Source organism: Sorex araneus, chromosome 1 (assembly GCF_027595985.1).
Source record: "Sorex araneus isolate mSorAra2 chromosome 1, mSorAra2.pri, whole genome shotgun sequence".
Classification (NCBI taxonomy): domain Eukaryota; kingdom Metazoa; phylum Chordata; class Mammalia; order Eulipotyphla; family Soricidae; genus Sorex; species Sorex araneus.
In genome coordinates, this window is record NC_073302.1 from 159,603,027 (window position 1) to 160,179,742 (window position 576,716).

A 576,716-nucleotide genomic window follows, 5' to 3' on the forward strand; every position below is an offset into this window, starting at 1 on the left:
GAAACTTAAAATAGAACGACACTTCTAAGTGTATCCTGGAGAACTGCTTGGCTTTAGTTTTATTGACCCTCTTTCCATTCATCTTCCTAACTTTGTAGTTTATATAGATTTTGTAGAGATAACTGTTCTTGTAAATCTAGTATAGGGCTGCCTTTCCCCACCCCCAATGCCCTGAAGACTTGGTTCACTCTGAGAATTCAGACACCTGATTCTGGAACAGAAACTAAGCATGCTTGCTTTGCAGATTATTCTGAATTACATTTACAGCTATTATGGCTATTACGTCGTACATCTTAAACGTTGTTTTTAAAATTCAAATACTCTTCATATAATTTCTTGCATCTTTTCTCCAATTCCATGAAAGTTAGTTTTTATTTTTATTTTTATTTTTTTGCTTCTTGGGTCACACCCGGCAATGCACAGGGGTTACTCCTGCCTCTGCACTCAGGAATCACCCCTGGAGGTGCTCAGGGGACCATATGGGATGCTGGGAATCGAACCTGGGTTGGCAATGTGCTAGGCAAACACCCTACCCACTGTGCTATCGCTCCAGCCCCGAAAGTTAGTTTTAAATAACCTAGACCTCTCTACTAATTAGTCAAAAAAATGATTAAGTATCAACTTCAAAATGTATATAGTCAGATGGCTAATTGGCATCTTTTGTTGGCAATCCAAAGAACTCTTCGGGTTGTAAGTAGTTGCAAGCAAGCTAAAATAACTAGTATAAACATTGCCTTGTCAAATAGAAAATCTAGACTAAAACTATGGTCATGTTTCATCAGTGGTATCACCTAATCTTTAAGTATTCTCATCTCTTTGTTAAATAAATTCAAAGTCCACTTCATGTAAATGCTTTATCTTGTCATGCAGAGACAGTTGAAGATGTTCTCCTTGGGCCTTTATTGTTATTCAGAAAGAAGGAAAAGAATTGGAGGGAGGGAGGAAAAAGTATGGGAGGAAGGGAGGAAGGAAGGGAGGAAGGAAGGAAGGAAGGGAGGAAGGAAGGGAGGAAGGAAGGAAGGAAGGAAGGAAGGAAGGAAGGAAGGAAGGAAGGAAGGAAGGAAGGAAGGAAGGAAGGAAGGAACAAACGAATCAGGGGTATGGTTTGTACTATCAGTCCAGCTATCTTTGGGCCCAGATCAATTAGAATTGCCAAAGAAATGCACTTGTTTTAGATCTTCAGTGTTTATTAGGTTGGCCACAATTGTTTCCTGTGATTACTAAGCATTTGATCTGTGGCTAGTCCAAGATGACGTGTTCTCTAAATGAAAACGAGATGATGAATTTTAAAGAGTTAATTAAAAAGTACATCTCACTAATGTTTATATTAATAATTTATGACAAAGAATATTTCTATATTAATTATTGATAAGGTAATATTTTAGATGTTAGATTAAATTAAAATTTGGTAAAATTAGTTTTTACTTTTAAAAAGTATGGCTTTTACGAAGGGAGGAGGTGCCGCCTGCACACCTTCTCCGGATGGAACCCCGGCGACACTGAGCAGCAACTAACACGGCTCCAGGATTCGGGACTGGGACAGATCCGAGCCACGCGGCTGCTAGTGCGGCCGCGCGACCTTTTCTCTCAGAGAGCCAGCCCTGTGTAACCTCAGAGAGCCAGCCCTGTGTAACCTCAGAGAGCCAGCACCTGTGCAACCTCCGAGAGCCAGCACCTGAGTAACCTCAGAGAGCCAGCCCTGTGTAACCTCCGAGAGCCAGCCCTGTGCAACCTCAGAGAGCCAGCACCTGAGTAACCTCAGAGAGCCAGCCCTGTGTAACCTCAGAGAGCCAGCCCTGTGCAACCTCCGAGAGCCAGCACCTGTGTAACCTCAGAGAGCCAGCCCTGTGCAACCTCCGAGAGCCAGCACCTGTGCAACCTCCGAGAGCCAGCACCTGAGTAACCTCAGAGAGCCAGCCCTGTGCAACCTCAGAGAGCCAGCACCGGCACAACCTTAAAAAGTTATTTTGATGTGGTTGGAGGTCATGTGGGGGAAAAGTGATGCAGGCCGAATACAGACTAGAGACTGAACACAATGGCCACTCAACACCTTTATTGCAAGCCACAACACCTAATCAGAGAGAGAGAACAAAGGGGAATTCCCTGCCATAGTGGCAGGGTGGGGGGGGAGACGGGACTGGGGAGGGGGGGAGGGATGTTGGGTTTACTGGTGGTGGAGAATGGGCACTGGTGAAGGGATGGGTTATCGAACTTTGTATGGGGGAAACATGAGCACAAAGATGTAAGGATCAGTAACTGTACCCTCACGATGACTCTCTAATTAAAAATAAACTAATAAAAAAAAGTATGGCTTTTAGAAAATTTTAAATGACATAACTGGTTTGCTAGACACCTATTGACCAATGGGGACCAACTGATTAGAATTCTTTCTGGAGTGGAGGTCAGAAAATATTTGAACAAAATTCAGGATTTTCTCGGAAAAGAAAAGCATGATTTTGTGTTGAATAATCAACCTTGTGGTGTACTCCATCTGGAGATATATTTATTTAATTAATTACCTACTATTTTTATTTTTATTTCAAATTGATATTGGGAGGATGGGATGGAGCGATAGCACAGCGGTAGGGCGTTAGCCTTTCATGCAGCCGACCCTAGTTCGATTCTTCCACCCCTCTCGGAGAGCCCGGCAAGCTACCGAGAGTATGGAGCCCACGTGGCAGAGCCTGGCAAGCTATCCGTACATATTGGATATGCCAAAAACAGTAACAATAAGTCTCTCAAGGAGAGATGTTACTGGTGCCCGCTCAAACAAATCGATGAGCAGCGGGATGACAGTGGGAGGATAGAATAAAGTCGGGAGCTATGTATGGGTTTTGTGTGTTTGAGACAGTTCTCTCTAAATAATTGACTGCAGTCACTCAATCTAAAATTTTGAAGTTTCTAGTGCTGCATGGAATAAACAGAGGTTGATTCACAATGAAACAAACATGAAACTTACATACTATAGTTGCTGACTAAAAGGTAATTCTGTATCTGTTATACCTGTAAAGCCAACTGTAGCCAGGAATAAGGTTGGACTCATTTTATAAGCCAGAGTCCTCTCCCACTGACTAGTCTTAACCAATTTTATTCTGTTTTGGATTCAGTATTCATTCCATTTTTAATTTTTTTGGATAGAAGCAGCTCCAAATGTATATGACTGGTTTATATGCTATGTTGACAGGAGAATCTCCAGAGGATGTTGCTTATTCACGTTTGACTTGTACCACTTCTCATTCATTCTCCCCTTTTGTTCTCCATCTTAGTCTTGGATAGACTTGAAAGGCTCTTAGCCACACTTAATATTGTGAAGTTATCCTTTATTTCTGTGGACAGCTATGCTGCGTGCTGTTCATTTATTCTACGAACAAGCACTGTAGCCTGCAGCACTATCGTCTAGTTCTTCATAGATTTGCTCAAGCGGGCACCAGTAACATCTCCATTGTGAGACTTGTTGTTACTGTTTTTTGCATATTGAATATGACACAGGTAGCTTGCCAGGCTCTGCCGTGTGGGTGGGTTACTCTTAGTAGCTTGCAGTACTCTCTGAGAGGAATAGAGGAATCAAACCCGGGTTGGTCGCATGCAAGGAAAATACCCTACCTGCTGTGCTATCACTCCAGTCCCTAAGAACAAGAGTTCAAGAGTTCAAAAAAAATTGTAATCAGGAGGCTTCTAGAAATTAGTTTTAAAAATCCGTGTGAATTCTCAATGAACTTTATTTTGTGGTCAACACTCTGTTTCAAGTGAAGACAGTAAAGTTTCTGAGTAAAGTTCCCCTTCTTTCTTCATTCAAGATAAGCATTCAGGGCATAAATATATCATTTTAGAGCCACCTGCATCCAGGGCTGATATGTTGTTGGTGAAGAGCATCTATGGTGGCAATATTCAAATCTGGACCCACTGTCTCAAATTCCCTCATGTTCCTTTTGTCATCCTGATACTGTTGGCCCTGCTTCTAAAAAAGAAATATAGGGAGCTTCAGCATTGAGAAAGCCTCCAGGCCTCTGACACACTTTCAAGCAACTCATTAGTCTGAGAGATAGTACAGGGGTTAATGCACTTACTTTGCACTTAGAGCTCGAGAGTTTCCAAAGGCAGGCGTCTGTCTGTGGCTTTCTCACTCTCGGCATTCTTCGCACAGACATGGAGGTGCTGAACCAGTCGATGGTATTCCTCGTCGATGTTGTCAAGGACGGCATCTTCCCACGTTGCTGCAATAGTGACAAAGAGCTCCCAGTTGGTGGTCATTCTGGGAGTTGTCTTCTTAGACTTAAATTTTGCAGACCTTTCTCCCTGCTCTGTGAAGTAGAATTTCGCACGAAGGAGACGGTGGTCTAATCCTGTTTGGAATTTTGGAACAACAGCGACATCGGTCAGGCAAAACCTTCGATTGAATATGATGTGGTCAATTTCATTGTGGAACTGTCCACTGGGAGACTCCCATGTCCAGCATTTAGATTTGGCCTTCTGGAACTGTGAGTTACCATGGATGGTCTTGGTCAACATGATGAATTCAGACAGTCTCTCACCCTGATCGTTCCATTCTAGGCCATGTGTCCCAATGTAGAGTTCTTCGGGCAACCTTCTCGGACCTATCTTGGCATTAAAATCACCAATAATGATCTTGTAGAAGGTGTGGTCTTCTTTATAGAACTTCTCCAGTTCCATGTAGAACCTCTCAATTTCTTCTTCATCATAGTTGGAAGTTGGTGCGTAGACGATGAAGATAGAAACTGCAGGCAGTGAGCCACATCTATTCAAGCGTAATTGTCCAATTCAGTTTGTTAGACATTCGAATGAATCAATGCTCAAGGCCAAGTTCGTGTTGACAAGGACACCAACGCCACCAACGCCTCTGTTGTCGCATGTTCCAAGGAACAATTCTTCTCCAATGTCGAAAATGGCGTGATGTGATTGATGTCTCCTCATTTTGTTCAGACCAATGATGTCGTACTTGATCTTCTGCCTTTGCACCATCAGGTCTTCTATGGATGCTTCTGATGCCAGTGTCCGTGCATTGAAAGTACAGACAATCATTTTAGTCTTTCTTCGTTTTGGCAGTCTAGTTCGTCCCCGAGATTTTTTCAACCTCCCTTTGCTCATCTTTCTTAATGCTGCCGTATTGGGGGCTCTTTCGTGACAGGTGGATGAAGCCAATTGTTGTTACTGTTGTTGGCATATTGAATACGCAATGGGTAGCTTGCTAGGCTCTGCCGTGCGGGCTCAATACTCTCGGTAGCTTGCCGGGCTCTCTGAGAGGGACAGAGGCTTTTAGGGCGGCCTCCAATTGCCCTTAGAGGTGTTATCATGGTTCACACCAAATTGAACCCTATCAAATATGGTGTGGGAATAATAGGTATTAAGTGTTTTATGGTGTGTCGCGCGGCCGCTTTGCGGTCCAGAGAGCAGCCTGGAGCATGGCGGGGGCTGGGTAGTGGATGTAGTGGGGGTCGGCTAGTGAGGTATTTATCTTGGGTAGGGTGGGGTGTCTGGGTTGGACCCCTCCCTCAGATGCCGGAGATCCACGACCCAGCCACCACCACCCTCCAGGTTGCTCTCGGGACACTTGGGCCAAACCTCACACACGAGTGAAGCCCCACAAAGCCAGGTAAGCAGAACTTTGCGACCTTAGCTCTGGGTTCAATGAGACCTGGAAACAAGATCCTCTGTCTGCCTCCTCCAATCTCCGGCATCTGAGGGAGGGGTCCAACCCAGATGCCCCACCCTACCCAAGATAAATACCTCACTGGCCGACCCCCACTACATCCACTACCCAGCCACCGCCACCCTCCAGGTTGCTCTCCAGACACTTGGGCCAAACCTCACGCACGAGTGAAGCCCCACAAATCCAGGTAAGCAGAACTTTGCGACCTTAGCTCTAGGTTCAACAAGACCTAGAAACAAGATCCATTTCCATAAAATAAAATAAAATAAAATAAAACAAAACAAAATATCTATACCCCAGAAAATCCCTGCCTCATTCCAGACAGCTAACCTCTAAGGAGTCTTAGTGCAAAACTCTTTTTCTTAGCATGAAAACGAAATACTGCAAACATCCTAATGGATTTTAATGATGAAAAACAACTAAGATTTTCATTGTTTTCTGGTCCTTGGATTGAACCCACGGCCTCACACAGAACCATATCCCTGGTCCCTAGGGTTAAGGTACATTATTCTTCAGGTTGAATAGAGAATCAAAGTAGAAAGAGTGAAAGATAGCACAAAATGCTTCATGTAAATGTATTAGCTCCCAAGTCTGAACAACACTGTAAAATGCTGGAAGCACTCTATTCTCTAGTATTTTTACAAAAGGAGCAACATAAACAAAATGGGGATATTCACTATCTGAAAATCAGTAAGCAATCTGGTCTCTGATCTGGTCAAACCTAAGCTTGGATGGAGGGATGAACTGGAGAAGATTTCAAATGCCAGGTAAAGATATAAGTGAGGGGAAAAAGGAGAGAGAGAGAGAGAACAAACTGGAATACACTGCCACAGAAGCGGGGTGGGGTGGGTGGGATGGGATTGGGGGGTGGGAGGGATACTGGGTTCATTGGTGGTGGAGAATGGACACTGGTGGAGGGATGGGCTCTCGAACATTGCATGAGGGAAAAACAAGCACGAGAATGTGTGAATCAGTAACTGTACCCTCACTGTGACTCACTAATTAAAAAATAAATAAATTAGGAAAAAAAGATATCAGTGAGGGGAGAAACCACTTGAAGTTTTTGAGCAAAGAGAAATAAGGCGTAGAGTGGATTAAAGAGAATGAAGTAAATTAGGAAGCCTTAGGAAACAGTCAAAGACACAGGACATGAGAATCACTGTTAAACAAGAGGTTTCTGGTCTACCACTGGGGCTTTTGATTTAGTTGTCTAGGACAGAATCTCCAAATCTAGTTTTCTGACACACACCCAGTGTGCTGCCTTTGCTGAGGTTTTGAGACCATAATTTAGAACACGGGTTTGATTGAGCCAGTGATTTTTGGTCTTCATGACACCTTTGACTCATCTAGCAACATGTTTCCTTTTTTAATTTTAATTAATCCAATTCAGGACCTCATCCATGAAAGGCAAGGGCTAAAGAGAGTTTAAAAATACCTCTGCCCAAATCCCATGTCCTAAAGAGAGATTAGGAATTTTAGTGAGTCTAGAGAAAAGTCTGAATATTAGTATTTTTTAGTAGTAATTCCATTTTGTAATTCCAAATTTGAGGCGTATGTGTCTCAACAGTGATTACGAAGTGTGACTACTCTTCAGAATTACCCTATGATCTTATGAAGCAGATTCTCTGGCATCACCCCAATGACATGCTGATAAGGGGATCTGGAGTGGGGCCTGGGTATTCTTGTGTTTATGCTTCACAGTCTGGTTTTCTGATGCACCCAGTTACCACATGGTTTGGGGTAACTGCTAATCTGGAATGGGAAGTGAAGACACGAATCCTGGAAATGAAGTAAAAACAGCAATAGCTAAGTTATTTATGACTGTCTAGACAGACAAATCAGGGGGAAAGAGACTAAACGAAGCCCAGAGGGTATAAATCTACCTTAAAAGGTCATAAGAAAGCCTTGTGCGGCAGCCAAGGTATTACTATGGAAATTGCTGGTATCAAAACTTATGCCACAAGTTGGGTATATTCTCTTCTTGCCATCGTCTTGACACATTCAGAAACTGTCGTTTCAGATCTTGACTCTCAGCAGAGACTGAGAGGCTCAGATTTTTGACACAGGATAAGAACTGGATCTTTTGATGAAAGAAAAATGAGGAATGTACCTAAACACGTGTATACTTCCTATGGGAAAATTACACCAAAAGTTAGATTGTTATCAGAAAGTCTCTATGTAAGTATTAAAGTAGAGCAACACAGATTTCATTGTTATTTAAGTGTTTGGAGGCATCTAGTTGTGTATCTGGGTGCACCCTTCTCTATAAATTAATACTGGAAGAGATTGGAAAGATACCTTCTCATGGACAGCCCCTGAAGGATATAGCCAGCATGTGCCCCAGTGACTCTACTAGGTTTATCCTCCACTATCAACTGACGAGTGAGTCCATTCTTACTCCAGATCTAGAATGTCCTCAATCACATGGGAGTCCTCTTGCACACCCACGTGACAGTGCTACTTCAATTATCTTGTCTATCTCTCAGCAGTTATGTATCTTAGAATTCGTTCACACAGACAAATCCCTTTTCCCTTAGTTTTTCATTTCAGGGTGGTGCTTCAAATTTACTGTTGCCACCCATTCTTTAAAAGTTCATTTCCATTCTTTGAAGAATAACAGATTTCTTTAGAGATCAGAATCAGAGGCTAGTTTTAACTAAAACTTTTTTTTTCAAAAATCATTCTTTAATTTCAGAATTAAAAGAGACCTAATCAGAGTCTAAAGCAACATATAGTGGGTAGGGCATTTGCCACACTGGTGCTGGGAATTGACCCGGATTCAATCCCATATGGCTCCCTGAACCCAGTCAGAAGTAATCCTTGAGCACTGAGTCAGGAGTAAGCCCACAGCACCACCTAGTGTGGCCTGAAAAATAAATAAAAATTAAATTATAAATAAATAAATGAGACCTAATTAATCAGAATACAAAATTTTAATATCCCAATCATGGAACCATCATGCTCAGGAAACTCTTGAGCAACTAAAAATTACAGATAGGAGACTAAGTAAAAGGAAATAATCTAGCTCCATAAGCATGCATACCAACCTAAACCTGCAAAACGATGACAAGTATCCCAACCATATTTCAGGTTTATAGTGATACTGAGAATGAAGCAACTCGCTGTGAGGGACAAAATGTAGACAAAGCATTTTAATACACTTGATACAGATACAAAACAAAATAAATCCAAACCACAGCATTTGGATGACCTTTCTTTAAGCAGGAGTGGTGGCTATAAATTCCCCAAAGGCATATTTGTTGCTTGGCTAATCAAGCAGCAGTATTTTTACTGCAGGGAGAAAAAGATGCAGGTGGAGAAGACTTGAATATGCTCTCCATGGGAGCAGACAGGATATGTACTCTCTGACCTCTTACTACTCATCGATTTATGAAAGGCCTACTGGGTGATTGTGCTTGGATCCTTATTTAAATCCAACTAAATCTGAGACTTGAGTAAACACATATGCATATCATACAGAAGATAGTATTAAGGGATTCTGCACTTAGGCCACTGCAGCTGCATCTCTTTTGTTATTTAAGATTTGTTCCTTAATATCTTTGGAGGCGGGGGTGGGGGGAACATAACAATTATAGGAGGTTTAAATTTCATACAAACCCAGAGTGTTCCTCTTTTCCTTCCCCTAGTTTGGTGGAGACTATGTGAACTGTCTTTAAGTACAATATAGTGGACTCCCCCAACTCCCTCTGTTTTTCTCTCTCTGCCTCCCTCTCTCTTCCCCAGTGGCTTCCTATTGTCCACAAAATAAAGTCTAGCCCCACAGCAACACTCCAAATTTCCTGTATAATTTGGCCCCCCTCTTGGCTAGCTAACTGTATTTCTTTCACATCTCTTCTCACATAGAATAATCTATCAAATCTAGACCCTTGCTTTTTCCATAACTTAGAGTTATTTCATGACTTCATGCTTTAACAGTCTTGTTTATCTTGACTGAAAGTAGAATTTGTGCAGATTTTGGAGCAAAATTACTCAGACTTCATGATGAATCAGTCACTTCGTTAGTGGCAGAATTTTAGGCAAACGACCTAACCTATCTGTGCTTCAATTTTATCTTCCCTAAAGCAGTGATGAAGTACCTATCTCACATGTTTTATTGTGAAGATTCAATGATTAACCTATGTAAAACATACAATACAGTGCCTGGCACATAGGAAATTTGTAGTATTTAAATCATACTATAAGCCTACACATTTCTTCCACTGTGAGGTCTTATCTGAAATAAACTTCTTCCCCACCCCCACTCCAAGAGAGTTGATTATTGAATCTTTACAGCATGTCTTTTGTATCTTTATCATTGCATTTATCCAATCAGCACTTAAATTGGCCTTGCAACCATGATCGATATTATCAGTGTGTACAAGTGAGTGTGTTTGATTGATCCTCAAACTTCTTGTGTGCTCTGTAAGGAATAGTCTTCTATCTTGATTGCCTTATACTTCCCAGGTAATCTTGAAAGTCCAATTTTGCTGCCCTAAAGAGATTTCAACAGAAACTCAAGGTGACTAGTAGAGAAAGACTTTTATTTTTCATCCAATGGGTAAAGCAATAGTCCACACCAGATAAATGTTCAGTGAGTATCTAAGGAAAGTACACGGAACAATCTTCTTCTAGAAAGGAGATGGTTAAGACTTCACTGAAAAGGACAAGATTGAAAATTTACAAAGCTTTCCTTGTTCACTTTTTTCTTTTGGCCAAAGTAGACAATAAAGATCAGCAGAAGGGACCAGGGATATAAACTGGTGAGAGAAAGGTCATCAGATATAACAACACTTGAGCTGCATTATAACATTTTAATATTTGTTCAGACACAGATGAGGATACAAATAAATTTGGATTAAAACCATCCTGAGAACAAATATTCATATTCTCCTTATTCTTCTTGATACTTCTGAAGCCACAAACTGACAAAAAGAGGCAATTCTTAACAAGGATTCATTACCCTAACTCTCTCTTTCCACCCCTCAGAACTTTCATTAAAATATGGAGACATTTCTGATTGTTGTAATTGGGAGGATTTTACTAGTAGAAATCAAAATGCTACTATAAATCTGCAAGGCATAAGATATCTCCCAAATCCCACCAACAAAGAATCAAATTATCTCTGATACTAAAGTTGACATCCTGGTATAAAATGTACTACAACATTTTATTGGGGGCGGGAAGGGCGCCCCCACTGTGCTTGGCCCCAGTGGTTTGGTGTTTGGCCTAACCATCATTCTGTGACACTAACCTTCTCTGGCCTTCAGGATTGCATGTGGTGCTAGGCCTATGTTCCACCCCATTTAAAAGATATCTGGAGACCAATTAATATATTTATCAATATTCAGTTCCATTAATATGTATTCTTTCACCTTTATAAAAATATCAAAGGATGTGACTGCTTAGTAGGTCTTAGAAACTATTATCTTGGAAACTCACATGGATTTATTGAATTGTGCAACACGTGTCTCTGCCACTTTGCTAACCTGCAGCTATGATTGATATTGGTGCTATTCCAAGCAGTTTACCTGCTTTAACTCATTTAATCAAGACAACACTATGAAGTAAGTACTTAAGTGTCCAATTTTACAAGAGAGGTAAAGTTACTCTGTGTTACTCCAGGCTTTGCATAAAATCACTGTATCACTATATTACTGTCATCCGTTGTTCATTGATTTACTCGAGCGGGTACCAGTAACATCTCCATTCATCCCAGCCCTGAGATTTTAGCAGCCTCTCCTTACTAGTTTTTTCCCAATGATTTGAGGCTCTTTTCAGGGTCAGGGGAATGAGACCTGTTATTTGTTACTGTATTTGGCATATCGAATACGCCAGGGGGAGCTTGTCAGGCTCTTTTGTGCAGGCAGGATACTCTTGGTAGCTTGCTGGGCTCTCTGAGAGGCATATAGGAACACGTTCACTAATGCGTGAGGCTCGGCCTGAGCACATGGAAAGCGGCCTGGAACATGGTGGCAATTGGGTGGTGGAGGTCAGCTGCCAGGGGTGGGTCCCTTGGGGCGCAGAGGGCTCTCATCCGCCCCCCTCTGGGCACCCTTGGTGGCATGGGTATGGGGGCCTCATTTTATGCTCCCTTCTGGGAGCATTTGCATAAAAAGCCAGGTAAAACCAAGTATTTCCATGCTCAGTCCTCCACAAAGAGCTGTCTAATTTCCTGAATGAATTTTTTTTTAAGTCTGTTTTATTTTTCTTTCATTGTCACCTTTGGCACCTACTGGCTTCGGTTATCAGGTTGTCTTGACAGAGGACCTTCTAAGTTGGAGGTGTTAGTTAGGTCAAGATAAAATCTTTCGAGAATTTGAAATTTGAACCTGATACTCCCCATGAAAGCACTTTGCAAGTTGCAAGGCAGTGTTTTTGAAACACAAAGGTATTCAAAAATTACCAGAGGATTTTGTTAAAAATTACTGATTCCCTCCTTTGACCTCTCATAGTTTCTGATCCAGTGAGGCTGGGAACAAGCCCAGGAATCTGCCTTTTTCAACAGGCTGTAGGTGGTTCAGGCTCTCACCCTGAGCAATCTGCCGTACCCCAAGGGCTTGGGGATAAGCTCTCTCTCTCCTTTTAGAAGACGTGCCTGCACTTTAAGTCAATCCGCGCCTGGCTGGGAGCTGCTTCTCACTATTGTGGTCCAAGTGACTGGAGTTTTAGCTAGGTCAGGGAGCTGGAGTGAGAAGGCGGTGAAGGCGAGGCCTGGAGAGAAAGAGGAGACAGGCAATTAAACCACTTTGGGGGAAGTGACTGTCTCTCTGTGGACAGGGAAGAAATCTTCAGGAGACCTGGGTCTTCCTGTAGTGTCTCCGGAATTGGCTGCTGTGGCTAGCGTTCTACCCTGAGGCAATTTAATAGAAACAAGGAGAAAAAAGAAAAGGTCGCCAAATAAATTGGAGCAGGAACAAAAGAGGAGCAGGGCTCATTTCCACAGCGGACAGCAGCCCTGATTGGTCCCTTCCCCGAGGTTCTCTCACAAGATCTCTATGACCTTTCCCCTCCTTTTTCTTTTCTCCCTCCCAGGGACCAATAAACACTAGATGTCTGGACAAGTTGAGTTTCATAATTATCTAGGGAAAATTCCAATAGCCATCTGCCATAAAGGAATCTGCTATTGCAAAGCAGGGGTGGTTTTAACCTTCTTGTTGAATCACCTTCACTTAGAGAAGTATAACAGTCAGAGACTCCGAGCATCTTTCCAAGAGATCAATTGGTTATTTTCATTTTAATATCTAAAGTTATAGGACATCCATTACCAATGTATACTACAGCAATTTGCCTTTCACTGAACTAAGTAATTTAAAGTCATTTCAGCAATACTGTCGCATGGTGATTAAGTCTGCCTTGTTCTGTCCTCACCTGCAAATCATTAGCTATGTGACCTTGAACATCACTTTATATGTCTTAACTGCAGGTAGTAGTCTGTAAAATTAAGATACAAATAGTACACTTACACACACACACATTTTTAGGGATTGTTATAACCGCCAAATCAGACAATATGTGTAAAACATATTACCACATTCACAGAAAAAAGACTATAACAATATTTGCCTCCAATGCTTATATCTTTCTTTTTCTGAATTACTAATGTTTGATATTTTAAAACTAATATCTAAAAAAATAGCAGAAAGATAAAGGAAAAGAAAAACAAGGTTTAACGTGTTTTCGCTATATTGGCATTGAATTTCACATGTTCTTAACACACTGTGAGCAGAACAACAGATGAATTCCATCCTAAGTGAAGTACATTTAACTTAAGACCCAAATAGACAGAAGAGAATAAGCAAGATAAATCACTTGGTTGCTTACCACACACATTGTGAGATATTGGATGTAGATTAAAAAAAGTTTCTTCCTTCTGATAGTTTGGTATCCATTTTTTGACAGGTTTATATTTCCAGACTACAAACAAATGAATCAGTGTGCAAAATATATATATACATATATATGTATATATGCACATATATATTATACTCATATGCATGTACATATGTATATGTACACACATATATTTTTAATAGGCTGGAGGACAAATTCAAGTAAGCCAGAAAGTCAGGGGTTCTGAGTTCTCTTGGTGCTCTCTGCACAGGAAATCTTTTGAGAGTAGTCTGGGGACAGTCTTCTAATTTGTATACAGGTTCCTCCGGATATAGCTAGAAGAGCGAAAGCCTTCACTTAGTATAGATTTACTAAGCAACTTATCTCCCTCACAAGGACCAAGGAGAGGAAAGCCTTAATTTTAAAAACAAGAGAAACTAAAAAGATCTGCTAATCAGGGCTGAGTCGAATCTAATTTTCCCCTTTAACTAAATTAACTCCCAAGCTAATGTATTTTTAACTTATATCACAACTAAAAGCATATGCAACGTTATAATGTAATTTCAAGTACCATTTTAAATTTTCATCAATACATTTCATGCTATACTGGAACCTTGTATAGTAAGTCACATGGTGCTCATCACACCATTAACCATGATATGTGTGATGTGGCTTATTTAGTGAAGCAGTTGAAAAGTTTGAGTAACTTTGGGTCAGAGAGATAGTACAGTGGGTAGTGCACTGGCCTCGCATATAGCTGAGCTAGATTTGATTCCCTGAACCACATAGGTTCCCCTGAATCCTCCAAAATGATTCTGGAACAGAGCCAAGAGTAAGCTCTGACCACCGCCAGGTGTGGCCCCCAAATAACCAAACAGTTTGAGTAACTAATAGTTTGACTAACAGGTTTAGTCAAACAGAGTTTGAAACAATTTTTATTCTGGGTTTGAAATTGTTCTCTTAATGTTCATATATAGAAGTCCTGTGTGCTTGTGATAAAAAAAAACTGTTATTTTTTTAATCATCAATGTAAAGATGGTAATAGAACCATAGACTGAGTCTTTAGAGTCTGGTGCCTAGACTATAGAATTGAGAAGGAAAGAAGGGAAGGGAAAAAAATCTAGGGTGGTGGGATAAGAAGAGGCAGACAGAATGTAGCAAGAACAAGGAGCAGACTCCTCAATAAATTGGTGCTATACAAGTGTGGTATATCTACGTGGCTGAACTCCAGAACCAACAGAACTGAAAGCATGAGATTCAAACTACAACCAAACTTCAAAATGTGCCTGTCAAGGTAGTAGGCTTGTGGATGGGAGGGCAACTGGGGATGTTGGTAGAAGGATGTTGAGACTGGTAATAGATTTGGTGTCAGACTACTGTATGCCTGAAATTCAACTCTAAATTACTTTGGAAATCACAATGCCTTAATAAAAAATTAGTTGAAAATAGACCTTTAATTTTTTGCATGTTCTTTATGTATCCCCCTTAAGAGGACATAGTGAATCGTTTTCTTGTTCTAATCTTATTTTGATGATCTGTTAGTAAACATTGATTTGGGCAGAGCACTGCACTAGACACTAGGAGAGGGAAAGGAAAGGAGATAGCCCCAAGAAATATCACAAGGTACAACCATTAGGAGAAGTATAGTTATCAAGGAAATTTTATATCAGGGCCTACAAAATAAAAGAGACCATAAGGTGAGGAAGCGCTCCATTATGTAATAATCATGAAAATCCCAAGCTTCTCACTGTCCGATTAAAGTAACACCGTTGTAAGATAGAATTCACAAACAGCATGCTGACTCTTCTGTCTTCACATGTTGGTATTGTAGACACCCACAATTTCATTGTTACAATGCAGTTGAGTAAAAGCACTTTGAGTCAGGTCTTGTTTCGCCACATGCATGACCTGTATCCTGGTATACCCACTTAGAAGCTCTGCATTCAGGACATGCTGTTTATACAGTTTTGCCCAGACTTTCCCACAAAATCTGAGAAAATGCTGCCCACACCGTTAATCATGGTATGTGTGATGTGGCATGTTTAGTGAAGCAATGGAACCAGACATGGTGAGCTGAATTGGGACCTCAGCCTGAACTCATCCTCATTTATAAGTCCCAGAGCAAGTTAAGACACTTCTCTAAATTTAGAAAAAAATTCATTAATATTAACCACACCCAGTAGAACCAGACTGAAACCTGTGACATAAAAAGAATACATGCTCCTATATATATATATATATGTATTATATGTATCAAATAAACCCCCCAAACTTGGACTCAGTTAATAGAAGCTCTCCAGTGAAAACACATGCCAATCTAGAAACCCCTACATTGCTCAATCTGTTAACAAACCATCATCAACCCCAATAAACCAGCTGGTGGGGGACATGCTGATTGGGAATGACTGTTGCTATTACACAATAACACAAGGTTTAAAACAAACAGCCTGTTTTTATTTAGGCTTATATTTTATTCTGCATAGACTTTCACATTATTTTTTATTTTAAAAAATGTTGTGCAAAATTACTATTCTGATATTGAGGATTTTTCATGCCCTGGTTTTTTATGTTCTCTTTTTCCACTAATGGTGACTGTACCATTTGTTTCCCCCTGATCCAGGTCCTGCAAATATAGACTTTAAATCACTATTATAATTTGACATGAAGTTGGTAAAATAGCTTCACAAAGTCAGTCTTTAATATGATTATTGTTACCATTTTATTTTATAATAATAATAATAGAATCACAGAGGTTCTATAGCTATTCACAGTCTCCTGAAGTTAGAGTATGGCTGAATCCAGCATGTTTGACATACTTTACTAACTATCTTTGAAAGGCAAGACATCAAAGTCAGCCTTCAGGTTTGGCTCATCAAGGAAATAATATTGACAACACATTTGTGTGTGAGTGTGAATCAAAATAATCTTGTTGAAGGAAATTTACTTCAAGATGAGAGAGAGAGAGAAAGAAAGAGATAGAGAGAGATGTTCAAGAGAGAACATGGACTTCTTCCAGAGTGGAAAAAAGCCAATATTGTCAACTCTTAATAGGAACATGCAAGGAAAGGGTGCCGGCGTAACTGAGACTCCATTCTTTAGTTCTGAGGATGCTCTTGTGTGTCTAAAATAAATCTGTATTTTCATGCCCAGATGACACACTCCCTTCCTTAATGATTACATTCACATCACTTTCAGTCTTTGCACTAAAATTGGTCTTAAGAACCAAGTTTGTCAACAGCCTTCCATTAAAAAGCTCTGACTTTCACCTTTTTGGGGGGGAGAGAGTCACACCCAGCATTGCACAGGGGTTACAATTCCTGGCTCATGCACTCAGGAATTACTCCTGACGATGCTCGGGAGACCATCTGGGATGCTGGAAATCGTACCCAGCTCGGCCGTGTACAAAGCAAATACCCACTGTGCTATTGCTCCAGCCCCTGACTTCCATGTTTTTGAAGACATACTTGCAGGTAACTCTCCTCTCTGGCTTAGTATTAATTCTCTGTTCAGAAGCCTGAGGCTTTCTCTTTTAAATTTTAAATTTATTGGAATAATATTGGCTTATAACATAATTGGATTTAGGTATATATCACTCTAAATTTATGTCTGTCTCGATTAACTTATTTTCACCACCAAAAATCTAGCTTTCATCCACCATCATACAATTAAACATTTAACCTGATTTTCCACCTCTGTACTGTCCTTCTGGTAACCACTATTTTGTTATAGCCTAAGAATTTGCTTTTGTTTTGTTTTATTTGTTCATTAGTTTTGTTTCTTTACCTTATGGTATTTGTCTTCCTTTATAAGACTTATTTCAGTTAGCATAACACTTCTTGGGGACCTCCATGTTGTTGAAAATTAGAGAATTTTATTTTTTTTAAATACCTTAGTAGTATTCCATTGGGCACATATTCCACATTTTTAATCCAATCATCCGTCAGTGGGCACTTAAGTTGTTTTCAGATCTTAGCTATTATGAACAATGTGAATAACATGTAAGAACATATGTCTTTAAATTAGTGCTTTCATATTCTTCAGGAAAATAGCAAGAAGTAGGATAACTGTATTCTATGGAACTTCTTTAAACGTCCATTTGTCAAGATGAATCATTTCTACCTGAAGTTTTACCAATAGTGTTTTATGATATCAGAGATTTGAGGCTACCTGAGCTTTCATCTTTTACCACTATTCAGTCATTTTCCTGTTGAAGTATCACATGTAAAACTAACAAACTAACAAAAATAAAATGATGTAAACCATAACTTACCTTGCCTGAGAATGATTGAGAAAATTTGTTGCAAGCACAAGCAGGAGTACACAGTTAAAGTCAACAAACACTGAAAAACTGGCACAATGTTTTAACTACACCCATTTGTTCAGTAATATGGCATCTAGCAGAACAATTCCATGCTAATTTTGCAGAATGTTGCTTTCAAAGTAGGAAGGCAAATAAATAGATGTTGCTTTAGAATTTCATTCCCTTAGCGGTTCATAGAAGGGGTAAATACTTCAACCTATTAAATGTTGAAAAAACAATTAGCATCAAAAGGCAATGTTTTTTGTTTGACAAAAATTATTACCTAGACACAACACAGGGCTTCTCACTTTTAATGAATCATCAGTTTAAAAACTAAACTGTACTCTTTCTCATTCCACCTTGTTTCCACAGAGACTGGAGCTACAAAACAGCCTGTCACCAACAGTTACTGTCTTTGCTCTGAACACTAAGGGCTCTTTCGGCTGAGAATGAGCAAGTGTTGGGTAAGTGTTTGTTGCTGGTTTCCTTCTCACTTCTCTCTTATGTTTCTCTCTTCTAAGCCAACAGCTAGCTCACAGATTTGCGTATTTCAACTCATTTTACACTTTGGTTCTATCTACATTTTTTTCATTTTTAAATAATAATGCTAAAATACACTAGAAGATACAACTGGGCTTCTTATTTTCCTGATAACATTTTCAATTTTTTTATTATTCATTTTCATTGCAAAAGTGATAAAGTACTATAAGTTATTGCAACTACATAGAAAGATGAAAAGCAAAAATTTTCAAATTATTCATAATCTACTCTCCAAAATAATAATAGCAATAATAATAACTAAGAGGCTGGGAAGATAACTCCAAGTGGTAGATTGCAGATGCAAGACCCCAGGTTCAATTTCTAGCACCATAAGTTCAAAACTCCACTGAGTTATGTCCCCCTTAGCTTCTTGAGTATGACCCATAGAAGCTCCTAAGTTCAGGTCCTCTTCACACGAATGGTAGGGAATAGTTTCATCTACTGTACCACCTGTCCCTAGTACTGATAGAGGGGACACCTACTTTAAAAAAAAATTCATGTATCATTTTAAAAAATTTTATTAAAGCGCCATTTCTAACAAAGTTATTGATAATTGAGTTTGAGACATATAGACTGCAGCACTGATCCCACCACCAGTGTCAACTTCCTTCCACCAGTGTTCCCAGGTTCTGTCCCAAATCCCCTTCTCCAGCCTGCCATCTTGACAGGCACCTTTCTAAGTTCAGTTTGTTAAAGTTTGGGTCTTGTAATTTCAGTGCTGTTGACTCTGTGGTTCGGATATGTATCCCGACCATTCCTTAACACCAACAATGGACCTGAATCTCCCAACCTGGCCCCATTGCTTCTCAACTATCTCTTCTTTCCCTCCTCTCCACTCTTTTTTTACCTTCTCCTCCCTGTACCTGAGGTCAATGTTGATCAGGAGAACCCCCCCTTTTAAAACATTGCATTCCCTCAAACACTTATTCTAAATACTACATGTAAGTGACATTATCCTGTGTTTATCCTTGTTCTGACTTACAATGTTCATTCAAAAGAATGCATGCATAACATTATTCATTCAGTACTCAATACATTAGCTAAGATTTGGAAGCAACCTAGATGTCCAATGACAGATAAGTGGATCATGAAAATGAAGTATATATACACAATGGAATACTTACGCAGTTATAAGGAATGATGAAATCATGTAATACCTAGCAACATGAGTGGAACTAGAAGATATCATGTTAAATGAAGTAAGAAATAATAAGACAGGTATACACATGAAACATTTGTAAATAGTTCTTTCAGGTTAAACTCTGTCTCTTGTTCCTTACTTATTTTTGATCCATTATCATACCCCATTTTTTGAAGTGCCACTTAGATAACTCATCCGTAGATATTCTTATTTATGTTTCTTGACTCCATTTTCATTCTTTTTTCATGCTAGCAGGCAGAATTCTTAGAGCTTTTCAAATTCCCTGAAATGTGACTTAGGGAGAGGGCGTGGGAATACACAAACTTTAGCATCTTGGTCCTCCTTGTACCTGAACAGCTTTTCTCTTTAGGATTGTAAGAAAAATTTATTTTGAATCATAATTTCTGTGATTGGAAACAGAATCAAACAAACTCACATTTTGTCTCATGTTTATGTCTGAATATGAGATTCTGAGATGTGCCTTTGTGGTAGTTATTTTCTTTTTAATTCAACAACGATATATTGAGCATTTAGTATTAACAAAATATTGTGTTAGACACTGACAGGGAGTCGAGGAGGTGAAAGACTCAATGCAACTCCAAAGGAAATAATCGGAGGGAAATATAAACTATATAGAGAACAAATGTAAATAGTGGGAAAGCTGTAACATGCATCATTAGGGAGATATAAAGTACAACATTTAATTCATTGGAGTCATTAAAAAACTTTGAGTGTGTGTAGGGAGTTGAAGGGAGGAAAGGAATATCAAAATGGCAGAAACTCCCCATGAGCAAAATTTAATAAAAGATAATAAGGTTATAATAAAATTTAAATGATAATAAAACATAGGACTTGTTGAAGAGAGATGAGGGTTAGCATTTGGGAATGATTTTTAAACCATTCCAGCAAGAATGCTTTTGGGTGGTGGGTTGAGCAAGAACAATAAAGAGAAACCATTTACTTATTTATTCATTTTTATCATATCTTTGTTTTGTTTGGGATTCAACCCCAGCTGCACTCAGATTTTATTCCTGGTTCTGCACCCAGGTACAACTCCTAAAGTTTCTTGGGGGATTATACACAGTGTTGGGGCTAGAATCCAGGACAGCTCTATGCAATACAAGCACCTTATCCACTGTACTATCTCTCCAGTGCTAGTCCTTAGATAAGAAAGTGCCTATCAATTTTCTGTAACTATATTGATATGACCAATTTGAAGTGAGAACACTTCTACATAGCTCTGTAAGTACAGTCTGAAGCTGATGTCTTCATCTAATCCCTGAACTATTCCTTAGCATGGTTGTCCTTTTCTGGTGTCCTCTCTTAATACCTCATGCCATTTCACGGATCAAATAGGGCTCACACAAAGGTCTATTTTTATTCCTGTAAGCTCTCACAAGAAATGAACTCGTGTTCTGCTATGAAATGCACAGTTACCCTAACTCAGGAAGACTGGTAGTGGTTGAACTTGACTTGCTACCCAGAAACTACCCACCTAACACATTTTTTTTCTTTCTATAGAATCTTCCCCCTATGTACAATATATGGAGCAGAAGTGCCCTAAATGGGTCATGTCTGTTCTAATAGGTTGGAGCAGAATGATAATCCCTGTAGTCTTATCCTCCTCTGGGATATTTTTACACTAGCTAACAAAAACTTTGACTCCTCTGTCTTGTCTTTAAAGTTACCACTTCCCCTGAAAGTGGAAATATTTTCCTGAGCAGGGAAGATTCCTCATTCCTATCAATCAGAATGCAGCCTCGCTTTATGACCCAGAAAGAAAAATAGCAAGAACATCTTACATGAGAACACTTATTTTGAAATGTGGTCTACCATTACTGCCTTCAAAAACTTCATCAAAGAAACCAAGTAATCCAAACATCTGCATATTTTCTGTATATAAAATGATCTGGGCTGGAGCAATAGCACAGTGGTAGGGCATTTGCCTTTCATGCGGCCGACCTGTGTTTGATTCCTCCACCCCTCTCGAAGAGCCCGGCAGCTACCAAGAGTATCCCGCCTGCACGGCAGAGCCTGGCAAGCTACCTGTGGCATATTCGATATACCAAAAACAGTAACAATAAGTCTCACAATGAGAGACATTTCTGGTGCCAACTTGAACAAATCGATGAGCAATGGGATGACAGTCGTGACAGTTGAAAATGATCTGCCTCCCAATATTTTGACTTCTCCCTTGAATTTGCTGTGGTTGTACTTGTTTACATTAAGTTAATAATCAACTATTTATTGAAGGCACTTGTTTATATATTGCACTATCAATTGATACTACTGAGCTCAATCCCCAGCATGACTATGGTTCCCCAAAGTATTGTCAGAAGTAGACCATGAGCCAGGACTAAGCCCTAAGCACCACTGGTGTGGTACAAAAACAAAAGAGTAAATAAATTTAAAAATAAATAAGTATAAGATACACTCCTTTGCTTTTGTAGACTTCCTTACAATTCCACACCTGTTAAAATGAATTTAAAAGTAGATATTATGAGAAAGTAGATATGAGAGAAAGGATATTTAGACCACAAATAAATCACTGACACTTTTAAAATCCATTCAATGATATATGTGGATTATATTAAAAGTATAATCTAGGAACTATAGAGATAGCTCAGAGGGCTGAGTGAATGCTTTGCTTGTGGGAAACCCAGGTTTAATTTACAGCATCACATGGTTCCCCAAGCACTACCAGAAATAAAACAGAATTGGTAGTAGCCTCTGAACAATACCTGGTATACCCTCCAAGCCACTAAACAAATTAATTAATAATATTTATTAGGAAAATAATATGAGTATATTCTAAAAGACTTATAGTAGAATTTTTAACTTTTATTGAACAGATATAATGCAGAGCTAATGAACATATGATTTTAAAAATTCCAAAAGTAAAGTTTTGAATAACATTCTGCATCATTAGTGAAGGGTTAAAGACAGAATAAGTGTCACAAATGTCTTTGTAAATATCTTGGCAAATTACAAAAGTTTCTTACATTATTGCAAGACCATTTTGGTATAGTATCTCAGGTTGAAGGTGTTCTCCAAAATCACAACTTTTTTTTACGTGGCTTTATAATACAGTACAGTATCTTCCAATCAAAAAGTACACTAATTAATTTTTCACCTTACTATTTTACTAATCAATTTTGTTTATACTTTCATCTACACTAAACTATTCGACCAAAAATTTAATTAAACTTTGACTTTACAGAAACTATTCTGGAAAGATAAGAGAAATGATAATTTCTAAAGACTGCTCTTTAAATGCAACTCTATTAAATTCTATGGGCATTTTGATTTAGCAAGGATCACTAGAAACTACTTTGACCTTTAACGCCTAACATTTGTTCTCATTTTAAATTAGGTTTTGTGAACACAGTTGGTGGTTCATGCTATTTTTGCTCTGTTTTTCCTGAGGGGAATGTATGAAAGGTGTGAGCATGTTGTCCTGATCCATCATCACCTCATGAAGGTGAAATGTTATTATATCATAAGTTGACTGCTGCTCTCTTAATAGGAATCATATGGTATCAGCTGTTGATAGGGGACTGGGGGTGGGGAATACTTTCTACAGCCAAATATATGTGGAAAAGAAGAAGATGTTTTAAATGACATTTTGAGAGGTGGGTAATTGAAGTCTAATGTCATTTTTCCTGCAGGTTTCTCCTTGTTATTTTAGAAAATTTACTCAGCTACATCTATACACACAATTTCTAGCTGGCAAGAAAAACTTTCCATCTGTTCTCTTCCTCCTCTCCTTTACTTTATCTTGTTTTAGACTGCCACAATCAAATTACTCAGATTTTGGCATTATTATTTCATTTTTACAAAGGTTACAGTTTACAAACTATTTTCTGGGTACAATTTCATCACTTTTCTAAATATAGATAGCTATACACAACACCACTAAAGTACACTCTCTCTTCACTACAATCCATTAGACCCCCAACTTGCTCCTATACATGTTATCAAAAAATGGAGGATTTCATCTTATTACTTAACTGAGTATTACATTGTGTAAATAAATGTCCTTGTCCTCTTACCTGATATTGAGTCATTATATTGTTTCCATGTCTTAGCTATTTTAACAGATACTGTGAACAAAGTAATAAATCTTTAAGCTCTTTCAGGTTACAAGGAACAGTGAATGTTGTGATGAGGAGTAAATAATAAGATACCAACTGAAATAACAGAAAATGGTAGATAATGCAACATAGCTTCTTATTGCTATACATAGAAATATTTTGGAACATGGGTTATCTGTATGACCTATTTTGCTATATGAACAAAATAAAAACTGGATTTTCTTGAGAATTTGTGTATTCATGATTTGCTTCTCTTGGTTTTATTCATTTGCATTCAAGTAAAAATTATTTGACTGCTTACTACTTATATAGGACTTATATATGACTTGGGGAATTAAAACAGGATTTTAAAATGTTTAGAATACAATACTCCCTACACTGCAGTATTCTCATACCTATATCTTGTGTGAATTGTATTATCTTGTTTTCACTTCTTCTGGGACTACATCTTCTGGTACTTCTTCTGGGACTACTACTTCTTCTGGGACACACTTCTGACTAGTCTTCTTTACTCTTGTTCTTCTTGATTCTGGTTATCTTCTTGTTCCTAGCTCAGGGTATCTGCCTATTACCATCTTCCTCTCTGTCTCTTTCAATGCCACTATGCTCTGCCAAATCTCTCTGGATATCTGGCATTCACACTCAGCCAAAGAGAGAATCTGATTAGTTCAGCCTGTCAGAATCTTTACTAACTATTTTTTTTGTAGGAGTCTCTAAATGGGTTGTCTTTGTATCAACCATCAGCCCATGGTCAAGTTAACTGTTCAACAGTGTCACCTGGTAGAGACGCAAGATCTCAGCATCCAGAGATTTTCCTTGAAGCTGCTTGTTTCAGAGATGTCCAGCATATTCTAGGCTTCACAGTGGAATGGTCTGCTTAATATGAGAAAGCTTTACATTTTTATTCATTCTCAGTAAAAAGGTAAACTTGCACACTTCCACAAACACTGGTCTTGACACTGTAATTAAAATGACAGAGTTGGAGCCAGAGAGGTAGTACAAGAGGTAAGTCACTTGCCTGGCATTCAGCCCACCTAGATTCAAGCAACCACATACAATTCCCCCAAGCACTGTCAAGCATCACTCTTAAACATAGAGACAGAAATAGCACTAATGCATGATGTAGAGTGGCTCCTTTCCCCAAAAATAAACAAAGAAATCAATTAAATGACAGAATGGCCCATGTACCAAAGCTTGGAATAGGATATGCCAGAAACAGAGACTTCTTGGCTTTCCCCATTCAAACAGCATCATTGAGTGATTTCACCCTGGAAGGCACAGCTTCTGTGAATATGATTGGCATGTGAGCAGCATTCCCCAAGTGATACCTGCCTAGGGGTAGGACAGCAAGAGCAACCTAAAAGAATGTGTCAAAATCTATCCTTATATGCCCAGGAGGAAGTAATTCATCTGTTTTTTATCCATAGAGTTTGTAATTCTTAGAGGATTTCTCCCATGAATGCTAAGAACTATGCCTCCCAATTGCCAGGGTGTCCCAAAATTCTCTCCCTTTTTGAGAATCCTTGTGATAAAAACTCTTTCTGCATCTAATGTCAAGACTTAGACATTAACAACTATGTCTCCCACCAAATCACCACAGCAGTTGTTTCTGCGACCACCACCGTTTTCTTGATCAACACAGCCCTTGTCAGCAGGTCTTGTCCCTAGTTTTCCACCAAGTGTAACTGTCTCCAATGTTAAGGGAACGAACAAGCAGCCACAACAATAGCAAATTCACTGCCAGTACTGCTGACATGCTCTTAGTATCACTTCCCGTTTATCAAGATATTCATAAGTTTTTATTCAATTGTTAGGTTCACACAATGTTCTTTTGGACTATTAAGTATGTCCATTTTGATCCTTTAAGATAAATAAATCAGTATTTCTCAACTTGGGGCCATATTGCTAGCCAGTATATCTCCAACTGGTGGAAATAAAGTAAATGGGGACATGGCATGTGATTGAGTGGAGGGTAACAGGAAAGAACAAACTTGGAGGGAAGACACAGTCAGACAAAGGCTTGAGAAATTATGCATTCTATGAATTCCTATAAATTACACTTCTATAGATTACTCATAAATTTTCCTCTAGATACCTTGGAATGAAAAATGAGATGACAGAGACTGGAGTGATAATACAATGGTTAAAGCATTTGACTTGCCTGTAGCTGACCTGAGTCTAATCCCTGGAACCATATATGGTCCCCTGAGTCTGCCAGAAATGATCCCTAAGCACAGAGCCGGAAGTAAGTCCTGAACACTACCAGATGTGGCCCAGAACCTAGAGATATAAACTGATGGTTTTCCGCATTTAGGTGAAGGTAGGGCATTGGATAAAATCACTGTGAAAGGGGGAAAGAAAGATTGACTAGAAAAGAGAAGATGGCTAAGAACCAGCTTCAAAGTCTAAATACTAAGTTGAAAAGAAGGATCTGGAAAAAAATTAAGATCAAGGAAAACTGTTCCTGAGAAATAGGAGAAAAATCTAGAATGAGGGGGATTAGAGACTCCCAAATTAGCACTGTAGCACTGTCATCCCGCTGTTCATCGATTTGCTCGAGCAGGCACCAGTAAGTATCTCCATTGTGAGACTTGTTGTTACTGTCTTTGGCATATCTAATAAGCCACAGGTAGCTTGCCAGGCTCTGCCATGCAGGCAGAATATTTGCCAGGCTCTCCAAGAGGGACAGAGGAATCAAATCCAGGTGGGTCACCTGTAAGGCAAACACCCTACCCGCTGTGCTATCGCTCCAGCCCTACTCCCAAGTAAAAAGATCATTGTTATGAGAGAGTGATTAGTGCTGTCCAAAACTCCAGAATGGCTCAAAGGTATTGTTTTCAAAAACTTGAAGGTATCGCTTTATTTTTTAGAAAGTTAAAAACAACAATCTTGTGAAAAAATAAATGTTAAAAATCAGCTTATTAAGTCTTTAATAAGGGGAAAACTGTATGATATTAAGACAAGTTCAGAGAAAAATTTGAAGACCCAAGAATTAAAGATCAAAGATGTGTGAAATCAATTGACCAAAAATTCACCAACATTCAATAAGGTAATAATCTGTAAAGTCTGAAGTTATGTTTTATACCAGATGCATATCAGTTGTATCTATTTTGAATCAAATTAACTTATAAAATAGCAGGAATTGTTTGTATTTCTCTCAGTCCAGAATCACTTGTATTAATATCAGTTTTTTCCTAACATATTAATCTCTCTCTCTGCTCCTACTGAGTTGCCAAATAGTGTATTCAAAAAAAACATAGTCCAAGGTGTGTATCCATAAGAATTATGTAATACTCAGTTGAACTAGACAATGCCACCATTATACTAAATGGGAATCTAATCATCTCTTTTATCTATTTCAAAATTTTGGAAATTTTTTCCTAACAATGATCATTAAATAGAATTAAAAGTGACCCCTTCAAGTTGTAACATGGAGATCACTGGTAATCTTCAAAAGAATAGCTGTCATTTAATTGGGTGGAAGTGGAAGGCCAACAGACAAGCTGAAAAATAAGTGAGAAGTAAAGTATCAGGCATATATATGCAGGTGAATTTTCCAAGGCAATATGGCAATATTTGGAAGATTTGGAGAGTCAGGTATTATGTTGTCCTTTTAAACAACTGGAATGATTAGACACATCTAATTGTCCCTAGGTATTTGAGCTTCCCAGTCCTTCTTTTTATTTCATTCCTTATTATTCATATTCATAAAATTTGTCATATTTGTCTTTTCCCACAATTCCCAGTTACCATGAAAGCAGAATTTGCCATCTAGAATGATTTCATATTACTCCACATGGTACTCATGCTACAATTCCCTTCAGAAAAAATTGCTACAGGACCAGTCACCCTTAGCACTGCCAATTAAACAAATTGCAAATTTTTGATGCAGAAAAAAAAAAGTCTTACATTGGTTGACCAATAGCTGTGAAGCAGCCTGATCTGAGTCCCTCCCTGCTCCCCACTACAGCAAGATCTGAACCATTCCCACCCTATTTAACACCAAATAAGTCAAATGATTGTCTCTCTTGGAAAGATTGAACATGAAACCTACAGAGGGAATGGGCAATATGGAGATGCAGAAAGACAAAGAAAGGAAGAAAAGAGAGATACACAAAGAAGTAGGAGCGAAAGGAAAAGAGAATTTGAGGAGTGGGGATTAGTGTCAGTGATAAAGAGACAACTGGCATTGCAGTATTATAGGCAGATATGTAATGGGGTCCTAGAAATGTACTTTAGGGGGGTAATACAACTTAAGAGGAGGTTCCCTAATGCTGAAGTAGCCCAGTGGCATAAAGATGACATTCCTTTGAGACATAAATCCTAAGCTCTTCGAAGAGAAGAAAGGGTGGAACCACCCAGATGCAGAAGTCCAAGGCCCTGCCCAGAGGAGGGTGAACCCCTCGGAGAGGAGAAGGAGATGCTACGGAAGAATCTGAGAGGTTATGACGAAACCATAAACAGTGCAAGGGACGAACTTATGAGAAGATCATCGACAATGCGAAGCAAATTCCAAATGAACTTTTATGTAAGCAAAATTCTCTCTATTAAAAAAAAAAATCTGCCAATTGTGTGAAAGCTCTTCCCAAAAGCCACTGGGGGCTTGCTCTTCAAGTCTGTGTTCTCCCCTGAACACGTACCTCACTTGCTGGTTTCTCTGTTTATTTGCTTGCTTGTTTCCACTGTGGAAGAGCTTGTGTTCCCTCTCACGCACAAATCTCTCTCTGCCCTCCTCTCTTTCTAAATAAGTTTCCATAAAGGCTATCTTTCTTCACCATCTCACCTTCTTGTGAAATTCTTTTCTGAGAGAGAAAGGCTAAGGCAGAGACTTCCATGCTGAGGTTGGGACTGACCTGATCCAGGCCTGGCATTTCCCCTGAACGCTGGTGGCCAAGGAGGTTTGTGAGAGCAGTAAAAACATTCTTTTTCAAACCACCCTCCTGTGCCCCTCAGTTTACTAAGCTGATGACAATGGCAGGAGAGCAAAGTTGCTACAGAGGGTGGCCATGGCCCTAAACTGAGGAGAGCACTGCTACAATTTCCCTTGCATCCTGGTGTTTGAATGGTCCAGAATCAAGCATTAATGGGGGGAAAAAAATGCAAACTGCATTTGATTACCTATCTTTTCTGAACCAAGAATTGTAAAAAGGCTGATGATAAATTTAGGGGTCTGAGTATATGACAAAAGAATCCTGCAGAGAAATACATTCCTATAGCGTTGGCCGCTGAGCTGCTTTCTGTATAATAGTAAGAGCAAAACTATATTTATTTTATTTTTATTCTCACTGATTATTTTGTTTCCTACTTTAAAGTTTTAGAAAATTACTCAAGCTCGGCTCTTAAGTGGGATTCTTGATTCATGCATACATTTATTTCTTTGAATTCATGACCATATTTCCATTACTTACTTTAAATAGGAAATAGGCATCACTTAGTTTTTTAAAAAATAGTAATTTTTCTGAAACTCTACAGGATTTCTTTTGTCAAAAGGCAGTTATGCTGCCTTTTTATTCCCCCTAAGGCTATTTAAACACTGTGTGATAGTCCTTTATCAGCAGTGTTTATACAGCATGATTTTGTTTATTTAGATGTTTGTAGAGTGTAAAATTATGGGTTTGGTGGTTTGTAGTCAAATTTGCTTCCCTGTTTCCCTCCTCCCTTGTACTTGAATTTTGAAGGTGGTATTTTTCGCTTTGTTTGGTTTGGGGTTTGTTTGTTTGTTTTTTGGTATGTGTTTGCTTTCTTCTGTAAAGCTGATAAAGAATATGTGCAGTCCCCCAAAGAAGTCTTCACAGATTGATAAATAAAAACAATTCGCTCCATGTTGCTGCTACACAATTTTCAAGTCCAGTTAAAGAGAAACAGCATCAACTGGGTCAGGCTGGGGATGGTTGCAGTGTCTGCAGCTTTTCATGGGCTCTCCTCAGAGGTCTTCTTCTTGCCCTTCAGTTTTCCCAGACCAGATCCCATCTCTTCTTAATTTAGGGAGGCGAATTGACTCACAGCTGTGTTGAATATCAGTTTTACTTCATTTATTCTCCACACATAGCCAAATATAAACTTCTTTTAAAAGAAAACTCAAAGGAAGAAGAAACCAGGACATTATCAACTTCTTAGATTTTCTTAGGTCACCCTGACTTTGTGATCACTACACCTTGTGCAAATTAATCGAAGCTAAATTAAATTAGCATTTCAAAGTCATCAGGGAGTTGTATTAGAGCTTACTTTTATTTTTGTTTTATTTGTTGTATAGAGCTGGGAAGATATTTTGGTTGTAATAATAGAAAGTTTATTAATTTCTAAATTCACTCAATCTGGTAACCTAAATAGGTGAGAGCAGTTATTTGCTCCTGGAAACAGTAAGGAATTAAGAAAACAGTAAGGATGCAAATGCTTAAAGCTAGGTAGTGAAGTGGAAGTCTTGGCCCAAGTTTATTAGCAGTCTCTCTCTCTCTCTCTCTCTCTCTCTCTCTCTCTCTCTCTCTCTCTCTCTCTCTCTCTGCTCTCTCCTTGCCTCCTCCCTCCCTCTCTCCCTAATTCTTCCCTTGCCCCTACCCTCTCTTCTACTTCTCTCTGTTCTTTTCTTTTCTTTTCTTTTCTCAAGGAGTAGGTTTCATTCTTTCACTGAATACTTGGATTCTCCATAGGGTAAGCAATGTAACGACTGGTGACCTCTCACTTTCCACTTTGTTGTTCCTACGTGCCAGAGAATTGCTGAGTTACTTGACTTGCTGTTAGAATTGCTTAGGAAAAATCTTTGAATGCCTCCTCCTGGAGGAGGTGTCCACCCTGAATTAATCAAAGGATGAAACAATAGCAACTTGGAAGAACTTGGTGGGTTTTGTGTGTTGGATTGGGGAAGTAGGAGCAGAAGGAACATCGGTCTCAAAAGCAGGTGTGGGGGCCGGAGCGATAGCACAGTGGGTAGGGTGTTTGCCTTGCACGCGGCCGACCTGGGTTCGATCCCCGGCATCCCATATGGTTCCCCAAGCACCGCCAGGAGTAATTCCTGAGTGCAAAGCCAGGAGTAACCCCTGAGCATCGCTGGGTGTGACCCAAAAAGCAAAAAAAAAAAAAAAAAAGCAGGTGTGGAGCAAGAGTACATGTACCCACAGAAAGAAAATCATACAAGCACTATAGGGAAAGAAAGTTGCCTGTATGAGAACAGGACATTCTTTATCTGTAGCTGAATGAATGAGATGACATATGCTTATTTATCACCGTACCACACCCCGTTCCAAGACTAATCTCCTCACTTTAAGAGTACAGAAAATAGTTTATTTGTATATTCTTAATGATATTATACGACATTCTTATATAATGACCAAAGATATTCCCTAAAATTCTACTTTTTCCCTCATGTATTTGTTTGTTGATTGGTTGAGGCTGGGTTCACAAAGTTGAAGCAGTTAAAGGAAATGCATTCAGACTCCCCATGAATGTGATGTGCCAAAAGAAAAACAAACCTTCTACATAGCCTTCCATAGTGCTGAAAATAAACTGTGATTTCAATTGCAGACTCAGAGTATTATCCTGAAACCCACCCTGCTGCACTCTCATAAAACTGCTATTTGAGTTACTTATTTTTTCTGACTATGCTCTAAAGGTTATGTAAGCATGTGAAGCCCATGGCTCATCCAAATAATGGATAAAGGAAAACTTTAACATCTCCCAGGAATTTCCCCTAGTTATAAATTAATAGAAAGGGTAGAATTCTGGACAGTCAATGGGTAAATTTGACAAATGATTACTCATTAAAAACATAAACAAAAAGAAACCAAAGCCACCCAGACTTTGAGAACTGACCTCAGTGGTAAAATTATATTTTCCCTTCCCTCTCTTTTTGCCTTTTTAAATAAGATATGTCCCTAAAGCAATATACACTGTTAAAAACTGAACCAATGATGATCTATGCACACACTTTTTGATGTGCTTTTCTCAGAATTCATCTTTTGGTAACAGGCAAAGTTAAACTTGATATGTAGGCAAGTACTTTCCATAGAATAGTTTAACAGCACTTCCTCACATAGTCTTCATACATGATTGAGATTCTGCTACGTTCCAGTGAAGCACTCACTGCTGGGCAACGACACTGAATAATCATAGCAAGGATAAATTCTTATGAGTTTATAATCTCTAGTTTCTCTTTATCTCCCACCATCAGTGTTCTGTCCTTAGATATCTCTTCCACTAGATTTCCTTTGGTTATCAAGTACAATGTTGTATAATGATTCTAATGATTTATGTATATAATTTCCAAATCCTTAGCTTTGTCTATCACACAGAATCCAAAGAACTAGTGGAAAGTAATTTTTGATCACCAAATCAAATTCAATATGTACTAAAAATAATTCACCACCCTGCTTTTTGTTATTATCATCTTTCACATTTAATAATTTAGATAGGGGCTGGAGCAATAGCACAGTAGGTAGGGCATTTGCCTTGCACGTGGCCCGTCTGGGTTCGATTCTCAGCAACCCATATGGTCCCCTGAGCACCGCCAGGAGTAATTCCTGAGTGCAGAGCTAGGAGTAGCCCCTGTGCATCTCCAGGTGTGACCCAAAAAGCAAATAATAATAATAATAATAATTTAGATAATAATAATCTCACTATCCTCACCCATCATGCACATTTAACACCCCACATATTATCATAATGTTTTAAACAGGTTTTTGCCTTTGCTATTTCAATTATCTGCTCTACACTAATGTCATATATGGGAAAGAACTTGTAAAACTCTAAAAGTGTCACATTTTGGTTCTTTTTGTGTGTAGGTGTTATGTTTCTATACAGGTAAGAGTTATCAGTGCCTACCTACTCGTCTCACATAAGTTCTAAATTCTTGGACCAGAATTTTAAGATTCTAAAATTTCTTTAACTTGTCTGTTACAGAATTATTTTTGTATTTTTTTTGTATTTTATATGTATTTTTTTGCTTTTATGTTTGTATGCATTGAAGAACAGAATTATTTACATTTTTCTTCATTTGTATCAAATAACTCTTTATTCAAATTCTTCTTTCCCTTTTTCCTGGAATACATATCTCCAGATCTATCCCTTCACACGTCTTCTCTTTCCCCAGTTATTGAACCCTCCAATATCTTAAAGTAGGATAATTGAATTACCCAGTTCACAGAATGATAATAGCTTCATGAGCCAGTTAGTAAAAATCTTTTTTTTTTTTTTTGACAACATAAGGCATGTAACCTGAGAAAAAGTACAGGGGTTAAGGTGTTTGCCTTGCATGTGGCTTTGCTTTGCTTGAAATTTGCTTGAACTTTGGCATTCCATATGGTCATCTAAACAACTCCAGGAATGATACCTGAGGTCAGAGCCAGAGAATAAACCTTAAGTACTATTGGGCATAGTCTAATATTCCTACCCAACTTACCACCCCTGCCCCCACCCCCCAAAAAGAAAGACACGAAGAAAGGAAATATCATGTCATGATGTCATGGGGATGGAGAGATAGTACAGAGGATGAGGCACTTGCCTTGAATGTGGTCTGGTACCCCACATGGTTCCCTGAGTTTGCCAGGAGTAATCCTTGAGAATAGAGTCAGGAGTAAGTCCTGGGGGTGGCACAAAACCAAAAAAAAATAGAAAATAAAATGTTGGTTATGTGCTGGCTCTAAAGGAGTGTTCTAATTTGCAGATAGAAGAAAGAAGTGTTATGGGTTCTAAAGCACTTGGAAGCCAGAAGACAAATGCCAGTTGGGAAGTGTGAATAAATGGATTTTTCTTGCAGTCTACATATTTGTTACTATTGGGTTTGTCCAGACATGTGAGGAAGATATTTATTTGCAAGAAGGAACAGCCACAGATAATGAGGACATGTAAGAACTAAGTTGCCCAGGCAGGGGGAGAGATGGGGCTTGGGGGTGGGAATTATTGTCCATGTTCTTAGTAACTTGAATAAATTAAAATACATGAGCTAAAAGTAAAATCGAGCAAGAGTTCATCTAAAGTGAAAGTATCCAAAGCACAGTAGGCTGCTCAAGGCCTAGGGAGTCTAGTTCAAACCTCTTTTATTATAGACTGAAGAGAGTTGTTCAAAGTGATTTCAGGGTAGCATTCTGGGTGAGGACTCTTGGTAGATCTTGACTGGTACACACAGATTATGTGAAAGAATTCAAAGCGGCTATTTGTGGTTCGTTTCTCTATCTCTGGCTATTGACTACATGATCACTGTATCACTATCCTGTTGTTAATCGATTTACTCGAGAGGGCACCAGTAATATCTCCATTTGTCCCACCCTGAGATTTTAGCAGCCTCTCCTTACTTGTCTTTCCCAATGATTAGAGTCTCTTCCAGGGTCAAGGGAATGAGACCTGTTATTGTTACTGGTTTTGGCATATCAAATATGCCACGGGGAGCTTGCCAGGCTCTGCCGTGCAGGCGGGACACTCTCAGTAGCTTGCTGGGCTATCCAAGAGGGGTGTGTGTGTGTGTGTGTGTGTGTGTGTGTGTGTGTGTGTGTGTGTGTGTGTGTGTGTGTATATATTTCCCTCTATTATTTTATGGAAAATGGATAGGGAGTGTCTTATGATGTGTCGCGCAGCAGCTGTTTTGCAGCCTTGCAGTCCAGGAACATGTTCACTCATGTGTGAGGCACAGCCCGAGCATATGGAAAGCGGCCTGGAGCATGTCAGCAGTTGGGTAGTGGAGGTCGGCTGCCAGAGCTGGGTCCGTTGGGGTGTGGAGGACTCTCACCCACCCTCCTCTGGGGCATCCCGAGTGGAAACAGCCTCTGTGCAGAGTCTGGTGTCATGGTTATGTGAGCCTCAATTTATGCTCCCTTCCAGGAGAAGCAGTCGTGGGTTCTGGAGGGTGGCTGATGAAGAGATTATCTGGGCCCAGAGTACAAGATCACTAAATGATATATCTGAGAATACGTCTGCTTCAGCCATGGCCTGCTGGAAAATCCCCAGTGACATTTGGTGGTCTTTTCATTGTCCTCATACCGTCTAACTTCCCTGCATTTACTACAGTGGAAAATTCTCAACTGTTAAAATCCTGTGTCTCAGAGTACTAGATCAGAGAGCTGACAAGAGCTCTTCTGGATCACATAAGCTGACTACAAGTTTTCCAATAAAAAGAGAAATGAATATATTTAAATTTTCTCTTACTTTCACGGTTCATTCAACTTGCACAGACAAAGAATGACTGAAATCTGGAACTTACCCAAGGATTTATTGTTTGTGCTTGTCAGCACACCTGAGTAAAATCAAACTTTTTCAAGAACTATCTAACCTAACTAATCTAACTTACAGATGCTTCAGGGAGAAATAATATTGAAATGCTTAGGGGCAACTCAAGTATAAAATATGCTTTGTGAAACTGCCTGATGAATTTTGACATGACATGCTTCAAACAATGGATGCTCTAATAGTTAGGGCCCTCAGGCTATAGAGGCTCATTGGTGTCAATTTGGGAAACAAGGGTAAAAGATTATATCCTTGAGCTTCACTGACACATTATTTGGGTATTCTTTTTAATTCATAATAGTTATTCAATAAGAACAATGAACAGAAAATGTTCTATAGAATTTCTATAAGAGCCAAGATTTTTAATAACAGGATGAAGATGTTTATCAATCTATACATTTATCTTATGAAATTTAATCTATGTAAACTCAATTTTTTGAAAAATATTGAAAAGTTTGAAGTTTTTTCTTTGCCACCTTTATCAAGTGTGTAACATACGTGTATATTTGGACATGTCTTCTAAGAAATCTGATTTCTTTCTACCACTATTTGCATCTCAGTAAATAGCAACTGTAGCCTCTCTTTGTCTTATACTGCTGCACCCAAGATATTAGTATACCCTGTTTGTCCTATTACTAAAATGGATTCACAGTCAAGTCTGTCACCTTTTCATTATCATCACCTAACCAGTCTATCTGCCATCATCCACAGTCTAGTTTATTGTCAAAATCAGTCACCTTATTTTGACCTTCCTGCTTCACTCTTATTCATATCAGCAGGTCCTTAAATAGTATTATCTTGTTGAAAGCATTCACTAAGTGAGAACTTACTATAGTCTCTCAATAGAGCATCACAGTGATCCCTTAAAGACTGCATATCCTTAAGACTTGTCATTAACTTCTTATTTTCTCACATTGAAATTTCTTTGAAGTTCTTTCTCTAAAGTCTTACAAATGCTCCTCACCTTTCTTTGCAATCCCATTTACTCCTCTTACCTCATCTCCTGAGGTTTCTCCTTTACTGAACTTTAGTCTCATTGCCTTCCTTGATCTTTTTTTCATACTGAAGTTAGCATAATCTCTGTGAACCTCATTCCTACAATATGACTTTTCTTCTCCCAACCCCACAGGAACACATACCCAGCATAAGAATTATCGAATTAAAAGCTAGCAGTGGAGAAACTATTGCCTGTCATGCTCTTTTGGAGTCATCTGTTTCCTTTAAGTTTAAAGATCAGTGAAATTAATTGAGATGGAAAGAAAAGAAATGGAAGGTGCATAAACCTAGTGTTAACTATCAGAATGGAGTTATGACCCACTGATGAAATCACTTCCCATAAAATCTCATATTATTTATATTCTCATCTTTCATTGAAGCTAGAAGTTTCTATGAGCCTTCTTGCATCATTATAAAAGACTCTCCTGGGTCTTTCAGAAGGCAATACTTCTTAGCTAGTCTCTCAGGATACATTAAAAAAATGAGTACGATTCCTAGGCATCCTCTTCAAGCTTCCAGGATGGGGTTTTCTTCCAGTTTCTGAGACACTTTCAACATTGGCAGATGAAAGGATTTTCATAATAGTTATGTCTTTTATGCAAACAAACAAATAAGATTATGAGTTTTAAGGTGTTAGATGTTGGCCCAAGAATCAAATAAGTCAAACATTTTTAAATGCATATCTGTGAAGTTTAAATTTAAAAACATAGATAAAATTCATGAAAACAAGCATTGCTATTTCTGTATGTGTAACACATTTTCATTAAAAAAATAGGAATGTCTACTAACTTTTGATTCATGATGAAAATCAAGTTTCCAGGACTAAATGCAAATGTGCTTAGCCTTTGGGAACACAGAAAAAAAAAATCTAATGCTGCAGAAATATTCATTGAGAGCCAGAAAAGAAAGAGCTCAGAAGAAAAGGAGAACACTGGAGAGGACATATGACCCCTTAAAGTTGAGTTGTTAGTCAAACACCTCCCCCAAACAGTGCTAGTGATTTGAAGGGACAGGGGAGGAGAAAGTGTGATTGATATTAAGCCTTGTTTCTCAGATGTACTTTAATGTTTGCTTGACTTCAACCATAGAAGCATTATCCTTTTCTCTTTAGATTAATAAGCACATTATTGTATTTGAAAAGATTTGTTTTCAAATACATGTTTTTAATTGTTCCTTGAAAAAAAAGAGCAAACACTGTCAGGAAATGGTATTCCTTTCCTATAGTTTTCATTTAACTTTCCTTCATATGATATTGATGGGCTGGAGTGATAACACAATGGGTAGGGCATTTGCCTTGCACGCCACTGACCCGGATTCGATTCCTCTGCCCCTCTCAGAGAGCCCAGCAAGTTACCGAGAGTATCCCGCCCGCACGGCAGAGCCTGGCAAGCTACCCGTGGCATATTCAATATGCCAAAAACAGTAACAACAGGTCTCACAATGGAAACATTACTGGTGCCCGCTTGAGCAAGTCTATGAACAGTGGATGACAGTGCAATAGTGTGATATTGATACTTTCAAATTCTCTGAGTTTTATGAAATTATCAGTGAAAATTGTAGGTACCATAGCATTGAATTAATTGCTTCCTGTTTAACATGTCTTAATTTTGGTTTTATTTTACTTTATTTTTTTTTTAATATATTTTGGTTGGTGGGGCTGTGCTCAGGGCTTACTCATGGCTCTATTCAGGGATCTCACTTGACAGGATTCAGGGATCAAATGCGATACCAAAGATCAAACCCAGGTTGACTGCAAGGCAATTGAATTACCAGAAAGATGGTAAATTTCCTTCTGGTTCTGTTTCTTATTTGTATTTGTATTGGAGTTATGGTCTAGAGCGATAGCACAGTGGGTAGGGCATTTGCTTTGCACACAACTGACTCAAGTTGGATTCCTCCGCCCCTCTTGGAGAGCCCAGCAAGTTACTGAGAGTATCCTTCCTGCACAGCAGAGCCTGGCAAGCTAACTGTGGCGTATTCAATATGCCAAAAACAGTAACAACAAGTCTCACAATGGAGATGTTACTGGTGCCCTCTTGAGCAAATCAATGAGCAACAGGATGACAGTGACAGTGATACAGTGATTGGAGTTAAACCCAACAGTGCTCAGAGGCAACTCCTGGCAGTTATCAGCGTGATCATGCAGTATTGGAATTTCATCTGTACAAAATATTCATTTCTAAGGTCATTCATGGCAGAGAGTCTCTTGCCCACACGCCTGGCTGTCTTTCCTGAGGCCCTTCGGAGGGGATGGGCTCCAGCTTCCCTCCCCACCCCAAACAGAGTTCCTGGAGGTCAAGACCACCGGAACCTAGCTACAGCCATGCTCAAGGCCCCTCTCCACACGTTCGGACAGGTCTCATGCATGAAGGTACCCGCAGAGGAACCCAGGTGTGTGTAATCCCATAAACGGCCAACATCCAGAGACAGACTTAAAAGCAAGCTCTCAGAAGAATATCTTGTAGCCTACTTCTCCCTCTGGGAGAAACTGGCAAGCTTCTGAGAGTTTCCTGCCCACATGGGACAGCCTTGCAAGCTTCCCATGGAGTATTCATATGCTAAATCCAGTAACAAGCTGGATCTCATTCCCCTGACCCTGAAAGAGCCCCCAGTGCGACATCGTTGGGAGGGCTGAGTTGAGATAGACTTCTAAGATCTCAGGGAAAGGACGAAATGAGATGTTATTGAGCCCGCTCGAGAAATCGATGATTAACGGGATTTCGTGATCATGATCGTGAAAGTCATTCATGTGATTCAGTAGTAGAATACATGTGTCATATATGTGAAGTCCTGGATTTTATCTCAAACACCAAAAAGGATATATTTTAAAATAAATGTAATGCATGTATACGGCTTTAAAATAACAGTGTGAAAGAGTTTAAAGCACAAATCAAATTTTTCCACTCTGCACCCAGCTTGATCTTCCCCTTTATCCCAGATTTTATCAAGCTATAATCAACAAAATTATAAGTAATATATGAAGGTAAAAATATCTATCTTCTTTGGTTCTTAAAAATCATTTTTTAATTATTTTCTTCCTTTCATATGTCTTACCAAAAGATTATATGTCAACCTCCTGACTTAATAATTAGTCATATTATGACCCCCTGCTATAATCTCTAATGGATAATAATTTGACCCCTTTACATAATTACTTTACATATTATATTGCTGCTTTATTTTTATTAGTTGCATCGGTTATTTTATTTTATTAACTCTAAATAATGTGTCTTGACTTCACTTCTTGTCTTTCCCACATTGTTCTTACATATTTATGTTGTCAAATTAGTAACATTTCTTTTCTTATTCTGTCAATTAGGACTTCTGCTTCAACATGTAATTTGTTGTTGTGTTAGCTGACTTAACTAAGTACTTCCTATCAAACACTATTCTTAGAGTTTTGTGTAAAGTAACTCACTTAAGTCCCATGGAAAGATTATTAAATAAATAACTCTAAATTACTAACTAAATTATTTTCTGCAGAAAGAAAACGAAATAAAAAGAACTTACAATTCTGGATTTGTACAATCAATAAGAATTTTTAAGCCTATGCCACTAACAAAATAATACAATCTCTTAAAATTATCATTTTAAAGTCATTAATTAGTACTTACATCCTAATAGTATGAAAGCATAAATAGCATCTTTTGTAACATCAAGAAGTGTGTTATGATTACACTTAGTTTCATAATGTGGTTTATTTATTTTCCCAGCATTACTGTATTGCTATTGTGCATGTTTTCTCTCTCTTTCTCAATTACTATTGTGCACTTGCTTGCTCTCTCTCATTTGCCTGCTCTTCTCCCCTAAAGCATTATATCTCAAAAATATTCTTACTTGTCCTTTTTTCCTTTGATTTCTTTTCTGAAACCTTGTCTAAGATGGGTCATTGCACAATCATTCCCGGATTAGATCCTTCTTTTACTAGAACTGTGTTCCTTTTTTCTTGGTTTGCTGTATCATTGTGCTACAACTATACTGACTTTTCTTTGATTTTAGAGTGGCATAAGTATCTTTACAGGGATTAGAATGAAGATTGTTAAAATATGTCTTCCAAGGGACAACTGGTTTTACTGTTTTTAGAATTCTAAGTTAAAAATAACGTCAAACTCCAGTTGGAATGATAATACAGCAGGTAAGTTTTTTTCCTTGCACACGGCCTACTGAGTTTAACCCTCAGCGTCCCATATGGTCTCCAGAGCCCCAACAGGAGAGATCCCTGAGTGCAAAGCCAGGAGTTCAGCATTGAGCATTGTTGACTGTAACCCCAGAACAAAAAAATAAAATATTAATGATACAAAAAAAAATCAACTCAAAGTTTCAAAGATATTGCTTCAGTCTTTCCTAACATTGAAAATTGTTTATTAAACTTAGTCCTATACTAACTTCCTCCCAACTTGGGGAGTTCCTTTTCTTTTCTACTTTCTAATAAACTTTTCTACTTTCCAACTCTAAAAGAAAAAGAAAAATCAACTCATTTATCTTTGGTATGTCGAATAACAGGATAAGGTAAGTCAAGGACTCAAAGGGAGGATACTTACTTAGATTACTCTAGATCCTGGTCTATGGAAACAAGGATAGGGAAGTGTAAAAAACTAAAGCACGCCGAAGAGTGTGTGCACTAGTGGGCTCTCCAGGTGGTTCTGTCTCACCGCCCACTTTCGGTGCTCTGGAACCGCTGTGTGTGGCTGTTGCTCAAGGGCGGGCGATGGAAGGAAGAAGGCCAAGCTGGTTGCTGATTAGTTACCATTTATTCAATCTTCCATCCTCCCACACTCCTGGCTCCATCCTCTCTCTGGATCTACTGCAGCCTGCATTCTCCCCCTTCACTGTCTCTCCCCTCCTTGTGTCTTCTCACCTTGCCCTCTAGGCTACACACAGCCAGGTAGCAAACTCAACATAAGAAAGGCCTTCCTGAGGGCCAGCAGGTAAAATACCTCTTAAGGTTTTTCTCCTTTCCTCAGTTCAAGACCTTATTCACATCTGAACACTAGTTATTTTTGTATGGACATAGCAAAAGATACATTGAGGCTTGCAAGGCAGCAATCCTGTCAACATCTTGCCACAGACTCAGGCTACAGCACTCAGGCCAGATTAATCATCCCTAACCCTAGCAGGGTCCGAATCTAGTTATCACTGTTTGGATCATGACAACATTTGTCCATGACCAAGCTCTTAACTTATATTTAAGGATTAGGCACTTTGGCCAGGCCCATCTTGATGCCAGGGTAACACACAACTCACTGCTTGCCCTGGGTCCGTCTAGTCCCTCTTCGGGATCCTCCTTTTGAGGGTGCTAGGAAGTAAGGCAGCTGAGGCTTAGCTGAGAGAACAGATACCCAGGAGGAAAATATCATGTAGAGTCAAATGACTCCCAGGTTACAAAAGCATAGCATTTGCTAAGTCTTCCTGTGTTCATACAAAAAAGGACATTGCTCTGAATAAAGTATGCAAAGGACTCAAGGAGAAGAGGAAAACAGTATTTACAAGTCAACAGAACACTAAGAAAGAAGCTACAAATAAACACAGAGAAATGGGAGCACTGTGATGGGAGTAACCCAATAAACCCAAACTACCTGAGTCTATGTTATCCTACAGGGAAGGAAAGAAACTTTCCGGAGAAGGGAAAGCAAGAAGAGGCAGATCAAGACTAAAGTTAAGAAGGGCACGGAGACAGGGGCCAGAGACATGCTAGTGGTGGAGGGGTGTTATGCATATGTCTCTCTTCTCTCTCTCTTCATATATACATATATGTATATATATAATATTACTATTGTGCACTTGTTCTCTTTCATTTTACTTGCTCTTCTCTCCTAAAGTAATATATATATGTGTGTGTATGTGTGTGTGTATATATATATATATATATATATATATATGTGTGTGTGTGTGTGTGTGTATGCATGTATGTACATGGAAAGAGAGAGAGAGAAAGTGAGAGACAGAGAGAAACTGTTGAATCAACAAGACTGAAAGCATGACAGCCAAAAAATAGCCAAACTGAAAAATGTGCTTGTCAAGGAAGCAGACTAGGGCTGGGAGGGAAAAGGGAGGAAAAGGAGGGACACTGACACTGATGATGCAATAGATATTTAAAAACTGTATATTTGAAATTCAACTATGAGTAATTTTGTAAAACATGGTACCTAAATTAAAAAAAATAATAATTATTAAAAACACTTGAATTGGATGACCAAGTGTAATCTTCATGATCACGATATCCCGTTAATCACCTATTTCTCGGGTGGGCTCAATAACATCTCATTTCGTCCTTTCCCTGAGATCTTAGAAGTCTATCTCAACTCAGCCCTCCTAACGATGTTGCACTGGGGGCTCTTCAGGGTCAGGGGAATGAGAACCAGCTTGTTACAGGATTTTGCATGTGAATACTCCATGGGAAGCTTGCAAGGCTGTCCCATGTGGGCAGGAAACTCTCAGAAGCTTGCAAGTTTCTCCCAGAGGGAGAAGTAGGCTACAAGATATTCTTCTGAGAGCTTGCTTTTAAGTCTGTCTCTGGATGTTGGCCATTTATGGGATTACACACACCTGGGTTCCTCTGCGGGTACCTTCATGCATGAGGCCTGTCTGAACGTGTGGAGAGGGGCCTCCAGCATGGCTGCAGCTAGGTTCTGGTGGTCTTCGACAGCCAGGAGCTCTGCTCGGGGTGGGGAGGGAAGCTGGAGCCCATCCCCTCCAAGGAGCCCCTGGGAAGACAGCCAGGTGTGCGGGCAAGAGACTCTCTGCATCACTCTCTTCTGAGAGCTTGCTTTTAAGTCTCTCTGGATGTTGGCCGTTGATGGGATTACACACGCCTGGGTTCCTCTACCAGTACCTTCTTCACACACCACACACTGTCACAAGTGTAATCTTATTTTGCTAAAATCCTGTTTCTTCTCCTTGAAAACTACTAGAATTATCTTTCTCCATGGTATTTTTACATTTTATGGCACTATAACACAAAGAATAGAAACCTGGGGCTGGACTGTGGCTCAGCCCCTGTTGTTGCAAAGTTTGCTCACATTTTGTGTGTACTATTTTTCATTTATATTCAAGTGAGGGCACAGAGGACAAATGCGTTTGTCAACTGTGCCACTGTATTCTACTGTGAGGATTGGGAGCCAGAGCTCACACTAGGGAACTCCAAGGAGAAACACAAACTCAAGGGGTTATTCCCATAGAGCATGGAGTTAAATAAGGGCTTTCTCCATAGAGAAAAACCTACTTTTATAAACATGGGTAACCTAAACCCTAGAGTGTTGGTAAGATACAAAAAGGCAGTTCATAGGGCCAGAGAGTGAGGCACTTGCCTTGGAGATGGCCAAGCCAGGTTCAATCCTGAGCATAATACATGGTTCTCCAAGTCCCCCCACCACCTGCCCCTGGAAAGATCCTAAAGTACAAAGCCAGGAGTAAACCCTGAGCACCGTTGGTTGTGACCCATGCTCCTCCTTCCCCACCCCATCCCTGAAGAAGTAGAGGTCAGAATTCATTGATGTTTAGACAAAGGTGGTTAGAACCTCTTCATCTGTAACTACAAATCAAACAGCAGTGGGGAGAAGGGTTGGGGGGCACCCAGAACTCCACTTAGTTTTCTGAGATTGTGAGCCATTACTGAGCTCTGAGTGTTGGTACTTTTAGCAGACATGGTGTTATAGGTGAAGTTGTTCTCTCCCAATCATTAGCGATAAGCCTCCACATGAGTGTCACATGACATCTTCCTGCCCAGTTCAAGGAAGACCAGCCCTAGGTACATGCTGGTCTCTGTGATACCAATAGATGACTTCATGGACAAGGGATTCTCAGGCTGTGTCTGGGGCAACAAAATTCTCCCAGAAATTTCAGCAAGTGTAGCTTAGCAGAAGATGCTATGTCAGAATTGTGTCATCACTCATAAACGCCTGTAACCATCAAACTATAGAATTCTACCCGGTAGCACAAGTCCTGCAAAAGGAGACCAAGCAAAGTTTGGAATAACGAAAGTTTTCTCTTCTTTATTAGAAGTCTTGGCAAGTCTAGTCTCAGGGTAGGCAGCTGGTGAAAAGGTTTACTGAGCACAGAGAGAGAATGGGTCTAATCACAACGGGAGAGGGCAAGAGATTACATACCAAGGCTGCCACTCCCTACCTAGGGCAGCAATTACAGATACCTCATTAGAAATCAAGCTGAATATCAGGGAATGAGGAGCCTAACAGACCACAAAGCTGCTATGAGGAATTCTCTGAGTTCAAAGGACAAAATGTATAAAATGCACACAAACATAGAATGAACTGTGTAGATTATGATTTAAAATGCAGAAACAGAGAGAATTCTTCACTAGATAAATAGAAATTTTTTTCCTTAATTTCCAGAGATCCCAGAAGGGCAAACAGAGGAATGATACGAAAATCTTCATAAAAAGAATAATAGGCTCAATCTTGCAGAAGAAAGACTAAATAAAATTGTATAGGAATTTTCTGGGAAGGATTCAAATGTAATAGAAGAGAGAAATAAGACTGTATTAAAGAGACTGATATAGTTCTCATGCTAACCACAAAATAAAAATCTCAACAGAGATACTTAGACAAAAAAGAGATGAAAATAAGAGAGCCTTCAGGAATAATCAGGGAAATGAGAATGCATTTAAAGACAAATGGAAAATGGTAAAAGAGAAAAACAATCAGAAAGAAATGGGAATAAAATTGTAATAAGTATATTCTAATATGAAAACCATCCTAAATGTGAATGTTTTGATATCATAAATCAAAATAAACAGACTGGATTAATACAACAAGACCAATTAATATTATTCATACAAGTATTTCACACTAGACATAAAACACAAACACAGGTTAAGAGTAAAGAGTTCTTATTAATGATGCAAATAAAATAAAAGGAACTCCAACTACTATTCTCATGTCTGTTAAAACATTTTCAACTGTAAAAAAATAGTAGTAAAGAATAAAGATAAATAACATAAAATTTCCAAGGGGTCTATAACAAAAATATTCAATAGTAATCAATATATATGCACCCAACACAGGAACCACTAAAATATGAAATTAATATGTAAAAAAATGAGAGAAACACAATAATTGTAGGAGACAACAACTTAGGGAAATAAAACTCATAAGGAACATAGAATTAAATGAATTTGTTATAAAGACTTACTAGAAAAATAAGAAAACTTCAATCACAAATGAAATCAATCACAAAATTTATACATATTCTTTTCAAATACACATGGAAGAATATTTACAAATCAAAAATTGATAAGTGCTAATATTTAAAAACATAAAGAATTCATTCAGCTCTACAACTAAAAAGTAAACAACCCAATAAGAAAGTTGGGTAAAAGTCTAGAGTAGATGCTTCTCCAAAGAAGATACATACATGACCATGGATATGAAAACATGTTCAATATCACTTATTATTAAGGAAATAAAAATCAAGGCCACAATTTTTCTCACACAAAAAAAATGAGACATGATCTTACACCAGTGAGAATTATCTATAAAACTATTGGGAAAAAATGTTGGTGAGATGTGAATAAAAATCAAAACTGCTGCACTGCTTGTGGAATGGATATTTGTGCAACCTCTATGGAAATCAGTATAAAGATTATTTTAAAATATAGGAATGGAAAAAATATATAATACCCACATGCTGACAGCAATGCTGTCAGATATAAAATACACAAAAACACTAACTCAAAGAAAATTACTTGCACTCTGTGCTCATGGTGATATTGTTTATAATAACCAAAGCATAAACTCAAACTAAATGTTTATTGATGACTGGAAAAGATGGCTTTGCATAGATATTCAACAGAATACTCTTTTGCCATTAAAAATAATAAAATTGTGCCAATTGGAAAAAATGGATAAAACATGATGACTATGCTATAAAAAAATGACACACAATCACAGATGGTTTAACTCTTGTGGATAGAAATAAATAAAATTATGTAAAACATAAATAAGTGAAATTCATGAACTAAAAAAAATTACTCCAAGTACCAGTATCAGCCAGAGTGTTTACTGTAGGAAAAGGGGAGTGAGTGATACAGGGATAGGTAGATCTTTTTGATGGGGTTATGTCACATACACATAAGGAAGTATTACACTATATCCCTGAAATTCATAATACTGCAAAGCAATAGAATCAAATTAAAGTGTATAAATAAAAAAATCAACATATTAAAAATGTTACTAATTATCCAAAATAAACAGAAACATTTGAACCAGGACCCTTCCTGGCTGCTCTGATTCTTCTTAGATTGTTCATTTAATGCCTTGAGAAATGATCCCTCTCCCTTATTTAGTGGCCTAGTACAGGATATCTATACATAAATGTGTGTATATGTATATATTTGTATATATAGATATATAAAGATATATATATGTATATATATCTTTTCAGCCTTCCATGTCTGAATATAGCCCTTTCTTGTTCTTCTCATGGCTTTTATGCCTTGCTTTAATCAATTCAGAATGTTTGGATTTAGTTCTGGGTATTGTTTCAAAGCTCCATAGGTGAGATATATCAAGACTGGGCCTCTACCACTTAGATCCCCAGTTTTCCAGTAGCCTGGCGGTCACACCCACAAACTGCCCCCCCACCCACACACACCATGTAATCTCATCAACAGCTAAGATCCAGAGACTATAAAACAAAGCCCCTGGAAGAGAGTGACACAATTTTTACCGTAAGGATGATTACAGGCCACCCCCAAAGTCTCCATTCCTCTCAGAGAGCTTGGCAAGCTACCAAGGATATCCCACATGTATGGCAGAGCCTGGCAAGCTACCCATGATGTATTTGATATGCCAAAAACAGTAACAGTAACAACAACGTGCTCTTTGTGTTCCTAGAGCGAGCAGCCACCATTGGGCTACACTACACTAGCACAGGACATGAACAAATGAAGACGTTACTGGTGCCCTCTCAAGAAATCAATGAACAATGGGATGACAGTGAAAGTGACAGTTATTTTATATATATATATGTATGTATATATGTGTGTGTATATGTATATGTATGTATGTACTCCTGGATGCTACAAGTACTCTGTACAGCAAAAGTGAATAGGAGGGATAGAATAATCTAACATTGATTCTTGACATAGCCATCTATTACTCTCCACATCCTTTTAGTTATGAGTCACAACTCTCCAGTTCTGGGCAGAGATGAGGGATTTCCTATCTCTATCACAATCCCCACATGTCAGGTTCCAACATTTTCTTCCATATGAACAAATATAAATTTCCCTCAATTTTTTGGAAAGAACTTTAGTTCCTATCCAGATGATGGTTTTCTTCCCATTCTCTTCCCTGTTATGAGTTTGTACCTCTACTATTCATGATAAAAATAGACTGCCCCAAGATGTTTAAACCAGGACATGTCATATCCCAAACTAGGATACTTCAGGACCATCAGAATTTATATCACTCCCTTACCTGACCAGAAAAAAAGGAAATTGATATTGTCCAGAATTATAATTTACATCAGGAATAACCTCTAACAGAAAAACCTGCCTATGCAGCAGGACAAACATCAAATTACAGAGTCAAATTACAAGTCACCTTTTTCTTGTCATGTGAACCCCCCTTCTCTCTCCTTGAACGCCCACACCTCTATCCCATTTATTTGCTCAGGATATATTCCCTCACTTTGCCCCGTTGGCATTTCCATTCATGTAGATTCTCCATACATCTAAATAAATGTGATTTTTCCCCCCTACTAATCTGATCTTAATTGGACTCTTGGGTGGACAAAAAAAAAAAAAAAACAAGGGAGATGGAAGAAATTTGATCTCTGCCCCTAAAATGTTCAGACTCTACAATCTTCACTAATAGAATGTGCTGAATCTTGCAGTTTTTCTCAAAATATATCTCTTTTCAGCCTTCCGTGTCTGAATATAGCCCTTTCTAGTTCTTCTCATGGCTTTTCTGCCTTGTTTTAATCAATTCAGAATGTTTGGGTGAGTTTTAGTTCTGGGTGTTGTTTCAAAGCTCCGTGGGTGATTATATCAAGCTGCTGGGACTGCAAACAGCTGCTCTGATTATGAGTTCAGAGGATGAAGTTTCCATTCATTCAGGCAACTCAGGATTGTCTCTGACCTATTTTCAGTTTCCAGTGTTAGTAGAAATGTTTGAAAGACATACTTGATTGTAAAGTACCTTTAATCAAAGTTTAGAGAGAGTCACATCAAGCTACTAAAGTGTAGTTATCAAGTTCTATTTTTTCCCACATATAAACTTACTTTAATGCATACTATTACTGTGCTTCCATGAGATGATGGAACAGAAAAGTGTCCTGTTTTGTGCTTTCATATGAATACAGGTTTCTGTGGCTGCTCATGCAATTAATATGAATTGTATGACTTTTAAATTATATAAGGAAAAATCATAAATTCCCTATAAGTATATATACAAAGTATATATATATGAATCAACATAACCCACCATATCAACAAAAAAAGATAAAAAAACCATATGATCATATCAAAAGATGCAGAGAAAGCTTTTGACAAGATCCAGCGCCCATTCATGGTGATAATTCTCACCAAAATGAATATAGAAAGGAAATCCTCAATATAGTCGAAGCCATCTACCATAAGCCTATAACAGGCATTATCCTCAATAGGAAAAATCTAAGGGTCCTCCCTCTAAGATCAGGGACAAGACAAGGATTCCCACTCTCACCACTTAGGGGCATCCAGATAGGAAAGGGGAAAAATCAAGCTATCACTATTTGCAAATTATATGATATTATACTTAGAGAACCCTAAAACTTCTACCAAGAAACTCCTAGAAACAATAGACTTGTACAGTAAAGTCACAGGCTATAAAATCAATACCCAAAAGTCCATGCCTTTCTATATGCAAATAATGAGAGAGAAGAAAGTGATATGAAAAAAATAGTTACAAATCTTTCATGTTTGAGTTTCAGTCATACAATGATCAAAACTCATCCCTCCAGTATATCCCAGAGATTCAAAAAATTATAGTAAAAGTGACATCTGCACCTATATGTTCATTGCAGTACTGTTTACAATAGCCAGAATCTGGAAAAAACCCGAGTGCCTGAGAACAGATGACTGGTTAAAGAAATTTTGATACATCTACACAATGAAATACTATGCAGCTCTTAGAAAAGAAGTCATGACCTTTGCATATAAATGGATCAACATGGAAAGTATCATGCTAAGTAAAATGAGTTAGAAAGAGAGACTGACATAGAAAAATTGCACTCATCTGTGGAATATAAAGTAACAGAATGTGAGAATAACACCCAAGAATAGTAGAGATAAGTACCAGGAGGATTACTCCACAGCTTGGTAGCTGGCCTCACATGCTGAGGGGAAAGACAGCTCAGATAGAGAAGAGACCACCAAGCAAAGGGTGCTAGGTGGGCCCTCAAGGGATGGGAGATGTGGGCTGAAAATAGACTATAGACTGAACATGATGCCTACTTAATACCTCTATAGCAAACTACAACGCCCCAAAGGATAGAGAGAGCAAAAGGGAATGCCCTGCCACAGAAATGGGGTGGTGTGGAGGGGATGGGGTGGGAGTGGTGGGAGGGATGCTGGGCCCATTGGTGGTGGAAAATGGGCACTGGTGGAGGGATGGGTACTTGATCATTGTATGAATGAAATGCAAGCATGAAAGTTTGTAAGTCTGTAACTTTATCTCACGATGATTCACTAATAATTTTTTTTTTAAAAATGACAAAAGCCAGTGGGCAAACATGTTTAAACTGGAAGACTTGCTTTGCTACCAACTCTTTCTCATAGAGGATAGCTCACTCTGAATAACTCTTCATTGAAAATAAATATTAAAATCAATTGAGCATTACATCAAGCTATTTTATTCATTTTTAAAGAACTCTCTATTTTTTCACTGTTATTAAAACACAGACAGGCAGAAACCTGCAAATTTCAAATGGAGGGAAGCAAAGGTGGTAGAATTCTTTGTTAGATACTTGGAATATTTTAAATAATCTTCCTTTACTTTCTATCTACCAGAGAAACAGTTAAGATTGCTTTATAGATTTAAATCCTATAGAGTAGTTACTCACTGGGAGTGAAAGGTATAGCATAACTGGGTCCAAAATAGTCATGGCCAGGGCCAAGTGAAATTTCACCTTAATATGAATGCCTTCTTCATTTCCACAATCCCAAACAAGGGTTGTCCCTAATCTATTAACCACACATCCTGTCCCTGCATTAATCAAAACAGAAGCCCTTGACTTTCCTTTTCTTCAATTGTTTCTTGTATTCCACACTTCTTACATAACTATGGCTAATATTTAAGAACCAGCATATGCACTGATTCTACAGCAATGGTTTCTACCAAACTTTCAATGTTAAAGACTTTTGATTCCCCAAATTATTAAGCTCCTTAAATATATATGCATATACGGACTAGGCCCCTTCCTGGTAAACTCAGCCGAGCAGTGCTTAATATCCCATATGGTACCTGGACTCAAACTAAAGGTCTCACACATGTTCTCAGCTGCTTGAGTTTTCTCCCTGGCCATGAGTTTTTCTTTCTACACAGAAATTTTCTTGATGTTTAGGCTAGGTTAGGAAAGAGGAGAGAAGAGAGGAGGTAAGGGAAGAAAGAAGAGATGCCCAGCAGTTGTCTTCTATGAACTAGCACAGTTCTGCCTTTGTACCTTATATCCTTCTTGAAGCTAAAAGCTCCTTCACTCAGAGCCAGAAATTGATTGTCTTCTTTCTCAATTGCTTACATTGTGATTAGTTTTCTTTTGAAAGATTCTTCTTTGCTTATACCTTATTGTGAGACTTGTTGTTACTGTTTTTGGCATATTGAATATTCCATGGGTAGCTTGTCAGGCTCCGCCATGCAGGCGGGATACTCTTGGTAGCTTGCCAAGCTCTCTGAGAGGGACAGAGGAATCTAACCCAAGTCTCACAATGGAGATGTTACTGGTGCCTCTCAAGCAAATTGATGGACAATGGGAGGACAGTGCTACAGTGCTACCTTATAGTGATCATAAATAAAGCTAAATAGGATAATGAAACTACACTAAACCTTAAGCCAAGTGGGTATTAGTATATAAATCATTCTTAACCAGTAAAAGTGAATATACTGACTGTCAGGACTGAATCGAAATAAATGCTCCACTTTGCTCGCTTTGTCAACACATAAATTAAAATTGAGACATAGAGAGAAGATTAGCATGGCCTCTGGGCAATGGTGACATGAAAATTTATGAAGCAATCCATTTACAAACACCCTGATTATTACATGTTTATCAACCAAACATACAAAACTGCAACAAGGCTTCCTTGCACGTGTAAGGCCTTACAGGTGTTCAATGTCCAGAATTGCCAAGACAAAGTATGAACTCCTACCTGCTCATCCTGTTTGTTGAATTTTAAAATAAATTACCTTTTACAATCTGAATTAATGTTTTCTATTTTTTAAAGTCTTTTATGATTGCTCATGATGTCTGAGTTCTTAGACTATAATACATCTGTCATTCTAGAGCCTGCACTCTCAGCGGGGAGACTGATTTTAGACAAAATGTAGTCTAACATTGTAATCATGTTTTGACCTTAAGTTCTGTTATTTTCTAAACCTAATAAGTTTTCTAAAAAATCATTTTCATGGTTTTCCTGGATACTAATGGTCAATGTTAGATATATTTAAGATAAGTGCAGTAACAAAAAATAGTGCTTTAACGTTTTATTCTTTTAATCACAAAAGAAAATTTCTTCCCTTTATAATGTTTTAACTAGCAATACGGCAAACTAATGAAGGCTTGGGGTTCTCTTCACCCATACTGTGGAGTTCTTCGGGCCAGTAGCAGACAGCAGAATGAAACCCAGCAAGCAAAGCAAAGGAAAACAAGAATTAATGAGTGGATTAAGTCTATAAGAGCAGATCATGTTGTAACAAATAAATAATTCAATTGTATCCTTGCTCTGTGTCTTCAGGAACCTCTATTACTAGCACTTAATTAATAAGATCAAATCTACCCACACTCAACAAAAGATTTTTCTCCCCAAATAATATATAGAGGACCACCAATTAGGATTTATGTTCTTCTTGCTCATCTATTTTTAATTGTTACACTTAATTCCATTGTATGAACATCCCAGTCATCTTTCAGGTCTTAGTTCTGACCTTTCTTTAGGAAAGATGTTTCTATTCTGACAAACATACTCCCCAGCCCTCAAACTTTTATGCTCTATCTTCCTCTATAAGAAAATCCATCAGTCTGGTACCCTAAAGAGACAGACTAGAATCTTAGCTCTTGGCATACATACTTCTTTTAGCGCATTTTAAAAATTTGCAGTTATTTTAATCATTTGGTCAGTTTATCTTTTCCTAACTAGGTTATAAATGCTATAGAGGAAGTGATCTTGTTTTTGGTTTGTTTTGCCTTGTAGACCACACATGGCTCAGAACTTACTCCTGACTCTGCTCATGGAATCACTCCTGAAGGTGCTCGGGAGATCATGCAGGGTGCCGCGGATTGAACTCAGTTTTATGATGTGCAAGGCAAGAGCCCCAACTGCAGTTCTCTCCTTCTGTCCCGGAAGGAGAGACACTGTATCTATTGTTCACTGTATCTATTGTGCCTAGCAAATAACCTTTTTGCTCCTGTGCAACTATAGACTGGAACTATAGCACAGCGGGTAGAGCATTTGCCTTGCATGCAGGCGAACTGGGTTTGATTCCTCTGTCCCTCTCTGAGAGACTAGAAAGCTACCGAGAGTATACTGCCTGCATGGCAGAGCCTGGCAAGCTACCTGTGGCGTATTCGATATGCCAAAAAACAATAACAACAAATCTTATAATGGAGATGTTACTGGTGCCCGCTCGAGCAAATCTATGAGCAATGGGACGGCAGAGCTACAGTGCAAGCATAGAATTATATGATTGTGTAGATTAGTGAAAGGCAGAAGGCAAAATTTTGAAGTCATAAACCTTATCAATAAAAGCAGAAAACTTTTATTGGTATTACAGAGCTCCTGAATTTGAAATCCATGCAGTGTAGAAGGTACCCTTACTTCTCTTTCCTATAACAATCAAGAATTAAATATATTGGTTAAGAGGCTCAAAGTTATTTTCTTTTAAGAGAATATTGATTAAAGGTTAACTAGAACCTCAAGTGTTTAGTTAAAGAAAATAGAAAATGAAGAATTACTTTAATTGTGAACAAGATGTCAACTGAAATGTTTTGAAAATTAATCTTTTCTGGGAAGAAAACAAATCTTCCTATAATTTCTTGTAAATCCTCTTTTTAATTCTTCTTTCATAAACGTGTGCACAAATGTATGTACATGGGTACACACACATGGTGTTCAGTTCATTCTCCCCTTAGATCACAATAAACAGTATGTATTGGTTGCAAGCATACAGTTTTTATTCCCAAGATGTTTTCATTACAAATATTAGTTTTCCATGTTAGCTATGGAAGGCTTCTGGTCAAAGAAGAGGTCTATTCTGGAAAGAGACTGAAAAAAAAACTTTAGTACTTTGCTTAAAACATCCCAAACACAAAAGCCAAAGGTTTGAAACGCTATAGATCCAACTGTATGTATTTTAAGCCAGCTCAACTGAAATACTCCTGGAGAAAGAAAGCAGAGAATTCTTGGAATGGTCTTTCTGTTAACATTTGTTTTAATCTGTCAAAATTCTGCTACTTATCTGTTCTTTATAGTACATATTTCTATATATTCTCTGAAGCTTCTTCAGAGTTGGAGATCAGTCTAATTCCAGTAATATGATATTATCTATAAGGATATAGAAGGTCCTGTGGATTTTTTTTCTCTTCAATGTCAACAAATAGGTAACTATATATAAGAACTTTCTCAAAGGTCAATGTTTATTTGCCCTGCCATTTCCCATCTCCTTAGGGTGAAGTGTCAGTGAGAGGTGGGGATTGTAGAAAAATAAGAAGGGGGGATGTGGAAAGGGCAGGCATAGATCTTAGACTGAAGATTATAAATGTAGGGTGAACTAGTTAGAATTTAAGTAGCTTCCTCTAAATAATCTATCATGAGCTCTGTGTGGTAGGTAACATTACAATGTCCTGTAATCTGAAACCAGAGGAAAGACAGAGGAAAAACAGTTCATGGAGAAATTGGAGATTTCCCATGCAATAAATTCTTGCCTACAGTCAGAATCTTTCAGGGTTTTACAATTTATTTTTCAAACAGGACATGGTCTTTTGTTTTGTTTTTTGTTTGTTTTATTCTTACATAATTTCTTTCAAGCAGAAAATTCGTGGTGTATTGGCCTTTACTTGGAGTGACTTTTGATAAAAATAAATATCTCTAGTGTTTAATAATAATTGGGCAAAACACATTCATAAGACTGTGGAATAATTTAATGTAGAACTAAGGAGTCACTGAGAAAAAAATTCTAATAAATGTTGGGCCTGGAAGCAATGTCAGAGCAGTGGAGAACAGAACAATGAAAATCTAGCTAAACCTGGAGTTGGTTGTAATACAAACAGCAGATGATAAAAAGTCAAAAGCAGCAGGTCATATATCTTAACTTTAGTCTCAGTAAATGAGGTCAACTAGACATATAAAAATAACCAACTAAAAATCTGGAAAGAGAATATAGGATTATTTTCTTCTCCCCACATGCAAGGGAAATAGATGCAGTCTTAGAAAATAGTGAGGAATATTTACTTCTGTATCTTCACATATCACTCCCAAGCAGGGATGCTGATAATTTGCTCAGTCAGATATCTACATTGTTTCCCCATTGGCAATTCACAATTGAATCTAAAGAATGGACCAAAACTTACAATAATGCTAACATTACAATAACTTTCTTCAAGAAATTAAAATAGCTTATTCTTATTTTTCTTATTGACATGACGTTGGGTTGCCTTTCCTGGTGCTTGAATCCTTACTTAATCTACCTTTTAATGTATCTGTTACTTGACTCCTTCTAGATCAAAACGGGAACTACAAGAAGGTAGAGTGGGGCAAGCACAGGTAGAGAGCTTGCACTGAAAAATCCTTTCAGAATCTTCTTCTCTTCTGAAATGACCATCTGCCCTAGGCCTCGGCACTCCTGAGCTGGACAGAGTGTACAGAGCTCTCTTCTTTTGCACCCCTGCATCTGAGGGGGTGAGTGAAGATGAAGCTTTGAGAGGGTTGTGATGGTCACTTGGCAGTTGAACTTCCAGACTGCAGTCATACCATGGAAGGGAAAATATCTGTACTTGAAATAATCACAGGCTTTCTCCTCTAATACTAGGCTGCCCTGCCAATGTGTCAATAGTACAAAGGGCCCCAGTATTCTTCTTCCATCACAGAGAAAGTGCGCATTCCCCCTGTCTCTTGGCTTCCACCTCCCTCCCTGTTGGGCAGGAACCCAGCTGGGCTCTCATCTAAAGAGGGGTGGGTGACTGATTACTTTTGTTAGGTCTTCATTTAAAGTAACAACACAAAGATACCTTACATTTGCCTTTTGTTCAAAGTCTGATATGGATCACTTAAGACATTTTGTTCTCAGAACAGAAGCTGTTAGTGAAAAAACCACATACAAATTGTTTTACAGGAACATTAAGGCAATTTCTTTGAATTTTATGCAAAAAGCGTGTGCCAATATTTCTTGATTTATAAGTGAATTGTGTGCCAATAAATTTATTGTAAGATAAATTATATGTATACATATATGTATATTCTTATATGTTATACACATGAATATTGACATACATATTCAATATACATGTATTCACACATATATTTATGTGTAATATATTCATACATATATACATATGTATATCTTAAGTTGAGCATTTTTTTTTTTGCTTTCTGGGTCACACCTAGCAATGTTCAAGGGTTACTTCTGTTAGTCCTGGCTCTACACTCAGTAATTATTGCTGGCAGTGTTTGGGGACTATATGGGATACCAGGGATTGAACCTAGATCAGCCACTTACAAGGTAAATACTCTACCTGCTGTCCTATTGCTCCGGCCCCCTGAACATGTATTGATTATATCTGACCTGCTAAACATTAAAACTTATTTGGCCTAGCCTACCTTAAACATCCTCAGAACACTTATACTAGACTACTGTCAGACTAATAATTTAACACAACCCTATATTCTCCTAAAATATAAATATCCAATTTATATTTTATATTTCCCAGTAATTTATTGACTATGGCATTGGAAATGCAAAACAGAATGGCTGTGTGGGTTCTCACCAATAATACACACAGCATCCCAGCACTGAAGAATGTTTGAAATTCTGAACAAAAATGAATTGCTGGATGGTGGAATATAAGTGACAGTATCAAGACCAGCACCTTTCCCTGCTCCTGTCAGGGTGAGAGTAGCTGGCTGTTTACCCTCACGACCACTTGGCAATTGGCAACTGAGAGCGGCAGCACACTGTTGCTGACCAACCTCACTAGAGAGTATCCTTAGATATGTCATTAGTTTGGGAAAAGATCAAATCTCAAAATTCTGGAGGCTGGAGAGCGATTACAACAGGTTGCTTGCCTTGCCTTGCAGATTGAATGATTGGTTCAATCCCTGGCACCACATATGGCCTCCCAATAACCACTAGGAATGATCCTTAAGCAAAGAGTCAGGAGAAAGCCCTGACCACAGTAATGTATACCCTCAACAGCCAAAAATTTGAATCTTAAAATTATAAGTAACTTTTTACTGAACAGATATAACTTTCACATAGGCACAAAGTTAAACATTGTAGGTTGAACCATGGATGAGGGACTGTAATATTAATGCCATTATCAGAAATATAGAACAGGATCAATTTAATGAAACTATTTTTATGAGTGAATATTACCTGAATACTTTAAGGAATAATTTTATGGAAAAAATTACTTTTATACTCTTACTCTCAGCAACAATCTCCTTCCACCTAAAGCCCACTTTCACCTACAGGCTGGGATTTCCCCAAATTGATATTCTCAACCAATCCTTTCATTTAGTCATACACAGAATTCTCAACTTAACACCTGAAGTACCACATTCCTTCTTCTTTCATGACTCTCTTCAAATATTTACCCCACCTTGATTCTTCATTTTCATTCAATCATTACTTCACGTGTCCAGTCTTATCCTCATGTTTCATTTATCTTTAATTAACATTTATTTTATTAAATTCTGTATCCCATTAGCTTCTTTCCCAGTATAATTGCACTTTACTTAGCAATTAGAACTTTTGCTGGATACTATTTTAATTTTTTGTATATATGCTTGATTTAATTTTTCAATGACCCCAAAATACAATTATAATGCCTTTTTTACTGATGAGGAAACAGGTGGAATATGTTATGTAGTTTGACATGTAATGTCATATAACAGATAATAAAACAACTCATACCCAAGCTGATCATCCCAAAAATACATTCTCAATCCCTCTCCTATACTAATTTTAAATTATATATATACATATATATATATATATACATACCTCTGTATAAAAAGTTTGTTGGAGAACCTGGCAAGATAACGAGAGCATCCTACCCACATGGCAGAGCTTGGCAAGCTCTCTGTGGTGTACTCGATATGCCAAATGCAGTGACAATGATGGGTCTCATTCCCCTTACCCTGAAAAGACTCCAATGTAGCACTGCTGGGAAGAACTAATAAAGAGAGTCTACTAAAATCTCAGGGCTAGGATTTTTTTTTTTTTTGCTTTTTGGGTCACACCCGGCGATGCACAGAGGTTACTCCTGGTTCTACACTCAGGAATTACTCCTGGCGGTGCTCAGGGGACCATATGGGATGTTGCGATTCGAACCCGGGTCGGCCACGTGAAAGGCAAACGCCCTACCCGCTGTGCTATCACTCCAGCCCCTCAGGGCTAGGATGAATGGAGAGGTTACTGGCACCTGCTCGACCAAATCGATGATCAATGGGATGACAGTGATGACAGTGACAATGATATAGTGATACTCTCACTGTAAATAATACCATAACCATAGCGCTTCTAAGTGATGCTTTCTTTATAATTAAGTTCTAAAAGCACACATGTGCACTTGTCACCCTTCTATTTAAATCCAATGGGTTTATAGGAATAGTTCACATGTGATTATTTTCTCAGCTGATCATTCTCAAAGACATGTTGCCAACTAGAGATAATGTGTACATCTTTTACCTGTTAACTCCAAGTAGTACAATGCCAGTGACTGTATCATAAAGAATATTGAGCTGAAGTGACCTTGAAATGATGAAGGAGAGCTCAAGGTTGCAACAGGCAAATACGTGGTAGAAAAATGTCAAGCTGGACCAAGAAAGCATGTGTTTTTGCAACATGTGTGATTTTTTTTCTTTATGTAATTATGGCAGAATAGTGTTAATCAAACTGTTAGTGGAATAATCTCTGCAGTAAGTATGAGTGCAGTTTTACTCCACTGTTATATTAACAGAAATTTTAATACACAAAAATCTCACATGTCAGGAAAGACAAATCTAGAAACCAAACTTCAATGTTTACCTACTGACATTATGATTTGTCTAATTTCTGTCCCACCTACTCTCACAAAACTTCTCTATTAACCCCACACTTTCACTATGATGATACTTATGTTCCAAGAACATTGTTCTCTTGCATACTCTTTAGGAAAAAAACTATAAAATGATTTCCCTTCTTCATCTTGTCTTTCTAAAAAGTCTGCCTTTGTTCTTTAGGGTTCAATTCCAAGATTATTTTGTCTCCACTACTCTAGCCAGATAGATAACTTCCATCTTCCACTATTATATATATATATATATATAAATTCACCAAAATCCCTTACTATCATAGAGCATATTCTATTGAATATTGAATTAGGTTATTATGTCTCTCTCTCTCAGGCTTTAAGTACCTCCAGAGGAATATCTTTGCCCTAATCATTTTTCTATACCTATTTCTATCATACCAAATAATAACTGAGTTCTAAAATATGAGAGACAAGGCCAGAGAGGCAGTTATTGGAGGTAAGGTACTTTACCTTGCTCCTGTGCACAAGAAAAAACCCTGAAGACTCGTAAGTGTAGTCCCAAATCTCCAATGTATCTCAATATAAGAACTAAAATATTCTATTCAGTTCATCAAGTCACAATATAATAATGTTTTTGCAGCATTATGTGGGTGGAATATTATCTTTCATTTTGCCAGTTTAATTATATGAAAGAGATGTCAAAAATCTTTGTTTCAGCTAGTTGTTCTTTTCCCTCAAATAATATGGAAATAACCATTATAAAAGCTGCCAGAGAAGAGCCAGAGATTCTTTAATGGAACCTCAAGGAGAAGGGAAGAAGTTTCTTTATGCCAGCAACTAAATATTTTCCTATTCTAACTTTCCTAGCAGGAATTGTAATTCAGAAACCAATATCAATCTGAGTCAAGGAAAAACTGAGATGCTTAATGAAAATGGTAAGTGTAATCACCAGCTATTGTCAGAGGCAATCGACATGTAAAATGGACTTTTACCAAATTTCAACCATCTGCAGGACCATGAAGACTCACAACACTTATATCACTTGAGGGAACATTTTCATTCTGTGCTTTTTCTGATGCTTAGAAATAGAGACTCTTGTGATTTACTACTGAGCAGTTACAGGTATATAGTTAATCATTTCCTGGGAAATTCAAAAGACTGAAAGGAGAAATTTAAAATGTAAAAATGGATATGATCTTAGAAATTGTGTTTGTATACACATATAAGTTTTAGAGGAAGGGAAAATTGTAATTCTGGTTTTCATAATGTGATTAATAAAAGCTGGAATATCCCTTAATTTCCACATTATTTTCAACATTTTTAATCCACTTTAATTCTCCTTTTCAGTTAGAAAAATACAGCAGAGTTATTGTGTGAAATAATAAAATTCTAAACAAATATACACTATAATATATTTAACCCCCAGAGTTTCTGGTACTTCATGAATAAAATATTTGAAAAATAACTTGCCCATTCCCTCGGTTTCCTATATCAACTAATAACATGGGAATGGGTCAAAATTTGTCACTTCAATGAGGATTACTTGTGTCCAAGAACAGTTGTTTTCTTGAATTTATTTACCTAAGGTGAAGAAGTTACTTAATTGATTCAATTAGAGTCTAACATATTTTTCCATTGTTTTGGAAGATAATACATTACTTTTCTCTGTTTATGTGTGGCCATTTTTTGGAGAAATCATTATCTCATTTTAATTTTCTTTTACTACCAAGAAGAGGATATGAATGATTAATTGGTAAACTCCGGGGAGTTCAACAATAGTATTTTTGTTATTAATTCCAGATCAATAGGGCATAATGAGCACAAAACCTCCTACCAACCTCAAGATTCCATGAAAATATCAGTTATTTTAAGCTGTAATGCAGAAGTACAAAAATTAATTATAGTAACAAAAAAGATAATGTAAGAATTGAGGTGGTTACAACCTCTCTCATAACAGATTCCAACAGGCTTTTGAAACACAGAAAAGCTGTAGACTCAAAAAATAGAGCGAAATACAGTCATGCATCATCAATAGCAGAATGCAGAAGAGATGAAAATTGGTTATCTTGAATGAGACAATATGTTAAGTGGCAAATAAGTGAGAATATAATAAGACATAGAGCAAACAATAATATTATCTGTAGATCTCCAAGTAATAGTCCAAAGTTCCTCTTTTCTTTTTCCTACCAGAAAGTAGGGTGAAACAGCCTGAGGTCTCTTTGATCAAGAAATTGACTGAAATTAGAATTAAGGCTTCTTTTGGAATATGGAAGTTTAAAATTTCTTTGTTCTAGCATTTGAAGGACTGCAGACTGTCAGCTAATGTCCATATCACTCACCCTGAAATGCATCCGGTCATCAAGTTATTTCACAAGCTGTTGCCCAAGACATCAAACTGCCAATCAAATGTCAATGAAGTAGATAGGACTTTGGGGGAAAAGACCTATTCAAATACCAGCAGAAGAAATTCAGAACAATAATTTTGAATAAAGAGCTTTATTTTTTATTCTTAAAAGTGTTTGGATATTAAAGATATAGAAAATTAGGAAGAAAATATAAAACAAAACAACAGAATAAAAATGACTACAGAAAAGGACTCATACTAGTTGATTAACAGTACTTGGTGTCAGGAATTGTTCTAAGAACTTCATATCTATAGTAACTGAAGTATTTCTCACAACCACTTTACCAAGTATGCATTTTCGCTATCTTCATTCTACAAACCAGAAAAGTGAAAAGTGAGACTCATAAAGATTTAGTTACCAAATGGCCACAGCTATTAAGTAGAACCATAATTCTGATAGGTGCACCCTTGGTCCAGAATTTCCTCTCAATCAAATCTACCCATTCTAATTTCTTTACTGGCATGATAGAAAGCATTACATTAAAAATAGAAAACAATGAGAAAAGAACAATGCAACTTCAAAAAATATTTTGCTTAAAAATCATTTTATCAGCATTAAAATGGTTTACAATTGGGTTAATTTTTATTTTTTTTGCTTAGTGTTTTTATTTTGATAAACAAAGTTACAGTAGCACTGTCACCAACAGTTTAACAAAAACCTACCACCGTTGTCTATCCATCACATCCAGACTATCCATTCCAACACACATACACTTGGTAACTTCAGTTCTGTTTTCATTATATATTATTTTTTCTTTTTTTTATCTAAAGACTACAAACAAATGAGATCAAACAGCATTTCTCTTCCTCCCTCTCACTTATTCTATGTAATATGTATCACTTGTATCATTTGTCTTCCCTTTGATCTTGGATTTGCTCGAGTGGGCACCAGTAATGTCTCCATTTATCCCTGTCGCGTGCTAGTGTAGCCCAATGATAACTGCTCGCTCCAGGAACAGTAAGAGCCTCAAACCATTCATTCAGGGTTTTAACAAAGAAGTCTAACCATCTCATTTTGGTGGGTGGCCACGTGGTCTTTTGATATCCTATGGAATCCAGTCAGTCACAGCTCTAGTCCAGCGGTCCTCTCTAAATCGCATTACATGTCTGGCCCATCTGTTTTTTTGATGTCTTGGCAAACAAGATAGTGTCTGTGATTCTTGAACATCGACGGAGGTCAGAGCACCAGATTCCTTCTCTCACTTGTGTGATACTCCTAGCATAGCTCTTTTGATTCCTCTTTGGGATACCCTAATAGCATTCTCATCCTGTTTGCGTAGGGCCCAGGTCTCTGAGGCATAAGTTAGCGCAGGAAGAACAGTGGAATCGAAAAGATGTGCCTGGAGTCGGAGGTCCTTCATCTTCTTAACCAATTCTTTGATGCACTTGAAGGCGTTCCACGCTGCTCTCTTCCTCCTGCGCAGTTCTGGTGCCAAGTCATTCCTCATGTTGAGTTCTCAACCCAGGTACACATAGCTGCTGCCTTTGGAGATGTTCGTTCCATTGAGAACAAATGGAACATCAGGGACTAGTTTGTTTTTCATGAGCATCGTCTTGTTGAGGTTCAGCTCCAGTACGACCTTTCCACACTCGAGGTCGAAGTTGGTCAGCATTTGTGCCACTTGGCTAATGTTTGACGTTATGAGAACGATGTCATCAGCGAAGCAGAGGTGGTGTAGTTGCCGACTGTCTATCTTCACTCCCATTTCTTCCCATTCCAGTCGTCGCATGACATTTTTGAGAGTGGCACTGAAGAGTTTCGGTGAAATGATATTGTCCTGCTGCACCCCTCTCTTTACATCAATGATCACTTCCTTGTAGAATGGTGAGATCCTGGTGGTGAATCCACAATACAGCTCGCGGAGAATTTTAATATACTGAGTCTGAAAGCCCTGTTTGGCTATGGCTTCGATGACCGATTCAGTCTCAACAGAATCGAAGGCCTTCTTTAAGTTGATGAACGTTAGACAGAGCGGCATCTTGAATTCTCATGAAACTTAATGAGTTTGGTCACTGTGTGGATATGGTCTATCCTGCTGAATCCCCTTCAGAATCCAGCTTGCTCGCATGGTTGTCCTTCATCTAGTGTTCTGCCTATTCTATTCAGGATGACATGAGTGAACAACTTGTAAACGACAGACAGCAGGCAGATTGGGCGATAGTTGCCAATGTCGTGGATGTCTCCCTTCTTATACAACAGAACGGTCCTGCTGGTTTTCCACTGGGATGGAACTTTGCATTCATACAGGTCGCGTGTGAAGAGCTGAGCCAGTGTACTAATGAGTACTGGCAGCAGATTCTTCACGTGTTTGGGTCTGACCTTGTCTGGACCAGGTGCTGTACGCGTCTTTACCAATGAAATGGCGTGTTGGATTTCGGAAGGGAGGACATTGGGAACGACATATCCATCCTGCGGAATTTGGTATGTGGGCAGGTGGACATGGCTGTCAAAGAAATCCAAGTAGAAGTCGTGAATAATCCTCTCCATTGCCTCTCTCGAAGATGTGATAGATCCATCAGGACTTCGGAGGGCATTCATCTTGGTCTTGTAGTTGGTGAAGGACAGGCGAGCGTTCCAAATACTTTTCCTGGCTTCTGCCACATCGGCCAACACTGGTGCTCTTCTCTCTTTGAGGTCTTCCTTTATCACTTCTCTGCACAGCTTTGCAAGCTTGGATGTTAGCTTGTGGTTGCCTGAGGCTCGCGCCAAACCACATTGACGAATGAGCTCGAGAGTTTCCAAAGACAGGCGTCTGTTTATGGCTTTCTCACTCTCAGCATTCTTCGTGCAGTCATGGAGGTGCTGAACCAGTTGATCATATTCCTTGTCGATATTATTATGTAATATGATACCCTCCAATTCCATTCAAATTAGAAAAAGACAGGATTTCATCTTCTCTTTTTAACCTTTACAAATATACAGTAATTTCTTAAACCATTCATGTTTGTTAGGCATCTGGGTCATTTACAAATTTTGGTTAGGGTGAGTAATAAGAGGTGATATCTCACATCATTTTGATTGTCATTTCCCTGTTCATCCATCACTGTATCACTGTCACTATCATCCCATTGCTCATCGATTTGCTCCAGCAGGCACCAGTAACATCTCCATTGTGAGACTTGTTGTTACTGTTTGTGGCATAAAAAATACACCATAGGTAACTTTCCAGGCTCTGCCCTGTGGGCGAGATGCTCTTGGTAGCTTGCCAGGCTCTCTGAGAGGGGCGGAGGAATCGAACCCAGTCAGCCCCGTGCAAGGCGAACAACCTACTGCTGTGCTACCACTATTCATCCATAGTGTTAAAATTTTTTTTCATGTCTTTTAGCTATCTGTGTTTCTTTTCTAAGGAAGTGTTTGGTTAGCTCCTCTCCCCATTTTTGATGAGATTCAATTCAACAAAAATTGAATTTTTGTTGTTGAGTTGTGAATGCTTTATAGATCTTTAATATTAATCATTTGTAAGATGTATGATTTTATCTTGTACCATTTAGTAGAGTGTCTATATTAGTCATGTTTCTTTTGCAGTTCAGAAATGTTTTTGTTTCATGTAGTGCTGTTTATTGTTTTTATTCTCTTTGCCAATGGAGTCAAACCATTGATAACACTGCTGAAGTCAATATCATGAAGAGTTTTGCTTATGCTTTTCTCTATGCATTTTTGTAAAATTGGATCTAATCATAAAATCTTCAATCTATTTTAAACTAATTTTTGTGTGTGATGTGAAAAAGGAGTCTCTCTCTTACCTCTCCCCTCCCTCCCTTCCTTCCTCCCCCACACTTCCTTTTTCTTTTTCTCTTCCTTCCTTCCTTCCTTCACTCCTTCCTTCCTTCCTTCTTTCCTTCCTTCCTTCCTTCCTTCCTTCCTTTCTACTTCTTTCTCTCTTCCTTCCTTTCTTTTTTCTTTCTTTCTCTTCCTTTCTATGACTAACAAATTTATTCAACATCATTTGCTGAAGAGGCTTTTCTTACTCCAATTCATGTACCTAGCTTTGTTGTCATACTTTAACTTTCCATACTTCGGAAAGCTTAGTTATGGAGTTTCATCTCTATCTCATTGTCTGGGAACATGATTTTATTTCAGTACAACATTGTTTTGATTACATAGCATTGTAGTATAGTTTAAACCCAGGAAATGCAAACAGTCTAATCTCTTTTCCTCAGAATTGTCTTGCTTACTATACAAATTTTATAGTCACATACAAATTTTAATAGTGTTTGTCCTATGTTCTTTAAGAATGTCATGAGCATTGTACCTGTATAACACTTTTGGATAAGATGGCTATTTTAACAATGTTAGTGCTCCCAATCCATAAACATGGAATCTTTTTCCATTTCTATATGTCTTTTGCTCCAAGTTTAGTCAGTTTTGGTAGGTTTATACTTCTAAAACTTCATCCATTTCTTTTAGGTTTTCCAGTTCAATGACAATACATTATTTGCAGTAATCTCCTAGGAGCATTTGTGTTTCTTAGGTACCTATCGTAAACTTCCATTTCTGATATGAATTATCAGTTTTCTTTCTTTTATGAATGTTGCCAAGGTTTGACTACTTTCATTATCTTTTTGATTTCTATGTCATTTAATTTTACTCTAATTTCTATAATTTCCATCTTTCTACTTATTTTGTTTAAGTTACTGTATCTAGATTCTTAAGATGTGGGGCTAGATTATTTATTGAATGCTTTCTTTGCTTTCTTGTTTGAAACTCTTTAGACTCTCAGGACCAAGATGCATATATACATATGTATATATTATATATGTATTATACACACACAAAAACATTATTGTCTAGTATGTGTGGGGTTTGACTCAGGAAAGACAATATCCTAGTCAGGTGCCAGCACCATAGAGAAAAAAAAAATCACTAGTATTAAGTCAAGCTTCCATTTCCCAATCATGTGCTTCTCAGTTGATGGGTATGAAAGCAGAGGTGGCTAGCTAGAAACTTTGGAGTACTGTATATACTCTCCCCCCACATTTCCTAGTACCTTAGAGGTTACAGCTGAAGGTATTAATGGATTGTTGAACTCCATGTAGCTGTTCTACTTTGTGCTCCCGAACAGATATCTCCACTGCTGTAGCCATTTTTTGTTTGTTTTGGTTTTTTGGAGCCACATCTGGATGTGCTCAGGGATTACTCCTGGCTCTGAATTCAGGGATAACTCCTGACAAGCCTGGGGGACCAAACGGGGTGCCAGGGATTGAACCCAGTCACCCACATGCAAGGGAAGCCCTTTACCCACTGTTCTATATCTATAGAAACCTGTAGACACTTTCAATTCCATACCGTGGTTCCTTTCCTGAAGGTGGGAATGTTTGCAATGGAACTCTGCTTATATTCAGTGATATTTTCTGCTTAAATTCAGAGTCTGTATTTAATTTAAGTTTGAGGTTAAGTGTTTTTTCTTTTTTTTTTTTTTGTGGGGTTTCTTTTGGTGGTGGTCGCCTTACTCTTGGGAGACTGCTAAATGGATTTCCCCTACTTGGTCATCAATAAAGAAAATGTTTTAGAAATTTAAAACTCAATAGTAAAATAGAATAAACACATAATATAAATAAAAATACTGAAATTTAGAAGGTATTTAGAAGTATAAAGATAAATATTGAAATTTAGTATTTATAACTAAGTACAGGGACAATTTCATGTTTAGACAGATTAGCCCAAAACGGAACATTTATTAAGCATTTTCCAATGCTTGTACAATGAAGGTTATAAATATGTCAAGCTTTGGTCCTTGAAGAACTTACAGACACTCACAGATCTACCTCAGAGAGTGAACAAACAAATAAATCATGGAGCACATAGTACTTGGCAACTCAGAGCAGACAGGAGAATTGCCTAAATGAGCACACATTCACTTTCCATGAAATTGATAATGATGCCTCAGCACATAAAGAAAGCAAACTTCTCCCCTCCTCACCCTTCATATTACACAATTTACTTATGAAACTCAGGCTTATCCCTCTAGGGTCAATGAAAAGGGAGATTTGCATCAGCTGAGAATAGATATTTAAGGTCTCAAATATAGGATGGATGTTTTTTTACATGGAGATATGAAACAGCAAAGCTTTTGTAAGGAAAAGCTACTCAGAAAAATTCCTGTGAAGAAAGTGGGGACTTCCTCATCTTACCTCTGTCATGTTTATTTCAAAATATTTTATTCCTCTACTCAAACACTCACACACACCACCACCACAACAGTGCATCATCAGGAGAAAGTCAGCTGTTGATCATCATGGGTGCAACTCATTTTATTCCTTCTCCTAAAAGAAAAGAAAAATATCTAAAAGAGTAATAAATACAGGGAAATGAATAATGCCCATGTACCAGACAAGGCTCTTAAAAACAGACAATGGAATCTTAACTGATATAAGCATGAAGGGATTTATTGGAGCATAATGAATAAATTAAAGAATTGCAGAAAGACTAAAAAGTACAGAGGCTGAGTTTCCAGGATTAAATCAAAACTCCTTGTAAGAACTAGCCTGAAAAAGAGGACATACTCAACCCCAGTATCATAAATAAGTCTCTTCTTATCCAGAGAGGAAGCTGCCCACAACCCCACCAATTAGAGAACCATGCTAATCCCTCTGAGCCTGACTTGGAACTCTTGATACTATCACCAAACTTTTCCAACTTGATGCATCCAAATAAATTCTATTTAGCTTCCTATCTCTCAGATTACTTGTTTATGAACCAGGAATAATTTGGGCAAGTCTAGTCACAGAACAAAGGTTACACATTTTCTTCCCACAGGCAAAAAAGGGTGGGACAAAGAATATTTTGTGTTGTATTTGTGTTTGAGAAGATGGCATTGAATATGTGGGTGAGTATCAAAATGGAAAAGGGCTCAAATTCAAGACAGAAAAGAAAACAGAAGTCTGACCACATACTAGGGAGAGGGTAATAGGAAACAATTGTCTAATTAATACCGTTTCAGTCTAAGATTTAAAAAAAAAGGTTGAAAATGTATTAGTGATGTAGGCTTGAATTAGATTGTGAGCATATACGCTCACTGAATTGTGCACTTATAAATAGTTGTGTCAACTTCTATGTTTGCCACTTAATCTTTTTAACACAATTTATAAAAGAATACCCACAACCCAGTTGCTTAAGGATATAGTAGTAACCATTAGAGAAATATTCACTACAATTCCTTTTTGCCTAAATTGCCCTGGTAAATATATTAAATTTTAGAAAAGCTGTGAAATATTTTATTTAAACCATACAGTGTAAGTGGAACACATAACATAGAAAGCTTGCAAGAGGAAAAAAATCACAGATTATCTTTTCAAATGAGTGAAATATTTAACAGTCCATGTTATTAAGAAATAAAATCTAGATATCTTCTTTAGATATCTTCTTTATATCTAACTTAAATTCTCCTTGCTATATGTTAAAATATTTGCTTATTTCCTTCTCTGGTGAATATGGAGAGCAGCTAGCCAAACTTCTGCATACTTCACCTACAGGCAAAAATAATTCTAGCTTTTTTATCTTTCTTGGAAGGCTGTGTTCTCTTCTGTGAGTTCACTTGTTTTTCTATCTTTTAAATTCCTTCCTGTCTTCTCTGCAACTTCATCATTAGGATTTGTCTCAGGGTTGAGTCTTTTGAAAAATTTAGCTCAATCATTTTCAATATTACCAACACCCATTTCTAATTTATAAACAACACTGTTAGAAGTACTTGAGTTCATACTGAGTCAAAGTAAACGAATTACATCCTGAGAACATGGCTGATGAAAGGAAATTTACACTGATTCCTCCAGGACATGTGAACACTGAGGGACAGTATGAATACTGAGGGAAGCAGGGAAGAGCAAATTGTGGGTGTAACACAAAGACAATGAGGTGTGCTGAATTGCTCTGGGAGAAAAAAGTGGGCGCCAAATAGCAGCAGTGGGAAAGCAAAGCTATGCTCTTGTGTCCTGGGTGTGTGTTCTGGGCGGAATACTCTGTGTGTGGGGAGGAAAATGGGTCACTTCCCTAGGGTGATGGCATCTGCACACAGCTGGGAACTGAAGGAGGAAGGATGAATGTGGTCTTTGACTGGAAGATGACTTTATTCTTTGGGCTGCCCAGATTTTGTTGCATCCAGAGTGAAATATAGGTGCTGCTGTTGACAGTGTGAAGACTGGTCAGTCAAGGGATGGATTCCATGGAATAAAAATATCAGAACAGTCTCATGTGTACCCAGTACACTGTGGCCGACAAAGTTCTACATTCCTGATCTAGTTTATATCACACACCACTGTTGGCTGTTGGCTAGTTATGTATGTATCACCATTCTACTGCAAAGGAGGGACCCGTAGTATGACCTGAGCAGGAAATGAGAGCAAGGCTCTTGCCCTCTTGAGTCTGACTTTGGGACCTTTTGTTCTATGCTGCCTTTCCTCCTGCATGGTTAGAGCAGGGTTTAGTGAGCCCTGTGTTGAAATGCCTCATAATTAGCTGAAGACTTCCATTTTCCAAACCCGAGCCTTGCACAATGCAAGCTCCAGAAATGCTAATAGAAGTTGGGAGTTAATAGGACAAAATGAGAAGGAGGAAGAAGTTGTTTCCATTGGCATGTAGCATAGTAGCTGGTAGACTCCCCAGATAACTGATTGCCTTTGGAACACATTGTTTACTCTGGTTCTGAATTAGATGAAGTTACTTTGGGCCATTGTTATACTATTTGGTAAATAGACAGTGAACAGAAAGGCAATTTCTGTAAATGTGCTCTTTAATAATATCAAAGAATATATTCAAAGAATTATTAATTTCATTTTTATTCATAATACCCTAAAACCAAACATTATCCCAAACTGAGTAAGCTGTGTACATTGAATTGTTCATGACTCAAATACCAAATGAATACCGTATTGAAACCAAAGCAAAATTAGTGTTTTTTCCCCTAGAAGAAAGGTCTCCTTCTTCCCACCCTCAGAGTTTCCACACAGATTAGAGAGTAGTCTATTTTATTTTAACAAAGCTTTTGGCAAAATATTAACCAGTCACAATTGTGGCCTCTGAGCATCAGCAGCAAAGAAACTAATTATGTTTCTTTGAGAAATAGTTTGTCCAACAAATGAGAAGAAATAGAAAACTATAGTTGTGTCAAACTTAGTAAGTTGGTAAATTCAACTATCCTAATTATAATGTTAAATTTCTCATAAATCAACTACCATCAGGTCACATTGCACAATATTAGCTTTTGTTTTTGCCATATTTTGTGGTAGTCCCTGATATAAATTAATAGTTAGCTTAGTGTTTACAGTTATTTATTAATCATTTGCTGCTTTGATGGGAACCTGAGAACAATATGCCTGTACATTGCCATTAGCCTTTATGAAGCCACCACTAAAAGGCACAGCAAATACATCTGATCTTCTCACCACAGGACAGTGGCCAAGGTGACCAAAGCAATAGTTAAGCATCTCAGAACAACCATTGAGATCCAAGTACAAACACAATAGAAAAATTATTCTACACACATCAAGATTTTTAATGAAAAAAAGTGCATAATACAGAATTTTGTTTTTGGCTTCATTAGGATGTCATTTTAACCAATGGTTATTACTGGTCTTAGGTAGATAACTTTCCTTAAAGATATTCCTTATTCTATAATTTTTTAATGTAGCTTGATAGCTAAAAGCTTAAAACATATGTCCTGGGGTGATATATATGACACTTTGTGGGCACTTTTCTTAATTTATGTCTGGAGAGTACTCAGAACTATTTTCTCAGTTCCTCAGATACAGTTCCTGCACTCTGTATGACGTGATTTATTTATCTTAGTGTATGCAACAACTTTATTTGCAGCTGGTGCAAATAAGTTCTGATAGTATGTATTAACCTTGTAAAAATCATACATTTTATTCAGTGACAAACTGCTAGTTGGCCACCTTTGAGCAAACCACAAGAGATATTGGGCAACAGATGATTCACCCTACATTGATGGCTTTCCAATGGAAAACAAACTTTAGTAAATCTAGTCAATGCAGGCTCTGTGTCCTTATCTAAATCTGCAGTCGCCTAATCTGGTCATGTACCCTGAGAAGTAATTCACTCACACAGTGTGTACACTCACAGAAAAAGTCCTTGGAACTCCAGGAAATCAATTCACTGTGTCCAGAGCTCCCACCAAGACACTCTTCACTGATTTCACTGCATCTCAGCCCTACCTAGCATGACCACCCCCTTTGGGTCTTGTGTTGGAATACAGAGTTCCTGTGATAAAGATGCCACATGATTTGTATTAACTGAAAAGAGTGGAGGGAGCAACTGACATTGAGCCAAAATGACATATGGTAGAAATTCCCTGAGGTTCTTAAGCTGAACACACTATCCCCATCCTATGATAAATAAAGTCAAGAAAGTGACAAATTTGAGTTCTGTTTGATGACACAAAATGTACAACCCCTTAGGGTTTTATCTAAAAAGAATCTAAAGACAAATTAAATATCATAGGAGTTATATTCTATACATGAAGAACCAAATAGGCCAACAGATACTGAAGTAATTAATGCAGACACATTGAAGAGTAATTGATTAGTTTTCTACTGCTGTACTAAAACATTAATTGCAAACTTAGAGCCTGAATATGGTTCATGTGGGAGAATACATTCCTTGAATATGCAAAGGGCTTTGGTTCAATCACTGGCACTGCCCTTCTCCCCTCATCATTGGTGGGTGTAGCTCTGATAGCTCCTACAGCAGAACAACGAAAAGTATCTTGCCCACACAAGGCAAGAGAAGCTGTTCTTGTTCTTGTCACATAAAGGGAAGGAAGGAAGGAAGGAAGGAAGGAAGGAAGGAAGGAAGGAAGGAAGGAAGGAAGGAAGGAAGGAAGGAAGGAAGGAAGGAAGGAAGGAAGGAAGGAAGGAAGGAAGGGAGGGAGGGAGGGAGGGAGGGAGGGAGGGAGGGAGGGAGGAAGGAAGGAAGTGAAGAAGGGAGGAAGGAAGGAAGGAAGTGAAGGAAGGAAGGAAGTGAAGGAGGGAGGAAAGAAGGAAGGAAGCGAAGGAAGGAAGTGAAGGAGGGAGGAAGGAAGGAAGGAAGTGAAGGAGGGAGGGAGGATGGAAGGAAGGAAGTGAAGGAAGGAGGAAAGAAGGGAAAGAAGAAGGGAGGAAGGAAGGGACGAAGGATGTTTTAGTATAGTTTTATAAATGTTTCTATGTAGGGTTTCATTCCTCTGGAGATTCTTTAAAAGATTCAATTTCCTTGACCTTTCTACTTTAGAGGTTATTGACATTATTTACTCATTAACCGCTTTGTTCACCCTCAAAGGAAGCAGCATAGCATAGAATATTATGAATATTTATATCCAAATCCATGGCTATATGAAAATAGCTATATCCATAAATATAGATATTCATAACACAGAATACCTGGTAGAGAATATCAAGTACCTTTTTCTCTGTGCAACAGTTTCACACGACCTTCTCAGGGTCTGGCACTTTTGCCCCATCTTACGAAGACATTTATGACTATAGTGAATTATATTTGATTTGAAAATCTTAAGGATTTTGTTAAGATCCTTAGCTAAATATGAAAATTTCTTTTACTATGTAAGGTAGTATTTTCACAGACTTGAGAATTAGGACATGACTTTTGGTAAGTGGAAGTCAGGACATTATTCTACCAACAAAAATAACCACAAAAATCTAATAAATGTATGCGTTGATTTTACTCAGAGGTATTTAATGATTTAAGTTTCCAAATACTACGATCGACATACATGAAAATACAAATAGTAAGACTGGCCTACTAAATTAATTTTAAAAAATAGTAAGACTGGACTACTTCTTAATTAATTAAAAAAAAATTTTTTTTTAAGTTTTTGTTTTTGGGCCACAATTCAAGGCTTGTTCCTGGTTTGGTGCTCAGGATCACTTCTGACAGGATTCATGGGACCATATGTAGTGTTAGGGACCTAACCCAGGTCAGAGACGGCCAATGCCAGCATAATACTCTCTGCACTATCTCTCCAGCTCAATTTGAAAAACATCTTAAAATATAGTTTATAATCAAGAAGACCATTTGGGATACTTTAGGAAAACTATAAAACTTAATAATGAAACCATGACAATACATGATACAGAGAGCTCATATTACATTTTTTAAATTCCCAAATAAAAGTAATGGTATGAACAACCCAAAATAAAACATGGGTCAAATATTTAAATAAAACATACAATTATATGTACATATAATAAAATGCTGATTCACTTCTCAGATTGGCAAGACTTAAAAGATTTGCAAGGTCATGAAGAGTCCAGATTTATAAACTAATCATTGTGCAGCAGCTGTACCTTCTAATATTAACACATGTGAGGGTAGAATTTCAGTATAGTATATGAGGTACAGGAGATGCAAGCATTTATTTTGTAATGATGTATGCTATATACTATATTTTATTCACTATATTTAAATCATCTATAGATTATATTTTATTTACTATCACTTATCACTTGTATCACTTGTCATCCCATTGATCTTTGATTTGCTTGATCGGGCACCAGTAACGTCTCCATTTGTCCCTGTCGCATGCTAGTGTAGCCCAATGGTATCTGCTCATGCCAGGAATAGGAAGAGCCTCAAACCGTTTGTTCTGGGTTTTGACTATCCCATAGGTGGGCGGCCATGTGGTCTTTTGATGTCCTGTGGAATCTAGCTGGTTATAGCTCTAGTCCAGTGGTTGTCTCTGAATCACATTATGTGTCCGGCCCATCTGATTTTTGATGCCTTGGTGAACGAGACAATGTCCCTGATTCTTGATCATCGACGGAGGTCGGAACTCCAGATTCCTTCTCTCAATTGAGTGAAATGTGATATTCCAAGCATAGCTCTTTTGATTCCTCTTTGGGATACCCAAATAGTGTTCTCATCCTGTTTGCTTAGGGCCCAGGTCTCTGAGGTATATGTCAGTGCAGGAAGAACGGTGAAGTTCGAAAGATGGGCCCAGAGCTAGAGGTTCTTTGTCCTCTTAACCACTTCTTCGATGCTCTTGAAGGCGTTCCACACTGCTGCAGTTCTGACACCAGGCCGCTCCTCATGTTGAGTTCTCGACCCAGGTATACATAGCTGCTGCATTCGGAGATGTTCGTTTCATTGAGAGCAAATGGAATGTCAGGGACTAGTTTGTTTTTCATGAGCATTTTTTGGTGAGATTCAGCTGCAGTTCAACCTTTCCACACTCATGCTCAAAGTCAGTCAGCATTTATTTATTATATTTTGACTATTTTATAACATAAGTATATGTATAGGTCTTAGCAGGAGAAATATATGCTATACATAGGAGACAGATATATATATACACATATATACACACATACTTGTAGATGATATGTGTCAGAACATTTAGAATATTATAATGAAATATCATGGGCTTTGTGGCTTATAAACTATAAATAGTAAAATTTACCTCTTTCAAAATATGGGATCAGGGAATCAGAATGGTCAATTGAAGATCTACTTCTTATTACTGAATTCTTGTGTATCCTCATAAGGTAGAAGGGGCAAGAAATTCTCTGGGGCCTCATTTAAAGTATTCTAATCCATTCATGAAGGATTTATGCACTTTTGTGATTTAAGGATCTCCAAAGGACACCATTTACAAATAGCATCATACCACCTTTGGGGTTTAGGATTCAATATGTGAATTTGGGTGGACACAAACACTCAATCCATAGCATAAATCCAGAAGAACCATTTCTTCAAACTATCATTTTTCCCTCCATCTGCCAATTTCTTCAGACCATCCTAGCAAAAAATTGGCTTTTTCAAGACATTTGGAAATCTGCTTATTGCCTATGTTTTCTACTCAGAGTTGGCTTTGACTGTTAAATACATTATACTCAAAAACCTCTGGATATTTTCATTACATCATACATTGTGTAAGAGAAGACTTAAGCATCCTTAGAATTTTTATAAGTATATATTTCCCTCTTTCTTGAGGAAATAGAGACATCACTGGAGTAAAAATTTCTAACATGAAATGTTCTAGATTTACAAACATAGTGAAGCTGCATCTCAAAGCAACAGCTTTTACGAATGTGGCCAAACTAATTCATAGCAAATTTTGCTAAAGAAAAGACAATAAGAATTTTGTCTTATCCTGTAAAACCTTTCAAAGTCAGCCCTGCAAGTGTAATTTCTTATAGTTTTCGAATGTCAACTTTTTTTTTTAGCTCACTAAAATGGGTCTTCACAATCAATATCATCAAGTAAAGTCAAAGTCAAATCAGATAACCTCAAATTTTGAATGACTAAGTTATCTGTATATGTAATGCAATTATTTACAAGTCATAAACAACTTTATTTGTTTATTCTGATTTGGGAGGAACCACATCTGGCAGTGCTCAGGGCTTACTCATAGCTCTGTATTCAGGGATCACTCCCGGTAGTGCTTCAGGAATCAAACCTGGGTCAGGTACATGTAAGTCGAGTGACCTCCTTCCTGAACTGTAGTTCAGGCCTAACAAAATCGTTTTTAATTTGATTTTATTTTCTGCAGAGCTATACCTATCATTTTATGGGCACTTGGCATCAGCATCCATGTACGACCAGCTTGGTTCACAGTGTTCTAAAAGAAATAAAACTGTGTAAGATCAACTTAACGCAGATTGCATTTGAGTTAAAGGGATTGCTGGAATTAATGTGAATGAGCTATCATTTACCTTTTTTCTCCTCTTGGAAATAAAACAAAAGAAATGAGAATTACAAAGAGAGACCCAGAAACTCAGTATTTGGAAAAATTAGAAAATAGAATTAAAATAATCTCCAAAATATATGAGGCACCATAAACAGCCAAACCCAGCAAAAATTCCCACAAAATACATAAAGGAAGAAGCAAAGAGATTTCTAAGATTATCTGATAGTGATGATGTCGGTGGGCCCCACAGGTGACTTATGTGAAACGAGGAGGAGAGGAGGAGAAAGATGGTCACTTTCTCCCCAACCGCCTCCACCACCCGGGACCAAGGGTTACTGGGTTCTTGTCTTCGCTTGAGAAAAAGAATTTCAGGAGTAGACAAGCAGTGAAGTAACAGATTTTATTTAGAGGTTTCTGAGGGAAGGAGGAAGGATAAGTGGGAGAGAGAATAGTAAGAATAACGCGCTCAAGAGAGAACGCGGGCTTCTCCAAGGGTGGAGAGAGCACTACACACATCCTAGCACTGGACACAAAAACATGAAAGTACACATCTCAAGGGGAGAGATGTGGGCAACACATGTGCTCGGGCACCACATGTGCTCGGCCACGTGGGCACAAGCAGCACATGGGCTCAGGCACCATATGCACGCACTTCCTTTGTTCAAGGTGTTTTTATAGAGTCTCTTCAACCTGCCCCCATGTGGGGCTTCTTCCCAGTAAAAATCCGTTGCTAAGGAGGTTACCAGGGAGGCTGGGTTTTCTTTAGGCTGGATCACATTTTAATCAGATTAAGGGAGAGGTCATAGAATTCGAGGAACTTCATGGGGAGGGGTCCAACCTCCTCAGGGTCTGCTGAAGGTCTTATCAGGTCTGTTTTCTGTATCCACAAGGTGGGTCAGTCTCAGGATTCTCCTTCCCAGAGACTTTGTTAATCTTTTTCATTGCCAAGGGCCTTTCCCTATCTACCTGCCTACATCAGTGACAGAGTTCAGAAAAATATTCCCATTGCAGTGAGAGGTTCCTTGTGAGTAGACAAGTCATGTGCACACCAAGGGTGAGGAACCTGTGACCAGGCCTGACATCAAGTCTTTCATTGACAATTAACAAGCTTCAGAGAAGGGAGGATACATAAAAAAATGCATAATTTGCCATATTGGAAGCAGAAGATTATCTCTGAAGAAGCAAAATAGGAGAGAACTAGCAGAGGACTCTTCATTTGGGAATGTAAAAGCCTACTGCTGTTTTTCCTGTAGAGAAACTTACTGTAAAAAGTTGTCCAGAAAAATCTTAGCTTTTCACTATTGACACAAGAAATTGATACTGTATTAATAACAATATTGTAGGATGATATTAGCTTGTCCTCTCCCCCCTTGACACGAGGAGCTTGTCCCGGTTTTTCCCAGAGATTAGGTTTACCCCAGTCTCACCCATCAAGGTGTTCTTGAATCACTCCCATCCCTTTGTTCAGTTTGTAATCACTTCTCTATGCTCTCTTCCCCAAAATAGTTAATCCACTTTCCCTTAATCTGACTCTGCTAATTTGTAAAGTCAGACCTTCCTAGGACACTAAATATTATAACATTGCCTTTCTCCCCTCTTTATGTCTTTTGAATAATTTACTTTAAAGCTATGTCTTTTTTGTATAGGCACAAAAAGACAATATTGTGTTTTTGTGATTTGGGACTTAATTGGCTTCGAATATTATTCCCTCCCAAGCATCTGCTTTCTCCACTTAAGCCTCAGTTGCCCTCAGTTCCTAGCACCCAAAAAGCAGGGTCCTGACGAGGGACGGGACAGATCCAGGGCAAGTGGTGAGTTATATGCTACCCTGGCATCGAGATGGGCCTGGCCAAAGTGCCTAATTCTTAACTATAAGTTAAAAGCTTGATCATAGACAAATGCTGTCATGATCCAAAAGTAATGATGAGACTAGGACCCTGCTAGGGATAGGAAAGACTGATCTGGCCTGAGCACTGTAGTCTGAGATCGAGATGACCCCTGGAGAGCAATTCTATAAGCTTTAATGCATTTCTTATTGTGTCCATACAAAATGATTAATATTATGAATTCTTATATGTTTGCTGGCTGAGGAGAGGAGAAACACACTCATGGGACTCCACCCTTGGGTGGATCCTTTTGCTGAAAGAGAATCAGTCCTAGGAGAAGCATCCCCTGAGGGAAAGGAACCTCAACCCTATTGATGGTGACCACACCTATGTGTACACCCCAACCCCTCTCTGCTGGGGAGATTTAACTAGGCTGTAAGAGTGGGTTGGGGGGGCCAGATCCACAGATCCAGAGAGAGATCCAGAACCGGGAGAGAAGCAAAGAGAGAGAGAGAATGAAATAAACTGATTGAGCAACCAGTTTGGCCTTCTTCCTTCTGTCACCTGCCCTTGACCGACAGCACTCACAGTGGTTCCAGGGCACCAAACGCAGGCGGTGAGACAGAGCTGCCCGGAGAGCCCCTTGGCGTGCTTTAGTTTTTTGCAGCTATCATGTAAGAAAAAATGTGAAAATAGCAATACAAACTCCAACCTAAAAGGATTTACCAGTAAAATGTTGCCATAAAGCAAATAAAAATTATTGACATATATTAGTTGTCATATTTTGAATAGGGCCTGTTCCCAGTGATGTTGGGCCCAGAGGTTTGGCCTCAGGCTATGGTACATCAGGCACAGCAAACAAATGTGTGGTGGTTACAGAATATATTTATAAAGTTGCAATTAGCCTGTTTTATGACAAATTTTAACTTATGGAAATGAGTTCACTGTCCATGAGGAGAAAATTCACAAAACAACTCTTTTTTTGAAGATTCAATTTCTTTACCCGTTTTCTAAAATATGAAAGCATGCCTATTCATATAATTTGTTTTCTGTTAAGTGAGGGACATCATCTCTAAATTATTTTTTTTAATCCAACTAGCACATAATTGTAACATGCTACTTTGGGTACGAATTAAAAAGGTGACAAAAATTAAACTGCAAGCACCAAAATTATATGGTGTTTTTCAATGATGACTGCTCAAAATAGCAAAATTAATTTCTATTAATTAATTTTAGTTTATTGTTAAGTACAAAGCATGGTTAAAATACATTTTAGTGTTCTTTCACACACCTATATTAGAAATATATTCTAGATACTCAGAGACACAAAAATTCCATATCACCATATTCAGACAACCAAACTTTATATTCATGCACGCCAAATCTGAGTTTACTGTATTCTCTGATTTTTGCTGCATGAGCCTCATACTATACACAAGAGAACTATTCTGTGGCTGGTTTTAAGTCTTACCTCAGGGAGAGAATCTCAGAAAGTTAATGTTCACCTTTTCTGAGAGCAATAAAAAGTTTGGAGAGAATAAACTAGTGGTAAGTCTCTGAAGATTTAAAAGGAAGTCTATTTGAAGATTTGTTGAGACTCTGGGATATGAAATCAGGGATTGGAGTCTTAGCATCATGTACAGATTAAGATATCCAGCAGTGAGGAAGAATAAAAACATTAAAATACCCTACTGGATTGAAGAAAATATTTACACACATTAAATAAAAAAGCCAATATCCAAGATGCATTAAACACTCACAAAGCTTACCAATATAAAATGTTTTCTCATGGTTAAAATAAAGAAGATGAATAGACACTACTTTGAAGAAGAATGACCAGTAGACATATGTAAATGTGTTCATTACTTATTATTACAAAAAGGCAAACCAAAATAACAATGAAATATTATTATATACCAGTATCACTGTATCACTGTCATCTAGTTGTTCATCGAGTTACTTGAGAGGGCGCCAGTAACGTCTCCATTCGTCCCAGCCCTGAGATTTTACCAGACTCTCCTTACTCATCTTTGCCAATGATTGGCGGCTTTTTTCACAGTCAGGAGAATGAGACCAGTTATTGTTACTGTTTTTAGCATATCGAATATGCCACAGGGAGCTTTCCAGGCTCTACCATGCATGTGGGATACACGGTAGCTTGCTGGGCTCTCTGAGAGGCATATATATTTATTTCACTCTGTGATGATGTGTCACACAGCTGCTTTGCCACCATGCGGTCAGGAATATTTTCATTCATGCGTGAGGCTCAGTCCGAGCATTTGAAAAGTGATATGGAGCATTGCACTGATTGGGTAGTGGAGACCAGCTGCTGGGCCTGGGTCCCTTGAAGCAGGGAGAGTTCTCACCCGCCCACCTCTGGGACACCCGGAGTGAAAACAGCCTGGTGGTTTTTTTAAATTATTTTTTAAATTAAAAATAATTAAAAAAATATTTTATACCAGTAAAAATAATATATATCAAGAAGACTTGCAATAACCAATATTGACAGGGATGTGCTGAGAAAGAAATCCTCATTGTTGAAATTGTCATTTTTTTTTTTGGTTTGTTTGCTTTGTTTGGGGGCCACACCGGGCAGAGCTCAGGACTGATCCTGGCTCTGCATTCAGTAGTCACTCTTGGAAGTGCTAGGGGGATCATATGGGATGCTGGTTTTGAACTCATGTTTGGCTATGTGTAAGGCAGTGCCCTACCCACTATACAATCTCTCAGCCTAAGAATATCATCTGTTTATGGAAAACAGGATGGCGATCTATCAAAAGAAGTAAGAGCAGAACTCTCATATGACCCAATGGTTACACTTCTTGACATCTACCTTCCAAACATGAAAACATTAATTCAAAAAATGTATGCACAACTATGCTCGCTGCAGTCCTTAGTCCAATAGTGAGGATATAGAAACCTAAATGTCCAATGACAGAAGAAGATGAATGGATAAAGAAGTTGTGCATGCGGGGTGGGGGGCTGGGGAGGTGGGGGGAAGGGGGAAGGTATACTGTGATTCTTGGTGGTGGAATATATGCACTGGTGAAGGGATGGGTGTTTGAGCATTGTATAACTGAGACTTAAACCTGAAACTTTTGTAACTTTCCACATGGTGACTCAATAAAAAAATAAAATTAAAAAAAAACATAAAGTGAAAAAAAAGAAGTTGTGGTACTTACAGATAATGAAGTATTATGTAGCTGTAAAAATAGATTAAGTCATGTAGTTTGCTGCAATTTGAATATAACTGAAGGCTATTGTGCTAAATGAAATAAGTCAGAGAAAGAAAAGCAAATAGTAGAAGATCTCAGTCATCCATGAACTCGAAAGAGACAAACAATGACTAACAGTTGGTCTTGGGTTGCAAAGCATATCTCCAAGCAATGGCAACAAGAAGTGGAATGAATTAAGGTAGAACTAGACATAAGACAGTAGTAGAGAGTCTTGCACACTTTGGTGGAAATGGAATATCTTAACTTTATACACAAATACCATAAAATTTACCAGTATTGTAACTGTTTTATCTAAACTATAAAGAAAATAATATCACTGTATCACTGTATCACTGTCATCCCATTGCTCATCGATTTTCTCAAGCGAGCACCAGTAACATCCTCATGTGAGACTTGTTGTTACTGTTTTTGGCATATCGAATACACCATGGATAGCTTGCCAGACTCTGCTGTGCAGGCAAGATACTCTCAGTAGCTTACCGGACTCTCCGAGACGGGCGGAAAAATCGAACCCGGGTCAGCCACATACAAGACAAACACCCTACCCACTGTGCTATTTCTCCAGTCCATGGAAATAATAAAGATATAAAATTATATTATCAGTAACTTACACAAACTATATATGTACATATGTATAGGACAGAGAGAGATCTTCAACTTCTCAGTTAATAGACACAGAATCACCACAAAACAGACCGAGATTCCACCAGTGTCCACTACAAACACTGAGAACCATTGAAACTGGACAGTCCCTAAGGCTTTCATGAATTCCCCTCTACTCAGAAGCATACAATAGATACAAGAACTTACAAGCCACTTGCTGGTCACAACTGGATTTCAGATCATTATAAGAATGTCATTCCCTCCTCTTTATATCTGCTCCTTTCTCTGTACATTTCCTTTGGGAAGCACTATTTTCTAAAGAAAACCAAAGCAGAAGGTGCTTAATAAGTTTTCTTTCTTGAGAAAGAAGGTGGAAAACATTCTCACTAAAGAGAAAAAAATTATCATTTAAATCACGACTAAGTTGGGAACAAAGGCAAAATTGGCCAGTCCTTGACCCCTATTATAAAAAATAAATATAGGAAGGTTTTTTTAAAGTTCAGGTTTTTAAAAAGTTTCAAGAGAGCACTTTAAAAAATATATACTTTAATGTAGAAAAAAAGCCAAACTCTTTATACAATTCTAGAATTAAAATTGATTAGATAACAAAGCTCTATTATTAAAATCAACAAGTATAAAAATCAATTTATGTGGAAATTATTATATCTTATCCAAGGGTTGTTAAGTCCATGTCTAAGAATTTATTAAGAGGAAAGCACTTTTTCCAAAGAGAGTTTGGGTGTTGGGCCACATCAGTACTGAGTGGCTACTGTGGCTAGGGATTCAAACCAGGATTGGCTGCATACAGGCAAGTGCCTTACCTCTTGGACAATCTGTCCCACTCTCTAGGAGAACATTTTTAAACAACAAGAGCTAATAAAACTTCTAACAGACTGTTTTTAATCATAAAAATAAGGTAAAAATAGTTCTAGTACATAAAAAATTCACTAACTGTACAGATGTTATCATTCAAGTTGGGCTTAGTGAAGTGGAAGCTCAAGAAATCCATCAAGACTTGGCCCGGAACCTCTGTTCCCTGGTCAGAATGCACTGCCACTAAAGAAGGGCTTATCATTGCATTAGCTCAAATTTGATTTATACATTGCACTGCTATCCCTTTAAACAGTGTGGACCCAAATAGGATACTCCTCTTGAGCCTTATTTCCATGTTATGATTTTTAATTTGATGCTATTCCCAGCATATATTATACTAGAAACAATTTATCATAAACTATGAATATTCTGTAATTTTGTCTGTGTCTTTGAAACAATATGAGCTGAGAACTATGTTGATCAGTTGTATATCACATTTGGCAGTAAATATTGTCCTATTATGTACTACTCTACTTTAAGGTTTTATTTCCAGTGTGATTCTCTAAAAAATTTTATTATGAACTGAAAGTTTTCCTACTGTTGAAGTGGTGTGTGTGTGTGTGAGTGTGTGTGTGTGTGTGTGTGTGTGTGTGTGCACGCGCGCGCGCGTCTGTAATGTGGGTGTGATGCTGGAGACAAGATTCAGGGCCTCGCACAAGTTTCCATTGAGATTCTCTAAAAAATTTTATGAAGAGCTTCAAGTTTTCTTCTTTTGCAACTATTGAATTATGTGTACATACATGCATGTGTGTGTGGCTTTCACACGTGCGTGTGTGTACAAGTGTGTGTTTGTGTGTGCATGTGCGTATGTGTGTATGTGCATGTGTGTGTGTGAGGGAGAGAGAGAGAGAGAGTGTGTGTGTGGTACTGGGGATGAAATCCATGACTTCACACAAGCAAAGCAAGTGCTCCTCCCTTGAGCTTTATCTCCAGCCTGTCTAGTGTAGAGAGGGCAGTCATTGAGATGCAAGGTCAATTCAGTTATCTAAAGACTCCAATGCACCCTTTTATAATCACTATAGTTTTAAATGTCTAAATTGCATTTTACTCTTGAAATTGGTCCTAGACAACTTGTGACTAAGAGAATTGCATTCTAGGGTTGTTATATCAAATTCCATAGAATGGGTGACTTAACAGAAACATTTTTCTGCCTGGAATTTATAAGATCAAGACGGGATTCTGCATTAGAGATTTCTCCTTATGCCTTTTTCTTTGACTTGATACCTACCTATCTCATTTTCACTTGTTTTTTTTTTTGCATTGGAAAATCTTTGGTGTCTCTTCCCTGTCTTATAATGGTACCAGTCCTTTCAACTGTGGCTACATCCTTATGTCTTCATTCAACTTTAATTAAGTATTGAAAAGCCTACCTTTCAATACAGTCATACTGAAGATTATGGTTTAACACATGAATTTAGACAGCACATAATTATGTCTATAATAGCTCACAACCTTAATAAGGAAGAAGCATCTTAGTAAAGATAAAAACAGTTTTGTATTTCTCCCTTGAATATTAAAAATCGTCTCATGTGTATCTTAACCCCTGGCATAGATCATGTCATGTATCTATGTGAGTAAAATTATGATGAGCACAAATGTTTTTTACTGCATGAACAAGTCTAGAACTGACTTTATTATCTTTTTCAGGCCAGAGATTAGTCAAGTAATTCTTAAGTGCTTCAAGTGATCAATGTTTGTAGTTATAGTCACTTTAAGTCACTTATTTGATCAAAATATACAGCCTTACACTGGTGTTGGTATATAATAGTGTCTAAATTAAGCCAGTATAATATTGTAAACCCATGTTACTTTAATAAAAATTCAATTAGAAAATAAAATATGGTCATGTCAATCAAACATTAGTATTATCCAGGTTAGAGACTAGAGCAGCTTTGGTGTCATTCAGGGAGGGAAAAATTGCCCAACTTAGATCCTGCTGGTGGCCTAGGCCAACAAAGAACATTAAATTATAATAGTGTCATAGCTTTACTGTTCCAACATGTAGTCCTTAAGTTAGAATGAGACTGTCTGCTCTTGTTTAATTGAAATTGCATGGATTGTTACTCTTTCATAAAATGCTAAAATTATTTAAATTGATCTAAAGGGTTTGTGGGAAAGTTTGTGGGGGAAACTTTCCCTGGTACCATGTAATCTCATCAATGGCCAAGATCCAGAGATTATAAACCAAAACTCCTGGAAGAGATCGATACAATTTTTCCTGGAGTGTGCAGCCACATTTGAAAACATGCGACCTCTTTTTTTTTTTAATTTAATTAATTAATTTATTTTCCCCCACATGGCAGAGCCTGGCAAGCTACCCGTGACGTATTTGATATGCCAAAAACAGTAACAACAACGTGCTCTTCGTGTTCTTGGAGCAAGCAGATGCCACTGGGACGTGACAGGGACAAATGAAGATGTTACTGGTGCCCGGTCGAGCAAATCTATGAACAATGGGATGACAGTGATACAGTGATCTAAAGGGTAGGGACAGGGAAAAGCAAAAGGCTACAATCATTTGGCATCCCCAGCAAAATTAGGAGAAAACACCTGTTGAAAGTAATTTTCTGTGAATATAAAAAAAAGTAAACTCTAAATTATTTCCATTCTTATGAAAATACACTGGAAGGGCCAGAAAAATAATGTAACATCTTAGAACACCTGGTAAGTATATGGTCACAAGTCAAACTCACCTGTGTCCACATATGCCATGAATAGTCATGGCAGCTCCATTGTTTGAGCCTGGAATTTCTGTTTTCTCTAATCTGGTGCCACTGCAGTCACAAAGTGGCAAGAGCCCTCCAAAAACCACAACTGAAAACATATATGAACACCATGGCTAAGAAGCACAACCCAAATAAATACAATTCTTGTATTACAGTTACCTCTGGCAAGAACTATAATCATAAGGCATGTGCTTCATCTAAAGAGTGCAATTCCCAGTGAAAACATGTGCCAGAATCACAACTACAAAAGAGCAAGCCTCAGTGAGCAACACTGCTGACAGTAAGATCACTGAAACTTGATGAGCAACTCCCAGCAAGCACCTCAGCTCAAAACCTGTGTGAGCACCACAACCAGACATGCATATGGCCCCCACAACACATGCTGTGTCACAGCAACATCAGCAACAATGATGAAGGGAGGGAGTAAATATTGTAGAAATAGTACACAGTGCACAAACCAGACCAGAAAAAAATAAGAAAAAAAAAATACCAAAGCTAGTGCAAGACTTCATTAGCAAATAAATTTCATTATGAAGAAGCTTGCTCTCCAAACAACATGGCTATTGTTGATCACTCTTCAGCTTGACTCCCTCCTTCATCTTCTGAGTCAGAAAAGAACCACACAAGATTGTGAGTGCAGATAAAAATCATACAAACCAGTGGACTAAATGTTGATTTGGGTAATTAGTCAGCCCTGAGAGTTCTCAGTGGGAATTGCTTTGATTTTTGACTTTTAGAAAGTTGTTCTACCAAAGGATTATTATGGTAATTGAAATTAGGAATGGAATTATGGTCGAATCCTAAATAACATGATGTAGATGCGAAAACTGCTATTTAGTTGTTACACTGAACAATTTTGAACAATGGAAGAGACAGGGTATACTTGGGAAAGCTCTAATTTTAATTTTGGGATTGCCACTTTGTTAGCCTTTCACTGCTTCCTTAACGGAAATGCAAGATCTTTGAGAACTTGCTCAAGGCCTATAGTCAAGTAGAAAATTATGAGCTTCACTTCCTAAAAAGAAGACGTTAATTTATTTCCTCCTTTGAGGGTGGTTCAGGCTTCACATTTACAAGTCTTAGAATATCTTCTACAAAATGAGATATTCTCTATGACACTTCACTTGTAAGAGCTAAGTATTTTAGGAACAATCTCTCCCTTTACAAGCTCTTACACCTCTAATTTTTTCTGACAAATAAAGGAATAGGTACAGATCTTATTTTATTTAAAGCTGCAATTTATAGACATAATGAAGATCAGGGCTAAAGTTCACTTGTCATAAAGCATAATCGTGACAGCTAATTTATTCTTATCTGCATGTTCTAAGATATTAGCAGACATTGGATGAATGGATATCAATGCAAAGGCTTGTTATATGTCTTCATTAGATGATGAGGAGTATTATTATGGTAATTAAATTAAGAGTAACAAAGAATCAAATTAGAACTAGGAATAGGAGTCCCAAGTAGAAAACAATAGTTTATCTAAAGAAGACCAAAGCCTCCAGCTTCTGAGAAAGAAGCACAATGTGGTGTGTTATTTTATCAAATGTATTTTATGTTATACTATTAAGTTAGTATTTCTGTAAAAGTGGTCTATAAGATATATATTTTTCAGCAATATATTTTCAGTGCACATACTATGAGTAGCTATTCATGTCCTTGTATGAGGGAGAAATGTAGAAATCAGACACATATATCAACACATGCATTCAAAAATTTTTTTAATAACTATAAGAAATCATAAATGTGATTTGATCTACAAACTAGAAATAGACAATAAGATTAATGGCTAGAGAACTTTAATTATTAATTTTGTCATCATCTGAATAATTGAATAATTATTGAATTATAATAGAATTATTAAATAATTTCACTTTAATCTACAATTAAGATTTTGGGCTTTTATTTGTTTATTTATTTAATTTTTTTTGCTTTTAGGGTCACACCCAGTGATGTTCAGGAGTTACTACTGGCTCTACACTCAGGAATTACTCCTGGCAGTGCTCGGGGGACCATGTGGGATGCTGGGAATCAAACCCAGGTTTGCTGCGTGCAAGGAAAACACCCTACCCGCTGTGCTACCTCTCCAGCTCCCAAGATTTTATTTTTTATAAAGACAAACAACTAAATGAAACAAGTAACAGAGAGATTCTAAATTTAAAAGTATAAAATAGAAAAACAAATAAGATTTCCTATTGAAATTTCTATACTAAAAAAATTAAAAGATCAAATACTTACTCTGCTAAATGTTTGATTATTTGCAGAAAAATTCACAAGCAGCAGATAGAATCTATATTCAAGTTCCCAAGACAAATAATTCACTCAACAAACAAACAAAATCAACCATTCTCTACTCCTCTTAGACAATTTTCATGTAGAGTACCCCAGTCCAATTTGCTCTATTCATGTACAGTCCTTCACTTTGAGAGAAAATTCTAAAATTGGTTTTATTATACTCTTGCAGTTGTGATGGGATTTTAGGGGTCTGGAGTGTGTGCGGCCTCTCCTCACTAATAACTCTAATGAATTGAAGGTCCAGTAAACTCCCGAGAAGTTTGACTTCTACAGATTTTGTACTGGCTATTTTTTTTATTCTAAGGTAATTCCTATATGCCATGGGGTGGGGGGGGAAATGTCTTTATTTAATTTGATCTGATTAAAAGTCCATTTAAAGCAAAAGTGCCACCTGGGGATTGGCAAAAGAGGACAAACATACTAGAAAGTAAGATTGCTTTGGCTTCACTTCTTTCCAGTACATTGCAGTCTCTTTATTTAAAACTCCGGAGGGAAAGTTTCTGCTTTCAAGAACGGTTAAAAGCAACCAAATAATTAAGTTTCTTTTGTATCATTGACAACGTGGATTTTGCAATAAGGCCTGTTTCTGATTTTTATATTATTTAACATGGGTAACCTAGATTCCCACCAGCCCCAGGGGGACAAGTGAGTCACATTACAATTAATTTCCAAAAAATGGAAATTGGCTGAAGGGACACAACTCCCTTCAGGAAGACCCCTTGCTCCACACATTTCTGCATGTTCTCAGGGTGTATTGCTGTGTGTTTATCATCACTGATTTTTAGTAGGATGAATCAATTGTGTTGCCTTATCCAAGAAAAAAAGGAATTTATTGTAAAGATCCAAAAGAGACTGGTAGAACCAAAGGACAGAAATATCACCCTGCTCAGAATAGACTAGAACCAGAGATTTGGGCGTCATCAGAAAGTTCTCTATCTTCCATCTCAGTCACCTGCTAGCTAATCTCTTCCTCCCTCCCTCCCTCCCTCTCTTATTTCTCTCTTCCTCTCTTATACACTTATCTTCAGCCCTTGCACCTTCTGCTACTCTAGTTTACTGACAGAAAATAAAGGCAACTGAGAACTCCCCAAATTATGCGTCACAGATCCAACTACCGAGAGGGACACTGAAAACATTCTGGCTCCCAATTTTGAGTTTCTAATAAAGGAACTGATAATCATAGTTTGAGCAGGGAGCCCGCCTTTGCTCCTGCCACTGTGGAAAGGGCTGCAGAGTGTGTGGCGCCAGAACCTCCTGGCTGAGTGGGTGGGAGAGCAGCACTCCCAGAGAAAAGGGTGAGCAGAGTGAGGCTGACAGAGAGGGCAGCTTTAGGTGGCCAGGGAGTGGCTGCTCCCCTGCAAAGGCCCATCGTTAGCTGTTTGGTTTTTAAAGAGCCCTCATGGCTCACCTTGGACAGTATCTTTCATCTTTCTTCAGGGCACTTCATCTGAGTAACATGCCTCTCACTAATTTCCGCACAGTAAATCTAAAAGCAAACTCCATGCTGCAAACTCTCAAGATGCAGAAACCCCAGTGAGAACATTCAGGTCTTGGGGCTACAGCCATCTGTTTACTGATAAAAGGTTAGTAGACTGTGTTCTCACTGTCTGCCATAGATAGCAGATCTCATCTCTGAGTCCAGGTGAGGTTTACTTTCCCCAGGACTCACACAACAGAAACAGTACAATGATATTTGAGTTCTCTGATGGTCTCTCTGATTCTGAAAACCCTTATATTTCTCATGCTATAAACAGCTTGTTTCTTCTCCCAGAGGGAAGTCAATTCTATCATTGGATTTTCTTTTATAGATAGATTTTTTTATAGGTATTTTAGGCCCGGTGGTGCACAGAAGGTGCTGCCACTTGAGTCACATAGCCAGGTCTCTTTAAAGACATTTTAAAAGTAGAGTGGGTACACTTTGCTTCAATCAAATCTTACAAAGCTCAACAGGTAAAAATGATAAAAGTTGGACTGCTCTGATAGAACTGAGCATAAATACAGATAAGAAATTGATCCTAGCCTCTGTGCTCACTGCTTGCTAAAAAAGATGCTAGAGGATCCTTTGGAGTTTGGGAGATGTGTATCCTCTTACAGTAGCCAAACAGTCCCTTAATATGAACTACTTTTGGCATGAGTGCATTAGCATTGCTTTTTGGTGTGTGTTTTTTTTTTTTTGGCTTTTTGGGTCACACATGGCTATGTACAGGGTTACTCCTAGCTGATACACACTCAGGAATTACTCCTGGTGGTGCTCAGGTGACCATATGGAATGCTGGGAATTGAACCCGGGTTGGACACGTGCAAGGCAAACGCTCTACCTGCTGTGCTATTGCTCTAGCCCCAGTATTGCTTTGTGGATGTTTAAGGGAGAACATTAAAATGGCAATAGTTTAGTCCTTGGGTCAGAGAGTAACAAGTATCAACATAAATTTTCTTCTTTCCCTAACCAATTCTGAAAGGATGAAGTTCTGCATATGAACTTTAGCTTACTTTTTATCATAGTCCCATTGAAGTATTTAAAAAACAAAAATTCCAAAAGCATATATGTTTTTACGATCAAAAATGGAGATGGGAACCATTATTAAAACACTCAGAGCAATTTCTGAGACTTACACATGGGACCATGTTAGGTGCAGTTCAAAAAATATAAAAGAAAATCTGTTCGGATGATGTTAGAACCAAATTTCATTCTGTTCTTCTGGCAATGGTAATTCCAATGTTATGTAAGTAATTTCAATTCAACCAGTTAAAAAATAACAAATTCAAATCCATTTTATTAAGTAAAAGTATAGAGAATTGAAAGTTCTTGTTATAGTTATTTCGACTTGGACTTGTGTAAATACAATATTTATGATGTAAATACGATGACTTGAAATATCTAACCAGGGACTATAGAGTAAAAAAGCATCAAGTCATTTTCTCTTCATTCTGTTCATTGCACCTAACCCTAACTTAGGTGCAATCCTCAGCACTACATGGTTCCCAGAGAACCATTGGGAACAATCTCAGAAGAGCCAGGAGAAGCCCCAAGCACTGCCATGTGTAACTCAACCCCCTCCTCCAAAATTAAAACAAAAGGACAAAATAATATTATTGAATATTTCTGTTGATTTTTTTCCCTTCAAAACAATAAGTAAGAACTTATTGGCTTATACTCCACATGATGAGTATTATTTTTAGTATTTCATAAATCAAAGATGACTTTATATATTTCAAGTGAAGGTGTTTTGAAAGATGTCTTTAATATCATACTGGGACAAGACTTAAACATTCTGAAGGAAATTGTAATTCTCCTAACTCCAGAACACAAATGAGAAAAAAAGGAAATGAGCTAATTGGTTCCATTTCCTTATTTTTCCTTTCATTTTAATGCAAACAAGTAAGTTGGCTTTTTCTCCTTTCTTAAAGAATTGGTCATAAATATGCTTAATTTATTTAAAACACAATAAGTTAAAAAAGCTGAAAAATGCATCTGTAATTACCTAAGATTTACCTAAGAACTGTTCTCTAACTCCAATTTAGCTAGACTAAATCTGAAAAATAAAACAAGAAAATTCAAGCTTAACTCAGCTATTTATCGGTACAAAAGTCTTCAATAAATAGTTGTAAATCAGATGCCTCAACAAATAATTATGTATAAGATAGTAAATAACCTGGGAAAAGGGTGTATATAAAAGAAAAAAAATGAAATGAAATCTACCTTGATAGAAAATGCTATGACAGCCCACTCGCCGCGCCCGCCGCTCCAGTATGACCGAGGAGGCCAAAAGAGCTACTTTGGACACCAGCAGCCCACTGAAAAACTTGCAGTATGTGAACTGAGCGGTTCCGCCAGGCTGCCCCTGCAGGGGCCCGGTATCTCTCTAGGTTTTCCCATCTTATGAGCACCATAAAAGGGTAAAAGACTGTAGCGATAGAATTTCAGGCAGAATTTTCCCTGGACTTTATACAGAAACCCAAAACCGCGCGGCCGCTGCCGTGGCCACGCGACCTAATGTCATCTAATCATCAGCAATATGAAATGGTTCCTTTTTAACGGGTCAGACTTTGGTGGGAAATCCTAATAAGAATAGTAAGTCTTTTGTTGAAATATTGAAGGCAATCAAAGTGGTAGCCATGTCTCTAGATTGAACTAAGCCATATCCCCACACCGGCTGAGAAGAAATATCCTTCTTTCTCGGGAAGAAAAGCGGCATGGCGTTAACCATAGTATGATGTCCATTAAGTTGACACGGACCTGGTGGCATTGGGAATGGGATACAAGGGAATAAAGTATTATATACATGGAACAGCGGGACACTGGTGGAATCTCGAGCCGGGGCAGATACCAGCGCACTACTTTTGGTTCCAGAAACCGCTTGCAGACTTTCTACCAGACTATCAACTAAGCCAGAGCCCCACGCCGGCTGATGACGGGAAATAACCATCCTTTTTGGTTTTTTTTCCCTTTGTCAGGCAACATGGTGATTACTAAACAGGCGTGAACTCGGTGGCGCGGGACGAGGGGGAAAAAAAATAGAAAAGTTATGTAACAAACAGCGGGATTTAATATCTCTACATCCTCAGCAATGGAGAACTACCAAATGCTTCCTTGACAGTAGGACTGTCTTTTTCTTTTGGGGGGGAAACCCCAGCAACAATAGCGAGTTATGTGTTGAAACATAGAATGTTACCAAGATAAAGCGTAAACGAAGTGAAACTTATCACTTACAAGGGCGGGGACTAGGGGGGCGGGAGGCGGTGGGAGGTATACTGGGGTGGTTGGTGATGGAATAGGGGCACTGGTGAAGGGAAGGGTGTTTGAGTATTGTATAACTGACATAATCCTGAGAACTATGTAACCCTCCACATGGCGATTCAATAAAATATAAAAAAAATGCTATGATATTAAATGGGGTACTAGAGTTTAAAGCAAAAATTTTAGTAAAAAGAAAAACAGCTATTTCCCTCAAGATAACAGAAGGCTATTTCAAACAAGTAGTCACTGTTATTTAAAATTTACAAGTTTATCATTAAACACTTAACAAGATAAGGACTTTAGCTGTTATTTTAATTAGTTTAAGCTAATATAGAAAGTTATTAGTTATAGAAAATAGAAAGACAGTAACAGTATTCTAGATAATAATAATGATTTACCATAATTTCAAGGGAATCAATAATGTTTATTTAATAAAATAGCTTAATAATACGATGGTCAGCTATAAGATAGACACATACAATTTAACTCAGACATCAACTTTGTGCATTAAAATTTAACAAATTGACAAAATTATCCAATAAAACTTGGGTCTTTAAAAATTTAATACATGGCTAAACTATTTAAAATTAGTAAGAAAATGTTAAAAATATTCAATAAATGATAGTAGGACAAATAGCTGGTCAGAATGTAGTTAGATGCCTACCACACAATGTATAGAAAAATAACCTTTCATCCCATTGCTCATCGATTTGTTCAAGCGGGCACCAGTAATGTCTCTCATTGAGAGACTTATTGTTACTGTTTTTGGCATATCAAATACGCACGGGTAGCTTGCCACACTCTGCCATGCGGGGTCCATACTCTCAGTAGCTTGCCAGGCTCTCTGAGAGGGGCGGAGGAATCGAACTTGGTTCGGCCGCATGAAAGGCGAACGTCCAACCACTGTGCTATCGCTCCATCCCATGGAAAAATAAATCAATATAAATTAGAGATTTATAAACAAATAATATAAAATATTATAAATATCACAGGACTGGAGCGATAGCACAGCAGGCAGGGCATTTGTCTTGCACGCAGCCAACCCAGGTTCAATTCCTTTGCCCCTCTCAGAGAGCCTGGCAAACTACTGAGAGTATCACGCCCGCATGGCAGAGCCTGGAAAGCTACCCGTGGCGTATTCTATATGCCAAAAACAGTAACAACAAGTCTCACAACAGAGACGTTACTGGTGCCTGCTCAAGCAAATCGATGAGCAATGGGATGACAGTGATGACAGTGACAGTGACAGTGATAAATATCATAAAATAACCAGAATTAAGAGCCAGAGAGATAGTAGAGCAGGTATGGAGTTGGCCTTGCGTGCAGCAGATCAAGGTTCAATCCCTAGCAACACATATAGTCACCAGTGACCCTGAGCAAAGAGCCAGGATTAATCCCTGAATATCACCAGGTCTGTCCTAAAAACAAATCAAACACTTACAAGAAATAATGTTAATATATTATCTGACCTTGAGTTATATTGATCCAGTCTTACCAAAACAAAAATAAACATGATAGTTTTTGTTCATTGTCAAAATCTTTAAAAGGTCTAAGTAAGCATAAACACTGAAAAAAATGACAAAATTTATATATAGTAAAAGTTAAGCATTCATACTATCTAAATGAAACTACAAAGAACATGAATGCACATGGAACAACTCAGAGTGGAAATATCATTAATAAGTATGGAACTGGACAAAAGCTCAGTCACAAATTATCAAATAGATGCACAGAGTAAATGATACTTGACTGGTTAGTTTTTTCTTGTCCAAGAGAGAGAGGTTTATCACATCACTGTATCACTGTCATCCTGTTGTTCATCGATTTGCTTGAATTGGCGCCAGTAACATGTCCATTTGTCCCTGTCGAGTGCTAGTGTAGCCCAGTGGTGTATTGGGAGCTCTTTCTGGATCAGGGCAATGAGAACCACGGTCATTGTTACTGTTTTTGGCATATCGAGTTACACCATGGGTAGCTTACCAGGCTCTCCCGTGCAGGCAGGATACTCTCGGTAGCTTGCTGGGCTCTCCGAGAATGACAGAGGTTTTGAGGACAGACTCTGATTGCCTTTACAGGTGTTCCCAGTCTACCGAATGTAAGCTTTTGGTCGACTGGTATGTTGTAACAATATGCACACTGACAAACACGCACCTGCCTGCATCTCTGGGCAGCACCTGGGACACCTGCGGTCTCAGGTTGATCTCCTTGAGATTGATGAAATGCGCCAGAAAGTTGTTGAGCAGCTGGCAGAGCAGGAGCCTATCGCAGAGGGTCTGTGCCAGGTCGAACACCTGCGCCAAGACCCAGGTCACCTGGTGCTTGGCTGACAGCCAAGTGGATGAGCCACTGAGCACACTACTGCCATGGCTCTATGCCTGAGGGTGCTGGACTCAGCCCGACAGGTTGCAACACTGCGGCTGCAGTCGTGGTTTCTCTGTGCCCCACTGATGCCATTCTGTCCGAATCTTGCAAAACAGCCGGCAATGTCCATCAGGTATCAGGAACCAGGTTTATCACATAATAAAATTACTTGCAATTGAAAATTGGCATGCCATAAAAGGCTTACTGGTTGAAAAATTTCAGTATGTTTATATTATGAAATAAAACATTCATTTAAGCATATACTATGACACTTGGGAAGGTGATTACACATAAAAGTAGGTCTAAATTATTAAATTTAGCACATTCTTAACAGAAGTACTTTCAACACAATATTAACTGGTCAAGCCTATTTGAATAAACAGTTATTTTCTCCAGGTTGGTTTACGTTTCCTCATTTGTCCTCAGTTTTCTGAATATTACTACCATAGTATTTTGTAGAGCTTTTTAAAAGTCACTATAGAGATACAAATTCTTTTTATAGATAAATGCTACCCCATCATCAAAAATAAATATGCTTATACAACTAAAAAAACATAAAGAACAATTCTTATAGTTATTTAGACTATGCCATATAGGCTTCTATAAAGTAATATTCTATGTATATTAAAATATCTGCATTATTTTCAGCCAATATTTAAAAATAAAGACTTTGGTAATGAAAATGCTTGATTGATTATTACTCTCCATCTTTAAGTGATTCTCAAAAAAAAAAAGATGGTACCATTACTAGGAGCAACTTGTAAGTTAACTGAATGCATGTCTTTTCTTGGTTCTCCTAGCATCTGGTGAAAAACTTTTAACATTTGGTGGTGGCATAAAGAGAGCTGGACAATGCTTAGAAAGTCCAGAACACAAAGACCTGTACTGTGCAAAATGTCCATAGCATCCACTACTGCAAAGCCCAACTAAGCTAAACTTCTAGATGAATGACAAAACCTTTGCCTTCTTTTCTAATCTTATCTCATCCAGCTTCACTTCCTATTTTATATTTTTCTGTTCACCTCAGTTTCTTTATTTTTCTGCCTTGTGATTTAAACATATCAAATTGTTAGTGATTCCTATAAGGTACCAAAATATACATACTCCTCAGCTCTCGGTTTGCTTATTTTTTTTTTTTTTGCCCAGAATACCCATTCAGAAAGACCTATTCTGAGACTTGTGTTTTAATTTGGAGATAATCTCCCTTTTGTGAGTTTTATTATTACTGTTTTCTTGAGGGCAAGGAGGGACTAATCATTCATAATTTAGCTCCAAACATGAGGGGAGAAAAAAATCTGACACTCAACAAATGCTTGTTACCTGGGATGAAGATAAAATTAAATATTTTCCTTCTGTTTAAAAAGAGCATTTTTCTCTTACATATTTTATCTTTATTTAATCATTTTTTGTCTTTACACTTAATTTGATTCTTTCTCCTTCTATTATTTCTTCTTCTATTAACACATTGCTTAGGAATATATTTTCATCATTTACTGATAGAGCATATATTTATTTGATTTGTATTTTAGAAAACAAATACAGTTCTGCATTCTAATTAACAAATGATGTAAGTGGATGGTCATGGAGAGTATCATGTTAAGTGAAATTAGTCAGAAAGAGAGGGACAGATACAGAATGACCACTTGTTTGTGAAATATGAAATAACATAAAAAAATTATGAGACTGACACCCAGGACAGTAGACACAAGGGTCAGAAATATTGTTTCATAGTTGGTAACTTGCTTCATGTTCTGGGGGAAAAGGCAGCTGGAATAGAACAGGGATCACTAAGTCAACGATGGTTTGGGGAATCTTTTGCGATGATAGATGTGTGCTGAAAGTAGATAAAGGACCAAATGTGATAGCCTTTCAGTATCTATATTGCAAACCATAATGCCCCAAAGTAGAGAGAGAGTATGGGGGAAATTGTCTGCTATAGAGGCAGGGGGAGGGAGAAGATGGGGGTGGGGAGGATACTGGGGACATTGGTGGTGGAAGATGTGCGCTGGTGGAAAGATAGTTGTTCAATCATTGTATGACTAAAACTCAAACATGAAATATTGTAACTGTATCTCACAGTGATTCAATTAAAAAAAAAACAGGAGCAATTGCATACCATATTTGGAAACAGGGTACCATATTTGTTTAGTGTTCGTTTGTTTTGTTTTGTTTTACTTTTTGGGTCACACCCGGCGTTGCACAAGAGATACTCCTGGCTCTGCACTCAGGAATTACTCCTGGAAGTGCTCAGGAGACTATATGGGATGCTGGGATTTGAACACAGATTGGCCTCAAGCAAGGCAAACATCCTACCATCTGTGCTATCGCTCCAGCCCCTGTTTAGTGTATTAGCTAGCTAATTTATCCCACATCGTAGACATTACTACTCCCTCCACCCTTAAAATTATATAAATACAATGTACTAATATACTATGTACTGTGTATATCATTGTTGGTGATACAAAAATAAGAATTAACAGCCTACTTTCTAATAGATTAAACTTTAGTAGAAGGGACAAGATAAAAATATAGATACATTTTAAAAAATTAATAGCAATTCATAGGAAAGAGAATCTTTAACTATAGAGTTTGTGATGGATATTGAAAAATGGATATTTTTTACATATAGATATTCAGGGGAAAACTGTTAGATTAAGAAGAAATAGCTCTTGAACCAGAGCCATAGTACAGAAGGTAGGGTGCTTACCTTGCATGCTGCTGACCCAGATTAAATCTCCTCTGCACAATATTTGGTTCTCAGAGCCCCTACGTGGATGAATAATTCCTCAGCATTGTACTCCTCAGGTATGAATAATTCCTCAGTTGTATTCCTGAAAACAAACCTAAAAAAGTAACTTTATGAAGAAAAAGAAATAAATGAAAGAAGGGACAGACATAAAAGGACTGCGCTCATTTGTGGAGTATAACATAACATCACATGAGGTTGACACCCAAGGACAGTAGATACAAGGACCAGGGGGATTGCCCCATAGCTGGAAGCCTGCTTCATGAGCGGAGGGGAGAAGGCAGATGGAATAGAGAAGGGATCACTAAGAAAATGATGGTTGGAGGAATCAGTTGGGATGAGAGATATATGCCGAAAGTAGATAATGGACCAAACATGATGACCTCTCAGTGTCACAATGCCCCAAAGTAGAGAGAGAGTATGGGGAATATTGTCTGCCATGGAGACTGGAGGAGGGTGGGAAAGGGGGGTATACTGGGTATATTCATGGTGGGGAATATGCACTGGTGGAGGGATGGGTGTTTGATCATTGTGTGATTGTAGCCCTAACATGTAACTATCTAACAGTAATTCAATAAAAATTTTAAAAATTAAAGAAAAATAATATACCAGGGGCCAGCAGAGAGCTCAGGGGCTAAAGCCTGACTTGCATATGTGAAGTCCTGAGTTTGAACTCCAGCATCACATGACCCCCAAATATTGTCAGGGCACTTTCATGATCTCCAGCATCACTGGCACTGAAGAGTTCTATATCACCCACCCCAGCAGGGAACCATCCTGACCAAGAATCCTGGCCAAGAATGACCAGTGGTGACCCCCAGTTCTTGAACAATGCATGGGAGATCCTCAAAAACATATATATATATATATGTATATATACACACGCATATATATATATAGCAAAATATGTGAGATGACCCTGGGAAACTATACCCCTTAATGCCTATATTAAAAAGGAAAGGTCTATTTTGAAAATAAAAACAAATGGAAATAAATTTATCTCAATGAATATGATGGCCAATATCAGAGTGTAAATCACTGAAGATCAAATGTGGGTATTTCTCCCAAATAATCAAACAAATAGTAACAAACAAAGTGGTGACTGAAAGATTGCATCAATATTATAAAAGAAGTAGAACATAGCTACTAATAAGAGTTTATCAAAGTTTCAGAACTAAACATCAGTAAATGTCAGTTGTGTTTCTAAGCAATAATTATAAATGACAATTTCAAAATAGTATCTTTTACAATATTATACAGAAAACATGATTACCTAGAAAAACTCTATTATGATGTCTAAGGCCTCTGTTTAAAATAGTATTAAGAAAAATTAAACAACCAAATAAATGATAGAAATACCATTTAGAAAGGAAAATTTATTTTGTTTGGTATTTGGCCATGAAGTTGGCCATGAATTTCTTCTTTGAGAGAATCACTGTCACTGTCGCTGTCTTCCCGTTGCTCATAGATTTGCTCAAGCGGGCACCAGTAACACCTCCGTTGCGAGACTTGTTGTTACTGTTTTTGGCATATGGAATATGCCATGAATAGATTGCCAGGCTCTGCCTCAAGTGTGTGGGCGGGATACTCTCAGTAACTTGCCAGGCTCTCTGAGAGGGGCAGAGGAATCGAACCCAGGTCAGCCATGTGTAAGGCAAATGCCCTAACTGCTGTGCTATCACTAGAGAATAAAAATAATAAAACTAGAGGAATTATAACACCAAATATCAGGGTCTCTAATAAAATATGGGAATTATGAGAGTTATTTTCATGGATTTATTCATGACAGAGTTATGGCCTGGCAATGCTTGGAGAGCAGCCAGGGTTACAGTTGCCAGGCTAGGTGGGGGAGGCCATGCTAAGCATGTGCATTATTGTTTACACTATCTCCCTGGTCCTAAAATAGTATTTTTGACACAAAATAGACAAATGATTTATGGGGAGGGGGCAGGGAGGGTGGGAATGTATAAAAGAAACAGAAAGAGACTAGAAAATGTCACCTAGTCTATGACAAAGACAATCATACAGAGAAACAAGAAGATGGACTTTTCAATAGCAATGCAGGGACAATTGTTGTCTATATACCTGAATTATGAATCGAATTCTCTATCACCATGTAACAAAAATTAATTTCAGATGAATTGTAGACTTAAACAAGTTTGCAGTAAACATCTTAGACATAGGAGAGTATTTTTGTAATCTTAGAGTAGTAGACAAAGACTTAAAAGATGCTGAGAAACATAAACCAAGAAAATTTGAATGGTTAAGCTATAACTTATGAAAATTTAAAACTTCTATTCAAAACTATTTAAATAGTAAAGTTCCAGACCTCAGATGGGAAAAAAACTTACTATGTTTATGTTATTGATATTTTATGATCTTTTTAAAACAATTTAAAAAGCATAATATCCACTATAGCAAATATGAAACATGGATAACTGATGAATGTATAGCACATCATAAGTCCTAAGGGAAAGAAGCAGCAATGGAATAACATTACACACCCACTGGAATGGTGAAAATGAAAGATGATGTCTATGTTTAGTGAGGATTAAAATCAATTCACCTCAGAAACTGCTGATGGGAGTGTGACCTGACTCAGTGATTTTGGAAAATGTTCCACAGCAGCAGTGAAAGCCTACTATGTAGAAGACTATAAAAGAGAAAAGACTCACTTTCTCCCTATATAGACAAAATAATTACCAAAACCACAGTCAGATGGAGAAGCACAATGAGAGGTGACAGTGAACACTCAACAAAGTAGAAAAAGGAGACTATAATTTCATTTGGCATGCCACGAGGGTACCACAGCTAGAGAGAAAGGGAGAGCTCTCCTAGAGTACCTTGCTTTGGAGACAGAAAGTCGATGGCCCCTGTCAGGCAGCCCAGTGCCTAGGAACAATATGGATCCTTGAGGGCAGAACACACTACCAGGTGCTGCAAACGGAAAAAGCTTCCCTGCAGAAGGCAATGAGACATAGGGAGCAATGGGTGAGTCCTAGAGGAACAGAGAAGGCTGGCAGGGACAGATGCTGTCCTGTCATCTGTTGTTAGAAAACAACAAAAGACCCAGGATGAAAGGTAAAAAACAAACAAATGAAAACATTCATCCCTTTTGCTGTGGGGTGGATAGCTGACGCTTGCAGACAGTCCTTGAAGCTCTCAGCACAGCAATTGTCCAAAACAGGAATGGCCACCGGAGTCTGCAAACCCCAGAATGTATAACCAGTGTTTGAGATCTAAGTGAGATTCATATGTGGGAACCTCAAAAACAAACCAAAAAATTTTTCCTCACTAAAACTGGCATTAGTGTTACTTGGAAGCAGAAACTTCCAAGAGTCTCTTGCCCGCACTCCTGGCTGTCTTCCTCAGGGCCACTCAGAGAGAATGGGATCCAGCTTCCCTCCCTACCCCGAGCAGAGCTCCCGGCAGCCAAAGACCACCGGAACCTAGCCACAGCCATGCTCGAGGCCCCTCTCCACACGTTCAAACAGGCCTCACGCATGAAGGTACCAGCAGAGGAACCCAGGTGTGTGTAATTCCATCAACGGCCAACATCCAAAGACTTAAAAGCAAGTTCCCAGGTATCTTATAGCCTACTTCTCCCTCTGGGAGAAACTGGCAAGCTTCTGAGAGTTTCCTGCCCCCATGGGACAGCCTTGCAAGCTTCCCATGGTGTATTCATATGCTAAATCCAGTAACAAGCTGGACCTCATTCCCCTGATTCTGAAAGAGCCTCCAGTGCAACATCATTGGTAGGGCCGAGTCGAGAGAGACTTCTAAGATCTCAGGGAAAGGACAAATTGAGAGGTTACTGAGCCCACTCAAGAAATCGACGATTAACGGGATTTCGTGATCATGAATATTAGTTATTTTGTAGGAACACAGTAAGAAATGCATTAAGATTGTAGGGTGGCTCTCCCGGGTACATTTCATTATAGATCTCAGAGAACAGTGCACAGGCCAGATTAATCTTTCCTAATCCTAGAAAGGTCCTAATCTAGTTGTTATTTTTTTGATCATGACAGATATGGCTCTTTGGCCTGGCCCATTTCGATGCCAGGGTGCTCACAACTTGTCCTGGGTCCATCCAGTCCCTCATCAGGACCCTGCTTTTGGGATGCTAGGAAGTAAGGGCAACAGAGGTTTAAATCGAGAGAACAGATGCCTAGGGATGAATATTATTTGGAGTCAATTAACTCCTAAGTAACAAAAGCATAGTATTAACTGTCTTCCTGTGTTGATACAAAAAGGACATTGCTTTGAATTAACTATATAAAGGACATAAGGAGAAGAGAAAAGCAATATTTACAAGCTAACACAGTCTGATTAGGAGACAAAGGTGATTGACAAGTTGGGGAAGCAGAGCACAAAGACAGAGTTTACAAATAAACACAGAGAAATGAGAGCACTGTGATGGGAGCAACCCAATAAACCTAAGCTCCCTGTGGCAAGACAGAAAGGATAAACCAACATTATCTTACAGGGGACCATGTGGGTACCTGTGGATCAAACCCAGGTCAGCCACATGCAGGCAAATGCCCCACCTGCTGTACTATCACTCCGGCCCCCTTAAATTGTGGCTTTATTTTTTTGGTGCTGCTACACCAAGCTTTCCAATAGAGAATCAAGTTCCCTCCACAAAAAGTCCCTTCCCCAGACACACGTGCTGGGGGGAAAGGCAGTTGGGATGAAGAAGGAACTTCTAAGTAAATGGTGATTGGAGGGATCGTAGGGATGAGAGATACATGCTGGAAGTAGACCAAGGACCAAATGTAATGGCCTCTTAGTATCTGTATTGCAAATTATAACGCCCCAAATTAGAGAGAGAGTAAGAAGGATTGTACGTGCCACAGAGGCAGGGAGTGGATGGGTACTCTAGCATTGTGTGACTGAAGCATAATAATGAAAGTTTGTAAGTCTGTAACTGTGTCTCACAGTGATTTAATTAAAAAAATTATTTTTACAAAAAGTCCTTTCCGGCTTTGAACTTGAAACCGGGACACCTGGGCAGGCTCGGACCGGGCCAGAACTCGGGCTCCGGCCGAGATTCGACCCGGGTGGCCATGCCTCTGCACAGCCGCGGGAATGCCGAACAAGCAGGAACCAGAGGCAGCTATAAGACTTGGGGTTCCAGAGAGTGCTTGCAACCATGTATCCGGACTGTGAACTAAGCTTTTGCTCCATGTTGCTCCAGGAAGGGAAATGATTCAATTTCCAACTTTAATCTCCCTGGATTTAATTATTAAAATACAGAAATTGTAAACCGCCACGCGACTTTTTATCTCTTCATTCTCATCAGTGGAAAACTCAATATCAAATATTTCCTTGTCAATAGGGCTGTATTCTTGGAGGATAAATTCCAACAAAAATAGTGATTCTGTGTTGAAACTCCAACAACAATAGTGAGTTTTGTGTTGAAATATAGAATGTAATCAAGGTAAAGAGAAGAGTGAAATTTATCAGTTACCCAGGCGGGGGGAACGTGGGGGTGGGAGGCATACTGGGGTTTTTGGTGGTGGAATATGGGCACTGGTGAAGGGATGGGTGTTTGAACATTGTATAACTGAGACATAAGCCTGAGAACTTTGTAACTTTTCACATAGTGATTCAATAAAATAAATTTAAAAAATTAATAAAATTTTAAAATAAAATAAAATAATTTTTAAAAAAGTCCCTTCCTTTACTCTCCTTTAGTATCTTCAATTCACAGTTGTCATGTTCAGCTCACAGTTCTCTTGACCCTAGTTTAGGTTTGTTTGGTTTCTTACCCTAATAAGTATTATCAAACCCCTTGCTTAATTTTTTATACTACACATATGCATCAGATAACTTGGTATTTGTATTTTTCTTTCTAAGACACTTCACTTAGCATAACTTCATCCTATTTCATTCAATTTACAACAAACTGCAAGGTTTCATCTCTTCTCATAGCTGTATAGGACCTACTTATTGTGAAGCTATAGCACAATTTCTTTTTCCACTCATCTGTTATTGGGACACCAAGGTTGCTTTCAGACCTTGGCTATTGTAATAACACTGACATGAACAAAGGTGTATAGATGTCCTTTTAGATTAGTGTTTCTGTATTCTTGGGATTCTTGGGATAGATGCCCAGGAGTGGTACCACTATCATGCAGTGATAGGGTATGTGGGAGCAACAGGCCATTTGAACCTGCTCTGACTGATAGTTCATAGACACAAAATGCGAGCTATTCACAGGGAACCGACAGATGGGGGCCAATGACTGGTGATCAACTAACAAGTTTATTTAAGGCAAGTAGTAATCATATAGAGGCACAAGCAGGCACACAGTAAAGGGAGAGGAAGGAAGGATCAAAGGTTACCTGACTATATATAGTCACGCAAACTCAGTGTCTCTGAACTCTCTAAACAGAAACAAAGCTTATTCTCCTTAAAGGTTTCCAAAGGCAACCATGAAGGTTTCAAGGCAACTCACATCCCTGAGCCCAGCCAAAGGTGAATTACTGATCTATACTGTCATCTAAGGAGCATCAGTCCGCCCTGGCATTGGGCCATTGTCATTGTCTGAACTTAACATCAGAAGCTGGAAGCCTTGCTTCTAGGAACCCTGAGTGATCTCACAGGTTATACAGGGCAGGTGGCTCTGAGCTGCGCCAGCAGGAACTTCAACAGAGAGCAATCACTGGAAGTTCTTAAAGTATTCTACAATTGTGAGATGGGAGATGAAGAGAATATTTTTTTAAATAATATTAAAACTAGAGCTCACTTCGCCATCACATATACAAAAATTGGAATGATACAGAGAAGATTAGCATGGCCCCTGCGCAAGGATGACATGCAAATTTGTGAAGCGTTCCAAATTTCTTGTGCACTGGTGAGGGAATGGGTGTTTGATCACTGTATAACCAAGACTTAGACCGGAAAGCTTTGTAACTGTTCTCACGGTGATTTAATTAAAAAAAATTAAATAATGTTATTATTATAGAATATTGGACAATAGAATTAAAATTTCATTTGTCACAAATTTTTTTCTGTTGAGAAATAAATGATAAACCAAAGGGGAACATAGCAAATCACTAAATCTATTCTTAAAAATACAAAACTCAGGCAATGACTTTCTGTGAAGTTCCCAACATTTTATATTAAATTTTTTTAAAGTTCAGGAAACAGAATTGAGGAATGTAATCATGTTGGTATAACTGGAAATAGATTCTCAGAGCTCATACCTTCATTTGGCAATTTTTTGAGAGACAATTTGAAGTTGTAGTGAAGTCATATTTTCCTAAAATACTTTCCAGCTCAAATATGAGCTCTTTGGCTAAATTTATGCAATTTACTTCAGTTCTTCATCCATTATTTGCATTTATGAAATTTGGAGATAATAAAATATTTCAAAGTTTGATTCTTGAGGATTAAATTAATCAGGATATGCAAAAACTCCTACAACAATAAATTATCCTTATTCAGTGCTCAAAATTCCTTATTATCTGGGCTGGAGAGATAGACAGGGTGTGAGCACTTGTCTTGTATGTGGAGGACCCTCACTCAAGTACATCCAGGACCACATGAGCACCTGAACCATATGATCCCCTGAGCACCACTAGTGGTCCAAAAGACAAACTTAGAAAAATAATCATAACCCTTCCTAGTGATAGTATCTATTCCTTTTTTTTAATGAAACCATAACTTCATAGTTGGTATAAGTGCTAAATGATGGTTGAACATACTTATTTTTCTACTTGTCTTGGAGCTTATTGAAAACAGAAATGCCTTCAGGTTTCTGCATATGAAAAAGGTTTAAAATGTATAACAGATTGCCTTATCAAAGAAAATGAAATCTCCCAGCACCAGATTATGTCTGAAAATGAAACTGCTCATGACCACCATCATTTCAAAAAATAGTTGCTTTGTCAAGAGACAGTAGTTGGAAACTTGATTTTCCTTTGAATGGACATATTGTACATAATATACATATTGTACGTAGACTTTACCTCAAAAGCCTATGACGTTTTACTGTGAATGGAAGAAAGTTTAAGTGCTTAGATGAAAAGTGTAAAGTATGTCCATATTTTTCTCATCTAAAGACTAAAGACTGTCCTCTGTCTTCTGTGTTTGCAACATATCTATCTGAATTGGGTTGCTTAAGAGAAAAAGGAGGAAATCCTCTGAGATTAGTCAAATAACAGGTCTTTTGTTGGGGTCTTATTTTTGTCTCTTAGGCTTTATAGGATGTAAATTTCTCAAGTAAATATTTCTTGATTATCAAAATTAGATTTCTCACCAACATTTTGCATTTAACATCAGAAAGAAAGATGAAGGGAAGAAAGGCAGTGTTTATACAGGGGAAGCTGGGCATTGCTCTGCAATGAGTTCCAGATGGGACGCCTAGAAAACCTTGGTTTCTCTGATAGGCTGTGTCTTTCATGGTCTAAGAAGCTCAAGACAATAAATTTCCTTTCAAGACCAAATGACTCAATCCCTTCAGTAGTTGCAGCTTGAAAGAAAAGGAATTACTTAACCTGTCAGGTTGTGTCAATCCACCTCACGGGTTGATAGCAGAGGTGTGTTTGTCAGAGAAATTAGATCATTTCAAAGGAATCACGATACATGGCAGTCTGTCAATGTATTATAGATTTTTCTGTGTTCATTTCTCTGCTTATTTGCTATAATTCAAAAGAACAAAACATTTTCTGTAACATCACGTGTGGAACGCAGCAAAGCCAGAATGTATTGGCGACTGGTATTATGAAGGTTTTCCTAAAGGAGTTTCCTTAAAGCTTTATAGTTATTTGTTAAACAAAAGATAATAACAAAGGCAAATGCCTGATGAAACGTTAAAAATAATTCCATTGAAAATTTTTCTGTCAATTGTAGCTCTTCTACCATGTTTTAACATCTTACTATGTTTATGGTCATTTTATGTTAAGTGTTGTTAATTTTTTTTATAGTTTAGGCAACATGTTAACATTTATGGTTTTGATATAGATAGATATTGCACCTTCACCACCACCAAAATAACCAAAACCTTTCACCACTGCCCTCATGTCATTTGTTCCATCACACTATGATTCTCTTTAAAGGAAAGCTTTCTCTTGTCAATTTTATAGCCCTGTCAAGTTACAATGAATTTACTAGTCAGCAGCCTTGTAGACTCCTGACACATGAATATAGCACTCAGCTGTCACCAGTGTCTTCTGTTCTCCAGATATAAACCATTAAAATTGTCTTCTCAGAAATATAAGCAACTTTGTCTTTCTCTTGCTCAAGATTCTCTAATAAAACCCAAACCCTGTATCGTTGCCTTAGAAATGTGTCTTTGTCTGGCTTGTGCAGCATCTCAATCTTTTATCCTTACCCCTGCTGCTCTTCTCCAGCTACTTCTACCGAACTCACCAAGATTTATGGATTTTATTTATTAAAGAGATTATAATCAATTGCACCTTTCCATCATTAGCTTTCACCTCAAACACTAAAAGTTCCTCTAATTAATCTCCCCACTTCTTGACTGGGCCTCTCCACACTGTAACCAAATGATCATTTGAAAGCACTTATGTCAATTACATGCTTAAATATTTAAATAGCACTCCACTACTGCTTTGATAGAATAAGGAACTACTTTACCTGGTTTATGAGGCATTTTAAAATATGGATGCTATTTATCACTTGTCTAAATCCATAACCTATACTTCTATCCTGCCCTACACACCCACACACCCACATTCCAATATTTGTAATACTTCTTCCATAATATGCTGTTTCCAATCTTGGTCTCAAATCATTCTTATTAATGTTTTTTGTTTAATGTTTTGTCCTTTCCATTTTTTTGTCTTAAAAAGTTCTCACCCATGACCAAAAGCACTTAAATTCAAAATACTGTAACTCTAATATAACAATACCATACTTTCAAAGCATCATCATCATCATCATCATCATCATCATCATCATCATCATCATCATCATCATCATCCCGTTGATCGTTGATTTTCTTGAGCAGTCTCAGTAACATCTCCATTTGTTCTAGCCCTGAGATTTTAGAAACCTCTCGTTACTCACCTTCCCAACAGTGCCCTATTGGAGGCTCTTTCAAAGTATAGTTGTGCAATATTTCCCCAATTGAAGTGCCACATAAAGGACTGGGACTACCTCAATTGCAAAGCTTTTTCAGAGCAAAAGAAATCAGAAATAAATGAAAGTCTACCAAGTGTAAGAAAAATACTCACCAATCATATATATGACATAGGCTAAACATGCACATCAACACCCGCCCGCACATGTGTGTGTGTATGTTGTGTGTACAGAGAGAGAGGGAGTCCATAAAACTCAAGAGCAAAATTATAAATAATGCGATGGGTAGAAGATCTAAGAAATTGCTTTCTCCTAAAAGACAAATAACCACCAACTACATGAAATGATGCTCAGCATCACTAATTCATTATTAAAAGTGCAATCTAAATTATGAGCTATTATTTCTTAATGCTTAGAAGTGCTATAATTAAAAAGACAAGAAATAGGGCTGGAAAAATAGTACAGCAGATAAGCCATTTTGCAGCTACCTGACTTTGCTCTGCAGCATCCTATATGGTCTGGTTCCCTAGCACTCACCAAACCAAGCCCCACCCCCAAGCCCTGGAGTAGTGATCCTTGAGCACAAAGCCAGAAGTAAGCCCTGAGCATAGGCAGATGTGGACCAAAAACAGACAAACAAACAATAGAAAATAAAAGGAAGAAAAAAATGCAAATGTTGGCAAGAATAAGAAGAAAAGAGACACCCTGTGAACTATAGGTGATATTTCAAATTGGTGCAGCCACTATTGAAAATTGTATGGAGGTTCCTCAAAAGATTAAGAATTAAAATGCTGGGACTAAAGTGATAATATAGCTCTAGGTTTGACCAGGGCTGAATCCCTGTTTCCCCATATGGTCCCCCGGCACTGCCAGGAATAATTCCTGAGTGCAAAGCCAATAGTAACCCCTGAGTATCACCATTTGTGCTATATCCCCCCCCCCAAACTATTCATGTGCTCTATTTATGGGTAGTAGTTATTCCAAGAAAATATAAACATTAATTTGATAAACATATAAACTACCATACTCTCTGCAGCATAATTTATGTTAACCTAAATATATAACAATGAGTTAATGGATGAAGAAACCATGCTGAGGCAGAGATAAAGAAGAGTACAATTAAATCTTATTCACCCATTGAAAAAGAATAAAATCTTGCATTTTTAACACTGATGGACCTAATCATAATTATTCTAAGGATACTAAAAATTCAGAGAAGATAAACTATGTATAGTACAATAGGAAGGATATACTATGTGACGTATTACATACACATCAGAGAAAAGATATATTATGTGATCTAAAAAAACCCCACAAGATTATAGATAGAAAAAGTAGATTGGTGGTTGCCAGGGACATGAACATGAGGAGAGTAGGAGAAATGGATTAAGGGGGCCAAAGATGCAAATCTCCAGTTTCAAAAATATATATTACGCTGTACATTTTTTCAGTTTCTATTAAAATCATCAACTTTTTCTTTAAGTTTATTAAAATTTATATGTATTTTTCCTATTATTTACCTTATTAATTCCCCCTTTCTTCTCAGACCATAATTCTCTGTGGACAATGTTACCCCAAGGTGGTCTTCATTAAAAATACACCAAACTGCCTCTCCCCATTTGTCATAATTAATTCAAGAACAATGTTTTCCCTTGTAGATTTCTTTGTTCTACTCACATAGAAAATTTCAGGAGTTTTTAAGGAAGCAAGTGACTTTTTACAGAAACACTTGTTCCTTTCTATAGAACATGTCCCTGTATTTAGGTTTAAGTGTCTGTCTCATCTTAAAATGATACAATGTGCCAGACTGTTGACAATGAGAAGAAACAAATATGGAGTCAGGAAATTTTATGTAGAAAATGTAAAATGAAGTAAAATATGAATGTAGATATTTCTTGTATATATGCTACTTATTTTGTTTTCAATCAGTTAGAGTTACTGTTTTCCTTGAATGAGCCGAGAAGTTGAAAACAAAGAAATTTGGTGATATTTTAACACCACTAATAAAAAGTCTGGATTAAATAGGAATTCAAGGTCTAACTTCTCCTAAATTTGACTTCATATCTCCAGATGTTTAATAAGTTTAAACAAAATGACTATAGATTTTATTCAGACTTATGATATTCTTGCAGGAAATTATCTATAAGTTTGAAACAATAGGGATGAATTAATTGATTGCTTTTTTAATTAAGGGTGTTGGGTCACATCCAGCAGTGCTCAGAGCTTACTCTTTACTCTGGCTCAGGGTCACTCATGGCAGTACTCAGGGGACCATATCTGGTACTGGGGATACAACTTGGTTGGTCACATGTAAAGCAAGCTCCTTAACCCCTATACCATCTTTCTGTTCCAGGGAATTCTTTCAGATTTTATTATACCAGTGATAATCATCAGGATCATGAAGAGGGTTTGTAAAACAGATTGCTTGGTCACATTCCCTGATTTCTGATTCAGTAAGACTCAGTGAGATCTAGGATTTTTTACTTTTAACAGGTTACTTCATAAATCCAATTCAAAACCTATTTTTTGAGAACCACAGATTAACACCAACAAAATAATATATGCCAATGGGTATAATCTGAATTCTTTCCTTCTGCTTGTATAAACAGACATCTTAATACAAAGAAACCCTCAGATGCCTGTTGTTTGATAAGAATCAGATTTAGACTTTATGAACATCTGGAGAAGATTATTGTGAGCAATTTCATTTTGTCACTCTTTAACAAAGTCTCTTGATCCAGGTGAGCTGATTTAAGTTACTCACTCCCAGTCAGACTGTCAAATCTAGTTTCAAATATTAGAATATTTGGGAAATGCAATAAAATGTTTACAAATGCAATTGATTTGGTGAACACTTAACTGTCCTTGGAAACTTGCAGTTCAATACTCAAATTATTTAAATGCCGTCATATTGTTCAGATGTGCCAGTGGGAAAGACTAAAAGGAATAAGAAACAAACACTCATCAGTTTTGTTATTAAAAGCTACCTGGGTGGCACCATTCCTTCAGCCTTGTTCTCATCCTGAATGAAGTCAGTAACTTTGCTGAAGAGTCAAAATAAATATTAGCAAGATAAGAAAGAAGGAAATAACAAGGAAAGACTTATGTAAATAATTGCCATGTAGCTACTCGTAACATTACTGCAGTTTTATACACAATAGTTTTTCTTCCGTTTAAAAAAATGGTTTTGAATTGTAAATATAAATCATGCTCATTTACTCCCCACGAGACAGAGTCCGCTTCAACAATGCAGTTTGCGGAGATTTACTGTGCTAGACAACTGCTTTAGATAGATCCACAGGAGCTGTTTAGAGAGGAGATAAGCATTGCCCAGCCTAACTTGAGACATGCTAAGTTTACTTCAGTGCGGTCCTTATGGATACTACTGTTTCCTGAAGGGGAATAATCTCTTTCACTGCAGTTTACTATTTTTTGTTAGAGTTTCTACGTTCTAAGCCTGAACCGACAACCTCAGGTTTCACTACAACAGGCCTCTCTTAAAGGACCAGAAAGAGCTATAAAAGCATTTTATAATTTAAGGTGAATAAGCCTGATTATAAATCTCAAAGACCTTAAGTGCCAAAAAACCCACGTTTTAAGTAGAAGACTGACAGGCCTGTCAAGTGGTAATGCATTTGTATTTGCATCTGACCTGAAAGCACTTCAGTCTGAACAAGGACCAAAAAAAAAAAAAAAAAACAGAAAAGTCATCTAGGACTGAAAAACATTAATATTAACAACTTGCAAACTGCCTCATTATGGTGGGAGAAGCTCTCACCTTTCACCTCAACCCTTAGTTGTCACCGAAGATTAGTTTTTGGAATAGACTCTAGCTTCAGGGTTATATCTACTTCCTTGTTGGCTAAAAGTATAGGCAAAAGATACAAAAGGAATGGGTCTAAAAATGAATGTACTTCATGTCCTTTAACAATCATGAATCCACAGGAACAGAGAGAGCTGTCAAGTTTGGAAGACTTTGTTGTAAGCATGTTCGTGATCAGCTTCCTTCTGGCCCAGTAATGGTATTTGCAATCTTTGAACAAGAGATTGAGAAAATGCATCTGGTTAGACTGATAATAGGTCAGAGTCTTATACTGACAAACTTTGGACCACAGGAAGTAAAAAATATTTTAACTTTTCATTTTATTCCAGCTAAAAGCATAAATAAAATAACTAGATGTTGCAAAGACCTATGCAAATTAGAGAAAAGTGTATATATTTTCTATGTTTCTTTTAGTTATCTGCACAATATTGTCAGCTGACTTTGCTTCTATCAAATAACATGAATTCAAAGGATTTGATTAGAAATTTGAAGGTAACACTATTACACATTTTATGGTAAATATTTTAAATGTGTCAACTATATGTGCCTTGGAAAAAGAACATTTTTAGAGTAATTTTACACTATTTTCCAGATATGCTAAGGTCCGGTTTCAGTTGTAATTAACATAAGGAGAGCTCTCTTGGAGCTATTTACAGAATGAAATGTCTCTAGGGGTTAGTAAATTGCATGCTTTTGAGGTAATTTCCTAAGGAAGAAGCTTTTATACTTTACCTTGAAATTTCTTGGACACCTCCTATGAAGCTACAGTTGACTTTCATAAACAACATAATGACTACATGTCAAAGAAAGAGTGATAACCGTGGGTCTTCAAAGAAATAGAAGAGGCCCACAAGGTTTCTTTCTTTCTGTTGACATGTAAAACATAAAATTAGCCCACAAAGACATTTGAAAATATACTTTCAAAGGTGGGTAATTATTTCTAACAGTACAAAGTGACTGTACCTTCCTTGTTTAAAATGCTCTGTTTATTACTGTTTTGTTAGAAAAGGCGAAAATCCTTCAACAATGTAAGGACCATTTTAAAATATAGAAATCTTAATAAAAATCATACAGTGTACAATAAATTAAACCACCTCTGGCAAAGTTCCTAGGAATTTAATAATTATAGGATATGAAAGGATAAATTCACATATATAAGGCTCAAATCTTTTATATTAGAACTCAGGAAATCCTAAATACTTTACCTTTTCAACTAAAGTCGTGTGTGTTGTCCTATTTTCTAATTTTTCTACAATGCCTTTCCAAATTAGTATTAGTTTCAGTATGAATGTTGTGTCACTACTATTAATGAAATGTCTCGTCATGAAATGTCTCGTTATCTGATGCTAACTTAGTATGGATGAATGAATTATAGGTCTGAGAGTTTTATTTTTTAATTCACAGAGCTATTCTGAGCATGACCAAATATTGTGAAATAAGATTTCAAGAAATAAATTACTCACCAAAAGTAGTTCATTATAAAAATATTTTTGGAGGAACTGGTCTCAGTAGTAAATATTTCTAAGTGTAATAGAAATAATTGTCATCTTGAGAATTTGATTCAAAATAGAATAGGTTTCAATCCCTACAATTTTAAAATGAAGTTATATTTGTGAAATTGGGCATTACAATAATACTTTAAACTTCTATTGTGCTCTTAAGCTTTCAAGAACACTTTCAAATACTTTATATTTTTCTATATGGACAAATTTATTTTTCTGTCTTCCTAAGATGTCAACAAGGCAGACAGTACAAGTGTATTTTCAAATTTCAAGATTAATGCTTAAAATAGTTAAGTTACTTGTCCAGATTCATGCAATAAAACCCAATAAATTCATGCCTGATACCTATATTTCCCCATTTCCAGCAAAACATTCTTTTCCATGTGTACTCCTACTATAACAAGTCATGAAACTATTCCCAAAGGAAGCTCATCTTCAAAATTCTCTAAACATGAATTTATTTCTCTTTTTATTTTTTTCATTTTGCTTTTTGGGTCACAGTGAGCGATGCTCAGGGGTTACTCCTGGCTCTGCACTCAGGAATTACTCCTAGTGGTGCTCGAGGGACCATATGGGATCTGGGAATCAAACCCCGGTCAGCCGCGTGCAAGGCAAATACCCTACTCACTGTGCTATCACTCCAGCTCCATGAATTGATTTCTCTTAATCTCTGTAAAGAACCATTGCATGAGCCCTTCCTCCCAACACCCCATTAACCTCCCTGTCACAGTCCCTCCTTTGGTTCTCCAGAGAGTTCCTCATCCTGAAGTAACTAGGATTAAGAACTAATTTAGCAGATTTTTAGGACCTTCCTCCAGTCTTCTACTTAGACTCTCTTTGGAATGATCAGTGGCCAAGACAAACTGATCATTAAATATGTTTAATATTTTACTTGGATCGCTGAATCCACCTCCAAATGCATGGAAGTACAAACAAATAAGCATTGAAAATGTGAAAAATGTCCCAACTTTTAGTACCATCACATTTCTTGTTATAGGATGCTTCATGAAAGACTATTATTATAGTCTTCTGTGACAAAAATTTCATTGAAGGTAAAAGTGAATGGAATTAAAATTTGGGGGTCATTAACAAGCGATGTAAAACTGGTGATATATTTTTATAGGTTTATAATGTCAAGTTTTGAATATGTGGGGTGATATATTATTACATGATTTCACTTAATATGTGCCCTAATAGTTCATAGCTAAAACACAAAGCAGAACAAAAGTCCCTTGGGATCAAAAAAACTGTAGCACTGTAGCACTGTTTTCCCATTGTTCATCGATTTGCTCGAGCGAACACCAGTAACGTCTCCATTGTGAGACTTGTTGTTACTGTTTTTGGCATATTCAATATGCCAGGGTAGCTTGCCAGGCTCTGCCATGCAGGCAAGATACTCTCGGTCACTTGCCAGACTCTGAGAGAGATGGAGGAATCAAACCTGGGTTGGCCACATGCAAGGCAAACATCCTACTCGCTGTGCTATCACTCCAGTCATCAAAAAGACATCTTTTAAAATTTAATTCAATCATATTTGTATTCCTTGAGTGTCTTCAAAGTGCAGGTGCTTTTGTCAGATATTAACTTTTCAAATATAGAAAAAAGCTCATGATTGAGTAGAGAGATAACCCTCAAATAAATTAAGACATGCAGCATTCTCAATAATAACTGCTTTATAACAGGTCAGTTACCTTCAATGATTAGAAAGTATGATTGAATGGCATGCAATATTATATAGTTGGAGAAACAAATCTAGAGTCATAAGACCAATTTGAGCCCTGCTGTTGTCATTCCCTGCCCTCCCAATTTTGGAAAATAAATGAAATAGATCTAAAGATATTTTCAATCACCACTGTTGCTTAACTATTAAAAGTTTCAAAGAACATACGCCAATGTAACAGAGGCTACAAATGGTTGTTGAGAGTACTATGTGTTTTTTAAAATATTGTTTTGGGACTGGAGATGAAGGTCACTGCTTAGTACTCAGGCTTCTTTTATGTGAAGCCCTGCATTTGATCCTTGGCACCCAAAGCAAAACAAACAAAACAAAAATAGCTTTGTGTATGATCTATTTCTGTGAATGCGGCAAATCTTTCTCTTACAATTAAAAAAAAAATAGATTCAGGGCTGGGAAATAGTACAATGGGTAGGATGTTTGTCTGACACACAGACAACTGCATTTCATTTCTAGCAACCCATACGGTTCCCTGTGCCTCACTCACCAGGAGTGATCCCTGAGCACAGAACTAGGAGGAAGACCTGAGCATTGTTGGTGTGACCCAAAACCATAGCTTTTTCTAAAACAAATCATTTAGAATTATGTGGAAAATAGTAACTTTATAAATTGCTTACTGCTTTAAACAACTTATCTTCAATAGGTTGTCACTATTTTGCTGAGTTGCTCTTTTCATCTCAGATAAACGAGGTTTTGTTCCCAAATAGTTATCTGCAGATGAAGCTAAAGGAGTGCAAAAACATCTTCCTGCAGGCTCAGTGCAAATAGATCAAGGTAAGAAAAGTGCACATTCAAACAGCTCTCATTATGTCTGGATTAAATGTATTAGTCCTTATTGTGCATATGTGGGGCATCAGCTGTGGGTTAATTTTCCCCTTTAAGAAGAGGTGTGAGGGAAAACTGACAAAACTTAATCCTAAAATTGCCTAATTCTAAATCACAAGTATTCTTCTCCAAAAGGTAAAGATTGGATTGTATTATCTTTAAAATGTCATTTGTTCAGCCTAGTAAATGTGTCAACTTTTGTACTGTCCTTTGAAATTTGTCATTTGGTATTTGAAACATTGAATGGGTTCAGTAGAAGTTCTCTGATTTTCTTCTCTTAGGAACCTGAAATGTTTTACATTTTGAGGATTTAAAGTATATATTGAAAGGGTTTAATATTAAAGGGGATCTCCTAAGCAAAAGGCTTTCATTTACAAGTGACAGCCTGTGTCTCCAAAAGCAGGACTTTAAACCTGTTAAAGACACAGTAGTGGGTGAAACCCTGCGGGCAACTGTAGTCTTTGCTTTACAATGCTTACACTAAAACCCTTCCATCAGGAGTTTTCAGCTCTTCAAGGCCAGGAATTCTTCTTACTGAAAATAATAAACATCAAACTATTTATCAACATCAGCTGTTAATGACAGAAATACGTGGTGTTAGATAGATATCATAAATTTACAGTCTTTGAAATTAGTATTCTGCTCCTTTTGTTGTAATTCCAACAGTATCTCCATATCTTTGTAAATGTCGGTCACTTGGTGGGAATCTAAACAAAGGCAGCATAAAATATATAAGATTCCAATTTTTCTATATGACCGTCTATTTATCGAAAGCACACAACCATAATAATTGAAGTATATTTTATAATTATAATGTATAAAATTCAAGGACAACATCATACTGCAGGAACAAATGAGCAATATTGACATGTGGCATTCTTACACAATTAAAATGCCCATATAGCAACCTTACTGTGTGTGCACAATTTGGCAGTAACAAATGTTTTGAAGCTTCAAATTGCAGTGACTAAAACATCTAATTTTATGTATCTCATTTATTAATCTATAAAAGAGAAAGAAAATTCCATTTGAATACTTCCCCAAAATTGGAGAAATGAATCAAGTTGGTTATTAATATTATGGTTTAAGTTAAGCTTTTTCCTTTTTTTTTTTGTTTTTTGGGTCACACCCAGCGATGCTCAGGGGTTACTCCTGGCTCTGCACTCAGGAATTGCTCCTGGCAGTGCTTGGGGGACCATATGGGATGCCAGGGATCGAACCCAGGTCGGCCGCATGCAAGGCAAACGCCCTACCCGCTGTGCTGTCGCTCCGGCCCCCAGCTTTTTCCATTTTTGAAGACATCATGTGTTTTTATCAGTTTATTTCCATATGGTCTGAATAAATACTCTTCTATTTGAGAAAAATGTATGTAGGCAAAAGGGTAATTATTTGAGCTTTTAATATAAATTTGTATAATACTTTAATCATCTCCTCCTGTGCATGACCAGCATGCAGCACAGTACATCAGGAAAGACTGTGAGTGGGGATTCTCAACTCAATGCAAATTTAAATCATGGCAAATGCTTATTGATTAACTTTCCTGAAAAGTCCAAGTGTAACTGGAATCATGGCTCAAATAATGTTATCTGTCTCTTCCCATTTCTTTCCTGTTTTCCTGGATTGGTTTCATTTCACTGTGGGTTCTCTCTCTAAATCTCAGGAAACTTATGTTTCCACCATTCCATAGAGAGGCCTTCTGTCCCCATAACTATTTTTCAGGATTGGGTCTCACTGCCTACCTCACATGTCCTGCCCTTTTCTTAGTAAAGCTCCATTGCTAAAGGATGAAATGCTCTGATTGACCAGGACAGGTGATATGTCCACATAGGGAAAGATTCCTCTTATAAAACTAAATTAACTGTGTGTGGAGGTCGATGTGGAGGTCTCATTCTGTTCAGCAGGGAGAACCCTTCGTTGGGCTGAGAAGGGAACGCAGCCAAATGAACAGACATGAACAGACGCAGAGCCCGGAGGAGGGAGAAATGGCATTTATTCTATGGCAGTTACAGTATTTATACCTCCCTGCTGGGAGGAGGTGGTATAGTATGCCTGCCTGGACCCCCAGTAGAAATGCAGGGTGTGGCATGGGCGTTAGCTAGTGATAAACAAACGCTGATAGGATAAGATCAGTAAGATTAGGAGTGGCAACCTTTGCTAGGTGTGGCATGGGGGTAGCTAGTGATATCAAATAGTGACAGGATAAGATCAGTAAGGTAAAATGGCTCCCTACAACTGTGGGAGAAAAATATATTCCTCGAGGAAACCAAATACATAATCGTTACTGGCAAAACAAGGCAAAATTATTCATCTAACCCTAACTCCACACGTTTTAAAGATGTGATCAGAAATTGTTTGAAAACCACATTCTGGCAGATCCTGAGTCCAAAAGAATTCAGAGAGCCATGGGACCAGAGATCAACGAGTCTTTACTGAATGACCTTGCAAACAGGCTTCAAAGAGCCTTTGCAAATGTATGTCAAAGCCCAAGGATACTGATACAACCATAGAAAACAAAATCCAGTGGTGACTCTGAATAAATTTCCTATCAGCCTAGTACACAGAGCTGCTAGGCACTTGTTGGTAAAGATTTATGTGATTGCTCTCATTATTAAACCAACAGAGATTATTTAGAACATAAATGAACTCATTTTCTTTTTAATTATAACACTCTGAGCTCTGGGTTGGAGGAAACATTCCAAATCAAATCTTGTAGTACTAGGTATACACACATTGTGTAAAACAAATCTCTAGGACATTTCCAGTTTGCAATGTGAAGCCCTATAGCCATTAACAATTCCTTTTTTCTTCCTCCAAACTTCTGGTAATCACCATGCTACAATTTGGTTTTATTCATTGTGATCAGAAAAGAGATTTTATGTGAGTTCAGTGTTGAATTTGTTAAGACTTGTCTTGTGCCTAACGTGTGGTATATTTTGGAGACTTTCATATGTGTTCATCTTCTGTTGTTGAGAACAATGTATCCCTTGTTGAAGTGTTCTGTGCATGTCTGTTAGATATAAGTTGTCTATATAATTCTCCAATTTCTCTATTTTCTCACTGACCTGTTTTTAGTGAACTTTTTCTCAGTTCCTCATACGTAAAATTACAATAGCAGTACCTATTGCTGGTTGATGTAATCATTAAAAAGCTACTACTTGGCTGTGATATGTGGGGCTGACCAGGGCCTAGAGAAGCCCAATAAATGTCACAAGAGGACCTGGAAAGAGTAGGGAGCAACTACAAGAAAGGGTGCAGAAGACTAAGTTTGTTGGGCACTAAGAGTCAGAAACTAGAAAGAAGCACTCCCTGGGGACCAAAGTTGAGGACAGCTATCTGAGAAGGCAGAGAAGTACTCTCTTCCCTATGGCTTTCCTGCGTGACCTAGTGAAACAAGAGACAGTTCAATAGGCCTTTGTTCCCTTGTTCCAGAGACGGTAGATATCAACTGCACACAAATATAATGTGCTGGAAAGAGGCAGAGATTTGGGGTTGAAAGAGGTTTAGTTTAATACCAGCATCCCAGGAAATGCTGCTACCCAGACAGAGAAAGAGAGAGACAGAGAGAGAGGGAGAGACAGAGAGAGATGATATGGCTGTGCTGAGCTGCTCAGACATGGAGCCTCCTCTGCAAACAGACCCCCTTGAGGGGATTTGTCATTCCTGCCATGGGATCTCCTAAAGTAAGTGCAAGGCTTTTCTTTCAAACTAAGTCTTACTTCTGTTGAGTTCATACAGAAAGATTTATGCAGGGATACAAAATGGCCTGCAAATTTCTGAACTGTGTTTGTTTTATCCATTTTGTATGGTTAAGTCAAGAGGTTTAACCTATCTAAAACAAAATAAAGGAATTCAGGTGCCTAAAGTAGAGGGGAAAAAAATCTCTTCACCAATTGGTGTCTGGCAAAACTGAATTTTACTTGTAAAAAAATGAATTAGATCCATATCACACCATACATAAAAATGAACTAAGAGTCAAAGACCTAGAAATTTGACAAGAAAACAAAAAATACAATGAGGAAAATAGGCAGAACTCTTCAGAATCTGGACCTACAGGAGTCATTAACGACCTGGTTCCACTGAAGAAAATAATGAGAACAAGACTGATCAAGTGGGATGATTTAAAATTGAAAAATTTCCATATACCAAAAGAAACTCAGGATAAAATAAAACATTGCCCATTTAACTGGGAGAAGATAGCCTCATATAATACTTCAGATAAAGAACATACAAAATCTATAAAGCTCTCAAGAAGCTCAGCAACAACAACAAAAAACCTCAACAATAACCCCATCAAAGAATGGAGAGAAAAGCTAGAGAGATAATATAGTGGGTATACCTTGCCTGTAGCCGACATGGACTCAATTCCCAGCATCATCTTATAGAGCCACTGGAGAAATAAAATGATGCATTTTGCAGCAACTTGAGTAGAATTGGAAGATTATGATTGAAATAAGCCAGAGGCAGAAGGATAAATGCAGAATGATCTTGCCCATCAGTCATGTTTAGAGAAACAAATAAAGGATATGGAAAATATCAATGTACAACTAACCTCAGATAGCAAAATACAGACCTGAGAGTTGAAGGTTAGGAGGGAAGGGGTGACCCTTCCAGGATTAATTCCGGGAATTAACAGACTTCCAGAAAGCAACGCAGGAACACAGGTGGGACTAAATGAAATAATATTGTGCACCCAAAGAGAAATTGTCAATGAAGAAATGATGGAGGCAGGGATAAGGGAAAAAAACACTGGTCCAGAGTGGTAAAAGGGATAGAGAGGAGAGTCACGGTGCTTCGGTGGCAAGGATGTGCAGTATCTTTCAGAAGCTTTAGCAATATTGTAATCCTATGACCTAAACAACAATATTTTTTAAAAGTTTTTTTTTTCTTTTTTGGGTCACACCCAGCGATGCTCAGGGGTTACTCCTGGCTTTGCACTCAGGAATTACTCCTGGCCGTGCTTGGGGGACCATATGGGATGCCGGGGATTGAACCTGGGTCGGCCGCGTGCAAGGCAAACGCCCTACCCGCTGTGCTATCGCTCCAGCCCCCAGGAACACTGATTTCTTTCTTTCTTTTTTTTTTTTTTTTTTTTTTGCTTTTTGGGTCACACCTAGCGATGCACAGAGGTTACTCCTGGCTCTGCATTCAGGAATTACTCCTGGCGGTGCTGAGGGGACCATATGGGATACTGGGAATCGAACCCGGGTCAGCCGCGTGCAAGGCAAACGCCCTACTCACTGTGCTATCTCTCCAGCCCCCTATTTTTTAAAAGTTTAAAGCAAAAATATTAATTTCTCAAAAAAACAAATCTCACTTTAAAAAACTGCTCCTCATAAAGTTGGACATATAGCAATTGCTAAATAAATGCCAGTTTCTACCTATTTTTTTAACTTTTGTTAATTCTACTCAAAGTATTGTTTCTTTAAAAAAATTATTGAAATGAAATTACATATAACTTGACCATAGTTTCATATATAGAATATAATGATTATACCTTGTGAAATGATCAATACAAGTCAATTTTGGGAACCTATAAAAGTATAATACTGTATAAGTGCCAACAGTTCTCATCAGTTATTATTAAAGCACAAGAAAATATGAAACGGATTATTAGTGCAAAAATGCCTAACTTCCTAGTCTTTCTCAGATTTCAGTTCTTTTGAGATTTTATTCCCTGTGACTCATTATAAGTGTAGTGAATTACCACAGTTCAGAGACAAGTTGATTTTTAAATTCACTTTGTAAATTATTAGTTCTTGCCTCCATTTGCCTCCATTCAGATCACTAAAACCGAATAATGTTAGAGGTAGAAGCAACCTTAGGGGTCATCTAATTCTACTTAATTATTTTACAGATGGGAAAATTGAAGTTAAAAGAAGCTAAGTGACCTGCCTAAGGTCACACAGTTAATGGCAGGTCCTTTGTGATTCCTGGATCGGGCCTTCTTATGTGCAATGAAGCCTACCAAAATTAAATAAATAAACCCAGTATTTCAAGAGACTAGTATTATTTCAGGATGTTTAGCTCAATTAAACAGTGTGCCATAAACCATGGAGGCAACATGAAAAGGGCACTGAATTGAATTGATTTTCAAGTCTCAGTGGAAATTAATATTTTATGTGCTTAAATTTTTTATTTCTCTAGCCATTGAAAATTAATTTTACTACTTTAATCATAAAATGTATTACTTCTAAAATTATTGAAAATACACTATAGATGTTGTTATGAAACAACAGAAATTTTGGACATGAAACATGATTTTTTATACACCTTTGCTTTAAGACAGTACTATTTAAACTTTTGCTTTCCTGGCCTTCTTTCAATATTAATTTTTTTATTGACTCACCATGAGATAAGAGCATGACAAAGATGTTCATGATTGGATTTCAGTTATACAATGTTTCAACACTCATCCCTTCACAATGTAATTTCTCATCACCCTGTTTCTCCCCCTCAATCCCTCCAAATCATCCCCCACTCCACCCTGCCTCTCTTATCTCTCTCTTTCTCTTTCTCTCTCTCATTTTAAACATTATGCTTTGCAATACAGATGCTGAAAGATTATCATGTATATCTCTTTACCTACTTTCAACACTCAAGTTCTTGTCCAGAGTGATCATTTCCAACCAATGTTGTCATAATGAACCCTCCTCTATCTTAACTACCCTCCACTTCCCACGCAACCTTATATTTAAATTTTAAATACTCCCTGCACATGCTTTCTATAGAAGAACAGACATTTTTATTTTGTCTTCTCATCTGTAGTGCACTCTTCAGATTCTTCTGATCATCAGAAGCACCTGGGCAGCTTTCTAAAAAACAGACTGTGCTACATGCAGAAACAGAACTACAGGAGTGTGGATATCTGTATTGCTTAAAAGCTTCTCTTGTGATTCTGCTGGTTCATCAAGTTTAAAAGACACAGTTTTATAGTATCCTATAAAATATAAATCTGGAAATGTTTTACTGTAAAAAACATTCTGACGTATAAATACACACTCATTATGTAAACAGTGAATGGTAACTGAAATAGTTATCAAGATAGTCACATCTTCTGAACTGATGAAAATAACTATGTAAAAACAAAAGTCAAATTTTATTGACTTTAAAATGTCACTGATTATATGGTGCACCATTATAAATATTTTGCTAAAAGACTAATTAAACTGACATTCTATCACATAAGATGCTTCATGATCCTAGAGATATAAAAACCTGCATCTTAATGAAACACAGTAAGCTCTATCCTTATAGTCAGAGTGTAATGATGTATGTGAAGTTAAATATGAATAAAAGAGGGGTATTCCCTCTTAGGATATTAAGAAAAAGAGAAATCCAGATGAATGATTCTGGCAATTTTACTAATATCTCCATAGATTTTTATGTGCATCAACTAAGGCTTTTCTGAAAACAGAAATCCATTCTGCTGAGTTTGAGCTCCCATGATATCTTAGGGAACTTTGGATAAAATTGATACAGGATGGGGCTCTTCATATACCTGCTATATCATCTCTATTTTTAATTAGAATTAAAATGAGTTTTTAATAAGAAGGGGCAAGCAGCAAGATAGTCTACTAGGCTGAGGATATTTTCATGATTTGGGTGGATCACTTTGCTAATGAGATAACACAAGACATTGGAAGATTGGTGATGGAGAATGGTTAGGATATTTCTTTCTCTTCCCTCTGTTCCTTTTACCATCTCTAGCAATGGCACTATTTTGTTTGTGGCTTCAACTCACCTCCTCATTTGAGTAACTAAATCAAGTCTAAGCCCTAAATTGAATGGTGCTACCTTTTGAGCTTTGTTTCCTAAGTTTGGTAATAGAAATATTAGCAATATTACTGAATAATGTAAACAAGCCACATATAATTTTTTTGTGGTTATATAGCATTCATTTTTCTTGCTTCTGTTTTTCTCTTCTGTTATGCAACAACCTATCTCCTGCATTAAATTTTTCTCATTTAAAATATCTACAATGGTGTGTTTTCTCAAAAAGCCCTGAAACATTTATAGAGTGGAAAACAAAAGCATGTTTGAATCTACCATCTTGAAATAAGTGTCTAGGAATGTACAGATATTTTAAGAGTACAGTTCTCTTTAAAATCATCGAGAAAACCATGAATCTACTATTTTGGAAGTCTACAGTGGTCTAAATAACATGATAAAGCACATGGGACCATTCTAGCACTTCCATTCTGGTTCATTTCCCAAGGGCCCAGTAGTTCCTTGTTGATAGTGACTATTATTTCTCTAATGTTGTTCATTTCCTTTTTTATATTCGCAGCATGGTTTGAATTAAAATACTTTAAACATCTACCCATCTATTTTTATGTCCAAAATAATTTTCATGACAATTCCAGCCAGCACTGGGCTGTAGGGTGAGTGATTTCAGATCTGTCATGCTTAAAATTAAAGATACTGTTTTGGCCACTAGGAGCCTTTCATTATCTTCACATTTTAATTGTGTGGACAAGCATTTTACCTGAGTTTGTTGCCTGTTTAGTCCTATAAATCCATATCTTTGTATTTATTTTTCAAAGACACAAAAACCTAAATTTTCTTCCTGCATTCTCCCATGGCAGGAGAAGATTAAGCATTTAATCAAGTTATTTCTCTCTAGCGCCTTAGCCCTATCAAAAACAAATAGTAGCTCCCCCAAGTTTACCTTTTGCTTTTAAATTTTTAAGTTTAAATCTACTACCTGGCATTACATGTGGCACTTCAAACAACTTGAAGTTGACTTGTACACAGCTGACAATCTACGTTTAATTTTTGACTCCCTAAAATAAGTACAAATTCCTGCTGGTGACTGGAAGCCTTTCCTATAACATAAACAAAGTACTTTGTTAAAAGTAATATAGACTATATTTATACAATATATTAAACTTATTAGAGAAAAAAGTGTTATTTAGAAAAATTAAAGAGCAAATACACTGTATTGCATTTATCAAAAACTTAAGTTCATGTCTTCCATTGACACATATCTCATATATGTAGGCTTAAGTAGTTCAAACTTTCATATATGTAGACTAATGTAGTTCAAAGTCAATAGTACTTTAAACAGAATAATTTAACATTAACCCTTAATAGGTAAACATGATCCTTCATAATTTGAAATTATCTAGCTTTTTTCACCATGAATATTTGTTTTTAATGAAACATAGAGCTTTAAGTTATTAGGAGATGATTTTTTTCATGAGTATTATTTATTCATAAGGAAATTTAAGTCATTAAAAATCTATTTCAAAATAATCTTTTATATGAGACACATTATATGATGAGTTGTCAGTGTTAAATATAATTAAAGATTACAATTAAATTTTTCAATTGGATCTTCTTTCCCTGAATTTCAAGAGAAACTTCAAGGTTTATTTTAAAAGTCTGAGTAATTGAAATTTGAAAGCAACATGGTAGCTTTTAAAAAAGAATCCATGACAACACAGAATTTACCTTCAGTTTTAAGAGGTTCATAATTTCTTTGTCAAATTTAAAAAAAAGCTTTGTTTTCTCAACCACAGCCCCGAAGCTTTGTAGAAGACTGAAGAACTGCCCCAAAGTTGGAAAATATATATATATATATATAATACATATAATATTTTTTTCTTTCAATTTGCCATTCAGAACTTATACTCAATAGCATTTTCTGCACATTTGCCCAGTACCAGTTTTAGGTCACAGTTTGACTGAAAACAGTGAGTCTTATACTTTGTCTCAAATATTTTCATGTATGGGTGTGCAGTGCTCAGAATACTCAGGACACCTGAGACAGCCCACTGGGCCAGCAGGTTAACACAACCCCAGAGTTCCATGCTAGTTGCGGGCCCTGCAGTGCCCAAGATACTCAGTCCAATCAAGTGATGCTTGGAGACATCCAAAGCCTCATCTGCCTAAGCTGGTGGCCTCTAGGGCTGCACCCCACAATGGTTGTGGGAACGGATAGTGTCAAGGATCCAACCCAGTTTCAGTGCATGCCTAGCAAATATCCTAACTCCTGTACTACCTCCTGGTCTTGCCTTGATATGTGTTCTGATGGAAATTGTTCCACTTCTGGGAGATTCTGGACGGTGGCGGAAGGATATTGGCATGAATGGTGGTATATGTGGTTAAGTCACAGAATAGCTCCCAAAACATAAACAGTTATACTCTTGTAACCCATTGTTCCTGCAATTGAAAAAAACCAAACTGTCACTGTCACTGTCACTATCATCCCGTTGCTCATTGATTTGCTTGAGTAGGTACCAGTAACGTCTCCACTGTGAGACTTGCTGTTACTGTTTTTGCACATCGAATACGCCACGGGTAGCTTGCAAGGCTCTGCCGTGAGGACAAGATACTCTCAGAAGCTTGCCAGGCTGTCTGAAAGTGGTGGAGGAATCGAACCCAGGTTGGCTTCATGCAAGGCAAGTGCCCTACCCATTAGGCTACTGCTCCAGTAAAATTAAGTCAGTCCCCAAGGAATAGCAATGGCTTTTGAGAAGACCCTCTAACAAAGATGTGGACGAAGTAAATCACTTCTGTATTGAATTTTTTCATCCTTCCCTGCTTTCTGTTTGAGTTACCCTAGCCAAGCAATCACCACAAAAATATATAAGGTGAAATTGGCATACTATGTAAGATATACCACACATCAGAAAAATCTATTGTACGTGGCCAGGTGGATTCCAATAGGGCACTTTTACATCAGCTTTTCGTCCTGGCTCCTTCCTTCCTGCATGAGATTCTAAGTTGCATATGCTTTAGTCTTTACATAATTCATTGAAAAATAAACACCGAGGTGATAATTAATTAGAAAGCTTGCATATTTCTTTCCTGAAACAAGTTAAGTGTTTCTTCCAGCCAGAAATTTGTTTTCAGGAAAGGAGGAGTGTAATGTCATTAGATTTGGTTTGCATTGGTCCTCTTTTCAGCAGATCCTCAAGCTTTGATACCTGTGGCTGAATATTCATAACATTTTGCTTGGATTTTCAACTTTACGAAAACCCATATCATTTCCTCAACCAGTTGAGACAAACTAGACAAAAGATTTCAACCACATCCACTCACCAAACCAATGTGTTACTGTTTTCTTAGGTGTCTCTTCTACCCTGTCTGTGTGGCTGGGTTTGTGTGAAGCCTGATTCAATTATGGGGGGAAGAATCATGCCTTTAAAAAAAAAAAGAGCATTAATCATTTCACTGAATAGAGAGAATGTTTTTATTGCTATTTTACTGATAGAATCTTTCCCCAAGGCAAGAAACAATAACAAAATTCCTCCTACCTGCACTTTCAAAAGAATTCTAATCTGTCTGACAAATAAGCATCCCTGAGAGAATATTGAACACCTTCCAGCGGGTGGCACTTTTTAGGAAATCAGCAGATCGAGAAAGAGTAAGCATCAGAGTTGAACATAGAACATGTGGGGTTCAGTTCTGGTCTGCCATGTAGCAGCTGTGACCTTGGAAAATAATGGCTATTCACTGAGCAGTTCCGATTTGCCATGCATTTTACATTAATTCCTAAAAATATCATAATGCCAAATAATTATTAAATATACATTTCCTAGGTTAAGATGAAATAAGGCACAGAGAAGTTCAATAACCTAGGCAAGCATGAACAGCTAGCAATTGGCAGAGGCCGGAACTAGCCCCAGGTTGTAGTTTTTGGACTCCAGAGTCAATTGCTATTTCACTCTATTATGACAAATAATTTTCCTTTTCTTGGTTTTAGTTTTGATATATTTTAATCTGAAAAATAAGATGATTGAACTAAACCTTAAAAACGCCTTTGAACTTGAATACTCTGATCCTATAATTGAGCCTAAGCCTTAAACTTGTAGAGATTATAGTTTGGTTTAGTTCAGTCCAAACAATACACATATTTATAAAATAAAATTGAGCGGCATTGGTAGGAGGTGGGTGGTATGAGATTAAGGGTCTGGTATTAATCTGGGCAGGCTTCCGGCCCAAACGATTTTCATCTGGTACAGTCTGGGAGATACACAATGTAGGGTGGCAGATAGAAGGAGGTCAGCCTCAGCCCCAAAGGATTTGGGAAAACAGTGGGGAGCATTCAGAGTGACAGAACTTTAGCAGGTCTTACTGCGGGTAAGGCAGGCTGAATTGGGGGACTCATACTGGATCCTTCTTTCAGTGTTTCTCCACCCTTGGCAATATAATAAACATTATTGACTGACTAGATGAGATGAAGTGAACTGCAGGCTTGCTTTGAAGTCCAGTTACAAGCTTTAATTCAAAGGCTGTCAGAAGATTCAGGTTCAATGAAACCATGAAAGAATATTGTTCCCATGTTTCATGCCAAAATATAAAGTGTTCTTGCGGCTTTAAATGTAGTCACCCTTCTAATCTATTTTGTAACTGTGCCTAATTAATGTTTCGTGTCTTTATTTTCAGAATTTCCAAAAAGTTAGCAAATGTTCAAACACTGTCATTTTACTGGTGACCTAATGGTAAGTCTGCACTCGAAGTAAATGCTGCACTATTTTCCCCCTGATAAACAGGAACACTATTGAGAAAGGAAATCTAATATCCAGAGGATAAGTAGCTACAATATAACCATGAATAAATAAAGACTGGGAACTACAGCTGAACTCTTTATAGAGTTCTTGTTCTTTTCTTCCAACACAGTATTAATCATTTGCTCCTAAGAGTGACTTGAAAGATGCAATCTTTGAACCTATAAAAACAATCATATATACTATGTTCCAGGCACCTTTTGCTAGACATTTCACATATATTATCTTTAATCCTCAAAGCAGTTCTTTAAGATAGAACCGATTTCAGACAGTCGTTCAGGAACATGCCCTGAGCGCCAAGCAAGGTTGCAACACTAGCCTGTTTCACCTCAATCCCCTGCTCCTTCATCTCTGCCTCTTACAAAAGACACATATGGGCCAATAGGCCCTGAGCTTGTTCTCGAACAAAAACAACTGGCATGTCTTTAATAACTATTTCCAGTATTTTAAGACTTTCTTTTACAGAGTCACTTGCACAGTGCCACAAAACAAAGTCATTCCAAATTCCTTTTCTCCCTTTAACTGGGAGGGAAATTTCTATATGAAAGTTAATGTGTGTTTAGATTTATTTGCAAGGAATTTAACATTACTATTTATTAAACTTCATTGTAAAGAAAGAAAGACAAATTTGGGGTTGTGATCTTCCTGCATGACCCTCTTATTTTCATACAGAAATTAACAACTGACCTTCAAATAGGGCACCACGTGTACATATTAAATTTACCTTCTGTCTCTGCGTTCAGGAGAATTCTTTCGGCGATACTCTGGGGGGACCATATGTGACAACAGGGATCAAACTCTGGTTGGTCACATGCAAGGCAAGCACTCTACCTGCTTTACTGTCCCTTGGTCCCTCCTAATTTATTTTCTAATTAAAAAAGCTACTGGTGAATAATTCTCCAGGTCATCTAAGTTAAATGGGTCTAATGTTAGGTTGCCCTTTCAAAATATCCATTTAATAGGAGCAATGAAAGATTTATGGAGTGAATCTGTCAGTTAACTCACGTTAAGCGAAGGAATAAGAGGTCTCAGAAACCAGCAAAATCTGGGTCCCTGGGGCATAGTTCGGTGGCAAAAGTTCCTGCCTTGAAAGCGTAAGACCACAAGTTAGATTTGTGGTATCACCCACATATTCTGAACGCAAGCACAGCAGCTTTGCTGTTTGGGACCCCCACTGCTAGAACAGAGAATGTCCTCTTCAGGACACAAGTCTAAGCACCTTTACTCCTGAGTGCAACCCCTTATATCTGAAACAATAATATCAAAGGGAAAATGAGAGGGCACCAATCACAATAATGTGTTATTTTCACTTTATGAAGTAAAATTCTAGATGTCATGGGTAAAGTAAGCAACAAACAAATTTGAGACAAGAGAAAGTGAGCTATCTTGCATGCGAGGATTAGGAGAGCATGAAGAAGCGTCTTTCTGACTTCCTACCTTTGATTCCACTGCTATTCATTAGCTCTCTTTGGGCTGTGAAACTTGTTTCCTTTGTTCTCAGAGCAGAAGAGGAAAACGCTAAGAATGAATCAGAGGTTGGTCGATACACTCAGGGCAAAATCACAAGCTGAAAAACGTTCAAGTCAAAATAGTGTGTAAACTAAGAAATATTTCTCGGTAAATGCCACCAACCTGACGATTCCCACAGGAACTCATAAAGACTCCACTACAAAACTGTTGTGGTGAACAGGCTGGCTGTTTGGGGAAGGAGTGGTCTTAGTCAGCAGGTGGTGTGTGGGACAAAAACACTCCATAAATAATCATTCCAAAAGCAGTTAAAAAAATCTTACTGGTAACATCAGACATTTTATATTAATGTGCATACCCTAAAATAGGACTGGAGCAATAGCAGGACTGGAGCTATAGCACAGCGGGTAGGGCATTTGCCTTGCACGTGGCCGAACGGGTTCAATTCCTCTGTTCCTCTCAGAGAGCCTGCAAGCTACCAAGAGTATCCCGCCCACACGGCAGAGCCTGGAAAGCGAAACATGGCATATTCGATACGCCAAAAACAGTAACAAGTCTCACACTGGAGACGTTACTGGTGCCCACTCTAGCAAATCAATGAACAACTGGATGACAGTGCAGTGCTACCCTAAAATAGTCTTTTCTTAAAAGTAGCAAACAGCCATCATTTCATATTCTATTATCTTCTTCTAAATTTTATATGTTCTTTTATACATTGTTAAATGTAAAACCAAGTAAAGACAATTTTAACAAATTTCTTAAGCTATACTAGATGCTTTATCCAGCCTTACTTTATAATTCCTCCCCATTCTTGCTTAAAAATATAACAAAATGTGTAAATCTGTTACTGTACCCCCATGGTGATTCACTAATTTAAAAAAATTGATATTCAGAATATATAAAGTACTTACAAGAATTAAAAAATAATTTAAAAACCCTACCAAAAAAAAATAACAAAATGACAAAAGTCTTTTGTCAAATTAGACTTAAGGATTTTCTTTTTCAAATTCGAAAACTGTAGAAAACTTTACATTAATTGGGTATCATTTTCAAGTTATACCCTCCACCCATAAAGTTGACAGTGTAAGTGGGGGAATAAAATTTTCTGACATATTAAACATTAAATTTCAATTTTAAAAAAATGGTGGCCACTCCTGGCAGTGCTCAGGTCCTACTCCTGGTTCTGCACTCAAGATTCAATCTTGGTTTATTCAGGGGACCATATGTGGTGCTTAGCTGCATAAAAAGCAAGCACTGTAGGGGCCAGAGTGATAGCACAGCGGGTAGGGCGTTTGCCTTGCACACGGCAGACCCAGGTTCAATCCCCGGCATCCCATATGGTCCCCCAAGCACTGCCAGGAGTAATTCCTGAGTGCAAAGCCAGGAGTAACCCCTGAGCATCGCTGGGTGTGACCCAAAAAAGCAAAAAAAAAAATAGTAAAAAGCAAGCACTGTAATCTTTATACTCTCTCTTCTGCCCCTAAAAACAATACCTTTAACTTGCTCTTTTTTTTTTCTCCACCTAGCCACCCCCCTAACTTGCTCTTTTAAGGGAAAACCATGTCCATAGAAATCTTTAACTACAGTTTTATTAAGGAAGCAAAAATAAACAACAATTTGATAACAACTCAAAGAGGTATTTCATGTACCTTGATCTATTTGAGTCTTCTGAAAACTTTTAAATTTACTATCACCATGTTTTTAATTGTATCCCAACAGACTTGTCTATTTATTAAAGTGGAAAATCTCTAGACTGTGAACCACATTTGCATTCATCTCCATCAATATTACTATTTTTTATTACGAAGTGAAAGCCAAACTTTCATTTCATAGTTCTAAATTAGAACCACACACTCAATCCCAATATACACAAGTTTTTCCTGTTATATTCTTCAAAAATAAAAATGACTGCATCTTAGTATTATCAAATACAATGTTATGTTCATTCTATTAATGTTATTTAAGTCCTCAATTCTATCAAAAACAAAGAGAAAAATTTCTTTTTTTTTTTTTTTTGCTTTTTTTGGTCACACCCAGTGATGCACAGGGGTTGCTCCTGGCTCTACACTCAGGAATTACTCCTGGTGGTGCTGAAGGACCATATGGGATGCTGGGAATCAAACCTGGGTTGGCCGCATGCAAGGCAAACGCCCTACCCACTGTGCTATTGCTCCAGCCACAGAGAAAAATTTCATTGCCCAGAATTCTCAGAGAAAACACTGAAATTCTTCAAAACAAAAATCATGGACATTTGGTTAAATGTGCAAAATGGCTGTTCTTCAAAACATTTTTCAAAATTAAGTGGAATAGTTTCCTGGTTCAATAGCTATGGAAAGGAGTGGCATATAAAGATGGAACAACCAAAGAAAGAAATAACAAAAATCTGCTGCTCCATGCTGAGGTCCATCCCCCTAGCATTTTCAATAAAATTATAGAAGCTTAATGTACTGATTGCATAGATTAATTAATAACTTAATTAACTTATTTCTTTAGCAAAATAGGTAGCAAGAGGCTGCGAACAGGTTTCAAGAGTGAGGCAAGATTACATAAGTTTTTGGAACACTTTTGTATCAAACAGTGAGATTCTCAAGCACAATCATTTTAAATATGGAAACCTACTTCTTTGGTATTTTCATAAGTTGATAGTTTTATATTAACCTTGTTTTACTAAATATTCTTATAGTATAGTCATACTTCTGATGCTTATATGTAACTCATCATTAATTAGATCACAGCTAAGTTGGTTATGGGCAAACAGAGGACTAGATCCCAGGTATCCTGTTTTGCAAGGGTTTAAAAAACATGTTCGTTTTTAATATACTTTTCTATACTTTTTTATGTTATTACTATGTAGCAGTCACACTTGAGCTGATAAAATTACCTGTCACCCCTTTTGACTAATATGAGAAAATGTCTTGTGCTAATGTACTCTTTCTTCCTCCCTCCCACATTCCCTTCCTCCTTTTCTTCTTTTAGGGATTCACCCAAAAGAGCTTAGGGATCATTTGTAGCAGTGCTCATGGAATCATGCAGTGGTGAGGACTAAATCCAGGCCATCTTTCTGTAAATCATAACAACCTGTTGAGCTGTCTCCCCAGTCCTGTTATGTCTATTTTCAAGGTAATAAGGAATGCTCCTCAGGCCTAGCTAAAGATCATCCTGTTATTAAAGAAACTGGGGGTGGGGGCATACCAGAGAGCAGCTAAAATGAGATTTTAAGGCAGTACTGTAGCTAGACATGAGATGTCATTTTAGAAAGAGGGAAATATGAAAACAGAATTTCAGAGTCTACTGGGAAAGAGCCCAGGGCCCCATTCATCTGGAGGGTGGGGTATAGGTGTTAGTGTTATGAGCCAACATTCAGTGCAAGCCTTGATTTCTCATAATGGAACAGTGGTCAGGCTCCTTCTCTGAGATTTCTAGGCAGTGGCAATTGGCAAGTGGATACCAGAAAGGAAGAAGTTGTAGGTTTTCAAGTGTTGACCACAATTGTAAATGGGTAAGGTTAACCAAAACTACTAATGTATAAACTTTCCCAGTCTTTTTTGCTACCTACTCAAGAGGAGGCTGACTTGTCTATCTGATGTATTCCTTTATTTTCCATATATCTAGGTAGGTCCTGCCTTATCAGTACTATTATTTTCATGCTTTTCAAAAATAATCCTCCAAATTTCAATATATTAAAGGCATCAGAAGGCTTCTATCATTATTTATAGATAATGGAATGCAATGATCTTCAAGAAAACAATATACACAGACTGGAAACAGATTTATTTATTTTTATATTCAAACAAATAATGAGAACCAGAAGTTTATGGGATATTCTCTGCAGGAGATAGCGCAGCATCATTGTAATTTGCACATAAATATAGTCACATTCTTTGGTTCAAAAGATCAAGGCTGAAATGGTAGCCAAAAAAGACATAGGGGAGATTTTGCTAAGAAAGACATTGATGACTTCTGAATAGGTGATGATGTGATTATTTTTATTCTTTGGAAAGATTAGTCTAATAGTTTTATTCATATAAAGGAAGAGGAAAGACATAAAAGTGGAAGGTGGAGAGTTTGTAATAAAGTTTGGTAAAAGATAAAGAGTACTAAGAAGGGGAGAAAGATTTTTTCAAAACTGTAAATGATAGAATAATTGGAAAGCAAGATTAACAGAACAATTATGAAGGTGAAACAAGAGTTAATAGTTTGATATTTGAGTCCTCAATAATTGAAAGAATGTACAACTCAATAATAAAAATGAGAATGCCAGAGAAAAAGCTGACCAGTACAGTAATAAATAACTCAACTTTGCATGGATTGTTTTTGATTTGCAGGTGGAAGATCGAGGTAAGGATGTCTCATGAACAATTTGAAATGTAAACTCCAAGGAAATAAAAGTTTATATCCGGTGTTACCGGCATGCCCTCAGCCCAGATGAGATCTGGAGCAGCCGCGCACGACACGACCGGCCCCTCTGCTTTTTAAAGACTATGATCCGGGAGGTCTACTAACCCATTTTGGCACCCAGAGACTTACAGAAATGCATCTAGACTGTGAGCTGAGCTACGACTACAAGTCGCCTGGGAGGGGGAAGGATTCTCTCTTCCCCCTCCCTTTCATTCTTTCGCTTTCTTTCTATGGAGATGATAGCGGTGACTGGAGCAGAAGTGCCCATGTGGCGTCCACCATCTTCTAAGACTCACAACCCAGAGGTACTTGTTTATCGTGACGTGGCGTGCAAGAAATCATGGGATGGGGGTGTTACCGGCACGCTCTCAGCCCAGATGAGATCCGGAGCAGCCGCACATGACACGGCCGGCCCCTCTGCTCCTTAAAGACTATGATCCAGGAGGTCTACTAACCCATTTTGGCACCCAGAGACTTATAGAAGTGCATCTACACTGTGAGCTGAGCTAAAACAACAGAAATCCAAAACTGCGCAGGAGCTCCTATAATCTTCATTTTCAGCAATGGAAAACAAACTATCAAATGAAGCCTTTTCAGCAGGTTTGATTGTTGGGGGGAAATTCCAAATAATAATAATCAGTTTTCTGTTGAAATATTGAATGTATCCAAAGTATAGCGACAATAAAGTGAAGATCATTGGCCACTCAGGTGCAGGGGGGGTGGGAGGGGGATATATAGGGGTTCTTGGTGGGGGAGTAGGTGCACTGGTGAAGGGATGGGAGTTTGATCATTATATGACTGAGACTTAAACCTAAAAGCTTTGTAACTTTTGTCACGGTGATTCAATAAAATTAAATTTAAAAAAATTTTATATCTTGGGGCCGGAGTGATAGCACAGCGGGTAGGGCATTTGCCTTGCACGCGGCCGACCCGGGTTCGATCCCCGGCATCCCATATGGTCCCCCAAGCACCGCCAGGAGTAATTCTTGAGTGCAAAGCCAGGAGTAACCCCTGAGCATTGCTGGGTGTGACCCAAAAAAAAAGCAAAAAAAAAAAAAATTTTATATCCATCTTGCTCACTTTTCGCTACTAAATCTTTGAATATCCACACATAGCAGGTAGGGCATTTGCCTTGCACGTGGCTGTCCTGGGTTCGATTCCTCTGTCCCTCTTGGAGAGCCCAGCAAGCTACCAAGAGTATCCTGCCCGCACAGCAGAGCCTGGTAAGCTGCCCGTGGCTTATTCAATATGACAAAAACAGTAACAACAAGTCTCACAATGGAGATGTTGCTGGTGCCTGCTCGAGCAAATCAAAGAGCAACAGGATGACAGTGATACAGTGATACAATGGCTGATCAATAAACACTACTAACTGAATGAAGAATGGTTGAAAGATTGTTTAATTGAGCTATAGTTCAATTCTCTTAGAATTCTTATTTACACAATTGCATTTTTTCTTGTATTTATTTCTCTTTGAAAATTCTGAGTTTTAAATCTAAATCTTTACAGTTTAATCTTATGTCTTTGTTACAGACTGTTTTCTATATATTTATGCCACAATATGTGCTTATTGAATTAATGTTAGTACATATTATTTTACTTTTTATCAGAAGTTACCAAATATTTGGCCTAGTGCCACTTTTCAAAAAAAAATTATTTAGTACCCCTCCCTCCACAAATCTACAACAAGCAGAAAGCACACACTAATTATACCCAAGACTGCTAATACCCTGGATTAATACAGTGCCTACCCCAGGAAGTTGGATCAGTTACTTGAATTAACTTTGCCTATATTCAATTCTCATGTACTTTATTATATTCAAATAACATAGAACCCACTAAACATATGATTAACATAAGTAAATAAATAAATGTACATAGTCAAACTCATTTCAAAGAGCTAAATTTGTAGATCATAGGTTTATTCCATTAATTTGGGAGTACAACTCTAAGTTCTTCAACATTAGAAAATTTTTTGTGTGTCTATACCTAGTTGGTGCCAAAAAATTGCATTTCCTTTCAAATACAAATGCCCTGGGAAAAGACCTTTGATTAGCAACTTGGAAGTGAATGTTTCAAAGGTAGCATTTTAAGGAGTGGAAAGATAATACAGTGGGTAGAGTTCTTGCCTTGCAAGCAGCCAATATGGGTTTGATCCCCAGTACCCAATATGGTCCCTGAGACCCGGCAGGAGTGATCCCTGAGTGCAGAGCCAGGAGTAATCCTTGAGTAGTTCCAGGTATGGCCCAAACAACAAACAAAAAAAAGGTAGTGTTTTAATTTTATGAGTAACTGGAACAACTCCTTTTTCAGTGTAACAAATGGTTCACTTTTGTCCTAAGCATAGTTTCTAGATCCAAAAAGACCATAAAACTAGACTCCTGCAAGATCCTACGATATAAACTCTTCCCAGAATCCTCTTTCTACCCTTGCAGTAATATAAAGGTCTTATAAGGAACAGAGTGTTTCTATTTGGGGCAAAACTTTTCCTCTCATAGTTCAGATCAAAATGGCTTTACAATATATGAGCATACTATAAAATCATTTACATTAAAAGGGTTTTTGAGTCATTATAGATCATTTCCTTGGGACATTCCTCATAAGCAGGGCTTAATAATAAAACACAAAATTTAAAATTTTAGTGTGCAATGATTTTTTTTCTCCTTAGGCTAAAATGGATTCAAAAAAAGTTTAAATTTTTACCAAAAAAAAAAATCAAACCTTGAAAACAACATCTGGTGTTGAGTTCAGAAATTAAATCCAGATATGCTTTCTTACCGTATTTCAGTTCACATGATTAGCTGCCAGAATGGCTAAAGAAAAAAGGTTTATTTTTCAAATTTTTATATTTTGAAAAATAATAGAAATACATAATGTTCAAAGTAACTGTAGACCTTTTTTAAAGTATACAGACCATAAAGAATTACTGGAATTAACCAAAATTTTAAATACTATTAACATTATAATCATTCATATTAGTGACTTTAATAAGGACTTCTTGGGGCTGGAGAGATAGCACAGCGGGTAGGGCGTTTGCCTTGCACCCGGCCGACCCGGGTTCAAATCCCAGCATCCCATATGGTCCCCTGAGCACGGCCAGGGGTAATTCCTGAGTGCAGAGCCAGGAGTAACCCCTGTGCATTGCCAGGTGTGACTCAAAAAAGAAAAAAAAAATAAGGACTTCTTAGAAATAGCCTAAGGGCCTCACACACTGATATGAAAGATTGTTTTCAAAAAAATATGATATGTAAAATTTTAAACAAGAATATAGTCAAAAAGTATCTTTTTTCTCATTATTCTTAAGCATCATGGATAGCAATGCTTTTTTTTTTTTTTTGGCTTTTTTTGGGGGGTCATCCCTGGCGATGCACAGGGGTTATTCCTGGCTCACACACTCAGGAATTACTCCTGGCAGTACTCGGGAAACCATATGGGATGCTGGGAATCGAACCCGGGTCGGCCACGTGCAAGACAAACGCCTTACTCTCTGTGCTATCACTTCAGCCCCTCGCAATGCTTTTAGTAATAGTTCCATGCATATGCCATTCAAATATTACACCTATTACCAGAGTACCATCCTGCTGTGTCCAATGGACCCTCCAATCCATCCACCGTATGGAACCTTCTTTTTTGCTCTTTTCTTTAGTACAATATTCTTCTATTCAATCTTGGCTGCCATAATCAGGCAGACAAAAACAAAGAAGGCCCCGCTTCTTGGATTTGTAGTGGAAACCTTGGCAACAGACAGTAATTGCTTCAGGTCTGTCAAATAGACACATCAAAAAATTTTTTTGATCAGCCACGTTACAAGCAATAGTGCACATTCCATTGACAAAACCATTTTATTATAAAAGAGCAGGTATGATTTTTTGTTCCTAAATATCAACAATGATTCATACTATGAAAATAGTTTTTAAAATATGGTGAATGACCTTGGTGATGTTTTTTTTTGACCTTGGTGATGTTGATATAGAATTGTAAATTGGTGTTTGTAATTATTTTAAATCTGTAACAAGCTTAAAGTAAACCAAGAACATATTATTTCCCTAAGACAGATGACAAAAATCTACTAGGAGAGGAATGTAGCTCTGCAGCACAGCTTAACTTGTTTGAGGCTATTTGATCAATCCCTACACCACACACCCAAAATTTGAAGTCTGCAAACATGCATAATACATTAAGCTAATTTTGCAGAGTCAATAAGTACCAGAATCTAGAACTTCTGTATCTTAGATCAGAGCTTTTTCCATTATTTCCACGCTATCTTTCTGCATGATGAAAATTCAACAAACTATGTCTTAAATTGGCTTGCATTTGGACCTAGTGTTAAGCACTCAAATACTTGAAAAATCTACCTAAGTGAAACATTAGTATTAAAAAACAAACATATTAACATTGTACTTGGAATATCTTTGTTGTAAGGAATCCATTAAATCTGGAACTCATTACATTGATGAGTTATCTTTTTAATGGACTTTCTAATTGACTATGTAAATATTATTTAATTTTCTATTTTTGTTTTATATGTAAGTTTCTCAATAAAACTCTTTTTAAGCAATCTCCAATCATAAAGATAACTTTTTGTCCATTTATGTTAGAAAGAATAAAATTCTCTAATATATATGTTGTTACATTAGTAAGATTTCTTTTGCCATTTTTGCAGAGGGCATTTTTAAAATCTGTTCTGCATCTTACAAATGTGGGAACTGAAATGGAATGCTTCCCTTAAAAAAAAAATAGAGTTTTCTAAGTTTCCTGGTGGCACAGTTCTTTAGCTATTTCATTGAGGTCAGTTCCAAAGTTTATTCCAGTAATAGACTATCAAGTTTCCCAAATTGAATAGGAACCATGGTACATATTTATTTTTGCTTACCCCTCTCCAATTAATTATAGGCAATTCTCTTTATGTATCACTACCACTGTATCACTATCATCCCATTGTTCATCAATTTACTTGAGCGGGCGCCAGTAACATCTCCATTTGTCCCAGGCTTTCCTTACTCATCTTTCCCAAAGAGTGGAGGCTCTTTCAGGATCAAGGGAATGAGACCTGTAATTGTTACTGGTTTTGGCATACCGAATATGCCATGGGGAGCTTGCCAAGCTCTGCTGTGTGGGTGGGATACTCTCCGTAGCTTGCCAGGCTCTCTGAAAGGCATATATATTTCCCTCTATGATTGTGGCTGAGCGGTTCAGGAATATGTTCACTTTTGCGTGAGGCTTGCCCTGAGTGTGTGGAAAGCAGCCTGGAGAAGCAGCAATTGGGTAGTGGAGGTCGGCTGCTGGGGCTGGGTCCCTTAGGGCAGGGAGGGCTCTCATCCGCCCCCTCTGGGGCACCCCAAGTGGAAACAGGCGTGGGGTCCCCTCTTTACATAAGATTAACATAAATAACAATAACAGATACCTTATTATTTTCTCACCATAACAATGTTGTTAACAGCTATAGAAAAGCAGTAAAATGCATGGGGAAAAATCACAAAGTAGCAATAATGTACACTGGCTTTATAGCACATAAAATTTGGTTAATTGCTATCACACAAAAACTAAAGTTCAGAGATGGTAAATGCAAGGTTACGTGGTCAGTAAATAAGAGTTGCATTAAAAATTTATCTGTTCTGGGCTGCTGTGTTGTTCAAGCAGTGTTAAAGAACTCTGAAGCTACAATCATATTGAATAGCCATGTAAAACAAGTATGGGCCGGTCTGAAATTCAGGAGCTCTGAATTCCTGTTTCTGCCTCAACTAGGCTGATTTAGACTCTCAGGCAACATGACATCATAGTGAAGAGTATGGGTATAGAAGTATCTAGACTTGGCTTAGTTTTTCTAAGCATCTGTTTTCTCATATATAACAGCAAGAAGATTTTGAAACTTTACTAAAATAAATAAATGTAAAATTCTTTGGCCAGAATAAGTGTGGGTATAAATCATTGCTACTAGCATTTCATTTGATGCTAATTTCTTCTCTTCATTAACACTCAGCAACGATAATACACCTGTGAAAGTTTATGCCTCATGACACACAAATACTGAAAACACACACAGACCCATTCCACAGGTATTTGCATTCTGTTTGTTGAGCAACTCAGAATTATTAGTTTTTTAAAAATGCAAATTTACTCAAGCATCTTTTTGAACTGAATGATTAACATATTATACTTCTTCATATATATAGACCAATACTTTTACATCTAGATTTTTTCTTACTTCAAATTACAAGTTTTCTGAAATATTTAATGTACTTTTTGATCAATGACTTTTTAAGTATCACATAATTATAGATGGGGTAGGATGATATTATCTTGTGAAAATATTTGGTATTATTCAAAGAGTATGGAAATCAACATTAGCTTTTAATCTTCATTCAACATAGCACTATAGCACTGTCATCCCAATGTTCATCAATTTGCTCGAGCGGGCACCGGTAACATCTCCATTGTGAGACTTGTTACTGTTTTTGGCATATGAAATACGCCATTGGAAGCATGCCACGCTCTGCCATGCAGGCGGAATATTCTCAATAGCTTGCCGGGCTCTCCAAGAGGGACGGGAAGAATCGAACCCGGGTCGGCTGAGTGTAAGGCAAACACCTACCACTGTGCTATCGCTCCAGTCCTCAATCAACATAAATTTATAAGTATTTTTATTTATTTATTTTTGCTTTTTGGGTCACACCTGGCGATGCACAGGGGTTATTCCTGGCTCATGCACTCAGGAATTACTCCTGGCGGTGCTCAGGGGACCATATGGGATGCTGGGGATCGAACCCGGGTCGGCCACGTGCAAGGATAAACGCCCTACCCGCTGTGCTATTGCTCCAGCCCCCTATAAGTATTTTTAAATTGGTCTGATTCAACAGTGATAATCTAGAGGTTAAATAACTTTTTGCTCTTGTGAGTCAGACATATTTCCTCAAATGTATTCCAACAACTAAAACAAAATCATTTGATGAAAAATCATAGTTATGAGCATTTCCCTCTCTTGTCTTCTGTTAATTTTGCTTACGATCCCCAAAATGTAAAGTATTAACAAATGTGAAGGTGAAAAATTCAGCTATAAAAGGCATCCCAAGCCTTCATATAAACATTAGATAGTGATGACTTTATTAACATATTTTATTAAATAATTTCAAAGTATTTATGAATAATTTATCATAAATTATGATAAATCTCTTGCCCGCACGCCTGGCTGTCTTCCCCAGGGCCCCTTGGAGAGGATGGGCTCCAGTTTCCCTCCCCACCCCGAGCAGAGCTCCCGGCGGCCGAAGACCACTGGAACCTAGCTACAGCCATGCTCAAGGACCCTCTCCACACGTTTGCACAGGCCTCACGCATGAAGGTACTGGCAGAGGAACCCAGGTGTGTGTAATCCCATCAAGGGCCAACATCCAGAGACTTAAAAGCAAGCTCTGAAAAGCGGTATCTTGTAGCCTACTTCTCCCTCTGGGAGAAACTGGCAAACTTCTGAGAGTTTCCTGACCACATGAGACAGCCTTGCAAACTTCCCATTGTGTATTCATATGCTAAATCCAGTAACAAGCTGAATCCCATTCCCCTGACCCTGAAAGAGCCTCCAGTGCAACATCGTTGGGAGGGCTGAGTAGAGAGAGACTTCTAAGATCTCAGGGAAAGGACGAATAGAGAGGTTACTGAGCCCGCTCGAGAAATCAATGATTAACGGGATATCGTGATTTGTCATTCGTGTGAATTTATCATTCTCTCATTCATAAGTAATAAAACATTAAAAATATTAACATGAATAGCTAAAATTTCAAAGATAAGGTAAACTTTGGAAAGGGCATTATCTAATAATTCTGACTAGGTTTTCCTATAGTTCTCTCAGCCCTGTCACATTCCATATACCATGTGATTTTAAGATAGAGCAGGATTGCTTCAAAAGAAATAAGCCCACAAAAATGAACACAAGCAAGAGGGGGAAAAAATGGTTGCCTTCAGAACTTTCAATAAAAAGAAAGAATTCTTTTTCTGAACTCCCCAATAAACTTCCTGACAAATGCCTTTGGTTAATATTAGATTTTACGGCCACACATGTACCAATATTCGAGGTGGCATAGTAGAATTATGACCTAAACAAGCTCAGATTACTCTTGGACACTTGGTTGCAAAATAAAGTGTAACAGGAGGATGTTGGGGCTCTCTTGGGAAGGAAATGGCAAAGAACATATTCTTCTGTATAGATCACTGTCACTGTCATCTCGTTGCTCATCGATTTGTTCGAGCGGGCACCAGTAACATCTCTCATTGAGAGACTTATTGTTACTGTTTTTGGCATATCTATTACGCACGGGTAGCTTGCCAGGCTCTGCTGCGCGGGCCCGATACTCTCGGTAGCTTGCCGTGCTCTCCGAGAGGGGCAGAGGAATCTAACTCGGGCCAACCACGTGAAAGGTGAATGCCCAACCGCCGTGCTTTCGCTCCAGCCTTCTGTATAGATATTACCAGTATTTCCCATATCGACCAATTCACTTTTTAAAGTGGTATTGACTGAGGTAATTAAGATGTAGCACTGCACTATAGCACTGGTGTTCATCCCATTGTTCATCGATTTTCTCGAGTGGGCACCAGTAACATCTCCATTGTGAAACTTGTTGTTACTGTTTTTGGCATATTGAATACACCATAGGTAGCTTGCCAGACTCTGCTGTGCAGGCGGGATAACCAGGCTCTCCAAGAGGGAGGAAAGAATTGAACCCGGGTTGGCCGAGTGCAAGGCAAACTCCCTATCCACTGTGCTATTGTTCCAGTCTGAATTAAGTTGTAGAAACAGAAATAGAAAGAGAAATATTCCTTTGATGTGCCTTAGGAAGGAAATACAAATGATTTTAAGTATTAAGTAGATTTGCCTATGAAATTCTTATACTGCTGGTCAGAAATCATGTTCCAAGGCAGAGACAAAATTGAACTTTAAGCTTAGTGGCTGGAATAAATCAAAGAATAAGAAAACAGGTTTTTACAAATGTTCCAAGAACATATAATGTGCATTTTAACTTTAAAAAATGTAAACTTGAAGATTTCTTGCGAACAATAATTAAAAAGGAAAGCTGAGATTTCCTATGAAAAGCAATTTGCTTTGGAAAAGACTGCATGAGTGGCAAAGTATTAAGATTTCTATAATATCAAATTCTTTATGACCCACAGATTAATTTTATGCAATGATCTGTTCAGAACCTAATAACAAAAAGTAACTTTCCTGCTTAAGAGATTTTACTTTTAAAAAAATGTATGTATGACTGGTAATTTTTACCACAAATTTTAAAACTTAAAAATGAGGATTCTCTGAGGCCTGATGATACTAAGAAAAAAATGCATATTTTTTGAAAAATTTTTTCAAAAAAATTTTTTTTTCTGTTGTTTTTATTTTAGGGTCACACCCACTGGTGCTTGGGGCTTAACTCCTGACTTTGTACTTAGAGGTCATTCCTGACGTTAATTAGGCTAATATGAACAGTGCCAGGGTTCAAACTAAAGTTAAGCATGTACAAGATAAACAGCCATACTACCTCTTTAACACTAGAATTGTTGTTGTTATTATTAGTATTAGTTTTTGGACCACACTGGCTGTGTTCAGGGCTTATTTCTGGTTTGTGCTCAGCGGTCACTCCTGGTGGGGCTCAGGAGACTATATGGAGTTCCTAGGATCAAACTCAGCTTTGCTGCATGCAAGCAAGTACCTTTCTCACTACACTATAACTCCAATCCCCCTATAATTATTTTTAAGGTGCTTCCTAATCTCTACCACAAAAGCAAGCAATTATGGCAATTATACTATTTCCTAAAACTAATTTAGTTTGAAATTGATTGTTATTATTAGTTAATCATTTAGGTATTTGTAGAACTAGTACTATATGCAAGAAAGAATCACAGTACTTACCCTTTATCTGCAGGAATTATGTTCTTGGACCTTAAGTAGATGCCTAAGATCAAGGATAGTATCAAACCTATATATATAGATTATGATTTTTGTATTTAATGTACATTAATTCCTAAGATAAAATTTAATTTATGAATTGCACATATTAAGAGATTAACAACAAACACCAATGATAAAATAAGTATCTGAATGTAATAAATAAATAAAATATACTGTATCACTGTTACTGTATCACAGTTGTCCTGTTGCTCATCGATTTGCTTGAGTGGGCACTAGTAATGTCTCCATTCAGGGTCAGGGGAATGAGGCCCATTATTGTTACTGTTTTTGGCATATCGAATATGCCACAAGTAGCTTGCCAGTCCCTGCCATGTGAGATTCTGCATCACTCTTTTCCGGGAGCTTTGTTTTATAGCCTCTGGATCTTGGCTATTGATGTGATTACACGGCGCTGGGGACAGTTTTGTGGGTGTGACTGCCAAGCTACTGGAAAATGAGGGACCTGTGTGAAGGAGGCCCAGTCCTGATCTGAGCAAGCTTGGAGATCTCAGCCACGGGCCCCACATACCTGGGTTTCTCTGTCGGTTCCTTCATGCGTGAGGCTCATCTGAGTATGGGGAGAGTGGCTTTGAGCATGGCTGCAGCTGGATTCTGGAGGTTTTCGGCTGCCAGGACTCTGCTTGGGGTGGGGAGGGAAACTCAACCCAGCCCCCTCTGAGGGGGCCCCAGTGAAGACAGCCTAGTGCGAGGGCAGGAGATGGTAAATAAAATCACTAAATCACTGTATCACTGTATCACTGTCATTCCGTTGCTCATTGATTTGCTATAGCGGGCACCAGTAACATCTCCATTGTGAGACTTGTTACTGTTTTTGGCATATTGAATATGCCACGGATAGCTTGCCAGGCTCTGTCGTGTGGGCGGGATACTCTTGGTTGCTTTCGGGCTCTCTGAGAGGAACAGAGGAATCGAACCCAGGTTGGCCAAATGCAAGGCAAATGCCCTACCTGCTGTGCTTTCACTCCAGCCCAATATACAGTAGAAAAAAATGTGTTACTTTGTCTCTCCATCTCTTTATCTATCAAAATGTCTAGCTCAGGAAATATTTTTGTACTGTGGTTTATGGTGTGCAATTATATCTCTACTATATAATGCCAAATTCCTGCCTTCAGGGATTTAGGATCTATTTGAGAATACAACCCCCAAACATAAAAGACAATTAGCAAGCAATAGACAATAACAACTGACAACATTGGTGATTGGAAGTGTACATTGGTGAAGGGCTGGGTGTTAGAACATTGTGACTGAAACCCATTGTGAACAACTTTATAACTGTGTATCTCTTGTGATAACTTTATAACTATATATCACTTTAGAGTAATTATAGAATTTTTACCATCATTTATTGAACACTTATCATACTCCAAATAAGTCTAATAATACATAATTTCAATCTCACAACAATCATCAATATTTTACTAATAACTTATTTATAATGATTAACTTTCCTCAAAATGAAAAGATAGCAAAAATCTAACTTTTTAGATTCTGACTAGCAATTGAGCAAATATCCAGACCTAGTTTATTTACTTGCCTGTATAGTTATTCTGACTTCATAGAATAAGACACATTTTAATTTAGTACATTGCAGACTTGGTAATTCCTCTTTATCAAAGGGAACAATGAAGGGTATTTTAGAAAAGAAGGCCAGCATGAGAGAAGGCATAGATGCTAGTTTTCATTATATGTATTTGGTGCTTATAAGGAACCAATAAGGAGCCATTCAGCTCAGTCTGGAGTTTGGGCAAAGTCCAAAGACCAAAATCACTGGGCAAATCCAGTCGAATTGGATTTTAGAGAGTAATACAGTCACTGGTGAGTTTACAAAACAATTTCCCCCTTTATAAATGAACAATTCAAACTCTCATCTCCTCTTTCTCATTTTCAGCTGCTTCCTCAAACTCCAAAGTACTTTTAATGATCACTGGAGACCACCCAATGCCACTCAGATGTTAAGATTAGACTCCAAAGCATGGAAGTGTTCCTAATAGCTCAAAGGTTAATACTTTTTAAATCCTGGGTCAAACTACCTCAGGGAGAAAGCAAGAGGCATTTTGATGACCTGGAAATTCCCTTAGGCCCCAGATGACTTCCCAAGACTGTTCCTCTGCATTCCACAGGTTTTGTAGTCCGGCAGTGCCTTGGCCATTTGAAATGTAATTCAGTCTAACCCCAGAAAGAAGTTCTACTACATTGAAATGGCAATAGTTCCAAAATAAAGAGAGTTCATACAAATGTGTTTATAAATAGGTGGGAAAATGCTGGCAGAACTCATAAAAATTCAGTCATTGTGACTGCCTCTGGGAAAGATATCTGGAAGGTTGGAGGGCCTTTAAAAGGCAGCAACTTACTTTTCCTACCAATATTTTGTACTTTTTCAGTTTAGGAGACTGTCGTGTATTAATATGTATTTGAAATATGTATATTGCAAGTGAATTTTCTAACATTTTTGGCTTATCTTATGATGCTTTCAAAGTTTAATTACCAGATTGGTCTCTGAATCACATTGCCCATTGCATCCTATCCCAGTTCAAATACTTTAGTACTTAGCCATAATATTATACCAGGCTCATAAAGATTGGCTTACTGATACTTTTGTTTTATGCCACATTTTAAAATAGGTTACACTTCATGTGACAAGCACTAAAATAACATATAATGAATTAACATTTTTTATTCATGGTTACACAGCTATTTGGTAGTGCTATTGAAACTTGAGCTTGGAATTCTTGTCACACTCTGAGATATCACACTCTTGCTCACATGCTTATTGAATGAAATAAAAACTTTTCACATCCATTTATCTCTAATTAATCTTAGAAAGTTTCTCATGCAAATCCCCAGCACCTAAGCTTAATTCCAGGATAACTACTTAAGTATTGATTTCTCAATTATTCTATTCCGTGTTTCTTCTCCTTTAAACTCTCGTTTATTAATTATAAAATTTTTCACTGCTATCCACAAGTGGTCTTTTGTGCAATTTTTCCTGGTTCCCTCCATATTCTTCATGCCAATATTTCTTTGTACTTTACTTGTCATTGGTAACCTATATTTGTACTTTTCATTTATTATGGGATCAAATGTCTTTGTTGGATTGAGTTTGAAAATTGACTTCTGTGGGGTGCTAGCACTATATTTTTGGAATAATAAAATTTGGAGAGAACCCAGGTATTTATTTACCACAGAGATGACAAGCTTTAAGTTAGTACTGTTCTATGGTATACATAAATATTGGGGGGAAAGCATGCCAAATGATCTTTGGGGATTGCTCTTCATGGTACTCAAGGTGCAAGAGTACCAGGATTAGATCTGGGGGTCCTATGTTCAAAGTATGTGCTCCAGACTTAGAAAACACAGGGATTAAGACTTAGCAGATTTGTGGCTGGAGCAGTAGCACAGTGGATAGGGTGTTTGCCTTGCACGAGGCCGACCCCAGTTCGAATCCCAGCATCCCATATGGTCCCCTGAGCACCGTCAGGAGTAATTCCTGAGTGCATGAGCCAGGAGTAATCCCTGTGCATTGCCGAGTGTGACCCAAAAACCAAAAAAAAAAAAAAAAAAAAGATTTTGCAGATTTTTTTTGCTGTGAATTATTTTTCAGTTTTTAAAATCAAAGAATAAAAGCTGGATTTCTAGCTTTTATTGAAAAATGGGAAAATCTAGAAATACTAAACCTGCAATCATTTGAATGAGAAAAGTGACTAGAATTCGCTGTGATTCCTGCTTGAGTTTTTTCCCTTCTACTTGCAAAATATAGAGAACATTTTCCCCCCATGGAAATATCATTAGTTTATACCATTGCATTTGTTTTAGGGATATAATTTCATGCATCTCCCAGTATATGTTACCACACCAGAACTACCAACAAAGAACTACTATCTTTCCCTAGTGATCCCTCGGGGCCCTCTGTCCCTCTTTGGTTCTCTGTCCTTCCTCCTTCACTACTAACCATAGTTCAGTGACTACCTGCCTGTAACTGTCACTGTCATCCCCGTTGCTCATTGATTTGCTCGAGCAGGCAGCAGTAATGTTTCCACTGTGATACTTGTTGTTACTGTTTTGGGCATATCAAATATGCCACAGGTGGCCAGCCAGGCTCTGCCGTGAAGGCAAAATACTTTTGGTAGCTGGACAGAGGAATCGAACCCAGATCAGCTGTGTGCAAGGGAAACGCTCACCCTCTGTCCTATCACTCCAGCCCCTACCTGCCTATTTTTAATGAAGCATAGTCTGCCTGGTGTAGCACAGCCCACCACTCACTGTTGTCCTTTGCCTAGTAGGCTACACTGACTTGTGACATCTGTGAATGCTCTCCCTTCACATTTACACTCCCTACAGAAAATCATTAATATTAATTATCTCTTCCCGGTGCTCTCCATATGTTTCAAAAATACCCAGGTGAAAGACATTTTCAGAATCCCCTTTAAGAAAAGTATCTCTTATTCTTCATATCAGAAAATGTTAAGTAGAGTTAAGCTAATTATTACATGCAGGTTATTAACAAATATATAAGAAAATTCTAGACAATAATAGAAAAATGTTAGCCCCACAGGATGTCACACAGACATTATCAGTGAAACTGCCAGTGAAACAGCCTACTGTGTCTCACAAATGAAAACAGAATATAAAGAAAGGGACTAAATCCCACACGTAAAAAAGATTTAAAGAAGGTGGATCCAAATTCTTTAATCAATTCTGTAATTTTCCTACCAAGTTAATTTCTAAATTCTCTAGGTCTCCAATGAGGTCAAATCTGTTTCAGCTTTCACTATCTGTGATGCAGAAACATTTTTTTCTTGTATAAAGAAAAGAGGATTTACTATGACTTCCTCCCACCAGTCCTTCATTTTCTCTCTGGAGTAACAATAATCACCCAGGGAAGTCTCTTTTAATATTGAAAAACTATACTTATGCTTTCTTATAGTCTACGGTTCTTCGGGTGAAATGTGTATGTTTTCTAGTTAGTAATATGTTCATCCTATTCTGGATAAGTCTTCTCTGATGTTTTATAAAGATAACAAAACTATATGGAATCACTTTATTAACATAACTGTATGCAACCTCAAATTTCAATTAGCTATTTTGACAGCTTCCAATCTCTATTGACTTACACTATGACTGCAATCATCTGGAATCTCCAAGTTCTGTTGGAAACTCATTTCACCCTCTTGAGCCTCCATGGTGTAATTTTTTTAGACTTCATACTTATCTTTGTAAGATACATTATTTAAACATGTCAGGTTATTTTGGGGTACAGGCCTAAAACTATCCTTCCTTTATTTATATCTTGCATGTCTGATATGTGGACTACAGTGATAGCACAGCAGGAAGGGCATTTGTTTGCCTTGCACACGGGCGCCCCGGGTTTGATTCTTCCATCCTTCTCGGAGAGCCCGGCAAGCTACTGAGAGTATCTTGCCTGCATGGCAGAGCCTGGCAAACTACCCGTGGTGTATTCAATATGCTAGAAACAGTAACAACAAGTCTCACAATGGACATGTTACTGGTGCCCTCTCGAGCAAATCAATGAACAATGGGACGACAGTGCTACAGTGCTATATCTGATATGTAAAAAGTAAATTATTTCTTCTAGTCCACTAGATAGCAATGGAATAGAAATCAAATGGATTTTAGATTCTCCCTCCTAATTTCAAGAGTAATTCTGGTTCCTCAATATTTTTTGATAATAATCGTTTATTTGTCAATGTCACCCAAGTTTGTTGTTAATCGTCAAGAATACAATGGGGAGAAATGTTGTATTTCTCACATCCACATACATGCAGCTATATACTTTCCTTGAAAACAGATTCATGTTCTGTTGAAAACTTCCAGTGGAAAATGCTATTTCCTTGACATTAAAAAAAAGAGGAAATAAAAGCTGGATAGATGCCAAAGAACTGGAACACACAGAGATATTAAAATAGAATGAGTATTAACACCAAAAAAGAAATAGTGTTGGAAATGCATATATGTAGAATAAAATCAAGAGACCAAAAATGTTTATATCAGTCTTTTCAAAAAAGATTATTGATATGTTTTCTTACATGTTTTCTATATTATCTATATTAAAATGTCTTCTTTTGTGAAATACAAAAATACTGATTATAGCAGGGCTTCATAAAGTTCACTTGTCCCAAAACTCTAATTTATCCTTTCTTCTTGCTAGATTTTTTTACTACTCTTCTCTCTCCAACTGTCTACTCATCAACTAGTGATAGATTTATCATTTATGAATACCACTTCCAGGGATTCTTAAATCTCTGCCCTACTCTACTTGGCCATTATAGCGATTCAGAACATTTCAAGACCCCTAGAATCTTCTGCCATAGAGAAATGGTAGAATTGTTAGCAGCTGGACCCTCTTGAAAGTGCAAGCTTCACATATTTCCTTGAGCTTAGGAGGGTTGTAGGAGGAGTGAAACAATTGTCTCTCAAGTCCCCTTTCCTGGCAGTTTCTCAAAGGTTACCAAGTGAGAACAGCGGTGCCCAAGTGCCCTGAAAAGCCAAAGAGAGGGTGAAATTTAAAACTTGAATTGCCTCTCTCTTCTCATTATGTATTATTTGTCAATCATGGATGAAAAGTGATTTTTGCCCTCCAACAGCTAGCCCTGGGGTGCACATAACAGTGGCTTTACTCTTTACTTTCTGTGGAACATTGCTAGGAAAATCAATGCTTATACCTTAAATGGTGGCCACTTATTTTTCTTTCCCTAAATTTTAACATTTTTAACATGGTGACTTGAGCTAAGAAGAAAAGTCACTTGGAGAAAAAAAACAACGTTTGTTCTTACAGCAATAGATATTCTAGATAATAATCCATATTTGAACATCTACAAAGAAAGTTTTATTCCTTCTTTTTTAATCGAAGCCAAAATGTCTGTAGCTTACTAGACTGTTGTGCCTGATAGGAGAAGGAAATTCCTTTTACTAAACCTTTTAAGTGGGCACTAAAATTTACATTACCAGTTAACATGCAACACAGACCCTTAAAAATATATTCATTTTGGTGCTTTGAAAAATATTACTTATTTTCCAAACCACGTTGCTATTTTTTAAATAAATTTTATTCATGTGACATAGCAAGTGCTTTTCATATTTTGATGATCAATATTTGAATTTATGGTACTATAAAAGAACATAAATATATGGAAGATATATTTTAGTTGATGGAATAAACACATTAAACCTTATTACACATGACTCTCTGCCCAATCTACTAAATAAGGCACCAAAGCAACATCTTAGTAGTTCAAGCATATTTGAAGCAAAGTTCATTATCATCTTTTTATTTTAAAACTTTCCTTCTTTGACTTATTATAGTAAAGAAGAAAAGTTGTCTAATAGGAAAATATGCTTACAACTACTAGTCATTTTTAGCATACTCAGCTTTTAATTTTAATAAGCTAAATACCAGTCACAATATTTCAGAATTATGATAAATTGTATGCATTTTATAATTAAGACAAAATGCTGACATAATTCAAAACCTGCAGATAAAGAGATCCCAATGATTAAAATAAGACAATAGTTTCTCCTCCTCAATATTTTTTTCTTATAATTCATCTTGGAACAGAAGCTGTTGTCAACTGGAAGTCTGGCTTCCCCTTTAATATTCTAATTTACATGGAAATGTGAGGCAAAATAATATTTGTAATAAATTTTACAGCGTAGGTTTGGGCATGAAGAGCTCAATAGTTCGAGCCCACCTATTTCTTCAAGGTAGACTAAACACCCTGCAATATGCTCAGAATCAAATAGAAATAAAACTACTGAGTGACACCCTGTGGAAGGCTAGAGTTGGCTAGGCTTTCACCAAAGTTATGCAGTGCTGTAGCATTTCATATGGTTTCCATCTGAAGCTACAGAGGACTAAGGCATGTCTGTCTGTACCTTTGAATGTATGTGTATATACCACCACCACGGCTGCTTCTGATTTATGCCTAACTCTCTCCAGGCTCCCAGAAATGCACTTTGGTGAACTTCAAAAAAGTTCAACGTTCATAACCAAATCTGAAATTCCAGAAGTCCAGATTTAACTTCAAACTTAGCTTTCCCAAGCTATATGTTTCCAACTATTATTGATTCTTCGGCCACAGAACCAATATTATTTGGTTGCAGTAATTCATATATATTCATGAATTACTAGATAATGTGAGAACTGAAATTAGAGTGCCAGTACAGTAGGGTGGATATAGAACATCCTAATTTCAAAGAATGTCCCATAGAGGAGATTCCCCAAAATGAAGCGGATTCTATAGTGGTCCTTGGACACAAGCATATATAAGTTGCTTTTAACAATTGCCTCTTTTGTTTTTTAATGTAGGAGTACTGCTATTTATTCAACCATTGATTAAGCTGATTGAGTTGGGCATGGACTCCATATTACCTTTATTTTTTATTGAATCACCGTGAGATAGTTACAAAGCTTTCATGTTCGAGATTCAGCCATACAATGATTGAACACCCATCCCTCCATCAGTGCACACTTTCCACCACCATGTCCCCAGAATTCTCCCCACTCCCATCCCAGTCTTCACCCTTCCTCCTTGGGAGGCAATTTCCCCAATATTCTCTCTCTATTTGGGGGCATTTTGCTTCGCTCAGTTTTTCCCGCCACCATTCAAGCCTGCCTGCCAGGGGTAGATGCTAGATCATTTACTGTCCATTGCTCATTTTGAATATAATGGGTGCTACAACTATGTGCATCTGGAATCCTAGATTGTAAAAGGTTGGGTTCCAGAGACATTACTGTAGGGCACTAATCCATTTTGGGATTATATTGGGTATCTCTGGATCAGGCCCGTTGGTGTGCTAAGGTGTCACCTGGAGGCACATGGTGGGGGTGACAGCCAAGCTGATGAGGGAGCTGGGGAGGGACAGCCTGGCACCTCTGCTGCCATGCAGCATAAAGATTCTGTCTTGGAACCCGCATAGCTGGGCCTTGCTTGTGGAAGCTCTTGGTCGCTGGGATTCCATCTGGAGTAGATGGTGAGACTGCACCTGCTTTATCTAGAGTGCTCCGGTGAAATTGGCTTGGTATGGGAGCCAGAGAGATCTCCAGCTCTGTGGTATCTTCTTAGACTTGCTGCTGTGTCTCCGGTTTTTTATCTTTTTCCAGTTTCTGAAGCAAGGCCAGTAATAGAGTTTACAGAGTGACACTGGAGTTGGTTTGTGGGGGTGACTGCCAGTGCTTCCAAGTGTATTGGGAGGTGGGAGAAGGTAGCCCACCCCAACTCTGTGAAAGACTGGAGATTTCAGTCACAAAACCTGCATGCCCAAATTTTCAGCAGATTATATCTTGGTGAGGTTCCTCCTGAGACAAGAGTCAGGTCAGGGTTATGGTTGGTGATTTTGGATTGTGGAAGCATTGGCTGCTGGGGCCTCTACCTGGGCAGTCACAGGCCAACCTGACCCCCTCCAATTTCCCCCAGTCTGTTCAGCCATGCATGAGTCTGAGATTAACTGTGGTTTTTGATCTCTTTTGAGATTTATCTATTGATCTCTGAAATAAGGCCAATAAATGAGCTTGTATAGCTGAGCCAGAGGTGGTTGTGGGTGTGGCTCCCAAACACCTATCTTTTGGCCATTTAATTTCTTGGTAAACTTGGTTCCAAGTTGTTGGGGTCTGGCCAAAGGCACAGTGGCAATTTTGGGGTATCAGGAAGCCTGAAGGCACCATCAGGCTGCTGATGCACTTGCCCTGCAGGTTCAGGTTGACCTGTTGGCAGCACCATACCCCCCATAACAGTTGCCTTTTTATGCCACTTTATCTGCACGTAGTCCTTCCAACTAAAATGAAGTGAGATGTCAAGTTAACTGAAGACTACCCTTAGTTTTGTTGATTCGGATTTCCCAATTCTATTTCATTGATTTCTCTGTCCTTAACTAGGATGTTCTTTTTTTTTTGTCATAGTGTTCGTAACATCGCTAATTGAAAGGCCCAGTTTGCAGCATTTTTGTCTATGCAGTTCTTTCTCACTTTGTCAACCAGAAATCATTACCGATTTACTTGAACTTACATAGCATTTACAGAGTGACATCAGTATCATGATGTAAATATATATCCCACAGTATATCATAAGAAGATGAACTGAGATGAATTCATTTATCTACCTTTAAAATGTTAGATGATAAAAATTAATACATTCAATACTTATTGAAATAATAGTAAATTTTGAATAAATAAATGAAAAACATAATCTTTAAGCATAAAGTGTCAGGAGGTTAGCACATAGCCTAGAAGTATCATGATAAAAGTGTGCAGTGAAAGAAAGCATTTAATGAGGAAAGACACTTCCTCCCAGAGTCTTTGTTGCAACTGACTATCTAGTTAATGCCACCATCACCAGTGCTTTGAGCCCTCAAAGGAAAAGTATTTCATTTTTTTCTCTTTAACTATAACATCTCAAGTCTTAACGCATAGTTACTAGCACATAATAGAAACCACACACTTTCTTTGTATAAATAATACATTAATTTTTTTAAATGAAAGGATGCTTTGTACAATGTAATTTTATAGGCTGTAGAGGAACTGTGGGAGATGTTACAAGGAGATAATAAAATAAAGAAGCTAAACAAAATCTAAAATACCTTAAAGTAAACCTCTAAACATGGCCTCAAAGTTTCTACCTGTATGGTCTTGTCTAAGCCTCCTTGAGCTTTTAGCTCTCCTCCTGAACAATGTCAAGTCAAAGAGAGCCACAACTGATAATCTGTGTAAACTCAACCACTCTTTTATTAGCCCAGAGAAGATTATAAAAACTGTTACTGGTTCTTGATGGTTCACTATTACTTCCAAAGTAGCTACCATGCTTGATAAAATCCAAATTTTTGAAGAAGAAATAAACAACAGACCTACTGGAGATGCTTAATTACATTAAAACAACATAACATTACTGAGAGGAAATTAATCCTCACTTTTAGGCTATGATGTATTAGGTAACCTGACATATGGAAATTCTTTTAACTGATTTTCTGGTCCATAATACATTGTAATATTTTACTGCTTTGAGACCTAAATATCTTTTATTTATGAGTTTCTAATTATTCTTGATTAACAGAATGAACTATTTGATTCTTATTTATTGCTTCATAAAATAAGTAATGAAGTCAGACATATTGATATCTAATTTCCATTAAGATTCCAATTCTGTAGCATTAGGTACCCAAATCTGACAACATAAGCAAATTCAATTAGTTGTGCTTACATTATATTTACATTTTAGTGTTAGCTGGAAGAGATCTACAGAAAATTGCACAGTAATTACACACATTCATAAATGTAGATGAAGAAAGGTTGATGTACATTTTAATGTACTTTGTAGAACAAGTAAAAACTTATTTGAAATTCCTCACATTTCCAGACAGTCCTTGGAATTTTTGATGGTATCATATCCTATTTCAAAATATGAAAAATTATATTTCTTTATAGAGTTAGCTAGTCAACACATGTTTCCACAAATAGCTTTAAAAGACATGCTCACTTTTATGACTTTAATAGAAAGGGAAAAGGAAAAGGTAAAACTTTAAGAACTTTATATGCCTGTTTAATGAGAAGCTATGAATAGAGATTGAAATAAGAGTTGAAGATATTTTAATGTTTAAAATATCTCTAACAACTTAATTAGCACTATTCATATGTTGCCACCTCAGCCAGGAAACATTTATTAATCACTAATATCAAACAAGACAAGACCGTTTAAATCCTGCTACATGAAAACTATTGGTTGTAAGTTACCAATTATTAGAGGGCAAAAACCTTGTCTGAATGTAGTAGACCCAGGTTCAATCTTCCATATAGCTATGGTCCTCCAAGCACTTCGAGGGGTAAGCGCTGAGATAGGGCCAGGAATGAGCCCTGAGAACCACTAGTATGGACAAAAACAAAAACAAAATCGAATTATCAGTTACTATTATTTACTTATTACAAGGAGACCTAGTCTCACATGTTCGTCTGTTAATTTGGCTTATTACTATTTGTAGTTGTAGTTACAACAGCAGTCAAATTTTTACATAGTAACTTAATGCATATTAATATCAAATTCTCGATTAAACTACAGTATTCAACATCAGGTACCAAAAGGTAAAGAACTCATTTAGTTCAGCCACTTATTTTACTTTAAAGTATTCTACAATTCTGGTGCTTTGTATGTGATATACATTCTAACAAATTATTCAAGAAATGAATTCTAATTTCCAAATGCATGCTACAAGATCTGCTTAAGTGCATAACAAAGTTGAAATACTGAAATGAAATAGCTTCATAGTACTGATAGGAAAGCATTCATTCAATATACCATTTTTCATTTGGAGACTTATTACACACACACACACATATATATATATACACATATGTTTATGTATACATATATATATAGAGAGAGAGGGAGGGAGAGAAAGAGAGAGAGAGAGCTATTAATATCCAAGGGCAAGGAAAATAGGGGCCAGAAGAACTTTTTATAAAAATCAAACAATCTTATAAGGTAATCAGTAGGGTCATTTCTACCACAACATCTCAATTTTACATATGAAAAATATGAGACTGAATAAATTCAAGACCACACAGTTCATAAACAAAAGTCTGAGAGAGCCAAATGGTGTAGGTGGAGAGAGATTTGCCAGCAAAGGTTATTAATATACTATGCACTCAAGTCTGCCCAAATAATTAAAAAATCTCTGTATCCTAAATTTATCTCAGAAAACTCCAGGCTTGCTTTCCAAGGTCATCCTAATTTGTCACTACCTTATTCCATGTGATAAAGTGAATTCTACTTATGATCAATTTATTCCAATCAAGTTTGTTTATTTTTCTGTCATCATTCTTGGATTCAAGTGTGGATACTTGAATTTTTTATTTGTAAATCAAAGAACTCTAAAATAGTTCTTATTTTTTTTTAAATTTTTTTAATTTAATAATTATGTGGAAAGTTACAAAGTTCTCAGGTTTATGTCTCAGTTATATCGTATTCAAACACCATCTCTTCACCAGTGCCCCTATTCTACCACCAAAATCCCCGGTATACCCCCCGCCCCCCACCCCAACTGTATAACTGATGAATTTCACTTCATTTTCTCTTCACCTTGATTATGTTCCATATTTCAACACAAAACTCACTATTGTTGTGGTAGTTATACCCCCAAACAAGATAACCCTACTAAGGAAGCATTTGATAATTAGTTTTCCATTAAAAGATTGTATGTTTTCAGGTTTTAGAAAAGGTCGTGCGGCCGCATTAGCGGCCGCAATAGTTCTTACTTTTGACTTTCCCAATAGCTGTGAGAAATCAGAAGAACAGAAATAATTCTAATCCAGGTCAGACATATATTTTAGGAAGAAATTTCTATGTGTTGTTTCATTTAATATCCACTAATTTCTAGCACATATCTAACAATGACTGAGGAAGTCATCACATAGTAAGGAAGACCTGTGACTTGTGTTCTAACAGAAGCAACAAAGCAAAGATCTTGCAGGTATGAGTAGAAAAAAGAAGGGAAGTTAAGTGAAAGAGTACTGAAGAAATGTTAACAGAGTTTTGCATATTGATTTCGTAGTCTGCATTTTACTATATCTGTCTATTGTTTTAAGAACATTTTTGTAGAATCTTTTGCATTTTCTAAGTGCGGTATCATATCATTTGCAAATAGAGAGAGCATAGTGGCTTTTCCTATCTATATGCCTTTATTACCTCTTTCTTGCTAGGACTTTCAATACTATATTGAAAGTAGTAGTAATTGTGGTCATCCTTGTTTTGTACCTGATCTCAAAGGAAATCTTTCCATTTTTTACCATTGAGTATAATGGTTGCTGTGAGTTTGTGGTAAATGGCTTTAATTATGTTGAGGAAAGTCCCTTCAATTCCCATTTTATTGAGTTATTATCATGAATGGGTACTGAATTCTGTCAAATGTTTCCCTTGTGTCTATTGATATGATCATGTGATTTTTATTTTTCCTGGTATTGATATTATGGTATATTTTATCTATATATCATATTATATTATATAATATATAGTATAACTGGTATATTATATTATATTGATTGACTTATGCATGGTAAATCATCCTTGCAGTCCCAAGTGAGTCTTACTTGGTCAGGATGTGTGATCTTTTTGATGTGTCTTGGATTCAATTTGCTATTATTTTGTTGAGGCTCTTTGCAATTATGCACATCAGGGAAATACAGATCTGTAGTTTTCTTTTATTTCATGCTGTCTCTGCCTACTTTTGTTAATAGGGTATGCTCACTTCATAGAAACTTTCTTCTATTTCCTGAAAGAGCCTGAAAAGGATTGGCAGTAGTTCTTATTTAAAGGTGCAGAAAAACTCACTAGTGAAACTGGTCTGGGATTTTGTTTGGGGGGAGACTTTTGATTTGTCATTTGAATTCCTTAGAGTAGTTGATATATTCAGGTTCTCTGTGTCATCTTGGTCCAGCCTTGGGAGATTATAGGGGTTCAGAAATGTACCCATTTCTTCTAGGTTTTCGTGTTTCGTGACATAAAAACTTTAACATAATCCCTGATTACATTATGATAATCCTTGGAATTTCTGTTATCTGTTGTGACGTCTCAATTTTTATTTTTAATTCTGTTTATAAGGGCTCTCTCTCTCTCTTTCTTTGTGAATCTTGATAATGTTTTATCAATCTTGCTTACTTTTTCAAAGAACCAGCGCATGGTTTCATAAATCCTTTGTATTCAACTTCATTAATTTCTGCTCTAAATTTCATAAGCTGAAAATGTCAACTGATCTGGCCTTTCTGGAGAACAAACTAAAAATTGAGGTCCCATTTGACCCAGCAATTCCGCTTCTTGGAATGTACCCTAAGGGATCAAAACACAATGAAGAAAAGCCATTTGCACACTATTCACTCTGAAAAAACTCAAATCCCAAGAACAGATGGCTGGCTAAAGAACCAATGGTACATATACACAATGAAATATTACACAACCATAAGAAAAGATAGGAGCTAGAGTGATAGCGCAGCCGATAGGGCGTTCACCTTTCACACGGCCGACCCGGGTTCGATTCCTCCGCCCCTCTCGGAGAGCACAGCAAGCTACTGAGAGTATCTCGCCCCCATGGCAGAGCCTGGCTAGCTACCCATGGTGCATTCGATATGCCAAAAACAGTAGCAACAAGTCTCACAATAAAGATGTTACTGGTGCACACTCAAGCAAATCATAGAGCAATGGGATGACAGGGACAGTGGAGAAAAGATAAAATTGCACAATGTGTTGCTATGTGGATGGATCTAGAGTATCATGCTGAGTGAAGTTAGAGGGAGAGATATTGACATAGAATACTCTCCCTCAGATGTGGGATATAAAGAAACAGTTGAACAGTTGTGGAAGGATAAAAAGAAACAGTTGTGGAAGAATAAATGCCCAAAGACAATAAAAACAAAGAACATGAGAACCAGTCTTGAGTAGGAAACTTGACACTGTTGTGCAGGGGGTTGGGTGGAGATAGGAGAGGAGGAGGCGCTGCTAAAAGGTATTATGGCATTAAGCACAAAACCTTACCAGTGACATTAATGTAAATCATAGCACGTAAAATTTATAAAGAGTCTCTCATAAAGGCAGACTGCAGGAAGGAACGGGGAGATTTGTGGAGGGCAGGAGACAATGGTGAAGGAATTGGTGCTGGAAAAGAAGAGAGTAGTACAACCTGATGCCATATGTTTAAGGAGCTTCCCCTTCGGCAGGATGACATGTGTTTCTTGAAGCAAATTATTTTTATTATGTTCCGTTGGGCTAAACTTTTCTTCTTAAAAATTTCTCTTTCTGACATGTCTATTATAAGAACTCATCGTTCTAACAGATGGTTTGGTAAAGGCGAAAATGTTGCCACTTTCATTTCAAGTAATGGTATGAATTTTCAGCCTTGACTGGTGCCTCCCCTCAAATCTCAAAAACCAAATGGCAGGAGCCACAGGCACAGGCCATAAGCTGCCATGCATTTATATGGTTCCCTGAGCACCATTAGGAGTGACTCCTGAACACAGAGCCAGAAGTAGCCTCTGAGCACCACTGGAATGGTAAAAAAAAGCACACGCGCTTGCACACACACACACACACACACACACACACACACACACAGAATATGAAACTGATCTTGTTGAAGTGAACCGCTCTAGATTTTTAAGCAAATATGTGAGAATAAATTTTTAAATAACAATATTAAATTTTATAAATATCATTCTGGTGGAATAGTAAAAAATGGAGAGAATGGAAACTATTGCATAACCCCCACTGTGAGAACATGAGGTCCCTCACTTGTGATGACAAAGTGGGAGAGAAGAAATATTTGTAGGAAAGAAGCTCACCCAGCAAATTTTAAATTGCCTCTATATCTAACTATCAAAATATCTTTTATTTATTTGTTCTAGTGTCATGACTCCTGAGGCCACCACATTAAAAAGTCCATATTAGAAACTCAGAGGTTAAGAACACTGCAGAAAGGCCAGAGAATGTCCGTTACAATCTCTCATTTTGAAAAGCTTCCACAGGGGTCAGAATCAAGTGGGTAGTGCACTTACCTTGTAGTTGGCCAACCTGGGTATAATCACCAACACTCCATAATATCCCCTGAGCCCCACCTTTCTTCTGGCAGACCCAGTAGAAAGCCCTGAAAGCTACTGGTTGTAGCCTGAAAACCAAAATAAATAAACTATGATTATGTTTGTTTGTTTTGGTTTGGGGACCACATCGGACTTTGCTCTGGGATTACCCATGGTGATGTGCTCAGTTATCACTCCTGGCAAAGCTCAGAGGATCACATGAGGTGGCAGGAATCAAACCAGGTAAGCTGCATGCAAGGTAAGCACCCAAGTGGCTGTACTATTGCTCTGACCCTCAATTTATTCTTTTTGAACAGAGAACAATATTGAATGGTCCAGTTTATTGGGGATACTACAACACTGACAGAGCTCAGATCCAACCTTATATAAAAATGTGAACTACTTTTCCATCATAAAAGAAAATGGGTAACATTTCCTCAGAACCAAATATTTCATCATATGAACCTCAGCCTTAGTTGAGGTTATGTATCAACAGAATTTTTTCTTTTCTTTCTTTTTTTTTTTTTTTTTGCTTTTTGGGTCACACCCATCAATGCATAGGGGTTACTCCTGGCTCATGCACTCAAAAATTACTCCTGGCGGTGTTTGGGGGACCATCTGGGATGCTGGGACTCGAACTCAGGTCAGCCGTGTGCGAGGCAAATGTCCTACCAGCTGTGCTATCGCTCCAGCCCCCAGAATTGTTTCTTTTGTTTAGTCATGTGTCAGATGACAAAACTGTTGGGGTTGGACTGAGCAACTAGGATGAGCCCAGTGGTTTGGATGAGGTTGAACTGCCTTAGTAAATAATTTCTTAGTAAATAATTTCTTTTGGCTGCCTTAGTAAATAATTTCCTAAATGATAACAAAATTGTCAGTCTTCCTTTTCTCACAGATCTCTGGTTCTGCTTAAGTCTGTTTGTCAGTATGCAGCTCCTAGCTACTTAGCTTGTTTGTCAGTATGTAGATCCTATGTTGTTTGTTTTCCCGTATGCAGAAGAACTTTGCATGATCTTCCTGTAACTCCTGGTGACTGTATTGAGCCCTTAAGAGTTTCCATGATCAATAAAAGGAGATTACGGGGCTCTCTACCTTTGTCTAAGAGTCAGAAAGTACCTACACCCTCCATGACGTACATTTCTTCCGAGTTCCTTGACTCACCGCAAGAACATTCACGCAACAAAATCTTTACCATGTAAAAAAATTCTCTGGAGTTAATCAGACAGCTAGAACCCTCTCTCAAACACAAATCTTGAGAGAAAGTAAAATCTAAAGCTGCGATGTGTTTCTAAATGGGTTGCTCTAATTTAAATGTCTCATTTCATTGGTAACTAAGGGAAATGACATAACCCATAAGAGAAGTGAGAATGTTGGAGAGGATGAATGAACCATATGACCTTTATGGTCTGTCTAGGCATTAATGGACGTCCTTCAGGAGTGTTAGGTACTCAGGACTCACTTGGGTGATTCATTCTAAAGGAAATAAAAAACTAGACTGCGAGAAGATGGAGAAGATGGATGCATTCAACATTTTTTCTTTATGTCATCTTCACAGAAAATCTTCCTAAGTAGCCAGTTAAAATGTGGATGTCTTCTCTGCTCTAAAAGAAAGCTGCTCATATTTTTGAACCAAATTCATACTAAAATGATTGGTGCTTACAGAGAAATAAGAGGTAGCAAAGTTGATTCTTATAATTTGCTTTAATTCCACTAAAAAGAACATAACTAAGCACTCCCCACATGCTGGGCTTTTTGTTTTTGTTTTTGTTTATTTATTTGTTTTTTTTTAAAGACTTGAAACCTGCCATATAGATTGTCACTTCAGCATTGTAGTCAAGTTTTATTTATTTATTCATTTGTTTGTGTGTTTATTAGTGAATCACCGTGAAGGTACAGGTACAGATTTACACACTTTAGTGCTTGTGTTTCCATCATACAATGTTGAGAACCCATCCCTCCACCAGTGCCCATTCTCTACCACCAATGAACCCAGTATCCTTCCCACCCCTTAATCCCATCCCCCCACCCCATTCCACCTCTGTGGCAAGGCATTCCCTTTTGTTCTCTCTCTCCTTTTGGGTGTTGTGGTTTGCAATAGAGGTATTGAGTGGCCATCATGTTCAATCTATAGTCTACTTTCAGCACGCTTCTCCCTTCTCCAACCACATTTTATTTGGTGTTCCCTTCTCTCTCTGAGCTACATTTTCCCCCAGCATGTGAGGACGATGTCCAGGCCATGGAGCCAAACTCCTGGTACTTATTTCTACTATTTGTAGTTAATATTTTATCACTGAGTTTTTCATGTAAAAGCTTTATTCTTAAATTGTATACTTCACCAGTTTTTATGGTATAATTCAGTTACAATTTGTCAAATTCTTAATTTAAAAATCTCATAGTTATCTCTACACATGCAGAAAAATTGACAATATAAGATTCAGTACCATTTTATGATAAAAATTCTCAACATCTATAAGGAGAAGAAAATTACCTCAACATAAGAAAGGCCATTTATGGCCACTCAATACCTCTATTGCAAACCACAACACCCAAAAGGAGAGAGGGACCAAAACAAAATGCCCTGCCACAGAGGCGGGGTAGGGTGGTGGAGGGATGCTGGAACTATTTGGTGGTGAAAAATGGGTACTGGTGGAGGAATGGATACTCGATCATTATATGACTGAAACACAAGCATGAAGGTTTGTAAGCCTGTGACTGTACCTTACGGTGATTCACTAATAAAAATAAAATAAAAATACATAAAATTTAAAAATAAAAAAAAATGCCTAGCATTAAACAAAACACTCCCCTAATAAAGTGTTTGCCCTTCCCAAGTTCACATTCTATAAAGAATGGCAAAATTTGAATAAAACAAAAAGTTGTTATATATCCAAAAAAAAAAGAAAGGCCATTTATGACATCTTATTCAATAAGAAAACTGAAAACTTTTCTTTTAAGATTAGAATCAATACACATATTAAGTAACCTATTTTTACTCAGCTTAATGCTTAAAATTTGAATCAAATCAAATAGGCAAAGAAATGAAAGAAGATATAACCAACTTGGGAAATTTTGTTTACAGATCATTTAATTTTAAGATGGTATCTGTAAAGAAAAATTTAAAGACTTTCTAAAAAAATCATGGGACTAATACACCCAGTAAAATTTCAGGATTCAGATTTGATATTCTAATCAGGGTTTGACAGGCAAGTTACTTCTCTTGTATACATACAACCCACATTAGATCCCCAACACCCCATATGGTCTGCCAAACCTGCCAGGAGTTATCTCTAGGCATATATCCAGGACATAACAAACAAGTATCTTAAAATGAAGAAAATCTCACATATAATAACATGAAAACAATAAAATACTAAAAATAAAATGTAAATATATTTAGGCAAATTAATTTAAATATTTAAAATTAAATAAATAAATTGAAAAATTAAGTAAAAATAAATTTAGCTAGTAGATGAAAGTTGAAAATATAAAGTATAAATTGTACTTATGAATATGACTGTCACTGTCATCCCATTGCTCATCAATTTGCTCTAGCAGGCACCAGTAACGTCTCCATTTTGAGACTTGTTATTGTTTTCGCATATAAAATATCATTAAACAATTAAAGGCAATTAAATGGGCATATGCTCTATATTCATAAAATGAAAGAATTTTAATTGTTAATATGTTCATTATATTAAAAGTGATTTAGTGATTTAATGCAACTTATATGAAAATTATAATGGATTTTTAACAGAAATAGAAAAGACAAACATTCACATGGACCACAGAAGACTCCCTTCTGAATAGTCAAAGTTATTTTGAGAAAGAAGAATAAACACTGCTTTATTTCAAAATATACTATAGTATATTTTGGTTACTATACAAAGCAATAGTATATTTTGATTATTATACAAAGCCATAGTAATCAAAAACACTATAGTGCTGACATTAAAGACAGATATATAAACTAATGAAATAGAATAAAGATACCAGAACAAAATTACACATTTAAGGCCAACTGATATTTAACAAACATGTTTCAAACATATAATGGGGATCCAAGGAGATAGTACAGGAGTTAGGGTTTATACCTTGCATGCACTAATTAGTGTTCAATACTCAACATCATATAACTTCCTAAAAATTGATAGACTAACAGCACCAGTGGTTCCCAAGAATCAGTGGATGTGGCCCTCAGACCTCCAAAGACCACCAGGATGGCTCTGGCATCCCCTGGCACTACAGAGCCCAAATAGCACCATAGCATCCTCAGGCCCTACTTCTAAACCACTGGCCTAGTTAGTTAAGTATCACTGGCAGTGATACCTCAAGTTCTCTGAGAATAGACTGAGAGGCTTACAAAAATAATAATAAGGAATAAATAAATAATTGGTAAATATATTCCTTTCAATAAATAGTTTTAGAAAAAAAGATGGGAATCTACATGAAGAAGAATAATTGTTTCACATCAAATACAGAAGGCAATTTAAAATGAACTAAATATTTAAATGTGAGGCCTAAAACTGTAATACTTAAAAAAGTTAAGCTTAGAAAAAAAGCTACTTGACATTGATTTTGGCAAATGGTTTGTCAAGGCACAGATACATGCCTTGACAAAAATGATAAGTGGAATTTTAAAAACTCAAATTAAAAAAGTCTAGCAACGGAAGCAATAGACAGAATTAAAAGATGGGTTATGGGATTTGGGGAACTATTTTCAAAGTATATATCTGATAATGTGGGTTGTTGCAAAATATACAAGGACTCAAAGCACTATATGGTAAGAAAACAAGTAACCAAATTTAAACATAGGCAAAGAACATTAATTGACATTTCACATAAAAGACATACTAATGGCTAACAGGTACATAAAATAGATGATCAGCATCAGTAATCATCAAAGAAATACAAGTTCAAGTCACAATGAGATCTCATGTCACTTGTTAAATCCTACTACCAGAGAGAAAAGATAACAAAAGTTTGTAGGAATGGGGAAGAAAGATCATTCTGCTACACTCTGTGACAGAAAACAGTATAGGAGTGTCTCATATCATTAAAAACAGAGCTACCATGGCTGAGGAGAGAACTTGAAGGGCTGGACTATATGCATTGCATGCATGAGGTCCCAAGTTTGATTCCCAGCATCATAGGGCCTCACACCAACGAGTGGCCATGCTGTTTTCCATATACTGAAGGCTCTGGACCTGAATTGCAAACCATTGAGTCATTTGGCCCAGTTTGCTGAGTATTACTAGGAGTGACCCCCAAACTCTTTGAACTTTAGCCCCCTAAAAAAAACTCAATATGATCCAGTAATCTCACTTCTGGGTGAATATCCAAAGGAAGTAAAATCAATATCTCAAAAGAGATTTTCTGAGCTTTATCAGAATGCTAATATTATGTTCAGCACTATTCACAATAACCAAAATATGCAAACAACCTAAATGTTCACTAATGAATGAATAAGGACACATAATATGTAAATGTAGATAGATATAGACATAGATGTAGATGTAAGTGTAAATATCTATAACTAGCATGTAATATGTGTCTAATTATATATGGAATGCATTTTTCTGCCTTAAAAGTTAAGAAATAGTTTATGATAGTCCCATTTGTTTATCTCTGTTTTCACTTGCTTGGCCAGTGGTGTGTCATCTTTGAAGATACCGTTGGCTTCAATGTCATGGAGGGTTTTGCCGACCTTGTCTTCAGTGTGCCTTAGGGATTCTGGTCTGATGTTGAGGTCTTTAATCCATTTTGATCTGACTTTTGTACATGGTGATAGGTGGAGATCTGAGCCCATTTTTTTCCATTTAATTGTCCAGTTTTGCCAGCACAATTTGTTAAAAAGGCTTTCCTTGCTCCACTTCACATTTCTTGCTCCCTTATCAAAGATTAGATGATCATATATTGGGGGGAGGGGGTTGTCAGAATATTCAACCCTGTTCCAATGGTCTGAGGCTCTGCCTTTGTTCCAGTATCATGCTGTTTTAATTATTACCACTTTGTAGTAGAGTTTGAAGTTGGGGAGGTTGATTCCTCCCATTTTCTTTTCCCCAAGAATTGTTTTAGCTATTCGTGGGGGCTTATTGTTCCACATGAATTGCAGGAATGTTTGCTCTATTTCTTTGAAGAATGTCATTGTAAGGATCATTATAAGGATCACATTGAATTTGTACAATGTTTTGGGGAGTATTGCCATTTTGACAATGTTAATTCTTCCATTCCATGAGCAGGGGATATCTTTCCATTTCCTAATGTCCTCTTTTATTTTCTGAAGTAGAGTTTTGTAGTTTTCTTTGTAGAAGTCCTTTACCTCCTTAGTTAAGCTGATTCCGAGGTACTTGATTTTTTGAGGCACAATTGTGAACAGGATCGCTTTTTTCATGTCACTTTCTTCTCTCTCATTATAAAAAATTGCGTATAGGAAAACCATGGAATTTTGACTATTGATTTTATAGCCTGCAACTTTACTATACAAGTCTATTGTTCCTAGGAGTTTCTTGGTAGAGGTTTTAGGGTTCTCTAAGTACAGTATCATATTATCTGCGAATAGTGAGAGCTTGATGTCTTCCTTTCCTATCTGAATGCCCTTAATGTCTTTTTTTAATTTTATTTATTTTTTAATTGAGTCACCATGAGAACAGTTACAGGGCTTTTTGGATCGAGTCTCAGTCATACTATGTTCAAACACCCATCTCTTCACCAGTGCACATGTTCCACCAACAAGATCCCCAGCATACTTCCCCTCCCACTCCCCCTCTGCCTGTATGGCAGATGATTTTCGCTTTACTCTCTCCTTACTTTGATCACATTCAATTTTCACAGAAAACTCACTATCATTATTTGGAGATTTTCCCCCAACAATCAAACCTGTCAGAATGGCATCATTAGATTGTATGTTTTCTATTGTTGGTAACAAAGAGCATACAATGTTGCACGGTCACTAAAGTGGCCACCCAGATTTGGAATTCTGGTATTAATTCCAGAGGTATTTCTGCCATCAGCCACTGCATTCCAAGATTGGTTTATGTGCCTCTGGGATTATGGCTGTTTAGGAGCAGAGGAGCTGTTCATGGGCGACTTCTTGGGGTCTCATTTGGGCAGGAAGCAGGGCCGGTTCTGCCTCCCCCATGGCGAGATTCCCCATGTGTCCTGTGCCCCATCACTGTGAACTCCTACCTCACTGTCCAATCTCACTCAATATAAATAATACCTAAAAATTATGGTATTGGTCATTTGCTGTGTCCTAGACCTTACCATGAACTACCATGAACTTCCAAGTGAACTATAGTACCAAATTTAATTCCAAAGGATCTATAATCTACTCATATTTAATCACTGTCACTGTCACTGTCATCCTGCTGCTCATTGATTTGCTCGAGCGGGCACGAGTAACGTTTCTAGTGTGAGATTTGTTACTGTTTTTGGCATATCGAATATGCCACAGGTAGCTTGCCAGGCTCTGCCATGTGGGTGGGATACTCTCAGTAGCTTGCCTGGCTCTCCGAGAGGGCTGGAAAAATCGAACCTGGGTCAGCCGTGTACAAAGCAAATGCCCTACCTGCTGTGCTATTGCTCCAGTCCTATATTTAATCACTTGTGCTATATATTGAATCAATTTCTCACCCTCTGTGAGAACTGCCTTGTGTTTTATAAGCCTGAGATTCCCTCATAAGACATCTCTATGTGTATCCAAGTGTTCTGTATTTCTTGGATCAAATCATTGTATTTGAAGCCTTTGAAATGCCACACAACCTCCAGTGATTTCCAACCATGAGTGGAAGTTGGATATGAGAGACCTTGTCAAATTTGACTGGTGGACGCCCATAAACATGATATCTGATTGTACTCTGTTCTTTCCTTCTTTTAATCCCCAAACCTAAGAGTGCTGGAGAGTAGTTCATCATTAGCCCAGCTGAGCACTCCCCCTCAAGCCTAAGGACTGTTCCAAAAATGATGTTTTGAGAGTAAGTTTGGGAAACTTCTCAGGCTTTTAAGTAGGACTCTTTTCCAAATGTGCTATTTTTCATTTGTGAGCTCAGAACTGAAACAATTTCTCAAGAACTCTGAAACTGCCCATCTTTGGTCAAGAGGAGAAAAGCAGGAAATTTAATCACTAATCTCAAAGACAGGAAGTGTCTTAACTAGAAGAAATGATTCAACCTCACCAACCTTTTCTTTTTTATTTTGCCCCTTGATTGGGCTTCCTCCTTAGGTCCTGGTTTTCTTCCTATTTGGACTGTTTCTGCCTTGCACACAGCTGACCCAGGTTTGATTCCTCCGTCCGTCCCGGCAAGCTACTGAGAGTATCCTGCCCGCACAGCAGAGCCTGGCAAGCTACCTGTGGCATATTCGATATGCCAAAAATAGTAACAAGTCTCACAATGGAGACGTTACTGGTGCCCGCTCAAGCAAATCAATGAGCAACAGGATGACAGTGACAGAGACAGTGATTAAATATGAGTGGATTCTAGATCCTTTGGAATTAAGTTTGGTACTATAGTTCACTTGGAAGTTCATGGTAGTTCATGGTAAGGTCTAGGACACAGCACATGACCAATACCATAATATTTAGGTATTATTTATATTCAGTGACCTTCAATGCTTTTACAGTGACAAGCTACCTGTATTGTATTCGATATGCCAAAAACAGTAATGACAAGTCTCATGATGGAGACATTACTGGTGCCTCCTGGAGCAAATCAATGAGAAACTGGATGGCATTGATAAAGTGTTACAATTGTTACAAAATTAGGCTCATAAAGTTGTTCATATTACAGTTTTTACAATTGTTACAAAGTTAGGCTTATAAAGGTGACTTTCCCTCCTTTTCCCCATTTTCCCACCACCCCCAAGCTTGCCTTCTTAGCAGGCACAAAATTATTTATTTTATATTGCTTGTTACAATTACTAATGGAATTATAAAAAAATTTCAGTAAAGCAAAATTTGTGAAAATTGTTATACCTCACCATAGATTATATCTCAATAAGGCTCAACTTGCAAACTTACCAACTTGTTTGTTGCAAGTTGAGTCTTCTGTTATTGTTTTTGTTTATTGACTTTAGTTGGCGTCTATGTTACTTTCTCATCTAATTTGGTGTGTTCCTACAGGGATGTCAGTATTTTCTAGCTTACTAATTAATCTTGTCCTTATTTTTAAATGCTTATAGAGCCTTTTAAAGAACACTGATTAATGGAACACTGATTAATGTCAAACTGGAGGAGTTGGTCATACACTTACTTGAGGTATCTTGTCCAATTCATATACTTCTATCCAATGACTTTAACAATATAGCATGTTTTTCTAAATATTAAACTGTAGAAAGAAGTGATATCACTATATAGCATATTTATTTAACACTTTGACATTCAAAATTTATGCACATAATATCTTATATATTTCCAGGAATGATAGGTCCATATGATAAAATAAATTTTAGTTCAGTAAGGACAGTTTTCCACAAATCAATGTGTCTGAAAATGAAACAGCTTCACAACCAAAACTTTCAGGCAATGACAATGCTTGAGTAGAGGGGAAAAGGTTAACTCCTCTCAGAGATTTTATAGAAATACACTTTGCTTTGGATATATAAGTAGATTACATGATACTGTAATGAAAGAGAAATAGAGGGGGAAGTGAGAGAGAGTTGATATAAATTCAACTTTATATAAATTCATGTTGTCTGGGCAGGGCTGGTAAGGCACTTGTCGTCCATGCATACAATCAACCTGCGTTTGATCTCCAGAATCTCATATGGTCCCTGGAGCCTGCCAAGAGTAATCTCTCAGCACAGAGTCAGGAGTAAGACCTGAGCACAGCCAGGTGTGTGTGGGGGGGTGGGGGGGAAGGTGGGAGAGAGGAGGGGAAAAAAAGAAACTTTAGGGAAGCGACGATGATTGTGAACAAAAAATGTAGTTTTATCAAAATTCTTTGGCAATATAATGGAACCCCCAAGTACAAGTTTAACAGGACATACGACTAATACATATATAGTCAAGTAAGTCATCATTTTTTTTAGCTTATGTTTCTAAAAATTAATGAGAATGAAGTAGTGTCAGCTTAAATCATGATCTCTGGATTATACCAGAGACATGTGGTCTACCAACCTCAGACTAAAACTCAACTCAAAATTGAGGATTTAATAGGGATATCTGAAGAGCTACATGCAAACAGGGGCAAGATGCATGTAATACTGGAGATGCTTGCCAGGGTAGAGATATATAGAAGTGGGAGAGCAAGTTGGACGTAGAAAATGTTGGGGTGGCCAGAGGAAGATAGTAAGATTACTGAACCCACATGAGGCAGGACTAGAATGAGGTCACTGTCCTACTGCATTAGAAACAGAAAACTCAATCTGAACACCAGGACTGGTTTGAATTAGAGCTTCCATAGGTGGGAGAAATGTCTCCCTTCTTTTCTCTAAGACCAGTTTTAGGGGAATGTTTAGTGAATTATTTCCTTGGCCTAATCCAACTTCACCTCAAAAATGATCTCTCCCTGACTTCTTAGAAACACTTTCTTAATTATTTCGTGATATTGGGGCAAGTGGAACAAGGAAGAAGCAGAATAAAGCATTCAGGAATTGAAAAGAATAAAATACAACTATTCTTTTGTTCCTTTAAGAACAGAAACAGTTTTTACATTTATTTTTGCATATTTGAATTTTATCTCAAACTGAATGCTTATAAAAATGCAAGTATACAACATTTGGATTCATTTCAATAGTTATATGTGATATATAATTTATTGAAACACTAAATTCTAATTGCTTATAATATTTCATACTGGCCTCACAAAAAATGATACCAGAAACTTTAATTTGCCTGAATTTTTTTGTTTGTTTCTGGACCACACCGAGCATTGTTCAGGGCATTTTCCAGGCTCTGTGTCAGTGATCACTCCCGGTGGGATCAAGATACCACAGGGTGCCACTGTAATATGTCTCCAGCCCATTGGGGATACATTTTCTTTCTTATATCTGGATCATCATATCTTGGTAATATTGTACTAACCACTTTAGATAATCTGAAAGTGTTTCCAGTAGCCCATGAAGCTGAAATGATTGAGCAACAAAGTAAATAAAATTGCTTAGCTAATTGTACTAGCCACTTTAGATAATAATTCAAAGTACAAAATGAATATATTCACACGTGAACTGATATAAAAATATATATCATGATTAATTTAGCTAATGAATTGGGGAAATAGACATTTCTTTCATGCAGAAAAAAATTCAAAATAAGGAGCTGTAGTGTTAGAACAATGGGTGGGATGCTTGCCTTGCATGTGGCAGACCTGGTTTGATCCCTGAAACCCTTTATGGTCTCATGAGTTCCACCCAGGAGTGATTCCTGAGACAAAGGACCTCCCCACCTCCAAACCCCAAGAAAGGATTGTGTTAGTATTCTGCTCTCAAGGGGAATTCATGTCCTTACTCTTTTAGTTTGACCTAAACCTTAGTTCCCAAGAAAAAGTCTGAAATAAGGGTATTTTTAGACTTCAGAAATATCTCCACCAAGTGATTAAGGTCAACAACACAGACATTAGTCATATAGATGGTATGTGATGAGAATGCCATTTTGTCTCTGTATTTCTTTTTATAAAAACTCATAACCCCAGTCCAATCATGAAAACAACATCAAACAAATCCCAACTGAGAGCAAGTTTACAAAGTGCCTGACCAGGACTCTTCCAAACCGTCAAGGTTATTAAAAACAAGATAAAGAAGAAATCGTCACAGACATGAGGAGCCTAAGGAGACAGAATGATTAAATGTAAGGTGGCATCCTAGTTTGTATCCCAAAGGAGAAAGGACAATAGCTTGAAACTAAATCTGAATAAAACACGGAATTTAATGATTAAAAACATAACAACAGCAGTTCATTAATTGAGATAAATGTACTGTACTAATGTGCAACATAAATATTTGGAGGAACTAGGTATGAGGTACATAAGGTTCATTTTTTTCTATAAATATACAGACTATTGCAAAATAGAGCTTCAATAGGAGAAAATTAAGTATAGGATACTATCAGTAAATAGACATTCAGTTATTCACTTTCAAATTGCAAGATCAGGCTCAAGTACAGTTTAGCAGGAGAAAACTTGCTTTGCATGTTTGAGAAGTTGGGTTCTGTCTAAGGCACACAGAAAAATAAAAGTCAGATGAAAATATTGTTTGAGACACGCTCACTAACAGTGAACAGCAAATAAATGATTTCTATGGGTCAATGAAGCAAACAGACACTTTTATATAATGATCTTTCCCCTCCCCCAACCCTCCTTCAAATCAGAGGCTCATAGTCTGGTTTGGAGATATCCTAGTTCCCTCTGAGCATTCAAGAACCACATGTTCTAAACAAAAGCAGCAGATTGAACCAACCCTGCTCATAACTAGCTACTGCTATCAACCACTTGAAATGTGGCCCAACCATATTGAACCGTGTTGTAAATGCAAAACATAGAATTTATTTTATTTTATTTTGTTTTTATTTCTATTTTAATATTTCTAAAATTGTAGTTTAGTCAACATAGTTGCTTGGTGTTAACATTTATGGTTTTGATGTACAAACTTATTACAACTTACGTACAGTGATAATCCTCACTTCTAGTTCACCACTTCCCTTCTCTTTCCTGAACTTCTTCCTTGTCTGCTGGGTAATCCTATTTCTATAGTCAAAGAAGGTTTGCCATCATTCGATAGCATTTATTTCTTTATTTGTCTTACTTTATAATTTCATCTTAGGCATTGTTGTTTATAATGCTGTTAATAAGAGGGTTTCAAGCATAACATATTCATTCTAGTATCACACCCTCCACTTCCCTCCACTATTGTCCCAGTGTTCCTCTGTCCTATTCCCCAACCTCCTTGATGTTCTTCCCTACATACTTCAGATGAGAGAGATCATCCGCTATTTGTGCTTCTCCCTCTAACTTATTTTAAGTAATCTGATGCCCTCTAGTCCTGTGCAAATTGCAGAGAACGATAAAATTTCATCCTTCTTTCTTTTTGTCATAAAATGTTCCACTGTATATATTTATATCACTACTTCTTTATCCATTCATCGGTTGTTCCACATTTGGATTGTGTTGCGTGAATATTTGTGTGGTTGGAGGCACTGAGACAAGGAATGTGGAAATGTATTTCATGGAGGGCCTAGGTTCTCTCTGACTCTGTGACAAAGGTAGAGAGCCCCCTGATTTCCTTTTATTGATCATGGTACCTCTAAATGGTGCAATATAGTGAAGTCACCAAAGGCATCAAAAGATGTTACAGGAAGAACATTGAGGCAGTAGAATATGCATTATTTCCTTGCATCTGCAGGCCAGTAATCTTGGCCCCTGGAAAGAAGATCCAAAACCAAAACCTAAACCTTTCTTGTGCTAAAAGCACTTGGATTTACATCCCAAAGACAAGGCTGGGCTGTAGCATGAAATCTACATGTCAATTACAAACTAGGTAGCACCTGAAATCTACATCCCAAAGACTAGGCTGGGCCAGAGCCCAGAATCTACAATGTCAAAGATCAGGCCTGGCTAGCACCTGAGATCTGCTTGTCAAAGACCAGCTAGGCTTCTGTGAGAAAAGGAAAACTGCCTTTTTTCAATATACAGAAATTATTTTCTGAAGGCAGCTTGAAGGGGGAAAATGTTCAGCTTCATCCAAACCAGTCAGGACACACGAGAAATCGCGCCCATTTTCATGGGTCCCTTGTTCCTGTCCGTAGTATGGTACAGTCTACATGGGCTCACCCTGATAACTCAGTCCAGCCCCAACAGGGTTGGGTTGTTTTTATATCCCAGCTATTATACTTAGCACTGACCTATATGGACCATTCTCATTGGTGTGAGGTAATGTCTCGTTGCTTTTTGATTTGCATTCTCCTGATAATTAGTGTGACTAAACTTTGAAAAATATATTCACTTTTTGTTTGTAAGTTACACACAGGAATTTTTGGAGGAAAGTGGCTGGGGAGCACACTGGGCAGTGCTCATGGCTTACTCCAAGATCTGCACTCAGAAAAAAACTCCTGGTGGTACTTAGGGAACCATAAGTGTCAGGGATCAAAATGGGGGTGAACTATATTCAAGACAAGCACTTTAACTTCTATACTATCTTTCCAGCCCTATACACAGGATTTTGAATTGGTGTTAATCACATACCAAAAATACCCATAATTTTAAAAAAATTGAGAGGACCACACCTGGCTGTTCTCAGGACTTAGTACTGGCTCTATACTCAGGGATCACTCCTGGTTGGGACGGGGAGACCATATGGGATGCTGGGAACTGAACATGGGCCAGTTGCATGCAAAGCAAGTACCTGCTGTACTACCACTCTAGCTTTGCAAAATAATTTTTTTTTATAATTTGTTAGACTTTTTAAAATATGTTGAAATACTGTTTTTGATGGGCTGGAGCAATAGCACAGTGGTAGGGCGTTCACCTTTCACACAGCCGACCCATGTTCGATTCCTTTGCCCCTCTCGGAGAGTCTGGCAAGCTACCAAAAATATCGCGCCCGCACGGCAGAGCCTGGCAAGCTACCCGTGGCATATTGGATATGCCAAAAACAGTAACAATAAGTCTCACAATGAGAGTTGTTACTGGTGCCCGTTCGAACAAATCGATGAGCAATGGGATGACTGTTTTAGATATGAGTTAAGTTACAAAAATTTATTTATCTTTGTTCTTTGTATTCATCCTGGTAACAGCAATAGAAACATTTAAATTATATATAAATATGTTAAGTTGTTAAATTAAATATGTTTATAATGTATATATGTGCATAATTTAAATGTTTCTTATTAAATTTCTATTGAAAAGCACTGGATTAAATGAGGACTACAAGCCTAGAAGAGATCATGGTTATCAGTTATCCCCAAAGTAGAACTGCTCCAAGAAAGTGTCACAAGAAACTGTTGTGGGTTTCTGGACCCACCACAAAAACCCAGGAATGTTGCTATACTTAAGGCAATTTTTCTGAGATGAATCTACCACCATGAAAAGCCACCCACAGAGACAAGAAGACTTCTCCATTCCCCCCCTTTATTTCCTTGAAGGTTACACATAAAAGGAAATGTTGGGGAGCTACTGCTTGATGAATTCAATGCAAATATTTAAAATGTTTAATGAAATTTGTACCTCTATATCTATATCTGTCTATCTATATGCATTTCTAATACCAGGTCTTTTGTAGATTTGATTTGAGGTGGAGATGAAGTTTATTAAATATTTCATTTAGAACCTTTTTAAAGGAATGGGAATATTCTGAGACAATATCCTTATTACAGCCAAGCTGCAATAAGGTTAGTTAGTCAGTAAGTTTAGTTAGTCAACAAATTAAACATTCTCTTCTCTGTTGTTTGGACTGTTAGGGGCTACCTCATAACAAGAACAATTACCAGAAGTTGTTTTTAATGTCAGTTTCCTCTAGAGAGACGTGAAAGATGATCTCAGCTGATATTGAGGGAAAATGTGCATTTTTTTGATCTTGAACAAAATTTTAGTTATATTTTCTTGAATACATTATAATATAAAAGAGACAAAAGCCAGCACAATATATATATATGTATACATATATAATGATGACTTTTTTATTTTTTGCTAACTTGTCTCTATACACAAAGCAAACCAATTGCAATAGTTATTATCCTCTCCTGAGTGGCTCTTATAAAGGAGAGTAATCAAAAAGAGATAAAGTCCTTTCATGCAAAAACCTAGGGGGGTTGCACTAAGGGATCACTCCTGGAGGGCTTGGGTCTTATTGTGGGATGCTGGAGATTAAATCCAGGTGCAATCAAATGCCCCACCTGCTAGCACAGTGGGTAGGGCGTTTGCCTTGCACACGGCCGACCCGGGTTCGATTCCTCCGTCCCTCTTGGATAGCCTGGCAAGCTACCAAGAGTATCCTGGCTGCACTGCAGAGCCTGAAAAGCTACTCGTGGCATATTCGATACGCCAAAAATAGTAACAACAAGTCTCACAATGGAAACAAGCAAATCGATGAACAATGGGATGACAGTGCTACAGTGCATTGACATTGCCCTAATAGGATATTCATCAAAAAAAGGTAGGAAACAAGCACCATTAGCAATCTATGTATTTATCCATGGCCAAAAGCAAGTTGAGGAAATAAAACAACAAACAAACGCCCCTTTTGTTGATGAAGTATAAGTCACCTTAACCTGTTTATTATCTTTAAAAAGATGGAAGAAATGGTTCACCCTCTGACGCATCTCTTCAAGACTTTCTTCAGCAGCTCAAACATTCAATCCGAATGCTGTTCTTTGCTTCAGGAGTTCATTTTGGTCAATTCATAGACCTATGCAAAACCTATAAGCTTTTAAAGCAATAACGTGGACTCATGGTAGGAGTTTAAAGCAATAACGTGGACTCATGGTAGCACGAGGTGCTAACAACTCATCCACTGCAGTTTAGCATCTGTGGAGGACAGACATGTGCACTGCTCTGCTTGGGACAGACCCTGGCTCAATTTGTCCCTTTTGTTCCAGCTCTGAAATCCAAGTTCTGTGTTAACAGGAGAGCAGAGACTCAGTTGGTACGTTAGACCAGCCTAGCTTGTAGGGCTGGAAAAGCACATTTAGCACTAAGCAGCTGCAAGAGGCAGGACCCCTGCCAAGTACCCGTCTTTGATTTTCCTCTCTACCAGGCAATAGCTAGTTCATTCCCGGGGCTCCCAGCCCCTTTTCAGAGAAAGCATGACTGGTGATAGCTGGGATAGCACAGACTCACAGCTCCCTTCATAAGCCACTTCTATGAACTAACCTGCACCATTAATAGTGCTGAAGAATTAAGCGTTAGCAGCTAAGACAATACAGGGAGTGATTCATTTAAGGAACTGTAGAACCAGTGATAAAGAATGAAGTTGTAAATAAATACATTATAATAAACAAAATGATTAGGAATACTCACAAGATGGGTACTGGGTGAAACTCAGTTTTAAATACATGAATTCTGAACTCAACTTTTTTTTTTATTAAAAAATAAATAATCCACTATTTCCTGTCAGACCCAGGAGAGTTCCCTGGAATCAAAGATAAATGATTCATCTCGAACATAAGTAGGGGAGTGTGCTGCAGGGTTTATGAAACATTTGTTGCCTCAGCGCTATGTGGGAAGTTCCTAAATTACCCCTGAACAAAGCAAAATCTCATTCATATCCTCTTCAGGACTTTCTTTTTTTTTTTTTTGTATCTTCAGTCTTATCTAGATCAGATCTGTGATTTCAACATCAATCCTGTTCACCCCGGCATTATTGCACCTCTTGATTTTTATTCAAAAGAGCAGCTCACATTCCAACAGACGCCCCTTCCCCCTACTGTTTGTGGCGATCTGAGTCTGTGTCTGTTGTCAGCTGAAGGGTTCAAAATTCATTTTAAATAACAGCCTAGTAGAAGTCATTGTTGTTGGTTTTTTTTCACTTGCCTTAGGAATTATCTGGTAATTTGCATTGAAAGTCACAGAATTTATCTGGATTCCAAAGCAAATTAAATGGTTTTGAATAAAAGGTACAGGAAAAAATTAAAATAATCATTTAATAAATATACAAAATGGCCACAAGGTATATTAAACATATAAAGATATCATTCAATAAAATTCTGTGATTTAAAATAGATGACACTATTACAGTCATCTTTTTTTTTTAAAAATCTGCACATTTTTTTGAAGAAAGAATCTTGAAGCATACTGTGGTCTTAATCTCTTAGATGTTTTAAGGGATACTTGAGCCATAATAAAGAGCCCCTTTACTTGAAGTATATAAAAGCCAACATTTGTCTTGAATAGGGAGCATCAGTTAATTACATATTAAGGATGATTCTTTTGTTCACTGTATGAAAGTGGTTTCTAGCAGTCATGATTACATTTTTGTAGATAATATTTATCTTCTCAAAGTCAACCTAATTCTAACATCAATGTGACCATTAAGTAGTATATTTTTCTGTCTCTTGAAAAACAATTTAAAGGGTTTTACTGTATACACAAGATTTTCTGTTTTGCCAAGTCTACAAGATTTTTTTCTTTCATCTTCTTTTTCTTTCTCTCCAGCTACAAGATGAGCTCATTAAGGATCTTTCTGTCAATTATAAGAAGGAGACTCCTATTTCAGTGGGTACGAATCTCAATAGCTGCTTTAATCTCTAGAGAGTTCAGTTCTGCTCTATTTAATAAAACCCAACACTTCGTTATCAGTATCATTAGGAGAAAGAGGGATTGTCTTCATTTATTTTGATGTCATGTAAAATTAGACCATTTATTTCCCCAGTGGGCTCACACCTTCCACTGCCTCTCTTTCTTTTTTGCTTTTTTCTTTCAGAATTCTTCTGAGAAAAAGTCAATTGCACAACAGAGATCAAAACAAAAACAAAAGCAGTCCTTCAGAAACCAAAATAGTCCTATTACCAGACAATTACTACATGTTAGTGCACCGATGCCATTTATTACTAAATAAATGCAATTCCTTTGAAAACTACTGTCATGTTGTTTATTACCTTTCCCTCTCTCTAATTTTCCCCAGCTATATGATAACTCAAGTTTGTCTTAACTTGTCCACTGTCCAAAGTGTGTTTAAATTTGATGAATTTAAAGAGGTGTGAGTCTCTGAGGGGCCTGAGAGCTAGTATAGGGGGCTGAAGGTTATGAGGGGCCAGAGAGATAGTATATGGCGCAATGCTTTGTATATGGCCTTGCATGTAGCTGACCTGGGTTTGGTACCTGACATGCCATATGGTCCCCAGAGTACTACCAGGGTGATTCATGAGTGCAAAGCCAGGAATAATTCCTAAGTATTGCTAGTGTGGCTCAAAACCCAAAATAAATAAATAAATAAATGTTATGAAATACATCTTCTGAAGCTATAATAAGAAATCAATCATTACACTTGCACAGGAAAAACAAGTTCAATCAATTGTTTCTAACCACGCCCTGTGAAGAAACTAAAGAAGTTTCTTATGTTGCAAATAATTGAAGCACAAAATATTCCAGAAGGTATTAGTTTTAGGTCTGTGTGAAAGTGAATTTCAGTTACTTTACACAATATTCGACTTACCACCCCTTCCCCAGCTCAGTGTGTGACCAATCAAATGAAACATCTTGATTCCACCTAATTTCAATTCCAATGAGTTTTAAAATAGAATCACATCTATTCCTATTTGTTTTGGGGTGATACCCAAGGTCTGTGATCAGGAATCACTCCTGGCAGTGATGTGGTGCTGGGAATCAAAGAGGGGTTAGGCGTTTGCAAAGCAAATGCTCTACATCCTGCACTCCCTATCTTGCCCCTTAAAATTATATATATGTATATACATATATATATGCATATATATATTTAGCAAAAAAAGTCAAGAAGGCCTATATAGCTTGTAAATTAAAATTTGGAATTCACTCTCCTGAATATATAGATATAATTTATATATTCTGGTAATTTGTACCCTTCTAAAAGAGGATGCTTGGATTTTTATCTGCTTTCTTATTTATAACCCAAGAAAATACAATTAAATCCAAGAGCTTTAAAAAATCAATTTTCTAAGGAGGTGGGATGGGGGAGAGGTAGAAGTCATTGGTGGAGGGACACTGACACTGGTGGTGAGTTTAAAGTTAGAACACTGATCTAAATGCTTACCAATAGCTTTGAATTCACAGTTCCCAACTCATTATTCACTTCTGTAATAACTTTTCATATAATAAAACTTTTAATAAATAGTCCAGACTTATCTATCAAACAAGGACCAACAGGCACTCAGTCAACTAGTATTACATTTTCTTCATATGTGTTTCTTAAATATATGCAATGAACAGAATCAGAAAATTTCAATACAAAGCAAAATTTTCTCTAAATTTCCATTGGACTCCAATGTTAATTGATTATATCCATATAATCTAATGACAATATTTATTTTTAGAAAATGAATATAGGTTATTGCTAAATAACTATTCTACGTGTGAAATTTAAGCAAAATTTTAATCATTAAGATCATTAATCTTAAAAATTTGGAGGTGCATGTGTAAGATTTGTAGATATATTATTTTTAGTCTTTATGGCTTGAAAATGAAAACATGAATTTTACTGTGGAGTGAACTGGAAACCTGCAAAGATTATAGGTGACATGTGCACCATATGGAAAAGATTGTTCAGAATTTAAATTGTACCCTTCAAGTATCTCTCACATCTCAACATGGTTCTGTTTTTCTAATATAAAAAGGTCAAATCAGTGGTATTAAGTATCTTTCACTTAGATTTGACATCCTGCAGTACCATGAATCTTGTTTTGCTTTTTACTTTCTCCTGATGTTGGATTATTCTTCATCTGTCCTCTACCTCCCTCATCCCATGTACCTCTCCTCACATTTCCTGCTTGGACTTCCCAATCAGGAAAAGAAAGTAAAAGAAAACCTGTGATGTCTTGTAAAATTGAGCAACAAGTCATCCTGATAATGATGTGAAAAAAAAATGGGCAATTACAATTTAAATACTAAAGCAAGAGTTCAAGTCTACTAGTTATGTAAAAATTGAATGTAAGGAAAACATTATTTTTAAATTAATGTAAAATGCACAAAGATAATAGTGTTATGAGAATGGTCACAATAGAGGTATAGTTTCTTCTTATTTTGTACCAAAAAGTAACAGGTTTGGTTTAGATGAAGCTAAACTAGTTTCCATAACAAGAGGAAAATGGAATTCTAAATGTCTCTTGACTTGAATAAGTGTATACTACTTACTTCAACACTGATGGCTTTCATGTGCCACTTTCTTTTTTTAGTAGTACTGTTTTTCCACTGACCTAGCTTACAGAATTTATAGGAATAGGACATGAAGTGGTCTATCCGTGGTTAAAAACCTTCAGGTCCCAATCTGGAGCACCATTTATTAACATTGTCAGTTGACTTATGAAGCCTTGGTTTATTTTACTATACAATAGATAATATTATTATCTATTCATAGACCTATTGAGAGATTTGACTAGATCATGAATGTAAAATAAACAGATAGGACTGAAGGAATACTATAGGACTAAAGTTCTTTGCCTTGCGTGTAGCCAATACTGGTTTGTGCCCTAGCACTGCATGGTGCCATGAGCACGGCTAAGAGTGACCCCGTAGCACATAGTTAAAGAGTAGTTCTGAGCACTGCTGGCTCTGCCCCCATCCCCAGCCCCCATGTCTGTAATAAACATTACAATTATTGCACTATTCCTTTTATATTGACAAGTTTTTCCCTGAGCTCTTCTATGAGAAAACTCTAGTCCTCCTTTTTTTGGCTTTGCAAATTTAGTTTTTTTTAATGCAAAAATATTTCTGTATCGGTAATTTTCAGACTTTATCCTGCACCAGAATCACTTAGGTATATCACTTCTTTTTTTTTTTTAACTGAATCACCGTGAGAGACAGTTACAAAGCTTTCATGATTGAGTTTCAGTCACATAATGATCGAACATCCATCCCTCCACTAGTGTATATTGTCCACCATCAACGTCCTCAGTATCCCTCCTACCACTCCCACCCCACCACACCCCCCTTGCCTTTATGGCAGATACTTTCCTTTTTAACTCTCTCTCTATTTGGGGGCATTATGGTATGTAATACACATAGCGAAAGGTCATCATGTTTGTCTTTGTCTACTTTCAGCACATATGTCCATCCCCTACTGTCCTTGGGTGTTAGTCTCATACTATGTCATTTTATATTCCACAAATGAGTCCAGTCATTCTATGCCTGTCCCTCTCTTTCTGATTCTTTCCACTTAGCATGATACTCTGCATGTGGCATATCACTTAATCACAGTGTGCTGGGCTTCATTTCCAAAGTATAACTGAAAAGTTTCAGAAACTTTCAAGTCTTAGCATACCTTTTAGCCAGAGGGAATCACCACTCACCAATATAAGCCTTGGGTCACTATTACAATGATCTCCCTGTGGCTATAGAATAATTTATCATCCAGGAAATTTTTCAGAGATTCCCCAAAACAAAACAAAACAAAACAAAAAACCTCACATTTTTCTAGAACCAGAACCAGCAGGTCACTACCTGTCCTTGTCACATTAGGTGGTTTCCATGAGTAGGAAACACTGCATTGGAAGTTTCTGCACAAAGCTTAGCACTTCAAGTCCTAAAATGTCAACTGTGATTTGGATTCTTTGGAAAAGTCTTTGATTTAGGCACCCACTGAAAAACTTCATAAACCTCTCTCCCTTTCCTTTTCTTATGGGATACACTTCAATTAGTTACTTCACTCACAGTAAGGAAAAAAAAAGTAATTAAACCATTTCTATGATCTTAATTACCACTAATTTAATGAACCTTTGGAATGACAGGATAAAATGGTCTGTGCCCATCCATTGTATCAAATGACTGCAAGAGGAATAACAGTCATAGCAAGCTGGGAGGAATTATAAGCTTTCTTTGATTTTCTTTTGCATGTTGTTTCTCATTATAGAAAAATGACCTATGACTTACCTAGACACATCTGGATACTTTAACCGATCTTCCAAGAACTCTCCCTTTATTAAAGGACTTGACAAATAAAAAGCATAATTATGGCTTTTTAAGTAGAAATAGGTGACACCTTTTCATATTTTGTTGGGTTTCCAGTGTTTAAACGCATTGCTGAACATTGCTTAGCTTCTAGTTGTCTCTTGGTAAGGTGAGACACATTTAGCTAGTCACCTTTCCTCAAGAATGTTATTAGAGGTACATTTGACAATGGCTCTTTCCAGATTCTCTAGTGCAGTGGTGGTTTTCGAGTGCTGCTAGCCCTTCAGCCAGAGGTAGCCTGCCAGTGCCAAATGGTCAAAAATCATTACTAGTGGGTATACATACTATTACATGATGTGTGAGAGTATCTGGATTGTTTGTACAATTTTTTCATTTTATATATTATTTGATCACTGCAAGCTATGCTGGAAGCACAGGGCCATTTGCAGCAGCACTCTGGAAGGAGGGAAACCAGGGCCTGGGACACTCAAGGCATGTGTACAACAGTTTGAGCCACATCCCCAGCTAAATTCCATGTCTTTAACTTTTGTCTACCTATGCTGCAACTCTTCTCCCCCATCCTTACCCCAAAGAGTGTGCTTGATATATAGTTTCTTTTTAGTATTAATATAAATAAGACCCTATATTCAGCTAATGTAAGCAAAAGTAATTTTTTTAAAAGTAGGAAAGCCACAGGGAAGCTTTAAAGACTTTTCATGAGAATTCTACTGAGCGGTGTGCCTTATTCTCTCTGCAAAACAGATTTCAAATGCTGAGCTGAAAAATTGATTTTCTAGGTTGACTTGGTGTCATACCTCCATGCAGGGGTATTTCCAGAGAAGCAGGAACATTAAACTGGATTGGCACCCCAGGGGAGTCCACTATAAAAAACTTGTATAAATTGCACATCAATCAAATGCATATGATCTTTATGAAAGTTGAGGGCAAGTATCTAAATTTCCAAAGAAAGAAAAAAGCTCCATATTTGCTGGGCTCAATAGACTAACATGATTATTTCTGTAGCACTGAGCATTCAGTTCTGAGCATGATCTGATCACACTACATAGCTTATTGCTTCAGTATTCAATACCTGAAGAATGAATTGGCAGGAAGATAGAACCTGTTTAAAATGTGCCTTAGGTCGTAGTAATAATAAACAATTATTGACTTTCAATAGTTATATCAGAGCCTTTCATATTAAGATATCAGTATAACATATGTTCACTAAAAGATGCATCAATAGAAATTGCTGCTTATTTATGAAATTAACTATCTGCCACTGAGTGCCTCTTGTCGTATCAGTAATATTACAAATGACTCTGGATCTCTCTCCAGCAACAAACTAGTGGGCCTTATACTAAGGGTGGAGCATTATATCATAATCAGTTTCAGATTTGAATCCCCAAATTCCAGGTTCTGGGCTGTTAGTGTCCTCTATTATTGCTTGAACCAACTAATTTTATTACTTGGCAGCTGAATCCAAATCACTTATTTTACAATGAAGGTTGCTTTCATAACTGATTTATAATAATGATGAATAATAAGGGGCACGGTCTTTTCTATGGAGCTTTTTTGTAAAAAAAAATATTTTTGGGGGGAGTGAAGGGCACACCTAGTAGTGCTTCCTCCTGTATTTGCATTCAGGGATTATTTCTGGCAGAGTTCAGGGGACCATGTATGGTGCCAGGATTAAACCCAGGTCAGTTGTGTGAAAGGCAAGAGTCTTAGCTGCTGTCATATCTCTGACCAAACATGGCCTGAAGAAGGACAAGTGATTATCCAGGAATGAATTCACCTTTCTGCCTCTACATTCTCATCTTTTCGGAAGGATGCCACTTATGTAAACTTTGAACTCACCCAACCCATGAAGTTCACAGCAGTCAAAAGACTAGAGATGTAATCAAACTACCTATGTCCCAATCTTATGTTTTTGTTCCTACAGAAATGTCGGGATAATTTTTATTAAAATTTTCAGAAAAAATAGTATTGTTTGATAGATTTTCTGGATTTGTAGTGTTTAGGGCATTCAGTAACAATAACTGAACCCAGGATCTCACACATGCACATGATAAGTTCTTCATAAGCCACATCCCTAGTCGTCTCTCTCTTTCTCTCTCTCTTTCACTCTCTCTTTGTCTCTATCTCTGAAAAGTTTAAATTTTATAAAAATTTATCTCTTGCTCCTTGAATGTGTCTGTAAGAGACTGAATATTCATGAATAAGAGTTTTTCTTTTTTTCATTTTACATAAAATTGCTTCCATTAAATCTTCTGGGAATGAAAATGAAAGACAATTTTTATTCAAGATTTTGTATAGTCGAATGGCCAAAAGGCACATGAAAAAGTGCTCTACATCACTAATCGTCAGAGAGATGCAGATCAAAACAACCATGAGATACCACCTCACACCACAGAGACTAGCACACATCCAAAAGAACAAAAGCAACCGCTGTTGGAGAAGATGTGGGGAGAAAGGGACCCTTCTACACTGCTGGTGGGAATGCCGGCTAGTTCAGCCCTTTTGGAAAACAGTATGGACGATTCTCAAAAAACTAGAGGTTGAGCTCCCATTTGACCCAGCAATACCACTGCTGGGAATATATCCCAGAAAAGCCAAAAAGTATAGCCGAAGTGACATATGCACTTATATGTTCACTGCAGCACTGTTTACAATAGCCAGAATCTGGAAAAAAACCCGAGTGCCCTAGAACAGATGACTGGTTGAAGAAACTCTGGTACATCTATACAATGGAATACTATGCAGCTGTTAGAAAAAATGAGGTCATGAAGTTTGCATATAAGTGGATCAACATGGAAAGTATCATGCTAAGTGAAATGAGTCAGAAAGAGAGAGACAGACAGAAAGATTGCACTCATCTGTGGAATATAGAATAATAGACTATAAGACTAATGCCCAAGAATAGTAGAAATAAGTACCAGGAGATTGTTTCCATGGCTTGGAGGCTGGTCTCTCATTCTGGGTAACTCAGGGAAGGGACCACCAAGTAAAATGTGGTTGGAGGTCATGTGGGGGAAGGGTGATGCGGGCCGAATATAGACTAGAGACTGAACACAATGGCCACTCAACACCTTTATTGCAAACCACAACACCTAATCAGAGAGAGAGAAAAAAAGGGAATTCCCTGCCATAGTGGCAGGGTGGGGTGGGGGGAGACGGGACTGGGGAGGGGGGGAGGGATGTTGGGTTTACTGGTGGTGGAGAATGGGCACTGGTGAAGGGATCGGTTATCGAACTTTGTATGGGGGAAACATGAGCACAAAGATGTATGGATCTGTAACTGTACCCTCACGATGACTCTCTAATTAAAAATAAACTAATAAAAATAAATAAATAAATAAATAAATAAATAAAAAAGATTTTGTATAGAAACAGGTTGAAGCTCTTAAAAGTGGGATCATTTCCCTGGGGTAAAAATAACATTTTTCCTCCTACTAAGTGACCAAAATCTCCAATTCTTACTACACATTAAATTTCTGCTTCAAGGGGTGGAGTGATAGTGCAGTGATAGAATGTCTTGTAATGATGGTAGAATAAGGCAATGAAGCAAGGAAAAAACTTCAGTTGCTAACCACAGTTCCTACATAATTGACTTCTTTCATGCACTGTCCACTATGTTTACAGTAGCTAACAGGATCACAAAAAGCAATTTTTAGTGTCTAACACAAAGGATAACTTCTAACACACTAATTTTCTTATCGAGTTGAAAATTTCCTCTCCCCCCGAAACCTCCAAGTACACAAATTTTATAATATTTTGCAAAATATATAAAATTAATGAAGATAAATTTGCCACTACTGCCATGAGCCAGAGAAGTAGGCAAGTTTATAAAGTTGATATTTTGCATTATGTACCCAAGATATAAGCATTTAATTTCATAAAAAAAAAAGAGAAGAGAATTAAGTTTCATGACTCAAAAAAAAATAAACTTGTTTACTTAGCATTAATTTCATATTCAACTCAAGACAATTTTCTGGTCTGTAGCACTGTTGTTCATCGATTTGCTTAAATGGGCACCAGTAATGTCTCCATTGTGAAACTCGTTGTTACTGTTTTTGGCATATTGAATACTCCACAGGTAGCTTGCCAGGCTCTGCTGTGCAGGCAGGATACTCTCGGTAGCTTGCTGGGCTCTCTGAGAGGGACAAAGGAATCGAACCCCAGTCTGCCTCATGCAAGGTAAATGCTCTACCCGCTGTGCTATCAATCCAGTCCATTTTTTCCTGGTCACACTCACATTATTGTATATGTGAAACTTCCACTGACAAGTATAGACATTTAAGTTAATTATCTTTTGCCTTTACCCAAAAGCCCTTGGCACACTCTTCTTAATGTACAAAAGAAGGAGGTAACTGAATCTGTTTCTTGTCAGTTCTAAATTCAAGGAATTTATTTTTTCTTGATTGTTGGAAATGCTTGAAGTCAGGACACTACGGGGGTAAACCAGTCCGTTTGTGCTTCTTCAGAGAATTATGAATTCACACGATAGACCAAAGTTTACTAAACACTGTTCACATGCTGTATTTCCAGAGGCAAATATGGACTGGCCACACTTAAAATTCACATGACTCATCTCATATAGGCAAGCAGATGTGGGAGAAAGTGGTAAAAGAGAGCCAGAGCAGTAGATTCAGAGATAAAAATGGCAAAGGATTTCAGATTTTGAAATAAATGAAACAAGAGAAAATTGAGCAAGTTGCAGCAAAAGTCTGACGGTGTGAAAATATGAAGCTTGAAGAAAAAAGAGTAGAGCATGAAATTAAGAATGACATGCTTGTCATTTATTTGATCATATACACTTACATAAAAATTGTAAAATAATATAAAGAATGAAAAATAACTCATACAGAACTCGAGAAAATTAGTAGGCTGGCGCGAGTGTACATATGTAGAATTTCTTACATTAAAGGATCACATTCCATAAAGTAGTTTGTAGGATGATTTCATCACTTAACATATTGTACAAATTCCTGCATGTCAAAGACATAGGTCAGTACATTTAATAACTACATTAGTACACTCGTTCTCACACGTTGGGTCCACAGAACCTGCAAGACAGCCCGCCATGGCAGTCCACCCAACCCCACCCGTTTCACTGGATTGGGAATGCCGACAGCCCTTAGAAGGAGGATGAGTACAGGGAGCCATATGAAAAGATCAGACAGACAAAGAGAATAAATGGCTCTGTCAGCTTCTGCAGGGAGAAGACTCAGTTTACTGCAATCAGGCTTAGGTTTGTACATCTTAAGAGAAAAGGAAGAACAATGGATGAACACCTTTTGGAGGGAAATTCCCGCACTAGTCCACCAGCCGTGACAGTGACAGTGACAGCCCACCAGCAATCGAACAGGGTGTTCTGGTTCCTCACTCTCCCTGGCTGGCTGGCAATCAGTTTGCTCAATGGTTCCTGACGCTTTGTCTTAGGCATATTGACTGGACATTGCGTCCTGCTGGCCGTTTGAGGAGAGAGGGAGGAGTCGCAGTTGGGAAGTCAAGGGGGCGCTGTCAGGGGAGGGACTGCCTACCGCTTGTCTGCTTGGGTCAAGTCTCAGGCTCACCCTCGTACCCAGCTGTTCCCCCAACTGTCCTCTGCAGCGCCCCACAATACACCATTTTGTAGAATAAGCAAATGGGCTCTATCAAGATTGTTGATCACCACAGCATCCATTATTATAATCATGCTATAACCCTATTAAACCCAGTATGGCGGAAACACTGTAGAAGTCAAGGCATAGGAGGCTCTAGTGGTCCTCCACAGTGGTACACATGGTGCAATGGAATTGACTACTGCCTCCGGGGGTACTTTGCTCAGTTTGAAATGCTCCTTAGCATCTATCTAGCTTTTAATACTATAGATCTCGACCCCCTGGACAAGAAACTTAAATTTTTTAAAAATGAATTTATTTGTGATTTATTATCAAATGTTTGATTTATATATCAGGGCCATGTCAAATTTTCTCTGACAAGGAGTGATGAGTGGAGTTTAGGAAACCCTTTTTATCACACCCGCAATCTTAGGTCGCTTTTAAAATTTCTATATTCACTATTATTTATTCTGTTTCTTTCACTTCCCAGTTGCCTCATTTCTGTTGAATAGACTGGGGAAAATTTTGATTAGCTGTGCATAGTGTCCAGTAGAACTGTATTCAAGGGGCTGGAGCGATAGCACAGCCGGTAGGGCATTTGCCTTGCAGGCAGCCCACCAGGGTTCGATTCCCAGCATCCTATATGGTCCCCTGAGTGCTGCCAGGAGTATTTCCTGATTACAGAGCCAGGAGTAACCCCTGTGCATCATTGGGTGTGACTCAAAAAGAAAAAAAAAACTGTATTCAAATATGGTACTTTATTTAATTTTTTAATTCCTTTATATTGTCCCCTTATTAAGGGCTGGTTAAAAAAATGCCTTCTATATAGTTTTAGTTTCCAGATATAGGTGCAATGAGAAGATATTTCCAAGTGACCTTGGCAGAATCAGAAGCAAGCAGTAAACTCATTATCTGTGCAGTTAATCCTGAGCAAGGCTTGTTTGGGTAGAGCTATGTGGAAATATGGGTTGATTTAAGTCCTTGTATAAAACTTGTATAATACAAATTAATCTTGTAGGACATTCATGTGTCTAATGCTATGTTATTTTTAAAGTGAAAGAAATTAAAGTGTAAAGGGTATTGGCTACGTAATGCCAATTGGCCAAAAGTTTAGACTAGAATGTTTTTCAATTAAAAATAACAGCATGCAGAAATCTATAACTTGTATAAAGATGGTGATGCTATTGTTAAATGGTATGTGTGGGGTTATAAAACTATTATTTTATACAGAAATCCAAAACCGTGCAGCTGCTAGTGCGGCCACTTGACTTCATATCGCTTCATTCTCAGCAATGGAAAACAAATTATCAAATGCTTCCTTTTCAGCAGGTCTGACTTTAAGGGGGAGAAACTCCAAACAATAATAGTGAGTTTCGTGTTGAAATATTGAATGTAATCAAAGTAAAGAGAAAGTAAAGTGAAATTTATCAGTTACACAGGCGGGGTGGGGGGCTGGGACTGTGGGGGGCGGGGTGGAGTTATACTGTGATTCTTGGCGGTGGAATATGTGCACTGGTGAAGGGATGGGTATTTGAGCATTGTATAACTGAGACTTAAACCTGAAACCTTTGTAACTTTCCATATGGTGATTCAATAAAATAAAATAAAATAAAATGATGGAAAAAAATAAAACTATTATTTTATCCCACACTAAAAACTATGGCAGGGGCTGGAGTAATAGCACAGTGGCTGGGCTTTTGCCTTACATGCAGGCGACCCGGGTTCGAGTCCCAGCATCCCATATGGTCCCCCAACACCGCCAGGAGTAACTTCTGAGTGCAGAGCCAGGAGTAACCCCTGTGCATTGCCGGGTGTGACCCCAAAAGCAAAAAAAACCCAACAAAACAAAACAAAACTATGGCATATCCCATACTGTAATATAAATTGTTTTATCTTTATATGGTTAATGGCAGTTATTTTTTTTTTCTTTTTGGGTCACACCTGGCAATGCACAGGGGTTACTCCTGGCTTTGCACTCAGGAATTACTCCTGGCGGTGCTCAGGGGACCATATGGGATGCTGGGGATCAAACCCGGGATGGCAGTATGCAAGGCAAACGCCCTACCCGCTGTGCTATCACTCCACCCCCAATTTTGGACTGTTAAGATTGCAAAGCTTTTCTTCATGTGTATTTTCATTTTGCAAATCTGTAACTTACAATTTTACATTTTGTAGTGAGAAAAAAATTAAAATCAGTTTTAGATGCAAGACTAAAAAGAGATGTCATGGAAGTTGATCTCTTATATGATTAGAAAGGGACTCACTGCAAGGCATAGGACTTGTCTTTTAGAGATCAATCCTCTTAGAAGGAAAATAAAATTCAGATAATTAGAAGCATCTCTTGCTCAGTGACAGTGCTAAGATAGTCAATGATGAATGCATAATATTAATGTAAATCCTTGAACGATAGTAAGTGAAGTCCGTTGGAGGATAGAAGGGAGGAATTATAGCAATTATGTGTAAAAGTAATTTCTTTTTTTCTCTTTTCAGGTGATGGTGTAGCTATTTGTCTTGGCTTGCTGTAGCTAGTGAATGAATTAATTCTTGCTGATATTCAGATAAGGTTTATGTAAGAATTAGGGAAAGAGGAGGCAACACGATTAGTACTTGGAGTGTGTGTGTGTGTGTGTGTGTGTGTGTGTGTGTGTGTGTGTGTGCAGTGGTGCGGTTGGGCTACACTCGGGATGCTCCTATTATCTATCATCCATCTATCTATCTATCTGATCTATCTATCTATCTATCTATCTATCTATCTATCTATCTATCTATCTATCTATCTATCTATCTATCTATGAGGGCCCCGCCCTGTCCAGCAGGTAGGACCCTTTGTGGGACTGAGAAGGGGGCGCAGCCGAATGAACAGACGCAGAGATAAAAGGAGGAAGAAAAAGAGAGAGAGCGTTTATTCACTGGCAGCTACAGCATTTATACCTGCCTGCTGGGAGGCAGTGGTATGGTATACGTGCCTGGACCCCCGTACAGGTAGTAGTCAATCATAGATCGTGATATGTCCATTTATAGGTAAACAATGGCGGAGCAGTAAGGTCAGCAAGGTCAGCAATGGCAGGAAGTTTAAGTAAGCCTCTGTTTGAGAAGAGCCAGGCTCTGTCTTAAAATGGCTCCCTACATCTGGCTTCCTACATCTATCTACATACATACATTTCAATGAACAGAAGTGGGAGTAGAAAGCATTAGATGTTCTCTCTGTGGTACGGCTGTCCTGTTATGTTGCAAGTAATATATTTTGTTACCATAAACCATTTGTTGATCACCCAAGGGTGATCAACACCCTTTCATCACAGCTCTGCTCTTGCCACTGCCTCCAGTTTTAGCCCTGGGGCAAAAACAAAGGTTCCCTTTCAAATTTTGGCCACTCAGGATAGGAAACTCAACAAGGAGGTTTGAGTCTTAATGGTTCTTTTTGTCTTCTTAGCTCCCACCATAGGACTGGGCTGCAGCTTGAACCAGGTCCCAGCTAGGTTCCTCGCCACACTAAGAAATGATAACCTGGTAGGAAGCCATCATCCTGTTCTGTGTGGGTGACTATAAAAACTGGCCTTGTCCATTATGAGTGTTCTTATTATTTCAAGATTCAGAGGAATTAAATTGGCCTTTTTTGGAAGCCCAGCTCAGTTGTGTAATCCTTTTTCATGTCTCGCTGGGGAATTTTCCTGCTAACACTCGATTATGTGGTTGAATATTAAATTGGCTGAAATAAACATGTCCCCTTTAAAAGAAATTAAGCTTAAGGATTGAATACTGGGAATATGGCTCAAGTGGTAGAAAGTAGCATGTACGTTGGATTCCCAGAACCAGACCCCACCCGAACCCCAGCACTGCTAGATGGGGCCCCAGAAGGGCCCAAACACTGCTGCTAGGCCCACAGCACCCAAGAAGTGGTCCCCACAACACCAAAGCATAATGGCAGAAAGAATAATTTGTTTTAAAATTCAAAAGGTTTATTTTCTCAGTAAAAAGCTGTTTCTATGACTGATTAAAAGAGGATCAAGTTGGATGGAGTAGAAAATCCCCCATAAAATGCTTACATAGAAACTTCAGAATACACGAATGGATGAACCCGGTTCTGTGATGTGTGCTGATCACACAGTACCAGGTCACTAGCACAGAGACCATGGATTTCCTTGTAAGTCCATTGGGTGTGATATCAAGTGTCCAAGATCATCTATCATTTTGCTGAATTTCTCCACAGCTCCTCTGCTTCCTGCTGCAGTTACTCATGTAACATTATTCCACATGGGAAAGTACAGCTGCTAAAATTTTAGAATCAGGAATAAGAATACATTTTTATTAGATCTTTCATCTTGTCTACAGTGTTTTACTTGGTTTAAATAATGGCAACAGCATGCTAGCTCCTCCACCATAGCTCACCCAATATACACACCCTTGTACTTTTGGGGTTTCAGAATAGGGTGTCTATCAAACCATGTATAAAGTCAATATTTTATGGGAATGTATAATCACTTGGTGAATTTGATAACCATCTGGTGAATTTGAATTCATACACTTTGGGTCAGCCCTGTACAGGTAGAAATAATAGAACTGAGCTATAAATTTGAGGGAGTAAGAAAGGAAAGTTAGAAATGAGAGTTTAGGGGATTAGAAAGTTTTCTGTGCTAAAATGAAAGCTGTATACATTTTAAAAACAGGAAAATAGATATTTAACTTTAGAAAGGAAAATAAAAAGCTGTATTTACGATAAAGTTTGAGTTGTGGGAGATGAGTGTGTTAAAACTAAGAAGGTATGATAATCTCCAACGTGTTAAGTTTGGGTTGACCTACATTTTTAAGTCCCTTTCCATTTAAAGCTCCTGTTAGAGAAGACAAGAGTTTGTGTGTGGGGTCTTATGTGACAGAGGGCAGCAATGAAGGTGCAACTATTTTCTAGATCAAATATGTTGGCACAAATTGGTTGTCTAACTTTGTTAGCATGATGTAAGGATTGGGCTGCTCTACCTTCTAGTTCAGTATCTGACTCCTCAGCCAGATGCAGTTACTTCGCTCCAGAATAAAGGTTGCTAGGCTCTTTCTGCGGCTATCCACAGCAGCAAAGTCAGACCAAGCACTTACATGGTTGAGACCACCTTGAAGTTTCTAGCCTTCCTTCCTACCTGGCTCAATTTGTTCCAGTTCATTTTTGGATCCAAAGATTGCTCAGTTACATAGCTGTTCCCACTGTACAAGGTCTGATTCTTTCAAATGAATCTGCTGTACATTTTATAATTCAAAGCAATGTATGTAGGGTCAGAGAGATAGTACAGGGGACAGAGCACTTGTCTTACATGTGGCTGACCTGAATTTGATCCCTGACCCTCCACATGGTGCCTGCCCCCACCAAGAGTGATTCCTGAGTGATCAGGAGGAAACCCTGAGCTCAGCACAAAGAACAAAACAAAAAAGAACACTGTATGGGTCTGGAGCGATGGTAAAGTGGGTAGGGTATTTGCCTTGCATGCGGCAGACCTGGGTTCATTCCTGGCATTCCATATGCTACCCTGTACATTACCATAATTAACTCCTGAGTGAAGACCCAGGAATAACCCCTGAACATCGTTGGCTCTGACCCCCAAGGACAAAAAAAAAAAAACAACTGTATGGCATTGTGGTTTTTCTCTTACATCATTGTGTCACTTTATATATTCTCCATTTAGGTTCCCTATCATTTTCTCCACCACTTCCTGAGTTTCTTCCCATGTACTTTGGAATATGCTGTTTGTTCCTTTCGCCTCTTGAATCTTGCTTTTGTTTTTAGGTCTTTGATGATGATCAGCTTTAAGCTCATTTAATTATTTTAGGGGTCGTAGTACTATGGGGTTATGACGCTAGGCCACAGTATAGGGGGGTAAGGTGCTTGACTTGCTTACAGCCAACTGCAGCTTGATCCTTGGCACCACTTAGGGTCCCTGAATACTGCCAGGTTTGATTCCTGAGGAGAAAACCCTGAGCACAAGAGTGTGGCCCAGTCTTTCTCCCTCCACTGCACCCTCCCCCACCCCCCCAATTATAAATTTTGTCTTAGGATAATGACCATTGGCTCAATGTTCAATCTTTTTACACCTGAGGATTGATGCCTGTCTGTATACCAGTCAGGGCTAGGTTATTATCATAACTGCTATAGATCATTGGTTCAATCTTGCTATATCTGAAGACTGGTGGGTGAAGACTATCATTATCTGACTTAAATGAGGCTTGGGATACTCCTAAAAATAGAGTTTCAGTGTTAGTACTTCCAATTAGTCACCCAACTCTAACTTGACCCGTAGCTTTGTCTTCCATAGCTCCTAAGTATCATGTTATTTTACAATCCAGTGTACTCATCATTTTTTTCAAGATTTAATAGTTTTCATCACGTAGAGTGAATATTTCATTTAATGAAAAAGAAAATACTACATTGCTCTTCAGGGTCCCAATAAAAATATTGCTGAAAGAGTATTCTCAATTATCTTCATTATATTTTTATATCTTAGAACAAATCTTTGGGTATGAGGGACTCTGAAGATGATTTCAATAATGCAAATTTTACCTTTGATGCTGATCCTGGTATCCTTCATATTCTTTTGCACATTACTTACTTCTTCACTTTCAGTCTACACATAGTACTTGATTAAAAAAAAGTCAGGTGAGCTGGAGAGATAATACAGTGGGTACAGTGCTTGCCTTGCCTGTGGTCATCTGGTTCCAATCTCCAGCACCCCATATGGTCCTCTGAGCCACACAGAACTGGTCCCCAAGTGCAAAGTCAGAAACAGGCCCTGAGCACAGCTGGTGTGGCCCCAAAACCAAATCAATGTGGCTCAAACTACATGCTCAACAATCTGATTATAACCATCTAACATCATACATTACTTACATACATACATCATACAAATGAAGCTCAGTTAGTAGTGTCTGGGAATTTTGAATTTCCCAATTACTCTCATTTTCCACAAACTGTATATGAAGAGACATCCTTATTCTGATATTTGTTCCATCCTCTCCCACAATTGTTAAATGTACACGATCACAATCACAAAATCCCGTTAATCATCATTTCTCGAGCGGGCTCAGTAACCTCTCCATTTGTCCTTTCCCAGATATCTTAGAAGTCTCTCTCGACTCAGCCATTCCAACAATGTCGCACTGGAGGCTCTTTCAAGATCAGGGGAATGAGATTCAGCTTGTTACTGGATTTAGCATATGAATACACCATGGGAAGCTTGCAAGGCTGTCCCATGTGGGCAGGAAACTCTCAGAAGATTGCCAGTTTCTCCCAGAGGGAGAAGTAGGTTACAAGATACAAGTAGGCTACAAGCTTGTAGGCTACAAGCTTCTGGGAGCTTGCTTTTAAGTCTCTGGATACTGGCCGTTGATGGGATTACACACAACTGGGTTCCTCTGCCGGTACCTACATGCTTGAGGCCTGTCCGAACGTGTGGAGAGGGGCCTCCAGCATGGCTGTAGCTAGGTTCTGGTGGTCTTCAGCTACTGGGAGCTCTGCTCGGGGTGGGGAGGGAAGTTGGACCCCATCCCCTCCAAGGGGCCCAGGGGAAGACAGCCAGGCATGCGGACAAGAGACTCTCTGTGTTACTACTAAATGTAAACACAAACAATAATTTTCAATAGATTTTGCTCTCCAACCTCTGACATTTTTTTTTTTTAGCCTGAACTAGACAAAAGAAATTTTGTGATTTTTCACTATAAAGACATAGAACTATAGTTATAAAGGAGCTTGAGAGCTTGAGGGAGGATTGCCAACGGAAGCAACTACGATACTGTTTTTCTACTCATACCTGAAATGCTTTTTGAAATAAAAATTAAAAAAATTAAAAAAGTGAAATACTTGAGTTCAAAGCAAAACTATAATTTTGGTACTCATCTGGATAAGCAAAGTCTTTTTTAGTAATGGGTGTTACTGAGGTTTGCCACTGTATAACGAGAAAGACCGTGACTCCCCAGTAAGCATTAATACATACAAACTGTTGTATTTCTCAAGAGATGGAATAAATTGGCTAAACAATCTGGCTCTGAATGACACTGCTCAGAGATATTTTGGATAGAAAATGGTAGGACATTCTTGCCAGAATGTCTGGGAATCTGAAGGCACTCAGTTGAGAAGATTGCAAATAACTATCAACAATGAAAAATCAGGGGCTGGAGTGATAGCACAGCGGGTAGGGCGTTTGCCTTGCACGCGGCCAACCCGGGTTCGAATCCCAGCATCCCATATGGTCCCCTGAGCACCGCCAGGGGTAATTCCTGAGTGCAGAGCCAGGAATAACCCCTGTGCATCGCCAGGTGTGACCCAAAAAGCAAAAAAAAAAAAAAAAAAAAAAAAACAATGAAAAATCATTCAGAATCAAATTTTAACCATTACTGGAAAAATTAATGACTTCTTCATATTAACATCAGTAGTCTGAATAAAATCTTGAAGGATCAAAGAGTCAAAGAAGTTTTAAGATGCAGTAACATAATCCCTGCTCCATAAATCACTAAGTCATGTCTTAAAATTCCTAAGTAGAAATTTTTATTCCCACCTTAGTAAAAAAGTGGAAATTTAAACTTTCTAACCACTTTCATTCATCTGACAATAAAACAAGGAGACTCAGTTCATTTTGATTTTATTAAACAAGTTATATAATAGTAAAATGACTACCTGTATTCTTAAAGTCACAAGAAATGTATTTCTACCTCCCTTGCTTTTCTCCTTATACTGTAGTAACAATTCTGATTATTTTGGAGCAGAATCATAGAAACCATGGAAAGCAATGTAGAAGTGACATAATCATAAAGCGATTTTCAGAAGATAGTGTTAAGTTATAGATTAAAAACATTTGAGGTTGTGTAGTACTCAAAATGCTGATTACTCAGATACTTGGTTTTGAACACTTACTTTACTAGATTCCAAAGAAATGATGAATGGTCCCTAAGAATTTTTTCTTTCTTGCTTTTCACTTTACTATGATTCAATGTCTCAAAACCTTTGAAATGAGTACAAGCTTTTAGTGCAAAGCTTTCTCTGAGACACCAAGGAAATGTAGACAATACAGCTACCTCGGCTTCTTGGCAGCTGTGTACTTGAAATGCTGGAGCTGGAGTTAGTTAAGAATTACTAAAGAACTCCTCAGGGGTAAGATATGCAGTTCAAGTGGTAGAGAAAATGCAGAACATGTTCAAACCCATGGGTATGATGCCAGAGCACTGCCTGTGTGAACCCCACAACTGAAAAAATAAATTCTAAAAATACTTGACTGTCCAAACTGGTTAGTTGCCCTTCTCTTGTGGGTATACCAGGGTATTCAGGCCCAAGCTAAGGTCGGCATAAAATCTAACTGTATTTACATATTTTAGGGAAGTATTTATTTTTTTAATATTTATGTTATACAAGAGGGAATACATAGTCAAGTCCAATTGAGGTAGGTAACAAGATATGGGGAGGGGAAGACCTAGTAGTATCAAACTTCAGTCTACCTTACTAAACTTGTCTTTACATTCTCCAAGAGGCAAAACTAGGTACTCCCTCGGTGCCACTGTAGCTTCTGCAAATCACGCTAAAGCTCACCTTAACTACTGCTTCTCCATAAGTTCATATTCCTGTCCTGTTTTATTGCAGAATCCTGGCATCTCAGTTATAAATGCTATCATACTGCCTGTAAATAATTTGATATCTCACCCATTAAATTATGAACTACTAGAGGGAAGCTATATACTTAAAAAATCTTTAGTGATAATAAACAGGATATACTCCATAAATGCTTCTTGAAAGAATGGTGAAATATAAATATACTATTTACAAATGTTAGGTCTTTTTCATAAAATTAGGCAAGATCAGTTTGTAAACTTTGAGTTTTTCCATTCAAGCTTCTATTTTGCCCAATGATAAAACTAGACTGATCCCCAAATTTCTAAGATTAAAGTATCTAATATAAATTATTAATATGCCTATCATGAAAGGACTATTCTAAAATCGAAAATGAAAAAAATTCAGGATGACTGGCATAGCTGCACAACAATTAACAATACACTGAACTTGACTTTCAGCCACGAAGGAATTTAACAGAGCCCTTTAATTGATGATCTTTTAAGAATGCCTGGAAAGAAAACAACAGTGTAGGTAAGGCCAAATGAGCATCAGCACAAAATAAATTTCAGGAGAGCGGGAATGAAAAGATCTTGGAACCAAGAAGGAGGTTAAGAAGAGTATTTCTGAGCCCTCATCATCCTATACAGTTCTTAAAAAAACCATGAAATAGGTAGTTTGTTTGATGTTTAGATTGATTGTTACCCCAGCTTTTTGGCATCCCACTGTCACACCAAAACCACAAAGATATCTGAATATTCTCAGGGTTTAAGACTACCTTCTGGCTACAAAAGACAATTGAGTGGAAGTCTCTGATAAAATATATTAAAGCAAATAGTAACAGCATGTCTTTTATTTTTTTTAATGGAACACTTTCTTCCCAAATTCAAAAAGAGCTTATATTTTGAACAGTCAAAATGATTTATGTCCAAATTAAGCTGCTTTCTACTTTGTTTAGAATTTACAGGGCTCAAGTGATAGTACAGTGGGGAGGGAGTTTGCCCTGAGTTTGATCCCCTGAGCACTGCCAGGAGTAACTCCTGAATGCAGAGCCAGGAGGAACACTGCTGTGTGTGACCCAAAATAGCAAAAAGAGAGAGAGAGAGAGAGAGAGAGAGAGAGAGAGAGAGAGAGAGAGAGAGAGAGAGAGAGAGAGAGAGAGAGAGAGAGAGAGAGAGAGAGAGATTTTACAAATAATAAAACCATTTATATTATCACACAATTGCCAAAGAAACTATTTTCTGACTACTTTCCATCTATCTCCTCTGAAATGTAAAATGTCTTAGAACTGATTAGCTAGAACATTCTTTCATTTTTCAAATCATTTTATTATTAGCATAAAAAAGGTTACACTGTTTGGAAAATTTAATTTCTAACAGTGCTAGAATAACAGATGACCACTCAGAAAAAAAGACTCCAAAAGGTGACTTACTCTGCACATGTTTGAGTGGATATTCTGTAAATTCTTAATGTTCTGTTAAGCACAGGGGACAGTTCAGAGTAAGAACAATGATCACAATTTGAATGTGTCTAAAAAGCAAAATCAATTTCTTCTAACTAGTTATAAATGGGTGGTGCTTATTTCCATATTATTATTATTATTTTTGCAAAACCATCTACCTAAAGCCATTTAAAAATTATTTAAGATACTTTTCACTACCTAAAAAGAAAAAAGTTTTTGTCTCTTATGGGGCACATGAGACTATTAGCTACTTAAAATTATATATAATTTTGAGCTGAGATACTTAAGTTTATCTTAAATTTTAATCAGATTTTAATTAATACTTAAAAGGTGTTGACTGTTAACGTAAACTTTAGTCAACATCCCAATGTTTCTCTTGTCTCCACTGAAAATTATTTAAGGCCTGCCATTACTAGCATGGATCAAAGAAACGAGCCATGTAAAAAGAGAAATAGATTTAAAAACTGTTCAACATCACTTACTAAATTACACACAAGATTCCAGTTGACACACAAAACATAAACCAGATTTAAAGTGCTGTATTAACACACATACACAAACACATAACAAAAAAAACAGATACAGTTTGCATTTTGATTACAATTAAAAAAGTGTTTCATTTTAGAAGACCTGACATTAAGAATGACAAACACATATCGGATTATCTTACTATAATTGTTGTTCTATTTTGCTCTTTCATTCTAATAACAGCATTTTTCAGAGACTATGAGTTAGCTGTCAAATTTAGTTTAAGACTTTATCCACATCTGACCAGAGAGGTTTCAGAGGTTACTGCACCAGTCAGCTCTCCTAAACTCTTTTTATGTCAAATAAGAACATTTTTTGAACACTACTCTTAAGTTACATTTTATTTGCTTCTCCCTTAAGAAATGTATAGGCTTATTTTAAATAGATTAAACACTTGTAATAAACTATAGAGTTTGCTAGTAGAGGTACTCTGGTTAATGCTCAAAATGGTCTGTTGAGAGGAAAAGCAAGCATTACATTAAATAATGCAACTCTTACCAATACAAATTGAAATTTTTCTCCAATAAAAAAAGCTATTGTACTAAAAAGGTCTCATAAAGATTTACCATTTTCAAATCACAATGGAAGGAATTTTCTAATTCTGTTTTCTAGTATGTGCCCTAGAAACCTTGCTAAACTGGTATCTGACACAGGATGACACTAGTAGAATGTAATATTGTGGTGATTGCATTAAAGTTAACTGTTACAAAAACATGCAACTCTTTAAATATTAAATGGTTATCTCCTAATTATTATATAGAACATTGGTCCAAAACATAAAAATAGAGAGCAGCAGCTGGAAATTTATCTCATTCAATGTTCAGAGATAAAAGGGTAAACCATCTGTTTCATTATTATCTGTAGACAAAGTCTTTTTTCATTATAAAATTTGAAGACAATTAAGTCCTGGCATTTTGACAAGTTACTGGATGAAGAGGATGCTGAAGGCCATCACTATACAGCACACTGCTACATAAGGACTCTTTCGCTCACCTGTTTAAAAGAAAAGGAGATATTGTTGATTAACTGAGTGGCTAACATGGGTATGATGAGGCTATTACTATAGGAGAGAGGAACATTCAAGATGCAGTTCTTGCTACTGAGTAAATACAGGGCTGTATGACTCCATCAGTTATTTATATGCTGCTCTGAAGGTGCATCAGAAAGGAAAAGAAACCGCTGCATAATTAATCCTGGTTAATATGTTTGGACCCCTCTGGTAGAAATGGTTTCTTCTCTGACCATGATATGATGTTGAAAATCAGATTTAAAAGGCAGCTCTTTGTCAGTAACTCTTTCCTTACTTACCGTAGTTAGAAAGCAGTGAAAGTTCACTTCTGGAACATGGCAGTCCTAAACACACCCTTATCTACTAAAATTCTTAAGGTGACCATTTTCAGAGCTTTACATTCAAAGAGTGCCAGTGTTAATAAGCCTGTTAAGAGTTAGTTTACTACTGGGGCTGGAGCAATAGCACAGCGGGTAGGGCGTTTGCCTTGCACGCGGCCGACCCGTGTTCGATTCCCAGCATCCCATATGGTCCCCCGAGCACTGCCAGGAGTAATTCCTGAGTGTAGAGCCAGGAGTAACCCATGTGCATAGCCAGGTGTGACCCAAAAAGCAAAAAAAAAAAAAAAAAAAAAAAAAAAAAAAAGAGTTAGTTTACTACCTATTCAATGACAGTATTCATTAAACTTAGTTCACACATCTAATAAAAAACTTGGTATTTTTCTATCTATAGAAAAATCACTTTTCTAGTTAAAGAAAAACCTAAAAAGTGAGCGAATATTCAAACTGGAAAGGCTTTTAAATTTATCTTTTAGAAAGTTCTTTTTTTCATCCTTTAACTGAGAATACTGTAATTTACACATGGTCTTCATTTTCCTGTTTTTAATTTTCTTAAAAGAGACTGCCATGTGGTAGAGTTAAACATCTTTGGTTGAACTCCGGTAAGAATGTTACTTCTTGTCTGGACTTATGCCTATATAAGTGAATGTGAAACAGTTGCTATAATGTGATGTGTAATATGATAAAATAATTTGGCTGGGCCCTTTCTTACTATAACTGCATCCTTTTTTGTGGAAATATTCTTTAAGAGAAGACCATGTGGTTTCTTAGCTGTATATCAACATGAGTATTTTCTAAGCCACTTTGCCAGAATGAAAAGATAATGCTTTTACTTAACTGGCAAGAATGAAGAAATGAACCTTGGCACTCATAGTTGAGAGAAAAAGGGATATAATAAATGGCCAAGCCAAAAAAAAGGTGACAGATTATAAAAAAATGTAACATCACATAAAATAGTCAGGAAAGTTACACAACAGGTGTTTTTAAAATTTCTATTTTTTAATGATTACTATTATTTAATAGTATTAGTCTAACAAAATGATATTCTCTTTATTTCATCAAATTATCTTTGCTTTTGCTATAGCATTATCTTTTCTTTGCAGTTTGAGGTATTCTTACCACTGTATTTCTTGACAATACACTTTCTTTTCCTGAACAACCGATTCTGAAGTAAGCAGTTTGACCTACATATATTTACATTTAGTCATTGAGGGTGCTACTTTATAAAAATATTCCAGTTTATTTTGATGTGCTTATAATTTCTTCAGTTATTTCAGAGTTTGAAGGTATCAAGCATAACTGAATTTGTCGTTTAAAAAATCTCTAAATCTACATTGGGTGTTCTCAATTTTAGCACTACTGATGTCTGGTGCTAATTTGGATGTGAGGCATTTTCCTGTATATCACTGGAAGTATAACAACATACAGAACCATGCCCACTTTATAAGACCATCAAACTCTCTGCAGATATTACCAAATATCCTGTCACCTGTGTCCATGTATCTGTGCTTAACCAATCTTCCTACAGAGTGATATTCTCATAACAATCACCAAAAAAGATAGTAGCACTGTAGCACTGTCATCCTGTTCACTGATTTGCTTGAGCGGGCACCAGTAACGTCTTCATTGTGAGACTTGTTGAGCCCGGAAAGCTACTGAGAATATCCCACCTGCACGGCAGAGCCTGGCAAGCTACCCGGGCGTATTTGATACGCCAAAAACAGTAACAACAAGTAATCAAAGATAGTGAGGACAAAAAAATTGATGTAGAACAATTTTACATATTAAAAGCATAGTAAATTATTTCAATAGTCAATATATTGAAATGAGGGCCCTGAAAGGGGTACTTTACTGTGCAGTTTTTCATACTTAATATTATACAGCGAGAAAGCTGACAGATTCAGAAATCTCATAACAAATTTAAAGACAACTTTTATGTAGTTTAGTTTTATGCTTACATCTTTCACTGTTAATAGCTTAAAGGAAGGAAGCAAAACATTATCAAAATTATTTCAGTGGTGAACACATGAATCTGAAGATACTTTGAGGAATCTGAAATTTCTACAATTACATTTCTAGTCCTTAGCTGAGACTAGGTAATACCTGTATCTGTAATTATCATAAGACATATTAAGCCATAGATAGTCTTTAGAAAAAATTCTAGGTATTACAAAAGTGATTTACGTTTTATATTTTATTCAATTTTATTTTTTGTTGTGGATTACCTTCTAAATTTTCCATTTCTCTGAGAAATGAAAACTAAAACACAACAATAATGCAAGAATGCAGCTCAACTAAAGAAGATTAGCAAAACCCATATCTTATTAAAAAGAATTAGAATTTGGGGAATTCACAGACTATATGCTAGGTAGCATATAGTCTAACCCCACTCCGCCCCAGTCTGACAGCATTGCCAAAGATAATATTTATCAAAGATAATTATCAGATATATAATTATGTGTAAATATAACATTAAAAGAATACTAGAATCAAACTTCTTTTTGGTTGTGGTGGTAAAGGGCCAATGCAAGAAATTCCAAAGAAAAGAAGAAATTCATTTTTTAGCTTTTTTCTTTTTTTCCTCTTTTTGGGTCACACCCGGTGATGATCAGGGTTACCCCTAGCATGCACTCAGGAAGTACCCATGGTGGCGCTCGGGGGACCATATGGGATGCTGGGAATGAAACCTGGGTTAGCCGCGTGCAAGGCAAACACCCTATCCGCTGTACTTTCACTCCAGCCCCCAAGAAATTCATTTTTAATCCAACAATTTTAAGTATATTGACCATTAGTGCTTTTTACAGGTGTAGGTATATTAAGAATAACTGATTATCCAAGAATATTGATACATCAAAAGAAAAAAAGACAGTAACATACATTTTAAAGTATAACTTACCAATCATTTGAGAATCTATTATATGTTGGGCAATGATGTATATTATATACATAATGAAACAAGAGTATATTGCTATCTAATCATAAATACCCTTAAGTTCTATAGAAGATATATTTAACTTTAACCCAATGAGAACAAGTTAGTTGTGCTCATTAAAGCTCAACACTTTAAAAAAGATAGGGCCATACCATTTATGCTCTTCCTAAAGGTATGAGCCAGGTGCTTGAATATCACTTGGGCCACAACTGGAAGTGCTTGGGGTGCCATGTGGATTACCAGGGATTGAACTGAAAATCTCAAGCATGTGTTTTCCATTTGAGTTAGCAAGCTGGCCTCAAAATAACTAGTGAGGAGGTTGGAGCAATAGCATAGCAGCTAGGGCGTTTGTCTTGCTCAGGGCCGACCTGGGTTCGTTTCCAAGCATCCCATATGATCCCCTGAGCACTGTCAGGGAGTCATTCCTGAGTACATGAGCCAGGAGTAACCCCTGTGCAATGCTGGGTGTGACCCAAAAAGAAGAAGAAGAAGAAAAAAAGAATCATGGCCTTACGCCAGGGAAAATAAAAAAATAGCTAATGATGCAACAAAATATTCTATGACTTAGTATAGCACTGTTGTCCCATTGTTCATCGATTTGCTCGAGCAGGCACCAGTAACGTCTCCATTGTGAGACTTGTTACTGTTTTTGGCATATTGAATACGCCAGGGGTAGCTTGCCAGGCTCTGCCTGGCAGGCGGGATACTCTTGGAAGCTTGCCGGGCTCTCTGAGAGGGACGAAGGAATAGAACCTGGGATGGCTGCGTGCAAAGCAAACGCCCTACCCGTTGTGCTATCGCTCTAGTATATATTATACAAAAGATAGATCTGACATGGTTTATAAACATGCACCCATAAAACACATTTGTCTTTAACTTCCTTAAAATATGGAATGTACAGCATTTAATAAATCTTGCTTGTATATTTCATCTCTTATAAGGCATCGAAATGACATCTGCACTTATATGTTCATCGCAGCACTGTTTACAATAGCCAGAATCTGGAAAAAACCCGAGTGCCCTAGAACAGATGACTGGTTGAAGAAACCCTGGTACATCTATACAATGGAATACTATGCAGCTGTTAGAAAGAATGAGGTCATGACGTTTGCATATAAGTGGATCAGCATGGAAAGTATTATGCTAAGTGAAATGAGTCAGAAAGAGAGACAGACATAGAAAGATTGCACTCATCTGTGGAATATACAATAATAGACTATAAGACTAACACCCAAGAATAGTAGAAATAAGTACCAGGAGGTTGTCTCCATTGCTTGGAGGCTGGTCTCTCATTCTGGGCAACTCAGAGAAGGGAACACCAAGTAAAATGTGGTTAGAGGTCATGTGGGGGAAAGATGATGCGGGCCGAATATAGACTAGAGACTGAACACAATGGCCACTCAACACCTTTATTGCAAACCACAACACCTAATCAGAGAGAGAGAACAAAAGGGAATACCCTGCCATAGTGGCAGTGTGGGGTGGGGGGAGACGGGACTGGGGAGGGGGGGAGGGATGTTGGGTTTACTGGTGGGGGAGAATGGGCACTGGTGAAGGGATGGGTTATCAAACTTTGTAAGGGAGAAACATGAGCACAAAAATGTATAAATCTGTAAATGTACTCTTACGTTGATTCACTAATTAAAAATAAACTATTAATTAAAAAAAAAAGGCTTTCAAGAGCTGGTGGAACTTAGTAACTTTTGCAAATATATATAAAATTATGGAGAATACAATTTAAAAATCTAACACTTTCAGTGAATGTGACTTAAGTAAACTGGAAAACAACCTATAGCACTTAATAGACACTTACCAATTCGGGCGCACTTCCAAAATATGCCCAACAATCTGCATAAAATGAAAGAAGAAAAAAAATCAACAGAATATAGGAAAAAGAATACCTTAGTATTATAAGGAAAATTCATTATATGAATTTTCACTTATGTGCTCTCTTACTTATGTACTCTTAAAACTTGAATACATGTGCTGTCAAAGGTTAATCCCAGAATAAATTAATATGAATGGCCTGAGATTTGTAAAAGGGCTATCATATGATTAGTCAACTGTAAGTACTTCAGCTCCAAAAGCAAACAAATATATGCCAACTTAAATAAACATGAATTTTGAGAAAATGGTAAATCAATTCTGGCTTTGGATGAACTGAGGATAAACCACTGGCTTTGGATAAATTTTGACATTAAAAAATAAAACTCAGAGCTGGAGCGATAGCACAGCATGTAGGGCATTTGCCTTGCACGCGGCCTACCCGGGTTCGATTCCCAGCATCCCATATGGTCCTCTGAGCACCACCACGGGTAATTCCTGAGTGCAGAGCCAGGTATGACCCCACAAAAAATGTAGGTTCTATGTTTCTTAATTTATAATCATGAAGTCTTCAATGATAGAATTTATGTAACTATTATTCAAAAAAGATGAATTAAAAAATACATGTTTTCAATATAAATAGAAAATACTGTTTAGGGATACTATATGAGTTAACTAAAGATAGTATTTAAAACAATTCTCTAAAGTCTAGAATGAAGATGCCCATTTCAATTATTCAAATTCGTTTGGATTAGGTCATTAAACCACAACACTTAAATTTGAGCAAAATTTATAGTAGATTTCTTTTTCCATAAGAGATGGCTAGCTAGCTAATGTTGCTATACCTGAATGGGATAGAAGAAAAACACTAGGTTCAATTAAATTTTACATAGATTAACCTTAGAAACATAACTATCTGACCTCAAAGCAAAATGTTTCTTATTTCAGAGTAAAAAAGAAATGCAGAAAATGTTTATTTTGAAGAACAGATAATCTAAGGTGAAATAATTTCATTATAGGGATTAAAATAAAAATCAATAAAATAAAAGTCATATATAGTCCAGAAAATACCATTGACTAGTGTATGAGCCAGACTATACTCTAATTTCAATATTGCTTACTTGGTTATATAAACAACTTATTTCCTCTCTTTAATAGAAGCTACTAGTTGCTAAACAGATGAGTTTTTACTCACAAAGTTCTTGGAATAAAATTTCATATTATAATTAATACCTAGCACAGCGGGTGGGGCGTTTGCCTTGCAAGCTACCAAGAGTATCCCACCCGCACAGCAGAGCCTGGCAAGCTACCCGTGGTGTACTTGATACGCCCAAAACAGTAACAAGTCTCACAATAGAGACGATAGTGGTCCCCATTGGAGCAAATTGATGAGCAAAGGGATGACAGTGATACAGTGAATTAATAGCTAATAATTCATTTAGTAGACCTAAGTGAATACGTGACAATAACTCAAGATAATAAAAGTTATACTTAAAGCTTCTATTTCATCAAAAATGGAAGACAACTCCTTAGTGATCTGCAAAGCTGTGTCTCTGTGTCTCTAAAACCTTACTGACTACTGTAATATTGACTAAAATACTGACTAAAATCTACTGAGGGACACGATGCAGGACACCTGATTTCCTCTGAGGGCATGCACAGGTCTTTCCAGGTTTGAGATTTTACAAATAATTCAAAATGTCAGTAGGAAATTGGTACAATTTTGAAAGCTACTTAAATTGAAAGAACAAAAAAGTATTTTCTTAATTCTTATTTACAAAAACATAGAGACTTTATTAGTTGATTAAAAAAAAACCCGATCAATTATGCTGCTTTGGCTAGAAACCATTTAGTTTATCTGTTGTTGGTGCTATAAGGGGCTGTGGAAATTGGAAATTAGGCAAAGTACTAGTGTACATTTTCTGCTGTTTTAAAGTTCTTTAAATAGAAAAAATTCAAGCTATTTTCAAGAGTAAAGTTCATCAAGAACACATCAGTCTATCTAAAATTCTCTAGTTAAGCATGAAAAACACAATAAAAGTTTATTATGAATTTCATAAAAATATTTCATAACAAAAATGGCCTATAAAAATTCTTGTACAAAAATATTTGTTACTGTGCAAGTCAATAGAAAATGGGCCTTAACATTTAAATAAATATAAACAAAGATTTAAAATGCTTTCACTTGACACTACAGCATATATTTAAAAACATAAAAGTAGACATGCTATTTATTTGATTACTTGTGTAGGAGAAATATACTACTACTCAACCTCTACTGTAAGGTTGGTAGCCCTGAAAACTCCTTATTTGCTTTTTAATGTAGCATGTTATGGATGTATTCCTGCCCCTAAAAGAAAGAGAAGCAGGCATTTCCACATGCAATATACTTTCTTTCTAACATTATTCAACAAACTACGACATTCAATTCTACCACGACACGACTATTCTTTGATAAAATACTTATGGTCATTTCATTATAGCCTTATAAGAAAAAAACAATTCTAGTTGACTTAACTTGGTTTTTATTTAATGTTGTCTGGTTTAAAATTACTGATTCTGCAGTTGTACGAGAGCACAGCAAGTATTAAGCAAGCACAGTAGAGGGTCTGCTTTGCAGGCAGGCAACTGGGTTCAATTCTTGGGTCTTCCTGAGTCCCACAATAAGTGATCCTTTAGCACAGACCCAATAGAACTCCCTGAACACAGTCGGTGTGTCACAAAAAACCAAGAAATAATTGCTGTTTCTAAGAACATTTATTTTAGTGCATATGAGAATTCCGGGCTGGAGCGATAGCATAGCGGTTGGGCTTTTGCCTTTCACTCGGCCAACCCGTGTTCGATACCTCCGCCCCTCTCGGAGAGCCCGGCAAGCTACTGAGAGTATGGAGCCCGCACGTCAGAGCCTGGCAAGCTACCCGTGCGTACTGTATATGCCAAAAACAGTAACAATAAGTCTCTCAATGAGAGATGTTACTGGTGCCCGCTCGAACAAATCGATGAGCAACAGGATGACAGTGATGAGAATTCCAAGCAATAGATTTAAGAGTATATATACTGATTTCTACCATTAACTTTAACTACCTCTTACAATAGTTTGGGGTTGCAAAGAAAGCGAAGGAGGATTAACAAATCTCTTGGCATGGGGATAAAGGCTTCCTGAAAAACTAAGCAACAAATACGATTACATATTTTCAACAAAAGAACATAATGTTGATGATTCAGTTCAACAGCTGAGAGGAAAAAGTTACATGAAGAAAAAACAATGTCTGCAAAAACTAGTGGGATACTGTCATAAAATTAATGGACAACACCTTTTTTCATCTTTACTAGGTCAAATAAAATTCTTCAGACTAACAGGTTATAAACCGTAATTTATAAAAGCAGGGCTGCTGATTGTCAGTATTCTAAGTTAGCTAGGTGTTCAAACAACCCTAAAAATTAAGGAACAGTAATAAAATACAAATGATTGAGAGAATATTAAAACCCGAATCTTATTAATAACCCCTAAGGAACCAAAGGAAAAGTTATTGTGAGCACTGAGCTAGAAGCTAAATGCCAAGCACTACCAGGATGGTCCAATCGACCCCACTCTAAATGAAATAAAAATAAAAACAAAGAAGATATTGGACATAATCATTTTTTATGAAATTTACTATTTCATCATTTTATTACTTAAAATGATATATAGGTTAGTATCAAGGTAGAATTATAACTATAGAAACTTATAGCTATATAACATGGCAAAGAAAGTTTAGTTTTTACCACAATCTTTTAGATTATTCTATTCCATTTGATTAAGATGTATTTCTGTACTGTATGAAGTTAATTAGTTAAGTTTATCACTTAAAATAATTAAAACCAGGTGAGGCTAGTATCAAGACAGAATTATGACTATTAAAAATCTATAATTATGAAACAGGGCAAGAAAAATACACTTCTTGCCACAATCTTTTAAAAAATATTCTTCCTTCTAATTGAATAATATGTATTTCTGCAAAATAAACATGGTGTTTTATTTACTTTTTGTTTGGGGGTTACATCTGGCAGTGCTCAGGAATGTTTTCTTGGTCTCTCTGTTCAAGGATCACTCCTGGCTCTCTGCTCAGGAGACCACATGTGGGACCAGGGGTTGAATCAGGCTTGACCACATGCAAGTGACTTAACTGCTGGTCCTATTGTGCAGCTCCCTAATACACGGTGTTTTTAAAAAGGCATGACTGAGCCAGAGATGGTAGAGATTGTGGTACTTTCTTTGCATTTGGCAGATCATTGGCATTGAATGTGGTCCTCCAAACAGAGCCAAACTGACATGAACAAAAGAGTCAGAAATAGGCCGAAAGTACCACTGGGTATTGCCTCAAACCCCCAAATAAACATTTTTTTAAAAAAGCGTATGACCATAAATCGTTTTAACTCTGTACGGTTTTCAAAAGGAAATCTATAATTTAATCTAGACAGGAGGATGAATGCATTATGGCACGCCCAAATGTTTATTTTTATACTGTTTTAAGTTAAATACATATCCAAAATGCTTGCTTTAAGATAAAGTACTGAGGGCAAAGTTTAAATGGTGGGAGCACAGCTTAGCAATGTTCCATACGATAATCACAGGGTCTCTGGAACATCCCTCTCCCCCCAGAAAGACACAGACAGGGAACCCAGGTGATTGTGTACTGGTTGTGATAATATCATTATTTTTATGAACATGTGCTTGAAAACTGCTTTCAAACTCTAACCAAATGTATTAATTATTCTATAAACACTAAAACAAACACTGCCAATTTTATCTCTAGTTTAGATAAAAATCTGTCACATTTTACAATGATTTTTACCAGTCCAATACATTGCAAGTAACTTCTAACTTTTTTTTTTAATAAGAAAGCATAAATACAAGATTTTTATAAACAAAGGGAGAAAATAATGTACAAAGCTAAGTTCCACGTAAGAAATTATTTAATGATCTCTATGAAACTTTATATTTATTGTCTACAAGACAAGTAAAGTAACTAGTCAGAAACATACCCAGTTTTATTTCTGTCCAGGATACTGGGTGCTAAGGATCGGATATAAGCACAGGTACATATAAGCAGCAAGATCACTGTCAAAAGACTCTGGAAATTGAAAATGGCAGACTGAAAAGAGAAAATGAAAAATTAGTACAAGGAAAATTACATCATTAAAAAAATAGCCAGGTTAATTCCAATTAAATATCACACTTTATTTTTCCCCTTAAAAAAGGCAAACTGAACTTCTGATTAAAGGATTTATAATAGTCAAGATGTATAAAGCACTGATTAGACTTACCAACAAAAAAAATCCATTGGCCCCAGCCATAAATGAGATGAGTATATTAACAAACACTTCCAAAGAAGAAATGGATGGCCAGCAGGAATATGTAACAGTGCTCATTGTCTCTCAATTAGAAAAATGCAAATCAAAACAATGAGAAGCCTGTGAGAATGAAACATATCCAAAAAATAATCTGGAAAGAGCAAGTGATGGCGGGGTTGTAGTGAAAAGGAACCCTCATCGCCATTTTGTGAGAATGTCATCTGATTCAACCTCTATAGACAAAATGGAGAACGCTCAAAAAAATAAGAATACTGGGGCTGGAGTGATAGCACAGCGGGTAGGGCGTTTGCCTTGCACGCGGCCGACCCGGGTTCGAATCCCAGCATCCCATATGGTCCCCTGAGCACCGCCAGGGGTAATTCCTGAGTGCATGAGCCAGGAATGACCCCTGTGCATTGCCGGGTGTGACCCAAAAAGCAAAAATAAATAAATAAATAAATAAATAATGTTTAAAAAAAAATAAGAATACAACTCCCATATGACCCAGCAATACAATATCTTGGCATTTATCTTCCAAACACAAAACCATTACTTTAAAAGGATATACTATGCACACCTATGTACATTGCTGCACTCAGTAGAATAGCCAAGATATGGAAACAACACAAATGCCCAACTACACCAACTACAGATGAATTGATCAAGAGAAGTTATGGAATATATATACAATGAAATATGATGAGGTTCTGAGAAAAAAATCATGCAATTTGCTGCAATATGGATAGAACTAGAGGCTATCATGCTGAGTGAAGTCAAAATGAACAGGACAGATGCAGAATAATTTTGCTTATATGTGGGATTTAAAGGTACACAATGAGGTAGCAATGAAGATCCAAAGGCAACATTATAGGGAACTGATGCACACAACTGAGTTGGGGAGAGTGGGAGGAGGGGAGTTGGGTACTCTGGGGTGGGTGGTAATGGGTACAATGGTGATGGGTATGGTTTTGGAATTAGGTCTATGAGAAATTATTATTAAGGTAAGCAGAAAGATGTCTGGGAACATATAAAGCAAGAATCATAACTGTGTTGTTATACTTTTTAGTTATTTAGAACTAAAGATAATAGAACATCCTAAATTAAAAAAAAAACATGAAAACACAATAAAATGTCATGGATCCAAAATGGCTTACCAAAGCTCAATACATAATGAATGTTATTAGTTAATGCTACTAATTATGTATTAATATATGCCCAGAATATGAGATGACACATGCAGTCAACCAGTTCTTTCAGGGGTTGACTCTGATGGTAACTGAATTATTAGACTCTCTAAGTCTCTTGGTCTTAATAACTATAAAACTGAATGGCAGAGTGGGAAGGTAGACATATGCTGGTAAAAATTATTTTCATTTCTGAAACTTCTTTAGAAAAAAATGTTCTAAATTTAAGCAACCATGCTGTATGCATACTTTAAGCATACATGCTGCCTGGTTCTAGGTAAAAAAAAAAAAAGTATTGGCTTACTCATTCACTGCTGATGCTCAAAAGTCATTAAAAAAGTTTAACAGTAAGAATTAAAGAAAAGCAGGTTCCACAGATCTACCTAATATACCCAGATAAAAGAAAATGGTGGGCTTAACTCAAAATTAAGCTCAAATGTCATCTTTCTCAGCAAGTCTCCTTGTATTCATCAGTTTCTTCTATTTCAAGTAGTATTTACTTTTGCTTGCACTGTAAACTATTATACACTTATTAAAATATTAATGAATCTCTAGCATCTGACCATGTGGTTACTACAAAGTTGAAGTCCAAAAAGAAATGGCTAATAAAACAATTTTCTAAAAATATGGGATATAAAGACATTTTCATTACATACAAGTGGAAAAAATATATCATTGTAATATAGCAGTCTATAAAATTCTTATTTGGTAAACTTAGGGAGATACAGACCATAAGAAAACTGAGTAAGGTGCCTGGGTATAAAATTAAAATATTTAAATAGTAATAATCATAATCAGATTAACAATAAACTTAACAAGATGTGAGAAATGCTGATATTAAAGGTAAACACTGAAAATGTGAAAATGTTAAAGAATGTAGAATAGGATTTGATGTATCAGACTCTTGCATTCAAGGGTAATAATGGAAAACTAATCTATAAATTTAAAGTGAAATCAATACCAATAATTTACTTGTTGAAATACAACTCATTCTAAACTCCATATATGGAGAAATAAATAAGTCCATTTGTTATTTTCCTATAAAGTTATTTAAATTAACAATTTTTCTATGTTTTATCTTTCTTCCCTGAAAATTTTATTAAAGAAAATTGCTTACATGATATCTGAGGTTGGTTTTTAAATAATCCAGAATATGTTTGCATATGTTGGGGGAAGTGTCGAGTAGATGACAAAATACTGAGTACATGAAGGCTCATTATATACAGTCTTCTACCTTTTTAAGTTCAAATTTTTTTCATAATAAAGGATTTTTAAAGGGCACTTTAAAACATGCTTATTATTATAGAAATGGGTATGTATATATGCTTTTGTGTGAAGACATTTATAAATGAAATCCATTCATAAGTATGCAACATATGATACATGTAACTTTGTTTACATTTTATAGACTTTAAATATTAAACAATCTTAGGTGGTAAAGTCTTTTAAGATACACTCATGACATCTAAAACTCTCTGGTCAAAAGAGTTTTCTAAACTTACAGACATTAGTTTACCACTGCTTAACCTACCTAACCACTCCTTCTAATGTGTAGCATCTGTTGTCCGTTGATAGTGAATTTTAGTCTCAGGGTTAAAGAAAACAGATGTTATTTCTCAGTAGAAAAATAATTGGGGGTTACAGTGGGTCAGTATTACTTAAGGATGAAGTTAAGAAAAAAGCATATTTGAACGCTGAATAGGGGGAAAATAATTTAAAAACTAAGGAAAACTCAAGCACTGTTTTCAGTTCTTTTTAGATTCCTTAAACATGAAATCTTTCTCAAGGGGCTGCTGTATTTTTGCAAATGTCATTTGTTTTTTCATGTCCCATGGTATGACAAACTTATACTCTAGCTCTCAAGAATTAGCCCTCCAAGAAATCTTCCCTGTTCCCATTCTCCACTGTGAGTGAGGATCTCTCTATGTGTTTGTGTTACAGACAGCACTTACCAAACCATGTTGTAGGCTTTTCTCTATTGTTTTAAGGTTTTATCAAACCAATAAGCAACACAGTGAAAAGCAGTCACTGACAAATGAAGATGAACTTTAAAACTGCCAATAATGAACAATCTAACAATTCAAGGGCATATTTAATTCCACATTAACAATGCATGTTATAAAAAATGAAAATGAGAGTGCTAAGTAAAATATCTTGTTAACCATTCAAGAGAAACCTCCATATATTGCTTTACATTTTCATATACTTGGTAATGCTATTTGAAAACTCCAAAGGAAGAAACAGTATTCTTATATTTAAGAAATCAGGTCATGAAGCCAGAGAGACTGGATAGCAGTACAGGAAGAAGGGCATAGGGTGCTTGCTTTTTACACAGCCTACCTTGTATCCTGTAATACATGGTCCTTAGGGTTCCACCAGGAGTGATACCTGAGCCCAGAGCCAGGAGTTAAGCCCTGAGCTCTGCCATGGGTGTGGCTCCCCCAAACAAAGCTACTGGTATGTTTGAAATAATTCATTTTACTGTTCAGTATATCCAAATGAATACTGGATATTCACAAATCATTACTGTGTACAATCATTCTGAGAAAATCACAATGTTAGAGCTTTCAAAATTATGAAAAGAATTAAGATTTTCACTGGGAGTATACTATTAGGAAACGACTCACCAAGGACTTGAGATTAGTTGATATAAGGCTTAAAGTCCAAACGTGAAATTATTTTAAATATCAGGAATATTTTTTCAGTCTCAAAAACTTAAAATTTAACAAAAATACATAACTTTTTGTTTTGAATCATTACTGAATGATGAAACTATTATTCCTCAAGCCTGAATATAAGAGTAATAATAAATTTAAGATACTGTTTTCAGGTGTATATAAAAATACTCCTAAATAAACCACCTAAAATATTAGAAATAGAGGGGGAATAAGAAAATGATCAAAGCAGTATTCAAGTTGAAGAAAGACACTATAAAGAGCCAACACATACAAACATGTGAGACAATGAGTGGTAACTGACGGGTTAACTAGACGTAATTTACCGAACAAGCTGTTTCATTAAATTCAGTGTTTTTAATCCTAGGCCATCTGAACACCATGTACCTTATTATTTTGTTTTATATTATCAAAACAAATTGTTTAACTAATTTGCTGACCAAGGGCCTCTTTACTGATATATTAATTCCTCCAGCTGAACTGAAGTTCACTTTAGAAGAACTGAGTAGCAAAGACATTTAAAAAATTTTAAATAGTAGCAATTTTACTTGCCTTAATACTTATTGCATCTACAAAAAGTGACTTATCCCTCTGTGAAGATAGAAAAGAACTTACAAGTGACATTACTGACCTAACTGTGATAAAAAAAATACAAAGTACTGGAAAAGTGGGTCAGCATTTTTATCATTTACAAATCTAGGTCAGGTCAGCATTTTTCAGCTAGCTTCTACTTGTGCAAAATTGTACATTCATATAAATGCTATAACTGTATCACTATAATCTCTTAAAAGAAGAAAAAAAAATCTAGGGATGTTAAACCTGTTAGTAAGTTTGTAAATGCACATACTCATGCACACAAACACCATTGCCCTTATGTGAGAGATAGTGAAAAGATTTCCACTAGCACAAAAAAAATATTAGAATTTTCATTTGCCCATTATTAGCACAGTAGTGATAACTGAGCACAGAGCCAGGAGTAAGCCCTGACCACTGCCAGGTGTAGTCCACCATCATCCCTCCCCCATAAACTATTAAAGGAGGAAGTAAAGTCTCACTTTTCTTAAAACTAGAACAGTGAGATCAAGTAGGTAGTCCAGTTCCCACCCTGCCACTGTTCATCTTATAAGTGAAATTAAATAAATCACTTGAAACCTGGAATATAAGTCAAGGTCCAGAAGACTTAGAAGACTGGCTGAATAGCTATAGAGTTTCAAAGTTCCTGTACTTTTTATGCACAGTTAGCATTATAAACCCTTATTACAGAAAGTTAGCATACATACTAGGTGATTACTCTAGTGCAATAGTTTTTAAAGTATAGTTTATGGAATTCTTTCATGTGTTTATGAAATCAAAACTATTTTTATCGAACTATTAAGATATTTGTATTTCTCTGTGATCACATTTACAAAAGTAACAATAGTAGCAGATTTATTATTACATTAATGAATTTACCCTGCCATCCATCCAGTGCAAACAAACCTTGTTTTTCCTCTTGAGCTTTCTATGGAATTAACTGAATTACTGTATTAGGAAAAGGACACAAAATTTGACAATAACTGTCAAGTTTAAAGCTTTGCTTTATATTAATGTGACCTTGGGCAACGTAATTAAACTTTATACATATTTCTTCACATGTGTGATGTGACCAGTAAGGTCATATTTTTATTTATTCAATAAAAGATCCTGTGAAAGGACCTGATGCTTAACCAGTATTTCTTTTTATTTTTTTTGGTTTTTGGGTCACACCCGGCGATGCACAGGGGTTACTCCTGGCTCTTCACTTAGGAATTACCCCTGGCGGTGCTCAGGGGACCATATGGGACGCTGGGATTAGAACCCGGGTCGGCCGCGTGCAAGGCAAACGCCCTACCCGCTGTGCTATCGCTCCAGCCCCTTAACCAGTATTTCTTAACAGGCGAATCACAGCTCAGTAATGACTTCCAAAATAATTTTCTTCTATGTCCTTTTCATTCAACCTAATAACTATTGTCAAAGTTGAGGAATTCAATCTTTCAATCTTCAACTGCTAAGAATGCTATATTTGTTTCTTAACTGGTTTCAAGACATAATCTTCACTTCAAATATATTTTCTATATTAGCAGCTTTATAAAATCACAGCATTCTTTCCCTGTTCAAATATATTTATCAAAAACACACAAATGGATACAATAGAGACTCTGGTTTGATCCACTACATACAGTGCCCCAAGCATCATGATGACTGAGCCCAGAGCACAGAGCCAGGAATAGTTCCAGAGAACAGCTTGGTGAGGCCTCCAAACCAAATCCAAAACCAAAACAATAACAACAACAAAAAAGCAAAAAAACCCCAAGCAAACAAAAACCCTTTATCAGGTAGGAAATAAGCACTGTCATAGCACTGTCATCCCGTTATTCCTCGATTTGCATGAGTGGGCACCAGTAATGTCTCCATTGTGAGACTTGTTACTGTTTTTGGTATATCGAATATGCCACAGGTAGCCTGCTAGGCTCTGCCGTGTGGGCGGGATACTCTCAGTAGCTTGCCGGGCTCTCCGAGAGGGACGGAGGATAGAACCCCGGGTCGGCTGCGTGGAAGGCACATGCCCTACCCACTGTACTATCAACCCAGTGTAGGTAGGAAATAAAACATATCAAAATATAAAGTCCTTAGTATATCATAAAACCTTCAAGATCTGATTTCAAATTTTCTAGTGTCATCTATTTCTAGTATGCTCTACTTGTATTCAAGCCATACTTTCCAAGAAACTATTCAAAATCATGCCTTTTGTCCTCCCAATTGCTATTTCTTTTGTCTATCTAAAGAATACAGAAGCTATCCCAGTCTAGCTAATGACTACTTTTTTGTTGTCTGCTCATCTTTAAGAAACAAGTCAGGAATCAATTCAGTCTTGCAGACAAGAATTGAGGGGAGTGGATGGGAGGTCCTTAGGATACGTGTGGGAAGAAGCACACTTTAGTGGTGGACTTGGTTGGAAAGACGTATGCAGAAACTTCTATAATTTACAATATTGCAAATCGCATGTTACCAATAAAAGTGGTAGTAAAAGCAGTGACAGTAGGCAGGTAAGGCTTGCATTTGATTGACCCAGGTTTGATTCCCAGTTCCACAACAGTCCCATGAGCTTTTTTAGGAATGATCCTTGAGAACAGAGCCAGGAGTAAGTCCTGAGTACAGCAGATCACAGCTCCCAGCCGCCCCCCATATTAAAATCCAAAGAAACAAACCAAATGTTATCAGTGGGAATTAATTATTGTGCTCTTAACATTTCCTAATCATCTCTGATATATTTCTTACATTTTTTTGCATACAATGAAGGCAATGGTTACCAAGAGTTGTGAGAATTAAATGAGAATACAAGTAAACCATTAAACACCAACAGAAGAAGAAATGATATCTCCAAGTACTTCGTGGAAGCTGGTAATTTTTCAGAAGTCATTTGGCAGTCTTAGAGCCCTATTTCCATTCATTTTACAGATCCTTCTATGTAGTAGCAAATAACACATGAAATCACTTAATCTTCCACACAATATAATGAAATCATGAAATCAAGTGCTATACTAGTGGGATACCATAGGTAACTACACATAACTAAGGGTATTATAAAAAAGCACTAGAAAACAAAAGGTAAGTCTTACTGGAAAGAACTGAGCTAAGATGAATTTTGAAGCAAGGAGATCAAGGTATTTTGAAGGTTTTCTCAAAGTATCCACTCATAAGTAATATAATTACCAACTGTTCTATTTTAATGGTTATATACAGTGACTAAGCTTTTTTAGGGGAAAGTGGGGGGAAAAAGATCTGTGGTACTATTTTTCCAGCCCCAGCTGATTATATTTTAGGTGATTCATTAACTAAAAAAAAAATTCGCTAACACATGATAAATCAAATTAAGACATTATCATTGTATTACCTCACTTGTCAAATTTAGGTGCTCAAAAACAAAAAGAAAGCTGCCCCATAGCTCTTCCAAATATCGCTTAGTTCCTTTAAAATGTTAATAAACTAAGATTAAAGGATCAGAGCGGAAATGAAATACTAATTGCCTGGCAATTGTTTCTATTACTCAGTATGGTAGACTAGCATATTACACCAAGAGCAAGAAATCACTACCATATTTTACCTTCACTTATGGGATTTTGATTAACAGGATAAAGACTTCTGGCATCTAGACATAAAAATAGTATATTAAGGGGTTGGAGAGAGAGTACAGCAGGTAGGACACTTGTCTTGCATGAGGCTACCCCTGGGTTCAATTCTCAGCATTTCAGAAGTGAGTCTTGAATGTAGAGACAGGAATAAGCCCTTAACTGCAGGGGTGACCCCAAAACCAAGCAGCCAACCGAAAAAAACCCAATAAAAACTAACATTAAGATAATACCATGGTGAAATAAAAATGTATCTTGGATTTGAACAGTTAGCTTCCATGCAGACATAAAACCGTTCTCTACTTTTTAAACTGAAAAAGGAATAGAGCTGTCTGATTTAACGGCATATCCATTACACCCAGAGTAAAGGTACTGGTGCTGAAAAATCTGGAGAATCTCTGTGGCCAGGCAAAGAATCACCTGCCACCACCTCCAGATGATAAACACTATGAAACAGGCTGTGATTACTGTGCCAACTAGAGTCAAATTGTTGACATGAAGCAAGCAACAATAAATGTTGTTGCTGTTCTTTGCCGGATTCTTCAGCAACTCCAGAAAAATTTCATGAAAGACGAAATACTTAGATCCAGGGTCACAGTTATTAAATAGAACACCTGCCTTGTAAGCAACCCTCAAATACATGCTTAAAACGGTAATGCTTGGCAAACGAACGCCATAAATTGAGATCGGGTTTACTTTTGAATTTACCAAAATTAGAGCGAAACGGCCTTAAGAATAGCTTTGATGGTGTTTTAACATCAGTACAAGCCCTGCTACTGTTTTCACAGGCCCCCTGACTCCTCTGATTAGTCCACTTTTCTTAGCTAGGAAGCATTTCTCTCGAGAATGTCTGTGAGTTTTTACTGCAAGATTTCCTCTAAGAAAGGCACAAACTTAAAGGAGGTGGAGAGGAAGGAGGGCCAGATATCACTCCAAGAAATTTCTACAAGACAAAGACCACCTCTGCAGAAGAACCCTAGTGGAGAGGACGATAGTTTTATCTTCTTGGTATTTTATCAGCACCCTGCAAAGAAACACCTTTAAGGTTGAGAGAGCGGAGCCTAGGGGCCCCCAAGGGCCGCTGGTTGAACAGGTGGAAATGAAAGCGTGGAGTTTGGGGAATAGAACAAAGACAAATAAAACCTTGGGGGGAACGCACACAGGGAGACGTGCTGTAAAGACCAAACAAGCCGAAATTCCAACAGGCTCCACCGCCCCAACAGCCACGTAGAGTCTCTGGAGTCGACAAGGTTAAGTCAAATCAGCTCATCTCCTCGACATACTTCGGGAAAGTGTCCTAAGCGCGAAGGGCCGGGCTTGGCGACCCTGGGGTCTTTCGCGGGGTGGGGGTGGGGGGGCATGTTTCGCGCCCTCCCAGCTGGGAGCACAGAGACCCAAAGATCCCGGGCCTGCAGCCCACGACCCCCGGGGAGGCAAAGTGGACACAAGGCTGCCGGGGCTCGCGCAAGTCATGCTGCCGCCCACCCTTCCAGCCCCCGTTTGGGTCCCCGGCCCTTTCAGAAACAGTCGCCGCGACCCCACAGCCCCTCTCTTACCATAGTGAGGCCGGCGAAGCCTCAGCCACATCACCCTTCCGGGCCCAGGGCGGAAAAGGCGTTCACGCCCCGCCTGCCCTTCTGGCTCCCTCCCGCCGTCCGGTTGGGCCCATCAAAGCCCCGCCTTGTGAGGAGTGTCAGTCAGGCTCTGGGATAGGCTTCTCTCTACCGGAAGAGGCGGGACTCTCATGACGTCCTGCGACCTGCGGAAGTAGATCTCGCTCTCATTGGCTGAGGCTCGTCTGCCGGGGAAGCGCGCCTTTTGGAGGAGACCGGAAGTGAAGTGGCTGAGAGGTAGGGTCCGGAAGTGGGGGTTGCTCTTTAAATGATTAGTAATCAGCTGTCTTTCCTTTTTTCTCTCGTTCTCTTTCTCGCTCTCTCTTTTCAAAAATAACCTTATATTTCTCTCCAGAATTTCGCAGTTAGCGGACCTTTTTCTCGGGTCGTATTCCTGATTTACCCTTCCCCAATTCTAAGCTCCTGGGTCTTCGGTTGGCAGGTTGTTGGGAGGGACTCCAGGATCAAGGGCCACTTTTCTGTGTCTTTTTATGGCGCTTGGAGAGATTCTTTGTAGTGCCAGCTGCCTTTGAAAGGTTCCGAAATGTTTGTGGCGTTAGGTGTACTTTTATGTTTGGAGGCTTGTGCTGAATAAGCTGTTAGAGCTTTGCTTTTAAACTGTCCATCGCGCCCACCATATTTTGTAAGCCATTGATTAGCATCCGGGTGAGACTGAAACCTTCAATATTCTTGGGGGTCAGAAATTTAACTTTGGGTGGGGGGGATGATTAATCTTACCAAGTAACCTGTTGGTGCAGTGATGGACTAAGTTGCTTAGATGTTATCCACTGGCTAGACTAATTCCTTTTTTTCATTAAGTCTCAGTTTTTAAAAAATGTATGCCCTTGTGGAGTTCATGCTCAGTTCAGCTTAAGCAATGGCTGAATAAATGGCAGTACTCTTACATTAAAACAAAAATACATCTTGCACCCCCCTCCTACCCCCCCCCCCCCATTCTAGTGAGGTTCAGGAGCAACCGGGGCCACACCAGGTGATCTTTGGCAATAAGTGCTCCAGGTGGAGGGAGGTGCCAGAAATTGAAGTCAGGGCCCCCATATGCAAGGCACGTCCTCCATGCACATCTCCCAGGTCTTTCCCTGGTATGATTATTTAGCTCCCTTTAATTTTACTAATCTCACAGGTGCGGATTTCGGATTTCTCTCATTTGTGTATTCCCATTTCTAGATACAGAGAAGGCACTTGGGCACCCTCAGTTTCTATAGTAACTGGAATTACTCAGAAGTCATAGGTGTTGCATTTGTCCCCATGTCTGTTTTGGTTTTTTCCTCGACAGTGGAGGGTTCTTAGATGAAAAGACCAAAGGAAATGCATGAACTGTTGATTTCTGTGCCTCCCTAGACCGCTAATGAGACCATTACCTATTTACAGCAACATATTCAAGGAACATTTGGATATGTCCTATCTGGGATGCTGTTGTTTACAGCTACACTTTTCTGAAACTGTAACTGTGCTTTGGATTTGTAGTGTCAAGAGGTGATCAGATACATGCAGGAATAAGAAATGTATAAAAAATTATGTAGCGTAGCCTTTTCTTTTTGTTATTATTACTCGTTTTCGGCCTCATCTACCAGTGCTTAGGGCTTACTCCCGTTAACACCACAGGGAACACTTTGGCAGGCTCTGGGAATCATTTGGGGTGCTGAGCATCAACTCCGGTCCACCACATACAAACCCTTAACTGAGCTATTTCCATCCATGAGAGTATACTGCTTTTACCGAAAATTATTTAATGGTTCCTCTCTTATAATTGTTTTACATTGTATCTTCTAAGTCTCACCGTTCTGATTTAACAAACAAGTCTTAGTTGTGGGAATTGTGTTGTACAACTCATAAAGCTTTGCTTCAAAAGCCATAAATATTCTGTGAAGGTGGGCTGGACTTTTGTGAATACTTTGGAAAGAAGCATTTTGTAGTATTCCTTCTGTAGGAAGCTACAAAAACTAGAGGATACTGAAGGTATTAAAGATTGCAATTGAGGGTCAGAGAGAAAATTCAGATGACTTACCTTCCGCAGGGCTGATCCTGTTCCATCCTAATCACCAGAGCCAGAAGTAAGCCTGAGCACAGCCCCCAAATCTAATCATCTAATTAAGTTGCTGTATTTGTGGATGATAGTAATTTTAAGCTGTTCCTGAGTACTTCAAAATGGTAAAAAAGAAATGCTTGCAGTGATTTTTTAAAATTATCCATTGATGTATACAAGTGCAATAAAGTTGTACATATATGTATAGTGAACAAATAACCATAGCAGCAAATGAGTTAAATCAGACATATGAATCTGAAGTAATTGAACTATATAAACCCTATTTTGTTTTTCTTTGATAGTTAACTAAGTATGCAACATCTTGCATCACTATTTCAAAGATCTCATTTCTGTTTACTTTGCTGTTTTCATTTCAAACCACCTTGGAGTATTTTCTTACTTAAACTAGAACTCTGTAATTCCTTTGCTCAAATTTGATCAATCTTGCAAGAAGAGACTTCAAATTTGGTTACATAGCTTCTCTAGAACTGAACTTAAGAAAATAGTGAATGTATTTTTCTGTGGAGAGCATGCACAGACTTCCCCAGTGTTTTACGGATGAAATCAGTTTAATATAAATAATCATCTAGCCATGTATTTGGCATATAGTAGGCACTCAGTAAACATTTTGAGCTTGGCTTTCTGTTTCACTAAATTAACTTACTGAGAGGAGAGAGAATGACTGAAGGGTGACAGGCTTGTCTGCTAGACCCTCAATGACAGATTTAAAGTTAAATTGGCATTGCTTCTCTACAACTAGACCACTTTCCTGTCTTTTTTAAAACTCTATATCTTGTTTTGATAGTGGTGATTTTTTTTTCAAATTCATTTTCCTCTACTTCCCTTCAAGGAAAATCTCATGTTAAGAGGCAGTGATTTTACTTACCTGCTGTTTTCTCTGATCCACCATTAGCTTTCTTAGACACTGACTTTGTTATTGTTGTTGTTTTATTGTTTGTCTATGTCTCCTGTCCACTTTTTATTTCCTGTGGCCTTTGTATTAAACTTTGTTCCAACCTTCTTGATGCTTTCACTTTAAAATGCTTCTCTTTAGCCTTGTTCACTTCACTCCACTTATTTGCTCTTGCTTTAAGCAAAAGTCTTCTTGGAGGATTTAGTTCTTATGCTCTCAATCACAGTACCTTTCATTTTTTTTTTCTCGAGTTCTGTCCCTTAAGACTGTTGCTCATCCAAGATATTCTTGTGAATCACCAGTGTCTTCAGCTGTGGATTTTTCTGACTTTATTGTAATTTCACCTATCAGCAGCCTTTAACACAGTTGATTACTCACAATGTTTCCTTTGCATAATTTTGAGAACATCATTCTCTTCTTTATGGGGGGAGTCACATCTGATGACCCTTAGGGGTTACTCCTGACTTTGTGCTCAGGAATTACTCCTGGCAATGCTTTGGGGACTATATGGTATGTCAGGGATCAAACCTGGGTAGAGGGTGTGCAAGGGAAGTGTCTTACCTGATGTGCTATCTCTCCAGCCCCAGAATATCTATCACAATCTTGTTTTTCTTTGATTGCTCCTTCTCAGTCTTCAGTTATTTATTTTTATTCTTTCTGATGTTTTGCTGAAGTGCTCTAAGGCTGTCATTGTTTCCTCTGACTGTACCTTCTTTTGTGATATAAAATGTAATGAACTTTAAATTCATCTGAATTCTGGAAGGCTTCCAAAGTTTTATTTCTAACCTTCTCCTCTGCCCCCACTTTCCCTGTTCCTAATTCAGATCTCTCTACTTGTTTATTTAAAGACTTTTTTTTTTTTGCTTTTTGGGTCACACCTGGTGATGCCCAAGGCTTACTCCTGGCTCTGCACTCAGGAATTACTCCTGCTTGGGAGGGACCATATGGGATGCTGGGAATAGAACCCAGGTCCACGGTGTGTAAGGCAAATGCCCTACCTGCTGTGCTATTGTTCCAGCCCCTTAAAGACTTCTTAAAGTCAGATATTTAACTGAATCTCTTTTCTCTCAGACCTATGCCATTCTTTCTTTCTTTTTTTTTTTAATTTTAAAAATTGTATTGAATCACTGTGAGATAGTCACAAGCTTTCATGTTTGGGTTACAATCTTACAGTGATCAAACACCCATCCCTCCACCAGTGCACATTCCTCACCACCAATATCCCGGGTATACCCTCCCCTTTCCCACCCTCCCCCTGCCTCTAAGGCAGACAATATTCCCCATACTCTCTCTACTTTTGGGCATTATAGCTTGATACAGACACTGAGAGTTTATCATGTTTGGTCCATTATCTACTTTAGGCATGCATCTCCCATCCCAACTGGTTCCTCTAGCCATCATTTTCTTAGTGATCCCTTCTCTATTCCTCTGATACAGTCAGAGAAAACAATGACAGCCTTAGAGCACTTCAGCAAAACATCAGGAAGAATAAAAATAAATAACTGAAGACTGAGAAGGAACAATCAATAAAGAAAAACAAGATTGTGATAGATATTCTGGGGCTGGAGAGATAGCACATCAGGTAAGGCACTTCCCTTGCACACCCTCTACCCAGGTTTGATCTTCCTTCTCCCCTCCGCTCATGAAGCAGTCTTCCAGCTAAGGGGCAATCCCCCTGGCTCTTGTATCTACTGTCCTTGAGTGTCAGCCTCATGTGATACTATCCTACACTCCACAAATGAGTGCAGTCCCTCTATGTCTGTCCTTCTCTTTCTGACTCATTTCACTTAGCATGATACTCTCCATGTTTATCCACTTATAAGCAAATTTCATGACTTCCATCTCTCCTAACAGCTGCATAGTATTCCATTGTGTAGAAGTACCAAAGTTTCTTTAACCAGTCATCTGTTATAGGGCACTAGGGTTTTTTCCATATTTTGGATGGAATATATAGGTGCTCCAATGAATATATAGGTACTGATACCATTTATACTATGCTCTTTTGCATCCTTGGGATATATTCCCAGAAGTGGTATTGTGGGGTCATATGGAAGCTCAATTTCTAGTTTTTGAAGGACTGTCCATATTGTTTTCCAGAAAGGCTAGACCAGTCGGCATTCCCACCAACAGAGAAGGAGTGTCCCTTTTTCCCCGCATCCACGCCAGCACTGGTTGCTTTTGTTCTTTTGAATGTGTGCCAGTCTCTGTGGTATGAGATGATATCTCGTTGTTTTGATTTGCATCTCCCTGATGACTAGTGATGTGGAGCATTTTTTCATGTGCATTTGGGCCATTTATATTTATTTTTTTAGGAAACTTCTCTTCTTTGTTCTTCGGAACTCTATACATCCAGTTGTTCAAAGATAAATATTTAGAACCCTGTACTTAACTCCTTAGTTTCTCTTATATTCTATCCAGTCTATCAAAAGAAGTCTCCGTTTGGCTCTAGAAAACATGTCTAGAATTTATTGATCTTCTATTATTTCTTTAGTTAGTACACTGATCATCTTTGTTAGTGTACTATGTGTTCCTTAGCCACAGTTTTTGTCTAAATGTTTGTTATTAAGTATTGTTATTTTTTAGATTGCAGTAATAGTTCTCCAGTTGACCTTGATGCTTTCTTCAATCTTCTCTCTCTAGTCTATTTTTATATTACTAACTAGAGTAACACTTTAAAAATTTAACTAGAAAGCTAGTATTAAAATGTAAGATTCTAAGTACAATGTGTTATAGTTTGGTTCTTGGAACAGACAATATCTAAATTAAAAAAAATTGCAAAATTCAATTTTTCATTGTTCATAGTTCAATGAATAGTTATATACTAATGTTTCTTCATTTTCATAAATATGCCATGGAAACATGAGATATTACTATTAGAAGAAATTAGATAATTGGGTATATTGAACTCTTATCTTTCATTTTCTGTACATTTTTATACACTTTCTGTACATTTTTGTATCAGAAATTCTTTCCAGATACAAAGCTTACTTAAAAAGCACAGAACATTTCTTAAAACACCTTTCACAACTTCTCACTTGAATTAGTATAAAAGGTATTGGTCCTTGTATTGGCACACAAGACTCAACATGGACTGGTTTCCCATTAATTGCCTAGCTTCCCTTTCTGTTTTCTCTTCCTCCCTAAATCTGTTCCATCTTTACTGCCTTCCTACTGTTTTGTTTTTCTTTTCTTTATTTCTTTTTTGTGTAGACCATAGATTTGCCAGTTTTCACATTTTACCTTTATGTGGAGATTGAACTGAAACATGGGCTGGAGCGATAGCACAGCGGGTAGGGAATTTGCCTTGCACACGGCTGACCCGGATTCCATTCCTCCGCCCTTCTCGGAGAGCCTGGGAGTATCTCACTCAAAAGGCAGAGTCTGGCAAGCTACCCGTGGTGTATTTGATATGCCAAAAACAGTAACAACAAGTCTCACAATGGAGATTTTACTGGTGCCCACTCGAGCAAATCGATGACCAATGGGATGACAGTGACAGTGTAGATAGGGAATTAAACCCAGGGCCATATATACAATGCAGAAGCTCTATGACTGAGCTAAGTCCCTTCCTTGTTTCTTAGACAAGCTAGTTTTATCTTGGGGCCTTTGTATTACTTCATCTATTTGGAATGCTTCTCTACCCCCCCCCCCCAACTACACACACACACACACACACACACACACACACACACACAATTTCACACAAACAATTCTTTTATCTTATTGAGGTCAAGTGATACTTATTCAATAAAGCCTATCTGAAACTTTTAAAATACCAACTTGTTTGTTTTTGTTTTTGTTTTGGGGTCATACCTGGCAATGCTCCTGGGTTACTTCTGGCTCTGCACTCAAGAATTACATCTGGCAGTGTAGAGGGAACCATGTAGACCATATGGAATGTGGGGGATTGAACTCAGGCCCAGGTTGGCCACATGCAACCCCACCGCTGGCTGTACTGTCTTTCTGACCCCCCAAATGCCAGCTTTGCAGCTCTCTATCCCCATAACTGGCCACTGAACTTCCAGTTTCCTGAGTTGTTTTATCTTTAACTGCAACACTATTATCATACCATATATTTTGAATATTTATTTACTTGTGCTTTTGTTTGTCTCCCCTCATTTTTAGTTGTTTAGAATGTAAATCTACAATGTCATAATTTTTTTTTTTTTAAATTTCTTCCCTAATGGCAAATTCTAAGCACTGAGATTTAGAAGTACACAGTATGATTTGCTTGAATGAATGACTTGACTGGGTATTTATTTGAATTTGTAATCCTTGACTAGCACTCAATGTGAAACATTGAATTGTTTATCATTTCTCTGTATCATGCCATTTCTTGCCTCCAAGATTTTGGTCATGCACATTCTTCTTCATGGAATGATTTCCTTATCTTTCTGCTTCTATCCCTAAACATTTTTAAAAAATCCATTTCTCCCTTAAAATCAATATCAGATGTAACTCAAAGAGACCTTCCTTGAATCACTCCTTGAGTTGTATGGCTAAGAACTTGCCACTTTCAGAGAAGCTGCACCCTGTATTTGCATTTCATAAGTTCGGGTGTTTCTCACCAGAGAATTGGGAATATGTCTACTCATCCTTGGAACATCAAAGCCAAATTTCTTACATAGAAAGTGATGAATACATGTTTTTAATACTTGAATGTGTGGCCCAAATCATTCAAGTATAAAGCGTTTTGTTTTGTTTTGTTTTGAGTTGGTAGTTCTGGGTGTAAAATCATTGCTTTCTTAGCATATTCTTTTTTGTTCTTAGGAAAGTAATAGAAGTATAGTTGGTTTTATGTAATAAGCAACAGTGAAAGTGTTTAGGCAATTGGCTAAACAATTGTCTTACGCAATTGGCTCCTTGTCATTTGTGAGGCTACTGGTACCTACATGAAAATGAGTTATGCCTTTTTCCCCTAAGATACAGGTGAACAGGGTTATTGTATTCAGAAAGTTTTTTATGGTTATAAAAATCTGCTCTTTGTAGGTGGGGAGTGGGAACCACTGTTTAGACTTGATGCCCCAATGAAGATATCCATGCTGAAATTCTAGACCACTTTTGAAGATGTTTGGATATGTCAATAGGAAAACTCTTAAAAACAAACTAACAACAACAACAACAACAACAAAAAACCCTTGCTTGTGTGCTTTCGGGAAATCAGGGTGTTTACAAGATTTTGTAAAGATTTTCTTAATAATATGGCAGTTTGTTCTCAAAAGCTGTATTAGAGATTTGTTGGCTAACATAATTTTTGGTGGGTCAAAGAGACAGTTAAACTGGCACATATTTTTTAATTGCAGGATGCCTGGGTTCAATTTCCAGCCCTGCTGGAGATGACTCTTGAACATTGTAGGGTGTGGCGTCTAAACGATAAAGCATGGTTTTTGATGTGACACAAGAATTGGTAAACTGATTTGCATATAAAAACATTTACTTTTATATCATGAGCCAAATTTTCCAACTATCTTTTATGGTAGACACTCTGAATTCAAATTGCTTTCTGCATGTCATCATCACTGTTGCGGTCTCCATTCCAATCTATTATAAACTTGCCTAACCAATAGGATTGTCAAAGATGGAAATAATGCTCAAACTCTGAGATGGTATCAGTGTGAATAATAGGGGTGAAAATGATGATTAGTCTTGGAATTAAATTACATAATGAAAACCAAACAAAATATTACTTGGATGACATTCCAGAATTTTGTGCCTTGTTTCCAAAGCCTTACTAATCCTGTGGAAGTGACTGAACTGTTGAGTGAACAGAAATTCAGCTGTTCTATGTATAAGAGCATGCTGTTAACTTGCCTGTAATTTTATCTGAGCCATTAGTAAGAATTTTATGAATGAAGGACTTTGCTTAATTGGAATATAAGCAAGTGACTGTGAAGAAGTAAGATGCAGCCTTTGTTGAAAATACTTAGACAAGTTTTGACTATTGTCTATATTAACATGCTGAGATATGGCAGTATTTACCAAATAATTTTTAAGTTGCCTATTTCCTGTTTAAGAAATATGGCTAGCATTGAACACAATATATCAATAAGAAATATGTCCAAATGAACAGCTGCTCAGAGAAAATAGGATAACATCTGTCTAAACTTTTTTTAAGAAGCTAAATTAAAAAAAATTATTAAGACTTGCTGGTAACAAGGTTGGGTTTATGTGTTTTTAAGAAATTGTCATGTGGTTGCAATTTATAACTTTATAAAATAGTTATTTTATGGTCCTAATGTATAAATTAAATGAAAATGTTCTCTGAGCATTAAGCAATAGCCCCTTCATTTTTAACATTGTTTTTACAAAAAATTGGCTCATGATTTAGATTCATTTTTAACTTTATTTTCTAAGAATTGGCTCAAGTCATGAGTAGATATTATTTTTGGGATTTAAAAAGCCTGTGCTCTTGAGGATTTAATAATGGAGAAAATGTAAGAAGTTTCTAAAGTTTAAATGTGACAAGGAAGTCTATCCTGGTTACTATCTGATGGTTGTGTCAGAATAAAACCCATGAAGTAAGGAAAGTGTGAAATATATGGCTGAATATTTCAAATTGCCACTGTAATTCTCATATGATTATTTGGTAAGGTAACAGCATTTGATGCAGTGTGGATTAAAATATACTCATATCTAATCAGTGGAGCCATACAGTTTTATTTCTTTTGTAGGCTTCAAGAAGTAGGTTAAGCTTACTTTAACACACTTTGATATTCTTTGAAAGATAAGTTAAGAAGAGCATGAAATATGATATTAAAAATTGGCTTTCCCCTCTCATTACTTTTCTAATAGAAGAGATTTAAAAAAAATCTTATAAAAGATGACTTTTATAAGTTATCTAATACGTTAACTGCATTATAATTTTATGCTGATACAGAAGAGGATGATGAAAGTTACTTATTCTTCTGGAAACTGCCTTTGTTTCTTTAGAATTATTTATAAACATGAAGAAGTGAATTTGCCTATAGGTACATAATAGACTTATAACTTATTTTCAGTATAATAAAGATAGAAGCAATTGAAACATTTTTAAATTTAAGTTGAATTACTTTTAAAGCGATTTGCTCATATTTTGAGAGATGATATTAAGATCTGAGAATAAAAGTATTAGAATTATTATTTTTTTGAACTTAAATTTTTTTATTGCAATATAAGATTTGAACTTTTTTAAATAGAGATTTATTTTTCTGGAAAAATTAAACTTTTATGCAGAATAATACAGAATAATAGTTTTACGCAGGATAATAGTTTTATTTTTGAACCACCTCTTACCAGTCATTATTTCATGTAGTGATAACAAAGTTGCCCAGTGTTTTTAAAATGTTCATTTTAGTTTGGTAAAAATGTATGCATATAAGCTAAAAGTGTAATCTTTCTGTTTGGCGCTATAGGGTTTTTCTAAAGTGTGACATGCATTTCATTGATGGGCTATACATTTTGCTACTTAAAATTTATGCAGGTATTATGAGATAATTACAGCCACAAAGTGATTTGCTAAAATCCACATAGCCAGTAAATGACAGAATATAATGTGCAGTCTGTGTGAGTGAGTCAAAGTTCTAATACAAGATAGCTTTAGTAATACACAATTTCTTGGTCTGGTACCTAAAATCTCTATGGTTGATATATGTTCCTGTGTAGCTGGCCTCAGATCTGAACAGTTGCACACCTGTCAGTTCTGCTTTCTGATGTGTTCGTTTTGTTCACAGAAGCTCTTTTGTTTTCACTGGCCCATATTATAATACCAAACCATAGAGAAGAATCTATGTCCTTAATGAAGCAAATTAAAGGCTTGGAATTGAGCCTGTTTTGTCCTAGTTGTTCTGTCTTGAGTAAAGTGCCCATCTCTAAATTGTTCACTTGGATGTGGAATGGAATGTTGTTGGTAAGCCTAGGTCTATTCCTGCAACTTGGGGCCAGAATCAGCTGGTACAGGCTATGGATTTGTTATCATCTCTTGGTAAGTGCAGAACCAACAAAGACTCAAACAAGTTGGAGTCTCAAAGTACAGTTAAAAATCAAATTTCCTTATTGAAAGAAAAGGAGACAGCTGAACTCAGTATTGTTTACAACTGCCTCTAGCTAAGCTTGGATTTTAATTTTTATGTGCACTGTTGGAGATGGGTGGGCTCTGTATATGAAATCTATTCATCATGGAGTGGATGGGAGCCTTTTAAGGAGCATGTGCAGTGGCCACCTATACTGGTTCATGGAGCGCTTGTCCAAAAATGGTAGTTTCCTCTTCCAAGGTAGAGATTTTAGTGTGGTGATAAAGTCTGTAGCTACTCTGGGTCATTCAGTCCTTCTGCCCCTTCAGCATCTTTTTAGGGATGGTTTTAACTGTTAATAAGTCTCACTTGGAGATGTTACTGGCACTCGCTCAAGCAAATTGATGAGCTATGGGACGACAGTGATACAGTGGTACGATGATATAACTGTTACTGGTTTCTGTTATTTAAGCTGTGGTTTAGCAGTCACAGTAAGTTTTAAAAAAGAAAAAGTATATTTTCTTAGAAGTGGTCACGAGGATTTCCTTGACTATTAACTGTCAGCATACTGAGAAGAGTGGAGATGGGATAATTAAGAAGTTTGTTTCCAGTGACAGAAAGGGCAAGTTTATTTTGAGTGACATATCTGGGAATAAACAAACATAAATAAACCAGTAAAAACCCGTGAGACTTTTCCACTTCCTGGGTTTTTTTTCGGTACTTCACACAGAACATTGCTACTGACATTTCTGGTCACTAAATGTGTGGAGGTTTCCTCATACCAACAAGTAATTTTCTGAAAACTTGGTGTCCCTCGGTTTTACTCAGTTCTGATACTGTGTGCCTAGAGATAACATCAGATCTCACCGTGAAGGCCTGGGAGAGACTTTTTCTTTTTACTTTAAATGCCAGTAGAGTAGTAAGTTTCCCAAGATACCCACAATTTTCTTCTTAGTTACAAATCAGTGGTTCCCTTGGCATCTCCCCACTGTTTAACACCCTTAAGGTTGATTAATTTACTAGACCAGTTCATAGAACTTAGGGAAACAGGAACATCAGTTCTTTAGAGGGTACAATGAAGGGCAGAAACCAGATTAGAGAAATATATAATGTGAGGTCAGGGAGGGATGCACTTTTGCACCTCGGAATTGGGGTGCTTCACCCTATGGTTTGTAGATGTGTTTACTGACCTGGAAGCTCCCTATTTCCCAGAGGATTGTGCCATTTCTTTTTTTAGGTAGGCCTCCCAAGCAGTGGGCCTGTCAACGGGCCTGATGATTTAGAGCTGTTTCAGCAGTGGGGTGTTTCTTGAGCCCGGTGGTGCTCGGGGCTAACAAGCCACACCCAGCAATGCTCAGGTGTCCATGTGATGTCAGGGATTGAACTCAGGGTGAGCCCATTCTTTTGAACCTTCTATTTGGTGCACAGTGAACAATTGGGTTTCTTTTATGTAGAGAGAGGCTTTATCTTATAGGCATACTTTGTCACTGCCTTTATTTTCTTTCTCTCAAGGGAATGGTGGGAGAATGAAATGCTCTAAACTTCTCATCATGGGGTGGTCTTTCTGCTAATTAGTCCCTCCATGCAGAAGCTCACCCAGAGTCTACCTAGGGTTGTCTTTTGACCCTCTACTTTTAAAAAATAAATTCTAGATGATGGGGCCTGAGGGTTAGTACAGAGGGCAAGGCATTTGCCTTGTGCGCAGCCAATCCAGGTTTGATCCCCAACCTCCTATATGGTCCTTTGATCACCATTAGGAGTAATTAATCCCTGAGTGCAGAGCCAGGAGTGACCACTGACCACAGCCAGATGTGACCCCCAAACAAAAAATTTAAAAAGAAAGGAGAGATAGTACAGCAGTAGGGCATTGCCTTTGTACACTGTCAACCCAGATTTGATTCTGCATGCAAGGCAAGTGACTTACTCACTGTTCTATCACTCCAGCCCTGGAAACCAATTTTTTTTTTCCAAATCCTCTATGTCATATCAAAATGTCATAATATCATATCAGACATATTGTATCATATGAGAAGCAAAATGGATTATGAATTATTTTCCTTTTGTATCTTATAAAATAACTGGCTATAAAACAAAATTTATGCCAGAAAAGGTAACGGGAAGGGGAATAGTTAAATACTTAATTCTTAAATACATTAACATTATTTGTCAGTACATTTAAGTAGCACTGTAACACTGTCGTCCCATTGTTCATTGATTTGCTCAAGCGGGCACCAGTAACATCTCCATTGTGAGACTTGTTACTGTTTTTGGCATATCGAATACACCACAGGTAGCTTGCCAGGCTCTTCCGTGTGGGTGGGATACTCTCGGTAGCTTGCTGGGCTCTCTGAGAGGGACGGGGAATGAGAGTAATTTAAAAAATCTATAGATACATCCAAGAAGAGGACAGAGAGAAGTAACTAGACGAGCTATCAAAGAGGAAGGAGGACATTTCCTTTCTTTTTGGTTTTTTTTTGGGGGGAGGGGTGTCACATACAGTAATGCTTGTTACTTCTGGCTCTGCATTCAGGAATTGCTCCTGGTGGTGCTCAGGTTACCATATGCAATGCCAGGGTTCTAACCAAGGTTTGCTGCAACGCAAACGCTCTACCCACTCTACTATGGCTCTGACCCCAGGAGGAAATTTTGAAGGATGATAGACATACTGACCCCTTTTCTTTTTGTGTTTTGTTGTTTTGTTTTGTTTTGGGGCCCCATCTGGCTGCACTCATAGCTTACTCCTGGCTCTGTGCTCAGGGCTTAATCCTGGCAGTGATCCATGTTCCAGGGACTATATGTGGTGCCAGGGATTGAACCCAGGTCAGCTGATTGCAAAGCTTACCTTACCTGCTGTACTGGTATATTATCTTGACTACAGTAGCGGTTTCACAAACTGCATATGTGTAACTACATTTACAATTTAGTGTGCTAATTGTACATCAGTAAAACTTTTTGGTCACACCCAGCAGGGCTGAGAGGCTATTCCTGGCTCTGTGCTCAGGTGGCACACCTGGCCGTGCTCAGGGACCATGTGGTACTGGTATGGAATCAACTTAGTAATTTAGGGTTCTAATAAAAACAGTTCGATAACTTGATCAGACAGTGAATTCATAAATTAAAATCAGATCACATATTAGGAAAAGACAGTTTTGGAAACATTTAAAAATGAAAGGTAGCTGTAGTTTTTTAGCCTTGGTTATAATGTGGTGAGAAAATCTGCAGGAATCTGGTATAGTATATCAGGATTAAGTCTTCCCGGCTAGATAACATGTTGGATAGACCTACTTTTGAGTATACTTCTATCCTTACTTTACTCTACTCAATTTCAGTTTCCTTGTTTTTAAAACGAGTAAAAAAAAATAATGTTACATATGTATATATGTGTGTGTGTATAATTGTAATCATACATATAAAATTTCTAACTTACATGTTTGAGATATATTTGATATTTGTTTCACTATCTTGCTGACAACTTGGGTTCTTTAATTTATATTGAGGATAAATTAAATGGTTTTATAAGGTTCTATGTTATATATTGGGAGTAGGGAGTGTGTGTGTGCGTGTGTGTGTGCGCGCGCGTGCATGCACGTGCCTTAATTTAAGATTTCTATGGTTAGCTATTTTGCTCTTAAATTATTACCACCCACTCTCTTTTTCACTGTGTCCTGAGTCAAATTCTTAGATGTTAAACCAGAGAGACTTGAACCAAGTGTTTTCACAAACGGTTGAACTGTGACCTTCATGTCCCTCTAACTTGATTGAATTGCACGGGTAATCAGCTAAGTATTTACTTCTACTGTAGATACTTCTGAACAGGGTTCAACCAGAAAATAGGCATTTTTTGCATAATAACTGTTTGAATAAAATTGTCATTTTTATATTGTTTCAGAAAGTAAGCTGTCATCAATATATCCCATTTTCTTTTGAAAAATCAATAATTTAGTTTGGAGTATTAATCTGTTTTGGAGTTAACTATCTCATTATAATGAAAATAATTTGTATAATTTAGTGTCTTTCTGGATAGCATGTATTTCTTATGCTTCACTGGCCATGCTTGACCTTTGGCTAAAGTGAAGCATTCAGGCAGGCAGAATTAAATAATATGAATTTTATTTGTTAATGAAGGTAATTTTTAAGGCACTAGAAATAAGTTACTGTTCCCTTTAGTAATTCTATGATACTGAACATTATGAACACTGGATTCCCTCAGATGAACATATTTTTTATATTTGTTATTTCAAAATTATTTTGTTAAAAATGCAGCAAATTCTTATATTGCTCACTGTAAAAAATACAAAGGGTGCACACGTGGGAGGGTGTGATGATGTGTGTTGTGTTGTTCTCGGGCTCTCGGGGTGGCGCTTTCTCTCTCTCTCTCTCTCTCTCTCTCTCTCTCTCTCTCTCTCTTGCCACTTGCATTCAGTGCTCTCGAGCCGCTGTGTGGACCGGATCGGGATGGCTCCTCCTTGTGCTCTGCTTCTGTGTGTGCCGCTGTGCTCTCTTCTGTCTGTCTCTCTATCTCTTCTCTGCTTCTGTGTCTTCCCTCTTGCTTCTGTGTCTTCTCCTGTGTCTTCTGTCTTGCCTCTGTGTCTTCTCTCCACTTCTGTCTCTTCTCCTTGCTTCTCTCTTACCTCTGCCCTTGCTTCTGTGTCTTCTCCTCCACTTCTGCATCTTCTCTCCTCTGTGTCTTCTATGCTGCTTCTGTCTTGCCTCTGTCCCTACTTCTCTTACAGTCTTAGTTTATATAGCAGTCATATAGGGTGGTGACACAAAGGTGGGTTGAACATGAACAAATCAGCAAAGAAGGGTAAGACCATTTCTCCAGGAGATTAACAAGGGTGTGTCGCTTTCTTCCTTTCTTAGCTAGTAATCCACTTAAATAGTTGTAGTAAATCTACTTCTAATATTTCTAGCAATGTCATTCTGTATGAGCACAGTAAGAGATATATCAAACTTAAAGTTTGGTTCTTCCTGAGGACATTCACTATATATTCCAGACCACAATCCTCAGGCCAGGTTAGTCTTCCTAACTCCAGCAGGGTCCTAGTTTCGTTGTCACTTTTGGATCATGACAGCATTTGTCTATGACCATGTTCTCAGCTTATAGTAGAGTATTGTGGGGCTTTGGCCTGGCCCATTCCGATCCCAGGGTAGCTCACAACTTGCCCTGGGTCCATTCTGTCCCTTGTTGGGACCCTGATTTTGGAGTGCTAGGAACTTAGGACAACTGAGTTGAGAAAGAAGATGCCCAGGAGTAAATATTATTGGAGTCAATCAACTCCCAAGTTACAAAACATAATACTAACTATATTCCTGTGTCCATACAGAAAGAACATTGTTTTAAGGTTAACTCAGTTCTCTGCGGCAAGACTGAAAGGACAAACCCCATGTTATCCTACAGCTCACCATTTATTTGAGATATTTTTTTTTCTTTTAAAATTTAATGCTTTAGTCATAGCAACTTTAACTCAGTTGTACAAAATACACCTTTTATTTTAATTTCTTGTTTTTGTTTAGTTTTTTTCAGGCCACACTGGCAGCGCTTGGGGGTTACTCCAGGTTCTTTGCTTCTGTGCTGTGTCGGGCTCAGGGGTGCTAGGGATTGATCTCAGTTCCTGTCAGCTGTGTGCTATGCCAGTCCTTTACCTACTATACTAGCTCTCTGACCCAAAATAGACATTTTCCAGTAATTATCAATTTAACATAGAAAATTGAGGTCAATTGAGCCCAACGGGCTTGGGAAAATTTAATAATATTACTTGAACAATGCGGATTATTGGGGGCTGGAGCGATAGCACAGTGGTAGGGTGTTCACCTTTCACGTGGACGACCCATGTTCGATTTCTCGGCCCCTCTTGGAGAGCCCGGCAAGCTACTGAGAATATTGAGCCCACGCAGCAGAACCTGGCAAGCTACCCGTGGCGTGCCAAAAACAGTAACAAATAAGTCTCACAATCGAGAGACATTACTGGTGCCCGTTCGAACAAATTGATGAGCAGTGGGATGACAGTGACAGTGACTTGAATAATGCAGATTATTTTAACAGAATTGCTGGGAAGTCTTTAGAGTCTGAAAACAAATTCCTTGTATTTAAATTTATTTTATTTTATTTCAGTCTGGGGTCACATCCTATGGTGCTCAGGGATTACTCTTGGCTCTGCACTCAAGGATTACTCTTGGTGGTGCCTGTGAGACTATATGGGTTACCAGGGATTAAACCTGGATTGGCTGCATGCCAAGCAATCTCTCCAGCTCCAGAGAAGATCTTGTACTTGCCATCCTTCATCTTTTTCCTAATCTGAGAAGCCGTCACCGTACTATCTCTTCTCCCTTTTAATGACCTGTAAGATATAATTTTGGGGCGGGGAGGCATTTAGGCTTAGGTATATCAATGTATATCCTCTGTATTTCATGTATTCACAGAATAAGAGATGACGTTCCTTCACCTGATTTTGTGAAGTTTCCCCTCTTCATGTCACCTTTATACAAAATTTCTCGTTCTCTGTCCCACTGGTCTGCCTTATTTTAATTTAGAATTTACATAAACGTTGTTGATATATGTTATTAATTTTTTGCATTTTACTCTACTAATCTGTTTTAGATTAATTTGTCTGTCCAGCCTCAGAAGAACCCAGTTGGAGTAGGCGAGTGTTCCTGTGCTCCAATTTACACTTTTGTAAAAATATTTTTTGTTCTTAAATTTTCTTCTAATTGCATTAAAAGCTTCTGGAGGTTAGGTGTAATTGCATTTAAAAATAAAAGGAAAAAATTTAGTCTGTATAAGTTCTTATTTAGGAGTACAATTTTTGCAATTGTATTTACTCTACTTGATGGCTGGGGAGTTTTGTATTGTTCTATGTACTATGTGCCTTGAAAATAGCTTGACTTTGGCCTTTTTGATCAGCTTCTGAAATTTTAGATTATAAAATTTAACTTGTTTCTCTTGAGTGAGGTAGTTTTAAAATTGCGCTGGTTCTTTGTGGGAAGTGTTTGATTATATATACGTTTTTATTGTGTTTTCCAGAACGTGTAGTATTTATAGCTTCTTCCTAACAGTAGAATTATTATTGATGATCACAATGTTTGAATGACTTAATTTTGCTTGATAGGTCAACATCTCCAATTTAGTGCTGTTTCAGAGTCCCTTGAAAAAGTCTATTATTCGTCTTAGGGTTTAAATTAAAAATTGGTATGAGTTGTAGTTAGTCATAAAAAAGGTATTTTATCAGTCTTTCTGATTAATGTAGCAATATGAAAACATAAAGAGGCTTTTTATAAAAGAAAAAAAAGCTTCGATATTATTCCTCTGTTTTCTGCTATGGTTAGTGCCACTTTTTTCCTTTTTTTCTGCCACTTTTGCTGGCAGACATTGTCATTTCACACTGTACATGTGTAGTCTCCAAAATTTTGATATCTTAATAACAAATGGTTACTCATCAGGGTTAACTTTATTGATTGCAGAGACCAAAACATGAGAAGCCAACAGAATAGTACCAGAATTCTGAAGCTATCACAGTTGCATTTCAAAAAGTCAATAGCTGTATACTCTGATTTACAGCTGAATGATTGGGAATAATTTAGTTCAGGGCCTTTTCATTCAGCCATTATAGCTGACAGTGTCTCTTTGAGCATAATTTTCCTGATATCTTCACTGTAGCATGCCTTCTCTCTTTTTTTCTCCAGAAGAGAAATAAAATGATCGACAGCTGGGGTCTTTGAAGACTGATCATAATTACTTTCTAGTCTCCTGAACCTTGAATGGATGAATAGCTTTTCCAATAAGTAGGTGGTGGATATTTTAGGCCTGTGGACAGCATAACAAAAGGGTTAGGAGTTGTGAATGCAGAACTCCTACTCTGGCCTTAAATCTTTAGAAAACAGCACTGAAATCTTGTTTTCTCTAGAAAGCATCCCATGAGGTTTTTTTTTTAAATCTTGCTATGCCCTATTTCTACATCTTTCATTCCACATTATATCTTTTTACTGCAATATTTTATATGTTTATTTGATTATTAATTATTATTATCATATTATTCATAAGCTAGGGTCAGAGTCACGTCAGTTTATTCACAGGCCTATGCTTAATACCTAGCATAGTATCTGTCACTTAAGAGGATCAAATACATATTTGTACTTGATTTGCCATCTTCCAAAAGTATTATACAAATGAGAGTCTTTCTGCACCTCCTTAGAGAGTGACATTTCATTAGTAAGCAACACAGGACGTTTCATGATTCCAAGTACTAGGGACCAAAGGAATTGGCTTCAGATTTAATACAGATTGAGCGTCTATGGCCTGAAAAGGTAGAGGTAAACTCGTTGATTTGGTCCATAGGTTGTTTTCAACACCAACAATTCTGTTCTCTAACACCAATTCAGCTGAATTCTAAAGCTACCAGGAATTGGCCTCATTTCCCCCATGTTTAGGGTTCAGTCCCATAAGACTGCCCTATCCTGTGTCTATACTTCTGACTGACCTTTTGTAAATGACACTTTTCATAACCCATGCTTTCTTAGGTTTGATACTTTGTTAGAATAACTCAGAGTTTAGGGAAACACTTATGGTTAATATATAGGATACAGCTGTGGAACAACCAAATAGAAGAATTGCATTTGTGCAAGTATGGGGTGGGTGAGTCAGGGTGCAGTTTCTATGCTTTTATTTAGCATGCTGTTATCTGAATATATTGATGTATTTCTATCTGAAAGCTCTACTGATTTTTTTTTTTAATTTGTTTCAGAGTTTAAAGAGAACTCAATCCCTAACTTTAATCGCCTTTCTCAAGGTAGATTTTGGGGATAAGTTTCAGAGTGCCAACCCTCAAATCATTTGGCCTCCTGGTGACCAGGCTCATCTTTAGGCTATTTAAGAACTCACCCCAAGTCCTTTCATTAGCCTAGGCATTGACATGGTTGAAAGGGTCTCCTCATCAATAACAAAGGACCCTCTTCAGTCAGTAAATTCCAAGAGTATTTTGAACTTTGTTGGACAAAGATCTGGTATATTTTTATTATATTAACCACCCATTTTCTTTTATTTCTTGAAAGGAGAGTCAACATTTAAACCACAGGTGACATAAATAAGAATAGGGATTTGTAGGTTTCTTAAAAAGTCAGAATGGCAGACCATCAAATGAAGAGCTTGTACTTAACAATCTTCATTATTACTAATACTCTTTACTGAGTTGTGTTGCCATCTTTTATGTAGTAATTTGTAACTTCTTGTTTCCTATAATCCTTACCCCTCTTGTAATGGTTAGTTATGGTGCTACAGTCAGACATCTATAATCCTTAGAGGAAATAGAACTTGCTAAAATACACATTTTTTAAAGCAGATACAAGGTTTTAGTTTGGTTTAAGAATGTGTCACCCAAAGGGAACTAAAATTAAATCATTTGCCTTATGCTTGCAATCTCCTCCCATTAGAATTGTTTAAAATATGTTCAGAATATGATTGAAAATTAATTAGACACAGAAATTGCAGCATAGGACATAAGTGTGTTGTTATTCAATTAGGAATGTAAGTCCTCATAAGCTGGTTCCAACTTTATATTAGCAAGTGATGTAAAATTGCCATTTTTTTTGTAGACTAAAATCTATTAAATATTGGTTTTAGTTCCTAAATATTTTCATGTGACTGAATTAGGTTGTCTCACCAGTTGAAGATATATTTTAGATTTATCTTCAGGTTTTCCATAATAAAATAGACAGATAGATGGATGCAGTTGTAAATACACGTTAGATTCGTAAATGAGGGACAATACAGTGCAAGCTATATTGCTTTTCCATAAAGTGCTTTTGGTTACATTTCAGATCTGAATAGCAGTTTCTGCCGCCCCCCCCAATAGAAAATATATGTATATAAGCTTAACTGGAGCACCATCATTCTTCTGAGATTGTTTCGAGGTGTAAAAGTTTTCAGGTTCTAGAAAGCACAATTACTGAATGAAAAAGTCTTACTTCAGGTAATATTTCAGGTGCTGCCTTATCTTTTCAGTTCTGGTAAGTGTCATTCCCACAAGAAACTCTGAAATTAGAACGGAAGTGTTCTTTTAACTGTTTAGAAGTTTTCCATTTGATAGGTGTATGCTCTTACTTTTACCAAAGTTGTTTCTGATCAAGAGTGATCATCTATGAATAGAATGGAAGTTAGTCTTGGAACTTTGGGTCTAATTTTAAGGTAATATTGGATTAGGAATTAGAGTTCATGTGGGAAACTTATTCAGATCTTAGGTCTGTTTTGTAACAGTCACTTCATAGAGTAAGAGAACTGAAAGGAAAGGAAGTGAAATTTTAATGAATCATTGAAACTTACGATTGTTAATGGTGTGATAACAGAGGAAATGAGCAGTAATATGATATTTGGAATGGTAGCAGCTGTCTTTCCACATTCATAAGAGATTATTGAGAATGGACTATGATCATGGTAAAGATGCCTTAATTTTTTAAGCTTATTTTATAGTTCTCATGTTTTATTCCTGAAGTATTATATTGTTAGGTTAGTGTGTTTCAGAAATGTGATATTGTACAAATTTGAGCAAGAGTATGCCAACACTAAGTTATATTTTACTTTTACTTAGGATGACCAACTGTCATAGTTTTTGCCTTGGGTTAAGTGGTTTCCTAGTACATGGGACTTTAGTTTTAAAACTGAAAAATTCTGAGGCAAAAATGAGCAATAGGCTACTTTAGTTTCCTTTTCAAAATTATTACAAGGCAGAAAATCCTGACTTGACTAGAAAGGTATTTGATAATTCTGTGAATTCTTTATCCTTGATGTTTAGAAAATTCCAGCTTAAAATAATTTTTTCTTTAGGAAAAAATGATTCCCATTTTTGCGGAAACTTAGCTGGAATTTAAAGATAAATTGATTTTACTGTCATTTTTAAGTAAAATTAAATTTACCCTTTGCTCATGTAAATAACAACTAGCTAATTTGACATGCTATTACCAATGCAAATACTTGTGATAAGTTATTAATTAAAAACTTCTCAATGTGGGAATATTGAGAGGATAAAAATAGTTAATCCTTTTAAAAATACTAAACAAATAGGAGGTCTTTTTTATGTAATTTCTTGAATTACTGACATAGTTTCTTATATTACTGCATGATTTTTGTCTTATCACAAGTAAATAGCTCAGCGGTTGTTGGATAAACCTTTGTTCTGGTTTAATAAAACTATTATATATTCTGATTCTTGAACATTGGGAATGTAATAGAATTTTTAAAAATAGTGGATTTTTTGCCAAACCTACTTTAGGTTTATAATTTTTATTTTGTACTTTCTTTTAAAAGGTAATACAAAATAATGTGATCATGGGTATAGTTACTGATTGGTAACAGCAAGGGAAATATGCTAAAATCATTATTCTGAACTCAACTTTAGGTATCAGCCTATTTTTCTCAAGAGGGAGGCACTTAAGTTAATTGCTTTGTTGCTAACATGCATTTAGTTCATTCTGATCTTTAAGTTCAACTCCTTGGCATGGCTGTAGAAGTATGAACACCTGCACCCAAAGCAGCTTGAAAAGAAGCCATAACTTACCATGAAGGAAAATAAAAGAAGCTCAAGTTCAATGTTGTTATCAATGATACAGTGTTGTCACTAACTTGAACTGACCTAAGAGTCTTGGCTTCTGCACTGCTCCTTATCAGCATCCAAAAGGGCATACAAAATTCTTTGTAAACTAATTTAAAAAGCGTCTTGTTTATTCAGAAGCAACTGTGAATGCTATTTGTTCAGAGTGTAGATTCCATCAATTGCCCACCAGCCAACAACTTATTTTCCTTCTAAGAGAGAAGCCAAGTATCAAAAACACAAAGTACTAAAGATAAGCTTCTCAATTCTCAACTGTTCTGAGTTCTCAATAAACCCACTGATGTACAAATTGGGGTGGGACCCAACTGTTTCCACCTGCAGGCTTGTTTTAAATCCTTGGCTCTGGCTGGGAGAGGTGCTGATACTACTGCAACCTTTAGTGCCCTTAAAAAACAAAACACAGGCTTTCTTATGGGTCTAGTCAATCAGGCCTTCTTAAGAGGATTCTACCCCCTTTAAGCAATCTTGATATACTGAGCAGCTGCAAGAAACAATGGAATTGTGCAGTTTACTGCAACATGGTTAGAACTGGAAGATACCAGGTTGTGTGAAGTAAGCCAGAAGACGACAAACATAGTATGGTCTTGCTTATCTGTGGAAAAGAGAATACTGGATGAGAAAACGTATTGTAGTAAAAGGCAGATGCTTAGATCATCCTTGACCCCACTGTTTTGAGAGGAGTAGGACAGAGAAAGGGGCAAAGAAGAGAGTGGTAAGTAGTGGGTGAACACACATCAGGGCTTCAGTTATAACAGTGATATGAGTGAGGGGTATAACCACATATCCCAAACACAGATTCAGCAGAACTGAAAACATGAGAACTAAGCAGCAACCCCTGAAACTTTGTAATGTGTCTATCAGGTTGACAGGTGGGATGGAATTGGGGTTGGGATGGGAAGGGAAATCTGGGAACACTGGTGGAGGGAAGTGACATTGATAGAGGGATTGGTGTTTAATTATTGTTTGTCTAAAACTCAACTATCTCAACTCAACTCTTAGTAATTTTGTAAATCATGGTCTTTAATAAAAAATTTTTAAAAATCAAGCAAGCTTAAAAGATGGCAAATAAAATAGAAAAAAAATTCCTAAGGGAGTGGGGATAGTAATCTTGGAAAAAGAACATAAGACAAAAAAAAATCCCTGAAAACTTGTGGCTTGTCATTTTCATATATGTTGCTGACAAAAGCAAAGGGAATATTGATTTGGTCCTCTTAAAGACATTCCAAGTCATTCTTAGATATCTTCTATCTTCAGTATTTTGTATTTAGTATTTTATGAGATCATAACCCCGGTAAGTAAAAGAATGAAATAATTTTAAAACTGATTAAATTGGTACAAATTTTAGGAAATAAAGACAGTTGATAGAAAAGAATTGAGCCTACTCAGTAACAAAATACTTAGAGGATACCAAGTAGCCATGTTTGAATTATTATATAAATTAATTCTAAAATGTCTCACAGGTAGCATTTAGTGTTTCAAATCTGAGTTTATTAAATTCATAGAAACTTTGAAATAAAGTAATTTAATTTTGTGATAAGTAGAGTTAATCAGAAAATTGGAAAATATGTGAAACATGAATAATTAACAGTGTTGAAACTAGTTGGATCTCTAAATTTATTTATTTTTATTTTTGTTTTTTAAATGTTATTGAATCACCATGAGTTACAAGCTTTCATGTTTGGGTTACAGTCACACAATGATCAAGCACCCATCCCTCCATCAGTGCACATTCCCCACCACCAATATCCCTGGTATATCCCCCCTTTCCACCCTCCCCCTGCCTCCATGGCAGAAAATATTCCCCATACTCTCTCTCTACTTTTGGGCATTATGGCCTGCAACACTGTCAGGATGGGAAATGTGTGCCAAGTAGATAATGCACCAAACATAAATTTATTTTTAACATTACTGAGATTAAAGTCCTTTATATCAGTGATTCTCAGTTGATATCCAAGAGCACATTCACTGGCTAGGGTTGCTGTAATAAGACAAATATAAGACATGTAATTGTACTCTTGTATAGAAAAAAATAGACAAATCCTCCAAACCCTCCAAACTGAACTTTGTACAGATATTAAGTCACGTGATTTATGATTGTGGTAATTCAGCAGTACATTTGAGAAAGGATACTCTGATAAATATTACTGGGTCAATTAGATATCCATATGGAAAAAATATATCTTGACCCTTACTAGCTAAGATATACCAAAAATCAATTCCAGATGGATAAAAGATCTAAATTTGAAAGGTATAATGATGATACTTAAGATTAATATAGAATAAAATTTACTGACCAAAAATATTTTCACATAGGACATAAAGTACTAACCATAACATAAAAAATCAGTAAAATATAATCTTACTATTAAGAACTTCTTTCATTCATCCGAATATTATGAATGAAAAGGTAACTTAATATTTGGGAGAAGATATTATCTGAGTATCTACTTATACATGGACTTTACTCAAATAAGTTACAAATCAAGTAAATGAAGAATAAATCAATAAAAACAAAACAGTAAAAGTCTTGACAAGTGTGATTAGATAGGCTATAGACATTCTATTTCAGGGTTTATTATGTCTAGTGCACAAATAATATATGTATACTCAACATTGTTATTTATCAAGGAATTATTAATTAAAATCACAATGTAATTTTAGTACCAGTATGGCTAAAATGAAAAATATGAGAAATATTTGTAAGGTTGTACAGTAATTTAGAACTCTCATATACCATGCTTAAGTTTATACTAAACTTTCAAAGAACTTTTTGACATACAGTACTGAAATTGAACATGAGCATAGTCTGATCACGTCATTTCTTACATTCCCTTAAGTATATGTCCAACAAGAATGCATAGACATTTGCTAGAATGTTTATGGTAGTACTATATATGATATTCAAAGTCTAAAATATAATTAAATACATATCTCTGGTAGAATAGATAAATGAATTATATATCAGGCCCCATATAATGAAATACTATACAAGCAGGAGAATGAACTCATTCCTTTGAAGCAATATGGACAAATTTTAGGAAAATATTGTTAAAAGAAGCCAGGCAAAAAAAATAAATCTATGCATATGACTGTAATTACATGGTAGTACAAAAGGACTCAAAATTCTAATCATTGTTAGAAGTAAGGAGAGTAGATTTTTTGTAGGATGTAGGTAAGAAAGGGAGTGTGGAATGAGTTCTGAGGTGGTAATGTTCTGCTTTTTGATCTTGTGCACTGTTTATATGAAGTTGTTCAATTGTAAAGTTCCTTCAATTGTGTTTATATATATTTATATGTTTATATATGTGATTTTCACTTTATATAGTACTTCTATAAAGTTTTAAAAAATTTTTTAGGTCTTAGGATGTATGTAACCCATATAATCCATGTATTATAACCCTTATACCCTGTGAATATAACTCATTATAACCCATCTCTATTACAGAGTTTTCTGTCTCAATCGGTAGAGTGATTCACTGAATTTAGTAACCTCTTTCTTAGGGGAGGAGTGATTGTTTGCTTCCAACTCCAGGATTCTGAGCTTTTTCTTTCTCAATTCTAGTCTTTTCTTTTTATATTTTATATGTCTTTTTGTAAGACAGATACTAAGGCACAAGTTTGCCCTCATTAATTTTAGTTGCATTTCAGTCTTGAGATTATTCTTAGATCATTTTCATAGATTCTTGTGTTCATTTTTTTTTTTGTTATAGAGAAGGAGGATATTGACTTTGGAGGAAAATTTACTCTTCACATTATCAGAGATGATAATTTACATTTATTCCAACTCGTGCAACTCATGGGCCATTTACTGACCTCTGCTTTTTTTCATCTGTATAATTATGAGTAAATATGAAGCAATATTACTGAATTGGTGATTGACTAACTTTTTTTCTCTTGGTGCTTTTTCTATCCAAGAGACAAGTACAAAAAAGGTTATTGTCTGGTAATCATAATTTCTTACAAACTGCTTGTTTTATTCTTCTATAACAGGTACCAGAAATGGAGAAAAAAGTAAGCAGGATCCGTTTTGCTTCTGAACCCAACATCACTCATTTTCTACAAGTCACTTGGGAGAAAACACTAGGATCTGGTTTTCTCATTACACTCACTGATGGCCAGTCAGTTTGGACTGGGACAGGTACTATAAAAGAAGATTTTAAAGAAATTTTTATAGTGTGCTGTTCTTGGGTCTTAATTGATAGTTCAGTTGAGGTGCTTTAAAATAAATATTGACTATTATTAACATGTTGCTTTTACTTACCAGTGCTGTCTATACTCAAATTCAAAATTGTTAAAGCTTTCTGCTTTTTAAAATTGTGTAGAGAAATAATCATGAAGCCCCACCAAATTCTATTACCATCTGCATTTATTTATTTTTAAGTGAAGTACTTTAGTTTAAAGAGATTGATAGTAAATAATAGAGGGAGGAAAAGAAAGGATTAAAGGGGGAAAGGATGAGAGAGAGAGAGAGAGGGAGAGAGAGAGAGAGAGAGATTCAAAGAGAACATGGAATTTTCTCTAGAGAGGTAGGAATCCATATTTTTGTTTGTGTTTGTGTGACATTTGGTATCATTCAGGAATGACTCCAAGTGGTAGTTGGGAAGTCATGTGGTATATGTGAAACGTGTGTCTAACCCTTAGAGCCATCTCCTTAGCCCCAACAGTACTTTAGTATTTGAATTTGGTTATAGTTTTTGAATGATACCTTTATACAGAACATGTACTTTGTGCATGTATCTTTTCTTAGGGTCTTAGGAGGTATGGAAGGTAGATTGACTAGGTCAAGAATTTGTGATGTTTTCATGGCAAGTGGTAGTACTTTTAACTTTAAATATATTTAATTTATATTTCAGTGAAGAATTTATGTATTTGTAGTTTTTGTTAAATTTTGAAGTATTTTATTAAAATTTGCTACTATAATTATTTCATCATCTTTTAAAGTGATAAAACAGTGTGGAATTTAGTTCCTTTTTTTCAATGTTTCAAATACTATTATATAGCACAGTCAGAATTTGTATGTGCAGGGTTTTTTTTTTTTAGTTTGCCTTTAATGACTAAAAGCAAGACATGTTAACATACAGATTATCGTAAAATAAAGAACTGCCAATGGAAATATTTGCAGTACCTTTTGTCATGTCATTATTATTACTGTTTTTCGGTTTTTATTTTGGCAGTACCAGTGATAAAACCCAGGGTCTCACAAATGCAGAGCAGGCTTTTTACTACTCAACCACATTCTGTCCTGTAATGATGTTTTTTTTCAAGCTGTATGTTTCTATGATAAGTTAGTTGTTGACTGATTGTTTCAGTGTAGGAGTGATGGACAATTTGCAAGTTAGCTCTAGGTGTGTTGAAAGAGTGACTTAGCCCTGCTTTAGGGTGTAGGAGGTAAACTGAGTTATGGACCATGGGAACATTTTAATGCCAGTCATATGGGAGAGAAAAGCAGTTCTAACTGTATACCCTGAGGCAGGTCCTAGGTGAAATGGTTGCTGGTATATAATTACAACTTAGATATTTCTAATTAACAGATTATTTTGTATAATAAGAAATTTTGGCCAAACAGATGACCTTGAGGTAATTTTAAGAAACATAATTATCAAAGAAAAGATTAAATTTTAATCTGGTAAACTTCATTCACCAAGGCAAAGGACAGTAATTATATGTTCAATTTTTTTATCATTAAAGATTAGAAATAAAAGAGTACTATAATTAACTCTAAAATGTTAATTTAGCCAAGAATACAAATGAAATTTGCATTTCTGAAGTATTTATTTTTATGTCTTATGAAATTTACTGGTAGTGTTCCTAATTCTGTATTTTTGAAAATTATTTCCGCAGAATAAATTCATTGATATGTTAATTTTCAAATATATCAAATAATGTTTCAAATCTAGTTTCTGTTACATGTTTCCATATCAGGGACAAAATATCAAACAAATTATATAACTAGTTTTTATATTTAGTATTGTTACATAAATATAATTTGGTTTGGCACTTTATAAGTAGGCTATAACATGAGTAAGAACGTTGAGGCAATTAAATAATTGAAACATAAAAATGAATTTCCTATACCTCATCCTGGATTTTTTTTTTTTAGTATAACTTTTTGATTGCTACAACCTTCAATTTGGATAATTTTTTTCTCTTCATTTGGGTGAAATTAAAAGGGTATGGGGTTCTTTTTAATTTCCCACACACTAAACTCACTTACTTCTTTTTCATTAGCAATCTTGTATCTAATGAATGTTCTGGAGTCTAATTATCATGTGGTCTATCATCTCTTCAACATTATAGAGGATTATAAGGTCAAGTCATGAAGTTAGTTCACAATCAATGATTATTATTTGATTTTTACAAAAATTGCAATGTATAGTAGTAAATTTATATCATCTATTTCTGGAGTACCTTAAAGTTCATTATATTTTACTACTTTTGTATTATCAGATAATTATATCTACTTTATTTGTCCTAAATGTTTATATTTGATAGTTTTGTGGAAATTAGTGTATATGACAGATTTATAAAAATATTTAATAATTGAAGTAATAAAGTATGCCATGATGTGATACCATCAAGATTTCTAAAGGGAGAATTAGATTGTATGTTTTTGTTTTTTGTCTATTTGTTTTTGGGTCACACTGACAGTGCTCAGTGTGTTTGTAAGTCTAACTATATCTCATGGTGAGTCATTAAAAAATATAAAATAAATAAATACTGTCACTGACATTTTCTTGTTTCCAATAGTTTCTGAATCACAGATTTCCCAAGAAGCTGAGGACATGGCAATGGAAAAAGAGAAATATGTTGATGAATTGAGAAAAGCACTGGTGTCACAACCAGGACCAGCTGACACATACAAGTTCAATTTTTCTAAAGAGCTTTGCAATTTCTCCTTTGAGAAAAACCTTAAAGATGTTTCAGTAAGTAAAACTTTCATGTTATAAATTGTATAATGTTACAGCATTTATTGAGGAATTATTTAGGTAACTGCCTTTCCAAAAAAAACTAAGAAATAAAAGGTTCAGAATTGGTTTTCAAGTTAGAGGGGTGCTACAAAGCTTCAATCATAATCTTTTTAATTAGTGAACAGTAAAAAATTATTTTTAAATTGTATTAAGTTTTTAATGCTGTATAACATAAGTATTATAAAGATAATTTACATGAATAAACAGTCCTATAAAGTGCAACAGTAAGTCTTAAACTATTGAGACATGGCCTGTTGTGTTGTTTTAAGAAATAATGACTTTAAGAAAGAAAATATAATTTACCTTTAAAAATTATAACTTTTTAAGGTTTTTATAATATGTTTTTACCTTATCAGGAAGAGATGATGCAAAGGTGTATAGTTAAGTATAGTGAAAAATACCACTAGTATATTAAGTAGAGTCTCTTGTCCCCGTGCCTAGCTGTCTTCACTGGGACCCCTCAGAGTGGGTGGGTTGAGTTTCCCAACCCGCCCCGAGCAGAGCCCCCACAGCAGAGGAACCCAGATGTGTGGGACCTGGGGCTGAAATCTCCAGGCCTGCTCGGATCGGGACTGGGCCTCTTCCGTTCAGATTTTCCAATAGCTAGGCTGTCATACCCAGAAACTGCCCCCCCCCCCCCGGCACCATGTAATCCCATTAACAGCCAACATCCAGAGACTATAAAACCAAGCCCCTGACATCTTATAACCTAGTTCTTCCTCTGGGAGAACCTGGGAAGCTACTGAGAGTTTCCTGCCTGCATGGGAGAGCCTGGCAAACTCCCCGTGGCATATTTGATATGCCAAAACCAGTAACACTGATGGGTCTCATTCCCCTGCCCCTGAAAGAGCCTCCAATGCAGTACCGTTGGGAAGGACAAGTAAAGAGAGGCTTCTAAAATCTCAGGGCTACGACAAATGGAGACATTACTGAGACTGCTCGAGAAAATCGACGATTGATGGGATGATGATGATGATGGTATTTAGAAATTATTTGCATATATCTACATATACACATATATATGTTTGTATTGTGAAGGTGGTTACTTTGTTGTCTAAAGTCACATACTTTTGTAACTCATATTTTAGATTTTGCTTCTGAGTCTCAAGCTAACAGACTGTACCAAGCCTACCTATATAAGTACACAAAAGTTTATTTTCTGCAACAAGGAGTCAAGGAAAATCATGTTTCAAAACTCTACCTCCTGAATTCTTGCACAATATAATATTTGCAGGACCTTGAGGAGTTTGAGTACAAAGATGTATACTACTGACTGTTAGGGTTCGACTCTAATGTCCCTTTGATTGACCATATGTTCTATGCCTGCATCAGGTGACAAACATGAGAGGACATAATTGTTTTCTTGGAAACTGGCAGAAAACGCCTCTCTAGGGTAGAGATCCTATATGCTAATGAGGTTGAGTTATTCACTGGTCAATCTGAAGACTAACATCATTTTGGACTGGGGTTTTAAGCTTCCTAGTGACTTCTGGTTGATGTCCTCCAAAAGCTGCTGGAAAAATACAAAATTTTCTTTGAAGAGAGAATATTCTTTACATTTGAAAATTCTTTAATGGCTTCTACAGAATTTTTGTTAATCAATTACTTTGAAATCTACCTACTTATTAACTCCTTTTTTATTGTCAGATTAGACAATATATCTGACACTATACATTTTACCTAAGTTTATTGGATATTTAGAGATTGAATTACTTGCTTTGTGCAAGTATTTATTGATCAGTTATGAACTCCATGGTAGAAAAAAATGAAGGGAATTTGTCGTATATTAAGTTTAGAGACTTAATAACTGTGTTGGAAATAAATGAATTAAATATTTAAAATTATTTTAGTTTTGAATTATTAAAGGATTTCACCAGTTAGAGAGTCATTTGAAGCAGCAAGTAAAGTTATTGTTTTCAATTATATATATCATATGAGAATAATATGGAAACTAACCAGTAATTATTTCTATTTAGAATTACATACCTTTTCTACCAATTCTGGTAATTTTTTTCTTGACAGTTTATATGTTTTAGTATACTGATATTTGAAAAACTATGATATAGAGTAGATTAAGTTAAAAGGTTTGAACATGATACTGAAATTTCTTATTTATTGCAAAGTGTTCATTTCTATAGCCCAAATCTTTTCTTTGACTAACATTCTGTATAGTCAAGTGATGTTATATACTAGGCAACTGATGACTCTTTCTTCTAATATTTTGAAACACATCACTGTCACACTGGGAGTAGTGCCATTTTCCACTCAACAAGCATTTGTATATAATGGGTAACATTTCATGAAGCTAGTGTCTGTTTCTCATCTGTCTTATGGACACTGATGCATTACAAATTTCAGGTTTATTATATTTTGGAAACCTAAAAAACTTTTAATATATTTGACATGATAAAAAGGATGGTTACCATATTTGGTGTGGGAATATAACTTGTCAATTTTTACTGGTTTCACTGCTTCATGAAGAAAGAAATTGAAGTTCTAAGGATGTCTTATACTATTAAGTTTTCATATATAAGTGTTGAATTTGATGACAATAAACCTGAACAAATAGCCTGTTGTCATCTTGAAATAGCTTTATTAGCACTGTAGCACCATCATCCCTTTGCTCATCAATTTGCCCGAGCAGGCACCAGTAACATCTCCATTGTGAGACTTGTTGTTACTGTGTTTGGCATATCGAATACGCCACAGGTAGCTTGCCAGGCTCTGCCGTGTAGGCGGGATACTCTTGGTAGCTTGCTGGGGGAGAGGGATGAAGGAATCGAACCCAGGTTGGCCTAGTGCAAAGCATACACCATACCCGCTGTGCTATGGCTCCAGTCCAAATAGTTTACTTACAGCTAAAAACTTGAACTACTACCTTTTCAATAGATTTTCTCAAGAAACGGAATAAAAGTTTCCTAGTATTACAGAAGTATATTGGTTCCCTCAAGGATATATTGTAAAGTACTACACTGAAATTCATTAAATTGTTTTTATTTAATTATTTATTTGTTTATTTCACTTCTCACAAAAAGAAAACATACTTTCAGAGCAGGTAGTAAAGATTGAGTTTAATTATAATATTTTGAGATATTTAAGAGCTATTTTTTTGTTATTTGAAGGAAGTAATATTTTTTATTTGGAAGTGCTGTCAGCTTTATGGATATAGCTGAAAACTACTAGTTCATATATCTACATTTCTATGGGGATCTTCCAACACTTCAGGATGTGTTTCTACAAATAATTTTACAGTGACAATCTCTTGTAAATTTATTTGGTAAAAATAAGCAATCCATTGGAATCATGGAAGACCATTTTTTAGGCTAACTTAGTGTTTTGGATGACCTAGAAACTGAAAAGGAATTTATCTTTTTCTTGATGATATAGACATCTGGGTTGTTGTTGAAAATCACATCCTGCATTTAGGAGAAAAGATGAATGTAGGCTCAACTGAAAAAGTAATGAATTCTGTGTTTCTAATTAACATAAGGTGACTCTCTTATGGCAAAGTATATGACATGAGTTCTAATTGCATTTACTATGAGATATATAACTCTGAGAGTCAGGGTGTTTAGACTTTTGTTGCCATCAATTTAAGCTATCTTATATATTTTTACTTACCACTGCACAATTTGAACATTTTGAATACTCAGATCCTATAGGTTTATTTGAAACTTATTACGTTTACATTTATAATAAATTTTATTTTCTCTTTTAAAGAATAACTGGTATTTTTATATTAAAAAACTGATTTAAAAATAATTATGTTGTGTTTTGTCAGAGTGAAATAATTGTGATTTCCAAAGTGATGAAGTATTTTACATTTATGTAGATTTTTATATTTTTATATTTTAGGAGGAATGCTGTATAATTTTCTTTAGATTGCTTTTGAGCTCATAAACCTCAAAATTCTATTTATGCTTTAATTATCTTTTCATTATAGATAACAGTTCTTTTTCTTTTCGCTTAATTCCTACAGAAATAAATGTCGAATAACTAGCTAGAACATTAACTCTTGTTCACTGTACAGTGCAAACCTCTGGGATGTTTTCTACTCTTTCACCAGGGCTCTTGAGTTCTGGGAAGATTGTTCTGATATCATACTCTGGTGTCAGCATTTGGGAGTCATTATCTCTTTACTATAAGTCCTAGCACCCACTTGGGAGATTATTCATGTACTTTATGTCACTATTTTACTACTTTCCGCTTTTCACAGTTCATACTTATTTTGCAGTGTGTACATTGTCATGTTAACAGTGTATCTTAATATTTTCTTCTACTTCTTGTTTTTATAACTTGCTTTGTTTTTCAGGTAAAAAATATTATTTCAGGAGCACTTAAAAGGACCTAAATACATTTTATTTTTATTTGTTAATATTTTGGAGGTTTACCAACCAGTACTCAGAAAGCCTATGGTCCTATGCAAAAGCACAAGGGTGCAAAAGTCCTTGGACCGTGCAATTCTCTGGATTACCCAGTGCCGGGGGCCTCCAGAGCCACACTTGGCGATGTTCTGGGGACCATGTGCTATTCGGAATCAAACCTGGCATGGACACAATAGTCATGTATTTTAACCTCTTGTATTGTCTTTTTGCTCCCTAACTATATTTTTAAAGAAAGTTGATGGATTTTTATCATTTTTCTTACTGTGCCCCTCTTTTTACACCCATAAAGGCTTAAAATACATATATATATTAATTTATGAGGGATTTGAGGCCACATCTAGCGGTGCTCAGCTGTTCTTGGCTCTGTGTTCAGGAGTGTTCCCTGGCCATGCTCAAGAGACCATGTACAGTGCTGGGAATTGAACCAGTATCCATTCAATGCCAGGCAAGCAAGAACATTACCTCCTTACTATCTTTCTGCCCTATAAAGTTTTTAAACAAATGTCTTAGATTCATGCTAGGTCCTGCTATATTGTCGTTTTATATTTATATAAATAGTGAAGACCATGAAATAAAATTAAACACACACACGCACACACACAAACACACACACGTGAGCACTCAAAATTAGCTATAGTTTTTTATTACAATCATCATGTTTTATTTGCATCTCCTTTCACTTCTCCTTCCACCAGCAGTCAAATTTGGGACATAGTTATAGTTTAGGCTAGAATTCAACAACTTAAATAATACAGAGAATTTTTAGGATAGAGTTTCAAATAAGCAGTCCTGGCTTAATAAGATGTATAGTTTTGTGCTATTGTTGGTCACTAAGATTTCTTTAATTATGTTGCATTACTATTGTTAACAGTTTTTAATCTAATAATCCAAGATGACTGATTCTTCACCTTTCAAGCCATAGGATCAAGTTTAAGAGAAAATGAAGAGCTTATGTTTTTGTTTTTCAATGCTTTATCTTAAAATTGCATGCATTACTTTCTCTCGTATCTCATTGTTTAGGACTAAGTTGCATAGTTTCAGCTAGCAATAGGAGAATCTGTGAAATGTGATTTTAAACTATGCTCCATGCCCAGACATTTCCTTAGTATGTATAAAATGGGAATATTCAGGGATAAGTAGTTAATATTCATGAAAAATGGAAGCATTCAGAAGCATTTCTTTTGTTTTTATAATACTATTTCTTTAGTATTTTGATTATAAATTGTTATTTCAGTTTTTTTAGTATCAAAATGCTATACTATACACTAAGGTACAGGCTAGTTTATTATATATTTTGTATTCTTTATTAATATTATTTATAATTTTTATTTATTTTCTTAGTGGAAATGTATTTTAAGTTCAGAAACCTTCCTACATTTCTCAGATATATAAGAATGATGTAAAATAAGTTAGCCCAAAGCAGCCAAAGCTGTTTTTAAATACAGCAGTCCAAAATCCTATATTATTGCCATGTGTCCTTGTGGTTTTGGGGACTTTGAATTCACATGGCTATTTCCAGATGAAATATCAGAATTGGAGCATTTATTATGATACTTTGCCAAATACTTTGTCAAAAATAGTAATGACTTTCAGGTTTGTGGGTGTATGGGTGCAAATGTGTTTTGTGAATGCCTGAAAAAGAAATTGTACTATTCTTTATTTTAGTGATAATATATTTGTATATATTTTCCATTTTTATATTAAACACTTTATAATTTCCTGACCATTTTGGAATGTGGAAACTATGAAGTAATATAAGTGATGCAGAAATCCTGCTCGAAGTATAAATTTCCTAGTTAAACATAGACGAGACTTTAGAATTACTTAAAAAAATTCTAAATTTCAGTTGTTCGTTCTTTAATATTTTATTTCTTTCTCTTTTTACATATTGCTTTGCCTCGATGTAAAATGTTTTATTCACTTAGAAACTGCTCAATGTGAACATATTTTAATTTGCTTTTTCAGTTACTTCAGATTGTTCAGGATAAAACAGTTTCTCATAAGAGCACAACTAGAAAGTACCCTTTAAAACATGGCTGTTAAAAAAGCTTTGAATATTAATAATATTAATATTTGTTTATTGCTTTTTAGTTCATCTACTTTAGCATGTATTTTAAGTTCATGTTAACTTGTTATTGTCACTATTTGTATGTCAGGAAATAGATGCTGAAAGCTTAACTAGAGGTTGCATGTCAGGGATGGTAGAAATCAAACCTGTTTTCTAAATCCAAAATAACTTTAAAAATATTTTATTTAGACCTTAATAATGTTAATATAAAATATGTCCTTGTTAAATCTAAAACTTTTACTACTCTAGACAATTCTTTTTCTTTTTCATTTCTTTCTATTTTGGACACTCAAGGCATAGTCTTGACTTTGTGCTTAGGATTCACTCCTAGGATGACTCGGGAACATCTAGGTAGGATGCCAGATGTAACACAGATTGACTGAGTTGAAGGCAAATGTCCTATCTCCTGTTCTATCTCTCTGGTTCTCTTTATCACGACTTTTAAGCAATGTAATTAGAACGTGTTTTGCTATATTTCGGTATGTATAACTTTGGTATAAAATTTGATGGCTATTTCAGTTTATTATGTATTCTATTTTCTTTATGCATGCTTGCTAATCTTTGGTGGTGAGTTTTCTGGTATGTGTGTATGTATAAGCAAATGCCATTTCCAAACAAGAAAACTCATCACTAAAGATTAGCAAGCATGCAAAAAGAAAATAGAATACATGATACAGTTACAAAGCTTTCATGTTTGAGTTTCAGTCATACAATGATCAACATCCATCTCTCCACCAATGCACATTTTCCACCACAGATGTCCCCAGTATTCCCCATCCCACCCCTCCCCCTGCCTCTATGGCAGACAATTTCTCCCATACTCTCTCTACTTTTGGGCATTCTGGTTTGCAATACAGATACAGAGAGGCTATCCTGTTGGTCTTTTATCTACTTTCAGCACATATTTCCCATACCAAACCATCCCTCTAACCATCATTGACTTAGTGATCCCTTCTGTGTTCCAGCTGCCTTCTCCCCCAGCTCATGAGACATTGTTAACCTACAAACTTGTACTTTGTTCATAGGTAAATTTTTTTGAAACCTTGCAATGCTTAAGGTCTTGATTTTTAAACCTTGTTAAGTTGGATTAGAACATTTGTTTTAGGCCTTATTTAACTTTATGGTTAAGTAAAATATTTCTGTGTTCTTAACCCAATGCCTGTTTTGTGTCTATATAGATTAGTAAAGTGAATTTTATGAATATGTTATTTTAGTTTTGTATTTCAGTTATTTGGGCTGTCTGGACTTTGTCTTCTTAACTTGTATGCATGTTATGATGATCTGTTATATTTGTTGCTTATTTTGCATGTTTGCTTATTTTGAAACTTTCAAAATTTGAACTGGAAAGATAGAACAGCAGGATTGATCTCATGCTTTGCATTTAGGAGGACTAAGTTTAGTTCTGGCACTTGCCCCTTGTGCATTTGTAGGAGCAACCCTTGAACACTGAGTCTGTGATTACTCTGGAGCATCACTGGGTATGGCTCACAAACAAAAGTATAAACAAAACAAAAAATTTATTCAACTTATACTGTATCCATATTATTATTATATTTTAATTTATAATTAATATATGACTACTATCACTGTCACTGTCACTGTCATCCTGTTGCTCATCGATTTGCTCAAGAGGGCACCAGTAACATTTCTCCATTGTGAGACTTGTTATTACTGCTTTTGGCATATCGAATACGCCACGGGTAACTTGCCAGGCTCTGCCGTGCGGGCGAGATACTCTCAGTAGTTTGCCAGGCTATTCGAGAGGGGCGGAGAAATTGAACCCGGGTCGGCTGCATACAAGGCAAATGCCCTACTGCTGTGTTATTGCTCCAGCCCATGACTACTATTTATTATTTATATATAACTATAAGTTATTGCTTATAATTAGTATATTGCTACTCTATGTTTCTTCTGGATTCTCTCAATAGAATAAGAGTTTGTATCTGTACATACTTGTATCTATATATGCACTCATCTGCATTTTTTTCTATATATGTTAAAATCCTTTACTTCAATCCATATCACAGCTTTGTCCTTTTCCTCTTATTTGTATAACTCATTCTGACAATGAAAATTTACCTCTATTATTCATAAATTTTTTGATCAGTTTTTGGTTTTTTGTGTTGGGTGGGGGGCGGGGGGAGTGTCTTATGGGGCACACTTGGTATTGCTGTGCACCTGGGAATTATTCCTGGCAGTGCTGGGAGAACCATATATAGTATGTGCTGCTGGGGATTGAACCCGGTTTGCTGCATATCAGGCAAATCCTGTTTGCTGTCCTATTTCACTCAGGCCATGTTGTTTGCTCAGTCGTAATATACATGAGAAGTATTTTCAGAATTGTTAATTAATATCCCTGTGAAAACATATTTTCTAACTATAGTACATTATATATAATTTTTTGGGGGTGTGAGGGCATATCTTTATGATATGTATTCAGAAGTGTGATTTTTTTCTAAAATGTCTTAAATGTTTCTTTCCATCTCTTTCAGAATCTTTATGCCATTTCGGGTTCATCTGACATAGTTGATATCATTTTGGGTGGTATTTGAATAATTATCAGGAATCGAGTGTATAATAAAGTATATTCAGAGAAATGCTACTTCTTCATTCTTACTACCCCCTTCCCATTCCCTTATGTAATTTATTCTAGTAAATTGCTCTAGGTAATCAAATGCATGATTTTCTACCTTATGTCTCATATTTCTTTTGTATAATCAAGTATATGTCTTTTTATTGTCTATTTCTTATTTATCGTACACTGTAAATTCATTTTAGTTATAGCAAAATGTCCTGGAATTCTCTCCATGCCAATTTATAATTATTTTTGATTTAAAATAGAGGGCTGGAGCGTGTTTTGGGGCCATACCTGGCAGTGCTCAGTGCTTACTTTTGCCTCTCTGCTCAGGAATCACTCCAGGTGGAGTTAAAGGGAACATATTTGGTGCTTATGGCCTGGGACATCTGAAGAGCAAGGTTATTAGCACCTGTGCTATCTGTCTGGCCCTTCCATTTACATTTTTACAGATGCCTTATCATATCATGATGACACCATGCCATATCATCATCATTACCATCATCATTTATCATCATCATCATCTCATTGATCATCAAATCGGTCTCAGTAACGTCTCCATTTGTCCTAGCCCTGAGATTTCAGAAGCCTCTCTTTACTCATCCTTTCCAATGGTGCCACATCAGAGGCTCTTTCAGGGTCGGGGGAATGAGACCTATCATTGTTACTGATTTTGGCATATAAATACCCCATAGGGAGTTTGCGAGGCTCTCCGATGGGGGGCAGGGAACTCTCAGTAGCTTGCTAGGTTTACCTCAAAGCAATGTCCTTTCTGTATGGGCACAGGAAGACAGTTAATATGCTTTGTAACTTGGGAGCTGATTGACTCCAATAATATTTACTCCTGGGCATCTGCTTTCTCAGCTCATTTGCCCTTAGTTCCTAGCACCCCAAAAGCGGTCCCTATGAAGGACGGAATGAACCCAGAGTAAGTTGTGAGCTACCCTGGCATCAAAATGGGCCAGGCCAAAGTGCCAAAATACTCAGCTGTAAGTTGAGAACATGGGTATAGACAAATGCTGTCATGATCCAAAAGTAGCAACAAGACTAGGACCCTGCTGGGGTTAGGAAGACTAACTTGGCCTGAGGACTGTGGTCTGGAATATATAGTGAATGTCCTCAGGAAGAGCCAAACTTAAGTCTGATATATCTCTTACTGTGCTCATACAGAGTGACACTGCTAGAAATATTAGAAGTAGATTTACTACGACTAATTGAGTGGATTACTAGCTGAAGAAGGAAGAAAGCAACACACCCTGACACACCCTTGTTTGGAACCCACCCTTGAGCAGATCTAGTAATCTGGAATAATCTCTTTAGATGAGATTTTTGTTAATCTCCTGGAGGAGTTGTTTTACCCCTCTTTGTTGATTTGTTAATGTCAACCCACCTTTGTGTCACAGCCCTATGTGATTGCTGTATAAACTAAGATTATGGGGGAAGAGAGGGAGACAGCAGAGATAGAAGAAGAGGCAGGAGAACACAGACAGAGGCAGCAGGACACAGAAGAAGACACAGCAAGGAGAGGACAGAGGCAAGACAGAAGCAAGGAGCAGACACAGAAGAAGACACAGGAGAAGAAATAGCAGAGAAGACAGAAGTGAGAGAGAAGACACAGAAGCAGAGACAGAGAGAGGTCGGAAGAGACCAGAGGAGAGACTACAGAGACAGAGACAGAGATAGAGAGACAGATAGAAGAGCACAGTGGCACACACAGAAGCAGAGTACAAGGACGAGCGATCTCAATTCGGTCCATACACAGTGGCTCAAGAGCACCAAACGTGAGCGGCGCGAGAGAGAAATATATATATTTCCCTCTATGATTTGTTACCTGAGCTTGAGCAGTAGCACAGTGGGTAGGGCGTTTGCCTTGCACGCGGCCAACCTGGGTTCAATTCCTTCGTCCTTCTCAGAGAACCCGGCAAGCTACCAAGAGTATCTTGCCCGCACGGCAGAGCCTGGCAAGCCACCTGTGGCATATTCGATATGCCAAAAGAACTAATAACAGATTTCACATTGGAGACATTACTGGTGTCCGCTCGAGCAAATCGATGAGCAACGGGTTGACAGTGATATAGTGATGATTTGTTGCCTACTGTCTGAACCCCATCAGATATGGTGTGGTAATTAGGGATTATGGGTAGGGAATGTCCTATGTGGCCGCACAGTCCAGGAATGTGTTCACTCATATGTGAGGCTCAGCCCAAGCTTGTGGGGAGCGGCCTTGAGTATGACAGTGGTTGGGTTGTGAAGGTTGGCTGCCGGGGCTGGGTCTCTTGGGGCGGGGAGGGCTCTCACCCGCCCCCCTCTGATCTTTTGTGTTTTTGGTGATTCATCTATAAGGTAAATTGCTGGTTGTGTGATATTAGAAATTATAACCATGTGTTATTTATAGTATTGCTATCAGTAAATAAACAGTTTACCATAGTTATATAGTTTACCACAGTCTCACTAACAAAACATGCTGTTATATTTAAATTTTGTTTTCTAATCTAACCCAGTGTGAAAGGGTATCTTAGTGTTGGGTTTTTTCTGTGGGTGGTTTGTTTTGGAAGCACCCCACCAATGCTTAGGACTTACTCCTGGTACCGTAGTCAGGAATCACTCATGGCAGGGCTGAGGGAACCATATGGGATGCCAGAGGTCAAACATGGATTAGCATTATGAAATTGAGCAAGTATTATTACTCTGGCCTTCAGTGATTTTTACTTTTTATTTCTCTAATTGCAAGTGAATTTAAACATCTTTTTCAATTTTTAAGGATTATTTGTATATTTTGGGGGGACATAGTTGCCTCTAATCTTTCTACTAGTTTTTCAGTTTTGCCCCTCACATTTTATTTAAATTTATATATTACAGGGCTGGAGCGATAGCACAGCAGGTAGGGCGTTTGCCTTGCAGGCAGCTGACCTGGGTTTGATTCCTCCGTCCCTCTCAGAGAGCCCGGCAGGTGACTGAGAGTATCCCGCCCACATGGCGGAGCCTGGCAAGCCACCCGTGTCGTATTTGATATGCCAAAAACAGTAACAACAAGTCTCACCATGGAGATGTTACTGGTGCCCATTCGAGCAAATTGATGAGCAATGGGATGACAGTGATACAGTGATACAGATATTAGTCCTTTGGGGATTATTTATTCATTTTTATTTATTTTAATTTAGCTCACATATTAATAATAGTCTTGAAAACTATGGTTCTGATATATATACTTAGCACACCTCACCAACTCAAAAATACCCAAGACTTTCCACCAATGTGGAAGGTCTTGGGTATTTTATGTTATTTCAAGTCCACCTCATTCTTCTCACCCACATGTGGGCTCCCTCCACCACCACCACCTTGTTTGGTATTCTTAGTTTTGTAATCCACTACAAGTGGTTTAATATCATTTGATACTCTTTGTTCCCTTGTTTCCTCTGTACAAACAAGTGAGATTCTCTCGTATTTGTTTTCCATTCTCTGGCTTACTTCACTTCACATTATACCCTCTTACTCCAATCATATTACTGCAAACTGCATGATTTTTTTTCCCCTAATGGCTCATTGTAGTCTGTTTTGTATTGAGGGAATCTGGCATCCTGGAGTACTTTGTGCTTTGGTATCTCTGCAGAGATTAGTTGTAAGGCAGTGGGATTGGGACTTTGGCATGGCAGCATCTGTGGAGTGTGGGTGCAACTGCCAGGACTTCGCCAAGGCAGGAACTTGGCTTGCCCTCCCATGGGCATCCCAGAGTTTTCAGCTGAGAGAAAGTTGTACCCATAAAATTTTAGTGGTTTGGCTTACATCTCATCAAGATTTACTTATTTATCTGTAGAGCTGGGCTTATGGATGAGTTTGCATGGTCATGGCTGTGGGATATAGACGTGGCTGCCGGGATTTCTGGAAGTACAGGGAATGAGGATGGTTGGGAATTATAGCTTCTTTATTAAAATTTAAATATTTATTTAATCATGCAACTTTTCAAATTAATGTTTTTGTCTTGGAGAGTAGATGCCATGAGGTAGAATTGCTGGCTCATATAGAAACTCTGTTTTGAGCAATCTCCATATTATTTTTCATAGAGACTCGGCAGAATGGTATTATTTTTTTAAAGTGTTGCAGTGAAATTTATTCTGCAAGTGTCTTTTTTGTGTTGGATTTCCCAGAATATTAATCTAGAAAAGTCTGTTCTCAGATATTTCGGATAACTTGTAGTGAAAAAAAGAAGTTTGATTCTCTGCCACAGAAAATGAATCACATTTTGATCATATCAGTATGGTATTGTTATCTTCTACATTTTTTTCTGTAAAAAATTACTTAGAAAAAATTCATTTTTTATTTGTGTATGTATAAATTTCTTAGGCTTCAAGATAATTTCACTTAATATTTTTATTGGAATTGTTACCATTATTCTTCGTAGAGGTTTTTAATACTTAATAATTGCAGCTACATTGGACTGAGTTGTTATTTTAGCTCTCTACATACTGGGACCTTATGTCTGTCATTTTTCAATCATTTACTGTGTTTAATGATTAGAATGACAACTATGTGCCTTGCTATATATAATTCTGATGATTTTATTAAACGGGCTCTATTCTCATCTCATTATTATGGATAAGAAAAGTAATGCCCAGTTGCACATAGCTTATCTAAAACCAAATACCTAGTTATTAGCAGAACTGAGATAGAACACAGGAAAAGTAACTTCAAAGCATATGGGATGAATTACTGAACTATATATGTTTCTTAATTTTGTATGCAGTTATGTGTTTAAATTTTTATTGAGTTGATTTATTAAAGTTCTGTTGCATTTGGGCTGGAGCGATAGCACAGCGGTCGGGCGTTCGCCTTTCACGCAGCCGACTCAAGTTCGATTCCTCCGCCCCTCTCGGAGAGCCCGGCAAGCTACCGAGAGTATCGAGCCCGTGCGGCAGAGCCTGGGAAGCTACCCGTGCATATTGGATGTGCCAAAAACAGTAAAAATAAGTCTCCCAATGAGAGACGTTACTCGTGCCTGCTCGAACAAATCTATCACCAATGGGATGACAGTGACAGTGACTGTTGCATTTACGATATTCCAGGAATAAAGTTGTAAGTGCCTTGATTAAGGGAATAACTACAAAAGGAATGCTCCATGGTAACATAAATCACACATCACATGTGTCAGTACGTACAGAACTAATTTGGTCAAATTTATAAAGATCTTTTAAGTGTTTTCCAGGTAAACATCCTTATTTCTTTTGAAAAATTTATTTTTATTATTTATTTCATTGAGTGTGTGGCTAGCATGTAATATTCAGGGGACTCTGGGGCCACTCCTGGAAATACTTGTCCATTCATGTGATTGCAATATGTGATTGACTGTTTGGGCCCCAGGATGCAGTACTTGGGCAGACTACTTAATGCTCTGGATCTGTAGAACCACACCAAGAGATGCCTGGGAAGCCATGAGGACCTGGGAGTGAACGTGTTCATGTGCCCTAACTCTTGTGCTAACTCGGTATTCCTAAGATGTTTTTTATTTCTTAAGAAATTATCATTAATTCTGGTTAGTTGTGCTAAAAGAATCTCTCAGAGTCATCAATTTCAGAGTTGTTATTTAAGAGCTTTGATTATACTTTTGTTTCTAAGGGCCATGTGTTAGGTGTTATTAAAATTTTCTTCAGAAATAATTATTTAAAAGTACTGATTTTCATTGTTGGTATTATAAAATTGGGATATAGCTCTTTAAAAAATGACTAGAGTTCTCAGCCCGGGTAGCAGGTACCTGAAATTATTCAGAGATTCGTGTCTCTGTAGAGAATATTAGCAGGAGGTAGAGTTAACCCGGAGGCGTATCTGTAGTGGTCGGGAGTTTGCTGTCATGTCACTGGCCCTGTTCCACCAGATCTAACTAAATCTACCAGAAGATGCACGCCAAGCATATAAATCTTCTGAAATCTCCAGTCCCTGCAGTTGAAAGCCCAAGAGTGCCCATGGGAGGCAAGCAGGCCAAATACCCACCAAAGCAAGGCTCAGACAAAAAGCACCGATTTCCCACCACTATAGCCTCCCCCACAACCCCCATATTTGGAAACCTCAGCCCCCTCACCCACCTCTCACATCTGCCCTGATGTCCATTCACCAACCCAGACCATAGATCCGGAAGTGTCTGAATCTTGTTACATTTCTGGAGGCAATAAAAACCTTAATGTCTTTTTTAAAGAAATTTTTTATTTTATTGAATCACCCTGAGATAGAGCATTACAAAGCTGTTCATGATTGGGTTTCAGTCTTACAATGAATGTTCCAACACCCATCCCTCCATCAGTGTAATTTCTCAGTGACACTCCCAGTGAGTGTCACCAGTTTCCCTTCTACCCCTGCAAATCACCCCCCATCCCTGCCTACCCTGGAAGGCACCTCTCCTCTCCCCTCCCCTCCCCTCCCCTCCCCTCCCCTCCCCTCCCCTCCCCTCCCCTCTCGTCTCCTCTCCCCTCCCCTCCCCTCCCCTCCCCTCTCCTCTCCTCTCCTCTCCTCTCCTCTCCTCTCGTCTCCTCTCCCCTCCCCTCCCCTCCCCTCCCCTCTCCTCTCCTCTCCTCTCCTCTCCCCTCCCCTCCCCTCCCTTCCCCTCCCCTCTCTCTCTCTCTCCCTCCCCCTCCCCCCCCCTCTCTCAGCAATATGGTTTGCAATACAGATGCTGAAAGTTTATCTTGTATATCCCTTTACCTACTTTCAATACTCAAATCTTGTCCAGAATGATCATTTCTGACTGATGTTGTCATAATGGACCCTCCTCTATCTTAACCACTCTCCATCTCCCACAACTTGTGATAATTTTCAACCTTTGACATGGCCTTCTGGCCCATTTCCTCTGGCCTTTGATATTAGTTTCATATTATTTTTAAAAAATATTCCACAAATGAATGCAATCATTCTCTTTCTGTCCCTCTTCTAACTCATCTCACTCAGTATGATACTCTCCAAGTCCATCCACTTATAGGAAAAATTTCATGACTTCATTTTCATAACAGTTGTGTAGTATTCTATTGTGTAGATGTACTATAGTTTCTTTATCCATATGTCTCTTCCCGGGCACTCATATTATTTCCAGATTCTGGCTATTGTGAGTAGTGCTGCAGTGAACATGGATAAACAGATGGTGTTTCTGCTGTGTGTTTTTGGATCCCCAGCGTATATTCCCAGAACTAGTATTGCTGGGTCAAATGAGAAAACTCAATTTCTAATTTTTTTTGAAAAAATTCCATATTTTTTTCTAAAAGGCTGGACCAATTGACATTCTCACCAGCAATAAATGAGGGTCCCTTTCTCTTCGCATTCATGTGAACACTAGTTGTTCTTGTTCATTTGGAGGTGTGTCAGTCTCGGTGGCATGAAATCATACCTCATTATTGTTTTGATCTGCATTTCCCAAATGATTAGTGATAAAGAGCATTTTTTCATGTATCTTTCGGTCATTCAGTTTTCCTCTTTGAGGAAGCTTTTGTTCATTTCTTCTCCCCATTCTTTGATGGGGTTGGATATTTTTTTTCTTGTAAAGTTCTCCCAGTGCCTTGTATATCTTTGATAATAACCCTTTATCAGATGGGTATTGTGTGAATATTTTTCCCATTCCATGGACTGTCTTTGTATCTTGGTCACTGTTTCTTTTGAGGTGCAGAAACTTCTTAATTTAATATAGTCCCTTTGTTAATCTTTGCTTACACTTGCTTGGTCAGCAGTGTTTTATCGTTGAGGATGCTTTTAGCTTCAATGTCATAGAGGGTTTTACCTCCATTTTTTCCCATGTACCTTATGGATTTAGTTCTGATGTTGAGGTATTTAATCCATTTTGATCTGACTTTTGAGCATGGTGTTAGGTAGAGGTCAGAGTTCATTTTTTTTTACATGTAGCTGTCCAGTTTTCTTAGCATTATTTGTTAAAGAGGTTTTTCTTCCTTCACTTCATATTTCTTCCTCCCTTATCAAAGGTTAGGTGATCATATATTTAAGAGTCTGTGCCTGAATATTCAACTCTATTCCAATGGTCTACGGGTCTGTCTTTATTCCAATACCGTACTGTTTTAATTACTACTGCTTTCTAGTGCATGTTGAAGTTGGGGAATGTAATGCCTCCCATTTTCTTTTCCTCAAGTATTGCTTTAACTATTCGTGGGGGTTTATTGTGCTATATGAATTTCAGGAATGTTTTATCTGTTTTCTTAAAACTTTCATAGGTATCCTTATAGGGACTGCATTAAATTTGTATGATGCTTGGGGAAATTGCCATTTTGACAATGTTAATTCTCCCAATAGATGAGCGGGGGATGTATTTCCATTTCCTTGTGTCTTCTTTTATTTCTTAATGTAGTGTTTTGTAGTTTTATTTGGACAGGTCCTTTACTTCCTTAAATAAGGGGCAAATACCCTGATACTTAAAGCAGAAAGAGACATCACAAAAGAAAGAAAAAAAGAAAAAAAAATTACAGACCTAAATCCCTGATGAACACAGATGCAAAGATCCTCAATAAAATAGTAGCCAATAGGTTGTTGACTCTCACCACTTCTATTAAATATAGTACAGGAAATACTCACCATAGCAGTTAGAAAAGAAAAAGATATTAAGCGCATCCAGATAGATAGATAAAGAAGAAGTCAAACTGTCACTTCTTGCAGATGACATGATATTATATTTAGAGAACCCTAAAGTTTCTACCAAAAGCTCCTACAAACAATAGATTTGAATATTAGAATAATTGAATAGTTTCAAAATAAATACTCAAAAGTCCACAGATTTCCTATATGAAAATAATGAAAGAGCAGAAAGTGATATTTAAAAAAATTCCATTTACAATTGTGTTATTAAATAAATTTTTAGATAAGAACATCCCAACACTGATAAAATATAACAATGTTCATATAAATTTATTTTCTAGAACTTTTGATTTTAATATTGCAACTTTGTTATGAATTTTAATCCCAAAATTGTATCTATATTTTTCATTTTTTCTACATTAAAAATAAATTAAAATTTATTTTATTTTATTTTTTTTATTGGTTCACCATGTGGAAAATTACAATGCTTTCAAAAGTCTCAGTTATACAATGCTGAAACAACCATCCCTTCACCAATGCCCATATTCAACCACCAAAAAAAAAAAAGAACAACCCAGTATACCTCCCATCCGTCCCACCTTCACACACCCTCTTCTCCGCCCCCGCCTGGATAACTGATAAATTTCACTTTACTTTCTCTTTACTTTGGTTACATTCACTATTTCAACAAAAAACTCACTATTACTGTTAGGAGTTCCCCACTAGAGTCAGACCTGCTGTGAAGAGATATGAGGTTTTGGATTTCTGTATTTTAGCAACTAAATCAAGGGAAATTTCTTTCAGAAATTGGATCATTGCAAGCTTGTATCTCTCCTTAGTGGTCCTCATAATATGGCGGTCGCCACGCCCTTCCCCCCCTGCAAGAGAGAGAGACAGAGAGCACAGAGAGAGAGAGAGAGAGAGAGAGAGAGAGAGAGAGAGAGAGAGAGAGAGAGAGAGAGAGAGAGAGAGAGAGAGAAACCTTTCCCCTCATGGGTAGGCATGGGGCCGCAGCTTAGTTCTCAGTCTAGAGTCATTCTGCAAGGAGCTGCCAGTATCAAAAGTAGTTTAGTTGGCCTCTGGAATCATGCTCGTGCAGCCCCCAAGATCATATCTCAGTGGTGAGCCAAAAAGTTTTTAAAAATTAAAAACGGATTTTAGAAAACCATCAGTTACATGTATTTATAGTTCAGCCTCTTCCACCCAGATCCCCCATTTTCCAGTAGTTAGGCAGTCACACCCTGAGACTGCACCTGGTGCCGTGTAATCCTATCAGTGGCCAACATCCAGATACTATAAGATCAAGCACCTGAAAGCTGCCAGACATCTAATAGTCTAGTTCTCCCTCTTGGAGAATCTGACAAACTACTGAGAGTCTATTGTTCACTTGGGAGAGGCTGGCAAGCTCCCTGTGGCATATTCATATCCAAAATATAGTAACAGATATATACATACCTCTTGGAGAGCCAGGCTGACTACCAAGAGTATCCACCCACGCGGCAGAGCCTGGAAAGCTACCCGTGGTGTATTCGATATGCCAAAACAGTAACAATAGGTCTCATTCTCCTGATCTGAAAGAGCCTCCAATCGTTGGGAAAGACGAGTATGGAGAGGCTGCTAAAATATCAGGGCTGAGTGTAATAGAGACGTTACTGGTGCCTGTTGAGTAAATCTACGAACAAGGGGATGACAATGACAGTGATACAGCGGGTTTTAGACATGAAATGAAACAACTCTTGATAAAATTGTGATCGCCATGTGACCCTGTATACTTCATAGCACTTAAATATAGAAATTCAAATGTTTGTAAGTGACAATACTTTTGATGAAAAGTGATAACCATTTTCCACATAATTTTATGGACTGCTTATAACCATGGAATACACGTGGTGACTGGTGACTCAAAGATAAAATAATTTACTAAAACCTACTCCATTGCTGTTTCAGTATTTGGGGCATCCCTTTTGTTATTGTTATTTAAAAATCTGCCATCATTACAAACTTATTTAGTATAATGATATCTGTTGTACTTATAATTGAAGTACTATACAGACATAGTCTGTAAAATAGTTGTTGCTGAATTTTAAGAGTATTGCTATTTTTTATTGAATGTTCACCCACATTATAAGCTTTTCCTTCTAGTTTATAAAAGTGGCTTCTAAAAGAAAAATATTCTGATGTTATATTGTGGAATTAACATTTATTCTGCCTAGAGAGATAGTACAGTGGATAAGGTGCTTGCCTTGCAGACAGCTGACCCAGGTTCAATCCCCCAGCATTTCATATGTTGCCTGGGCACCGCCAGGAGTGATGCCAGAGTGCAGAGCCAGGAGTAACCCTTGAGCATTGCCAGGTGTGGCCCAAAAATAAACAGACATTTATTGTTTCTCTTCCTCTGTCTTTCTGCTGCTGATCAAATCCATAATCCCATCTGGTAATCATTTCTTTTCTGCCTCAAAATGTTCCCATAATATTTCGTGTAGTACAGCTTTGTTGAATTTCTTGAGTTTGTTTCTATAGAATTACCTTTATTTTGTTTTCAAATTTGAAGGATTTTTAATTAATTAATTTTTTTGTTGAACAACTGTTTTTAGATTAACTTTTTTTGTTCAGCTTTTCCTCAGGAATTCTAATATATTAACTTTCCTTCCTTCCTTCCTTCCTTCCTTCCTTCCTTCCTTCCTTCCTTCCTTCCTTCCTTCCTTCCTTCCTTCCTTCCTTCCTTCCTTCCTTCCTCCCTCCCTCCCTCGCTCCCTCCCTCCCTTCCTTCCTTCCTTCCTTCCTTCCTCCCTCCCTCCCTCCCTCGCTCCCTCCCTCCCTTCCTTCCTTCCTTCTTCCCTCCTTCTCTCCACCCCTTCCCCCCTTCCTTACCTCGTTCCCTCCCTCCCTTCCTTCCCTCATTCCCTCTTTCCCTCCCTCTATTTTGATAGGAGATACTGGTTTTTTGTTTGCATTGTCTTAATCTGGCTGCTTTTGATATTTACTTTTTATCTTTGGTATTCGACAATGTAAAAAATACAAAGGCGTGCATGTGTGGGAGGGGGTGATGTGATGTGTGTTGTGTTGTTGTTTGCGGGCTCTCTCTCTCTAAGCTCACGTTTGGTGCTCTCGAGCCGCTGTGTATGGACCGGATCAGGATGGCTCCTCCTTTGTGCTCAGCTTCTGTGTGTGCCGCTGTGCTCTCTTCTGTCTCTCTATCTCTGTCTCTGTCTTTGTCTCTATAGTCTCTCCTCTGGTCTCTTCTGATCTCTCTCTCCAGAGCCCTCTCTTCTGTGTCTTCTCCCTTGCTTCTGTGTCTTCTCTCCACTTCTGTTTCTTCTCCTGTGTCTTCTGTCTTGCCTCCGTCTCTTCTTCCTTGCTTCTGTGTCTTCTACCTACTTCTGTTACAGTCTTAGTTTATATAGCAATCACATAGGGCAGTAACACAAAGGTGGGCTGAACATTAACAAATCAATAAAGAGGGGTAAGACTTTTGGTAATCCCCTCCAGGAGATTAACAAAAATTTCATCTAAGGAGATTACTCCAGATTACTAGGAGATCCACTCAAGGGTGGGATGCAAATAAGGGTGTGTCACTTTCTTCCTTCCTTAGCTAGTAATACACTTAATTAGTTGTAGTAAATCTACTTCTAATATTTCTAGCAATGTCATTCTGTATGAGCACAGTAAGAGATATATCAAACTTAAAGTTTGGTTCTTCCTGAGGACATTCACTATATATTCCAGACCACAGTCCTCAGGCCAGGTTAGTCTTCCTAACCCCAGCATGGTCCTAGTCTTGTTGTTACTTTTGGATCATGACAGCATTTGTCTATGACCATACTCTCAATTTATAGCTGAGTATTGTGGCACTTTAGCCTGGCCTATTTTGATGCCAGGGTAGCTCACAGCTTGCCCTGGATCCATTCTGTCCCTCGTCAGGACCCTGCTTTTGGGGTGCTAGAAACTAAGGGCAACTGAGCTGAGAAAGCAGATCCCAGGAGTAAATATTATTGGAGTCAATCAGCTCCCAAGTTACAAAGCATAATATTAACTGTCTTCCTGTGTCCATACAGAAAGGGCATTGCTTTAAGGTAAACTACGTTCCCTGCAGCAAGTCTGAAAGGACAAATCCAATGTTATCCTACACAACAATTTGTACCTGATATATGTAGAAGTGGTATTTGTTTCATCCCCTCCTGGGAAAGAAAACTAGAGCAGTATACGAGACATGCATTTTTCTACTTAGTCATATCTCAACTTCCTGGGAATGGGCTGGGGGAAAAAAAAAAGCAAAAAGAAGGAAAAGACTTTTTTTTCATTTTTTTTTGTTTAATTGTAATTTGACTTTTACTAATTGGAAAGTACTAGCCATTATGTGTCTTATATTTTTCTTCATATTCATTCTCTTTCTCTCTCTCTACATTTCAGTTAAAGGTACTTGGGCTATATTATTTTAAAAGTTTTGTTTTTTCCTGATGTGTAAGTAGATAGTTTATTTTCATTTGTCTTCACATTCTTTATTTCTTTTTTGTCTCCATCCAGTAATTTTTAAAAAATCTTTTAAAGTTTCAATTCTAATATTATCAATTGGTTTTTATAAACGTTATTACTCCATAATATTTCTTGTCTTTTTACTTACTTTGATTATTTTAAGTCATTGATCCTCTCCTATTAGTTGATTTTAAGTTCTTACTGTTAATTCTTTTTCTTTTTTTTTGAAGTAAATAGATTTTATTTAGAGATTTCTTTTTTTTTTTTAATTTATTTTATTTTATTTATTTATTTATTTTTGCTTTTTTGGTCATACCTGGTGATGCACAGGGGTTATTCCTAGCTCTGCACTCAGGAATTACTCCTGGTGGTGCTCAGGGGATCATATGGGATGCTGGGGATCGAACCCGGGTCGGCCGCGTGCAAGGCAAACGCCCTACCCACTGTGCTATCACTCCAGCCCCTATTTAGAGATTTCTGAGGGAAGGAGGAAGTGATAAATGGGAGAGAGAATAGTAAGAATAACGCACTCAAGAGAGAACTCGGGCTTCTCCAAGGGTGGAGGAAGCCCCTACACATAACCGAGCTTTAGACACAGAAGTATGAAAGCTTGAAAGTACACATCTCAAGAGGAGAGATGTGGGCGACACATGTGCTCGGGTGACACATGTGCTCGGCCACGTGGGCACAAGCAGCACATGGGCTCAGGTAGCATATGCATCTGATTCTTATATCTGCATAAACTCAAGTCAAATCTGTTGATTGTAGGTATTGTAATTTTAGTATGCTTCTGCTTTTTTTTTTAACTTTTTATTAAATCACCATGTGGAAAGTTACAAAGTTCGCAGGTTTATATGTCAGTTATACAATATTCAAACACCCACCCCTTCACCAGTGCCCATATTCCACCACCAGAAACCCCAGTATACCCCCCGCCGCCACCCCCTACCCCCTACTGTATAACTAATGAATTTCACTTCATTTTTTCTTTACCTTGATTACATTCCATAATTCAACACAAAACTCACTATAGTTGTTAGAGTTTCCAACCAAGAGAGACAGACCTACTACATTTGATAATTAGTTTTTCATTGCTGGAAATGAAGAGATATGTAGCCCCACTGCTACAAGTACATAACTCTCTCTCTCTCTCTCTTTTCTTTTTTCCCTTTTTCCTTTTCCCTTTTTTTTTTTTTCCTTTTTCCCCCTCATCCTCCTTCCAGCACCTCATAGTATGGTGTACGCCACGCCGCGTTGGCCAGCATGGGGCTTTTGCTTAGTTCACAGTCCAGAGAGGTGGCTGCTACATTAAAAACCTTCAATATTTCAACAAAAACTTACTGTTATTATTTGGAGTTTCCCCCCCAAGTCAGACCTGTTCAAAAGGAACCGTTTCACATTGCTGACAATTATAAATGTTAAGTCGCGCGGTTTTGGATTTCTGTATAAAGTCCAGGGAAAATTCTGCCAGATGCTGGAACCCCAATTCCTAAAGCTGTCTCTGGTTCCCGTTCGTTCCACATCCACCGGCTCTGCAGAGGCATGGGCACCCGGGCTGAAAACCCGGCCGGCCGGCCGGAGTGGAGCACCGGCCCCGGCGGGGGCTGGCCCTGTATCCCGCGGCTGTTTCAAGTTCAAAGCACACATTTTTTTTTTTTCCCCGCGCCAAAAGTTCATACCTTCTCAACGGACCCACAAAATGTCGGACACCACGCCTTCTCCTGGAGGGGAGAGAGACCAAGAAGGAAGGTTATTTCCTCCATTAGCCGGCGTGGGGCAAAAGCTTAGTTCACAGTCTCCATACACGGGTGCAAGCACTTGCTGGAACCCCAATTCCTAAAGCTGTCTCTGGTTCCCGCTCATTCCACATCCACCGGCTCTGCAGAGGCATGGGCACCCGGGCCGAAAACCCGGACGGCCGGAGCCGAGCACCGGACCCGGCGGGGGCTTCTGCTTTTTTATTTGTTGAACATGTTCACATCTTGGACATTGGAAATGATAATGTTATAAGAAGTAGGTTCAATTAAATTCATTTGAAATTGCTGATATTTTTCTTTTTGGTCTGCTTGCTTTCTACGTTGCTGAACTTTGCCATATTCAAACTTCAAATTCTGTTTCTCCTGTGGCGGCTGCTTGCTGAAATTTCAGGTGAATTCCTTTAACCTTAGGACTTTGTTTGGGGTCTCTCTCTCATACATTTGACTTAGGAATTAGTAAGAGAATTGAATAGTTTACCTATAGAATTAAGAGCTTTCTTTCTCTGGTTTTCTCCATTTCAGAATTATCCCCCTCACTTTTCCTGTCCTTTCTTTTCTCCTAGATCTGTCCATTAATTCTACAAGAGAATAATTATTATAGTTTTTCTTAAATTTTATCAGATTTTTTTGGCAGATAACAGGGTCCGTCAAGCTAAAAGTCATAAAAGTAAAAATCTTATACAATATTTTTTGGTTCCCTTTCTGTACTTTTGGGTCTTTTAAAAAAAATTGTTTGCTCATGGTTCATGATAGTTTATATGTGAATGACCATAGTTCGAAGAAGGAATTTGTACATAGCTTTTGGGCTCTCTATTTCATGGCTTTTATACATTTTTCAACAAAAATATTTTGCTGAGTTTTCTGCTGGTTCATAAAATGGTAATTTAGCCAAATTTTTTAGAACTGTCTTATTGCTATCTGAGTTTATGTCTGATCTAATTAAAATCATGCCTGTATTTGAAAAATGGAAAGTTTCCAGGGAAAGTGAGCAGCTGGTATTGACACTCAAAAGAGTTTTATGAAATGAAAGTAAGCAAAGGGCCAGTTAGGCTTGAACATCAGAAAAAAAGTATCTAATGGTGAGATTTGTGAGACTAAACAATCTGGCAAGGAGACTTTCTGAGCTATTTCAAGCTGAATTGGAAAAGTCAGGAGAAAAACAAGTAATAAGCCCAGGTCATGCATTTGTATATGGACTATTTGTATGATCTCATAGCTACCTCTCCTAGTTACGGAATGTATGGTCATTAGCCTGAAATCCTTTTAGATTTATTTTACATTATTAGTATGAGTTTCTAAATAGGATTTAAAATAGATTTCTCTAAAAAGTTTATTTTTTTTGTAAAAAATTTCTTGGGAAGGAAAAATACTGATATTCATTTTTTTCCAGAACATTCTGTGATATCACACACTTGAATTATCTTGTTTATAATTCCCAATATTCTAGGTAATGAATGGCACATAGCAGATCTTCACTTTTTTTTTATTCCTATACTTTCATTACTCTTCACTAAAAAAAGGAAAGTACTTTCAAATACTTGTCAAAATGACTATATAAAGATTGATCTTTCCTGTTATTCTGTTTTGTTCTCTTTGTTGTCAACTTCTGAAGCCTGAATTAAGATATTTAAGTTTTCTCTGTAGCTTTAGAAACAAATAGAAACAAAAGATTTTATTCTGTAGTGACTGTGAAATGCACTACAGACAAAAAGAACATCAAAGCTATTTGCTATAAAAGTCTATTACCAAAATGGCAATGGTTCTGGATCTAGAGTTAAATAGTTCTGACTCCGAATTCTGACTACCTATTCATTATATTTGTATTGTGACCTGTGTCAGATTCCTTAACCTCTTAAATTTCATTTTATTTCTCTTTTAAAAATAAGGCTGACTTCTATTTTATATTACAGGTGTGAATGTAAAATGAGATTAACATGTACAAATCTTATTATTGTAACAAGTAACAGGAGGCACTCCCAAGATTGTTGCTTTTTTATAGTGATTATTCATCTTAACCTTGGTAGTTCCTTCATACTTTTGGATAATTTTATATTTTAATATGGGACTGATTATTTGCTTTATGACCATAAAACTTTTTGTTTCAACTTTTGACTTTCAGTTAATTGTTTACAAAATGAAGAACAAAGTTAACTTAAATTTTCTCCATGTTCTGTCTCTTAGATGGTGGGAGCCTCTTGAGAATACTATTCTTCAAAAATACTTTAGGGTTTGTTCTTGGTGTTTTTGTAGAGATCCTGTAATGAGTTTTTGAACAAATTTGTTCTCGTTTCTTTCATTCAAGAACTCAGTTTCCAACTTTTAGTAGATGAGAATATAAAACAAGTCTTAAAACCTATTTATATAACTTTGCATTACTTAGCATACTTCTGGGAGCCTGCTTTGTACAATGTATTGTGTTACATATTTCCTTTGAGTTTACGTGGGGTAAAATAATAGTGAGTAGTGACTTTTCCTGGAATAGATGGTTAAATTAGAACACTTAGAATAATCAATAGTGAAAATGTAGTAAAGACATAAGACACTAATAAAGAAATGGTATCAACTATACTCCATGTAAGGAAAGTTACATTTTTTTAATCAATATAGAAATGTTGCAAGATTTTTAACTTCTATGAAAAAGTAAGAGTTTATCTTATTTTATTTTCGGGAATGGTTTACAGCTAGTAATACATCCAAAAAATTAAATTAATAATTAAAGCAGAGCATTAAAATATATATGCATATATATTTATCTGATCATATCAAAATCATATCAATATGACTATAATGGTTTATTTTATGTCCAAATTCCTCTTCATAGATTTTATGTTTCTTTATGATGGATCTTATAATATGAAAAGAATCTCTACCAGTGTTTCCCAAAGTGGGTAGTAGTGGCGAATAGGGGTCCCTGGAATGAAACCTGTGGGGATCAACTTTCTGTTGATTTGCTTAAGGAAGGTAGACACTGTGAAGGTAGGCACAAGTGAGCACTGACTTTTTTTTCTGAAAAGCAGTGGTAGACCAAGTTTGGTAACCAATGTGGTATTAATCCATTTCATTTATTTTGGGCTCTTTTCTCTTCAGTTAATCATATTCTACCTGCATTATTCCAATGGATGAGCTACATTGAAGGGTGTTAAGCTATCTGTTCTAAAACATTCTAGTTTTTTTGAGATGTAGAATAAATACGTAATGGGTATGTTATTGCATGTTATAAAAATTTACTTACTATACTTTATTACATGTTATACTTTAATAGTATCATAATGATTAAAGGTAGCTTTAATGTAAAATGAGTAATTCATTCAACAAGAAACATCAACTATTTCTAGCATTCTTAATTATAATGATTGCTCTCCTTGTAGTCTTTGAAGCAGTGATCAAAGAAGTTATATTTCTCTGTGACTCAGTATTTTGAAATATTTATTCTCAACCAAAGTAATATTTCATCAAAAGAGGTGTCATTAGAACTGATTTATAATTGCTATCTTCACAAACCTAAGCTGCTATCTGGTAGGTTGTAAATATCTTACACAGTGGTGTCTTTTTAGGATTGAGTAGTGAGAGCAGAAGGTATTTATCCCTATTAAAATAACAATTTGTTTGGTATACTGTGTACTAAACTAGAAGGGATGCAAAAATGGGCCACCCACAGAGAGTTCAGTGAGGTCTTGTTGAGGGCTGACTGTTTAAATTGCTTATACCTCAACAGATAACTTTGCTGGTTTTGAATTCAGTGTTTGATCTAAGTAAGCAATTACTTAGAAGTAAATCTAAGTGCCTGAATTGCTAAAATTCTATATTACAAAAATAAGAATCAAGACTAGGTGAAACTTCACTTATATAAATCAAAATTCTGTTAGAAAAAATGAATCTTCTTTTAGTGGCCAAGTGATAATATTTTCTTTATTTTGACATGGTAAACATTTTAATATTTTAAATAATGTGTAAAGAGCTTTTATGCAGTACTGTCATTTAAAGTATTTATATTTTCTTATTTCCCCACTATAGTAGGGTTTGTAATAGTATAAATAAAAAGCTGTTATAATCATGATATCTATTTCATTTAGATAGATATCACTCTTGTATGATGATTATATCATCATCCTTGTATGATGATCATTCATAACAGACTCTCATAGTGAAGTAAGTGCTTTACTCTGAAGGGGAAACTGGTGTTAAAAGCTTCCTAAAGCACAATTTGGTTCAAGGTTTGAGTGGCAGTATAATTATTTAGTATAAGATATAGTAGTTGGAAAGCAGAGTTCACTTGGAGTTTAGAATGTTCTTCAGGTAAATTAACTACTGTTCAGTTAAAGCATGTTCAAAGATGCTGTCCGTGGTCACAGAAAATAAAGGTGCTCTTCTCTGGGTGATAAGCATTTTCTGAGGTTTGCTAGAAAAAGGTACAATCACAAATAAAAATATAGAGCTTTGATGTCGTATGAAAAATAGAATATGTGCAGTGAAATTTATTCCAATAATAGATTCTAACTCTTTGGAAATTTTTGCTGGTTTCTGTCACATGGCTAACTGTATATTGGTGTGAGAGTTGAGAGTTGTAGGATTTACTGTTGGGTGGACTTGTTACCTCCCTGATAAGTAAATTTTTTTTTTCTTTCTGGGTCACATCTGGAGTTACTACTGACTCTGCACTCAGGAATTACTCCTGGTAGTGCACAGGAGACTATCTCGGATGCTGAGGATCGAACCTGGGTCAGCAGCATGCAACACAAATGCCCTATGGCTATACTATCACTCTGGCCCCAGAAAACTTAATTATTAAGGAAATTATTTGTATAGTTCATGGTCTGTGGGTTAAAGAATTTCTTTATATTGGAATATATGTCTTTGCAAATAGTGTGTATATTTTAAATAGGGGAATTTTAAAATAAGATTTGTTACAAAGAATTCCTAAATATTCATAAATATTCTTGTAAAAAATATAAGCACTTCTTAAAATATGAACACTTCTTAAGTCTGTTTGCTTCACTCTTTATGGTGAAGCTTCTTTCCTTTATTGTATCATTGTTGCAGTGATCAGAGGTCCTACATATGCTTTGCTGAAGTAGTTGTTGGGTGTCACACGCCAGGTTGTGGTGAGTGCCACATGGGCTCATTGGGGTTTGTGTTCCTTTAGTAGTGGTGCTTGCACACATTCTCGCTGGGGTTCACACTTGTTTAATTGGGGCATATTCTAGTAGTAATCTTGGCTAGGGATGCTGAGTTCCTCACACATATACCAGCCAAAACTTGTACTAACTTACTCTGGTGTTAACATATCTTGTTCTTTGTGGTACTCATTTGTGGTTGTGTCCTTTTGTGGTGCTTACACACGTTTGTCTGTGGTGTGATCACAAGTTGTTTGCAGCTCTGGGGATTGCAAACAGCAGAACTGCCAAAATAACATTTAGTCTATATGGTGACATGGGGTAATTAAATTCATGACTGTGTGCTTACAAGTTGGTTATTTGTAAGTTCTTGAGTCATACCTCTGGACTTGGGGTTGAATTTTAGGCAGTACACCAAAGCAAAACTTGAATGTTAATAAAAAATTTTCCCTTGAAAGTCCTTTAGATTTCCATCAAATATAATGTCCATGGCACTGTATGTCAGATAAGCCTGGCATAAGTAGTTTTTCCTCTAGTGAAAATATTTTGCTGCTTCTTTCATTGACTGCTACATAAAAAGATAGTTATCTTTTATTTAGGTCATACATTTTCTAAAAATGTTTCCATTTTTAATTTCTGTATACATTAAGTTGATTTTGGAATTGTGTGTTATGAAACTTCTCAATGTGGGTGGTAGTGATGAAATCTAAGGTCAGTTTTTAGTAAATGGGGACAATATGAAATCAGAAGAACCTGGGATCTAGGGATGATTCTCAGTCATGTCCAAACTGTTCTTTATGTGTAGTCTAAGATATTTTACCAAATTTCTTTGCCTAGGCTCACTTGCAGTGGGATTGTAATAATCCTATGATATATGAGTGACCTGGTATTAAGTTGGTCTCAGTATATTTCAGATCTTTTTTCTTTTTCACAATGAATGCAACTACAAGTAATTTTGAGAAGTAACTAGAGTTATGTTGGTTATTTAAGATGCATATAATTTATACATAAGGTCATATTGAAGCAAAATATTTTATTAAGGTGTTTTTTGCGGGTGCTTGGCACATCTAGTCTTCAGATCTGACATGGCTCTATGCTCAAGGATCATTCCTGGTGGGGCTCAAGAAAACATATGGGATGCCTGAGATTGAATGCAGGTAAGCGCTACACAAAGCAAATAAATGCCTTACCCACTGTTCTATTGCTTCAGCAATAGTATTTTTTATTATATATATTTCTCATTTTACTTTATTATTTTATTTACAATATTTTATTAATTAGATAATTTATTGTTTTTTGTTATATATAATGATATCTAATTTTTAAATTTATTTTTGTTTACTTTTATTATTAGATTTATTTTAGTAGTTTATTATTAGCTATAACATATTCTATATGTGCACCTTGTTCAAAATATCTTTTTTTAAAAATTTATTTCTTAATAAGTGAATCACCGTGAGGGTGCAGATACAGATTTATATATTTTTGTGCTCATGTTTCCCTCATACGAAGTTTGAGAACCCATCCCTTCACCAGTGCTCATTCTCCCCCACAAATAAACCCAGCATCCCTCCAACCCTCCCCAATCCCATCTCCCCCCCCACCCCACCCTGTCACTGTGGCAGGGTATTCCCTTTTGTTCTCTCTCTTTAATTAGGTGTTGTGGTTTGCAATAAAAATGTTGAGTGGCCATTGTGTTCAGTCTCTAGTCTACATTCAGCATGCATTACCCTTCCCCCGCATGGCTTCAAACCACATTTTACTTGGTGTTCCCTTCTCTATCTGAGTTGCCTTCTCCCCAGAATGTGAAGCCAGCTTCCAAGCCATGGATTCAACCCTCCTGCTACTTATTTCTACTATTCTTGGGTGTTAGTCTCCTACTTTGTTATTCTATATTCCACAGATGAGTGCAATCTTTCTATGTCTGTCTCTTTCTGACTCATTTCACTTAGCATGATACTCTCCATGCTGATCCACTTATATGCAAAGTTCATGGCCTCATTTTTTCTAACAGCTGCATAGTATTCCATTGTATAGATGTACCAAAGTTTCTTCAACCAGTTATCTGTTCTAGGGCATTCGGGTTTTTTCCAGATTCTGGCTATTGTAAACAGTGCTGCGATGAACATATAAGTGCAGATGTCATTTCGACTATATTTTTTTGCTTCTCTGGGATATATTCCCAGCAGTGGTATTGCTGGGTCAAATGGGAGCTCGATTTCTAATTTTTTGAGAATCATCCATATTGTTTTCCAGAAGGGCTGAACCAGTCGGAATTCCCACCAGCAGTGAAGAAGGGTCCCTTTCTCCCCACATCCTCTCCAACAGTGGTTGCTTTTGTTCTTTTGGATGTGTGCCAGTCTCTGTGGTATGAGGTGGTATCTCATGGTTGTTTGATCTGCATCTTCCTGATTATTAGTGATGTAGAACACTTTTTCATGTGCCTTTTGGCCATTCGTATCTCTTCCTTGGGAAAGTTTCTGTTCATTTCTTCGCCCCATTTTTTGATGGTGTTGGATGTTTTCTTCTTGTAGAGTTCAACCAGTGCTTTATATACCCTTGATACTAAACCCTTATCTGATGGGTATTGTGTAAATATCCTTTCCCATTCTGTAGATTGTCTTTGTATTCTGGTCATTGTATCTTTGGCGGTGCAGAAGCTTTTTAGTTTAATGTAGTCCCATTTGTTTATCTCTGTACTCACTTGGTTAGCCAGTTGCATGTCATCTTTGAAGATACCTTTATCTTCAATATTGTGGAGGGTTTTGCCGACCTTGTCTTCAGTGTACCTTATGGTTTGTGGTCTGATACTGAGGTCTTTAATCCATTTTGATCTGACTTTTGTGCATGGTGTCAGGTCGAGGTCTAAGCCCATTCTTTTGCATCTGGTTGTCCAGTTGTGCCAGCACCATTTGTTAAAGAGGCTTTCCTTGCTCCACTCCACATCTCTTGCTCCCTTATCAAAGATTAGATGATCATACATTTGGGGTTGTGTGTAGGGATATTCCACCCTGTTCCATTGATCTGCGGGTCTGCCTTTGTTCCAGTACCATGCTATTTTAATTATTACCACTTTGTAGTAAAGTTTGAGGTTGGGGAGGGTGATGCCTCCCATCGTCTTTTTCCCAAGAATTATTTTAGCTATTCGTGGACGTTTGTTGTTCCATATGAATTTTAGGATTGCTTGATCCATTTCTTTGAAGAATGTCATGGGTATCCTTATAGGGATCACGTCAAATCTGTATAATGCTTTGGGGAGTATTCCCATTTTGACAATATTGATTCTCCCTATCCATGAGCAAGGTATATGTTTCCTTTCCCTCATGTCCTCTTTTATTTCATGGAGTAGCGTTTTATAGTTTTCTTTGTAAAGGTCTTTTACTTCCTTGGTTAAGCTGATTCCGAGGCACTTAATTTTCTTTATTTACTTGATTTACTTTATTTTAGTAGTTTATTATTAGCTATAACATATTCTATATGTGTGCCTTGTTCAAAATATCTTAACTATTCTCAAAATCTTTCTTATAAAGTTAGACATATTAGCATGGCCCTCCAGATTGGGTGTTCTCATGCTTTCCTGTTTCCTTTCACCAAAAGATCCTTTCTGGTTGGTTATACTGCTGTCACACTCCCTATTTTTAGTCTGAGCAATATCCATTACTCTGAGACTTAAATCAGCAACCAACAAATACTTTTTAAATTTTTAGCCTTCCTACTTACCCTGCACCCTTGCACTCTACTTTATCTTTCAACTCTGAATTCTGTTCCTTCAGTTTATTTCCATATCACTCTGTATGTGAAAATAATCACCGTAATTTTTCAACTCACATTTCTTAAAGCTGTGCTTTTCCTTTTTTTTCCTGGTGATGGAACATATATCCATGGAACTTGCAGTAAATGCATGAGTTCATTATCAGTGTTTGGCTAAGTTAAATTGTAGAAGTCTTGAAAAATAGAGAAAGATTTAGTACTAGATCTTAGAAATAAAATCTTAAAAATTTTAAGTGTAAAATCTTACAGTGTAGTGTAATAGTTTTGTAACTATAAAAAGTTATTTTGTTATTATTGATTTATCACTGGTTTATTATATATGGAATTTCAGAGATTTAGCTTTCTATCTCTATATTGTAACCGAGTCCAATTGGCATTTGGTACTTTTTGAAAATACCAATTTTCAGTTTGACATTAAACTTTGAATAATTTTATGGATGGATAAGTTTCTGAGTGTGTTACATTTTTTATGTTATAAAGTAAATATCTGTAGTTTTTAATAAGCAAAACTATACTATAGTTCTCTGAACATTACAGTAAGATGAGTATGTATTACATTCTTTTCTTAGGATCACGAATCACGAAATCCCCGTTAATCGTCGATTTCTCGAGTGGGCTCAGTAACTCTTCATTTGCCCTTTCCCTGAGATCTTAGAAGTCTCTCTCAACTCAGCCCTCCCAATGATGTCGCACTGGAGGCTCTTTCAGGGTCAGGGGAATGAGATCCAGCTTGTTACTGACTTTAGCACATGAATACAGCATGGGAAGCTTGCAAGGCTTGTGGGCAGGAAACTCTCAGAAGCTTGCTAGTTTCTCCCAGATGGAGAAGTAGGCTACAAGATATCGAGTGGCTGCAAAGCTTTGGGAGCTTGCTTTTAAGTCTCTGGATGTTGGCCGTTGATGTTCAAATTACACACACCTGGGTTCCTCTGCTGGCACCTTCATGCGTGAGACCTGTCCGAATGTGTGGAGAGGGGCCTCGAGCATGGCTGTAGCTAGGTTCCGGTGGTCTTTGGCCGCCGGGAGCTCTGCTCGGGGTGGGGAGGGAAGCTGGAGCCCATCCCCTCTGAGGGGCCCCGGGGAAGACAGCCAGGTGTGCGGGCAAGAGACTCTCTGCTTCTTAGGATCATTCACCCTTAATTCTACTGACTTTAGAAATTTCTGTAACTAGTATCAATAGCCAGCATTCTCCAACATAATAAATTTAATAAGGGGTCTGTAACAATGATATGAAGGTTAATAATAAAAAGAGAGCCCACAGATATGCTGTATTCGGTACCTTTAAAAAAGAAAACAAGAAATGATAGTACAGCAGGTATGGCATTGGCTGCACATAGCTTCCCTGGGCTGCACATAGCTTCCTTGATCTTCAGTACCTCAGATGGTCCTTTGAGCCATCTAGGAATGAACCCGGAGTGCAGAATCCAGAGTAAGCCCTGAACTTTACATCCCAGAAAGAGAGAATACACATTTTTTTCCAGTGCACATGGAACGTCCTCCAAAATAGACCACATACTGGGTCACAAAACATACCTCAATAGAATCAGGAAGATAGAAATTGTATCAACTATCTTTTCAGACCACAATGCACTGAAGATAGAATTTAATCACACACAGACAGGGAGAACCAAATCAAACACCTGGAAATTAAATAGCTCAATGTTGAGCAATGTGTGGGTCAAGAAGAAAATCAAGGAATAAATCAAAGTATACTGGAAACAAATGAAAATGAAGACACAAGTTACCAGAACTTATGGAATGCAGCTAAAGCCGTATTAAGAGGAAAATTTATAGTGCTGCAAGCATTTCTCAGGAAGGAAGAGAGGGCCCACAGAAATAACTTGACTTCACAGCTTAAGATCTTAGAAAAGGACCAACCAAACCAGGCAGAAGGAAAGAAATAATGAAACTTAGAGCAGAATTTAACGACATGGAAACCCAAAAAACAATCCAAAAGACCCGAGTGCCTGAGAACAGGTGACTGGTTAAAGAACTTTGGTACATCTACACAATAAAATAGTATGCAGCTGTTAGAAAGGATGAAGTCATGAAATTTGTATATAAGTGGATCAACATGGAGAGTATTATGTTAAGTGAAATGAGTCAGAAAGAGAGGGACAGACATAGAAAAATTGCACTCATTTGAGGAAAATAAAGCAACAGAATGCGAGACTTACACCCAAGAATAGTAGAGATGTATACCAGGAGGATTGCTCCATGGCTTGGAAGCCAGCCTTATATGCTGGGGAAAGGCAGCTCAGATAGAGGAGGGACCATCAAGTAAAGGTTGCTTGGAGGGCCCGCTTGGGATGAGAGCTGTGAGCTGAAAGTAGATTATAGATCGAACATGATGGCCACTCAATACCTAAATTGTAAACCACAACACCCCAAAGGATCGAGAGAGCAAAAGGGAATGCCCTGCTACAGAGGTGGAGTGGGGTTGGGGGGAAAGGGTGTGTTTGTGGTGGGAGGGATATGGGATCGTTGGTGGTGGAGAATGGGCACTGGTGGAGGGATGGGTATGACTGAAATGTAAGCACGAAAGTTTGTAAGTCTGTAACTGTACCTCACAGTGATTCATATAAAAATTAAAAAAATAATTTCAAAAAAAGTAAGCCCTGAATACCACTAATGCCCGCCGCTCCCTGTGGTGTATTCTATATGCCAAAAACAATAGCAACAAGTCTCACAGTGGAGATGTTACTGGTGCCCTCTCAAGCAAATTGATGAACAATAGGAGTACAGTGCTACAGTGCATATATTTTTTTATTTAAATGATCAGAAACCAATATTAAACTACTAGTATACCACCTATAGAATTATCTCATTCTTTTATACTTTGATAACACTGCTTTGATATTTGAATTATTGAGAATGGTTATTTCACTTAGGATTTCTGCAGAATATTATATATTAATTATTATGTTTTATATTCACAGACTTTAAATAAGTAGTTTTAGGCATTCTTATGGAGATATAATAGACCAATAGCTGACTGCCCAGGGCTCTACCTGTACTTTAGCTTTAAATAACTAGAGTATACGTTAGCATCAATTTTGAGTCTGCATCAGCAAATTGCATTAGCAGCTGCAGAAGTGATGCATATAGAAAATAAGTGGTTTTGTATTATTTTTGCTAGACTGAATATTACAAATTCTTACTCTTTTATTATACATCAAACCACATAATCAGATACTGACATATGATTTTTTTCCCCCTCAATTCAGTTCCAGACTCTTCTCTAGTGGTATTACTGTAGCAGAAATGTTTTCATTAAAATTAACAGTGCACATAGAACTTTGGTAAATGAATGCTAAATATGTATCATTTTGTTTTTGAATTAAGTTTAAACACCTCATTTCATATTTGGTTTTAAAATTAATATAATTCCCATCACTTTTCTTTTTCTCTATTTCCTCCCTTTTTGTTTTAGGACCATACCTTTGGGGTTGTTCATGAATCTGTGCTCTGGGGTCACTCTACATTGCTGAGTGAACTATAGGTGCCAAGGATCACACTTGGGGCATTTACCTTAACCCCCATACTATGTCATTTTTCCTAAATTTTCTTATTTTAACAGTACACATAATCTCTTTTGGATTCAGTTCAGTGGTAATTCTTGTTATTGTTTTATCACTTTTTACTGCGTCTAAGCCAGGAATATTAGGAGGAAAACTGCCTGTGTAATGAATTCCTGATCTCTCAATTTTTCCCCTCCAGTTGTGACAGTCACAGGGTATATACTATTTATATAAAGGCTATCCTGTGGGAGGGTAAATGCTATCAGGTTTATAATATTTTCCACAAAGTTAAAAATCTGACTTTGAAATATTATACTTAATTTTAAGGGTAAAATATGACTAATGATTCTATTTTAATTTTATTAAAACAATTTGTTTTTTCCATAATATGTTTCTCTGTGCCTAGCCATTTAAACATACATGCTTCTTTCCATGACAGACCATCACAAACTGGATAGAGTAAAATAAAAGTATACCCAGTCCTAGAGGCTAGAAGTCTAAGATCAAGATTTGTCTGCCTGGATCAGCAACTCCCAGTAGCTCTGGGAAAACAATGTCTTCCTTGCCTTTTCTCGACTCATCACTTCCCTCTTCAAAATTGTGGTAAAACTCATAAAAATAATATTTATCAGAAAATTTTAAGGTGCAGTTCTGTGACATAGTCATACTTCGTTTTTCTTAAAAAGCTGCTGTTGCTTTGCTTATGACCACTCCTCCACTCATGCCTCATCTGAATTGCACCTTCTGCTTTTGTGTGTCTCTGTATATGAAAGAAAGAAGCTCCCTCAGACTCTCTTAAGAAGATTGCCACTCTTTATCTCAAGATCCTTAACTAATCACATCTTTTGCAATATGTAGTAATTATTACAGGTTTTAGAGCATAGGGATGAATATTTTTATAACCAATTATTTCTTTATAATAGCTTTTAAATTAAATAGCTAATAGTTAAATTATATTAGGTTTATTTTATATATAGCTTTCAATAAAATCCTTGTGCATTTTTAAATGTAAGCTTAAAGCAGCTTTATTGATAATTTTGCAAGATTTGGAAGCAATTAAGATGTCTTCCACTATGTGAGAGGATAAATAAGTTGGTAAGTCAGTTAATGGAATATGTTATTAATTGGGGTGGTTCTACATGTGTGGTGGTATAAGTGGAAAATTTACCTCCCTATGTTTTTCTAAGAAGATTCTGGCTTTTAAATCATAAATGCATTTTAAATTTATGTTAAGGAAATACTCATTTATTGGATGTTTCATGAATACTTTTTTTCACATCTTTTCAAGTTGCTTGTCACATACTATGCCCACCACTAAGTACCAGTATGCTGAAACCATCATCTGTTTGATCTTCTCCATCCATTTGTGCCTTACACTCTAATCATCTTACAACCTCAGTTCTGTATTCAAAATCTGAGGGTTGGTACAGATTGTTTTGGTTTGTCCCCTGGGTTTATTACCTTATTCCTTCACATGAATCTATTGCTTCATATCGCTACTATGTATTTATATCCCACATAAAGTGAGATCATCTGGTATTGATTTGTCTTTCTGATTATTATTATTATTATAATTATTGTTATTAGTATTTTGCTTAGCATATCACCATGGCACTCTATCTGTGCTGTTGCAGATGGCAAGATTTCATCTCTTCTTAGAGTTGAGTAGTCCATTGTTGAGACTATAAGTAGTAGTCCGTATATATTTATGCTAGCTTTTTATAACATAGGCAAGTACCATTGCTTGGCTCAGATTAAAATGGCTTGCTAACATGTTTTTGCTAAAACCTTCCAGTTTCCAGTGGGTTATAGGGCAGGGATTTTTGTGGGTTTCTTGGATCCTGGCCAAAAGCATGCTCCTGGTTTGAGGTTTTGTCTCTTATCTGCTCTTAGAAGTTTTCCTACTGCTAATAAATATTTCATCCCTATGACATATGTATGTGGGGAGCAAGGGCCACCTGGTCAGGATAGTGGGGAAGAGGGATGATCTTGAGGGCCTATATCTCAAGTTAAAGATGGGGCTGGGTCTATAGGGATCTGTTAATAACTCCTGGCTAATTTATGTTTTGTCTTTTCTGTGGGCTGAAAAAAATGTGTGTGTGTGTGTGTGTGTGTGTGTGTGTGTGTGTGTGTGATGTTGGGGGAGGGGGTGAATCTCAGGCTCTTACACATACAAGGCAAGTGCTCTACTGCTGAACTGCATCCCCAACCAAAGAATAAATTCCTAATAAATTCCTAAAAATAAAGCTTGCTACAGCTTTCTTGCTAAGTACACACTCAAGATATGATTGTACACAGCTTAATCAATGGCTGAATAAATAGCAGTGCTCCTACCTACATTATATATATACATATATATGTAAAGATATGATTGTACAATCAGACCCTCTCAAGGTAGATTTTAGTAAACTCTTTAGAGATACTTTGACATATTTCTAAAGAGGAAAGAGATTAAAATGCTAAAGCAAAATACTACTTTTATCACTCTTATGAAACTTTCCCTCATTCTACATATTTGTGTGAGCAACAAGTATGCAAAGTTATTAGCTAGTCCATAAGACCATACCAGACACCTGCCATTAACAATCACTAGCTTAAGGAGAGTTTGTAAACATTAATTTGATGTGATCGTACATGATTTGAAATTGGAAACTGATATGTTCTATGTAAAGCACCAAATACATCTTCATTTAGTGTTTATCTTTGGCCTCAATAGATTCAGTTTTGCCATGTGAAGTTTCATCTTAGAATAGCCTTTGCTACAGACAGTGATTTAAAACCTAAGTCAGTAAGTAGCTTTTGATAATTATAGTATAGACATTTATTCATTACAACCAAAAATGAACTAAATTATCTTAAAACTAACAATAGCACTGTAGCACTGTCATCCCATTGTTCATTGATTTGCTCGAGCGGGCACCAGTAACATCTCCATTGTGAGACTTATTGTTACTGTTTTTGGCATATCAAATACGTCATGGGTTGCTTGCCAGGCTCTGCCGTGCATGCAGGATACTTTCATTAGCTTGCCAGGCTCTCCAAGAGGGTTGGAGAATTTTTTTTTTTTCTTTTTAGGTCACACCTGGCGATGCACAGGGGTTACTTACTCCTGGCTCATGAACTCAGAAATTACCCGTGGCAGTGCTTGGGGGACCATATGGGATGCTGGAAATCGAACCCAGGTCTGCCGCATGCAAGGCAGATGCCCTACCCGCTGTGTTATCACTCCAGCCCCCAGGGTCTGAGAAATTGAACCTGGGTCGACCACATGCAAGGCAAACAAACACCTACCCGTTGTGCTATCGATCCAGTCCAAAACTGTAATAATAGACACAATTAAAGTATTTTTTGCTATACTAATTTAGCATATGGAATAACTTTGAAACATTTTTGTAATATTTGTATGCACTTTGCTACTAAGATAAAATCATCATCATCATCCCTTTGATCGTCGAATTTCTCGAGCGGTCTCAGTAATGTCTTCATTCGTCCTAGCCCTGAGATTTTAGAAGCCTCTCTTTACTCGTCCTTCCAATGATGCCACATTGGAGGCTCTTTCAGGGTCAGATGAATGAGACCCACCATTGTTACTGGTTTTGGCATATAAATACACCATGGGGAGTTTGCGAGGCTCTCCCATGTGGGCAGAAAACTCTCGGTAGCTTGCCAGGTTCTCCCAAAGATAAAATACTCATTTAAAAAAATTATTTCTTTCAAAAATGTGTTGTTTTGTGGTATTGGGAATTGAACCAAGGGTTTCATACATGTGAAGTGATCTGCCGTTGAACTTTATTCCTGGCTCCCAAGATAATTATTATAACATTTATGTTCAGATATTTTACTAAAATCTACTGTTATTTTAGGTGTATTTTCTTAACTACAAAGATAGTAAAGGCAGTCTTGTTTTTTACCTGTTGACATATTATACTTACTTATTAAATGGTTTCTGAAAGTTGTATCTTAAAAATAAAATAAGTTAAATAAGTTAAAACTAATCAGTCAATTGTGAATGTGATATTTTTAATACAAAAGACTTTTATTTTGAAAATTGTAGGCAGTTTTTGTGCATCATTTCTTTATAGATATGTATACATCTGGGAGTGGGACCGATCTTTGTCTTTTAAATGACAAAGATATGACAAAGATAATTGAAATTTTAAAACATTTATTGAAACAATTCCCTTGCTAAAACAGTGCTAGCCATTATGGAATTTTCTCAAGTGCTTTCTTTGTCTAAGCGAGTTCTCAACTTAAGTGATGGGCTTTCATTACATTCCTGGGGAGATTATTTCACTGTTTAATAGACTTCCCTTTAAGGAAATTCTTTGTTTTTTCACATTTGTATGATTATTATGGTCATGGCTTTATACTACCCTCCCTCCCCTTACTCATCTTTTTTGCTCATTGTTGTATTTATTTTTGTTTCTACCTGTTTTATTCATTGAATACAAGTGAATAACCTTTTATTATGGAATGACCGTGTAGTGCATATGAATTTTAGGAAGTGGATTTAGGTTTTTAGAAGACTTAAATAGTAACAATTCCTATCTAGCATTTCTTTTAAGTTATACTTAGGGTGATTTTCATATATTTTTCAGATATTCCTTTTTATTTGGGTTTGGTATATTTTTTAGCCATTCTTTTTATTTGGGCTTGGTTTTGGTTTTTGGAAAATACCCAGAATTGCTCAGGGCTTACTCTTAGCTCTACTAAGAATAAAGGAATCATTTCTGATGGGACTCTGGGACCTTTTGTAGTACTGGGAATTGAACCTGTGTCTGGGACATGAAAGCCTTATCTACTGTACTATCTCTCTGACTCCTGTTCTTTAATGAAAATGTTTTTCTTTTTGAAATATTTGAAGTTTGTATTCTAGAATACTCACAACTTTCCTTGTATTTGATGTACTGAATTCCAAACATGTAAGAAAACTATATCATAGCTGAATTACTAAAAGATTCTTATTTAGTGCATATAAAGCTATTTGGTTTTGAGCATATATGTGAAATTGTATTACTATATTATTATATATAGAATGGGTTACTCTATTCTCTAATCTTAACTGCTGCACTATCAGTCTAATCCTTATTTTGTTCTTTTATCAGTTTTTTATTTTCTCTTTAAAACCATAGTTACTTTTGTGTATAATAATAGACCTACAATTTTTAAGAGTAAGTATAATCTGTTATGCTAGTATTTTTATTGAAAAATTTAGTAAGTCTTTTGTTTTGCTTTGGGGCTCTATCCAGTGGTACTCAGTGCCTCCTCAGGCTCTGCACTCAGGAATTACTTTTGGTGGAGCTCAGGGTTCTATATGGGATTCCCGGGTTAGAGCCTGGGTTGGCGGCTCTGCAAGGCATGTGCACTACCCACTATATTGTCTTTCTGGCTCATAATCAGTTATTTTTTAATGATAAAATTAAAACAGTCTATGAAGAATAAAACTTAGGTTCAATGGCCTGATTATTTCTTTGTATTTATGAATTGTAAATTGGTATGCGGCCATAAATGTTTAGATTATTTTTAAACTTATTGAATCAGTGTGAGATAGACCATTACAAAGCTGCTTATGATTGGATTTCAGTTATACAGTATTCCAACACATATTCCTCTACCAGTGTATATTTCCCAGCACCAATGACTCCAGGTTCCCTTCCCTCACCCCCATCCCCCAACCCCCTGCCTGCTTCTATGGCTGTCCCTTTTCTTCTCTCTCTCTCCCCCCACCCCTCCCTCTCTCCTCCCCCTTCCCCTTTCCCTCTCTTTCTTAATGGAGATATTTTTTATCATTGTATATTCAAAAATACTATAACATAAGACCAGATTATATCAGAGGAAAGAGCAATCATAAAAATTTAAGTCATGAATCATGTCACTAGATTCTTGATATTTATGACTTTACTTCCAAATCATGAGTAACAGCTAAGAGCTTAAGAAATAAAATGATCTTTAATATTATCTAGCTAAGAATTTTAATTTTGTACCATAGGTTCTAATATAGGGAGAGTTACCTGTTCATCCACATATGAGGTGTTGTTCTGCTTCTAACCTTTGTAACGTATTCAAAACATTGTTTTTGTGGAGTAGTAATTAAATAAAAATCTGAGTTCTTATTGAAAAATGCTCCTACTTGGTAACAAAAAGTACATTAGGAGCCTGCTTCCCAAGAGCAAAATGATTTAAAAGATATTAGATAGCACTGGAGACATGGTACAGGGGTTAGGCTACATACCTAGTGTGTATCCACCTCTGGCTTGTTCTCTGGCACTCAATGGGCTTGTGAGCATCTCTGAGTATATTGTTAGAGACCTCTGAGGACCACCGAGTGCCCTGGTGGACCTGGACAGACATCACAGGACCCAAGCAGTACTGCTTCTTCAGGACATACACAGAGCAGCCAACTTTGCCGAGAATCCCCAGGAGTGGTCCCAGGCACACTGAGTACCATTAGTCCTGTCCTAAATTTTAAATAAATATGTTAGGTGCTCGTAGAAAGCTCTCTGCCTTATTTGATGTCCATAAATCCTGAAGACTTTCAAAGCCTACCTAACTAGCTTCTTAGAATCTTCTGCATGGTACTTTTAAAACCACACTGTAATAGAGGACACTAAAGTTCTAAGCAAGACAATAACAAAAACTGGAATGTTGCTAAAAGGATACCTGTATCACTGTCACTGTCATCCCGTTGCTCATCGATTTCCTTGAGCTGGCACCAGTAACATCTCCATTGTGAGACTTGTTGTTACTGTTTTTGGCATATCGAATACACCATGGCTAGCTTGCCAGGCTCTGCCGTCGGGGCGAGATACTCTCGGTAGCTTGCTGGGCTCTCTTAGAGGGGCAGAGGAATGGAACCTGGGTCGGCCGCATGCAAGGCAAATGCCCTACCAGCTGTGCTCTTGATCCAACTCACTAAAAGGATAGTTTAAAAAAAATTAACTGAAGTTCTTAGGGAGAAATTGATCTATAAGTCTTATCAACTCCAGTGACCTCTGCAATTTCTGTAATAGTTTACTAAATTGATCTTAAGCTTCTTAAAATCTAAGTTCCACAAAATTTAAAACAGTAGAACATATAATTCTGAATTTTATTCTTTCAGCATAGGCCATGAGTAAATTTCAAATATATAAGCTTTGTTTAAATAAAATTTGATTACACATCTTTTAACTTACAGTGTTTTCAGTAAGCAATTCTTTTGAAAAGTCAAGAATTATTACTTTGGATTTTGCTAAAAAAAACAGGACATTAAAGATGGAATTAGGAAACATTCTATAAAACAACTAGGAAACATTCTGGCCATGTAATATACTATGTAAATATCTTCAGCTAAATAAAAATTTAAGTCATATTTCCTCCAAGACTAAATCAAGATGCACCTGTGAATTATGTTAATTTCTATTTGTTAAAAACTCAGGAATTATTATTAGTAAACTTTAATTATTACAGCTGACTATGAAAGATGTTAGAGATATGAAATTGGTATGTTGATGGCATAAAATTGTGATTATTTTATTTGGTAGGTTTATTAACATTTGATTAATTTATGTATTAGGTTAGTTGGGCTGAAGCGATAGTGCAGTGGGTAGGATTTTCACGTTGCATGCGGCCAACCCGAATTTGATTCCTTCACCCTCACCCCATCTCTCCTGCACGGCAGAGCCTGGCAAGCTACCTGTGGTGTATTCGATATGCCAAAAAAACCGTAACGACAAGTCTCACAATGGAGACGTTACTGGTGCCCACTTGAGAAAATCGATGAGCAATGGGATGACAGTGACAGTGACAGTGAGTAAGTTAGTTGTTGGCTCACAGTCCGCTGTGCTCAGAGGTCACTCCTGACTCTCTGCCTAATTAGGGATCACTCCTGATGGGTCCTGATGAGGGCGACCATATGTGATTCTAGGTGTAGATCAAGGTAGAGCAAGTACCTTACCCATTGTATTCTTTAAGATGGCCCTTAGTTGAAATTATTACATTTTTTCTCCCAGGCTTTCAAATAATGTGAAATCTAAAGTAAATGTATTATTTGATAATATTTAGATTTAAGATGATCCCACTATAAAATGACATGCTAGGTCTTAAAACTTTGAACTAGCTTTTTTAATTTTTCTCTTCACTTTTTTCATATTTTTCATAAAAAAGTGAAATAGTCTTAATATAGGTATAATGAAATAGTTTGTTAAAATAAGCACAGCTTATGAAAGTGAAATTACTTTCTGTCATGATGTTTTTTTTTAACCTTTCAATCTTTCTTTATTAAGTAATATCTATAGTTAGAGTCATCCTTGTATCTAATTATATTAGATCATCAAAAGTAGTATTTAAGGGCAAGAGAGATAGTTCAGTGGCTAATGTGCATGCACTGGTTTGACACCTGGCACTATATGGGCCTCAGCATTGTTGGGTACAGTTCTGGAGACTTCTGAGCACTGCTGAGTTAACCCAGGGTATTTGCAGAACTGAAGTGTCTGAGTAGCATCCTCAGGCACATGCCTTGAATTGCGGGCCCGTGTCGCAGAGAATCTCTGCATGAATTGCTGGTCCCTGAGCTTCATGAGCATCACTTGCAGTCTCCTCCCTGCCAAATGGTATATAACACACTGTGGAATTAAAGGGTTCTGTATCTTTTGGAATGGAAAATTTAGAATGGTGGCAGTGTTACATATTGAATTGTCAAGGACAATGATAAATAGTTCCCAGTACTTTTGTACATTCTAACTCAGCAGAGAACATGGCTTTTTATTCAAGTTTGTACTGAGCTGAGTACTCAGTAAATACCAAAGTTATTCATGGTAGTAATGGGAGTGATCAGAAAAGTGTTGTAGTGATGTCAGGGATTGTCTTGTGATGTGATACTCTTATTATCTCATTCCAGGTACAGAGAAATGCTGAAGTAAGAATGAGGGGAAAATCTTTAGGGAACAATGACTTGAATTCAGACAATGAATTATGCTGCATTGGCCTGAGGGAGCATTTGGCTTGTATATAAGTTCTAAGAGTTTGTGTTCATGTTTATATGGTGATAAGATATTAGACACTAAGAGAGGAAGGGAAGGGAGGTCCCAGTGTCTAGGATTTATAAAGTCCCTTAGCACAAGAATCTTGAGCCAAGAGAATGTCATTAAATAACTTCTGAGAGTTTTGCAAAACCAAATGTTAAACTGTTCAGGAGCTAATGCAAAGCTCATGTAGACAGAATCTTATAGAAAGAATACCCTCTAAAAAATAAGTTCAAAATAAAAAATTCTAACCACATGAACTAACATGATATAGAGATGCCAGAATATAAAAGAGAAAAAAAGTGACATAAGACATGTAGTATATGAATATTGAACTCACTTATATTTTTATTAGTTACTTTGTTATCTTGCAGTGCTCAATGCTTATTCCTGGCTCTGTACTCAGGGATCACTCCTAAGCAGTGTTTGGTAACTGTGAGGACTGGAACTGGGGTTAGCCAAATGTAAGGCAAGCACTTTAACACCTGTATTAGCTCTTAGGCACCCAAGTATGTATATATAAAGTGAGAATTTTAAAGAATTACTATAAACTGATGGCAAGTAAATAAAATTTTAATTGCAAAAGTAAATAAATGTTAAGAAGAACGAAGGTAAATTAATACTTTTAAGATAGGTAAAAAATTAAGAAAGTAGGGATACATAAATCAGTTGAATAATTATGTGATATAGGCTTTCCTGTTAAAAAATTCTAGGTTTTATAAAATAAATGCATGATCAAGGAGCCGGAGCAATAGTACAGCAGGTAGGGCATTTGCCTTGTACACGGCCAACCTGGTTTCAATCCTTTGCATCCCATATGGTACCCCAAGCACTTCCAGGAGTAATTCCTGGGTGCAGAGTCAGTAGTGACCCCTTAGCATCACTAAGTGTAAATCAAAAAGCAAAAAAATAAAAATTTAAAAATGCATGATCAAATTTTATGCTGTTTTTAAGAAGCACCCTATAAGTATAAAAATCGTAAATGTGTAACTAAGAAATAGAGTTATAGAATATTCATTTTCAAGCGTATTAAAATGTGGCAATATTTATATACTGGAAAATAAACACATTATATATATATATATTTTGTAGCCATACTTGTTTAGGGCTTACTCCTAGCCCTTTGCTGCAGGATTACTCCTGTTGGTGCTCAAGGAATCATGTGATAGTAGGTTTCAAACCCCTTTGTATACAAGGCAAACTTCACCCATTGTGCTCATGTTCCAGCTCCTTAAATAAATTCTTCACCAGAAAATCAATTCATAATTTAAGTCTCCTTCAATTGTTTCCTCCACATATATCTAGCAACCATATGTAAGAAAATTCATGGGCAGAAGATATTTAAAGGAATATTATGAAATATTTGGAATTTGACAGCAGCCAAAATATTGCAACTCAAAGCAACTTAAAGTAAGCGTGACCTTAAATGCATATTTTAGCAATGATTGAAGATTGATGAGCTAAGCTTTCAACTCTTCATGTGATCTAAAGAACAAAGTGAACGGAAAAGAAAGATTCTCAGGATGAGAGTGAAAAGCAATATGCAGCATGACTGCAGTATAACTGGCCTAGAGAGTTCCTGTCCATCTTGATTCAGCAGAGTCAAAGACCAAGAGAGGTCCAATGATTTTAGTCTTAGGGGATGATTATCTGGTGTTTTGGATTGGTTTTTAGTGTTTAAATTTGCCAAACATAATTTTTTTACCTTGTTCTAATTTTCCATCTATTTCATATATATGTATGTATACATATATATGAGACTATAATATATATGACCACACAGAAGAGCCTGGCAAGCTCCCTGTGGCATATTCGATATGCCAAATATAGTAGCAATAACAGTCTCATTCTTCTGTCCCTGAAAAGAGGCTTCAGTCATTGGGAAAGACGTGTAAGGAGAGGCTGCTAAAATCTCAGGGCTGGGACGAATGGAGACACTACTGGCAACCGCTCAAGTAAATCGATGAACAACGGGATGACAGTGATACAGTGAATATATGAGACTATGTATAATATATGTTCTCATATATATGTTTATTTTATATATATGAGAATATATATTCATATATATATGTTCTCATTTTCCATCTATTTTATATATATAAGAATATATTATATGTATATATATTAGAGTATGGGGTTGTGGGAGAGGAGTAACTTAGCAGTGCTTAGAGGACTCCAGAATTACATCTTGGGGATACAATACCAGGGATCAAACTGGGGTCAGCCTCATGTAAGACATATATACCCCTCTTTGACCCTGTTTTCTTTTAAAAGGACTATTTTAGATTTATATCTATAATTTCTTGTAAATTAACTTTTCTGAAAGTTTATTTCCTTTCTAAACCTTGGGTGATTTTATAATTATCTTTACTAGTTTATAGAAACTTTATTTAGAATATGGTTGATTGAACAACAGTGAATACCTCCATGGAAATATTTAACTAAGAAAAACTTTAAAATTTGCATTTTTTTGTGATTGATTTTTCTACATTCCATGATTTAAAATACTTTTATTCTTATCTAAAAAGTATGCTTTTTTGTTTTTATTAGGGAAAGAGTTGAAAGTTGACAAGAAAAAGATAAAATACAAAGCAAGTGCTGTGTTTACTAACATAAAATGAACAAAACGGACTCATTATGTCATGGACTGCTTGTGTCCCTCGGGAGACGAGAGTGGGCCAATCTGGGCCATCCTTCTATTAAGTTAGAACAGCTGGAGGTTGACATTTTGCTTTTCTTAATCTAAAGACTGGATATTGTCATATTGGATCTTACTTGTCTTTTACACATTTGGTCTCCTGGGTTCTTTTTGGCTTGGGGTCTTACTGAGCAGTATGAATTTGAGGAAAAGAAATCTTTCTCAGAATGGAATATTTAAAATAAACAGGCAGTGTGTTTATTACTGTGGAAACCAGACAGTAAGTATGACTGTAATAAACAGAATGATTTCAAAAGATTAAATGATTACATGCCAACAGACTGCAATCGTACAATTATTCTTTTTTAACTTTCATTTCTGCCATAATTATTGAAGCCTTTTGAAATACTTTCATGATATAGATATTATTATTTTTTCATTCTTGTATAATTTTTTGACTTTAGTAGAAGTAGTGATTTAACTGAGTAGAGAAGATATACTTAGTTGTGGCAGTGTGGTTAGAACCTTCTGGTGGTATTAAATCTTCAATAATTTGATAAGATTTTTCATGTTGGTCACTACCAATTATATAAATTATGTAAAAAAGTTTATATCTTGTGAGCTTGTTGCATCCATCTGCTTCCTGCTAGTGTCTTTTTGTGTGAATTTACTCTGAGAAATCTGTTGTAACGGTGCAACTCCTTGGTACATAGATTATCATTTGATGTAACAATAAATTTATTTCTCTTTCTACTGAATTACTTTGTGCATGATATGGCATTTGCATTAAATTGAATGAGAGAAAAGTTGCTAGAAAATAAATTCATCTTCACTCTCATTCATCACAGTTCCACTTAAATTACTGTGAAGCAATACCCTTTTCACAGAATTATTTTTTGTTTGTTTTTCTCCTTTTCCTTTCCTTCTCCTCACCCCTCCTTAGTGTCTCCAATCATTCTTATCTCAAGAAGCCATTCTCATGGCATCCTCCATTTTCAAATACCTAAACACAACTTCCTTCCAGTTGTATCCAAACTCCGTGAAGATTTCTGTTCATTTTAAGGGCTTCTTGACTAGATTGATGATCTCTCCTTTTAAATCTCTTGGGCCCTGAGCAGCAGTTTAGGGGTCATTCCCGAGTCTGTGCATTAGGTTGCATCGGACTGATGTTCAGTGGAACATGTGGTAACAGGCATTAAGCCTATTGATCTATCTCTCTGGCCCAAATTATCTCTCCTTTTAAAAACATCCCCGCCCTTTGGCTAAACCAAATTATGGGAGAGAATATCCTATAATTCACAAATTTGTACTCATACACAAAGGGTGGGGATTATACATGAGTGTGGGTATCACAGGGCTGCAATCTTCGGAGTCATTAGATTTTTGCCTACCATTAAGAGGTTGAGCAAGAGATGTGATTCAAGTGGTAAAGCACATCCCTTGGATGACAAGGTTTAATCCCCTGCACCATCTGATTTCGCAGGTGTGGGGTTGGTAGTCCCCAGTGCAAGCTCTGTCTAGAGTGGCACTGAACTGTGATTCCTGAGTTATGCCACGGGTGGGGTTCTTACAGTTAAAAATAGCAAAGACAATTGAGGATTTCAGGTATATTTTTTAAAATTTTTCTGTTTTCTTTCTGTCAGTGTGTTTATTTCTTTTTCTTCTGTAGTTTCAGAAAAGAAAGAACTTTTGTTTTAAATCTACATTTAACCTGGTCTTTTCTATCTTTCCTCAGATTTACTATTAGACCTGCACTCAGATTTCCCTCTATATTTTCTGTTTTCCTGTCTACTTGATCTGCACTTGCAATTTATATTTGACCTGTTCCTCATATTTACTTAGGTGAATCTGTCCACATTCTTCTATGGCTTAAGTTTAAAGTCACCATTTTTGTAAGGACGTTTTGCAAACAGCTGATCCTCTATCTCAGGTTCCCCCTGAACTCATTTGCCATCAGAGGGATATTTCTAAGATGCAAATCTGATTATATTATTGTTTAATAATTACTGGTGCTTTCATCTTACTCTCTTTAGCAAACAGTTAATATAGTCTGTAGACGTGATTTTATATATCCACATAGGCAAAAAGCAATAGAAACTTGGGGCTGGAGAGGTAGTGCAGTGGGTAGGGTACTGGAATTGCATGCAGCTGTCTCAGGTTCCATCTCTGGCACTTCCTGCAGTTCTCAGGCTAGCCAGGACTAACTCCTGAGCACAGAGCCAAGAGTAACCCCTAGCATTTCTGGGTGTTGACCAAAAACAAAGAAAAAGCCAATTGAAACCAAAAGAATTATCTGTTTTCTAGCACTACAAAATTACAACAAAACGTTATTTTCTGCAAAAATTGAATCACCAGAGTCATTTTAGTTTACAAAGAGTAGTCTATAATAGTACCGTGACAGTGGCAGTGGTGGTGGAATCTATCCAACATTGTCAATATTTGATCCTTTTGTTTTTTTCCTGTGTGTCTGGGAATTGAGACTTTCCTGGCAGTGTTTAAATGTTCAGCATTCTGGAGAAGACAGAGAAAATAGGGCTTCTAAGTTTGCTCTTGGTCCCTTCTTTCCAAGACATTGAAAGGCGTTTTGTTGACATCCATCAATTGTATCTCTAAGTAGAAAATTTTTGAAGCAGGTTTCCTAAATACTACTATTTACCAAAATGCATTTAAAACTAGGATTCTGTAATGTATTTTTAATAATTATTGACTTGTGCATTGGAAGATTAAATACTGATAGATGCAGTTGGGTTAAACCATATGTGAAAATGACAGTTATTAAAGTAGGTCATTCTAGAAGCATTGAATATATAGTACTATGGATATAATTATCCTGTTTGGGTTCAAGGATACCCTTTCTGCTACAGATTTCATGCTTGAATTTCAAATATCATTTTGAACTACTATGAAATACACCTCTTTTTAGTATTTTACAAAAAACATTTTTGCATAAAATTAGAGGTTGCCATTCATGTTAAAAAGAAACATAGATTGTTGTTGAAAATGAGAAGGAAATCACATTTAATCCAGGACTGGGTGGTTCCTCTAGGCTGCTCACAATAACAGTGGAAAATTTTGCATCATTGCTTTCCTCTCTTGATTGTGTGGGGGAGTGGGGACATCTTTATTTGTGACCTTGTTTTTATGTTGATATAGCTGATTCAAAATATTCTACATTCCCCTTTTCAATTGTATCTTGCAGTGATGATGTGACTTGTCTACAAGACATTAATGTTGTGTTTATAGTCTAAATATATACATAGTTTGATCCCTACTTATGAAAGCAAAAACCTGGATAAAAATAGATTTAGTCTGCTTCACTTTTAAAATTTAATTGAATAGAGGGTGACCAGGTCTCTATAGGAAAATTTTGGAAATTAAGTTAAGTCTTTAGGACAGAGTCATAGATTCTATATTAAAGAAATAGAATCCATAAGATACATGAATGCGCGTGTATGTTCATGTGTGTTATATTATAATGTATTGATTCATGCAGTTATGGAAACTGAAAAGTTCTACTATCTGCCATTGAAATATGGAGACCAAGAAAAGCTGGAAGAGTCATTCAAGACCTTGTTTTGAGAGTCAAGAGTTTAGACTTTAGTTCAGTTCTAAAAAAGGCCTAGGAACAAAGAACACTGAGGACAGGAGTAGATCTCTGCCTAGCTCAGGTTTCTGGAGGCAAATTCAGCTTTCCTCCATTTCCTCTTTCTCTTCTGATTCACAGCGGATAAACGGTGCCCATTGATATGAGGATGGCCAATACTTTATTCCATCTACCAATTCAAATGCCAGTTTCATTCATAAACACCCTCACAGACATACCAGAAATAATTAACTCACTTTTTGGGTAGCCAGTATCCTAGTCAAACTGACACAACATTAGAGCTCTTGATAGTTATTGCAAGTCTTGATATTGATAATCTGATTATGCTTAGATGTATGTTGATGCTTTGCTTTATATTTTATCTTTACTATTGGTACCCTAAAATGTGCTTATTCTGAGGTTTATGTACTTTTGAAAAATACTGAATTTTATATTAGAGTAGATTTTATTTTTTATTCTTATTTTTCTAATTAAATTAAGATTAGATTAAATTAATTAATCTTTTTTTTCCTGCCAGAGATTAGTTGAATCCAGGTCTCACATATAAGGCAAGTGCTCTACCACTGAGTTACATTCCTCATTACAGTGCCTTTTATACTGTGTAACAGTTCACTATATCAATGTCATCCTATTGTTCATCGAGTTACTGGAGCGGGTGCCAGTAACGTCTCCATTCGTCCCAGCCCTGAGATTTTAGCAGCCTCTCTTTACTTGTCTTTCCCAATGATTGGAGGCTCTTTCAGGGTCAGGGGAATGAGACAGTTATTGTTACTGTATTTGGCATATCAAATATGCCATGGGGAGCTTGCTAGGCTCTGCCATGTGAGCGGGATACTCTCAGTAGCGTGCCAGGCTCTCCAAGAGGATGTAACAGTTACTTCTTTATAATTACCTTCTTGTTGTGCATTGCTTTATTCCTCTTTATACTTATGAAGTATACCTGGTATTTGGTTGAAAAAAAAACTTTAAAATGTTTGTTGAACTTTTAGTATAAAGATGATGAAGTTACATAGTAGTATTTTATTTTATACACCACTATGTAATGGTGTACAAAAAAAAAGTGTACAAAAACCTGGTATACCTACTATACTAGGTTTCTGGACCTTTGTTTTTAAAAGTTTTTAAAAGACTAATGTACACTGGACTGTAACATTAGCTCAGTACAGTGTGGAGAACTAACCTAAATTCATGGAAACTGTCTTTTCTTGGCTCAAAATCACCACTTATAGGAACTGGAGCACAGTGGGTAGGGTGCTTGACTTGTATGCTATGACCAGGGTTTAATTCCATCACCGTATATGATTTCTGACTCCCTCCAGGAGTGAGATTTGAATCCAGAACCAAGGGTAAGTACTGAGCTCTGGGTGTAGCAAAAACAACTGGAAAAAAAAAAAAAAGCAAAACAAAACCAAAAAACACACCACTTACTTAGTATTTCAAATGAGACCCAAAATATGACAGTTGATATCACTTAATGAGAATAATTTCTTTAGGAAGACTTAAGGTCAAGCCACTTCAGAAGCAGTTGATCATTTCTATACTAAATCCTTAAATAATTGTCTTTATTTTGGATATTAATTCAATTAGTAATATGCAGGTGACAAAATTTGAGTTTCTAAAGCATGTATTTGTAAAAGCTTGACTTACATTTGTAGAACTTTAGTTACCCTGTTTAAGAGAATTTAATCTATTGAAACTATCTTTCTGAGGAATTTTATATGAGAGTCACATCAGGCAATCAGACACTATGGCACCCTTTATCCAATTTATAGTCACATTGATTTATAATTCATTATAATTATTAGCCTATATTTTCTGAGTTTCTGAATTGAATAAAATAGCTTTAAACAAATTTCTTAATAAATTATGACCAGAACAAGTATTAAGGCACATTGTTTGAACATAAATCTTTTTGGTTTTGTTAGATTTCTCACTCTGAGGCCGTGTGCTGGTGGGAATGAGGATCTCCCTAGGTCTATGCCTCATTGTTCCAGTGAATATATGCTGCCAGGGATCTTCTGAATCTATCACTGTGTCACTGTCATTCCGTTGCTCATCAATTTGCTCAAGCGGGCACCAGTAACGTCTCCAGTGTGAGACTTGTTGTTACTGTTTTTGGCATATCAAATATGCAACAGGTAGCTTACCAGGCTTTGCCCTGCGGGCGAGATACTCTAGGTAGCTTGTGAGGCTCTCCGAGAGGGGTGGAGGGATCGAACCTGGGTCGGCCGTGTGCAAGGCAAACGCCCTACCTGCTGTGCTATCGTTCCAGCCCCCTGAAACTATATCATCCCCCAACTCCCAGACATCTTTACTGTGATTTTTTGAGCTACCCAGAGAAAATATTTTTTTATTTTGCATGAAATTTTACTTTGCATTGAACATGGTTTCTCCAGAAATATTAATTTTTATAGTTTTGTATATTAATGATATGTTTTATTTTCAAAATTCTAACCTATTTTTTTTTTTTTTGGTTTTTGGGTCACACCCGGCCATGCACAAGGGTTATTCCTGGCTCTGCACTCAGGAATTACTGCTGACAGTGCTCAGGGGACCATATGGGATGCTGGGAATCGAACCTGGGTCGGCCACGTGCAAGGCAAACGCCCTACCCACTGTGTATCACTCCAGCCCCTAACCTATTTTCTATAGATCTTTAGTTTCTTCATTTTCAACAGAACTTTAGTTTCTGGAAATCATCTATTAGGACTCCCTCAAATGAATTGTGGTTACCACATTGTCAAAATACAATAACTGCTTTGCCAGTTGGGGCATTTTGGCAATGGGTAACTGTTCTCATTTGAGTTTGCATCATAAGAAACAGTTGATTTTTTTTTTATTTCAAAGAAAGTTCGTTTCTAGTTTTAATATTTGCTAACAACAAGGTGCTGTTCTATGTTACATGGCTTGTTTGGATAGTTATCACCAAACATTAGGTATTTCATGAGGAATTAAAAGTAGTGGTTTTAGTTCTGTGATATTTTAGCTTTTGTTTTGTCTGACTGCTTTTACACTTTTGGTCTTTAGAAGATGATAATTCTTGGACCTTGGAAATACCTTAGAGATTTAGAGGAAGAGCTTTGGATGTATGAGCCCCAGACATACTTTGTATGATTCTGAGCATTACTAGGAACAACCCCTCCAACATTACCTTCTCTGGTCTAAAATAAACAAAATGATGAAAATTCATGGTTTTAATACCAAAGTTTGCATTGACTTTTCTAAAGTTATTCTATTAGCATTGCACATATATATGTACCACTGCTGTCTCTGATTCATCTTCTATGACTTTTAATGGTACTCTTTAAATCCAATATACTGGGATCTTTTATATGTCAAGTTATATATTTCTATCTGATTATTTCTTATTCTCTTATTTATTTGTTTATTTGGGGAGCCTCCCATTTGGTAGTCATGGAGTGCAGAGGCCACTTCCAGCAATTCTTGGCCAACCTGGTTCAGTGCCAGAGGATGTGGTTATGCTTAGTCCCTGTGCCAGAGACCACCAGAGCTACGCTGGCAGTACTTGGGGGTTGGGGGGGGGGTGGTTCTAGGGCTAGCTCCAGTGCTGCTTGATAGGTATGAGATGCTGGGGATAGAACTAGGGATAGCCTGATGCAAGGTGTATTTCTTACTCTTATATTATCTCTTTGGCCCTTCTAATTTTTGGTTTTCTTGTCTTTTTTTTTGGGTGAGGGGGCAGGGGTCTGATACTCTGCTGTATTCAGTGCTTACTCCTGAATCTGTGCTCAGAAATCACTCCTAGTGGGATTTTAGGGGTCAAATGTAGGTCAGCAATATGCAAGCAAGTCCCTTATAGCCTGTGCTATCTCTCTAAACCCAATTTCTTTCCAGAAATTATAAAATTTCTAATTTTCAGTCCTTTTTCTTTTGAATTACTATATTAGATTTATTTTAACCGATCCTTTATTGTAATGACCCTCTGATTTTTCTATATTTCTTTTACTGTGTGTGAGGGGTGTGTGTGTGTGTTTGTGTGTGTGTTTGTGTGTGTGTGTGTGTGTGTGTGTGTGTGTGTGTGTTTGGAGGGATAGGAGTATAGCCCAAGGTTTCATTTTGATACCTCAGACCACTAAATGTTGTTCCTACTTGCTCTACCTGAACAATTGGACTAGAAAGTAGCCCCCAAAGAATAGTTACGTAAACAAGAATCTCATCCAGTGAGTACCAACATACACCAATCTGATTTGATCACTTAATAGTCCTTAAAATAGGTTTTTGTTTCCTGTTTTGTGTTTGTTGTTCAGAGTTTATAATTATCTCTCTAAGAAGGTTAATCTAATTTAACTTTGTTATTAGCCAAACTGAACTATTTCAGTGTTAGCTTTTAATTACATTTTTTTTACAAGAAAATTCAATTAAATGCATGGGTATCATCCAAAATGCTTGCTAATTCCCCTCTATCTCATCAGAAATAGTTCCCAATTTTTTTTTATTTCTTATTACTCACTTAGATAAAGAATTTGAAGATCTTGAATGCCTTTTACAGCAATAATTTGTTTTTATATTGCCTCTAGGTAAATATGGAAATAAACCAAAGTAATCATTACTTGTTTCTTTGTGTACATATTTTAGAAAAAATTGGTAAATAAAACTACTAGTAAATACAATGAATAGGGACTTGGATGATTAATAGCCGGCAGGATGCTTGCCTTGCCTGCAGCCAACCTGGGTTCCATTCCCAGTTGTTTCCCTGCCAACAGTGATACCTGAGCACAGAACCAGGATTAAGCCCTAAGCACTATGTGTGTGGCCCCTAAACCAAAACAAATAAATAAATAAACATGATGAATAATTTTTTTTAGATTCTAAAAAACTTTTAAATCGGGTTTTTTATTTATAGTAAACACTTTTAAATGAAAATATGATAGGAAAATTTGTGAATCACAATTTAAAATGACAGTTATTGGTATTTTAAAAAGTCTTTAAGCTGTGGTAAAACGCTGTCATCCCGTTGTTCATCAATTTGCTCGAGCGGGCACCAGTAATGTCTCCATTGTGAGACTTGTTGTTACTGTTTTTGGCATATCCAATATGCCACAGGTAACTTGCAAGGAGGCTCTGCCGTGCAGGCAGGATGCTCTCAGTAGCTTGCCAGGCTCTCTGAGAGGGACAGAGGAATCGAACCTGGGTCAGCCGCATGCAAGACCCTATCCGCTGTGCTATCACTCCAGTCCAAGCTATGGTATACTCAGTGAAATTTAAATCTGTCATTTAAAGAGCTGAAATTGTATCATTTAGAAGAAAATGGACGGAACTTGAGTATTTAAAGATTTTACTTTATTATTTTTTGAGGGGAGGGCCACACCCAGCAATGCTCAAGGGTTACTCCTGGATCTGCACTCTGGAAGTGCTTGGGGGACCGATGGGATAACGAGGATCACACCTGTGTCAGCACCTTACCTGCTATACTATCCCTCCAGCCCCAGGATTTTAAAGTTTTTATTTAAACTATTAGTTTCCCCAAATATAATATCAGTATAGTTTCTAATATCAGTACAGCCAGGATTAAGCCCTGAACACTGCCTTGTGTGGCCCCCAAACCAAAATAATTAAATAAATAAATATGTTGAACAAACCAATTGTGTTGTTTTATCAAATAATAATTCAGTGATAAAAAATAAATAATAATTCAGTGATTTGTGGGAAAGGTTGGTATTAAATTTTTAATATTTTTAAATGGTAAAGGACCAAAATTTTATAATTAAAAAAAATGCAAGACTCCAGTTTTAATTTTCCTAAAGAATGTAATGAGAGATTTTTGCAGTTGTTTTTGAACAAGGTAAATGGTTCAAATGATAAAAAATAAATGATCTATGATATTTCTTCCTATACCCTATTATGTCATACATAGGATCCCATCATAAGATAATTTTTTTTTAAATTTTTGGTTACATACTTGTTTACTCAATTTTATTGATCGTTTCAAAGAACTTTTTTTAATTTTATTTTTTCTCTTTGGTTTTTCTCTAATGTTTGTTTTCTTTTTTAAAAATTTTATATGTTCCTTCCCTCTTTCTTTCCTTCTCTTAATGACAGAGCAGTGACCAAGAGAAACAGACATCCTCACTGTTGTGCTCACAGATTCAGTTGCCTCACCAGGGGCTGCCAAGCAGATTGTGGCAGATTTGTTGCAGTACTCTTCATGATTTGTGCTCCTCTCATTGTAGTGCTTTCCCACATATTCCCTGGGGTTTGCACCCGTTGATTTGCTCCTGCACATTCAGATTGACTTTTGGCTCTTAGTTGCTGGTTCTTTTTGTGATTTTGCTTGGAACTTCCTTTATGTATTAGTAGGAGCCTTTATTACTATGCATTTCCCTCTTAATATTGCTTATATGGTATCTCCTAGGATCTGGTAGCATGTATCTTTATTTTTGCTGGTTGTAAGTTACTTTTCTTTTCTATTTTTTTTTAATTAGTGAATCCCCATGAGGTACAGTTACAGACTTACAAACTTTGCTGCTTGTGTTTCAGTCATACAATGCTCCAGGACCCATCCCTTCACCAGTGCCCATTCTCCACTCCAGATGATCCCAGTATCCCTCCCACCGCCCCACCCCATCTCCCATCCCACCCTGCCTCTGTGGCAGGGCATTCCCTTTTGTTCTCTCTCTCCTTTTGGGTGTTGTGGTTTGCAATAGAGTTTTTGAGTGGCCATCATGTTTGATCTATAGTCTACTTTCAGTGTGCATCTCCCATCCCAAGAGGGTCCTCCTACCACACTTTACCTGGTGTTCCCTTCTCTACCTGAGCTTCCATTTCCTCCAGCATGTGAGGCCAGCTTCCAAGCCGTAGAACAAACCTCCTGGTACTTATCTCTATTATAGTTACTTTTGTTTATTTACAAACTTCATTGACTCAATCTAGGAGCATGTAATTAGAAGACTGTTGTTGAGTCTCTGTATGTTTGAGATCTTTCAAAGATCTAAATGTGTGACTTAAATCTAACTTTATAATATTGATGCTGGAAAAGATAATTCATACATTAGTTTTTTTCATTTTTTCTTCAAATTATACTAATCACAAAATTGCTATATCTATTTGCTTAAAGCATATCTAAATTTTTCTTCAGTAATCACTCTCCCAATTAATTTCTTTACTTGTCTACAAGAATTTTATTGCCTTTATAATGATAAACATTTCTCATTATTATAACACTTCAGAAAAATATTCAAATCTTTTTGACTATGTGTCTAGAACTGTAAATGATAGCAACTATGGAAAAGATATAAGATATAATCTCTCATCTTAAAGACCTAGAAAGGGGGCATTATTTTAAATCTTAGACTTAAGAATTGACAGACATGCGAAAAAAAGCCTCCACAAGGAAATCTTTTTTGAAATGGAGATTTTTGATACAAATGAGATTTTTTAAATGATGTTTGTTTTAGTCACTAAAATGGCATAGCATAATATGATTATGAATATTTTGAAAGTTAAGTATTGCCAACTTTTCTTACGTAGAAAAATAGAAGTCTTAAAGTGTTAAACATTTACATACTGTTACGTGGCTGGGAAAGTCTGACTTCTTGGGAACTGACTATAGAAAGAAACTTAGGTTTGCCTGTGTCTATAATAAAAGAGACATCCTTTCAAGGTGCCCCTAATTTGCGTTTTTTTTTTTTAATCTCATGTACCATTTAGCCATGCTTTTGTACTATAGCTTATTCTTAAATGACAAAATTAGTAAAGAAGGAGCAGCTGTGCTTAATAGAATCACATATCAAAATGCCACAGTAAAATATTTAAACATCAACACAGTCATACAATATGGGTTTTGTTTGAATTTGCTGGTTGTAGAAGTGGTATGAATGGCAGTAAATGGATGTGCCTGATCTAAAATTAGAATAGAAAAGTATTTTATATTCTTTTCTTCATTAGACCTGCTATTGGGCCCTTAATGAAGTGCTGTTTTGATGGGAACATGATGACCCCTTAAAAATATCTTATGGTATGAACAAGCTGGAACTTCAGTAGTGAAAACGGAAGGGGTGCTTACTGCCTTGGCCCTGAACCATATGTGTACAAACACAATGGTTCTTAGATTCTAGAATTTTTCTAAAATGTAATCTAAATATTTTATGTAAAACTGTCTTTCTGGAATTGAGGTTCTACGCTCTTGTGGTTGACTTCATTGTTTAGAAATTACAGATGTTCACACCTGTTAAAGATCTCCAAACTCATGAATTTTGTTAGAAAGCAGAAACTTAACAATTGGAAAGAACTGTTAAGAAGAAATATTTAAATTTATTTCATACTGAAAATCTGAGAAAATATTTAAGTATTCTCCCTTGTAATTTTGAATAAATAAATTTGAATGATATTTTTAAAAAGAACTTTAATCATAACAAGAATTGAATAACAGATTCACAAATATGTGACTGAGAATTATTTCCTTCTTTTCTCAAAAATGATAGAAGTGGAGGGGCCTGGACTTCTTTTTTTCCTCACTGAATGTGTATTTAACTGATTAGTCAGAATCAAAGTGTGGCACCAATTTCTTATTTGCCATTGTAAAACTTTCCAGCAACGAAAAACTTTCCTTCCTAGAAATTCTTACTTTGTCAATGCTGCCTGAAATTGTGATACTCAGAGAATGCAAAATCACTTTGCAGCATATATTTAACTGACAATGTTATAAAAAAAAAACAAACTTTACTCCTTTACTCCTTTGTAAGAAGGAGTAAAAAAATATATACATGGGACTTCATTTTTACATGTGAATCTGTTACAATGAGGGAAGTGTCAAAAGGTAAATGATCAAATTGGCTTTTAATTAATGTATTTTTAATTTCAGTACATACCTTTTCATACTTATAAAATTTATTAAAATATATGCTTCTTGAATGAACATTCACTTGATTATGTGGAAAAACTGCATACGTGTCTAAACATTTGATCCTAAACTCAAAATTAAAAAATTAATTTGGTTTGAAAATGATCTAAATTTGTTTCAACTCAATAAATGAAAATAATTTAGAACTTTCCAAGTGCCCTTTTTGATAGTTATTGTACAAATCAATTCATTTAGGTCATATTATGAGATAAATAAAATTGGGTGTACTTATTGAAGTAAAGGATAATTTTTCTTAATTTTTTTGTTAAGAAATAGAGATGAAACAAAACAAATTAAGAAATAATCAGATATTGTAACGAACGGACCAACTAGGATTTCAAAACTCTTCTCTCAAGTGCATGTGAATTTATATGTGATCAAAATAGTAATATTCAATGTTCATAGTGTGCTTATAACTGAAAAATATGCATAAGAGGATAAAAATATGTTTACCTTTACATTTTAATTAATATATTTTACCCTTCCTCTCTCCCACCCTTCCTTCCCTTTCTTTTATTTCTGTCCTGCCTTCTCTTTCTTCCCTGTCTTTTCATTTTTTTGTGAAACCCAGCAGTGCTTTGGAACTACACCAGGGTCTGTGCTGAGGGGTCACTTCCTGCAGTGTTCAGGGAGTGATGATGTGCTGGGGTCTGAACATGGGCCTCCCACACACAAGCCTATACTCAATGTCTTGAGCTGTCTCTCTGTCCCCGTACCTTTGCTTTCTCAATGAGTATAATTTAGTGTTTTCAATCTCATAATCATCATTTTTAAATATTGCCTTTTTTCTGCATTTATCTAATATTACGTAAGAACTATACCAGTGTTTTTCAGACTGTGAACTAAACTTTTGCCCTACACCGGCTAAGGGGGAAATATCCTTCCTTGGTTTTTCTTCCCTCCGGGAGGACTCAGTGCGGTTTCCGCCATATTATAGAACTTTTAGAGAGATATGAACTTGGTGGTGTGGGAAAAAAAAAATGTGTGTTTTAAACTTGAAACAGCGGGATGCTCGGACAGTCTCGGGCTGGGGCCGGTGCCGGCTCGAGCTCTGCCGAGACTGAACCCGGGTGGCCATGCCTTTGCACAGCTGCCTAGCTGCTATATGACCAGGATCCAGAGCCAGCTATACGACTTGGGGTCCCAGTGAGTGCTTGCAGCCATGTGCCCAGACTGTGAACTAAGCTTTTGCTCCATGATGCTCCAGGAAGGGAAATGATGCTATTTCCAACTTAAGTCTCCCTGGACTTAATTACTAAAATACAGAAATCCTAAACCACGTGGCCGCTACTGCAGCCATGCGACTTTATCTCCTCATTCTTATCAGTGGAAAACTAATTATCAAATGTTTCCTTGTCAATAGGGCTGTATTCTTGGGGGATAAACTCCAACAAGAATAGTGAGTTCTATCTTGAAACTCCAACAACAATAATGATTTTTGTGTTGAAATAAGGAATGTAATCAAGGTAAAGAGAAAAGGAAGTGAAATTTGTCAGTCTGTGTGGGGGGGTAGGGGCTGGGGGGTGGTAGGTATACTGTTTTTGTTTTGTTTTGTTTTATCTTTTTTTGGTGGTGGAATATGGTCACTGGTGAAGGGACGGGTGTTTGAGCATTGTATGACAGAGACATAAGCCTGAGAACTTTGTAACTTTCCACATGGTGATTCAATAATTAAAAAAAAAAAAAAGGAAAGAAATATACCAGTGTTTTCTATGTAAAATTTAAAGGAAATTATTGGGCAGGATACTCTAGATAAGTTTACACTGTTGGGCTAAATATCAAATAATCCTAAATAATAGAACTTAATGATAATTTTTATGAAGTGCCATTCAGATTGTATTATATTTCTATTTAGTTTACATTTAATCTTCTTTGTAAATTTACTAATAGGTATTTATTTGTGATTTATCAATGGCTGTTAAATTTTCCCAATCTATACTTTTTATAGAAACACTCTTTTAAAAATAAAGTATTTTAGCTATGTTTCTTTTAGGTAAATGGCATCAAAGAAATCATTGGGCCGGAGCAATAGCACAGCGGTATTTGCCTTGCACGCGGCCGACCTGGGTTTGATCCCCGGCATCCCATATAGTCCCCCGAACACCACCAGGAGTAATTCCTGAGTACACAGCCAGGAGTAACCCTGAAGCATCACTGGGTGTGACCCAAAAAGGAAAAAAAAAATCATTAACATTGGAAGGAAAAACAAACAAAAACTTCTAAAACTCTGTTTACTCTGTTTACATGGGGTGACAAATCACCCCATGCATTAGAAACTTTCATTATTTTTTAACCTAATTATGAATATAATTCTACTTTTTACTTGTAGTTTGAATGACTTTTTATGTTAGGAAATTACCATTCATCATAGAAAATAGGTTCTTGACTTTACCCATCAGTGTTTTAGATAACTATTCTGAGCTTTTGTTTACTAGTCTATAAAATGCATAGTGTAATAGTTTTGATTTGGTGGTGAACTTATTAACTTTTATTTGTACTGTGCTTCAACAGTCAAACTTGATGCATAATTAATAAATATTGTATGGGAAGTAGTATCAATTAGTTACATAATTATTTTTATAATGTTATGATTTATAACACTAATAATAATTATTACTAATATTTGTATTTCAATATTACCAATATTTGTATTTCAATATTATCATATCAAATGGAGTATATATTTGTACCTGTTCTGTCACAATCACAATCACAATATCCCATTAATCACCGATTTCTTGGGCGGGCTCAGTAACATCTCATTTCGTCCTTTCCCTGAGATCTTAGAAGTCTATCTCGACTTGGGCCTCCTAAAGATGTTGCACTGGGGGCTCTTCAGGGTCAGGGGAATGAGATCCAGCTTGTTACTGGATTTTGCATATGAATACATCATGGGGAGCTTGCAAGGCTGTCCATGGGGGCAGGAAACTCTCAGAAGATTGCCAGTTTTTCCTAGAGGGAAAAGTAGGCTGAGCGCTTCTGAGAGTTTGCTTTTAAGTCTCTGGATGTTGACCGTTGATGGGATTACACATACCTGGGTTCCTCTGCCGGTACCTTCATGCATGAGGCCTGTCCGAACATGTAGAGAGGAGCCTCCAACATGGCTGCAGCTAGGTTTCGGTGGTCTTCTGCCGCCGGGAGCTCTGCTTGGGGTGTGGAGGGAAGCTGGAGCCCCTCCCCTCCGAGAGGCCCCAGGGAAGACAGCCAGGCGTGCGGGCAAGAGACTCTCTGTACCTATTCTGTATTATCAGAATTTTATAACTGTAAAACAATATTGAACTCTATTATTTTAAAGTATACTTGGACAAGAATTAAGGCATTTAATATCTGATGCAAAAGTACTCAAGCTTGACACTTAAGTTGTTTTTATCATTCATAATATGCACTATATTCCTTTTTATTTTTTTATTTTTTTATTTTTTTTTTTTATTTTTTTTTTTTTTTTTATACCAAAAACCATTTATTTGTTGACAATTCCGCCCCTGAGCTGGGATTAGTGGGGGTGGTTCTTCTGTTGCTCTTACTGGTGTTCGCTCATGTGAATGCGATCTTTTGACAGTCCGAGAAGGCCGACCTTACCTCTCTGGTGTTCAGCCAAGGCTATCTGCTGGCACGTCTTGCTTCTCTCTCAGGTCTGCTAAACACAGTGGACATTCTGGCTTTCTATTATGGTGTGGCAGTGTTCCTAAAGAACCAATCCAAGGGCAGACTGCTTAGCTGGTCTTTCTTCTTTTCTACATTTACTGATGTTCCGTTGGCCAAATCACGATTTGTCACTGATCTGAGTCGATGTGGAAGGTTCATGCCTCGTAGGGACCCTCATAACTTTCCAGAGATGGCATGATCTCTAGAACATGGCTTTCTCATGGCTTTTCAGCTCCAACAGTCTGTGTTCATGGCGGGAGGGGGATTAAGATTTCCTTTTTTTACTATCAACTTTAGAAACATCCTCTGGGAAGACAAGCAGACAATAGATTTCTTGCGCTAAGCAAGGTGATAAAATGGGAATGACATAGATATTTTATTTTTTTTTTTTTTTTTTTTTTTTACTTGTTATTTTGTAAAAATTTATTTAGGCACTGTGAATATTATAGTACACTTTTTAGTACTAATTATACTACTGTTGATAATAAAAGTTTCAGACATACAATATTTCAATATCACACCACACCCATAACCACTATTACATTATGAACTTCTTTTTTTTTTTTTTTTTTTTTTTTTTTTTTTTAATTTTAAATTTATTTATTTTTAATTAGAGAATCACCGTGAGGGTACAGTTACAGATTTATACACTTTTGTGCTTATACTTCCCTCATACAAAGTTTGGGAACCCATCCCTTCACCAGTGCCCATTCTCCACCACCTGTAAACCCAGTGTCCCTCCCACCCTCCCCAATCCCATCTCCCCCCCACCCCACCCTGCCACTGTGGCAAGGCATTCCCTTCTGTTTTCTCTCTCTAATTAGCTGTTGTGGTTTGCAATAAAGGTGTTGAGTGTCGGAAATCAATCAACATAATCCAGCATATCAACAAAAGTAAAGATAAAAACCATATGATCATATCAATAGATGCAGAGAAAGCATTTGACAAGATCCAACATCCTTTCATGATGAAAACCCTCGCCAAAATGGGGTTTGGAGGAACTTTCCTCAAGATAGTCGAAGCCATCTATCACAAGCCTACGGCAAGCATTATCCTCAACGGGGAAAAACTAAGGGCCTTTCCTCTGAGATCGGGCACAAGACAAGGATGCCCACTCTCACCACTCCTCTTCAATATAGTACTGGAAGTACTTGCGATAGCTATTAGACAAGAAAAAGAGATTAAGGGCATCCAGATAGGAAGGGAAGAAATCAAACTCTCACTATTTGCAGACGACATGATACTATATCTAGAGAAGCCTAAAACCTCTACTAAGAAACTCTTAGAAACAATAGACTTATACAGTAAAGTTGCAGGCTACAAAATCAATACCCAAAAATCCATGGCCTTCATATATGCAAACAATGAGGCAGAGGAAAGGGACATGAAAAAAGCAATCCCATTCACAATCGTGCCCCAGAAAATCAGGTACCTCGGAATCAGCTTAACCAAGGAAGTAAAAGACCTTTACAAAGAAAACTACATAACGCTACTCCATGAAATTAAAGAGGACATGAGGAAATGGAAACATATACCCTGCTCGTGGATAGGGAGAATCAATGTTGTCAAAATGGCAATACTCCCTAAAGCGTTATACAGATTCAATGCGATCCCTATAAATATATCCTTTTTATTTTTTTAAAGAAATTATTTTTATAGAGGAATAAGTACTGTGTGTCGCCCCCTTCTTTATCAGTTCCTTAAAATCCTTTTAGCTATTACCAGCGGGGTTTTGTTTTGTTTTGTTTTGTTTTGTTTTTGAGGGGGAGTAAACATGGCTGTTCTTAGGGCTTACTCCTGGCTCTATGCTCTTTGGTAGGCTTGGAGCATCATCTAGGATGCTGAGGATTGAACCTGGTGCAACTGCATGCAAAGCAAGCACCTTACCTGCTGTATTATCTCTCTGACCCCAAAAGTTTTCTTTTCTTTTTTTCCTTCTTGTTTTTTCTTTTTGGGTCACACTTTACTTATGGCTCTGCAGTCAGGAATTACTCCTGAGATGCATGGGGGACCATATGCGATGCTGGAGATCTATCCCAGGCCAGCTCCATGCAAGGCAAATGCCCTACCCATTATTCTATTACTCCAACCTAAATCAGAAACTAGAGTTAAAATTGTCACGTTATTTCTATGAACAGAATGATTTAAATTAAGTAGTAATAAATAGATGTAGGTAATATGTTTCTTTGACATTGGTGTTTTTTTTTCTGCAAGGTAAGACTGACTACTAATAAAAATCATTCTTAATCTATATGTTGTTTTATACAACTGAATTTGCAGAAAATTATCCATTGTTTTGTACTCTGTGTTCACTTTTGGTAAATATATTATTTTGATTCTTACATTTTTGACCCTTCAGAGAAATGTATGTATATTTAAAATTGAGCTTGCTAGGTCTTATTACTGCCTTAAAAATCAATCATGATTTTCTTTATTCGTAGTTCAGACTTGGTTCCTTTGACGTAGAAAAAGTTGCAAGCCCAGCTGATGTCATTAGAGGACTTATTTGTGATTGCCTGGACACCATCGCAGAAAATCAAGCCAAAAATGAGCACCTGCAGAAAGAAAATGAAAGGCTTCTGAGAGATTGGAATGACGTTCAAAGTCGGTGGGTACATAATGAGCTTGTATTATAAGAAACCTGCATCTTTAATATTGTAGCATTAAGTTAATAATTTGTAGACTTTATACTAGCATATATTTAGAATAACGTCTTTCATTATACTTTATATTATGTAATTAAATAAGGTTATTGGTTACTTGTACATTGACACTTTTAGGTTATTAGTATTTAGATTTCACCAGCTAACTTACACACTATTGGAATCATTTGAACTACTATTTTTAGTCCATTCATGTTAATTAAAATTTGAGCTGTTGATGCTTATAAGGATCAATTTAAATCATATTGTAAAGTGAATACAGAAAGAAGATACAAAATATTAATTAACCCAATTGGTTACAACTTCAAACTTTTATATGAATAACTACAAATGATGTGTGTTTTGGTAACTTATAAACATTTTCCTTCCTAATTGAAAATTTATACTGGCATTTTCAAAAGATGAGGTAATCTTGGCAGTTGGATATGACATTTGGAAAACTTTGACTTCCTTGATTTGACTCTTATTTTTATTTATAATTTTATTAATTGTTGCTTGTTTGCTTTTTGCCCACACCCAGCAATGCTCAGGAATCACTCCTTGCATTATTTAGGGAACCATATGGAGTACTGGGAATCAAACTCTTGTTGGCCACATGCCAGGCAAGCGCCATACCACTGTGCTACCACTCTGGAACTCCTCTTTTTTAAATGATGAGAAGGAAAGTCACTTATTTCTCAATTTTAAATTTCTCAACTTTATCACAATCTAAGATGACCCAGGATATAGCCTGTATTTGTCTTTTATGATAAAGATGTGTCAAGGAAATAAGATGGTGTGAACAATTCTGTCTCCACAGAGAAAAGAATAATATGTACGTTTGCATATTTATCATATGAAACAGTTATGTGGAATGTATGTTATAACTAGTTATTAATATCATTTCTCATAATTTTTTTACCATTCAGACCAATAGCCCTGTAGTATAAGATTTATTGTATTTAGAATAGTTTTTTTAAAAATAGTCATTGAGATTATTTTTATGAATACTAGTCACAAAAAAGAGGAAAAAATCAGAGCTTCAATAACACCAATGCATGTATGCAAAAATGAGGTCAGGGGGAAAGAAATCACATAGCTATCAAGTTCATCATCATCATCATCATCATCATCATCATCATCATCATCATCATCATCATCATCCTGTTGATCATCGAATTTCTCAAGCTGTCTCAGTAACGTCTCCATTCATCCTAGCCCTGAGATTTTAGAAGCCTCTCCTTACTCATCCTTCCCAATGATGCCACATTGGAAGCACTTTCAGGGTCAGGGGAATGAGACCCAGCATTGTTACTGGTTTTAACATATGAATACACCATGGGGAGTTTTGGAGGCTCTCCCATGTGGGCAGGAAACTCTCAGTAGCCTGCTGGTTCTCCCAGAGGGAGAAGTAGGCTATATCACTTCTGGGAGCTTGGTTTTATAGTCTCTGGATGTTGGCCGTTGGTGGGGTTACACAGCGCTGGGGGCAGTCCCTGGGTGTGACCGCCTAGCTACTGGAAATAGGAAATCTGGGCTGAAGAGGCCCAGTCCCGATTTGAGCAGGCTTGGAGGTCTCAGCCCTGGGTCCCACACACCTGGGTTCCTCTGCCAGTACCTTCATGCATGAGGCTTGTCATAACATGTGGAGAGGGGCCTTGAGCATGTCTGTGGCTAAGGCTTTGGCCGAGGGAGGTCTGCTCAGTTCAGTGAGGGAAGCTGGAGCCCATCCCTTCTGAGGGGCCCCAGGGAAGACAGCCAGGCGAGTGGGCCAGAGACTCTGTGTTGCTCTCTTCCAGGAGCTTGCTTTTAAGTCTCTGAATGTTGGCTATTGGTGGGATTACATGGTGCCAGGGGCAGTTCCTGGGTGTTACTGCCTAGCTACTGGAAAATGGCATTCCTTCTCAGCTATCAAGTTATTTATATTATTATAAAACATAAAATTAAGTTCCTTGCACATATTTATTGCACCTTAGTCATTATATTATGAAGAATAGTTTTCTTTATAAGCTTAGAATATATGTTACTTCTAATTACAGGTAAGTAGATTATATCAAAAGTGTCAAGATTGGGAAATCGTATAGAATAATGGATGATTATTTTCTTTCACTTCAACTTCTGCTTTATTTATGATATAATAAATCATTATAATATATCTGTGCTAGAAAGTATGTTTTGAGATACATCTGTAGTTTTGGCATGCTTTCTATATCATGTATGTTTTAAATCAGTTTATAGAAGTTATACTGTAGTCATGATAAGCTATTATATTTATAACTCATAAACACTTGGGATGATAGGAAATTTGATCCACAAATTGCCCACAAAAATGCAGACTGAGTACTTGGTACTTGAACAAATTGCTTTAAAAGTGTGCCAGAGGTTGAAAGAGGTATTATCTCATCAATATTCAACACTACTGTCAAAGAAAAAAAATGCAGAATTGAATAAAGATAAGACATTGGAGAAAACGCACACTGTACTGTGTAAAACTGAGGAGTACATTGAATATGTTGCCACAGATGCTGTGGCGACTGTCTAGAAAGTACCTTTTTGTTAATGTGGTAAAAGATTTCCTATTATATGAAAAACACAGACATGTATCTTATCCCTTGCTTTATTTTTTTAAACTTTTATTTATTTGAGGTTTTTTTTTTTTGGTAAATATTGAACCAGACTCTTAAAAGACTCCAATTTGTCATAGCACTCCAAATTGAAAGGAAAGATAATTTTTTAAATTTTGTATACCACGTGTTAAAACTGTTCCTATTTCCCAAATATTCTTTTCTTTCCTATCAAAGGAGTAAGTGCAATTTTTAAGGAGCAACAAAAACATCTTGAATGTGGCCAAGAGTGCTTTCTTCTGCATTTCCTCTCTAGAGCCTTAGTACACTAGAAAATGTGCAAACGATTTGTGCAGCTCCAACTTACACAGGCAGTAGTACTTTCCAAGTCTTGATAGAAAGGTTGAAACTAGGAAATAAATATACTGAAATAGGCAATTGAGGTCATAGAAAGTAGAGTATCATTAGTATGAAAGTCATCATGTTAGGCCTGTCACAGTACAATTTTTTAGGCAGCCTGACTTTCTCGGTATTCTGTTCATGTTCTATTCATTTCTTCCCCATCATTGTTACAGACTGTGTATGCATGATGAGTGAAGTGGGAGGGGGAAGATCACTTTGAATTCCCCTAGAAGCTATTAATAAGGCTAAAATACATGATAGGGTATGATATGAACAAAAGTGATCGCATACTTATCTAATTTTTAACATGAAAAATATTTATACATTTAAAATGAAAGTGTATGTTACAAATATGAATAGTATCCCATTTTTTTTTGTTTTTGCATAATCTGTTTAAATAGAGGTATCTGAAAGAGAAAATTGTGTTAGTATTGTATGCCTGAAATTATGGATGAAATTTATCTTAATTTTTTGAGTATTTTTGCATATATTTTGGTATTTAAGAATTGATTACAGTTATACTCAATCAGCTCTTAAGATATTTCTATGTGGAACGACAGTAAAGAGTAAATTTGGTTTAAGTGAAGAATGGAAATTTTAATAGGAATAGAATGAGATTTTATGTTTAGATTTTTAATGTATATATTTTCTTTCTCTTTTATTTACTACATAATTATGATATTAGTTCCGGCAGCTTACATATTAACATTGTTTAGTTTAGAGGGAAACTACTAGAAAGATTTCCAATGGATAACATTAGAAATATAAGTGAATCTGCAGTCATTAACTATATTTATTTCTCTAGTTTTTCTTACTTTAGTTCAAAAACAACTCTCAAATTTATTGTTACTGAATAGGCCTTTTGTTTGTGCTTAAATATCAAAATAAAAAATTTCCAGCTTTATTCTGAGTTAATAATTATTTAAACTCTAAATGGAGGCAATTTTCATCTGACTGAATTGATTTGACACTCCTGGAATCATTAGAATAAAAGAGACCTTGAAAGCTCCTGTCCTTATTCTTTCTGCCTTCAAACCACGAGCACATTGTATACAGATGAATTCAGTCCAATTTTTAAAGACCTCGGGAGATAGCTTCAACTCCCCCTGGTTGCCCATTACAATATCTAAGAACAGTCACACTCAGAAAATTCTCCCTTCCATCTATTGGTAATCTGAGTCCTTCATGGTATAGTTGAAGGTCATTTCCTCTTGTTCTGTCATCAGAAAGGATGAGGAACAGCTGTTTACCATCTTTTTCAGTACTTTCAGGCTTATTAAATCTCATTACCACTGCTTTTATTTTCACTTCTTTTTAGCATTCTTTGTCCTCTAAGCTCTATATAGAATTTTTTTCGCTGTGCAAACTGGATGTGGATATAAATTTAGTCAGAACTACTTGTAAATAAAATAATTAAATTCTTGGTAATGTAGATTCACATTTATGCATCTATTGTTTTATTAACATTGAATATGGATGTGTTATTTCTGCACAAAATTGCCTTGTTTCTACCTTTTTTTCTTTAAATAATTTTGTATACTGTATTCTCATTCTCAAGTATTTTGAATATTGTGTTTTTGTCCAAATTAATTTTTTATCTTTTCTGTTTTGTGGGAGAAGGTATTTGGGCCACACCCAGCAGTACTAGTGCTTACTCCTAGCTTTAACTCAGAAGTCACTCCTGGCAATGCTCAGAATTTTTAAAAATTTTTTAAAAATTATTTTAATTAAAAAATTATTTTCCCTTGATCCATGTTCCTAGATATCTTAGTTCTTATTACTAATTAAACAACATTGTTAAAATTGTCCTAGTGGGTGTTGAAAAAATGAATATCATTGTCTTTTTTTTTTTTGATTAGTTGTAATTTCATCAGGTTTATGTTTTGTCTTGGAGTATGAGTTCTCTTCTAGTGTTACTAAATTTAGCAATGAATTATATATATATATATCTGTTGAGTTCTTTTTATATTTTGTTTTTTGTTTTTATGGCCACCTGGTTCGTGACAGTGCTCAGCTGACCCAGGGTTCAATCCTAGGTTTGGTGGTGTTTGGGGAACCATATACAGTGCAGGTCATTAAACTGAGGTCACCAGACTTCAATGCAAGCACCTCACCTGATGAACTCTCTCTCCAGACTTTTGTCCTGCCTTTTTTTTTTATAAGCAAGAAAGTTTTTATTAAACTTATTTAGAAAGATATGAGGGAAGAAAGAGGGAGAAGTACATGTTCGAAAGAGAACACAAGCTTCTCCAGAGTAGAAATAAGCGAATAAAGATGCATAAAGACAAGCAAGCAAGATACATGTTCAAGGGAAACCATATCCTATTACTAAGGTGGAGTATTGGTATAAGCAAAGTAATAGAGAAGGCATAGTACATCACAATGTTCTAAACAGATATTAGTGTTAAAAATGAAGGGGGCAAAAAAAAATGAAGGGGGCATAGTATCCACCCTTAGTTCAGTATTGAAAAAAAGATAATGTTATCCAAGTGTCCTGAAAAATGAGTAAGAAATAGTAAATTCACATCCTGAAACAGTTCAAAGTAATACTTTTCTCTGCCAATCTCCACTCATTAGCATTGTCTAAGAAATGTTATCCAGGTTAATAATCAGCTTTGATTGCAACAAAATCCTAAAGCTTTGCTAAAATCCAGTAGTGTTAACTCATATGATACTGCTTATATAGTTTATTTTCCTATGACATAAATATTACCTTAGAGAATGTAACTATGATGCTAGTTATTTAGATTTTCTTTAGGCAAATTATATATCTCATTTTGATATCTGCTCTTATTTTTGGTATACAAAAAGTTAATTTTTATAATGGTTCAGAAATTATTTTGGTAGTTGATAAGCACATAATTATTCAGTCAAGAGTGACTAAGAAGATATATGGAAATTAAATATTTAACAATTAGAAAAATTACTAATTACTACTCTTCTAATTTATATAACCAATTATACTGTATAAGGTATTTTTTATGAGTGGTTTTCACTTCGCTTATATTTAATATCTAGCACCTCATGTCTATTCACACACCCTCCAACTCTCCTGCCACAGCACCAGATTAACCCTCCTGACTTCTGCCATTGCTGGGCTAGTGTAATACATACCACTGTGGTCCAAAAGTAGAGCTATCCCACCGGCAGTGCAGAGATCTGTGTGTAAGACTCTCCCCACAAACAAAGAATAATTTACCATATACTTAAATCTGTTAATGGTATGTATGTTGGATTCATCTTTAATATATTTTTGTGTTAGAGATTATAGGAAAATTAGTATAGAATGTTTACATAACATCTCCATCCGAAATATAAATGTCCTTACCTAAAATAGGTATCACTGTCACTGTATCATTGCATACCGTTGCTCATCGATCTGCTCAAGCAGGCACCAGTAACGTCTCCATTGTGAGACTTGTTAACTGTTTTTGACATATCGAGTATGCCACGGGTATCTTACCACATGCTGTACTGTGAGCAAGATACTCTCAGTAGCTTGCTGGTCTCTCTGAGAGGCAGAGGAATTGAACCCCGGTCAGCAAGCCCTACCCGCTTCCCTATAGTTCCAGCGCATAAAATAGATTATCATTATTATCAATTTACCAGTTCCTCTTTAAATTTGTCTGTTTTCCCATATATATATATATATATATATATATATATACTGCCTAGTATATATATATACATGCATATTAATTATTGGCATATTTTAATCACTAATATACTTATTTAAATTTTCTTAACTGATATTGAATAATATATTCACTAATAAGTTTGTACCATGTCTGGATACTTTTGTTTTTACTACTTTATTGACTATCATATGTATACATGTATATATCTGTACACAGATATTTAAATGTAAATATAACAAGAGGTCAGAAAAAAAAGGAAATACTGGTATATCTGTGTAAAGCATATAAGATGTAAATAAGCAGAATGGTGGAAAGAAAACTAGGAAGAAACAGGTAACATTGAAAATATATCTCACATGGGGGGCTGGAGCGATAGCACAGCAGGTAGGGCGTTTGCCTTGCATGCAGCCGACCCAGGTACGATTCCCAGTATCCCATATGGTCCCTTGAGCACCACCAGGAGTAATTCCTGAGTGCAGAGTCAAGAGTAACCCCTGTGCATCACCAGGTGTGACCCAAAAGGCAAAAAAAAAAGGAAAAAATATCTTACATGAAACAATTTATACTTGAATATCTGAAATAGAGATATAGGAACCAGTTATAGTATAGTACTTAGAGCAGATACCTCACAAGTGCCTGATCCTGTTCAATTCCCAGCACCACATGATCCCTTGAGCACCACTTGGTACATCCTGAGTAGTATCACATCTTTGGCCTTTGTATTGAACCATGACCCAGATGACTAAGAACTGCCAGGAGGCCTCCTGGGTCTCCTGAGTACCCTAGGTAAATAAAAATATAACAGAAATTTGATGATGCTGTATGTATATGTATTTATCTGTTATATGCAATCACTGATACATATATAATATATATGTGGGGAATTTAAATCAATACAGTTCATCAGTATATTTGAGTATTGTAGAAATAATAAGTAATAGGGAATTTTGTTTTCTCTTATACACCTAAAACTGAAGGTGTGTAGTCATTCATGTATCCTAGAAAATTCATGTAGGGTGCTTTTTTCCATATTAAGTGTGTGTGTGATGCTGGGTCAGAATAAAAGGGAGTAATCCATGTTCTTACCACAGAGCAATTCATTATCTAGATAAACAGATTAATTGCTTAATGACAAAACAAGATCATTGTGGCTATTGTAGTAATTTTAACAAAGGAGTGGAAACATAAGTTATAGTTACTTTTTTAATACTGTAAAATCAAGAAGACAGGCTATACTAAGATCTGTAAAAATAAAGTTTTACACAAAATGAACTCTAACAAATGTATAGCTTTATATATATATATATATCAATATCAACTTCCTCAAACATTTTGTAACTACATTTGCAATTTCTGAGCAAAACTGAAATTTTTTGGACAGAATTTTCTAAAATCTTGTTGGTGCTAACAAATAACAGTAAAATGTGCTTACTGCACCCAAATAACTACTATAAACCTAAAAAAAAACTACTTTCGGCATAACATCATAGGTGCTTTGCTATTTAAAAGTTAGGTGAATTTAGTTATTTTCCTGGCATTACAGTTAATATGTACAAGGCGAGGGTGACGTATTTCTAGTCCCTTCAGGCACCTAGAAAGTAATCATTAACAGAAATAACTTGAGATATATATATAGTTAAACAGGGTGGTTGTACATGCTTCAGATGTCCCTGGATTCAATCCTCAACACCATCTGGACAGGGTCACCACACTTCAGCACATAGCCCTGGGGGGTTTGGTGCTACTGTGCGCCTCACAGGCAGCCACATAGGCTGACTCAGGGAAGAAGTCATCATGGTATTCTGCTAAAAACTGCAGGAAGAGATCTAAGTGCTTCAGCAACGCCTTCAGGTTCTTCTCAGGCAGGGACATCTTTCCAAGGATTTCTGGAAGTTTCACAAACAATCGCAGCAAATGTTGTGCCCCATAAATGCAAGAGGCTGGAGGTGGCAGGTCACTGGGCGGGTAACTTTCAGGCATAAGTTTCCAGGCAAGTACTTCATTTATTTCTTGAGATCTGCCTTCCACGCCAGCGAACACAATGCTCCCTTCCTGATTCAGGGTCAGAAGGACAGATGAGCTGGAGCTGCTTTGCACTGGTGTCATCTTTTCCAGGTGCAGGAAGGGCAGCCTGCCGGTGGCTGTGTCCTGCTGCTGGCGCAAGGCTTGCAGGGAGGCCCCTCTTTCCGACAGGGTGTCACAGCTGACTGAGTGGCGTGTGGAGCGCCGCAGAGACAGCAAAACTTCCGGATCGGCTCTGCGCCTTTTGGGGGTGGTAGGCTCCCCGGCCACTGGCTGAGCCTCCGTGGGTTGTGCGGCCGCCGGATTCTCTAAAGGTGGGCTAGGAGAGAGCTCCTCTGAGCTTCTGTTCGTGTCGGTGGCGCTGTCCCTCACCGGAAGAAAACCTGTGGACGACGTCGCCATTTTATATTGCTCTTGTTCATACGGATACAGCAGAACCAGCGGGAGCATGTGATCAAAGGTTATCCTCAGCCCATCCACCATCTCCTTACAAAGGTCCACGCTGTCGGCCTCGCCTCCAGTGGGGTCTCGCGGGCAGAGCAGGTGACGGGGGCGACTGCCCTGATTCTTCTCCGCGGGGACGTAGTGCAGAGTCAGGCCCGAGTGCGGGGTGGCGTGATGGTGACGCGGCGTCTCGCTGGCCGAGAAGGCGACATTGATGGCAAAATGCTTCACGTACGATTCCAAAATCGTGATAATGTTGGTGCGGCAGGGAAGTTTCACCAACCGTTTCCTCCTGTTGATATAGTAACAATCATCCTCCAGTTTCTTCTTCAGAACCTCGGGGATTTCTAGGGCAATTGTTCTTTCTTCCATGGCGCGGTCGGCGTGTCGCGCTGGTTCTACTTCACTCCGCCCGTCACTGTTCCTTTTCTCAGTGAAGGCCCAGCCCCCGTCCTCACTGCTGTCCTCAGAGGAAATACTTATTCCCTCTTCACCCGTTTCTCCAACGGGGAGGCGCTTTAAGGCCAAATGGACCCCCGAGGAACAAGCGTGCTTCAGTTTCGTCCCACCCTGCTATTCCAGCGGCCTCGGAGTTTTCTTACCAGACGACCCGAAGTCCCGGATTTGCTTCAGTATCAGAAAGGCGGCGGTCCTCAGCTGCCGTTCAGTCCCATCCCAACTCCTTTTGCAACTATGAAAATGGGTGAGATGTTCTGGAACTTTCAGTTTGTGTCCGCTTGCCCGCGCAGGCGCAGCCTGAGGAGAGACTGACGGAAGGCGGGCCCTGGAATCTGTAGCCCTCTGACTTCCGGCCGCGAACCCGCCCATACCCGGTCCGCAGCCTCGCGATACTGTGCGTGTCTGGAGAGACTTGCTGAAAGATTTTCCCATGAACGTTTTCTTCCGGAAACAAGTAGTAGATGGGAGTAGATGATTACAGTTAACTGGCTTTTCTTATTTTTAGAACTTTGTTGTGTGTCTGTTTGTTTGCTTTGGCACCACACGTTGCGGTGCATGAGGCTTTCTCTGGGCTCTCCGCTCGAGGGTCACTCCCGGAGGTCACTTCCGGCCATGGTCCAGGGACCTTATGGGTAAAGAGGAATGAATCAAGGTTGGCCGTGTGCAAAGCAAGCGCCCTCACTGCCGTAACCAGCTCTAGCTCACCTGAAAGGCTTTTCTGTTTCAGTTTGCAGTGTTTTTGTTCTTTTTTTTTTTTTTTTTCTTCTTGGGTCTCACCCTGCGATGCATAGCGGTTAGTCCTGGCTCTGCACTCAGGAATTACTCCTGGTGGTGCTCGGGGGACCATATGGGATGCTCAGAATCGATCCCTGGTCGGCGGTGTGCAAGGCAAATGCCCTACCCACTCTGCTATCGCTCCAGCCCCTCAGTTTGCAGTTTTAATTCGAGTTCTGTATACATAGCAAACTAACAAATGTTTGATAAGCAGGCTAATATGTAAAACTAAAACCACAGGGACAAGTATATTGAAATATTTTTGTATTTTAACTTAGTAGTGTTTAATTGAAGTAGAACCCGCCATTTATCAATTTTAGCTGTGCATTATTGAAAATCAGGAAGTGTAGTGTTCTTGGATTTCCCTTAAAATTTCTTTTGCTGTACAGTTGACCTCTTGTGCTCGATCTTTTAAACCCTTTTCTCTTCCCACCTAATGACCTCAAATGTTCTTGTGTTCAAAAACTGTTAGTTTATGCTTTTTTTCTCTTTAAACCATTTATTGGTGAATTTGGGGTAAACTCTTTTATTTTTTTCCCAAACACAAAATAATTGATTCGGGAAGATATGTGGACACCTATGTTTATTTTAGCACTTAGCAAAATATCCACGATATGGAAATAACCCAAATGTTGGATTACAGATGAAAGGATAAAGAAGTTGTGCTGTATATACAGAAAGAAATGTTGTGTAACTGTAAGACAAGTTTGAAATCACACAATTTGCTGCAGTGTCTGTGGACTGGACTGTATCATATTGTGATAAATAAGAGGGAAATTAAATGCAGAATAATCTCATCTATTAAAGAGAAAAAGAAAACAAGGGTATAGGTAATATTGAACAAAGACAAACCCTTGGCCTTGGATTACAAAACTTAAAAACAAATGGAGTAGGGAGTGGTGGGGTTGAGGGTGGGGCAGGCATGAGAAGCAGACCAGATGTGACTTAAAGACTGTTGGAGGACGGTTATGGGCGCTTTGATGGTGGTATACAGTACTTGGTGCATCAACCCTATAAATGTAAGCATTATTGTAAACGTATTATTTAAAGTGTAAAAATGTATAAGGTATGATGTATTATCATTGTTTTAATTTATGTTTCCATAATATGTGATGATGAGCATATCTTTTTATGTATTTGTTAACTTGGAATTTTGGAGATGTTCCTATTCCACCCATTTAAAATATTTGGTTGTTTGAGATTTTTATGTTTAGCTAGATAAAATATTTGTGTTTCTTGGATTTGAACCCTTACTTGGCATATGATATCTAAATATTTACCCTTTTATTAGGTTACCCTATTATTTTGATTCAAGTTTCTTTTCTTCTTTTTTTTTTAAGCCTTTTTGATTTGTTAGCTCATTTAATTATTTTTGCTTTGGTACCCTTGCTCCTGAAGTGGAGTCCCCCAAAATATATCTAAGGCAGATTTCTATGGACTTATTAACTGTATTTTTCTCTGTGTACTTTACAGCTCAGGATTTACATCTAAACATTTAATCATTTAATCAGTTTTGAATTAATTTTTGGTGTTAGATAGTGGTCTCATTATATTTGGTGTTTTTTTAGCATGTGACTGAACAGTTTTTACATTATTTACTGAGGAGACTTCCCCCATTTTATGCCCTTATTTCCTTGTACATTAGTGTTATGTGTATGTTTGGTTTTTTTCTGGATTCACAACTTTCTTTCATTGACCTCTGCCTATTTTTATTTCACTAACAGGCTACTTTTTCTTTACTGTTGTTGTGTAGTGTAGTGTGAGGATGATGATGAACATGATGTGTTTCTTGTTTTTCTTCAAAGCTTTTTCGCTATTTGGAATCCTTTATATTTCATATACATTTCATTTTTTTCTACATTTCTTTCAAGAATGATATTGAGATTTTGATAGGGACTGCATTGAATCTGTATCTTGTATCAGGTAATGCAGGGAGAAAGTATTTATAAATGTATTTTTCTATAAAGTATTTGAAATTCATTTTCCCTATTAAATGTAATAATACACTAATAAGAGTATGTGTCATCTTGTGTATTTGTTTTAAATTTTAGATTTGAAAAATGTGTGAATGCTAAGGAAACTGTGGAGAATGATCTTTATACACGATTTATTCTTGTACTAAATGAGAAGAAAGCCAAAATCAGAAGCTTACATAAATTGTTAAATGAAATTCAAGAACTAGAAAAAAACATCGAACATAAAAGGTATCTTTTTTTTTCAGATGGGAGATACATAAAATTAAGTAGAATTTTATCAAAACACGCAGCTATGTACCAGTTTTTCAATAATATGAGATGATTTGATAATCTAAAGTTGTATATTCTGCCTAAAAATATGGACAGAGCGTGGACTTCAGAATTCTCCACATTATCTTTCCCTGTCTGCCCAGTTGTCATCCCTATTCTTCTGTTTCTTTGGTTTGATTTTGGGATCATAGTCAGCAGTGCTTAGGACTTACTTCTGACTCTCAGACTGGAACCAAATGGATGCCAGAGAGTGAACTCTGGAAGTTAGTGTGCAACATAAGTGCACTACCCACTCTAGCCCCTCTTTCTTTTAAATAATCAGATTTCATTTAAACAGTCATCTAAATATTGTGTGACTCTTAGATATCACTAAAAAGTCTCATAATTAAAGCTTTTATCTTTTGCAGAACTGTAGTGTGGGAGTCATTTACAACATTAAGATTTTATTTCATTACATCATTTCATCATTATTACCACTTTTAGTACCAATGATCAGGCCCAGGTCTTCCACATACATCACATGTTCTCTACCACTGAGTCACTGAGTCATGTACCTGACTTCACATTTGAAATAGTAATATCTAAGCCATGGTTTACTTTAGTGGCTCTGAGTTTGAATTTTTGTACTTGATTTGTAATGACAAATCATAGGTGTTATGTTTACGGAACAATTTTTGAAAATTACAGTAGGCATTAACTGTTGCAGCTTTGGTCTTTTCTTTTTTTCTTTTTCTTTCTTTTTTTTTGTATTCTAGAGAAGACTCGGGTTTTTCAGTGGCATAATATAAAGACTATATCTTTAATGTCAGCTGGTTCTATGATTTGGAGTAAATTTTTTATTAAGCACTCTGGCCTTTTTCTTCATAAGAAAATATGAATTTGAAGGAGATCAAATGAAGGCAAACTTCGTTGAAATAAATAAAATACTGAATCCTCAGTACAGAGCCAGGAGTAAACCCTGAGCAATGCTGGGTGTGACCTCAACACAAACAAATGCAGAATTTCACATTAGAACTGGGAAAATAGGTCAGAGGGCTAGAGCACATATCTTGCATGCTTTGAGGTGCTGAGTTTGAACCCCAGCACTGTATGCCTCTCCTAGCACCAAGGACTGTGTAGTTCTAGGGGCCACCAGCACAGCCAGACCCTATCTGTGCCATACTGAGGGGGAGTATTATAGGAATTAATCCAGGTGCTGGTCCCTAAGCACCACAGGAAAGGCAAATAAACAGTTTACATAAGGCCTTTAAAGGGGTTTCACCTCACTCATGCATTATATGTTTGTTCAATCAGAATATTTTTCAAGAATATTTCTTAATTATCTACCGTGAATTTTTACCTAGCTGGGGTTAAGGAATGAAGAATAATGCTAACTTTCTGTTTCTAGGGAAACTGCTACAGGTGGTCAGATGAATGCAGACATGGAAGCAATTTATGATGAAAGTACTGATGAGGAAATAGAAAACGTGCCTGATTCCTCTATGTTGACTTCAGGTAAAATAAATACATTAATTTTTTTGTTAAGTATCTAACTGGGGCTTAAACCTTTAAAGATAATAAACCGAAATAAGAAATGAATTTTTAGTTCAAAAACCCCAAAATAGAACTGCTTGATTTTAAAGGTTAACGTTATAAAATATGCAACTAATAGAAACAGAATAAGCAAACATGCACACATATGTGCAACATGAACCATTTCTTGTTAAAAAGGACACAATAATTAGTAATACTTCATGCATAGTATCACCAATTTTCAGAATGCTAGATGCCTTTAACTTTTGAGAGTTTGCCTAAGTAGAGCTAAGGGGTGGGTTCATGGTGTCATCTGGAATGTGTAAATTATCATAAGGTTGAGACCTTCACTCAATTCAGGAAGTGAATTGCAATAGAGTGAAGGATTAAAACAGAAGAGAAATGCAGTTGAAAGATTAAAGAACCCATGCATAATCTTTCAATAATTCACAGTAGATTTTTAATCCAGGTGAATTATTTTTCAATATTTATTTAGATTTTATAGAAGCAGACCTCTCTCTCCTGAAACCTAATCTTATTCTTAGTGGATTCTAATTAAAACCAATTATTTTCAAACGGATTGTTTATGTAGTAATTATTATTATTTTTAATCCCCTTCCTCCCTCTAATAATTCTTTAGAATTACTCTTCTTTGAAGTTGATAAACATTGTTATTATTTTTTTTTGGCTTTTTTTTTTTATGGGTCACACCTGGCAATGCACAGGGGTTACTCCTGGCTATGCACTCAGGAATCACCCATGGCGGTGCTCAGGGGACCATATGGGATGCTGGGAATCGAACCTGGGTCGGCTGCATGCAAGGCAAATGCCCTACCCACTATACTATTGCTCCAGCCCAGATAAAAAATATTTTTGACAAGAAAATAGATGGTTAAGTGTGGTACATGAGAATGGGGTCCATTATTTGTTCAATTAATTAAAATCCTTAAGCATAATTGTCCTATTTTAAATTTAACAAGTTTCTTTTTTCTTCAAAAATGTTTAGTTCATTGTATATTTTTCTCTATTTTCTGTGAAATTATTTTCTTTAACTCATACCTAGTTCACTATATATTTGATCTATATATTTCTGAATTCACTTTTCTTTTTACTTAATCTTGGGCTGGAGCCATATCACAGAGGCAGGGCATTTGCCTTGCATGTGGCCCACCCGTGTTCAATTCCTCCACCCCTCTTGGAGAGCCCGGCAAACTACCGAGAGTTTCTCACCCCCACGACAGAGTCTGGCAAGCTACCTGTGGCGTATCCAATATGACAAAAACAGTAAGAAGTCTCACGATGGAGGCGTTACTGGTGCCCACTCGAGCAAATCAATGAGCAACGGGGGGAGTGGCAGTGACAGTGACAGTTACTTAATCTTACTTAATTAAGTTTTTATGTCAAAAGTTAAGAGCAAAGCCAGGGAGATAGCTAAAAGGGCTGGAGCACATCTTACATGTCAAGGTCCCAGGTACAATCCCGAGCACTAAATGGGCCACCCAAGCATCCAGTCATGTATGGCCCTGGAAGCACCGCAAGCATCACTTATGTGTCTGTTTTTAAGTATATGCATATGTCAGTTTATTTTTATGTATATAATATAGAAGGGAGATTACAGTTGCAGGAAGTGTAGGCTGTGTTTTTATGCATAAGCAATCTGTTTTATTACTTTTTTCCTCCAAGTAGAGCAATTTAAAAAGCTGCATCACTCTAAAGTGAATATACTATATAGTATGAAAAACTCAAAATATTCATTAACAGATTAACAGCTAAAAGAAAATTTCAGAAGTGTTCTGAAACTTGAAGGTCATGGGCAGTACCATACCACAATTATACTTTATATTATTCTCTAGCAAGACTTCTTTTTTGGTGTCTTAACTTTCAGATTTTATAGATAGGTCATAGTGGTACTGTAGATCTTATTTCTTCAATCATATTGGTGTGCTGAGGACCTAAGATTTAGAGATGTTTCATTTTGTTTTAGATTAAGATTATGCTGGATAAATAGTTGTGGTTTCATTTTAGAGAGCAGTTCTTGAATTAGAATGGAGAATGGTTAGTTTTAACTCTTATCTAGTTGATACTAACTTTTTAAGACTTTAAGCATTTCCTGGATTGGACTGCTACTTTCTAACTATTGTTCTTATATTCAGTAAAAACTGATGCATTATTATAGATACTGAAAGACAAGATTCTTTCCAGAAAACTCTGTTTCTTTGGATGAAAATCAATTAATGATTTTCTTGTTGGCTTGTTAACTGTGCTGTGGGGAATCTTCAGGCTGATGTAGGCTCACTGAATAACAGAAACTTTATCAAGTATACAAAGATAGAAGTGTAATTTCTATAGTGTCTATATAATTGTACAACATCTATATAATTTCTATAGATTGCCAAAAACTCCTAGCATTACATCCTAGTGATATTTGTCCCAAGAATTTTAATAAAAGCAGTATTACATATGAAAAGTTTTTAGATCATTATGTGAATAGTCTAAGAATTTTAACAATTATTACAAAACCTGATTTAGTCCTAACATAGTTCAAGCTACACTTGGATATTTACTAGAAAAATGGGATTTATTTCATAGGAATAGGATCTGTCTTGTAAAACATTTTGAAAACATGCTTAATTAGCTCCAAATTAGCTATCGCAAGACTTATTAGTATCTGATTTCCCATAATTCATCTTAGTTATTTTAATAAGTTTTTTAAAATATGTTTTGAATCAAAATTATTTCTTTTAGTGGAACTTGACTATAATTAGAGATCAGTTAAATTAGCTTTACTAGTAATATAAATAAAAATTATTCTAGAATGTTTTGCCTTTTTTAAGCTTCATACTTAAGGTGAACATCCATTGAAAAATGATTTTTTACTACTTCCTTGCATAATTTTGGTCCTGAATTTTAACACATTAATTAGTTCTGTTTCTTAATAAATGGAAGATTCCTGCGTAAATAGCAGCTATCAGGAATTTAGACTTCTTTGGTTTCTGAAAGTGTGATTATAGAATAGCCTATTTGAGTATAAATGAGGACTATGTTAAACTGTTGATGAATACTGATATAGTGGCTTTAAAAATAGAACAGAATCCAAGATTTCTAAGTATCAAAGAGCTTGTTGCTTCAAACAGTGAATGTCTACTCACAGAGGGGATAACAACATGTACTGCCAAAGACATTACTCAGAAATTCAGCCTTAGAATCACAGATTATACCCTTAATCTTATCTTCTTTCTTTATTAGATGTATTTATTTGTAAATCCTAAATTAAAAAACTTTAGTATAAAATCTTTCACAAAAGTATAAAATATACTGGAATGCTAACCTACCTAACAAATATTGGCTTTAATAAGAAGGCATCATTTCTGAGGAATGGCATTGTTATAAATTAAAATCTTTGATCTAATATATGTTTGAGTCTTCTAGTTCAAGGTATTGAATTTTTCAAATGAGATAACAAAGGTCTTGCAAGTTTATACACATTACTCTTGGCCACACAGAAGGAAGAATGAGAGAGCATTTCCTTCTATAACAATATCACATTTTTGTATCTTTTTGGGATATTATAAAAAAACTCAGAAATTTTTTAACACTGAGAAAATAGTCTCCAATGTAATAGAATAAGAGACTTTTTCTCTTTAGAGAAATTTTATTAATAAATTATATAAGTTGTCTTATAATATAACAAACAACATTCAAGATAACTTGTTAAGAAAATTAATTAAAGAATGTACATATTTCTACTGAGGCTATCTGTATGTGTGTGCATATGTATATAATATATATATACATTTATGTATGTTTACATATATATATTTAATTGGATTTGTCATATATTGCATATGATACTACCATAAGTTTCACAGATACTTTAGTCCTGTTATATATTTGTTATTTATTTTTGAGGTAAAAATAATTGAGATCTAGTCTCAGAAACTTTTTGTTTGTCTGGTTTTGGACATAGCATAATTTTTCTTGTTAAAAAAAATCTATCTTCTTACTTAAAAATAACTCTGAATGATATTTACCTCCTGGACGTCTGTTCTCTCTACGTAAGCCTCAGCTGCCCTTACTTCCTAGCACCCTAAAAGCAGGGTCCCAACGAGGGACTGGATGGACCCAGGGCAATATACTACCCTGGAATCAAAATGGGCCTGGTCAAAGTGCTATAATGCTTGACTATAAGTTAAGAGCAGGTCATGGACAAATTTTGTCATGATCCAAAAAGTAATAACTAGATTCAGACCCTTCCAGGGTTAGGAAAGATTAATGTGGCCTGAGCACTGTATTCTGAGTCTATGGCAAGGTGTTCCCAGGATAGCTGCCCTACAAGCCTCAATGTATCTCTTACTGTGTCCATACAAAAATAACTAATAGCAAGAAGTAGAATTAAGATGGGCTGGAGTGATAGCACAGCGGTAAGGTGTTTGCCTTTCATGCGGCCAACCCTCTGCATGATTCCTCCACCCCTCTCAGACAGCCTGGCAAGCTACTGAGAGTGTCTCACCCACATGGCAAGCTACCCATAGCGTATTCTATATGCCAAAAACAGTCACAGCAAGTCTCACAATAGACACGTTACTGGTGTCTGCTGGAGCAAATCTATGAGCAAAGGGATGACAGTGACAGTGACAGAATTAAGATATTAATTAAGATGTTAATTAAGTTATTGGACTAAAGAGAGGAGGAACACCCCTAGGTGATATTTCTGCCCTGGAGCCTGATGGACAGTCAGGAAGGGCTTTCTTATGTTGATTTTGCTACTGGACTGGGTGTTGCTTTGGCCCAGAGTACCTGGCAGGTGGGAGGGCAAGACTAACAAGGGGTACAGAGGGAGAAAGATGTTGAAGAATATGGGAGCAGGCATGTGGAGAGAGAGAGCCCCGACTTCGAGATGGAGCGTGGAGAGATGAGCGGGAGAAGCAGGAGGAGACAGGAATGAGGGACAGTGTGAAACTAGAATGGGGGCTTAGAGAGACTGGCACAGGCGCATGGGGAGAATGGAATAAACAACCACTGATCAATCAACCAGCTTGGCCCTCGTTTCCTCCTCTTTCTGCCCCACAGCACGGCCATCCCGGCTGGCTGGGTGAGCAGCCCGAGACCTTCATAATGCAGGTGGCAAGAGGGAGAGCCTCCAGGGCCTCCCCTGGTTGTCCCTAGTATTTTATGGTTCAAACATTGCCAGATATGACAGCCCTTCGAACCACAAGCATTGAATCTTACCAGGTTGGCAGTGGAAATCTGTCTCATATGAGTACTGGCTAAATTGTATAACCTATATTTTCAAGTCCATAATTTCTTTTCTGAGGTTTCCCCATGCTTAGGTATATCTAACTCCCAAGCTCTGCCTAAAACTAACTCTTTCACTCCTCCCAGCAAAATGTCGCCTCTTTAATTTCTTTGAAGCTGGGAATGGATCTGGGGCTTCTTATGTGATAGTGTCAAGTGGACGTGATGTAGTGCCATGTGGTTTTCAAAGCGAAATGCTGGAGTTTTTGCCTGGTCCATTTTTGGAGTCCTGAAATGCTGCTTAAGTCCAGTTCTAAAAACTCACCATTTTGTATTACAGACTGAACCATTACTAGGGAAATGTCAGAGAGAAACTCCAACCTAAGTGAAAGTAGCCTTCCAGATGTCCCTGCATCTACTGCAGGGTAACTTCTGGAGACCCCAAAATCAGGTTGCAGCAGAGATGCTTTTAAGTTTCTGACAGATACATTATATTATATTACAGTGACTCGTTGTAATAACAATTAACTGTAACTAATACACACTACTGATGCTTATAAGCTTTGCCATCACTTGCCTATAGTGCCAGAAACTGAAGTTTGTAAGAATATATTCATGTTTGTGGGAGGGAGAGAGTTAGGTATTAGACACACCTAGCTATGTCTGGTGAGGGTGGGTTGGGGTGGGCACATCACTCCCAGTTTTTCACATAGGGATTGTTCCCAGTGGTGTTTGAGGGGCCTTGTGATTAAACCCAAGCCTCCATGTAAAGCCCTTTGAGCTATTTTTTCTGGTCCTATAATATATTTTTTCTATAATAGGCTATCGGTAGATTTCTAGGTCTTATTTATATACTTTGTATAAGATTTTATACTATACACCCTCATATCCCAAGTACACCATTGTACTTTCTGTTCTCTATTTATTTGGTATTTTTGGATTCTACGTATAAATTATAACATATAGTATTTGTCATCCTTTCTGACTTAGCTTACTCCCTCTGTATATTAATTGCTTTCGTTTTGAAAAGCATAGTTTTTATGGTAATGTACATAGTAATGAAGAGTGGAGTGGAATGTGGGATTGAAGAGGTATTAAAAGGATTAAGGCACTGGCCTTGCATAAAGCTGACCTCAGATCAATTCCTGGTGGAACTGCATGTGGTGCCTTGAGCACTCCCATACGGCCCAAACCCGCCAATCTCCACAGAAATAAAGAAAGTGGTAGAAACTATGATACATTTCCCACATTTATAAAACCTATGTACTTTTTCAGTTAACATTATTCCATTCAGCCGTATGCTATGTCAGAATTCCTGTTTTTTTGTTTTTGTTTTTTTGGCATATCCAGTGATGCTCAGGGGTTACTCTTGGAAGTGCTAGGAATATGTAGAATGCAGGAATCAAATCCTACTTCACACATGCAAGGCAAGTGCCTCCCCAGATCTATTATCACTCTGGTCTCAAGAATTCCGCATTTATATGATTTGACTCATATTTAAATGAAGTGGGGGGTGGAGGAGGAACTAACTAAAGAAAGTGTTTCCTCAGAATAATCCCTAGATGTCCCTATTTTAAGTGGTCCTATTCTAAATATGGGAAAGGATCTTAAACTTTAGAATTTTATATTCTTTGAGGAAGGCATGAATCAATGAGCATATCAAATCTTGGAACACTCAGGAATTCTGAATACAGTTTTTAAAGTATTTTGGAGATGGGTCCTTTTAATTGGAGGTTTAGGGCCCCACCAGTGATTCTTAGCCACCGGGCCAGAGAGACAGTGCAAGAGGGGCTTCACCGCAACAACTACAACACATTTATAATTATTTAAGCACTTACCTTAAGTGCGAGAGTCTTTACTATGTTTCTGTGATGCATTATTTCATTTGCATCTAACAACGCTCCTATTGAGTAAATACTATTATCACTTGTTTATAGCTGGAAGATTTGAAGTACAGAAAAATAGCGAACTTGCTTAGAGCTGGTATTCCAATCCAAAGAGTTAAAGAGCTGAGATTCTAATCCAGTTTAACTATTAACTGACTTCTGAGAGTTCTTCCGTGAGAATTTGTTTCCATTTGTTTTTCTTAAGTGGAATACTCAATTATTTCTTGCGTGGCATTTTATTTTTATTTTATGCCTTAAGTTCAATTATGTTTGATGCTTTCACTTTTTATGAATAATTTGAGCCTCCTAAATCAAGAAGAGTGAGGATCTGAATGATAGTACAGTGGGTTTACAATCCACTGTGGGTATAGTGGATAACACTTGGCTTACACCTGGCTGATTGAGTTTTATCCCCAGAATACTATATAGGCACCCTGAGCTGACCAGCAGTGATCCCTGAGCACAAAGCCAGGAGTAAGTCCTGAGCACAGCCAGATTTTGACCCCCCCAACTCTCGCCATCCTTTAAAAAAAACCTAAATAAGGAAGGATGAAATCTGTCTGTTCTCCATTTCTACTTAATTACTGCAGTGTAGAAAAAGATGCAGATTGGTAATGCACGGTAAGTTAAATAGTGATGCTCTGTTGACCCGATAGCAAAGTCATCAAGAATAAGGTTAGAGGACAGTGCTTTATACTCAGTTTTTAATTAAAAGACTTGAATATAGTGGTGCTAACTAAATATTAAATAAGTCTACCAATTGTCTATGTAGGAGTTAATAATTTCAAAGAAGAATGTTCTTTTTGGTATGATTTGATAGATTATTGTTTGAGACTGGAAATGCCATTACTCTTGATTTATATGATAATTTTGAGTATTTCCAGACCTAAATAATAACCTGCTAAATGAGGCCAAATAGGAATATTCTACTTTATGATAATGGAGAAAGCTTGTAGAGACTAGTATTTTTAAGTATAATCTTACATGTCATTTATGTATTATAAAGTACATATAAATTTATAATTATTTTATCTTTATAATAATTTACTTTTTCATATTATAAATTTCATTCATTTTCTCTAGTAACAGTCCTTTCTTAGAGTTCTCTTTTACAAAAATATAGTATGTCACCCATTTTTCTCAATGTTTACGTGGTTTATCTTTTTTATATTTTTCCAGTTTTAAAATCTTTCTTATTTAGCATTACATAGTTGTTAAGTCCTGTGAAATATATTTTTAAATTGGAGTATTTGCTCTCCATATAGTTTGCATAACTATTTCAATATTTAGGTTTTATCTTTAAAATGTTTATTTTTAATTTTCATTGTTTCATCATTCTCCCTTTGTTAAATTGTTACTTATGTATTCTTGTATTTTTTATTTTAGTGAGTATGCTAGTCATTAAAATATACATCATGTCTTATTACAATCTAATATAGATTTAGAACTTTCACACTTTCAGGCATAGTTAGGAATTTAGGACTCTAACTTTATTTAACCTATCAATTTTCTGTCGCATTATAAAATAATTAAAATTGTCAACTGAAACCTTATAAAACATTATTATAGTTTGTAATAATTTGTTTTTGTTTGTCCATATGTCTGTTCTTACCTTGTTCTTTATTCTGTATGCATTAGATTTTCATTCAAGGTTATTTTTCATTAACATTTAGAACTCTAATGTTTCTTTTAGCACATATGAACTTGTAATGAATTACCTTGGTTTTTTCGTGAAAGTTTTCATTATTTGAAAGTCTTCCATAATCCTTCAGAGAAAGAAATATTTGCTGGTAGAGACTTCTGGGTTAACATATGTTTGGTTTCAGTGGTTTGATAAACCACTCCTTTGCCTTCTGACTTTTTGTATTACTGTTAAGGAGTCAGCTTTTAGTCATTTTCATGTTCCTATGACGTTAAACTCTTTGATTTTGCTGATTTATCCTTTAAGTATTTTGTTTAGCAGTTTTTTTCTATGAACCTAAGTGTGGTTTTTTTCACATTTACTCTTCTTGAAGCTCCTAGAATTCAATTTGGTGACACCAACAACATTTTTGTCAATTTTAGGAAATTATTGGTCAATGATTTTTACAAATACTCTGTATCTTCTCCTTTCCTGGGAATACGCTTATACATGTATTAAATGTTTCCATATGTTAGGATATTTTTTACTAAGTTCCACATATTTCTTATGTTGCCTGCAATTTTAGTTATTTTAGCTTTCTTTGAATCAGTGATCATATTTCAACTGAATCACTTCATCAAAATTTCAGATCTCTGTCAATATGGTTTTTGCTTATTTCCCTTTTCTATCATGAATGAATTGGACATGTCTATGATGTTTTATACTAGTTTGTCAGCTCTTAAGGTGTTAGTGACTCATAACAGTTCATTCAGTGTTTGCTACTAAAATAAACACAAAATTTTAAAAGTAATTAATGGTTTCAGTTTATATGTGTGTCTTATATCATTGGTGGAAAGTATAACATGTTTTAAAAGTATTATACCCCAATTGGTTTAAAAACGTAAAAGTGACCAACTTGATATTAAACAGGCTAGTCATATTCTAAGTGGATCAATAGTAACTCTCAATGTAATTAGGAAGTCATTGTTTTGATTTATCTAGATACTTTTCACTGATTAACACTGTGCTCTGACATTCAGTTCTTAAATTGTTTAGGTACTGTTGAGATAGTACAGTGGGTAATGTTCTTGCCTTCACAAGGCTCACCTGGGTTGCATCCTCAGCACCCCACATATAAACTACCAGGTGTGATCCCTGATCACAGAGCCAGGGTTAAGCTCTGAGCCTTGATTTTGGGATAGCAGAGAGGGTAGGGCATTTGCCTTGCAAGAATCTGACTCAATTTCGATTTTTCCATCCCTCTCGGATGCAACTACGCAAACTACCTTGAGTATCCCGCCCGCACCACAGAGCCTGGCAAGCTCCCTGTGGCATATTCGATATGCCAAAAACAGTAACAAGTCTCACTATAGAGACATTTCTGGTGCCCATTTGAGCAAATTGATGAACAACTGGATGACAGTACTACAGTGCTACAGCCTCCAAATCAAAAGTAAATGAATTTATTAAAGTGCAATGGTTGTTTAAAAATAGTTGCTTAGTTTGCTTTACATTTAGGATAAATTTTACTGCAAGTGAAAAACCTCAATTATTGATAACAATAGTTTTATTATCTCACATACTAAATTGAGTGCCAAACATTTCTACTATTTAGTATCTATAGTATCTTCAAGAACTCAGGTTTTATTTTTCTATTATCTTTCTTCAGAACCTAAATATGACAATAATTACTGAGTTTGGTCACTTAATATATGGGTGTGTTTATAGTTTCTCTATGCAAAGAAACAGGGACAAGCTTAGTTTGGATGTTTACAGACCATTAATAAACCTACCAAAGGTGATTAAAATTTTTTGAAATTACCAAAAATTCAAAACACTATAGTTTATCCTTCCCAGTACTCTTAGTATAGTGCTAATTGTTTACCAGTGGAAGTTATTTTTTAGTCTGTTGGAAGGAACTGGGAATGGTGTTACAGCCTAAATAAGAACTTAAAAAAATAATAATGTGAGTCAAATTTGAGATATGACATGTTTACATACTCCTTGATCCTCTTAAGTATTATTATGTTGGCAAATACTATGATGACTACAAGATGTGTTAACTATGATTAAAATAAGCCCACCTGAACTCTTTCTTCAAAACAGTATTCTGGTGCCAAAGTTTTTTTAATCAGTTGAGGCTCATGTAAGTGACAGTGGTGATGTGATATCAGGAATGGTTCTATTATTATTAATGTAAAAGACCACTGATGGGTTCTGAAGGATTCTATAGGCTTTATTTTAAATGAATGCCCAGTGGTTTTATTTTGGAAGAAAATGTTAAAATTGAGTACTTGCAGGAAAATAAATTTTTATTTTTTTTTTATTTTATTGAATCACCGTGAGATACAGTTACAAGCTTTCATATTTAAGTTACATTCATACAGTTAGCAAACACACATCCTTCCACCAGTGCGTATTCCCCACCACCAATCTCCCAGTATACACTCCCTATCCCACCCTCCCCCTGACTCCATGGCAGACAATTTTCCCCATACTCTCTCTACTTTTGGACGTTATATTTTCCATTACAGATACTGAGAGATTATCATCTTTGGTCCTTTATCTACTTTCAGCACACATCTCCCATCCGGATCGATTCCTCCAACCATCATTTTCTTAGTGTTCCCTTCTCTATTACAGGTGCCTTCTTCCCACGCTCATAAGGCAGGCTTCCAACTATGGAGCAATCCTCCTGGCCCTTGTGTCTACTGACTTTGGGTTTCAGGCTCATGTCTGTTTTTTATTTTACACTCCACAAATTAGTGCAGTCCAGGAAGATAAATTTAAACTGAGGAATACTTTCTGAGAAATGATCTTCATTCCATTAAAACTATCACTGTCACTGTATCACTGTCATCCCATTGGTCAACGATTTGCTGGAATGGGTGCCAGTAACATCTCCATTCATCCTAGCCCTGAGATTTTTAGCGGCCTCTTTTTTCTTTTTTTTTTATTGAATCACCGTGAGAACAGTTACAAAGCTTTCAGGATTAAGTCTCAGTCATACAATGTTCAAACACCCATCCCTTCACCAGTGTACATGTTCCACCACCAAGAACCCCAGTATATCCCCCCTCCAATTCCCCACCCTGCTTGTGTGGTAGATGATTTTCACTTTACTCTTTCTTTACTTTGATTACATTCAATTTTCGACAGAAAACCCACTATTATTATTTGGAATTTTCCCCCCAACAATCAGACCTGCCGAAAAGGCATCATTAGATCATGTGTTTTCTGTTGCTGACAATGAAGAGCATATGATGTTGCACAGCCGTGAAAGCGGCCACATGGTTTCCGAATTCTGGTATTTCAGTAATTAAGTCCAGAGGTGTTTCTGCCAGCAGCCGCCGTGTTTCAAGATTGGTTTGTGTGCTTCTGGAATCATGGCTGTTAGGAGTGGAGGAGCTGTTCATGGGCAGTCGCTCGGGGTCTTGTCTGGGCAGGGAGCAGGGCCAGTTCTGCCCCCCACCCCCACCCCATCAAGAGATTTCCTGCATGCCCCAGCACTGCAAGCTCCTACCTCTCTGTCCACTTGGCTCTGAAAGGTGGCAGTCGCCATGCTGCTGCAAAGGGGAAAAGGCTGAGGGACAAAAACCATTCCCCTCCTGGGGCTGCACAGGGCCGTAGCTTAGTTCACAGCCCAGGAGTATATCTTTAGCAGCCTCTCTTTACTCGTTCTTCCCAGCAGTGCTGCATTGGAGGCTCTTTCAGGGTCAGGGGAATGGACCCATCATTTTTACTGTATTTGGCATATGGAATACGCCACACAGATCTTGTCAGGCTCTGCCATGTAGACAGGATGCTCTTGGTACCTTGCCAGGTGCTCAGAGAGGGAGAACTAGGCTATAAGAGGACGCGAAGCCACAAATGTGGCCGCACGCTTCTGGGAGCGTTGTTTTATAGTATCTGGATCTTGACTGTTGATAGGATTACACAGCGCCAAGCACAGTTTGTGGGTGTGGCTGCCAAGCTAGTGGAAAATGGGAGGGGTGGGGGGTCTGGGTAGAGGAGACCCAGTCCCTATCTGAGCAGGCTTGGAGATCTCAGCCCCAGGTCCCGCACCCCTGGGTTCCTCTGGCAGTTCCTTCATGCCTGAGGCTCATCCGAACATGTGGAGAGGGACCTTGAGCATGGCTGTGGCTGGGTTCCGGAGTCTTCAAAAACTATTAAACTATAAAATTATAATACAGGTAATAAATTATATTTTGCTACCTCTGAGTTCTTTGGCTAAATAAACTTGGAAAATGGAGCTAACAGAAGCTAATGAGTTCCTTTAGTTCTAAAGTTTTCTGTCTTTAATATGGTAATTAATATGCATTTTGATCTTATTAAATGAGGAATACAAAATACACCATTTCCCACAGTTCAACATTTGCATTATTGGAAAGTAATTTATTTCTAACAGAATGTGAGATTCTGAAAATTAAGTAAAGTTCATAAAATATTGGATATACTTGGCTTTTTAATTTGCCCTTCTGTGTTGGAACTAATTTGACTGATATTAAATTAGGTCTGTAACAAATAATGTCAACTGTAATAGAGGTTCCTTTATATTGTTTCAGAATTTTATCTTTTCTTTATTTACTATAATTGGATTTTCTGTCTCATAGAGACATTTTCAGCATACTTAATTTGGAGGTGCAAAAATTATAGACTTAGGTGATACTACATTAAAACGTTTAGTACATATAAATGTCAAGATTAAAAAATAATAATGGACTTTATTTACTTGATATACTCTTGCCATGTAATATAGCTCACTGAGAGCACTTTCTTACGTGTATGAGGCCCTTGATTTGATCCCAGGCACCATACACATGCAGACACAAAATACCACAAAATTTAAAGGCTAATTTACGTCACTTTCCTTTCAAAAATTCGGGTAGTGTGTGTGTGTCTGTGTGTCTGTGATTTTTCAACTACAGCTCAGGCCTACACAAGAGTACTTTCTCTGTTCTATAGTAGGGGAAAACTTTCCAAATAAAATAAAATTAGTTCTTGCTGTCATAGAGTTGAGATTTATGTGAATAGTTTCTTTAAGATATTATGTGAGCAAAGTATTATATGTTTTCTATAATTGCCGTTACAAAGAATATCAGTAGTAATCATTTAATTTTTGAAAGTTGTTTTGAAGGAGATGTTATGTTTACACCTTATTTTTATCCAAAGATAAAACAAGCAGAAAAATAACATCTGATATCTATGGCAAACCTCCTATTCATATAGCTCATGCTACAAACATGTGATTGGCAGTGTAGTTACTAACTAAATATAAGAAGAGTGTGTTGCCTTAAAAATATAAAACACTGGTGCCATCAATTTATTAGCATTCTATTTTCTTCATGCATATTTAGGAACAAAATAGTTAAAAAGTTTAAGAACTAATCTGTATTCTCTCTTCGAAGGTATTGGGTTATAGTTCTAAGCATTTTAAGAAGTAACTTTGGTTTGTCCTTCTCCACCTGCTCACAGGGAGCTTAGGTTTATTGAGTTATTCCCATCACAGTGCTCCCAAGGCACACCCAATTCCATCCAGCACTTGTAATCCTCTGTGTTTTTTTTTCTTTAGAACCTCTTCTTTGTGCTCTTCTTCTCCTATCAGTTAATCTCTTATATGCAAATCAGACCCTGTAACTTGTAAAGTCAAATTCTTCTGAGGCCTTTGGAATTTGTGTATGTAAGTGAGACCTTTTTCCTTTTATTCTTTTTCCTTTATGTCCTTTGCATAGTTTGCTTTAGAGCAGTATCCTTTTTGTATAGACACAGGAAGACAGTTATTGCTGTGCTTTTCTAACATTGATTGACTCCAAATAATATTTACTCCTAGGCTCTCATCGTATTTACTTGACTTAAGCCTCAGTTGCCCTTACTTCCTAACACCTCCCAAAAAAAGGATCATAGCAAGGGAATTAGATGAACCCAGGGCAAGCTGTAAGCTACCCTGGAATCGAAAAGGGACAGGCTAAGTGCCATTAAAAAGTATAATAAGCATGGTCATGGAACAAACTCTGTCATGACCCAAAAGAAGTAATTGAGCAAGGACCTTCTGGGGTTAGAAAAGATCAACCTGGCCTGAAGACTGTAGTCTGGGATATATAGTGAGATGTCTCCAGGAAGAACCACTCTTTAAGCTTAATATATCTCTTACTGTGTTTATACAAAATAACTATAAATATTATTAAGAAGTAAATTTAAGATGACTGTTTAAATGGATATTGACTAAGGAAATGAGAACGTAATACTCCCTTAGACGAAATTCTGCTCTTGGGTGGGTCTCCTAGCATGAATCTAGAGTTTTGGGCACTTAGATGAGATTTTGTCCTTGAGTATCTCCTAGTACTGCTTCCCCTAAAGGAAAGGCTTTACATCTGTTTATTGTTTATAGTAATGTTCAGCCACATCTATGTATAATTGCCCCTGCCCTTCATGATTGTAACTAATAAGACTTGAATAAATGGCCACTACTTACCAACCGGCCTGGTGGCCTCCATTCCTTTGTTCCTCCATTGACATTGGCTGGCTGGGGTGACAGTGATAGGCCCTGAACACACCAAGGGAATTCTTGGGTCATCTTGGGTGGGACAGTGATCACTAACTAGAACAGTGACTTAACGAAAATATGACATTGTTTTGATCACCGTTCTGTGTTAAGTCTGAAAAAGAAGTTGCTCTCTTGTAAGCATTCCATATTTGTCCATGGTAGCTGTTGTATTTTTCTGTCTACTTACTTTAAATATCTAATAGATTATAATAACCCTCAGTTTTAGACAGTGCTACATTTTAATCTATTTTCTTACTTGACTATCAATAGTATAAAGATAAAATATGTGTCTATAAGAAAGTGTAGGGGCTGGAGTGATAGCACAGCAGGTAGGGCGTTTGCCTTGTATGCATCCCACCCGGGTTTGATCCCCAGCATCCCATACAGTTCCCCGAGCACCACCAGGAGTAACTCCTGAATGCAGAGCCAGGAGCAACCCCTAAGCATTGTGGGGCGTGACCCAAAAAAAGCAAAAAAAGAAAGTGTAGCCCGTTTTAGTAGGAAGATTTAAGTGGTAAACAGAGGTTATTTCTAATCTTCCTTTTATTACTGTAGATTGGGTATCTGCAACTTACCTCTCTATCGGGTATCGATTCTGGAAGCAAAATATCAATAATATGTGGAAGAATTTGCGCTCTAGTCTCTAGTGGACTAATATTACCCTTCCATACCTGGAAGTGCTGGGAGTGGGAGAGAAGGGCCACTTGAGCTGGGTCCTTCAGATCTTTCAGAGGTACAAGGGGTCCATACAAGTTGAGAATTGCATCTTGGGTCTTACACATACAAAGGGTGTACTCTCCCACTTTGAGTCACATTCCCAGCCCCTCACTATTACTGCTGCAAATAAGTATTTATGGATCTCAAGAAAAATTTCAGTTTTGTTTTTCATGTTCTTTGGTCTTTGGGTTCTGAAAGTTAGCCAAGTTGATATTTTCCTGCATCACCAGGAACACTACCTTGCACGTAGTAGGATTTTTAACATTTGTTTGTCACATGGTGACTGAATGTTTTTCATTATAATTGGATATATTTGAAATGAACACAAATGCAGTTTAAATTAAATTATTATTTTTAATTCATTTCACCTGCCGTGTTGTTAAGTACCATTAGCGAAATGTTGACAAATTTGGAACTTCATGGTTATTATCTGGCATAACATCAGGGCCGCCTCAGAGTTTATTTTAGCATTGTCGTATTGCTAAACAAAGCCCAGCAGTTATGACTGTTATTTGGCGCAATTTCCTACCTATTTCAGAAGGATAAAGTATGGCTTATACTAGTTGTTTTTCTCTAAGCTTCATAACACTTATTTAAACATTGTGTTATATCCAAATTAGCCTAAAAGACTCCATTCATTCTGTTTCTTTGGCTGGTGTGCCACTTACTCATAGATCCATTGACAATGATTGATTATAAACGGCCTGAGAGATCCACTTACATGGATTAGTCATTTGTTACAGTTTAAATGAGTCACAATTCCCTCGGCTGTTGCACTTTACAACATGTAATAAGGTGTTTTTAATGACTTTCCCTGCAAACTGCTCTCCTTTCATCTACAGGTCAGCTTAGTTTAAATCTCTGTTTTGTTGGACACCATCCCCAAGAAAACTTTTAGCCCTTATTATTCTTTTCATCTCATGAAACCATACCCTATAATATTTTAAAAGCCACAATGAAAACTAATTATGACTTCATAAAATATTTTTACAAAAATAAAGTTACAGTAGTCTACATCTATTCACCAAAGTGAAATTAAAATATTTTCTACATTATTGATAATACTTTTAATTTCTTTTCCCTTTCCTTCCCTTTATTGTTGTTTCATAACCAGGATGGCACATGTTCGTGGTTGTGGTGTTCTCCAGTTCTCCGACTCCTGGTTGCAGTGCTTGCACACATACTTTCCACAAATTCTATTAATCTTAGTGCCCATGTACATTCTGATCATACTGCTTGCCAGGGGTCACACCCTCTAGTCACACTGCTTACACTCTTGCTTAGTTTCTCCATTTGACTGTGATAATTGTATCTTTTTAGCGACAGTACACATTGGAGATTGCACACTTTACTGGTGATACTTGCACACATCTAGTGTGGCTCATTGAGATTATACACTGTTTCACATGCCAGGGGTCCTATACAGCAGGACCAATGGGGTTATGGGAGGTACAAGTGTGAGCATCAGGAACCAATTTCATGGCCCTCTTTTGCCCCTTAAGTATTCCTGGGCCTGCTGATGCATTTTTTTAGTAAAAAATTATTAAAGTATCATGATTTACTTTGCAACTGCTGTATTAATATTAGCATTTAGGCTTATGATGATGCTGAACTACATCCATCACCAGAATGTTATTATCTCACTGTCTCTTGGTTCCTTCTCAGTGCTTCTTCAGCTTTCAGCCCCTGTTTGGCAGCCTTAGTTCTGTTGTTGGTGTCCTGAGGTTTATTTTCATTGGCTATTGTCTGTTTCCTTGCTTTGGCTTTTTATGTTTGACTTATGAATAAGATCATTTGATATTTGTCTTTTCATTCAGGCCCACTTTGCTTAGCATAGCGCCTTCCAATTGCATCCAAGCTGCATCTCGAAATACAAGATTTTATCTTTTCTTACATATAGATAGTATTCTATTGTGTATATATGCAACAGTTACTTTATCCACATATCCATTCTGGTACTTGGGTCGTTACCAGGTGTTGTCTGTTGTAAATACCACTGGAATGAGCACAGGTATTATAATGCATACCACATGCTACCAGTATAATTAGTTATGTACTTGTTTGTTTGTGAGTTCTTTATGAGGATAAAGCTATGATTTATTCATCTTTGCTTCTTGCTGTCAGTATGATGTGTGTGTCATTAATAGCCAAATATTTTGTTGTTGTTTATTTTGGGGCCAGACCTGGTAGTGCTCAAAGCATACTCCTGGCTCTGCACTTAGGGATCACTCCTAATGGGGTTTGAAGGACCATATGAATGTCAGGAATCAAACTTGTATTGGTCAAAAGCAAGGCAAGCACTCTACCCACAGTACTATCTTTCTGCCCCTCCCCCTAATTATCAACTTCTATTAATTATCCTTATTTGCTTGCATAGAATATGTTTGAAAAATCTTAACCCTATTGTGCTCCACAAAGGTCTTCAGTACATTTTTTCCCAAAAGCCAGAAAAATAAGAGTATGACTGGTCTATCCTGTGTTTCTCAGGTGGCTTAGGACTTTCCTCTGATGCTGCTAGTTCAGTTTGGGGGTAAGTGCCAAATGTGTGGATTTTTGTCTAAGTCCATCTACATAATCTCTTATCCTTCTTTAACAAAACAGTATCTAAAGTTTAATGCTTAGGATTATTATGATCAAATCTTGTTGAGTCTTCTAAGTTTTTGTTTAAAAGGCGTAATGAAAACTGAATGCACATTGACTTTTATATGCTGCCTTGTATGGGGTGCTATATTAAGTGCTTCATGTAATTTTATCTCATTTCACATTGACCACTGTATCAAATCTCATAGTTGACAGTTTGAGGTTAAGTACATTGTCCAAAATTATACAATTAGTATGAGAAACAGCTAAAATTTATAGTTACTTGTGACTGTCAACAAAACTCACATGTAAATATCCCCTTTTGTTAGTCAGACTCTTCTACTATCAGTTAACTACCAGATATGGTGACTAAGCAAATCTTAACCTTTTAATATAGGATAATTGTCAAGAGCTGATGTAAAGAACCATCAGTGTTGGGTTGGGGAAATACCTCAAACAGATGGAGTGTATGTTTTTTTGCAGGAGTGTCTAGTGTGGTCCCTGGCACTGCAGGATCCCCACCCACCACTCTCTGAGCATTGTGCCAGGATCATCCCTGAACATTGTCAGATGTGTTGTGCAAAATACAGTCTTAAACTAAAAAGTATTCTCTCACTTATGCTAGAAACTAAAATTATTGAGGCATATAAAATTCAGTTGGATAAACATCAATCTGTAAGATACCTTTCATAGCTTAATAATCTGATATTAATGGAATCTTACTAATTTTTAAAATTTTGACTTGTATAATAATGTGTTTCTCTGTCTAGCTGTGATATGCAAATTCTGATTTGTTTCTGGAAAAGAATAGGGGCAATGGTAAAAGAAACCTTTTGAGATTTTAAAGAACTTCACTTTAAAATCTATAATAGTTTCTCTGTGTTTCAGATATTTTATGTTGATAAGTATATCATTTAACATTCCTTATCACAAACTCCATAAAAATGAGCTATCACTAGCATTGTTATTCCTGTCCATGTTACTGTTCACAGTTATGGTCATGATGATTGTAAATGACATTGTTAAATACAAAAAAATAGAAGTGCTATTATTATTAACAAGGAAAGGAAATCCTGGTTAAAAACATCAAGCATCTATGACTGGAGTTGCCCCAGTTTCTTTTTCTCCCATACACAGCTAACCCACACGGAGGGATTACTAGGGATGGGAGTTGTGTGCTTAAAGTAGATAAAGGACCAAACGTGATGGCCTCTCATTATCTGTATTGCAAATCATAATACTCAAAAGCAGAAAGAAACTAAGACGGAAATTGTCTGCCATAGAGGCTGGAGGAGGGGTGGAATGGCAGGGAGGGTTACTAGAGATATTGGTGGTGGAAAATGTATACTGATGGAGGGATGGGTGTTTGATCATTGTATGACTGAAACTCAGTCATGAAAGATTTGTAACTGTATCCTACAGTGATTCAATTTAAAAACAACTGTGTAAAGTAATAATAATAATAATAAAGTAATAATAAATGATAAATTCCTCATCAGACTTGAGCGATAACACAGCAGGTAGGGTGTTTGCCTTGCACATGGCAGACCTGGGTTCGATTCCTCTGCCCTTCTCAGAGAGCCTGGCAAGCTATTTAGAGTATCTCACTCATATGTCAGAGCCTGGCAAGCTACCCATGGTGTATTCAGTATGCCAAAAACAGTAACAAGTCTCACAATAAAGACATTACTGGTGCCCGCTCCAGCAAATCGATGAGCAACGGGATGACAGTGACAGAATTTCCTCAATCAGCCGACCTCCACTACCTAACTGCTGCTGTACTCCAGGCCACTTTTCCAGACCGCACAGCCACTCACAGCTATGACACATCATAAACACTTCCTATCCATTTTCCATCATTACCACACCATATTTGATGGGGTTAAAATATGGTGTGAACCATCAGAACATCTATAATGATGATTGGTGGCTGCCCTAAAAGCCTCCATTCCTCTCAAAGAGCCCAGCAAACTACTAAGAGTATCCCGCCTGCACGGCAGAGCCTGGCAAGCTACCTATGGTGTATTCAATATGCCAAAACCAGTCACAACAATGGGCCTCATTCCCCCGACCCTGAAAGAGCCCCCAGTATGGGAATGTTAAGAACAAGGAGAGACTGATAAAATCTCAGGGACGAACTAGTCTACAAAAACAAAGGACCAAAATGACTGCACTTTTAACACACATACACTGGCATCGGAAGCATCCATCGAGGACCGGATGGTGCAAGCACAGAAGATCAAGTAGGACATCATTGGATTGACTGAGATGAGAAGGCATTGAACACATCACCCCATTTTCGACACTGGAGAAAAAATTCCACGGAACATGCGACAGTAGAGGCGTTGGTGGTGTCGATGTCTTTGTCAACACAAACCTGGTCGTGGGCATTGATTCATCCGAATGCCTAACAACCGGAATCGGATGCTTAATGTTTGAATAAATGTGGCTCACTGCTGGCAGTTTCTATCTTTGTCTAAGCACCAACATCCAACTACAACGGAAAAGAAATTGAGAAGTTCTACATGGAGCTGGAGAAGTTCTATAAAGAAGACCACACCTTCTACAAGGTCATTGTCGGTGATTTTAATGCCAAGATACCTAGAAGATCACCCAAAGAATTCCACATCAGGACCCATGGCCTAGAATATAACGAAGAGGATAAGAGACTGTCTGAATTCATCATGTTGACCAAGACCATCCATGGTAACTTGCAGTTCCAGAAGGTCAAATCTAAATGTTGGACATGGTAGACTCCCGGTGGACAGCTCCACAATGAAATTGATCACATCATAATCAGTCGAAGGTTTTGCCTGACCGATGTCGCTGTTGCCCCAAAATTCCAAATGGGATCAGATCACCATCTCCTTTGTGCAAAATTCTACTTCATGGACCGGGGAGAAAGGGCTGCAAAGTTTAAGAAGATAGCTCCCAGAACGACCACCAACTGAGGAGAGCTCTTTAGCAGTGCTGTAGCAGTATGGGAAGATGCCATCGTTGACAACATCAACGAGGAATATGATCGACTGGTTCAGCATCTCCATAATTATACGAGGAATGCGGAGAGAGAGAAAGCCACAAAAAGTCACCTGTCTTTGGAAATTCTCAAACTCATTTGCCAATGTGATCTGGTGCGAGCCTCAGACAATCACAAGCTAACATGTGAGCTCACAAAACTGTGCAAAGAAGAGATAAAGAAAGACCTCAGAGAAGAGCAGCAGTGTTAGCCAATGAGGCAGAAGCCAGGGAAAGCATTTGCAACACTCGCCTGTCCTTCACCAACTATAAGACCAAAATGACTGCCCTCTGACATCCTGATGAATCTATCATATCTTTCGAAGGGCAATGGAAAAGGTTATCCACGACTTCTACTCGGGTCTCTGATAGCCATGTCCACCTACACACATACCAAATTCTGCAGGATGGATATGTCGTTCCCAGCATTCTTTCTTCTGAAATCCGACACGCCATTTCATTGGTAAAGAAGCATACAGCACCTGGTCCAGACAAGGTCAGACTCGAACACCTGAAGAATCTGCTGGCAGTACTCGTCAATATACTGGCTCGGCTCTTCACACACTACCTGTCCGAATGCAAGGTTCTGTCCCAATGGAAAACCAGCAGGACTGTTCTGTTGTATAAGAAGGGAGACTTCCATGACATCAGCAACTATCGCCCAATCTGCATCGAGTCATCCTGAATAGGATTGGCAAAACACTAGACTAAGGACAACCATGCAAGCAAGCCGGGTTCTGAAAAGGATTCAGCATGATGGACTATATCCACACAGTGACCAAGCTCATTGAAGTTTCTCGAGAGTTCAAGATGTCACTTGGTCTAACAATTGATTTAAAGAAGACTTTTGATTCTGTTGAGACTAAAGCAGTCATGGAATCCCTAGCTAAGCAGGGTGTTCAAACTCAGTACATCAGGATCCTCCGTGAGCTGTATTATGGATTCACCAACAGATCTCACCATTCTACAAAGAAGTGATCATCATCATAAAGAGAGGGGTTCAGCAGGGCAATACCATTCTCCGAAACTCTTCATTGCCACCCTTGAGAACATCATGTGACAACTGGAATGGGAAGGAATGGGAGTGAAGATAGATGGTCAGCAACAACACCACGTTCACTTTGCTGATGACATCATTCTCATAACATCAAATATTAGCTAAGCGGCACAAATGCCAGCCGACTTTGACCGTGAGTATGGAAACGTCAGACTGCATCTGAATCTCACCAAGACAGTGTTCATGAGAAGCGCACTAGTTCCTGATGTTCATTTGCCCCAATGGAACGAACATCTCCGAATGCAGCAATTATGTGTACCTAGGTCGAGAACTCAGCATGACAAAAGACATGGCAACTGAACTGTGCATGAGGAAGAGAGCGGCTTGGAACACCTTCAAGAGCATTCCAAAAAGTGGTTAAGAGGACAAATATCCTCTGGCTCCGAGCACATCTTTTCAACTCCAGCATTCTTCCTGCACTAGCATATGCCTCAGAGACCTGGGCCCTACGAAAACAGGATGAGAACGCTATTCGGGTATCCCAAAGAGGAATTGAAAGAGCTATGCTTGGAATATCACGTTTCACTCAAGTGAGAGAAGGAATCCGGAGTTCCAACCTCTATCAACAATCTAGAATCAGGGATGCTGTCTTGTTTGCCAAGGCATCAAAAATCAGATTGGCTGGACACGTAATGCGATTTAGAGACAGCCTCTGGACTAGAGATGTTACTGACTGGATTCCACAGGACGTCAAAAGACCGAGTGGCCATTCACCTATGAGATGGTCTGACTTCTTCATCAGGACCCTGAATGAATGGTTTGAAACTGTTCATTTTCCTGGAGCTAGCAGACGCCATTGGGTTACACTAGCACGTGACAGGGATGAATGGAGACATTACTGGCGCCCGCTCAGACAACTCGACGAACAACAGGATGACAAGAGATACAAGTGATATAAGTGAAAGTAATATTAAAACAATATAGAACTGTAGTAGCACCGTCGTCCTGTTGTTCATCTGTTTGCTTGAGTAAGGAGTAAGCCCTGAGCCCTGATGGTACTGCCTACACCCCCCACCCACCCACCCACGGAATAAACGAGAAAAATGAACAAAAACCAAAAACGTGGAAAAATGTGAATTGTTCAGATGAACAATATATCTTCATACTTCTGGGCATTTTCACAATTTTAATAAAACAGCTATCTTCTAACGATATTTTTGGTATTCATCTGGGTCAGTAGATGTTGTTAAACATTCACAATGCTCTTTCTTAGGTCAAGTCTCTATCATAGTTATTTTTCAGAACAAAAATTTTTATACAAAAACATAAAAGATTAAAGCAGAAAATATATTAAAATTCTACTATAACTAATGATGTAAAATATTCATCTGATTATGTATGAGCAAATAAGATAGTTGTACTTAAAGTTATTTTGATGAATGGAGGTAAGTTTGGTACATCTTTGATTTTATTTATTTTTCATGAAAGAAAGAAACTTAAGCTATTATAAATAGCTTTAAAGTTTTCAAATTCATCAGTACCAAAAACAAAAAGCATTCTCTTAGGAAATGTAGCAATTTTTTAATATGGAACCAATTTTAGATGTGAAATTTTTACTAGGCAAAATAGTGTTAACTGTTTCTTTAAGAAGTTGTTTAGTTGCTAGGAAACCACAAATAGTTGTTAATGATTCCAGTTTCATGCAATTCTTAAGTGGCTTTTATCTCTTAGAAAAGATGTTTGATTCCTTTTCACACTGACTGTGTCATTAATAGTTAAATGCTTAGTGATTCTGTTCTCAGAGAATTTTAGATTTTTTGCAGAGAACAAAAATATTTGGACAGTGGAAGAAAACAATTTTTTAGAACGTTTTAAATTTATTTACTCCCACATTTGTTAAATGCCTGTAGTTATTAGGACTTGTCTGATTTGAGAGAGACCATGGTAAATAAGACATTGTTTCTTCTTTTATGGAGTACACCTAGTTGAGGAAATAGAAACAGCTAAACAATCAATGCAGTGTAATAAGTATAATGATCAAAGATGATACTCAGAATTTATAAGTGAATGAATGCCTAATGGATGATTATATAAGATGCTGTGTAAAAATTGCTTGAAAGTCAAGCGGAAGGAGTGACAACATATGTTTACACTGATGTTTGGATTCTAGCAGGATGAACTGGAACATGTGTTAAGTGAAATAAGTCAGAGGGAGATAATACCAGAGAAAGCACAATTCCGGATGAGCTTACTCATTTGTGGAATATCAAGGCAAACAAAACAAGGGAATAGATGCTATCGAACAATGGCAAACTCTTGGCCTTGAATTATGAAACTGATTAGCAAACAGTAAGAGGGGAGGAGGGGTAGGGGGAGGGAGGATGGGAGGAGTAGTGAGAGGAACTAAAGATTGCATGGACTGGAAGTGACATAACAATGGTGACAGATTATGGACACTTTGATGGTGATGAGGTGCAGTGACTTTGCACTTCAGTACTCTCAGAACTCTAAAGCTGTTGTCACATTTACCATAACTATAATTTTAGTAAAATTTTAAAATGAAATTTTAAAATTTTAAATAAAATAATGAATTGGAGAGCTAAGGATTGAGCAGATTAAGAAGGCAGTACAGAACACTCTAGGCAGAGGAAACAGTATGTGCAATTATGCAAGATATGCAACAGCATATATGTGGGTTTTTTTAATGATAGAATAGAACGTATTCAAAGAGAGAAAATTCTCTGAGGTGTCTCAGAGTGTATAACAAAATAATGAGAAAGAAGCTTAATAGAAAGTAATACTACTAGGGTGACATTTTAGAATGATGTCTCTTAATTCAGGTATGGAGAATATGCCAAAAAGAAGAAACCAAGAGGCAAAGATAAAATTAAAAGATATAATATTAAAACGAGAGGAAACATAGAGTCTTCTAGGAGTTTTTGTGTGGGCGGGGGACGGGAGAGAAAACTAAGGGAGAGACAGCTATATCTATGGATAAAAATTAGTAGAGTTAAATTTATTCTACAAGAATAGAACAATCTGGGGTTGAAGTTTCTATCTTAACTTGATAGACAACATTAATCAACTAATGATTTAAAGCGATAGCACAGCAGGTAGGGCATTTGCCTTTTATGCGACCGACCCGGGTTCGATTTCTCCGTCCCTCTTGGAGAGTCCAGTAAGCTACTGGGAGTATACCACCGCAGGGCAGAGCCTGGCAAGCTACCCGTGGTGTATTCAATAGGCCCAAATCAGTATTAACAAGTCTCACAATGGAGATGTTACTGGTGTCCGCACGAGCAAATCGATGAGCAACAGGATGACAGTGACAGTGACAGATTTTAAAAATACAGCTGGAAGTCTATATCCAGAACTAAGAAAACTGCCTTGTGCCTTTGTCTAGGTAATTGCTGACACTGTAAATGTGGACAGTGTCACTAAAGATAGGCAGGACCATTTGCTCTTAAGAGCTCTGAAACTCATCCTCTCAGGTGACTGTCAGGAAGAAAAAAAAGATTTTTTTAGTGGTTTCTAAAATTATGCACTACACGTACTATAGGTGTTTGAGTGGAGCCTTTATATTTGACATCTGCTGAATGTCATGTAGCACTTTCAAAGATGATTCAATCACTGTATTAAATTCAGTAATATAGTCTAAAAATATATTAATTAACTCTTTGTACTCACACTAGTTAGTTAATCTTCAAGAGGTGCATCATAATTGAAACAACCCTACATCCTTAGGATGAATCCTGTTTCCTACTTTTTAGTTTCTGTTTGAAATTTTTGTAAAATCCACCAGTGAAACCATCTGTTCCTAAATGCTTGTTCTTAGGGAGTCTTTTTATTCTATCCCCCCAACTCCCCTACCTCCAAATCAGCAGTTTTCATTGTATCTCATCAGAACAGATAGATCTGAAGAATCATTCCATATGTCTTTCTTTTTCTGTAATTAGACAACTTACGTATTATTCATCAGCCTTTTGAACTGATGAATAAGATATGTCACTCTTTTTTTCAGGAACATATATAGCATCCAAAATTTTCTGTATACTGGTTTTTAACTATTGTGGTTTACTAAATCAAGGCAGCTAAATTTGACACAAGTTTGATACAGTTTCATTTCCGAATTAAGTCGCTTCCTGAACTTGAGATATAGAACAAGGAGTACCTGACCTTAGCAGTCTCCTCTTGCAGGTTTGATTTTCACTAAGAAAGTTTTCGTTTCAATAAGCTAACCCATTTTCATTAATAACCACATTGATGGAGAAGTCACCATGCACAGACCTCATCTTATACCAGAAGTCCAGTATCACGCCCTTGTTTGTGTTTTTTGTTTTGTTTTGTTTTTTAATTAAAACATTGTGATTGGCAAAGTTGTTTATAATACAGTTGTTTCAGGCATACAGTGTTCCAGCAACCTATCCTACCACTGTGTGACGTTCCCTCCACCAGTGTCCCCAGTTTCCTCCTTAATAAATTTACTTCATATTGCTTGCTCCAACAAAATGGCAAATGGAATTAATGTGCTTTTACTGATTAAAAGAAATACTTGAAAATACTTTTTGCTCACATATTTGCTATATTCCTGTATTGCTACAGCTTAAAATGGTTAGTTCTTTAAAAAGGCATTAAATGCACACTTTATAATTGGCAGTTTAAATAAACTGTGATATTTAAATATTCATAAAGGATTTTGTACAATTTGAAATATAATTAATCTGACTACTCATGTTATATTAGTTTTTTATTTCTGTGACAAAGGTACAAATTATGTTTTTAGATTTCTGGTAGTGACATGTTTCTGTTTTGAACAGTAAATTATTTTACAGCATCTTAATTTTAAAGATTAAAAGGTTACATCCTTCCCCAACTCTCTACAGCAAGTGATTAATTTCAGAATCTCTTGTTTCAGTAATTATATCAAAGAAAACAGATCACCCAAATGATTTATTGAGGGTTTTTTTTTTGCCAAGAATTATGTTTTTATTCCCAAAACACCTGTTGCTTTTTCCAAAGCTATTTTCAGTTAACACAGAAGAATGTTGATTTTGTTACCCTAGGATATCAAAAGCTAAGAAAGCAAACTTACTTTAGTAGAGTCATTCTTGGAAACCTTTTCTCAATGAAAGTGATTTTAATGTGCTGTTTCTTCTCGAGATAGGGTTTTTATAAAAGGCTTATATTAATGCTTCTAGCTGGAATGATCTATCTTTGATTTATTGCTATTATATGACTATGTTGAACTTATTCAAATCAGTAGCAATAGTAGAATAGATATAAAAATATCTATATTTTCAACAACAAAAAGGCAGTTTCAAACTCATGGATAAATTTAATTTTATTAAAACTTATGTAACACATTTTTAAAGTCTCTCAAAAAAGAGTGGTTTTTAATACTGGACAGCAATTAGTACAAGATTTTGTGAAAGAAGGAAAATACAAGAGGTGAGCCCAGGGTCTGTCACTATCACTGTCACTGTCATCCCATTGCTCATCGATTTGCTCGAGCGGGCACCAGTAATGTCTCCATTGTGAGACTTGTTACTGTTTGTGGCATACCGAATACGCCATGGGTAGCTTGTCAGGCTCTGCCATGCGGGCTAGATACTCTCAGTAGCTTGCCAGGCTCTCTGAGAGGAACGGAGGAATCGAACTCGGGTCGGCCTCGTGCAAGGCAAACGCCCTACCCACTGTGCTATCGCTCCAGCCAGGATCACATTTTTTCCCCCCTAGGTGGTAGCACTTTCTGAACCCTAGCACTGGGAGGTAGATGAAATCTACATAGAGCACAATGATTTTACTCAAATAAAGAAACAAAACTAAATTTGGTGACATTATAGTCACCACAGTAAATAGTGCAGTCCTTTAAAATATGGAGAAATAATATCTTTGAATTAATTGCAGTCCTTCAGACCCCAAAACCCTTTGAACTATATATGTTATATTTAAAAAGATATGGTTTAAAGCCAACTTCCATCTGCCACATCCCTATTATTGCTTATTCTACCCTCTATTAATGTAGTTTCTTAGTAACAGTCACAGAGCAGGGAGGTAGCTTCAAAGAGCCCTGAACATCAACATTCTACTTGCATCTGCATCAGGGAGTCCAGCTTGTTAAACAAGCCAAGCACATCTTCCTGATGGAAATTGCACTCTCTCTTTCCCTCCCCCCCCATCCCTCTCACCCACATGAAAGTGAGAGATTTGGGTTAAAAATACAAAATAGTGTGTCTTGGGGCATAGGATATATGATTAAAGGTAGCACTGTCATCGAGTTGTTCATCGATTTGCTTGAGCGGGCATCAGTAACGTCTTCATAGTGAGACCTGTTGTTACTATTTTTGGCATATTGAATACGCCCCGGGTAGCTAATGTACAGTATAAAAATTATAAATAGGCCAAAGAGATAGAACAGTGGTTAAGGTACTTTTCATGCACACCCAGGTTTAATCCTGACATTATTGTCCCCAAGTCTTCTCAGGACTGATCTCCAAGTGTACAGCCATGAGTAAGTCCTGAGCCCACTGTAATCTCCAAAACACACCAAATAAAGGAAAAAATATAGAGATAATATAACAAACTTTCAAAGAATGATTTCTAAGTTCATTTGTTATTGTGGATTAATTAACTAGAAGTTAATTACTAAAAGTAATACTAGTTACAGAAAAGGCAGGTATTTGTTGTTACAGTAGCAATCATTACAAAATATATGAAAGTATTAATACTGTATAACTTAAATCTATAGTATTATAATTAAAAATCATAAAAATCACACAGTTCTTTACCTAAATGAACTGGGAAAAAAAGGAACAAAAATAAGCATTTTGAAGACTATATTGAAAATTAGGGTGGAAATAAAATAGAAAACAGAAAAACATGATGCTACAAAAGATCAATGAAACTGGGAGCTTGTTCTTTCAAAGGATCAAGATATATTGATAAATCTCTCTCACTAAGCTTACCAAGGTGATAGCAGAGGGAGGAAACAGAAGAAAGGAAATTCTGATTTAAAAAAAAAATCAGAAATGAAACAGGTGATGTCATTACTGATATTGCTGAAATCAGAAAGGTCATAGGAGTACTCTGAATTACTATACAGCCCAGAAGACATAGATAAATTTTTAGAATTCTTCGAACTTCCAAGAGTGTTTTTGTTCTTTTTTTGGGGGGGAGGATCACATACAGTGATGCTCAGAGGTTACTCCTGGCTCTGCACTAAGGAATTACTCCTGGTGGTGCTCGGAGGACCATATGAGATGCCAGGGATTGAACTCCGGTAGGCCATGTCCAAAGCAAATGCCCTACCTGCTGTACTATCGCTCCAGTCCCGAACTTCCAAAATTAAACGAGGAAGAAACAGAAATCTTGAGTGAACCAGTAAAAAGTCAAAATAGTAAGCAAGCCCTCCAGTGCATCCCCTGCACAAATAAAGACCATTCTTAGCAATGCTGATGTCCACATTTTCTGACATTTTAGAAATGTTGGCATCTCTATGATAGGGTGACAGTTATTGTGAGGATCCCAGAACCAACTTGCAGAGGGACTTTAATCACTTATCTGTAGAATTCAGCCTTCTTGGGAGGAAAAAAGAGACACCCCAACTTGGAAAATGGTAGGGAAATAGGACTTTTACAAGTTTATTATCAGTAGTCATGGACTGAACATTACCAAGGGAACTCCAACAAGCAGTCACACCCTCCACATAGATCATCTCAGGCTGAAAACAGATTTTTTAGCAGTGGGGATGGGTGCCCATCCCTTCTAACACAGCCTGGCAGCCTCCATGCTGGTCCACCTCTGTCATATACATGGGTCCAGCTCCACATCTTCTGAAATGAACAGTATCTGGAGAAAAGTTAGACATTTAGAATGAAGAATCGCACCAGAGAGACAGTGGGTAGGGTATTTGTTTTGCATGTGGTCGATGTGGTTTGATCCTTGGCAGCTCATCTAGTTTCTTGAGCACTACCAGGAGTGATCCAGAGCACTGGGCCGAGAGCAAAGCTCTGAGACACTGCTCTGAGCATTGCAAGGTGTGGCCCCAAACCAAAAGCAAGTAAAAAAGAATGAAGAAACAGTTTCACTTTTGTTAATGAAAAATGGACTTTTTAAGACGTGAAGGACTTATGAACTGACATTGCTATGTCTTTCGGAAACTTAAGAACCTGACTGCTGTGAAGTTCTCATTGGCAATTTGCATTGGAACTTATCTTTAGCTTTGCATATGAGATAGTTTGTTGAACTTAAAAAAGAAAAGACAACATCCCTCCCCCCCCTCCCCAGTCCCGTCTCCCCCCACCCCACACTGCCACTATGGCAGGGTATTCCCTTTTGTCCTCTCTCTCTGATTAGGTGTTGTGGTTTGCAATAAAGGTGTTGAGTGGCCATTGTGTTCAGTCTCTAGTCTATATTTGGCCCGCATCACCCTTCCCCCACCTGACCTCTGACCACATTTTACTTGTTGTTCCCTTCCCTGAGTTCTCCAGAATGAGAGACCAGCCTCCAAGCCATGGAGACAAACTCCTGGTACTTATTTCTACTATTCTTGGGTGTTAGTCTTATAGTCTATTATTCTATATTCCACAGATGAGTGCAGTCTTTCTATGTCTGTCTCTCTCTTTCTGACTCATTTCACTTAGCATGATACTTTCCGTGCTGATCCACTTATATGCAAATGTCATGAACTTTGTATGGGGGAATCATGAGCACAAAAATGTATAAATCTGTAACTGTACCCTCATGTTGACTCACTAATTAAAAATAAACTATTAAAAGAAAAGAAAAAGAAAAGAGAGCATGAGTTTTTTTTTTTTTGCTCAGTATTCTACAGACAATGACTACAGTTTCAGATTTTATTTTGCTTTTTTTTTTTATTGAATCACCATGTGGAAAGTTGAAAAGCTTTCAGACTTAAGTCTCAGTTACATAATGCTCAAACACCCATCCCTTCACCAAGTTTCAGATTTTTTTTTTTTACCCCAATTTTATTTTATGAAAACACTGTGAGTTAAAATTAGTTGGGCCTTTGGCATGTGTCCCATCACACATCTCGCCACCAGTGTCAGCTTTTCCTCCACCAGTGTTTCTAGATTCCAATTCCCTCCTCTACCCTCACCCCAGGCCTCAGCATTTTTCAAGTACCTTGAATTATAAAATGTACCTCCTGTTGAGATCTATCACCTGAATGGACAGTTTTAGTGGTTATAGAAAATGTTTGTTTTTACAGATTGAAAACATGACATCTAAGCGGCAGCCTCTGAAGCTTTGTAATCTGTGGCTGTCAACTTCACATACCAGGGTGGGGTAGGGGTTGTGTTGGGGAAGGGATCCGGGAACATTGGTGGAGGGAAGTTGACATGGGTGGAGGAATTGGTGTTGAATTATTGTATGCCTACAGTGTAGCTATCACTAACTTTGTAAATCATAGCTCTTTAATGAAAATTATATTAAACAAAAAAGCACCTAGACCAGCTTTAAGCACTTAGGGCTGTTTCCATATTTTGGATATGGTCAATAGAGTTGAAGTCGGTGGGTCCTCAAGTGAGTGGCTTATATGAACTGGAGAGGAGAGAGATGGCCATTTTCTCCTGATCCACCTCTGCCATCCCCAGACTGACTGGAAGGCTAGGACTGATAAAGTCTGCAATGAGTGGCACTGACCACAGAACTGCCAGCCTCACCAGGTAGCCATCTAGCCACAATTTGGTCTGATGTCCGTTTGGTCTGCTCAGCACCGGAATTAATCCCCACCACGCAATTTCTCTGATAACCATGGACTCAGGCTACAGTGAGGAATTGCTCTTTGCAGGAAAAGAAAGCCAGTTCTAGGGCTTACCCAAGGCTTAAGGGTTTTTGCATTTCTCTCAGAAGAGAATTTCGGGAGAAAAGACCTGGTGAGGGCGGGCATGGAGGGGTGGGGGGGGACGGAGAGAGAGAGAGAGACAGACAGAGACAGAGAGAGAAGGAGAGAGTAGGAGAGGGAGAGAGAGTAGGAGAAGGAGAGAGAGAGAGAAGGATAGAGAGTAGGAGAGGGAGAGAGAGAGAGAGATTGAGAGAGAGTTCCCTTAAGAGGGGAAATGTGGACACGTGGACATAAATGGGCTTCGGCAACATATGCGCCAGCTTCCTTCATGCAAGAGTCAGTTCTGATGGTTGCCAAGGAGGTAGAGTTGTGAGTCGTTGATGGTCTTCTTTGAAATTTCTTTCTTAACTTTGTGCCTGCTAGAGCTTCTCTGGGAGGGTGAGTTCAGTCTTCCATGTTCTGGGCTAGCCACAGGTAAAGATCTGATCAGACCTTAGTTCCAGAGCTCACAAGGTTGGTCTGGACAGCCTTAGGGCTAGGTAATTACTTCCCTGGAATTTCATTTCCATGAGGATCCTTCCTTAATCTGTCTGCCTATATCACAAGTAACTTTTATCTCTCTTTCTGTGTGTGTGTGTGTGTGTGTGTGTGTGTGTGTGTGTGTGTAAATTAGTGCTTTGAGTTCTTGGGATAGCTGTGTAGTAATGAAGTGCTAGATCATATGGTAGTTTTAAGTTTAATTTTTTGAGAAATCTCAATAATGGTTTTAGTATAAACTAAATTACCTCCCTATCAGAAGCAAATGAGTGTGCCTTCTCCTTTCCCCTACCCCTCTACACACCCCCTGCCACACACACACACATACACACACACACTTCAAGGAGCACTTGGAATTTTTTGATAAATGTTTGTGGGATTTTTTGATAAACACCATTAGCATTGGTATAAGTTCATATGTCATTGTGTTTTAAATTTGTATTGTACTTATAATCAATGATGATGAGCATTTTTTTCCATGTGCCTTAGACTATATGTCCTCTTTGTAAAAGCATTTTTACTTGATGGGATAGGGGTTTTGTTCTTGAATTTTGGAGGTTGTTTATATATTTTGGATATTAGCCATTTTTCAGAGTATGGCGTGTGATCTTTTCTTAGAAAATGTCTTATTCTTTTAGTGGTAGTTGAGGTTTTTTTTGTTGACATGTTTCTATAAAGTTATTGAGATTTCATGATTGATAGTACTGTTAATTATTGTTCACTCATACATCATTCTAACACAATGCCTGCCACAAGAGTCCCCACTTCCTTCCACCAAGATTCCCAATGATTCTCCTAAGTACCATCCATCTCCCCCTAAACTAATTTCTGTGTATCAGCTCTCCAGTTTTGCACCCTTTGACCATTTACTTATTCTGCATCTTTAAATCTCATATACGAGAGAGATGATAGTTTCTTTCTAATCAAATGCTTAATAATCCCTTTTGGTTTTGCTTCTTTACTATGCCAATGAACTCAAATTCCTGAAGACACTTCTGAGTCAGTACCATGAAGGTTTTGTTTATATTTTTCAATTTTAATTTTTTTATTTTAAAAGTATATCACACTTTGATACATCTACACAATGGAATACTATGCAGCTGTTAGGAAAGATAAAGTCATCTTATCTTCAAAAAGATAAAATATAATTTTGCATATAAATGGATTAACATGGAGTGTATCATGGTAAGTGAGTTTCTAACTCACTCTCCTTCTAACTGAAGTGAGTTAGAAAGAGAGGGACAAACATAGGAAGATTGCACTCATTTGTGGAATATAAAGTAACAAAATGGGAGACTAACACCCAAAGATAGTGGAGACAAGGAACAGGAGGATTGCTCTACGGCTTGGAAGCCAGCCTCACATGCTGGGGGAAAGGGAAGTTCAGATAGAGAAGGCACCACCAAGTAAAGGATGCTTCAAGGACCTGCTTGGGATGGGAGATGTGTACTGAAAGTAGACAATAGACCGAATATGATGGCCACTTAATGCCTGCACTGCAGACCACAACACCCTAAAGGAGAGAAAGTAAAAAGGGGATTCGCCTGCCACAGAGGCGGAATATTGGTGGTGGAGAATGGGCACTGGTGGAGGAATGGGTACTCGATCATTGTATGACTGAAACGTAAGCATGAAAGTTAGTAAGTCTGTAACTGCATCTCATAGCGATTCATTAAAAATAATAAATAAAAATTAATAAATAAAAGTAATTCACAATATTTGATTACATTTAATATCCAGACACCAATCCCACAACCATTACACCATCCCACCACATTTCAGATGTTTCCATCCCGAACCCCAATCCCTGCCCCAGAGCAGAACCAAAATAATATATTTTGTATTGTTTGTTATAAAAATCTGCTGACAATGCTAGAAAAAAAGTATCCTTAGAGGAAAGAATGTAAGGATTATTGTATTGCACCCAGGGACCATTAAGCCCTTCTATAAGATGACATGTTGTTAAAGGTTGAGCCTTGTGTGTTTACATAGAGAGAGAGAGAGAGAGAGAGAGAGAGAGAGAGAGAGAGTGTGATCTGTAAAAATATGTATATTTCCCTCTAAGATTGGTTGCCTTCTATTTTGAACCCTGTCAAATGTGGTGCAGTAATCCTGGAGTATGCACAGAGTATTTGGTTTGAAGTATTGTACAGCCATATTTGTTGCCACAGTCCAGAAATACATGAGGCTTGGCCCGAGCGTGTGGAGAGCAGGAGTGAGAGTGGTGACAGCTGAGTTGTGGAAGTTTTCAGGTGTTGGGACTGGGTCTCTGGGGCGGGGAAGGGCCTCACCAGCCCCGCTCCGGGCGCGCTCAGTGAAACAGCCTGGCACGGGTCTGATGGCATGGTTTTGGAGAGCATCATGTTGCTCCTTTCAGGGAGAGAAGGAAGTGAGATCTGGACAGTGGCCAATGACGAGATAATCTACAGCCAGCCAGAGGTGGGGTATGGGCATGACTGCTAGTCCCTGGAGACAGGGGGATATGGGCCGGAGATCTCCATACCCTGCCCTATTGAGCCCAGTGTTCTCAGTCACAAAATCCCACAAACCTGCATTTTCCAGGGATTCACTCATTTCTTGGCTCTTCAATTTTTATGGGTTCAGGTATAACAACCAAGTCCTGAATCCATTCTGACTTCATTTTTTGTGCAAGGTGTAAGAGAAAGGTTCAATTTCATTATTTTGCATGTGGCTAGCTAGTTTTTCAGGGCACTTTGTTGACATTTTCCTCTATCAATATGCTAAGGTTTCTTTGTGGTAAATTAACTGCCCATATACTTTTAGCTTTATATTCTGTTATTTTCCCCCACAACAAACCATTTTGAATTACTGTATATTTGAAGTTTAAAATCTGGGATCAGGAGGCCTCCTATCTTTTTTCTCAGCAGTTCTTTGACTATTCAGGGAATTTTTTTGTTCTATATAAAATGTAATGCTGTTTGTTTTATGTCCTTGAAGAGTGTTATAGGAATTTTGAAAGGGATTATTTTAAATATCAAATGTATCGTGCTTTCCTGTCCTTATGTCATTTATGTCACTCCCTTTCCCACCCCCAGACTCCCTCTGTTTCTCTCCCCTGAATTAGTAATCTCAGTTCTGTTTTCTTTTTTTAACTTTTTCTTTAGGGTGGAGTGGGCCACACCTAGCAATGCTCAAGAGTTACTCATAGTTCTGTACTCAGGAATTACTCCTGGCAATGCTCTAGATACCATATAGTATGCTGGGGAATTGAGTTGTGTGCAAGTGCCTTACCTACTGTACTATCTCTCTGGCCCCTCAATTCTGTTTTCAGCATCTAAAGATCTTCTTTCATTGGATAGTGTTCATTCCCTTGCTTTATCCATACACTATTTATAAGTGGGATTATCCAACTCATCTTCTTTTTGACTTATTTTTCTTATCAAGGCACCATTTAGTTCCATCCAAGTTGAAGGAAAAGGACAAAATTTTACCTTTTTCTATAGCTGAGTAGTATTGCATTGTATATACATAGGACAGTTTATCCACTCACCTGTCATTGTGCATTTGTGTTTTTCCAGATCTCAGATGTTGTAAATAGTAGCATATATATATATATAGCTGTACATATTTATTTATTTCAACTCTATGCTTTGTGTTTTTTTAATGCCATGAAGAAGAGCCATTTATGTGTTCTTTGAAGCTGAGAAGTAGAGTCACTGCATTATGTGGGAGTTCTAATTTTAATTTCTTCAGAGTTTTCATACTGTTCTTAAAGACTGAACTGGGTGACAGTTCCACTAACAGTGAATGAAGACAGTTCCTTTTGCACTGTATCTTGGCTAATACTGATTGCTGCCAGCTTTTTTCATTGTGATATGAGGTGATATCTCATTGTCATTTGGATTTAAATTTCCCTGATGATGAAAACTTTTCCATACATCTACTGACCATCTGTATGTCTTTTTTGAAGTGTCTGTTCAGTTCCTCTTCTTATCTTTAATGGGGTTGTTTATCTTCTATGTTTTTGTTGTTGTTGTTGTTTTGAGTTTTGTGAATAAAACTCTTCTTTCTTTGAAAAAAAAATGTATCGTGCTTTCAGTAGGATGATTATTTTAGCAATTTTAATTCTTCTAAAAACTTTTATGTATGTAGATATTTAGACAGTGAGATACAATGATTTTGTGTAGATATCTTTAACAAGCACAACTTAAGCAAAATGTGCTATTGTATGTTGAATGAATCCTAATATTTTTACCTTAATATTTTTTCTACCGACTTGTATGTTTTCTCCAAATTAATTTTTGTAATATCTAACCCTTAGTCATAATGTTTATCATATTTATTGGTTGAAAGCCTTCTTAATTTTTGAATTCCAGTAGATAATATACATATAAAATACAGACACTTTTGCTTCTGTTATTTTCAAGCTGTGTAGTAAGTCCCCTTTGAAACTATACTCTTGGTTAAGATATCTTGTGACCATTATTTACAAATAATATACTTCTTTGTATAATGTTATAATATTCTCTATGAGGACATTTTAAGTGCTGAATAGCTTATTGTATCTAGCTTTGAGTTTTGTGTTGCATTATAATGAATTTCATAGCCCCCAGCCCCCTTAAAGAAGTTATGTTTTTGGAAAAACAAATCAGCCTTTTACTTTGTTACTTTTAAGTTTTTATTTAACTATAAATGGCTTTTTGTCTTGTAGAACCAGTTTTACTGGCAACAGTTTGGTATTTGTTAGTATTTTCCTTGGTGTTGGTTTCATTTAACAGTAATACTTTGAGCACCTTAATCATACCAGACAAATGACTCAATTTTTTTCTAAATATAAGTTAATTATAATAACTATGAATATCAGTATTGTGAAAGTACATACCGAATTACTTGAATAGTAAAAGATGATCATTTCATGCATAGGCCATCTTTTCTTATTTTAAAAAATTTATGCGAAATTATAATGCCTAGTGACTAGTCTTCCATAGTAATAGCTTATCCACTTAAACTTTTTATTATAAATATAGCCAGTGCATCTGTACAAAACTTTTTTGGGGGGAATTTTAGAAAATAAAATGTGTGTAACTACTGAAACCTAAAGTAGAATGATGTTTTTCATCCTGTTTTGCAATTTAAAACCTTGAGATATTTAAAACTAAACTTTATATTCATTTATGAAAAATATAGTTGAGTGGTATTATAACTTAGTTGTCTGAAAATGACCCAGAAAGCAAAAAAAAAGAAAAAAAAGCCACATTAGTTGTCTGAAAAGGTAGATTTTACAGTAGGAGAGGAAAATTAACATTTCAAGCAGTCTGCCGATTGCTTGCTAGTCCACTTAGCAAATATACACTCAGGAGTGGTGGATGTAATCAAGCCTGACAGCAATTATACCAATGGGAGTAGTTACAAATAAGTATGCATACCTTCAAAGTTTAAAGCTATTAGCAAAGAAATAGTAAGCATTGGTTAGGTAGCCAAGAAAGGAAGGTGATGATGCTTCAACCAAAAAAAGGAGACAATGAAAAATTAACTAGGAACTATTAACACACATACACACATACATGCACATGCACACACATACACAAACTAAGGGGAAGCCTTAGAGCATTTGAGGAATAAATATATATTTCACCAAAGATTAACATTAAACTAAAAGATCTAGCAATTTGAATATTTCTGTATTGCTGATTCTTTAGATTATTGAAAACCTTGAATAATTTTTCTATAGAATAGAATTTCCCTTTTAAAGTATATATTGTTATGCTTATGCAACAATAAATAGTTATAAACAACTGTTGCTATAGTTAATGGTCAATTTACAGAATGTTTAAAAGCAGTTTTGATTAACTTTGATAATTTGGCACTCTCTTTGAAATAAAATGAAGTAGTAAAAGGTATTCTGGGAACACAAAGAAAGTATATTTAACTTAAAGTTTCAAGGATTTATCACAGAGTGGTCCTTTACTAAAGTATCAAGGATGTAGGAGGATGCAAAACCTAGGGAGAGAATGTTATGTTAGACAAAATTCAGTAAAACTATTATAGTAAACTGAATCAGAAAAAGAAGAAGGTACCAAAATGCTTCAGAAAGTTTAATCTTTATTGTTAAGGAAATAGACAATTTCATGTCTTCCACTTTTTCAAAGTCTCCCACATGCTTTACTGGAAAGGAACTGTAACTGCTGTGGTCATTGCATAGAAAAGTGTAGCAATAATCTAGGAAAGAGACTGTGGAAATACTTGGGGTGCAGACATTTATTACATTTGAGAACTTTTGGGAGGTGTTTATTGGCTGTACAAGAGGAATTTTGGAAAGTATCAAAATAATTCCTAATTTGACTTCTGGGTATATTGGTATTATAAATGCTTTATCCTGAAGCTGCACATTACTGAACCAACATGTTGAAAAAAGAAGAGTCAGCACATTGCTAACAGTGATTGCTTACAATGAATTGCAAGATTTTTACCAAAAAGTTTTTAAAAATATGAAAAATATGAACTCGTGTAATATTAAGAAAAGCATGTGGATGTTTGGAAATTAGTCTTTTAGAGAAAAAATTTCCTTTTTGTCATCTTTTATGTTTTCAAAAATTGATAGTGGTTTAGGTAACTTGGTTATAAGAGTGTTAAAAGGTTTGGTATTGATGTACAAAGTCACACCATCATTATCAAAGTGTCAGTGACCCTGTACCATTGTTCTATGTCAGAAAAATTTTCTCATTTGAGCAAGACATTTAATCTAATAACAGATTGCTTTAAAATGTTTCAGTAATGAGAATCATTACTTTTTTAATAAACAAATTTAGATGACTTAATCATTTGAGAAAACAGTTGGATTATAGAATCAGGGCTTTCTCCTTTTTTTCCCTCAAAAATAACTTTTAACTTTGCAGCCAATTTTAGATGCTAAAGTAAAATCATTCACAACATTATTATGGGATTTTCTCATAATCATTAAGCTGATAATTAACAGAATCAAGTTTATGATCTTTCTGATATATCTTATTAACTCAATCTAAACATTATTTAAGTTATATTACCATTTGGTGTGGGAATTTTCTTATTCTTAGTAAAAATTGCCTTAAATCACATTTGTTTGAAAATATTTTGGAGTACTATAGCATTGCAGACTGAGTTTGAGACATATTTCCTTTTTGAAATCTTTCCACAACCAGGGATGTGGCTTAGCAGTAAAATGTATGTCTGGCATGCAGAGACCTAGGTTTAATCTCTGGCATCATCAGAAACAAAATAAGTTCATTTTTTCCAAAAAAGTTTATGAAATTTAGCTTCAGATCTACCTCTTCATGGAGCTACTACAAACAAATTTACTAAATTACATCACAGAGGCATTTACTTTATTGTCAAAAAGTGAAAACAAGTGCAAGTAAAATGTGTAAAAAAAGTACAAGTATCAAACTTGAAACTTTCTAAGACTAAGGATGTATTGACAAAATGAAGATGAAAACACTATCATCACCTTAACTCACTCAAGTACTTCTTCCTAACCCTGTTCATATTCAGAGGAGTGTATGACCTATATTAATGTTCTCAACTACCCAATTCACCAGATAATTGTGTATCTTTTTTTTTCTGCCATCTTCATCATATTGTGACTTTGACTTACTGCTTATTTTATGTTGATACAAGTTTGATACCCAGCTGTAGTTAAGGCATACTTCTGGCTCTGTGCTCAGTGATCACTTCTGGTGGGCTTGGGGAACCATATGTGGGGATCAAACCTGAGTCATCTGCATGTGAGGCAAGTCCTTAATCTCTACATTATTGTTCCAGCCCTTACTATTTAAACTAGTGACTTACCTTTGTCTTAACCACTTAACCTAAAATTACTTCAGGTCATATATTGGCAGTGCATTAATCAAAAAAAGTTAAATGACTAAAATAAACTGTGTTTCTTGTTTTAAAAGAAAAAATTTCATGCAGCCTTTTCCATTTGCATAAGTTAAACAAAATCTTTTCTAAGCTCTGTGAAAACAGTATGAATTTAATTAAAGTAGACCAGAATTTAAAGAAGAATAAAAATATCAAAAAGCTGTTAATTTCTATGAAAGAAATGCTATAAAATATTTTATGATCATAGAAATTCATATGTGATTCATATACAACAATGAAAGCTTTATTTTGGCTCCATGTATTCGATGATATAGGTCATAGGCAGAAATTATAAAGTTATTGAAAGCTAAAAGTTTGAAGTTTTGTCTTCTGGAATTTTACTAACCATTAAAACTACCTACTGTGGGACCAGAAAGATAGTACAGTGGGCAGGGTACTTGCTTTCTACATAGCAGACCTGTATTCAATCCCCAGAACCTCATATGTTTTACAAATAATTATATCAGATTATAATGATACTAGCTTTTAAGTATCATTACCAGAAAATTGGAGTCATTACAAAATATCAGCTTGAGGTTTGTTTAGAGGAATTTAAAAGATGTTTTTGCTACCTTTTACTTCTGTGAAAAAAAATAAAATAAATAATAAAAATTTCATGTCTCTGCAGATTTAGATACAATTGTCACAGAACTACCATCTGTTATTACTATAGAGTACCCAGTCTTATAAGTGTTATTGATTCTTTTATTCATTTTATAAATGTTTCTTAGCTGTTTGCAATCAATGGTCATTGTGTTTTATTTCAAAGGATATAAAATATTGAGGGGAGAAAATAAAGTCTCAGTCTTAAAATACTGACCTAAATAAATTTGAAACAAAAAAAAAAAACCATAAATACTTATTTTTTCCCATCAAGAGAACAGTCAATCAATGACTTAGGTTACCTTGTTTCTGTTGTTTGTTTCACAAACATGTCTAAAAAGAAGCCAAAAAGAAAGCAGAGGAACAGTTGGTCATGCGGTGCTTCAGTAAGCAGTATTAAGGAGTGGCTTATCCTGAGACAGTAAATTCGGATCTGGCCAAACAAGCAAGTATTGCTTTCCCTCACCATTTATCAGTTTCCTCCTTTTCAGAGATGCAGTCAGTTACTATCTGGTTTTCATAATGTAATCTGAATTACTGATCTTATGAAAATGACCAGTGCTCTAACCCATTAATCAGCAATCACCACATAAATTGATGGTTAGCATCACACTGAACAAAAGTGTGTATACATTCACGTAAACTCACTTTTCTAAAAGCCATGTTCTTCTTTTAACTAATACAGTGAAAGTCAGACTTAATGATGAATCACTGACATTGAGATAACCAAAAGGTCATCTTTGGAAGTTCACTACTCAGTGTCAGAGACAGAGAGATAAAGCACAGACTTCAGAATTACATTGTAAAGGGCTTGGTGTTTGAACAATGTATGACTGAAATGCAGTCACGAGCAACTTTTTAGCTGTGTATCTCAGAGTGATTCAATTAAAAAAAATTTTTTTTAAAGAAGTATGTTGTGTGTATATGGTTATGTGTATCGGGAAGGATGTGTAGTTAGTTGGGTTACTGATGCCAATTTGTGTTAGATTATATTGAATGTGTGTGTGGAACTATATATTAACTGGTGGGGAGAAATCTATGGATAATTAATAATGAAATCTTCCGATTAAAGAAAATGTTGACACTAAAAAATAGTTTTTTGCTATTGAAATATAAGGGCAGGTTAATTGTTACAGACCTAAGTTTACCAGATAGTTTGACTCATAGAATTTATTGGGGTTGTTGGCAGTGCAGCCCATGGTGCCACACTGTGCAACATTGAGAATCCAGGAAAGTCAACACTTTGCTGCTCTCATGTCTGAACCACAGCTGCCAAGTTCCTGCAGTTTTTCTCTTAGATGAGAAGTGTGACTTTTTGTAGAGCCACCTTTCATAATAACAGAGTTTTTGTAAAGATGCCCCAATTTCTGGATGCAGTGAACCAAATGAGAATCTGAAATTTATCCCACTGCTCTGCCAGGCAGTATTTCAGCTCTAGTGAGTTAATTGGCAATCATTCTTTTCTTTTCTTTTTTCTTCTTTTCTTCTCTTTTTTTTTAATGTCTGGAAATGGCGCCAGTCACATTGTCATACAAACAGACTAATGATAATATAAAGAAGAAAGTATTCTAGAGGTGCAACCTCAGTTTAAAAATAAAATTTCCAATCAGCATTAAATGCTCTCTCTTTTGCTAGATTTAAAAGTTCGCAAATTTATTTGGCATACCTCTACCCCTTTTTCCCTTTCTCTTTTCCTGTTGCTCATCCATACCTAGTTTCATTTTGTGCATCTGTTTTTCTCATGAACACTCCAGTCAAGTCACATTCCTTCTCATTGCACTTTGAATATATGCCATTCTTTTTTAACTAGATTCAAGTTATTCCTCAGAGCTACAATGGTATGTATAATATAGTAAATTTAATCACTATATTACTGTCATCCCTTTGCTCATCCATTTCCTCAAGCGGGCACCAGTAACATCTCCATTGTGAGACTTGTTACTGTTTTTGGCATATCATATATGCTACGGGTAGCTTGCCATGCTCTCCCAGAGGGGCTAGGAATCAAACCTGGGTGGGTCACATGCAAGGCAAACGCCCTACCCGCTGTGCTATCACTCTAGCCCAGTAAATTTAATAAAAACTACAGCTAAAACTAAAAGTGAGAGCTTTAGTTATTATATTTAGAATCTGTAAAGTTATAAATAACATAGACATTTTTGAGGTTCCCATATTATTAGACTTCCTTGGGTGTAATTCTGATCCTTCCTGTTGTAACATAGCAGCCCTGCTTATTTGGATATTCTTAATCATTGTTGAAGGGATACAGTATCTGAATACGAATAAAATATTCAGCATTGAGATAGAATGAGAGAATCTTATTTTCCAAAAGTATTTTATTTGGTAAATATTCTATAGATACTTGATAAGATGATTTAACCACTAGGGAAAATATATTTTGTCATTTTTATAGACTATAATGCTACAGACTATAATGTGGACTGTGAGTTGGACATTACTTAATCTCTCTTAAACCTGTTTCTATATATAAAATATCATAATAGTAATATAAGTTTTTCACAAACTAAAAGACTAATAATATGTGTAAAATGCATAGAGACATGTCTAGCACCTGTGTTTCAAAAAATGGTCACTACTTTAAGAAACAAAACAAGTAATGTTCCAGGAGAGTGGTAAGCAATGTCCAAATGAAGTTTCATTCAGAAAAGCACAGACTGCTTAGAGAATTAAAATACAGACTTTTCTTCTAGAATGTAGTAGATGTGCTCCTGAAAAAAATCACTCATTCTGCAAAATGACAGACTAAAAATAATAGAGCTTGGGGCTGGAGAGATAGCACAGCGGGTAGGGCGTTTGCCTTGCACGCGGCCGACCCAGGTTCAAATCCCAGCATCCCATATGGTCCCCTGAGCACCGCCAGGAGTGATTCCTGAGTACAGAGCCAGGAGTAACCCCTGTGCATCGCCAGGTGTGACCCAAAAAGCAAAAAAAAAAAAAAAAAAAAAAAAAAAAAAAAAAATAAAAATAATAGAGCTTTTGATTTAAAAAAATATAAGGTTTGCTCAGGCCACTAAAAATGTCTGTAACTTTACGTCATTACTTTAGTTCTCTATTGCACTTCTAATTTAATATATATATATTGTTTTCATCATTAAATCTCCAGAAACATTTGCATGCAATATCATAGGCTGCTAACCCTTTGCATCACATCTCCCTTGAAACCCAGGAAGACTTAATGAATGCATGTGATTATAACAGTTTCCTCTGAATTAAATACCTCATTCAAGAGACAGCAAGATCTTCTAGCAACTGAGTAAAATACCCAAAGGAAGAAAAATTTCTAAATATATATGTATATATGTTATATAGAGATATAAATTATAAAATATCAACACATAAAAAAGAGAAGTCTTTACAACTTGTTTAGCTCTAATTGTAGCTTTATCAAAGAGCTTAACTTTTGAAAAATGTAAGGTTCTTTGCTCAGCTAAACCAATTTTTGTTTATGCCAAAGTAATAGAGTTGTACAGCATTTTTAGCTACTCATCTCCATTTGCATTATTAGGTCTTTATTAGGTCTTTATACATTGCTAAGGTTTTTTTGTTTAATGAGGATCAAAGCTTACACCTGGTTCCGCTAATAAGTTAACATGCTAAAAAAAATAGTGTGAATGGACAGGGTATTAAAAGTCCAAATTACATTGATATTGACAGTAATGAAGGAAATCTTTTTTCATAGAAAAATTTGTAATTGTAGAATATAGTACGTATTTAAACAAGTCTCACAATGGAGATGTTAACTGGTGCCCACTCAAACAGATGGACAAGGGGATGACAGTGCTACAGTGTGTTTGCTCTAAGATTGAAGCATATTCCTGTTTTTGCTTCTGTTCCATGTATATCAAACACTTTAAGGGCAATTTACTGGGATAGCCACATTAGAGATATATGTAACTATTTCTTATATTTTTCTTAAGCTTATTCCCTACAGTTGGCTTAAACTTATGTCTCTGGATAACTAGCAAACATCTTCATTCTTGCAAATATTTGTTTGGAGTGGGGTGGTGAGAGACTTTAGGGGCCAAACCCAGCGATTCTCAGGAGTTACTCCTGACTCTGCACTCAGGAATGACTCCTGGTGGTGGTGCTCGGGGAGCATATAGGATACCAGGGATCAAACCCAAGTCAGCCGTGTGCAAGGCAAATGCCCAATCCACTGTACTATCACTCCAGGCCCGCTAATAATTTCTTTTAGCATCAACTAGATTCATTTCTGTTGTTTCTACCACAGGATTTTCCCCCAGGACCTTTATGAGTTGCCTCTAAGGCACTTCTGTATTTGGCTTAGTACCAAGAGATGGAACTGAGACTGTAAAGTATCTGAGGAGATTGTTGCAAGATAAGCCAAGATCATTCTGATCAAATTGTTTTGTATGTTAAGTATACTTTCTGTTTTGTATTATTATTAAAGTGTTACACACTTTTTCTCCACCAAATGGACATTATTTTAAAATGTTTGCTATATTTTAATTTTATAACTCTCAGTGCTAAAAGCACTGCATTGCTTTACTTACAAGCTTCGTGCATAATTTTGTTGAGTAATATTTTTATGTCATTTTCTTTTAGCTAAAAGTGATGATTCCGTTATTTTTAGTCCTGATATTACTGATATTGCACCAAGTAGAAAAAGGAGGTATCGGATGCATGAAAATCTTGGAATAGAACCAAACGTTGCTTCTCAGGAACAACAACTTCAAGAAAAAGAAAAGTAAGTTATTTTGTTACTTACCATAGTAAGTTGATATAAAATAATTCCAATCTAAAGCTCTAAAATTACATCTTTATTTCTGAGTTTAGCTGAACTAGTGCCAAAGAACCAACAGTATGATTTTAGAAATTATAAAGTGTTTTAATAAATATACTTACCTGCTAGTTTGTTATTTCTCTATAACATTTAAAGCAGAGATACTAAATATATAAGTAGATTTTTTTCTTACGGTTTTGATAAATTAGTTAGAAATGATTTGTAGAAAACTAAAAATATTAGCATGCAGCTTGGGTTTAGTAAAGTGTTTCTGTCTGATTTACTGCTTTGGATAGACCTATATAAACTTCAAATTAACCTCTTTGGTTATGCTTGAAAAAAATTTTAAATATAATATTTCTTTCTAGTTATCTATTTAATTTTATGAGACTTTTTAATTATATACTGGAATTTTAATAATTTTCCTCTGGTTCAATCTGTTCTGTGTTCTTCTGAATTTGCTATAATAACTTAGAAGGTATAATAATTGATATTTCATTATGTAATAAAAGCATTTTGTAAGGAATATTATCTGTTCAATACAAAATTAATGAAGAAATTGTATATGTTTGTATGTTGAGATAGTTAATTTATTCTCTAAGTTTTGCCTTAATTTAACTAAGAGTTATTGTGCAATAGCTATAGTACAGATATTACAGGCTAGTAGTTTTTAGAATATAGAATAAGGACCCAGAGGGCTCCCAAAATTTTATTATCAAGATTCACAGGCCATCCTTTCTTTAGCTTTACATAATATGGGAGTTTAGAATTTAGGATGAGTAAAATAATATAATATCAAATGTAGAAGATTTTGAAAATGCAATTGTTTTCATTCAGATACATCATCCAGGGACAGGGAGACAGTACAACATGTAGGGCACTAGTCTTGCATATGACTGATCCAGGTTCAATCCATGGTATCCCATATGGTCCCCTGAGCACCACCAGGAGTAATTTCTGAGTGCAGAGCCAGGAATAATTCCTGAACATTGTAGTCTTGGTCCCAAACAGAAATAAAGCAACAGTGATAAAAGAACCAATCATCAAAAGTGTTTGCCTAGGAGTTTATAGATTAAATTGTTCACCATATACCAAGTTTATTATTTTAAGATTAATTAATATATTTTTATTTTTAATATTGATACATTCCACATAAATAGAAACTTTTAAGTCCTCAAATTTTTTTCAAATTTATTTTTTAATTTTATAAAGCAACTTTACAAAGTTACTCATAGTTTGGCTTTAGACATACAAGTTCTAGCACCAATTCCATCACCAGTGTCAGCTTCCCTACAGTAGTGTCCCTAGGTTCTCTTCCATCCCCTCAGCCTGCCACCATGACAGGCACATTTTAAAGTTTGGTTGTTGTAAATTGGATCTCATGTTTTCATTGATGTTGACTCTGTGGTTTGGATCACTGTATCACTGTATCCCGTTCATCGATTTGCTCGAGGGGGCACCAGTAACATCTCCATTCGTCCCAGCTCTGAGATTTTAGCAGCCTCTCCTTACTCCTCCTTTCCAATGGTGCCGCATTGTAGGCTCTTTCAGGGTCAGGGGAATGAGACAACCTGTTATTGTTACTGTTTTTGACATAGCAGATATGCCATGGGGAGCTTACCAGGCACTGCCATGCAGGTAGGATACTCTCAGTAGCTTGCCGAGCTCTCCGAGATGGACGAAGAATATATATTTGGATATACACATTTATGTCACTTATGTACCTGAGGTCCTTGAACCCTGCGTCTATTGCTTAATGGATAAAGGCAGTAAATCTTCTAAAGGGTTGATAAAACTCACCAGTAAGCCCATATGGACTAGGACTTTTGTTCTTGGGGAGATTCTTAATTACTTTTGGAGTTCCTTAATTGTGATTGGCTTGTTCAGGTTGTTGGCTTCCTCCTTTTTCTTTTTTGGTTGCATATTTTTTTGCAAGGAGAGTACATTCTAAGATAGACTCATTGTGCTGAAATAATTATCATATTTACAAAATATAACTTTCAGTTTAACAAGACTTTTGAAAATTCTGAGTACTTCATGAATTTTGTATGTGAACCAATATTTCCACTCTTTATTTTCCTTATATTCTTAGCCATGATTTTCTAATGAAAGATTAACAGAATGAATACATTGCATAATTTTTATGCTTCTCATAGTAAAGACAGATTGCAGGGAAAAAATTTTGTTTGTAGTTTCCATTATCATGGCATATTAACCATTTCATCCCATTAAATATATCTAGGAAACCTGCCTTAACTATTTGTTTTAAATTCTAAACATATGCTGGAAACTTTTTTCAGCCCCACAAAAAATTATTTTCTCCATATATCCTGCAGTTGCATCTTTGTAGAATTGTCATTATTGAATGACTACCACATGATTTCATATTGACTGATGTCATGCACAGTAGATGTTTTATTTTTACAGAAACAAAGAATCCTGGCTAGATTTCCATCATTCATTCATTTGTTCGTGAAGCTTCATTTTAAGAGATGTTTACATACTGGGAACCAAGGATAATAATACATTGTTGAGTAAATAAATACAGTCTTGATCTTATAAAGTTAAATCTATATAGAGGAGCCAGGCAGTAGTCGCATTTCATAAATATATACGTACAAACTTCTTGAGATTTCTTGATTAGGGGTGGTCATAGCAAAGGGATCCTGGTTTGAGGAATCATCAGTTGAATTTTATCTAAAGCGTAAGTAGGAGTACAGTTGTGAAGTGAAAGGCTGAGTGCTGAGACAGAAGCAGCATCCTGTGGCATGTTTTCATGTGGAATGTATGAGTGTGATGGGAGCAGATAAAGCAAGGCAGAGTTAGAAAACTGAGGGCTGCTGAAGCCAAACCAAGCCTCGTTAAGGTATGACCATTCTTGAGAATTCAACTGTTTCTTGTGTGCATGATAGCATTTATGTTTCTCAATTCTAAAGAACTTTACTTCTTTTCTCCTTAATTTTGATACAACTTTTTAACTCTCAAGTGTTGCTAAATATTAGATTCATTGAAAAATTCTAATAATTGGGTAATTTCAGCATCTTTTAAATATAATCATCTCAAGTGAAGGTCGTTGTCCTTACCATATTCCTTTATTATTTTTTAACTCACTTTCAAGCTACTTAATTTAACATTTTGGATTCTCAATAATAACAAGAAACTAGAAAATTGAAAACATACTGAAACTTATGCAGTCATAGGGGTAATAGCTTAAATAGGCATATGTTAGCAGTCTTGAGCTGCAGAATTATACTGCGATTTTGCCTTTTTTTGTTGTTTATTTTTTTAGCCATAAATGTTTCCCTGAAGAATATTTTTAGATCTTTGATGCTTTCAGCAAGACTCTGAAGTTTTTGAATCTGGTACATATTGATAAATATTCATTAAAAAATTAGTGTGACTAATGCACACAATATGATTATTCTTGGAGAACGCTCACCCTGTTCTGTCAACTAGCATAACACTAAGAATTATTTCACATAACCATATGCTGTATATTCCTTTTTTATTATCTTCTGTCACTTAACATTTTTTAGTTTCAGCTCAATTTATTTATTTTAATTAATTTATTTTTTGAGATTCTATAATTTACAATACTGTTAATAGGTTTCTCATGCATATTAGTATCATCAAGAAAATCTTGAGAATAAACAAAACGTTTCTTTGACTTCATTTTGTTTTCAGCTTAAATTTTTATTGAGATTTTTACCATGCCTCAATAAAATATCATCAATAAATAAAATATATCAAATTTTATATATGAAACCATACCAATAATAGTTTTGTAAACACAGTTCTTAAAATAAAATTTCTTTTAATTCCAAAAATATTGTTTTCTTGTGGTTATGCTTCACTGTATAGAATATTTCTGAAATCTGAGGATTCATTAATTCTTTGAATATCATAAAAAATTAGTATAATAATAAGTTGTATGAAATGAGATCATAGTGACAGGAAGATTAGATTATTTTGACAAATTCACTGTCACTGTCACTGTCATCCTGTTGCTCATCAATTTGCTCGAGCGAGCACCAGTAACGTCTCCATTGTGAGACTTCTTGTTACCGTTTTGGGTATATTGAATACACCACAAGTAGCTTGCCAAGCTCTGCCGTGAGGGCGAGATACTCTCAGTAGCTTCCCTGGCTCTCTGAGAAGGGCGGAGGAATTGGACTTGGGTCGGCCTCGTGCAAGGCAAACACCCTACTTGCTGTGCTATCTCTCCAGCCCTTGACAAATTAAGGTAATATTTATTCATTGATTAAATTGATTAAATTTAGTCAGTATCTTAATCTTATTAAAATAAGCAGACAGTTATTAAAACCCATCAACTAGTAAGATACTTAAGTTAAATGAGTCAGTTAATATTGTAATGCTTATTACTTCAACTGTTTCAATTTCTTCTTGTCTGGAAATTCTGCTTTACCTTCTTATAAATACTTCCTTCCCTATAGATCCTTGCTCACAAGCAAAGTAGTTCTAAGTGATGGTGAGATTAGCATCTAACTAATGTAACTATAAAGCAACACTTTCTCTTAAAATCAGGACTCTGACCTGAAGATTGTTGATCAAAAAGAGAGCCAACCTAAGTTTCAATCATATCAAAACTGGAAGTCATGCACAGGGATTTATATCCAACTGTCTTAGTTGTATGTTGTCATTTGAACAGAAACAAGGATTATTAAGAATAATTAGAAGCAACTCTTAATTTTTGAGTTCCTCGTTACATAATTCTTGGGTATAAAAAATATTAGACCTTGTGACCTACAGAAGATCTAGATATATAGAAAAAAAGAATGCCTCCAACTTCGAGATTTGGGTATTTGGAGGGAAGAAATTCAAGACATTTGTTGAACTTGAGAATTATGAATCTAGATTTTATTCTGTACAATACCATCCACAGATTTCATTCTGTATAATTAAAGGAAATTTAATAAGTACCCTACAAAAGATTTCCTACTCTAATTTAGAAATTGCTACATAGCCTCATTCTCACATTCTTATATCCTCTAATTCTCCCCCAAACTTTACAAGTTATATATTAAAGATTCTGGGAGACTTCATAACAAATAATTTGTTTGACTGTTAATCACTTTTTAAATATCCTTGAGCATAGTGCCTTCATTCTGTCTGCCAGCACACTACCACACTCCCACTAATAAACCAAAAGAGTGACAATTTGAAGGCCTAGTATACCACTCTAGGTCTATAATATAAGCTATGATCTTAAAAATTCTCAAGTATTAATAGTGTTTTTGTTTTGTTTTGTTTGCTTTTTGAATCACACCTGGCAATGCACAGGGGTTACTCCTGGCTCTGCACTCAGGAATTACTCCTGGCAGTGCTCAGGGGAGCATATGGGATGCTGGGATTGAACCCGGGTTGGCCCCGTGCAAGGCAAATGCCCTACCCGCTGTGCTATCGCTTCAGCCCCTCAAGTATTAATAGTTTTTATAATATAAAATCACTTAACTATAATTACAGAATTGTAAGCAATACTTTGCCTCTCAAGAAAAATTATTGCTGTGCATATGGAATTTTAAAAGAAAAAATAGAAAATGGGTGTATATATTGTTTCTCTGATTCTCTCCCTCGAATCATACTTTTTAGGACACTTTTTTCTTATGTGCATGTTGGCTCTGCTAGAAGTCATTTTCTAAGAAAGTTTTAGTGATTGGAACATATTGGTACTTTCCTAAAAGGAGCATTTCAACATCATCTCAGCTGCAGGACAAAACCATTAAAATTGTTTGGACCAAAAGTACAAATAAATACTTGTGTAATCTTTAGACGCCTTCGTATACTCTGTTTCTACAGACTAGCAAGTAAAAATATATAGGTTCATGTATCTCATGCTAGGCCACAGACATGGTTTAGTCTTCTATGGGATGGATGTCTAGTGAAAACACAGACCTCTAAACAACTTGTTCCAGACAACCTTAAAATATTATTAAGTTGTAACTTTTCACAGATGTTGTTCCTTGAGCCATAAGTGAAGAAGTTTTAGCTGTGTGTTCTGAATATCCCATAACTATTCCCATTAAGTAAGTCTTTAGCTGAAGTATTTTGATGAGTAATAGATGTAGCATGCACACATACACACACACACTCACACACACTCACATATACCACCACCTCTACCATTGCCTTAGGTTAAGTTTGATTTTATTAGTTAAGGTTATGCAGCTTTAGGATAGTTAATGTTCATGCTGGGACAGGAAAAGATGCAGCAAATCTTACTGTGGTGTATCTCTATGTCCCTGGAGTAAGATTTATTGTTTTATAGCTATCCTCAGGTACAAAATGTTTAAGGTGTAATCTTCTTAACCCAGAAAAAAACTCAGCTTCTTCCTGCTATACATCAAGCCTACAGCATCAATCTTCATGGAATTGCATAATATATATGCTTTTATTTAAAGAGATAATTATCTACATTAGAACTCTCCTGGTAATAAACCTAAGTATTAATGTCTGACAAAACTTTTCAAGGTGCTAGAGAGCCTACTTCCCAAAAATAACTTGTTTGCAGTTAAGTAGTTTAAAAGAAAATATTACTAAGATTCGTAGGATGAAGTATTGAAAGTTAAGTGTTCATCTTTTCCTGTATCTTCTTATATTTCTAAAGATATTTTTAAATTAAAACTAAATCAAGCCTACAGTGGATCAGGAGAGAACCCAGTATTAATCCACTGAATAATTTATTGATTGACTTATTTTTTCATAGTAATTTTAGATAAACAGCAAAATCAAGCAGAAAGAACATAGTTCTAAATGCTCTTGTTCCCCATTTGTTACAATCTTTCCCATTGTCGGTATCACCACTCTGAGATACATTTGTTGTAGTTTATAAACCTTGTTTGAAATTGCTATCCCCCAAAGTTCATATTTTCCTTTAGGGTTCATTCTTGAAATTATATGTTCAGTGAATTTGAAAGTATATGTAATGAGAACTATTCATGTGTAAAGTACAATGCAAATTAGTTTCTCTACCCAAAATATGTGACCTTCCAAACCTTCCGTCCCACCTCTGAACCCATAGCTCCATAGTTTTACCATTTTCAAAATGTCATACTGCTGGAATAATAAACTGTGTAGCTTTTTCACTGGTTTAACAATTAGCAGTTAATAATATGCACTTAATAATTATACTTATTTTAATGATTATTTGAAAATATAATAATATGCATTTAATAACAATGTTACTTAATATGCAGTGGATTTTTTTCAGTGTCTTTTTATAACTTGATAGCTCATTTATTTCTAGCCTTAAATAGTAATCCATTGTTTAGATCAGTGTATCCGAACTATAACTCTGTGGCTTCCTATGAGCTGCAAGGATATTCCATTGGGATCACAGGTGAAAATTGTGAAAACACAGGAGCCCTGGTACCAGACTAGGAGGCTAACTGTAGAATAGGGGTTTACAGGAAGGTGAGAAGGGGACTAGAGGCAAATAAAAGGTGAGAAACATTAGTCTAGATGTACTTCAGTTTATCCATTTACTTAATGAATATTCTTTAATTTTTAATAATGATATTTTATAATGCATTGGTTTATTTAATAATATATTGATTTATTTGACAATATGTTAATCAAGATAAATTAGTCATTTATAAAAGTAGCATTTGTTCCAACCCTGCGCCCCCAAAATAGAACACATTCAGGCCCATGAAATAGCTGAGTGGGGCGAGTATGTGCTTTGCATGTGAGAGACCTGGATTTATTCCCTGTACTGCATGATCCTTTGAGCACCACTGGGTATGTACCAAAATAAACATACAAAATAATTAGAAAAAAAACATAGAAACAAAAATAGCACTGTAGCACTGTCATCTCATTGTTCATCAGTTTGCTTGAGCAGGCACCAGTAACATCTCCATTGTGAGAGTTGTTACTGTTTTTTGGGGGGCATATCGAATATGGCACAGGTAGCTTGCCAGGCTCAGCCTCGTGGGCAGTTTATTCTCGGTAGCTTGCCGGACTCTCCGAGAGGAATGGAATATGTATAGAAAATTCACAGTCTCACCCCAGTCAATGGAACCATCGACATAGTGACAATGTATAGTATTAATGCAGATTTCCGTTATACTTTAAAATAAGGATCATATCACTTATGATGTAGCCTTGTATTTAAATGTCTTCTCCTTTAATATATTGTTTCAATAGCACTTTATATTGATAATAGTCTATTATTTAAATGTACCATAATTTTTTAACCAATTTTCATACTGTACATTTAGTCTTTAAACACATTTATATTACTATAAAGAATGTGGTATTGCCTACACATAAATTTTTGCACATGATTATTTACTTATTTTGAATTCAGAATGGGGGATTACTAGCTAAAGAGCAAAAGTAGATGTTAATCCTTCATTGTATTTTTCAGAACTTCTCTAAAAAGCTTCTTATCTTTTGATTTCTTGTCTATAACCTCAACTCATTTTCAGTGACGGCCTTTTCCTTCTAGTGTTTTCAAAGATCATATGCTTGGCCATGTTTTCCTTACCTTGCCATTTTTATTAATGATACTTTATATTTATGTGTAAATATAAATCTTAGCAAAAGGACATATAATGAACCTAATTTTAGTATAGTTTTATATGAGAGTTAAGTTCATATGACATAAATTTTGTCACAAAAATCATGACCAAAGTTCTAAATTAATTTGGTGTCACTTCTCTATTAAGGAGTACATGGCAATATTTTATTTTCTAACCCACTTTAATCCATTTCAGGATTGGGTGGCCAGAGCTACAGCTCAGGGTAAAATATAGGGACCAAAATTAGACAATTCCCATTCATATTAAGAGTGAGCATCTGCACATATATACAAACAATGTAGACATGAGATCAAACCTCATGTTCACACCTTGAGATGAAGGAGGAAACTGCAATAGCCAGAACAAGCAACACAGAGAGAAAATGTACAAATTCCTCAAAGGTGTAACCCCAAATGGAGGTGTTTCTCTCTCTCTCTCTCATCAGTGTTATAAGGAAACAACATTGAGGGAAACATTGCTTCTTGATAAGCTTTTGCCTCCTGCCTACTTTTCTGCATGTAAAGGGTCAGATATATTAGTGTCAGATGATATAAAGTACTACTTAAGAACTTTTAGGAATGTGACACTGTTATTTTTAAAGCTCTCTTTTTCTTTCCTGGAGTTTTGGATAAATCTCAGAAATCAGTTCTTGAGGAACAACCATTGTTTATGGGATTTCAAACCTGGAATATTATGTTTCTTTTATAGTCCTTATGGAAATGAAGTGTTCTCCTGTTCTTTTATGCTGTGACTCTCAGTAAATCTTTCATTTAGCAATCAATAATGTTGCCAAGGAAGGATGGGAGAGGGAATGGATGCAGTGAACTAAAAGTGACCTGAGGAGATTAGAGGTGGAGTACTTTTGGCACTCTGTGGGTAGTCGAGGTGTGGTAATTTAGTGCACCAAAAGCATAAACATTAACAATATAGCAGATGATGCTTCTTAAATACTAAATAATGTTGGAGGAAAATAATGTGATGGAAGACCAGGTTTTAAAAGCATTTTGTTGGGGGCCAGAGCAATACTGTAGCAGGTAGGATGGTTTGTCTCGCACATGGCCATCCTGGATTCAATCTATATGGTCCACTGAACCTATCAGGAGTGATCCCTAAGCACAGAGCCTGGATTAAGCTCTGAGCACTGCTGAGTGTACCCCCTACCACACACACAAAGCATTGTATTTTCTATATATGTATAGCTATATCCATATTTATGTTATTATATATTCACATATATTTTTATATTAAACAAATTTTTGTTTCCAGCCAACTCAAGGAGTATTCATCTTGTAACAGATTATTTTCATCTGACAGTAATTTAGAATAAGGTAATTTATCATCTTGTCCTTTTAAGAAGAAATCTGTTTACATGTTTATACTTGGATACATAAAAGTTCTTAATTTATTGACTTATTTTTTAGTTTAAACAGCAACATATTTAAAGTGTGTATGTTGGATTTACATGGAGAATATATTTATATGTAGTTTATCAGATTCAATAGATAATTCTTAAAGATTTGGGGTAGCAGAACTTTAAACTTCTTGACAAATCAGGGATATAAATGAATGTGCAAATACATTTACTTTGTTCATGAATGAATTTCATTTTATTTTACACAACTTAAATTTTACCATATTGTTTATCTTAGTTGAAAAGTAAGCACAGTGGTGGTTTTAAAACAAGATAGGTTTTTATTAGCGTCACTCTGTGTTTACTTAACTATTCAGACTGCAGCTCTCACTTTCTTTGCTACGTCTTTTGATTAATGGCTCCCTGGACTTGTTCCAGAATATACTGATTATGGTCAGCGCACTTCAAAGATGATTTATTAATTGTGTTTGTGACCCAAAATAATTAAGTAAAGATTAGCTGTGAACATTATAGTTTTGCCAATAAAATCAGCAGTTACATTTTAAGGTGGCTTACTTGAGAGAATTTTTTTCTCTAATTAGATGGAAAGGAAAAATATTAATATCTCAAAATTTTTAGTATTAACCACTCTTTGTGGACTTTCAAAGTTTGTATAAGATGGTTGAGTTTTAAGTATTTGTAGCATAAGTTCTATTTTGACATAATTTCAAAATAATATTTTTCAATGGAGATTACTTAAAAGTTTAAATTATGTATTTTCATGTTTATAACTCACCCTGGGAAAAACTCTCATTACAATTCCCAGAGGCTATTGCATGCATTTAGATTTCAGATTACAGACAGTCTTGTTTTTTTGTTTAAAAAATGTTATGGGAAGCTGTTATAATCTTTCTGTGTTTTAGGTAAAATAAATTTACTATATATTCCATTTGTATTGTATACTTTGAAAGTTGCCTTGATGTAATATTTCTTCAAATTTTCCTTGACAATAGTTATTTTTAAGGCATTTTAAATATTCTGCCAGCATAGAATAATGGTAATTATTCATTATGCCTGGTCAGAGTAGTTTTTATTTAATGTAAGTGATGCTCTGTTTATAATACATTGTCAGTATTCAAAAAATTGTGCTCTTTTTATTATTAAGTATACTTCATTCAAAATTTTGCCTTGACAATGGAATTATAATTTAAACCATCAAGTATAGTGCATAGCTGTAGCGCTGTCATTCCATTGTTCATTTATTTGCTTGAGCGGGCACCAGTAACAACTTGTTGTTACTGTTTTTGCATATCAAATATGCCACAGGTAGCATGCCAGGCTCTGCAGTGCTAGCGGAATACTCTCAGTAGCTTGCCAACTCTCCAAGAGGGACAGAGGAATTGAACCCAGGCTGGCCACATGCAAGGCAAACGCCGTACCCGCTGTGCTGTCAGTCCAGCACCCCCATAAATAATGTTGGCAAATAACATTTTAATTTAAATATAATTGAACAATTCTTTTATGGCGCTGAGGAGTGGCTTAGCAGTTTATCACCTGCTTCAACATATGAGGCTCTAAGTTTGTTCTCTGCCACTACATACACACACAAAAAATCAGATTAATAAGCATTTTTCCATAAGATCTTAGGACATGTTTCTCAATTCCTAAAAATTGCAATTTCTCAGGGCCAGAGAGTTGGTACAGAGGGTAGTACTCTTGCCTTCCATTCAACTGAACTGGGTTTGATCTCCCGGTATCCATCTGGTCTCCCCAGCACCATCAGGAGTAATTTCTGAATACAGAGCCAGGAGTAACCCTTGGGCATCCCAGAGGGTAGTCACCAAACCAAACAAAACAAAATAAAATTACAATTTCTCTAGATCACATTTAATTGTGTTACTTTGTGTGTTGGTTTGTGGTTTGTCGCCACACTCATGGATACTCAGTCACTGCCACTGTCTCTCTGTCCAGGGATAACTCCTGACAATGCTCAGGGCCATTTGTTATACTGAGGATCAAAGTTGGGTTAGCCATGTACAAGGCAAGTACTATCTCTGAAGCCCTTGTGTCACTTTTTAAAATGTTATTCTTTTTTAGCAAATAGTTATAATTTTCAATGAATTGAGTAAATTGACAGTATTGGTACCAGTGTTATTGAGTGCTTATCCATACATACACATCTTCTAGAAGTACAGAATAAAGAGAGTGACCCCTTGAAATGTATTCATCAACTGTGTGTGGGGGGGGACGAGAAAAAGCAATAGAGGAAATTAACTACTAGCATAGATATTCCCTCATTTGGCTAAATTATAATTCCTGATCAATTAATTAGTGTGATGGCAAAAGGTAATAAGTTCGAGTGTGCTGATATTGACAGGTACAAAAACTATAATAAGTATACGCACTTCTCAAGAAGAAAGTTGCTATTCCATTTGAAAAACTGGAATAAGGGGCCAGAGCGATAGTATAGTTAGTAGGATGTTTGCCTTGCATGCGGCCAACCTGGGTTCAGTCCCCAGCATCCCAGATGGTCCACCAAGCATGGCGAGGAGTAACCCCTGAGAATCTCTGGGTGTGACCCTAAAAGCATACCCCCCCAAAAAAAAGATAAATGGAATTAGGAGATGGGGGATGGGATAGTCAGATAACACTAGCTGGAAGATGTTGCATTTTGCCTTGTGGAGTGATAGTTACTGGAAGCTCACATTGAAGATAGATAATGCAAACTGATAATTGAACCTTGGCTTCTTTTCTTTCAGTGAAACAGAAAGCACTTTTGCCACCCTTCGCATTTAAGTTTGACCAGGGCACAGAATTACATTTCTCATACTCACTGGCAATGAGGGATGACTTGGTGACAAATTCCACCCCATGGGGTGTGAACATAAATGGAATGTGCAATTTTGGAATCGTGCCCACCCCCCCAGTCTTTCTCTAGCAAGAAAATAATTCACCAAACATTTAATGAAAACATCTAAAGAGAAGGTAGAGCAACAAGAATGGAAGAATCATAGTCCCTGAAAAATTTCCAATAGTAGATTCAACTGTCCCAAGACTTTTGTGTTAGAAACAAATGCCCAGTTTGACTAAGCCATTGTGTTGGGGGATATCTTCGTTATAGAAACTTGCACTCTCCCCTGCCTTAAAAGGCTTCTTCTTGTCAGGAAACATAGTACCTACAAAATGCATGAAGGGAATTTCTGCAGATAGGGGACTAGCAGCCATAGTGTGAAGGGCATAGAGAAGTGATTAGTCATAATTCAGATCAGAAATGGACTTAAATGTTAAATTGATTTGGACTTTTTTTTATGTTTGTTTTTGTTTGGGAACCACACTTCATGGTGCTCAGGGACTGTTCTTATAACTGTACTCAGGAGTTACCCTTGGATGTACTTGGGGGATCTGGGTTTTGAACCAGGATTGCATACGTGCAAAGCAAGTGCCTTACCTCCTATGCTCTTTCCAGCATTAATTTGGACTTTTTTCATGGAGGCAGTACAGAGCAACTAATAGTTTTGAGCCAAAGATTTGCATAATAAGCATTACTTAGAAAAATTTTCCTAGAAATCATGTTTGATAAACATATGCACATATATGTATTTACAGATGTCATTGAAGATAGGATAGGAATCTGTGAAGAGTTACATGAAGAAAGCTGGTTTTTATAAGGGAAGGAAAGCAGGAGGGTAGGGCAGGGAAAGGAAAGGAAGGACATTAGTCTCTTTTCCTCTTGCCAGCAAAGACCTAAGAGGCCTCATCTGTTACTGAAAAGTCTTTGTTCAACATGGTCTTTATTAAAGTACATTATCTCTCTTACTTTTGAAATCAGTCTGCACAAATGCTGGATAAGGAAAAGTTGGTGATCATAAGCAATGACTTCTAAATATACTGCTTTTGGGAGTTCAGAAATTATCCTGCAATGATGGAATAGAGAAGGGATCACTAAGAAAATGACGGCTGGAAGAACCAGTTGGGATGGGAGATGCATGCTGAAAGCAGATAATGGACCAAACATGATCACCTTTCAGTGTCTATGTTGCAAGCCATAATGCCCAAAAGTAGAGAGAGAGTATGGGGACTATTGTCTGCCATAGAGGCAGGGAGAAAGTGGGAAAGGGGGGGGTATACCCGGGATATTGGTGGTGGGGAATGGGCACTGGTGGAGGGATGGGTGTTTGATCATTGTGAGATTGTAACCCAAACATGAAAGCTTGTAACTATCTTACGGTGATTTAATAAAATTTTTTTAAAAAATTAAAAAAAGAAAAGAAATTATCCTGCAAAAAGAGGAATTCATTGCAAAATTATTAAAAGCAAAAAACAAAAACAATTAAAAAAAATCCTGCATATCCTAAGGCTCTTATGATACCTGTCATGTAGTAGATACTTTATACTATTGTCAAGTAATCAAATGATAAATTGATCTAATCAGTAATGACGTAATGGAAATATTAAGCTGTCCTCACCTATTTTGATATGTTATGCTATTTGCATAATAACAAAGTCTAAACTTGACTCATCCTTAACTTCCTCCTTTTCCTGAACCCACCAACTGTCCTCCTGTCTTATGTTATCTGCCTATCTCTTGGATAGAACCATCTCTCAAAACCTAATCAATTGCTGTCCCTAATCTACTAGTCTAAGCCACAATTATCTTTTACCTGGTACTGAAAACCCCTCTTTTTGGTCTCTCCAATATCCATTTCTCCATTCTTCAATTCATTACAATTTTTTTTAAAATTAGATTGTATTAAATTATATTAAATTAAATCATATTAATTTAAAAATCTTGTATTTCTCCCATGTCATCTTGCTGCCTTTGCCTTTCCTAAGGTGTTCCAATGAATTTCCATTCTGCTTAAAATCTAAATTTATTAACGTAGATAGCATGTTCTGAGTGACCCTTTCCCGCTTCTTGAAACTATAATTCATACATTTGTTTAACAAAGATTTGGGAACCAAAGACAGATACAATCAATTCTCATTCACAGTAAATATACTCTGTGAAGTTACTGTGAACACTGAATTAACAAACACTGAATCATCATTCCCAGAAATGCCATGTTCAGTCCCTGGAGCCCTTGGTCACAACATTTTTGTCAACCCTGAACTAAGTTTTATGTATGTTTCTGTTTAAATGAACCATAATATATATTATCATTAAATTCATAGCCAATGACACTGTAACTCTTTCCTGAATGAAGCTTAATCTAACACCTTTTTATTTTATCTTCCCCTTCTGATGTCCAGATATCTAAGTTTGAATGAAGATTGTCCTTCAAGTGAAGTTAAATGTTTGTTGTTAAATTATAATATAAAAATTGTTATGTTTAGTAGCACTGAACCAAATGAATTTGTGACATTAGAAATTCCAGAATAGTTATGAAAGGACCAAAGATTAATTTTGAAGTGTTGCATGATGTATATTGATGCATTGTTTGCTGATTCCATGTACCTTATATACTCAAAGCATATATATGTGTGTATTTTTTTTTTGTTACAGTGACATTGGTCTGCATTTAACTTGTAAATATTTTTATGTTTTAGAGGCATAGTGTTTTACCAACCACCAGTAAGTGCCAATTCCTTCCACCCAGTCCTTTGGACATGAGATTCAGCTAGTTATTGGGTTTAGCATATGAATACAACATGGGAAGCTTGTGAGGCTGTCCTATGTGGGTAGGAAGCTCTCAGTAGCTTTCGAGTTTCTCCCAGAGGGAGAAGTAGGTTATAAGATATCGGAGAGCAAGCTTCTGGGAGCTTGCTTTTTTTTTTAACTTTCATTTATATATTTTCTGATTTCTGTCCTTTTTATTTTATTTTTTTTAGTTTTTTATTATTATTTTTAATTAATTTATTTTTATTGAATCACCATATGGAAATTTACAAAGCTTTCAGTTTTACATCTCATTACACAATGTTCAAACACCCATCCCTTCACCAGTGCACATATTCCACCACCAAGAACCAGAGTAAACCTCCCCCTCAGCCCCCCAACCCCCCCACCCCGCCTGTGTAGCTGATAAATTTCAAGTCTCTGGATGTTAGCTGTTGATGGGATTACGCACACCTGGGTTCCTCTGCCGGTACCTTCATGCGTGAGACCTGTCCGAACGTGTGGAGAGGGGCGTTGAGCATGGCTGTGGCTAGGTTCTGGTGGTCTTTCGGCTGCTGGGAGCTCTGCTCAGGGCGGGGAAGGAAGCTGGAGCCCATCCCCTCCGAGGGGCCCCAGGGAAGACAGCCAGGCGTGTGGGCAAGAAACTCTCTGTAGATTATATATGTATAAATATATGTGTATAAATAGATATATAGCAGATTATATATGTATAAATTTCCTTACCCATTCATCTATCTTTGGGTAGTTGGGGTTGTTACTAAGTCTTAACTGTTATAAATAGTGCTATAGATATACTTTTCAATTTAGTGTTTTTATGTTCTTTAGGTAGATACCTAGGACTGAAATTATTAAATAGCATGAAAGTTCAGATTTTACTTTACTTTTTAAAAGAGACCACCCCCGGGGTGCTGAGTTGCAGGGAGCTATTCTCACTGATGGCTCCCTGCTGTGACGGCTCACCATACTGCTGTGCATAGGCCTATTAGTACAGGATCACTCCTGCGGAACTGAGTGGGGAGCTTGTGGCAGAAGCATATGCATCACTTGTGCTCTATCTGCTGAAGTATCTCCTCATGCTCTGTTTTTAATTTCGTGATAAATATCCATCCTGATTCCATAGGGTCCAGGTCCATTACATTCCCAAAGTCTATAAAGTTTCCTTACTCTCCACACCTCTCACCAACACTTGTTTCTGGTTTCTTTGATATAGATCATTCTCACCAGGTGGTGGTGGTAGCTCCTTATCAGTTTTACTTGCCTTTCCTGATAAGGAACTTTCTTCCTCCTCTTCTTTTTTTTTTTTTAACGTGCTTGTTGGCTATTTGTCTGTCATCTTTGGTGAAGTTTCCAGTTCTTTTCCCCATTTTTTGAAGGAATTGTTGGTTTTTCTTTCTTGAATTACTTACACACACACACACACACACACACACACACACACACACACAATGTCAGTGCATATTGTTTGAATACCTAGTATGATCCAGCCCTGATCTGGGCACAAAAGATTTGGAGTTCAACAAAAGAGCTAACATATTCCGATGATGTGACATAAGCAGAAAAATAAATGAGGACACATGAAATGGTAATAAAGAGATAATCAATGCAACTTTTTAAAAGTTGATTTTTCTTTTTTTTTTTTGCTTTTTGGGTCACACCCAGCGATGCTCAGGGGTTACTCCTGGCTTTGCACTCAGGAGTTACTCCTGGCGGTGCTTGGGGGACCATATGGGATGCCGGGGATCAAACCCGGGTCGGCCGCGTGCAAGGCAAACGCCCTACCCGCTGTGCTATCGCTCCGGCCCCTTTAAAAGTTGATTTAAAAGAATAAGGAGATGGTTCTTCCTTATAGAAAACAACAAAATAAAGAGTCATGGGAGATTTCTCTGAGGAATGTAAATGTAGCACAAAAGATGAGAAGCCATGCCTGAGAAGACATGGTGAAAGAAAATGATATAACTGTCTCTTGCATTATGACTGATGTAAAAATGCAATGTTAAAAGGTCAGAAAAGTAGCCCATGTAAGTGGAAAAGCACTCGCATCTGCTGTGAATATAGAAACAGTGATAAAAATAAAAAAATTAAAAAATAAAAATAAATAAAGAAACAATGAAATGGAGAGGGTCAGATCATGTCAAGTTTTGAGAGCCAGTAATTTTCTAATTTATTTACAGTGTAATGATACATTTTAAGGAGGGCAATTACATGTTCTGATGGTTTTTCTGAAGATTTTCCATGACCACAATGTGGAATATGGCTACGGAGGTAGAAAATGAGTGAAAACAGTGATCGATTAGGACATTTTACAGTTGTCTAGGGGGGATGTTAATAGTGACGTAATGATATTTTGTGAAACAGTGTAGCATTCTTAGATCCTGGGTATACTTTTGCAGGGAGAAGAGATGTCTGATGATAAAGATAGGAGTCTTAACATTTGGGACTTATTACTATTATTTTTAATGAGAGCAGTCAGCATAGTGGGTACTTATCTGCAGGAATCTTGATTAGTTCTTAATGTAGAGCTTGATACAGCAAATGCAGTAAAGGTAAGATATATTATGTAATATCAGACGTTTAGGCTTTATTTTTTTTTAATAGATTACAATATCTGTAGGGAAAATGTAGTCAGTACATTACCAGGAGATAGTTTCCATGGCTTGGAGGCTGGTCTCTCATTCTGGGTAACTCAGAGAAGGGAACACCAAATAAAATGTGGTTGGAGGTTATGTGGGGGAAGGGTGAGGCGGGCCGAATACAGACTAGAGACTGAACACAATGGCCACTCAACACCTTTATTGCAAACCACAACACCTAATCAGATAGAGAGAACAAAAGGGAATTCCCTGCCATAGTGGCAGGGTGGGGTGGGGGGAGACGGGACTGGGGAGGGGGGGAGGGATGTTGGGTTTACGGGTGGTGGAGAATGGGCACTGGTAAAGGGATGGGTTATCGAACTATGTATGGGGGAAGCATGAAAAAAAAAAAAACTTTGATAATTCTCAATAAATGTGTTAAAAAGTAAAAAAAAAAAAATGTAGTCAGTACATTTTTGATGACTTGTTTGAGATTTTACCTAGATTGAATAGGTGATTACTTTCTGGGCTCTGCACTCTCCTATCAATTTTATTATATATTCTTGGAAAACTTTAGTATTTATATCAAAACTGAGTTTAATAGGGCATTAGGGCAAAGTTCCAAATGGGCATAATCACTTTATTTAGATCACAGTTGAAATTGAGCAATTCCCTTTCTGTGTAATCGAGTTAAAATAATTACTGGGAGCCTATAAATAATGAATTCCAAATTCATAGTCTAGCCAGGTAAACAAGGATACATGGAACCATAGTAGAATAATTACTTGGGTGACTGTGACAGTTAATAATGTGTCATCAAATATTTCTCACTCTCAGTGTCATAGGTAGTATCTGAGCCAAAGAACTTCCTTTTATTCAGTACAATGATTAGTAATGTCACTAGCTACCCTGATGTCCTCCATCCCGGGATGAAGCAAGCAGAGCAGAGCTCCCAGGCAATCTCCAAGGCACAAATAAGGAATTTAAACTTTGTTTCAAGCCTGTGAAGTATTGGTATATTGCTACTCCAGTATAATCTAATCAATATCTAACCAATGGAATATGGAGACATTGCCACATTTTAGCGTACTCTTAACATTATAAGACTATTATCTAAAACAGGACTGGAGCGATAACACAGCAAGTAGGGCATTTTGCCTTGCATGCAGACAACCCGGGTTCGATTCCTCCATCCCTCTAGGAGAGCCTGGCAAGCTACCCAGAGTATCCTGCCTGCACGGCAGAGCCTGGCAAAGTACCCGTGGCATATTCAATATGCCAAAAACAGTAACAAGTTTCACAATGGAGACGTTACTGGTGCCTGCTCGAGCAAATTGATGAAAAGTGGGACAGCAGTGCTACAGTGCTATCTAAAACATAATGAATCACAAGACGTTGTTTGATATTTGCTAAAGATGCAATTTCTGGATCAAATGGTTTAAAAGCTTTCATTGTAATGGGAAATGATTTTAATAGTCACCAGCCCAAACCTTTGCTGTGAAATGTATACTGACACTTTTATTTTAAGCAGTTAAATATTAGAATAAACCACTGATTTACATTATAGTAAATTTGAAAGTATATATTTCCAAACCAACTTTAAAACTTTTTCTTTCTTTTTCAGTATCAGTAGTCAGGTATGTGATTATGTAATTGAGAAAATTTAGGGCAACTATAGGTAATGATTTTTTCAAACGAGTCAGCATCCTTTTAAATTAAAAATATTTGTTATTTTGAGCTTTCACTACAGCAAATAGTGGGAGTTAGATTTTATTTACAGTTATTAATCCATCCAGACAGTGGAATCCATCTCCCATCCCAAAGGTTAAGAAAGAAAACACTCATATTTGACATCACTTCACCCCACCTAATGACTTCACTTTCCATTTAACTTGCTTGTTGTCTGTCTCAGTTATTCATTCAGTGAACCAAAAAAGGCATCAACCAAATAAGAACTGTAGTCTTCATTTCCACTATGCATGCAGAGATTAACCACAGTGCAGATGATCCAGAAACTCATAAATTGAGTAATTGTTAGTCATAGAATTTTAAGGTGGGAAGATAATTTTAAGGTAAGATAGTTCTGTATTCTACGCAAAATATTTATGATTTATCCTTTATTTAGTTATAATTATTACCTGGTATAGCCAAATGAAGAGTGGTATGGGGCACTTTTTCATTTCTGATCAGTATCTGTGTCCATTTATCTTCTCATGATTTCTCTGTATATTCTCTTCCCCTGGAATTCATTTCAATACAATATTTGCCTCTACTGTAGTTTTAATACTTATTTTTCAAGTCCTGGTGTTTCAAGATAATGCTCACAGGGAATCTCCCCCATATCTTATTAATTACAAACTAAATAATAATTGTAGGAAGACACCTAAAAATACTGGTATTATAAGAGTATCAATCAAGAAAGAATAAACATAAGTTCAAGTTTCAGCTGTGTCATTTATTAATCTGAGTACCGTATTGAACAATTTTCAAATATGTGGTTAATATTCATCTTATAAGCACTGAACTGAAGCAAGCTCTTCCAAAATTTTTGCTTGCCCTTCTCTAGAACGCTGTCATACTTTTTGATTCCTCTATCTCTATGACCTATTCACTTCCTTCAAAGTTCCATACAGCGCATTTGCATTCTTCAGAAAACTCACCCCTCCTACCTCTTCAACATACCTCCTGGCCTTATTCTAACACAGCCTATGTTGCACTGCATAGTGTTTGTTTTAAGTCTGCAAAAAGACAATCCACTGGGGAATTGTTGGCATTTAACACAAAGAATTATTGGTGCTTTCAGTAGGACATTTATGTAAGTGTAATGGCAACTATTTGGCAACTGAGGAAAGAGAAAGGGTAGATGAGGAAATATGTCAGAAATAATGAGTCTAATTCAAATGCTACGATTGGCCTTACTGTTAAAAAACAAAATTTGGAAGATAGGATCCTGTTCCCAGGACAAAATGGTTTGGGGAAAGGTAAGTGTCAAAGTATTCTTATACGAAAAAGCAATTTGCAATTAGAAACAATAAAATAATTTTAAAAAAAACCTACATTAACCCAAAAATTCTACCTCTAGGAATTTATTCTAATAACGAGAAATGTATGCAGAAGATATATATATGTACAGTGGATGCCTAGGATTGTCTTGGTAATCATATCAGAAAATCCCTAGATCTAATAATGTTGGATAACCTTGGTTTGTCCTTGCTTCTGCCTCGGGGAGCTTAGGTTTATTGAGTTACTCCTATAACACTGCTCCTGAGGCACACCCAGTTTCATCAGGCACTAATAATCCTATATTGATTTTCTCTTTCCTTTATGTCATTTGCATGGTTTATTTAGTAATGTTCTTTTTGTATAGACGCAGGAAGACAATTGATGGCTATGCTTTTGGGTTTTTTTTTTTTTGCTTTTTTTTTTTGTGGGGGGAGGTCACACCTGGCAATGCACAGGGGTTACTCCTGGCTCTGCACTCAGGAATTATCCCTGGCAGTGCTCAGGGAACCATATGGGATGCTGGGATTCGAACCCGGGTTGGCGCATGCAAGGCAAATGCCCTACCCACTGTGCTATCACTCCAGCCCCGATGGCTATGCTTTTGTAACATAGGATTTTATTAACTCTGAATTATATTTACTACTGGACATCTATCATATATACCTGAGTTAAGGCTTAGTTGTCCTTACTTCCTAAAACCCCCAAAAGAAGGGCCCCTTAGAGGGACAAGGATGGGCCCAGGACAAGCCACAAGCTACTCTGGCATCGAAAAGGGACAAGCTAAGGGCCATAAAATAAGTTAGGAGGGCGGTGATGGAGCAAGTTCTGTCATGACCCAAAAGGAAGTAAATGAATAGAGATCCTGCTTGGTTAAGAAAGACCAACATGACATGAGAACTGTAGTCTGGAATATACAGTGAGATGTCCCCAGGGAAGAGCCAACCTTTATGCTTAATATATCTCTTACTATGTTCATACAGAATGACTAGAAATAGTAGTATCCAGTGATTGCTTACTTGGAAAGGAGAAAGCAATATGCTTTCGATGGGATCCCACCCTTTAACAGATCTCCTAGTAATCTAAAGTGCTGAACCCCCAGATGAGATTTTATCCTTGAGCTAATCTCCTAGAACTTCCCCTGAAGGAAGGATTTTACATCTGTTAGTTCTGATAATGTTCAAAGCCACCTATATGTACCATCCTTCACGGTTTCTATATAACTATACTGTAAGGAGGGAGAAGGGAAGAAGAAATAACTACACTGGGAAGAAAACTACGCTTTGGGAGAGATAACTACACTGTAAAAGAGAAGTAGAGAGAAATAACTACTCTGAGGAAGAAACAGCTATGCTGTAGGAGGAGAATGAAACCAGCGGGTGAGAATGAGAATGGAATAAATGGTCACTGATCTTCAATCAGTCTGTGACTTCTGGCCCTTGTCTCCCCATTCCTCATTCCCTCGTATGTCTATCACCACTGACTTGCTTGGGGAGGCGGTTCTTGGCCACCAAACACACTTGTCCTGTATGCCCACGCTTTTTGACCTCACACAATAATACTATTTCATTCATTTTTCTCCCCCTGGAGATAAAACTTGAATTGACTGCATGCAGCCTACACTATTGTTTTAGCCTTGTATTTTTTTATTTTGTTTTGTTTTGTTTTTATTTTGGGGTCACACCCAGCAATGCTCAGGGATTACTCCTGGCTCTGCACTCAGGAATTACCCCTGGCGGTGTGGGGGACCATATGCGATGCTGGGGATTGAACCCGGGTCGGCCGCATGCAAGGCAAATGCCCTACCTACTGTGCTATCTCTCCAGCCCCTAGCCTTGTATTTTCAACCAGAGTGGCTTCACTGATTTTTTACATGTATTAGGGCTGAATGGGAAATTTCTCTTCTAAAAACATGATTTTTCTCATAAAACAAAAATTTGAAACTACTGAATTCAATAACAAGGTAATATAGCAGTTAATTTGGAAATTTCATATATATATTTCATGTATATTTCATATCACCGTATCACTGTCATCCCATTGTTTATCGATTTGCTTGAGCGAGCGCCAGTGATGTCTTTATTTGTCCCTGTTGCATGCTAGTATAGCCCAGTGGCGTATTGGGGGCTCTTTCAGGATCAGGGGAATGAGGACCATCGTTGTTACTGTTTTCGACATACGGAGTACGCCACAGGTAGCTTGCCAGGCTCTGCCATGCAGATGGGATACTTTTGGTAGCTTGCTGGGCTCTCCAAGAGGGACGGAGGCTTCAGGGAGGCCTCTAATCGCCTTTACTGGTGTTCCCAGTCTACCGAATGTAAGCTTTTGGTTGACTGGCATGTTGTAACGATCTGCACACTGACAAACACCCACCTTCCTGTGTCTCTGAGCAGCACCTGGGACATCTGTGGCCTCAGGTTGATTTCCTTGAGGTTGATGGAGTGCGCCTGGAGGTTGTTAAGCAGCTGGCAGAGCAGGACCGCATCGCACAGGGTCTGTGCCAGGTCGAACACCAGCACCGAGTCCCAGGTCAACCGGTGGTTGGCTGACAGCACCCCACAGTGGATGAACCACTGTAAGCACTGTTGTCACAGCTCTATGTCCAGCAGTGTTGTGAGTCAGCCTGGCCGGGGCAGGCGGCAACGCTGCGGCCGCTGCCCTGGCTTCTCCATGCCCCGCTGACACTATTCTGTCCAAATCTTGCAAAACAACCAGTGATGATCATCAGGAATCACTCAGAGAGTTCCATGCCTGGCATGCTGAGCCACGCATTGTCTAAGGCAAGATGGTAAGCTGGGTTCGGGAGAGTGCGAGGGGTTCAGGCGGCATCGGCACCAACTTGCTTCCAATCTGTAGCTGAGCTGGAGGTGGTTTCTAGGTGTATCTCCCACATACCTAACTTTTGGCCATTTAATTTCTTGGTAAACTTGGCCCCAAGTTGTTGGGGTCTGGCCAAAGGCACAGCCGCAATTTAGGAGTATATTTCATATACATATATTAAACAGCTCAACTTATTTTTGGATAGTGACTATGATCATTCATATTGGATTTGTTTCTCCCTTTCACATTGTCTAGAAACCATGAAATTCTTCATAATCAAACATAACTGATTTTGAAATATAATAGCAATAAATAGTGCACTGAGACTTTCTCTTTACTACTTTGACACATTGAATTGTAGGTTTTGTATATTCATACAATTATGAAATTTTTCCTGTGAAATTAAATTGGTTATTAAAAATTAATAATAGTTTACATTTTACAATTGAAAAAACTATGACTCAAAGTGGCTTAATATATTGAAACTAATTGAGAATTCTGTGGTCTCCTGAGTCCATGTGTTTTTTCTTTTTTTTCCCAATTTGTCAACTGTATTGTTATTTCTCTTTTTTCCCATAAATGTCTATCTGGTTCGAATATTTAACATTACATTATTTATTTTCCATAATCAAAAACTTTTCTTGAAGTGCTAGTGTTCAAAATTTATTTTGAAAAGTTAACACTGACTAGGATATAAAAAAACAAGTGCTAAAGAACAACCAATTCATTGTTCCGATTAATACAATTAAAGTATTTAAATCTATGTTACTCTACTAATTCCTTAAATTAGTATGTTCTGTCAGACTTATAATTTGAAATTGAACTAAACTGACCTCCTTCAAATAATTCTTACAGTTGTTTTCACTTTTGGCATCTGAAAGGTAGACATTAGATACATGTTCCATTGGCCCCACCTTCCTTTTCAGACATGAATGTACTTGAGAAGAAGTCTGTCCATGTATTTCAGAATCTTAACTCATCTCTGATTTTTCTTGCTATGACCACATTGCCCGCCCCCCTCAAAATTGCTTTGTGTAATCTTTTCTTGCATATATGTGTATATGTCATTACTGTCCCTTGACACTCTTGTTTTAATGTTAAGAAGTAAAATTGGGTAGCCACTTTAACTTGGAAGTGTGAAGTAATGTGTTTCAAATAAAGAAAAATGGGAAAGTTTAGAAACATCAGTCACTCTTCCAAAACCCCCAACTGATCCATAGCCAGAGAATTAAAATTGAATAATTTACAATATAAAACAAGAAGAAATGCGTGGAAATTTTTAAGATAAAGGTGAGAAAGTTTTTTTTTTTAACAATCTTACTCGTGAAAAAGGGCTAAAAATGACAGCTTTTATAGAGCATTTTTTTTTTACCCATTTTGTCCCAAGAATCATAGTTTCTTAATTTAAACTGCAAACCTTTTCTGGCTTATATCATATAAAGAACATGTTACTTCAAAAATATTGCTTAAACTGAAATCATTTGTACAATTGTTTTTACTAAAATAATTCCTTTGAAACACCACCACCACATGTAGTAGATTCAGAGCAAAATTTTAAATGGTTTAGAATGTCATAGTTTCTGATTTAGTCTTTCTAATTGTTTTAATACATTAGGACTGCTATTCATTTCCTCTTGGAATCAAGCACAGAAACTCACAGATGTAAAAAAAAAAAAAAGAATCAGTTTTGTGAACAGTTGATTTAATAACTTGAACATGCATGCAAATATATTTTCTCATGATTATGCTTTTCATGTTTCAATGAAGCATTCAAAGCTAGGAATGATAGGCCCCTAGGTGAAAATTTCAATATTGAAATAACTTTGATTTTATTATTATATTTTGGGGTAGTTGTGATTATTTTATTGTTGTCTGGTTTTTATGGTTCCAGAGGGCAAACCCTGAGCCTCACATTTACAGCATCCACTGGACCACTGAGCTGTTATATCCAACCCTGGGTTGTTGGGTTTTGGCCGAAGGGGGGAGCAGTTGACTGATTTTATTTTCTTGATGATATTTGAGAAATAATATCTTACATATTTTTAAAACTATAGCTTTTAAAGCACATATTATTTCACCACTTAAAATGATTAGGAAGATAATTAGGGGCTATAAACTTTAATGTTAAATGAAATCTATTGTCTGTGTTGGAGAACTACAAAATAGGAAAGAATGCAGACAGTCCCCTCCTGTACACCCCTCCACCCCCGGCCTCCAATAAAGAATATAAAAATTAAAGAAGAGCAAAGTAGAAAATATCTGATTGACAGGCTCCACCTACTCAGCTTCCATGAGATGAAAACCCAGTCAATAACTTGGTATTTGGGGATTGGCTTGGCATTTAGGGAGATTGGCTGATTGGATGCTATGGCATTTCAGGTCAAGACGAGCATATATATACCATATACCAGAAGAAACAGGAACGTTTCTGTTACTACCACCCAGACAAGAGCATATTCATCTATTTCAACAATTCATTTAGTTTGTATGTAAACCCTGTGAGAAAAGAGAGAAGAAAATTGTTTAGAAATAAGAGATTGAGATTACTGGCATCCCCCAAATTTTGTGGCCATGAAAAGGCTAGAAATTGCTCTATGACCGGCATTATTTCTACTTTTAGCCACTGTAAACAAGTACAGGTGCCTATAATATCATGCAGGTTAATAAAAGCCAGTTGAAGATTATACATTCAGTACATGTAGTGAAAAAATGAAAACATAGTAGCAAATAACTTCTGTTAATACATAATGGTTCTGAATAATTACACATAAGCTTGTAATAATGATCACTGTTAATGCAGTTGAGGAACAGAATTGAGGCAGGAGAGTCTCAAAGGAGAATTTAGTTTTATGCAATATAAATGCACTCATATATAATTTTTGGAATGAAAAATAATTTTTAAAAAATTAATGAATGTATGAATGAATCTGGAAGTATTGAACATGACAAAAATAAGGGGTGGTAGATGTGGATGGAGATGTCCCTGCCTTTTTTGTGTGAATAAAAACTGGTCATTACACTGTCTCTGGAATCTTTACGTAATATTTTTTCATAGCTTATTTTGACCAACTGGTTTACAGAAACAAAGGAATTATAAATCAGCATCTTTCCAAAATCATTTTTCTTTGTTCATAGTTTTGAGAAATACCCAACAGAGAAAAATTGGCTGTGGTATGGTATTGTGAAACAAATTAATATCAGTCAAAAAGTTGGTGGGGGGTGTTTGTTTCATCACAACATCACAATAGCTTTGGTAAATCAAATGTAATAAATTCAGTTGAAAAATCATTAGTATGTTCTTGCAGTTCTGTGCTGTATTTTTTTTTTCGGGTCCTATTGGTAATTCCTCTGGGCTTTGTTCAGAGGGGTGGATGCTTGGACTCTGAGTACTTACGCTTTTACTCCACCCGCTTGGAACTTAGCATCAGGTTTACAAAAACCAAAAACATAACTTTTCACAGGAGCTTGTTATTTCTTTTCTCAAAGTTGGTTGAATCAGAAGTGTGATTAGGCTACGATATCCCCTGCCCTTGGCATGTGTTCCTTTAGAAAAGCCAGACGATCCAGCCCTTAATTCCTGGTTAGTAAGATAATATCCATAACTGGGCGAGGCTCGAGAGATGGAATAATTTGGCACAGCACACCTCTGACTGAAATATAAATGTGACTCTTGGGGCCAATGAACTATTTTTTGGTATGTCTGTGAATTTCAGTTTCCTTTCTCAACAAATCAGCTTCATGTTTGAAATGTCTGAAAGAAGCTCCCTGTTAATGTTCTCTCTAACCTTTCTGATTCACACATTTGATTTTCTTTCTGACAATATGTCACCTTTATTCCTGCTCCAAATTAACCAAAGTGACACTCATTGTGGTTTATTGGCTCTCTAAAGTGATTCTCCAAGATATTCTTTGTAATACAGGAACCATCTTTTTATTGAAAATTATATTATAGAAATAATAACAGCTGCCACCATTTATTATCTAGTATTTTCCCAACATCACATTAATAAATTCTTTCTAATATTATAACAATCTGTGATGTGATCTTATTTCCTTTCCTTATACCATACATAATCCAGGAAGAAACTGAAATGAGGTTCTTTCCTAAATAGCTTTCCCAGGGATACATGGCAAAATAAAGGTTTAAGTCTTATTTAATTAATTTTAGTTAATTTTAATTAATTTTAGTCTCATTTTGTTAATTAACACTCTTTCCCAAAAGCCTGCCAAGTCGTGAATCTCACTATAATGGTAAGAGTGAATTCTGCTACCTACTAGCTATTTCGAATTTGGGCAAGTTACTTTTTATCACTAAGCTGCATTATTCTCTATTAGAATAAGTTTTAGCTGATAGGTTATTGTTTTTGTTTTGGTCATTGGATTTCTCTTGTTTTCGTGTTGAAGGATATAACCTACCTATCTACTGGACGGATAGTACAGAGGTTAGGTTTTCTTTCCTAACATATTACCCACCCCATTCAATTCCTCTCACCACACGGTTTCTGAGCATCACTGGTTGCAACTTGGAGCACCTCAAGTGCTGGTGGGTTGCTGTGTTGCTTTACCATCATGGTCTTTGCAGTTGGAGTTGTTTCTTGTGTGTTGTATGGTTAGGCACCGAGAGATAGGATGTCTTTGTAGTTTTTGGTGAGTTATGGAGTGGTGAAAAGGCTTTGCTCCGAGCTGTGATCCTCGTGAGCAGGGTTCACTCTTCCCTGCGGAGCAGAATGGTGCTCCTGAGTTCAAGGCAGAAATCCCGACCTTGTTTTCTTTTTTAAACTTCAGTGATTTCTGCTCTTATATTTGCAATTTTGTTCTGCTTATTTTAGACTTTAATTGCTTTTCTATCTCCGGTTTCCTCAGATAGAAGCTTAGGTTAGTGTAAATTTAGTTCATTCTCTTTTCAAATACAGGCATTCAAAGCTATGTGGTTTCCTTTAGTATTATATATTTTGTAAGTTGTATTTTCTGTATTGTTTCATTTGGTTTTGGTTTTGGCCCACACGTGGTTGTGCTCAGGTCTTACTCCTGACTCTGCACTCAGGAATCAATCCTGATGGGCTGAGGGACCGAACCCAGTACCAGAGTTCAAACTCAGGTTGTTGTGTAAGGCCTATCCTCTGTATTATCTCTCAGGTCTCCTGTCAGTGTTTACTTTTCTGAGGTGTTTAAAGTCTGACAAATTTACCACAGCTCATGAATAGAGTTATACAATAGTGATAGCTTGGGCATATCATTGTATCATTTTTAAAAGGAAATGTTGTATCCTCACAAAATCATTATTTTGTCATGCTTTTTGTTTATTCAATATAGATAAATTATACATGTGTTCCAAACATCAGATGAAATAAACATTCAAATAAATAAATAAATAAGCATGCTAGTAGTATTTAATCTTTCACTGTCACTGTCACTGTCATCCTGTTGCTCATTGATTTGTTCGAGTGGGCACCAGTAACATCTATCATTGAGAGACTTATTGTTACTATTTTTGGTATATCCAATAAGCACAGGTAGCTTGCCAGGCTCTGCCACTCGGGCTTGATACTCTCGGTAGCTTGCCAGGCTCTCCAAGAGGGACGGAGGAATTGAACTCGGGTTGGCCAAGTGAAAGGCGAAAGCCCAACCGCTGTGCTATCGCTCCAGTCCATTTAATCTTTAAGTTAAGTTTAGATATTTAAAACAAAAAAAAATTGTGTATCTTTTTTCCTAAAATATTAATCATTTCCAAAGTACGCACCAACCTGGGTTCGATTCCCAGTATCCTGTGTGGTCCCTCGAGCACCACCAGGAGTAATTCCTGGGTGCAAAGTAAACCTTGTGTATCGCCGGGTGTGACCAAAAAAAGCAAAAAATAAAATAAAATCAAAAGGACAAAGAGCAAAATAAAAGCTTGAAAGAAACTGATAAAATGGAAAGCTTACAGACTGAGGACGTAAGCACCTAAACTCTTCATTCACTCTGGTAGGACCCAAGTTTATGTCATTTTGGATTGACTCATTGCCCCTTCTTACAGAGTTTTATCCATAAATGAGAGGATTGAACTAGATCATTTAGAAGGAGTGGTTCTAATGGTAGATTACTTATTCTCAGTCACAGTATACACCATTATTATGCAAATTCTGACATTTTTAAAGAGTTATTGTAGTTTAGATAACATGGTTACAATAGTATTAACGTTTATGCTTTGATATACACCAGCACTAACATGTCTACGAGCATCCATCGCTGTACTTAATGTCACTTCTAGTCTACCTTAAAGTAGAAATTTTTCAAAAGATTGGTCATTTTCCTATAAAATTTGCCTGGGGTTTATTTCTTTGTCTTTTGTTTTATACTGGTAAAGGAAAAAAAAATAAAAGGGACAGACAGTATAAACTGATAGTTTTTACTTAGTTTAGCAGCGATACTTTCTTCAGCTAAAATTTTTTACTGGAATTATATGTAAACCAAGTGCCTAGACCTTTACATAGAATAGTTGTTGAGTCAGCAAAATAGAATATCTCAGACTTCATCTCTTCTTGTGTCGCAGTATTGTTTGTGTTTTTTTTTTTCTTCAGGTCAGACAGCTAAATATATTCTTTCAAAAATGTGTATATACCAGGATGTTTGCCTGCTTTGTTTGACACATTAGTCTAATTTATTGTTAGGTGCTTTTCTGTGACAATTGATTTAGAGGTACCATAAGTTAAAACTTTCAATTTGGGAGAAATCAAAAACACCTGGCTGCTGAAGAAGAGTCAATTTTGATTTAATGCAAGCTAGATTACTGATAGACTATATGTAATACATAAAATCTTATATTTATGTTTGTGTAATACCTGCATATGGGCATATGTTTGTATGTGTGTATGTATTATATATAATGGTGAAGGACTGGAGGACATCTTGTGAGCGATACATAGATATAAAGAAAGATAAACAAGGCAGGAGAAATTTGTTCAAAGGACCTGACATGTGGAGGTCCCAAATTCTGTCCTGAGTACTGATTTTAAACCCCCAGCACCTCTGAGTGTGGCCTTAGTGACCGCTAAGTCTCACTTCAAGGCCAGAATAGAAGAATATTATGTGTCTGAGTTCTGTTGCCAGGAGAGCTTTTCCCCAGGAGCCCTTGGATAATCCTACTGCTTATGAGTTCCCCTCCCCCAAAACAGAAAATGCAGAATTAGCAAAGTTTATAGAGAGAAAAATGTTTTCTATAATGTTTAATAAAGTAGCACCTTAGAGTTTGTACCTTGACATTTGGTAAGGGGACGTAGAGATGTGGAAGACAAGTAACAGGTTCAGTAATCATACGCTTTTGGAAAACTTTGCAGTTTTGCAGTTTTGCTGTATTTCTCTGAAATTTATAGTGCATTTTTTTTCCTTTTAACTTTATTAAACCAATACTTCCCAACTATGTTTGAATTTGTATCTTTTACTGGGATTTTGGAAAATAATTGCCCAGAGCACTTTCTGATTAATACTTTGAGTCAGTATTATCCAAAATAATTACAACTGACTAAATGCTTTTCTTCTGGAGAATTCAGTGTTTCATGGTATTCAGTGCCCACAAATGTAAGCTCCAAAATCTAATTTGAAATATATCTTTAAATATGCATTTGATTTTCACAGTGTCTCTCTAATGGTGATAAAATAGCATTATTTTATTTTCTATAAATGACATTTTGAATAGTACTATATTTGCAAAATAATGAAATAATTTAATTTATTCCTTAGATAAAACTAAATTATAGTTCTGCAAGTTCAATACAGCATTACTCTTCATTTCATTCTTTAGGCTAGTTAACATTCCATTGAACCAAAGACAGGCAGTATTTTCTGTCCATTTTTAAAATTTGGTCATTTAAGCAATTGCATGTTAACTTATTATACGATTTATTAAACTAAATTATTTTAATTCATAATTTGATTAAATATATGTATGCCTTTTATTTTCTAGCTTAGCTAATAAAAATATAACTTGAATTTCTATTTGTTCACAGGGAAAAAGAGGGACTTAGTATTTTATTATATATTTAGTTGCAGAATAAAGTGATTTTTTTAAAACTAATATATTGTAAGCTGAGTAGAATTAGTTTCAGTTACCATAAACAATAGAAATGACAGTGAGATTTATTGTAGGTTGTTTCTTGCTAAATGTTATTATATTTAACAGTTACAATTTATAATGCAAATGAGGATGTGGTGCTAAATAGTTGTCAACCTTTCTAAGTTGTTCTCTCCATTGTTACATTCCCTGACCACCACACCAGTCTCTGTCTCTAGTGGTGGGTTCTTTAGAAGATGTTCCTATTCTTTCACACTTGTCAACAATCAGGCTTTTCTTATGTGCACTTTCCTTCCCAGAGGAAATAACGTCCATTCCCATTAACCAGACCTCTGCCAGCTCCTCTGCTAACATCATCCTATGCTTTACCTGTCAGCACTTTTCTCCAGTTAAACTTAACTAAACTTTCTTAGAGCTAATTCATCCCTTCATTCTGTTGTTTTATAGTCTAGTCCTTTGGGGGGAAAAAAAATCTCACTTTTCCCTTTAGCCTTCAGGCTGTTTCATATTGCATCTAGTATCTACACATTTGATTCAGACATTTTTGTATTGACTTATCTCCATTCTCACTTTGTAAACTGCTTAAATACTGGAACCTCAACCTCCTGTATTCCATGACAATAACTAATATACAAGCAGTTAAGAATAGTTATGTAAGTGATATTTGTTGAATTACTTAATAAGTTCTGAAGCAGTAGCACAGCGGGTAGGGCGCTTGCCTTGCACGTGGCCGACCCGGGTTTGATTCCTCCATCCCTCTCGGAAAGCCCGGCAAGCTACCAAGAGTAGCAAGAGCTACTGGAGCAAAGCCTGGCAAGCTCCCCGTAGCATATTCAATATGCCAAAACCAGTAACAACAAGTCTCACAATGGAGACGTTACTGGTGCCCACTCAAGCAAATCGATGAACAACAAGACAACAGTGCTACAGTGCTTAATAAGTGAATTAATTTTGTAGCACTGTAGCACTGTCAGTCCGTTGTTCATCAGTTTGCTCTTGTGGTCACCAGTAATGTCTCCATTGTGAGACTTGTTACTGTTTTTGGCATATCGAATACCAGGCTCTGCCATGCGGGCGGGATACTCTCGGTAGCTTGCCAGGTCTCCTAGAGGGACGGAGGAATCGAACCCAGGTTGGGCCACGTGCAAGGCAAACACCCTACCTGTTATTTTAAAATATTAGTAAAATGTTATTTGAATGTGCAAGAATGTCTAAGGACAGAAGCAATTGTTTTCAATAGTGTTGATTTGTAAACGATTATTTAAAATATGTATAATAATAGCAATGTTTATAAAAATATATTTATGATATACTATATATAATTTAAAATATATGCTAAAAGCAATTTATAAATATGCTTCTGTGTTTTATAGGTGATTTTAGATAAAATTATAAATCTTGATTTTAGTAATATCTGACTTCTCTAATTTTTTTCTAAAATATTCTATAATATTTGACTTTCATTCTTATGAATAGCTGTAAACAGTATTTTTTTTAATGGAATCACCATGAGATACACTTACAAAGCTTTCATGTTTGAGTTTCAGTCATTCAATGATCAAACACCCATCCCTCCACTTGTGTATATTTTCTACCACCAATGTCCCCAGTATCCCTCCCTCCCCCATCCCGCTCCATCCCACATTTCTACCTGCCTCTATGGCAGACAGTTTCCCTCTTACTCTCTCTCTCTCTATTTATGGGTATTATGGTTTGCAATACACATACTTAAAGGCCATTATGTTTGATCCTTTTTCTACTTTCAGCACAAATCTCCCATCCCGAGCAATCCTTCCAAATCATCATTGACTTAGTGATCCCTTCTCTATCCTAGCTGCCTTCTCCCCAGCTCATAAGGCAGGCTTCCAGTCATGGAGCAATCTTCCTGGCCTTGTTTCTACTGTCCTTTGGTTTTATATTCCACAAATGAGTGCAGCCAATATCTGCCCCTCTATTTCTCACTCATTTCACTTAGCATGATACTTGTATAATCTCTGGGATAGCCAAAGGAGGCCCCAGCAGCTCTCCCCCTTGCTGCCGGGGTTGGGTTGTCTCTGGCCGCTCGCCCAGCCTGGACGGCCCGTACCTACAGAGGAGGAAACGAGGTCCAAGACAGTTGATTGATCAGTTGATGTTTGTTCCATTCTTCCCATGTGCCTGTGCCAGTCTCTCTGCGTCCCCCATTCTAGTCTCAGACTGCCCCTCATTCCCATCTCCTCCTGTCTCCTGTCTCTCCCGCTCATCTCTCTGCACTCTGTCTTGCTGCCCTGCCCTCTCTCTCCTCCCCTCCAACTCTCTTGTCTCTCCAACTCCTTACTGGGGGTAGATGCTACACCCAGTCAGGTAGCAAAATTAATTTAAGAAAGTCCTTCCTGATATCCCATCAGGCTCATGGGTAGAAACACCACCTAGGGACCATTCTTCTTCTCCTTAGTCCAATCTCTTAACATCTTGATTGACATCTTAATTCTTTTTCTTAATATTAGTTATTTTGTATGGACACGGTAAGAGATACATTGAGCTTGTAGGGTGGCTCTCTGGGGAACATCTCGCCATGGATTCAGACTATAGTGCTCAGGCCGGATTAATCATTCCTAACCCTATCAGGACCCGAATCTTGTTATTGCTTTCTGGATCATGACAGCATTTGTCAATGACCAGGCTCTTAACTTATAGTTAAGCATTATGGCACTTTGGCCAGGCCCATTTCAATACCAGGGTAGCACATAGCTCACCGCTTGCCCTGAATCCATCGAGTCCCTCATTGGTACCCTGCTTGGGGGTGCTAGGAAGTAAGGGCAACTGAGGCTTAGACTGAGAAACAGATGTCCAGGAGGTAAATATCATTCAGAGTCAATTCACTCCCAAGTTATGAAAGCATAGCATTAACTATCTTCTTGTCTATACAAAAAGGACATTGCTCTGAGTTAACTATACAAAGGACTTAAGGAGAAGAGAAAAGCAGTATTTACAAGTCAACAGAGAACAAAGAAAGAAGTTACAAATAAACACAAAGGAATCGGAGCACTGTGATGGGAGTAACCCAATAAATCTAACCTCCTTATGGCAAGGCAGAAAGGACAAACCAGTGTTATCCTGAAGATACTCTCCATGTCCATCCACTTATAATCAAATTTCATGGCTTCATCTTTCCTTACAGCTACATAGTATTCCATGTGTAGATGTACCAAAGTTTCTTTAACCAGTCATCTCTTCTCGGGCACTCAGGTTGTTTCCAGATTCTGGCTATTGTGAACATATATAGTGCTGCAATGAAGATATAGGTGCATATGTAATTTCTACCGTGCTCTTTTGCACCCTCGGGTTATATTCCCTGAAGTGGTGTTGCTGGGTCATATGGAAGCTCAATTTCTAGTTTTTTTAAGAAATGCCCATATTGTTTCCGAAAAAGGCCGAACCAGTCAACATTCCCACAAACAATGAAAGAGAGTGACCCCACCCCTTATCCGCATCAGCATTGGCGGTTCTTGTTCTTTTTTGATGTGGTGTGAGATCATATCTCATTATTGTTTTGATTTGCATCTCCCTAGTCATTAGCGATGTAGAGCATTTTTTTCATGTGCCTTTTGGCCATTAATATTTCTTTTTTGAGGAAGTTTCTGTTTTTTCTGTTCTCCACATTTTTTGATTGGGTTGAAGGGTGTTTTCTTGTACAATTCTACTAGTGTCTTGTATATCCTGGATATTAATCCCTTATCAGATGGGTATTGGGTAAATATTCTTTACAATTTTGTGGGCTCTCTTTGTAATTTGGTCACTGTTTATTTTCAGGTGCAGAAGCTTCTTAGTTTAATATAGTCCCAGTTAGCTGTAAACAGGATCAAATAGTCTGTAAAGAGTAAAATTAAGAGAAAAAGGGTTCATCAACTACTGGTAGATTAACAGATACACTTATGCTCTAAGCAGTGGCATGCATATCTATAAAAAGTTCCTAAGTACATAGGAATGTTAGAGATGTTTGTCTACCCAGATATCATTTGTTCCAGAGACAATCAAAATATAACAGAGAAGGGAATGCAGCAATACTACAGCAGGTAGGTAACGTACCTTGGATGTGGCCCACTGGGGTTCAATCCTTTGCACTCATAATGGCCTCCGAATCTCCCCAGGAGTGATCCCTGGACATGGAACCAGAAATAATTCGAGCATAGCTCGGTGTGCCCCCTAAACACACACATACACAAATACACACACGTGTATATATATATGCATATATACAAAGACAAGTATTTAATATTATTAAAGTTTAATACTTATTTTCTTGTTTTGAATCAAAATGTAAAAATGTTGTTTTTTGTTTTGTTTGTTTTTAGTTTTGGGTCCACACCCAGTGATGTTCAGAACTTGCTACTAGACTAGCACAGCCTACCCATCATGCTATTTCTTAGCCCTAAAATGTAAATTTTTTTTTTTTTTGGTCTTTTGGTTCACATCCAGTGATTCTAACTCCTGGCTCTGCACTCAGGGATCACTTCTGGCAGTGCTCGGGGGACCATGTAGGATGCTGAAAATCAAACCCAGTCAGTCCCGTGCAAGGCAAACACCCTACCTGCTGTCCTATCGCTCCAGCCCAAAATGTAAAGTTTTAAAATGTTTCAAAGATGGAGCAGTAAAAGTAACTTCACCTATGTTGAGAAAGCTTTAAAAACTTCAGTTAAACACTGTGGTACACAAAGCTGTTTGTAATATAGTTGTTTCAGGCATTCAGGATTCCAACACCAGTCCCACCACCAGTGTGGCCTTCCCTCTGCCATTATTCCCAACTTCCCACCTACCCCCAAGTCTGCCGCCTTAGTAGTCACAAAATTATGTGTTTTATATTGCTTGTTACAACTTAATGACTAATGGAATTATCAAAAAATACTCCAGTAAAAAAATTTGTGGAAATTGTTATATCTCACAATGAGGTCATTAAGTCTTTTTCTGAGGATTTACTAAGCTGTTTTGTTGCTTCTTGAGCTTGTGTTATTGAAGCTTTTTTTTTTTTAACAATTGAGCATTTTTCTTCTCTGTGTAGTACTCTTAAGAAGTCATGTACTACTAATACTACAAAGAACTATCAGTAAAACTTCTGTTGAAGTAGATTTTAAAAAGTCTTTGGGAACAATAAATGTATTACATCAAATAATACACTTGGCCTATAAAAGCTATAGAAAGGGATTACTAGTATCAAATTCTATCTAGTTAGTATTATATTAATTGTGATTTATATGTCACAAGCTAAATATAAGTACAGGCATATAGGATACACATATACAGGTATACTAGCCTATTTATGATTAAGAAACATGTATTAAAAAAGAACAAAAAAATACAAAATCTAAGTCTGGCCAGGCCTAAATTTTAGGTATAAGTTATAAGTATTCCATCACTGACTCTTATGTGGCAGATTTTATACACCAAAAGATTTGGAGGAACATTATTTGGTAGTATTACAAAATACTTGTAAAACTCTTGAAACTATTTAAGTTGCTAAACAAAACAATGAATGTATAAGTAGTTCTCTGGAACTCGAGAACCATTTCCCAGAGCGTCTCATGTTTAATGCTAGAATTGTGTTTAATGCTAATATATTGAGCTTAATAAATACTTAAAAATAAATAAGAAAGGAGTTTGTATAATTTCCATATGGATTTGATGTGTTGGGTAAATGTAAAAGAATTTTTACTTCTTAAAACTTTTAATATCCTCTTGTTTATATGAGAATATCCTCATGTTCCCTCAAGGGAAACATAGAGCCCATAGCACTTGAAGGAATTATTTGACCATAGGATTGTTTTTTTTCATCAAATGATCTGCATTACTTTGGAACAGACTAAAATATTGATATAATGTTTCAAAGAGGGAAAAATGATAACATGTAAAATAATGCACCTTACATTTCTGTTGTAAGAAATTATACACAAAAAAAGGTGTTATCAGAAAAACGCACAACCCTCTGTCATCATTGAATTTATGGATTAGGGGGTAACTTTATAAGAAACTAACAAATATGAAAACAGTTGCACGGTGTAATTTATATTGAGAAAAACACATTGGGAGTTGAGGCAATTCATTGGAAATCACAGAGATTGCAGAGAGGTAATATTTAAGTTGTATGCAAATAGAAAGAAATAAGTTTTTAGAACCAGGGCTTTCCATGAAGAAAGAATAACATGTGCGAGGAATAAAAGTGGGAAAAAACTAAAGGCCAGAAAGAAAAAGACAAGAACTCTTTAGTAAGAATGTGATGTGGCAGATTCGATCATGCAGAACCTAGAGGACAAAGTAAGGGACTTTGGACTTTATATACTTAGGAAGTTCATGCTTAGGAAGATTTTAAACAGTGAATTTTATTACTTGATTTAGTTTATAAAAACATCACTTTTTCTTCTCTGTGATTGATTAAAAGGAGGTAAGAGTGAAGTCTGAAGACTAGTTAACACTGTTGTAATACATCAAATGGGAGATGAAAGAAATATAACATGTTGTCAGATTCAAGATGAAATTTGATGTTTTCTAGTAGAACGTAATAATAGCAAGTAAATATGAACTTAATTCCTCTTTCTCCTCTGCTCTCTTTTATAGAGAGCCCTGCCAGTGATATTTAACTTTATGCCAAATATAAATTATATAAATTATATTTCTCTCTTGAGTTTGACTTTATTTTATGTAATATTTGGAAGATTTCCAAAATGATTGACAGAGACAACATGTAAAATCCCTTAGAGTCACACTTTCCATGTTAGCATTTCTATTCATCTTATCCTGGCGCTAATTTATTTCGGTATTCCATTTCACTTTGAATGAACCTCATTTGCTTTTACCTTAATCAAGACACTGTTGTACAGAAAATTTGTTTGAATATTAAATTAGTGCCATGAGAAATAACTCTTGGCAACGATATGTCACCATGATATTCCTTGTAATAACTGTTCTCATTACTGTCTCTCTAGCCAGACATTATGCTACCTAAATTTAAATTTTACTTTGTGCCATTTTATACCCATAGAATAAACGCATGTACCTAGAGTTTATGATGAAAAATAAACTAAGAAATGAAGTAATCTCTTCTATATAGAATGCTTATTTTACCAAGAAGTTTCTGAGGATTAATGTTTTTGGTTTTTTATGTTTTGATTTTTGGCTCACACTTGGCTGTACTCAAGACATTCTGGCTTCCTGCTCCTGGATCATTCCTCATTGCTCATGCCATTGATTGAACCTTGGTCAGCTACATGTAAGGCTAGTACCCCATCCACATACTACTTCTTCAGATGCACATGCAGATTAATTTTAACATCATTAGGCGAGTTACATTTAAGTGAAAATTATAAGAAAATGGGGTTTTGGACCACAAAGAGATAAAGGGGGGTGGGGAGAAAGAGAAAGAGAGAGAGAGAGAGAGAGAGAGAGAGAGAGAATTCTGGGCTGGAGCGTCTAGAATAGCCCCTGAGTTCTGTCAGATGTGACCCAATCCCTCCAAATAAAATGCAGTTCTGTTGGATATTTGCTTTCAGTAGTTATGACCTAGTTTTTTTCTGAATTTCAGAATTTATACTTTTTATCTCTGGAAGTTGTATGTGATTATTTTTTAAATCTAATTTGTAATTTTATAATTTACTATTTTTCTTAAGAACATCATTTATTTCTTGAAATGTGATACACATTGCTATTGTATTGCTATTGTTTTCTATTGAAATGTTTGAACCTTCACAACCAATTTCTTTTGTTCTTATTTCTGTTATCCTTATTCATTTTATTCATGTTTCTGGTCTTCACATGAGAGAAGTAATCATTTAGAGTGTGATGCTTATTTTCCTTGAAAAATGACTTGTGGGAATTTTTAAGGTCTTTTTTGAAGGTGTTTCCCCTGGGGATGGATGGGGAATTATTTTTATTTTAATGTCTACAGCCATTAACAGTCTTAAACCATTCTAAAAATCATGGTTTAACTTTTCTTCTTTCTTCATTTTTAGATTTATTAAGATATAATTAACAAAACTAAAAACATTGATCGTCTATAACATGCTATTATATGTACAAGTATATGTGATATATATGTATTATGAAAGAATTCCCTAATTAAATCATCCATCATTGAGGGTTATTTTAATTTTAACAACTCAACTGATAATAATTTGGGAGTCAGACATAGTCAAGGTAAGTCTGTGGTCAAAAAGGGATCTGTGATATGCCAGCTTTTTTTAAGGAGGGTGCCCACTTTAGTCAGGCATACTGTAGTTTTTATCTGCTTGTACTGTGCTCTACAACTCTGTAAGAACGTTTAGCATGAATTCCAGTGATTCCAAAGGAATGACCTTAGACTGTGGCGTCCTTATCTCTCTGGAGTCTTGACTGTTCTTAGATTTTCATTTAATAATACCTTCGTAACTTACCAGTGTGTAAATCAGCATTATATAGATATCAATCTTACAGTTTTGTCATGTTTATATACATACGTATACATACACGCACACACATCAGATATGTACTTACATACATATATTCCTGTGTTTTTAGTACTTTTTTTAAAATTCAATTTTACTGTTGTACCAGGATTTACAATATTTTTAATCAAACTTTTCATGGATACTTCATTACACTACCATACCCATCACCTGATCCCACTTCTCTCTACTAGTGTCCAGAGGACCCCCTCCAGCCCCTCTCTTTCACACACACACACACACACACACACACACACATATATTCAGTTCTATAGTCAAAAACTTTTGTTCTGAAGAATTGACCATTTGGTGTTCCCTTACTATGTTTCCTTTTTTAATTTCCCATATGGGAGATACCTCTAATGCATTTAGGCAAGATTTATCCTAGCCTTTCAAAATCGGGGTGATGTGGAAGCTGAAATTGAAGTTCATAATGTACAACCTAGCGAGAATTGCACTGAAAATATAAAGTCTAAAAAAAAATAAATAAATAAATAAATAAATAAATAAAAATTCTGTGGATAAATTAATCTGATTGTTAAAAGTAGCTTTATGCTACACAGATTTTATCTTTAATACAAAACATCATGGAATATTTAATTCAGAGCAACTAACTTATAAAAGTTCTTGGGAAGATAAGAGTAACAACAATAAAAAATGACAATTAGTACTACTAAGAACTTAATAAAACAATTTTTCAAAATACTTTGCATGCATTATTTTATTTGATCTTTAGCCTATTTTATATGTTGCTAGCTAAGAAGACTGAGACACATTACAGATAATAAATTATAAAACAATGTCAAACTTAAGCTCTTTAGAATCTGAAACTCATGCTCAGTACTATATTGCTGCCCAAGCACTAAAGGGAAATGAAGATAACTTTTATTTATGCATAAAATGAATGTAATCATACATATTTAAAGCCTATCTAGTATAGAATGTCATAAGTATTGGTTTGTAACTATATTACAAAAAAGCTTCAATTACAATTGTAATAGTATAACAAATTACAAGAAAGCAATATAATACAATAAAGCAGCAGCAATAATTTATATTTCCAAACAGTAAAAGATTATTTTATGATAAATTGAAAAATTAACCAGTTAGAATATTCTGAACTTAATACCAATATAATTTGTAAAAATCAAGTAGAAACTAATAAAAGTCCTACAAATAACACAACATAAAATTCAGTTAGAGAGACAAATAATACCATGCTTACATTTAGCTAAGGTTATGTGGAGTGAACAACTGTTTGAGAATAATGATTCAAGTAAGTACAATTTCAAGCTCAAAAAGAAAATGGTTACAAATATAATTAGGAGAAACTGATGATATTTGCAGTTGACACATGGCATGTAAAGAAATAGTTTGAAAATATTGTAAAACTAAATACTTTGAACTCAACTACAGTCAGCCCTTGAGTAACTGGCATAATTGGGATAAAGAATAGATAGGAAGGAAACCACAGTTTTCCCTCAATTGTGGGTTTAGAAAAACCACAAAAAAATAGCAATATAGCAGAAAATAGCTGTATTAATAATTTAGTATTTAGAACATAGTTCACAGATATTATACTACAAAAGTGTACTACAGTACAAGCACTTTGACTTATGACCACATAAATTGTTTACCCCCAAATTCTAATCTGTTAAAACAACTTCTTAGTAAAGCTTTCTTGTGTTTAGGAGATTTGAATTCAGTAGTATGCCTTCTCTGATTCCATTGCTATCTGTACCTATGTTCAAACATAATTCCTGCTCTATAGCATTGCTGCATTATGTGATGAACAGAAACTAGTCTGTCAGTATAATTGTTACTTCAGGAAACGTCACATGTCTAAATAGATAATCAAGAGATAAGTGTACCCTCCCAAATGTAAGGTCACCTAAATAATCTCTAGATGGAAGTTACTGTTGCTTTGTTCCTATAATATACTTATGCAAATTATCTCCATTTTTACATAAATAAGACTGCAGGAATAATTTTTCATTTGCTTTGGCAAGCTAAAATATTTTTTATTTATCATTATCATTGACTTATAATACTATGGAACTGGAGCTATAGTCCATCAGGTAGGGCTTTTGCCTTGCATGCAGCCGACCCGGCTTCGATTCCTCGGCCCATCTCGGAGCCCAGCAAGCTTACTGAGAGTATCTCGCCCACACAGTACAGCCTGGCAAGCTACCCGTGGCATATTTGATATGCCAAAAACAGTAACAACAAGTCACACAAAAGAGACGTTACTGATGCCCACTCCAGCAAATCAATGAGCAACAAGATGACAGTGATACAGTGATCTAATATTATATCAGTATAGAAGTACAACTGAAGTGAATGGACCCCATACAGGTAGCTTATGTGCAGCAGAAAGGCGAGACACAGTCACTACTTTCTTCCAATTCATCTCTGCACCCCCAGGGCCAGCTGGGAAGGGTAGGACTGATAAAGTCTGCAGTGATTCCATGCGGCACTAGCCAGAGCCCTGCCACCTGTCATCTACTTGGTCTGGGCACGGGACTTGATATCGCCACCCAATTTCTTGGGGAACCACAGATTGAGACTGCAGTGAGGAATTGCTCTTTGCAGGAAAGGAAAACCAGTCCTAGGTCTTACCCAGGTTTCCAGGTCCTTGTCTTTCTCACAGAAAGGAATTTCAGGAGTAGACAAGTGGTGAACTAAAAACAGATTTTATTTGGAGGCTTTTAGGAAGAAAAGGAAGGAGAGAAAGTAAGAAAGAGTAACGTGTTCTAGAGAGAACTCAGGCATCTCCAAAAGTGGAGAGTCCCTACACACATCCCAGCTTTAGACATGAAAGTGTGAAAGCACACATCTCAGGAAGGGAGATGCAGGTAACACATGTGCTCAGCCCCCTGGACACAAGCAGCATATGGGCTTGGGCTGCCTATGCACGGTGCTTCCTTTGTTAAAGGTGGCTTTTGTAGGGTTTCTCCAATCTGTCCCAAGTGGGGCTTTCTAACTAGGTAAGAATCTGTTGCTGGGGGGTTGCCAAATGGGTAGAGTTGGAAGTGGTCAATGGTCCTCTTTGAAAACTGTTTTTCTTGACCTATTCCTGCTGGATCTTCTCTTAGAGGTTGGGTCCAGCCTTCTTTGTTCTGGATAGGCTGAGCCTCAAGGGTTAATCAGATTAAAGGAAGGAATTGAGGGTTCTTGAGGAATTTCCTTCCGGCCCTCACTAGAAAGTGGCCTAGTCTGCTGCTGGATAAGGTCTTAGCTGGTCTTGCTTTCTGTATCCACAAGGTGGGTCAGCCTTAGGATTTGTGGCTTTTTTACTTCTCAGGAATTTCATTGTGGTGGAGGGCCTTTTCCTATCTACCTGACTGCCTACATCACAGCTGAATACCTCTATGTGTGCAGGCTCACCAACAACACAACCGAAGTTCTGGTGCCAATCTCATGAAATCTTTTCCACCCTGTTTTCCACCACCCTAACACTCTCCCAGAAAAAAGTAGCCATGATACTTTTTACAGGGTGTAAAAGTTATTTTTGTTTCTATTTCTTTGGTCTGACTGTTTCTGTTTCACATATGAGAGAAACTACACAGTAATTGTCTTTCACTTTCTCACTTTGCTCAGCACAGATTTGTGAAGTTCTATCCATGTTGTCCATAAATAAAACAAAAAAGACTTTTAAAAAGATCGTTGGGTAGTATTCCATGGTATATATAGAACATTGTTTAACCTCTCTCCTAACACTGGGTATATGTATTGCAGTTGTAAATGGCACTTCAATGAACATGGGAATGTATCTTCTTAAATTGATATTTTTCTCTGTCATTCATGTAAATATGCAGGAGTAGATTTGCTGAATCACATTACGGGTCTGCTTTAATATTTTGAGAACCCTCCCAAACTTTCCTATAGTGGCTACACTAATTTACATTCAGTTCTGATTCCTTTTTCTTTATGCTCTCCACACCTTAAATTTACTATTTTTTGATATAGGCCATTTTGACAGGTGTGTTTTTGAAGATTCTCAAGGTGTTTGCTATGTTATAGCTTCCTGAAAAAATACTTGTTAAATTACTGGACTTCTGATTTGAAGAGCAAACAAATTAACTAATTCCAATTGGTTCCTCCCTTGGATACTATTACTGTGATTGAGAAAACAAAAACAAAAGCTTAGTGATTATTTGCAACTGAAACAGCCTTTGTAATGAGCTGGCAAAATGCCATACAGTTACTGAGCTGAATCTAGAAGTTGCATTTCCTAACTAACCTCTTAATGTTCTTTCATATTCCATTTACAGCTCCCAAATTTCTTTATGTTAGGCTTTATTTTTCCAAATTGTTCTAGATTTACAGAGAAAAATGAGAAGAGTTCTCAGATAGAACACACTCAGGTCTCTGATATTGTATATATTCCATATCATACCAGTATGGCACCTAATTATGGCTAGTAAACATGTATTTGATACCTTGTAATCCCTAAGTATATAGTTTATTTAGATATCTTTAGAAAAACAAACCAAAAAATTTACCGGCTGTTTATTAGTGTCCTTTAAGTTCAGAAAAATGCATTCTGTGGTAAATTAAGTTTAGGAAATGCTTGCTTTAAAAAAGTTAGATACTTCATGCCTGAAAATCTCAGAGCTCTGAAGACATGTGATTTAAATTTCAAAGTGAATCAGGATTTTGCTTTATTTCCTAAAATGATTAACTAACTGAACTTTTCTCAACTAAAATGTTCTGAAGAACTTCTATTATGAAGAACACCCTTTAGAAAATTCTGACTCAGATTGAGTTAATATGTGAATCTGGAATTATGAAACTCATTTCCTTACTCCTATCTGGCAATATGGCTGAGTAATTGATAATGGTGGTTAGCTCCATGGATTAGCTATTGGCTAAATGTGAAAGGGTAAAAGAAAGATCTTTTCTCATATATTATTTCTACCTTTTTAACATTTTGTACCAAATGTATATATTAGCTAAATGAATACAAGTAAAATGGCATAGACAGAACTACTTTGTACTCTTGTACTGTGTGTAAATGAATAGGCTATCTTTTTGACATGGTATGTGCTGTCATATTGTTATGGTCTGTGCTACCATACTATATGATATTTTCCATATTAATTAAATATCACATCTAACATCGTTCACATGGTTCCTGCTCCCATATACAAATTGATACGTTGTTCAATGTAAAACTATCAGTTTTGTAAGAATAATGATAGTTCAGGGGGTAGGGCGTTCACCTTGCACAGTGACTGACCCGGGTTCGATTCCTCTGCCCCTCTCTGAGAGCCTGGCAAGCTACCCGTGGCATATTCGATATGCCAAAAACAGTAACAAGTCTCACAATGGAGATGTTACTGGTGCCCGCTCGAGCAAATCCATGAGCAATGGGATGACAGTGATACAGTGACAGTGAAATACTGTCTTATCTATAGATAAGATCAGAGTACAAGTAGAATATAAGAAAAGTATACTCAGACATATGTATCTGTAATTAACAAGATTAGTAGTATAGTATACTTCATTGATTATAGCTTTTAGTCTTATATAGGTAATATAATTTTAAAGTTGGTTATTGTGACTGGGGTATAGCTTAATGGTAAAAGCACACATTTTAAATGCATGAGACCTATGTTTAATTCCTGGCACTGCATGCAAAGAATTTAAAAGTTTGTAAGTTCCTATTCTTGCGAAATTAACCCAATTTGCAGAAGATTAAAAATAAAGTTTAACTAAGCAAGATATTGTGCAATGAAGGATCTATTATAATTTAGATTCAGTACAAAAATGAGTTTGTTGGCCATTTCATTAGGAAATGTCTTCACAAAAAGAAAAAAAAACGAAAGGAAAGGAAGGAAGGAAGCAAAGAAGAAAGAAAAGAAGAAAGAAACAGAACATAAGAAGAAAAAGTACATGTTGTAAAGTACTTGGTTACTGAGACCTTCCCAGTGATATATCGTCCCAACTTATTAAAATTAATAATAAGAGCCTGAAATGGCTCACTGACTAACAGTACCTTCCCTGTAAATATGAGGACACAGTTTTGGTCCCCAGCACCATCCACATGTACCAAGCATGGTCTTGGCACTCTTCTCTGTGGGAGTTGCCCCATTACAACAGAATGTGTTATATCTGGTGCATGGGTGTGGGAGAATACCAGGACTAGGGTGTGCAGTCCCTCACAAGAACTGAAACTAAGAATGTGTGAGCACTACGGCCAGAACTGAGAACGCTCCCTCACCACCAAGCCAGTGTGGCAGTGCCAAAAGAACAACCAGAATTTGTATCATGAGCACAGCAATGAAATGAGTACCATTCTCCACGAGCACTAATGCAGCACTGCGAGTCCAGTATCTGATTACCAGTTAGCCACACAACCACGCATCACTTTAACAACAAAGGGAAGGTATAGGAGACAAAAATAAATGAAACCAAGTTAAAATTTTAAAATAATAGCTTTAATTTCTTTCCATATTTGTATATTATCATTATTCTTTTTCTTTCTTTCTTTTTTTTTTTTTTTGCCCTTACAATAACCCTTGGGAGTACTTGCTATGACTAATTATTGATGACACTTGATGAAGCAGGAAATGAACACACTGGTCAAGGGCTATTTTCAAGATTTCTCAGAGATTTTAGGCCATATTAGCCTATCTCTCTTGACTGGACCTCTAACAAAATGTACTACCTAACTTTAACAACTGCCTAATTATACAAAGCCTCAATAATTAGAAACTGAGTCATAATTAAAGGAAATATGTTATTAAGTATTTTCAACAATGTTCAAGGAATGTCAGAACAATCTTTTTAGAATTAAGACACAATGGTAACTCTCAGGACTATCACCTGAAGACCACATTAAATTTGATTATTAGCCTCTATTAGGTCAGGAAAATGAAAGAATATAGTCTTACATTTTTTTCAGTAATAATTCATTTCCTGTTTGGTTTTCCAGAAAATTACCAAGTATTTCTATTTTCTCCCTGAATATTCTATTGAATTTTCTACTGAAAACAGTAAATTCCTAGTGAGAGAAATCATGTCGGTTTCATCAGATGTTGTTATGATACCTATATAGGCTGGTACATAATCAGCATATACATGTAATTATATATTAATAAATATTCATGAGTATTGAGAAGTAGAAAAATGAGCAGTTATTTAGAACAGTCAAATTTGTCATCACATTAAAATATACTAAAAAGTAGGCATTTCTATTTTAATCTCATTAAAGACATGAAGAGAAAAACATTTCAGAACATGAAAACACAGATCATTATTGAATTCTTCTGTTCAGTTTTATTATCATATTATAAAGTAAAGCAGAGCAAAGCAATAAAGACATTCAAATAATCTGGTTAGTCTCTTAAGATTGTAGACTTTCCTCTAGTCTCATTTTCAAGTATCAACTGTTAAGATTTTAGGTTAACAAGAATCATTTTATAATCAATCATTGTTGGTATAATAGAAATGAAGTCATACAGTTACAAACCATTGTAATTTGATACTTTTCAGAGTTTGGGAGTTTTAAATTAAGTGTGCAATGCAGGGAAATGATGGCAAGTATCTAAACTAATAATACCACAGCAACTGAACTCCTCCCTGACTCAGTGGCAGGACTGATTAGGCAAGAGGATTCTCATCACAGCAGGGCTTCAGCTTGGGGCAGAGACTGTCAGAGATGCTGGAAACCCTGACTCATCTTTCCGTGGCTTCCTTTCTACTCTCATAAGGCACAAAGTGCGTAACCAAACAGAAAAAGGAGAAAGTGGGGGAAAAGGGAAGGAAAGGAGAAGGGAAATTTCATAACTCTCTAAAATATTTCAATCTTTTTTCTTCTTTATCAGACCTTATTTTTGTGGGAATCCATAGTTTGTCCTATTGTGTTTAGGATTCAAGGCATTTACTCTGCATGGAGAATGGGCAACTTAACTTCATTCCCTCTCTCCCTTTTATGTATTCTGAACAGATTTTTTTCAAGATGTTGGAAAGAAATAAGACTTTTTCCCAAAGAAATTTGGTCCAGAGAAATATCTTGTGAATAGAAGAATCCTAAACGTTTCCAAGGAATTCTGATTGAATTTTTTTTTTAAATCCATTAATTCAAACTAGGGTTCAGTTTGCCCAGAAAATGATTACAGGGTCAGGGATGTAACTCAGTAGTAGTTCATGCCCTGTTTAGGTGAAGCCATGTGTGTGAATGATCCCTAACACAGAAACAAAAGTGAAAAAGAGGCATTGTTTTATCAGTTGGTTTAGGGTAAGTGCATGGAGAAGTTTAGTGCTAGATGAATATTTCTGTAGTCCTTCTACAAATTGAAATATTTCACACAGTATTCAACTTGAAGGACTACCAACTTTCCAATATTTAAATTAACTTTACTAAATATAAATATAAAAACCACAACTTATAGTTTAGTGAAGGGGTGAGCAAATGCACAAAATCTAGTCTTTGAAGGCAAAATAAGGTACGTTTTAAGAAGACTAGTACTTTTTTCATCTCTTTTTATTGCAGTTCTGTGATTTACAATACTGTTAATGATGGTTTTCTATGTGCTTAATTCTAAACTACACTCATCACTACTGATGTTCCTCCACAAGGTTCCCATGCCTTTTCCTTTGAATCTCCACTCCACAGCAAGACTCGTTTTGTGGATCAGTTCTCTCATAGATGTTTTTTTAAGGGAATCATTGGCAGAGTATCATTGCTGAGGTCATAGGGCACACTTGGTTGTGACCATCAGGAAACGTAATGTCAAAATGGTAACAAGTGGGTTTGTGAATGATTTACGCGAGGCACAACCCTAATGGAGAATGGAAGATTAAGAAGCACAAAATTGCAATAGCACAGCGGTAGGGTGTTCGCCTTTCATGCAGCCGACCCATGTTAGATTCCTCCACCCCTCTCGGAGCCCGGCAAGCTACCTGGAGTATTGTGCCCTGCACAGCAGAGCCTGAAAAGCGTATTTGATATGCCAAAAACAGTAACATGTCTCACAATGAGAGATGTTTCTGGTGCCCACTTGAACAAATCGATGAGCAACAGGATAACAGTGATGTAATGAATAGAAATTACTTTTCAGTGAAACCTACAGACCATAGTGGGAAGGTTGCAAAAATAAGTGAAGCTATGTGCACATGAGGAAAGATTGGTTTTCTAGAACCATATGGAATTCCAAGTAGAAAATTTCAAATAAAATAAGAATTAATGCCGAATGTGACTCAAAACCTTGTATTTTTAACTTATATGGATAAAATCTTTATGAAGAATAAGATATACTTGTTTTTACTAAAATAAAGCTTGTAATGTATTTTTTATCTATCTTTATTCATGAAGCTCTAAAATGTTGCTGTAAATGATGGTAAATGAGAATGTCTTCCTCCTACCACTTCTCCTTCATTCTTAGAGCAGTTCAACTCATTATTTTGCTTCCTAGGTGATTTTTTTTATTTTAAGAATACATCCCACCTATAAAATTGAACTCAATTTCAGTGAGAAATTCCTGGGTGTTTTATTACTAGTAAAGTATTATATTATTGTAAGCAGTTTATTTCTTTAAATATTCTTTTTGTTATTTTGTTTTGTTTGGGGGCCATATTTGGTGATTCTAAAGGGGTATACCAGAATCTGCACTCAAAAATTACTTTTAGTGGTGTTGAAGAACCATATGGGATGGCAGGGATCGAACCCAGATCTGTTGCATGCAAGGCAAGAACCCTACCCACTATACTATCTCTCCAGCCCCTATTTCTTTAACTGTTATAAATATTGTGGCTAAAGCATGAGTTGATAGATGGTTAGAAGCATAGATGGAAGTGATCATATTCATAGTATGGGGTATATGGATGAAAAAAATATATGGGGGAAGAATAAGTTATCTTTAGAAATAGGCTACCTTTAACAACTTTAAGTTTGAAGAAGTTGTTGTTTAATACATAAATTTGAATATTTACAAAATGGTTTCCTGGTACTAAAGTGAGAAAGTTTCTAAAATGCCAAGAGTCTTCTAATTTTGAAAAAGTTTTTTTTTAATTCAAAAATCTCCCCTTAAAAATTCTTTTTACACCTGCTGAGATGTAATCCCGGGGGGGGGGGGTGCATGTGTGCAGCCTCACCGCAGCTGCACGAGCATGATTCCAGAGGCCAGCTAAACTACTTTTGATACTTTCAGCTCCTTGCAAAATGTCTCCTAAGCCAAGGCCCCATGCCTGCCCAGGAGGGGAAAGGTTTTTCTCTCTTGCCTTTTCCTTGCTGCGGGTCAAGGTTATGGCGACCGCCATATTATGAGGACCACAGATGAGAGTTACAAACTTGCAGTGATCCAATTTCTGGAAGAAATTTCCCTGGACTTAGTTGCTAAAATACAGAAATCCAAAACCAAGCGGTCACGATAGCTGCCTCATTTCTCTTCACAGCAGGTCTGACTCTAGTGGGGAACTCTAACAATAATATTGAGTCTTTTGTTGAAATATTGAATGTAACCAAAGTAAAGACACTTGCACATGCTGCTAAATCAAAACTATAGCATCAAATCCCATTAAGCTAACATGGTGTGGGAAGATTTAAGGAAGAGGTAGGGATTTCTGTTGGAAATTATGACATGGAGAATGAAGCTACATGGAGAGGGAGGAGGGGGACCAGGCAACTCCACTAAAGATGCTCAAAGGCCAGGAGACAGGTATCCACTCGATCTCTTTGTTCACTTGTGAGGTTTATTTGGTTCTCGTAAAAGTTTTATGTAGGACAACAGTGGGAGTCAGACTAAAAAGGAAGAATGAGGGGGCTGGAGCAATAGCACAATGGGTAGGACGTTTGCCTTGCACGGGGCCAACCCAGGTTCAATTCCCAGCATCCCATATGGTCCCCTGAGCACCGCCAGGGGTAATTCCTGAGTGCAGAGCCAGGAGTAACCCCTGTGCATCGCCGGGTGTGACCCAAAATGCGGTGGTGGCGTGGGGGAAGCAAGAATGAGACAGATGTACTGAAGGTGACAAGAGAAGTAATCTTCCCGGCAGCATGAAAAGTTTCAATGTTTTTAGGTCATGTCTTCCTACCCCTCTCTGCCCACCCCTCTTCCAGATACCAAAAAGAAAAGAATAGTGTGAATGGCTGAATAATGATCCCTCAAATATTTCCCTTATATGGCAAATGGATTTTATAATTGTGATTAAATTTTCGAGATTAAGATGTAAAAATCAGCTGCATTATTTAGATGAACTCCAAGTGCAATTACAAACATCTTTTTTTTTTTTTGCTTTTTGGGTCACACCCAGCGATGCTCAGGGGTTACTCCTGGCTTTGCACTCAGGAATTACTCCTGGTGGTGCTTGGGGGACCATATGGGATGCCGGGGATCGAACCTGGGTCGGCCGCGTGCAAGGCAAACGCCCTACCCGCTGTGCTATCGCTCCGGCCCCTACAAACATCTTTTTTTAAAGGAAGAGGAATAGTATTTCAGACAGACAAATAAATGGGCATGTGATAGAAAACCTCAAATAAAATGATAAACTGCTGATTTCTGAACATATAGATGGGGACATGAGTCATGGAAGTTAAGAAACACTTTTCTAGATACCAAAAATTTCAAGAAAGTGGGTTTACTAGAGTCTGGAGGAAATAACCCTGCCAACACCCTGACTTGATAAACTGTAATTTTGACCTCTAAAATTATGAGAATAAACTTTCATTATTCAGACATGGAATCAAAGTTTAGCCACTAAAAGTCAGTACACATAAAGTAACACTCTGCCAACATTGCTGGAAAGTGTGGACTAGGTTGTAGTGGGCCTCTTAGAATGATAACTTCAAGCTGCTGTTATAACACCAAATGTGACTACCATACTCTAATCCAGTTTGTTATCAAGAGGCTCTGACAAACTTAGAGTTGTCCCTGGGAACTAGTTTACTAGCCACCACCTCTTTCACAACTGCCTCTCACAGGTTGAAAAATTAAGAATTAGTACAGGAATTTGCTTCAGAATCAAGCCTTTTATTCTTCATCAAGACTTTGTGGTAGTGGGGAAATGGTAAAAGTATAGCTTTAAGCTTTCCATGTTCTACAGTAGTAAAAAGTTATCATTGAAAGTAAAATGAAAGATGACCATAAATCCACGTGATTTATAGCAAAGGATTTGAGGTTATTTAGATGACCATTCAAGGTTTTATTGCCATAAGCTTTTATAGAAGTATTATGTAAATAACATTGAAATAACAAAATTAGTTGGTACACCAACTTGTATAGGTGCGCTTACTGTATGGGGAACATCAAGTCAGCTTCTATGGGAAAAACAAAAAAACTTGCCACTTCTCTTAGAAGGGGTACATGTCTAGGGCCAGGGTAATAGTACAGTACGTAGGGTGCTTGCATTGCATACAGACAATCAGGGTTCAATTCCTGCATCCCATATAGTCTCCCCTGAGCACCGCCAGGAATAATTCCTGAGTGCAGAGCTAGGAATAACCCCTGAGTACTGCTGGGTATGAACCAAGAAGACAAAAAAAAAGAAGGGGTACATGCTTAATGCAAAGATAACTGTTACGGCCTATGATTAATACTTGAGAAATTATGTCTGTGGGTTCTCAATGATAAAAATTAAGTTGTAAATAAATTCAGTCATCATGTACAATTAAGAGAAACTTCTTTGAGAAGATTAAGAAGTACCTTTCTGAATGGGTGGCCATAGCTTCTTTATGGGGCAGAGGCAGAAAAAAATATAGTTAGATGTGTGATTCCCGTGGGCTCAGACATGGTCAATGTGGAAATGTTACCATAGAGAAATGGCTAAGATTTTTGTAGTTGCTAGGTAACCAGGAAACTCACATTGAAGAACCGAAATTCATTAGTAAAATTGTTATTACTTCATAAAATCATTGGAATTAGCCCTGAGGAAGGAAGTTAAGAAACTGAATACTTGCAAAATTCATTTCAGGCTGCTGAGATGGCATCCAAAGGGCAAAAGGCAAAAACTCTTACATCAGCTGATGATGAGGTTTGACTGGAAAGAGACCATGACCATGCCATAGATATGCTAATAGCTCTTTTTCTTGTCTTTTTTTAAGTTGAAGTAAAACATAGATGCAGCTTAAAATTATCCACAGACATATAATATGGAAAAAATAAAGTCTCGTACTCTCCCACTCCTCCGCATCTTTATCTGAAGGGAGCTACTCTTAACTTTTCCTGTATATAGCTCTGGAAAACATTCTTCTGACATAAATAGCACAATAACGTATACAAATAGGATCATGGATATATATACACTACTGACCTTTTCCACTGTACAGATTATTAGGGGGTGCTCCCTAGTGATTTTGTGGGGCCCAGGAACCACTTTCTTGGTATATGGCTATATAATGGGAGCTGATGAGTTCAGTACTCGCTTCCAGTGATGATGTATTACTCAGGCCCAGTGGTGATAGGGGCCACCTGGACCACCCTTGCAGTGCTCAGGGTTCACTGAGTACACACACGGTGATAAATGGATTTTACCTGGCTGTAGCTAGGGATGAGATCAAGTTGGTCCAGGGATAGAAGTCTGAACCTTTAAGCTCTCCTCCTAACTCCCTTTGGATTTAAAAAATAAAATAAAATAAAGCACCATGATTTATGAAGTTATTCAGATTGTAGACTTACAGTATTCTTGCCTCTACTCCCACCACCTATGTCACCTTCACGCCACTTCCCCAGCCTACCACCTTGACCAGCATTTTTGCTTACTTATTTGTTCGTTGTAGTTTAGATCTCAAATCTTCAGTGTTGTTGACTCTCTGGTTTGGATATATAGATGTACCACCTCTACATCACCAGTGTACCTGAGGACCTTAAACCCTGGCCACGTCTCTCGCCAGTTACTCCCCATCACTTCTCTTATACCCCAATTTCTTTCCTTCTCTATCCTTTTCTTCCCTCTCATGAGTCAAGAGTGAGCCAGGCACCCCCACTTTAACACATTGCATTCCCTCACCCAGTCATTCTGTATGCCTCAGGTGCAACCATCCTTTCTTCTTCTGGCTTCACTTCACATGATGTCTTCCAGTTCCATCATGTAGCATATTGTATGATTTTATCATTCCTTGCAGCTGCATAGTACTCCACTGTGTATATAGTGGAATACTATATAAAATACTTCATAATCCACTCATCTATCATTAAACACCTAGGCTAATTATGTGTCTTAGCTATTGTAAAAAGTGCTACAATGAATAGTGGTATACATATGTCCTTTTGAGTTAATGTTTTTCTGCCTTGGGTATAAATACCCAAAAGTGGAATTTCTGAGTCATATGGCGGACCAACACTTATTTAACTGGAAAATTTATATTATTTTCTATAGATGTTGAACCAGACAACATTCTCACAAGCAGTGGGTGAGAGCTTCTTTTTCATCACATTCCTGCCAACACTTGATTATTCCCAGTGTTTTTAATATGTGTCATTATCATTGGTGTGAGATACCTTATTCTATTTGGATTTCCCTATTAATACGTGCTGATAAGTATTATTTCACGTCCCTATTGGCCAACTGTCTGTCTTCCACAAATAAGTGCTTGTTCCTTTTCCTCTCCCAAGTTTTTGATACCTTTTTTGAGTTTTTGTTGGTAGTGGTCTTTGTGATTACTTTATATATCCTTGAATCAACCCCTTATTTGATATGTTGAGTGTCAATATTAGTTAATTAAGCATCTCCATTTAGTTAGATTTCTTTTAGTTTTAGCCTTGGTGGGGTTGTTTTCTTTCTTTTTTGTCATGCAGAAACTCTTTGATGTAGTCCTATTTGTTTATTTTTCTATTGTTCCTATTGCCAATAGTATCATATTATTGAAGACAGCTTTGTCATCCAAATCTTGGCGTATTCTGCCAATATTTTTCTCTGCATACTTTATAGATTATGGTCTGATCTCCACGTCTTTGATCTACTTTGAATTGACTTTTGTGTAAGATGTGAGATACAGCTCTAACTTTAATTTTTTACATCTGTTTATCCAGTTTTCCCAGCACCATTTGTTGAAGAGCTTGCCTTTACTCCATTTCATGTTCTAGGTTCCTTTGTTAAAAATTAGCTGACCATATATATGGAGGGTTTTTCCTTGGATATTCAATTCTGGTCAGTGCCTCTCCTTATTCCATTACTATGCTGTATGGAGCACTATAGCTTTTCAGTATAGTTTCAAGTTAAGTAATGAGATGCCTTCCAGTTTCTTATTTTTCAGTATGGCTTTAGGTATTCAAAGTCTTGGAGAGCTGGGCTGGCAGGGGTAGATCCACACGGGTCAAAAGTACGGGTATGGCTGTCTCAGGGCAGGCTGGAACAGGAGGCAGGCAGCAATGCTTTGTGAAGTATCTGGCTGGTTTGTTTGTTCTGAGCAGATCTGCTGGTGCAGATCTGAAGGAGCAGTCTCAGGGAACAGGCGTAACAGGAGCAGGAACCCCACGGTTCAGAGGCAGGTGGATAGTCTGTCTCAGCAGGCTGAGCACAGGGGCCGGGGTGGGGGCATGGGGGTTGGAGATGGGGACAGCTGGGGCAGGTACAAAGGAGTGGTCTAGGAGAAACTTTGGGATTTTTAGTATTGAAATGTTAAGATCTGATTTGTTCTTGGTAATGACTCTAAAGAAATGCACAACTCAGTTTACCATGATATGTCAATGTCAGTCTATTGCCATAATATACTTGTCTTTATACCCCTCTCCACTCTAATTTTTTACTCTCTCCACTCATCTGCTTGCTCTCTTTGTCACTGTGCTCCAAATACCTGACCCTACCTATTCTTCAAATACATCAATGGTACCACTGTTTTTATGCACGAGTTCCCCTGCCCTAAAATTGTCTCTTTAAATCTTTCTTTATATCATAGCTCATGTTTCAATTCTAACTTCACAAAAGATCATCTTTTATTTCACCATTGTGATCTATTTCCTCTCGCAACCCCTCCCTCCCTCCCTTTCTTCCTTCCTTCCTTCCTTCCTTCCTTCCTTCCTTCCTTCCTTCCTTCCTTCCTTCCTTCCTTCCTTCCTTCCTCCCTCCCTCCTTCCCTCCCTCTCTCCCTTCCTCCCTCCCTCCCTTCCTCCCTCCCTTCCTTCCTTCCTTCCTTCCTTCCTTCCTTCCTTCCTTCCTTCCTTCCTTCCTTCCTTCCTTCCTTCTTTTCTTCCTACTTTCCTTGTGGTTTTTGGCAATACTCGGCTTCACTGAGAGGGCACTCCTGGATCTGTGCTAAGGAATCACTCCTGGCATGATCAGGATTTTATGCTGTGCATGGGATTGAGCTGGGGGCGGGCCACATGTAAAACAAGCACCTTTCCTCCTGTACTATCTCTCCAACCCCTGAGTTTTTCTTTATAAATTTTTCTCCATAGAGCATTTTACCCATTAAAATATTTTATGCAAATTAATCTCTTTTTTCACTAAAATGTTTCATATCAAAATAATTTTTGCGTATTAAAATGTTACCCTTCACGTTATAAAGAATTGACATATCTTATGGTCTGAAAATTATTAAATATTAAATTTATTCTTCACTAACATTGAATTACTGTGTAATCATACTCCATCAGATCTCCCTTTTGATCTTCAGGTATCTCCTAGCATTGTTAACTTTTCATTAATAAATTTTAGTAGATCTTCCTTTAAAGGTAGACCTTTATTTAAATAGCACATGGCAGACAGCAGTTTTTTAAAAAACATTCTATGAACCAAATAAATCATACTCCCTGCTTAAATAAAGTAATGTAGTCTTATACTTGGGTGATTATTTTCAATTGTTAGATAATACATGGCATAGTGAACGAAAACCGTTCAGTTGCACTCAAAAACATATTGCACTTTGTCTGAAACCGGTATTTATGATTCTTTGGACTCTTTGAAAACCTAATGAAATAACAGTGGCAACAACTCCACATTTAAATGGTACAGATAACTACAGATTTCAGTAGAAAATGCAATTGTAATATTCAGCAAAGGATCATTTTTAAGTGTAAAAATTGTGATAAATTTATATCAGTTTTACTTCATGTTTTTAGAGTTGCAAAATTTACCACAAGTTTCCTCAGATATTTCAGTATGACATAGCTAAATAGAATATGTCAAAAAAATTCCAACTATTTTGACAAGTATTGCAAGAGCTTTTCAAAAATTTTCCTTTCGCTGAAAACATTTTTATAGAGAAATTTTAATGATTTTCTCAGTGGCCTTGTATGTTCTGTTATTCCATATCAATTATTTATTAACAAAATTGGTATCTCTGCTTATTTTATTTTTCAAATTGCCCTTATTTCCAATCAAATATATTTTATTTTGGCGACTTTCTGGGCAGTGTTCATGAGGACCCAGGAGCTCCTTGGCAATGCTGTGCCAACTGGACAAGCCTTTAATGGCAAGATTAGATGCTGTTTGGTGCTTGACTGTGGTGTCATGGAGCAGAAGGGCTGTGCTAGTTATGCACAGGGTGGCCAGCACTATGCCCAGAAGTGCTCAGAAGACCATCTGATGCTTGATTGAACATCTGTCGTGTGGCAGGTCTATCAGGCATGTGCTAAGTATGTAGTCTCACCTCTGAACAATGTCCAGGCCCCAAGTATCTACTAAAATTCTAGAATGCCAGTAGGAACATATATATACTTGCAAAGATGTCACAATCAGTTAAAGATAGTTTCTATCAATATGTTTGTCATCCATAATGAAGATGCAGAGAAGCTGGAATGTATTGGATGCTGTCCCTCATTACTCATGGTTCAGTCACAGAAAAATGATAGAAAGACCAGGATACTAGCCAGGCTTTTACCAAAAACATTTGTGTTTAATCTCTGAGGAATCCAGTTGACTTCTATGAATTAGTGAATGTTTCAGTAACTACCATCTATAATTTCTAAAAGAAGCTAATCCTTTATAATAATAGCCAAATATATGTGGATCATATTTCTAATTGGAAAAAGGAGCTTGTACTGGTGAGCTATATTTACTTCTATATTCTGCTTTCACACTAACAGTAGTCACTTAATTATTTTTAAATTGTACTATCTTAAATATTTTTCCTTGTTTGATACCTGCATAGCTCTGAGTATTATTAGACTGAACAGAAAACCTATTGTAACACAAATTTATTCATTACATATAAGAACACTAAAATACTACTGTTTCATTCACCAGTTAAACCTCTAATCAGTTGTTCTCAGAACCAAATTTTTCTGGACATTCTAAGCAATTTTACATGACCTTATCTGCAAATAAAAGTTTCAGTAAAATTATATTTGTATTCACTGATCTAACAAGTACTTGGCACCTACAATACTAATTACTGAAGTTTGTAACGTGAGTAAGATATTTCTTCTGAGTATAGCAGAATGAATAATTTTACCCAAAATAACCATCTCCCAATCCCAGGAATATAGGAATGTCACCATATCTGACGAAGACCATGAATATATTTATATAGTAATGTTGAGATTGCCCTAGTATTAGAATACTGAGGTAGATCCAAATGAAATTACATATATCCTTATAAAAACATAATCTCAAAGATATTTGACCCAGATAGGAGAGATGATGTGACAGTGAAAGTGATGAAGTGATATGGTTCTCCAAGAGAACTGTCACCCACCAGTAGAAGCAGCAATGGACAGATTCTCTTTCTTCTACTGGATGTCGAAGAAGCTCTTCCAGACCTTTGATTTGGGCACAGTTATAACTGATTTCACTTTTCAGGAAGATAGAACTATGAGAGAATGAATTTGTCTTTAGCCACCAAGTTTGTGGTAATTTGTCTTGGTATTCACTGGAAGTGAATATACCTAATTACTGCTCAACATTTAGTGAAAGAAGCACACACCAAACTAATTATTACGGTGAGAATTGTAGGGAGAAGTTGTGGAAATTTAGGGTGGAAATTTAAGTGTGATGGACTAATTTCTGCTGGTGAGTTAATAGATACAACTGAGATTTTGAAGTGGAAATAACCTCAGGCAAGGAAGAATGCAAAACATAAAAGGGGGCTGGGGAGACAGCTTAGAAAGTTAGAACATAGATCCTGCATGTGCATAGCCCTCATGCCACATGGGCCCCAAAGCACCATATCTACTACTACCCTAAAGGCCCCCCAGCACTGCCAGGCACTAGCAGCAATTGCGTCGGTGGGTCCAAGCACCTGTCAAACCCACACAGGCCAGGTATCACTGGAAATGTCCCCAGGGCTCCTGAGCACTGCTGGGGAGCCCTCATCTCCTCCCTCCCCTCAAAAAAAGAAAAGAATGAGGAAACAATGTTCACTGAGTCTTATAACATAAAACTATATTTTAATGCACATTTCATTTTAGAAATATGCCCTTAAATAGTATTTATTGATTTTCAAAATTTCATTTAATAACATTTATCACAGAAAAATGTGTCTATGAAGCATTCTTGGAAAGAATAACAACACATTACACATAAGATAAAGAAATATTTCAGTGTTACAAAAACAAAGAATAATTGCAATTTCCTGCCATTGCCTATAGCCGAGGGTTTTAGAAAATTTTTCCATAGAAATTTTGATTAAAACATCTCACCAGCACCATACTTTAATTAGATGAGGAAAGAGAAGTCATTTGTTCTAGTCATACAAATAATTATCAGCTCTAGAAATCATAGTGAAAATAAGAACCAAATTTAATAAAAATACTTCTCTTTTTCCATTTTATTTAGATTAGTAAAAAGTTTGGGGGGCAAAGTGGAAAGTTAATGTCCATTCTCTAATTTTCCAGAATTAAACTGGCAAAAAGGATGGCTGAACAGAACTTCTGATACCGTGCTTGAGATGGTCCCCTCAAAAGCTTGTTGATGAGGCAATATTTGGATGAATTTTGAAAACTAATTTCAAAATTGATTCAAAAATTTGAGAGAAGAATGCTAAAAGAAAATCTTACAAATAAAATGGAAGTTTTCTTTATTGTGTGTCAAGTACCAGTGAGTTGTGAGAGCATAAACATAAATTTATAACATAATGAAAAATTTCATTATCTCTTGACAAGGAGTTTTCATTCTCCTTTAGGAACCAAAAGTGTAGATGAACAGCTCAGTAGGCAGTGGGGTTTTTATTCCTATGTCCTACACTGCCTGAGTTATTCTCGACATTTTCAGTTCTGTAAGGAGGCACTTCTTAAAGCGCAAAGAGTGAAATTTTAAAATGTTTTGCCATACTCTTGGAGCCTCCTGAGGAAGCTTAATGCTTGGTCCACTCCCCAACACCTGCAGCTCACCTCAGAGGCTCAGAGTTCACAATTTGTCTTCAAGCCTTCATAGCTTCTGTCCCAAATACTTGTTAAATTGAAGTACGTCTACACCCTGGTTAAAAATAGGTTTGCTTTTGCAAACTTAGGCAGTCAGGGAGGTCTCACTTTACATAATATTTTGGCAGAAGTTCTCTGGGATAATTGCCTTCAATGCAGTCTAAAATACTTTTCTATTAAGCTATTAAAGCAGATGGATATAAAACTGAGATGAAAATTGGAATTCACTTTGACAGATAACAACATTCTGTTTGTTTGTAAATTACTAGTACAAGAGAGCTTTCCTATTGATATTTTTTAAATGTTTAATTCATACGCACAGTAAGAATGTTTAAACAATAAATGCAGATAGTCAAGTAAATCTCTTAATTTAATCTTTACCTATCTTTACCCTTGGTCACCTTCCATTCAAATCCCACACCCATTCCCAGGCTTTCCTTCCCTCCCACCCACCCCACCTCCACTTCGTGTTGTCAGAATCTATGAGCTTGTGGGACTAGAGCAATAGTACAGTGAGTAGGCACGCAGCCAACCGAGGATCAATATCCCATATGATTCCCTGAGCACTGCCAGAAAGTAATTCCTGAGTGCAGAGCCAGGAGTAACCCCTGAGCATCACTTGGTGTGACCCAAATAAAAGAAAAAGACTGTAAGTGCTTGGGCTTTTAATATTTGCTTTATTTCTTCATAGGTTTCTTCATGTTCTGCAGATCTAAATAAAATCATACATTATGTGGATTTTTTTTTTCCTCAGACATCTTCATGTTCTTCTTCATGCCCTAGTGGCTGAACCAGTTTATATTTCTACAGTGTATGAGGGTTCCATTTTCTCTACCACCTCACCTTAACTTGTAATTTCTTGTATTTTTGATACACGTCATTCTACCAGGTATAAGATGATATTGTGGTGGTTTTGATTTGCATATATAATAATAGTGGTTGTAAATAATTCCTCTTGTGCCCATAGTATGTCTAGATTGGAGAAGTATCAATTCAGATCCTCTACCCATTAGTTCATCCAATTGGTTTTTGTTGTTGAGCTGTGTGAGTTCTTGTGCATTTTGTTGTTAATCCCTTGTTGGATGTGTATATTGGAGTATCTTCTCCCTAGGCAGATGAAATAGAGAAGGGATCACTAAGAAAATGATGGCTGGAAGATCAGTCGGGATGGGAGATGTGTGCCGAAAGTAGATAATGGACCAAACATGATGACCTCCCAGTGTCTGTGTTGCAAGCCATAATGCCCAAAAGAAGAAAGAGAGTATGGGGAATATTGTCTGCCATGGAGGCAGGGGGAGGGTGGGAAAGGGGGGGTATACTGGGGATATTGGTGGTGGGGAATATGCACTGGTGGAGGGATGGGTATCTGACCATTGTGTGATTGTAACCCAAACATGAAAGCTTGTAATTATCTCACGGTGATTCAATAAAATTAAAAAAAAAAAGAGGGGCTGGAGCAATAGCATAGCCGATAGGGCATTTGCCTTGCACACAGCCGACTCGGGTTCAATTTCTAGCATCCCATATGGTCCCCTGTGCACTGCCAGGGGTAATTACTGAGTGCAGAGCCAGGAGTGACCCCTGTGCATCACCGGGGTGATTTTAAATTAAATTTTTTTTAATTTAAAAAATAATTTAAAAAAAGAGTATCTTCTCCCAAACATTAAGCCATCTCTTTGTGTGATGTCTATTTGCACTGTATAAAGGTGTTTTAATTTAATATCACTATATATGATAATTTTGTTTTTATTTCCTTTGCAGTTGCAATTGAATTACTAAAGACATCTTTAACACATGTAGAAGATATTTTATCTCTATTTTCTTCCATTTATTTTATTGTTTCAGATATTACATTAAATCTTGGCTTGCTGTTTCAAGCCCGTCTTCTCCCTTGAACACACAGCTCTCTCTTTCTGTATTTCTACTCTGGAGAAGTCTGTGTTCTCTCAGAAACATGTATTCTTTCTTTCCCTTCACATCTTCCTTAGAAAATTGTGTTAAATAAAAACTGTTTAGCTTTGCTAAATAAAATCTTTTAAACTCCTTTCAACTAATTTTCGAAAGATTTATTTTAATATTTTATCATCTTTGTTTATTTTATTATAAAATAAATTTCTCTATACATATACTATACATATATTTACCAAAGAATTTTATAGCCAGAGATATAGTACTTCAAATATATTAGTAAAGCTGTTTCCTGAATATACAGATCCTGTATCCACACTGCTATTCAGAAAGTAGCATGTTCTTATTTGTTATGATTTAATGGGTTCGGGTGCTGTCTGGGAATACACAAAACTCAAAACTTTCTGTTGTAATTAGTAGTAATATTGCTCCAAGACTTAAAAAAAAGCAAAACAAAAAAAACCTTATCAAGTAAGATCATTCTGTTTTAAGTAGTAAGGAAAATCTGTACTTTTCTATTCATTTTTAATTTTCTTTTCAAGTTGTGTTCATGGCTACCCTTTTATTGAAAACAAATACAGCTTTATGCTGCTTCTATCTCTCTGGTTTCCACCCATGCCAACCTATGCTTGGAAACTTCAGTCATCCCAAAATTATTTGGTTTGCTAGTCTCTAGACAACAACTTACTTCTGTTTGCACCATTTGGCAATAATAAGGAAGCAGACTAGAAAATAACTGCAAGTTTAATCAGCCATTATACCACTGTGAATTTTTATAAAAGTCACAATGTACTTGGGATACTGGACTACTTTATATAGTATTTTATGCCTTATACCCTGTAGATTTCATGTATGTATATAAACATGTATGTATCATTGCTTTTCTTTTCATAAGGTGAGGTTTTACTTTGATTGTCCTGCAGCTTTTAAAAAATAATTAAGCTAAAAGAAACAAACTACAGTTTGTATTATTCTGGTAAGAAAACAGCATGGTCTGGTAATTAGCCAGAGAGGTGATTAGCCTTAGGTTGTAACCTATTTGACATTAAGTGGTCACCTTAGTAAATGTTTTGGTTGACTCATACATACCAATTGCATCATTTAAACTAAAAACAAACCCACTCTCTGAGAGCAGATTAAAGATAATAGAAAATTAATTGGAGACTCCGAACATTAATCTGAATCTATGTAATAATCTAGAGTGGAGACTTTTCCCGTTTTTTTGCTGCTTTTATAAATAAAATTAAAATCTCTTTTAAAAAATTATTTCCTGGGGCTGGAGAAATAGCACAGCGGGTAGGGCGTTTACCTTTCACGTGGCCAACCCGGGTTCGATTCCCAGCATCCCATAATCCCATATGGTCCCCTGAGCACCGCCAGGAGTAATTCCTGAGTGCAGAGCCAGGAGTAACCCCTGTGCATCGCCAGGTGTGACCCAAAAAGCAAAAAAGTAATAATAATAAATTTAAAAATAAATAAATAAAAAATAAAAAATTCTTTCCTTGAACAATGTAGTAGAGAACAATCCTTTTTTGAATATAGATACTTTGTATTCTTTTCCCTAGTACAATCTCATTCCAGTGTCAACTTTCTCTTTTGCACTGAGGCTGGGAATGATTCCACCTTAAGACCATCCTTTCCTGTATCTGAGTGTATAGTACCTTTAGAAATTGTACCTTTACTTGCTTCCAGCCAGATTTTATTACTGAATGAATAAACGATTTTTCTTCAAATCCCATTATATTTATTCCTCAAAGAGCTTGTCATTTTGAATTTTTCTCTTTATTTTTTAACATAAATGTAAGAAATTAATCATTCTAATCAAGCTTGGGCCATTTCACATTTAATATTCTTTAGGGAAAAGATGCATTTTGAATATATATTTTACTAACAGTACATTTTCCATTTCTCCATTTTGAACTACAATATGGTTTATTTCTTGGTTTTACTTTGACAAGTATAATTTTGTTATTGCGTAAGTTTTTAGTTCTATTCAGTTACATTTCTTTTGGTCTTACAGCAAGTAATTCTTGCCAGAAATCAATTTGTGATCTATTTCTTAAAGAGTATAGAAAGAAATAGGAAATCTTAGGAAGCATACAGAGCATTCCTTGACAGTTTGACACTAGCAAGTCCCTTTCTCAGTGATTTTCCCTCAATTGCAGAGGATTGGTAAGGGACTTCTATTGCTATTTCATTAATGTACATTTCAGTATTAAATGCGATGTATTTTTTTTTTTTGCTTTTTGGGTCACACCCAGAGATGCTCAGGGTTTACTCCTGGCTTTGCACTCAGGAATTGCTCCTGGCAGTGCTTGGGGGACCATATGGGATGCCGGGGATCGAACCCGGGTCAGCCGCGTGCAAGGCAAACGCCCTACCCGCTGTGCTATCACTCCGGCCCCCAAATGCGATGTGTTTTTTAAAAATTCATAGATTTAAAAAATAGCTTAACTTCAGTATGTTAATAAGAGACAAAGCTCATCATAAATATAGCTTTAAAATGTTCTTTCAGGGCAAAACTTTCTATTTACTTGCCTTGCTTATTGAGGTATAATTAACATGAAGTAAAACTCACAGTTTCTAGGTATATATTCTTAATTTTCGCCACCATGTGTGAAGCCAAGAAATTTTCTGACTATCCCCAACTGTTTCTGAGCACCTATTTGTAGTCAGTTCACTATTCCCACATGAGATCCTGGAAACCAGTAATGTTTCCCATAGTTCTGTTTTTTCCAGAATGTAGAAAAAGATTAAACAGTATGTAGTCATTCTGGGTCTACTTTCAAATATAATGCAGGCTTAATTTCCTTCAGATTCTTTCATGTAGAACTTCGCCACTATTATATTTCTTTTAATGAATTTTATTCTGTGAGAGGATGCATATTTGTTTATCCATTCACCTTATGAATTTTTACTATTAAAGTTTTATTATAAAAATTAGATATAAAATAATATGTGGCCAGATACTGTGTTAGACATTTGCATGATACAAATGTTTTAATACTGCTAATCTTGGTAAAGTGTTTCTTAAACAGTAGAGCCATGCTTTAGGTTTAAATCCCATCTCTTCCACTTACTAGTTTTATGGCCTTTTACAAATTCTTAGCATCCTCTAATTTTGCACAACTGTAAATAGGAGGTTATATTAATGCCCTTCATGAGGTAATTGTTGTAGATTAAGCAAATTAATACCTGTAAGTAGTAAATACATGTAACCATGTCTAACAGTATTCAGTAAGTAAAACTTATAAATAGAGACAAATATTTATGTATATATATGTATGCATTCTTTGAAATAACTGGTAAAGCAGGCAATGGTATCCACAATTAAAGTGAAATCAGGCTCAGAAAAGTTTGGATTCCATCAGAATCATGTAGTACCAAAACTTCAGGTACAAGATTTTAACATAACTATTAAATTAAAATTTAGTGCTTCTACCAGATAAGAGAATATTATTAAATTAAAACCACTAAATCATAAATTCTGTATTGTATTAATAAATAAAAATATTTATTTTTAGGAACACAAAAATAAATTTAAAGGGAATCTTCAAGAACAAAGCAGTAATAAAGCCAGATATTCCCTTGTTTTGAGCGGTACACAAACTGAACTTTTTTTTTTTTTTTTTTTTTTTTGCTTTTTGGGTCACACCTGGTGATGCACAGAGGTTACTCCTGGCTCTGCACTCAGGAATTACCCCTGGCCGTTCTCAGGGAACCATATGGGATGCTGGGATTTGAACCCGGGTCGGCCACGTGCAAGGCAAACGCCCTACCCGCTGTGCTATCTCTCCAGCCCCAAACTGAACTTTTTAAATGCCTGTCATAAATACTGTTGATAGAAGACCGCTTTACATGTGTAGCCACGTGCAAGGCAAGTGCCCTATCGGTGGTACTATTATCCTGGCCCTTAGATTACTTTAGGTGTGAGTAGCCTGTGGTAAGTGCTCAGAAACAGTTGATAATGAAAAGATTTCTTGGCTTGACACATGTTGGCCAAAATTAAGAACTATAGAAAGTAAACCCACAAATTCTTTCTGGAGGAAATTTCTCAGGTTTGCAGTGAATACACAATTTTGATATTGACAAACATTTCTGGCAAAATGAATGGAATAGCATTCCTATCTCACCACTATCTCAAAATAGGCAAATGTAACCTTGATTCCTAACCAAAAAGAAATCAACAATGAGAAGAAATGAGAGTTTGATACAGGAAAATTTCAAACCAATCATGTCTCTAAACATATATGCAAAAGTAACTATTTTAGTAAATGAAATCTGACTATACTTTTAATTGATGGAACAGGGATTTACAAGATTGTAAATGTTTAAGTCTTAGATGTATATTATACCACATCTAGCACAAAAGTGTAACTATTCCTCCAGTGCATCCTTATGACCCTTCCTCTTCATTGGTAACCTCTCTTATATGATTAGAGTATACTTGTTTTCATTGCTTATCATTGTCTATCCCCATGATTGATTTATTTATGTTCCACATATGTGGGAAACCATCCAGATATGCCTTTTTCTTTCACACTACAGATACTTTTTACTTTGATGTAACCTCAATAATTTTGTTTTTATTTTACTTGCCAGTGGTCTTGAATTAGGGAAGAAAATTTTAACGCCAATATCATGAAGTGTTTTTGCTGTTTTCTTTGATGTATTGTATGAATGGATTTCTATCTTGGACCAATTAAGTCTTGTATCCATTTTTGAGATAACTTTGTGTATGGGTGAGATGGTGGTCTAATTCATTTTGTATGTGGTTAAAAAATTTTCCCAACAATGTATGTTGAAGAGTCTTTTGTTTCTCCAACTCATGTTCTTGGGCTCATTTGTTATAAATTAACTGTACTTATATACAAGTTTATCTATGAACTCTCAGTTCAATTCCATTGTTATGAGTGTCTGCTTTTATTTCAGTATCACACTCTTTTAATCAGTGTAACTTTGAGAATACAGCTGCAGCATTGTAGGATAACATTGATTTGTGCTTTCTGCCTTTCCACAGGGAGCTTAGGTTTATTGGGTTACACCCATCACAGTGCTCCCAGGGCACTCCCATTCCTCTGCGTTTATCTGTAACCTCTTTCTTTGTGCCCTTCTTCCCCAACTGATCAATCACTTGTGTCCCTTAATCAGACTCTGTTAACTTGTAAATATTGCTTTTCTCTTCTCCTTATGTCCTTTGCATAGTTATTTCAGAGCAATGTCCTTTTTGTATAGACACAGGAAGACAGTTAATGCTATGCTTTTGTAATTTGAGAGTTAATTGACTCTAAATAATATTCACTCCTGGGCATCTGTTCTCTTGTCCTAAAGCTCAGTTGCCCTTAGTTCCTAGCACCCCCAAAGCAGAGTCCCGACAAGGGACTAGATGAACCCATGGCAAGCTGTGAGCCACCCTGGCATCAAAATGGACCAGGCCAAAGCGACATAATTCTTTTTTTTTTTTTTTTTATTGAATCACCAAGTGGAGGGTTACAAAGTTCTCAGGATTATGTCAGTTATACAATATTCAAACACCCTTCCCTTCACCAGTGCCCATCTTCCATCACCAACCCCCCAGTATATCTGCCGCCCCCTCCCACCTCCCTAGTCCCCACCCTTGTACGTGATAAGTTTCACTTCATTTACGCTTATCTCGATTACATTCCATGTTTCAACACACAGCTCACTACCGTTGCTGGGGTTTCCCCCCAAAAAGAAAAAGACAGTCCTATTGCCAATGAGGCATTTGATAGTTCTCCATTACTAAGAATATAGAGATATTAAGTCCTGCTGTTTGTTACTTAACTTTTCTTTTTCCCCCTTGCCCCGCGCCACCGAGTTCACGCCTGTTTAGTAATCGCCACGCTGTCTGACAAAGGGAAAAAACCCGAAGAGGATGGTTATTTCCCGTCATCAGCCGGCGTGGGGCTCTGGCTTAGTTGATAGTCTAGTAGAGTGTCTGCAAGCAGTTTCTGGAACCAAAGGTCTTGCGCTGATATCGGCTCCGGCTCGAGATACCACCAGCGTCCCGCTGGTCCATGTACCTAATTTTTCCCCTTATTTCCCATTCCCACGCCACCAGGTCTGTTTGCTTAATGGACATCACACTATGTTTGACACCACGCCACGTTTCTTCCTGAGAAAGAAGGATATTTCTTCTCAGCCGGCGTGGGGATATAGCTTAGTTCAGTCTAGAGAGATGGCTACCATTTTGATTGCCTTCAATATTTCAACAAAATACTTACTATTCTTGTTAGGATCACCCACAAAAGTCCGACCCATTAAGAAGGAACCATTACATATTGCTGATACTAAGATGACATTAGGTGGAGCGGCCGTGGCCGCGCGGTTTTGGGTTTCTGTCTAAAGTCCAGGGAAAAAGTTGAAGGAAAGAGAGAGAGATTTCCGCACGGGGGACCTGGCGGAAACTCTCAAGTCACATACTGCAGGTTGCTGGTGGGCTGCTGGTGTCCCAAGCAGCTCCCTCCTCTTCGTCAGTCATTCTGGGGGTGCGGGCGCAGAGAATGGGAAAGCCCACGTGGCTGCACTCTCTTTAAGTGTCCGATGTGGGCGGAGACCGGTACTTCCCCGCCCTCGATCCCCCGCCAGCCGCGCCGCGCATTTGGGTGCGTCTCTCCATTTTGTGCTCAGAGAAGTGGGGTAGATGCTGTGCTGTGCCCAGGAGAAGTTGAGGGAAAGAGAGAGAGATTAAAGAAAAAAAAAAAAGAGAAATGCCGGGCCCCTGCTCGGGGGACCTGGCGGAAACTCTCAAGTCACATACTGCAGGTTGCTGGTGGGCTGCCGGTGTCCCAAGCAGCTCCCTCCTCTTCGTCAGTCATTCTGGGGGTGCGGGCACGGAGAAATGGGCCAAAGCGACATAATTCTTAACTATAACTTAAAAACATGGTCTTGGACAAATTCTGTCATTATCCAAAAAAGTCACAACTGGATTAGGACCCTGCTGGGGTTAGGAAAGACTAATCTGGCCTGTGTACTGTAGTCTGAGATCTATAGCGAGATGCCCCAAGGAGAGCCATCCGATAAGCTTAATGTATCTCATAATGTGTCCATACAAAATGACTAATATTAACAAGTATTATTATGATGAATATTTTAATGATTATTGGAATAAGGAAAGGAGAAATGCACTGTATGTGTTATTTCACCCTTGAGTGGATCTCCTGCAGCTAGGAGATCAAGACAGGCTTTCATATGTTGATGGTGCTACCAGAACTGGATGTGGTTGCTACTGCCAAGATTTGGAGGGTGGGAGAGACTAGAGAGACCAGGACCTTGAGTCGAGGCATGGAGAGACTTGCAAGAAGGGGAACAGGAGGAGATGGGAATGAGGGACAGGGTAAGACAGGAATGGCGAGCTTTGTGAGACTGGAATAGGCATTTGTGGAGAATGGAATAAATGGCAACTGGTCACCAACCAACCTGGCCCTTGTCTCCTCTTTGTCGGCCCATGGCGACAGCCGTCCCAGGTGGGGAAGCAGCCTGAGATCACCGAACGCAGGCTGTGAGAGAGAGCCGTGGGCTTCTTATTTGTTTTATGAATACATATGGCATGAAATACTTCCATTATTGACAGAATTTCATTGACTGTGTATAGAAGGGATGTAGGGGTTGGTTGCATATAAACTTTTAAGTGTATATATATATATATACATATATATATTACATATGTATATTTGTCTTTAAAATTTTTTGTTGGGAATTTGGATAGTGGTTGCATTAAATCTATATAATGCATTTGTTCTGTTTCCTTTTTTCTTAATTCCTAAGTTGTGAAGTTGGAGTACTTATTTGAACATTTTAAGCCTGTATAGCTAGAAACTTCTCTCAGTATTTCCTTTGTATGTCTTATATGTTCCATTGTTCATACCTTCATTCTTGTTTGTTTCCACAAGAAGTGTTATGTCCTCTTCAATTCCCTCCTTAACCATGTATCATTCAGTAGCAGTCTCCTTAGTTACCTCAGGAATTTGCCAGCAGGATCTTTCTTGTCAGAGAGACACACAACAGTGTTTCTTTAGAAGATTGATTCAAGAGATCACTGAAATGATGCCTGATGCTAATTCTGACACTTACAGTCTTTTTTTTTGTTCTGATGTAATAAGTATACCACTGTAGGACTGAGATCCCAGGAGTTTAGTGTAACCCACCCCTGCCCCGTTTTCTGGGGCATTATTGTTGAGCACCTTTCAAGTATCTTCCCAGCCGCTCTTTTTTCCCATTACTAGTATCCACACTCTAGAGTCAGACCAAGATGACAGCAGCTGCTCCACTGAGAGTAGCCTCTCCTGATTTGAGCGTTCACTTCCATCTCATAACTTTCCTGTGTCCTGTTCAGTGGAGTCTCAAGAAAGACTCCAAAATTAACTCAAGTTTTGGTATAGATTTTTCCATGATGACAGGAAAATGTAATTTATTTTTAAAGGCATAAAAAATATATATGATGAAGGACTTGGGCTTATTTCAGGAAGAAATAATATACCACATCATAATATAGTGTAAATATAACACATTAACAAAGGGTGAAAATCGTATGATCAATTCAATATAAAGAAATTTAGTAAAACTCAGCACTTAGATATAAAACGTTTTTTATGTTAGTCTTTGCATGAATTTCTTTAGGTACTTAACCCCAAAAAGAAAAATATAAACATTTCTTCAGATCAACATATGATCAGTGCTTCTTTTAAATATTGTATTGGAGGTCCCAGTGAGTTCATATAGATCTCACTAACAAATAGAATGTATAAATCTTAAAGGCTGACGGTTTCACAGGTCATATGGTTGACTACACTTAAAACTCCAAAAATTATAAATAAGTAGTTCAATTAAGAGTTATTAGTTACCTAACAAATGCAAAATGTGAAAAAAATAATTGAACTTCTGTGTACCAGTATAAAATATTTAGAAGATATAATTCAAAGTATAACAAGTTTAAGTTATCACAGTTGGAGCAAATTAAAAAATTAAAAGTAAGATTCAGTGTTACAATATTTCAATTTTCTGCAAATTATTTGTATATCCCAATATACTAGCAACTTTCTCCTGAAATTTGCATGAGAGAACTCAAAGCTACAAATAGCCAAACCAGTTCTAGTTAAAGCATAGAAGAATTTTCTCTACCAGAACTTGTGATATGGGACTGTCAGTGGTATTGACAATGGCATAGACAACTAGAAAAACTAGACATAAATGCTTGTATGCACATTTTAGGGTGGGGGGCAGGTGGGGCCACACTAGGTAACACTCAGGACTTACTCCTGACTCTGCAGTCAGGAATTACTCCTGCTGGTGCTCAGAGGATCATGTGGGATGATACTGGGATTGAACTCAGGTCTATGGCATACAATTCAAATGATAGTACCAACTGTATATCGCTTAGGCCCCTATGCAAGTTTTCCATATGGCAAAACTTTATGGTTTACTGGGGAAAGGAGCAACTAAATGTTAGGGCAATAGGTTTTTCTTTTAATAAATAGTGAAACTTGAACCTTCTTCAAACCAGAAAATAAATTTTAATGGGATAATGATATAAATATAAGAAGCAGTCGTTTAAAACCTGTGGAAGAGAACAAAGAAGAACCTTTCTAAGGTTCTGAGGAAAAGAAGTAGGTGCTCAAGAAGCCCAGTGGGGGTACTTCTAAAAATTTTTAGCCTCCTGGACAGACTGTTCAGTGCCAGGACCTGAGGGTGTAATGCTGCTCACGTAGCACCTGCAGTGCCAGGGACTTACCTGGGTCATAATTTTATGCACCCAGGGGATGACCATGTCTCTCCCTGATGATCCATGGAGGACAGATGATGCTTGGGATCAAACCAGGGTTGGTTTTCTTGCAAGAGCCATGCCTGACTCAGATGCTGACTGGTTTCTTATATAAGCCTGAAAGAATGTAATCAGAAAGGAAAAGATATGTGAACGAGACCCTGTTAAAATAAAGCACTTCTGGTCATCCAGAGATAAAGAGAATTGTAGTTCCATGCTGAGATAAAGTATTATAGTAAAAGCTGACAAGAAATTTCTCTTTTCCTAAGTTAGTATATAACAAACAGGGAAAGACATAGCAGATCTTTCAAAAAATCAATCAATATCTGTAATTTAAAAGATTTAGTTTTGGGGCTGGAGCAATAACACAATGGATAGGGCATTTGCCTTGCACGGGGCCAACCCAGGTTCGATTCCCAGCAACCCATATGGTCCCCTGAGCACTGCCAAAGGTATTTCCTGAGTGCAGAGCCAGGAATGACCCCTGTGCATTGCTGGGTGTGATCCAGAAAGAAAAAAAAATTAGTTTTATGGAGTTGAGGTCCTGAGCTGATATAGCAGGTAGGGCGTTTGTCTTGCACATGACTGGTCGGGGTTCAATCCCTGGCACTCGATATGGTCCCCAAGGCATTGCCAGGAGTGATCCCTGAGTGCAGCGCCAGGAATAAGCCTTGAGTGCTGCTGGGTGTGGCCCAGAAAAACCAAAACCAAAATAGTTTTATGGAGCAAACATTGGTTTACAAGAGTGAAAAATTGTTTCCAAGTTTTAGGGATACAGCATTGTCCCACCACACCCATCACCTAAGTGTCAATATGCAGGGCCAGACGTAGTACAGCGGGTAAGGTGTTTGCCTTGCACATGGGCAAGTTCGATCTCTGGCATCCCTTGAGCCTGGCAGGAGTGATCCCTGAACTCAGAGCCAGGACTAAGTCTTGAGCATTGCCAGGTGTGACCCAAACACCAAAGATAAATAAATGAAATGACAGTATGCCTCCATCACAGTTCATAGAAGCCCACTTCTGATGTACTTATTTTAATTTAGGGAGCGATAGCACAGCGTGTAGGGTGTTTGCCTTGCATGCAGGCCGATCCAGATTCGATTCCTCTGCCCCTCTTGGAAAACCTGGCAAGCTACCGAGAGTATCTCACCTGCACAGCAGAGCCTGGCAAGCTACCCATGGCATATTCGATATGCCAAAAACAGTAACAACAAGTCTCACAATGAAAACATTACTGGTGCCTGCTTGAGCTAATCGATGAGCAACGGGATGACAGTGATTATTATCTTGGTATATTGAGTTAAAATTAGTTTATGAAACTATCAATATTTATAATTTTAGGAGTATACCAAGCCCACTACCAAAGTGCCGCCAACTTCTGCCAGGGTCCATCAGACCCTTTCCTTCCACTCCTCATACCTGCAGGTCATTGCCATCTGTTCTCAGAGTCTACAGATAGGTTTGCACTGGCATTGCATCTTCCTTTACTTTGCTTATTTGCATAATGCCCATGAATAATACCATAAAGCATTTGACTTATATCACTGAGCTTGAAATTTTCCAATACTATCTATTCTGTAGAAAACAACGTTTTTTTCAGTACTATCCATTCTGTAGAAAAATTTTCCAGTGCTATCCATTCTGTAGGGAAAAAAAAGACAAAGAAAAGAACTCTTGTCTCCTCCCCCCCCCCCCCCACCAAGTTATTTTCTGCTGGTGTAGAGAATAGGGAATGGAGTTTGGGGCCATGCTTAGGGCTTACTCCTGCCTTTGTGCTCAGGGATCACTCCTGGCAGTGCTCAGGGAATCATATGTGGTACTGGGGACCAAACCTGGGTTAACTGAGAGCAGGGCAAGTCTTTTATTTGTTATCCTATCTCTCCGACTCCCAACTTTCTCTTTTTTTTCCTATACTCAAATAGTATTTAGTTGTATGGCTCCTTTATAGTTCACCTTTTGTCAAACACTTGGGTTGTTTCTGGATCTTATCTATAAATAGCACTGTGAACATAGGTGTGCATATATCTTTCCAAATACATGTTTTTGTGTTCTGAGGTGAGCTTCTGGGGGTGTAACTGCTGGACCATATTGTAGTTCTAATTTGCTCTTTTTGAGAAATTTTCATAGTTTTCCATAGAGACCATATCAATTTATATTCTCCCAAACAATTAACCAGAGATTCTTTTTTTCTGTATCACTGCCAACACTTGTTGTTTCTGACCTTTTTGATATAAGCATTCTTACTGGTTATATCAGTAAAAAACTGGTTAAGTACTGGGACAAGTATTTAAATGTGATATTGACAATGAAGGTTTGAAAATTAGAGATTGACAATGGAGGTATAAAAATTTAAGTTCATACCTCCTTGTCATTTGATTTTAATTTCTCTGATAGTGATGATGATAATTTTTCACATGTGTTGACCATCACAGGAAAGAGTCCAGCTCTTCTGGACATATTTTGATGGAACTCTCTATTTTTTTAATTTTGTGAGTGCACACCATAGTCTAGATGTATAAAGTCATCTGTCAGAAATTTATAAAATTACAAAGTTATAAAGCCCTTTGTCAGAAGTCTGGTGGGGGAATACTTTCTCCTATTCAGTTGGATGTCTTTTTGTTTCAGTATCTCTTCTTTGCAATTCAGAATTTTTTTAGCTTAATAGAATACTCTTTGTTTTTGTTCTTATTTTCCTTGCCAATGGTGTTAGATCACAAAATACACTAATTTACAAACAGCATTCAAGGTGGTCCACTTAATTCTCCATGAAACATAGTACTAGTTTTTTGTTGGTTTTTTGGGGGGCAGGGGGGTTGTTTTTATTGAATCACTGTGAGCTACATTTTCAAAGCTTTCATGTTTGAGTTTCAGTCATACAACGATTGAACATCCATCCCTCCACCAGTGTAAATTTTCCACCACCAATATCCCCAGTATCACTCCTACACTCCATCTCACCTCTCCCCCTGCCTCTATCGCAGACAGTTTCCCTCCTACTCTCTCTATTTATGGGCATTATGGTTTGCAATACAGATAACGTTTGGTCCTTTACCTACTTTCAGCACCCATCTCCCATCTTGAACGATCCCTCCAACCATCATTGACTTAGTGATCCCTTCTCTATCCCAGCTGCCTTCTCCCCCAGCTCATGAGGCAGGCTTCCAACCATGGAGCAATCTTCCTGGCCCTGTCTCTACTGTCCTTGCATGTTAGTCTCATGTTATGATTTTTATATTCCACAAATGAATGCAGTCATTCTATGTCTGTCCCTCTCTTTCTGACTCATTTCACTTAGCATGATACTCTCCATGAGAAATATGGTATTTATTTTTAGAAAACAAAGAGAAACCTCCTAGAAGAGAAGAGTGGCAGAAGCTACTCTCTGATCACAATGAAGGTCAGTAATGGAATATATTGAAGTCATATAGCACCTGGTAGAACATGACATATCTGTGAAAGCCCTACCAGAGTTTCATAACTTTCAAAAACTAAGGCAAGCTCAAATTTAGGTGCATTCTACTTTATAACTGACCAGTAATTGCCAAAATCCCTCCAGAACTGATTGAGGAGCTGAGAATGAAAACAAAGAGATGTGACTGCAAACATAATGTACACCATTGAACCAGTCTTTTGATTGAGAAGAATGTTTATTATTGTGAGACTGGTAACTGAGTAGAGACACGGTTATATGCCTACCAATGTTAATTTTCTTATTTTGATCATTATATTATGGTAAAATAGAGAACACTTATGAAAAGATTTATACTCACTAAGTCAGAGGTAACTGGAGAATCTTAATGGCAATTTATTTCAACTTATTTGAAAGTAATACCATTCCTGTAACTCTTATTTCAACCTAAAAGAAATGTTAGATGTTATAGGCACATACCATACATTATTTGGGCAAAAAAAATTAAAATTCTGATAATATCAAGTGTGGGAGAGGAATCCATTGCCAGTAATTTTTTTTGTAATGTTTATGGGAGTGGAAATTAGTTTACCGCTTTTCAAATCAACCTGGCATATTGTTTTGTAAAAATACTAGACAGTTACATGCAACATTTTGACCCAGAAATTCATATGCTACACATATTACCAAAGATGAATTCAAGTATATAAATGCTTTGAAACTATTCTATAAGAATGCTCATAGCAGTAGTGCTCAGGGATTACTCATGGCTCTGTTTTCAGGGATTATTCCCAGCAAGACTTGAGACCATATGGGAGTGCCTGAGATCAAACTCAGTTCAGGCAGATACAAGGCAAATACTGTATTAATTCTCTGGCCCTGACGGGTGATTTAAAGTACTGTGTTTGGCCCTTGTTGAATACAGTTGAGTTGTTGGTGAGGGGGTGTATTAGAAGAAATGAGTGTTAGTGTTCTTTGGCAAGGGAGTTAGTTATACTGTGATAAGGTGTGGTGTTGGAATTGCATTCATGGGAAGCCACCAAAAACAGTATTTTAAAGCACTGTACTTCAATCAAAAAATTTTTTTTAATTTAAGTTAAAAGTGTGGGTCATCCTTTTCAGTGCTTCTGATACAGCCTTTAAGCAGAGGAGTAGAGGGGGACAGAGAGATAGTAAAGGGGTTGCAACATTTGTCTTGTGTGTGGTGACCCCTGTTTAATTCCCTGGTACCTTCAGGAGTAAGCCAGGCATAAGTCCTGAACACTGTTGGGTGCGACCCAGTTGTTCCCCCTCTTTAAAAATATGAAAAGAAATCAAAGCACATTAACCTGGGACTTTTTATTTTACTGCGTGTTATAAACGAAAGGAAATTCCAGGCACAAAGCACTTCTGTGCTCAGCATTGTGTCCCGAGAGTCTAGGGCAGTTGAGAAGACTCGAGACTATCCGTAGTCTTACAGTGCAGTGAGTTGTTCCAGACAGCCCAATGACCAACATCCTTCAACTAGTGTAGGCCTGCAGACCATCTGTCATAGCTCTAATAATGGACCTGCAATTATAGCTGTGATAGACCATTGGTCTTTAATATTTCTGCATCTGCAGACTGGCACTGGTCCACAGACTGTTGGTTGAAGACCACTGCATTAGAGGCCTTTGATAATATATGTCCCCCGATAGTGTTTCCTACCCAAGTGTTCCACAGAAGTAGACTTTGCTTCGCATGTTGACTTGCTTTGTTTTAAAGAGACTCTTTGAAGCCAAAAATGTAAGTCTTCTTAAAAGACGTTGCTTTTAGCTGAACAGAATTCCCTTTCTGTTTGTCAGGCAGAGTATTCTGGCACATGAAGAAAACAAGCTAATCAATAAAGCTAATAGGTAGACAGCTTTATGAAACACAGACTAGTGACCTTTGGAGCTCAGAGACTCCATGTTGTAAAATGTAAATGTTTCCTGAAAGTTTTTATATGTGCCTTATTTATCTGCAATGAAACTCTATAGATTGAATCAACAAACTATTGCAAATGAAAACATTTGTAAGAGTTTAATACTGAGCTCAGTGTTCTGAGTTATTGAAAATGAACGTTTATCCTTACGTCATTAACTAGATATAGAGGAATTGTGTTGCCACTAAACATTTTCTTTCCTATTGGAGTAAAATTCTTTGAAAAGAATATGTAAATGTAGGCTTTATTCACACAATCTTTACTTATAAGAGGCAACAATAGACATCTGTCCTAAAGACATTTGACCAAGCATATATAATCATCACTTATCTCGCCATACGGATAATATAGTAGAGCAGCAACAGAGTTTATATTTGTACATCTCAAAGTACCCATTTTTGCATTTTCCACTACTTCAGAATGGATAGTGCCATATGGCTTCCACATAAGTAGACCTGTTACTAATAAACTAGGTCTGATGTGTAATTACATTTTCAGTGATTCATCTGTGAAACACCCTGGGTTATTTTACATGGAAGCATATGGTTCACATGTGTACAGTGGTTATTCTGTGGTGATTGACATCTGTATTCTTCTAACAGAATCACAGTTTTGCTGATGTGAACTGTTGCTTTCTTATATAGACAAAAACCTGAATTCTAAAAATGCCTACCTCAATCATGAATAAGAAAAACACAACACACACACACACACACACACACGCATGCACGCACATGCACACACTACCATCAGGACTGAGACATTATATAAATATTTCATACAGTGTGTTTTAAAATTTATACAGAGATGTATATTGGTACCTTTATCTCTTTTTCTGTTTGTATATACCATAGCATTTATTTGGAAGCTCAAAGAGGGCAGCCACCATGTCAGTTTCATATTATGCAGACAGTGTCAAGTAAAACATAATTCATATTCAAATGATTGCAAGGTACTTGTTAATCAAGATGGTGATGTTTAGGATTCTGAAGAAAAATGTAATTTATAATCTGTTATAAATACGTTTTTTACCAAAAGAGGTATTTGCATCAGTGCCCCTGTTTTCAGTTTCATACATTTTAGTTATCCAGGTAATCCCTAAAGGTATGTTATTTTGAGTACAATTAGTTTACTTCATGTTAGAATAATAATTTAGTGATATGACCAGAGATTTTTTTTAAGTAGAGTTCAAGGCAAGTTTCATGAGGTGTGTAGCGTTTTAGCTGTTCCTTCACAAGTAGAATGTGGGCATCTAATAATTAAAAGAAGGACATATGAAGCAAAGGAGTAAAAGGGAGTCATTGGGTAATGGACGTGGTGGAATCAAGAAGGCTTGAGTTCAAGTTCTGCCTTAGCTGTTTAAAAATTATGAGTACTTGGCTGAGTTGCTCAAATATGAAAGATCTTTTATTCTCATCAGGAAAATGCAGACAATCTTAAGGCTTAGGGTATTGTGAAAAAGGAACTTAACATAGTACTTTTCATAAGAAGATTTTAATAAGTCCATTTTTGTTTGTTTCATTTTGTTTGGGGGGCCATGACGGGCAGTGCTCATGGCTTACTTCTGGCTCTGCACTCAGGGAAAACTTCTGGCAGTCTCAGTGGATCAAAGGCTTGCCAGGTATTGAACCTGTGTCTTCTGCGTGTAAGGAAAGTGTCAAACCGTCAGAACTATTGTTCTAGTTCTCAATTTTAATAGTGGTTGTTCTTCAGGAGAAGTTTGCAGCTTTGAATAGACTTTCAACTAAAAAGTAAATGTTGAATTTAGGAAAAAATGCATGAACTTTAGGTACAGAATATATACAGAATATCTGAAGTGTCATTTGGAATTCTATTTTGTATCAAGAAACACTTAGAAGGGATATTCAAATGTGGAAATTGCCTTGTAACACTACCCCATCTAAGAATTGGATATTTGGATTCAATTTGTCTATGTTTGTAATAGGTCTGGGCAAAAGAGAGAGTAGAACCAATAAGCCACTTTTCTTCTCTTGCACACGCTGACCTGCATTTGATCTCCAGTATTACTCCTGAGCACCACCAGGGGTAATAATTCCTGAGTGCAAAGCCAGGAGTAACTCCAACCCCCCTAAAAAAAGATCCCAAGCAAACAAAACCATTCAGTGGTCTGATGTGGCATCCACTTTTCCTTCCTTCCTTCCTTCCTTCCTTCCTTCCTTCCTTCCTTCCTTCCTTCCTTCCTTCCTTCCTTCCTTCCTTCTTTCCTTCCTTCCTTTCTTCCTTTTTTTCCTTCCTCCCTCTGTCTTCCCTTTCCTCCCTCTCTCCCCCTTTCCTCCCTCCCACCCTCCATCCTCCCTCCCTCCTTCCCACCCTCCGCTCCTTTCCTCCTTCCTTCTTTCTGTCCTTCCTTCTTTCTGTCCTTCCTTCTTTCCTTTTTTCCTTCCTTTTTCCCTCACTCCCTCCCTTCCTTCCTTCCTTCCTGCCTCCCTCCATCTCTCTCTTTTCTTTCCTCTCTTTTTATTGAATCACCCAGTTGTTCATGATTGGGTGTCAGTCATACAATGTTCCAACGCCCATCCCTTCACCAGTGCACATTTTCTGGCATAGGTGTCCCCAGTTTCCCTCCCATCAGCCTCCCCCTACCCTACCCCCACAGCCTGCCTCTATAGCAGACTCTTTTCTTCTCTTATTTTCCTCTTAGGCAGTTTGGCTAGTTTGCTTACTCAGCTAATTGTTTTCCTTCTTTCTTTTCTTCACATTTTTACACATACCCAACTGTGCTCAGGGCTTATTCCTGGCTTTGTGCTTAAGAGTCACTCGTGGCAGGAATTTGGGGATTATATGGGATTCCAGGGATTGAATGTGAGTCTGTTGCATCCAAGACAAGTGATTTACCGTTTATATTTTCTTTATGAGAAAAAATAACATAAGGGCAGATATCTGTAAGTACTGTTGTAAGAATTACTTTTGGTTGTTAACAACCAAATATTTCTTCAAGAACTATAGGAAATTACCACATAAAACTCATCAAAGAATATTGTTCTGTGCCCAAGTAGTCTTCTGTAAGGAAAGACTAGTTCTTGGCATTTTAAACTTGGAACTTAAAATATTTTTCCTATCTTTAAATAAATAATTGCACATTTTTCATCATAACATGTTAAATATTATTTTTTTCAGATAAATTATGGTACTTTTAGAATCTGCAGTTATATTTTGTTTGCTCCTTTTAGAGATAGGCACATCATCTGACACTGAGATAATATCAATTTAAAATAAGGAATATATGGGAAAATAGGATCATAAAATTATGTTGTCCTTATTATTAGATATTAGAAGTGTTTTTATTTCTGTATTTAATACTGATTTTGAATAAGTGTATATATTTACAAATAAAATATTAAATGTGCACAAAAAATTATGCTGTCTTGTGTTACTAACAATTACTACTTTCTAATGACTTGTTTATAACATAGACTAGTCTATGTGAGGTAAATCTAGAAATTTTAATATTGATAACATTTTTGTAGGACGTGTCCTGAATTTAAATTCAAAAACAAATTTTCTATAAAATCAACTCATATGGAATTCCTGTATGTGGTAAACTATACTATTCAACCATCATTCCTGTGGAAACTTACTTTCTACAACTGGGGTTTTTAATTACTCCTTCCAGTCACTTTAAAATTTCTTAGTTACAAAAATGTATTCAATGATCACTGTCATCCCATTGCTCATCGATTTGTTTGAGCGGGCACCAGTAACATCTCTCATTGTGAGACTTATTGTTACTGTTTTTGGCATTATCCAATACTCCACGGGTAGCTTGCCAGGCTCTGCCATGCAGTCTCGATATTCTCAGTAGCTTGCCAGGCTCTCTGAGAGGGATGGAGGAATTGAACACAGGTCAGCCATGTGAAAGGCAAACGCCCTACCCGCTGTGCTATCACTCCAGCCCGTATTCAGTGATACATTATGAAATACTAAACTTTTCCCCTTACATCAGAATGTAAGAGGCCTATATTTATATAAAATGATAAGTGAAATTATGGGTCATAGTTTTAAAGAATTGAGTTTAGAGTTTTCTCTGTTCATCTGTTCAAACCCAGTAACATTTTGAGGAGATCTTGGGGGTTATATATATTTTAAGGGAAATTATAATCAGCCTGTCGAATCTAGCTAAATATTTTCCATGCATGTTTATAGCCTGTTCAATTTTCATGGTTGTCTTTTGGGACTGCATGTAAGTTTATGGATGACAGCTTTCCTAATTCCAAACAAGTGTTAGAATTTCTTGGTTCAACATTTTTAATTTCTGTTTACAGTTTCTGATTTTTGAAATTTGATTCCCCTCTTGGTTAGTCATTGATGATGAGATTGGTAGTAATAATTCCCTATTGCAAGCAGGGGTCACATTTCTTGACAGAAGAAAGGATGTAGAAACCCAAAGATTATATTTCACCTCTGACTTTTACTCTCATTATTAAGGGAATAATGATTGTTTATAGTTCCTGCTTGTTTCTCAGTAGCCAGATAGAAGAGATTTAAATTCACTAACATTCTCAAAGCTTAAGTAATAATAACAGCTGTTGTTATTATTTTTAATAAAACAATAGAAAGCATTCAGAATTTGTACTATTAGTGTGTGTTTATTAGAGGTTGATGAACACATGCTGGTAAAGTTTGCATATCTAAGGACTGAAACATTATTCAGCCACAGTCTCTCTTCTCTGACATCCCTATAATGTGGAATATAACAAAACTACTGATTTTAATCACTGTCACTGTCATCCCGTTGTTCATCAATTTGTTTGAGCGGGCACCAGTAACGTCTCTCAATGTGAGACTTATTGTTACTGTTTCTGGCATATCCAATACACCACAGGTAGTTTGCCAGGCTCTGCCGTGCAGTCTCAATACTCTCAGTAGCTTGCCGGGCTCTCCGAGAGAGGTGGAGGAATCGAACACGAGTCGGGTGCGTGAAAAGCGAACACCTTACTGCTGTGCTATCGCTCCAGCCCACTGACTTTAATAGAGCATGTAATCTTATGAATTCATAGACCTCCAGAACTACTTATAAAATAACTTATTTAAATCACCCAAATTATCAGAAATGGAAGTATCCTTCTTAAACAATGACAGTTCTTGTGATATTTCTTTAATGTTTGTATTGTCTTCTGATCTGAAATTATTTTATTCTGTGTATATTATCTATGAAACAAGGTATACCTACTTTTATATTCAACTCTAGGAAGGAAAAAAGGCAAAAGTCTCAACAAAGGACTTAGTGGTTTATTTCTTCAGCAGACACACTGTTCTTTAATTCTAGGAATTGTGCCAAATACTGGATGAAACAATGATTCTAAATCATAGTCTGTGTTCTCAAATTGCTTATAATATAAGAATTAAAGTCTAGAATGGATACTCTTTCCAGTGAATCCTTTCCCCTGAATCTGGGTGGGCTTTTGACTTAAATACTAGAATGCAGAAGGGTTACTTTGTGTGTCAGAGGCTAAGTCAGGAAAAGGCAGCCTTGTGTTAAGAGTCTTGAGAATTTATGTAGGATTCTTTAACCAGTCATCTATTCTCGGGTACTTGGGTTGTTTCCAGATTCTGGCTATTTTGTATAGTGCTACAATGAACATAGAAGTGCAGATAGAGTTTCTGCTGTGTGCTTGGGGGCTCCTGGGGTATATATTTCCAGAAGTGGTATTGCTGGGTCATATGGAAGCTCAGTTTCTAGCTTTTTGAGGTATGCCATATTGTTTTCTGAAAAGGCTGAACCAGTTGGCATTTTCACCAGCAATGAAGAAGAGTCATTGCTCTTTCTTCCCACATCCATGCCCAGAATTGGTTGCTCTTGTTTTGATTGTGTGTCAGTCTCTGTGGTTGAGATGATATCTTATTGTTTGATTTGCATCTCCCTGATGATTAGTGATGTACAGCATTTTTTCATTGTCTTTTGGCATTTGTATTTCTTCTTTGAGGAAGTTTCTGCACATGGAATTCTATGCAGCTGTTAGGAAAAATGAAGTTATGAAATTTACTTATAAATGGACAAACATGGACAATATCATGATGAGTGAAATGAATCAGAAGGAAAGGGAGAGATATAGAATGATTGGACTCATTCATGAGATATATACACACACATATGTGTGTGTGTATATATATATATACATATATATATATGCAGGAAAATAACATGAGACCAGTCTCCAAGGATAATAGAAACAAGGGCCAGTAAGATTGATCCACGGTTAGACGCCTACCTCAAATGCTAGAAGAGAAGGCAGCTGGGATAAAGAAAGGGCCACCATGACAAAGATATTTGAAAATGATCACTCCAGATAAGAACTGCATGCTGAAAACAGGTAAAGGAACAAACATCATAACCTCTCAGTACCTATGTTACAAAATATAATGCCCCAAAGGGGAGTGAGACAGACAGACAGACAGACAGACAGACAGACAGACAGAGAAGGAGGGAAGGAAAGTGCCTGCAATAGAGACAGGCTATTGTGAGGGGGTCTGGAGGGAAATTGGGGACATTGGTCGTGGGAAATATACACTGGAGGAAGGATGGGTGTTGGAACACTGTATGACTGTACCCTCCCGCTACCTTCACCCCACCAGGATCAGTTGTGTAACTCTATCTCAGTGATTCAATTCTAAAAAAAAGCGAAGGAAGAAGGAGGGAGGGAGGGAGGGAGGGAGGGAGGGAGGGAGGGAGGGAGGGAGGGAGGAAGGAAGGAAGGAAGGAAGGAAGGAAGGAAGGAAGGAAGGAAGGAAGGAAGGAAGGAAGGAAGGAAGGAAGGAAAAAAGAAAAAAGAAGCAGAACAATTTTTTTTAAGAGGGGAAAAAGAATTTATGTAAGATGGGCCAGAAAAATTGTACGGCAGTGGTTGCTCTCCTTTCACACAGCCGACCTGGGTTCTATCCCTGACATCCTGTGTGATCACCTAAGCCAGAGGTGGTTCCTGAGTGCAGACCAAGGAGTAATCCCCTGAGAATCATCAGGTATAGCCCAAAAATGGAAAAAATTAAGAAGAATTTATCTAAGAGCATGGCTACCCCAGGCTTCCATGCTGCTAGAAAACCAAGATACTTCCTAGTAGCCAGTCCTGGTCTCTGAGGACTCCCAGTCCACACAGTTGATATGAAAAAATGAGCTTTCTTGTGATTGCAATTCCAACCATCATGTCAACCTGTGTCTCAGATAAGATCCTGACAGTACGGAGCAAAAACATGCACCTTAGTCTGCCCTGTTCAGAATTCTGACTCACAGAATGCATGAACATAATAAAATGAGTACGGCTTTATGTCTCTTATGTTTGGGGCGGTTTGTCTCTGAGACAAATACCTACTAATTTGGGTCCATTGTGGGAGAATAAGAATTTTTCTGCTTAGAAATATATGGAAGTCAGTAATAATTGAACTTGATTTCTAATGATGAGTTATTTCAAGGTAACAAGGGTCAAGAGAAGGGAAATTTGTGGGGAAATCTGGTGATTATGAAAAGAGAATAATGTTCTTGATGGATCACAAGTTAGGTGTGGAAAGGTATTAGAACCAGAATAGCAGATATATAACTAGAAATTATGCACCTCCATTTTTCTTTAAATTTATTATGCCAGCCGGATATTAACTGTAGCCTTGTAGAAATGGAAGAAATTAATATATTTGTGTTATAGAAAGAAAACTAATTAGCATCCATTGGAAGATGAACTAAAGGACAAATAAATCAAGGAGCTTTAGGCGAGGAGAAAACTTACATAGTTCAAAATGAAAGCTGATCTAGGTTAAGACGTAATATTTTGTTATAGTAGCAAATTGTGATTGGTTAGGTAAAATTATTCACTGAATTTGTATGTTTCAAACTTTAAATTAAATGATGCAGTCTGTTCTACATTTGTATCGTACATATAGTGAACTTTTCTATGACAAAAGGGAGTCTAGAGAGGTCTTTTCACAATCCTTCTGAACATACAGATGTATGTTCTATGGTTTAAGCATTCTTTCTCCTTAGACAATTTGGTATTATGTGACGGTTTGGTTGTATTTTTTTAAAAAATCAACTAACTAGTTTGATCTTAAATTCTAAATCATAAGCCACAGAAATTTGTAGATGATTTCCATCTGCCTACTCCTAATATTCTTACCCGTCTCTGACTAGTTTCTCTAAGGCAGATAGAACATCTTCCTGTATCTGGGTAGTGGCTGCCTTTATGTTCATCTGTGTACCAAAAGGAATTAGTACACTGGAAGGAAAACTCTTTCATTTGTTCATTTTATAGAGCACCTATGCATTATTTGATGTTTTTTTATGAAAAAGTCATCTAATTTTAGTGATATTACCAAGTTGTCTTCCTTATGAATTCAGCCTGTGAAATCATTCTTATTCATTTATTCCATGGAAGACATTGAAAGTTGTTCAGTAAGATTTGTGGCAGACTGATATTCAGCAGATCAAGCAGGAAGGAAAATGGGACCACAGCACAAAATGGCACCGAGGACACATCTGCTACTTTGTGAGTGGAAAATTCTGAGAAAATAATTCATTAACAAAGCCCCTAATGAGAAAATCTGTCATTTAAAGTAAAAATGAATTCTCCTACTGTAAAACAAAGGAAAAACTTTAAAAGGAGGGTGTGTGCAAAGAGATAGTACAGGTAAGATATTTGCCTTACGTGTGGCTTACCTATGTTTACACCCTAGCATTGCTAGGAGTAAGCCCTGAGAACCTCTAGTTGTAGCTCCACACCAGCCCAAACCCCCAAAAAAGAAAAGAAACATGAGCCTGACTTGGTAATCATTTTGTCTATTTTATTTTTAAAGAGAAGAATGAAGAAGAGATGGGAAAGCCAAACATTTTCAGATGAACCCTTTCTTATTTATTTGCAGAAAAAATTATCAGAAAAAATAAGTTCTGCGAGATAAAAAAAAATAGTTGTTAGTAATTAGCAATTACTTCTTGCTTTTTGGGTTAGTGGTGTGGGGGGTGGCAGGATTGGTTCTCCCAGCTCAGTGCTCACCACTGCCTGCAGTTTGGGGGCTCAAACTCAGAATTTCTGATTTTAAAGCATGTGCTCCAGCCCAGTGAACTATCTCCCTCGCCCCAAATAGATGCTTTTAAAATATCGAAAAGCTTTGACAGTGGTGGTGCTAACTGTGGATCATATCAAGGTTATGATTAGGACAATGAGTCTGTGCATCAGTGTGCAGCTGGTTAAAATAAGGCTTTTTGTTTATTGGGACAGAATAAGTCTGAGCAATTGATTAGAACCAATTTGGGCCTAGTGTAACTAGGTTAGTTCAAAGTGGTTATTCAGGACAGACTATAAAAATTTGCAGGTCTGGTACAAATGAAGATGCATGGCCCTGTGTTCAGAATTATTAAGAATTTCAAGACAGAGATAGCAAAACTTTAAATCAAAGATAAGTCCCTTCTAAGTTGTGGCCCATTGTGACTGTCACAGAGCCAAAGAGGGATGTTTTTAGCTTTTCAACAGCCTGCTCTTCAGAAGTGTGAAGTAAAACAACACAGTTGTCTGAGTTTTTTCAGCCTTAGAGAAGGATTGCCACTACGCCTGTATTCAGGAGGCTTGGCAGCACAATGTTACTTCTACCTTTGATTGTTTGTTTTCTCACTGTTTCCCAAGCGTTAAGCACAGTCTCTGACTCATGGCAAGCAGGCAACAATAGTGGATGGGTGAGTGATAGGTGGTAGTGGATGTCAGCTAGTATCAAAGATTCAGGTTCATTTAAGCTCTACATAAGACCCAGTGTGCATGCTTTGGGACCTTAGGCCACGTTGCATATACCTTGCAGATGCTTCTTCCATCCAGTTGTATTTCTTTAGGTTCTGTGGCATACCTGTTCAGCTATTACCCAACTTGTTTCACTATGCACTTATCCTGAAACATATTTAAACTTAGGAAATAAAATCATTAAACTCTGGCAATGTAAGGCTGATAAATCAGTAAACAGAATGATACTCTTTCCAGAATATGTCTAAATTCCTCAAACTTGAGCCTATATTAAGTCACATGGCAATAAGAAATTAAGGTCTAAATTGGAATTTAGATTGCTTGTAAGCTGACTATTGAAATCGCTAAATCGGGGCAGAGAGGTGGTATAGTGTGTCAGGCTCTTGCTTTGCCGTTGACCGTGGTTTGATCCCCAGCACCCCATATAGTCTCCCAAGCCCCACCATGAATGATTCCTCAAGTATCATTCCTGAAGTAAGCCTGAGTTCTGCCAGCTGTGGTCCAACCTCCCTACCCCGTTTCCCACCGCCAAAGAAATGTATAAATTATCCTGTTTATCTAAGTGTGTCCAGAAGACCCTAAGTGGTGTTACAGAGAACCCTAAATGCTGTTACAGAGGTGTTACAGAGGACCCTAAATGGTGAAAAGAGGCAAACAGAATCAGAAAGAGATATGATGAGGGAAGCAAGACTGGAGTATGGGATGTGATGGGAGTATTCACCTATATTCCCTGGCTTAGCAGTTGCTGGAAGGGGTAGCCTCTGCGGACTGCAGAAAGCCAGGACACATATTCTCTACTGGAACCCCTGAAAGGGATGCCACAAATCACTGCCACTGAAACTGCTGGCTTGCTTTTGGCCTAGCGAGATAATAAGTCAGACTATAGGAATTGTGTTAAGATAATGAATTGTGTTGTTTGAAAACTGCATTGTGGTTGTCACAGCAGCAGAAGGAGGCGAAGACATCTGTTTTCATATTGTGGTGAAACCATCATTTGTGGCACCCTATTTTTGTTTGGAGGGCCACATCTGGTGGTGCTCAGGCCTTATTCCTGGCTCTAAGCTCAGGGAATACTCCTGATGGGCTTGGAGGATCATATGGGGTGCTAGGGATCAAAACAATTTGCCCATACAAGGCAAGTACCTGCCACTATACTATCTCTTCAGCCCATTACTGTTGTCTTAATTTGGATTTCACTTATTGTAGAGACAATGAATGCATTTCCATATGCCTGTAGGTCATCTTCTGTCTTCATAAGAGAAGTGTTTGTTCTCTCACCATTTTTTGTTCCCATATTTTGATGAGGTTATTGAACTTATTGATGCTTATTTTTTGCCAATTTTTAGTTTTTAAGACATGTCTGTCCATGATGTTTTCCATAGAGGTTGAATTAGTTGACATTTTCGCCGACAGTGGATGATGGCTCATTTTTCCCCACATCCAAGCCAACACTGTTGTTCATAGATATTTGGGAGGGGATTTTTTTGTTACAAAATCATGTTTATTCAAACCGAAGAACAGGTCTGGTTGACGTCCAGTGCATTTTCTTAACTTTCTCCCTTATCCTTATTCCTCATCCAATATATGAGGTTTACTCCCAATCCCAGGTGGAAGTCAGAGATGAGGTGGGTAGATACCAGCAAAGTTGGTTTAAAAAAATATTCTTTTTAATAAATACATATTCTTTTTTAAAAGTATTTTAAGCATAACACAAGAGAAAAAGTTACTTTGGAATGTCTTGCTTTGGTGACCAAGCACAAATTAACTGTTTTGCTAGATTTTTTTTTATGTGACCACAGCATTGCCTGTTCTTTGTCTACAGTAAATTACAAACATAACAGCATTTTTCCAGATTTTACCTCTGAGCTCAAAATGATTCATAGTGGGTGAAAGTAATTTACCTAGCATGTGTTTACAAGTTCATCAGTCAAAGTCATATAGAAAAACAGCATTTAGATGGCAAGTGGAAACAGCTCAGTCTCTGAGCACAGAGATAAACTTGTTCTTTTGCTTCTGTGGCAAAAATCCTCCTTCCCTCTCTCTATTCCTACACACAAATGCACACACATTCACACACACACGGCACACACGGCAGTGTTAAAAGATTAATATTTTATGGTATTCCATGGTTTTGAACTTCAGAGAAATAAAATGTGCATTTTGTTATGCCTTTGTTGTTGTTGTTGTTCAACATTATGTTAGACTTATTCATGTATGTAACTATACTGTCATCTACACTGTGCGAATTCTATAACTGGTTTTTCTAAGATCCAGTGTCATTTTTTATATTCTTGTAAAGTCTTGAAGGATTTGCCTTTGTAATTTAAGTATTTACTTCACCTGAAATTGACATTTGTTTGGGCATGTATTTTGAAGGTAGGGATAGAACTGTCCACAAAAAAGATGAGTTTTTTTTTTAATTACAGAATCACTGTTTATGTCACAGACAGACATGGATTTTTTAGATGTTACAGTGCTGTCAGTCATTCACACATTTTTTGGGTCTCTCAATTTTCTCATATTGGTACTTTAATTTGTCTCAGAAATATTATTGCCATATATGTTATGAAATACAAGTAACTCACTCTAAACAGTACTAATCCTTGTCATTTCAATAAGAAAAGACTGTCTTTCTGACTACGGTAATACTTTTATGGCAGACAAAATATCTTATACAGTGAGTCAATAAGTAGAAATATTTTAAAATGTGTTGATAATTCAACTCCCAAAAAGTTAAAAGAGAAGTCATGCATTCTGCTTTGTGCAGTATCCAGACTGTGAACAAAATTACTGAAGTTTTTCTGTGTCTGCCCTTTTCATAGAAATAACTTCTTTATTTTGCCTAGCCTGGCAAGCTACCCGTGGTGTATTCAATATGCCAGAGCAGTAACAACAAGTCTCACAATGGAGATGTTACTGGTGCCCACTCAAGCAAATCAGTGAACAACAGGACGACAGTGCTACAGTGCAGGAAGAGAAAAATTTACAATAAATCATTGAGAAACGTGTTTAATATGTTTTCGGTTAACAGTGAAAACTTTAGCATGTAGTAATTATAATTTCATTTCATACTGTATCATTTTATCCTATGGAATATATTTCTAGATATTTAATTGCATGTTATAATAATTATGTCCATATTTATTGCTAATTTTAACACTAAAACACCCACAGGGTGTACTTGTCATCTTGACAGTGCATTAACTGCATGAACACCTCGGCATTCTTATGAGAGTGGTGTTGTCTGAACATGGTTTGTTCAGATTAAGACAGACTCGACCCACATCTAGTGGCAGCCAACCATGGTTAATTGTGTGCAGTCAGAATGCCAAGTAAGACCCTGTGATGGATTCATTTTGAATGATCTGGGCAGCTAATATGGTTTGCTTTTAAAATACTTATAATCTAAATAGACTTTATAGTTGGGTATTTTTAATGAGTTGTTCTGTCTAAATTAGAGAAGGTCTTAGTAGGAGCTCTTTTATCATTTGTGCAGTGTTTCGCTGCTAATAATATTATTTTGTGAGAATTTTACACATATTTGTATTTATATCACCTCATTAAATAGGCTACCTGTGACATAGTTATTAGTACCTTAATTTTGGAAGTCACATAGTCACAATTGGAAATAATTGGTTTCAGTTCACATCTGTGTGCCTTGACTTCAATTCCCACTCTCCTTCAACTGTGCAGAACTGCTATGGCATCCCTTCTGCCTTTGAACTGGAATGTGGTAGTGTTCTGTGTATTACTGGGCTGAGTCAATCTAAGCATCACTACCGCCCTCCAATTGTTCATTTTAAGCACATTTTGCTTTGGTACCATACAGAATCAGTGGCAAAGTTTGTACAAGGGTATGATGAATATACATTCCAAATTTATACTTCTGATTGAGGTCAGTTTATCCTCTAGCTCGCTCTTTTCAAGACCAGATAATATAAGTGATTATTCCTTTTATCCTTAGATCAAAGAAAACATTTACATTAATATAGCAGTCAGTCCATTGATACAGTAGCAATACTGACATTGAAGTTTCATTTACTCCCTGAAGATATGTAGATTCAGTAAATGTATATGGGCCAACAACTGCTAAAATGTGAAGTAATTCTTAATCACAGACACATTTATTAATGACCACCAGAGGAAATTCACGTGATCAGAGGTTTCTGCTATTGAAATTTACTTGCCACTGTGATTTACAATGCTGTTAATGTTAGGTTTTCCTTCATGTAGCATTCCAACCCCCACCCTCCACCAGAGTGTCTTTTTCCTTTGACCATGGTCTCAGGACCCCTGCCAGCCACTACTGGCCCATCTTACCCTTGGTAGAATAGTTTTGCAGACCAGTTGAGCTTTATATTCTGTAGACCAACTCAGATTTAAGTGAAAGGTAAAGAACAGAGAAGTAGTGCAGCAGATAGAATGTTTTCTTTGCATGCACTAGACCTCATTCAATCCCCGGCAGCCAGAAGTGATTCCTGAGCACAGAGCCAGGAGCTTACCACTGGATGTGGCCCAAAAACTCAATAGACAAATAGTTAAATGCATGGTGATAGATGGAATTGGAGAGAGCCAAAGAACAATGTATTGTAACGGAGTCAGTAAAGAATTACTAGAGAAGTTTTCTAATTAATCTAAAAACGACAGCACAGAAAATGATTTATTTCTTGACATTGATTATGAGAATTGCTGGAAAAATCTTGAGTATCTGTTCTTAATATACATCATTTAATTCTAAAATAGTTAAAGAAATATAAGTCCTTTATCACATGCTTTCTAAGTAATGGAAATAAATCTCAAAGCCATTTCTGAAACAGGGCTTAACTTTCATTTCACCTAATGTATCTTTTAATTTCCTCTTATATTGTATGGAATTTTTTAATCAAACTGTCTTGGTCTTCTTTTTATTCTAGGCTTGATACTCCACTACCTGAGACATTGGAAAAGCACAGCTCGGATGAAAACCTGTCTTTAGAAACTCTAAAAAACACCAGTTCAGAAGACCTCTTTGATGAGATTTAACTGTCTCAGAAAAGCACTTTGATGTTCACTAGACTGTGTTTTCTATTCATTTCTTTAAACTGAAAAAGCAAACTTTCAATTTAACAGCAGCTTTTACTACACCTTACTATTTAATTACATATACACTGAGTTGAGACCATTGTGCTAAATGGATTAAAATGTATATGAAGATATGATTTGATGACAGTGGTAACATTATTCTAAACTATTCATTCAGCATGCCTATAATTATCTAAAATTTCAAACTTTGTTGCCTGGGATACATTTATCTTACTCAGTTCATATGTATTTTACATGGTAGCTGTCTAACATCTTATCTAGAAAGATTTTGCAAACAGTACAAAGGAAATGTTTATGCTTCTCTTTTGAATAGTCATGTCTTGAACAGTAATGTTTCATCATTTAAAGTTGAGTATATAAAATCAGGTGTATGAAATATATTTGTGTGTGTACACAGTCTGAAAATCTTCTGATAAAATATGTGTTGCACCGAAGATTTTGTGTTCTTATTAAAACATTTACCTTAACATTTAATATAATAATACATCTTGGTACAGTCTTTATAGTTGTGTAATTCCCTATTGTGTACAGAAACTTTTTTTTCAGAAATTATTGATAAAATACTCATTTTATACATACAAGGGCTTTATCATGTTCATTGATCTCTCCTCATCACATCTCACACATTTTTTCCTCTCCAGTCTGGAAATAGAACCCAGGACCTGAAGTGACAGTGGAGGCATGTGTAACTCCATCCCTCACCATGGAACTTTTTTTTTTTCAAATTTTCATTGTTTCCTCTTTTTAAGCTATAATTTTGTCTTCACTTATCCAATTGAACATGTATCCCTTCTCGCTGCTCAAACTTAATATTGACCAACATGTTACCAAATCCAGTAGTTGGACCATTCTCAGTATTCATCTTACAAATCAGCTTTTGACATAGCAATTTCTCAGTAAGCATTTCCTTCACTTGATTTTTGCAGTAGCTAATACTTTGTATTTATCTTATTTCTGACCTCAGTTTTTAATCTTTATTGAGCCACTGTGATTTATAATATTGTTAATGATGGTTTTATACATACATCATTCCAACACCACATGCACCACTGGAGTATCCATGTTTAACACTTCTTTGCTGAGTCCTTCTCCAAAAGTTAAATGTTTTTGTGCCCGCCACTAAATCTTCACCCTCCTCTTTTTGTTACCTGCATTATTTAGCTAAGTTATCTTCTGCTTTAAAAACTACCTAGAGGAACTGAAGAAATAATATGCAAGGTAAGTCACTTGCCTTGCATGCAGCCAAATCCAGTTTGATCCCTGGCATGAAAAAGGGTGATTCCTGAACACAGGACTAGAGTAAGGTCCCAGGCACCTCAAGGTATAGCCTAAAAGACTAAAAATATACATAAATGCAACCTACGTGCTAATATCTCCAAAGTTAGAATATACCTCATAATGAAATTATGAAATATGGAAAAACTCATTTTATAAAATTATAAAATATATAAATATATTTTAAAGATGAACAATGGGATAACAGTGACCCAGTGACCCAAACTTCTACATAACCACATCTTATTTCTAGAAGAGATATCTTCTTTATTATATAGCTCTGAAAGGTTAGGAAAATTAAAATTGTTTCTTTAGTGATGTGTAATCCAAATTTATAATATTCTGTACCTCGTATTTTTAAGCCAAGCATTTACTAGTTAAATTAGATTCAATGAATACTTATGTGAGATCAGTTATGGGGGCTGGAGAGAAAATACAGGCAGGTAAGATGGTAAGATGCCTGCCTTGCACACAGCTGACCCAGGTTCAATTTGCAGCATTTCATATGGTCCTCTGAGCACTGCTGGGTATGGCAAAAAAAAAAAGTCAGTTATGCACGGAATAAAAATGGCCATGTGAATATTTTAGTGCAAATCCAAATCCAGTTGCTTACCAAATATTTGTGGAGCATTTGTTCCAGCTTCTGATCTCAGCACTGGATGTTGATAATGAATAATACAGGAGCTCTGTTACTGTGGAGCGAATTTTCTGGTAAATGGAATTCAGGGTCGGTCTGCTCTCAAAGAATAGAGTATAAGGGGCAGGGTGTTAATATTGTGGCCCCAAGCAACTATGTAATGAATCATAATATCAAGGACTAGTTGGACAACTGACCTAGAGAATAACAAATTAGAAATTAATGGGTATACGGATCCACAAAAGATCAAAATTCCAGCTGAAAAATTAGGAGAAATCATTAAGGTTAGGGGAGAAAGAACTGGAAATGAGGTTGATCAGAGAAGAATTCAGAGGCCTGGACTGAGGAGGCAGGGGAGTTTGTCTCCAAATTTGTAACTGAGCCATCAGGATGACACAATCTAGAAGCTACCACAATAGAAGTGCTAGCTGGGTGTAATTAGGAGGATGAAGTTGACTTATATAATCAAGACAAAACAGGAATCAAGCTCCACACTTTTAACTGCTACTTCTTTGTGGAAAGACAGTGCTACTGTCTCAGGTGATGGGAGCCTGTCTGGACATTGGAAATGGCAGAAGAAGGATAGGCAAGAGGCCTCCTGACCCTCTTACTCATTGGTGGGAATGTATATTGGAAAACAACAGAGATATCTCAAAATATTAAAAATAGAATCACCATGTGAACCAAAAAGTCCGTCCTTAGACATATCTCCACAACACAAAACACTCACTGGAAAAAATATGTGCACGCTGAGCAGTATTTTCAAAAGTCAAGATTGAAAAACAGCCAAAGTGTCCAAGTACTAATGAATGATATATGCAGAGAGAGAATACATAATGTCTTTTGCTATAGGGTTCATGCTAAGCAAAATAATTCAGGAGGAGAAAGACCACAACTGGGTGATCTTACTCATGTATAATATACAAAGGAACAAATCAGGCAGTGACAATGTCCAGAAAAAGCAGACTCAGATCACAGGCCTGAACTGACAAGTCGAGAGGACCCCCTCATACATTAAAAACCCTACTTGTAAACCAGAGTTAATGAACCAGAGGTAACAAAATTAAATCACTGAAACTTTAAATTAAAATGAGACTGTAGCCATGATTCTAATAGTAGCCATAATCTAATCCCAAATATAAGCTTGTTGATTTTCATTGAAAGAAATTTTTACTTAATGAAACAAGTGTATAGCAGTAAAGTATCGCCTTTGATTGATGCCATATCATCTCACACAAATAAAACATATATCAAAAAGACTCAGATCACAGGCCTGAGGTTACAGGTCAAGAGGACTGAAAGGATTTAATGTACGGTCATGAAAGGACACTGGCACTTTGGTCCTGGGTGTGGTATAGTAATCCCTCGAACTCCTACCATATTCCTGCCAACCTGTTTGGCAGAGAGATGGTAGAAAAGGAACTTTCATGGACAGCTGCTGGGAATGTTCTGGTTCACCCCCTAAGGAAAATAGTATGGCTATATCTAAAAAATAAAGAATAGAAGTCCCAAACAACCCAGCAATTACACTTCTTAGTAGCTACCCCCAATACTCCAAAACATCTATTCAAAGACACGTATGCGGTCTTTTGTTCATTGCACTCTTTAGTACAATACCCAGAATATGTAATCAAGCCAAAAGTCCAAAGACAGATGAGTGGATAATGAAGGTCTGTATTATATGTACACAATGGATTGCTGTGTGGCCACAAAAAAAAAAGGATGAAATTGTGCAATTCTCTGCTACTTGGATGGAACTGGAAGGTGTGGGAAGTAACTTTGAAGAAAGACAAATACTGAATATTCTCACCTGTAGTATATAAAGTAGCATAACAAGGGAATGGAAGATAACAAAGTTAAGCAAACCCTTGACTCTTGATTACAGAGATTGAAAGGCCCAAGAAGGAGAGAAATAGAGAGGGGGGTAAGAAGAGATGGTATGGAGGTAGCATGGGGGCAGTGGTCGGGGACATGGGTACATCAGTGTTCTTTTATCAAGTTACCTGTATAAAACTAAATCACTAGATCCAACACTATTGTGAAATGAGACCCAAATTTTAATAATTAAACTTTAAAATATACCTATTTAGGAAGTGGTCTGGGCATGAGGCTAGGGAACATGGGGACAGGGATGAAGGAATGCTGACAGTAGTAGGGGAATTGGAGTAATTATCAAGCCCATCTTACTGTCCTTTACTGAAGACTAGTAAGACAGAAAAACAGTTATGCCCGATGATCGGTAGTATGAAATTTAGCCTTATCCAAATAGAGATCTGAATTTTAACCTTAACACAGAATCTCCCAACGCATGAGCATCTTATGTTCCTGGTGGGTGCATTGGACTATATACTTCATGATTTATGCTATCAAATGACTGAATTGGATGGTTCACACCTAGTACTTAAGGATAGGGTCTGACCAGACTTAAAAAAAAAAATTCGTTGATTAGAAAGTTGAAGCCACCAGATTCTGGTTTCAATTTCTTCAATAAGGGGAGGATCTTGAGGTCAAGTTCCAACAAGTGGGCAGTCACTTAGTCACCTCTATAGTCAAGTTTCAGTACAATCTCTGGACCCTGAAGCTTGGGACAGTTTTCAGGACCAACTCTGCCGCCTGTGTACATCACTCATCAGTACTGAGAGACTAACACCTGAGTACAACGGAATTGTAACATTTGTAACCTCCATGGACTCTGTCCTATGCGCCTCTTCTTTTAGTAATTCCTGAGTGCAGAGCCAGGAGTAACCCCTGTGCATCGCCAGGTGTGACCCAAAAAAGCAAAAATATAGATCGCCGAGATGTGATCCCGGGGGCCGCACACGTGTGCGGCCTCTCCGCAGCTGCTCGAGCGTGAATCCAGACCCAGCAAAACCTCTTTGGGCATGGGCAGCTCCTCGCAGAATGTCTCCGGCCTGAGAACTAAGCCGTGGCCCCGTGCCCGCCCAGGAGGGGAAAGAAACTGCAGCAAAAGGACATGAGGGTGCTCTTGGGAAGGTGGGAGGCACCGGCCCCTCCCACCGCCGAGATGTGATCCCGGGGGCTGCACGCGTGTGCGGCCTTTCCGCAGCTGCATGAGCGTAAATCCAGACCCAGCAAAATCTCTTTCGGCACGGGCAGCTCCTCGCAGAATATCTCCAGCCTGAGAACTAAGCCGTGGCCCCGTGCCCGCCCAGGAGGGGAAAGGTATATTTCTCTCTCTCTCTCTCTCTCGCCTCTTTCTCTCCGGGGATGAAGGGCGCGGTTTCCGCCATATTAAGATGACCACAGATTGGGTTTTCAAGCTTGCAATGATCCAATATCTGGAAGAAATCTCCCTGGACTTAGTTGTTAAAGTAGAGAAATTCAAAACCAGGTGTGATCCAAAAAAGCAAAAATATAGACCGCCGTGATCATTTTTCTTCACAGTAGGTCTGACTCTAGTGGGGTACTCCTAACAACAATAGTGAGGTTGGTGTTGAAATATTGAATGTAACCAAAGTAAACAGAAAGTAAAATGAAACTTATCAGTTACAAGGCGGGGAGTTGGGGGGCGGGATGGGAGGTGTACTGTGTGGGTTTTTGTTTTTTTTTTTTTTGGTGGTGGTATATGGGCACTGGTGAAGGGATGGTTGTTTCAGCATTGTATAACTGAGACCTAAGCCTGAAAGCATTGTAATCTTCCACATGGTGATTTAATAAAATAAAATTTTTATTTTTTAAAAAAAAAGCAAAAATATAAAAAAGTAAAAAATGTAACCTTGAGGGAACAGAGAGATAGTGTAGCAGGTGGGACATTTGATTGCACGTGGACATTTGATTGCACGAGTTTAATCCCCTGCATCTCACAATAAGGCCCAAGCCATCCAGGAGTGATCCCTTAGTGCAACTCCTGAGCACTGCTGAGTGTGGCCAAAAAATAAAAAAGCTATAAGTAAATAAATAATGTAACCGTGGGTATAACAGAAGAAACCCCCTTGGTTTTCTGTGTCTCGTTTTTCTAGTCAGTATTATTTATATAATCTATTTTCACTAAAATTAACAAATTCATGAGTCACAAATTTTAAATCAAGAAATGTAAAAAATATTTAACATTTTATCATGGAAAAATATATAATCACATGTCCATTTCTAACTGTTGTCTGACTTGAAATTTTGTGATGCCCATCTGCCAGTTTCTGATAAATTATGTTAGTGGGGTAACTATTATTTGCAATGTGCTATGCACTAACTTGAAATTATTTTCTCTGTATTTTAGTAAGGGGTCTTTGAAAACTGCACTGCATAAAAACTGTGGTTACTTCTGCCCTAATTCCTAACTCTTCTTCACTCAATCCAAACCAGTCTTCGACCCACCTATACTTAATTTTTTTCTTTCATATGTCCACATACCCTTTCATTTGCCATTGTCCTAGATTTCTGATTTTCATTTCCTATTTGAATAATATTCAGCATGAGTTTTATTGTTCATATGTTGGTTTTTCTTCTCTCTTTGAAAGCCTTCTATCCTAAAATCGCATCTCACAAAGCACTCTACTTTTTGACCCCTTTTTGAAGCCTGTACACACATTTATTTCTACAGAAAAGAAGAGAGATTAAAATTCACACCCATCTTTTTATTGAATTAAAGTGCAGGAGCAATTTTTGATGGCAACTATTCCAGTAAATGGAATATAATTTCATCCAAAATCACACACTTTGGGTTTAGAAATGGCCTTCAACTTAATTGCTATCTTAGAAATAACTCAGCTAGTCATGTAGATGGTTTAGATCATTTTTATATAAAACCTGCTCATACACAATTCTAGAATTGTTTATTCTGCGTTCCCCCCCCAAAAAAAAAACTGAGCCTGAAACAAGGGCTTGTATGTAGCCTATTTATTTGTGAATGTGATCCTGGGAAGCAGGACAAAAATCATAAAACAGAAATGGAAGCAGAGCTAGTGCAAGGATGTCTTCCCCTGCATATTATATTCTCCACCCCCAACACACTCTTCTGAAGGGTATGCTCAGAACAGCACCACTAATGAGTGCATATAGACTGGACTAGCATTACCATTGTTTCCTATTTCTCGTGGCCCAGGGTGGCCTGGAAGTGCTATTCCCACTGTGACAGTGCCTGTGGGACTCCCCAGCAGGTTCCTATGGTTGTCCTGTACCAGCAAAATCAGAGACACCCTGAAGCAGAAAACAAAAAGAGCACATCTACTAGGCTTTTCCTCTTTGAAGTAGGGCAAGGCCTCCCTGTACCTGATGGTGAGAGAATGCTGGTATAGGTGGAGCTCAAAGAAACGTGAAAAGTAGGACAATGGTGTCCAGTGTTATACTCCTGTCTGATGCAGTTAATCACTCTACTCCACTCCAAACCTTAGGCATAGCTAATTAAAAGTTTGACCTTCATACTGTATAAATCTCTTGGTTAAGAAATGGCCATCTTTACCTTTTATTGCCTTTTTCAATTTGAATCTGTGTTGCCTGACATAAGTATAACCACCCCTTCCCTGTTAAGAGAAGATTTTGCCTGTGAGACTGTTTTCCATCCTTTGAGTTTGAGCCCATGTCTATCCTGACTATTCAAGTATTCCTCTTACAGCCACCAGAAAGTTGAGTTCAGTTTCCTGATCTATCCTGATTCTCCATCTCTTGATCAGTCTTGGGGCCATTGACATTGAGTGAGATTATTGACATGAAAGACATTTTTGCAATTATTTTGTAGAAGTTATGTGTATTAGTGAAGTTTGTCTATCTTTTAAAGAAGCTCTTTAATACTTCTAGTGAAACAGTCTTAAAGGCTATGAGGTTTGTAAGCCATTATTTGTCCATAAAGTTTTATAACATTCCTTCAAATCTGAATGATAATCTAGCTGAATAAAATATTCATGGGTTTTTAATTTCACTGAGTTTTGTTTTGTCATATTTGTGCCACACGACCTCCCCAACCCCACCCTTTATTCTGGTCCTTAGAGTGTTACTTGGTAAATCTGCTGTGAATCTTGAGTTTTTTGTTTATCTACTTCTTTGATCTTGCTGCTTTTAATATTCTCCTGTCTTTTGCCTTTTCATTCTGATTATGCTGTGCAGAGATTTTTTTTTTTCAATTTGTGTTTATTTTGTTGGGACTCTTCAGACTTCATGAATCTGGGTATCTGCTCTCCAATTCTAGAAAATTTTTATCTATGATTTTTTTTTGACTAGTGGTTTTTTTTTTTGCTTTTTTTGGGGGCGGGGTCACACCCGGTGATGCACAGGGGTCACTCCTGGCTCTGCACTCAGGAATCTCCCCTGGCGGTGCTCAGGGGACCATATGGGATGCTGGGATTCGAACCCGGGTTGAACGCGTGCAGGGCAAACGCCCTACCCGCTGTGCTATCGCTCCAGCCCCTGACTAGTGTTTCTTTATTGAATTCATCTTTCTGTTCTTTGGAAACTCCAGTGTTCTTTTGTTTTTCCTTGTGAATTATTCCATAACTTTCTGATGTGCTGTTCATTTATTTTCAGACTTTCCCCTAGGTTTTTGTTCTGTTTTGTTTTGTTGTCCTTTCTATAGGTTTCTTGCATCTCACCAATGTTTTCCTCGGCTGCTCTTACCTTTCACTGTTTTGTTTCATTTTGTTTTGTTTTTACTTACCAAATTCTTCAATTCTGTCGCAACTGATTGTAGTTTCCTGTTTCCACTTTCAAACTTTCTTGTGCTTTACTGACTACTAGAGCCATCATTTTTTTTTTAGTTCATTAAACATCCTCAACATGGCATCTCTAAAGTCGTTATCTGAGAGGTTAAGAAGATGCTTGGTGGTGGTGGTGCCCTCTGGGCTATTATCTTCACTCATTAAGCTTAAGTGGGTTTCTACACAAGTTCCCCATTGTGTTCAAAAAACATCGAATGCTTCATGTATTTGCATGTCATCTTTGTGTGGGGCCGTGCTAATCTCTGTATCATTCCAGTTTTAGTATACATACTGCCAAAGAAAACACCTTCTTTCTTAAACACTCCCAACCCAGCTTCGGTATCCTATTTTCTTCAGAATGCTACTCAGATACACCATTGGAGGAGTTGTCATGTCAGTAATTCCCTCTTCTAGCACCTCCTCCTCGAGATTGGCACTGTGGGTCCTATTGCGCTGTTGAAAACATTCATCACATTTCTTTCCTAAGGCTTCAGCATTTTGTGCAAAGATGATGGTTCTGAATCCAAACCTTGTCTGGACAGTGAGAGTGTGGAGTTCTCTCTCTTTGCCACTGTATGAATGGTAAATGACTCTAAACATGGAAGGAGGCTTACATTCTGAAAGGAGACACTGTGAACCAGCCTCTTATTCCCTGGGATCTTGATCCCAAGATAATAAAGCATTATACATGTAAAGTGACAGAAAGTGGTTTTTTTTTTAAGAAAACCAAATTATATCTGTTCAAGTTTCGACAGGAAGCTTAAAACAAAAGTTATCACTTTCCAGTAGACACAGATAATAGGCACTGTTTCTTCACAAGTTTCAGTGGGTAAATTCATTAGGAAGCCCTTTTTCCTCCTCACAAAAAAACTTTTGCGATAACAACTTTCTAAGAATATACTTTTATTTTTTTTCACAAGAAAATCTTCTAGTTCACTGGAAAGAACTCGGTTTTCTATCACTGCCTTTCATCTGCTATCAGAAGCACTTACAACATAGAGCCATAGGCAATACCTTGATATATAAAAAGGAATTACCAGCAGGCCTGGTGTCTCATACAGGTGCCAAAATCCCCACTCAGGATCATCCATTAGTCCAGCTAAAAGAGTAACTCAAGAAACCCACGTTAGTAATGTGAAGTTTCGCTTTATTTTATACCATTTAATTAGTGAACAGCTGAAAATCCTGTCTTGCATTTTCCACACATGGTTCCAATTAGCACAGCCGTGCAGGCCCCTGATTTTGATAAAAGCACTGCTGTGGACCTTGGGTGCCTGTACAATGTACTCTTTCATTTCACAAGGTGCTTGAACTGTGGTTTTAAATATCTTTTTAAAATTTTAACAAAAACTCAGGGTGTAAACTTAGGAGGGAAAAAAATAGTGAAGAGAGGTAAACACAATTTTGTTTGAATTGCCTGCTGCAGTCTTTTAGAACCCTACACAGAAGTAGGCTTACTTGGTAAATCTTGTACTGGGCATATACTTAATTGTGTGCAAAATCCATTATGGTTCATGAGACATGCTCAGAGACCACTAGATGGGGGATTCATCACCTCAGGAAATACCACTTACTATACTGTCAGATGGCTTCATGTGACCACACTACTCAAAAGGCCTATCTAAATAAATTTTTTCAGACAGTTGTGTAACTGGTACAATATTTGCCTTCCGTGGGACATTTTCTGGGTAACCTCTGGCAGTTCACAAGTTTTTAAGTAGAGAAGTAAAACTTAGTGTGTGAGAATCTTGGAGTTTAAGATGCAATATCTAATTTATGTCATCACATCCTACCTCTTGCCAAAATAAAGGAACAAGAGTAAAAAGTAAGATATAATAAAATGTATAATGCTTCACTTGGTGTGTGTTCCATACTTATCCCAGGAATGTCAAGTGATTTTCCACTTCAGGTCATGGGAAAGCCTTAGTTCCAGGAGGGATTGAGACATTTAAATATTCTAGAGTCCTGCACAAAGGTTAACAACAAACCTTTCTGTGCTCAGCTTTTATTTTTGAAGGTACAATTCCATTTCGGACCCATTATTTATCAGGTGGAGAAATATGTTCAGCAAGTACAGTAAACTTTTATCTCCTAGACACATGAGTCATTGTACAATTCTGAATATCCAAAGTACCAAGGTTGAAACAAAATCCTGAAGACAATAAGATTGAGAAAATGGATTTTTCATCATTAACCTCAATAAATGAAATTTGAGATAGTCTTTCTGATAGCCTTCGTGTTGGGGACTATATAACAGACTGACTGTGGATCCTCTCCCTTTGTTCTCAGATATAGTATAAGCGTTTTTCACTTTTCTGAAGGAACTTAGAATAAATAACAACATGCTTCAGACTGGTACTTTTGACACAGATCTCTCTCAGCTATGTCCACTAATATCACTGCTGATGTAAACTTTCAGCAGATGACTTAGACAGGACAGTGCTCTCTGTGACGACTTCTTTTAATAGGTACACTAGGTCTAACTATGGGTTAACATGTTGAGACATAGCTGATTATTTTACACCACTAGTGACCAATTCTAAATTTGAAATACCTCAAGCCTTCAAATCATTATCTTAACTACACCATACTTTAGGTACATTTCTTCTTCTCTTATGAAACCATTCTAATAGTCTTCATCTCTACCGTAATTTTTTTTTTAACCAAGGTTACAGTTACTCCAAGTCTACATACATTGCTAATATCCTTGGTCATTCCTAGTGTCTCATTTTATTGCAATTGCAAACCTGGTTACTTTACACTCTTAACCTAATTACATGAACTCAGGGTTTTCTTCCCATCTGGATGAACTCTCCCAATTTTCTTCCCATCCCACGAACTATCTTCTTTATGCTTAAGTTACCATGTCTCTGAGGAGACCAGGATGATTGCTCCAAAGGGCCAAGTTGTAGTGTTCAGGGCCTCTCTGTGATTCTCCCAGCAGGAGTAGAACTCAGCAACTCCTCAGTGGTAGTACTGAAGGTGCTAATATGAATAAACTGATTTCTGCTGTAAAATTTAAAAGCATTCATCGCTTATCAAAACCTAGCCTATTATATAATGAGTTTATTTGCTTTTTGACTATTTCTTCCCACCAGATCAAACACCAGTGGGGCAGAGATTTAGTTTGTTTTGGTCCTCCTACAGTCACCTTATGGTGCTGTGTATACAGTACATGCTTGGTATTTATTTTTTGAGCTAATGACTTAAATCTGTATCATGATGAATGTTGAGCAATAAGGCACAGAAGTTTTGTTGATTAGACTCACTAAAATATTATAGAAGCTCTTTACTAAATTTAATGAAACATTGGTCTAAATTGCAATATCAGATTCTCAGCATTGATGGTTTTCAAAATTTGCATTTTCGTGTGCAAATCATATGTTCCTGCCTCATCAATGTAAAACTAAAACTTAAATCACGTTAACTTTATCATCTCTTAATTTTGTATTCCAATAAAACTCAAAATTTAGGGTTTACATGCCTTTTGATGTACTTGTTAGATAAAATCACCTCCATAGTATAGTGTAGTAAGCACATTTAAAAATTATTCTATTACTGGATTTCAAGTATATAATATTAATAATATATTAACATTAATATTCAACATATGGTATATGAAGTATTTAGGATTTAATCATCTTATAATTTGTTTTTGATCAATATTTCTCCTATCTTCCCATCTTTTGGACTATGATAATTATGACTCTACTTTCTATTCTTTTGAGTTTGACTTAAAAATATTTCACATATAAGATAATAATAATATTTTTTTTCTCTGTAAGGTTCATTTCACCTAGCAAATTTGTACTTCAGGACTGTTCTTATTGTTGTAGATGGCATAGTTTCCCACTTAAGGTTAGTATTTAATTATGATAACACTATATACACATATATATTCTTTGCATACATTTCTTTTTCTAGTCATTGTTTGATGAGTACTTAGGATATTTCCATATCTTTGCTACTGTAAATTAATAATGTTGCAAAGAATTTTGACAAAGGAACCAAGAATACACAATACGAAAGGATAATCTCTTCAACAATGTTGGTAAAACTGTATATTCATATGCAAAAAGTAAAGTTGACTTTGTCTTATATGCAAAAATCAGCTCAAAATAAAATCTCAAAAATAATTCCTGAAGGGGCCAATACTGGAATAGGGCATCTGCCTTGCATGCTGCTGACTCAGATTCAATACGTGGCATCCCATATGGTCTCCTGAAACCTGACAGGAGTAATTCTTGAGCACAGAGCCAGGAGTAACTCCTGAGCACTGTGGTGTGTGGCCCCCACAAAAAGTGATAAACTCCCTGAAATGATAAACTCCTGGCAATGATATTTTGGGAATTGAAGTACAAGCAGCAAAATCAAAAATAAACAAGTCAGACTACATCAGACATTTTCTGCACAGCAAATCAAACTAACAACATAATGAAAAAACAGTCTAAGAAATGGGAGAATGTGTATTTACCAAAGAGTAGTGGCGCTGTCTCTCTCTCGGCCACCAGTGTTCGGTGGTCTCTGCTTACCCCACCCCAGGGAAGCGATGGCGATGGGCAGGCAAAGAAGGAATGAAGGCCAGGCTGGTTGGTCTCAATTGATGTTTATTCCAATCTCCTCTCCATTCACTTCTGATTCTCTCTCTGCTTCTCCTTCCCCCCGCCCCCCATGGTACTTTCATTCTCCTTCTCGATCTCTCTTCATTCTCCTCTGCCTCTGGATCCTACTTCATTCTCTTTCTCACTCTCTCTTTCTCCTTCTCCTTCTGGCTCTCCCTCTTATAACCTAATTAAATCCCCAAGCATGAGGGTGTGGTGCTTACATATAGGTGTGGTCATATTCACTAGGGGTAAAGACTTTCCCTCCGGGGAAGCTGCTTCTAGGACAGATACTCATATAGCAGAGCAACCCACCCAAGAGCGGAATCCCACAGGTGTGTTTCTCCTCTCCTTGTCCAACAAACATATAAACATTCATAATATTAGTCATTTTGTATGGACAGAGTAAGAGATACATTAAGCTTATAGAATTGCTCTTTTGGGGTCATCTCGATCTCAGACTACAGTGCTCAGGCCAGATTAGTCGTTCTTATCCCTAGTAGGGTCTTAATCTTATCATTACTTTTGGATCATGACAACATTTGTCCATGACCATGCTCTCAATTTATAGTTAAGTATAGTATCGTGACGCTTTGGCGTGGCCCATTTCGATGCCAGGGTAGCTCACAGCTTACCCTGGGTCCATTCAGTCCCTTGTGGGGACTCTGCTTTGGAGGTGCTAGGAACTAAGGGCAACTGAGGCTTAAGTCAAAAATGCAGATGCCCCGGAGTGCCAGTTGTTTGGAGACAATTTATCCCCAAGTTCCAAAAACATAAGGTTAACTGTCTTCCTTTGTCCATGCAAAAGAACGTTGCTTTAAAATAAACTATTCAAAAGATATAAGGAGAGGAGAAAGACAATACTAACTCACAATATAAGTTCAGTGTCCTTAGAAGGACCTGACCTTACAAATTAACAGAATCTGATTGGGAAAAAAGTAGATTAACTGGATGGGGAGGAGAGCACAGAGAGGAGATTACAAATAAACAACGGAATGGGAGTGATTCAGGAGCACTGTGATGGGTGTATCCCGATAAACCTAAGCTCCTTGCAGCAAGGGAGAAAGGACAAACTAATGTTATCCAACAGGAGAATATATTTGCAAATGACATTTCTGGTGAAAGATTAATTTCCAACAACTCAGTAGGAAAAAGAATTTAAAATGAATGATGAATTTAATATATATATTTATCCAAAGGTGACATATAATGGCAATAGCATATTAAAAGTTGTTCAACATTACTAATCATAGTCAAAATATCCCTGCAGTAGCACTTTTCTTTTGTTAGTATGTCTAGTGCTGGAAAGGTGTTTAGGATGCAGAGAAAAAGAAGCCTTTGTGCTCTATTGGTGGGATTTCAATTGATTTAGTTGTTAAGGAAAATAGTGTGGAGGGCTTGTCAAAAAATCAAGTAAGTGGACTGAGGAGATAGTGTAGGAGTGAGAGCACATGCCTTAGTGTGCCTGATCCTGGATCTATCACTGGCATCATCTGTTCTCCCAAAGACTACAGAGTGAACCCCTGGAGTTTCTACGGCACCTCCAAGTGTGCCTCTGGAGATCCCTGGAACAAGGCCAAGTAGTGCCACATCTGAGGACGTTCACATTGAACCATCAGCCCAGCTAGCCAAGAATTTTCTGGAGTGACCCCAAACCATGTACTGCCTGGATGGCTCAAAAATAAATTTAATAAATAAAAAATAGAAAACGCCTATAATATAGCTATCCTAATTCTGATTGTATATCCAAGGAAATAAAAGCACTGCCTCGAACTAAAGTCTTCACTCCTATATTTACATTTTAACTTTGTCCAAAACAAAGACCTGAGATTTTTTTTTGTTCTCTGCTCAGGTCAATTGATCTGGTAATTACTATTTTAGTCATTTGGTTCTTACCGAATCTCTGCTTCATTCATGAGCCACTGTTCCCTCTTCTATCTCCCTAGCTTTATCTCCTTTTTCCCCTTCCACTGATGCTACCCTTTCATATTGCTATATCCCCCAAGGTTGGCAGATATAAAACCTTCTCTTAATTCCTAAGATAACAACAGAAACTAGTCTGTCACTTTAAATAATTTCTTATCAAGATTTCCAATGACCTCCCTGATGCTAAATCCAATTATTATGCCATAGTCTTATTGCTATTATATAATTACCTTAGTTATTTGAAAATATGAAAGAGTAGTAATAATGCAAGGGAAGACACTGCAGTAATTTAATTTTAGAATCCAGATCCATAGGCAGTCACTAGTTATGTTCCAGGTTGCCAGAACCAACTCATCAGCACACATCCTCCAGCATCCAGAAGAACGATGTATAAGAGTCGTCAGAATGTCTCCCCTTTCTGGGGCAGAAATTTAGTACAAGGGTTAAGATACTTGCCTTGCACCCTTATGATCAATTTGGAATCCCCAGCACCACATATGATTGCTGAGCTTTACAGGATCATTCTAAGCACAGGATGAGAAATAGCCAATGCCTCTTATAGGCTATGACCCTTAAACCAAGTCTCCCATCTTCTTATCCTAAAATCTTTTTACCATTTCATACCCAAGATCTGATGCTTTCCAAGATGGCAGTGTTAATTCAATGGGGTAAATCCCATTCTGCCCAAGAGATGGCCTTTATCTCTATTTATCAGGAAAAGAACTGGTTTAGCATCAGTATATTTCTCCCAAACCCAAACATTAATTACCTCATCTATTACACCAAGAATAGGTCATCTTCAGTCCGGCCTAGACTATTGCAAACCCAATCAAGAACCTTCATAGAAAGTCAAATTTGGTGGGCTGGAGAGATAGTAGAGTAGGTAACGCACTTACCTTGCAAGCAGCTGACCCGGTTAAATTTTATTAATTATAGAACTATTGGGGAAAATCATAACTATTTTCTAAAATCATAGAGATTCACCATTTTGATTGTTTAGAGTGGTCTATAAAATTTAACCTAATTTAACCAAACAACTAATAAGTTGCATTTTAAACTCTTCAGTGAATCGAAATGATCTCATTATTTAAAAATATTCCCAAACATAGGGCTAGCCCATTATGAGAAAATTTTTCTAACTCTTCGCTACATAATCTCTCACAATCTGACCTCTAATGAGGCACCTCTCCTATAACTTCTGTAAATTTCTCATCTTTCTACTGCACATGTCTTCCCATTTCTCTTCTCCTGGGGCACTCCTGAATGACACGGTCGCTAGTAAATCAGTGCCAAAGACAAGAGACTTAACTTGTTTTGAGCTACTCTGTCGTATCACGTAGTCAATTTAGTAAGCCTACATTGAGTTAACCCAGAGTTACTGACATAAAATTTTAGATTTTACAGTCAACCATTGGAATTATTCCTCTAGTCAATCACTGAGTAGGATCCTAGAATGTTAAACAGTGCAGGCTTCTGATGATGCACAGACAGCATAGGGAACACGGGAGCTTGTGGACTTTTATTTCAATCAGCTCTGCACTAATTTCAAAACACAAAAAAAGAGGATCACTATAGTTGGGGTAGGATTCAGGACCTCTGCCCCTTAATCTTTTGGGGAAAAGATTTATAAGCCTCTTGGCCTGTGATTAAGAAAACAGATTCAAGAGTCCAACAGTTGAACTCAATCCTTCGTTCTTTCTATGTTTCCCATGAGGAAGGTCACTACTCTTCAGGAAGTTTTTGTGAAATTCAGTTTTATCATTTGGAAAGTGTAGTCAGTCATCCTATGTCACAGGTGGTTCTAAAGATGAAAAGAGGTCATGTGAAGGTGTTTCACACAAAGCCTGGGACATAAGAAAAGTCGAATGTAGGAAGCTGGGTTTTGATGTGCATCTGCCTCCAGTTCCATTTAAGCCAAAACTGTAATGGAGAAAGGAAGGTGCAGTCTGGTGGGGAGGCAAAGAAAACTGGTGACTAAACACTCCCCTTAGAGCAGAACAATGACTTTTTTTGTAAATAGGGTTAAATCACTCCCTGGTGTGGCTCATGGTGACTAATACAGCAGAAGGGTGTTGGTCACCATGTGTGCAAGGTTCTTTTGAGAAATTGACCCCGCTGTGCTGTCAGAAATTCTCGTCACCAGTGAGTTCAATTTCTCCTCTGCCACAATCAATATCGTAGAAGAAATTTACTCTTTGAAGAAGAAACTTGAATCCTTATCATATTAGTTAGTATCTATTTTTTTCTGACAATTCCTAGAAGGCTTACTTATGTGAGTATGTTTTATTCATATTATATTAATAACCTTTTGATGAGGCGGGTTGTGTCCATGTCAATGGATTCACATTGAGGAAAAAAGGGCTGATCAGATGTAAGTTCTGAGGAAATAAACTAAAAAGAGTTGAAATGGAAAAATAGTGCCCTGGTACCACAATGGCTTTTTTTTCCCTGTTAACAGCAGACAGAGGAACAATATTTCAGTTAGAAGGTGTTAGGAAAATTATCAGCATCAAATCAAAACCTGGAAATTTAAATGACTTCTTAGAAGTGACTAAAATTCAGTTCCTCATTTTTTTCTATATTTATTTGAACAAATTGCTCCATAAAGGATTGCAAAGGCAATGATCTCACAAGAAAAGAGACCACCATGAGAATCATACATACCAACAAGAATAAAAATAAAATGCACCAAACAACAAAGCTAATGTTCATATTCCCTAATATTTCATCTATCTCTAGCCTAGGCTATTTTACTGTTTCCTAACACAGATATATCACCCAAAGTCTTGCCAAGATCCCAAGGGAAGCCAAAGGTCCCCAGCTGTGAGTTTTAACTATTCAGGACTATTCTTACTTCCCCTAAACTTCCTTTGACTCTACTGAGGTTAGAAGCCTATTCAAGATATTGAAAATTGCACAATAATGTCATGCCATCCCCATTGCTAAGTAATTCTTATTGATGACTCCTTAATGTCTTCATTCTCAGTACTTTGATCTTGAGCCCTAGTCTCTTGTCTTACAGTATGTGTCCCCCTGCTAAGGAAAAGTAGCCTTTCCCTAGAAACCTGTTACTCATAGTCTCCATATCTTAAAACATGAGTTTCTAAGAATTACTCCTTGAGAAAGCTTCTTGGGAACAGAAAAAAATGGTCATTTCCTGACATCCCTATTCCCTCTAAGGGAGACAGAGGCTTATCCATCAGGCTCTGTCTGTCTAAGTATGCTTCTGCTTTTGAAGAGCTTTGAAAGCTCTAGCTGAATCCATAATCTCCATTCCACTTTTATTTATAACTTTTTCTTTACTTGCTTACTTTCAAATTGGGTCTAAGTTCCCAACCTATGTGACTCAAATTGGCATAATCGCATCATGATTATTATTATTATTGATTCTCACTGACCAGGTATTGCACACCCCCTGCCTAATCTTGGCCACCCACCAAGTTCTGTTGTTCTTTTGCAGTGATCAGTTCTTTCTAACCCCACCTACACTGCCACGATGTATTATCTGAATTGACACCACAACCTGTCAAGTTTTTTATCCTCTAAACTTGCCCATTCCAATCCTTCCCCCTACTTGTCATTTTCCAGCTCTGCATCTTTAATGGTTCCCCACTACATTTTATAAAAATATCTGGTCATCTTAAATTGTCTTACAAGCCCATCATGATGTAAATGCTTCTTCATTCCAATAATATTTTCCCCCTCTTCTCCATTGTCACCCTTCTTACTTAGGAACCGTACATTTGATTGGCACCTGAACTAATCCAACTCTCCTTATTCTCTTGCTACTCCCGTGCCTTTACCTCTGTTTTTCTCTTTGTCTCAAACATCCTTTCTCATTATACTTTCTCCATAATTAGCTATCTATGTTCATTTTTCAAGACTTGTATTAAATGTCATATCACAGAAATGGGGATATGACATTTCATACAAGTTTTCCAAGTCCTATCAAGCATTCTTCATTTTTGTTTTCTTAGCACCATGCTTTCACCACCATTAATATTGCAGGTTCCCTTTGGATTCTCTACTTCTTTGCTTATCATTCACAAAAACAAAAAGTCAATCTTTTTCTATCACTTTTCCATTCTTTTTACCTATCAAATCTACCTGGATGAAGATGTGAGTGGATTTGCTAGAAACAAAGTTTTTAAAGGAGAAGTGCCAACATGTCTGATGTATCTGGAAGAGCAAGAGAGCCAAGGATTGAAATATTTTTCTTTGGATCCAGACAGAAATTGTTTGGCTGTAACAAGAGCACTTTCAGTAAAGCAACAGGGACAGAAGGCAATGTGGAATGTTTTGATGGTGGCTAAAATATATTATATGTAAGTAGCAAATGTATACACATTTGTTGGAAGAGTGTGCCATAATAAGAAGATGGTGTTGGTGTAGGAGTAAGAGGGGATGGTCAGAGAAAAATATATATTATGCAACGGCTTGTAATAAGAGAAAAACTGTCCTTAGGGTCACACAAAAGACATACCACCAAAATGAAGGCACAATGACACAAAAGTCCAATCACAAGGTCCTATAAAAAGTTTTAGGGAGATGAGTTAAAATTCAAGACAGCATAGAGAAAGTAAGCTTATAATGTTACTTAGCTATGCTTTGTGTAGCAAGTAATAACTTTATCAGTGGATTGTGCTGGCTGTTGTGAAAACAATGTAAACGGAAACAGCTGTGACAGAGATGAAGGAAATCCTTTTGCTTTCATTTTTTATTAAATCTGCATATCACAAAAGAATTGAGTCGTGCAGCAAATAACCACCTCACTCAAGGAATAAACTATTATTAAATACAGTAGAAGATCTAGTGCCTCTTGAATTTAAATGGCTTTTCTTTCATTGGTGTAAATTATCAATGTTAATGCATTGTTTTCGTCTGAAGAAAAAGGAAAAGTTTCCACTGTGGTAGTCATAACCAAGTTGTTGAAGTTTATTCAGAAAATATTTTTAGTAAACAAAATGGAGTACAGAGTTTCAGGAAGACGGCTTGAGGGTCACGAGGATAAAAGCTACAGAGGACCAGCAGATGTGCCCCAGGCCCTCCTCATTGTCATCAATCATAAGCCTGTCCTAGTCTGTGGTTCCCTACCAGTAGGTCTTGGACCCCTGAGGGCAGCAGGATTTATTGTAAGAGGCCTGTAATACATGTGCACATCCAGTATAGGTAGACTAAATAAATAGTGTGTCATACGTACAAAGTTCTATTTTTTAAATGTCTATAGATGAGGTGATGAATAAAATACAAATTCACTCGCTTGGCTGAATTAATAGCAGCCTTTGATCACTATATATTTTCTCACTCTGTAGACACTGAGAGCAAAATGACCAGTCATCATCCTTGAAGGATTGGGCTACCACTTTTGTCATTTGCTAGAAAACATGCATGAAGCCATTGATGGTGATTTAAACAAAAAACACAATGTTTTTAAAAATATTTTAATTTGCATTATGAACATCTATTTTTAAAGTATTTGTAATAATTTTCAAACAATGAACTTGAATTTTTGTGGGTTTTTGTTGTTGATGTTTTTGGTGTTTTAGAGGGTGATATACCCATTGGTGCTCAGGGGTTTCTCCTGGCTCTGCTCACAGGGATCATCCCTGGCAGGACTTGGGGTACCATTGAAGATACTGGAGCATGAGCCTGGGTCGTCACATGCAAGGCAAGCACCCTGTCTACTGTGTTATCACTCCTGCTCTCAAAGAGTGTCTTATTTACTCTATTCTTATAGACTTTCATGCTAAAGACCTTGTTAGTCCACACTCTGCACAATAAACATCATTCAATTATGAAGGGTGTCCAAGGACCAGTTCTTGTTCATTTGTTTCTCTGTTTGTTTGGAAGCCACAGCTAGTGATGCTCAGGGCTTACATTAAGATTTCATGTAGGATTTCTCTCTTTTGGACACTGATAATAATTTTCATTGTGAGAAACATGGAGGGGAGAAAAAATTTGACTTTTCATTTTTATTTATTTATTTATTTATTTAGCTTTTTTGGGTCATATCGGCGATGTACATGGCGTACTCCTGGCTCATGCACTCAGGAATTACTCTTGGCAGTGTTCGGCGACCATATGGGATGCTGGGAATCGAGCCCGGGTCGGCCGCATGTAAGGCAAACGCCCTATCCACTGTGCTATGGCTCTAGTCCCTCCTTTGATTTTCTGATACCCTGATCTTCCCAGACTGCTTCACTCCAGTAAGCCCCTGTGTAATTGTATGCCTAAAAGAGGCATCATTTAAGGTTTTATTCACATAGAAGAGCAAAGATGTCTTGTCTATTCCCTTAATTGCTGATTTGTAGTTACTTGTTTTGGGTGTACTTGTCTTTCCTCACCAACCTTTGAGCACATAATTTATATTGTGTACTGACTAGAACTGACTGAGAGGAAGTCTCATCTATCCTTGTCTGAAATTCTCCTGACTAGTGTCAAACTGACTGATAAAAATGCTCTTTAGGGGCTGGAGCAAGTCCAGCAGCTAGGGTGTTTGTTTGCTTTACACACAGCCAACCTAGGTTTGATTTCCAGCATCCTATATGGTTCCCAGGGCCCCTTAGGAGTGATTCCTCAATGCAGTGCCCAGAGTAAGCCCTGAGCACCATTGGGTATGGTCTTCAAAACCAAAACCAAAATGTGCTCTTTAAAATTTGGGCATATTTTCCAAATAGTCATTACTAAACACTCCCCATGTGAGGTAGCACACAGAAAGGTGTGATGGACGGTTCAGGGATAGGGCCCGACAGTTCTGTGTATTGTGTATCCTGCAGTGTTGGAGTCCACCAGGCTATACAAGACAGTACTGGAAGCTTATCATGTGCGCGTGTGTACATGTGACTGAGTGTGTGTGTGTGTGTGTGTGTGTGTGTGAGCATATGTGTATATGCACGCACACAAATAGGGGATCTAGTTCAAACCAGGTGTGCCGAGTATAAGCTCCTGTTACTTGGAATTCTATCCTAGGCTTTCTCACCCTTGCTTTGTAATCAAAAGTGTCCATGTCTCACATTCTGTCTTTAGCATAACATAATTGTAGAAGTTTTAAAATATTATTTAGTATTCACTGCACATATATGTGCACACACAAATTTATGTCATAACTAGTTTTTAAGGCAAATATTATAATCCATCCATTTACAGTAGTGATGTGGTCGTCTAAAACACCAAGCAAATAAATCCATTGAAATAATATAATCCTGGCTTTTTATTCCAACAACCGTGGGAAATTTGTAAAAGAAAGTTTGTGAAATCCTGCCCCATCACAAAGCAAACTGATTGTCAGGAGCCAGAATATCAATCTGTGAACACAGGGAAGTTCATCCAGATAGAACGAACATTCACCTTTCAGCACTGTGATAACAGAACTCAGATCAGTTTTGATTTAAGGAGGCGAGTCCATGTATAAGCAGCAGAAGTCTGACTCCAGCCTGGCTGCCGTGCACTAGCTGACGTGCTCATAAGTACGTTAATCCCAGCCTTTTTGACTGTGAAGAATCATTTTTAAAGCAATATGAAATTCTTGTTTTGAACATATCACTTTTTCCATATCACAGTGTCACGGGACCCATTAATATCGAGGTCAAAGATTACGTTCCGAGAGGCTGGCAAAACAGTCCTCAAGTGCATTACTCAGCTGCCGTCAGACGTCACAAGGCAAACTGGTTATGTTTGAAAGCCAGAAAGTGTAAAACTGACTGTTCCTTTCTATTTGTCTGTGAGATAATCCTGGCTCACACTTTCCCTCCAGGACACTGCTGTCAAAAAAATAAAATAAATAAATAAATAAATACCCAACCCATTCCCAAGATTTTTGAAACAGGAGAAATAAGTGTTCTGACTGCTCCCTAGAAGTGTTTCCTCCAATGACTGCGAGTAGCGAACGCCAACTCCACAGAGGGATCACTCCAGCCACGCGAATTCTTTTCTTTAGCCAAGTGGAAATAACATAAGAACAGAACCAAGTGGGCTGGAGTCACTAACTTGGCTGTTCCAATCATGGATCTCCCATTGCCTTCTCTTTTCTCTCTCTCCCTCTCCCTCTCCCTCTCCCACTCTCTTCTTTGGTCTTCCTGTCTCTGTCTATCTCTGACTTTCTGTCTCTGTTTCTGTCTGTCTGTCTCTCTCTCTCTCTGTCTCTCTTTCTCTCTCTCTCTATCTCTCTCTCTCATCTAAAACCAGCCTCTTATCTTCCTTGGGGAAGTGGGGAAGTTAGCTTTCTTGAAGTGGAGACCTATTCAAATTACGTTGTGTCTAAGCTGCAGATAAGGCAGAGGCAACAGTTCCACCTTAACTCACCACACAACAAATGTACCAGACATTCATCCTTCCCTCTCCCAGAACTATTTATGTCTCTCCACTTCATGTATTCTGTGTCACCAATGCCACAGAAGGCTCTTTCTTTGTCCTGAAGACTGGTCCACTACTTGGCAGGTTACTTTCCGACTTTAATAAACTTGTAAAAGTAGTGGATTTGTTTTTCCTGTAACGCTGTATTGGTGGACACATCTGAATAAGACTTTAGTTTTCTGGTTTTTAGACTGAATTTTAAATAACTACAGAAAAATATTTTTGATATCTGCAGAAGATCTTAGAACTAGTTCTACTTGTCATGGTTTTATTAAACAGATACACTGTTTAGTATCAAAAACAAAAGAAAATAAAATAAAAAGCCTCTACCTTTTGACATTAGGTGGAATATTAGAAAAAGGCATATTTATGTTTCCTGAAAGCTGAAAATAGGAAAACTTAATTTTTGAACTACAGGGAGCCAAGAAGATAATATAGTGGGTTAGATGCTTGCACCAGCCAACCAGGGTTCTATTGTCCTAAGCATCACCAGGAGTGATCCCTGAGCCACAAGTGAACTCAAAGCACAGTCTGTGACTCAAAAACAAAACAAAACAAAATAAAAAGAACACAACATGATGATACTCAACTTTTGCCTCAGCCATCAATGAAGAACTAGATTGGACTGTAATGAACATTTGCTGAGTCAGAAAGAATTCTGAGAGAAAAAAAGAATTCATTTAGAAATGAAAGACTGAACTGATAGCTGTATAAACAAAGTGTGTTTGTGTTTAGAGCAAATAGCAGAGAATGTAGCACACAAGTTTTTCAGAACCTAGAACTATATGCTATAGTTCAGTGTAGATTCCTATACTGTTAGTTATTTCCTATGTGAGATGCTTGTAGATGAAAAAAACCAATTGACACCCAAAACTTAACCTATGTTTAAATTAAAGCATAACATATGTGCAATGTTTTAGTTATACTAGATGCTTTGATGTCACATCTTTAATAAGAAACTAACTGGATTAAATTTAATCCCTTGGATGTAAAGTAAAACATATATTTAGAGCAGCTTTACAACTTTTGTAACTATATAAAGTGCAGAATGTTATTTTGCAAAATAATTTTTTGAATCCTGCCTTGATTCTGAGTATTTGAAAGAACTAGGTTAGGACTGATAAGAAAACCAGTGAGTAGGAGTCTGTGATGAAATTAATTGGCTCCAGGGGTGTTTTTATGTGATTGATTTGGCCCAATCTCTTGACTACTCTAACACTGTATCTGTCTCATTAGAAATGGTTTTCAACAAAGATATCCATTAAGCAGATTGCAAATGGTGTGTTGATATGTTTGATTATACATCCCATTTTTCTTTCTTTGAAGAACGGAACACAACTTCTGGTGATTATTATAATTGAAATCCACTTGCACACTAGATTTCCTTTATTTCTCTTTAACCATGATTTGGGACTGCATCTCTGCTAAGGGGAAGTAGCACTGGTGCTAATCCCAACTTGGCAGAATTATTGGGTTCCTCCCTGCAGTCACCAAAACATTTGGGTTTAGTCAGAACACCAGCTCATCACTTCATAAAAGCAAATCTCTTCTCCATCCCACAATAACCTGCTCGTAGACCATAGGGAGAGTGAGAGCTAAATACACTCATTGAATAATAGGACCCAACCCCATTATCAGACGTCAAAAGAAACGTCAAGCTTTCTCTGAGACACTGAGTCAAGAGAGTGCTGAACAAAAATGATTAGTTTTTGAGTCTCCTGGAACACTGAAAAAAAATTTTTTTAAGGAGGACAAGACTTAAGAATGTAAGAGAAGAAATGTCAGAACAAAAGTTAAAGAAAATTGTAGCACATTTTAAGTATTTAAAATTACTCTTAAGATGCACTGAAAATAAAATAAATTTCCTGGGAGGTATGATCAAATAACCAAATATATGAGCTTTGGTAAATATAAGACCTTGGCTGTGATTCTCCTGACAACATGCCGTCAGTTGTTCAGAACTGGAATTAGATTTAAGATGATTTAACTTCATTTTATATTTATGGAAACTGAGGCCCGAGTGCAAATTTTGTGCTTTGGAACATAAGCAAGTAGTTGCTATAAAGGATATTTTACATTCTCCGTGCAGTAAAAGAAAAGGCACATGAAGGGTACTGAGCAGGTCTTAGGTGAGTTCAACAACTCCTAAGAGTTGCTAATGTGATTAATTTAACAGCATTTTTGAAGGGAAAGCAAATATTGAGCAAAGACCCTTAAAAAAATACTGAGTCATGGCCAGATTGACTAATCCAAAATCTAGATTGATATTTTCACATGATTTCAGTCTGGCTACAGTTAAAACAAAGCTCTCTATGATGAACTCTGAAGTTCTTTACTTCCAATACTATTTTTCTTTTCTGGTCTTCCAGCTTGGGAATATATGTGAAAACTCTATAAAACACAGATGGCCACTTCTTCAATGACTTGCTAAGCTAGGAAGCAGAAAGTCAGTTAATTTTGACTTGGTCCTTTGTGGGACACTTTCTTTTTGAATCATATTTGAATAATTTGAACCTCAGCAATGATTTTTATTTATCTTGTGGAATTCTACTTTTTCAGAGATACAGAATAATTCTTCTCACTTAAATATTAGAAGCAGATACTGGAAATATGCTTCCTGTGTCTTTCTCATACTTTCTCATGCTATAAGGATTGTGAACCTCCTTAGTAACTTAGCCAACCATCTTAAATCAAATGTTAGGCGAGCACTGTTGGCTCTCTGTCCTCAGAGATCATTTCCAGCTGTTACCACAATGATATCTTAAATATGAGATCTTCTGAGCCAAAAAACTTGAAATTTTTATTGGACCCCCATACAAAGATTGGATGCAATGATTATAAGATTATCAATTCCCTGTAATTCTAGGGTGATAGTTGATGGATCTTATAACACATTTTTCAAAAGTATAATTTGACACAAACATCCTAGTAGGTAATTTTGGCATATATGTTTTTTTAAAACACGTATTTTTTAATTCAAGATGCCTGACAGCACAGGCATTGATCTCCCATTTCTACTTAAGACCCTGTTGAATTAATAGTCTAGAAATAGGGAATATACTATGTCTCTTACTCAGTCAAGAAAATTGAGCTCAATATATTAGAAGGAAAGATTCTATAGAAATACTACTTATAAAAGTGTGGGAATATTAAAAAAAATAAAAACATAAATTGGCAGCATCATGTGATAAAATGAGCTCTTAGTGCTGCAAGGACAAAAGTATTATTGCTAGAGGTCAGAAGGCAGGACTACATGGCAGAAGCTGGAACCATTAAATAAGAGGGCGTTTGTGGTCAGGTTGTGTTAGACAGGTTAGGAGAAATATCATTATGTCTAAAGATGCTGCTCAAGGCAGAAAAAGAAGACAGAAATAAACTGTCGTCTCTTCTTCCCCTTTCTTCAATATTGTACCAGTGAGTACCATTGACTGACTATACCTTGATGAAAACCAGTTAGCTTGAAATGTCATTTGCCGGAGTCACTATCCTATGATGAGAAGCAGAGCGGAACCATAAATTATGACTAAAATCAAGAAGATAGCTACCTGGACAAGCAGACGGATAAGAATGTGAGGTGCATATGAAATACAAAAGTAGACTCAGGCATTTAAACAGAAGAAAGGGCAGAGCAATTGTCAGCCTAGAAGAGACACTAATCGCTCCATAGAAAGCTAATATTCCCTATAGAACTCAGAGGTGCCTTTAGCATAGAGGAACTAAACACAACAAAGAGTTTACCCAAAGGTCTGAATACTTAGGGAATTCTTCAATTCAACATTCTATCCTCTTGGTATTCACAGTGAGCAGGCAGCTAGAGTTTTTCCCTAAGCAGAATATCTGATGACTTCTCTCAAAAGAAGTCTGACAAATCGGGAAAAGATGGCATTTACAAATGTTTGGGGTGTCATGATTGTTGGGACATTTCCTAAGCACTCAGCCTGATAGTCAGCTACCACTCTTCTCCTTCAGCAGAAGGAGGTTACCAGTCAACACTCTCTCTGGGAAAGAAATTCAAACAATGAAAATTTACAGAAAAGCAGCCCTATTTTTTTTTAAATTTTTTTATTGAATCACCATGTGGAAAGTTACAAAGTTTTCAGGTCTAAATCTCAGTTATACAATGCTCGAAAACCCATCCCTTCACCAGTGCACATATTCCACCACCAAGAATCCCAGTATAGCTCCACCCCACACCCTCACACCCCTAACCCCCCCACGCCCCTAGCCCCCCCACCCTTAGCTCCCCCGCCTGTGTAACTAATAAATTTCACTTTGCTTTCACTTTGATTGCATACAATATTTCAACAAAACTCACTATTATTGTTTGGAGAGTCTCTCCCCTAAAGTCAGACCTGCTGAAAAGGAAGCATTAGATAATTTGTTTTCCATTGCTGAGGATGAAGAGGTATGAGGTCGAGTGACCACACTTAGCGGCCTCTCGGTTTTGGGTTTCTGTATTTTAGTATTTTAGTAACAAAGTCCAGAGAGATATCTTTCTTTCTGACTCATTTCACTCAACATGATACTTTCCATGTTGATCCATTTATATGCAAATTTCATGACTTCATGTTTTCTGACGGCTACATAGTATTCCATTGTGTAGATGTACCAGAGTTTCTTTAACCAGTCATCTGTTTGGGGGCACTCTGATTTTTTCCAGATTCTGGCTATTGTAAACAGTGAGCAGCCCTATTTTTACAAAAGCAGAAATAGCTGCTCCTCCTACCAAAACTCCTTTCTCAGTAATAGAAAGTACCACTAAAATGTGAGGAGAATTAGCAATTCAAAAAGAGGCACACTCAATTCTAAAAGAGAGGAAAACAACCTTGAAGTAAACAAATAATTTAGGCATAAAAAAAGAACTTTATAAATAATTCCGCGGGGCCAGAGAGATGGCTCTGGTATCAAGGGTGTGTGCTTTGCAGACAAAATGCCCCTATTGTCATTTCTTACAAAACTACTTGAATGTGCTTCAGCAAAACTCTATCAGGAATCCAGGAATTACTGAATGTGAATAAGAGACTGGACGCAGGAAAGGGGCAAAGAGATATCCCAGATAGTCTCAGATCTAGAGAACAAATCAGTAAGCACCCTAGGATGTAGACTTTAGTAGCAATCTGTGGCTTGTAGAGCAGGTAATATGACTTAAAATGTGGAAAAAACAAATTAATAAATATAAACAAAACAAAAAGGGTGTAAAGAATCTCTCTCTCTGTCTCTCTGTCTCTGTTTCTGTCTCTCTGTCTCTGTGTCTCTGTCTCTGTCTCTCTGTCTCTGTCTCTGTCTCTGTCTCTGTCTCTGTCTCCCTCTCTCTCTCACTCTCTCTCTCTCTCTCTCTCTCTCTCTCATCTCACACAATCTTCTTTCCTACCTCCTCATTCCTCCATCCCTACTCTCCGGGTTATGCCCTCTAGATTCAGCCTCTCTGGATTCAGACTCTCAGTACTTCTCTTGGATTCTGATCCCCACTGCTTCTCTTGGATTCTGACACCCACTGCTTCTCCTGGATTCTGCCTCCTCCCCCTCCCCCCTCCGCTTCTCTCTCCACCCCTATTTATATCTCTCCACCTTGCCCTCTGGGCCCAAGCTCCACCTAGTTTGGAAGCAAAAGCAACATAAGGAAGTCCTTCCTGACGGCCACAGGCAAAATACCACTTAAGGTGTTCTTCTCCTTTAGTTATTTTTGTATGGACACAATAAGAGATACATTGAAGCTTGTAGAGCAGCTTTCCTAGGAACATCTTGCCACAGACTCAGACTACAGTGCTCAGGCCAGATTAATCATTCCTAATCCTAGCAGAGTCCAAATCTAGTTATTACTTTTTGGATCATCACAGCATCTGTCCATGACCAAGCTCTTAACTTATAGTTAAGCATTAGGCGCTTTGGCCAGGCCCATTTCGATGCCAGGGTAGCACACAACTCACTGCTTACCCTGGGTCCATCCAGTCCCTCGTTGGGACCCTGCTTTTGGGGGTGCTAGGAAGTAAGGGCAGCTGAGACTTAGGTCAAGAGAACAGATGCCCAGGAGGAAAGTATCATTTAGAGTCAAATGACTCCCAAATAACAAAAGCATAGTGTAAAAAACTAAAGATCGCCGAGGGGCGAGTGCACTCGCGGGCTCTCCGGGCGGCTCTGTCTCACCACCCGCGTTCGGTGCTCTGGAACCGCAGTGTGTGGACTCGATCGGGGCGGCCGGTGGTCAAGGACAGGCGAAGGAAGAACGAGGACCAAGCTGGTTGCTGATTAGTTACCGTTTATTCAATCTTCAAACTTTCTCATGTCCCGCACTCCCAGCTCTGGCCTCTCTCTGGATCTGCTGCTCAACTCTCCTCTCTCTGGCTTCTCTCTCTCCTCCCCCTTGTCTCTCCCACTTTGCCCTCTAGGCTACAACCCGCCAGGTAGCAAAATCAACATAAGAAAGCCCTTCCTGAGGGCAGGGCACTCCAAAGCCCTTCCTTCCTCACTCTTAAGGTTTTTTTCTTTTCCTTAGTCCAGGACTTATTAACATCTTAATACTAGTTATTTTTGTATGGACATAGCAAGGGATACATTGAGGCTTGCAAGGCAGCTCTCCTGGCAACATCTTGCCACAGGCTCAGACCACAGCACTCAGGCCAGATTAATCATTCCTCACCCTAGCAGGGTCCAAATCTAGTATCACTGTTTGGATCATGACAGCATTTGTCCATGATCAAGCTCTTATAGTTAAGCATTAGGCACTTTGGCCAGGCCTATCTCGATGCCAGGGTAGCACACAACTCACCGCTTGCCCTGGGTCCTTCTTGTCCCACGTCGGGACCGTGCTTTGGGGGTGCTAGGAAGTAAGGGCAGCTGAGGCTTAGGTCAAGAGAACAGATGCCCTGGAGGAAAATATCATGTAGAGTCAAATGACTCCCAGGTTACAAAAGCATAACATTTGTTAAGTCTTCCTGTGTCCATACAAAAAGGACTTGCTATTAATAAACTATGCAAAGGACTCAAGGAGAAGAGAAAAACATTATTTACAAGTCAACAGAACACTAAGAAAGAAGCTACAAATAAACAAAGAGGAATAGGAGCACTGTAATGGGAGTAACCCAATAAACCTAAACTACTGAGGCTATGTTATCCTACAGCATAGCATTTGCTACTGTCTTCCTCTGCCCATACAAAAAGGACATCACTCTGAATGTACTATACAAAGAATTTAAGGAGAAGAGAAAAACGATATTTACAAGTAAACTGAGCACAAAGAAAGAAGTTATTAATAAGCACAGAGGAAAGGGAGCATTGTGATGGGAACAATCCAATAAATCTCAACTACCTGAGGCTATGTTATCCTACAAAAGGGTAAATGAGAGAATTAAAAATTCCATGGGAAAAACTGTACTCAAAATAGAAAAGCAAACTAAATGCTGAGACTTACTGGAATCCATGTTGGAAAACACAGTTTTGAGGGACTCAGCCAAATGGGAATGGATAGTGTATCTTTTGGTGTAGGACATCTGTTTGCGCTGCATTCTATTGGGAAGAAACAGCAGTCTTAAAATGGAGTCACCTATGCTAAATCCTGCAAGACCAAATGCCTGACATTACCATTTCAGCTTCTCTACACAATAAAACTTTAAGCCAATCATTTTGGAACTTCTTGGCCATGGGTGAGGTAATTTGCATGTTAAGACAGCCCCACCCAAGTCTGGTTTGTACCAGATAATCTTTCTTTTACTAACTTTGTCTCACCCTTTTTGGGATGGTTAGAAACCTTCTATTTGTGCAACTCAGTGGGGCACCCTTCTAGTAGCAGGGTGGGAGGCTACCAAATTTAGAAATCAATTAATAAAGTAATTTTAATCTCTAAACTTACTTAGCTGAAGAGTGGTGTGTGTGTGTGTGTGTGTGTGTGTGTGTGTGTTTAACAAAGGCAAATCAGTTTCTTGTTTTCTACTTTAAGCTATAGTATAAAAGGCATCATCATCAATTTGTTCGAGCGGACACCAGTAACATCTCTCATTGAGAGACTTATTGTTACTGTTTTTGGCATATCTAATACACACGGGTAGCTTGCCAGGCTCTGCCGCGCGGGCTCCATACTCTTGGTAGCTTGCCTGGCTCTCCGAGAGGGGCGGAGAAATCAAACTCGGGTCGGCCGCATGAAAGGCGAATGCCCAACCGCTGTGCTATCGCTCCGGCCGTATATATATGTATATATATATATATATATATATATATATATATAAAGATATATGACATATATAGTGTAAAAGATATATGAAGGAAGGAAGAAAGAAGGGAAGGAAGGAAGGAAGGGAGGGAGGAGGGGAGGGAGGGAGGAAGGGAGGGAGGGAGGAAGGGAGGGAGGGAGGGAGGGAGGGAGGGAGGGAGGAAGGAAGGAAGGAAGGAAGGAAGGAAGGAAGGAAGGAAGGAAGGAAGGAAGGAAGGAAGGAAGGAAGGAAGGAAGGAAGGAAGGAAGGAAGGAAGGAAGGAAGGAAGGAAGGAAGGGAAAAAGAAAGAAGACTCTTCATCTGAGTACTACACAACAAACAACTACAGGCGGTCAAGATAAAATTATATTGCCAAAAGTTGAGAAAGGTACACATATAATCAAAAGAAGGCAAGATAGCTAAAGGAGTGTCCATCCAACAATCTTCCTCAGTTAAACAAAGAATTGGACAGAAATTCAGTAGGGAGAAAAAAAATCACTGGACCTGGGCATTCTTCTATAGAAGTGAAGTTCTACCAAAGGACTGTGGGCCATGTGGAGAGAGAGAACAGAGAGCACAAAGGAGTTCAAGTGACTTGGAGGGGTGGGACCTCCAGCGTGGCAGGAACAGATTGAGGTCAAAGACTCCTAAGATAATGAGATCCCAGGTGCAGGTGAGGTTGTACTGAGGTTCCCCAAAACACACAGGTTCCCCAGAAGCTCATTGTATTTGTTTTTACTGGGTGGAAAAGAAAATAACTGGGCGTTGGTCTGAGCATGGGTGGGCATTAATTTTATTCAGCTTGTCTGGTTGCCTCCACACCTGAAGCAGGTTCTATTACGGATCCGAAGCAGAGCAAGCTGGTGGATGAAGGCAACAGACTCAACCCTGTCTGACTTATATGGTCATCAGCAGGCAGATAGGGATTCCCAAAGCATCACGGCAGCTAGCAAGGGGCCTCATCCAGACCTGAGAAGCACAGCAGAGTAGATGAAAATTTTCCAGACTCCTGTGATGAGAGCACCTTATTGTCACTTGTGCCCTCCAAATATAAGTGTGCGTCACCTTAAGGCATTTCTGATCTGAAACCTAGTTCCCCAGGATTAAAGAAATTAGCCCAAAAAGGCCACTCCCCACACGCTCAGGCCGAGCCTCATGCACAAGTGAAGTCCAACAAAACCCAGGTATGCAGAACTCTGTAACTGGGAACGCTGGGTTCAACGGGACTGGGAGCAGAGATCCTCTGCCCATTTTCTCCTGTCTTCAGAGACCCAGTGGTCACGCCCATAAGCCACCTCTGGCTGACGCCAGATTCTCTCTTAGTAGGGAGCATAGCATGATGCTCGCCATTGCCATGCCACTGGACCCTGCCAGTTCGTTTCACTCGGGAAGCCCCAGAGAGGGGTGGGTGAGAGCCCTCCCCACCCCGCCCCGAGGGAACCAACCCTGGCAGCCAAGAACCTCCAGAACTCACTGCTGCCATGCTCAAGGCCACTCTCCACAAACTCGGGCTGAGCCTCAGCACAAGTGAATCTATTCCTGGACAGTTCATAGGACGCACACTACCCATACTCCAATATACTGCACCACATTTGATGGGGTTCAAATAATAGGCAACCAATCATAAGGGATGTGTGTGTATCCCTCTCTCCCTCTCTCTCTCTATATATATACATGTATAAATATTTACATATATATATGAAAGTTCAAAAGTCTCAACCTTAACAACATGTTAGTGATATCTTATAGGTCTTAATGGCCCCTGCTGAAACAGAACAATCTTCACACTCCTCTATAGATAATTTTTTGATAGCATTTTCAGCGGTTTTTCATAACAAACAATACAAAATATCTTATTTCGGTTCTGCTTTGGAACAGGGATTGGGGTTGGGTTGGAAACATCCCAAATATGGTGGTGGAAAGGTGTAACAGTGGTGGGATTGGTGTTTAAATGTTAAATGTAATCAAATATTGTAAACTGTATTATAAAATTTTTAAAAATTAAAAAATAAATTAAATTAAACTAAAAAAAAAAGAAATTGGCTCGCAGCTGTCTGATTTTACACAAGCCCTAATTCTATGATTGTCACCACCCAGGTCATCTGAAACTGATGAAAAAGAATCCTAGTTGCTAGAAATCTAGTGTATCAGGAACCCTAACAGGATTATTTAAACCAAGCCATCACAAATCAACCTTTAGATGAAAATGTGGGGTTTTTTGGGTTTTTTTGGGGGGGTTGTATTTTTTTCTTTTTGGGTCACACCCGGCGATGCACAGGGGTTACTCCTGGTTTTGCACTTTAGGAATTACTCCTGACGGTGCTTGGGGGACAATGTGGGATGCTGGGCAAACACCCTACCCACTCTGCTATCAATAGCAGAGGGTTCAATTCCTCCATTCCTCTCGGAGAGACTGGCAAGCTACTGAGAGTATCCCGCCCGAACGGCAGAGCCTGGCAAGCTACCCATGGCGTATTCAATATGCCAAAAATAGTAACAAGTCTCACAATGGAGACGTTACTGGTGCCCGCTTGAACAAATCAATGAACAATGAGACCACAGCACTACAGTGCTGTCCATCACAAAGTAGCAGTGACGATGCCCATCTTTGAAGCCTACTTAAGCACAGAGCTCAGGAAGATGAGGACACACAGGAATTGGTTATTCTGGCATCAACAATGACCCACTCATACTTCGTACCTCAATCCCATTGATACAAGAGTTGTTTTTTTTTTCTGTGATTCCCAGCTTCTCTAATATCTTCAAGAATGAAAACATTGAGTGATAAAGATGCTTAGACTCAGAAAATAGAAACATTTATTGGAAAGTAGAAGAGAAAGAAACTCTCCAATGAGGAGGAACTTAGTATGGGAGTAGGTTAGATATTGTTCATTTTTGTATTGTTTCTTTATTGTTTTTAATAAAAAAAAAACCTGGATGTTTGTGTTACTTGTCAAATAATATTCATGTAGCAGAGAATATAAGCAGTTTTCAGAGCAGTCTGGCTAGTTTAAAATCTTTCTGGGTCCCTCTTTGACTATTTACCTGGGTATTACCATTATCTCTTAGTATCCTGTAAGCCTAAACTTTGAGGCACAATCAAAGTCTTGAGGTATTGACTTCTTATGATCAGAAAGACCCCAGGGGTTTGCAGGGATGTTTAATATGTGGAATGGAGACAGGTGAAATGGAGTTGCTCACAACAGCTGGCAACAGGAAGTGGACGCTTTCAGCATCACATCACAGGTTGCTGCTCAGGTCTGTGGAACTATGGCTGACCAATCACAGCCATAGAGTGGCAAATGCATACTCCCATTAATTGAAAACATAAGTCACCGAATTGTTCTTATCGAGTATACAAAACCACTGTTTCCAGTTACTACTCAGGCTGGCCGTGAGTAGTATGACTTCATATCTGTTACCAGACACCAGCAACTATGAACCCTGAGCCAGAACTACAACCTACTAGACCTCAGTACTGCAGCAGCTATAAGGCCATTGTGACAAACTCCACAAGTCCTCCCAGCCAACACAAACTCAGAGTCACAGACACTCACTAAATTTTGTGAATGTGAGCCCCTGATCATTGCCCAAGACAACTTGTATTTGGAGATCCAAATACCCTTGCCTTAAAGCAGCACCAGGCATTAAAAAAAATTAGGAGCAAGGAATTCAGTCACATCAATTAATTGATAGACAAAAAAACAAAGAAAGGTCTTCAAACACATCAAAGATTTTTAGGACCCCACCCTCAGCCACCTCATCCCCAGCCAGGAAGTCTTCTAAGCAACAATTTTATCAATAGTCAATGAAATGAAGGAACCAATAAAAGACATCATAAATTAGTATGATAAAAGACATCATAAATTAGTATGGAAAAGGCATTGGAGAAAATAGGAATAAGTTCCTAACAGAAATGAATATGTGAAAGAGTATAGCAGACAACACACACAGAGAAAGAGAGAGAGAGAGAGAGAGAGAGAGAGAGAGGGAGGGAGAGAGAGAGAGAGAGAGAGAGAGGAGAGAGATTAGCATGATTCCACAAAAATATGAACCTATCACTGACTGATGACAAGGTAGAGGACATCATCAAAAAAAGTATTAGTCAGAAGGAGGGGAAGAGACACAGAATGATCTGTCTCATATGAGGGATATAAAGAAACAGCAGAAGAGTGACAAATGTCCCAAAGCAACAGAAACTGAGAATTGGTCTTCAGTTGAAAATTAACAGAGGAAAGGGAAGGGGTGTTAGGACTTAGGATGGGACACTGGAATAGTGGTGAAGGGCAATGATAACTCTGGTGGAAGGTGTGGTGATGGCATATGTTATGCAAGAAATGCTGTAAGGTTCACTTGTATTGGATTCTAAAACGAAAAGCTACAGGCTAAAGAGAAATGGTACTATGTGTCCAAAGTCACGAATAGACTATCTCCCCAACCAAGAATCTACTCTTCTGCCAGGTTATGACTCATATTTGAAGGATCTAAAACATAACATTCTCAGACAAACAATAACAAAAGTTATAGTTGCCTTTAATCAGCTTTACAAGAAATACTAAGATGTTATCTGTAAAAAAAGAATCCCCCACTCAGCATCATAACAATAATTTTTTAAAAAAAACAGACAAAATATGAAAAAGAAGAAACTTAATAAAGGGGATTGCTAGAATGAACTTAACCACTTTGCTTTAGATTTAAAAGGTTAAACAAAGTTATAATTTTAGATGTTAAATACATGGTAATCTCAAAGTAAAAATACTTAGAAGAAACTTTATTTTGTCAACAAAACCATCTTATCCAAACCATTTTACAGACTTAATGCAATCTTTAGAAAATTCTAATAAAAATTTGCAGGCCTTAAAAAAAATACTCAAAATTTGTATGAAACCACAATACCCCACTCCTTCTTATACCTTTAATAGCTAAAGCAATTTGAGAAAAACAGAAAATTAGAGACATGTTATTCCTTGACTTTAAACTATGCTATAAAGTTGTAGTGATTTATTTTGTTACAAGCATGCTAACAAAATAAAAGCATACACACAGACCAATGGAGTAGGATAGAGAGTTCATAAATATCCTTCACATATAGGGACAAGAGCATAAATAGGACAAAGAAATATCTTCAACAGATGGTGTTAGAAAACTGGTGAGGCACATGCAAATGAATGTAATTGAGTTATGTCTCACACCAGGCATTAACGTTGTGGATTAATCTTAGTTGTTAGATCTAGATCCATAAAATACAGTGAAGAAAAGTGAAGGACCGACTTCAAAGGTATCTTCAGTGATTGAGTCCGTTGTCAAGGAAAACAGCAAAAAAATAAACAGATGGGATTATCTCAAATTAAAAACTTTTGAGATGTTGAAGAAACCATTGCTAAAAGGAAGATATCTCACTGAAAAGGAGAAAATATTCACATACCATTTATCTGACAAAGGACTAATATCCAAGGTACATAAAGCACTTACAATGGAGCAACAACAAAACTCAAACAAGCTGATCAGTCAAATTGCTTCAAAGATGACCAATAGGATATAAAAGTGTAATCAATGATTATCAGGGAAGTACCCATCAAAACAAAAATGATATAGCACCTTACACCAGTGAGAAAGGTTTATCTCCAAAAGTTCCAAAACAATAAGGGCTGGCAGGGATGTAACAGGCAAAAGAAAATGTTCTTTACCTTGATGAGAGTATGAACTGGTCTAGCTTTTATGGAAAATAGTATATATATTTCTCAAAACCTTAAAAGATATTAATTGAAAAATTCCATTCCTAGTTGTGTATTCAAAGAGCAAAAGATAAATAACATACCTATGGTATTTTTGTGGCATTCTTTTTAGCCAATATATGGAAATAACCCAAATGCCCAACATCAAATGAGTGATATGATAAATATGCATATATATGATAAATAGAAGTTGTGGTATAAATACACAATGGAAGACTATTTGACTATAAAAATGATGAAACTTGCTTTTTGCTACAATACGAATGGAATTAGAGTGTGCCATGTTAAGTGAAATAATGAGAAAGATAAGTGCTAGACTAAATAATATTATTCATATATGATGTATAAAGAAACAAAGCTAGGAAATAGACAATGGCCAATGAAAACAAACTCTTTTAGATTGAATTTTATGTACATTTACATAATTTTATTTTATTTGATGTTAGTATATTTTTAATTGAATCACTGTGAGATACACAGTAACAAAGTTGTTTATAATTGACTTTCAGTCATACAATGTACCAACACGGATCCCTTCACTACCAGTGTACATTTCCCACCACCAATGTTCCCAGTTTCCTTCTCGTTCTCCCCTTCCCCGCCCCTGTAGCCTTTATGGCAGGGACTTTTCCTCTCTCTCTCTCTCTCTCTCTCTCTCTCTCTCTCTCTCTCTCTCTCTCTCTCCCTCTCTCTCTTCCCCTCCCCCTGCCATGGGCAATATGGTCTGCTATTGAAATGTTATTATATTCTCAGTAGTTAGCCAAAGTGATTATGTGCAACCATCATTGTCATAGTTGTCCTTCCTCTATCCTAACTGCTGTCCCAGACATGCTATTTGTGGCAGGCTTCCAATCATGGACCAGTCCTCCTGGCTTTTGTTTCTACTCTCCTTGGTATCAGTCTCATATACTATGTTTTTTTTTATATCCCATAAATGATTGCAGTCATTCTATGTCTGTCCCTCTCTGTTTGACTTATTTCACTCAATATGATATTCTCTATGTCCAACCATCTATAAGCAAATTTCATGACTTTATTTTTTCTTGTGGTGAGTAGTTTTCCATTGTATAGATGTACCATAGTTTCTTTATCCAGTAATCTATTCTCAGGTATTCACGTTGTTTCTAGATTCTGGCTATTATGAATAGTGCTGCAATGAACACAAAAGTGCATATGGCTTTTCTGTAGTGTGTTTTTGGGCCCAGGGGATATTTCCAGAAGTGGTATTGCTGAGTTCTATGGAAGTTCAATTTTTAGTTTTTTGAGTAACACCCATACTGTTTTCCAAAGGGATGAATCAGTTAGCAGTCACACTAATAATGACTGAGCGTCCCTCTCTCCCTGCTTCCATGCCAGCACTGGTTGATCTTGAGGTGTGCCCATCTCTGTGTTATAAGATAATATCTCATTGTTATTTTGATTTTTATCTCCCTGATGGTGATTTTTATTAGCATTTTATAATAAAAACACAGGATAGGAGGTAGAAAAGGAGAAAAGGGGATAAAATCAGCTGAGATAGAAGAAAACAAGAGCCAGAACTAAAAGAAGAAAGGATAATAAAAAGGAAATAGGAAAAAGTGAAGTAGGACAAAACAATGAAGGCAAACAATTACAGAATTGACATTCTGTGTGAGCCATGTTGGCAATAGCCCTAGCAATTTAATTGAATTTCCACCTCAAACGCAATTTGAACAAATTTTCTGATCTGTAGAATTAAAATAAAACATGAAAATAACCCCACGTTGTTTTTATTAAATATGAGGGTGTCTCTCCTAAATCATAGCAGTAATATGTTGCTGTTTTTTCAAAACATTATAATTTTTAAATAATATCACGCAAAAGGAAAATAAACAAATTTTTGCATTGCCTTCAGGATAATTTGGATAGCAAACCACATGAAATTTGTGCTGACTTATGAAACATTCTTAGTATCTGGTGCTTCAAAAATTGTGCTAAGCTTGCAAGTCCATACCAGATCAAGAATAAGAAGTGTTTCACGAAGTTTGTTGGTTTTACTTTAGTTTATATGTAGCCAGCTGGTTTCTGACCTCTCTGTGTAAATATCCAGCTTTACACATAATCAGATTCCATATTACCTTGTTATGACATCATTCTGAGCAGTCTTTGATCCCTTACTAACTTTTCTAAATCCACACATAAACTTACATAACAATAAGACAATTATTACTTATCCAAGAAAAACCAATTGATGTAAAAATATATATCCATTTTAATATACACAAATATATACATATCTTTATATATGCATTGCATAATAATACATTGACAGTAGGTTAGAAATGTACTAAAGAGGAAACTATTCTTGAATTTTCAAAAATTTATATTTGGTGAAATATACATTTATGTACCCACTTTCTGTTAATAAGAGTTGTATTTTAATTCAACCAAAGTGAGCCTATTTTAATGTAAAATTTGTAGATTATTAAATATTATTTCCCACATGGACAGTTTAAAATAAAGATTAAACTCTATCCTTTGGTGATCCAGGAACCAGCATAAGAAAAGACACAGTGATCTGTAAATTACCCCAAAATGGCTTACTTAGCCCCTGATCAAGATAAATGGCACAAGGCAGCTGTAAAAAGAATTCCCTCTAGTCATTGACCCATAAACAGTGGTGTCATTTTTCATTTTTAGAAAAGTATCAAAATCAATCTAAAATAACACTGAATCTGTAGTGTTATAATTAAATGCCCTAAATTCTGTCCCTAAATTCTGCCTCAGAGGATATTATTTTAACTAATGTTATTTTTAAGTTAATATAGATCAAAACATTATGATTTCTATAGAATTTGATGTCTGCTAAGAGCAAATCATTTTTCTATGAACCTTCAGTATCTCTACACCTAAAACAGTGTTTGTTAAGAACATAGTAAAGAACATAGTAAGTGATACATGGTAATTTGTCAATAAATATCATTGACTGCATGACTAAAGGAATAAAAATATAATATCAATTTATTCATGTTGCTATTCAGATATTGAAAGTGATACCATACACACGAAGATGGGCATACAGAACTAATAGACAGACAATAATCTTTATTTTTAATTACTAACCATTTTTTTATGTGCAAAGAATTCTGTTAAATGTTTTATATGGATTCTTTTATGTAGTGATTAAAATATTTTGATGGTGGTGGTTTGGTACTTTTGTATGAGAAATAGTGGTTTAAAAACTACTAATTGTATAGTAGGCAGGACATTGCACATAGCTGACTAACACTCAATCCCAAAATCACATGCTATCACCTCAGAACTGTTAGGAGTGATCCCTGAGCACAGAGCCAGGAGTAAGCCCTAGCACAGTCAAGTGTGGCACTAAAACAACAATAACAACAAACAAAGCTAGTAATAATGAAAGATACCCAGCTAACACCTGAGGGAATCAAAAGTTAAAATTCAAGTTATCCTTGGTTGAATAAACATATTTTTGTTATTGTTTTGTTTTTGAGCCACATCCAACCATACTCAGCTGTTACTCCTAGTTCTGCACTAAGGAATTACTCCTATCGGTTATCTGTGAACCATACTACACTTGGTGTTTCATTGTACCTTTAAGGTCTAGAAGCAACCATGACTATGACTACAATAGAATGAAAGTCTGTACCTTATTACTTTTAAAAGAATTAAAGCTTTTGTGAAACATTATGTCTTCTATCAGCAGATTAAGTATGTTATTTATTATATTTTCTATATTTTCTTTAGTTAATATTTTATTTTTAATGCATAACGATGAACTGGAGCAATAGCACAGCGAGTAGGATGTTTGCCTTGCACGTGGCTGACCCGGGTTCGATTCCTCCGTCCCTCTAGACGAGCCTGGCAAGCTACCAAGAACATCCTTCCCGCAGGGCAGAGTCTGGCAAGCTACCCGTGGCATATTTGATAAGCCAAAACAGTAACAACGGGTCTCACAATGGAGACGTTATTGGTGCTCACTCAAGCAAATTGATGAACAATGGGACGACAGTGCTACAATACATAATGATATTTTACAACTAAAAGTTTTATTCAACATTAAGGAAAATTAGCAGCATTAGTGTATCTGAGATATCTTGAACTTGATAAGTGAGTTGCCATTGAAGGCAGAGAACAAATCTGTATGCACAAAACCCAGAACTGATAGGATTTATCAGTAATTCTCTTTGTATTTAAGATAAAATAAAGGTAATAATTATAATAACAAAAATGCTAACTGTTCAACTGGTTAATTGACCAAGATGTTTGATTTTTCAATCAAACTCAAATAATTAATTTTTATGATAAATTATGTTTAAGTGATATAAAATACATAAAGCCACGGATTTTGGATTCAAGCCAATCTAGTTCAATATCAGAACCTACTCCCCAGGCCCCAAGGCTCCTTTCCAGATGTGTAACTCCACACAACGATTTAATATTTGTAGAATTCATTTCCTCATATGTGAAACATGAGTCTGATAGTAGCTGCCATATGGAGATTTAAATGATATTGGTGTGGAAGTGGTAAAGAAAGAAAGTTTATATGCAGATTTAGTAATTTCTTTTTTTCTTGGTGTCGCATCCATAAGCAATAACTATGGCAAGAAAAAATGGCAGTTGTTGTTTAGAATTACAATAGTTTTAGATTTCTTTTTCAAAAGACCATTCTTGATAAAAGCTGTAAATTTTATTAGATATATTTTATCGCTATTGATTATGCCAGTAAGTAACAGAAGGTAGATAACTATTTCAGACATCAGAAGATCAACCCCAGGGATCATTTAAACTCCATTCTCAATTTCTGCTTTCTCTTTGTCAATATATAGTGGAAAAATTCGGAATTTGGTTAGAGAGTTGTCAACTAACTTTAGGAAATTTAGCTAAATTGGCCAGCTCTCTGAGCCAATATTTATTATAAGAGCACAATGACCTCATTAATCTTATTCAATATTTTACCATTTTTATCATGTTTATTTTTTGTTTATTTTTCTTCATGAAGAAAATATGTTTTCAATTCTGAATCTAAGCACTTGGTCAGCTCTTGCAAGAAATCAGTATACATCTTTGTAAATAAAGCTAAGCTTTGAAGTAACTCCTTGAATTGACCTCAACTGGAAAATGAAGAAATTAAACTTGCTGTTTCCCAAAATATAATATTTACTTCCCTATGGTTCACACTGAGAATTCAGAAGATAAGTGGAAGAAAAGATGGTCTGTGTGTGAAGACAGAACTACTGGGGTTTGATGCATGAATGTAGAAATCTTTCCAAGCAGTAAATTCCAGATACCTCAGTGTGACTTGTAGCACTATTCACAATAGCCCAAATCTAGAAACAACCCAGAGTCCCAAAATAGACTACTGGATAAAGAAACTATGGTATATATACACAATGCAATAAAACTCAGGTATAAGAAAAGATAAAATCATGCAATTTTCTGCTACATGAGTGGATCTGGAAAGTATGATGCTAAGTGAAGTTAACAGGAGAGGAATAGGCACACAATGAGTTTTGATGGAGTTGGATATTTTTTCATATATATATTAACATAAATATATTAACCCTTTGCCACTTATCCACAGTGGATAAGTGTCTTCCCAGTCTGTGGGTATCTTTATTCTGGTTCCTGTTTCTTTTGCAATGCAGGATCTTCTTAGTTTAATGTAATCACATTTATTTATTTTTGCTTCTGTTTGCATAAGCAAAGATGTTTAATTATGGGGTATTCCTCCCATGTTTTCCTTAATATAATTTATGGATTAAGGTCATATATTAAGATACAAAAATGCATTGCTGGAAAAACTGGGGCAAATTGAATAGAATGCAATAGGATTGTATCAATTTTTATTTTTACTTTAGGTAAATACAATGTAATACTATTATATAAGATGTCATTTATATATATTTTTTTCTATATGTATTGAATCACTGTGAGATACAGTTACAAGGATTGAGTTTCAGTCATAAAGTGATCCAACACCCATACTTCCACCAGTGCACATTTTATACCACCAATATTCCAGTATCCCTCGTGCCACCCCCACCCCACCCCACTCTCTCACCCTATGGCAGACAATTTCCTTATTACTCTTTCTCTACTTTTGGGCTCTTACAGTTTGCAAAACAGATGCTGAGAGGCCATCATGTTTGGTCCTTTATCTATTTTCAGCACACACGTAAGATGTAAAGAATCTGAATAAAGGGGAGTTAGAAGCTCTTGGTGCTGTTTTTGCAATCATTTGTACATCTAAAATGATTATTCAAAGAAAAAAAGAGAATACCTAGAAGTGCCTCGATTTTCTGAGATCATGAGAGTTTTCATTTTCTTCGCCACACAGACATAAACAACGTTCTATATAGTCCAATAAAACACTTGTCGAGCACACTGCTCTTTGTTCTGCTTAAGCAGCCCACTGGTCTGGCCCTGCCATGAGATTCATTTATAGGATCCATGACTATTGCAGAGCTTGGAGTGGGATGTTGCTGCCACAGTCACTACAAAAAAATTATTGAAAGCTTGTACATATTTGCATACAAATTTTCTTATCAAAATTTGGGACATATTATGTAATTAAAAGAGGCGCGGTAATATACGTAGACCTAAGGTCAAGAGAAACATTTCTTGCAGTGCCAGTAATGGATAGATGTTCTCAACAATTTGAAGGGAGTTCAACCCATGGTAGCACTGTAACACTATCATCCTGTTGTTCATCAATTTGCTCAAGCGGGCACCAGTAACGTCTGTATCATGAGACTTGTTACTGTTTTTGTACTGTTTTTGGCATATCCAATACACCCATGGGTAGCTTGCCAGGCTCTGCCGTGTGGACAGGATACTCTCGGTAGCTTGCTGGGCTCTCTGGGAGGGACGGAGGAATCAAACCTGGGTAGGCCATGTATAAGGCAAACACCCTACCCACTGTGCTATTGCTCCTGTCCCAACCCATGGTAGACAAGAAAATAAAACAGCTTTGTTCTATTTTGTGAACATGCAAAATTTAATTAGAACATTCAAGCTAATACAAAAGAACAATTTTGTTCAGTGTGTTTAACTGCATAAAATGATAAAGTAAATAGAGTGATGAGGTAAAAGGACTTCTGCTTAACACTGAAGGATACATTTTTTAATTTGACTTACTTTCTACTATTTGTTCTCTGAAAACTCATTATTTTCTTTATTATCAACCCTGTCTTTTCATTAAAAACAATAACAACAAAAAGGCAAACAGAAAACAACACTGCTTTTCTAAGTAAAAAATATTTCCTTGGGAAGTTACACTGGTGGAGGAATGAGTATTGGAATATTGTAAGGCTAAAATGTAATCATGAACAATTTTGTAATGCTCTATCTCACGGTGATTCAATAAATTAAATAAATAAATATTTCTTACTCATTAAAGGCAATCTTTTTGTCACAAATATTTTTCTTAATTTTTTAAATACACTTTGCTTAAGAATTGCTAATGAAATGCTTTGGTGATTTATGAAAGATATTGACTTTGTATTCAAGCTTAAAAGTCAAGTGAATACCTGTGTTTTTTTTTCTTTTCTCTTTTTCTTCTTTGAGAAATGAAGTTAATGCTGAAATAGAGGTATGGGCAAGTCTGATCTAGTAACACCTTAATATGGATTAACACCCTGTGTTATTATCGTGTTACCTTCAGTCACATTCATGGTCTCTGCTTCTACCTCATTTGTTCTTATTTTAAAACTATAGACGAATAAATGGCTTTTGAAATGGAGAAAAATAGAACTGGTACCTAATAATTACGTTCTTACCTCACAAGGAAGTTTAGCTGCCACCATGATAAAGTGTTCAGTAAAGAGAAAAGGCAAAAACTTACTTTCAAACATTGTGTTTTGCCTAATGCTAGAGAAATAGGAGAGGCAAAAAATAAGAAGGTCTTTGTATGGGGTCCTGGAAGTGGCTTGGTGGTACAATAGTGCCTTACAGGTATGAGGTTTTGAGTTTGATTCCAGAACCACACCACATATTGTATTATCCCCAGCAACATTTTAACAAGGTGTACAGTTATTACAACCGCCTGTGTGGCCCTTGATCATTACAACAACAAAGGAAAGGGGAGGATTTAAAATTAACAGGAGAAGGGGCTGGAGAGAGAGTATTTCAGGTAAGTCTCTTGCCTTGCATGCAGCAAACCCAGATTCAATCCCCAGCATCCCACATGGTCCTTTGAGCCCATCATTAGTGATTTCTGAGTGAAGAGCCAGGAGTAATCCCTGAGCACCACCAGGTGTGGCCCCCAAACAAAGAAAAAAAATGTAACAGTACACACATCCTGTAAAAAACAAAAAGAAGTAGAAGAATGTCTGAAATTTTATTATAACACCCCCCACCCTGTCCCTTCTCAATCAGAATATAAACTCACGATGGAGTTGCCCATCTTTACGTCCAGGCTGTAAAAGCTGACCTTCAACTTCCCATTGTAACCCATTTAATTCAAAGTCACACTGAAGGAGGTGGCAATGACAGGAGAGGTTTGTGTAACAGAGCTAAGACCGAGATTCATACTTTGCAGAACTGTAGATTAAGCTGTGGAGGAGCGGGCTCCCTGCACCTGACCCCAACTACTGTTGATTGTATTTTAAGTTTGCCACGCTGTGCATACTGTCAATTTGAAAGTATTTAGAAGTTTACTTTTTTTTATTGGTATGAAAATAGTCAAGCAAAGATCTTTCTTTCTGACTATGTGAAAACAATATAAAAATGAGAATTTTAATAGAGAAAACCTTAATTAGTACCTCACATAATTTCTACACGATGGAGAGAAAGAGAAAAGTGCTGTACTTAGTAAAGAGATGAGTAGATTTAAAAGAAAGGAAAAGAAAAGAGATGAGTAGTAAGGCTTCATACTCCTGTCCAGAAAAGCAGAATGAGATATTATTATGATAAAAATAGTCACCATTTAAAAAAGCTAACCATTGATTCAGACTTACCCTGTGTCCAACAAGTACTTTTTTAACATTAAAAATTTGTTTTTTACTTATTTATTTGCCAGGATCTGTCGTGCAGGCGGGATACTCTTGGGATCTTGCCAGGCTCTCTGAGAGGGACAGAGGAATCGAACCCGGGTGAGCTGCATGCAAGGCAAACACCCTACCCGCTGTGCTATCGCTACAGTATTTGTGGCATATTCGATATGCCAAAAGCAGTAACAACAAGTCTCACAATGGAGACATTACTAGTGCCCGATTGAGCAAAATTGTTGAACAACGGGACGACAGTGCTACAGTGCTACTTATTATTTATTTATTTTGCTATTTTCCTTTTCCCACTGCTTTTGTTTCAATGGCAGGAGGTCACATACCATCCTGCCATTGAAACAAATGGCAGTTGCTTGCGCACAGCGATGCTCCCCTGTGATCACATACTTGGTTTTGTTTCATCAAAGATCACACACTTTGGGCATCAGGAATCTCCAACAACAGAGCTACTGGGATCGCCCTCGGGCATGTGGGTCAGTGTGGGCAATTAAACTCAAGGTCTCAGTGTGAGGCAGATAAGCAGGTGCTTTTGAAACTGAGCTTATCCATGGATCCCATAATTGTCTTTTTCATTTTTCGGTTTTTAGTCAACACCCAAAAGTGCTCAGGGCTCACATCTGGCTCTGTGATCAGGCATCACTCCTGCTGGTGTCAAGGACCAGATGCCATGCTGAGGATTGAGCCAGGGTCAACTGTGTGCAAGGCAAATACCATTATTCCTGTGCCATTGTTCTGGCCATTAGACACAATTTTAAATGATTTTTTTTTCATTCTCTGCTTAATCCATTAAAGTAGCTTTATAGTATAGATAATACATTTAAATGACAATAGATTTTATGAGCACAGCGGTTTTCATTTATTTATTTTAATTTTAACTTTGTAATTATTTTTGTTTTCCTTTGAGGCACCTTGATTTACAATATTGTTAATGGTTGGGTTTCATGCATACAATGTTCCATCACATCCTCCACCAGAGTGTCTGCTTCCCTCCACCATCATCTCAGTGCCCAACCCTTTCCACTTCACCCCTGTACTCATTAGGTGATGAGCTCAGTTTGCAGGGTGCTTTTTAGTGAAATCATTAAGTACACAACTATGAAAAGTGAAAGAGTAAGTGTGTATACAAGTAGTTGACTCAGACACTATCAGTGGATTCTTTAAGGCATCCTAGTTCAGTCTGATTTAAGCAAAGCAAGTGATAGCAGGTTTTTCAGAGAAAGAACCCACCAGATTACATGTTCTGTAGCAGAACTACACCACCATGTTCAACAAAGTGGTTGTTGGGGTCAGTCATGACTCTTAAGAGCCAGACCTTTTCAAAGGAGGCCACATATCCAAATAACACACCTGCTTTTCCAAGTCACATCACTGAGACTAACATAATATTATTTGTAAAACATAGCTTTTGTGCCAACGTTCAGATGCCAGCACTGTTTAAGTTAGGGTAAATAGTACTAACTGATGAATAAAAAAGTACTCAATGACGTAATTACAACAAAACATATTTTTTGCTCTTGTCACTCTCTGGTGTAGGCTGGTGGGGGCCTGTCCTACCCTCTGTCGCAAGGATCTAATTTCTTTCTTCCTCCAAACAGATTTTTAGGTGTTATCTAGAAGGTGGTTGTGGAGAGAATAAAAACTCCCCAAAGAGGTTGTTAGAGACCAAACGTTTCACTCCTACCCCTATTTCACTGGCCAGAATGTCGAGAATAGGACATGTTTGGGGGAGTCCCAAGTAGAAAAAATTGTGTGCACCTGTGGACATGGACTTTCTTTGTGACAAAAACTCTAACCTATTCCATTCAGTGTATTGATGTGGTAGAGTTTACAGGCTTCAACCAATAATTTGGGGACAAAAGGCAGAACATCTCATTACATAGAAATTTAAGGTTCAACAACGCATGCCTAATGGCCTGCCAACTTTGTTTGTTATGTTCTTTTACTTCCTCAGATTGTTAACCTCACTCCTGGCTTTGAATCAGCTTCCTTTCAAGTTCTGGTGTTAATCCTTTAAACTCTGTTAGGGAAGTGTTGCAACATAACTTTTCTAACCACTAAGGTACTCAAGATTAAAGGAGAATATTTCTTTGTCTCCCCAGCCTTGCTCTAGCAGAGAAAGTTGCTATCTACTATACACTCACAAATATTTTTTGGTTTACTTTTATTAAAAATAAACCAGGATTAATTTTGCAAAAGGAAGATTTTTATCACTAACTTTATAAAGAACTGAGACATGGAAGCATAAGTAATATTATATGTTAAAATTATGATTTTCAGTATTTGTGTTGAGTCAGTATAATATATTCCCAAGCCCTCAGAACAATGATCCTACAGAAACTACAATCATTCTGGGGGCATTAAACAACTCTATGGTTGGTCCATGCCTTTAAAATATCTAGCATTCTTCCTATGCCTGCTTTGGAAGAAATCTACTTCGCTTCAGTGATAAAAGAAGCTGATCTCTGATGAGAGTTTAGACACTGGTGACAAACTTTCTGGATATATTAGTAGATATCACCATCTCAACAATAAAAAAAAATTTTAAAACTTGTCTCATAAGTATGATATAACGATTAAATGAATTCAATTCTCATAAAAAACCTACTACTTAATATTGGTACAGATATAGGCATTGAATAATAGTGCTTGGCAAATATTATGTAACCAATAAAAACCATAATCACAATTGTTATATTTTGCTTTGTTTTGCTTTGTGTCACACCTGGCTATGCTCAGAGCTTACTCCTGTCTCTGTGCTAAGGGATCACTCCTGGCATGGCTTGGAGACCATATGTGGTGCTAGGGATTGAATGCAGGTCTGCCAAGTGCAAGGTAAAAGCTCTACCTGCTGCACTAATACCCCTGCCCTATTGTTACTTTTGTTATTATCAACCTCCCAATAAGAAATAACTTTTGTATTTTCAGATAAAAGTTGTTATTTTCGTTTTGAAATAGTTTAAATCCATCATTTATGACTGTAGATAAGAAAAAATGCTAGATGAGGAGTAGTTGTCAATATATCAATAGTCAAAGTTAGCCGACCTGTGTTCTTATGACTAATGATTCTTCCTTTCATTCATTCAATAAATACTATTGAGTATCATGTGACTGTGTCACTATTGCAACTTAATCACTATTAAAATTTGCATTAAAGCAAACTTCTCTAACTTTCTTAGTTTAATTTTTTTTATCTGAGAAATAGAACAATAAAATCTTTTATTTTTGTTGTAGAGTCATTAGGTAAAACAAAAAAGAAAACAAAACAATCAATCACCAGTACCTTGTCCATCTTAATAAGCACTTAATAACAAAATTATTATTCTTACATAGTAGATAGAAAGCTTTTTGTCCTGAGACATTTTTCTCTTTATATAGTTTTATTAAACTACAGATTTTTTTTTTTTTTTTTTTTTTTTTGCTTTTTGGGTCTCACCCGGCGATGCACAGGGGTTACTCCTGGCTTTGCGCTCAGGAGTTACTCCTGGCGGTGCTCAGGGGACCATATGGGATGCTGGGGATCGAACCCGGGTCGGCTGCGTGCAAGGCAAACGCCCTACCCGCTGTGCTATCGCTCCAGCCCCTAAACTACAGATCTTGATTGATTGACAAGTGGTAAAAATTAATTTTAACTGAATCAACACTTATAAAAATAAACACTTTTGAAAAACAATAGACTACCATAAATTTATGTAGATCAAAGGCAGAACAATAGGATAATAAAGATAGAAGTGCATCATATGTATCAAAAACCATTCCAAACATAAATACCTACATTACACAGATATTGGTTGTTTATGAAACATGCTTATTGTTACAGTTGCAGCCAAAAATCTTTGAGTTTTTTTTTTTTTGCTTTTTGGGTCACACCCAGTGATGCTCAGGGGTTCCTCCTGGCTTCTGCACTCAGGAATCACTCCTGGCTGTGCTCAGGGGACCATATGGGATGCTGGGAATCGAACCCGGGTCAGCTGCATACAAGGCAAATGCCCTACCCGCTGTGCTATTGCTCCAGCCCCCAAAATCTTTGAGTTTTTAATGGTGTCTAAGCAGTACTATGTTGACACCTTTAATTGTTTAGAAATATTTATTATGAAACTAACTTGAAGAAATACCTTTACCAGTACATTACAGAAATAGCACATTGAGAAAGGACTTAAAAACAGCAAATTTTCTTGGTGGTATGATAGCGAGGAGTAAAACATTACCTGAAATAAAATACCAGGGTTACTGATAAGCTGCATTCCCACATGCTACTTTTGATCACTGTCATCCAGTGAAAAAAAATTTTTTTAATCATGTGTAATACAGAGAAGTCATGAATGTCTGATACCTTTAAAGCATCTTGCATTAAACCTCCCCACAGGTGAGGAGAAATCTGGTAGTCCTCTGCTATTTCTAGTGTACATACTGACATAGACTAAAGAGAACTGTCACCTAATGCCTGATAAAACAGGAAAATAATTGCTATCTTCTCAGGAGAGCCCTTTGCCCTAAAAGCCTTCAATTCTAGATCATCTGTCTTTAGAGTTTCCTATGCACATAAGTCTCCTGTCTCCTCTTCCAAATTAAGGGCGCTCAGCAGAGCTGCCACACTGAACACTAATGAATTCTCAGAGACTAATCTACACAGTAATGAGAACTGGAATCTGTCACTCACTCTCCCGGGAGGTAACAGTTCACATGCTGTTACATCACCCTATTAAAATAACTTATTAGCTGTGTTGCTTGTCGGATACTATTCATTAAGACAGTGTGACCAAGGAGACACATATTTGAACAAATGATGAGATTTAATTTGAATTGTTCTCCATTTGTTTATATGACTGAGTGGACACATATATGAGCATTTTATACAGATCTTTGTTACCTAGGGGAAGTCTCAACACTATCACAACCTTTTGCCAATTCAATGAAAAAAATTAGATGAGGGTCTGTGTTCCATTCAAATGTGTGAGGAGCTTAGGACAGTTCATTTCCAATATTTGTGTCTCAAGAAATGTGGATGTGTTGCAAGAGTTTTTCAATATAATCATCTCTCAAGTCATTAAACCATTGACAAAACATTCTAAGAGCTAAGTTGAGGAGAGCAAATTTGGATGAGTAACTGGGAATTGGGTGATGTTTTATCAGAAATCCACTAATTATGTAAACAGTACTATTGGTGTTACTATAATATCTCAGTAACAGCACAAACTTTGAGATTTCTTAAGTCCTGGCTCATCCATTTTGCAGTTGTGAGATGTTAGAGGAAATATATTTAGCCCTTTTATCCTTAGTTACTTCATCTGTAGAGTGAGAATAATATGATATCTCATTCTGTTTGGAGGATTAGAATGTTCAAATATTACTTGCACCTCCAGCAGTAATTCCTGAGTGCAGAGCCAGGAGTAACCCCTGTGCAACGCCGGGTTTGACCCCCCCCCAAATAAAAATAAATAAATATTGCTTGGCCCTTGAGTAGTATTCAATAGTATCCATTATTATTATCATATTCATTATCATTATCCTGTCTTCCTCCTCCTAGTTAAAAATCAAAAAGGGTTTTGAATTTTAAAATTAGATCTTTGGGGGGTTTTCTTTGTTTTTGTTTTTAATGCAGCTGTCCGAAAACTACCACACTAGAGTACAGCTCAAAAATATTGGAAAGCAACTTTAATGCTATATTAAGACCCCATCAACGACACATTTTCAACACTTCTCTAAACCAGAGCATTTCATATATGCAGTTAGTTCTATGCCTCTACCTGCTATTAGCTCTGTACTTTTGAGCAAGCTTTTCAAATCCCCAAATTTCATATTTTTCATCCTCAGAAAAGAAAAATAATCCCCCCTTCTTTGTATGATTGTAGATTAAATAAAAATAAATATAATAAACTATCAGCATATGTAACACTTATAAAAACTAAATAAATAATAATTGTCATGATTATTAATTCTGAAAATCACACTGTACCACCACTTGAAAGACACAGATCTGAATTATTTTTTATGAGTTGTATTTATTTGGACTGTATCCTCATCATCACCAAGCCTTTTCAGTTTTCAAAAACTTACACTCCCACAGGGCTGCACAGAAGTGCACTGGTTCTAGAACAGAGCTTTAATCTAGACCAGGTCATATTTAAATAGAGTCTTAAATAGAATTTGGCCTCATTCACTAAACCTTCTGGCAAACATACAAAGTAGCCTATGTTAGTGCCCTAGTTGTTTTATTATTAAATCGTTAATTGGATTAAGTACTCTTTAACAATTTAAAAATGTTTGGATTCACAGAATTAGTGAACAACATAAGTCACTCAACTTTTAAAAACAACTGGAATCAAAAGAATAAGAATGGCAATCATACAAGGACACCTATTTTAAAATATGGGTAAAAAAAACTCTAGATATTTTATAATTTTTCATAGCCAATCTAAAGCCATGAACAATTAAAATCCTGATTTAATTTAATATACTCAAATGTTGTTAAAAACAAAATTTTAATTTTGTTTCACACTTTGGGACTTGACAAGAGTATGTCCTGAGTTTTATAGTCATGTGGTACTACATAATGAAATGTTGAACTTCCTTTATGTTGCTTGAAATATGTCTTCCTGTATTTGTGTTTCCCACAAATCATATATATATACATATAGCTATTAATTTAAGCACCATGGTTTACAAAGTTGTTCATAATACTATTGTCAAGGTCACTCAGTGTTCCAAAACTAGTTTCATCACCAGCGTGACCTTCTCTCCACCATTGTACCGATTTTCCAACTCCCCAAAGCCTGCACCTATAACAGATACACAATAATTTGTTTTATGTTGTTTGTTACAACTAAATAACTAATAAAGTTATTAAAATCTTATCTAAAAAAAGTTATATAAAATATAATATAGTCCAGTTAAAATAAGATTTCTTATTAACATCTTGAAAATAAATTTAAAGAGATTATCAAATAAAAGAGAGATTACCATTTCTTTTTTATTGTCTAGTCTGAAAAATCATTGTAGCATACTATCTTGTAATAGAGGAAACTATAGTAATAGTAATACAATATTAATAGCAAATGTCTATTCTGCTTCTACATCTCTATAATGTACTAAGCCCTTTCCATGTATATCACTTAATTCTTAGAATCAATTCAATGATGTAGGTGATATTTTAAACCCTATTTTACAAAGACACAGTTCCTGGTTTTATTGTAAAATATCATCTAACTAAAGCTGTTACATAGCCAATGCTTTTCAATTTGTCAGTATTAAAATTGTGACACATAAAATGCACATGAAAGATGCTCTACATTATTAATCATCAGGGAATTGCAAATCAAAACAACAACGAAATATCATCTCACACCACAAAGATTGGTACACATCAAAAAGAACAAGAACAACCAGTGCTGGTGCAGACGCACTAGCACTTCATTGTTGGTGGGAATGCTGACTGCTCCATTCTTTTTGGAAAACAATATGAGCATTCTTCAAAAAATGGTATTGCTTAATTGAGAAATTAAGCCTTCATATGACAGAACAATACCACTTCTGAGAATATACTATAGGGTCCATAAAACAGCACAAATGCCATCTGCATTCTATGTTTGTTGCCGCATTATACACAATAGCCAGAATCTGGAAACAACCTGAGTCCCCATGAATAGACAAATGGATAAAGAAACTACGGTGCTACGGTGCATCTACACAATAAATTACTACTCAGCCATCAGGAAAAATTAAGTAATGAAATTCACTTATAAATGGATGGACATGGACAGTATCATGCTGAGTGAAATGAGTCAAGAGGAGAGAGACAGACATAGAACGATTGCATTCATCTCTGGGATATATAACAGCTTAATATACGAAAATACCTATGAACAATAAAAACAAGGGCCACAGATGGAAGCTTGCCATGAAGGGTGGGGGAGGGCTTTTAGGTTAGAGAAGGGATAAGTATGACAATTATAGTTGGAAATGATCCCTCTGGACAAGAACTGAAAGTAGGAAATTTCTCAGTACCTATAACTGCAAACTACAGTGCTCGGAAGGAAGGAAGGAAGGAAGGAAGGAAGGAAGGAAGGAAGGAAGGAAGGAAGGAAGGAAGGAAGGAAGGAAGGAAGGAAGGAAGGAAGGGAGGGAGGGAGGGAGGGAGGGAGGGAGGGAGGAAGGAAGGAAGGAAGGAAGGAAGGAAGGAAGGAAGGAAGGAAGGAAGGAAGGAAGGAAGGAAGGGAGGGAGGGAGGAAGGGAGGAAGGAAGGAAGGAAGGAAGGGAGGAGGAAGGGAGGAAGGAAGGTAGGGAGGAAGGGAGGGAGGGAGGAAGGAAGGGAGGAAGGAAGGAAGGAAGGAAGGAAGGGAGGGAGGGAGGAAGGAAGGGAGGAAGGAAGGAAGGAAGGATGGAAGGAAGGAAGGAAGGAAGGAAGGAAGGAAGGAAGGAAGGAAGGAAGGAAGGAAGGAAGGAAGGAAGGAAGGAAGGAAAAAAGAGACAGATATACAAAGACAGAGAGAGAGAAAGAAGAAAAGTGCTTGCATTGAAGCAGGCTGGGGTGGTATGGGGCAGGTGTAGAGGGTGGCAGGAGGGAAACTGAGGACATTGGTGGTGGGGGGAAATGTACACTGGTGAAGGAAAGGGTATTGGAATATTTTAGGACTGAAAGCCAATAGTGATCAACTTTGCAACTATGTATCTCATGGTGATTCAATAAATAAACAAATAAATAAAATTATGGCACATGAGTTGATGATGGAAAACCCTGTCTTGGCATATGAAACTAGTCTGACAATCCTAACTAGGAAAAAATATTTTCCCTTTTTCTATGACCTGATTATCTAAAGAGAAGCTAAATTTGTTTCCTCTTCGTAGAGTCTGAGTTAATCTATATATCTGTATAAAGAAAATGAAAGAATATGATTTTAAAATCACTTAATGCATTTCTGACTCAGTATTGACTGGGCCATTGCTTTCTGGCATGTTAACTATCAGGCTTACTGTGGTGGAGAGGTGAGTTAACTATATACCTAAAACAGTAGACAAACCTAAACTATAATAATTAAAACTTAAAATTCTGTTTAGGACACAGGTTAAGGGTTGGGAGGGAACCTGAGGTTATTGGGGGCAGAGGGGCTTGTGGTCACAAGGTGGTGGAATTTGAGGTAAAAATATTGTTTGCCTGAAGCTCTATTGTAAACAGCTTTGCAAATCGCGGTGTCTAAATACAAGTTTAGATATATGTAATAATACATATGTATAGATGCATACATAAATTCCCTGACCAGAGAGATAGTACAGAACTTAAGGCTCTTGTACACTGTCGACCTTGGCCAACCTGATTTGATGCCCAACACTGCATATTGTCTCCGAGCACTTTCATACTTGATCTCCGAGCACCACAAAAGGAAATGTGATAATTATGAATCTTCTAGAAATGTCTGGTTATACTGTGAGCATGCTTGATCCTGACCCATAACTTGCCTCAACAATATAATTTGAGAGGTGACTTTGATTTCATTAGCGGGTTCTAATTTGTCTGTGCCAATGATGTTAATCCTTCTTCCTTACCAGTGGTGCTTGAGGAATCAATGCTGAAATCAATCAAAACACAATTTTCCTGGCTGACATTTGCTTAGTAATATGTGATCTAAATTGGCCCAATCAGTGGAAGAACTTAATTGATGATGAAAAATACAAACTTTGGAGAAAGAGACTTGGGATGAAGATATCAATGAAAACAACAGAGGAGAAAAGGTAAGTATCTGGATACTTTGATAACATTTTTGAGTTGCTCAGTCAATCAGGCCACAATAACTTTAACTTCCATTTGAGGGAACAAATACATTGTATGATGGTTTAAATTTGTTTGAGTCTAGCTTTCTATTAGTTTGAAGTCCAAAGAGCAGGAAACACATTCCCACCTCTTAAACCCTGCACACTAGTTCTGGTTAAACCAGAAAATTTGGTCTTTGCATTTTGAGTCACTAATAATTTGGTACAGGCAAAAGATCAAGCTTATATTCACACTTATTAAGCATATAATAAAACACATATAGGTCAAAATATAGAAAAATAAATATCTATGCACACATATATTTATATACACACTTCTATGTAGATATATATCCATAGCTATCTTCAGCACAAATTCTAGGAGAGAAATATCATTACCCATGTTCTTCCTCTTTGAGTGAAAGTGCTTAATTCTGTTTCCAAAGTTTTATCCCTGGCACTTTAATTCAGATGACTCACAGCAGGAATGATAGGGATGAATTTAGGACTTCAAATTTCTGGAAACAATTTCTATACATAGGATATACCATTACTTGCCACCTTGAACATGATACATAATATTTTATATCCTATTGTATTTGTGGAAAATCACCAAAATTATGATGTGTATGATATTCTGTAATTCTGTGTAAATTGAAATAAAATATATGTTATGACTAACATGTTTTTCAAATTTCTTTCCAGTCACATAACACAATTATGTATAGATGAACATATATAATATAATATAAACAGCTATATACCTACCTAAGACATATTTAATTTGGTTTTTAATTTCTTTATTATCTAATGATTCCCTTTTCTTAGATTTTCTAACTTAAAATATTCTAATGCAGTTCTAAATAGGAAACAGTTGTTACTCATTCCAGGGAAACACACTGCATTAGGTTTGGATAACATAGCAAATAAAGATGATTATCATACATGAGAATGAAGAATTCCAATGTAATGTCAATCACAGATGACAAGCAATTTTTTTTCTTGCTTTTAAAACTATGAAGTTTCCTAGATAGTGCTTCTGTGAATTTTTGTAATACTTAATAAAAAATTGCTCTAGAAAGGTAAAAACTCAATTTGTCAAAAGTATTTTCTCTTTTTCACCCACTGTTTTGTCCTGAGGATGTTTCTTTTAATGCCAAGATATCTTGCATTTGTTGCCATTTGGACCCTAGCATGAAATTAATTTACCATTGCCAACAACTGGTGCTCCAGCCTAAACATGCCATGCAAATTTCCCAGAGATGTTGTAAGCCTAAATAAGACTGGACAAATGCAGATCTTGGAAAGTTTGGACTTTAATCCCACATGTTTGCAACGACAAATTCAAAGAACTCAGTGTCAAGTAAGAGACAAGTCAAGGCTGCCCAACATCTGTTGGGCTGAAAACAAATTGCTTTGCATATTGGTAGGTATTATGCTTAAAAGTGCCCCATGGTTATAGCAGGTAGAATTGCATAACATCCTTTATTGAAAAATCGTGTGTGTTTTATTGTATTTGTAGCATCTTAGGGAGCCAGTGCTCCCTAAGAGACCCAATGAAAGAGTTGTAGGGAGTCCATGCTTATTCAGATAACTCAGAAACCTAGTTTCACAGAGATTTCCTGATTTCTGTGCATCTGTGGTCCTCACAACAATAGGAAAGGAATATCATGAGCTTAAGTCTGGCTCTTAAAATTCTCACCTTTGCGTAAAACAAACCACTTATGCTCACATTTCAATGACCAGACAAGTCACATAACTTCATATCACTTCAAAGGAGTAAAAAAAATTATATTTTACATTGTGGCTGCGAGAGGAAGTGCAGAAATATTTGGTGAACAATAGCAATAATAGACAGTACACATACTTGTGTCTTAAGTAAATAGTTAGAAAAGATGAACTAAAACCCAGATACTGTGAAGCCTGATTTATTGATTCTTACCTCCTAAAATATGTGGTATATTTAGAAAATATATTGACATAGGTATATGTTCTATATACTTCTAATTCTATAAATCTATTACATATTACATATTGAATTATTTATATCATAATGTATAGTAGATATATCTTTATGAAGATTTATACGTCCAGGAGGTTATTTAATGACAAATATTAGGATTAAAAAGAAGCCTAGTATTGTAACGAGAACAATCATATGGCAGGGAGGCTGTTTGCCTTGCATGAGGCCAACCTGGGTTTGATTCCCCACATCCCATATGGTTCCACAAGCTTCACCAAGGAGTAATTCCTGAGTGAAGAGCCAGGAGCAATCCCTGAGCAGTACTGGGTCTGATGCAAAAACAAAAACAAAAAACAAAAATCAACCTATGGTTAACTCTAAAAATCATTAGATTTTTAAAATTATTTTTCTTAGGCACTATAATTTACAATATCATAAATGAATGAATTTTATGTAGACAATTTTCCAACTCAATGTCCACTATCAGTGTCATCATCCTTCCATCAAGGCCACCTCCTACTCCCACCCATTTCCTAACCTTTAAAAAAAAATAATGATTATTTTTGGGTTACATGTTTACAATAGTATTAGCACTCATGGTAGTGACCAAGACCTTTCATCAGTGACCTTATGTTACTTCCATTCCACCTCATCATTGCCTCCACCCATACTCCCACCCTTTTCTTGGTATTTTCAGTTCTGTAATCCAGGGACAAGTGTTCATCATCATTTGAAACCTTCCATTCCCAAACCTTATGTTCCTTACTTCTTTGTACATCACAGATGAGTAATATCACCCAATTCTTCTCCCTCTGACTTGTTTCATTTAAAGTGATATCCTCCAGTTCGGAGACATTACTGGTGCCCGCTCGAGCAAATCAATGAAAAAACAGGACGGCAGTGCTACAGTGCTATAGTGCTACCCTCCAGTTCCATGAAAATTTCAGCAAATTGCATGATTTCATCTTTTCTTATAGCTACATAGTATTCTAGTGTGTGTGTCTGAGTGTCTGTGTGTGTGTGTGTGTGTGTCACAGCTGCATTGTCCGTTCAATTGCCCTAGAACTGTTAGATTGAGGAAAGATTAGTTTCTCCCCCTTGCCTTTGTAGTTGTTGCTGTGACAACCAGGTTCACATAGTGGATTGTGAATATTGCACATTTTTTGTTGCTATGCTTCTGAGCATTGTACACTTTAGTTGTGGTGCTCACTAAGGGGGTCCTGCACATAGTTGTGGTGCTCTCACGTTTGGTTGCAGTGTGTCAGAGATTAACAACTTTCTTATGTGTCAGGGGATCCAAATGTCAGAGCTGTCAGGAAAACATCTGCATGTGGGGTCCTGATGGGGATTGAACTCATGACCTCATGCCTGACCGGCTGGCTTTCTACCATTGAGCTACATCCCCAAGTCCCTAAGGAAACTTATTTTTATAAAGACAGGTAAAGTTAAGAGTGACAGTCCCAAAGTGTGAGGTTTGATGATATAAATTCTTATCTTGAAATCATACTAGATACATTTCCATATGGCTTCTAGTTGGAAATAGCTTCTCTGTGTAACTGAGACATCTGCACGCTCATCTGGCTACACACACTGAAGAATGAACTTCCTGCTTTTCAAGAGGCATTGTGAATTTGCTGTGTCCTTACTGCATGGCTGCATGCAAAAGCAAACGTGGTCAAATAATTCCACACCTGAAAGCCCCTTATCCATACTCTTTTTTGCCTCAGAGATAAAGCAAGAAAATTGTGGATAATATAGATCTGAAGGAATCACCTTCTACCTCTGAAGGGATGCTTCACTGCACCAATTAAAGATTATTAGGGGGCTCACTAAATGCCTCTTTCCTTCTGTGACCTTTTCTGTTTGCTTAGAAGATGCAAAATAAGATAGCAAGAAACTTTGAATGATTTTTAACCATATACTTGGCCATTTTGTTGGTGTATGCTTTGTCACTACAGAGCTATTATTGCTAAAAAGGCATTATTCACAAATAACCGATTTTTGGGGGTGGGTGGTAGGGCTACTAAAAGGAACATTTTCTGCTCAGGATAATAAATCACAATATTTATAGAGAAGAGATCTTGTGAAAAAGCCACCAGAGGAAGAGTATAAGCCTGCCTTCCATCTGTGTTTGGGGAACAGTTAACAGCAATGTGTGGGAAGTCAAACGAAAATGGAGAGCAGAGATTCTATTTGCTTTTTAAAAAAGGATGTTTGTTTAAGGGAAGTGTGGGGGGCAGGGAAGCAGGGCCAAGCAATGGCTCCTGTGAAAGAAAGTCCACATAGTGAACCAAATGTCAGCAGTTCAAAGGACTTTGTGAGTGCAAGATAGTAAATAAATGAAAGAGGCCACTTCATAACAGATATTTGTCCAGACATAGAGGAAGACGATGGAATTATAAAGCTACTGCAGAATTATTAAATCCATCAGTTAGGGCTCCTCCCAGCAACATTACTGATAGTCATCTGCCTTGGCTTCTGTGGGTTTTTCCATTTTCTCTCTGAAAGTCTCTACATTTCCATTGAAATTTCTTCTGGAATTAACTTGAGCAACTGACTCATGTGGTTAAACTGCTTTAAAAGTTTCTGATTTCCACCTTGACAGATATCATGTTAATATGAAGAGAATGCCACATTACTAGCTCAATTTTCAAGGCATCTGGATGTCAGCAAGTTAAAGAATAAATTGGAGAAGGCATTTTATCAGACATTATGCAAGGTGATGAAAAAAGCAATGAGAAAATTTGAACCTTTTTACCAAAGGAATATAAATATCCATGCATAAAATATGAGTTGGAAGAATCATTTTATATGAATTTATTTGTTCATAAATATAAGTAATTGAAAAAACATTGTAAGTGCTTGCTTTCAAAAGAGAGAGTAATAGTTTCAGTATTATCTTCAAACAAAAACAAGTTAAAGAAACAAGTAAAAGATTTCACTGATATAATTGAGGCTATATGATTCTTTATGAAGTTATCAATGATAAAGGAACTTGCAGAAAATCATATTGGTGTAAATTCAAGTCAATATAGGAATGTAAAAATGTAGTTCAGCCTTTAAGTAAAACTACATTTACTCAAAACAAACATTCAAACATGTGGCTTATTATTTTACCCCATAAAAATGAAAATCTTCTAGTTTTACATTGTGTCAGCTTCACATATTTGCAGATCATACTTAATCACTGAAGAGATAATATTCAGTGCATACTCTAATTAAAATAAATAGACCTTTAAGCTGCCTAATCCTCAAATGTTCCAGATGAGGCAAACATTTCTCTTATGCAAAAATAAATTTTTTATTCTGAAGCATTAGCTGAGCCTCCCTTCGAGGAATTCTATGATGTTTGTTCATTTATATAAGATAGGTTTTTTTCAGATTTATGAATATTTATAAACCATAGGGTTCAATTGAGCATTATAAGAAGTGAGAGATGGTGTCTTCCAGACATAGAGGATGCTTTAAATTCTATTGCTTCTCCAGATATCCCCTGGCATCTTGTCACTGGCATCTTGTCATGCTTAAAAGAACCATTCAAAACAGAACTGCCACCTAATTGAGGCACCTGAAGTGCATAAATGAGAGGAGGACTTAATGAAGCATAAATTGTCTATTCAGTTGAATATAGAGACCCTTTATTATCACACAATTAAATAAAACATGGTGGAAGCTCCTATTAATCAACTCCAATCTCCTTCTGTTTACCAGACAGGAAACCTATGAGATCAATTAATGTCTTTATCGTGAAGTGTGATGCAAGAACAGAAATTTATTCTCTTCTCTTTTTTTCTCGTTCCCCTCCCTACACTTTCTTTTAATCAAGACTTACCATGTAAAAGACACTATGCAAATAGAACTTGTAGGCAATACCAAGAATAATCAAAATGGCCTACCACCTCTAAGAAATATGTCAAATGATAGCCCATTTCTTTCATTCTTTTTTTTTTTTTTTTGCTTTTTGGGTCACACCCGGCAATGCACAGGGGCACAGGGGTCATTCCTGGCTCATGCACTCAGGAATTACCCCTGGCGGTGCTCAGGGGACCATATGGGATGCTGGGATTCAAACCTGGGTCGGCCTCGTGCAAGGCAAATGCCTTACCTGCTGTGCTATCACTCCAGCCCCCCATTTCTTTCATTCTTAGATTATTAATGTTTTGGCACAAAAGTCTATTTGTCCAATCACGTCTACTAGTGGTCTTACATGCATGCTAGCTTATTCCAAACTTCCCACAACAAAAATTGTGTGATGCTTTCAAAATGTTACCCTACTTAAATCATACTCCAACTGCTCTCCCCAATTCCTCCTCCAAAATCATCTCTAATTGTTTCCTATTGTTCTTAGGACAAAGACAAGAAAACTTCAGTTACTTTAGACTGCATGGTCAGACCACTGTGTTCCTCTCCTCCTCCTCTCAAAAACATCAGCTGACTCAATCTCTGCCTTTCAGCTGTACTAGTTCTAAAATATAAAAGCAACACTTGACTCACAACCTTTTTTATCTGTTCTTTATTTCTCTGAACCAAATCTTTCCCACTCAATTAGTTACCCAATTTTTTCCTGCTCTGTTTATGCTTAATATCTCAAATTTCAGGAATCCTTTCCTGATTTTGCCAGTATGCCAGTATGCCTTTTCTACTGAATACTTTCATCAAATCTATTCCTTTTAAGCAGAGCATTTCTTTTGATTTTAAATTTTACAGAATTTATTGGACTATTGGAACAATATATGTCTTTCACAACTGAGTGTAAGTACTCCCAGAGCAAGAACTGTATTTCATTTTGCTAAATTTTCTACCTCAACACTTATAACACCTGGCATACAGTTGGTGATTATAAATGTCTGGTTTTTTGTAACATAAGCTGCAAAGATTTGCTATTAATTCAATAGTATAGTCAATGAGATAAACATTATCTGATTTATTCCTGTAGGGTTAAACTTCTTCCTTAAAAAACACATTTTTTTACAGGATGAGTAAATATATTGTAGTAAGAGATGGAAGCCTAGATCACTCTTAACCCCAGTATTTTGAGAGGAGGACAGAGAAGAAAAGAGATCAAGGGTTGGGATTGGGAGGGAGTGAAGACAAAGTAATGGGCATCAGGGATTTAGCTATACTGGCGATATGGGTGAGTGGTATAGCCATATATCCAAGACAAAAAATATGAGACCTAAGCTGCAACCACTGAAATTTTGTAATGTGCCTGTCAAGTTGACAGGTAGGGATGGGGTGGAGGTTAGGGTAGGGAAGGAACATGGGAACACTGGTGCAGGGAAGTTGACACTGATGGTAGGATTGGTGCTAACATATTACATGTCTAAAACTAAAAAATATCAATTTAACCTTTGCTATATGTTTCATCTTAATGATAATCTCTTATTAATTGTATAAATATTTTCTCATGCTTATACCTACACTATTATTATTATTTGCAACTAAAAATTATTTTAAAGCATTTTTAAAAACTTGGGGTCTCTAAGATAGAAATATTTATTGGGCATTCCATTATACTCAAAACATTTTCTTTTAACTATGAATATGGGTATTCCAGTTATTCCTAGGAAGTGTTCCTGAAATGTGCTAACTTTAATTCCTTGTGAGGAGAAAAATCTTTATCTTGAAGTAGATTCATACAGCCAGTTGAAAAGTTATTAACAATGCTGAAAAAATAAAAACGCTATATTTCTATACAACATTAAATTATCAGTAGTGGCTCAGTTTTCGTTCTCAGTTTTCAGCGTTAGCAGGGCTCAATGATGTTTAATGTTATGTATCAATTATTTGTTCTAAGTGATGTCCACAATGCTGGTAAAACATTATTTCTGGGTATTTTGTGAGATATGGGCTGGAGCGATAAGTACAGCAGTAGGGCATTTGCCTTACACTCGGCCGACCCGAGTTTGATTCCTCCGCTCCTCCCGGAGAGCCTGGCAAGCTACTGAGGATATCTTGCCTGCAGGGCAGAGTCTGTGGCGTATTCAACATGCCCAAAACAGTAACAAACCAGTCTCACAATGGAGATGCTACTGGCGCCCGCTAGAGCAAATCAATGAGCAACGGGATGACAGTGACAGTGACAGTGATTTGTAAGATATGTTTGTGAGATATATCTGTGTGTTTCTGGAAAATATGAGCATTTAAATTAGTACAAGCAAATAGAAAAAAAATGTCAACCTCAGTATAGAGAGGCTATTCTCATGCACTGGGTACTTAAATAGTAGAACAAATAAATAAATATAACCTTTGATTCGACCTTTATGGTCCGAATGAAAGTGAGATTAGAAGGGATTTAAGGACAGTGGTGGACAGACTGGGGGACTTTGGTAGTGGGATACAGAAACATTGTACATGAATACCATAAACTTTAATACTATTTTACCATACTACCATAAATGAAATTAAAACAAATGAAAAATAATAAGATCATCTCATGCCTATGGGAATGCCGTATATGAACAAGTGCTGGCAGGAATGTAAAGAAAAAGAAACACTTGTTCACTGTTGGTGGAATGTAAACTGATCAGTTTATGTGAAAATAGTGTAAAGATTTCTGAAATAATTATAACTATATATTATTCATCAAATCCAATCCTAGGAATCTATTCAAACAACACAAAAACTCACTTGTAAAGATAACTCTATAGCTATACTTATCACAATTCTATGTACTAGAAACAAGACTTAAAGCAAGCCAAGGATCAAACATCAAACGAGTAAAGAAATTGTGGGTATGTATACAATACTACTTAGCTCTAAGAAAATATGAAAATTTGCCTTTAGCTATGATATTAATAGAACTAGAGTGTTTCGTGCTGAATGAAATAAGGCACATGAGAAATGACAAATAGTTGATGCTCTTACTCAAAAGTAGTATATAAAGAAACAAAGCAAGATAACAGACATTTTCAATAGAAGCAGAATTGACAATACCGATGGTAGGAGGAAGTGTACTAAAGAATCTTACATATGGTAAGGAATGCATGTGGACACTGGTTTGCAGAAATTTTGTGCATGTAACACTAAACTATATAAATATTTACACTCTTGTAAAGCAATGCTATATCAATAAAATGTATAATTATGAATGAGTGAATGTATAAATATAAACAAATAAAATGCAGGAAAGGGGAATCCAGTCATCTTGTTGAGCTGGAGCTTTTATCTTCTTGTGACATAGGTTGTCAAGATACTGGTTCTTGGATCTTTGAACCTGAAACTTGTACCTTTAGCTCCTTTTAATTCTCAGGTCTTCATACTAGCAATGAGTTAGACCCAGTTTTTCCTAATTCTCCAGCTTAGGCACAGCAGATCTTGTGATATTTTTGGTTTCTGGAACCTTATGAGACAATTCCAATAATAAATCTCCTCTTATCTATTTATTTATGTATATTGCATTGCTTGGATTTCTTTGGAAAATATGGTGTATCCTTCCCTACATTAACAAAACTGCTTCTGTGCTATTAATTTCTCTCATCACAACAGCTATCAAATATATGCCCTAAACTAGATAATAATTTCTTTCAGTAAATCTGTATTTCTCTTTGATCTGAGCAGAACTTCAGCCAAAATGGAACTAAGGTTAATTTGCTTTAAGGAAGCTTTGTTAACTACAATTAGGTAGAGTCAAATGTATTGCTAAAGAGAGAGAAAAGGAAGATTCTTCCATGATGCCTACAAATTTTCAAGATAATCATCTGGGGATGGGAGGAAGAGATACAATTCAGGGATTAAGGTGCTCTGCTTTTCGTGCCACCAACTTCAGTTTAAATCTCCAGGATGGCATGTGGTCCTCCCAAACTCAGGAGTGATCCCTGAACACAGAGTCAGGAGTAAGTCCTGAGTGTCATTGGGTGTAGTCCAACAAACAACAATAACAAACAAAAAAATAAGAGCCAAGACAATCATCTTATTTGGAGACACCATCTGTCCATGTTTCATGCAAAAAAGGAAGAGTTTTAGCTTACTTCAACAACATACAGACTTGTATTTAAATCAGTCTTGGTGAATAAATTTTTGCAGTTAAAAAATTACTATTTAAAATGAACAGAAATAATATGTCTGGAAGACAAAATTAAAAGAGACTTTTGAGATGAGTTGAGATGTACATATTTGAGAGTTTAATAATATCTGTTTGAGTTTTTATGATGAAATTCAGCGCTCCTTACTAAATTTAAATTTAGTAAAAACAACCTTAATTGACTTTTTAAAGGGTAAGTTCGTGAATTCATTTGTCAAAACCTAAATTTCAACCTTTGCTTATAATTTAATAAGGCACACTCTGTCACTGTTATCTAACTATGAGAACAATTCCAGATACAAGATTCCAAAACACAAACTTGATATTTCAATTGAATCAGAGTGCTGAAGATGTAAAGAAAACCAAGTAAATTAACATCCAGAAAGTAATGACAGTCCTAGAAAAACAAGCAAAAATACCCATGGCTTCTTTCTGATAGAAAAATAGAATTCTACCACAACAGATAATGGCAAAAGACAGCCAAACTTCCAAAATATGTTTAGTATTTATATGCGAACTAGGGTGATGTATCAGTTTCAAGGAGGCCCAGATTTAGAATGAATGTACACAAACCTACCAACTTTTTCCCCTGGGTTTTGGAGATAAAATATTGCAGGCTTTGTAAAACATTGGAGATAAAATGTTGCAGGCTGGGTCAGGGAGAGAGAATGGAAAGAAATCAATAAGGCTATCCAGGCCTTCTTTAAGACCATGAAAGAACATGCTGAATATTGGGCATACAGGGAATGAAAGAAAAATCTGTATGACTTTTAAGTCCCATCATTCAGTACATCATCTCAGCCCTCTACAGGCTAGTGTCAAAAGTTGCTTGGGATACTAAATTTCATTAATAACACTGGACAGCAAAGGAACTCCACAGAATACCTAGAAGCTGACATTCACAAGCTGTCAACAGAGCAGCTCTCACATCCAGAGAGCTAGTGGCGGTAATATAGTAAACAGAGATGTCTGAAGTTCTGTGAATACGGCTGTCTTGAGTCTTCCTTAATGCAAGTCCTGTTTCCATCAGTAAACCTTTCAATCCAGTGGCAGACCAAGAAAGTAAAACTGTAATAGAGCCAGACTCAGTTATTCTGCTGGTTAAATTAACTCAGCATACTGTATTAGTGGCATGACAGAAGTAGAGCATGTTTTATTCTAGGGGTAAAAATTATTCTAAACCCCACTGTTCTTTTATATACAGTGCTCTTTGATAATAATGGGCACACAATACAGGCATCTGAGTCATGACAAATGGTAAGAAAATTTGGCTCATACTCAAAAGAAGAAATCAGATGGTCCATAGAATTAGATGCAGAGATATTCAAGTATAAGATATATCAGGAAAGAATTTTAATTTGCTGTGATAAAAATTCTGGGCTTAGTTGAAAGAAAAACAACAATATCTGAGTTACTCTATCCTATAGTAATATTATGTGTTATAAATGAAGAAAAATATATGACTTTACTTTCTCTTATGATTATGGTCCTATGATCTGTTGCTGTTTGTATCTATATATTATATTTTTCAATGAAGTAGAGTATACCGTTGTAGACTACACCATCATTAACATATCCATTCAATCATCAGCATATATTTTGTTTTCTAAATTTTTACTCCTACATAAATTGCAATGACTAAGCATTTATGTATAGATCTCCTCTTAAATATACTCAAGAATTTCTCCATAGACTAAATTATGAGAAGGAAATTTACTAGACTGTGCAATTTCTGCACTATCACCAGGATAGGATTCCCATTTTTATGCACTATCACCAGGATAGGATTCCCATTTTTATGCACTATTACCAATTCCAAATACTACCAGATTTTGTGATTTTTGCTCTGTTTGTTTTGATTTAGAGTCATACCCAGTGTTGTTTTTGGCTCTGTATTCAGGGATTACTCTTGGAGGTATTCAGGGGGACTGAATGGGATGCTGGGGATCAAACTTGGGTTAGGCACAAGCAAGACAAGCACCTTACCCACTGCACTCTCTCCAGTCCAAGATATTGTAATTTTTTCTAACTGCATTTTATGTGAAATCTCATAAATTGTATTAACATTTGAAAAGAGTGTTATGATAATATTTTGGTGCATTCAGGAACCATTTCTGATTTTTTTTACCACGAGAAAGTTAATTTTTCTCATTTATTTCTTTATTCTGAAATTTAAGAGCCTCGACAATTGAAGACCTCTGGAACCCAGCCACAGCCATGCTCAAGTCCACTCTCCACACGTTCGGATGAGCCTCACACATGAAGAAACCAGCAGAGGAACCCAGGTGTGCGGGACTTGGGGCCAAGATCTCCAAGACTGCTTGGATCAGGACTAGGCCTCTTCCACCCAGATCCCCTATTATCCAGTAGCTAGGCAGTCACACCCAGAAACTGCCCTGCTGTGTAATCCCATCAATGGCCAACATCCAGAGACTATAAAACCAAGCTCACATTGAGGCCACACGACATCTAATAGCCTAGTTCTCTCTCTTGGAGAACCTGACAAGGTACTAAGAATCTATTGCACACATAGGAGAGCCTGGAAAACTCCCTGTGGCGTATCCATATCTCAAATGCAGTAAAAGATATATACATACCTCTTGGAGAGCCTGGCAAGCTACCGAGAGTATCCCGCTGGCACGGCAGAAATTGGCAAACTATCCGTAGGGTATTCGATATGCCAAAAACAGTAACAATAGGTCTCATTCCCCTGACCCTGAAAGAGCATCTAATCATTGGGAAAGGAGTTAGGAGAGGCTGCTAAAATCTCAGGGCTGAGTGTAATAGAAACGTTACTGGTGCCCGCTCGAGTAAATCAACGAACAACGGGATGACAGTGATATAGTGATACAGTGATTCTGAAAATTAATTATTGGTTATTTATATGTGTTGCATATAAATATTTCTATTTCTATACATATTATGATTGCTGTACTTCCTTGCCATATTACCACTAGGTTGATTTAAATATTCAATTATCTTATAATAAAAATAAGAAGGATGTGTATTGATGCATTATTTTTGATCACTCATTTTCCTTTATGCAGATCCAACCTTGTTTTGATATTATTTCTCTTCTGTCTGAAGAACATCTTTTAACATAATTGACAGAGTAGTTCTGCTTATAATGTTTTCTTCCTACGTTTACTTCTCTGAAAGCAGTTTGTACTTAACTTTGTGTTTTGAAATATAGTTTCACTTAGTGCCTAGTCTATGCTGATAGATATTTCAGAACTTTAGTGCTAAAACTACATCTTTTACTGGCTTGCATAGTTTTTAACAAGTTGTCTATAACTATTTTTTCTCTTTTTATCTTTTTTAAGCCATTTTTATCTTTATTCCTCTAATTCAAATGATTTATCTCTCGTAGCACTGTAGGAATGTTTGATTGTTTTATGGAGTGCATGTTCATTTGAAGTGTTGACTTTTCCTTATATATAAAATGTTATTTCTTTAGATTTTTAAAGATTTCCTTGTTCTCATTTGTTATTGACATTTGATAGATACCTTGATATTTTCTTATCTCTTTTGATTGGAATAATTCTGATTCTTATATCTGTGAGGATCTGAAAAAAAACTGTCTTTATTTCATAAAATTTATATCTTTTCTCTTATTACCTTATTATGGAACTGTAATTCTATGTTACATGCATTGATTTTATTCCACAGATAAGAATAAAATCAGGGCGATCCTTTATTCATTATTTTTAATCTATCTCTCCTTCTCACTCTCATTTGTAGAATGGTCCCTATTTATATTGTTATCTATTTAAGTTTGCCATTATTTTCTCATGAAAAATGATCACTTTGTGAATTAAATTTTTAAAAATATTCTAGCTTTTATCTTTAGAAATGTTATTTGGATCTTTTAATGCATGAAATGCTTATGCTTTTTTAATTTTAATTTTTTATTGAGTCACTGTGATATAGAGTTACAAAATGGTCGGGTCAGTCATACAGCGTTCCAACAACCATCTCTCCACTGATGTAGGAGGTGTTTTCCACCACCAATGTTCCCAGTGTCCCTCCCTCCACCCTCCACGAAGTCTGTCTGTATGGCAGGTACTTTCCTTCTTTTTTTCCTTCTTTTTCATTACAAAAACAAACTACAGAACAGCACTTTAAGAAATAAAAGAGGACAAGGAAAAATAGAAACACATCCCCTGTTCATGGATTGGAAAGATTATCATTGTCAAAATGGCAATACCCTCCAAGGCATTTTTTTTAAAACAAAATGTTTTAGTCACACTCAGCAACCTTCAGGGATTAGTTCTAGCTCTGCACTCAGGAATCACTTCTGGCCAATTATTGCCAGGGGACCATATCAGGGGACCATATGGGATGTATGTGATGCTCAGAGGGCCATATGTGGCGTCAGGGATGCTGGGGATCAAACCCAAGTTGGCTACAAGCAAAGCAAATGCCTTACCTGCTGTGCTATCACCTCTTCCTCTATTTTGGTCTTTTTTACATCCGCCCTTTCTTACCTCACGTCTCTATCTCCTTTAACTTGTTGAGAGTATATTTATAACAGGGTCTTTGGGGGGGAAGGGAACACCTAAGTGATATTCAGATGTTAATCCTGGTTCTCTACTCAGAATGATTTCTCACATATTTAAGAGACAAGTTTGCCATTGCAAAGTATCTTTCCTCCTGTACTGTCTCCCTGATCCAACAGTTGTTTGAATATTTGTGGATGTTAGTTCTATCATCTTTTTCACTTACCTATTTCCATTTTTATTTTATCCTATTTGCTGATCATATATTCTTTTTTTTTCATGATCATCAAGTTGTAATTTGGCAGTAGAGGTTATGTACTTTACATTATAGTTGACTAGATTCTTTTGTTCTACTTTTTAAAGTGTGTTTATTTAAAAAAAAATTAGTGTCCATCTACTCTAGTGTGGACTGGAGCAATAGCACTGTGGGTAGGGCTTTTGCCTTGCATGAGGCTGACCTGGTTTCGATTTCTCTGTCCCTCTCGGAGAGCTCGACAAGCTCCCGAGAGTTTCCATCTGCAAAGCAGAGCCTGGCAAGCTCCTCGTGGCGTATTCGATATGCCAAAAACAGTAACAATAAATCTCACAATGGAGACATTACTGGTGCCCAAATCAATGAACAACGGGACGACAGTGCTACAGTACTACAGTGCTACTCTAGTGCAAATTCATTTAGTCCTTTCTAGCCTTGTTTTTAAGCTTTGATGGGACAGGTCCAGAATAATCATTTAGCCTAGTGGAAATTTAGCTGCCCAACTAAGGCAGGACTGTTCAGAGGACTCTCCCTAAGATTGTGTTCTAGTAAAGCCTCTTCTTTCCTTTTTCTTTCTTTTCCTTTCCTTTCCTTTCCTTTCCTTTCCTTTTCTTTTCTTTTCTTTTCTTTTCTTTTCTTTTCTTTTCTTTTCTTTCCTTTCCTCTTCTTTCCTTTCCTCTCCTCTCCTTCTCTTTTCTTTTCTTCTCTTTTCTTTTCTTCTCTTTTCTTTTCTTTTCTTTTCTTTTCTTTTCTTTTCTTTTCTTTTCTTTTCTTTTCTTCTCTTCTCTTCTCTTCTCTTCTCTTTTCATTTCTTTTCTTTTCTTTCCTTTTCCTTTTCTTTTCTTTTCTTTTCTCTTCTCTTCTTTTCTTTTCTTTTCTTTTCTTTTCTTCACTTTTCATTTCTCTCTCTTCTTTTCTTCACTTTTCATTTCTCTTCTCTTCTTTTCTTTCTTTTCTTCTTTTGGGGATAGGGTAGGGGGGCACCTGGCTGTGGTCAGGTGTTACTTCTTACTCTGCACAATAGGATGGCTATCTCAGGGAAACATGGTAAATGCTGAAGATGTAATATGGGTCAGTCATGTGTAAGGCAAGTACCCTACCCACTGTACTATCTCTCTGATACAAATAAAGTTGTTGTTTTTTTTTAATCTGACAAAAAAGATGTATACTGAGCCTTGTGTAAGCCCTGGCTGTTGTGCGCATTGATTGAATGACTGACTGCTTTCTTGTGCTTCTTTCCTTTGTATCTTTCACCATTTTTTGGTGAGTGAGTTAGGGAGCCATATTCAGCGATGCTCAGAGAGCACTCATGGTGGAGCTTGGGAGACCATAAGCAGTATTAGGATCAAATTACGTTGGGCACATACAAAGCAAGTGTCTTACCCACTGTACTATGACTCTAGCCTTCCATCATCTTTTTTTATGTATCCGTATTCAAGCGTTGGTCATACAAGGATCCTTTTATAGACTTCCAGGGCTTTCTACTTCTCTCCATGAAGTTCCTTCCTCTCCGATGCTCTGTCTCATGAATTCAAACTTTCTTGCATATGTAAACTTTGATTTTTATCTCTTCAACTAGGTAAAACCAGTGTGCTTTATACATTGCATTTTAGACTGTATCGTGGCCTGTAAACTACCTCTAGGCTATATGATCTTCCTTTTCCCCTTTTCTGGGATTTTCTTGTGATCCCATTTTTAATCTATATATTTTGTCATGTTCATTAACTGTTTAAGATGAAAGGACTTATATGGTCACTTTCACTCTAGTTGGGCCAAAAAGCAGAAAATTGTCTTCTGACAATCAAAATTACAACATAAAAATTTTAGTGATTTGGCAGATACTACATGTAGAGAATGACTAGGGCTTCCTTCTTCACTGTCCTCAGATGAAGCCTGGAGTTTGTTTCTCATAAGCTGCTCAGACTATGTCCCTACTTTATCACCACATTCAGTGCTCAAACTGCCCAAAGACTCCACTCCTCAGATACCAAGGAGACACCATTCTCAAGTATTTATTGCATCTTCTTTGCAGGTGCCAAAACTGCAGAATCCCACGGTGAACAACATTTTCTAAGAGTATTTTATAAACTCACCCTAACAATAGGAGAGCACAGCTGCAACTGAGCACACACTTAGACAATGTGAGAGTCTGTTATTAATGGAAAACTAGTGGATCATAAAAGCGACTCCGATTGGCTTGACTTCCTCAAGACCATTACCCAAAAGGTCAGGTAAGCTCCTTTGCTTTGCGTTTTTTTTTTTTTCGGGGGGTGGTTGGGTGAGTTCACCCAGTAGTTCTCAGGGCTTACTCTGGCTCTATACTCAGGGATCATGCCTAGTAGTGCTTACGGACCTATTTGCAGTGTTGGAGATAAAATCATGGTCAGAAGCATGAAAGACAAGTGTCCTCTTTCTGTGCTAACACTCCTGCCTCGAAAATTCATTTTTGAAATGTGTTATCATGTTATGTCTTTGTACAGAAATCAGATTCAATATCTAGATTCATAGCATATATCTTTGACAGTTATAACCTTGCTCTTAATTACATGTCTACAAAAAAAATGTGTTAAACAAATTAGGATCATAGATTTCCAACTCTTGCATAGTAGTCGGTTGTTGACAGGAAAATTTGATCTATGTAACCCATTTTTCAATCTGAACTTACAGTTATATACTAGATATAGATTATTTTCCAGAAATCATGGTAGTAAAGCACTTTAGTGATCAATTTCAGAAGCTAGGTTTGCTTTTTATGAGTTTTATTTTGAGGGGCACACCTGGTACTATTCAGGGATATTCTAAACTCAGTGTTTAGGGATTCTTCCAGGAGACTTTCCAGTGTCAGGAATTGAACACTGGCCTCCCACTTATGAAACATGTGCTCTGGCCCTTTGAGACATCTTTCTAGCGTCAGGAATAAGGTTTATTTTCACTATAATATTTTAAATATATAAAATGACAAGTTATCTTTGGCTTCCTTAGTCTTTTGTTGAAAACAATTTATTTTGCTAAGTTTATTTTCTTTTTGTTTCTTACTTCATTCTTCCAGACTTTCTTTGATTAAAATGAATGTTTAACCTACTAAATTCATTCTCACAATGATAATCTTGTTTTCTAAGAACTATTAGATGGGCGAGAAGCCTTTGATCCTAATAATAGTTCATTCTTAGAAACAGGAAGCAAACCTTTGCCAAGATTAAACAAGCCCAAACACTGAAGGTTCAAGGTCAGTTTGAAACAGAAACCACAAATTTTGATCGGATCTACACTTGGCAGTGAAAGACTCAGAAGAATTGTTTCTAGTATTATATAGAGGAGATACAAATACACAGCCTAACAAAGAAAGATAGGAAGACCAGTTTAAACTAGTAGAACATTCAGGAAAGGATTAAAACCTCAAGTCTGCTGTAGTAAACTTAGATCTGAGGATTCTGACTCTCATAACTCATCTCTAACACACCTGGAATAAGTTAATAAATGGACAAATGCATTTGGAAAGGTCACTCATTTTCTGAAAGGAATGAATGATGTACACTACAATGCCAAATACACATTCAAAACTTCAAAATGAGCATTCAAAAGAAGCAATTTAAACTCATGCAAAAATTAACTCTAAAATTTTCATTTTATGGGGCTGGAGCAATAGTACAGTGGGTAGGGCATTTGTCTTGCAGGCAGCCGACCCTGGTTGATTCCCAGCATCCCATATGGTCCCCCAAGCACTGCCAGGAGTGATTCCTGAGTGCAGAGCCAGGAGTCAACCCTGAGCATCGCCAGGTGTGACCCAAAAAGCCAAAAAATAAATAAATAAAATAAAATTCTCATTTTCTTTTCTTAAAAGATATTAATGAGGCCAAAACCCCTCATCTATGTATTAGAAGACTAGTAAAATCTAAAAGCATTTATAAATTCAACCAACTAAAATTACAAAGGAAAATATGCTAAAATAGTTTACTTTTAAACTGGTCATATAAAAGAATAATGATTATATAGCAGAAGACTATTTTGCTATTATCAATGGATAACAGGCAGTAATTAGTCCTGAGTTTGCAAGTACTTTATGGTACCTTTTTGAAGGGCTTCAAAATGTTCTTGAAATATAGATTCAAAAATTAAAAAAAAGAAATATGGATTCAAAATCACACATTATTTTCATTTTTTAACAGGAAAAGAAAATATACATGAAGAAAATAGGACATAAAGTGAAATGATCATAAAACAACATGTTATGAAACATAGTGTAAGAAAAAAAAGTCAGTAATTTACAAGTCTTCCCAAGGTTCACAACATAATGAATTTGTTAAAATAACCTGTGGTTTTGGAAGATAAAAGCATTGTAAATCAGACCATTTGCTATCCCAGATAAGTGGCATAATTGAACCTAATCTTGATGAAACTAATGATGGGCCAATATTTATATTTAGATGCAGTGAAACATTTCAAAATAGGAGTGATAGAAATAATATTAGAGTCAGCATCCCATCATAAAACTCAGCTTTACTCGGAGGTGCTCTGCCCCATGAGCAGACACCATCACAACTGAGACTTATGATCAGCAGAGTCAGTTCCCTAACAGAAAAATAGGCAATGTTTAAGCTCTTGTGGCAAAATTTGGGTGGCACTGGACTAACATTGGCCAGATCTGGTTTTCACTTTCTAGAACAAAGGCAAGTACTTGTCTTCCTGACAAGTTAGTCTGTGTTTTTTGCTTGTTTGCCAGGACCCAGTGCTTTCTCTTAATTGGAAACTATTTCTGGCAGCATGTTAGTGGCCAGTCATGTGCAGTTAGTGATTCTTCACAAATGGATTCCAAGACAGATTCTTTTATGTCATACTCTTAAAAAATAAAATAGCATTATATGTCTCAGGTGCACAGGGTTAAAATATCTATATTAAGTTCCCTCACTAAAAGCCCAATTCTCTTATTTACTGTAGAGTTGACCCCATTTACTTGAGTGTCCCAATTCCCTTCATCTTCCCCTTTACTTAATATGACTAATTTGGTTATATAATCTAAAAGTTTTTTTTAATTTAGTACACTTGTCCTGTTTCTTTATATACAATGTATGACTGAAAACATGCACCCCTTATCTTTTTCTGACTTACTTTACCAAGAATAATTCTGTCTAGGTCAACCTATCTTGTTGCACAATTGCATCATTTATTACTAAGTTGCATTCCATTGCATATATTTATATATATGTGTGTGTATATAAGTACATATATATAAACCATATGTTTTTTTCTCCTCGTTCTCCTCTCTTCCTCTTTCTCCTCTCCTCTACTTGTCCTCATCCTCCTACTTCTCCTTTTCCTTCTCCTCCTCTCCTTTGTTTTGTTTATGTGTTCACTGCTTACGCCTACCTCTGTGCTCAGTGATGATTCCTGGTCATGCTTTGGGGGTCATTTGTGGTATGGAGTATGGAACCTGGGCCAGACGTGTGTAAGGAAAGTTCTGTATCTGCTATACTATCTCTATGGTCAAAATCCCTCCCCTCTTTTTTTTTTTTAATCCATTCATCTGTCAGTGGGTACTTAGAGTCACATATCTACCAGTATGCCTCTTTCTCATCCCATCTCTTTGATCAAATCTTCTTATATAGGTTTTAAGATGAACGCTGATTTAAAAAAAATATTTTACACACTAACTATTAACATCTCCCCCCTTTCCTTAGTTTTTCCACTTTCCTTACTTTAATGTTTTTTGCAATGCCAGGGTATTGCACACACTTTATTGCACTGCTGCCACACAGTCATTTATGGTGTATTAGGGAGAATCTCTCACACTTTCTTGTGGCACCAGAGATCTCAAACATCAGAGTTGCTGGGATTGAAATCCCAAACTCATTAGGCAGTCTACCACTGAAATTTCTCTTATTAAAACTCTTGATAATGATAATGCTGAAGCTATTTGCAATCATCTAGTGAGAAAACCCAATCTCAATCTCGCACGCGTGCACACATTCTCTCTCTCTATATATACACATATGTATGTATGTGTGTATATATATACATATGTATATGTATATATATATATATATATATATATATATATATATATATATATACAACTATCTATCTATCTAAACCCTCAGGGACCCTTCCTCCAACCCCCACTACCCGCTCCCCTTTCCAAACAAGTATGGTCATTGGGATGATGCCCATGGTTATTTATAGCTTCAGAAATCTTCAATTTTGCTTAACACCCAGAACCTTTGAAACCCTCCAAAATGACAGTACTTAATTTTTACCCCTAATGGGGAACCTAGATTGCTCTCATTACTTTTTAAGAACTTTTTTTCAGAGAAAGGCAATTCGGAAAAACAAATGATCTATAGTTACCTTACCACACCCACCACAATGCTCCACAGATCAGTCCCTCAATTCAGGGATTAACATAAGAGATGAATCGCCACCTAGTGGACATGTTCCAAGGCAATGTCCTACCTTCCGGAACCAGAGGAAGCTTTGTTCTCAATGGATCCTTCTCTTAGCTTCTTCCTCCACCTGTCCCCCTCTCAATCTTATCGTTTCTTTTGCTTCCTAAAAATCACAGATGCCTTGATTATGTTAAAGAAAGTATTTTAACCATTTAAGTTAATTTTTATTTGTTTGCAATTCGCATTTAGAGTGTAGTAGGTATTTTTAGGGGGAAAGATAAGACCCAGCATGCTCAGACTGGGTCTTCAGTCTCTTATCTATTCGTTTTTAAAACAATCCTTGAGTAGTCAGAGACGCCTTGGCTAGACAGACAGAAAAAGAATAGTTGTGTTCACGTCTTTCAAGAGCACATACACTAAGTCCAACCCTTCACCTTCATCCACTTTCTCACCAAAGACTAGAATCTTAACACGATTCCTTGTTTAAATGCATTTAGAAGCTAATCTAGGGTTTTGGCTTAGTAGCAAAGTCACTGTGAAACAGATTTGACTGGATCTATTTTCACTGAGTTTAAGAAAGTCTAAGTGACTTCTATTTAAACCTAACAAAGAATAAGATTAGACTAGATTTTTTTTTCTCTAACAGGGAAAATGGAGGTTCAACAAGGTTTAGGAAAAGTGATCTATCTAGGTTAATTCATAAAATATCAAGAGAATTTCCACAAACCTTCAGCTTAGCTTCTGATGCTTCTAAAATTTACTTTATTATTTTAGCAGTAGAAACTTATTTAGCCAGTGCTAAAGGTTCATTCCAGCAGTACCAGAGTAGCCAGAAAGTCCTATTCTACTTGCAACACATGAGGCTGCATATTTCTCCAGCTTCTCTATGAATACATTCCCCTCCCCCCTTCTTTAGAGTTTCTCAGCTACCAACTGCCTCAGGCAAGATTATGGCATTCTTCTAATTTCTGCTTCCCACAACCTTCTCTTTCTCTGACATCACTTACTATGTCTTGAATTTCTTGGATGTTCTAAAAGAACCTTCATTTAATAGCTATTGAAACCAAATTTTGTTTCCTCCTTCTCTTCCTTTTCTTCCAAGAAAATCCTTCTGAAGCAGTTCTTACTAAAGTACTAATACTAACTCCCTGCATTTTATAGACAAATATTTATTACTCTGTGGCCATTCAATAGGACTTCAGTCTCAGCCAGATCACTTAATGGATTCAATCAAGATTTCTAAACATGTTAATGTTGCCTTTAGGGCTCATTCTTCTCACTTCTACCTTTTAGAAGTAGGTGTGGAGAAAAGTTTAAAGCAACATACTCGAAAGAACTCAGTGAGAAAATAGAAGAAATTAGCCAAGAGCTAGCTTTAGTCATGTTCTCTACTACCCCCAGGGAAAAACACACTCATGCACAAAAGCTGCTTTGTTCCCCTAGTACATTCAATCCCTTAGCAAAAACCCTATCTTTCTCCAGACAGACTAATCTTAAAATGATTTACTAATCAATATGCATACAATGAATATCTATAGATATAAGCAGTAGACTGTCTTGATCTCAGTAGAAAATAGAAATTAAGGCACAGGTCTTGGATTCTCAGAGCTTATATTATTTGAATGACACTCTGAACTTTTATAAAGACCATATAGGTAATCATGTAACAAATTAGATCGGACTTTCTAATAATAGTAATAACAATAAGTGAGAATGCAGAATTGACTAAAAATGTGATGCTAACCCCTTTATAGAATTAATCATAAGCACCACGTTGAATTAAGTGTAAATGGTATATATCCTTTTGAATAAACATTTTTAATAGGAGTAGCAGATCTTGACTAGTGAAATTTGATACAGTTAAAAAATGATGGCTCAATAAAAAATTAATAAATCTACATTTTGACACATAGAACCTATAGATATTATCTTTGGCAGGGAAAGTGTCTTTGCATATATAATTAAATTAAGGTTCTTAAAATGGAATTACTGGGGCCGGAGCGATAGCACAGCGGGTAGGGCGTTTGCCTTGCACGCGGCCGACCCAGGTTCGATCCCGGCATCCCATATGGTCCCCCAAGCACTGTCAGGAATAATTCCTGAGTGCAAAGCCAGGAGTAACCCCTGAGCATCGCTGGGTGTGACCCAAAAAGCAAAATAACAAAAATGGAATTACCCTGGACTACTCAGTTGAGCTTTAAGTCACGACAAAGATCCTCATCATAGACAAAAAAGAGACTCAGACACATAGGGAAAAGTCATGTGACCATAGCAGCAGCTATTTAAATTAAATAGTCACAAACCAAGGAACTCCTAAAGCCACTGGAAATGAGGTGATAGGAAGATTCTGCCACAGTGATTTTTTAAAATTTTTTAATTTTATAAAGTAGTTCACAATATTTGAGGGAGACCAGCCCTATTACCATCTTAATTTTAGACTCCTAGTCCATGACTGTAAGAAAGTTAATTTGTCATTTTAAGCTACTAAATTTAATCATAACTTATTATCACAGCCTTAAGATAATAACCAGTCACATAAAACCATATTGATGCTGTCATTTTTCTTCCAAAATTCTTGCAGTCAGAAATTAACACACTGTCCTGTAGAATTAATGGAATTCAGTAGAACTTCTATGGAGAATATGACAGCATAACTGAAAAGATGTCTGGGCATAATTTACAACTTAGAGTAAATTGTTTATATCATGACCTCACCATCTTTATCCTTACCTTTTTCTTTATTTCCTTTATCTCTGCTTCTTTCGATTTCCACTTTACCTCTCTCCCTTCTGCTTTTTCTTCTTTTTGTGGGGGGTGGGGGCGAGGGGGGTGAACATCTGGGTGTAGTCAGGACTTAAGTCTGGCTCTGTGCTCAAGTATCACTCCTGGCAGGGATTGAGGGACCATATGAGGTTCCAAGGATTATACCCAGGTTGGTCAGGTGCAAGGCAAATGTCCTACGCGCTGTACCATCTCTCCTGCCCCTCCTATTTCTGGAACCAGTAATGGACCAGAAACTAGCTGTAATAAAATAAAATAAAATAATCTCAGATCACTAGAGAGGCTTAGTGAAGCTCCTGAAGCTAAATCAGAGACAGTTAGGACAGGGTTACCTTATGAGATAAGGAATCAGGACACCGATTTGCAGCGAGAACTGAACAGAAAAGTGAGACTGCTATTGCCTTTTGCTTCATATTTTCAAGAGAAGTCAGAAATATATATATATATATATATGTGTGTGTGTGTGTGTGTGTGTGTGTGTGTGTGTGTGTGTGTGAGAATACTTGCCATTTTAAAGGTTGACAAAGTATTTACTTTCTAAAAAAGCCCCTGGAATGGCCAAACAAAACACGTCTGCTGGCCAGATAGTCTGCCAGTCTGGGTCTCAACTTCTTAGTATCTTCCTACTCTCCTCCCCTTGAATTTCTTCCTATTTCCTTCTTTCTATCTCTCCCTGCAAGTTCTTGAACATGTAACTGATTAGAAATTACTATCTGATGAAAGTTGTCCTAAACAGATAGAGTGCAGAGCTGGTTGGATTCTGAATGCCAGATAAAGTTTACCTTGAGCAAGTTAGAAAACAAAGTAGTAAGCAAGTATTGGGCTCTAGATGTCATAAATGATGACCTAGAGTCTGTAATGTAAGAAATCTAATTACTTATTGGAATAATAATTACCTCTTTTTGTTCTTAAAATTTCTACCTACAAAATGGAGATAATAGTGTCAGTATCTACTACACCATTATTGTGAAACCAATGAGGTAGTATTTTAAAATTAATCTTATCAATACAAGAGGCCATATAGTTATTGATAAGTACAAAATTTATTAAGAAAAGAGACTTATTTGTATTTAGTACTTGTTATTATAAAGAGCACTATATATGTGCATAACCCAAAGTCAAATAATCATAAATTGAACATACTGTAGTGAACTCTACAAAACAAGACATAAATTGAGTGTTGAATTTTGTGGGAGAGACTAAAAGTGCTATAAACTTTCAGAGAAGATTGGTGACAACTAGGCAATTGATGGACTTGAAGAAATGAGACTTAGACTAGACTTTGAGGATACTCATAATATCAGGCTGTGTCAGATGTACAAGCAAATTTTGTCCTGGAATTACATTTTTAGAACTATGTCTGATATGGAGCACCAAACAAATTTAGTAGTGGATTTTCAAAATTTTGTTCATTAGTCCATTCAGCTGTTACTTATTTACTGATATCTATATGTACCAGACACTTCAATAGTTGCTAGAACATGCTTTCAGGGAGCTTACCAGAATTTACCAGAGCTAAAGTATATAACCCATAATGAACACAACGAAGCGTGTGAGTGCCACAGCAAAATACATGACTCCTAGTCATCACAACAACGAAAGGAAGAAAAGTTTGGAAAATGGGAAATGTCAGAGTTGTCAGTATAAAAAATTATCAGGTAGGATGTGTGTGTGTATACTTAACTGAAAGAATTCTTGTCTTTTTATCACAGTTTTACATCATAGAAATGAAAATTTTTTAAATATAGAAATACTATACCTGAAAAGTTATTGAAGCTGAGGATAAATCATTGATCCTGTCATTTGAAAATGTAAATGACTAAACAATTTACTTTTTTCCTCAAATTTCTATTTTATTAAAGAACCATGAATTACAAACTTATTCATAGTTGGACATACAATGGTCCATCACCAATGATTAGGCAGTTTAAATGAGACTGTTTAAACATAATTTTATATTTCTTGACTTGTTGCACACCATCTCTAATATTAAATTCTAGTCAATTTGTGGATCACAGAAATACCTAGTTGAAGGTATCCATAAGTTCATCTAATTTTATGAGTTAATATGACTTGTACACGTCTGAACACTGTAATATATGAAACACAAAACCATTCAGTCTTGTTCGGTCATGTTGTTAATAAATAGTTTAGCAACATATAGTGTGTATAGCATAGAGCAATTTGCAACTGTTTTATTTTAGGAATGTATTTCTCAGACACTAACAAAAGTCTTAAAGACATGTTACAATACTTATTTTAAACTTTTTATATTTATCTTTCTCTACGATTACATGCTAAAATAGAATCTTAATTTAGGAGCTTCGAACTCTAAATGAGAAAATAAACCATTCCATATAAAGTTGGAGCTCCGCCGAGATTTGATCCGGGTGGCCATGCCTTTGCACAGCCGCTTGGCTGCTGAATGAGCAGAATCCAGAGCCAGCTATATGACTTGGGGTTCCAGCGAGTGCTTGCAGCCATGGATGCAGACTGTGAACTAAGCTTTTGCCCCACGCCGGCTAACGGAGGAAATATCCTTCTTCCTTGGTTTTTCTTCCCTCTGGGAGGAAGAGGTGTGGTGTCCGCCATTTTACAGGACTTTTAAGCAGGTATGAACTTGGTGGCGCGGGAAAAAAAATGTGCTTTGAACTTGAAACAGCGGGACGCCACGCTGCTCCAGGAAGGGAAATGATTCAATTTCCAACTTAAGTCTACCTGGACCTAATTACTAAAATACAGAAATTGTAAACCACGTGGCCACTACCACGGCCACGCGACTTTATATCTCTTCATTCTCATCAGTGGAAAACTAATTATCAAATATTTCCCTGTCAATAGGGCTGTATTCTTGGGGGATAAATTCTAACAAGAATAGTGAGTTCTGTGTTGAAACTCCAACAACAATAGTGAGTTTTGTGTTGAAATATGGAATGTAATCAAGGTAAAGAGAAAAGGAAGTGAAATTTATCAGTTATACGGGGGGGTTGGGGGGTGGGGGGTGGGATGTATACTGGTTTTTTTTTTTTGGTGGTGGAATATGGGCACTGGTGAAAGGACGGGTGTTTGAGCATTGTATAACTGAGACATAAGCCTTAGAACTTTGTAACTTTCCACATGGTGATTCAATAAAATAAAATTTAAAAATAATAAAATAAAATAAAGTTGACTACAGTGGCAATTCTGCCAATAATTCCAATTTCAGAATATGGAATTTGTAGAAACTGTTCAATTAAATTTTGTTTTATTCTCCTATAAATCTATAATTCATCAATCATTTCATTCAATGCCAATGTACAATCATCCAATATATAAGTTAAAGATAGGACTATTTTTGTTGATTTTTCGGGGGAGGTTGGCGTTTGTTTTGGGACCACATTCTGTGATGCTCAGCATTTACCCCTGGTTCTGAACTCAGGAGTCCCTTCTGGTGCTCAAGGGACCCCATGGGATGCCAGGTTGGTCTCATGCAAGGCAAATGCCTTACCTCCTGTACTTTCTGGCTCCAACAACACAGTTTTTAGACTAAAAAATTAGAATAGATTTTAAAAAACAGTCTAAGAAAAAGAAAAGCAAAAGTAATTTAAAAAGTCTGAACCAATGATTCTGAAGCAGAGCTCTTTTCCAACAAAGCAACTTGGAAGGTTTTCTAAGAGGCATGTAGTTTTCTTGAAGATAAATAATTATGTATTGCTAATGTCTAAAATAAAATTTAAGTGCTTTTTCTTTTATGTTAACCTTTATATGTTAACTCAAATATATATGGAACTTGGCTTACTAAATTCTAGCATCTGAAAGATTTTAAATTGGAGTTTATAGATCATAAACTCTACTGTTTCTTCGGTAATTCTATCTACTTTAAAACATATTCAATATTCTCTTTAAATTGCTCTGATACACAGTTCAATAGCAGAATGAAGAAACATAATTTTGTCTCTGCACTTTTGCCTCTGTCTTTTCTAAACTTTAGCTATTTCCACAGCAATGTCTGTTTCTAAGAAATGTACTCAGCAAGTTTTAATCCTCCTTTAACAGTGTTAATAATAACAATGGGGATGGCCAATGCATAAATATATACTTCAAAACACACAGATAGATAAATCAAACCAAATACAAATGACAATAACAAATAGAGCTCTGTTTGTTGAGTCTGAAGATGGAAAGGGAGACTAACAACAACAACAACAATAAAAGCTCATTGAAGGAACAAACATCTTTGTCACCTGACAGATTGCTATAGACTTAAATGGATTTTCTTCCTAGAGTTCCCAGGGCACAGAGAAGTGGCTGCATTCTTACTCAGAGAGAAGAGAGTAAACTTCAAAAGGGAAGTCTCTTAAATGCACACCTCATATACTTTGCTAGCAAAATGTTTATCCCAGCATTGGTTTCAGTGCACTCCTGCTGACTACTGAAGTAAGAAAAACTAGAGTAATGAACTTGTAAAATTTGTGTATTAGAGAGAAATTTTAAATTGTAAGTTGATTTCTTTTTTTTTTTAAAAAAGAATTTTTTAAAACTCTATTAAATTCCTGAGGGAAAGGTTGTGTATATTTTATCATAATAGATGGAAATTTTAACTTTTCAATACCTGTGATATACATTGTTCTACCTACACCATTAAAACTTTTCTTTTTTCTCACTCCTCATTATCTTTTTTAAAAATCCCCTCATCTTATTCCTCTCTCTTATTCCTATCAAAGAGCTTATGGAGGGGCTGGAGAGATAGCACAGCGGGTAGGGCGTTTGCCTTGCACGTGGCCGACCCGGGTTCAAATCCCAGCATCCCATATGGTCCCCTGAGCATGGCCAGGGGTAATTCCTGAGTACAGAGCCAGGAGTAACCCCTGTGCATCGCCAGGTGTGACCCAAAAAGCAAAAAAAAAAAAAATCTTATGGAGTTGGAGCAATAGCACAGCGGGTAGGGCGTTTGCCTTGCACGCGGCCAACCCGGGCTCGATTCCCAGCATCCCCTATGGTCCCCTGAATGCCACCAGGAGTAATTCCTGAGTGCAGAGCCAGAAGGAACCCCTGTGCATCGCCAGGTGTGACCCCAAAAAGAAAAAAATATAACGATCACTCTATGACTGAAATCCAAACACAAAACTTCTTAAGTTTGTAACTGTACCTCACGGTGATTCATGAATAAAAATTAAAAAAAAATCTTAACTCTCTTATCAATGTCCACATGGTTTGTCTTTTTATTTTAAGTTGTTTCATCAATCTTATAGTTTTATAATTTATGCATAAAGTCTACAATACTTTTCTTTTCCCTTTCATTTATTCTTTTCACATAATTCCCATGAGTTCCTTCCATTTAACTGTAAATGGATAATTTTCATATTTTTATAGATGACTAGTGTTCCATTATATAAATTTATTTCACTCCCGTTACCCAATCATTTATCAATGGGCACTTGTTTGTCTCCATATTTTAGCTATTATAAATAATGCTACAATAAATGGTGGGTTAAGTGTATTGTTTTGTTAATGTTCTAGTAATCTTCAGATAAATTCCTCTAAGTGGGATTCCTGTAGTATACTGTAACTAACTTCTTATCAAAACTCCATGGTATTTTTCAAAGCATTTGCATGAATTAATATTACCACCAACAAAGCACAAAAATTTCTTTGTCTCCACACATTCTTTGACGCTTCTTTTTTATGTAAGTCATTCTCAATTGTGTGAATGTTCCTAATGGTCACTTATGAGGAGTATATTTTATATTCCTATCAGTCATCTGTTCTCTTTTATGATGTATTTATTCACACCATGTGCTTGCTTTTTTCATGTTGTTGTTGATGCTAAACTGTATATTTTCTGTTGAGTTTTTGTTGTTGCTATTGCTAAGCTATATGAGTTCTTTATGATTAGCATTTGTTAACCTCTTATTAGATACATGCTCTAAAAATATTTTCTCCCATTCAGCTGTCTTTATTTTTCTTTAGCCATAAAAAATTTGCAATTTTCATAGAGAACCAGTTATTTATATTTAAATAATACAAATATTATATAAAAGTGTTTTACTTTTTCTTTACTTATTATTGGGTTCAAGTCCCTGTAAAATATCAATGTTACCTTCTAGGTACTTTGTGTTTTTTTTTTTTATTATTATTGAATCACCATGTGGAAAGCTACAAAGCGTTCAGGCTTAAGTCTCAGTTACACAATGCTCGAACACCTATCCCTTCACCAGTGCACATATTCCACCATCAAGAACCACAGTAAACCGATTGCCGGCGGCCAAAGCTCACGCGGCGGCAAGTAGTTTCCTCAACATCCTATCCAAGACTAGCATCCTAGCTATTCGCAAGCAGTAGGACAATAAAACACAAGACTTCACATAAGAACTGAAGGAAACATCTCAGTAGGAGACCAGGTTCTACAACCGGCAAGTAAAAAGCCAACCACTATTAACTGAGCCTATCCACAATCCTTTTTCGCAACAAAAGGAAACAGGGACACTCATCATCAAGGGCCCTCTTTCATATCACCACAAACAACATGAAGAACCAGCGAAAATCCCCATTGCAACCAGAGGACGATCAAAGGAGTCCGGAAACCTCAATGGGCGCTTCCTACAAACTTGACCTCTCTGAGAAAGAATTCAGACTTGAAATCCTCAACATGTTCAATGAACTCAATGCAAAGATGGACAACTTCAAGGAAGACCTGGCGGAAACAATACAACAGACAGCTGACAAAATACTGGAAGAAATGAGAGCAGAAATAAAAAACCTTCAAAAAGAAATGAAGGATTCCGTACATGAAATCAAAAACTCTCTGACTGCCCTCAACAATAGGATGACTGCAGCCAAAGACAGAATCAGTATGCTTGAAGATGAGCTGCAAGAGGCCTACAGGCAACATCAAACCATGGCAAGAGACCTCAAAATAGCTCTAGCCAGAATCAGAGTCCTAGGGGATGAATTCAAGAGGAACAACATTAGAATCATTGGACTACCAGAACCACAGGGAACCAACCCCAACGAAAAAGACACAGTCAAACAAATCATTGCGGAAAACTTCCCACAGCTGGACAATGCGGGCATCCAGATTCAAGACGCCCGAAGAGTGCCAGCTAAAAGAGATCCTAACAGAAAAACCCCAAGACATATCATAGTTACAATGATGGACATCTACCAGAGAGACACAATACTCCAAGCAGCAAGGTCCAAGAAGGAAATCGCATACAAAGGAGCACCCCTTAGGCTCACAGCAGATCTATCAGAGGAAACCCTCCAAGCTCGAAGGCAATGGTGGGATATAGTGAAAAAACTCAATGAAATCAACGCTTCACCAAGAATACTTTATCCGGCTAAACTCTCATTCAAACTAGAAGGAATCATACACTACTTTGGGGATAAACAACAGCTCAGGAACTTCATAGACTCAAAACCAAACCTAAAAGAAGCACTAAAGGGGCTATTGTAAGACAAGAACAACCTCTACAAGCACAAAAAACCCTTGCACAAAGACGGCACAAAATCCCATAACAATAATTTCCCTTAATGTCAATGGTCTGAATTCACCAATTAAGAGACACAGACTGGCAAAATGGATTCAGAGACTCAACCCAACATTCTGTTGCCTGCAAGAAACACATCTGAATAGCCAGAACAAACACAGACTCAAAGTCAAAGGATGGAAAACAATCCTGCAAGCAAACAACTCCCTCAAGAAAGCCGGGGTGGCTTTACTAGTATCGGACAACATAGACTTCAGGTTGAAAAAGATTAGAAGGGATAGTGAAGGCCACTTTTTATTAATCAAGGGATGTGTACATCAGGAAGAAATCACACTCCTAAATGTCTACGCACCCAATGAGGGACCAGCTAAATACCTACAACAGCTGCTAAGAGACCTCGAGAAGGACATCTCGAGCAACACAATAGTAGTTGGAGACTTCAACACCGCACTGCCTCCTCTGGACAGATCTAGAAGATTAAAACTCACCAATGAAATACTGGCTTTGAAGGAAGAAATAGAAGAGAGAGGGCTAATAGATGTATACAGGGCTTTATATCCCCAAAAAAAGGAATACACATTCTTTTCCAGTGCACATGGAACATTTTCCAGAATAGACCATGCGCTGGGCCACACAACATACCTCAACAGAATCAACAAGATAGACATTGTACCAGCTACCTTTACAGACCATGATGCACTGAAGATAAAACTTAACTGTGGACAGATGCAGAAAACCAAATCAAACACCTGGAAATTAAATAGCTCGATATTGAACAATGAGTGGGTCAGGAAGGAAATCAAGGAAGAAATCAAAAGGTACCTAGAAACAAATGAGAATGAAGACACGAGCTACCAGAACCTGTGGGACGCAGCTAAAGCCGTTTTAAGGGGAAAATTTATAGCTCTGCAAGCATATCTCAGGAAGGAAGAAAGGGCCCACATAAATAACTTGACTTCACAGCCCAAGACCTTAGAAAAGGACCAACAAAAGGAGCCAAAACCAGGCAGAAGGAAAGAGATAATAAAACTTAGAGCAGAAATTAATGACATGGAAACCCAAAAGACAATCCGGAAGATCAATGAAACCAAGATCTGGTTCTTCGAGAAAATAAACAAGATTGATAAACCACTAGCAAGACTCACAAAGAAAGAGAGAGAGAGAACCCTTATAAGCCGAATCAGAAATGAAAAGGGGGACATCACAACAGAAACCAATGAAATTCAAAAGATCATCAGAGACTACTTTGAAAATCTCTATGCCACGAAACAAGAGAATCTAGAAGAAATGGATAAATTCCTCGACTCCTATAATCTCCCAAGGCTGAACCAAGAAGACCTGGAGTACCTGAATAGTCCAATTAACATCAAGGAAATTGAAATGGTAATCAAAAGTCTCCCCAAAAACAAAAGCCCAGGTCCAGACGGATTCACTAGTGAGTTCTTCCAAACATTTAAAGAGGACCTTTTGCCAGTCCTTCTCAAGCTCTTCCAGGAAATTGAAGAAACAGAAACCCTCCCTAACAGTTTCTATGAGGCTCATATCTCCCTAATACCAAAAGCAAACAAAGACATCACAAAAAAAGAAAACTACAGGCCAATATCCCTGATGAACACAGATGCAAAAATTCTCAACAAAATATTAGCAAATAGAATTCAACAACTCATCGAAAAGATCATACACCACGACCAAGTGGGATTCATCCCGGGGATGCAAGGATGGTTTAACATCCGGAAATCAATCAACATAATCCACCATATCAACAAAAGAAAAGATAAAAATCATATAATCATATCAATAGATGCAGAGAAAGCATTTGACAAGATCCAGCATCCGTTTATGATGAAAACACTAGCCAAAATAGGTATAGAAGGGACCTTCCTCAATATAGTCAAAGCCATTTATCACAAGCCTATGGCAAGCATTGTCCTCAATGGGGAAAAACTAAGAGCCTTCCCTCTGAGAACAGGGACGAGACAAGGATGCCCACTCTCTCCACTTCTGTTCAATATAGTACTGGAAGTACTTGCAATAGCGATTAGGCAAGAAAAAGACATTAAGGGCATTCAGGTAGGAAAGGAAGAAATCAAGCTCTCACTATTCGCAGATGATATGATACTATACTTAGAGAACCCTAAAACCTCTACCAAGAAACTCCTAGAAACAATAGACTCGTACAGTAAAGTTGCAGGCTATAGAATCAATACCCAAAAGTCCATGGCTTTCCTATATGCAAATAATGAGAGAGAAGAAAGTGACCTGAGAAAAGCAATCCCATTCACAATTGCGCCTCAAAAAATCAAATACCTCGGAATCAGCTTAACAAAGGAGGTAAAGGACTTGTATAATGAAAACTATAAAACACTACTTCAGGAAATAAAAGAGGACACGAGGAAATGTAAAGACATCCCCTGCTCGTGGATTGGAAGAATTAATATTGTCAAAATGGCAATTCTCCCCAAAGCATTGTACAAATTCAATGCGATCCCTATAGGGATACCCTTGACATTCTTCAAAGAAATGGAGCAAGCGCTCCTGAAATTCATATGGAACAATAAACCCCCACGAATAGCTAAAGCAATCCTTGGGAAAAAGAAAATGGGAGGAATCAACCTCCCCAACTTCCAACTCTACTACAAAGCGGTAGTCATTAAAACAGCATGGTACTGGAACAAAGGCAGAGCGGCAGACCAATGGAACAGGGTTGAATACTCTGACATACACCCCCAAATATATGATCATCTAATCTTTGATAAGGGAGCAAGAAATGTGAAGTGGAGCAAGGAAAGCATGTTTAACAAATTGTGCTGGCAAAGCTGGATGGCTACATGCAAAAAAATGGGCTTAGACCTCCATCTATCACCATGTACAAAAATCAGATCAAACTGGATTAAAGACCTCAACATCAGACCAGAATCCCTAAGGTACATTGAAGATAAGGTCGGCAAAACCCTCCACGACATTGAAGCCAAAGGTATCTTCAAAGCTGACACTCCACTGGCTAAGCTAGTGAAAACAAAGATAAATAAATGGGACTATCTCAAACTAAGAAGCTTCTGCAACTCAAAAGAAACAGTGACCAAAATACAAAGACAGTCTACAGAATGGGAAAGGATATTTATGCAGTACCCATCCGATAAAGGGTTGATAACAAGGATATACAATGCACTGGTTGAACTCCACAAGAAGAAAACTGCCAACCCGATCAAAAAATGGGCTGATGAAATGAACAGAAACTTTTCCAAAGAAGAAATCCGAATGGCTAAGAGGCACATGAGAAAATGTTCAACATCACTAATCATCAGGGAGATGCAGATCAAAACAACAATGAGATATCATCTCACACCACAGAGACTGGCCCACATCCCCAAAAACAAAAGCAACCCGTGTTGGCGTGGATGTGGGGAGAAAGGGACTCTCCTTCACTGCTGGTGGGAATGCCGACTGGTTCAGCCCTTTTGGAAAACAATATGGACGATTCTCAAAAAGTTAGAAATTGAGCTCCCATTTGACCCAGCAATACCACTCCTGGGAATATATCCCGGAGAGGCAAAAAGGTATAGTAGAGATGACATCTGCATTTCCATGTTCATTGCCGCTCTGTTCACAATAGCCACAATATGGAAAAAACCAGAGTGCTCGAAAACAGATGATTGGCTAAAGAAACTCTGGTATATTTACACAATGGAATACTATGTAGCTGTCAGGAAACATGAAGTCATGAAATTTGCATACAAGTGGATCAACATGGAAAGTATCATGTTGAGTGAAATGAGTCAGAAAGAAAGAGACAGACATAGAAAGATTGCACTCATATGTGGAATATAATGTAACTGAGAAGTACAAGTTGGCAACGATGCAACTTCTGGCAGATATCTCTCTGGACTTAGTTACTAAAATACTAAATTACAGAAACCCAAAACTGAGAGGCCGCTAAGTGTGGTCACTCGACCTCATACTTCTTCATCCTCAGCAATGGAAAACAAATTATCTAATGCTTCCTTTTCAGCAGGTCTGACTTTAAGGGAGAGACTCTCCAAACAATAATAGTGAGTTTTGTTGAAATATTGTATGCAATCAAAGTGAAAGTAAAGTGAAATTTATTAGTTACACAGGCGGGGGGGGCTTAGGGCGTGGGGGGGCTTGGGGTGTGAGGGGGCGGGGTGGAGCAACACTGGGATTCTTGGTGGTGGAATATGAGCACTGGTGAAGGGATGGGTATTCGAGCATTGTATAACTGAGATTTAAACCTGAAAACTTTGTAACTTTGTAACTTTCCACAATAAAAAATTAAAAATAAATAAATAAAAAAATAAATAAAGACAATGCACCTTTAAAAAAAAATTAAAAAAAAAGAACCACAGTAAACCTCCCCGCTCCCAGCCCCCCACCCCGCCTCTGTAGACGATAAATTTCACTTTACTTTCTCTTTACTTTGATTACGTTCAATATTTCAACAAAGAATTCACTATTATTGTTTGGAGTTTCAGCCCCCAAAGTCGAACTTGCTGGAAAGGAAGCATTTGATAATTTGTTTTCCATTGATGAGAATGAAGAGATATGAGGTCTTGTGGCCACAATAGCAGCCTCGAGGTTTTGGATTTCTGTATCTTAGTATTTTAGTAACTAAGTCCAGAGAAATTTCTGCCAGAAGTTGCATCATTGCTAGCTCGTACCTCTCTGCTACTTTATATTCCACATATGAGTGCAATCTTTCTATGTCTGTCTCTCTCCTCCTGACTCATTTCACTCAACATGATACTTTCCATGTTGATCCACTTATATGCAAATTTCATGACTTCATCTTTCCTAACAGCTGCATAGTATTCCATTGTGTAGATGTACCAAAGTTTCTTTAACCAATCATCTGTTTTTGGACACTCCGGTTTTTTTCCAGACTGTAGCTATTGTAAACAGTTCTGCAATGAACATGGAAATGCAGGTGTCATCTCTACTATACCTTTTTGCCTCTACGGGATATATTCCCAGGAGTGGTATGGCTGGGCCAAATGGGAGCTCAATTTCTAATTTTTTGAGAATCATCATATTGTTTTCCAAAAGGACTGAACAAGTTGGCATTCCCACCAGCAGTGAAGAAGAGTCCCTTTCTCCCCACATCTGCACCAACACCGATCGCTGAAGCTTACATGAAAGCATATAATCCATTTCGATTTTGCTTTTGTGCTTGGGTTAGAAAGTAGTTCAGCTTCATTCTTCTGAACATAGCTGTCCAGTTTTCCCAGAACAATTTGTTGAAGAGACTCTCCTTCTTCATCAAGCATATAGTCATGACTTATTTGGCATAAATTAAATAGCAACAATGTGTGGTTTTGTTTAATGGCTTTTAATTTTATTCCTTCTATGTGTCTAGTTTTATTCCAATTCCACAGGAGGTTTAATTAATGTTGCTTTGTAATAAAGTCAAGTAAAGTCATAAAAAATAATAAAGTTGTCTTCAAAGCTCTTGAGTGACTCAGTTTGCTCTGCTGCCTTTTCTTTAAGAAAGATTTGCATCACATTTCAGCAATGCCTATTTATTTCCTCACAACTCCTGCCTATATGAGTGGATCCTCAGTTCCCAAAACCATGCTATTGAGATAAAACCCTGGGTTACTGCCAAGTTATGATGCAGACTTCAAATTCTAGATAAATAAGCAAAATAAATATTTCTATTAACAGAAAAAATGTTTGTTTTGTTTTTTTCAGAGCACCAGAATTTATTTAGCTCTCCTTTCTTAGTGAAGATGAATCATACTGGGAGTTATGACCAGAATGATCTGCGTTAAAGCACCCCAAAACCCTGGGTCAGAGCCAGGCTGGAGGCCACAGGGCCTTGGACTTGTGGGCATGGGAAGAGGGTAAAGTGAGGGCACAGGTGTTGGGTAAATTTGAGATCTACTTTATTTAGTCTTGTACATATGGGGACATGGGCCAAATCCCACCCCAAATTTATATGTCACTGTGGAAAATAAAGCATTCTGTGCACACAACCAAAGGCTACACTCTCTGTGCTCTCGAAACCTGGGTCAAACCTTGATCCCCTCACTGCTCTTTCCAAGTACCTGGAAAGTACTTGTGAGAATCTGCCCAGGATCAGCACAGATTAAATAGGTGCTGTGGGAAGTCATGCTTGGGGCACTGCACCTGCTTTCTCCCTCCTACTTTTGGGAACCAACAGGGCAATCAGTCAGCTTCATCCCCACCCCCCACCCCACCCCACCGCTGCCCATCCCTTTCATGTCTGTTAGTTCAGGGCTGCTGTTCACCAAAACAGAGGCAAAGGATAGATGTCTGTCCATCCCCTTCTCTTGGTTTATCTGGGTTTTGAATGTTTCTTCTTCTGAAGGATTGTCATAGTTGTTTGTTTCTTTATTGCTTGGTTGTTTTAAGGTGTGTGTGTGGGGAGGGGTAGCAGGTTGGTTTCGTTTATGGGCCATACCAGGCTCTGCTCAGAAATTACTGCTGGCTGGCACTGTTGTCAGAAGCCATACATGGTGCTGGAGTTGGAAATGGAGTCAGCTTTGTTCAAGGCAAGCACACTGTAACCACTGTACAATCTCTCCCACCCTGCCATAGCCACTTGAAATCTTTCATTATTCCATGTATATATTAGTATTTTTTTCTATTTCCTTTTTTAAAAGTCATCAGAATTAGGACTCAGATAAAATTAAATCTGTATTTTTTCTTTTGGTGGAATGGACTTTTTTTTCTTTAATTTTGGACCTTGCCCAGTGATGCTCAGGGGTTACTCCTGGCTCTTCACAGAAATTACTCTTGATTTTGCTCAGGAGACCATATGAGATGCTGGGGATCAAACCTGGATTGGTCACATGTAAGGCAAATGCCCTACCCACTATACTCTCTCTAGTCCCATAAAATGGACTTTTTGACTATAATAATTGTCCTTATTCATGTACATGAGGAATTTCCATTGCTAGTGTCTTGTTCTATAACTTTTAGCAGTGTCTTATAGTTTTCTTACACAAGTCATTCACCACCGTGGTCAAACTTATTCCTATGTTTTGATTACTTTGGATGCAATTATATATGGTATTACTTCTTAATTTATGTTTTACCATTCATTATTTGCATGTAGGAGTGCAAACATTCTTAGTATATTGGCTTTATAAACAGAAATTAGTTTTGATTCATTGTTTCTAATGGCAGAATCTCCTGCTGCCGAGCCACGCTGTCTTCACAGGGACCCTATCAGAGGGGGGCCGGTTGAGTTTCCCTCCCCACCTCAAGCAGAGCTCCAGCAGCTGAGAACCTCCAGAACCCAGCCACAGCCATGCTCAGGGCCCCTCTCCACACAGTTGAACGAACCTCCCCATGAAGGAACCGACAGAGGAACCCAGGTATGTGGGACCTGTGGCTGATATCTCCAAGCCTGCTTGGATCAGGACTGGGACTCCTCCACCCAGGTCCTCTGTTGTCCAGTAGCTTGGCAGTCACATCCACAAACCGCTCATGGCGCCATGTAATCTCATCAATGGCCAAGATCCAGAGATTATAAAACAAAGCTCCGGGAAGAGAGCGATGCAGAATCTCACAGGGCGGAGCCTGGCAAGCTACCCATGGCATATTTGATATGCACCAAACAGTAACAATAATAGGCCTCATTACCCTGACCCTGAACACGACAGGGACATTACTGACACCTGCTCGAGCAAATTGATGAGCAACGGGACGACAGAGATACCGTGATCCAGTGATTGTTTCTTATAGCCTTTAAATGGAGACAAGTTATTCTTATTACCATGTCACCTGCAAATGATAATTTACTTTTTTTTAATTGTTTTCTAATTGTTCTGAGATCTGCAATGCTAAATTAAATGGGAATGGTGAGAATGGACAGTTTTGTCCTGATTAAAAACAACAACAAAACAGTTTTTGTACATGTTCTTTCTATCACCATCTTATTGAGAATTTTTAATAATAAATATATGCTGTATCTTGTCAAATGTTTGTCGCATCTATTTTATCATCCTATGATTTTGATCTTTTTTTTTATTACTCTTGGGCATTGCACTGATTGACGCGTATGTTGAAACCATGCCTGGTGCAAACTGCACTTTGTCATAATGTGTGGCTCTTTTGATGCATTGCCAAATTTGATTTGTGAGGATGATGCTGGGATGTTTTGCATCTATGTTTATTACAGATATTGGTCTGTACTTTTCTTTTCCTTTAATGATTTTGGCAACAGAATAATTTTGACCACGAAAAATGTTTATTTGTAAAACATTAGGATTATGATCTATTAGGCAGGTTGATCTGAACTTCATATTAGTTTTGCACATCTCCAGTCTGCCCCCACATTGTACATGTTGATGTTTTACTCCTCTAGATGACACTTTGTTTCAAGAGATCCTTTAATATTCCATAAAAGGTTGATTTGGTTGTAGCAAGTTCTGTAATTTTTGTTTTTCTGTAAAACACTATATCTATTCCTTCCACACTGTGAAAGGTGAAAATTTCTTCGTGAAAATTCTTTTCCTTCAGGATGCATTCAGTAACTTTCAGTCTCTCATGCCATTTCTTCCTGTATTGTATGGTTCCTGTGGAAAAGTACATGAATAATCATACCGTCATTTCCTTGTATGTAATTTGTTTTTCTCTAGATGCTTGTATTCTGCTCTTATCTTTAGGTTTTAACACTTCATATGTCTTGAGTGTGTCAGTTTGAGTTTATTTTATTTGGGACTCTTTGAACCTCTTTTATTGGAACTTTTAAATCCTCTCCAGAATTAGGGCTATTCTCAGCTATTATTTCTTCAAATAGGATTTCTACCCCTTTCTCTCTTCTCCTTCTGTGACCCTTATAATGGGGAGTATTATTCTTCAATGAAGTCCCATAAAGTTCTTACACAGTTTTCACATTACAATTATATTTTCTATTTACTGTTTTATTTGCCTATATTCATTACCATACTTTACAATTCACCAGCTTTATCAACTATTCTTTTTTTTTGTTTACTATTAAGCCCCTCTATTATAGTCATTAGCTCAGCTAATGTAATTTTTGAGGCCATTATTTATGTTAGAAAAGCTTTAATAGTTTCTCTGTCTTTGTTATAAATCTCATTGTTTGTGCATTGTTTTTCTGAATGCCTTAACATTTTATAATCGTTTTAAACTCTTCTTCAGGCAAGCTACTTTGTTCCAATACATTTCAACTTTTTTCCTCTGGGTATTTTTTGCCCCATAATTTATGGTACTTTCTATGTTGTTTTGATTAATATTGTATATTAATTACTACATGTTTAAGTGGCTATCGTCTTTCAGTATGTGAAGTAGGCCCTATATAAGTTTGTAGACTGTAAAATATACTTTAGGCTGCTTACCCAGGATGTGGTGTCTTTGGCCATAAATGCTGGCAGCTCTGCAGCTATGTGGATGGTTAGAGAGATCTAGTCCCAACGAAGAGTAGAAATGGAGGCAGTAGAGAACACAGATTACTATTAGGCGCGCTACAAATTGGGACCTCAGAGAGTCTGCGAGTGTCTGAGCTGAGAGGTAGAAAATCTGCGGCCTTCCTCTTCTCTACATTGGCTCCACAGCGGAGTATTCCCAGTTCCTTCAGGTTATCAGTGGTTCTTCTGCTGTGGTTGTCCTAATCTGCATGTATAGGTTCCACAGGCCTACTCTGGCAGAGGAGTGCAGGCCTCAGGACAGCAACCTTGATGAGGCTGCAGTTTCAGTAACGGTGAAGAAGTAGATAGAGTGAGTTGTTCTCAAAGTCTATGCGTATACTTGGAAAAATTCCTCCCTGAAGGGCTTAAGTCAGTTCCTTGACATGGATGGGCAGTCGTTCTTCTGCCACGGGCCCTAGGGATATTTATGACAGCATGTGTAGACAGAGCAATACAAGGAGAAAGAGATGGGCTACAGATAGCCCATAGAAGCGGAGAGTGTCTGTCCTGTCACATGCCAGGGCCAGATTACATGACTTTCACAGGCTTTATAGAGTCTGTGGCTGGATGTTCCCTGCCGTGGACTAGAGGCGTGAAGCACCATAAGTGACCACATTACAGTCCTGTGCACAGAGAACGGGCTCTGCGTAACCCATGGGCCCAGAAAGGAGCCAGGCTTAAGTGGAGGCCAAATTTGGGGCTTGCTAAGTTCCCAGAAAGCTTTATCACCAGATATTTCCAGGTTCAAACTCCACTGTCTGCACCTGGAGTCACCAGTGGTCAGTTTCCACACATGACAAGGGCCACTGGCACCACCCAGTGACCCTCAGGCACTCCCTGCAGAAAAGGCTCAAGGCAGCTCACCTGGCATCCTGCCTGGACTGTGCAGTAACCTGCAGTATTTGTCAGCTCCTCCTGCACACACAGCTCCCACTGCGCCCCCTGCTCTCTGTAGGAAACCACCTTCTTTGTGAAGTTGCCAGTGTTGAGGATTTCTTTATTTCTCCCCTTGTGAGTCCTTGAGGAGCCCTGACTGACGTTACTGCTACCCTCTGACATGTGCCGCCACCTCTCCCTGGGAGAACAGCTCCTTGGGCTGCCTGCTCCTTTTTTTCAAAACCTAGATTTCACTTTGTTGATCATTTCGCTGAAAATGCAGGGAGGAGGCACATCCTGCAGCTAGACTCCAGCGGCCATCTTCCGTGCTGAAGACGGGAACTCCTTGCTGTTCACTTGGTAAAAGTATTTTGACCTTGGCTGACTGGAGAGCCTGTGGCATCAAAAAAAAGTTCATGTTTGAAATTCTTTCAAAATAGATGCATTTATTTATAGGCCTGTTATACATAGTGAGGGTATTTCACTTCTCAAACTGCATCCTAGTGTGAAGCTGCATTGAAGGGATTTATTGCAAATGCACCTGGCAAGCTGGGCATCTTTGCTCGGAGAGGCTTGCTGCTTGGGAGAGACGCCCCAGCAAATTGCTTAACCTTCTGGGTACCATTTCTCTTTCTTGCAGACTTACCACTTTTCATACCCCCACTCTCTCAGATATGTGTTTGCATGTCCCTTGCTTCACACAATGGTTAGAAAAATTTTCTGGGCTTTCAATAATTATTTTTAATAATACAAAATCTCTTGGACTCTGGACTCAATGGAACCTGGGAGCAGAGATCCTCTGCTTGTTTTCCCCAATCTCCAGTGACCAGGGGGTCACATCCATAAGCCACCTCCTGCCGTCTCCAGATAATCGCCTCATCAGCTACCCTCCAGAACTCACAACTGCTTCTCCTGGAAGGGAGCATAAAATGGGGCCCCCATAATCATGCCACTGTACTCCCCACCAGGGGTGCCCTAGAGGGGGAGGGTGAGAGCCCTCCCTGCCCTAAGGGACCCAGCCCCAGCAGCCAACCTCCACTACCCCATTGCTGTCATGCTCTAGGCCTCTTTCCACATGCTTGGGCCACGCCTCATGCATGAGTGAACATACTCCTGGACCACGTGGCCGCTTTGACACATCATCATCAATCACAATCACAATCACAATATCCCGTTAATCACCAATTTCTAGGGTGGGCTCAGTAACATCTCATTTCTCCCTTTCCCTGAGATCTCAGAAGTCTATTTTGACTAGGCCCTCCTAATGATGTTGCACTGGGGGTTCTTCAGGGTCAGGGGAATGAGATCCAGCTTGTTACTGGATTTTGCACATGAATACACCATGGGAAGCTTGCAAGGCTGTCCCATGGGGGCAGGAAACTCTCAGAAGATTGCCAGTTTTGCCTAGAGGGAGAAGTAGGCTAAAGATATCGAGGGGCCGCAAAGTGGCCACATGCTTCTGAGAGCTTCCTTTTAAATCTCTCTCTGGATGTTGGCCATTGATGGGATTACACACACCTGGGTTCCTCTGCCAGTATCTTCATGAATGATGCATGTCCAAACATGTAGAGAAGAGCCTCCAGAATGGCTGCAGCTAGGTTCTGGTGGTCTTCGGCCACTGGGAGTTCTGCTCGAGGTGGGGAGGGAAGCTGGAGCCCAGGGAAGACAGCCAGGCATGTGGGCAAGAGACACATCATAATGAAGGATATATATATCCTTTATTATATATATATGTGTATATATATATATATATATATATATATATATATATATCACTAGACGAAGGACAACCATGCAAGCAAGCCAGGTTCCAAAGGGGATCAGCATGATAGACCATATCCACACAGTGACCAAACTCATTGAAGTTTCGAGAGAGTTCAAGATGCTGCTCTGTCTAACGTTCATCGACTTAAAGAAGGCCTTTGATTCTGTTGAGACTGAGGTGGTCATTGAAGCCCTGGCCAAACAGGGCATTCAAACTCATTATATCAAAATCCTTCGCGAGCTGTATTGTGGATTCACCACCAGGATCTCATCATTCTACAAGGAAGTGATCATTGATGTAAAGAGAGGGGTGCAGCAGGGTGATACCATTTCACTGAAACTCTTCAGTGCCGCCCTCGATAACATCATGCGATGACTGGAATGGGAAGGAATGGGAGTGAAGATAGATGTTCGGCAATTACCCACCTCCGCTTCGCTGATGACATCATTCTCATAACACCAAACATTAGACAAGCAGCACAAATGCTGACCGACTTCGACCTTGAGTGTGGAAAGGTCGGATTGCAGCTGAATCTCAACAAGACGATGTTCATGAAAAACGAACTGGTCCCTGAAGCTCCATTTGTTCTCAATGGAATGAACATCTCTGAATGCAGCAGCTATGTGTACCTGGGTCGAGAAATCAACATGAGGAATGACTTAGCGCCAGAACTGTGCAGGAGGAAGAGAGCAGAGTGGAATGCATTCAAGAGCGTCGAAGAGGTGGTTAAGAGAACAAAGAATCTCCTACTCTGGGCACATCTTTTTGATTCCACCATTCTTCCTGCATTTACATATGCCTTGGAGACCTGGGCCTTACGCAATCAGGATGAGAATGCTATTAGGGTATCCCAAAGAGGAATCGAAAGAGCTATGCTGGGAATATCATGTCTCACTCAAGTGAGAGAAGGAATCCAGAGTTCTGACCTCTGTCAATGGTCAGAAATCAGGGACTCTGTCTCATTTTCCAAGGCATCAAAAATCAGATGGGCTGGTCATGTAATGCGATTCAGAGACGACCGTTGGACTAGAGCTGTTACCAACTGGATTCCACGGGAAGTCAGAAGACCTCATGGCCGCCCACCAACTAGATGGTCAGATTTCTTTGTCAAATCTCTGAATGAATGATTTGAGGCTCTTCCTGTTCCTGGAGCGAGCAGGTATCCTTGGGCTGCACTAGCTCGCGACAGGGACAAATGGAGATGCTACTGGCACCCGCTCGATCAAATCGAAGATCAACGGGACTACAAGTGATACAAGTGATATATATATATATGTGTACATATATACATACACACACACACACACACACACACACACATATATATATATATATATATACATACCTCTTAGAGAGCCCGACAAGCTACCGAGAGTATGCTGCCCGCACGGAAGAGCCTGGCAAGCTCCCCGTGGCATATTTGATATGCCAAATACAGTAACAATAACAGTCTCATTCCTCTGACTCTGAAAAGAGCCTCTAATCATTGGGAAAGACAGTAAGAAGAGGCTACTAAAATCTCAGGGCTGGGATGACTGGAGATCTTTCTGGCACCCACTCAAGTAAATCAATGAACAATGGGATGACAGTGATACAGTGAATATAAAGTCTAGTAAAGATGGTAGGGTGATATAAGGGGAATACTGACATGTGTACTAATTAGAGCAGTCAGATTTACAAGACTGTAACTTCCCAGAAAGTAGCCAAGTGCTCCAAAGTATATCTTAGGACTGACCAGTTTTTTTGTGGGTTGTGGAAGAGATGTCACCGACCCCTGAAAGTCAGGAATATTTTCTTAGCTGATGAAGTACTTTCTTGACACCTGAAAAGTTGTGAAAAATCACATCATATCCCTTCAATATCATTCAACATGTATAGGGAAAGTAGATTCTTTACTCACTGGATTTAATAATAGTGTTCCTTAGTAAAAGGTATTAGGCAGAAAATAGAATAATGAAGTGAAATTTCCTCTGGAGTATCCCTTATAATTCAGTTGATGTGTAACTGGACTTCTAAGCTACCTAAATGGAATCAACAATCATCTTAATTTACATTCTTACAGATGATGACATGAGCAACCCTAGCAATAACTCTGACTTTTCCATTGTCTTCTCTTGATGCTAATAAAATCAACTAACTGACTAGGGGAGAATAATTCATCCTTCCTGTTTCTCTGTTCTCCAAATCAGCAGGTGAGAAATTGCATTTTCTTAAGCTTCAAGTGACTTTATAATGAATAACAACATCCTAATATAAAAAAGTACAGGCTAATTATTTGATATCTATTGTATGAAGTGCATTGTGAACTCATGTATTAAAAAATAACACATGACTGCAATCGAATTTAATGAACTTCACCTCTTTTGGCTAATTTAGTAAATCAAATTGCTCATACTGCAAGAACAAAGACACATTTACTCTTGTGACTAAGAGGGAATAAAGGTGCATGGATCCATTCCTTTGTCAGAAAATCAAACCACTTCCCTCCTAATTCGAAAATTTGGCAATATTCGATTTTCAACAATGGGCATCAGACTACAGAAGATAGTGATAGAATGAAAAGGACCCAACAACTAGAATCATACCATTGATTCAATTATCTACTTTGAGAGATTTTCCAGGCCATCATGCCAAAAATCCAGGTCTTGGTGGAATAGAAATTCTCTGGTCCTAATAAGATTTTATAAATCAAGTCTTCTGGGACTGATGAGATAGTTTAACAGTCTAAAATAAGCCAGAGATTGAACACTGGAACTTCATAGTCCCCAAAGTTCTTTCAGGAGTAACACCCGAGCACTGACAGGGGAATATTCCCCAAGTACCACCTGATGGGGCTGGATAGATAGCACAGCAGCTAGGGTGTTTGCCTTGTATGCAGCCAACAGGGTTCAATTCCTCTGTCCCTCTCAAAGAACCCGGAAAGCTACCGAGAGTATCTCGCCCGCATGTCAGAGCCTGGCAAGATACCCATGGCGTATTTGATATGCCAAAAACAGTAACAAGAAGTCTCATAACAGAGACGTTACTGGTGCCCGCTCGAACAAATTGATGAACAATGGGATGACAGTGCTACCACTTGGTGGTGGTGGAGGGGTGGTCCACAAACAAAAAAACAAATAATAAAATTAAAGCAAGACTTTAAATTATTTTTCTCCCTTACACAACCCTTCTGCACAAATATTGCTATGCAACACCAGGTATGTATTATATGTATTATATATATATATATACATATGTTTATATATATATATCACTGTATCACTGCCTTCTCATTATTCATCAATTCACTTGAGCAGGCACCAGTAATGTCTCTATTCCTTCCAGCCCTGAGATTTTAGCAGCCTCTCCTTACCTATCTTTCCCAACGATTGGAGGCTCTTTCAGGATCAGGGGAGACCTATTGTTACTGTTTTTGGCATATGGAATACGCCATGGGTAGCTTGCCAGGCTCTGCCCAATACACATATATATTCCAAACATTTACTTATAACAACTCATAAAGACATTCATATTAAAATGACCTCCATGTTCAGTTACTTGACCCTACAAGGGATTCTACTGTACATTTAAGAAGCTTAAAACAATTTAGACATTTATTTAAAATGTATATTAGATCCTAAACTCTTTGTCAAAAATAATAAATGCATATATATGTCCTCAGAAAACCTTTTATAATCATAAGAGTTTTATTTTCCAACCACAAAATATTAAGTAGATAAAAAACTTTGATGTAATGTAGACAATAGAATATTACTCAATAAAACATTGCTCAACAATAAAAAAATAGATCCATTCATAGATCACTCTCAATGAAAGAAGTCACATCAGATAGAAGACTTGATATTTCTATTTATATAAAATCTAAAATATATTCATTGATCTATAGTGACAGAAAGAAATCAGTGATTAGCTGGGGAAATAGATTTGAGGATAGAGATAGAGGACAAGTCTACAAAGCCTCACATGACCACTTTGAAGATGATAAATATAATCATTATTTTTAATGCAGGAATGCTGTCACTGGTGTATAAATATCTGAAAATTTGTAAAAACACTGTACACTTTCTTTAAAAAATTTTTTTCAAATTTTATTGAATCATTGTGAGATAGTTACAAGCTTTCATGTTTGGGTTACAACCACACAATGATCAAACACCCATCCCTCCACCAGTGCACATTCCCCACCACCAATATCCCCGGTATACCCCGCCTTTCTCACTCTCCCCCTGCCTCTATGGCAGACAATATTCCCCATATTCTCTCTCTCTCCTTTTGGGCATTATGGCTTGCAACACAGACACTGAGAGGTCATTATGTTTGGCCCGTTATCTACTTTTGGCATGCATCTCCTATCCCAACTGATTCCTCCAGCCATCATTTTCCTAGTGATCCCTTCTCTATTCCATCTGCCTTCTCCCCTCCACTCATGAAGCAGTCTTCTAGCTATAGGGTAATCCTCCTGGCTCTTGTATCTACTGTCCTTGGGTGTCAGCCTCATGTGATGTTATTCTATACTCCACAAATGAGTGCAGTTCTTCTATGTCTGTCCCTCTCTTTCTGACTCATTTCACTTAGCATGATACTATCCATTTACAAGCAAATTTCATGACTTCATCTCTCCTAACAGCTGCATAGTATTCCATTGTGTGGATGTATCAAAGTTTCTTTATCTAGTCATCTGTTTTAGGGCACTCGGGTTGTTTCCAGATTTTGGCTATTGTGAACAGTGCTGCAATGAATATATAGATACAGATGTCATTTCTACTGTGCTTTTTTGTATCCTCGGGATATATTTCCAGAAGTGGTGTTGCGGGGGTTATATGGAAGCTTAATTTCTAGTTTTTGAAGGACTGTCCATATTGTTTTCCAGAAAGGCTAGACCAGTAGGCATTCCCACCAACAGTGAAAGAGCGTCCCCTTTCCCCCACATCCATGCCATCACTGGTTGCTTTTGTTCTTTTGAATGTGAAGCACTGTACACTTTCTGTTGGTGAAATTATTATATGTGGTTTGAAAAATAGTGTTAAATATTTTAAACTGTGGTAAAATGTACTGAACTAAAAATTTATGATTTTAAATATACAAGTCAGGGGCATTAAATACATTCCTCACTTTACTGTATGACCTTCACTACCATCCATCTTCAGAACTTTTTGTACCTTACTATTCTAGATCCATTAATCTTGTGTGCTAGTCATATCCAAATAAAGATGTTTTTTAAAAAGAAATAGCGATGTATTCTTTCTCAGCTGTTAAAAAATAAAAAAAAATTTAGGGACTAGCCTAATAATTGGTTGCTTATAAAAACTGCTACCTGAACTGAGCCTTGTTGAAGTCTTTTGTGAATATATCCTTCGGTCACCCAAAAACCCTTCTAGGGTAAATAGTGCTACAATTTTGACCTTACATTGAGTAGAAGTTTTCTTGTTGGGTAAAGAATAGAGTTATGTTATTTTCCTAAATTCATTCGACTAGCAAACTAAGGAAGTCATGTTTCAAATCCAAGGATTCTACTACTACTTTAAGCATTATATATCTATGAATAATTTTTCAATTATGAGGGAATTGGTGCACTAATGATTTTAATTCCATTTGAAAACTAAGAAGAAACAAAAGTATGTCTGAAATAGGAACAGGATATGTGTATTTTTATCAATCATTATTTCCAGATATTTGAAAAACTTTTTCAGGTCAAGAGCTTTGCATTAAGTATTGCTTCATAAATATAGAAGAAAATTCCTCACTTCCTCAACAGCCCTCCCCCCCCAAAAAAAAACCTTAACATTCCAACAAAATCCTTGCTTTTACAGTCTCATTTAATCCATGATCTATAGCATATCTACAATGATGACTCCAACATGGATGTGTACACAATTTACAGTTCCTGTCGCATCTGGGATACAGCAGGAGATGAGCTGTTAGTTTGGATCATGGGGGCACTATAAACTGAACCCCAGTCTTAAAATTTGGGCCAGATTTTTCTAGACAAACAAAGATGAGAAACAAAGAAGTACATTTGCAGTTTATCGAAACAAGATAAATGAAGGTAAGTGAATGCTATAAAATGACAGTAATTTTTACAGGGAGAACTTTCAGGTGAATTAATTTCTAATGATAATTTTAATGATCTTTAAATTTAATGATAATTTTAATTGTAAATTTTTTCAATCAGATATTTGAGCTGGAAATTTTTTGAATCTGAAAGGCATTTGTTAGGCTACTCTAATTTCTAGAAATAATTTAATGAGAAATCTGTTGTGCTCTGTGGCCAAAAGGTAACAAAAATAGATGAACTTGAGGAGGAGGTTAACTGCCACATACACTTCAGGTCACAGTGTGTGACCTAAGATTGTTAAGTGTTTGGTATCTCTTAGTGGTGTTTAGTGAAATGAAAATAATTTGATTTGGACTAACATTTTGGTAAGCTTAAACTCACATGGCAAAATGACCATCTCCAAGCTCTTTAATAAATAAACTGATGTTTATAAAGCACACTTGCAAATGCTACACTTTTATGGAAATGTCATAAAATTGCTTTTATAAATCCAACTTTTTCTTTATTTAGGAAAATAGAGCATTTGAAATGCTAACACTTTTGACATTGATTTTCCCCTTTACAGAGTTTTATTTAAGTGTACAAGTCAGAAACATTAAATACATGAGGTTCCTTTCTTACTCTCATTTGGAAAATCTTAAATCTATAATTTTTAGAACCATATAAGCAGAGGTTTTTAATTATCTTCTTAAACAATTTCTAACAGATTATTAGTCCAGTTTGTCAACATCATGTTAACTCTGAAGAAACCTACTGCTAAGACAGTTAGTGATTTTTTCCAAAGGCCAGAATTTCCTGAAGACTTTAAATCTTCAAATCATGTTTATTATGGCTACATCAGGGACTGATAGGAGTCTGAGAAGACAGGAAAAGTTATTACAAAAAGTCCTACTGAACTTATTTCAAGAACATTTCTATCTTTGAGGGCTAATACTCAAGGCTGGTGCTATCATGTTGTGTTACTTTGAAGCATGGTTGAGGGGAAAATTATAAAAAGGAAGTATTTAGCTGAATAAGAGCAAATGGAACAAAACACCAATTGATCTTTCAGTGTTCTTGCGTAAAACTGAATGAGGTAGAAGACCTCATTATCAAAATCAAAATAATACGTCCCGAAAAAAGAGATTATCAGAATGTCAGGGATGGTAAGGATTTACAGAGCACTTAGCTAAGTCTGAGGCCACTTAACATTCGATAAGTGCAATTGCCACACTTCCCCACCCACCTCTTTTAAGGAAGTGTGGGAGCAGGATAGTCCCAGTTTGGGTTTCGTATGTGTTCCTAAAGAAGAATAAATAGGCAACCCCCTGTAAAAAGAGTAACAACTTCTAGGAAAGTTAGGATTGACTGAAAATCCAATGGCAACCTTTTCCTGAAGTAAGTTATGCTTTGAACTAGACTGGTATTCTTAGTCTAAGAATAAGAACAAAATCCATTATGCTAAACCAACTCTCATGCTCTCACAGAACATGGAACTTTCGGTCATGGCTTCCTGTTTTACTCTATCTGCCTTCAGCCCCTTTATCTTATCACCTTCTCCCCAAAACATTACCGTAATGTAGAGTAACTCTATAGAGACAGGAACATGCTGTACCAGTGGAAATCACTCCTGTGTCATGGCTATTTGAAATCATGTCTATCCCCGCTGAATTTTGATTTCTTTTTGTGAAAGCTAGAATAATAACTACTCTTCAAAATTATCTTTAAAACAATGCTTCCTATATTAGATGTTTAATAATAGGCAGCCATTATTACTATTTTTTGTTGTTTTCTTGTTATTTTTACTTAATATTTCGTGAATCTTAAATTATCGCCGGATCTTTCCTACTTTTTGGAACTAACACTACCCTGGAAGCAAAATGTTTTGATTTTGATAACAGAGAGATAATAGAATGATTAGATTTGCCTCCAAAATAGAAGGTTGACATCCATGCCAGCCTTAAGCATTGACTTAACCAAGGATAACATGCCTTTTTAAAACCTTAATGGTGGCTTTCCTATTCAAGTTAAAAAAAAAACTGCTGGCTACAGACTTTTCAAATGTAAATTTATCCAGTATTTTGGGTTAATTTTTTCCCCAAAAAATTACTCCTTCAAAATGG

The 576,716-nt window shown here is 37.1% G+C and overlaps 3 protein-coding genes, 3 non-coding genes and 1 pseudogene across 10 annotated transcripts; 3 read left to right on the top strand and 4 right to left on the bottom strand.

The window, feature by feature from the left end:
* The first annotated feature begins 50,912 nt into the window (after positions 1–50,912).
* Positions 50,913–51,018, top strand: LOC129401447 (U6 spliceosomal RNA). Its single transcript, XR_008628351.1, has one exon. It is a non-coding gene; the product is annotated as a U6 spliceosomal RNA (small nuclear RNA).
* Positions 51,019–103,410: 52,392 nt separating this feature from the next.
* Positions 103,411–103,517, top strand: LOC129401311 (U6 spliceosomal RNA). Its single transcript, XR_008628242.1, has one exon. It is a non-coding gene; the product is annotated as a U6 spliceosomal RNA (small nuclear RNA).
* A 92,675-nt stretch (positions 103,518–196,192) lies between these two features.
* TMEM167A (transmembrane protein 167A) lies at positions 196,193–220,280 on the bottom strand. The gene is made up of 4 exons (XM_055146568.1): positions 220,159–220,280; positions 210,287–210,396; positions 205,251–205,285; positions 196,193–200,151 (listed from the first exon to the last, which is right to left on the bottom strand). Exons 1-4 carry the CDS (start codon positions 220,159–220,161, stop codon positions 200,081–200,083), a joined length of 219 nt encoding a protein of 72 aa, XP_055002543.1. The 5' UTR covers positions 220,162–220,280; the 3' UTR covers positions 196,193–200,080.
* LOC129401064 (small nucleolar RNA U109) lies at positions 207,505–207,646 on the bottom strand. The gene has a single exon (XR_008628083.1). It is a non-coding gene; the product is annotated as a small nucleolar RNA U109 (small nucleolar RNA).
* Positions 220,281–220,402: 122 nt separating the features above from the next.
* XRCC4 (X-ray repair cross complementing 4) lies at positions 220,403–469,590 on the top strand. Of its 5 annotated transcripts, none has more exons than XM_055140893.1 (9): positions 220,403–220,452; positions 246,751–246,898; positions 249,508–249,683; positions 316,136–316,302; positions 328,691–328,843; positions 330,273–330,379; positions 376,382–376,523; positions 415,680–415,755; positions 468,882–469,590. In XM_055140893.1, exons 2-9 carry the CDS (start codon positions 246,760–246,762, stop codon positions 468,885–468,887), a joined length of 966 nt encoding a protein of 321 aa, XP_054996868.1. In that variant the 5' UTR covers positions 220,403–220,452; positions 246,751–246,759; the 3' UTR covers positions 468,888–469,590. The 5 variants fall into 5 exon arrangements, with proteins under 5 accessions (XP_054996868.1, XP_054996854.1, XP_054996876.1 ...); XM_055140879.1 differs by having other exon boundaries at positions 415,680–415,750; XM_055140901.1 differs by lacking the exon at positions 328,691–328,843 and having other exon boundaries at positions 415,680–415,750.
* Positions 324,654–325,883, bottom strand: LOC105943172 (male-specific lethal 3 homolog). Its single transcript, XM_055123862.1, has one exon. The coding sequence runs from the start codon at positions 325,776–325,778 to the stop codon at positions 324,654–324,656; it is 1,125 nt and encodes a 374-aa protein (XP_054979837.1). The 5' UTR covers positions 325,779–325,883.
* An 8,220-nt stretch (positions 469,591–477,810) lies between the features above and the next one.
* LOC129401414 (U6 spliceosomal RNA) lies at positions 477,811–477,911 on the bottom strand (annotated as a pseudogene).
* Positions 477,912–576,716: the final 98,805 nt, after the last annotated feature.

What these genes read in the sequence shown, in the direction of transcription:
- LOC105943172 (XM_055123862.1), bottom strand. Translation starts at nt 325,778, where the DNA reads ATGGAAGAAAGAACAATTGCCCTAGAAATCCCCGAGGTTCTGAAGAAG.
- TMEM167A (XM_055146568.1), bottom strand. An exon ending in CTGGACAGAAATAAAACTGG is followed by an intron (nt 205,286 to 210,286) that starts GTATGTTTCTGA and finishes CATTTTATGCAG; the next exon opens with ATTGTTGGGCATATTTTGGA. An exon ending in TTGGAAGTGCGCCCGAATTG is followed by an intron (nt 200,152 to 205,250) that starts GTAAGTGTCTAT and finishes TCTTTTAAACAG; the next exon opens with GTGAGCGAAAGAGTCCTTAT.
- XRCC4 (XM_055140879.1), top strand. Translation starts at nt 246,760, where the DNA reads ATGGAGAAAAAAGTAAGCAGGATCCGTTTTGCTTCTGAACCCAACATC. An exon ending in AAAAACATCGAACATAAAAG is followed by an intron (nt 328,844 to 330,272) that starts GTATCTTTTTTT and finishes TTCTGTTTCTAG; the next exon opens with GGAAACTGCTACAGGTGGTC. An exon ending in TGAACCTTGGTCAGCTACAT is followed by an intron (nt 415,751 to 468,881) that starts GTAAGGCTAGTA and finishes TTTTTATTCTAG; the next exon opens with GCTTGATACTCCACTACCTG.